Source organism: Maniola hyperantus, chromosome 14, assembly GCF_902806685.2.
Source record: "Maniola hyperantus chromosome 14, iAphHyp1.2, whole genome shotgun sequence".
NCBI lineage: Eukaryota > Metazoa > Arthropoda > Insecta > Lepidoptera > Nymphalidae > Maniola > Maniola hyperantus.
The window spans coordinates 13,644,009-14,094,434 of NC_048549.1; the positions used below are offsets into that span (position 1 = coordinate 13,644,009).

Genomic DNA, 450,426 nt, shown 5'->3' on the forward strand with positions numbered 1-450,426 from the left:
TATTTAAATGCTATAATTAATTAAATTACCATATAAACTGACCATACGATGTGAACAGGCCAGGTACTTAGTCTTAATACCTACAAATAGTAACACGTCTTAAAACCTAAGTAATGCCTTAAATTAAGACTTGTTCTACAAGCTGTTAGACTGTTCGCCTTCTAGGATAAACTTGTTCAATTAACGTTGCGAGATTTAAATGCGTTTTAACATATAATTACAAGTTACAACTAACTTATGCTCGCGACTTCGTTCGCGTAGAATACACAAATTTCAAACCCCTATTTCACCCCGTTAGGGATTGAATTTTCAAAAATCCTTTCTTAGCGGATGCCTACGTCATAATTATGTAGCTATCTAATTTCAATCCGATCCGTCTAGCTAGTAGGTACTTTGAGCTGTTGCTGTTTGCGTTGATAGATCAGTCAGTCAGTCACCTTTTCCTTTTATATATTTATTTTGACAAAACGAAAAGTGAACAATTTACACCACACTTTTAGGACCAAAGCACTAGATTAAAAGCCGAGACTGGTGTTGGCAGTTTGCAGCCCAAATAGACCGTAGTCTGTGCTAGGGCTGACAAAGTATTTAGATATAGGTGAGGAAACTATGCAATAATGCACTTACAAGGTTTTGACGAGCTGTTATTATATTATTAATAAACACTATTAATATGATTTTGACGTAATGTGCGCGCTTCGTGAGTGCAATAAAATAAATGACCTATTTCAAATCCAATCCCGTGAAGAGCTTACACGACATAATATATTATAGACCCGGCAATTATCTAAATACCAGAGTTCTAAAAGAACGGCAGAAACAGCTGAAAACGGCAAGCGGTGCAAGTATGCCTCTCTTATAGAGAGTTACATTTTTGTGCCGTTTGCCGTGGAGACCCTCGGGACATGGAGTCTTAGTGCTAAAAAAAATTACGAGACATTTCACCGCGATTAATAGCCTCATCTGGTGACAGAAGGGCTGGCTCATTTTTTGCGCAACGGATCAGCCTGGCTGTCCAGCGCGGAAATGCAGCCAGTATTCTTCGCACCATTCCACGCGGTCATGATTTATATAGTAATTAGATAAGGCTAGCTAAAAAAAAAATTATAAAAAAAAAAGTAGAACATAAAAATCTTTTAGTATTACTTATACTTAGTTTGTTCGATATTGTTGTTAGTTTGGAACTGTTTGCGAATAAATACAACTATAAAAAAAAAAGAACTTAAAATCTACTTTAATCTACTTTATGTTTTAGCGTTTAAACTATCGTTAGTGATTTCCATTATATATCACACACCGGCTTTACTCACCTGTTAAGTCGACATTAGCCCGACTAATTTTGAACCCACCCGGAGTCCTTTTTCACAGGGATTGAGAAGTCTCAACCGCGACGCGTGTGCGAACTGAGTACCTGGGAAAAAGTTCGAAACTAGTCGGGTTAACGTCGACTAAACACGTGAGGAAAGCCGGTGTGTGATATATGTATACTTTTTCGTTAATAAAATTGTAAGTGTCATTTTTTTAATTTGAGTATCACCTATTTCAAATTTATCTCGTGAAGAGGTTTGGTGATCTATAGACACATCAGATAATTCATTAACAATCAATACCTATAAGCTGAATAATGGCTGGGTTTGTTGTGGACTCTTCTCAGACCTGGGCGCGTTTGGAACCCTCGTAGCTTTAGGTTTAAGTTTACGTACCTATTATAAATACTACACATAGTACACGTAGTAGTAGTAGTAGTTACAGATAGTATTTATAATGGAAATCACTCACGGTAGTTTAAACGCTAAAATTTACGTACCTAATTAATTATCAGTATCACCATTGCATCATTGAACCTATTGCAAATTCAGCAATTGACAATATTACCTCTCCATTTTGAATAAACATTTTGACTAATTTATGATAGACTAGCTTATGCTCGCGACTTTGTCTGCGTGGACCAAACAAATTTCAAATCCCTATATCACCCTCTTAGGGGTTGAGTTTTCAAAAATCCTTTCTTAGCGGACGCCTACGTCATAATAGCTATCTGTATGCCAAATTTCAGCCCGATCTGTCCAGTAGTTTGAGCTGTGCGTTGATAGATCAGTCAGTCAGTCAGTGACCTTTTCCTTTTATATATTTAGATACCACAAGAAATATTAGTGTTTTTTCTGTATATAGAATCCGTCATTGTATCACGAAAGTGATTTTTTAAAAATTAATAAGTAGATTTGCTTTTTGCTTTGAGGTTCACTAGCTTGTACATATTATTGTACTTTTAAGACAATTAGCAAATAGTTCAACCAAAAGATTACGGATACCTAAGATGTATTAGAGATATCAAAATTTAAAACTTTAGCAAATAATATATAAGTAAGTAATACCTATTTATATTCATACTATATTAAACTTATAACCCTATAGAAGTAAATTCCACATCTACGCGTATAGTAACTCTGTAGAACCACCTTATTCGTCACGCTTCTTCTGAAATTAGATCATCCTTTAAAAAATTCATTCAATAAACAAATGTAGTGATTATAGACTAAGAGATGGTTGTCAGAATAGGGTAATGTAAAAAAAAAGATTCCGACGAATTGCGAACTTCCTTCTTTTTTGAAGCCGGTTAATGAAGTGATTTTTTGTACAGCGGTAGTTTATGCCCTATAAACTACCGCTGTAGAATACATTATTAAGCAGAATAATTTTAAAAAACCATGATTTTTAATTATTATAGCGCGCATAACTCGGGTCCATGCCCCACCTACGACACAGCATTAACTCCAAGTGGCCTACTTACGCTACGTTCGTTGACCGCTAGCGTCAGTCAGATGTTTTATTTGCAATATATCATAAACTTTTACAAAATTATAGGATTTTTTATATATATTTTTTCCACGTTTTCTTTGTAGTTTCATATCCTCCAGCGCGAGCGTTCTGGTTACACCCTGTTTAGTATAATATTCTTGATGTAGATTGTAGACCAATGAATGGAAATGTTAAATTTTTAAACTTTCACTTATTGCCTTTGAAGCTTTCTTTGGTTTTCTGTTACGAGTTCGCAAGATACTTCTTACAGTTGTCTCCTAGCCTATTAGCGATTCTTAATTTAATCGTATGGAAGCGTCTCCGACCTCAACCGACGGTCACGAAACCGCACCGGTCACGACTTTTACCGTACAATGTACAGTCACGCGAAAAACTTTTTTTTTTTTTAAAGAAAAACTTATTATCAAGCAATAAATTATTGTGCCGTGTGGTGACAGCAGATCAGGATACAGTTGTCACCACCCGTCCTCTTCCCGCAGGTATAGATAGTTCAATCCACGAAGACGCGCCCCACTACCTGTTCGTGCGGGGAAACCACGGGTGTGGAGAGTGATCTTTACCTAATTTATTTTCTTGTGCGTGTGCCCACATCGCTGATCGGTGCGTTACGACTTACGATAGAACTCACACTCTAACAGTATATAGCACATTTGCATTGTAACTGATTGGGATTGAACTATCTATATCGTACGAAGTGACTAAGGGAATATTAAGGTAGAACGAGCAACAGCGTCCTCTGTGACCTACTGCGATCACCAACCCGTCTGCCCAGGCAGGCAGCGCCAGCGTGGCGATTATGGGCAAACTATTAGAACGTGATATACTTGTATGTAAACTCATTACATCTAAAGTGAAGAGAGAATAAAATAGCGTTCTATATTTGTAAGTCTGTCACTTATGAGTTGTCGTTATCGTTGGAAAAAGTAATGTCTTTCTGTTAAAATAATAAATTATATTTTATGTATTTATCAAGATTGAGTTTATTGAGCGATCCACCTCCTGATCATAAATAGGTTATGGGCCTTCACATCTAAAACTAGAAGCTCTGAAAATTCAATCATGGTAGAAAGACATGAGTCTAATTCAGGTTTGTGCGGCCACATAGAAAAGTTGCGAGGCTCAGAAAACTTTGCCTATTGGAAATTTAAGGTAAAGAACTATCTTGAATTGAAAGGCTGGTGGTGGGTCGTAGCGAATGAAGGTCAAGCGAGTACACAAACGAAAGAAGTGGACACAAAAGTAAGAGCAACACTTTGTCTTTTACTTGAACCCGATTGCTTCACGCATGTTTATAGAGCAAGGACTGCAAAAGAGGTCTGGGATTGCCTATGTAAAGCTTATGAAGACAAGGGATGGGGAAGACGTATTACGTTACAACGGAAACTCTGGCAATGTAAACTTGAGAACTTCGAGTCTATGGAGAAGTACATCTCGGAAATAATGTTTTTGTCTAATCAGTTGAATGATATCGATGCTCCAATTGATGATGACTGGATAGTGTCTATTATGCTGAGCGGGTTGAGTGAAGTATATAATTCCCTTATAATGGCTGTAGACAACAGTGGACAAAAACTGACTCTTGAGCAAATTAAAACTAAATTGATACAAGAGGCGAATAGACAACGAGATGAGTCAAGTGGAAATACATCGTCGAATGTTTTGATGGCGAACAAATCGGGCACGATTTCCCAAAAATCGAAATCGAATAGATGTTCGAAGGTAAATAAGTCGAAAGTTTTTAAATGTTTTAAGTGTCATGAACCAGGCCATAAAGCATCAGAATGCAATGAAAAGAAGCAAATTAGAACTGTAAATAATTTTGCGTCGATTTGCATGACTACAGTAGACAAGAAGCCATTAAAGACGAAGAGTTGGTACATTGACAGTGGATGTTCAAACCATATGACCCACGATTTAAATAATTTATCCAATTATCAAAAGCAGGCGGATAAGAAAATAAGAGTGGCAAATGGGGAAGAATTATCAATCCAAGGTAAAGGGAGTGCTAATGTTAAGATTAATGCAAATACAGAACTTGCATTGGATAATGTTTTGCATGTTCCCGAATTGTCCATGAATTTAATCTCTGTGAGCAAGCTAGCTGAAAAAGATTATGTTGTGAATTTTAACAAAAAAGGTTGTATCATAACGAAAGAGGATAAACAAATTGTCAAATGTCAGGATGTTGGTGGAATTTTCGAATTAAAAGAAAATCAAAACTTGTCATTGAACGTGACATTGTCAAGTCAAAATTTATCGAATCTTTGGCATAGAAGGTTAGCACATTTGAGTAAAAAATATATGGATAAGTTAAAAAACCTAGTCAATGGAATTGAATTTAAACAAAACGATTTGATCGAACCATGTATACCATGCATTGAAGGTAAGACGTGTAAGAGTCCTTTTAAGAACAAAGGTACTAGAGCACGGGATATCTTGGAAATAGTGCATAGCGATATTTGCGGTCCGATGGAAGAGCCGTCGTTCAGTGGTTCGAGATACATGTTACTGTTTATCGATGACTTTTCTCGGAAAACACATGTATATTTTCTGCAAAATAAAAGTCAAACTTTTGAGAAATTTCGCGAATATAAGGCGGAAGTAGAGAAAGAGATGAACAAATCAATTAAATGTTTGAGGACTGACAATGGGTCTGAGTACTGTAATCGATTATTTGATAAATTTTTAAAGTCTGAAGGTATTAAGCACCAGACGACGGTCCCGTACACACCTGAGCAAAATGGTGTTGCTGAGAGGGCAAATAGGTCGATTATAGAAAAGGCAAGAGCATTATTATGCGAAGCTAATTTAAATAAGAAGTATTGGGCGGAAGCTGTAAATACTGTTGTATATTTAAAAAATAGAAGTCCTACTAAGGCTGTAACAGATAGTGTTCCGGAGGAGTTATGGACAGGAAAGAAAGTTGATCTTAGTCATCTAAAGGTGTTCGGTTGTTTAGCTTACGGATTGATACCGAAACAAAAGAGACAAAAATTGGACAGTAAAACAGTACCTACGATTTTTGTTGGATATCCTAATAACACTAAGGGTTATCGGTTGATGGATCCAAAGACGAGTACCGTTCATGTATATAGAGATGTTAAATTTTTAGAGAATACTTTTCCTGGTGATAACGATAATATAGTAACAAAGGACACAGTTGTTCCTATATATCTGGACGAGGGACAAAAAGAGTCTGTGCCAAGAGAAAATCCTAAAGAGGATGATAATAAGGACGATAAAGTTGATACTATTGTTAAGACAGTTGATAATAACAATGAAACTGAAAACAATGAAGAAATGGTTGATATTCAAGACGAGACCAAAAACGTTGTGGAAAGGGTTGAACCACGTTATAACCTTAGATCACGTAAGCAACCAGATGTAAATAATTGTATATGTAATGCCATTGCAGATATTTTAACCATTGAGGAGGCTTTAGCGAGACCAGATGGGGTTTTATGGCAAAAAGCTATAGATGATGAGATTCGGTCACTAAGGAAAATAAAACAATTTTTATCAGAAATGTGTCTAAAGATATTTGATTAAGGGGGCATAAGGGCATAATATTGTACCTAATAGGAATATTGTGTGTTTGCCGTAGAACTAGTTTATAGTTATTTTATTTTTATAATCAAATATTTTTGAGAGTTTTATTTAATCTTATTGATTGATAGAAAATTGTAAAGGCGTGTTTATATTACAATGTAATAGGTTAAGGGCGCGATGTAAGGGCGTGTTTATATTACACTGTAATAAGTTAAGGGCACACTATGTTGTTTGCGATGTAATGGTTTAAGGGCGCGTATTAGAACGTGATATACTTGTATGTAAACTCATTACATCTAAAGTGAAGAGAGAATAAAATAGCGTTCTATATTTGTAAGTCTGTCACTTATGAGTTGTCGTTATCGTTGGAAAAAGTAATGTCTTTCTGTTAAAATAATAAATTATATTTTATGTATTTATCAAGATTGAGTTTATTGAGCGATCCACCTCCTGATCATAAATACAAACCCTCTCGTTGGGAGAAGCCTTTAGACCAGCAATGGACTGTTATAGGCTATTGATGATGGTCTAACGTTGGTCAAAGGCTTCATCATCATCACTAACCCATCGCTGATCTCCTCTCAGAATTATTAGGTACTAGATGATGCCCGCGACTTCGTCCGCGTGGATATAGGTTTTCAAAAATCCCGTGGGAACTCTTTGATTTCCCGGGATAAAAAGCCTATGTCCTTCCCCGGGATGCAAGCTATCTCTGTACCAAATTTCATCAAAATCGGTTCAACGGATGGGCCGTGAAAGGCTTACAGACAGACAGACACACTTTCGCATTTATAATATTATTATAGTAGTATAGTAGTATAAAGTATGGATGTATTTTAATGACTCAGACTTTATAGTATTTTTGTGGCTGACTATACCTAAGTAATTAGGTACTATTTTTATTTTATTTGCTAATAAATAAATAAAAATCGTAGATCTAAAGGTCGGAGGTGATTTTGTTTTATCAAGTTGTACCTACCTATACATTTTCGTTCCGTAACATTTATGTTAATTGCGAACGCTAAATGTTAATTAATCGAAAATTACTGTTTATTGATAGATTAGGTTTGTGTATGTTTTTAACTAATAAATAAATCTTTAATTAAATATTCGATTTGTATTGGCAATAATTATTAATTATTATTGATCATTTAAACCGGCATCAACTTTATGGTAAAAACAGTGTTTTTATTAGAGTTCCCCAGTTAAACAAGTAACCCAAAGAAAGTTTCTTACATTTTTCTTCATAACGGCAATAGAAATACTTACTGTGAAAATTTCAATTCTCTACCTATTAGGTACAATAATTCAAAATTCACGGTTTTCAGATTTTTCCTCGAATGTCTGCTATAAGACCTACCTACCTGCCAAATTTCATGATTCTAGGTCAACGGGAAATACCCTGTAGGTTTCTTGACAGGCAGACAGACAACAAAGTGATCCTATGAGGGTTCCGTTTTTCCTTTTGAGGTACGGAACCCTAATAATAAGCGAAGACACTATCCATTCTTCCACACTCCATACTAATATTATAAATGCGAATGTGTATCTGTCTGTCTGCTAGCTTTTCACGGTTCATCCATTTAAACGATTTCGACAACATATAAGACTTTGGATTTCAATGAAATTTGGTACAGAGATAGCTTACAACCCGAGGAAAGGCTACTCTTTGTCCTGGAAATCCAAAGAGTTCCCACGGGGTTTTTAAAGACATAAACTTACGCGGAAGCTGTGATAGCCTAGTGGTTAGGATGTCCGCTTTCTAATCGGAGGTCGGGGGTTCGATACCGGACACGCACCTCTATCTTTTCGGAGTTATGTGAGTTTTAAGTAATTAATTAATATCACTCGCTTCACCGGTGAAGGAAAATATCGTGAGGAAACCTGCATGCCTGAGAGTTCTCCATAATGTTCTCAAAGGTGTGTGAAGTCTGCCAATCCGCACTTGGCCAGTGGTAGACTATGGATAAAACCCTTCTCACTCTGAGAGGAGACCCGTGCTCTGTAGTGAGCCGGCGATGGGTTGATCATGATGAAACTTACGCGGACGAAGTGGCGGGCATCATCTAGTTATGTCCAATACTAACTGATGCCCGCGACTTCGTACGCGTGGATTTAGGTTTTTAAAATTCCTGTGGGAACTCTTAAATTTTCCGGAATAAAAAGTAGCCTTTGTCCTTTCCCGGTTTGCAAGCTACCTATGTACCAAATTTCGTCAAAATCGGTTGGACGGTTGGGCCGTGAAACGCTAGCAGACAGACAGACAGACAGACACACTTTCGCATTTATAGTATTAGTATGGATAGTATGGATTATGTCGAGTCGCGTCACCTGTCACAGTACAGTTTACAGGTACGTAAAGTTTTAGCACTTTAGCTTTCACTAATTATTTCTGTGACCACTAACCGCCTCATTAGCGGTACGAAATATGCTTATTTTTGAAACTTTAGCACTTGTCTTCCAAGTGTTGAAGGCATTTAACGACACCGTAAAGCTGTGAGACCACCGACTTAGGGCCGTATAATCAAAAGAAGTTTAAACAAAGATAAAAACCGGCCAAGTGCGAGTCAGGCTCGCGCAACGAGGGTTCCGTAATTCAGTCGTATTTTCTCGACATTTTGCATGATAACTCAAAAACTATGATGCATAAAAAAACAGTTTTAGAATGCACAGGTGAAGACCTTTCATATTATCATGTGAATGATAATATGAAACTTGGTATAAGTAGTTATCTTACTTCGAAAATTGAAAATACTAATTATTAGTTTATGACCACCGATAATTTTTTTTTTGTGTGATGTAGCCACAAATTCACGGTTTTCAGATTTTTCCCCTAATGCCAGCTATAAGACCCACCTTCCTGCCAAATTTCATGATTCTAGGTCAACGGGAAGTACCCTGTTGGTTTCTTGACAGACAGACAGACGGACAGACATACAGACAGACAACAAAGTGATTTAAAACTAGTGCTTAAAACGAGAAAATAAACGTGTGTGATTAAGAGTGAATGTTTCATTTTCAACACATTTCATTCATCCAAATTATCAAGGCGCCTCGAGCTGCCCGTGGGCGTTCAGCTTTACGTTGCACTCAGTAATTAAATTTTAACAGTGTTACGAACTAACCAGACTAGATTGAGTGAAACTTGCCTTTGAGGAAATATTTCAAAGTTGCTTGACGTCTCAAACTAATTTACTGCTAAGTTGTTTTTGTTTTTATTATTTAGTGTTCAGAATTTTTTAAAAGCTGGTATGTTTTAAGTTTAATGTAGAAATTATCTGCTTTCCGAACCGTTAGTAGAATATTTAATTCTATTTAACCTGTACATAAAATAAAAAGTGTTAAAAATAGATAAGTAGTACACAACATTTTTAAGTTACTTAAGTTAGATAGAATATTAGGTTAGAATATGAGGATATAAAATTTGATTTTGTTTATAATTATTGTTATAAGGTACGATAGGATTCTCATATACATATTGTATAAAAATCCTGTAAAAAAAGATAATTAAAAATAACGTAGCATTAGAGTTACCTATTAAGTATTGTAGGTACGCGACAGGTCGAGATGGCAGGATAGGCGAGGGAACGCTCCGCACACCCGCACAGTCCCTGCGCTAGCTCGGTGCGGGCGAACGCGGGTAACATGCGGTTGTACCGGGCCTCCCCCCGCCTCATACTCCAATTGCCATATCGACCTGTCACGGACCATACGTAAAAACTCTTTCACGCCAAAACAATAGTCTGCGACACTGCATATTTTGTGAGGCATGGCGTGGCAGACACATGGCACTGTGTGGCCAGGGTCTGTTATACCATAATACTCTAATTTCCACAGTACGATGTAGTCTAGAAGTGGTGATAGTCTAGTGGTTAAGATCCTATTAGGGTCGAGGTTCAGGGGTTCGATCCTGGGCACCTTTAACTTTTTCGGAGCTATGTGAGTTTGAAGCAATTAAATAATAAACATCATGAGGAAACCTGCATGGCTCAAAGTGCAATAATGTATTCAAAGGTGTGTAAAGTCTGCCAATCCGCACTTGCCCAGTGTGGTGGACTATAGCCGAACCCGTCTCATTCTACCGTGCTCGGTAGTGAGCCGGCGATGGGTTGTTGCTGATGTAGGAACTTAAAATCGGAAATCGTAATTAGTTTCCAGCAGAAAATAACTTCGTTAGGCAAGTCGAATAAAGCTCGCGCGTTTATATTCCTACTGATTTAAAGGCTCATAGAAATATATGATGAATTTATATGTTTCGCCTACCGAAGAAGCCAGTAATATGTAACCATAAATTCGTAAACTTACTAGTTATTGCTTAGTCCATAATTTGAAATTTGATTACTCTCCTACGGTCTACCACCAGCGATCTAAATATTCTACTAGATGCGGCGTTTCATTCATTCATTCATTCATAATTATAACAATACTAGCTTATGCTTGCGACTTCTTACGCGTGGATTTAGGTTTTAAAAATCCCGTGGGAACCCTATGATTTTCCTGGATAAATAGAAGCCTATGTCATTCTCCAGGTCTTTAAATATACCCGTGCAAAAAATCGCGTCGATACGTTGCTCCGTGGCGACGTGATTGAAAAACAAACCAACAAACAAACACACTTTCGCATTTATAAGGGTAGTGATTTTTCATAGCAAGGTTTTCCCGCTTGATAAATGGTTTTAAATACATATATCATTCAATAGTATTGAAAAGTTAAAAAAATTGAACAAATCTTATCTATATATAAAAATGATTTCGCTAATTCTTTTTTTATAATATTCCTTGACGTACGAGGATGGTTCTTACGGAGAGAAAAAATTTAAAAAAAATCCCGAAAAAGAATCGACTGTTAGGCGGTACGAAGTTCGCCGGGACAGCTAGTATTATATATTTTTTTCACAATAAGAATATGCTGCGCACTTTTGGGCCAAATCTCGGTATTTCCTTTAGTATTTTGTGAAAATATGAAGCGCCCCATCTAGGGGAACATTTATGTCGCTGTCTACCAAACTCATACGTTCGTAACTATTAGAAATGCCTGTAAAATCATCATTAGGTATTTCTCACCTTCGCTATTATTGTTATAACTAGTTCTTAAGCACTTTTGTTATACAGGGTGTAACCAGCACGGTTGAGTCTCAACAAAGACAGGTGAGATTACCTACTGATGATTACTGATATGATTCCACATAAAAAACGGGGGAAATAATTAATATAAAAAATTCTATAATTTTGTAAAAGATTACGATATATTGCAAATAAAACATCTGACTGACGCTAGCTAGCTATATTTTAATAGTATACTATATTTATATTTGTGAACTCAGTATTTTTAGGGTTCCGTACCTCAAAAGGAAAACCGGAACCCTTGTAGGATCACTTTGTTGTCTGTCTGTCTGTCTGTCGGTCTGTCAAGTAACCTCCAGGGTACTTCCCGTTGACCTAGAATCATGAAATTTGGCAGGTAGGTAGGTCTTGTAGCAAACATTCGGGGAAAAATTCGGAAAACCGTGAATTTGTGGTTACATCACACAAAAATAATTAAATCGTGGTCATGAACTAATAATTAGTATTTTCAACTTACGAAGTGAGTGACTATATCAAGTGGGGTATCATGTGAAAAGTCTTCACCTGTGCATTCTAAAACAGATTTTTATGCATCATTTGAATTATCGTGAAAAATGTCGAAAAAATACGACTATAGTACGGAACTCTCGTTGTGCGAGTCTGACTCGCACTTGGCCGGTTTCTTCTTTCATTTGACATCCCACTCGATACAATAGCAAAAAAAATTTAAAGACCCCCACTTTTTTGGATGTAACATCCGTCAGATTGATTTTGTTCATATAAATGTAGCCTACATCACACGGACCATAACAACGAATCAATTGACACCTCATTCATCAATATCGGCCCAGTAGTTTAGCCGCTACAGTGGAACACACATATAAATAAATAAATAAATAAACTTTTATTTCAGGCATAAGTACACCCATAATTGTGTGTTAGTACAGAAACAATTCCTTAACCTATGTTAGTAGGTACCTACTTATTACTAGCTTAAACTTAACTTAACAACTAATTCTACTACTATTAAAACTAATCCTATTTTTAACGCCCGAGGGAGTCTCTTTGCGCCTATGTGCGCACCACTCCAGCACCTCCAGAGAGGGCTGTCCAATTTCATGGATACAAACACACAAAAATACATACATACCTAGACTGCCAAAATCATTACCCTTTTGGCTTTGCCCGTTGCCGTAGTCGAGTAAAAATAGGTTCACATCACTTAGTTACTGTTAAGTATGATGTAAGTACCGAGACGCGCCAAGCCGTCCTAAATACATACAACTTAACAGACTGTGCATATTAAGTTATTCATTAACGCTAAAAGCCTATCTCATCAGGTTACACTTAGAACATGAGCTACATGTTTAAGAAGACGCGCATCGTGTAAGGACTAGGGATGAGCCCATTCTCGGAGTCTATTCGCGAATCGCGAGTATTAAAAGTCAATTTGCTAATTACCCGACTGCGGCGAAGCCCAAGGAGGATTATGTGTTTGACCTGTATGTATGGAGAACTCATGCATGCCGGTTTCTACACGACATTTGTAACAGCTTTCGATTTCTTATCAACTTTAAATAAACTGAACTCTTCAGTTTTCATAGAAAAAAAAAGAACCCAAAAACATGCTAGCTAGCTAGAGGCATGAACTTATTGACCTACTGAGGGTTAAATACGGTATTGAAGTTTGTATGAAAGTCCGTCATTTTTAAACTTACCTACATAGATGAAAATTGATATTTAGGCTTTCGGTTAACTCACAATTTTTGGGGGTTAAATAGGAAACGAAAGTTTGTATAAAAGTCCGTTGTTTTTCAAGTTATTTCCATGAAAATTTATATAAATATTATGCATGGGTTGCCAGTTACAATTGAAAAAAAAACATGTTTCAGTATGTTTGGAAATTCCACCCACTGATTTTCTGAAAGATCAGGCGGATCAGCTAGTCTAAATATATAAAAGGAAAAGGTGACTGACTGACTGACTGCCTGACTGATCTATCAACGCACAGCTCAAACTACTGGACGGATCGTGCTGAAATTTAGCATGCAGATAGCTATTATGACGTAGGCATCCACTAAGAAAGGATTTTTGAAAATTCAACTCCTAAGGGGGTGAAATAGAGGTTTGAAATTTGTAAAGTCCACGCGGACGAAGTCGCGAGCATAAGCTAGTTTAATATAAAACGTTCACTAATTTGCAATAGCTAGTATGGCATCACTAGCGCGGTCTGAGACTCATGCGCATTTGATTTGGATCGCCCGATCTATTCTGGGAAACGTGTCATGGAGTCATAGTTTAAACAATGAGTGTAGTACATTATGGCAAAGATGTGTAAAATATAGAGATGTCTATATGTTCATACCGGAAGATAAAACGTGACTTAACTTGATGACTTAACCCCGGTGGCGGATTTGCAGTCTTGGCCGCCCTAGGTCCTAGGTCATATAGTAAGTACCAGCTGTAGCCATTAAAAATTTGCCTTATGGTTTGTCAGTAAAATACAATCCAATGATCAATAGGAGCGCGAGCGCAGCAAGCAATATCTGGCCGCCCTAGGCCCGAGCCTACTAGGCTTTAGGGCAAATCCACCACTACTAAGAAAATTATTTTTAACCGACTTCAAAAAAAGGAGGAGGTTCTCAATTCGTCGGAATCTTTTTTTTTTTTTTTTTTTTATGTATGTTCCCCGATTACTCGAAAACGCCTGGACCGATTTTGAAAATTCTTTTTTTGTTTGAAAGGGTATACTTCAAAGTTGGTCCCATTTCAATTTGGTGAAGATCTGATGAACATCTTCGAAGATAGATACTGGAACTCCTCAACGGATAAGAGTAAATTGCTCGCGATCAGTGTAATAGCTTAGTAAACAGTAGATTTTTAACCAGTCATAGCATAATTCCATGGGGCCACTAAAAATTGTGAAATAAAATTTTTTACAAAAAAAATAAAAACCGACTTCGTTACACAAACACTAAAAATTGAAAAATAATTTAATTTATTACCGATTATATTATGTATACAAGAGTTAATATAGTTCCATAATAATATTTTTTGGGGTCGGTGCCAATGAGGTGCCATTGTGGAGTCCCATAAAAATATGAAGTCTAGACGATTCGCGCAGCTAAAGCTAATTGGCACCGGCACCAAAAAGTATTATTATGGAACTATATTAATTCTTGTATACATAATATAATCGGTAATAAATTAAATTATTTTTCAATTTTTAGTGTTTGTGTAACGAAGTCGGTTTTTATTTTTTTTGTAAAAATTTTTTTAAACGTTTATATGTTACGTAAGACCAAAGTTCTTTGGAGTTTAAGGATTTATCTAAAACCATTTCGTAGATCACCTACAGGTGTTTTATTTTAAATCCGTTTTACTATGACTTTATTGTGTTTAGATTTAAATTTCTATTAACGTTTAGTGTGATATGAACTGCTATGTAATGTGGTGTATATTATACTATACAGTAGAAAGGTTATATATTATCCTGTAAGGGGTTTATGTGAAAAAGTGTAGATATAGCTTGATGGTAGTATCTACCCTAGTTTATTTGACAGGTAAAAGTTCTAACCACTTTTATTGCTGTAGCCTGTGACACTTTTAGACAAGTAACGATATCTACTATCTAGGTATATTAACCATGATTAACCAATACCAAAGTTATTGACATTGGTCAAGCCAAGCAATTATTTCACTAAAGCATAAAGCTTGTAGGCATAAAGTAATAAAAAATATTACAGTTTATACTCTACAATCCGATGTATGACTAACGATTGATAACTCCCAGAGGCGTTGAGTTATTAGGCATTTAACAATAATATAAATCACGTCTATTCTATCGATCTTTAATCTATTATTGTATTATGGATCATTGGCGCGTCGCGCGTGGGCGCCATTGAGGCGTGAGCGCGCATTTGTATCGATCTTAATCCAATTGTATCATGGGATTAATATTACGTAATTAAACATGTCGGACGTTATTGCCGGTTTTTGTGTTTGATTAACTTATGTTTTTGCGGTGAACTATTCAGTCATTTTTAGAGTTCCGTATCTATCCTGCCAGAGTGTGAAATATCTATTGCAGACAAGCGTGTTCTCGCGACTTCATCCGCGTTGACTACACAAATTTCAAACCCCTATTTAACCCACTTAGGGTTTAAATTTTCAAAAATCCTTTCTTAGCGCATGCCTATTGCCCAATAGTTATCTGCATCCCTCAGTTCAATCCGTCCAGCGCAGCGCTTTGAGTTTTGCGTTCATAGATCAGTTAGTTAATCGGTCAGCTTTTCCTTTTATATCAGTCAAGCGGTTGTCAAGTTAAAAATCAGTCAAGTGCGAGTCGGACTCGCACATGAAGGATTCCGTATCATCGTAAAAGATATAACATTTTTAAATATATTTTTTTTAAATTGTCATCACGGTCATTTTGAAATTTTATTATAATATGTTGTTAGATACATACGGCAATAGAAATACATATCCTGTGAAAATTTTGCCACTCTACCTATTATTACAGTGCACGAGATACAGCCTGCTGACAGACAGACGGACGGATGGACACCTTTCAGGTACGGAACCCTAAAAACCAAGGTGGCGAATTTCAAAATGGCTGACATGCAAATTAATTGTTACAACTTGTATCAGAATAAAAAAAAACTTGTAGGTACAATGGTATGGAACCCATCGTGAGCGACTCTGACTCGCATTGACCAGTTTTTTGTTCATCCTAAAAAATATTTTGTACTAACCAAACTTTGGTATTCTTTGTAGGTAATGTTTTATAATTTTTCCGTGGGGGAAATACCTGTGGTTTTTACATAAAATTAGAGCACGGGGATAACGTGGGGTTTTATGATAAACATTGTGTCATAACTCATTTACTGATCAGTCGCTTAACGAATTATTGTGAACTATTTGTCTATGATGTAGTTACCTAAGTTTCATGAAATTATTGAGTGTTAATTTATGAAATTGAGCCTCAATAGCTCAACAGGTAAAGGAGTGGACTGAAAACCGAAAGGTCGGCGGTTCAAACCCCGCCCGTTGCACTATATTATTGTCGTGCCTACCTACTCCTAGCACAAACTTGACGCTTAGTTGGAGAGGAAATGGTAATATTAGTCATTTTAACATAGCTAATCTAATCTTTAAAAAACAATTATAAAAAAAGCCGGCCAAAGGCGAGAAAGACTCGCGCACCGAGGGTACTCGGATATTTTTTTGACATTTTGCACGATAAATCATAAACAATTATAATAGAAATAAATGAAAATCTCTTCTAGAATGTACAGGTACAGCCCTTTCATATGATACCCCACTTGGTACCTATAGTTATCTCACTTTGAAAATTGAAAAAAAAACAACATTTTTTTGGTGATGTAATCACTAATTCACGGTTTTTACATAACTACCTATCTGCCAAATTTCATGATTCTAGGTCAACGGGAAGTAGGTACTCTATAGGTTTCTACTTTCTTGACAGACACGACAGACAGACAGACAACGAAATGATCCTATAAGGGTTCCTTTTTTCCTTTTGAGGTAATGGAACCTTAAAAATTCAAAGTTTATTTTATAGTCAAGCAAGACTTGTATAAGTTCCGCAAATTGCTATTGCGCTGGAACCATGCTCATTAACATCGAAATGACATCATTCTGACCACCATCAGCTCGAAACTGCAATCTAGCGCTGACGTCTCCAAAATGGCGTCCACGCACATTAGCAATTTGCGGGACTTATATTAAGTATGCATCATTGTGACGTCCAATACTCGTCAGAACTAGATGCAGCCTCATTAACAAACAGCGCAAGTTTCACGAACAATTGAATGGAAAGAGAAAAAAAGTGCATTCCAGAGACACATATATGGCATGATCTAAGGGTTCCTGGGAAATTAGCAACGTATTTATAGTCCTGGAGGGCGGACACCGGAAATCCCGTATACAAAGATGATATCTTTACAACCGCTTGATGCCAGTTTTGAATAAGTTTCAGAATTTATTGGCATAGATTATGCAATGTAGATGCGATATAATGTTAATGTTAAAGTCTTGTCCTCTTAAGAGACAATGTTTGAGATTGTATCTTTTTTCATAAACAACGATTTTCTATTCTAACAAACCGTAAAATTAATCATGCCCAACTTAAATGAAAAAAAGGCGCCATCATATTTATAATGCTCCAAGAAATTGGTAACTCATTAGCTATTTAAGTTAATAATTTCATTCCGAAAGAGCACGAAAACCTTTGTCTTTGCTTAGTAAAATAATATGTACCTACTTACCTGTCCAAATTTATGATTTGTGACCAGGCCTACCAATTACCATAAATATTTCGTTTTTAGAACTACGTGGAAACTTTAGTTTTTGACAATTACACAACAGTCTGAGATGCTTTGTTGGGTCTTTTTATAAAACCTTAAATTAATTTGTTATTGAAGAATTGTAAGAATACATAAATATCGTGGTCGTTTACCTCAAGCAACCAACCATTGAACGGCCTTTGTATGAGTGCACTAGTTTATGCTCGCGACTTCATCCACGTGGACCACACAAAATTCAAACCCCTATTTCACCCCCTTAGCGGTTGAATTTTCAAAAATCCTTTCATAGCTGATGCCTACATCATATCGGCTATCTGCATGCCAAATTTCAGTCCGATCCGTCCAGTGGTATAAGCTGTGCGATGATAGATCAGTCAGTCAGTCAGTCACCATTCGCTTTTATATATTTAGATTTTAGAATAGTGCATAGATCTGACTAGCAATGGTAATAATAACCTGTCTACTAAAATAACTAATCTTTGCCCCGAACACAAAATATTAATATTCAATACACAGCCACTAGCTCGTGTACAACTCGTATATAGATCATTATATTGTTCAGTATTTAACGTGCGCCCTATCGTCAGCGGGCGCGACGTGCTCCGTGTAGCAACCAGGGACATTAGAATTAGATTTTATTACCACTCGGTTTATATGGTATGTGGTGCACTTTTGTAATCGGCTCGTACCTATTTGCTTTTGGCAATGATATTGCGAATGGATAACTAGGTGTCTAACTGAATAAATTAGTCTTTGACGCAACGATGCCCTGGTATTAAAAAATCTTTCGCTTGATTATTTAGTATACAACTCATTCAAACCCCTATTTTACCCACTTAGGGGTTGAATTTTCAAGAATCCTTTCTTAGCGGATGTCTGAAAGGTATGCTATTTGCATCAGCCTGATCCGTCCAGTAGTTTGAGCTGTGTTTTGATAGATCATTCAGTCAGTCAGTCGTCAACTTTTCCTTTCATATACCTATTTATATATAAAATAAACTAGGGGTTAAGACAACTTGTATTTAGATCATTATATTGTTCAAGTAGGGTCATTATAATTAGATTTTTTACCAATCGGTTTATATGGTATGTGGTGCACTTTTGTAATCGGTTCGTACCTATTTGCTTTTGGCAATGATATTGCGAAAGGATAACTAGGTGTCTAACTGAATAAATTAGTCTTTGACGCAACGATGCCCTGGTATTAAAAAAATCTTTCACTTGATTCATACAACTAGGAATACACAACAATAGTATCTAGTTATAGTAGTATTTATAGTAGTAGTATTTAAAAGTAGTAAGTTTTAGGGTTCCGTACCTCAAAAGAAAAAACGGAACCCTTATAGGATCACTTTGTTGTCTATCGGTCTGTCGATCTGTCAAGAAACCTATAGGGTACTTCCTACTGACCTAGAATCATGATGTTTGGCAGATAGGTAGGTCTAATAGCAGATTCGGGGAAAAATCTGAAAACTACGAATTTGTGGTTACATCACACCAAAAAAAATTAAATTGTGGTCATGAAACATAGTTCGTATTTTCGATTTTCGAAGTGAGATAACTATATCAAGTGGGGTATCATATGAAAGGGCTTTACCTGTGCATTTTAAAGTAGATTTTTATTTATTTTTATCCATCATAGTTTTTAAATTATCGTGCAAAATGTCGAAAAAATACGACTGTAGTACGGAACCCTCGTTGCGCGAGCCTGACTCGCAATTGGTCGGTTTTTCTTTGCCACCCCAATTTTTTATTTTGAATATAATATAAGTAATCGTAATATAGCAAATTTCAGAGTACTAATAATCTAAATGTATAAAAGGAAAAGGTGACTGACTGACTGACTGATCTATCAACGCACAGCTCAAACTACTGCACGGATCGTGCTGAAATTTGGCATGCAGATAGCTATTATGACGTAGACGTCCGCTAAGAAAGGATTTTTCAAAATTCAACCCCTAAGGGGGCGAAAGAGGGGTTTGAAATTTGCGTAGTCCACGTGGACGAAGTCGCGAGCATAAGCTAGTGATTAACATATGAAGCGTCGAGTGTAGCGCAGTGAAGTCATCAGTCAACGGGCAATCACGAGCGTGATACATATTAAACAGTTTGTAGACTTGCCTATCAATAGACGCGACCATACGAATATTAATTGATCAGTTGGTACTTTGGGATCAGTTATCTAACTACATATCTAGAATGTTTTTGTAAATCTGTGGTTAATCCATATTGATATTACAGATACAAAAAGTGTGTGAAACAAGTTAGCCCTTGACTGCAATCTCACCTGGTGGTAAGTAATGATGCAATCTAAGATCGATGCGGGCTAACCTGAAAGGGATATGACAGTTTTATTAAGCCCATTCCCTTCTATAACCTTTTTATAAAGGTCAAAGATCTTTGTCAGCCCTAGCACAGACTACGGTCTATTTGGGCTGCAAATTGCAAACACCAGTCTCGGTTTATATCTAGTGCTTTGGTAAAAAGTGTGGTGTAAAATGTTCACTGTTCATTAAGGCGAAATAAAATTTAAAAAAAAGAAAATTCTGATTAGTACACGGCATCGTACGGGAACGCTAAACGCTTGGCGGCACGGCTTTGCCGGTAGGGTGGTTACTAGCCACGGCCGAAGCCTCCCATCAGATCACGGAACAGAATAGCCTCAACAGAAGCCTCCCGTGTTCAATTTCGTTTGGGGTTGGGCCTCCTAGTAGGTAGGCGCCAAAGTTTTCTATCCTGGGTTGTCATTGGTGCTCTCGACATCGGACCATCATAATATTGTGGCTGGGGGTTTTCATCGACCCCGTGGTTTGGGAGGTGTTACCTTTAAAGTGAGGAAAAACCAATAAAGGAATACTAACCTATTATACATGTCTCACACCCGGCTTTACTCACGTGTTTAGTCGACGTTAGACGTTAGCCCGACTAGTTTCGAACCCATTGATTTATATATTACTTCGTATGGACAGGGTTATTGAACAAACAAAATGGCACCGACTCATAGGTGCTTATGCACCAATGCAACCTCAGTGACGTCTGGATTTCAAACGGGTCGTCCATTCGTATCTAAGAGGTGGCGCTGATTTATTTGGTTTCTAAAGCGTGAAAATTTTTGTTCGCTTGACTATAATATCTTGTCATTTATGTCGATGTTCGAACCCTTCCGGGGTCCTTTTTCATAGGGACTTAGTTCACGGACGCGTCGCGGTTGAGACTGCGCGCCGCTGCCCCCGGACCCCGGAAGGGTTCGAAACTATTCGGGCTAACGTTGACTAAAGACTCCTTCTTTTCTTTATATCATAGTATAGTAATAGTATAGTTATTTGTAACAATATATGTAGAGAGGCATATTCGCCATGCCAATAATCTCTGCAAATAAAGATTAAAAAAAGCCGGGTGTACCGTATGAGACATGTATAATTGAAATCACTCACGATAGTTCGAACGCTAAAAAAGGAAAACCTAAGTTCATTTTAAAACGACGCCGATTCACCCAAATAATTACGTAAACATCACGTGAAAGATCAATGCGACGAATCCAAAAATGGCCGACGCGTTTCGAATATAACGCACCAATTTTTCACGTCTGCGCAGCATATCTTACCCTATCAATCACCACCACAGGATACACACAACATAGTTGGGGACCATAGAAAAAAAATGTATCCTCCAGAAAAAAAAATGTAAAAGCGCGCGATTAGGGATTCGTCGTGCGCCCGCGCAGAGCGGAAACGGCACGTAGAGGAAACGTCAGGACGCGATACGATTTCGAATTTCGAATTTAGATTGGAGTATGAATGGTTGACATGGCGTCTAGTTTTTTTTGGTAATGTCTTTGTTAATAGGTGTATGTGACTCGTTTTATTGGACGTTTCCGCTGTTAGTTCTTTTTTTAAGCGTTTTTGAATATTTTTTTGTTTAATAATAAATAGATTATTTCGTAAGTTTAAAGTAGCTGTGTTTAGCACTTTTTTTGATACAAATGTACAAAACTTAATAATACTAATAATATTATATGTACAAGCTGTGATAGCCTAGTGGTAAGGACGTCCGCCTCCTAATCGGAGGTCGGGGGTTTGATCCCGGGCACGCACCTCTAACTTTTCGGAGTTATATGTGCGTTTTAAGTAATTAAACATCACTTGCTTTAACGGTGAAGGAAAACATCGTGAGGAAACGTGCATGCCTGAGAGTTCTCCATAATGTCCTCAAAGGTGTGTGAAGTCTACCAATCCGCACATGGCCAGCGTGGTAGACTATGGCCAAACGCTTTTCACTCTGAGAGGAGACCTGTGCTCTGCAGTGAGCCAGCGATGGGTTGATCATGCATACAGATTATTTTGTAAGTTTGAAGTAGCTGTGTTTAGCGCTTTTTTTGCTACAAATCTACAAAACTTTACTTAATAATATTATTATGTATAATTGAAACATATACTTTAATAACATTAATATCACTTGGTTGGTGAAGAAAACATCGCGAGGAAAGCTGCATGCCTAATAGTTCTCCATAATAAGATATTCCGATTCAGCTTTGGCAGATTTTAACCCACCAGAAGACCTAGTTTTCTGTGATTATGGCTTTTTCTGACACTTGTAATAAAAATAAAAACTTTTTGTAGTACATTCATAGCAAGCTATATCAAAAGATCAAGGTGTTAAAATAATTATGGAGGCCAGTTTATTGCGCAGAATTTATGATTTCATTTGAACATGCTTCCTATAATTATAATGATAGTGCACGTTTTTTTAACATCTATCGACTATTTTTATATGTGAATCAATATTTTAGTTTAAACCCATAGTTTATAAATGTGAAACTTCGTCTGTCTACTAGATTTTCATGGCCTATCTGTTTAATAACAGTTTTTGAAGAAATTTGACACAGAAATAATATTATTTTGCATCCTAAGGATATTTCAGCTATCAAAGAGCTCTATGGCATTAGTAAGGTGTGACGTTAAAATGCTGTATCGCTATCTCTGTCTAATCAGAAATATTAAATACTTGTAACTTTTTTGTTATTTGATCGATTTAATTAGTTTTTTTCAGTTTACGTCATTATTTTTATCCTAGTTTATAATAAAGTAATAAAAAATTGGAGTCAAATACCCAATTGCTACTCGAATTCTGTGGCCAAAAGAGAGGCCGATAAAACCACTAGGCGATGATCCTTCATGCAACTTTAAAAATGCTAAAGTACCTAACCTATAATATAATGTATATGTGGTAAATTAAAACTACCTGACTATTCATAAACACTTGTAAAAAGTTTGCATGAATAAAAAAACATTCTATTCTATTCTATTCTATAATAGAAATTCAATTTAATTTTTCAATCTACTAAATGCTTTTTCAAATGGGTTTGGTATTTAGGTATAATGCGATTTCAAAAAGAACAAAAACAAAATGTTAAGATCAGACAAATGAACAAAAAAGAATACTAATGACTAGTAGCAAAGCCGTTTATACCTCCTATTTAAGAATCATATTAGGTCCGTAGATTAAAACACTAAAGAGGTATAATAATAATATGAATTGTAAGTTATAAATTATCTAATGGGGCATAAAATTGGATTTCAAGATCAAAACGGTGAACAACTCAATCAATCAAGAGAAAAAACATTATAATATTTACTTATTATTCCATACGAGTTTCTCTACGTGATCAAATCAGAAATGAGGAGATCCATAGGAGAACTAGAGTAACCGACATAGCTCAACGAGTTGCGAAGCTGAAGGGGCAATGGGCAAGGCACATAGTTCGTACAACCGATAGACGTTGGGGTCACAAGGTGCTGGAATGGCGACCTCGCACCGGAAGACGCAGTGTTGGAAGACCCCCCCACTAGGTGGACGGACGACATCAAACGAGTCGCAGGGAGCCGCTGGATTCAGGTGACGCAAGACCGTGGCGTGTGGAAGTCCGTACAAGGCCTATGTCCAGCAGTGGACGTCTATCGGTTGATGATGATGATGCCGAAATTTGGAGTGTGTTTTTTGTATCCACTAAGAAAGGATTTTTCGAAATTCCACCCCTAAGTGGGTAAATGAGGTTTTAAAATGTATGTAGTCCATGCGGGCAAAGTCACGAGCATAAGCTAGTTAGAAATAAAATAAGACTATATTCCGTAAGATTTCCTTCAAGACCTTTGACTAAGGATCTATAAAAAATATACAAAGTAAGGTCTACATCAATACATCAATCATGAGTATAACTTAATTTTTCATTAAGATGGAACCAAAAAAACGACATTTTGTAATGGCACGAGGCGAACATAATTGATTTTTTTTCGCCCAACCAAACCGTGTCAGATAAAAAACGTCCTGTAGCTTGAGCAAGCGCAGACTACAGACACGATGATCTTTGGACCAGTTGCATATTAGGCGGTTAAAGTTACGTGACGGTTACATGTACATATTGTATAAAAGCCATTTAAAAGTAAATAAAGATACTTAAAAAAAATTACGTTACGATTGTCGATTAGGTACTGTTAAAAATTGTGATCCAAAGTTAAGACAACTTAACTTATGCAGCCGTCCTTGCTTCGATTAATTTGATGTTTTTATTATATTTTATCGATATTTTAACCCAACATTTTAACGAGTCGTGGTCACATCTACATTCAAATAGGTACCCGTTATCCACATTAAAATATTCCGTTAAACCACAAAATAAGCTTAAAATAATTAATAATGTATTTTCACTGCATTTGCATTAAAAACACCGCGGTGCAGTGGAGGATCGTGCGTGGTGGCGCGCTCTTACGAAGGCATATGTCCAGCAGTGGACTCAAACAGGCTGATTAATTGTAGTGGTAAGTAGAGTCAGTACAGACGTAGCATAAGATACACTAATTATTGTTCTCGTACATGAAATAATAATTAAATTTGATTTTGTTTTTGACTGTAATATTTTGTTACAGCATTCGTCTTATGTCTGTACTCATCCACACCTTTTTTATTCCTCGTATTTTTTGTAATTAGACCAAAATGCTCGGAATCGTGGCTTGGGTTTCAATCGTTTTGGCAATTTGGGTCTGATTGGATGATGTCAAGATCAGGATATAGGTTAAAGGACTTTGTTTTTTACTAGTTATTAAGATAAACCCAAATTTAGATAATCGAGGGTTAAGTTCAGGTCTTTTTTGATTAATGTGCACTTGGCAGCTTCCGTTGGGATAAGTTTGTTAATATTACCGACTTTATAAAAAACAAAAGGTTAGAAACATCCTTAGATTTCATCCTCAAAATTTAAATCATCTAAATAGCTAAAAAAAATATTAAGTATATAAGTCTACATTCAAGTAATATTTTATAACTCCAATAATCACTTACACTAACAACTTATACCCAGGTTGCTTAGAAAAGATCAACTGAAAAGAGTACATAACCATTTGCTTAGTCTTTTGCTGGCTCTTCACAGTAGAATCATAATAGCTTTACGATTAGATCGTTCTTTCCAAATCGGTCTTGAATTATTCCATAGAAAATTATGCATATAGATAGATTTTCGAAAATCAGGAAGCGCAAAATTTTACCAATTCTGAATAAATAATTTGAGTTTTAATAGAAGTACCATGAATTGGCCGCCATTAAATTAATATTTTACTTGCTTTAACGGCGAAGGAAAACGTCGTGAGAAAATCTGATCATGCCTGAGAGGTTTCCATAATGTACTCAAAGGTGAGTGAATGCTGCCAATCCAGACTTAGCCAGCGTGGTCTACCTTCTCATTTTGAGAGTAGACACGACGTATTTAACAGTGAACCAGTAATGGATTGAAATAATGATGATGATGATAACTAATAAGCATTACCTATGAGGAAATAATTTAGAAATAACATATGCTCAATGTTAACCTGGGGTTATTTTACCCCTGGTTTCTACGCTGTATCGTACCAAAACGCCTTTGCAAATAATACCAAGATACTTAATAGACTTGATCGCTTTACATACGTTTTAAAAAGGCTCAGCAAAAATTCTAGTATAAAAACTGCATTGCTTGCATATCATGGACATGTAGCCTCACTGTTACGCTATGGTCTTGTCTTATGGGGTAACTCTGTAAACGCTGATAAGGTATTTATAAGACAAAAAGCATGCTTGAGGTCCATTTGTGGTGCGAATATGATGGACAGCTGCCGGCCTTTATTTAAATGTCATATCGGCATACTTCCCTTGCCTAGTCTCTATATATTAGAAATATGTTTACTTGTTAAAAAAAATCCAGGATTATTCTTGGCTAATGAGGTCAATCCAAACTTGAAAAGCAGAAGAAGGAATAATAAAATTCAGCTACCTCACACGAGGATAAATCTTTTTTCTAAAAGCGCATACTACATGGCAATAAAAACTTACAACAAGCTACCCGAAGTGATAAAAAACACGCCTAGTATACTACATTTCAAACGGAAACTACATGATCTTCTTTTAAACAAAATGTATTACAAAATTAATGACTATTTCATGGATAAAAATTTATAATATAATTGATGAATTTGGACTTTTATATGCGCTGACAAACTATGCTCTTGTCCTGCTTCTTTTTTAGTGACTGGTTTATATTCTGTAATCACTGTATATTTTATTTTGTTTTTAACTACGACATGGAAATCCTTATTTTATTTTATCTGATTGAGTAATGTTTAAATTTATGATTTCGTAAATGTAATGAACTAAAATAATTTTAATGTAATTGTAATATTCTTTAACCATTTGCACACCAGGACCTGGTAGAATGTGTCAGGCAACTCAACTGATGTAACACCTACATGTACCCACATTCCAGCGAATAAACGTATATTTATTTATTTATTATTTATTTACTTAGTACCTAGCTTTTTATCATGTTCATACTGGACTTAAACAAAAAACTTAAGTATAAAAAGGTTGTAATAAATTAGACATAACAGAACAACAAAATCTGGATGTGCTCTTAATAATTTTATCATAACACTCTAAGTGGAGATTCTTTGCCACAATACACTCGAATCTGAATAGCTTCACACGGGAAACCCATAGCTATGGTGTTAACCATATTAATGACATATATAACTTTTGTTAGCACACGAATAACCACTGTAACTTGAACTATCCTCCCCAAATTGTTCTCAGATTAAGTTTAAAATTGTATGCATAGTGGGAGGTCAGGTTAGGATTGATGTTTTTTTCTATGTGGGATGAGGAAATCCACTGTAAAGTCTTAAAAGCGCTGGTCACCGTGAGAAGAGTGGGTAAAATAACATGTATAAGATTGTCTTTTGATTGTTCGAACTCTAGTGTGTGGTCAATTCGATTGAACCAAACTTTTAAACGGCTTTTGAGATCAAAAATGAGTGATAAATAATAAATAAATAAATAATAAATAATTTTTATTTCAGGCAATGAAAATACAACCCATAACAATATACACAGTATGAAGCGGATTAAATCAATATTAGAATCGATTAGAATATAATATAAATGTAAAAAAAAAAATGGAGCTAACAATTTAAAAAACTAATCTAAGTAAAGGTGTTATTGTCGCACCGATGCAGGTTGGACCAATGTTTTGTAAAAGGATTACTAAGATCCTCTACAACAGCACACAAGATAGCGTTTGTACTGTGTGTCAGTCTTTTCCAGAAGGATGCCGTCCTTGCTCGGAGTATGGCGAAGAAGTCAGGGACTCTTGCAGCAGCAAACATAGCTTTAGCACTGCAGAAACGCGGGTGCTTCATTAGGATGCGGAAGGCGTTGTTATATTGTACCCTAAGTGCATTATAGCTGCGCTTGGTAAACTTTGTCCACAGCTGACATGTGTAGAAACATTGACAAAAAGCTTTAAATAACGTCACCTTCACATCATCAGAGCAACGAGCGAATCTGCGCGCTATCATGTTAGCCCGTACCGTACCCGTACCGTGATAGTGTGATTCGAGTGAATCTTTATTTAGTTTACCTTATTTTACCTTAACTTAAACTTAGTACCTAAGTACACGGGCAAAATATTTCATGAAAATTCTGAGAAGAGACCCGTTCTCAGTGGTGGGCTGGTGAAAAGTTGACATCACGAGGTGGATTCCCCATGAGTCACGCCCAGTCAACAGTGTGATTCGTTGGAAATTTATCGATTTTTTTCCCCCATCAAGTCACACTCACAACAGCAGTTTGACTTGTTGGGAATTCTAATGGATAAAAAGTTGCAGTTTGTAAGATTCGATGTTTTTCACATCGAATCTTACAAACTGCAACTTTTTATTCTATTCGATGGATTCCCACTTCCTAATGAGTCACACTGCAATACGATTGGAATTCATGTTTTTTTTTTGCAAAACAGTTAAACCATATTCAAATAAGCAAGTGTGCAATTTTCTTAGGCATAATTTGAACATGATCACAGGATTAACTGCAGCTAAGTGCAGTTAACCGCAGCTAAGAGTGGCGGGCGGCGAGCGCCACGACAAATGTTTAAAATAGATTACATTTTTACACTTCCTGACTCGCGCTAGCGACAAACCCGCAGAGAAATTAAACCTATACAAGTGTAGCTGGATTGAATTATTTGATACTTAAGTTTACATGCGAATGTGTCTTATCTGCAGCTTGCTTATTTGTTCTCAGTCATGCTACAACGGACCAAACGGATCAGCATGATTTTTGTGGGGACATAGGGTATTTTTATCCCAGAAAATCAAAGAGTTCCCACGGGATTTTTAAAAACTTAAATCCACGCGGACGAATTTTCAGAGACCAGCTGCCTGCAAATGCCTGCAGCGTTCGTTCGCGTGGATATACTTAGCTAACTTCATATAAAACTTTGATTTTCATATTCTAATGTTTTATTCATTATTTCTCTTGTTTACTGATCTGGCACTTGATGCCACTTGCCAGCGAAATAATATTATAATAAAATGAATACCAAGTTAAATTATCTAAAAACTACATAAATAAAAGGAAAATGTGACTGACTGACTGACTGACTGACTGATCTATCAACGCACAGCTCAAACTACTGAACGGATCGCGCTGAAATTCGGCATGCAGATAGCTATTATGATGTAGGCATCCGCTAAGAAAGGATTTTTCTCAATTCAACCCCTAAAGGGTTAAAATAATGGTTTGAAGTTTGTATGAAACTCTGTCAGTTTTGAAGTTAGAATTGCGAAATTTTGCAATTTACACTAATCTATATAAATAAAAGGAAAAGGTGACTGACTGACTGACTGATCTATCAACGCACAGCTCAAACTACTGGACTGGTTGTGGGTAACCCTATTGGTGTTAAATAGGGGTTTAAAATTTGTGATGTCCACACGGACGAAGTTGCGGGCATAAGCTAGTACAATATATGTACTTACTTAACATACTATAAGTATCGAGAAATCATTACCTATGAGGTACCTACTAAACGGTATCTCAGCTTTCCTATGCCTTTTTAACGTAGCATTTTTAATGAAATCAAACATAAATGAAAATAGAGATGCAAGTAAGAAAAGTTTCTAACTTAACTTCTCTTCTCTTCAGTTTTAAGCGTGTATGTAAGTATTAAAAGTAATATCTAAGTAGCTAATGAATTTGTATAAATACGGGTGTTTGGATGGTTTTTATATTTTCAGTCTCCATCCGAGATTCGGGGCTCTGATTGAATAATTTATTTTGTCATTATTTTTTTTTAGATTAAAAGCTTTATTTTTAGCTATAACTTATTATCAGCTTTCATAAAAGCAATTTTTTTAAATTAGCTTTTAATAACTTTGCATGAGCACGTTTTGGATTAGTCTGTAAGTGTATACATTGTTGGAATTAAAAAGAAAAAACTCTCGGATAACCTCTAAGCACTCTAAGTACGCGTTGAACCTGTGTTCTTGAGTACATACTAATAATTCATTACAATTATTTAACTGAGTGACGCCTAAAACAATCAGAGTTACGGTGATTACGCACTGCACTTCCGTCATCTGACTTCTATCCGTCATCCGTGAGAATACCGGCGATTATCTACGACATATGACATAAGCTACCATACAAAACAAAAAGGAACGTATTTTCACGGACTCGGATCGGATGCAATGGGTAACCGCTCTAACCGCTCTTACAGGTTTGGATTCAAAGTTCTGCGATCTGCAGTAAAACAAATACCAATACCTACGTTAAATATTTGCATAGAGCTCCAAAAACAAGATTACCGTAAACATAGAACGCATGATACTAGATTAACACCCTAAAATACGAAATCTTGCAAAAACTGTAGTGATTCTCATGAGACATCTCAATGACAACCCGTCTTGTGACAGATTATCTGATATTTACGACTCATTATGGTGTTTTTATTCAAATCAGCATGGGGTGCGGTTTTGAAATTAGAATAGTATTGTTCTTATACAGCGTGTTCCAAAAAAAGCTACAGGCAATGCATTTTTAACAACTGCCCAAAAATATGAGTGCATTGTTTTCAGGACTCCTGTATGTATTCCACCATTCTAAATGCCTAAACATGATTTAGATGTATGGGATACTTTTTTCTTTTAGATGACACAGTTTATGTTTTCTAACAAAAAAAACCTGCCAAGTGCGAGTCAGGCTCGCGCAATGAGGGTTCCGTACTACAGTCGTATTTTTTTGACATTTTGCACGATAATTCAAAAACTATGAAGCATAAAAATAAATAAAAATCTGTTTTAGAATGTACAGGTGAAGACCTTTCATATGATACCCCACTTGATATAGTCACTCACTTCGAAAGTTGAAAATACTAATTATTAGTTCATGACCACAATTTTTTTTTTTGTGTGATCTAACCCTAAATTCACGGTTTTCAGATTTTTCCCCAAATGTCAGCTATAAGATCTACCTACCTGCCAAATTTCATGATTCCATGTCAACGGGAAGTACCCTGTAGGTTTCTTGACAGACAGACAGACAGACAACAAAGTGATCCTATAAGGGTTCCGTTTTTCCTTTTGAGGTACGGAATATTATTGAAATATCAAACACACCCTGTCGTGCTTGTACCACATTGGGTTAAATAAAGAAATCGCCACTAAACAATACCAATGTTCCCAGAAACAAAATGTTTGTTACATAACACTAGCTTATGCTCGCGACTTCATCCGCGTGGACTACACAAATTTCAAACCCCTAGTTCACCCCCTTAGGGATTGAATTTACGAAAACACTTTCTTAGAGGACACCTACATCATAATAGCTATCTGCATGCCAAATTTCAGCCCGATCCGTTCAATAATTTGAGCTGTGCGTTGATAGATCAGTCAGTCAATCAGTCCGTCACTTTTTTCTTTTAGATGACACAGTTTATATTCTCTAACAAAAAAAAATATTATTGAAATATCAAACACATCCTGTTGTACTTGTTCCACATTGGGTTAAATAATAACCAATGTTCCCAGAAACAAAATGTTTTGACTTATCGCGACCACAGATATTTTTTGTGACCACTTTTTGACAAACCATAGCCCCTTTGTTCCGGTGATAATGATGCCTTACAAAAGGGTGGCTTTTGGCTTCCCTTGTTCATTGTTTGTCACACAATTTACATATAACATGACACAGTTTTGTTTGTATTGTTTTGCGGAAGTCATTTTGTTATCTCTCTTCATAGTATTTCTCATTGCTGAAGGTTTGTTACCCCTTTTAATCTAACGGTCAATCTTTCTTGTACGTGCAGTACCTACGGAACTCTTCATGTGCGAGTATGTCTCGCCCTTGACCGATATTTCTAGTTAGACTAGACTTTACTCTCAAATCGGAGATGTCAAGCATTTGTCTTTTTAGGGCTCCGTACCTCAAAAGGAAAAACGGAACCCTTATAGGAACACTTTGCTCTCTGTCTGCCTATCTGTCTGGCTGCCTGTCTGTCTGTCTGTCGGTCTGTCAAGAAACCTACAGGGTAAGTCCCGTTGACCTAGAATCATGAAATTTGGCAAGTAAATTCGGGGAAAAATCTGAAAACCGTGAATTTGTGAAATCACACAAAAAAAATTGTGATCATGAACTAATAATTAGTATTTTCAATTTTAGAAGTAAGATAACTATATCAAGTGGGGTATCATATGAAAGGTCTTTACCTGTGCATGCTAAAAAATATTTTTATTTATTTTTATGCATCATAGTTTTTGAGTTATCGTGCAAAACGTCGAAAAAACCCGACTGTAGTACAGAACTCTCGTTGCGCGAGCCTGACTCTGGTACAACCTTTAACCCTCATAGCAAGTTTCCCATTGCGTTCCCGCGTTTGACCTACTAACAAAATAGACTCGTTATACCACGTCAATCACAGCGGCACATCATTGGAGTTAATATAAACGTTACAAATAGTAATCAAAGTGATCTCAGTTACATACGTGAGAGTAGATATATCGCCAAACGATTATTTTTTCGTGTTGACCTTATATTATTATGCTTAAGTTTTTATTTTTTTGGTAGAGTTATTAAAATTTTAGACATTTTTTCAAAGGAAAAAAAGGTTTCATTATCGTAAAATCATTTTTTACTATTACCCTCATGTTTGAGGTTCAACACATCCTTTATGCAACTATTTTGCTAATACTTTTTTATTTTTAGGGTTCCGTACCTCAAAGGGAAAAAGGAAGCTTTATAGGTTCACTTCGTTGTCCGTCTGTCCGTCTGTCTGCCTGTCAAGAAACCTGTTACTTCCCGTTGAGCTAGAATCATGAAATTTGGCAGGTAGGTAGGTCTTAAAGCACACGTAAAGGGAAAAATCCGAAAACCGTGAGTTTGTGCTGACATCACAGAAAAAAAATTGAAATGTGTTCATGAACAAATAATTAGTATCTTTAACTTTCAAAGTAAGATTAATATACCAAGTGGGGTATCATAATATGAAAGGGCTTTACCTTTACATTCTAAAACAGATTTTTATATAATATAATATAATGCGTAGTAGTTTTTGATTTATCGTGCATAACGTCGAAAAAATACGACTGTAGTGTAAGTACGGAACCCTCGGTATGCGAGATCGACTTGCACTTGGCCTGTTTTTTAAATAATGAAACAAGGATATAAAATATAAAAATTGTCTAATTTCCTATATACCAGAACAACAAAATTAATAAAAAATAGTTTTTCAAAATATTGACACTTAAGGCGGTTTGTTCCGGAAAGATAATTTTCTGAATTTTCCCAGATTTGCACAAATATGAAGTAAATGAGTATTTTTGACAAAAGTTTTTATGGAAAACCCTGTAGATGCATAAATGTTGTGCCCGCAAATCTCAATACCGTAAGCCTTCGATGTATGATTAGTCTGCTATTTTCGAAAAACTAACTTAAATTAGAATTTTCGCAGCTGGATCTATCAAACCACATTAATAATGACAGTGCCATATGATGCCGTAATTTTGCAAAGTAGATGCACTTATTATACTGCAATAAGAAGCTTGTTAAACACAAGTTCCAAAGTATCTATTACAGCTAATAAACAAGATAACACAAAGTATTATTTAATAAGTGCAATAAACAAAGCATTATCGTGCTTGTTTATAAAGGCCCTTACAAGAAATTGGTACACAATTTAAAGTTATCTTTGCATTAGGGAATAAAGCCATTTATTATAGCTGATAGCCTGACCTATGCAGATGGCTGATGGGTCATAGATACGAATCTACGAAACATACGGGCTTACGACTGGGTTAATGGGGTGGCTCGTTCCATTCAGACTCGTGAGTGAGAGGCCGTTTGGCGCTGGTTTATTTGACAAAGTAATCTCCTTTGTACCAATACAGTCGTGAACTGTTTCATTAGAACCACAATTACTAGACGGAACATTGAACTCACTTGTTTTTAGGTTTCCGTACCTCAAAAGGAAAAACGGAACCCTTATAGGATCACTTTCTTGTCTGTCTGTCTGTCAAGAAACCTACAGGGTACTTCCCGTTGACCTAGAATCATGAAATTTGGCAGGTAGGTAGGTCTTATAGTAGACATTAGGGGAAAATCTGAAAACCGTGAATTTGTGGTTACATCACACAAAAAAAATTAAATTGTGGTCATGAACTAATAATTAGTATTTTCAATTTTCGAAGTAAGATAACTATATTAAGTGGGGTATCATATGAAAGGGCTTTACTTGTACATTCTAAAACAGATTTTTATTTATTTTTATGCATCATACTTTTGTGAATTATCGTGCAAAATGTCGAAAAAATAGGATTGTAATACGGAACCCTCGTTGCGCGAGCCTGACTCGCACTTGGCCGGTTTTTTTTGTTAGAGAACATAAACTGTGTCATCTAAAAGAAAAAAGTAAATTAAGTTTTAAATTAAGTACAAAAAGAAAACATACAGCATAACCATAAAACTAAAGTTAATTTACGAGATTATTACAATGGCCAGTAAAGTTATCACCGTGAAGTTAGTACACATTTCTTAAGGTAAGGTTTCTTTTAAATGCTTGATGAAATCCATACTAATATTATAAATGTGAAAGTGTATCTGTCTGTCTGTCTGCTTTTCACGGCTCATTCGCTTTTCTTTTTTTTTCAGATACAAGTTAGCCCTTGACTGCAATCTCACCTGGTGGTAAGTGATGATGCAGTCTAAGATGGTAGCGGGCTAATCTAGAAGGGGTATGCCAGTTTTTATTAAATCCATACCCCTTTTGGTTTCTACACGGCATCGTACCGGAACGCTAAATCGCTTGGCGGCACGGCTTTGCCGGTAGGGTGGTAACTAGCCATGGTCGAAGCCAGATATGTAGCTTGCATCCCTAAAAGGACATAGGCTTCTTTTTATCCCGGAAAATCAAAGAGTTTGAAGTCGCGGGCATCATTTAGTTACTTATATTGAAGCGGTGATAGTCTAGTGGTTAAAGCATCAGGGGGTACGGAGTTCGATTCAGAGTTTATAAATGTAAAAATCACGTTCCGTCCTCTAAAAAGCAATATTAAAAAGAAAAGGATGCAGATACTCTAAATTTAGTTTAGAGAAAAACAACCGAATCGGCGCCAATTATCACTTACTTTAAGGTGAAGGAAACCATCGTGAAGAAAGAAAGACAGAAAGATAACTTTTATATGATCACAATACTACAATAAACCTTAAACCTTATTTGTGATCTTTTTTTGTCTTCATGCTTTGTTTTTTGTTTTGTTTTGTTTATGTACATTTGTCTGGTGTTGTTGTGTTTTGTACTGTGCGCTATGGGCCCAAATAAAAGGTTATTTATTTATTTATTTATTTAAAAGCTAATTAAGTAAATCTACATAATTATTAAACTGATAAGTAAAAAATAATAATAAAAATATACTATATAAATATACGAGTACGTGTGACCAAATATAGAAAAAATAAATTTTAAAATTGGCCTAGTACGGAAATTTTTTTTTTGGATAAAAATTAATACATAAAAATCCATTCTATTTGTCCTAAGTTCTGTGGTTATAAATACTATCCGCCTGTCAGTATTGAAAGCACGGGTGATGTATGGAATATTTGGCATTTTTCCGACGTCATGCGATCATTGATCATAGATCATTATTAGAGTGATATGCGCGCGCGCAGCCGTCTTCCTAACATGATTACTCTAATAGTCTCATTATCGTAAGAATATTTTTTTACTATTACGTTAATGTTCGAGGTTCTCAACAGCCTTATGCAACTATCTAGCTGTGTAATACTTTATTTTTTATTTTTAATGTTCCGTACCTCAAAAGGAAAAAAGGAACCCTTAGGACCACTTCGTTGTCTGTCGGTCCGTGTGTCCGTCTGTTGTGTCCGTCAAGAAAACCTAAGGTACTTCTCGTTACATAGAATCATGAAATTTAGCAGATAGGTAGGTATTATAGCACAAGTAAAGGAATAATCCGAAAACTGTGAATTTGTGGTTACATCATTTTAAAAATGTTTTCATGTACAAAGAAACAAAGAAGTTTCAATGAAAAGAGAATAATAAAGATTTTTTAATTTTTTTTTAAATAAATTAGTATTTTTAACTATGCCAAGTTATCATATGAAAAGGCTTTACATGTACATTCAAACTCAGATTTATATTTATTTTTGTGAATTACAGTATTTGATTTAACGTGCAAAATATACGGAAACCTCGGTACGCGAGTCTGACTCGCACTTGGCCGGTTTTTTTTTAATGCAGTCTAAGATGAAAGTGGGCTAAACCTGGAAGGGGTATGGCAGATCTATTTATTAAACCCATGCTTCTTTGGTTTCTACACTGCATCGTACCAGAACGCTAAATCGCTTAGCGGTACAGCTTTTTAGGTAGGGTGGTAACTAGCCACGTTCAAAGCCTCCCACCAGACCAGACCAGAAGAAAAGAAATTAAGTATAAAATTTCAAATTTCCTCTGCCAGGAATCGAACCGGCACCTCCGACTGATAAAACCACAGCGCTCACAACTGCGCCAGGTAGGTCGTAAAGTACCTAATAGTCATCTGAAAAAGTTAAATGGGTGTGCCCCAATTACAATCTAAGTAGGTATCTTTAAAACAAGAGTGAAATAGTCTCTGGTAGTAAGCGCGTCCCATCTTAGGCCACATCATCACTTTACATCAAGTGTGATTGTGGTAAAGCGTTTGCCTATCATAAATTAAAAAAAAAACAATAATGTCCTATTTTGATCAGGTCTAATTAAGACACACAAAATGCACATTCGTTTTTAAATTACAGAATTTACTAATTCTAGCGGCTAACGCAACGATATCGAATGCCGTATCTACGAATTAATCTCGAAAGTGAGGTCTTTGACAATATACTTTAGCCGACAAAGCACTTGAGTCAGACCTCTGACCCTCCTTAATCGATGCCTCTCATTAGGAGATTATAAGAAAAGGTGCCTCAGTTCTCACGTTTGACTTACTCACAGACTATAAGGAAAAGATAGATTGAGAAGGCTAACTAAATGAAATAGGTATGTCAAAAAAACAGACTTTCAAAACCACTACCCAGAAATCCAGATCCAGAATTTTTATGGGACCACCACGGAAACATCATCTGTTGATTAAGAAAAATATTTTGCAAATCGGTCCAGAAACCTCAAGAAATTCGGTGTACATACATTAAAAAAAACGGGCTGAATTGAGAACCACCTCCTTTTTGGAAGTCGGTTAAAAAGAAGCTGATTTTTCAACCACGTTCATAATATTATTATATTATAATGGCTAACTTTCACGTAATTATACTAATAACTAATGATTATGGTTTTAAAATACTAAGCATCAGATCCTTGCCAGTGGGTAAGAAAACGGACAAAACTGTCATACCCTTGTACCTTTAAGGCTCACGCACATAATATTATTATCAAGTAAACTCATCCTATCACTTTCATGCATTTTGTATGAACCATCACTCACTACAGAAGGGCACTGCATAATTTGATTTTGCGCTATTTTTTACAATGTGATGTGCTTATACATTATTTCTAGAAGTGAGTTTAGTGAGTGAGCTTCTTTCAGTCTCTTTTTTCGCACTTCACGCACCTATTTTGTGTCTTTGTGCTTACATTAGTAAAAATTTGATGTAAGATCGTATTTATCAAATCTCACCAATCTAGTATACAACAACAACGCACAGTAAAATGTGCGTGTAAGGGAAAAAAGGTACTTACATTTCAATCGACTTTTAAGGATCCATCTATCCTTTTCAATACGTCTCTGGCTTTAATGTATTAGTAATAGGTATTAGGTACTCACTATACGGAAATTCCTTTCAATCTTTTATTCAACTAAATAATCTGATTGTGTTCTTCCATTCAGAAAACCAGTGCTTTGATTTGTAATAATATTAGTCATACGTTATTTTTCCCATAAGTCACGAATCAGTACCCTTATTATAAATGCGAAAGTGTGTTTGTTTGTTGGTTTGTCCTTCAATCACGTCGCAACGGTGCAACGGATTGACATGATTTTTTGCATGGGTAGGTATAGATAAATACCTGGAGAGTGACATAGGCTACTTTTTATCCCGGAAAATCAAAGAGTTCCCACGGGATTTTTAAAAAACCTAATTACACGCGGACGAAGTCGCGGGCATCAGCTAGTAATATTATACAATTAGAATATTTTGATTTCGATAGGGTTTTTTATAGTTTCAATGAACAGTAATACTAAAATCGGAAAATCGGAATCGAATGATTCATCAGCAAAAATAATCTGCGCCTGTGGTACAACGTCAAATCTACAATTTTCCGCCCCGTGCAAGGAGGTAGCAATTTCCACGCGCTGTCAAATAGTATGGACGTTATAGTCTATGGATTTTATTCTTCTTCTTCTTCTAGAAGGTGCGCAATGGTCTATCTCGGATGACCGCAGATGCACTCCGTATGTCCAGGTCCAGAGATGAAGCCCCACCTCGCTAAGTTTACTATGGATTTTATTAGTATGGCTTTAAAAATGGTCACAATAAAGCTTCTCAACCATATCAGTAAGAACCGTTAATTCCGCAAGCAAATACGTTAACATTAACCAAAACAATAAATCTCCAAAGCAAGAAAACGGCTGACATAATCGGCTAACTGCAGTCAGATAAGACGGACCAATAAATAATTATTGTCAGACACGCACCGTCCGTACTGGGACTTTTCTTGCCCGATGTCAGAGTTCACTTGGAACTTACTAACTTGGATTAATGGAAAATATCCATTTTATGCATAGATATCCAACGCTTTTTGCGACTCGTTTGATATAGGGGTCTTCCAACGCTGCGCTTTCCGGTGCGAGGTCGCCATTCTAGCATCTTGAGACCCCAACGTTTCCGTTTTTAATACTATGTGTGTTGCTTATTGCCACTTCACTACTTGTTGAGCTATATTGGTAAACTCTGTTTTTTTTTTTTAATTATTTATTCAGATAAAAATCAGCCCTTGTCTGCAATCTCACCTGGTGGTAAGTGACGATGCAGTCTAAGATTCCTCGTAAGTCTAAGGTTCTCCTTCGGATCTCCCCATTTCTGATTTGTGATAGAGAAACTCCAACATCAATATTTTGAATTAAAATTGGAAAGTCCTATGATAGATACCGTTAATTTGTTAGTGGTGGATTTCTGTTGGTATCGTAATGAGAATTAATTACTTAATTGATGGTAGAGTTGGTCGGCGGTGGTCACGTTCGGAACTTGTACAGATAACGATCTCATCTTTACACGAGATCAAGTTGTAGAAAGGTATTGCGTTTGTTTATTTAAGCTGCGCCATTATTATTATCAAAAAAAACAGTGATAGTCTAGTGGTTAAGATGTCCGCCTTCTTTTCAGGAGGCCGGGGGTACAATTACCTTTTATAATAAAATCCCGCAAACTATTTTGGACTTACCTTTGCACAAGTTTAAAAAATCTATTAAAAATATGCTCCTGAAAAAAGCATATTACACAATTGAAGATTATCTAAATAAAAGAGCGTGGATTTGACCTGCAGCTCGTTCCAGCAACGCACAAGACTGCAAATACTATTTTATACATGGCATAATTTTGTACCTATATCAAATATTTGAAAAGAGCAACCGCCGAGTTTCTTGCTGGTTCTTCTCGGCAGGAAAGGCATTCGGAACCAGTGGTAGGTAGATGCATCCGACTATTCGTAAGCACTTGTAAAAGTTTATACGAATAAAAAAAAAATAAAAAAAAAAAACAGGGGTTTAGAATTTTTAAATTTCAAAATTTCTGGTCTGGTCTGGTGGGAGGCTTCGGCCGTAGCTAGTTACCACCCTACCGGCAAAGCCGTGTCACTAAGCGATTTAGCGTTCCGGTACGATGCCGCGTAGAAACAAAATGAGTATGGGTTTAACAAAAACTGCCATACCCCTTTCAGGTCATCCATCTCAGATTGCACCATTACTTAACTTACCACCATGTGAGATTGCAGTCAATGGCTAACTTGCATAAAAAAAGAGTAATTAATTATCACTTGCTGTAACAGTGAAGGAAATCATCGTGAGGAAACCTGCATGCCTGAGAGTTCTCCATAATGTTCTCAAAGGTGTGTGAAATCTACCAATCCGCACTTGGCCAGCGTGGTGGACTATGGCCAAACTCCTTCTCTCTCTGAGAAGAGACATAAGACATAACCCGCTGACAGACAGGCGGACGACAGATGTACGGAGATATCCGTACCTACCCGAAGATCCCGTTCGCAATTGGCATCCTTCGGGTACGGGGCCCTAAAAAAGATTTATTTTTCATCATCACATCAAAATAGACGCCATTTTGAAACGACGACCACCTTTAATACGTAATTTAATCCCACCTTGATGTACAAACAAGACTTACCATCAAACAAGCTATAGCTCTAGGCGCACCATTAACAGATACTAAATAACCAGTAGCAAAAATATTAAACCCGACTTAACGAGGGGCGTGTTTGCCTGTAGGCGCTCAAATGGACATTTACAAGTACGCTAGAAAGGCTGACATACATAAAATATGTAAAAGCCTGTTAATAAAAGATTTAAAAAAAAAAAGTACGCTAGAAGAGGTTGTCTAAATATCTATAATATAAAAATTAAAAATGAATCACTAAATGTGTTGCTCATCGCAAATCTCGAGAACAGCTGAACCGATTTCGCTAATTCTTTTTTTATAATATTCCTTGAATAATATCTGTCCCGGCTCTATTCCTTGAAGTACGAGGATGGTTCTTACAGAGAGAAAAATTTAAAAAATTTAAATCGACTATTAGGCGGAATGAAGTTCGCCAGGGCAGCTAGTATAAAATAAAAAGGGGACTGACTGACTGTCTAATCTATCAACGCACAGCTTAAACTACTGGACGGATCGGGCTGAAATTTGGCTTGCAGATAGCTATTATGACGTAGGCATCCACTTAGAAAGGATTTTTGAAAACTCATCCCTTAAGGGGTAAAGTAGTGGTTTGAAATTTAGGTAGTCCACGCGGATGAAGTCGCGGGAATAAGCTAGTGCTATACAAAAAGACAGTATATTGTTAGGTTTCCGTACCCAAAGGGTGCCAACGACAAACCTCAACTGTCCATCCGTCTGTGCGTCCGTCAGTTTATCTGTCCGTGGGTTGTATCTCATGAACCGAGATATGTAGAGAGATGAAATTTTCACAGAGTGTGTATTTTTATTGCCGTTAAAAAAAGCATAAAAACTCAAAATGGCTGTCATGCTAATTTAAATTAATAAATTTAAATAATAAATTGGGAATTAAAATTGTCACGTCTTGTCAAATGGTCTTTGTGTTGTCACTGTGTTGTCTCCTTTTCTATGCAGCAAATAAAGTTGCTTCAAAAATATGTCGGCAATCGCAAATCTAGCGTGTATTTATTAGTTGAGGTCAGTGCCTACAAGGCTTCTCGCTTGCCTGTCACAGAGGTGCGGTCGCAAGATGTTTAGTTTAACTTGACAGCTACGCTTAACTACGATTAATTGGTGATTAATTTTATTAGCCAGTAATTAAGGAATGGAAATCTTCTGGACACTTACGTAAGTGATCTTTATCTATACGATTGTATAAGTCCAACAAATTGCTAATGCGCGTGGCCGCCATTTTAGTGACGTCGGCACTAGACTGAAGATTCGAGCTGATGATATATTTTTATTTCAGCTGACGTCAAAATGACGTCATTTCGATGTTAATGAGACACGGTTCCAGCGCAATAGCAATTTGCGGGACTTATAACTATAACTTTCTGTTACACTATAATAGTATGCGATAGGTCGAGATGACAATCGGGGTATGAGGTGGGCGGACGCCCCGCACTGTCTGGTGGGAGGCTTTGGCTGTGGCTACCACCCTACCGGCAAAGCCGTGCCGCTAAGCGATTTAGCGTTCCGGTACGATGCCGTGTATAAACCAAAGGGGCATGGGTTTATTAAAAACTACCATACCCCTTCCAGGTTAGCCCGCTTCGATCTTAGACTGCATCGTCACTTACCACCAGGTGAGATTGCAGTCAAGGGCTAACTTGTATCTGAATAAAAAAATAAAAAAACCTGCAAGCCACCCGCGGTATCCCTCACCGAGTTAGCGTCCCGTTTCTTCCGTGCCTGGGAGAGCACGTGAAGTCTTCGATTTGTCACTATCCTTAACATCTGATAATCTGTCTGTCTGTCTGTTCTATTAAAAAAATTCAATCAGCCTGTATAAAATCTCGCAACCCATCGACCCGTCATCACCGCGAAGAAATACTTTGATATCTCAATTCGACACACACTTAGCGCTTTTGACTTAATTTAGTCGTATTATTAGGACATCAAAGCGCGCCGACACGAAATAGTACCACTGCCTCTCCCTTTGAGAGGGAGACACGATAAGCATACGCTCTCTTTTACAAAAGTACAAGACCACTGGGCCTAAAAAAATTAATAGTATGACATTTTTCAGCATTCCGGTACGTGCCGTTTAGAAACCAAATGGGTATGGGTGTAATAAAAACTGCCAGGTTAGCCTGCTTCCATCTTAGACTGCATCACTAGACAAGGGCTTTCTAGCATCTGAAAAAAAAACAGATAAAATTAGATTACAGTTACAGATGAAGTTTAAAAATTGGGGTCTCAAGGTGCTGGAATGGCGACTTCGCACTGGAAAGCGTAGCGTTAGAAGACCCCCCACTAGATGGATAGACGACATTCAACGGATCTCAGGGAACCGCTAGATTCAGGTGGTGCAAGACCGTGGCGTATGGAAGTCCCTACAAGAGACCAACGTCCAACTGTGGATATCTATCAATCAATCAATCAATAAAGCCTCAATAGCTCAACGGGTAAAGGAGTGGACTGAAAACCGAAAGGTCGACGGTTCAAACCCCGCCCGTTGCACTATTGTCGTACCTACTCCTAGCACAAGCTTGACGCTTAGTTGGAGAGGAAAGGGGAATATTAGTCATTTAACATGGATAATATTCTTAAAAAAAAAAAAAATGCGTTCACCGCTGGACATAGGCCTTCCCAAGAGCGCGCCACCATACATAATCCTCCGCCTTTCTCATTCATCCACTTCCCGCTATCTTCTTAAGTCAAGTAATCTACTATCTACTACGGTCTACTAGCGGACATCTATCGGTGAATGATTATTATGTCTACTTCTAGACGTGTGGTTCATATCCAACACCGGCCACATCAAACGCCGCCCATTTTTACAATCGAGTCAATAGATTTTATTGATTTTGTGTTATCGATCGAACGTTATGTCGATTCGACGTGCTATCTCTGGAACGCTCAATTTTGTAATTAGTTTAAGCCTTTGTTTGGAATCGATTGCAATTTGGTTCGCGCGATAACAATCTTGTTTGTCTGTTGTAAAGTCTTTTGATTTTTTTTTATTGGTATACCTACCTATGATACAGCTATGATATTTACAAAGTGATAAATTAAAGACAACATCCGAGAAATTTCTTAGTCGGGATCTACAGGGAAAACATGTATAATATCAATTTTCAAAAGTGTCATAATATATACGAAAATAGGACGAAATGGAAAATCTTAACTGTCAATTTTTGCACCATCATCATCATCAACTGACAGACGTCCTTTGCTGGACATATAAATAGGTCGCTTGTAAGGACTTCCCACGCCATGGTATTGGCCATTATAATGCCTAATAGTAGGTACCTATCCGTTATTCCACCAATATTAAGTTAGTATTGCAACTCGAATGGTGTGAACTGACCATAAATTCATTTCCCCTACAAAAAAGAAAACAAGCCACCATTATAGTGCTGGTATCTGGTTATCTAGCAATCAAACAATTCGAGCGTGAGATCACTCGTCGCTTATCCGGCGCGATCTGCCGATACGTCGCTATCTGCCGATCGCACGAATCCCGACTCGCGCCACTCGCGCCCTCTGCTGCCCTTAAATAGCGTCTTTGCACGTTCTCTTGCTGTGACTATTTACACTTATTCTTTTGTGTGAGTATACCTAATTTATTTCCATACTAAGTATTCATACTCCTATTCTAATACCCGTACTATCCATACTAATATTATAAATGCGAAAGTGTGTCTGTCCCGTCCGTTTAGCCGATTTTGATGAAATTTGGTAAAGAGAAACAGAGATAGCTTGCATCTCGGGGATGGACATATGCCACTTTTGATCCCGGAAAATCAAAGAGCTCCCATGGGATTTTTATAAATCTAAATCCACGCAACGAAGTCGCGGGCATTTTCTAGTAAAAAAAATAAACGTTTTTTCTTTCTTTCATTAGATACACTGTGCAGGTGTGCTTTGCTCCTAAATTCATATCTAAGTCGTCGTTATCACCGTCGTCTTAATGATTTTATCCAAAGTTAATTATTTGTAAAGTAAACACCAACATCATAAGCGACCACTCATCTTACGTTGACAAACACCGGCTGTGTACTCAGGCCTTAATTACTCAGGTCAAATTAATGACAGGTCATTGACTTCTGAGTAATAATATGCTCTAAATAAGCAAATAATATGTATTTGACTCTTATGTGGACTTAAGTTCAATGATCTTTATTTAATTAACTAGCTGGTACCCGCGACTTCGTCCGCGTAGATTTAGGCTTTTAAAAATCTCGTGGGTATACTTTGATTTTCCGGTATAAAAGTAGCCTATATTGTTCTCTAGGTTTTTAACTATATCCAAGAAAAAAATCTCTACCCGCCTTCTACACTCCTGTCCCTGCCGGACTGCCGCGGCCGTCGCCATTATTTTAATTTCGTGATATCTCTTAAGATATTATTCTAAATGAAATGATACATTGTGGCTAATTCCTTTGTACACAATCTCTAAACTAAACTAAAATATCACGTCTAAATCTATTGCTATCCCTTTCATAATGTTGCTTGCGGAAAAGGAAAGCACTAGATTTAGACCTGTTAATTTAGTTTAGTTTAGAGATTGTGTACTAGAGAATCGGCCCCAATGAGAAATTTCGGTCTAAATTTAATTTAATTTTTAAAAAACGTGTGGGAAATATTTGATTTTCCGGGATAAAAAGTAGCCTATGTCTATCTCGGGGATGGAAGTTACCTCTTTGCCAAATTTTGTTTAAAACTAGCTTATGCTCGCGACTTCGTCCGCGTGGACTACACAAACTTCAAACCCCTATTTCACCCCCTTAGGGATTGAATTTTCAAAAATCCTTTCTGAATGAATAGCTATTAAGCTATCCGCATGCCAAATTTCAGCCCGATCCGTTCAATAGTTTGAGTTGTGCGTTGATAGATCAGTCAGTCAGTCAGTCAGTCAGTCAGTCAGTCAGTCACCTTTTCCTTTTATATATTTAGATTAGTTTGACAGACTTTCGTTCAACTATTTAAACTAATTTTAACAAAATTATTCCCCCACCAAAAAGCGACATTATTTTAATATACATAAGTACTAGTACTTCTTGAATTCACCAATTTTTTTTTGTAAATGTACCAAGAAAAGAAAATGAAAGAAATGTGGGCTGTGAAAGATGACAGATAGACAGACAAAATATACACTTTTGCATTTCTAAGTTATAGTTTTGTAAGTACATATTGAGTTCATCTCACTCTATTTTTCTCATTTAAAAGGCGATTTAAAAACAAAATATTTTGCTAACAGCTTATAGCTTAAGAGCTTATTTCCATTTCGCTTTAATTTTTTTCTATATTAAATCAAAAAAAGAGGTCCTGGCTACGACCTTTGTAAGTACATAATAAGTACCTATTATGTATTATGAAACTACTTATGTCTGCAATACTGTATTGAGCCCTGTCTAGACTTTAGAGAACCAGATGTATTTACTGCGCACGGCTAACGGTACGGACAGACCAATTTATGAACCGTGCTATATGGATCATCGCCAACTTATATTATTCTATGTACGTTGTTTGTCGATCGACATTCCGACTGTCGTCCTGCCATTGGGTTGGCGCGTGCTCGATTGATTTGTCGACCGTCAGTCTGTCTATCACTATGGGACACAAGTATTAAGAAATAAACGAGTTCCTAAAAATCGAAATCAGTTTATTTCATATAGGACATCTATGTCAGTTTTCCATAATATACCTACCTCGCAGCAACTGTAACAATATCAATTTCTATAAATTTTCTCACGAAAGAATTTACGGGCGTTTTAATTTTGGAGTGGGAGGGTCTTCTATCCCTTTTTCGCAAAACGAAAATTTGTATGAAACCGCACGAAGTTACTATGGCATTAGTAGGTGTGACGTCAAACTGCTGTATCGCTATCTCTGTCTAATCAGATATATTTAAATGCTTATAACTTTTTTGTTATATTTTGATCGATTTAATTAGTTTTTTCAGTGTACGTCATTATTTTTATTCTAGTTTATAATAAAGTAATAAAAAAATTGGAGTCAAATACCCAATTGATCGGCTCTCTTTTGCAATTTAAATGAATCTGTCAGCGCGCTGTATCTCGTAATACCGTAATAGCTAGAGAGTTGAAATTTACACAGAATATGCATTTCTATTGCTATAACAACAAAATTATAAAAAAAAATCAAATGGCTTTATTTCATAACGCTTTGATGAGGATACGCTTTCGCTTATAATTCATACCATCCTCTGATACGAAATTTGAATTTTAACAGTGTTTTCAACCATGTGACATCATGGCTACAGTGAGCTGGTAGTCGATTTAGTATTTTGAGAATGATTTTACATTGTTTCATTTACCTTGACACATGTAGCCAAAATGGTAGGACGCATACATGATACATTTTTGAGGACTAATGATCATAGGAACACAGGCTTCACCACACTCTAGTCCATCTTAAAAGAGCAGGACATATTAAACAAGTGCAATAAACCACACATTCCAAACGTTTGTTTTTCCAAAAGACCTCCAGGAAACTAGACTAGGTACTTATATTGTAATTCCAGAATCAACATACTTGTGAATCTTAAGTCTGCATCATAAGTTTAGTTCACGACAGGTCGGGATGGCAATCAGGGTATGAGGCGGCGTGACACTGCACACCCGCACGTCTCCCGTGCTATCCCGCACCGGGTTAGCGCGGGGGCTGTGCGGGTGTGCGGGGCGTCCCCTCCCCGATTGCCGCTTCGACCTGTCGCGTACTATAGATTAGATCTGGCATCACGCCGCCACAATGCCTGGCATTCTCTCAAACAATCAATCTGCTTAGGTACTACAAAAACAATTACTTACAACTACAAAATCACCTGTTTGTTACATGGATTATGCAACGAAGGTATTGCAAGAACCTTCGCTGTGATAAGGACAACTATTTTTCACTAGATGATATTCACAACTTCATCTGTGTTGATTTAGGTTTTCAGGGTTCTGAAAGGTACAAGTACACGGCCAAAAGTAAAGTACATCGACCTTTAGAAGGGGACAGCAGATTTGTAGAGCGTTGACCGATAAAATGTCATATAGGTATGAGTGACAGAGACAACGCTCTACAAAGCCGAAATGTCATTCTAGAGGCCGATGTACATTACTTTCGGCCGCGTGTAACTTCCTTTTAGGCTGATGAATGAAGTCTTAAAAGAAGATGAAGTTTAAAATGTTATACTTCAACATTTAAAGCTCACGAAGTGTTCAGTAAAGTACCTAATCCTTACTAACCCGCCGCCCGCCATATTAAACACTTAAGGTGACGCAGGACGCTCGACCGAAATTGGCAGCGCACGTGGGTAACATGTTTGCTTTTCACTTTTCATTGTATGAGAAAGTTGAGAGGCACGATGATTTTCACCGAAATCAAGCGCGCGAAAAGGGTTTAGGAAAAGCATTTTTGAGAAAAAACTGCTGAATTTATGTTTGCAAAGTAAAGTTATGTCAACTAATGAATAAATAAACTTCGTCTAATGATAAATTGTTTTAGAATTTTCATATCTCTAATCTTATTTATTTACGCCCAAAGTTATCATTAATTTAGTGTTAAAATAGGAATCTTTTGAGCCTCGTAACTTTTAAATCAATAATTTTTTCAATGTTTTATATATCAATAAACCTAGATAATGACGGGATAAATCGATATAATTCTTAGTTTTGTGCGTACAATATCGAATATTGTTGTAATTTCCCTCCTACGTTTGTATGAAGAAAGCACCGAACTGAGTCCCCTTAATCGACGAGCGCGTGCGCGGTAGGTTGCGGTTTGGGAGTCCGCACGCGTTCGCTACGGTGACAATAAGGCAGTGGTCGCCGCGAGAAAACGACTAACTATCGGCGATTTTCTCTCTCAAGAAACGCACAATAAATGTACATTCCATGTAAACGAAAGAGATACATATATCAAAAATAAAATTGCTCATCAATATTCGTTCAGCGATGCTCGCTCGCTTGAACACGTGAAACGCGCGCGCAGGTTTGCACAGGACTGAGCGACCGCGGGCGAATGGCGCGAGTAATCGCTCGTCGCACTTGCACACTCGCTTATAGCCCGGCGACAAAACTATCGAAATTACACACTCGCTTCCCCCAGTACCCGTAGTACAAGATTTTACGTCTCACCAAACGAAACCAAATTCGAGAGTCGAAATATTTCCGCGTTACAGTAAATTATGGACCTAAACAGCCTTGAATTGAAGTCAAATATTCAATGCCACTGATTTTAATTTCGCAATGTTTCCGCTTGGAGCGCTGGCTGTAGAAGTGTAGACAAACTTGAGCTTTAAAACAAGGCATTTAAGATCCAGTTTACTGTAACGCGGAAGTATTTCGACTCTCGAATTTGGTTTGGTTTGGTGAGACGTAAAATCTTGTACTACGGGTACTGATCGCCAACTCGTTTATAGTTTCTAGTTCTACTCGTTTCTCGTTCATCGTCGGCGGTCGGACCACTTAACGTTTACCTACTTAAAGAACAATAAAACAAAAACCTTAAAAAGGGCGTGGTGGGTGCTACCGTACACTACGACGTTTAACCCTTGTCAAACGTTAACTAGATACCTACCATGACGTGGGCTGCAAGCGTTATTACCATAACCCCCTTGTTCTGGATAGTGGTCGTATGTTTAATAAAAAGGCAAAAAATACACTGTCAAGATCAACTAGTCCATTCATTACTATAATTTCCCTGACCCTGCGAACTTCGTACCGCCTCACGTCACTCAATTGTTTTGCTTTCCCGGAACCCCTCCACTAACACTTAAACTTTATGGTATGGTATTAAAGTTCAATTTGACTTTTAAGTATTATTACGAATCTTTTGTATGGGAATATAGAAAAGTGTTGTTTTTAGACTTTTTCATGCAATTTTTTAAATTTTTCTTTCCGTAAGAACCATCCTCGTACTTCAAGAAATGTTATAAAAAAGAATAAGCGAAATTGGTTCAGCTGTTCTCGAGATTTGCGCTTAACAACACATTCAGCTATTTATTTTTATACCTATATTATAGAGAAGATATCCAGAGGCAGATTAAATGTCGAGAGCGCCCTAGGCAGGGACCTCATAGGCATCCCTCTAGCAGCCATATTAAACTTTTTACTAGCTACTTAGTTTCAAAAGAACGAGTAATCGTCTCATTGCATAGCTGGTGATTATACTATTTATGTGAACGAGTGAAGAAAATCACGTTATGACATTTTGCTATATTAAAGAACTATATCCAAGATAATATTACTTAGTAGGTAGGTTTCTCGTGGTTATACGGGAGCGGTGTGCAGGCTCGACCGTACCAAAGGGAGATCTCCCACCGAGCGGTTGGTTGTGCTCGGTAGCGCCAGCTGGGCCGACGGTTGTATCTTAAAACTTCTTATTTATTATAATCCAGGGCGCGGGCTTGCTTGCGTTGGTTAGCAGGAACCAGGAGAAGTTAAATAATCTCCAAAAAGTCTGCGTGTAAGGCCTTGGGAAAGCGTTACAACTATTTTTCCCAACCCCCCCTTTTATATGAAAGTATGCCTAATGATGAATGTGTTTTGCCATGCAATCCGGGTAGCGACCGGCGCTCACGGGTACCCGGGCCTGTGAGTGAGAAATTGGTTACCGAAGACTGTGAGGTAGTGGGCAACCAGGCTACCCCATCAGTGAAGAATGTTACTGGCCAAAGTAATTTACAGCACGAAAGCAGAATATTGAAGCAGCAAGTGCTCAAAAATCCAACTACGTCAGCTCTGCCTGGGCATTTGACTAGGCAAAGGTCATCCTCTCTTGGAGACGTCACTAAGGTTACCCAACGGAAAATTGATCATTACGTGAATATAACACATGGACCTTCAACTGAATCACGAATGGATACTCAAGAAGCTACTCTTAAACCAGCTAATCCTCCTAGTTGGCAAAAAATTCCTTGCTCCAGAGGCCCGAAACGCAAACGTGATAGTACTTCTCCGTCGCCACATGATATTCAGACCAGGAATAGTTTCAGCGATCTCCCATTAGACCCCTCTGATGATTGCGACGAAATGCCTAGGACAAAATTTGCAAATAAACCCCCACCTATTATCCTGTACGGTATCGAGGATGTAAATGAATTGACTAAATTATTGGAGTCTACAAGCAATTCAGAACACTTCAAATTAAAAATAGTTAGTAAAACCAATCTTCGAATTGTCATCAACAGCGTGGATGAGTATAAAAAGATAATAGATGTTATAAGGCAAAATGGCTTGATTGGGCACACATTCACTAGCAAAGATACTAAATGCTACCGAATCGTAATAAAGAACCTGCATCACTCAACTCCCCATTCTGCAATAGTTGAAGCCGTGGAGTCAACAGGGAACAAAGTTCGAGGTGAAATAATCAACGCCAGATACGGGCCGGACAAGAATCCTACATCTACCTTTTTCGTCAACGTGGAGCCGAGCATAAATAATAGATCCCTAAAAGATATTGAATATATATTTCACCAAAGAGTTAAGATAGAAAACCCTAGAAAATCAAAAACAGTTGTCCAGTGTCACAGGTGTCAACAATATGGTCATTCCAAAAACAACTGTATGAGACCCTATCGGTGTGTGAAATGTGGAGAAGGGCATAAAACATCAGAATGTCCTAAAAAAGATAGAAATTCACCTGCTAAATGTGCACTCTGCTCGCTTGACCATCCAGCTAATTACAAGGGATGCCAGGTTTACAGGGAGATATCTAATAGAAAAAAGAGTACTTATAACGCTAAATCTTTTCACCAAGCTAAATCTGACATGGATAACACTAAACAACATGACACGAATTCATTCACACGTCGAGGAGAAAAGGGAACACAAACATATGCCGAAGCAACAAGAACACGTAAAGCTCCACCAAACAATACCGAACCTCAATCAACTCCTGGATCTTATAATTCCATAGAAAATTTACTTCTAAAACAAAGTGAAAAAATTGACCTCTTACTACAACAAATAAGTACCCTGTTGGGGCTTATCACCACACTCGTTACTAAAATTTCAAAATGAATTCTTTACGCATCGCTACGTGGAACATAAACGGTCTCACTGGTAGAAAAGATGAATTAGTAGCCTTCATAGCCGCTAACAAGCTGGACGTTGTTCTTATTTCGGAATCCCACGTAACGGTCAGAAGCATATTTGAAATTCCTGGCTATTGTAGCTATTTGACTCCTCATCCAGATGGCGGAGCCCACGGTGGAACTGCAATAGTTATCAGGAATAATTTGAAGCACCACTTGCTAGATCACTACAAAACACCCCATATCCAAGCCACTACAGTCAAAGTTCATGAGAAGTCGGAGTTCATTACGCTTTCAGCCATCTACTGCCCGCCTCGTCACAAAATCGACGAAGGTATGTTTTCCAAATATTTTAAAACTCTGGGCAATCGATTCATTGCCGGTGGTGACTGGAATGCGAAAAATACCTTCTGGGGCTCGCGCTACACCTTTCCACGTGGAAGAGAACTGAAGAGTAGTGTCGATATAAATCATTTACTTACCCTTTCGACGGGCGAACCGACGTATTGGCCTTCTGATCCCAGCAAAAGACCTGACCTCCTGGACTTTTTTGTAACCAAAAATGTATCCCACCTTTATACTAAAATTGAATCAAGTCTAGACGGATCATCAGACCATTCCCCATTGATCTTGGAGGTGAGTAATACTGTTCTATCAACGAGTGAAAACCAAGATAAGCTGCATAACTACAAGACGGACTGGGAATCCTACCGAGATTATCTCAATAATAATATTAACCTTAAAGTTCCGCTCCAGAACACCGATGACATCGATAATGCTGCTGCATATGTGACAAATTTAATCCAAGTTGCAGCATGGATTAACACTCCTGTTCTAAATCCTAAACAAGATAGGATATACCTTCCATCAGACATAAGATCTAAAATTAAGGAAAAAAGGCGACTCAGACGTGTCTGGCAAAGCTCACGCTGCCCGCATGACAAAACTAGTCTAAATCGTGCAATAAAAGAACTTAAAAATATACTAGCAGACACATCTAATTACACGATCAGAAATCAACTTGAACAGTTATCACCGACAGGTCGTGGAGATCGATCTCTGTGGAAGGCTACAAAGACTCTTAATCAGCCTCAACAAATATTTCCGCCTATTAGAACAGGTTCAACTTGGGCTCGAACTGACAGTGAAAAGGCGGAAGCTTTTGCTGTCCACCTCAGCAATGTATTTCGGCCCAATGACTCCTCTGATCCAGACGATCCAGAAATTCAAGATATCCTTAGCCAAGATCTACAGATGTGTCTACCTCTAAAACCAGCTTCGCCTAGAGAAATTTCAAAAACCATAGCTTCTCTCGATTGCAAGAAAGCTCCCGGATTTGATCTGATCACCCCTCGGTTACTCAAGGAACTTCCTAAAAAGTGTCTAGCTTTTTTGGCAAACCTTTTCAATAGTATGCTCCGTAAAAGCCACTTTCCCGACATCTGGAAAGTAAGCCAAATTATCATGATACCCAAACCAGGTAAACCACCTGAAGAAGCCACCTCTTATCGACCTATTAGCCTTACTCCTGTTCTATCGAAGGTCTGGGAAATAATATTCCTGACTAGACTAAAAGACGCTCTGGATGGCAGTGATATTATTCCAGGACACCAGTTTGGCTTTCGCAAAAAACATTCGACCACAGAACAAGTTCACAGAGTCTACCATACAATACGCCAGTGTCTAGAAAAGAAAGAATATTGCTCTGCTGCGTTTCTCGATGTTCAACAAGCCTTCGATAGAGTATGGCACAAAGGACTGTTGGCCAAAATTAAGACATTTTTACCTCATTCCATGTTCCTCTTGCTGGCATCATACCTAGACAATAGAATATTTCAAGTAAAGCAGCGAGATGCTAGGTCTAGCTTTTATACATGCTTCGCGGGAGTTCCCCAGGGTTCAGTTCTCGGTCCAGTACTATACAACATCTTCACTTGTGACGTTCCACAATCACCAGATGTCACCATAGCTACGTTTGCCGACGATGCTGCTTTCCTTTCGTGTAATAAAGATGCCAATCAAGCTAGTAGCCGCCTACAAGAACACCTCAATAAAATCAACACTTGGCTGACCAAGTGGCGTATAAAAGCAAGTGCCTCCAAATCGCAACATGTAACATTTGCTTTAAAACGGGGCGATTGTCCTCCCGTGAAGCTAGGTAACGATGAATTGCCAACAACGACTTGCGTCAGGTATCTTGGATTTCATCTGGACCGACGTCTAACGTGGAAGTATCACATAGATCACAAAAGAAATGAACTTAACACTCGATTCAGAAATCTGCTTTGGTTGCTTGGTCGGCAATCCACGCTATCCCTTAACAACAAAGTACTTGTTTACTGCACTATATTGAAACCCATTTGGCTGTATGGCATACAGTTGTGGGGCACAAGCTGTAAGACCAACATCATGCGGATTCAAAGGGTTCAAAACAACATACTAAGGACAATAACTAGTGCGCCCTGGTTTACACGCAACGATGAATTGCACCAGTACCTGGATATGCCAACTGTTTCCGAGGAAATAAACAAGTACTCCAAAAAACACAAAGTTCGCCTTGCCAAGCATCCAAACCCACTCGCCAACTCACTTCTAGCTGCCCCTAGAGTAAAAAGACTGAAACGAGCTGATGTGCTCGATATCTGATGGACGTGGGAGCAGTGGCCAATGGCTCCCTCGTTTCTCAATAACAAATTCAGCACAATAAATCTGCTTATAGTCCCCCGACTGATTGCAGATAATGACAAGAAAAAAAAAAAAAAAAAAAAAAAAAATTATAATCCAGATTGCAGAAAACTCCGTTATTGCGAGTACTGTCGGCGGTATATTTGTTCGGGACTACGTCATGAAATGTTATCAATTGAATAGCGCCATCTAGTTGCATCTGTGGCAACCGCCACATGGTTATTAGTTGGTATAGTGCAATTTTTCAGTTTATTTACTGTTTAAATCCTGACCGTATGTCAAGACCCTTAAGTTTTCTATACCCTCATTATCTTCCTCTAGCAGTGTCCCGTATTTTAGACAAACTAATTGATGCACTTTTTAATACCTATTACAATGCTTTAAAGTCCAAAATTTAATGGTTCAACATTTTGATAACATTTTTAATAATGCGTCTAACATTATTTTGTAATACTTACAGTTGAATTAGTTCTTATTAGTGTAATGTTAAGAGTTATATTACTTTGTCTCAAGTGCAAATAAGAATTGGCAAAGTGGAGCACTTTTGTTGCATTGTATGCAGCCATCTTTAAACATGAGTTGCTGGTGTTTTGGAACATTAGGGTCGTTTCATATTAGACAAGTATTATAATATTTCAGCACGAGAATGCTTCCGATACTGATTTTTTTTGATTTTGATTTTTAAATGTCATTTATTTTTATAATAATTACAAAAAATTTATGCAACAGTTTTTCAAGATAACTTATTGCTAACAACAGTATTAAATATTTGTTTGTACAGGCTAAACACCTTTATAAACATATACCTACATCTACATACGTAGTGTACAGACAATTAGATCCTATTTTATATTAATTTACCTATCGCTAAATCATAATATTATCATAATGTGCATTATATTTGAGCTATAACACACAGATACTAAACTAAACACACAGATACTAAACTAAAAATCTTCCGATACTGCTTCATCGAAACTTCGGAGGGACGTTCCAAGGCATAGCGGTTCGTATCAGAAACCTTGAGCAAAATCGTTATGTGCGAGTAGATTCGATCACATATACCTATTATGGGTGGCAGTGCTTTGTAAAGGAGGAATTAGATTGTGTAGTTCCTACTTCCTGAGTACACTCTCCTAAACATAATATCTGATAGAAGATCGATTCTAAGCACAACCTAATTTTAGAGTATTCGCAACCTCTTCTTACTATTGTGATATGAAAAGGACAGAAGCAGTTTGACATTTCTAAATTTAATTTTTAGATGGTAAAACCCGTGATTTTAGCACGCACTCGCGAACCTACTGTTTAAATTTGTATTGTGCACTAAAATTTAGAGTCTTTAAATGTGAAAGTCATGTTCCGTTCCTTTTTTAGCATTAGTAAAAAGAAAAGGATGCAGATACTCTAAATTTAGTTTAGAAAGGGACTAGAGAATCGGGGCCAAGTGACGGTTTTGTAAATTGAGCAATTTCGCTTGAGTTAGTGATTGGATCACCATTAATTTTTCTGGCGTTACAAGTTAGCCCTTGACTGCGATCTCACCTGATGGTAAGTGATGATGCAGTCTAAGATGGAAGCGGACTAACTTGGAAGAGGTATTGCAGTTTCATTAAACCCCTGATCGGTTTCTATACGGCATCGTACTGGAACGCTAAATCGCTTGGCGACACGACTTTGTCGTTAAGGTGGTAACTATAACCAGACCAACCCGAAGGCAATAAAGAAAATAAAAATCCCGAAATGCCCCTGCCGGGAATCGAACCCCGGACGTCCCACTGATACAACCACAGCGCTCACCACTGCGCCAGGGAGGTCGTCAGAGGTCGTCAGGGAGGTTTTCCATGCAAGTTATGTATATAATAAGTATGCGAATTTCCCACCAATATTTAGGTACACCTCAATCAAAACTGATCAAAATATTTTTATTAGATACGAAAGACTTAAATGTGAATAGTCCCTAAACGTTACATGACAAATTCATGTAGGTATGACATGTTATTTGATTTTTTGTGCCCATTAAGTACCATGGATGGACTAATTTAAATTAAATCGGTCGTACTTTTGTGACAAGGGTTATGTAGATACCATTCACGGTAGTTAGCATAACCTGTTTGATTGAAACATCAGTCATTTCTCTGTATCGCAGAACTACAAATAAAGTCAGAAATAGAAACATAAATCATCATCATCAACCCTTCGCCGGCTCACTACTGAGCACGTACCTCCTCTTAGAATAAGAAGGGTTCCGAACCCAAAGGGTGCCAACGGGACTTGTTTACGAAGCCTCCGCTGTCTGTCCATAAGTCTGCCTGTCAGCGGGCTGTAATCTCGTGAACCATAATATTATGTAGAGTTTAATTTTTACAGAATCATCATCATCAGCCTGTGGACGTCCACTGTTGGACATAGGCCTTTCCTAAAGAGCGCATTTCTATTACCTACTACTTTAACAACAAAAAATTAAAAATTTCAAAATTACATTTAAGAAAATTAAAAAAAAGTGTAATTTCTTCTACGATGGTACTGAACCCCTCGTGTGCAAGTCCGACTCGCACTTGACCAACTTTTAATTATATGTTTACATCTACAATGCAAGTAGAATAAATAACCTTATTTGTTACCTGAAGGATAAGCGGTCAATGCAATCGGCGTCACACCCGTCACCCATACATCATCACAATCTTGATGAACTCTCGACGCAGTCATCATGTGCCTTATTTAGCTGCAAATAAATTACTGTGATAAATGATCTTTATTGTCATTATGTGAATTACCTATCTAACATAATGCCCGTTATGAAAAAAACCGGCCAAGTGCGAGTCAGGCTCGCGCACCGAACTTTCCGTACCTAATCAAAAACGATGATGCATAAAAATAAACAAAAATCTCCTTTAGAATGCACAAGTGAAGCCCGTTCATATTATGATACCCCACTTGATATCCTATAGTTATCTTACTTTGATAATTGAAAATACTAACTCTACTAATGACCACAATTAAATTTTTTTTGTGTGATGTAACCACAAATTCACGGTTTTCAGATTTTTCCCCGAATACCAGCTATAAGACCTACCTACCTGCCAAATTTCATGATTCTAGGTCAACGGGAAGTACCCTGTACACTGACAGACCGACAGACAGACAGACAACAAAGTGATCCTATAAGGATTCCGTTTTTCCTTTTGAGGTACGGAACCCTAAAAAGCCCCTTCTGTAAACAAGATCAACTTAAATCCGATTCATCATCATCCTATCAACCTATAGAGTCTATAGATATCCACTAGATATAGGTCTTTTGTAGGACGTTCCACACGCCACAATCTTGCACCGCCTGAATCCAGCGGCTCCCTGCGACCTACAAGGTAATATTTTAATTCAATTATGTTTAATATAATATTTCAAAAGTTTTGGGTAATAATAACAAAATACCGCCCTGATTACGTGACTTTTAAGTCCACCAATCACAACAAAGCATTCTCCCCTGTCCCCCGCCAACATTTTACGATTTTGTTTTCATGCAAAACCTTGTATATTCGTACTCTCTATGAGTGCTACTGACAATCATAGTAGAGCGAAAAATACGATTACTGTGTATTTACTCCTTGTACCGCGATGAATACAAATGCAGAGATAAACGCGCGAACAAAGCAATTTCTCGAATTAGAATAAAAATATTAAACGCTTAGTGCGATGACACCGACAAATATCAGTATTTATTTAAATATATTTTAGAACGCGGGAGCGACGCACGCGCCCGGTTAATTCCTTTATTTTAAACTGATCTTTAGGCCATGCATAGACTTTATATTTTGTACACTGCAACTGCCCAAAAAAAGGAGTGTAATGTTTTTAAGATTATGGATGTGAGTTTTTTATTCCACCATAACTTCTAAAAACCTTAACAGATTTAGGTGTATAGTGTATCGGTAGAAACTAGAATCCTTACAGAGTGTTTATTAATCCTAAATCATTCTGAGTACCTAACAGTGGTTACAATTTTGCACGATAAATCAAAAACTATGATGCATAAAAATAAATAAAAAATTGTTTTAAATTGCACCGGTGTGAAGCCCTTTCATATGATACCCCACTTGATAAACCTACTTATCTTACTTCGAAAATTGAAAATACTAATTTTTTATTTTTTTTTAAAGAATATTAGCCATGTTTAATGACTAATATTCCCCTTTCCTCTCCAACTAAGCGTCAGGCTTGTGCTAGGAGTAGGTACGACGATAGTGCAACGGGCGGGGTTTGAACCGTCGACCTTTCGGTTTTCAGTCCACTCCTATACCGGTTGAGCTATTGAGGCTTTGTTTTTAGTTCATGACTACAATTTAATTTTTTTTTTGTGTGATGCAACCACAAGTTCACGGTTTTCAGATTTTTCCCCTAATGTCTGCTATAAGACCTACCTACCTGCCAAATTTCATGATTCTAAGTCAACGGGAAGTAGGTACCCTGTAGGTTTCTTGACAGACCGACAGACATACAGACAGATAGACAGACAGACTGATAGACAGACAGACAGACAGACAAAAAAGTGATCCTATAAAGGTTCCGTTTTTCCTTTTGAGATAAGGAACCCTAAAAAATCACATCGCTTCGTTGCTCCGTTGTACACCTAGCTTAAAACATTGTACAACAAAATATGTTTACTGGGTTTTGCAAGGACGTGACAGGAAAACGTATTGCGTGCGCGAACCAGCGTTTTTAACCCTGCATCGCCTATGTATTTTTCTATTATTAAAGTGCTATGAACTTAGAAATATTCTTTAATAAGGCTATATCTAAATATATAAAAGGAAAAGGTGACTGACTGACTGATCTATCAACGCACAGCTCAAACTACTGGACGGATCGAGCTGAAATTTGGCATGCATATAGCTATTATGCCGTAGGCATCCGCTAAGAAAGGATTTTGGAAAATTCAATCCCTAAAGGGGTGAAATAGGGGTTTGAATTTTGTGTAGTCCACGCGGACGACGGACGAGTCGCGAGCGTAAGCTAGTGTACCTATAAAAATCGTACCGCTAGGCTCACGAGTATAGATATCGTTATAGTAAACATTAGCTAGACTACGCCGGAAGTCTTGCTTCTTCTTCTTCTTCTCTTAATATAATATGGCTTTTTCCAGTGCCATGTCAGCACAATGCACTTTGCCAGTCTCAAGTAGCTTGAAGGAGACACAGAGGAGATTGGCCGGTAAGTCTTGCTTCGTCGTCCCTTCATTCAGTTTCACCTACTCGACCTGCGTTTTGCTACTGGGTGTCAGTGATTTTAATCCGACGATGAAAATAGACTATTTAGCTCTATTAGCACCTGCCATTTCAATCCCATATTATCATTTCCTAATATGGAAGATATTCGTGGGTACAGGATTTGATCTAGCCATAAAAGTCTAAAGCCTACATTCTAATTATCACAGACAAAATCGATTAACCCGAATTTCACTTGAATGTACAAAGAGCTAGTGCCCAAAATATGTTATGATTTCTGACACCTCAAACTAGAGCACTACCAAAAAGAATAGGTACAATTTAAATGCTCACCAAAATAATTTTTAGACACAAGACTAAGTACCAAGTGAAATATGTTAACTTCTAATAAAATAAACCCACACTATACCGAATTGCCTAAAGAAAAACGGTTTAAGTTCCAAAATAATTATACACTCATCAGAATTGTACGTGTTTTATTTATATTCTTTTTGCCTACCAAAATGGATAAATGCTCGCCAAAACTTGTTTCCCTGAAATAGTAACATTAATACCCAAAATGACAGATCTAAATAGCTTAAGTATATTCAAATTATCCTACCTGAATCCAAAATATATTATTTTCGAACTGAAATTACAGTAGTTTCCCTTTATATATTCCTCCCGCTGTATGTAACTGTCCTACATTCTTGAAACAGTATATCTGCAAACATATGCTGGGTGCATACAGTCACAGAGAACTTATAATGCAAGAGCGAGCGAAGCGAGCTTGGGACTCGGGGTACCCCGACTTAAGGATAGGTTAGGTTATATTCACGTATTAAGTCGGCGTAAGCCCGACTAGTTTCGAACCCATTTGGCGTCCTTTTTCACAGGGACTCATCATAACTCATAACGGAAATCATTCAAAATAGTTTAAACGCTAAAATAATTATTATAGTCACCTGCTCCCATACTACAGAGATAACCGAGTATATCGAGTTACGTTTACAATCATCGATATATATATATATATATATATATATGTCTATGTTAACAATACGAATCGATATGGGAGCACGTTAATGGATCAACAAATATTCTCCAACCGGTACCGAAATATGCATAAAAGTCGTTTTAGATTAACATAAAAGTTGTTTGCGGGAACTTTGCAGTGGTAGTCAAGTGGCAAATAATGGTAACTGCCGAGTTCCTCGCCCCTCTTTTTTTAATCTGATATTTTCAAATGGCTTTTTAAACTTACTTACTAGATGATGCGTGGATTTAGGTTTTCTAAGCCGTGCCACCAAACGATTTAGCATTCCGGTTCGATAACCATGTAGAAACCAAAGGGGTATGGGTTTAATAAAAACTGTCATACCCCTTCCAGGTTAGCCCGCTTCCATCTTAGACTGCATCATCACTTACCACCAGGTGAGATTACAGTCAAGGGCTAACTTCTATCTGAATATATTGTATCGAAACGAAGTTTGGAGGTCATCATGTGAAAAGCTTCTCTATTTAAAACCGCCTCTTTTAACTTTGGGTAACTAAACTGTGTCCACCCCCTTATACCCCCAACCATTTGCGTCTTTGACGGCCTGGAGCCCTTTTGCCTTCAATTCTTCCTTCCAAAACTAATCTTCGAAATGAGATTATAGTAGTAGCCATAAATATTTAGAGCCTAACTTATAAGTGAGGAAGCAGCGCGATTCGTGTATTTCATTGTGTTATTTCGCTACGCCTCTAGCAATCAACACTGGCTCCCATTGACTTATATATTACTTCGTAAGGACGGGGCCATTGAAAGAGCAAAATAGAACCGATTCATTGGTGCTAAAATGTTTATTTAGCACCAATTCAACCTCAGTGACGTCTGGATTTCAAACGGGTCGTTCATTAGATCATTAATATCTAAGAGGTGGCGCTGATTTATTTGGTTCCAAAGCCGTGAAAAACTTTGTTCACTTGGATATATCTTGTCATTTATATCGATGCTGGCTCCACATAAAATTATATTGTAACAAAATGCATGTGAACTTAACCTTTGCTCGAAGTGAATCATGCGTTCACTAATCCAATGATTTAGAGCCTTGATCGACGTGTGATAACAATGCGAAACTGCGCCTCCTTCAGTCCCACGTAGAGTTTGCGACAGTTCGAGATGACAATCGGGGCATGAGGCGGGGGCCTCGATAGCTCAACTGTTAAAGGAGCGGACTGAAAACCGAAAGGTCGCCGCGCCTGTTCGAATCCCACCCGTTGCACTATTGTCGTACCCACTCCTAGCACAAGCTTTACGGTTAGTTGGAGGGGTACTTAGGTCTTCTCGCAGACATTCAGGGAAAAATCTGAAAACCGTGAATTTGTCTCACACAAAAAGAATTAAATTGTGGTCATGAACTAATAATTAGTATTTTCAATTTTCGAAGTAAGATAACTATATCAAGTGGGGTATCATATGAAAGGTCTTCACCTGTGCATTCTAAAACAGATTTTTATTTATTTTTATGCATCATAGCGAACGCATTTACCGAACTTAGAGGCCCTTGCTTAGGATTAATCTTCAAGCAGTGACTCATCTTACGTTTGGGATCACATTTCGTAACGCACCCACGCACTAATTGCGTCTGAATGAGATTAGTTCGAACAAAAGTAAATTAATCAAGTGATTCATAGAGACGATTTGAATGATAGGCTCACTGTAATGATTTTGTGGTTTCAAGGTGATGTGAATTTCGGCTTATTGCGTATATCTACCCTGAAGCAGGTGTGTTCAACCCGCTATGAAAACAACCGGCCAAGTACGAGTCAGGTTCGCACAGCGAGGGTTCCGTACAACAGTCGTATTTTTTCGACATTTTGCACGATCATTCAAAAACTATGATGCATAAAAATAAATAAAAATCTGTTTCAGAATGTACAAGTAAAGACCTTTCATATGATACCCCACTTGATATAGTTATCTTACTTCGAAAATTGGAAACACTAATTATTAGTTTATGACCACAATTTAATTTTTTTTGTGTAATGTAACCACAAATTCATGGTTTTCAGATTTTTTCCCTAATGCCAGCTATAAGACCTACCTACCTGCCAAATTTCATGATTCTAGGTCAACGGGAAGTACCCTGTAGGTTTCTTGACAGACAGACGGACAGACAGACAGACAGACAACAAAGTGATCCTATAAGGGTTCCGTTTTTCCTTTTGAGGTACGGAACCCTAAAAAGTGGGGTGTTATAAGTTTAACGTACCTATCTATCTGTGTATAATACGCGACAAGTCGAGATGGAAATCGGGGTGGGGACGCCCCGCCTCATACCCCGATTGCCATTTCGACCTGTCGCGAACTATATCTGTGGCATCGTAGCGTAGCTCCCTAACGGATAAACTGATTTGAATGTGGTTTCTTTTATTCGAAAGCATTTTTCACTCAAGTGGAAGTTTTGAAAATCGGTGAGGGGTGGAATTCCTAAATAGACTGACACGCGTTTTTTTTCATTTATAACCGGAAGAACCAATGTCATGGATATACCTAGTAATTTGAAAACAGACAGACTTTCATAGACCCCCTTTTAGGCCGCAATTACACCTGTAAGTTTTACTCACGCAAGTAACTTACATATTAACTTACGATTATTTTTTCTAATGTAAACACTCTTATAAGTGTCGTTTACCTTAGTAAATATTTTGTCAATTAATTACGTAAGCTACTTACGTGAGTAAAACTTACAGATATAATCGCGGCTTTATGGGTAGAATTTCCAAAAAATATTTTTTAACGAGTGCCTATGTCATAAAAGGAACCAAAATTTTGCCAGTAGGTTCCTTTTTGTTCGTCGATAGACTGGTCAGTCTGTCAGTTAAGTTTTTTTGTATGTATAGATAGGTAGGTGCATAAAAAAGCTAATAATTTTTTTATGCACAAAAAACTAAACTTCAAATACTAAATTCCAAGAATTATAAAACGCAAATATAAAAGCAAAATCCTAAATTTAGAACCCGAAGGTATTTACAAAGTGCTCGCAGCTCAGATTAGTACCAAACATCCAGTAGCAGCCTGTTTGTCTGTTTGTCTTCCCCTTTAGCTCATAAAGTGCACTGCTTCTCGGCTTACTGCGCAAACATGGGTGCAGGTCCACTTTTGAGGCAAATACCAGTATATTAAATTTCCAACGCCCATTGATATACCAAACCTGACTATAGCAGCGTCATCTGGTGACAGAAGGGCTGGCTCATTTTTATGGGCAACAGATAAGCCTAGCAGTACAGCGCGGAAATGCAGCCAGTATTCTTGGCACCATTCCACGCGGGCCTGATTTGTAATTAGATAAGGCTAGCTTTAAGTTTTATTGTATAATTTTCACTAAAAAACCTCAAATAAAGTCGTATAAAAATGTGTCTCAAAATATAATTACTCTTTTTTTAAATAGGTACTGGTACAAGTTGACCCTTGATTGTGATCTCACCTAATGGTAAGTGATAATACGGTCTAAGATGGAAGCGGGCTAACTTGCAGGGACTATGGCAGGTTCGTTAAACCCATAGCCATGATCGGTTTCTACACGGCATCGTACCGGAACGCTAAATCGCTTCGCGGCACGGCTTTGCCAGTAGGGTGATAGCTAGCCACGCCAAAGCCTCCCACCAGACCAGGCAATTTCATCATCATCATCATCATCATCATCAACCGATAGACGTCTACTGCTGGACATAGGTTTCTTGTAGGGACTTCTAGGGGGGAAAAATATAATTTTCAAATTTTCAAATTTGAATGTTCAATAGTAAAGGATTAAAGAATTGATAAAAAAAATATCAGAAACCTAAATGTTTTTGCATACTAACACATAAAAATAAGTAAGTTCTTATTTCTGGTAATGGTGGTGTGCGTATTGCTTGCCGAGTGGCTGCTTTTTCCTGCATGTTTAGCAGTGGGAGGGCGGGCGGTGCATTTCGCATGCTGCATGTTGCACTATACAGATTCGACCTGTTTCAGCGGATTATAGCAAATTAAGCTTATGGTTAATTTGATTCATAATAATAGTAATTGTTTTTCTTGGTAACGTGAATAGTTGAACTAGAAGTTCTATTTTTAAGAACCTGTCGGTATGTCTTTGATATTGTATATCAATAATCGGATATTAAATTTCCTACTTCGGATCGTTTTCACGTTCTTGTTTGAGTATTAATTGGTTATACAACATGGATTTGGATATTTTTTTTTTTTATTCAGATACAAGTTAGCCCTTGACTGCAATCTCACCTGGTGGTAAGTGATGATGCAGTCTAAGATGATAGCGAGCTAACCTGGAAGGGGTATGGCAGTTTTTATTAAACCCATACCCCTTTGGTTTCTACACGGCATCGTACCGGAACGCTAAATCGCTTGGCGGCACGGCTTTGCCGGTAGGGTGGTAACTAGCCACGGCCGAAGCCTCCCACCAGACCAGACCAGAAATTAAGAAATTATAAAATTCCAAACCCCTGCCAGGAATCGAACCCGGGACCTCCCACAGCGCTCACCACTGCGCCAGGGAGGTCGTCAACAATTGCATGAACTTTTTTCTCAGACTACCTCATTATCTTACAAGCTTTTAGTTTTTGCTAGCGTTCTGGTTACACCCTGTATAACTTGCGCCGGTCCAGCTAAAATAGGCATTATAATAGATTAATGCATATTTCGAGCAGAATGCATTTTAAAAAGGTAGATAGATACTTAGCAATAAAATAAAGACCCTTCCAAGACTATATGTGCAAAATAAGTATAACCTGCCCGGTCGCGCCCTCTACATTAGCATCTGACTTATTGTACTGTCAATCATTGCGCACGCGCATCACCGACAATCTCCATACAGATGACCGGCGCAACGGGAAACCCTGAAGTGTTGGCAATAAACTCGGGTGACAATATTGAGTTTATTCAAATTTCGAAAATAATGTTAGACGTATGCTAATGCGGGAGGATACGTGCACTTGCTGGTAAGTGGACACGATTTACTGAATGATCCTTTTTTTATTTCGCACATTTTACGTCGATTTGGTATGAATTTGATATCGATTTCATCTATAGTATGCGACAGGTCGTGATGACAACCGTCCCCCGCCTCATACCCCCATTGCCATCTCGACCTGTCGCGGACTATACCTACTCTGTCAAGCCAGGCAAAAGTTTTTTATTTGATTAATTTGGCTCTGAAATGCCCTCCCCCAAAAGCAATTCCTGGTCTTCACTCGGATTGAATTTCAATAATCTACGCAGAAAACCTTTATATGCAAAATCCAGTAGTTTGAGCTCTAATTCTCCTTTTTTATTATAACTAGCTTATGCTCGCGACTTCGTCCACGTGAACTACACAAATTTCAAACCCGTATTTCACCCCCTTAGGGGTTGAATTTTCAAAAATCCTTTCTTAGGTGATGCCTACGTCATAATAGCTATCTGCATGCCAAATTTCAGCCCGATTCGTCCAGTAGTTTGTGAGTCAGCTTTTCCTTTTATTATTTTCAGGTATACAATTAGTATTTTATATAATTACTAGATGATGCCCGCGACTTCGTCCGCGTGGGATCCCGGGAAAATCCCGTGGGAACTCCTTAATTTTCCGGGATAAAAAGTAGCCTATGTCCTTCCCCGGGATGCAAGCTATCTATGTACCAAATTTCGTCCAAATCGATTGAACGGTTGAGCCGTGAAAAGCTAGCAGACAGACAGACACACTTTCGCATTTATAATATTAGTATAGATAGTAATTTATGTAATATATTTATAATATTCTGTTATTTATATGCTTCATAGGATTCATAAAAGCAAACAATATTGTAACTTTATTCATCCTAAACACGAACGCACTCATACAAACCACTTTACATGAAATATTGCAATTTGATTTGACCTTTAGTATTAATGGAACTTGCGATAGCTCGACCGAGAACAGATCCCGCGACCTCGCCGGGTACCTACTCGTCTCGGATCAGTTTTGAATGCAATCAAATAAAATTCATTTGGCACATCAATCCCGGCCTACACAGTACACACTGGCATGGGTTTATCTTGGTTTGTGATTGTAAATCTTCTAAATATATAAAAGGAAAAGGGTAACTGACTGATCTATCAACGCACAGGTCAAACTACTGGACGGATAGGGCTGAAATTTGGTATGCAGATAGCTATTGTGACGTAGACTATCCGCTAAGAAAGGATTTTGGAAAATTCAACCCCTAAAGGGGTGAAATAGGGGTTTGAAATTTGTGTAGTCCATGCGGACGAAGTAGTATAAAAGGAAAAGGTCTGACTGACTAATCTATCAACGCACAGCACAAACTACTAGACAGATCGGACTGAAATTTGGCATGATGCTATTATGACATAGCTGCTAAGAAAGGATTTCTGAAAATTCGACCCCTAAGGGTGTTTGTGCACTCATCCGTTTTCGGTTCGGATCCGTGATTCTTCGAAGCGGTCGTCATACAAATACGTACATTTGATTCTTATTTTTTTCACGGATCCGTCAAATCACGGATGAGTACGCAAAGGCCTTAAGAGGGTAAAATAGGGGGTTTAAAGGGGATTGTCCAGTCTCCATACAACTTTGGGCCAAACTCAATCAATGCAATCTAACAATACGCCTATTTATGCCACTCGCAAATAAAATAAAACCGATAATTGTACTTCCCGTTTTCCTATGATGAAATTTAGCAAGAAGAAAGGTCTCACGCCACAAGTAGGTACAAAAAATCATTCAAACTTTGAACTCTAAACTTTTAACCTATATCGACGGAATGACGACATACGAAGGTTTTCATAATGATAAACGTTAAGTAGCTATTAAGGTGTTTAGCATGTAGGCTTTATCGATTTAAGATGATTCAATATTTAAGTGTTGGTCGTAATTGTAAAATTATTCGTTTATGCTAATATGTTTAATTAAACTGCATTAGTCTTGAACTATCAATAAGTATAAAATCAAATGCATTCGATACACGTCTAAAGCTGTGTGCACACGAAACCGAGTGACGTGGTAGAACAGTGAACGGTCAAAAATAATAGGCTAGTGTCGTTGTCGTCGCCGTGTCGTTGTCTTGTCGTTGTCTTATCGTTGTCGTGTCGTTATCTTGTCGCCGTGTCGTCGCTTGTCGTTGTCTCGTCATTGCCGTATTGTTGCCTTATCGTTGTCGTGTCGTCATCCTGTCGTTGCCATGTCGTTGTCTTGTCGTTGCCATATCATTAACTTGTTGTTGCCTTAACAATTAACTTTAGCTGCGCGAATCGTCTAGACTTCATATTTTTATGAGACTCCACAATGGCACCTCATTGGCACCGACCCCAAAAAATATTATTATGGAACTATATTAACTCTTGTATACATAATATATTCGGTAATAAATTAAATTATTTTTCAATTTTTAGTGTTTGTGTATCGAAGTCGGTTTTTATTTTTTTTGTAAAAAAAAATTATTTCACAATTTTTAGTGGCCCCATGGAATTATGCTATGACTGGTTAAAAATCTACTGTTTACTAAGCTATTACTCTGATCGCGAGCAATTTACTCTTATCCGTTGAGGAGTTCCAGTATCTATCTTCGAAGATGTTCATCAGATCTTCACCAAATTTAAATGGGACCAACTTTGAAGTATACCCTTTCAAACAAAAAAAGAATTTTCAAAATCGGTCCAGGCGTCATCGAGTAATCGGGGAACATACATAAAAAAAAAAAAAAAAAAGATTCCGACGAATTGAGAACTTCCCCTTTTTTTGAAGTCGGTTAAAAAGAGTCTAGTAGCACAGCTAGTAGTGATAGACTATCGGGTAAAGACTTCGACAGGAGGTCGGGGTGTTCCGAGCTATAAGCAACAAAATGTCACTTGCTTTAACGGTGAAGGCCAACATCTATCTATCCGACTATCCGACTATTCGAAAGTACTTGTAAAAGTTTATTTGAATAAAAAAGATTTTTATTTTATTTTTATTTAATTTTATCTTGCGGAGACCTGCATACCGAAGAGTTTTCCATAATATAATGTTTTCAAAGATGTATAAAGTCTGCTAATCCATATTTGGGTAGCATAGTGAACTATGGCTTGAACAGTTCTCTGCGAGAGGTCTCCAGTAGTGCGTTCAGATGATGATCATGAAAGGTCCTTGATTTGTAGTCAAAACTTCAGTACCACCGATTTTAATTTTCGCAAGGTTCCTGGTTTCAAGGGGGGTCCTCCAACTAGGCAATGGATGTGTGACTTCACAATAAATAGTAAGATAAATAAAATCTGATTGAATTAACATCAAGTATTAGCTCAACTGATCGATGACATAAGACCTTGATATCGAGCTCAGCCAATCGCTCGTTAATATCAATTATTCAAAGAGGATCCAGTGCCTCATTACTTAACTCTTTTTAATATGTAATGATACATTACGACTGACAGCGAACAATAAGCGAAATGCCCTTCACCCGGTTATGCTAATTCGTTACTCATATTATATTGAAATGAATTTATAGGTGCTGTGCACAAATACGGCTTGCGCGGGTAACTGGCGTAGGTTAAAGTTGAATTATTGATTGCGTATTGTTTATTGCCTCTGTTCTGCAGAGGCATATCACTGAAAACCTAGGCCCGTCTCGTTAGTGCCTTAATCTTCCCAATTTTATGTATGGAGTAGAGACATGGGCTATCAAAGCAAGAGAAAGGCAAAGAATAGATTTATTTTTCTTTTTTTTAATTACCAACACAAAGAATGTTTAACAAATCCAATTCAGACACAGCAAAAAACCACGAAGGTTTAAAAAGTGTGTCATTCCGTCTACTTCTTAATACATAATAATAATAATAATAGTGTTTCTATAAACATTCTATTTGTTTTTAGAGCCTCAATAGCTCAACCGGTATAGGAGTGGACTGAAAACCGAAAGGTCGACGGTTCAAATCCCGCCCGTTGCACTATTGTCGTACCTACTCCTAGCACAAGCCTGACGCTTAATTGGAGAGGAAAGGGGAACATTAGTCATTTAATATGGCTAATATTCTTTAAAAAAAAAAAAAAAAAGAACAATTTACATTGAAGATGCGTTCGAATGTGGTGCTGGAGGCGGATGCTACGGATTCCGTGGACTGCCAAGCGCACAAACGTGTCTATCCTTTCGCAACTCGGAATCACTGCTCGACTCCTCCATTTGTTACCAACGACTGTTCTCATATTTCGGCCACATCATGCGGCGGGGGGACGACAGCTTAGAAAAGCTAATAGTGATAGGTAACACTGAGGGCAAAAGAGCGAGAGGCCGCTCACCAACTAGGTGGTCCGACCAGCTAAAGGGGTCCAGCAGGTGCGGATTTTATCACATTGTGAAAATGGCCACCAACAGAAGCCGATGGAAACAGATAAGCCATTCGAGGGCAGTTTGGCCGGACCACGATCTTCAGCAATGAAAGAACGACCGGAGAGAGAGAGATTGTATATTGCCAGGACGAAATAATGCTAGGCAGGTAAGGATTGGCAAGCTGAAGTGGCAGTCGGCAGATCATGCATGTCCCACAACCAACTGCCGATGAGGCAAGCATGTTCTGGAGTAGAGACCACGTTTCAGTAAACGCAGTATAGGACGACCTTTACCTTTCCATCTGGTGTGATTGTGGTCAAGCGGTTGCATATAATGAATATAAAAAACCGGCCAAGTGCGAGTCAGGCTCGCGCAATGAGGGCTCCGTATTACAGTCGTATTTTTTCGACATTTTGCACGATAATTCACAAACTATGATGCATAAAAATAAATAAAAATATGTTTTAGAATGTACAGGTGAAGACCTTTCATATGATACCCCACTTGATATAGTCACTCACTTCGAAAGTTGAAAATACTAATTATTAGTTCATGACCACAGATTAATTTTTTTTGTGTGATCTAACCCTAAATTCACAGTTTTCAGATTTTCTCCAAATGCTATAAGATCTACCTACCTGCCAAATTTCATGATTCTAGCTCAACGGGAAGTACCCTGTAGGTTTCTTGACAGACAGACGGACAGACAGACAGAACAAAGGGATCCTATAAGGGTTCCGTTTTTCCTTTTGAGGTACGGAACCCTAAAAACCCCTAGCGCGCTGAATGAAGTGGGTGCATGAGAAAGGTAGAGAACTCTGGTAGCCTCAGGAAAGTCAGTAAATCTTTCTTATTTATAGACGTTACGATTTTAGTATCATGACTTATATTACATGACATGAATAAATTCAGTAGAAAAATATTTCTACCGAATTTATTCAAATCTAGACTTATATTATTTAAATTTAAGTCAAATGAAGACTTCATAGTTTCTTTATTTTAGTCAACTCGGCCTCAAATATTAATTTATGAAATGACTAGCTTATGCTCGCGACTTCGTCCGCGTGGACTACAAAATTTCAAAACCCTATTTCACCCCCTTAGGGGTTGAATTTTCAAAAATCCTTTCTTAGCGGATGCCTACGTCATAATAGCTATCTGCATGCCAAATTTCAGCCCGATCCGTCCAGTAGTTTGAGCTGTGCGTTGATAGATCAGTCAGTCAGTCAGTCAGTCACCTTTCCTTTTTATATCTATAGATAAGCTAACATATTAGTATGGATAGTTCAATACACTAATGCAGTTTAATCAAGTCAAAAACAAAAAATAAAATATGAGCGTCCAAGTAGGTAATTAGTCAGTAATAGTAACTCAGCATATCGCTCATCTGCCGCATCGCCCACTGATACCATTTATCAGACCTGCTCAACAATATGTCACTGTTGAGCATCGCAGTGTAACTGTAAAGGCGCGGCCACACTGCACGTATTGTTTTGTATAACTTAACAGGTAGACAAAATACGAATAAACTTAAATCTAAAAAAACAACATTAAATTAAAACTAAAATAAATTAAATTAAATCTAAAACCTCATCGAGACCACCGCAGCGAGGCATTGTACCCAAGATGCTGGCAGCATTACCCCTTTGGATGGCCAAACTAATTCTTTGACCAAGGTAGCTGCCAGCTCTCGGGTCCCCGGTTGACTCGATAACTCTTTTCGCAATTTCTTCAAAAAGAGCTCGAGCCCCCGGGCCCCACGGCCCCAAGGTCTCCACACCAAAAGGCACGAATACGAAGCTCCCATCGAGGTTTTCATATTTGCGCCTCTTGGCCTGTAAATACGAATTAATAAAAAAAACCGGCCAAGTGCGAGTCAGGCTCGCGCGACGAGAATTCCGTAATACAGTCGTATTTTTTAGACATTTTGCACGATAATTCAAAAACTATGATGCATAAAAATAAATAAAAATTTGTTTTAGAATGTACAGGTGAAGACCTTTCATATGATACCCCACTTGATATAGTCACTTACTTCGAAAGTTGAAAATACTAATTATTAGTTCATGACCACAATTTAATTTTTTTTGTGTGATCTAACCCTAAATTCACGGTTTTCAGATTTTTCCCCAAATGTCAGCTATAAGATCTACCTACCTGACAAATTTCATGATTCTAGGTCAACGGGAAGTACCCTGTAGGTTTCTTGACAGACAGACAGACAGACAACAAAGTGATCCTATAAGGGTTCCGTTTTTCCTTTTGAGGTACGGAACCCTAAAAACTAGCTGATGCCCGCGACTTAGTTCGCGTAGATTTAGATTATGGAAATCAGTTTAAAACAAGTAACATCGCCACAAGCAATATCCTACGACGCGCCAAAAGAATCAGTTTTTTTCTGGTGGGAGACTTCAGCCGTGACTATAGTTACCCCCCCGCAGACTAAGCCGTGCTGCTAAGCAATTAAGCATTCCGGTACTGGTAGTATTGGTTTAAAGCAACTGCTATACCCCTACCAAGTTAGCCCCCTACTGTGCCAGGTAAGATCCCAGTAAAGGGCTAACTTGTATCAAAATATAGTACGGGAAGATTTTTTTGGTTTTTCACATTTTTTTTATCTTGTATTAAAACGAAATTTTATTAACACGTATATTTTATTTTTTTATTTTACTTAAGAATACCAAAATTATCATTTACCAAAGATATCCACTTTTGAACAGATGATTATAGGGTCACCCTACAAACGTTATCTTCAGCTGTTAATAATACTACATAAATACTACATAAAATAAGTAATACACGCACTCACACCCGATGACGCACGCGGCGGCCATTGACCTCTGCTCGCTTTAATATCGTCTTAGATGCGAACTTGGTACTTTTTTTTAAGGTAAAACGTCAGAGTCAGCTAGCGTGCTTATAGCGTACTTTGTTTAGGAATAGTATGACCATGATTTGCTTGTTTTAAGGTAAAAAAATATTTCAAAAAAGGTGCAAAATTATGAATGGAAATGTGTTCTATTATCGATACAGAACCACCAAAAAAATTTGTGCAAAACGAAAAAAATCTTCCTGTATAAAAACCTCCAGTAAAATGTGTGCGTGTCACTATCGTGCGACGGAGTGGGTTGCCACGTGTGCCGCGCGAAGATGTGATTGTTGTAGCGCTGATAAATCGCGCGCACAACTAGCATTTGTCGCTCGCTTAGCGCGTATCGCCTTTACACATGGGACGTGTTATGCTGATGGGAATAATCCGCATTAATCCATACAAATCCATACTAATATTATAAATGCGAAAGTGTGTCTGTCTGTCTGTCTGTCCGTCTGTCTGTCTGTCTGCTAGCCTTTCACGGCTCATCCGTTCAACCGATTTTGACGAAATTTGGTACAGCGACAGATTGCATCCCGGGGTAGGACATAGGCTACTTTTTATCCCGAAAAATCAAAGAGTTCCCACGTAGTTTTAAAAACCTAAATCCACGCGGACGAAGTCGCGGGAATCATCTAGTTTAAATATGAAATTCAAAGTCCTGACTGACTGACTTATATACCTATCAACGCACAGCAACCGCTGCTCCTAGATATATGAAAAGAGGGTGTGTTCTTTGTAAAGAGTAGTTATCCAATAAGAAAGGATTTTTCGAAATTCTACCAAGTGGGTTAAATGGGGGATGGAAGTTTGTATGAAAGCCCATCATTTTTGAAGTTACATCAATGAAAATACACATCAAGATTCTTTTGTACAGACAAGTCCTGATGCCCATTTGGACTTATGGCATACAGCTGTGGGGCTGTACCAAAAAAAGTAACATCCAAATCATCCAACGGTTCCAAAACAAAGTACTCAGGAATATTGTAAATGCACCCTGGTACATCAGAAATGATGATATTCATAGGGACCTTCAAATTGAATACGTCCATAAAGTTATCACCAAATCTGCCAAAGCCCACGACTATAGGCTTCACCACCACGTTAACGTTGAAGCAATCCAGCTGCTTGACGTAACGGAGACAGTGAGAAGACTAAAAAGGACCAAACCTTTTGAGTTAGTGTATAGTGATTAGTGATAGTGTACATAGTGTAAGTGCTGAAAGAACACGTGAACAAAGTGTCATATCTCAAATCAAGAAAGACTAAGATGCGTCAGTGGACAATTCCTTAGTATATAAGATAATTTATAAGTTTAGGTTAAAATAAAATTACTTATTAGTCATACATTAGGCTAGATCGTAATATAATTGAGTAGCTAATTGGCACTCAACAATAAGGAAAAAAAAAAAAAAAAATCAATGAAAATAAAACAAACGCCTTTCTCTGTCTCTCTCTCTCTCTCTTCCTCTATCTCCCTCTCTCTCCCTCCCTCTCTCCTATGCGGTGCTACTTAGAACCTATGCAGTTCTAAGTAGCACCGCACTGCATAACCCCGTCCGTTTATGCGACCGCACGCGTCGTTTGACCGACGGCGACGGCGACGCGCACGGGTGTCACGCGATATCGCGCGTACATTTTTACTCACCATCTGCCCTCTGACACATCTGAGTCTGAGAATCGAACGCTTAATAGCTTAAAACTATTTACTAGGTTGCAATGTAACAACTATGATAATAATAACAGTAGCCTAAACACAATAAAAAAAAATCGAGCCTCAACAGCTCATACCCCACCCATTGCACTATTGTCGTACCTACTCCTAGCACAAGCTTTTCGCTTAGTTGGAGAGGAAAGGGGAATATTAGACGCAACTTGACATGGCTAATATTCTTTAAACAACACTGATCATGCTTGGGCTAATGTATATTAATAAAAAAGATCATTTGCTCTAGATTTTCTTCCTTTTTATAAATCATAGCAAGAAAAGTAAAAACATTAAAATATTTTTCATTTCAACAGAACATAATATTAATACGTGGCACATCTATTAGTATACATTTGATCTTCATGACCTTATGACTCCATTTGTTAAGTTAATGTCAACATGACATTCTTTAAAATAAATCAAAATGTACCCAATATATGTTATTGATTGTTAGTTTCGTTTAGGAAATACATTGATGAAGAATAGTAGATAGATGACAGATATCAAACAAAATGATATTATCGATCAAGTGGCCAGATTTATTTTAAATGAGAACAAAATTGTTTATTCTGAAATAAAAATTAACACTTTGCAATAAAGAAAGTCTAAAGACTAATTTGAAATAAGATCCAAGTGTTATTTTGTATTTTATTTTTCGGCCGCTTTTGAAGCACTTATTACAAACTAGCCGATGCCCGCGACTTCGTCCACGTGGAATTAGGTTTGTTAAAAAAAGTAGCCTAGTTAGATAAAAGGTCACTATATCCAGGTCTTTATCTATGTATATACCCATGCAAAAAATCACGTCAATTCGTTGCACCGTTGCGACGTGATTGAAGGACTAACCAACAAACCAACAAACCAACGAACAATCACACTTTCGCATTTATAATAAGGGATAGTGTGATTCTAGTTGCTTAAAACGCATGTAACTCCGAAAAGTTAGAGATGCGTGCCCGGATTCGAGCCCCAGGCCCTCCGAATACGAGGCCGACATTTTAATCACTAGTCAGCTATACCCTGCCATATCGCAAATACAGGGAAATAAACTCGTAATTATGTTCTTGAAACATAATACGTGTAAAAAAAAAGATGAAAGATAAGAAATCCCAACTCCCAAATTTCCTCGATACGTACTTGATCTACAATTGAATGGATAAAAAATCAATTTAATGTACGCAATTACAAGCAATAATTTGATAACGATCGCGAAATTTGTACGAACATACTTTAGTGTCGTGTTCTACTGCATATAGTATCATTGGTAAAAAACAATCACTTAAGAGTCGGGAACCCAATTACTAAAATAATCTTGAAATGAGTTAAAGGCCATAACAGAGACGCTGTATTTGGCATCAGTGACCAGGATTTTAACAGACGAGGCAGTCAAGTGCTAAAAACTTGTCATATTGTCATTGAAAAAAAAAACATGAATAAAGTTGGGGGACAAAGGTAGCCAACATTTCATGACTCAGCTACTGCATTCAAAAAAAAGCTCTTATCATTTTACGGTGGGTTCATCTCCTAAGTAACCTAATTATTAATTGTTTAGTTAAGTAGTTAGTTAAGTTCTTTTTATTTGTCTAGATATTTTGCAAATGCTGTGTACACATTTTATAGATACATTTATCAGCCTGTGTTTGTCTATAAGTGTCGTAGTTTGTGTTAAATTAATGTATTGTGTGTGTTCCTAATAAATAAATAAAAAAAAAAAAACATTAACCCCTTAACATGCCAAATAAAAACCATAGTCATATTGGGCGATACAATCTTTCACTGTATGAAGTTATTAATAAAATGTTATATTTTAATAGGAACAATTTCCGAGAAACTGTATACGATGATAATATTTATTGAAATATGTGTATTAGTCGAGCACACCGACCCAGGGCGTGCGAGCGAACCCGCGGCCATAAATTAGTGTATTTAATTATTAATTTCTTTAAGTACAAGATAAGATATATTTGAACAACCTGACTGGGCCTGCCCAGGTCATATGTAACGCTAACGATTTTATTTCTTTTATGATTTGCACAGTTGTTAAGCTACCAGAGAACACAAATATTTCGTTCACATTAATAATTGTCTCGCATTTCAATTGTCTTAAATAATTAATTTGCTATAAGTAAGTAATGCATTAATTATCAACAAAAGAAAGAAATAATCTTTGTATCACACAGAGCAGAAGAATATTATTTTTACTTTAGTTAAAATAAATTAATGCAATTTTCAGAGACCTCTTTGTAATCACTATCCATAAAGCGTTTTTGTTGCTTCGTTTATTGGTTTGTTCTTCTTTCAACCACGCTACAATAATGGATGGATAATATTAAACACCTGAAGAGTGATACATATTACAGGCTACTTTTTATCCCGGAAAATACGATATTTGATTATATCTAAAATAAATTATTTCTCAGTGATTATAAAATAGAGCGTCTTCCAAAATACGTAAATTCCACATCCTTTGTTAGTTTCATGTGTGACAATCATTTTAAATTATCGATTAAACTTAAAAAAAAGCACGTCAAATGATTGTGACGTCACATACCGGCATTTCATAGAATTTCGCATACTGAGCGCGCGTTTTGACGTTTGATGAAAAGTTATTGATTTGACAAGTCAAATACAGGATTTTAAAACCTAAATTTACGATGATGTTGTAGGCATCAGCTAGTAATTAATTAATGATTATTATATTTTAAAACACGTCGTACTGGCACAAAATCTAAATCTTATATACATAAAAGGAAAAGCTGACTGACTGATCTATCAACCCACATCTAGAACTATTGGACGGATCGGGCTGAAATTTGGCTTACAGATAGCTATTAAAGGATTTTTGAAAATTCAACCCCTAAGAAGGGAGGGACCTACAATAGGAGATTTAAAAAAAACATGCTGAACTAAACAGATTTTATTTTGATAGCGTTTAATCTGTAGTCAATGTAAACTAAGCCAACAGCCTCTAGGCTCAAGCTACTCTGTGTAAACACCAGTCGGTCAGATCGCGGGCGTTTCAGATCGTAGCACAAGATTACCCTCGTATAAACATTGTAAATTATATTTATTACATTATATTCGGGGCCCGATGATATTTGTTTAGCCCTCTAGTATCAGGAGAGCGCCCCGCCCCCACCGAGCAATCGGAATGCCTACAAGTGAAATTGGTTTCGATATCCGAGGCTTTTAGGCAGTGGTCCGACCGCCGACGATGAACGAAAAACGAGTAGAACTAGAAACTATAAACAAGTTGGTGATCAGCGGGAAGCGAGTGTGTAGTTTCGATAGTTTTGTCGCCGGGCTATAAGCGAGCGTGCAAGTGCGACGAGCGATTACTCGCGCCATTCGCCCGCGGTCGCTACTCGCTCAGTCCTGTGCAATCCTGCGCGCGCGTTACACGTGTTCAAGCGAGCGAGCATCGCTGAACGAATATCGCTGAGCGAGTTTATTTTTGAAAGCTCGTCACTCAGCGACAAATCTAGTGAAGCGAGTTGTCGCCGGCAGTGTGAACAGTCAGAGAGCAACTATTGACATTATGCATCTCTTTCGTTTACACGGAATGTAAATTTGTTGTGCGTTTCTTGAGAGAAAAAATCGCCGATAGTTAGTCGTTTTCTCGCCGACGGTCGGACCACTGCCATAAGCTGATGGTGTGTTAGGAGAATTTCAAACCACGCAAGCAGTAAGCAATATATTGTTCAGTAGAGCCTATCTAGTAGAGGCCTGATGCCCGCAATTTTGTCTGTGTGGATTTTGGTTTTAAGAATCCCATGGGAATCCTTTGATTTTCCGGGACAAGAAGTATTTTTTCGCATTTAGAATAGATGTTGCTGGAGCGAGTTAAATCCAAGTTTTTATCATTTACATAGTCTTCAACTGTAGATATAATATGCTTTTTTTAGGAGCATAATTTTAAGAGATATTCTATACTTTTTAAAGTTGTTTAAACAAGTTTAAAAATCGATACCTAAGTGATAATTAGTTAGGTAAACTTAAAACTAAAGCTAAGTACGTTGAGTTCTCTCGGTCAAAAATTAGTATTAATTTTGAGCAGGCTCTTAACAGAACTTTAAAGTTTCTATGCTGTAATCAAGTTGCTAATAAATATTTCTTTGATAGAGTAGGTACAGATTTATGAGTTGCTACCAGTACTGGAAAGCACCTATAGTACCAGAGGTCTTAAAACAGTAGTCCAGAAGTTATGAGTCACGAGCTAACAGACACACTTCATAATCTCGCCAAAGAAACAACTCGATATTGACTTCGCATAGCTACTGCTTTATTGACAATCGACAACCTTACCAATACGATCTTAAAACATACACACAATTCTAACCTCTATTCCTTAACCGCTAAAACCTAAAATTCTACAAACTAAACTACTACATTACCTTTATTAACAGGTAATATTATTTGATAAAGGACAATAGACCTTGAGATTGAAATGTAAGGGTTGGTTTTGTATAAATTACTCGTAAGTTACAGTAATAAGTATTGACAAGTTGTAATATGAGATGAGAGTGAAAAGTGATGGGATAAATGCGAGGTATAAAATCGATTTAATGCATTCGATCATATCGATTTAATACTTAGGTATACTCGATCGAAAGTAAAATCGAATTAATATAATTGAGTACCGTTATATTTTGTACTACCTATGAACGAATTGCCATTGCTGTTTGCGTCCACTGCTGGACATAGGTCCAGCAGTGGACGCAAACAGGCTGATGGATTGGATTGGATTGGATATGAACGAATATTGACGTCGTAAACATCCATGTTCAAATTAGATTCTCGGTTAGATTTCTTGGCTTATCTGGCTTATAATATAATGTTTTTATCCGCGTAGTTTAAGGTTTTCAAAAATCCCGTGGGAACTCTTTAATTTTCCAAGATAAAAAGTAGCCTATGTCCTTCCCCGGGATGCAAGCTATCGCTGTACCAAATTTCGTCAAAATTGATTGAACATATAGGCCGTGAAAGGCTAGCAGACAGACAGACGGACAAATAGACAGACACACTTTCGCATTTATATCTAATATTAGTATAGAAGTGTGGATATATCGTGAACTTTTACAAAATATAGGATATTTTTTTAAATTTTTTCGCGTTTTTTTTTGTGTTATCATATCAGTAATCATCAGTAGTATCACATGTCTTCGTCTTTGCAACGTTCTGGTAACACCTGTGTATAACAAATTGAAATCAATCTGTTTTTCAAATACCGATTAATTATTCGTAATAATCGATTTGGTGCATCACTAGTAAAAACTATTGTATACTTAAATACATAATTCCCTTTCCTATTGGAGTGGGTGAGTTCTGTCTGTTTGTGGGTAGGTATGTATTTGCGCCGGTTATACCTAATTACTTACTTGCTAATGTACACGTATAAAGTTACTTGTAGCGAGTAGGTAGTGTCTTGTTACTCGAGTGTTAAACTAGGTAACATGGCGCCTCGTTGTTATCATCATCATCATCAACCAATAGACGTCCACTGCTGGACAAAGCTCACTAGTAGGGACTTCCATACGCCACGGTTTTGCGCTCCTGAATACACCTTAGGACCTTAGGACCCCGTCTATCGGTTTTACGAACTATGTGCCCTGCCCATCGCCACTTCAGATTCGCAACCCGTTGAGCTATGTCGGTTACTCTAGTTCTCCTACGGATCTCCTCATTTCTGATTTGATCACGTAGTATGTATTTGCACTGGTTATACCTAATCACTAGCTAATGTACACGTATAAAGTTACTTGTGGCATAAGCCACAAGTAACTAGAGTAACAAGACACTATAAAGTGTCTTGTTACTCTAGTGTTAAACTAGGTAACATGGCGCCTCGTTGTTATATACCTAGCATGTTTCCTGTACTTTTTTTTTTGCGGGACTTATACCATTTGTCATGCACGGGTTGCATTTGCATTTCGCACGGGTAGCCGAAGTATCCACATATTTATTTTATGGTAGATAAAGGGTACATACACACCACGATTAATTTGATGTTTTTATTTGTCGATATTTCAACCCAATTGCACGGGTCGTGGGCACGACGGGACCAACGATGGGACGGGACGGGACGGAGCAATTGGGTTGCAATACCGACAAATAAAATTACTCTGTACTTTAATTTGATGTTTTTATTTGTCGATATTTCAACTCAATTGCACGGGTCGTGGTCACGACGGGACCAACGATGGGACGGGACGGGACGGAGCAATTGGGTTGTAATATCGACAAATAAAATTACTCTGTGCTGTAATTTGATGTTTTTATTTGTCGATATTTCAACTCAATTGCACGGGTCGTGGTCACGACGGGACCAACGATGGGACGTTATGGGACGGAGCAATTGGGTTGAAATATCGACAAATAAAATTACTCTGTGCTGTAATTTGATGTTTTTATTTGTCGATATTTCAACTCAATTGCACGGGTCGTGGTCACGACGGGACCAACGATAGGACGTTATGGAACGAAACAATTGGGTTGAAATATCGACAAAACTGTGTGCTATAGGATAGGAAACGAATCAAGTTGGTGGTCATCACCACCTCGACGTCTACGTCTCCAGATTCACTCTCGAAACCACTCAGCGGCCTCTTTCTTCAACAACGGTTTCACAGAAAGAGACCACTGCCCTCCAAGCTTCGTCAACTGAGCCTAAACAAAGCCGCCTTTTGACCGGTTATAGTACGGTATTCCGTGTGCCAACACCGAGTTAACTTAATCGACTTTTTTACACTCGCCTGGCGATCGGGCGTTACGGCTTTTACCTGCGCCAAACATCGCGAGCAAAGTTAAATATTTAATCGCTTTGACAAATTTGTGGCGGAACTTGCTCTCTATAAATGAGACAATACACTTGTACTTTTAATCATAAAAAGAAGTAGGTAACCCTAGCGCTCCCCAGATTTTTTCCATACAAATGTGGGTTTTTTAAAAAATTAAATTAGAATTTAAATAGAATTTATACAGATTTAGAAGAAGAAGAATTTAGAAGTTAGACAGTTCACAACATTTACGTAACTTCCAACAAAACGTCGAGGCTTTGACGTCACTCCCTGGCGCAGTGGTGAGCGCTGTGGTCTTAATAGTGGGAGGTCCCGGGTTCGATTCCTGGCAGGGGTTTGGAATTTTATAATTTCAAAATTTCTGGTCTGGTCTGGTGGGAGGCTTCGGCCGTGGCTAGTTACCACCCTACCGGCAAAGCCGTGCCGCCAAGCGATTGAGCGTTCCGGTACGATGCCGTGTAGAAACCAAAGGGGTATGGGTTTAATAAAAACTGCCATACCCCTTCCAGGTTAGCCCGCTATCATCTTAGACTGCATCATCACTTACCATAAGGTGAGATTGCAGTCAAGAGCTAATTTGTATCTGAATAAATAAAAAATATAAAAAAAAATTGGCTACACGTAGTATCAAATCTATCTCTCAGGCATGCAGGTTTCCTCACGACGATGTTTTCCTTCACCATTGAAGCAAGGGATAATGAATTGCATAATTCCACGTAAAAGTTAGAGTGCCCGAAATCCAACCCCCGACCTCCCGAACAGAAGCCGGACATCTTAACCACTTAAGCTATCACCACTAATAAGTAACAATATGTTTCCAAGTGATAACCAGTGTACCAAGGTTAGCATAACTAATTTTTATCCTATTGTGGTTTATTTATGGTGTAAATAGAATGTTAAAATGAAGCTGGTCAGTTTGAAAGGGGCGTCTTAGCCACACGAGTAGATACCAGAGGGGAAGCTTCACACTAGCTCACGCACACCACGACGTGCCACGGGAGGCTTTGGCCGTGGCTAGTTACCACCCTACCGGCAAAGCCGTGCCGCCAAGCGATTTAGCGTTCCGGTACGATGCCGTGTAGAAACCAAAGGGGTATGGGTTTAATAAAACTGCCATACCCCTTCCAGGTTAGCCCGCTATCATCTTAGACTGCATCATCACTTACCATCAGGTGAGATTGCAGTCAAGGGCTAACTTGTATCTGAATAAAAAAATAAATAAAAAAAAACTTACAGGTATCACATGTTAGTACATTTGAACCCTGTACAGTGTTAGTTAGTACATTTAGCCCTAATGTAGTCAAATTTTTATATGATTAAACGTCAAAATAGCCTAGTTTACATATATTTTTGACAGACACGACGGACAGACGGACAGACAGACAGATAGACAGACAGACAAAGAAGTGATTCTATAAAGGTTCCTTTTTCCTTTTGAAGCACGGAACCCTAAACACAGGCTTTTAACTTAGGTACCTAGTCAGATTACCTTTAAAAGCCTTAAAAAACAAGAAGTAGATTTCTTCTACGAGATATACTGGGTGCGTGTAAACACACCTTTACCTTATTTGCGGTGAGCGTGTGGGAACAATAGTGGTTTTGTACCATTTCGTTATTGACTGATCTCGTTTAATAATGTTTGACAGTTTTGTAAGAGGTAAGTGAAATAGGCTAGTGGAAAGAGCCGTGATAGCCTAGTCGTTAAGGTCTTCGCCTCTTATTCCGGGGGTCAGGGGATCGATCCAGGGCACGTAACCTCTGAATTTTCGGAGTTATTTATGTTCGTTTTAAGTGATTATTCTATATCACTTGCTTTAACGACCTTCCTGATGCAGTGGTAAGCACTGTGGTCTTATAAGTGGGAGGTCCCGAGTTCGATTTCTGGCGGGGATAATTATTAGGGCTCCGATAGCTCAACGGTTAAAGGAGCGGACTGAAAACCGAAAGGTCGCCGGTCCAAACGCCACCCGTTGCACTATTGTCATAACTACTCCTAGCACAAGCTTTACGCTTAGTTGGAGGAGAAAAGGGGAATATAAGTCAGCATGAGTCAGTTTTCATTAAGTCTATAAAATAAAAATAATAATTTAAAAAAATATGTGGTGGTCTTAAAATTGTTGCAATACATCTCAGCGCATAACTTCAAAGGCTAGACCGCATTAGAAGTGCGCTCGTAAACTCTGCAGTTAAATACTTGACCGTTCACAATAGTACTGTGCTGTTAGTTCTAACGCCTCAACAATTTAGTTTAGTTGAGGTAAAGCTGTACCTATTGTATCTGAATAAATAAAAAAATAAAAAATGTAGGGGGTATGGGTATCGTTAGAATCAGTGGCGTGCAGCTCATAGAGGCATATACCCTCATTGTAATAAATCAATGCTTATTTTTTTATTATAACCATCAACCTGCCGTAAAATAAGTTCATACCTAAATGCATACCCTGGCTTGAACTCCTGTGCACGCCACTGGTTATAATGCTGAGTGGCTTTAGTTTTTTAGCGGCTGGAAAATGTAAATAGTCAAAATTGGGAATTAAATAAAACTGATTCTAAATAATTTTATGACCTCCCTGGCGCAGTGGTGAGCGCTGTGGTCTTATTAGTGGGAGGTCCCGGATTCGATTCCTGGCAGGGCTTTGGAATTTAATAATTTCTAAATTTCTGGTCTGGTCTGGTGGGAGGCTTCGGCCGTGGCTAGTTACCACCCTACCGGCAAAGCCGTGCCGCCAAGCGATTGAGCGTTCCGGTACGATGCCGTGTAGAAACCAAAGGGGTATGGGTTTAATAAAAACTGCCATACCCCTTCCAGATTAGCCCGCTATCATCTTAGACTGCATCATCACTTACCATCAGGTGAGATTGCAGTCAAGGGCTAACTTGTATCTGAATTAATAAAAAAAAAAAAATTGGCTACACGTAGTATCAAATCTATCTCTCAGGCATGCAGGTTTCCTCACGACGATGTTTTCCTTCACCATTAAAGCAAGGGATAATTAATTGCATAATTACACGTAAAAGTTAGAGTGCCCGAAATCCAACCCCCGACCTCCCGAACAGAAGCCGGACATCTTAACCACTTAAGCTATCACCACTAATAAGTAACAATATGTTTACAAGTGATAACCAGTGTACCAAGGTTAGCATAACTAATTTTTATCCTATTGTGGTTTATTTATGGTGTAATTTTTTTTTCTATAGAATATTTTATTGTTTAAAAAACAAATAAACTATAAACTTAAATCTAAAAAAACAACATTAAATTAAAACTAAAATAAATTAAATTAAATCTAAAACCTCATGGTGTAAATAGAATGTTAAAATGAAGCCGGTAAGTTTGAAAAGGGCGTCTTAAAACATAAACTATGTATATATTTTGTTAATAATTCATAAAGACATTTATCAAACAAAACAAACAAAAACTAATAAGTCACTACCCATATCATAATTGCGAAAGTGTGTTTGTTTGTTGGTTTGTCCTTCAAACGCGTCGCAACTGAGCAGATTTTTTGCATGGGTATAGGTTAAGACCTGGAGAGTGACATAATGGGGCGCACAAAACCTAGTGCAATTTAACCCAACTAAAACACAGGTTTGCGCGTTTTCCGCCATGAAGTCCCCTTTTACACTGCCTCTTCTCTTTCAGAGCACTCCCCTCACACCTTCCAACAGCATTGGGATCCTTGGAGTCCACATTTCGAGCGAGGTTCAATTCCGCGATCATTTGGAAAGCAAGGCCAAATTAGCCTCCAAAAAGCTTGGGGTGCTCAACAGAGCAAAGCGGTACTTCGCGCCCGAGCATAGGCTCCTACTCTATAAGGCGCAAGTCCGCCCTCACATGGAGTACTGCTCCCACCTTTGGGCTGGAGCACCCCAGTACCAACTCCTTCCATTTGATCGGATCCAAAGGCGGGCTGTTCGACTTGTGCACGATCCCAAACTAACCGGCTCGTTGGAAAGCCTGGAGCACCGCAGAGACGTTAGCTCTCTATGCGTGTTCTATCGCCTGTATAATGGGGAGTGCTCTGAAGAGCTTTTTGACCTCATTCCACCCTCTTTTTTCTACAACCGCACCGCGCGCCACCGTAAGGAATTTCACCCTCACCATCTGGGTGTCTGGTGCACTTCGACCGTCCGCTGCGCCAGATCCTTCTTTCCACGCACGTGCAAACTGTGGAACCAACTCCCATCGGCGGTGTTCCCACTAGATTATAACATGGGGTTATTCAAGGGGCGGACCAACAAATTCCTAAAAGGCCGGCAACGCATCGGCGGCTCCTCTGGTGCTGCAAATGTTCATGGGCGGCGGTAATCACTTAACATCAGGTGACCCGCCTGCTCGCTTGCTCGCTATATCTATTAAAAAAAAAAAAAAAAAACATAGGATGGGCTATTTTTATACCGGGAAATCGAAGAGTTCCTACGGGATTTTTAAAACCTAAATCCACGCGCACGATGATACGGGCTCCAGCTAGTAGGATATAAATCCTAAAACCCATAATTTTACAGAAGAATAAAAATATTCCAGTAATAAATAGCTCTTGCAGGCAAAGCAGAAAACATAATTTAAAGCGTGCCCTATCTCTTGATTAGCTAATAGATAGTAAATCTATAATCAATAAGTGACCGTGACTTTAATGTCCTTCGATCTGCGGAATTTATCACTGTTTTACTTAACCTGTTGAACTGTGTCACTAGTGATGTCCATAACACAAACAGACCGGCCCCTATCTGGGGGCTAGCACAGAAAAAGTTGGGGCTAAAAAAGGTCAAGCATCGAACGAGCGAGCCTCGCAACGTTCCAAATAAAGAAATTCCGTTTCTAATAATTATTATTATCCATTTCATCTGCGAGTTAGAGACCTGTGATACGCGGAAGGACCGACAGACAGCAGAGTGACATTAATAAAAATATTCCAGTTATAAGTAACTCACGCAGGTAAAGCAGAAAACATAATTTGAAGCGTGCAACGTTTAAGTGCAGAAACCAGCCCAGACTGAAGATCTCTTGCTTAGCTAATAGATAGTATACGGTTCATTCCGATGTTCTCGCTTGCAAAAGAAACATTTCATACACCCAAAATATGATGTTTATAATTACGTACGGAACCCTAAAAGAGCGAAGCCCAACTCCAGGTTTTTACCCACATAAAATCTTTTTATCATATACTAGCTTATGCTCGCGACTTCGTCCGCGTGGACTACAAAATTTCAAAACCCTATTTCACCCCCTTAGGGGTTGAATTTTCAAAAATCCTTTCTTAGCGGATGCCTACGTCATAATAGCTATCTGCATGCCAAATTTCAGCCCGATCCGTCCAGTAGTTTGAGCTGTGCGTTGATAGATCAGTCAGTCAGTCAGTCAGTCATCAGTCAGTCAGTCAGTCACCTTTTCCTTTTATATATATAGACTAGCTTATGCTCGCGACTTCGTCCGCGTGGACTACAAAATTTCAAAACCCTATTTCACCCCCTTAGGGGTTGAATTTTCAAAAATCCTTTCTTAGCGGATGCCTACGTCATAATAGCATCTGCATGCCAAATTTCAGCCCGATCCGTCCAGTAGTTTGAGCTGTGCGTTGATAGATCAGTCAGTCAGTCAGTCAGTCAGTCAGTCAGTCACCTTTTCCTTTTATATATATAGATATCATAAAAGATTTTTAAGGAAAATAACGGGGTGATCCTTAAAAATATCGATAACCAGCATACCATCACTACCTACTAGTGATGCACACACATGTCGTTTCGCCATAAACCGCCGCTTTACATAGCCGTAATATTTACTGCTCGTAAACCCGACGCACGGACGGACAGAACTTTTGCATTTTGTATAAACTATTTTACTTTATATGTCCCTAGTAACTTGGGTGCCTACGATGCATTGTTACCCTTTAGAGACCTATAATTTTTATATTAGCATTCCTTTACCTACACATGCGATGATAGCACAGTGGTAAGACGTCGGCCTTCTATTCGGGAGGTCGGGGGTTCGATCCCGGGCACGCGCTCGCTGCAAGGCGTGCTGCGGTTGAGGGATAGTAGGAACTTTTTTTTTTCCTCAAATTTTACAGGAACATCTACAGAAAAATCTCTACCCATGCCTCATGGAATATAAACGAGAGCGAAGTTAGCGCAAATTTTCGTTATAGTAAGTTAAAAAAAATCTATTTATTAAGGGGGCTCTAATTTTGAACTGAATTTTGGTTTACTGAACACTTCTTGGATTTTTAAGGATTTCTCAAAGTTTGGAGACTCGTAGAATTTAGGCCTGAGGCAGACCGCCCGCCCACCATCAGTCCCCCGAGGCGTCCACGCCCACTGACCTATCGTCAGTCCACCACTGTGTGAAGTTATATGTCATCTCAAACGAAAGTTCTATTCGATGCAAACTTAAGAACAGCTGGCGCGAGGGCTGTTTTGAGCAGTCTATTAAAACAATGCAGACGGGCGTTTTTAAAATTCATTTTTTTTCCATGGATAGGTAGGTATAGATTTTCTTATTTGGATGAATTTGATTTTTGATTTCTAAAAAACCTGAACCCATCGGAATGAAGTCGCGAGCATCATTTCTATTAAGTGGGTATTTGCCTACCTTTGAATTTGATAAATATTATTACCCAGTTCTTTTTTAGGGTTCCGAAGTAAACAAGGAACCCTTATAGTTTCGCCATGTCCGCCCGTCTGTCTGTCTGTCTGTCCGTCCGTCCTCGGTTAATCTCAGAGACTATTAGTGCTAGAAATCTGTAATTTGGCATGGATATAAATATTAATCACGCGGACAAAGTGGTGAAATAAAATTTTGATTTTTTTTTAGGGTAGCTCCCCTACATGTAAAGTGGGGAGCTATCTATTAAAGGAAAACTATCATGGCTAAGTAGGGTTCACAGGTTAAGGAGTTACATCTGTTTTTCGAGGATTGTGACTACGGAACCCTACACTGCACGTGGCCCGCCACGCACTTGGCCAGTTTTTTCAATTGAAAATATTGCAATAAAACTTAAAGCTAGCCTGGAATGATGTCAAGAATACTGACTGCATTTCCGCGCTGGACATAGGCTGATCCGTTGCGCAATAAAAGCCAACCCTTCCGGCACCAGATAAGGCTAATTATTATTTTTGTGCACTTAAACTCCATGGAACATGAACAGGAACATTACAAAAGCTACGAAGATCCGGCTCGTTCAAACACTTGTTTTCCCCATATTTTTATACGCTGCGGAGACGTGGACTTTGCGACTGGTCGAGAAGAAGAAGATTGATGCTCTGGAGATGTGGTGCTGGAGGCGCATGCTAGGAGTCTCATGGACCGAATTTCGAACCAACATCTCTATACTCCAAGAACTCGGCATTAAAAAACGACTTTCGTCGATAGTACAGAGTCGCATATTAAAATTCTTCGGACACGTCTCCCGGCGTGAGAGTGACTCGATTGAGCGTCTTGTCGTGCAGGGCAAGGTGGAGGGCACCAGAGGGCGAGGAAGGTCACCCATGCGATGGACCGACCAAATTAAGTCTGCTGTGGGCGGTCCTTTGCACGAGTGTACCAGGCTGTCAGCCAGCAGGGAGAAATGGCGAATGCTCGTGAGGCATATAACATCTGCCCTCAAAGACGTTGCTTCGTGATGACCACGACCGCTCTGCCAAGAGTGATACGACAAAGAAGAAAGAAGAAACTCCATGGCCCTATGGCCATAATAGTTGACCAAATTAAACTATCAAACCGCCCGTCTACACTAAAAACTATCAAATTATCGTCAAAGTGTCATCGAATATGTGGGATGGCACCATATAGGTGCCACGTGGGCGCCTATTGATACCAAAGATTTGCTTATCAATGCAATAAGACCCATCGAGTGTTAGAGAAAGTACCGTCATATTCAGCTTGTTAACTTTCGCCTACATGAGTTAACTGGTTGTTAAGTGACAGCTTACCCCAGTGGGATAGATGCCACACTTTCAAAAAACCTAACTTCTCAAAATCACAACAAAGAATTAATAGTTTAAATAAGTAGCTTAGGCACCACAGACCTAAGTCCCCGCAGGTCGTCTTGCAGAACAGATGCGTTTGGCTTGTGCGTGTGATCATTTCCGCAGCGAACGCGATAAATGCTTGATAAACTCAAACGTAAGTATTTAGGGCCGGTTGTTTCAACAAATTTTGACGGACACGTAACCTTTAAATATGGCGCTAACGAACGTAAGAAAAGAAAAAGCGTTGATTCAGCATCTATTAGCGCTAACGTTCGTTAAAAAGTTACGTTTACGTTAACCAGTGCTGGCGCCATTGGTGATCGTCAAATCAGTTCGTAACTTCATACTTCTTACAAACGGAATATTTTATTTACAAATTATAATGGAATCAATTGAATTCAATGCTTTTAATGGTAGTTTTTTTGAAGATGAAAGAGAATTTTTAAAAAAGAAAAAGTGTTTAAAATGCGAAGTAGCAATATCAATAACTATATGATTTAATATAAAATGAAATAAAAAAGTATACGGAAAAGTAAGTTAATTTTTATAGTTAGTTTCGTAACCAGAATAACAATGACGATCAGTTTTTTGTATAATGAAGCAACACTCTTAAATTAACAGATGTTAAAATTCGTCTACGTCTGTTAAATTTTAACGAACGTATCTTACGAAGACCAATGGTTTGAAACAACCGGCCCTTAATGTTGCATAACTTTATAAGTACCTACCAATAATAGTTCTTCACTTTGATTTTCCGGGATAAAGTTATCTTTGTACAGTTCTTGCAATTCACGAAGGCGAGTGGCTAATGCTTGTGTTTAAGTCGTATCGGTATAAGTAAGGTACACTGAATGTGTGCGTTTGCGAGCGCTTGCTCGTGACTGATTGGTCCGACATGCACGCACACTTACGCAATGTGCCCGTATCCGACGTAACTACAAGAAAAGTCCACTCGCCTTCGTGACTCTGTGTTCGTGAATTGCAAGAACTGTACCAAATTTCATCAAAATTGGTAAAACGGATGGGCCGTGAACAGATATCGAACAGACAGATAAGTCTCTATCATTGTTAAGTTCACCAAAACTTTAATGCATTCAGGATGCTGATGGGGCTGCCCAGATTCTGCAGCGCGTCAGGGATGTTCGCCGAGGCGCATGTAGACTGTTTTTATACTACTATGCGAAAGCGGTGCACATCCTTGTTGCGTAGAGTCCGGTCCAGCCCCAACGGCCTCCTGAAGGTATTTTCTGACAGGATCGACTGCCAGTACTTAAATAACTGTTGTATGATTCACGTGCTGGCAAATCGATCCTGTCCTAATTTAAATAGTTATAGATTTTTTACTAACAAATAGGTTTAAGCTTCGTGTAATTACTAACACTAATATTAATAATTACTAACAATTAGGTTTAAGTTTCGTGTAATTACTAACACTAATATTAATAATTACTAACAATTAGGTTTAAGTTTCGTGTAATTACTAACACCAATATGATCCTTGTTGGTCGAAATAAAAACATTTTATTTATTTATTTATTTTTTACTTGTATGTCTTTAAGAAAAATATTTGTGGAATTTTATTCAATAAATTTATTTCAAAACGTGACTTCACACCTGAGCGAAGCCGTGCAGACGTTGCCAATGATTTCTGGCAAAATTAATTCAGTAGCCAGAGATGCGACTTGAAAAAGGTTTACAAAAGTTGAGTATTTTTTTTTCATCATCATCATGATAAACCCATCGCCGGCTCACTACAGAGCACAGCGGGGTGATTACGTATCTCGCGACAGGAGTAAATCTTGCGATCATTGTTATCAAACGTCCGGCTAGAGAGAGACAGCAATAGCCACAAAGCAAAGTAAGAAGAAGAAGAAGAGAGACAGCAAATGAACTGTCGCATTGCTACTGCTGTCGCGTTGCTGTCGCGTTGCTGTCGCGTTGCTGTCGCGTTGCTGTCGCTACTGCAACGTTTTACGTAATCACCCCGCGGGTCTCCTCTCAGAGTGAGAAGGGTTTTATCCATAGTCTACCACGCTGGCCATGTGCGGATTGGTAGACTTCACACACCTTTGAGAACATTATGGAGAACTCTCAGGCATGCAGGTTTCCTCACGATGTTTTCCTTCACCGTTAAAGCAAGTGATATTTAATTAATTAAAACGCACATAACTCCGAAAAGTTAGAGGTGCGTGCCCGGGATCGAACCCCCGACCTTCGATTAAAAGGCGGACGTTCTAACCATGAGGCTATCACAGCTATGATGATGATGATGATGTTTTATGGCATTTAAATTTAAGTATGCTAGGTAAAGCCCAGTGGTTAGGGGCGTCGCGTCGCCTTACTTTTCAGGTTCTCCATGATGTTCTCAAAGATGTGTGAAGTCTGCAAATCCGCGGCCAGCGTGGTAGACTATGGTCACAACGGCCTTCTCACTCTGAATAATTGGGTATTTGACTCCAATTTTTTTATTACTTTATTATAAACTAGGATAAAAATAATGACGTAAACTGAAAAAACTAATTAAATCGATCAAATAACAAAAAAGCTATAAGCATTTAAATATTTCTGATTAGACAGAGAAAGCGACACAGCAGTTTGACGTCACACCTTACTAATGCCATAGTAGCTTCGTGCGGTTTCATACAAATTTTCGTTTTGCGAGAAAGGGATAGAAGACCCTCCCACTCCAAAATTAAAATGCCTGTAACTTTGTAAATCTTTATTGGATTTTAATTTATTTTTTTCAGCGTCCGTCATTATTTTTATCCTAGTTTATAATAAAGTAATAATATTTATCAAATTCAAAAGTAGGAAAATACCCAATTATACATTCTTATAGGCAAGAGATCAGACGAGTCGCAGGGAGCCGCTGGATTCAGGTGGCGCAAGACCGTGGCGTGTGGAAGTCCCTACAAGAGACCTATGTCCAGCTGTGGACGTCTATCGGTTGATGATGATGATGATGATGATGATAGGCAAAAGCAAAACACACAAGTGGTTTATTCATTTTGAGCCTATTTACTCGATTGCGTCGAGAGGTATTAGCGGCCGCATATTGCACAGGCATTGTATGCAAATCGGAGGACGTGTTCGATACGATGAAAAAAAAAACTGAAACGTTACACTACCGAATCGCTCCTCGGTGGAATTTTATTTTATATTATCGCAAAGCATAACACGGACAAAATGGCTCCGGGCCGTGTCCGATTTGTGGCTTAGAATATATCTACTTGTGTCTACCTATAGGTATACTTATAGGATGAAAAGTCGTGCGTTTTGCGTTTGCGCTTCGTTTCAATTGAATTAAACGTGGTAGCTTTTGCTTTAAAGCAGCTGGATGGCCTTCGGTGTCAGTTATTATCAGACACCGAAGGCTTATAGGCCGAAGGTTAATATAAAAATGTACCTACTGTATGTAAATGTGTGGCAGTGGGCAGGCCACGTCTGGCGCAGAACCGATGGCCGCTGGGGCAGACGTGTTCTGGAGTGGAGACCGCGTATCGGCAAGCGCAGTGTGGGACGACCTCCAACCCGCTGGACTGACGACCCTAAGATGGTAGCGGGAAGTGAGTCGATGAGGAAGGCAGAGGAGTAGTAGATTTTTGTGCGATTTAGCTTTATCTAAATATATAAAAGGAAAAGGTGACTGACTGACTGACTGACTGACTGATCTATCAACGCACAGCTCAAACTACTGGACGGATCGGGCTGAAATTTGGCATGCAGATAGCTATTATGACGTAGGCATCCGCTAAGAAAGGATTTTTGAAAATTCAACCCCAAAGGGGGGGAAATAGGGGTTTGAAATTTGTGTAGTCCACGCGGACAAGGTCGCGAGCATAAGCTAGTTTTTTTAAAATAATAAGACGCCAAGATCTCTGATTTCGTTCAAAAACGAAATCAGTTACAAATATCTCCGAAACCCACACAGCACTGGCCTCTCACCTCGTACACATTGTTTGACACGTTCTGGGAGCAAACACCATTGAATATTCATAAAACAATGGCATTCGACAATTTGTCTCAGAATTTCACGCAAACAATGTTACTTTTGAACAATATTTGACGCACACGGCGGGCGCCGTTTTTTCTTCCTGCTAAAGACCTACACATACTCTGTCAGTCCTACGGGTGAGCATAAACGATAGAATGGATACTCGCGTAGAATGGAATCAAAGTCAAAGTCAAAGTCAAAGTCAAATGATTTATTCAAAATAGGTAATAAATTACTCTTATTGATTGTCTGGTATAGTGTTAGATTTGTAAGATAATATAGTGGTGATAATTATAACGCAAACTTAAAACTAAAGCTACGAGAGGAATCATGAAGGACAACCTGATATCTCTTAACTAGGTACATCTTTACCAATAGTTCGGAAAGCATATTCTGAAGAGGCGGCAAGATACTCAGCTTAGTTTGAGTTGTTATCAAGAAACTGTGCGAGAAAGACTCCGCACCTTGGCTCTGTCGGTGTACATTGTACCTTAGAATAAACTGGGTAGGTACCTAACTATTCACTCTTATTTTTATCATACACAAAACACACACACACACACTCATACAAAAAAATACACAAACACATCGCGAAGGTTTCATGACACTTCAGCTAGTAGATACCTTCTTCTTCTGGACTTACTATACCTAATGAATTATTATTACAAAATAATATGATTGTAAAACAGATAAAATCCATATCCATACTAATATTATAAATGCGAAAGTTTGTCTGTCTGTCTGTCTGCCTGCTAGCTTTTCACGGCTCAACCGTTCAACCGATTTTGACGAAATTTGGTACAGAGGTAGGTTGCATCCCGGGGAAGGACATAGGCTAATTGAATTTTATCCCGGAAAATTGAAGAGTTCCCACAGGATTTTTAAAAACCTATATTCACGCGTACGAAGTCGCGGGCATCAGCTAGTAATGAATAAATGAAGTGTCATTCATGCATTATCTTATACTTATTTGTTTTAAAATCAAATCACTTTATATTTTTATCAATATACGCTAGCTCTAATATCAAGTTCGTCACAAACATGACACGGTTTCTAAGCCATGATCTCGGAAACCTACATTATTCTTGTAACAACACTGAGGGTCACAAGTTCATTTTTTTTTCAAGTTTTAAATAGATTTCCATTATTATTTTATTTTTGACTAGCTTATGATCGCGACTTCGTCCGCGTGGACTTAACAAATTTCAAACCCATATTTCACCCCCTTAGAGGTTGAATTTTCAAAAATCCTTTCTTAGCGGATGTTAACGTCATAATAGCTATCTGCATGCCAAATTTCAGCCAGATCCGTTTAATAGTTTGAGCTGTGCGTTGATAGATCAGTCAGTCGTTCTCGTTTGCTCGCTATTCTCTATTTTAAAAAATCTTGTATCAGAATTTCAAAAAAAAACTCCACGAAATGCTCTGTCTACGTCCATAAAGCAACGCCTGCTACGATCAATCATTTCACAATACGCTCAATTCCTCACTTAAAACCTATATCTATTTACAAACTAAACTGTCACAGCCCAATTCATTACACCCGTGATTAAATAGCGAACACTTTTTCACCACCGGAAGTATAAAACACAAAGTAATGGCCGTCCATCGATCAATCTAATCATAATCCTACGTCAACTTTAAACACACCGTTTATCGATGATAGATCTGTGCCACCGTGCACAGAAATAACCCACTTGATTATAGACTTTTTAACATGAAAATAAGAGTTATTTTCCTATGTATTACATGCATGTATGGATGATGGTCGAGGTGTGAACAGTAGTAGCTAAGGTAGTAAGTGACAGATAACTGTCGGAGATATAAAGATATGCGAAAAGTTATAAGAACTATTGTACTTTTGCGCCCGTATTTTTTGTAGAATTAAAAGAAAAAGTCTATTGTCTCTATTCTATTATGCATCCTCTTTCATATCTAAATATTTAAAAGGAAAATCTGACTGACTGACTGGTTGACTGACTGACTGAGTGACTGATTTATCAATGCACATCTCAAACCACTGGACGGATCGGGATTCAGTATGCAGATAGCTATTATATGGTACTAACGACTTCGTCCGCGTGGGAAATACCAATTTCAAACCCCTATTTTACCTCCTTAGGGGTTCAATTTTCAAAAATCCTTTCTTAGCGGATTCCTACGTCGTAATAGCTATCTGCATGCCAAATTTCAGCCCGATCCGTCCAGTAGTTTGAGCTGTGCGTTGATAGATTCACTTTTTCCTTTTATACATTTAAGATCACACGAGTATTTTTTTTTTTTTTTTTTACTCAGTTACAAGTTAGCCCTTGACTGCAATCTCACCTGGTGGTAAGTGATGATGCAGTCTAAGATGATAGCGGGCTAACCTGGAAGGGGTATGGCAGTTTTTATTAGATCCATACCCCTTTGGTTTCTACACGGCATCGTACCGGAACGCTAAATCGCTTGGCGGCACGGCTTTGCCAGTAGGGTGGTAACTAGCCACGGCCGAAGATGATAGTCATATTTTGATAGCATCAAGTATTACTCAACACACTGGTAAAATCACAATTAAATCGTCTAGGACTAGTTACAACATCCGCCCACACGCATCTTATGCCACATGTGCATTGTTCTTGTAATGAGCACCGGGTGAGGAAATATGGTAATTCCGATCATCGGAGACTCGAACAAAAACGCGAGCATGAATTATCGAAGTGGAATCATCTTGATAGAGGTGCAAATGATGCGATGAAGAGATCATAGCTATTAGATAGGACAGCGTTTCCCAAACGGTGAGATCAGACCTCCTAAGCAATCTAGTGTAGAATGGTTAAGAATAGAGTAAAAGGTCAGCGAAGGAGTCCTTAAAAAGAAACTAAAAGAAGTTTTTATTAAGGACTCCTTCGCCAACTGAATACAGTGAAGTTAATATACTTATAAATAATAATAGTTAATCCATTATGAGCGCAAACTCGCCGATAAACTGATGTGCAGTTTGGCAACAGAAATTGTTATATTATTACGTATGCATTATCAATCATCAATCAATCATCATCTAACTTATAATTAAACTGTAACAGGTCAAATTCTGTACATTGAAGATATTTTGAAATTTTTTTTTCGAGGGCACTCTTTAATCGCTACTGAACCCAAAACTGTAATTTTTTTAATTTTTGTCTGTCTGTCTGTCTGTCTGTCTGTATCACGGCCGCGCATCACGCTGAAACTACTGAATGGATTCCAATGAAACTTGGTACCATTTGAGGTCATACTATGAGGAAGAATATAGGATACTTTTTATCCCGAAATTCAGCATGGTTCCCGTAGGAGCGGGGACGAAAGTTAAAATGTATACTGAGTTGTAATTCATTAACGCGTAGTCCGATTTCATTCATTCTTTTTTTGTTAGAAAGGGGATATTTTAAAAATTGTTCCGTAAATATTTCAAGGTCATCGGTTTTTAACCGACTGTCAAAAAGGAGGTGGTTCTTTTTTCTACATCGATTTTTTCGAGGTTTCTGGACCGATTTGCAAAATTTTTTTTTAAATCAACAAAAAAAGTTTACGTCGTGGTCACCTAAAAAATTCTGGATTCAACTCCTTAATCCTGATGCTGCAGGGTTACTGCCCGCCTGGGTTATCAAGATTCAGGAAGTGTTCATAGTGAATTCATATTGTAGGTACCAAGCAACGACAACAATCCCGAAAAATTAAAGAGTTCCCGCGGGATTTTAAAAAACGTAAATCCACGCGGACGAAGTCGCAGGAATCAGCTAGTAATAAATAAATTGGAAAAAAAAACCATGAAAATATAATCCAACTAGCTCATAGTTTACTTCGTCCACGTGGACTACATAAATTTCAAATCCACATTTAACCCACTCAGGGGTGGAATTTCGAAAAATCCTTTCATATTGGATACCTACTCTTTACAAAGAACACACCCTCTTAACTTCATGTCTCGAGGACGAGCGGTTTAGGCTGTACGTTGATATCAGACAGTCAGTCAGGACTTTGAATTTAATATATACAGATAGCTGATGTCTGCGTGGATTAAATTTTTTTTAAATCCCACAGGAGCTTTAATTTTCCGGGATAAAAAGTAGCCATGTCACTCTCCAGGTTTTAACTATGCCCATGCACGTTGATTCGTTGCTTCGTTGCGGCGTGATTGAAGAAAAAACCGGCCAAGTGCGAGTCAGGCTCGCGCAATGAGGGTTCCGTACTACAGTCGTATTTTTTCGACATTTTGCACGATAATTCAAAAACTATGATGCATAAAAATAAATAAAAATCTGTTTTAGAATGTACAGGTGAAGACCTTTCATATGATACCCCACTTGATATAGTCACTCGCTTCAAAAGTTGCAAATACTAATTATTAGTTCATGACCAAAATTTAATTTTTTTTGTGTGATCTAACCCTAAATTCACGGTTTTCAGATTTTTCCCCAAATGTCAGCTAGAAGATCTACCTACCTGCCAAATTTCATGATTCTAGGTCAACGGGAAGTACCCTGTAGGTTTCTTGACAGACAGACAGACAACAAAGTGATCCTATAAGGGTTCCGTTTTTCTTTTTGAGGTACGGAACCCTAATAACAAACCAAGAAACAAATACAGTTTCGTATTTATATTTCTAGTGGGTTATAAAAATATTAATCATCCTACAGAACTGAACTTTGGGAAGCGCTGTGATAAAGCATAAATTAAAAACTAGATTTTTTACCCACGATATCGTCTGTACTAATATTACACTTGGTATTTATTGGTTACTAACTTAAGCTCGCGACTTTGTCCGCGTGGACTACACAAATTTCAAACCCCTATTTCATCCCTTTACGGGTTGAATTTCCAAAAATCCTTTCTTAGCAGATGTCTACGTCATAATAGCAATCTGCATAACTAATTTTCAGCCTGATCCGTCCAGTAGTTTGAGCTGTGCGTTGATAGATCAGCCAGCCAGTCAGTCAGTCAGTCACCTTTTCCTTTTATATATTTAGATTCGTACGCATACATTGTTTTTGGTCACCTTTAGATGATACTTCTTGAACAAGACTTATCGAAAATCGACGGTTTTAATTTTAAGTGTATCAGCAAATAAGTCTATTGTCCTGCATAAATTAGGCACGCACTAGGGATTCATATCATAATCTATGTAGAACATTAGAATAGACAGAGGCGAACAAGGTTATATGCAAACATAGTAGTCTAGTAAGACAATAATCAGGACAAGACAAACCGTGATCTATTTCAAAACATAAGGTATGTAGGTCTGCACAACAATTTTATTTATAGTCTAAGAGATGGCCAACCAATCATTTTCTAGCGCTCTCTAAACTTGAGATCAAAACTCTACAAATGTTGTGTAAAAAACTAAGTGTTGTAAATTCAAACTTTTTCATATTTTTGCTATTATTAACAGTTTTTTTTTTGCTTTTATTAAGTCAATGGTGAATCAATTCTACACTAATGTGCAGAAGAATGCTTGTCTACCTGCAGTGGCGTGCAGCTCATAGAAGCATAAACGCACTGCTTACCCTCATTATAATAAATCAATGCTTATTTTTCATTATAACCTGCCGTAAAATAAGTTCATACCTAAATGCATACCCTGGCTTCAACTCATGTGCACGCCACTGTCTACCTGTCTGTCTGTTACATTTTTACAGCCCGTTTTGATGAAATTTGATTTTTGTTCAGGTTTTTAAAGACGTCAAAATTGGTAAAACGAATGGGCCGTGAAAAGCTATCTCCCCCTATCTTATCTATATTTTAAGTTCACGCAATACATTATCACCACTACATTATTGTATCGCAAATTCAGCAATTGACAATCAGAAAGTGTATACCACAGAGTACATTGAATATAGGGGTGTATACAAAAATACCTAATCTGAATAAATGATTTGAGTTTGAGTTTGAGTGAAAACTGATTTGTTTCATCGATTGACATAAAATACTATGTTAATCCAGCGTCTTTAACTTTGAACAAGTAGATAATTTTGTGCACTAGTTAATAGATATACACATTCCAGTCACCAGCTCCTAGTCTACGTCAACCAGTGGCGCGCAGACTAATCTGATTTATGTATATGTCATACAAATGACAAACTGTCTCATGAATTGGAAATATTGGCGAAAAGATCTCTGTAGACTACATTGTTACGGAATTATCTTAAAACATTCGCGATCATATTGATATCGATATCTATTCATCGTCGGTGGAATCAAAGTTCGGCCTTAGGAGGCGCCCTTTGGACGTTTCGATATATTCAAGTCTGTAGCATACGGATACTAAGTACCTAGTGACTAGAGATGCGCCATTTCACAAAATAGCATGTGAAAAATCACATGAAAAGCCTTTTCATTTGCAACACTTGCTATTTTATGATTTTAAGCCTATTTCGTAGTACTTCTAACGATATATTTTGATGTAGATAACGGATACATACCACGATTAATTTGATGTTTTTAGTTGTCGATATTTCAACCCTATTGCACGGGTCTTGGTCACGACGAGACCGTTGGGTTTAAATATCGACAAATAAAAACATCAAATTAATCGTGGTAAGTATGTACCTACCCGTTATCTATACTGAAATACTTGTTACTTTAGTTAAAGTTAAACACGAAGCTAAATCTCACAAAGTTTGAAAATTAGTACATTTAATCCAATTTATTGTTTGACTTTTGCGCGCGCACATTTATCGACCTGTGGCCCTACCGCGGTTGTTTGACAGCTACAATGTCACGATCGCAATCATCTCTGATTGGTTAATGCTCGCTCACTATTGGCTACAATGCATTGTTGCAACAAGACTCGCACAAATTCAGCCAATCAGAACAATTGAGATTGTAATAATGATTGATGCAGGTTTTAGACAATCGCCCTGCTGATCCAAGACGCTAAAGAGCGTGCAAGCTAGAACACACGCATCAAAAGTGAAAAACATCTACGTACTTAAATTTTCAAGGAGAACTAACTCATTTTCGCATTCACAATCATAAGAGTTCGATTTTCGTTCGACAGATGACTTTTCACGAAAATTCATTGTTCGTGAAATAGGCACCATCAGGCATCAGCTGTGAAAGATAAGCGCTATTGATCGTGATCATAATTCCTAGGTAAATAAATTTAGCAAACGATTGTAAGTGCCAAAATTGTAAAGTCCACGTTCTCTGAAAAATCGCCTGTGAAATCGCTTTGAAGAAAAATTATAATTTCACTCTTCATCAAATGATAAGTAGCAATAATACCCATTGCTATTAGCGACTGATGACCACGACAATCGGGGGTGACCTACTGTTTAGTTTTAAACATGAAGAGGTCGCTTTATATAGGTTTGATGAACACAATAGGTAAACTTTGGGTCCGGGTCGCGCGTCATGCTTGTATGAAAGATTTTCTCTTCGTCTTTGTTAGCCCTTAGGTATTTGTCTATTGTTGGACATAGTGCAAGCTTTCTTAGTCCTAAACCTTTTATAACGAAATTCCGCAATCTATTTTGGACTTGCCTTTACATAAGTTTAAAAAATCTATTAAAAGTATGCTCCTTAAAAAGGCATATATTACACAATTGAAGATTATCTAAATGATAAAAGAGCGTGGATTTGACCTGCAGCTCGTTCCAGCAACGCGCGGGACTGCAATTTTTTTTTAAATATATTATATATGGCATAATATTGTATATCAAATCTTTGAAAAGAGCTACCGCAGAGTTTCTTGCTGGTTCTTCTCGGTAGGAATGGCATTCTGAACCAGTGGTAGATTCATCTGACGATTCAAAAGTACTTGTGAAAGTTTAATTGAATAAAAAACATTTTTATTTTATTTCATTATTTTATTTTATTAAGTTTCTTACAAGGCATTGAACACAGTATGTTAAAACTCTAACGAGCTTTAAAATGAAGCAGTTATCCTAATCTAAATATTAACCAATCATAAACATAAATCCCATAGTAGCGTCACACCAAAATTTACGAGCAAATAAATAAAGAATAAATAACGATGTTAAAACCGGTCAAGTGTGAGTCAGACTCGTGCACCGAGGGTTCCGCACTACATATCGCATTTTTTCTAAATTTTGCACGATAAATCAAAAACTATTATCTACTGATCAAAATGTTTTAGGAATATGCAGATAACACCCTTTCATATGATACCCCACTTGGTATAGGCATTGATCTTACTTTGAAAGTTGAAAATACTAATTATTTGTTAATGAACATTATTTTGATTTCTTTTGTGATGTAACCACAAATTCATGGTTTTCGGATTTTTCCCGTTACGTGTGCTGTAAGACCTACCTACCTGCCAAATTTCAGCACTCTAGGTCAACGGGTAGGTTTCTTGACAGACAGACAACGAATTGATCCTATTTGGGTTCATTTTATACTTTTGAGGTACGGAACCCTAAAACCGGCCAAGTGCGAGTCAGACTCGCACATTGAGTGTTCCGTACAACACTCATATTCAACATATTTTTACACGATAAATCAAAAACCATCACCAGACAGACAACAAAGCGTTCCAACGGAACCCTAAAAAATGGGATCAAAAGGCAGTCGTATATCAGAAACGCAGTCATCAATGTCCGACACTCATTCTAGATCGGTCCGTAGACAATAAACCCAGATTTATTTCCATTTGAACCGTAAATTAACCGGACACGTTTAATGCGCACCCATTTTGAACTATTACGGGTCATAAAAGTTAAATTTTTAACTTCGAGAATTTAGGTCGTAAATTGCGTAACGGCTTAGGTATTATAGTTCTCATTATAGTTATTCTGAGTTTCTTTGTTTGTATTGAGTATGTCGACTTAGCTAGAGTGGAAATCTAAATATATAAAAGGAAAAGGTGACTGACTGACTGACTGAATGACTGACTGACTGACTGATCTATCAACGCACAGCTCAAACTACTGGACGGATCGGGCTGAAATTTGGCATGCAGATAGCTATTATGGCGTAGGCATCCGCTAAGAAAGGATGTTTGAAAATTCAACCCCTAAGGGGGTGAAATAGGGGTTTGAAATTTGTGTAGTCCACGCGGACGAAGTCGCGAGCATAAGCTAGTCTAAAATAAATAAATAAATGGTCATTTATTTGGGACCATAGCGCTCAGTTCACAATACAAAACACAACAACACCAAACAAAAGTACAGAAAAAAAACACCAAAAAAAAAACATGAAGACAAAAAGATCACAAATCCACGAATTTCAACCGAGAAAACCAGAAAAGTCTGCGAGAGTATGGAATTTCCCAAAATTGTGGAACTTGTATTTATTTGGGTGTAGGTATACACACTAGCTGATGCCCGCGAGTTCGTACTCATAGATTAAGGTTGTTAAAAAACCCGTGGGAACGTTTTTCCGGTATAAAATACATAAGCTACTTTTTATCCCTGAAAATCAAAGGATTCTTACGGGATTTTTAAAAATCCAAATCCAAGCGGACGCCATCAGCTAGTATATTAATATAAACCTAAAAGTCGTTAGGTAATTAAGTCGTTTTTTTTTTTTTTTTTTTTTAAATAGTACGGCCTTATTAAACAGTAAAATCCTTATGGTCACCCCAATAAAAGCTCGCTCGCTCTATAATCCGTGGTAAGTATTGTCCAGTTGATTCATAGCTGTTATCAACGGTGATGTCGAGTGATGCGATGCTATCTGTGAGAGCCACGTGTGTGGCCTTTGTCTTTCATATCACTACGCATTTATATGTAAACCACTACTTGTCTATATATACAAAATTCAAAGTCTTGACTGACTGACATATATATCACCGCACTGCCTAAACCGCTGGTCTTAGAGACATGAAATTTTGAGGGTGTGGTCTTTGTAAAGAGTAGGTATCCACTAAAAAAGGATTTTTTTAAAATTCTACCCCTAAGTGGGTTAAATGGGGGATGAAAGTTTGTAGGAAAGTCCGTCCTTTTCAAGTTATTTTCATGAAAATTGATATTTGGGTATTTCGGTTACAAAAGAAAAAATGTGTAGGTACATATTTCAAGATTTTTGAAAATTCTACCCCGATGCCAATTTTTTAAATCCCACCCGGCGAAGCCGGGGCGGGTCAGCTAGTTTACGTTATAAATCCTTAAAGTGCGTTTGTTTGTTGGTTTGACCTTCAATCACGTCGCAACGGAGCCAAAAATCGAAGTGATTTTTTGCGTGGGTATAGTTAAATACCTGAAGAGTGACATAAGCCACTTTTTATCCCTGAAAATCAAAGAATTTAATGGTACGGTCTCATTAAACAGTAAAATCCTTATGGTCACCCCATATAGTCTGTCTGTCTGCTAGATTTTCACGGCCCAATAGTTTAACCGATTTTGATAAGGTATAGAGTTAGCTTACATCCCGGGGAAGGACATAGGATACTTTTTATCCCGGAAAATTTCCAATGCGATTTTTAGAAACCTAAATCCACGCAAATGAAGTTGCGAAATTTATTAGAATTGGTTTAACGGATGAGCCGTGAAAAGCTAGCAGACACAGACTAGTATGGATTTGGATATAATAGCATGTAAGAAGTGTGTAGAAAGCTAAGCAAGATTCAATCTAATTAGAAAAGTTGTAAGGCAATGTTAGTCTTATCTTACTTCCAACGTTAACTAGCCTACACGGATGCTTTTCAGAAAATGTAGGATATTTGGTTCAGCTAAATATGGTCAATACATATTGATAAAATTTACAAGAACCGTACTTAATAGGCTTTGAAGATCTGTCATGTTAGGCTGTCCTTCCATGGATATGCAAAGTCGCTAAGCAAGGTCTTGCCTTGGTTACCGGTTATCTAAGTCTACAATATAATATGCTCGGGTGTTTTTTTCGTCATTTTGCACGATAAATCAAAAACTAATAGGTATTTTTTATTTTATTTTATTTTATTTGTTTTTTTTGCAATCAACAGCGATATATACAATATAATTTTACATAATAACAGACTGAAAATAAGGCCAAATAGGATTACAATTTTTTACAGATTACTTAAATAGATATTAAATATAAATTTATAACAGTACGTTTGATAATTTAAACAAGCTTTACAATAATATAAAAATATGCATAAAAATAAATAAAAATCCGTTTTAGAATGTACAGGTGAAGCCCTTTCATATGCCACCCTACTTGGTATAGTTATCTTATTTTGAAAATTGAAACACATTTTTTTTGTGATGTGACAAAAAATTCACGGTTTACGGTTTTTTCCTTTACTTATGCTACAGGACCTACCTACCTATCAAATTTCATGATTCTAGATCAACGGGAAGTACCCTATAGGTTTTCATGACAGACACGACGAACAGACGGACAGACAGGCAGACAACAAAGTGATCCTATAAAGGCTCCTTTTTTCCTTTTGAGGTAATTATTAAACCCTAATAATAATTTCAAAATGGCCGCCATAAAATTTGAAAAAGCGTTATTTATTGTACGATGGTACGGAACCGTTCATGTGCAAGTCCAACTCACACTTAGCCGATTTTCTAACTAACAATTACCACAGCTTATGATAGCCTAGTGCTTAGGAAGCCCGCCTTCCAATTGGAGGTCGGGTGTTCGATCCCGGGCACGCACCTCTAACTTTTCAGAGTTATATGCGTTTTTTAAATAATTAAAATATCACTTGCTCGGTTCAGAAAAACATCGTGAGGAAACCTGCATGCCTGAGAGTTCTCCATAATGTTCTCAAAGGTGTGTGAAGTCTACCAATCCGCAGTTGGTCAGCATGGTAGACTATGGCCAAAACCCTTCTCACTCTGATAGGAGACCCAGTGCTCTGTAGTGAGCCGGCGATGATGATGATCATGATGATGACCTAGCGATTAGTCTTCACATCAATAAACTAGTTGGAGTACAACACCGGACGTCTCATCACCAGTAAATCAGTAGGAGTTATTTCTGATCGCACCTGCTGTTCAGCGGCCTGTGGTACGCAGCGAGCGGCGCCGGGGGAATAAACAATGCGATATCGCAGAATTATAGCACCACGTACTGCGACGACACGTTGGGAAGGACGGCGCTATGCGAAACCGGCGCATTTTTTTTTTTTTTTGTTCAGATACAAGTTAGCCCTTGACTGCAATCTCACCTGGTGGTAAGTGATGATGCAGTCTAAGATGATAGCGGGCTAACCTGGAAGGGGTATGGCAGTTTTTTCATACAACTGTAGGAAGGTGATTACTAGACTATTTGATTGTACGCTCAAAACTAAGTATTGAATCGGTTTGTCCTGCCATTATCTAGGTTCATTCATATATAAAACTTTGAAAAAAAAAATTGATTCTAAAGTTACGAGCCTCTAAATATTCCTATTTTAACACTAAATTTTTGTCAATTTTGGACGTAAATAAATAAAATTAGGTGTGTGAAAATTCTTAAACAGTTTAACTTCAGACATTAGTTATTTATAGTTTATTTATTTATTAGTTGAAATATTTTTACTTTGCCAACACATTTAGTAGGTATATTTTTTCTCTAGTATATACTTTTCTTAAACCCTTTTGCATGCAGATAGCAATTATGACGTAGGCATCCGCTAAGAAAGGATTTTTGAAAATTCAACCCCTAAGGGGGTGAAATAGGGGTTTGAAATTTGTGTAGTCCACACGGACGAATTCGCGAGCATAAGCTAGTCAAAATATATAAAAGGAAAAGGTGACTGACTAATCTATCAACGCACAGCTGAAACTACTGGACGGATCGGGCTGAAATTTGGCATGCAGATAGCTATTATGACGTACGCATTCGCTAAGAAGGGATTTATGAAATTTCAACCCCTAAGGGATCAAATAGGGGATTGAAAATTATCTAGTCCACGCGGACGAAGTCGCGAGCATAAACTTGTATTATTATAATGTAAGTCATCATCATCATGATCAACCCATCACCGGCTCACTATAGAGCACAGGTCTCCTCTCAGAGTGAGAAGGGGTTTGGCCATAGTCTACCACGCTGGCCAAGTGCGGATTGGCAGACTTCACACACCTTTGAGAACATTATGGAGAACTCTCAGGCATGCAGGTTTCCTCACGATGTTTTCCTTCAACGTTAAAGCAAGTGATATTTTAATTACTTAAAAACGCACATAACTCCGAAAAGTTAGAGGTGCGTGCCCGGGATCGAACCCTCGACCTCCGATTGGAAGGCGGACATCATATAATGTAAATACGGAGTATGGATCAGTATAGATAGTTCACGTTTACAGCACGCGATCCATCCAGCAGATACGCGCGACCACCCGGGTCGCGACACGCGCTAAAGCGTTCGATTTACGGGCGCATCGCACCGGCTACTTCTAGATAAACATTTAATGCGCCTCAAACAAACCTTCCTTATCTATATCTATCATATATTATTTTATTTATTAGGTTAACTTTCGGCTACTTACACTAATACATTAAAAAAATACTTATTCTGAACATTTAAATTACTAAATGTAGTCGCTATTTACAAGTTAACACAACATTTACAAAAATATGTTACAAAATAAAAATACATTACATCAATAAGTCGATGAGACAAAAAAGACATGAAAGAAGTGTATCTAATAATATTAACTATGACTAATAAAAGAAACTACTGTACTTATTATAAGTATGGTGAGTGCAGTGTGTTAAAATTGTTTGAGAATGGCAGATAAGACTCAAGACTTCCAAGATACAAAGATCTTTTCCCGAAACCTATACAAAGAGTCAGAATTAATGTCAATGACAGAGCTAAGAGTTTTACACAATCTTGAGACAGGAGATTTGGTGCCAAGGACAGTTCTACGCAACGGGGGACGAAGTGGTGTGATGGGTTTACGTGGATAATGGACAGGAACCTTAAATTTAAACCTTTAATATTATATTATGGAACCTAAAAAGAATCACAATCGCAATCATCTTCGATTGACATCTCCTCATTTCTGATTTGATCACGTAGAGAAACTCCAAGCATAGCTCTCTCCATCGCCCGCTGAGTGACTCTGAGTTTTCTTATGAGGCCCATAGTTAGCGACCATGTCTCGGATCCATATGTCATCACTGGCAATACGCACTGTTCGAAGACTTGGGTCGATATTGACGAATACGAACAGAAAATTAAAGAAAACTTTTATTTTTTCTTTCTTTATTTCTAGATAGATAATCAATAATAATCGGCTAGAAAAGACTACGGTGTGCTATCTGGTAGTGTAGTTAACCCGGGGTCAGGGATAACACTAAATTTATTTTAGTGATGTGCCGTTAGATACGTTATCCCGCGCTACCGTGGCTCGAGATCCTGCGATAATGATTTATATCCCGGACAATTTGCTTGGAGTTTTTTAGGTAAGAACAACAGATGTGTGTGTTTGACGATACGGGAACCCGTTGTATCAAAATAGTGATGGTTATGTAAATGAACTAGCTGAGTCGCCCCGGCTTCGCTCGGGTGGAATTTAGAAAATCAACGTGGGGGTGGAATTTCCGAAAAATCCTGAAACACGTATTTCTTCCACCCCTTAGGGGTTGAATTTTCAAAAATCCTTTCTTAGCGGATTCCTACGTCATAATAGCTATCCGCGTGCCAAATTTCAGCCCGATCCGTCCAGTAGTTTGAGCTGTGCGTTGATAGTCAGTTACCTTTTCCTTTTATATTTTTAGATATAAACAACAATTTACACATTTAAATTCGAATATAGCAAGGTAACAAATATCGAATATTAAAATATACCTACTGCTAAAAGTTCAAAAACTGGACTCGATAATGTGACATTATATACCAGAACGATGTTGCCCTCCAACTTTGCTTTGACAAAATGTTATTAAAATATATAAGCAATGTTATTATCTCAGAACACGTATTTGGAGGTGATTTCTTCTATTCGAGATAGCCTATGACCCCAAAACTAGATTTTATCTTTATTTTATATTTAAAAAACCGAGCTTTTAGGGTTCCGTATTTCCAGAGAAAAAAGGAACCCTTGTTCTATGTTATTTCATAACTAGCTTATCTCCGCGACTTCGTCCGCGTGGACTAGGTACACAAATTTCAAACCCCTATTTTACCCCCTTAGGGCTTGAATTTTCTAGAACCCTTTCTTAGCAGACGTTATTTTTAAATAGGAATAGCGAGCAAATGTGCAGGCGTGTCACCTGATGTTAAGTGATTACCGCCGCCCATGAACATTTGCAGCACCAGAGGAACTGCTGATGCGTTGCCGGCCTTCCAGGATTTCTACGTCATAGCTATCTACTATGCCATACATATAGACATGGTCTACTCTGTCAAGACCCGTCAAGAGAATCTAAACCTAACATAACAGTACCGTTGACCTAGAATAATGAAATTTGGCAGGTAGCAATGTCTTATAGCACAAGTAAAAGGATAAATCCGAAAATCGTGAATTTGTGGTAACATCACAATAAAGTGTTCTTTCTTGTACGATGGTACGGAACCTTTCTTGTGCGACTCCTACTTACACTTGACCTGTATTTTATTTTTATCTCACGCTTCCTGCAACCTTTTTGCTTTGATAAAGTTGTTCGATTTCTTAAGATTATTGACAAGAGATTAACATAACAAAACTATTATAATAATGAATTGTGTTACAAAATAATAAAATTGTCATAGGATTTTCTTAATTACATAACATCTAGAGTGTGCGATAGCCGATAAAATAGAGTAGGTATCAAGATTATATTAAAAATATAGCTTGAACAATTATTATTTTAAAATCCAGATTTTATGAAATATATTTTTTATATTTAAAAAAAACATCAATATGAACATGAAGTTAAGTAAGCTAAGTGTATAAAAAAGGAATTGGCAGCCTCATAGTTAAAAAATAAGTCGGGCATAACTAACTACTTGACTATGACGGACTAACACGTGAGATCGAACGTATTCTGATCACTTCTATAACCTTGGACCTATCAATTTATTTCACTTTGGATATTATGAAGAAAGCTATTGTGCATTGTAAAGAAAGTGATTGCCAAATGAAAAGTAATATTTTTTTTTATAAAAGAATATTAACCATGTTCAACGACTAATATTCCCCTTTCCTCTCCACTAAGCGTCAGGCTTGTGCTAGGAGTAGATACGACAATAGTGCAACGGGCGGGGTTAAAACCACCGACCTTTCGGTTTTCAGTCAACTCCTTTACCCGTTGAGCTCTTGAGGCTCTAAATATTATAACAATAGTCTTTATAATTTATTCAGTGTTCGGAAAACCATATTATTGACTTTTTCCTCAGTGGAGTTGCATAGATAACATCAATTAGCGGCACCTCGCGGCGCGCGCGATATGCCCCGCAAGGACGGGACGCGCCGTGTTACATCCTATCGCGTCCCGATCGTGCAGGCGCGTCACTAACACACGGTGCGACCAATAATATTATGTGCCAATACTACATTGACTCTTTCCTCAGCGGAGTTGCATAGATAACATCAATTAGCGGCACCTCGCGGCGCGCGCGATATGCCCCGCAAGGACGGGACGCGCCGTGTTACATCCTATCGCGTCCCGATCGTGCAGGCGCGTCACTAACACACGGTGCGACCAATAATATTATGTGCCAATACTACATTGACTCTTTCCTCAGCGGAGTTGCATAGATAACATCAATTAGCGGCACCTCGCGGCGCGCGCGATATGCCCCGCAAGGACGGGACGCGCCGTGTTACATCCTATCGCGTCCCGATCGTGCAGGCGCGTCACTAACACACGGTGCGACCAATAATATTATGTGCCAATACTACATTGACTCTTTCCTCAGCGGAGTTGCATAGATAACATCAATTAGCGGCACCTCGCGGCGCGCGCGATATGCCCCGCAAGGACGGGACGCGCCGTGTTACATCCTATCGCGTCCCGATCGTGCAGGCGCGTCACTAACACACGGTGCGACCAATAATATTATGTGCCAATACTACATTGACTCTTTCCTCAGTGGAGTTGCATAGATAACATCAATTAGCGGCACCTCGCGGGGCGCGCGATATGCCCCGCAAGGACGGGACGCGCCGTGTTACATCCTATCGCGTCCCGATCGTGCAGGCGCGTCACTAACACACGGTGCGACCAATAATATTATGTGCCAATACTACATTGACTCTTTCCTCAGTGGAGTTGCATAGATAACATCAATTAGCGGCACCTCGCGGCGCGCGCGATATGCCCCGCAAGGACGGGACGCGCCGTGTTACATCCTATCGCGTCCCGATCGTGCAGGCGCGTCACTAACACACGGTGCGACCAATAATATTATGTGCCAATACTACATTGACATAATATATATTTGCATGAAAAATAAAAATAAACCTCTTAGGTAATTTAGCGTTTAAACTACCGTGAGTGATTTCCATTCTAAATTATATCTGTCCCGGCTTTACTCACGTGTGTAGTCGACGTTAGCCCGACTAGTTTCGAGCCCATACGGGGTCCTTTTTCAAGGTAATCTACCTATCTACCCTATCACGTAATAATTTCCCAAGCTAAATCCAATCAAACCGAAAGCAAATCTATCTATTAGATACATGTTATTAATTCACAAGGCACGATTTGATCATCATATTAATCGCGAATGATCATTCACGAACTGGACCAAATAAATAAATCGGATTATATTTAATTACTGGAATAAAAACAATTTCGACTTCACATCCAAACTATAACCTTTCTCCCATTGGCTTTATATTTATTATCATTCAACTACATGCTATTTGAGACTAGTAAGATAACCCTACGTTGTGTTTTATGTAAAAGTGTCTTGGTAATAAAATGTACTTATCTTACGGTTTGTAGTAGCTACCTTCCTGATAGTTGTAATTATATACCTTTATCATCACTGAATACATTTCTCTGGACACCCAAATATCTACTAAAATTGAATTTAAAATAGGTAACAATATATAATATCTATCAACGGCTTTACTCACGTATTTAGTCGACGTTAGCCCGACTAGTTTCGAACCCATCCGACCTCAGCCACCCTCACAACGGGCTCTATACGGGCAGCGGCACGCGCAGCTTGCAGTCTCAACCGCGACGCGTGCGCGAACTGACTCCCTTAAAAAAGGAACCCGGATGGGTTCGAAACTAGTCGGGATAACGTCGACTAAATACATGAGTAAAGCCGTTGATAGATAATGTGGCTAATTCCGTTGTACACAATCTCTAAACCAAACTAAAATGACACATCTATAAATCTATTGCTATCCATTTCATAATGTTGCTTGCGGAAAAGGTTGACACTAGATTTAGACCTGTTAATTTAGTTTAGTTTAGCGATTGTGTACAAGAAAATCGGCCCATTATTGTATATAATGGAAATCACTCTCGATAGTTTAAACGCTAAAATAGGTAATAATATTTTAGCGTTTAAACTACCGTGAGTGATTTCCATTATAAATACTATCTGTCCCGGCTTACTAACGTCGACTACACACGTGAGTAAGCCGGGACAGATAGTATTTATAATAGGTAATAATAATTGATAGTAAATGATGATTATTATTTACCATACAATATCAATTTATTATATCGGACCTTAAAGCATTGGTCACCAAAAATTTTACTGGTTTGATGGGGTAAGCCAACAGGCAATCTTCTGGAGCAAGCCGGGACCAACAAAGGGCTGTAGCACCGATGATGATGATGATGATACAAATAATAACAGACAAACATACATACATTTTACCCAATAGAGAACTATCAAATGATTCGCTTATAACAGAGCCTCGTTGGAAAGTGTTGGCCGTTTATCTTAAACACCAATAAAAATTAATTCAACCGATCGCGATTCGACACAAACAGTAATTTAGTTACACGTAATAAATAACTGAATACTCTGACCTCGCACGTTTAAAACTAGTACACGTTTTACTGTACCAATTTTAGTTAAATACACACTTCTCACCTTTTGATGTGTAGAGGATTGATCAAGATGAAGTGAAGTTAGTTTTTCTTTTTAAAATTGAGATAGCGAGCGGGTCACCTGATGTTAAGTGTGTGTGTAGGTAGGTCTTATAGCAGACATGAGGAAAAAAATTAAATGAAAAACGTAAATTTGTGGTTACATCACGACAAAAAAAATTAAATGTGTTTCTGAACAAGTATTGCTACTCTCAACTTTCAAAGTAAGATTACTATACCAAGTGGGGTATCATAATATGAAAGGGCTTTTACTTCTAAATTCTAAAACAGATTTTTATTTATTTTCAAGCATTTGAAGTATTTGATTTATCGTGCAAAATGTCGATAAAATACGATTGTAGTCCGGAACCCTCTGTGCGCGAATGTGACTCGCACTTAGCTGGTTTTTTTTCTATAATGTAACCACAAATTTACGGTTTCCGTTTTATTCCTTTACTTGTGCTATAAGACTTACCTACCTACCCATGATTCTAGGTCAACGGGAAGTACCCTGTAGGTTTTCTTTACAGTCACGACGGACAGACAGACAGACAACAAAGTGATCCTATCAGGCTTCCTTTTTCCTTTTGAGGTACGGAACCCTAAAAGTTTCCTAAAATAAGATAATCCAATTCGATAACTGCAAAGTGTCGCTACTAGATGGCATTAAAGAGTCGCTTCAGTACTGGTACATACATAATATCACTAATTTTGTCACTGGCAGTAAGCGAAACCGTGGCCGAGTGGTCAAGGTATCGGGCGCGAACCCAGAAGATGCAGGTTCGATTCTGCCGGTTACGCAATTTTTGATATGTATTTAATAGTTATTTATGCAACTGTTGTATAAAGAGGGGCATTAAAACACGAAAGTCGGTTTATGTGATGTATATGACTTGAGTGTTTTAATACGTAATTATCAACAGTTGCATTCAAGACTTTATCTACACCCATAATATTATGAATCCTCTATAAAAGATTCTGAAACAGTTAGCTTATTGCCAACATTACAGCGCTATACCGCTGGCATAAATCTGTCTCGTTATGCCAGCAGTATAGCGCTGTCTCTTTTTCACAGTAGTGTTATAATGAAATTCAGTACAACATTATAACACTCGTTTGGATGCTTTAATGGTTATTAAGATATTGGGTGTTTTAATGTTGGCAATAAGCTAACTGTTTCAGAATCTTTTATAGAGGATTTAAAGCATGGGTGTAGATAAAAATTATAAGATAATCTAGCTTGCACCCTCACAAGTCGTACAGCTCACGCTGCCCGTTCCTTGATTTACTCGCTTGCGTCGATCAATGATAACGGTTTACTTATTGTCCCGGGCCCGATCGCAGAACCACCGATATGCCATATCGTATTTATGGCTGTCGCCGCCTTTTATTGCGATTAATATGAATCGTGGCCCTTTTTTAAGGATCCACCTGTTTCGATACCTGGACCTTTCTTGTAATGGTCTGTGTTCTGTTTCGATTTGTTTCCAATGATGTATGAAGAACGTTCTGAAAGTTTAACTTTATAGCAACAAGTTCGCATGCGTGGAATTTGTTCTTTCTACTTTTTTCATTCCATTCGAATTTAATTTCGATGAACACTTTTTTGATGGCTGGAATGAACTGATAAAAAGCTATATTATTTATAGCTAACTATTCTTATTTCAGTATGTTAATATTATGTCTTGTATAATGGTTTCTGATTTGTTTACAATGATGTATAATTTAACTTTATAGCAACACAATTTCGCTTACGTTGAATTTGTTCCTTGGGTGTAATAATGATTTGCTCCCAAAAACTTCTATAGACAGTTAGGTAGGTACCTATTCAAAGATTTTGATTTTATTGCCTTACGAGGTGTGAAAAGGAGAGTATTCAACTTGGAGGTAATAATTGGGGGGTCTTGGGCGCCCCTTAACCACGCGCTTCACTCAGGATTCTAGATGCAACACCCTCGCTACGCTCGGGAGTTATTCTGTAGTCCCTCGCTACGCTTGAGTCCCGGCGCCCGTGACGTAAGACATTATATTACCCCCATGATGAATAGTTTTTCGTTTCAGGGATTTTTTTTATTTAGTCTAAAAAGATAAGGAATTTTTATTACATTTTTATCGTTTAGTGCGATCGCAAACTTTTATGAAGATAACAAACACCATTGAATACAAATGCAGCCACGAACGAAAGGATGCCAAGCAGCCTTAGAAGCGATTAGTTACAATTAAACAATAAAGCTATTTGCGAACAGATCGGAAGCAACGGGCTCCCAAGGCGAAGACCTTGCCGGCTGCCAACAAAGATGCATTGTCGATGCACCGGCGTTGGAACCAATCCAATATTGTTGGGTGAATCCGAACAATTGCGACCTCCAAATTCCACATTAGAATATCCCTTCACTACCCAAATAGCACAACCACCTGCTGCACCACCAAACGAAACTCAACCCTAATAAGTTACACTCGAGTTCAATTTGCTCTGAATGGAGGGAAGTAGGGTGTATGTCACTGATCGGTAAACCAAAGGCCAGGATGGGGCGAATGGTGGCCATTGTCTGTTGACCTCAGCAAGGAAAGGAGCAATGACGAATAGAGCCAAGTCAAGGTTACTACCACAGTACTGTCACGCTTTGTAGTAAAGTGGTGTCCTCTGAGAGTTAGGTCTTGGACATTGGATTTTCAATGTCAACGATATTACCCACTCAATCGTCTGAAGTGAAACTTCAACAAACGCGGTAGGAGAGAACGAGCCGAACAAGTTAACTATATCAAATGGGGTATCATATGAAAGGTCTTCACCTGTGCATTCTAAAACAGATTCTTATTTTTTTTTTATGTATCATAGTTTTTGAATTATCCTGCAAAATGTCGAAAAAATACGACTGTAGTACGGAACCCGAATTGCGCGAGCCTGACTCGCACTTGGCCGGTTTTTTTGTAATTTTTTAACTGTGGTTTCTCTGCATTTTTTATCATTTTAAGGAAAATTATGATATCGTCTTTTCGTATAGTTTTTAGGGATTTCCTATTAAATCTTTTAGGATGACGATTTTTATGACTTGACAGATAAATGTATGGCCAGTTTATGGCTGTCCATAATTTTTGAATAGCTAGTTGAGTTGTTCAACCATAAAACATATAAAATATTCTAAAGACCACAGTTTTAGCACTTGCTATTGACTTATTGGTTTACATGTGTCACCTCTATAATTTGATGTCAGTGCCAACAATTTCGTCCTAAACCTGGCACGCTAATTTGACCCCTAAAGTTGTTAATATAAGAAATAAAATACTGTGTTAGAATTTGATGTAAATATACACTTTTTTATTGATTGTACAGATCCAGACAACAAAGATCTGATAGTATGATGTGGTTTGGCGTGAGACAAAGAAATCGATAAAATCGATAAACAGAAAGTACGCTATGGTTTTAACACTATGAGTAATCAAAACCATAAACATCAAATGTAGTTTCCACACCATAATATATCCTACAGGTTGTATAGAATCAGGCGTTACTCTTCGGAAATCCATGATATGTATACAATGAACCAAAAGCTTAATTTGCTTTTTTTTTTTTTTTTTTAATTTATTTATTCATAATAATTTTACAAAGTTTCCTACATATCTATCTCGCCAAACTGGTGGGCCAGTTTGTTGGCGAGGTGGCTCTCTTAATACTAAGTAAGTACATAACTTAGTACTATATTTCCTTAACGCTATTCATACACCTATATCTATTCTTATAATAAAAACTGTACTACATACTAATTTAAACCTACCTACTTCACTAAAAGATAAACTAACACAATTGAGTATTCTAACAACTTACTAATAAATAACCAAAGAAAACACAACAACACAAATAAATAATTAAGAAGCATGATAGTCAGTTAGAGAGTCCCTAAGTAAGTGTTTCTTTAACCTCTTCTTAAGGACTCCCTCACTGAGCCTATCGATATCCTCCCCAGCCCAACCGATTGCATTAAATATTTTAGGAACTAAATATGCGCTTATTCTTCTACCCTAGTAGTTATACATTTTTGGCTCTACAAATCTCACCTTCCTATTTTTCCTAACATTATCCCTCATTTTAACCTTCCAACCACTATAATCCACTGAAACAGGTCGAATCTGTATGATGCAACATGCAGCATGCGAAATGCACCGCCCGCCCTCCCACTGCTAACCGTGCAGGAAAAAGCAGCCACCAGGCAAGCATTACGCAACCGCACCACCACCACGCAGCACCACACAAATCCCAAAACACGCACGTTTCGCCCCAACATCGGAGCATCCTCAGAAGATGTTCCGATGATGATGAGATTTCAGCTTTTACCACCCAGGTGAGATTGCAGTCAAGGCCTAACTTAATGTATCTGAAAAAAAAAACATGGAGAACTCTCAGGCATGTAGGTAGGTTTTCTCGCGATGTTTTCCTTCACCGTTAAAGCTGTAAAATTGTATGTTACCCAAATACAAATAAAGATACCCGTTACATAGCAAAATAATCAATCCCATACAAACAAGGCAGTAATTTATCAAAACACCCTATTTGCGGGTTGCGCGCACACACGGCGTCCCACAATTAGGCCTAGGGCTTGAATGTCACGCGGTTCCTATTAGCTCCATCCTATTAGCTCGTCTTCGTGACCTTTTTTATAACTATTTTTATAACACTACTACACCACCTCTCAGAATGAGAAGGATCACAGTCCACCACGCTGGCCAAATTCGCATTGGCATACCTAACACACCTTTGAAAACAAGAACTCTCAGGCATGCAGTTAAGTTTGTTCATGATGTTTTCCTTCACCGTTAAAGCTAACCAGAAACAAAATATTTTAAAGACTAGCTTATGCTCGCGACTTCGCCCGCGTGGACTACACAAATTTCAAACTCCCTTAAACGAATTTTCAAAAATCCTTTCTTAGCGGATGCCTACATCAATAATAGCGCATGTCTACGTCATAATAGCTATCTGCATTCTGCATGCCAAATTTCAGCTCGATCCGTCCAGTAGTTTGAGCTGTGCGTTGATAGATCAGTCAGTCAGTCAGTCACTCACATGTTCCTTTTATATATTTAGATACCCGTTACATAGCAAAATAATCAATCCCATACAAACAAGGCAGTAATTTATCAAAACACCCTATTTGCGGGTTGCGCGCACACACGGCGTCCCACAATTAGGCCTAGGGCTTGCATGTCGCGCGACGCGATACGGATCTTGTGATTTACTGCCGCGCCTGATGCTATCAGCTACACGCCATCGTCCTTTTAGGTAATGAGCTGGAATTAAAGAGGTCGGGATTTTTCGTCTAGCTGCGACATGGATGAGATTCTATTAATCGAAATCGCTGGGATGTTTGTTGAACCATCGTGTGAAGTTTTTATTTTTTTTATTCAGATACAAGTTAACCCTTGACTGTAATCTCACCTGCAGGCTAGCCTGGAAGGGGTATGGCAGTTTTTTAGGGTTCCGTACCTCAAAAGGAAAAACGGAACCCTTATAGGATCACTTTGTTGTCTGTCTGTGTGTCTGTCTGTCTGTACCTACAGGGTACTTCCCGTTGACCTAGAATCATGAAATTTGGCAGGTAGGTAGATCTTATAGCTGACATTTAGGGAAAAATCTGAAAACCGTGAATTTAGGGTTAGATCACACAAAAAAATTAAATTGTGGTCATGAACTAATAATTAGTATTTTCAACTTTCGAAGTGAGTGACTATATCAAGTGGGGTATCATATGAAGGTCTTCACCTGTGCATTCTAAAACAGATTTTTATTTATTTTTATGTATCATAGTTTTTGAATTATCCTGCAAAATGTCGAAAAAATACGACTGTAGTACGGAATCCTCATTGCGCGAGCCTGACTCGCACTTGGCCGGTTTTTTTATTAAACCCACACCCCTTTGGTTTCTACATGGCATCGTATCGTAACGCTAAATCACTTGGCGGCACGGCTTTGCCGCTAGGGTGGTAACTAGCCACTAGACCAGACCAGAAAATTCGCCCTGCCGAGAATTGAACCCTGGGACCTCCCACAAACAAGACCACAGCGCTAACCACTGCGCCAGGGAGGTCCTCACCCCCATAACTCCCAACAGCTACTTACCTAGCTAGAGATGCGTGCCTAGAATCGAACCCCGGAATCCTGAATACTCGAAGCCGACTTTTTAACTATATAATATATTTCTCATAATCCAAGATCTGACCATCAAAAAGAGTAACTTATAACCTATTTTGAATAAATCATTTGACTTTGACTTTGACTTTAATCACAATATGTTACAGTCTACAGAAATGAACTATTAAACTCAACTCAATTAGAACGCCTAATCCCATTCACTCTCATGGGTGTAAAGGTGGTGTAAAGAGTTTCACGTTTCCCTGTTAACCCGCAGTTCCATTAATAGATATTGTCGTGGAACAGCACCTTTATATTTATTGCGTTCTTTTTAAATGGAAATGTTGACCTTTCAAACTTTCTACAATCCAATTCATTCACGTTGCACTGTTGGTTTTAGGGCGCCTGCAAACTAAAAGCTTTACTGGGCTAAAGAAATCCTTTTCGAAACCGATAACTCGAAATAAATAAAAGGTTATATTTTATTTATTTTATATTTAAACCGCTTCAACTTAAAATATGGAAAAAATATAAACCGCTCAAGGGTTCCGTACCTTGTATGAGATAATATAACACTATGTAGGTACTTGTTATTCATTTTAAATTCGAATGGTGGCCATTTTGAAATTCGCTTGTTCTATAACAACGGCAAGAAACGGAACCCTTATATATATATATATATATATTTTTTTAAATATTAGACATGTTAAATGACTAATATTACCCTTTCCTCTCCAACTAAGCGTCAGGCTTGTGCTAGGAGTAGGTACGACAATAGTACAACGGGCGGGGTTTGAACCGTCGACCTTTCGGTATTCAGTCCACTCCTTTACCGGTTGAGCTATTGAGGCTCTTATTATGATCACTTCGTTGTCTGTCTGTCAAGAAACCAAGGATACTTCCCGTTGATCTAGAATCTAGAAATTTGGCGAGATGGTCGGTCTAGCACACGTAAGGGAAAAATCCGAAAACCGCGATTTTGTAGTTCATGAACAAATAATTAATATTTACAACTTTCAAAGAAATATTCCTAATATCAAGCGGGGTATCATTATTGCTTATTATTATTTACTAGCTTATGCTCGCGACTTCGTCCGCGTGGAGTACACAAATTTCAAACCACTATTTCACCCCTTTAGGGGTTGAATTTTCAAAAATCCTTTCTTAGCGGATGCCTACGTCATAATAGCCAAATTTCAGCCCGATCCGTCCAGCAGTTTGAGCTGTGCGTTGATAGATCAGTCAGTCACTCAGTCAGTCACCTTTTCCTTTTATATATTTAGATTTATTGCTTAACACTATGGCAGAGATTAATAAATTCAGGATTCAGGATTCATTGTGGTGTGAAGGAGTAACAAACTTGAATGGACAGCTGGAAGAAATCTCTATTAAGAGATAAGCATTTCCAATGTAACTTAATTTATTACTTCTATGTAACTACAATTTTGGTACGTGAAAAATAAAAATAAATAAATAAAATAACCTTTCATACTTAGGTATAATGTTATCGGGTACCTACTGATTTTCATACGACAATTGCCATATCTTATGATATCTGTCCAGTCGAGCAAGTGTGACCAGCCTTATAAAAAATAACATTGTTCTTTAGAGTACAGTAGGTTGGTTTCACTTAACCCTACGAAACACCTGTCAAATAAAGAAAACCAGTAAATTTATTAACAAATCAATAAATTATGGCGATATCCCCGATATCCGATATGACAGCCGATATGAAGTTCAATCTGGGTCATATCTCAAGCTATTATCGCCCTTATAAACTGCTGGGTGGGAGATATGTTACAAAAGATTCCTTTGTTCAGATAAAATATGTCATACTGATGGTGGTTATTAGTTATAAAAAATATCGGTGTGAAAAAAGAAAGCCGGTATTGTTTGACGAACTATTGAAGTAATATAATCTGGCGTGATATGTACATACAGGTTTTCGTTATATTCTTGTATTGAACAGGTATATACAGGTTTATATTGTGGTAACTAACCTCAAATTTTTCTTTTTAAAAGTTTTTTTAGGTTCCGGGAGCCGCTCAGGCGGCGCAAGAACGTGGCGTGTGGAAATCCATACAAATGTCCAGCTGTGGACATCCATCGCTTGATAATGATGATGATGAAATCTGAGAACACTTTTAGGTTGCATTAAAGATACCGCTGCAACAAAAATGTCTGTTGTTTAAATCTTATCTTCACAAACAATAATTGTGCATTCATTCTTCAATTGGTCACTTAATCATAACTTCAACGATTTATGACTACACTGTGCAGCACTCTTAGTATAAGATTTTACGTCTCGTAATACGATACGAGTCGAAATACAATAACGTCAAAGTAAAATGGACCGTAAGATCCTTGATTGAAGTCAAAAATTCAACACCACTGATTTTAATTTCGCGACGTTTCCGCTTGGAGCGCTGGCTATAGATGTGTAGACAAAGAGCTAGGTTAAGGTGGAAGGGAAGACATGGTCTGTCCGCGAAATTCAAATTTAATTTGGTTTTTCGCAATTTGTAAACGAATACGACAAAGTATATAGGCTTATCGCATTCAAATTGAGCCCTAGCACATCTTCACAGACTTATATAAAATCTTTACTTGAAAGTGTCCAGTTTAAGAAATAAGTCAAAATAATGTGTTTGACGTGAGCTACTCACAAATTAGTCATTATTTTGACTAATTACTATATTTTTACTTCCTATCAACGTTGGTAAGACAAAATCTCGTGCTAAGCATACAGCTCTCCTTTAGGTCCCACTGGTTGTGAAGGTGTAAATATATCACATGTCTTATTGAAACCTTATTTATGTCTCAGTAAATAACCGATAAAACGAGGCCGTTCTTTTATCTCGTGAAAAAAATCGAAGTGTGCCGCCCTGTAACCTTACACGGCCGTAATATATTAAATAATTAACCATTTCGATAAACTATCTCCCCGTCGTCACCTCTAAAATCTATACAATAACGAAAACGTCCCAAAATTGATTATTTACCATTAAAACCTTGTGTCGAAACACGGGCGTTGTAAAACCACAGTACGTACTTGAGATGGTCAATTTCACAGATAGCATGTGAAAAATCATATGACTTTTCATATGATTTGGATTCCAACATCAATGAATTTTTCATATTAATTTATGTCACACTGCATTGGAGCACACATATCTTTTCAGAGTTATGTGTATAGGTATGTGAAGGAAATCATCCTGAGGAAACCATCATGCCTTAGAGTTCTTCATAATGTACTCAAAGGTGTGTGAAGTCTGCTAACTAACTTGGCCAGCGTGGTGGACTATGGGCTTACCCTTCTCACACTGAGGATTCCCATCTTTCCATCCTCAGTAGTGAGCCAGCAATGGGTTGAAGATGATGATGAGGACGTAACTCACTCGTAGCCTGTGAAAAATCACGAATTTTGAAGCTTATCAAATTTGTTCAAGCTTTATTTTTAAACTTGGCACGCGTGGTTACCAACCCAAGCTTAGATGCTAAAAAGTGTGCAAGCAAGAACCCTCGCATCGCTGCGGGTTAGAAAGATAAAAAAATCTGGTTCTCATATTATATCTAAAGATTGTTAATGCGAACATTAGAAAACCACTTGTGAAATACCAGCGCTATCGATCTTGATCATAAATGTAGCAATTATACATATATATCACACACCCGCTTTACTCACACGTGTTTAGTCGACGTTAGCCCGACTAGTTTCGAACCCATCCGGGGTCCTTTTTCACAGGGACTCAGTTCGCGCACGCGTCGCGGTTGAGACTGCGTGCGGCAATGCGTGCGGGAATGGAAATCACTCACGATAGTTTAAACGCTAAAATGTAGCAATTGATTAATTGCGAGTATTGAAAAATCACTTCCCGTGAAACATCGCCCTTGAAATCACTGTAAAGAAAAAATAATTTCACCAAATATGATTTAAAAGTAGCAATAATGCCAACTCCGGTCACACATACGAATGAATTATACACCCAGAAAGACGTTTTTACAATGTCACACAGTTTTTCATCCATTTTTGAAATGAATTTACAACTCTATTGCCATCATTTTAAGCCTCAGGATTTTTTCTAAGCTCGCAAATATAAGATGGTTTAGGTTTTTTTCGAAATCGTTCTGGATTAATTGTCCGACATGCGGACCGACAAACTGACAAATTAGATACAGCACATTGAATTAAAATCGATTAAAGAATCTTTGTTTTTCTCATACGTATTTGGAATACGATTCGGCTCGGAGCTGTTTCGTTTCCGACATTTTTTGATATTTATTCAAGTTTTATGTTTCAACCGGATATTGCCGTGAATTTGTTGTTTTATACGCTTTTTTGTGGAAATACCATTGGGAAAGGTAAAATTGCTATTAGGTAGGTATATGAAAAAATCGTAGAACATGAAAATTGAATATTTCCATTTTTTTTTTTTTTTTTTTTTTTTTTTTTTTTTAATACAATAAAACTTAAAGCTAGCCTTATCTAATTACTATATAAATCATGACCGCGTGGAATGGTGCCAAGAATACTGGCTGCATTTCCGCGCTGGACAGCCAGGCTGATCCGCTGCGCAAAAAATGAGCCAGCCCTTCTGTCACCAGTTGAGGCTATTAATCGCGGTGAAATGTCTCGTAAAAAATTTTTAGCACTAAGACTCCATGGCCCCAGGGTCTCCACGGCAAACGGCACAAAAATGTAACTCTCTATAAGAGAGGCATACTTGCGCCGCTTGCCGTTTTCAGCTGTTTCTGCTGCGGCTCCCGGTCTTGATGCTGTCTTCCTGATATGACACGGGGCCAATGTGTCAACGCAAGTTGCGTCCCACATTAGCGCCCGTCCCCGTTCCCAGGGAACCAGCGTCAATCCATCAGGTCTCTCTCTCTCTCCATTTCCATTTGCATACTATATTATAAATGCAAATGTGTATCTGTCTGTCTGCTAGCTTTTCACGGCTCATCTGTATAATCACTATTTAATTGATTTTAACAAAATTTGGCACACAGATAACATAGGTACATTCTGGGGGAAAAAAATTAAATATACTACCCTGGCTTAAAACGAAATAAAATAAAAATAAATAGATCTTTTTTGAAAAAATTTATATTTAGTGTCACTTGGAATGGTGTAAAGATTCTAACGATATCAGGCTTTTAGAAGTTATGGTAGCATAAAGAAACCACATCACTGCTTTTTTCTGGCAGTTGTGTAATTAATTAAATATTTCCTTTTCAATTAAACCAATACTTGTCTGGTCAACATTCTTCAGCATTTATATCAATAACATTATGTATTAGACGCAATTAATTCGATCGGATCGGAGAGATAGTCTCGTCTGTCCGTCTGTACGCCCATTCCGTGTTACGAGTCGCCCGTAACTCATAAACAAATTGTGTATGTTATGATGTTACTCATCTGTTACTACAATATTCGGGTAATCTGACTCTATGGGATCATAAAACGCTATTCCTATTATTTTATGGCCGTTAGAACGGACATGTCCGTTTGTGTGGTCGTTTGTAAATATAAAGTGACTAATTGGTCTGGACACTATTGAAATACTAGGTTACACGGATAGAGAAATATAAAACTGACTAGCTGATGCCTGCGGCTTCGTACGCGTGGATTTAGGTTTTTAAAAATCCTGCGGGAACTCTTTGATTTCCCGGGATAAAAAGTAGTCACTCGCCAGGTCTTTATCTATACACATGCATAAAATCACGTCAATCCGTTGCACCGTTGCGACGTGATTGAAGGACAAACCAACGAACCAACACACCAACAAACCAACAAACAAAAACACTTTCGCATTTATAATAAGGGTACTGATAATTTTGAATAAATTATTTGATTTTGATTTGATTTTTGATTTTAATCTGTAAAAAAACTGTTTATTTTCTTTATAAGAGCATCACCATCATCATCATGATCAACCCATGACCGGCTTACTACAGAGCACGCATTTTTTCCTGTCATCTATGAGAGCATGGGTCTCCTCTCAGAGTGAGAAGGCCATCAAATTTTTTTTTCTCATATTTGTACCCTTATTATAAATGCGAAAGTGTGTTTGTTTGTTGGTTTGTTGGTTTATTAGTTTGTTGGTTTGTTGGTTTGTCCTTCAATCACGTCGCAACGGTGCAACGGATTGACGTGATTTTTTGCATGGGTATAGATAGATACCTGGAGAGTGACATGGGCTACTTTTTATCACGGAAAATCAAAGAGTTCTCATAGGATTTAAAAAAAACCTAAACCTATGAGAAAAAAAAAATCTCATATATGTAGTACTATAAAAAAATTTGATGTCCCAAAGAGATCATCAAAAAATTCTTGTAAAAATACTAAGCAAAGATCAACAAAGTCACAGATAGGCATCTGACATTCAAGCAACCTCTAGATTGGCCTTGCACCAAATATAAATGATATCTCATTAGATCATTACCGCAAATTATGTCACACAACAATCGGATTCTCACGAGCGCAATTGTCTTCACTCCTTTGTGCTCGGGCCTTGACTTATAATGTAACATTCTACTCATTCTAGACCCTAAACATTGTTTTGTTGATTAGTATGGCAACTACTTGTTGAAGGTAGCTTTTTGATTCTGCTATGATTTTTATGGTATACAAGCTGATGCCCCCGACTTTTTTCGCGTTGATTTAGGTTGTTAAAAATCCCGTGAGCACTTTTTAATTTTCCGGAATAAAAGTAGCTTGTCTTACTCTTCAGGTCTTTTTACTATATCCATGCAAAAATCACGTTGATCTGTTGCACCCCTCGCGCCTTTCTACCTTCTCCACTCCTGTCCCTCTGTCAGTTTTCATGAAACCTATAAATAAATAAATAAATAAATATATCTTTATTTGCAAAAAAGGTTTGACACATAAGACTTTGACCACTGGCTCCCAAAGAAGTATAAACTGTGTCATGGGAGCCAGTGCCTTCCCTGTTACATAAGCTTTTTTTTAATTTACAATACAATTATTGAGTATCTAACTATTACTTAATAATAAAATCTAAATTAAACAATAAAATAAGATAAATAAGTAAAATAAAATAGAATAAAATAAAAATTCACATGGCGTGTGTATATGCATATGTGTGTGGGTGTATGATTGTGTGGGTGTGTGGGTGTGTGTGTGTGTGTGTGTGTGTATGTGGGTGTGTGTGTAAGTAAGTGTGTATATTATTTTACGTAGAAATGTGGTGTGCGCTTAAAAGTTCTTCAATACTCACATAACTAAGGTTCTTGAGGTAGGAAATTATTTTTGTTTTTGCCGAGTAGTTGTTAATATTATTAATTGTGGTTTTCCTATCAATCGCTTTATATAATAAAGGTGCTAAGAAGGCAAAGTGGCGCTGAACCAGCTATGCCCCTTTGGTTTCTACACGGTATCGTACCGGAACGCTAAATCACTTGGCAGCACGGCTTTGCCGGTAGGGTGGTAACTAGCCACGCCCAAAGCCTCCTACCAGATTAGACCAGAAATTTAGAAATTATAAAATTCCAAACTCCTGCCAGGAATCGAACCCGGGACCTCCCACTATTAAGACCACAGCGCTTATCACTGGGACAGGGAGGTCGTCAAAAAAGGTTCGAGCATGGGCAAGCCAGAACATCTCTAATAGAAAAGTTTCTCAAATCTGTGTTATCATAATAATTGATTAACTATAACTGTATTTTTAAAAGATATTATTTACACAGGCACCGTTGAACAAATCAATTTTTATAACATCCAAACACATTAAAATAATTGAAATATTATTCCTATAGAGGTGTATATTTAAATTGAATGTAGATCAATGTAATTTAATGCGATAAGATTTGTTTAAAGTTTCGACCGGTTCACATGATTCCAGTAGCTTTCCAGTATAGTGATCTGATCCAGCTATGACTTGCTACTGGGGAACATTTGGGCAGTACTCTGATGAATCCAGTTTGGTTAGTCTATTTGTATTAGCTGTCTATTTTTTATTCCACTGCATGAAATCATACGCAAATACAATTTTATCAAGTTACTAAATCATAGGACACTAGAGACTAAATTTAAAACGTGAGACTTTTTGAAAGTTGCGGAACGCAAATCGCTTGGCTGTATCTTTTTAGCTATTACAAATTGGTCAAAAAAGCCAATTTAATAGATGATACCTGCCACTTCGTCTGCGTAGATTTAGTTTTTATTAAAATCCTGTGAGAACTCCTTGATTTCCTGGGATAAGAATTAACTTATGTCATTCTCCAGGTATGTAATTATATTCACGCAAAAAACACGTTGCTCCGTTGCGGCGTGATTGAACGTACAAACTAACAAACAAACACACTTTTGCATTTTACAACATAATATTAGATAGCAACGCATCGGCGGCTCCTCTGGTGCTGCAAATGTTCATGGGCGACGGTAATCACTTAACATCAGGTGACCCGCCTGCTCGTTTGCTCGCTATATCTATTAAACAAAAAAAAAAAAAAGATAGTAGTGAAGTGATAAAGTTTGTGCTGGAAAACAGACGACCTCATCCATTCCATTCCAGCACTGGAGTAAACTTACTGGATCCAGCGACTGAAGTTATGTGAACCGGCCGCAACAGATGGCAGTATGGAAACTTTTTCGGAAAACGATTTCGATAAATTCCCATAGCGTTTCAAAACAATTAATAAAAGTTGTAACTCTAGATCGGGCCTACAATTATACGAAATTAATACAAACATGACGGCGCGTGGGCGTGTTAGATACCATTTGTGGGTTTGATTCCATTGCCTCGATGATTTTAATTGATCATTTGATTTAGTTTAGGAATGAGAACATAGTATCATCGATATTTTTGTCTTAAATTTACATTGAAAATAAGTTAAGTATAGGTACCTACCTTTAGCATTTTAATCCAACCTAGCCAATCAAATAATTTGTTCAATCACTAGGTACCCATATTTATCACTACCCATATTATAAACTAGTAGGGCGCGTGGGTGCGCGGACCACTGAAGTGGTCCGCGAGCATGCAGCGTTGCTTTTTCAAAATGTGGACTTTATTCGCCATACATTTTCTATGGAAAAATAAATTCCGCCATCTTGAATTTTTTTTCTATTCATCGAATAGACCTTCGGATCCTGATCATCTTTTGCGAAGAAACTACTCTTCCATCTTTTATACTCTCCGAGATAGACACCGACGAAATTTGTATGGCGGCCATCTTTTTTTCGCCATTTTGAATTTTTTTTTCAGCTCACTGGCAATTGGATGACGTTTCGAGTGACATTTGCTCAAGCACCCCCTACCTATCTTCAATACCTTAAGCGTGCTCTTCACCCGTCTCCGAAGTCCTCAATCATCAGCTCTCTCCGTATTTTTCCTCCGAATTAATTTTTGTCTTCTATACGAAACCATTAGTGAAAAAAAAAATTCATACAAAAATGTTCAGGAGAGGACATCAATGAGTCAGTGAGTGAGTGAATCAGCACGAGCAGCTATATTATAATATATTAATGCAAAAGTGTGTTTGTTTATTGGTTTGTTGGTTTATTGGTTAAACATTCAATCATGTCACTCCGGAGCAACGGATCGACTTAATTATGGCCCAACTAGCTGATGCCCGCGACTTCGTACGCGTGGATTTAGGTTTTATCCCGTGGGAACTCTTTGATTTTCCGATAAAAAATAGCCTGTCCCTTTCCTAGTCTTAAACTATTCCTACCCATGCAAAAAATCACGTCAATCCGTTGCTCCGTTGCGACGTGATTCAAGGACAAACCAACAAACCAACAAATCAACAAACAAACACACTTTCACATTTATAATATGGGTACCTACTGATTATACATCATAAATAATTATTACAGAAAAAATACATAAAAGAAGACTGGTAAGATGGCAATCGGGGTATGAGGCTGGGGACGCCCCGCACGCCCGCACGTCACCCGCGCTCGCCCGCAGCGGGGTAGCGCGGGGGCTATGCGGGTGTACGGGGCGCTCTCTCCCCATTTGGGACCCTCGTAGATTAGTTTGAAGTTTACATGATTATAGTGTGGAATTTGATTTTTTAAAAATCCCGTGGGATCCTATGTCACTCTCCAGGTCTTTATTTATACCTATTACCTACCCATGCGAAAAATCACGTCAATCCGTTGCAACGTTGCGACGTGATTGAAGGACAAACCAACAAACAAACACACTTTCGCATTAATTATAATAAGGGTACTGATAGCCGGATAGTGACACTTGCAATTTGCCAAGCTTAGGCAGTTGATTAGCACAAAAGTCGGCCCTCGAACGTTAGGTACCCTCATTACACGCACATTGTCTTGATTACGTGACTTTTGAGTCCACCAATCACAACAAAGTATTCCAATAGGATGTGGGAAACAGGAGACACCACGAACGGCGACGGGAATCTCTCGTATCTGTGACGTCTGCCCCAGAATGGGGAGAGTGACATGGTGGGGACCAGGAAGTAGAAACAAAAGAACTTGTAGGGAGTCAAGAAGGCGCCCCGGGAAAGAGCCACCGAGCAAGTACCGAACGGGCGCCCTCCCGCGTTTCGGCCCATATAACCGCGAGGTTGGTGGGGCCATGGGTGGTGGTGGGTGAGGTAACACTCATAATAATTTCACTTTCAGCTGTACTCGTCTTACTATCATTATAATATCTACATTTTAATATAAATACCTAATTATAGTACTATTTCAACGATACATAAATTAAAACTAACGTTTGCATAATAATTTTAAAATAACAATTAAAATCATAATTAGCATTTTTGAATGACAAAAAATGCTCAAATAAAATTAGCCTTTTTGTGAACCCAAGTTTGGGCTCTGATACACTCGAAATGGGACAAAAAACCCCTAGATGCAGAACTGACGGAAAAATTAAGAAGTCCTTGATAAAATCTAAAATACTGAATGAAAGAATGAATAATTTGCTTATTCAATAAAATGTAGGTACAATAGTTTAAACAATATCTGATGAGCCTTATACATTTTACCATTGTAACTGGTGTTTGAATATTACCTTAAATTAAAAACTCTTTATATGTTATCAAGAACATGTTATTGTTGTTTGTCTTTTTCCTATGGGGCATGGGTTTAATAAAAACTGCCATACCCCTTTCAGGTTAGCCCACTTCCATCCTAGACTGCTTCATCACTTATCACCAGGTGAGACTGCAGTCAAGGGCTAACTTGTATCTGAATAAATAAATAAAATGCTGGTTGTTTCAGCGTGGAAAGAAATACTATACGATTTAAGTACTTAAAGAAATAGTAATAAAAGAAAATAATAAAAAATATTTCTATTTATTTATTGAAAAACTTATCGCTCTTTACAAATTAGTGTAAAAAAGCCCAGCTCCTAAACTACCGAAAAAAAAACTGTAAAATTAGCAATGGAATAACCAAAAACAACGTACTTAAAACTCGACTAATAACATACAATTGTGATTAATTAATCCAATAAATTTACATGTTTCTCAAAATCCCACGTCGCGTAAACAAAAAGATCCAAATCCGTCACGTCACGCTTAAGACCTTGTTTGAATGAGCATAAAATTTGTAATTATTTCGAAAATTACAAAAAGGGTTTTTGAATTTCTGACACAAATAAATTAAATTATAATTTTATATTATCTTATAATGAGTTAAAGATTTAACAGATAATACAAACATTGATAAAATAAAATGAAATACATAATATTTATCTTTATTCATACTAAAAACGATGATAACCCACGAGTTACCTTCTCTTCGGAGAGGGCGAGGTTCAATCACGCATCACAAATTTTTTTAGAGTTTTGTGCAATTTAAACATTTACATAGATCACTTATTATAACAGTGAAAGAAAACTTCGTGAGAAAATCGGTCATAGTGTTTTAAAAAAGTGTTTTGTTATATTTTATTGAGTAATTAGGTGGTCTTAGATATTATTAAACAATTGACAGCAGGTGATTGAGTTTTTTTATAATCTCATATCATGAACCATTAAACCATCGACTCACAATGTTAGACACCTTTCTTAAGTCACCCGTAGCTACTGTACCAACTCAATTGCTGATTATTTTTGCACCCGCACTATTTTGTTTTCCATAAAAATCTGGTAGAACTGGAAACGTCAAAAATGTTGTTTAATTAATTCCTCAGTGCCTGAAGACGAAAGTCTTTAACCAGTGTGGTCTTCCCGTCTCACCTATGGTGCTGAAACGTGGACACTGACAAACGGCCTTGTCCACAAATTCAAAGTAGCTCAGCGAGCTATGGAGAGGGCTATGTTAGGAGTTTCCCTGAGGGATAAGATCCGAAATGAGGAGATCCGCAGGAGAACCAAGGTCACTGACATAGCCCAAACTGTTAGCAAGCTGAAGTGGCAGTGGGCAGGTCATGCCTGTTATAGAGGTGATGGCCGTTGGAGCCGGAAAGTCCTTGAGTGGAGACCACGTTTAAGCAAGCGTAATGTGGGACGCCCTCCAGCACGATGCACCGACGATATAAAGAGGCTTGCGGAAAGTGGCTGGATGAGGAAGGCTAAGGTGTGTGTGTGTTGTTTCGGATTGACTATGCTGCGTAGGCGCTACTGGCCGCTACATCGTCACCGGGGGGGTTGGCTAGCGCGAAGCTCCGCCTGGGGGTGAGCCCTAGGGCTCGAAGAAATAATTCGAGAGGTCGGGGGGCAACGTCCTCCTAAGGGCGCCTCCTGTGAGGCTCGGACCACGGCTTAGGATGACGTTGGGATGGGTGGAGTTGTTGGTCTACTGGTTAGTCCGTACGCCCCCGAGGCCGTGCCGGGTGTGGCGCTCTTTATGTGGCGCTGATGATGATGATGAATTAATTTATTCGACTATAGTTAGTTAGTATGTTTCACCTAGGTTCCATTCGACAGATTCCAGCGACCTTGCACCGAATCTCAGTGTCGGTGTTTTTGCGCGTTCTGTACGCTCAGTACGAGATTTTATGTCTCACCAACGTTGATAGTATTCGAGAGTCGAAACACAATACCGTCAAAGTAAAATGGACCTAAAGCGCCTTGAATTGAAGTCAAAAATTCAATGCCACTGATTTTAATTTCGCAACGTTTCCGCTGGGAGCACTAGCTGTAGATGTGTAGACAAACTTGAGCTTTAAAACAAGGCTTGAGCTTTAAAGTTAAGATCCAGTTTACTATAATGCGGAAGATTTTCGACACTCGAATACTATCAACGTTGGTGAGACATAAAATCTTGTACTAAGCGTACTGTTTTGTTTCGACGATAATATCTGCAGTACGGATGCATCCTGCCTTTGTACTTTAAAGGATTTAATTATGTTTCTTCTTATAACTTTTATTAAGGCAAAAACTCTGTTTCTTTAATTTTTGCTTTACATTAATTATTATAATAACGTCAATGTAAATCAGAGACAGTATTTTAATTAAATTATGCATAATTATACTTAATATTAACTTATAAAGATTTATACAGATTTTAAGCAGTGATAGCCTAGTGGTTAGGACGTCCGCCTTCTAATCGGAGGTCGGGGGTTCGATCCTCTCTAACTTTCCGGAATTATGTGCGTCTTAATATCACTTGCTTTAACAGTGAAGGAAAACATCGTGAGGAAACCTGCATGCCTGCGAGTTCTCCATAATGTTCTCAAAGGTGTGTGAAGTCTACTAATCCGCTCATGGCTAGCGTGGTAGACTATGGCCAAAACCCTTCTCACTCTGAGAGGAGACCCGTGCTCTGTAGTGAGCCGGTGATGGGTTGATCATGATGAAAGATTTATACTTGAGTTAAACAAATCCGCCGCTGGTGGAGACCTTGGGCCCGTGGGGCCCGGGGGCTCGAGCTCTTTTTGAGGAAATTTCGAAAAGGGTTATTGAGTCAACCGGGGACCCAAGAGCTGGTCAAAGAATTAGTTTGGCCATCCAAAGGGGTAATGCTGCCAGCATCTTGGGTACAATGCCTCGCTGCGGTGGTCTTGATGAGGTTTTAGATTTAATTTAAATTATTTTAGTTTTAGTTTAATGTTTTTTTTAAACTTTTAATATAGATTTAAGTTTATTTAATAGAATTGTCTATAACTTTTTAAATCCTTAGTAATTGGGTATTTGACTCCAACTTTTTTATTACTTTATTATAAACTAGTTTGAAAATAATGACGTAAACTGAAAAAACTAATTAAATCGATCAAATAACAAAAAAGTTAAAAGCATTTAAATATTTCTGATTAGACAGAGATAGCGATATAGAATTTTGACGTCACACCTTACTAATTCCATAGTAGCTTCGTGCGGTTTCATACAAATTTTCATTTTGCGAGTAAGGGATAGAAGACACTCTAAAATTAAAATGCCTGTAACTTTGTAAATCTTTGTTGGATTTTAATATTTTTTTCAGCGTACCGATTATTTTTATCCTAGTTCATAATATAGTAATAATATTTATCAAAAATTCAAAAGTAGGAAAATACCCAATTAAATAAATATTTTATACCTAAAACGTATAACACGTTAACTTTACGAGCAGTATCATTGATCAGTTGTTGCTCCTTTTGGAGCAGCGTCGGTATTTAGCCGTATTATATTTCGTTCTGATAAATATCGTGCATTGAAAAGTTAAAATTACAAAATGACGCAATCCGATAAGAAATTTTGGGAATCGCATTCGATAGCGGTATGTGACAAGTATTTATTGGTTTACAATCTCAATTTTCGCCGTCAATCCTTTTATAGTAGTTTCTTAGGAGAACCCGACATACTTCCATATCATCCTAATCCTAATCCTATCCTAATAATATTATAAACTAGCTGATGCCCGCGACTTCGTCCGCGTGGAATTTGGGTTTTTAAAAATCCCGTGGGAACTTTGATTTTCCGGGATAAAAAGTAGCCTATGTCACTCTCCAGGTCTTTATCTATACCCATGACATCCATCACGTCAATCCATTGCACCATTGCTACGTGATTGAAGGACAAACCAACAAACCAACAAACAAACACACTTTCGCATTTATAATAAGGGTAGGTACAGATGTGAAAATGTGGATGTTTGGATGTTTCGAAGTTTGGATGTTTGTTACTCAATCACGCAAAAACTACTGGACGGATTTGGCTGAAATTTGGAATGGAGATAGATTATACCCTGGATTAACACAAAGGTTTTTTTGTCCCGGAAAATTAAAGAGTTCCCACGGCATTTTTAAAAATCTAACTCCACGTGGGTGAAATCGCGGGCATCAACTAGTAATATTAGGAAGCGATAGTATGTCTGATAGATTTTCATGGCCCATCCGTTTAACCGTTCTGATCGGTATCTGGTACAGAGATAGCTTGCATCCCGAGGAAGCACATGGTAGGTACTTTAGGTCCCGGAAAATCAAAGACTTGTTTCAAAATTTTTGAAAAATTAAATCCACACGGAAAAAGTCGCGGGTAGGTATCATCTAGTAAAATATATAAAAAAGTGATATATTATTTTCTGTATGTATAAAATTCTAAGTCCTGACTGACTGACTGGCTGACTGACTTATATAGGTATCAACGCACAACCTAAACCGCTGGCCCTAGAGACATGAAATTTGGAGGGAAACGATATGCCTATAATACTTAATAACCATTACTCAGAGCCGCTGATCATTACTTATGAGAGATATAGCTCTATCTCGTTTTAACTAAACTTATGTAACGATTAAGCGACTCTGAGTACGTCTGTAAGCCATCAAAGCTCAATTTGATAATTAGATTCGGTTTTCGCACACAATAGTCGCAAAAATTTTGACATCTCTTTTGACACCCTTGCACAATAATTCGAGCTGTCAAAATCCGAAATCCGTTTAGCTCGTCCGCTATCGATCACGCTCATCCGATCACGGCGTGAAAGGATTTCGTGTTCGCCTGTGATCACTATTGATTTATCAATTTGACATACTGTAGTTTAGTATTGCGAATCTAAAATTGATCTACGTGAGAAAGATGTCTAGGTATGGGAAAGTGTTGAAAACGGTATTGTATATTATTGTTTAAATGGTTTTTAGGGTTCTGTAAAAGGAAAAACTGAACCCTTAAAACCGTGTCTGACTGTCGGTCTGTTTAAAAACCTACAGGGTACTTTCCGTTGACCTAGAATCATGAAATTAGGCAGTAAGGCTTGTAGCAGACATGAGGGGGAAACGTTAACAAATCTATTTGTATAGTTTTGGTAACAATCCAGTGATTTGATCAAGCAAAAAAAAAATTATAAACATCACTCTAAATTACTATAGGTAGCCACGCAAATCGCAATGGCTTCGTACGTACGGCCGAGCGTAAATTTGTAAACCTCGTCTTAATTTCTAGCAAAATATCTATAAAACTCTAGAACTTATTAAATGACAAACACGAAGAAGTAAACGAGCCAACATTGTATTACCATACAACATTGTAAGAAACCTACAATTATAATGATAGATAATTATAATTGCCGTAATATAATCAGTATAGTCCGCAATTAACGCTAATTAATAAACAATATCGCAATCAAAATCGAACAGGTCATCCCACTATAGTTATAATAAGAGTAGAATCAATTATATTCTATGAGGTTTTGATCTGCCCGCTTTATGCGTTTTGACCAAAGCAACGGCATTTAGGAGAAGACATTTCCATGTGCCATAGTACTGGACCACAAGGGCCAGAAAGTATGGGTAAAATATTATCTTTTAATCCATCTAAATAATTCTAAATGTATAAAAAGAAGTCCTGACTCATCAGCGCCAATCTCTTGGACTTAGAAACCTGAAATTTTGCACAAAGGTTCCCCTTTTGCTGTAGACAAGGAACAAGGCTGCATTATTTGAAATTCCCACGGGATAGGGAATAAATTTCACCCTAAAATTGCCTTATTTCCGTAATTGTAATATTCCGTAACTACAATTACTATAGATTTCGGCATGTAAGTAGACAATTACAATCATTAAATACACACACACACACACACACACACACACACACACACACACACGTCTTCCTCGCGCTTTTCGCAAAGCTCTGTTGATGAAAAAGCATGAAGAAAACGTTGTTGCACTGCGATCTATAGAGCATACTCAGACTTAAGTTTCAGTTAAAACGAGACAAAAATATGTCAGCGATATAATCACGCTGTCTCGTTTTAACACTGTCTTAACAATTCACTCTATACATTTATTCCTAAAGATATATTTATAGTATCGAAAGAGAGCGCTATCTTCACTCCTAGACGAGTTACTTGATTACTTTAAAATAGAACTAGTAATGAATAAAAAATTGTAAATAGGAGAATCTTTTTTGATGCACAAACAAAACTATATCTAAAGTAACAAGATGTTACAAAGTAATTGAAAACACACGCTGAAATTTTTCGACCACTAACGCTGACGCTTTAGACAAGCGTTTTTTGTAATATACAGGTTGAGAAGAAACATTATTGATAACATTATTCATTTAAAAAAATACAAGTACACTGGTTTTACGTCTAACATGCATGTAACATAAAATATGTTAAAAATTAATAATGAGGTGATTCACAAAGATAGAGCAGTTTTATAAAATAAAATAAAAAATCTTTGCTAAGTTCCTGGCCCACAAACTAAGATTCCTTGTGCTATGGGAGGCCATTCTATGTTTAGTTAAAGAAACAATAGGTACCTACACATAATAAAGTTATTAAAATAAATAAATAAAACGTTTATTTTTCAATCATCTAGATTACACACATACATTGATTTGATCTTGAACAAATTTGCGTGCTTGTTGACATATACAATATTAAAAATGGTACAAGATCAAGAACTGGCTATCCTAGCTAGATTTTTAGATCTGTGTTAAGGATACATACATATTACATCCATGTATCCTGATTCCTGATTGAGATAAAGTACTTCAACGTTTTAAAAATCACATTTTTCAAGCAGTTTATCATGAAATGAGTACTCGTTTACAATCAAACTAAATACGTTACGTTTTAACGGTCAAAAAAACACCCGCATCTCAATCCCACAACAAAGTACGAGGTTCGCGCGTAAGCATCACTAATTGGTTTAAATCAAACACGATTTATCCCTGCAGAAGTCATCGGTGAGGTACAGTGCGCTGCGGTGCGGTGCGGTGTGGTACGGTGCGGTGCGGTACGTTGCGATGCAGTGCGCTGCGGTGCGTTGCGATGCAGTACGCTGCGGTGCCTACAAATAATAAAGTTAGGACATCCGTGTATCCAGATTGAGAAAAGTATGTACTTCAACTTTTTAAAAAATCACATTTTTCAAGCAGTTTATCATGAAATGATTACTCGTATGTAATCAAACTAAATACGTTACGTTTTAACGGTCAAAAAAACACCCACATCTCAATCCCACAACAAAGTACGAGGTTGGCGCGTAAGCATCACTAATTGGTTTAAATCAAACACGATTTATCCCTGCATTCGACACATTACTGTCCAACGTAACCAGACCTATCCCTTTTATAGTAACATTAAACTAGCTATTCCCCATGACTTCGGTCATCGGTGAGGTACAGTGCGCTGCGGTGAGGTGCGGTGTGGTACGGTGCGCTGCGGTGCGGTGCGGTGCTCTGCGTTGTGGGGTGATGTGGTGCGGTGTAGTGCGGTGCGTTGTGGTGCAGTGCTCTGCGGTGCGGTGCAGTGCGGAATACTGCACTACAATACGCTGCGGTGCGTTGCGCTGCGGTATGGCCTGTCTGCCTGTCTGTCTGTCTCTTTAGTGGTTTAGTATAAAAAAAAGTCTAAACCAGACGGACAAACTTTCGCATTTATGGTTTTATCACTGAGAATATTATAAGAGGTAGTTAAAATTAAAATAAGGGCTTTATTGATACATAGGTCTTTTTATAATGGTTAGTTAGGTCGTTACACAAATGGGTATACTTTGCTTTTTAGGGTTCCGTACGCGAAGGGTAAGAATGGGAGCCAGGAATATATTACTAAGCTGCTGTTCGACCGTCTGACCATCCGTCTGTCTGTGAGCGGGCTATCTACCTCATTAACCGTAATCGGTAGAGAGTTGAAATTTTTAGTGTGTTTCTATTGCCGCTATAATACCAAAATAATAAAACCCAAGACAGTGAATTTCAAAATGGCCGCCATGCAAACTAACAAAATTAACTTATACCTAGTGTTATATCTTGTACGATGGTACCTACGGAACCCGTCGTGTGCGAGTCCGACTCGCACTTGACTGGTTTTTTATTATATTTCTTTTGTATTATAGCCGCGTTGAGTCGAAATTGAATCGTCATAGAGGAATATTGAGCGGCAGATATAAATAATATAAATAAGCAATGGCGGCGTGATGAAAGCTCATAATCTTGTTCGTTACGTTTGTTGCGCGTGCGCACAAAGCGACCCCTATTTCTTTGCTACAAATTTTATTTTTTACTAACTGACTTTTTGTTTGAATTTGAAAATCGGTGAAGGGGTGTACAAATCCTAAAACACGCACTTCATCATTTTTGCCTGAAAGTTACCAATTTTCATAGATTTAACAACTCCAAAGATGATATTAAGCTCGATTCCCTTTAGCTTCAAATATTTTCTGTACTAAAATAAAATATGCGCTCGCTGCGCTTGCGCTCCTCTTTATTGTTCTATTCTATCTTACTGTCAAATTAAGTGGTAAAACTCCACTAATAAGATACCCCGTCAAGCCGAACAAAAGTTTTTTCTCATGAAAGGATTCGGCTAAGACCCTGATAATGCATCCATCATTATGCAATCCACTGTTGGACATAGGCCTCTTTAAGAAGCGCCAACGTTGCGTTTACGCATAGACACAGCCTGGAAAGTGACAAGACAAAATAAAAGAGTTCACTCGTGATTTTTAACAACCTAAATCCACACGTAGTCTCAAGCATCATCTAGTTTCAAAGTCAAAGTCAAAGTCAAATGATTTATTCAAAATAGGTAATAAATTACTCTTATTGATTGTCTGGTATAGTGTTAGATTTGTAAGATATAGTGGTGATAATTATAACGCAAACTTAAAACTATAGCTACGAGGGTTCCAAACGCGCCCAGGTCTGAGAAGAGCCCACAACAAACTCAGCCGGGTATTCTTTTTATTATCACCACTTTACAAAATTATTGAAACTTATTAGAACTATCACAAAGTCGTTCAGCAACTCATTCCCAAGCTTGCTTATCATTTAAATAATCCTTTACACTGTAATAGGATTTTTCAATTAGTTTACATTTTATGAAAACTTTGAACTTGTTGAGAGACATCTCCAATATGTCTTCTGGAAGCTTATTATAGAAACGTATGGAATTACGAGCAAATGAATTGCTAACTTTAATGAGCCTAGAGGCGGGAATTACAAGTTTATTTTTATTTCTAGTATTTCTATTATGACAGTCACTTTTTTTTTAAAAATAATAATTACTTCTTCCTGCCGCTTTCTAGGTATTTCACTAGGACATGCTTATTATTCTAAAGCCAGATAAAGGCTGGCGTGGTCCAAGTGTGTACGATCAGATATAATTCAATACGGTAGTGTGGCGTGAGCTAATTTGCCCGCTGCCTGTGGGCGCCGAGTAACACGGCAGCAGGATTCTACTAACTACTACTAACCACGATACAATGAACCAGCAGAAAATAATTCATATTGCCTTGACGTGTAACTTTTCATTTAGTTACTCGATTCAGGATCAAACTGAGAGCTCCCTCAGTCTAGTTTGCTCTGCTATAGTTTCCAATGACCCAGCTTGTAGATGTCAAAAGGTAGAACAACCTCACGACAATATCTATGTACTTAGTGTGTGTCGCTTTAATTTTAGTTTCAAATATTTCTTTTTCCTTACTTATTTCTGGGTATTTGACTAGTATCTGCTTATTATTCTAAAGCCAGACAAAGGCTACCGCTGTCCTAGTGTGTATGATCAGTACCCGTAGTACAAGATTTTACGTCTCACCAAACCAAACCAAATTCGAGAGTCGAAATACTTCCGCGTTACAGTAAACTGGGTCTTAAATGCCTTGTTTTAAAGCTCAAGTTTGTCTACACTTCTACAGCCAGCGCTCCAAGCGGAAACATTGCGAAATTAAAATCAGTGGCATTGAATGTTTGACTTCAATTCAAGGCTGTTTAGGTCCATTTTACTGTAACGCAGAAGTATTTCGACTCTCGAATTTGGTTTCGTTTGGTGAGACGTAAAATCTTGTACTACGGGTACTGATATAATTCAATACGGTAGCTAATTTGCCCGCTGCCTGTGGGCGCCGAGTAACACGGCAGCAGGATTCTACTAACTACTACAGCTAGCCACGATACAATGAACCAGCAGAAAATAATTCATATTGCCTTGACGTGTAACTTTTCATTTAGTCACTCGATTCAGGATCAAACTATACCCGTAGTATAAGATTTAACGTCTCACCAAACGTTGCTAGAATTCGAGAATCGAAACACAATAACATCAAAGTAAAATGGACCTAAAGAGCCTTGAATTGAAGTCAAAAATTCAATGCCACTGATTTTAATTTCGCAAGGTTTCCGCTTGGAGCGCTGGCTGTAGACGTGTAGACAAACTTGAGCTTTAAAACAAGGCACTTAAGATCCAGTTTACTATAACGCAGAAGTGTTTCGACTCTCGAATTCTAGCAACGTTTGGTGTGACGTAAAATCTTATACTACGGGTACTGAGAGCTCCCTCAGTCTAGTTTGCTCTGCTATAGTTTCCAATGACCCAGCTCGTAGATGTCAAAAGGTAGAACAACCTCACGACAATATCTTTGTACTTAGTGTGCTCTGTAGTGAGCCGGTGATGGGTTGATCATGATGATGATGTATGTAACATGCTGCTATTTTCAAAGCACGCTCGTAGATGTCAAAAGAAGCGGATTCCCGGAGTCCGTCCCCGAGATGTATGCTAACTTTGAACCTTTCAACCAAAACAGTTAAACTGTTGGGCCGTGAAAAGCTAGCAGACAAACAGACACACTTTCGTATTAATAATATTAGTATGGATTTTCACAAGAGTAGCTTCACTTGCGTTGAACTCTATAATCTCAGTCATGCACACGTCATTAGAATAGGTTCCAGAAAATGAAAACGAAAATATGTTTTTGTCTTCAAAATAACGCTTCAAAGGAGTTTTCAAACAAAATGGCAATAAGGAGTTATTTGAAATACTGTCAGGATCGCTCACAATTGGACTTTTATTGCAGTTTGCATTGGTCTCGTGCCAGGGGGAAATTCCTATGACTGTACACGGATATGGAATGAGATATATATTAAGTAGGTATGTTCAATAAATCTCTGGCTTTTTACCCGACTTCGCCAAAGCCAAAACCTCTTTAATTCCAACATCTTATCTTAAATATATGAAACGAAAACGACTGACTGACTGACTGATGTATCAACGCACAGCTCAAACTTCTGGACGGATCGGGCTGAGGATTTGGCATGCAGATAGCTATTATGACGTAAGCATCCGCTAAGAAGGGATTTTTGAAAGTTCAACCCCTAACGGGGTGAAATAGGGGTTTGAAATTTGTGTAATTGACGCGGAAGAAGTAGCGAGCATAAGGAAGTATATTATATATATAAAAGGAAAAGGTGACTGACTGACTTGTCAGATCTATCAACGCACAGCTCAAACTACTGGAAGGATCGGGCTGAAATTTGGCATGCAGATAGCTATTATGAAGGAAACATACTTTGAAAATGATTTCCGAAAATTCAACCCCTAAGGGCATAAAATAGGGGGTCGAAATTTGTGTAGTCCACGCGGACGAAGTCGCAAGCATAAGCTAGTCTTATCTATAAAATCTTATAGCATTTCGACCAAAGCAGAAAACTCAAACTCAAACTCAAATAAAAATCCATACTAATATTATAAATGTGAAAGTGTGTCTGTCTGTCTGTCTGTCTGTCTGCTAGCTTTTCACGGCTCAACCCTTCAACCGATTTTGACGAAATTTGGTACAGAGATAGCTTGCATCCCGGGGAAGGACATAGGCTACTTTTTATCCTGGAAAATAAAGAGTTCCCACAGGATTTTAAAAAACCTAAATCCACGCGTACGAAGTCGCGGGCATCAGCTAGTAATAAATAAATTCAGAATAGTTAAAATTTTACGCTTCCTGATTGTCGAAATTTTAATTTGTAGGATAGTGGTGATAATTAACACGTATTTTTTTTTTTAATATATAAAAGGAAAAGGTGACTGACTGACTGACTGACTGACTGACTGATCTATCAACGCCCAGCTCAAACTACTGGACGGATCGGGCTGAAATTTGACATGCAGATAGCTATTATGACGTAGACATCCGCTAAGAAAGGATCTTTGAAAATTCAACCCCTAAGGGGGTGAAATAGGGGTTTGAAATTTGTGTAGTCCACGCGGACGAAGTCGCGAGCATAAGCTAGTTTAAAACTAAAGCTAACGCGAATAAAAATACTTCTTACTTGTACGTACCTACGTATCTTTTTTTTTTTTTTTTAATTATTACAATAAAACTTAAAGCTAGCCTTATCTAATTACTATATAAATCATGACCGCGTGGAAAGGTGCCAAGAATACTGGCTGCATTTCCGCGCTGGACAGCCAGGCTGATCCGTTGCGCAAAAAAATGAGCCAGCCCTTCTGTCACCAGATGAGGCTATTTATAGTACTTATCTACTTATCTTAGTATTTTCACAAAAACTGTAATAAGTAAGACCAAAGCAGCTTACAATTTGATAAAAGTAACAGTTTTTCTTATCACCTCTTCCCATCTCTTGTAAAGTAAAACAACACGTACCGTACAAAGCGCACACAGCTTCCCCCGAACATTATCTTACCATCAAAGTATAAAACAGACACGCAACCGTTACAAAACACTCGCATTATTCATACCAACTCCATAAAGACACCAAACGGAATCGAACCCGCGATCCGTATCGGTACATTCCGCTCGTGATGTCGCATAAACTAATGAAATCAAAACAAAAACTACAATTCACGCTTCCACGGGGACTATTCTGGAAATCATGCGACTTTAAAATGAACACACCTTTAACTAGAGTTTATTTATAGCGCGGTCCATACGAACGTAGTTTAGTTCTCATTTGAAAATTAACCATTCAATCTCAATGAAATTGTATCCATACTAATATTATAAATGCGAAAGTGTGTCTGTCTGTCTGTCTGTCTGCTAGCCTTTCACGGCCCAACCGTTCAACCGATCTTGACGAAATTTGGTGTTGAATTTTGAAAAATTACTTTCTATCCCGGAAATTTAAAGATTTCCCACGGGACTTTTAAAAACCTAAATCCACGCGGACGAAGTCGCGGGCAGCAGCTAGTTAAAGATATATTTTCTATAAAATTTTATTGGGTTAGAAATATATTCTGTGTAATGTGTAACTAGAATGTATTTATAAAACTTAATTGATTGATTGATTCATATTTAAATGAGTTTGCATTGAAAGCACTAGGGAGCGCTAGAAAAACTTACATAAAGTAATTATTTATTAACTAGTTATTTGGTAAGAGATAAAATAAATTTAAAAAAATCGGTTCCGCATACAGTATCTTTTAAAATACAGCATGTCGAATGAAATTCTTTAGAATAACCACCGTAAAGGTGCGAAACGTCACAGAAAAACCCTCCAACAAAGCGCCCGCAGACGAACAGTTAGTCAGTTACAGATTACGTGTAACCCCCGTTTATTATAAACATATTAAGATATTATCTACCAACAAAAAGTCACCTTTCAAATTGCACTTAATCCTTCCTTTCAACTCTATTCAATGTAAATTGATATATCTGCCAAGCGATTGTGACCTTTTATAAGTCATCCACAGATGTGCCGACAAGTTGGCTGCCGACATAATATTGTTCCAACCTTGCAATAGCAAATAGCATCAAAGTCGGGTCAACAGTAATTTAAAAAGGTTTCAAATAAACCAGACTGATTTGTACTGCATCATGTGTAGGCTTTTATTAAATTAACCTAAATTAAAAACCTATTCAGTGATATGCCACTCAAAACGGTATACCATATTTTGTTTTCTTCTCTATTATGATTTTGTATATTTTTACGTCGACCATTTTATTTTATGATAACAAACCAAAGCCTATAATAACCACGATTTAACTAAATCGATAGAAACTTCATTGATTAAAATAAATCCAACTACTTATAAAAGTTGGCTTATCGAGTTAACCACGCAAGTTGACTACCAACTTGCGCAGTTGAAGTTGGAAGTTTGGTCATCTGTAGATGTTATTATAACCACCTTTATAACCTGTCACTTTAGTGCAAAAGAATCTTCGAAATAGAGACATTATAAAGGGTTGCTTTCTTCTAAACATTTTGAACCTTAATGCGTAGCTATAAGGGTGGAAATAGGTGAGGTTTACAAGGGATTTAAAAGTCAGTTAGATCGTTAAAAAATGTATTTATTCACATTAAGAACAATAGAGTACATTTAGCGAGGGAAGTGTTGTTAAACGTGATCGTGTCGACTACCATAGCTTGGAAGTGAGGGAACTTTTCTTTTATTTATGCTTCAACTAGTTTATGCTCGCGATTTCGTACGCCTGCACTACACAAATTTCAAACCCCTATTTTACACCCTAAATAAAATGTTGCAGAACGGATGGCCGCTGGCGACGTATTCTGGAGTGGAGGCCGCATGCCACAAGCGCAATGTGGGAACACCTGCAGCACGCTGGACTGACGACCTGAAGAAGTTAGCGAGAAGTTGATGGATGAGGAAGGTGGAGGCCTGTGTGTGGTGGCGCGCTCTAGAGAAGGTCTGTGTCCAGCAGTAGACGCAAACAGGCAGACAGGAAGGCTGGTTGATTTAAATAAAATGTTGGTACTGATTCTGAACACAACTTAATTTTAGAGTATTCGCATTCTCTATTCATTCGCATGCTTACTAATGTAATATGAAAACGACAGACACAGTTTGACAGTTTAAACTTTAATTTAGAGCTGTCAAACCTCGTGACTTTAGCTGCCAGTCGCGAGCCTACTGTGTGTGGCGTGCACTAAAATTTAGAGTCTTTAAATGTAAAATTTATGTTCTGCCTTTTTTTTGCAATAATAAAAAGAAAAGGATGAAAATTCTCTAAATTTAGTTTAGAGAAAGATAACAGAATCAGCACCAATTGTTCTTTAGTTTGTATTTGTTGCAGTCGTATTTTATAAAAATGCAAAAGTGTCTGGGTAAAAAAATTAATCAAATGCTGTAATTATTCACGTAATGCAATAAAATTATTCTTGAAGAATACCTAAAGGGCATTGAACGGCTCACGTAGGTATCTCATCTTGTTTTAATTATCGCTACAGAATTTTGTATTACATTTTTATTTTTAAGTGGCTGATGCCGGCGACTTTGTACGCGTGGATTTAGGTTTTTAAAATCCTGTGGGAACTCTTTGATTTCTCTCACCAGGTCTTTAACTATACCCATGCAAAAAATCACGTCGATTCGTTGCTCCGTTGTGACGTGATTGGAGGACAAACCAACAAACCAACATAGGTACCAACAAACAAACACACTTTCGCATTTATAATAAGGGTACTGATATTATAATAAGGGTAAAAAGTATGCAATGTCCGTGCCCTGCCCATTGCCACTTCAGCTTCGGAACCCGTTGTTGAGCTATGACGGTTACTCTGGTTCTCCTACAGATCTCCTCATTTCCGATTTGATCACGTAGAGAAACTCCAAGCATAGCTCTCTCCATCGCCCGCTGAGTGACCCTGAACTTTCTCCTGAGGCCCATTGTGCCCATAGTTAGCGACCATGTATGTCATAATTGGCAACAAGACTTTGGTCATCAAGCACTGAGTTTCAGACGGTTACCTATACTTTATTTAAAAAAAAATCATCCAAGTGCAAGTCAGGCTCGCGCACCGAGGGTTTCGTACTACAGTCGTATTTTGTCGACATTTTGCACGATAAATCAAAAAGTATTATGCATAAAAATGAATAAAAATATTCTGTTTTCATAGTTTTTGAATTATCGTGCAAAATGTCGAAAAAAATACTATTCTAGTACGGAACCCTCAGTACGCGAGCCTGACTCGCACTTGGCTGGTTTTTTTTAACTCTTTCTAGGCAATATGTGCGTGTGTTGTTGAGTGTAGCGGCAAATCGGCGACGGTGGTAATTGTGAGGTTCTGCGCATTGTTCGTATGCAGCACGAAATCAAAAAGTATTATGCATAAAAATGAATAAAAATATTCTGTTTTCATAGTTTTTGAATTATCGTGCAAAATGTCGAAAAAAATACGATTGTAGTACGGATCCCTCAGTACGCGAGCCTGACTCGCACTTGGCCGGTTTTTTTAACTCTTTCTAGGCAATATGTGCGTGTGTTGTTGAGTGTAGCGGCAAATCGGCGACGGTGGTAATTGTGAGGTTCTGCGCATTGTTCGTATGCAGCACGAGGCCGCCGGCCGCGGCGACGTGTGAGCGTACACCATTGTCTGCTTCTGATCCCTCACTGCAGCACTTGAGTTGTTTTGATGATCTGTTGATCTATGCACTTCCTCTTAATAAATATTAGGGTCTTGCAGCCGCATTCAGAGTCGCTTAATCGTTACTTAAGGCATTAAATGGTGTGGATAAGGAATGCCTTAAGCAACGATTAAGCGACTCTGAGTGCGGCTGTTAGACTGTGATATAAAATGACGTGATTTTTTGTATTGCTGTAGTTTATGGGGCTGCAATTCATTATTAAAGAGATTTTTTAAAAAGATCATGATTTTTATTCATTTTTAAATTAAAATAATTAATTATTAACATCACGCTGTGAGGAAAGCGATTAATGACGTCACCTGGCGTAACCGACAAATATTTTTCATTTTTTTCAAGATTAGGCCATAGTCCGCCACGCTGGCGAAGTGCAGATTGGCAGATTTCACTTGCCTTTGAGAATATCATGGAAAACTCTCAGGTATAGTACGCGACAGGTCGAGAGGGCAATTGGGGTGGGGACGCCCCACACACCCGCACAGCCCCCGCGCCAATCCAGTGCGGGATAACGTGGGTGACGCGCCCCCCGCCTCATACGAGATAGAAGTAAAAGTTTAGGTCCTCAAATCTTAATACATAAAAGGAAAAGATGACTGACTGACTGACTGACTGACTGACTGATTGACTGACTGATCCATCAACGCACAGCTCAAACTACTGGACGGATCGGGCGGAAATTTGGCATGCAGATAGCTATTATGACGTAGGCATCTGCTAAGAAAGGATTTTTGAAAATTCAACCCCTAAGGGGATGAAATAGGGGTTTGAAATTTGTGTAGTCCACGCGAACGAAGTCGCGAGCATAAGCTAGTAAAAAATATAAATACCATTTTGCGTTGTCATTTACAAAGTATTCTTACGTTATTACATACGAGTAGATATGGTTGGCAGACGCCCACTCAAAACTTGTTATCTCCCAAGAGTGAGCGTGGAAACAAATCAAGCCGCTAATCCTGGAATCGGGAAGCCCATAATTGGTGTTAAATGAAACACGGGCCGGGAGCCGGAGAGTGGAATCCGGCGATCGGAGATGACCGCCTCGCGCCGATGCTATCGCCGCCTAGACCTCGACTATCGCCGTCGACCAACGAATATACGATAGAGGAGATGCATTCGATTTATTTCTAATACTTATTAATAATACTTATTTTTTATAATTTTTTTATAGTGTTTCAGCTACACTTGAAGGAAATTTCTAAATAATTTTAAATACTCATCAAAAATTGCGAACCGGCAGGAATCGAACCCGCGTCTCCTGGGATCGCGCCCGACGCTCTAACCACTAAGCTACAGCCCGCTTACTGCCAGTGACGAAATTTGTGATGTGTACATGCTCACTCAGTACTGAAGCGACTGTTTCTGCCATCTAGTTAAAATTAAAAAATATTAATTTTAGTATGTTAAAATTATTTAATAATACTTATTATAAAACTTGTTTAAAAAAATTTACAAAAAAAATAAAAACCGACTTCGTTACATAAACACTAAAAATTGAAAAATAATTTAATTTATTACCGAATATATTATGTATACAAGAGTTAATATAGTTCCCTAATAATACTTTTTGGTGCCGGTGCCAATTAGCTTTAGCTGCGCGAATCGTCTAGACTTCATATTTTTATGGGACTCCACAATGGCACCTCATTGGCACCGACCCCAAAAAATATTATTATGGAACTATATTAACTCTTGTATACATAATATATTCGGTAATAAATTAAATTATTTTTCAATTTTTAGTGTTTGTGTATCGAAGTCGGTTTTTATTTTTTTTGTAAAAAAAAATTATTTCACAATTTTTAGTGGTCCCATGGAATTATGCTATGACTGGTTAAAAATCTACTGTTTACTAAGCTATTACACTGATCGCGAGCAATTTACTCTTATCCGTTGAGGAGTTCCAGTATCTATCTTCGAAGATGTTCATCAGATCTTCACCAAATTGAAATGGGACCAACTTTGAAGTATACCCTTTCAAACAAAAAAAGAATTTTCAAAATCGGTCCAGGCGTTTTTGAGTAATCGGGGAACATACATAAAAAATAAAAAAAAAAATAAAAAAAAAAAAAAGATTCCGACGAATTGAGAACCTCCTCCTTTTTTTGAAGTCGGTTAAAAAGAGCTATCTCCGAGTCACAGCTGAAAATTAGAGTTCTGCATTTTATGCGTGTTAACGCATATGATGCAAGACATTATACTGAGCTGTATACATTTGTATATTTTGTTTTTATCTGCGATACTAACAACAAATCTTCTATTATTGTCTTTCTTTTCTTTCTTCCAAGACGGACGGACATGGCGAAACTATAAGGGTTCCTTGTTTACTACGGAACCCTAAAAAGCATGACGGTCACAGAAAGCCTTGAAGAATGCACCTACTTCCCAATCCAATCCGTTGACAACAATCAATAAAATGCATGAGCATTGTTATAATCGATTGTCTGATTGTCTTGTCCAGAGCCATGCATGAGGGCCGAGCCATTGTGGGGTTTTTTCCAGCGTTTCCACAGTGAAGGGACTGTGTGAACCATGGCAAACCAAGGTCGCCCCTGTCAAAGGCTGATTTAAGCGCAAAAACCATTCTAACATGTTTTATAACATTATTGTCTACTACTTTTGTTCCCCGACACAAATTGGTCATTTTATGCGTATGGTCTTACAAGTAATTCGGTATTTGACAACTAGTCAAATCAGTAACTTTTTATCAAACGTCAAAACGCGCACTTAGTATGCGAGCTACTATGAAATACTGAAATGTGACGTCACAATTATTTGACGTGCTTTTTTAAGTTTAATCGGTAATTTAAAGTGGTTATTACACTTAAAAGTAACAAAGGGCGTGGATTTTACATATTTGGAATACTGAAAGCTGAAAGTAATGTACATCGGCCTTTCTTTTTTTTTTTTTTTTTAGAATGACATTTCGGCTTTGTAGAGCGTTGTCTCTGTATGATGTACCTATATGATGATTTGTCGGTCTCAACGACAGAGACAGTGCTCTACGAACCTGCTATCTTCTTCCGTCGATGTAGGTACATTAATTTCGGCCCCGTACTGTACCTACTTTCAGTGTCACTTTATTTTATTATGGTCCAGAAAATGAAATTTTATCCATTTTAACAATTTGAAATCAATTTAATACGATAAGTTATTGTAGGTATTATAATATCTCTTATGAATATTTTTAAACTTGAACATTTTTACTGTAAACTGTTTGTATAGAAATGAGATGGGGATAAGAGTGGATCAGAGAAATGATATCTATTGAGTGGGCGTAATGCGGGTGATGGGATTGGGGATAAATAAACGATTTAACATCGTCAAAGGGCTTAGACGTAACCAGAGGTGATGGTAAATGAGCATGAACAGAATAGTTTGTGCTATGAATACGCAAAAACTAGAGCTGGTTTTATGTATATTACTACCCCATTGAAATATTATTAGGTACTGTTGGTTGGTGGATAGTTAGATTAGTTGAACTCTCTCTAGTACTTTATAACTAGTAATCCATATATACAAAATTCAAAGTCCAGACTGACTGACAAACTGACTTATATACCAACGCACAGCCTATCTACTACAATAGATAGATACTCTTACCACAAATTAATAATACTTAACTAATTTACCTACTCGAACAACGCTCGCAAAATCGCATAAAATCTCGAGCAAATCATAAAAAGGATCGGCGATAAAAAGTGATAATGTAGGTACCTATATGCCGTATAGTCTCGTCTATTTTGAATTTATTAGCTAAACATAAACCTTTTCCAGCGTCAGGTAAAGCTATTTGTCGACGAACCACATCGTTATGGAAGACGATTCATAAACGAGTGAACCTTATTACCTTACCTTAAGTGAACCTTATGGTCTCGACCATGTCAACTATTTATACCTGCGTATAAAATTAAAGTAGGAGAATCATGTCTGTACATAATTTTATTATAATAATTACGCAAAATAACTTTTTATTATACTAGCTGACACGGCGAACTTCGTACCGCCTAAAAGTCGATTCTCCTACTATAATTTTTAAATTTTTCTCTCCGTAAGAACCATCCTCGTACTTCAAGGAATATTATGAAAAAAGAATTAGCGAAATCGGTTCAGCTGTTCTCGAGATTTGCGATCAGCAACACATTCAGCGGTTCATTTTTATATATAGAGAGATTTGGAATTACTAGAATGATTGAAAATTATGCATGCTCTTTAAAATTTGAGTTTTTAAAATGGGTTGTAAAATTTTAACTTGTTATAATATCGTGAGGGAAACTTGCAAAACTAAGAGTTCTCTTGCATAACTGAGAAGTCTAAGTACTAATCTGCTCTAACCAGCAGGGTAGACTAAGTATTGTCTAAATTCTTCTCATTCTGAGAGGAGCAATTTGGCATGCAGTTAGCTATTATGACGTAAACATTCTCTAAGAAAGTTTTTTTGGAAATGCAACCCCTAAAGTGATAAAATACGGGTTTGGAATTTGTGCAGTCCACGCGGACAAAGTCGCGAGCATAAACTAGTCAGTAATAATAATAATAGGAAGAATTACATTAAGCGCTAATTAATGCAAGCAGTAAGCATAAGCAAAAATTATTAAAAAAATTAAATCCTTTTCAGACAAAGTCGCCAGCATCGGTAGATCCAAACTAATATTATAAATGCGAAAGTGTGTCTGTCTGTCTGTCTGTCTGCTAGCCTTTCATGGCCGTTCAAGTGATTTTGACGAAATTTGGTACAGAGATAGCTTGCATGCCGGGGAAGGACATAGGCTACTTTTGATCCCGGAAAATCAAAGAGTTCCCACAGGATTTTTAAAAATCTAAATCTAAAACGAAGTCGCGGGCATCATCTAGTAGCCGATAAATAACGAAATAAATTAGTTTGTTTGTACAGATCTCAACAAGATAGGCCTAGTATAACCTAGTTAGCATTTAAGTTTCTAGATCTACCCATCCTGCTGGTATGAGCATTTTAATTAGCCTTAATATAGAGGAAACGGGCTTCAAGCGGATCATAAAGACGGGTAAAATACTCCGGTGATTTCCTTGTGAATGTCATAGTGGAGGCAAATATACTTAGGACTTATATTTTACTTGCATCTTCGCGAGCTTATATAAAATATTAAATGTAATGACTATAGGACTAAAACGTATCTATTTATACAAAAGGAAAAGCTGACTGTCTGATCTATCAACGCACAGCTCAAACTACTGGACGGATCGGGCTGTAATTTGGCTTGCATATATCTATTATGACGTACACATCCGCCGAAATAGTATTTTTGAAAATTCAATCCCTAAAGAATTAATAATACAATTTTCAAATCCCTGTGTGAGCAACACAGGGATTTGAAAATTGTATTATGAGTATGGGGGAACTCACGATATTTTCCTTCGCCGTTAAAGCAAGTGATATTTAATTGCTTGAAACGGACATCACTCTGATAAGTTGGAGGTGTCAGGATACAAGTTAGCCCGTGACTGCCATTTCACCTGGTGGTAAGTAATGATGCAATTTAAGATGGATACGGGCTAACCTGGAAGGTGTATAGCAGTTTTTATTAAACCATACCCCTTTGGTTTCTACACGGCATGGTATCGGAACGCTAAATCGCTTGGCGACACGGTTAGCCGGTAGGGTGGTAACTAGCCACGGCCGAAGCCTCCCACCAAACAAGACCAACGGTGTTAAAACGGTAAGATTAGTTAATTTTTCGAATGTTTTGCGTTTTATTTGTATAGAGTAAGTAAATACCAATATCACGATAACTTAACCATGGAACGTATAATCGCATGAAATATACTTAAAGAAACTTTAGCACTGGCACACAATGCATATAAATTAGAGATTGTTTTAGGGTTCGGTTGTATAACAGGTAACCCTTAAAATACTGTCCAGTCCATCTGTCCATCCGTCTGTGAGTCTTAAACTATATAAAAGCTGTACGGTTGAAATTTAAAGTTACAGAATCTGGCCTACTATTTCTTTTTTTTATTATATTTAATTATTTATTTGGACACTGTTGGCTTCCTATTAAATAAAATAAAATAAAAATACTATTGATCACGGGTCTCCTCTTAGAATGAAAAAGTCTTAGGCCATAGTCCGCCACGCTGGCCAAGTGCAGATTTGCAGACTTCACGTAATTTTGAGAACATTATGAAAACTCTCAGGCCTGCAGGTTTCCTCACGATGTTTTCATTCACGGAAGTAATGTTTAATAACCAGCCAAGTGCGAGTCAGACTCGCGCACCGAGGGTTCCGTACTACAGCCGTATTTTTTGTCATGTGAAACCTCATACTGTTTGGGGTCCCAATGTGTTCAAATGGCAACCTCGCATTGGAAAGCACAACAGTTGCAAGACCCTCCAAGGTGGACATATGATATCAAACGAGTCGCAGGGAGCCGCAGGATGGCGGCGGCGGCAAGACCGTGGTGTATCTAAGAAGTCCCTACAAGAGAACTCTATCCAGCAATGAATATCTATTTGATAATGATGATGATGATAAGGCTACAGAACCTACTTCATGCATGATCAGATACGCACTTGACCAGTTTTAATATATAATGCTTCCATGGGTCGCCATAAGTCTCGGCGAACAAGACGCCATGGCTAGGCCGTGTGAAACCCCATACTGTTAATATATTACGGAATTATTCACGTTATCATGTCGTATCTAGTATTTATTGTGGCCATATTGTGTCTCGCTGCTTCCCGGTGGCAGCGACTAATCATTTTGTTACATTTAGCCTTACACAGCGTACAATTGTTTATACACCTAGTATTAATATTGCAAGCTCTTAAAAATAACCCAAAAGCCATGATAAGAAATCTCAGAGTCACTCACGGGCACCTCACGGGCGATGGAAAGAGCTTATGCTTAGAGTTTCTCTACGTGATCAAATCAGAAATGTGGAGCTCCTCATTTCTGATTTGATCACGTAGAGAAACTCTGAGATGTCTTCTTATCCAAAATTCCTCAGTGCTTGAAGACCAAAGTCTTCGAACAGTGCGTGTTGCCAGTGACGACATATAGATCCGAGACATGGTCGCTAACTATGGGCCTCATAAGAAAGCTCAGAGTCACTCAGCGGGCGATGGAGAGAGCTTATGCTTAGAGTTTCTCTACGTGATCAAATCAGAAATGAAGAGCTCCGTAGGAGAACTTGAGTAACCGACATAGCTCAGCGGTTGCGAAGCTGAAGTGGCAATGGGCAGGGTACATATTTCGAAAAACTAATAGATGTTGGGGGTCCCGTCATCATCAAGCGATAGACGTACGTATTAATTATCACCACTATATCATCTTACAAATTAAAATTCTGACCATCAGTAAGTGTAAAATTTTACCTATTCTCAATGAATAATTTGAGTTTGAGTTGAGATTGAGTTTACACAAGTTGGGAGAAACATCGCACCGGAATACAAAACGTTGACGGATGCCTAACTAAGTGCGTGGAAGTCCATCCGAAATTCATTTGGTTGACGATGACGAAGTTTACAAAATATGGAGTTATGACTTTATGAGTGACTATTCATAGTCCATGCGACAGTAGCATATCTCCAATCAGCGCAGAGTGAACAGAGCTCATTGTGTCGCCGGTCAAGGCGCGGCCCGCTTCACACACAACAATCGCTCGTGTGTTGTGCGCTTTTTGTTGACGCGCTGATACTTGATACGATTGTTTCGTGCCCACTGCTATGCTGCTACCATTGACACACCAAAGCAAAGATATCCTAAGAATAAGTAATCGACGTCACTGCAAATTTTTACCGCGCGACTTTTCCAACATGTCACAGAATTCTGCGGAAAAATTCACGCGGTGAAATTTCATAGTGTGGACCTCTCAGTTTCAAATTGAAACATTCAAGATGGTGAAAGGGGATAACGCACTGAAAAACGCAGCGTTGATAGATGATATCAAACGAGTGGCAGAGAGCCACTGGATTTAGGCGTGCACGACCATAGTGTGTGGAAGTCCATCCGATATCTATACGTTGTCGACGAAGAAACGTACAAAATATGGAGTTATGACTTTATGAGTGACTATTCATAGTCCATGCGACAGCAGCATATCTCCAATCAGCGCAAAGCGAACAGAGCTCATTGTGTCGCCGGTCAAGGTGCGGCCCGCTTCACACACAACAATCGCTCGTGTGTTTTGCGCTTTTTGTTGACGCGCGGATACTTGATACGATTGTTTTGTGCCCACTGCTATACCGCTACCATTGATATACCAAAGCAAATATACTCTAAGTGCAAGCCCACATTACGAATTTTTAAGCACGATTTTTCTTGCAAAATTCTGTGACATGTGGAAATTATATGAAGAGGCACGCAATCGTACTAGAATCAAAGCTCAACCGGTAAAGGAGTGGACTGAATACCGAAAGGTCGACGGTTCAAACCCCGCCCGTTGCACTATTGTCGTACCTACTCCTAGCACAAGCCTGACGCTTAGTTGGAGAGGAAAGGGGAATATTAGTCATTTAACATGGCTAGTATAATATATTCTTTAAAAAAATATTAAAAATGATATTTTAATAAACATGACAGTTGTTTTTCTAGATACTTATTTTATCTCTTATATCACTCTATATCTTTGGAATGATATTATATCAATGGTCTAATATTAAATTACGTGAACTTGTTAACTCGAATTACTTAATTTAAGTGCGCCTCGAACTTTGACCGTGACGAGTTAAAATTAACTAGTAGATTAGATGGGTAAGGTTTTCTGCTATTGTTATAAAGTTAAATAACGTTCACTGATTGCCATCTGTTTTTAATTTTTGTGGTTCCGTACTCGAAGTAGATCGTACCGTATCCGTGGATCGGAATGCCTTTCCTATCGAGAAGAATCAGCAAGAAACTCAGCGCTTGCTCTTTTCAAGGATTCGATTTACAATAATATTATGCCATGTATAAAAGTAATTGAAATCTCGCGCATTGCTGGAGTGAGCTGCAAGTCAAATCCACGCTCTTTTATCTATCTTCTATATATAAAATTCAAAGTCCTGACTGACTGACTTATATTATATCAACGCACAGCCTAGACCGCTGGTCCTAAGGTCATGGGAGAGTGTGTTCTTTGTAAAGAGTAGATATCCACTAAGGATTTTTCAAAATTCCACCCCTAGTGGGGTAAATAGGGGATGGAATTTTGTATAAAAGTCTATCATTTTTAAAGTTACATCGATGAATATACGGTATTCTGGCTTTCGGTTAAGAATAAAAAGTACTTATTTCACGATTTTTGAAAATTCTACTCCCAAGGCGGTTAAAAAGGGGATGAAATTTTTTATGAAAGTCGGTCATTTTTCAAGTTATTTCCATGAAAATTGATATTTGGGTTTTCGGTTACTAATGTCTTTAATAATACCTACCTACCTGCCAAATTTCATGATTCTAGGTTAACGGGAAGTAGTAGTTAGGTTTCTTGACAGACTGACCGCCAGACAGACAGACAGACAACAAAGTGATCCTATAAGGGTTCTTTTTTCCTTTTGAGGTACGGAACCCTAAAAATACTATCACGGGACCAAGTAAACCTGGCTGGACATCAGCTAGTTATAAATAGAGCATAAAATTATAAAAGCCATCAAAAATAACATGCCATTAGGCAGTTATTACTAATTAGTTGGCCATCTCATCAAAGTGTCATTAAAATTGTAGCAGTAATAAGAACTATAAATGACACATAACAAAATTAAGGTTCATTATACAGTTAATCATTATATCGATTTATAATTTATATGTTTTATTATTATTGGACCGCTCACATTTTATTTTATGTCTAGACTAGCTTATTCCCACGACTTTGTCCGCGTGGACTACACAAATTTCAGGGTTGTATTTCAAAAATCCTTTCTTAGCGGATGCCTACGTCGTAATATCTATCTGCATGCCTAATTTCAGCCCGATCCGTCCAGAAGTTTGAGCGGTGTGTTGATAGATCAGTCAATCAGTCAGTCAGTCAGTTAGTCAGTCAGTCAGTCACCTTTTCCTTTTATATATTAAGACTAGAAGAAGCCTACGACTTCATCCACGTAAGGTTTCAAAAATTCCAAGAGAACTCGTCTATTTTCTTTCTCGTTTCTGGTGGGAGGCTTCGGTCGTGGCTAGTTACCACCCTACCGGCAAAGCCGTGCCGCCAAGTCATTTAGCGTTCCGGTACGATGCCGTGTAGAAACCAAAAGGGCATGGGTTTAATAAAAACTGCAATACCCCTTCCAGGGGTTTAATAAATTACTTAGACTTAAGACAGCGTTAAAAAGAGACAGATGTATATCTCTGGGCTCTATAGATCTCACCCTTAGACTGCATCGTCACTTACCATTAGGTGAGAGTGCAGTCAATGGCTAACTTGTATCTGAATAAAATTTTCCGGGATGATGCCGAGACACCTTCAGTGTGAATTTTAAGACTTCTAAATATCCCGTGGAAACTGATTTTCCGGGACAATAAGTAGCCCATGTCCGTTTTCAGGATACATAAACTATCTCTGTACCAAACGTGTAAATATAGAGAAACAAACAGACACACTTTATACTACTACTAGCTGATGCCCGCCACTCTTATTTATGATTTAGGTTTTTAAAAATCCTTTTGGAACTCATTGATTTTCCGGGATAAAAGTAGCCCATATGCTACTTTTATCCCGGAAAATCAAGTGAAACTGGAAAGTGACACATCACTTTCCAGGTCTTTAAATAACCCATGCAAAAAATTACGTAAATCCAATGTTGTGCGTTACGTTGTGATTAAAGGACAAACCAACGAACAAACATACTTTCGTTGTTTTTTGTTGAATTTTTGAAATTGTTATTTCTAGCACTAATTTCACGAATAGAAGGTAAAAGGAAACAGGAAATAAGTCATGTAATAAATTAAAAAAATTGAACCATATTTGAAATTAGGTAAGAGCGGGGGCACACGATGCGTTGCGGCGGCGCGGCGGTGCGGCGCCGGAGCGGTGTCGCTGCGTCGTCTTACATACAAATATCTGTGGCATGTCCATAGAGCAGAAACAAAGAGGAGATGTTGTATTAAGATTTCCCTATGAAATATCGAGTGACATTTTGCGGGGTGAGGGGTTGTGGAACGCCGCCCACTTCTCAATTTTCCATCTGCGGGTTAGTAGCAAAACTACTCGCTTAGCGACCTAACATCGATGTCACTACATAGTTCAGCTATCTCACACTAGATGTCAATAATCTAGAACTATTTTAATAATTACGTATAAAATTACTTACAAATGAAATGTGATACCATTCATAGCATCAGAACGTCTGTCTGAATAACTTTGACACGATAAAACACAACACTTCATCCTTTTGTTCTTAAAAACGCGAAAACACACCGATAATACGAGTCTCAATATATGTGAACCTGACGAACGCAGACAGCATACTAACTAAGGCCCCGCCCACAGTGATGACGTCAGGACCTAGTTGAAAATCACAGTGCACAGTTGCTTAGGCCAACTCCTCTTTGTTTCTGCTCTATGGGCATGTCACACGATGCGCTCCGGCGCCGCACCGGACTTGCAACCACCGAGACGAGGCGGGGAGGGGTGAATGCGTTGCGACGTCGGAGCGGCACCGCTCAGTTGTTTTTATTTTTATTAACAGATTGTCCAACGATGCAACGGCGGCTGCGACATAGCAACGTTGCGGCGCCGCACCGCTCGTGTGCCCGCTGATACGGTGAAATCTTTGCGGTACGGCGCCGCAACGCATCGTGTGCCCTCAGTCTAAGTCATCTTTCACACCACTCTACATATAAATTATAGCAGGAACCGGTACTAATGAGACACGACTAAATTAACGTAATTATGTCTCTAACCGTCATCTCGATTAGATCTCTTATTAATTTTATTATATTTTAAGCAATAAGCGGTGTTTTTAAAGTGATAAAATATACCTTTGACGTTTTCCGAAGATTAAAAAAAAATGACCGTTTTTGTCTGGTGGGAGGCTTCGGCCGTGTCTAGTTATTCTACCGGAAAAGACGTGCCGCCAAGCGATTTAGCATTCCAGTACGATGCTGTCCAGCACCTTGGGACCCCAACGGTTGCAGTCCAATCCGGTTCTAATGGACTAAAGTCTTCCTCGTCTTCCTTTGGACTGCATCGTTTATTAAAACCAGGTGAGATAGCCGTATTTTTTTTTACAAAAAAAAAACAAACATTACGTACTATTATTCAAAATTAGTGGTTTAATTTTTCTACTCAAACCTCATGTTGTGATTAAATAATACGATAATACTATCATTATAATTGTGCAAGAGCTGGTGGGTAAAGAATTACATCATAAATTACAAGTTATTACTAGAATACGATCACGAAAAGTTAGAGGGGAAAGGGTAATATTAGTCATGCTTAACTTAGCTTATATTCTAAAAAAATTTAGAGCCCAATAGAAAAATTTACACCGTTGGAAATTATGTCACTGATAATATTAATCTATATCTATGGTCAAATAGCGAGACAGCCGCGTTTGCGATAGCCATTAATTAATTAATTAAAAAAATTGGAAATCTGGAAAATCTTGGCTTTACCACGCACCTACCAGCTATTGACAGCCCAGATATGGACTGGACCTATTTGATAATGTAGCAAGTACATTATACATATGATTGCCGATAGACGTTGGGGTCCCAAGGTTGGAATGGCGACCTCGCACCGGAAGACGCAGCGTTAGAAGACCCCCCACTTGGTGGACGGACGACATCAGACGAGTCGCAGGAAGCCGCTGGATTTAAAAAATAAAAATATTTTTTATTCAATTAAACTTTTACAAGTATTTTCGAATCGTGAACAGCATCTACCACTGGCTCGGAATGCTTTTCAAGAGATCGGTTGATGATGATGATGGTGATGATGATGATGATATTACATACTTTAAGCTTTTTCCATGGACGAAGACTTCCCACTTGCTCTTAGACCATCATTTGTATAATCGACCGTGAGAATCGACAATGTACTTCATAACGAGAATTATTCTAATCTCCGAACGTTACTATAACGCAACCCGTGATTAATGTTCTTCCATTAGAACTGAGCGTCACCTTAGCGAAAATATGGCACTGATTATAATAATCTATACCTATGGTCAAATAGCGAGACAGCGGCGTGTGGGATAACCATTCATCATTTTAAGTGCGGAAACCAGCCCAGAGTGAAGGAGAGATTCATCATCATCATCATCATCAACCAATAGACGTCCACTGCTGGACATAGGTCTCTTGTAGGGACTTCCACACGCCACGGTCTTGCGCCGCCTGAATCCAGCCATAATCATTAATTATTAATTAAATAAAAAAATGGAAATCTGGAAAATCATGGCCTTACCACGCACCTACCAGCTATTGACCTATTTGATAATGTAGCAAGTACATTACATACTTTAAGCTTTTAAAAACTTCTGAAAACTTACCGCTTGGCTCTTAGACCATCATTTGTATAATCGACCGTGAGAATCGACACTGTACTTCATAACGAGAATTATTCTAATCTCCGAACGTTACTATAACGCAACCCGTGATTAATGTTCTTCCATTAGAACTGAGCGTCACCTTACCGTTTACAATCGGAGCCCAATAGAAAAATTTACACCGATAGAAAATACGTCACTGATATCTATATCTATGGTGAAATAGTGGGACAGCGGCGTCTGTGTATGGAAATGATAATACAGGGTGTAACCAGAACACTGGCAAAAACGAAGACAGGTGAAAGTACTGATAATTACTGATATGATACCACAAAAAGAAACGCGAAAATAACTATTAAAAAATCCTATAGTTTTGTAAACGTTTACGATAAATTGCAAAAAACACTAGAGACTGACACTAGAGGTCAACGAACGTAAGGAAAGTAGATCAATCGGAGTCAATACCACGTCGTACGCGGGGCATTGACCCGAGTTTTTCACGCTATACATTGCGGGTTTGAAAATTCTAAATTACTAAAAGTACAAAACGAGGTAAATGGTTATTGGTATTGGATTGTGTTTAGGTAGTATAACAATAACGCTAAGTTTTTGCTAGCGTTTTGGTTACACCCCCTGTATGAGTATCTTAAAACTGGGCAAGTGTTTCATAGCACGCATAGTATCTGGATTCTTATGTAGTAGGCACTAATAAATAAAGTAAAAAGAATATAATTTGGCATATTAGCCTCAAAAAAGCGGCGATAGCCCAGTGGTTGGATTCGGAAGGTCGGGGATTCGTTCCCGGGCACGCACCTCTAACTTTTTGGACCTATGTGCGTTTTAAGCAATTAAATATCACTTACTTTAACAGTGAAGGAAAACATCGTTAATTTACCTCTCTAATCTAAATCTTATATCGCAATCTCAATTTTATTGACTTAGTTTCATTCACCATTTCAGAATTTCGTTATTTTATATATACGGAACTCTCCGTGGGTGAGTTCGACTTGCACTTGACTGGATTTTTAGGGTACCGTACCCGAAGGGTGGCAACGGGATCCTATTACTAAGACTCCGCTCTCCATCCGTCCATCCGTCCACCCGTCCGTCTTTCTGTCAGTGACCAGGCCTACCGCGGTTGTTTGACAGCTACAATGTCACGATGGCAATCATCTCTGATTGGTTAATGCTCGCTCACTATTGGCCACAATGCATTGTTGCAACAAGAATCGCACATATTCAGCCAATTAGAACAATTGAGATTGTAATAATGATTGATGCAGGTTTTAGACAATCGCCCTACTGGATCTCGTGAACCGTAATAGGTACAGAGTTGAAATTTTCACAGAATGAGTATTTCTAATGTCGCCATAACAACAAACAATAAGGATTTTAAAAAGACCGCCATGAGCATTAAAAAGTATTCGTTCTTGTACGATGGTACGAAACCTTTCGTGTTAGAGTTCAACTCGCACTTTGTTCAGTAAAGCCAGTTGTTTTTCAGGATTTTCAGCTAGCAATACAAGCCACTCTCGCGCCGAACACCGGACTATCCTGATTGGTGGATAGCACTGATATATTCGCATCACACGTCATAAGTGATGCATTAACTGTCCGTTGCAAGTCACCGTGCGTCACGGTCGTACATACATACAGAGTTTCTCCCCACGCCGTGCGTGAGAAATACAAATACAAAACATTCGAATCCCACGTTTTACCCCACCGGTGGACAATTGTGCTGTGCCGTGCCCATCCCTTTGTGTGCTGGTGATGTTTGGACGTTCCAAATCAAGCGGTAAGTGGTAGTTTTGTAAGTTGTAGATTTTGGGAAACTCTGAGCAACTGAACACCCTTTTTCCTAATTTTTGATAATTATAACAGGTCCTTCGATAGCTCTCCAACACACTTGACCGATTTTTTTTTGTAAAACCAAGACAGTGCCGTATGCATACACTAGTGTAACACAAATGGTGGCAAACGGGAATTATCAGGCCGAGATCGTAGCCGCGGCGGTCGCTTCACACCGAACGGCTCGTGATAAATCGACGACATTTATCTGCGCGCGATTGTATCAAAATATTTTACTTGATCTCCGGGATAAGTGTCAAGATTGTATTGGAGCGGGCTTAGTGTTACGCCCTGTGAGACTCCGAGCCTCCTGATGTACAGATGACGAAGATATTTACACCTACAGAGTAGAGCGGCCATCAACCAACAGACCGCCACTTCTGGACAAAGATCTCCTACAAAGATTTCTATAGAAAATGATCTCATGTAACGCTTGCGTCGAAAAACTCCAAGCTTTTTGCTTGCGATCGTCCGTCCACCTATAGTCCAGTGCCTGAAGACGAATGCCTTCAAACTGTGCATGTTACCAGTAATAGAATAGAATAGAATAGAATGTTTTTTTATTCATGTAAACTTTTTAAAAGTGCTTATGAATAGTCAGGTAGTTTTAATTTACCACTGGTTCGGAATGCCGTTCCTACCGAGAAGAACCAGCAATGTAATGTAATGTAATGACTGGCAACCTGCTTTGACAATATGCATGACGTTTATTATGGCCTTATAACAAGACCCAGGGTTTTAATTTAGCTATACTCAAAGTATCCCTACGTAAGCAAAGTAGGGAAGTAAATGTAATGATAATTTTGACTTTATTTCACTACAAACTTCAGCATCATAATAAAAAAATAAAAGCCGAAAGATCAATTTTGCGTGACGTTACAACTTACCGCATGAATTAGTATCGTTTAACCCCATCTATCGCTTGCATGAAGTTTAAATATCTTTGTCACAAGACCGTTTATTGGCAGGCATTCGTTGAAACGAAATCTCTGACATCTTATTTATAATTTCCTATTGTATTACGAAGGTTTAATATCATTCAGAGTTTTGCTACTTTAGATCTGCACTGATAACTTTCTTTACTTAAGTCAAAAGCTTATAAAGCTCTTGTTTAAAGGTACAAAGGGGTATTTTTAAATGTGGGGACTCTACTTTTTTTTTGAAAGAACATCGTCATTTTTTAAATGGACTTTACCAGTGTTAGGTGAATGTAAAACAAATGTACAGTACGCGGCAGAAACTAATGCACATCGACCTTCAGAAGGAGATAGCAGATTTGTAGAGCATTGTCTCTGTCGTTGAGACCGACAAAACGTCATATAGGTATGAGTGACAGAGACAACGCTCTACAAAGCCGAAATGTCATTCTAAAGGCAGATGTACATTACTTTCTGCCGCGTACAGAATATAACCTATCTTATACACAACTCGTAGCCTCTATACTTAGGTGAAAAATTGAAATTGTTATTAGATGAAAAGTTACTTTATTACATAACTAGCTCATGCTCGCGACTTCGTCCGCGTGGACTACAAAATTTCAAACCCCTATTTCCCCCCTTAGGAGTTGAATTTTCAAAAATCCTTTCTTAGGGGATGCCTACGTCATAATAGCTATCTGCATGCCAAATTTCAGTCAGATCTGTCCAGTAGTTTGAGCTGTGCGTTGATAGATCAGTCAGTCAGTCAGTCAGTCACTTTTTCCTTTTATATATATAGACTAGCTGCCCTGGCGAACTTCGTTCCGCCTAGCAGTCGATTCAAATTTTTTAAATTTTTCTCTCCGTAAGAACCATCCTCGTACTTCAATTCAAGGAATATTATAAAAAAAGAATTAGCGAAATCGGTTCAGCTGTTCTCGAGATTTGCGATGGCCAACACATTTAGTGATTCATTTTTATATTATAGATTACCTACTTATTATAATGTTTACGGAAATAATTGAAGCGGTAGTAGGGTAAAAGCTTTCCATCCCGTGAAAGAACTTTTTGAAATAACTAATTTTATATTATTTTCATTTTATTTATATACAACTGAGCTGTATTATAATTATATAGAATATATAACCCGTTATTGAAAATCCATAAATTATACCTACATTATTTATCCAAAATACTAACTTAATTCAAATCGATAATTGATCGATCGGTATAATACGATTCGGATGACACTGATGCAATCTGATAAACGGAACAGATAGTTTAATAAACCAGATAAAATTATTATAATTAATTTATGCATCAGCAAGAGCTTGGTAAACCCCAACATTAAGATGTGAGAAGACGGTTTAAATCTACAAATTATTCTAATTTATAGAAGATTTCTGTCAAAATATGACCTATTTATTTGTCATATTGTGCTCAGTAACCATAAGAATTAATGATTTATTGGATAATCTAAATAGAGAGAGAGAGCCAGCGCGTACCAGACCTTCGATGTTTTATAAAAGCTGAAAGTTTTTTGTGTAGGTCTCCCAACACAGGGTGGAACGATCAGCGACTTTGAAACATTGAAGTTTGGATCTTGGTGGCTTTGGTCTCCTAAATTTTAGTTACTAACAGGTAATAAAGCTAAAGTTTAACCATTTATTAAAGTTTAAGGGTGTCTGGCAATGCATGACGTGACTGAAATGCATATTTCTAATACTATTCCAAAGAAAAATTTGACTTTATACTTTGACGCAAGATGTTTTGCACCTTTATTACCTGTTATCTCTCAAAGCCACCATGACTCAAACTTCATAGTCGCTTATCGTTCCTCCCTATGTTGGGGACAATACGCAGATAAGCTTTCAGCTTTTATAAAATAACGAAGGTCTATTACGCGCTGGCTCTTAGCCCATAAGCAGCAATGATCGTAAATCGTTTAACCACCTCGAGGTCAAAGACCCGGTTGTCATTTCTTGTTTGTGAAATTAATTAGATGAATATTTTATAATTATCACCGTGAACTGAACATTTATTCTACCGCTTTGTATTGTGATGTAAAATATTTTGTTCATAAATTTGTTGAAACTTGATTCCGTATATTGTATTGATTTGAGATAAAATTACTATAATATATAAGACATTTTTTATAATCTCTACTAAAGCAGTTATATTGCCGCATAGGCATCAAAACATGGAGTATCTATGCCTATGAACCATATTAATCCATACTTAATATTATAATTAAAAGTCAAAAAAGTCAAATAATTTATTCAAAATAGGTAATAAATTACACTTTTTGATGGTCGGTTGTTAGATTTATAAGATGATGTAGTGGTGATAATTTTTACGCGAATTTAACACTACGAGGGTTCCAAACGCGCCCATGTTTGAGAAGAGCCCACAACAAACACAGCCGGGTTATTTTATCCCAAGCTTTCTTATCATTTTAATACGTTTTAAGTTTACGTTTTATTATGCAAAAGTGTCTATCTGTAGGGTTTCCACGGTCTAACCGTTTTGACTTTGGTACATAGATTGTTTGTATCGCAGAGTCTTAAGAACACAGACTACTTTTAATGCCAAAAATAAAAAAAATCGGGATTTAAAAAAAATTGGTTCAATATAGTCAATAGTCAATTTATTTGGTCCACGCGGACGAAATTGCGAGCATCTTCTAGTTGTAAAATATGCGAAAGTGTCTGTCTGTCTGCAAACTTTTCACGGCCCATCCGTTTAACCAATTTTTACGAAGTTTGGTAATAAGATAGTTTGCATACCGGGGAAGGGCATAGCTAGTTTATGTGCTGGAATATCAAAGATACTGGATTTTTAATAAACTGAAACTTACGCGAACGAAGTCTAAATCTAAATAAGTATATAAAAGGTAAAGATAACTGACTGACTGACTAACTGATCTATCAACGCACAGCTCAAACTACTGGACGGATCGAGCTGAAATTTCGCATGCAGATAGCTATTATGACATAGGCATCCGCTAAGAAAGGGTTTTTGAAAATTCAACCCCTAAGGGGGTGAAATTGGGGTTTGAAATTTGTGTTCGTTACACGCGGACGAAGTCGCGAGCATAAGCTAGTCTATAGTAACACAGGTAGTCAGGATCGTCGAGCAAAATTGAATACTAACGGGACCTATTATCAGAATGAATAATTTAGGACTAACGGCTTTGGATATTTGCTTTTAATCATTAGGTATGGTGTAATAACTTCGATTGTTACGCCAGGTCCGTAGCTAGAGAGTCTATCGTCCGTAAAGAAACCAGTCCTCGAGTCGGAAGGCGCACCTTTGTGTTCCTGGTGCGCCTCAGACGGTGTTTAGGGACTTCATTGGTCCCCTGAGGTGGGTCCTCAGCAGGCGCCGCTGGCTGGGTTGCGCGAACGTGTTTGGCCCCGTAGCCCAGCCACCAGGCGATGCGTGGAACATCGTGGGGTTTTAGTCGGTAAGAGTCCGACATAACCTCCGCACCTCCCCGGGTGCGGTGGCATCCATGAGGATTTCCCCACGAAAAAAAAAAAAAAAAAAAAAAAAAAAAAGGTCCGTAGCTAGAATAAAATCTAGGAAGTGTTACAAATTTTACTTAGCATTTAAACTATCGGAGTGATTTCCATTATATTATATAATATCTCTCACCGGCTGTACTCATCTATGCTCCGTACTCAGCTCAACGTCGTCCTCTGTACTCAGCGGATGTATTTAGTCGACGTTAGCCCGACTAGTTTCGAACCCCGGAGAAAGGACCCCGGATGGGTTCGAAATACGTGAGTCCAGCCGGTGATAGATATTATATATGTGTTAAAAATATTTGTAAGATGCATTTTACCCATATTATAAATGCGAAAGTGTGTTTCTATGTTGGTTTGTCCTTCAATCACGTCGCAACGGAGCAAGGGATCGACGTGATTTTTTGCATGAGTATAGTTAAAGACCTGAAGAGTGACATAGGCTACTTTTTATTCCAGAAACTCAAACAGTTCCCACGGGATTCAAATACCTAAATTCACGCGAACGAAGTCACGAGCATCAGCTAGTAGTGCATAAATTTTGAGAAAAGACTCGCCATATTTGATCTAACTGTCTACGTGTGTACGATTTCAGTCTTTAATCTAACGTTAAACCGTTTTGACATTACCTTTCTCAAACTTTATGCATTACTAGCTTATGCTCGCGACTTCGTCCGCGTGGACTACATAAATTTCAAAGCCCTATTTCACCCCCTTAGGGGTTGAATTTTCAATAATCCTTTCTTAGCGGATGCCTACGTCATGATAGCTATCTGCATGCCAAATTTCATTCTGTGTCAGTAGGAACGACTGTTTGAAAGAGCTTTGTGAAGGTTTTATGCTCTCGGTTTCGGTTGAATACTTTATTTAACCCCTACTGCCCCCTAGCTACGGCTCTGTTGGAATAATATAAAGATAAATACAGGAGAGCGTCCCGACTCCGCTCGCCGAGGTCGCAGGTTCAACCGTCAGATGCATTCCAACTTTCAAAGACTTTGCTCTCGATTTCTGTTGAGTACTTTATTTGACCCCCGCTGCCCCCTAGCGACGGCTCTGTTGGAATAATATAAAGATGAATACAGGAGAGCGTCCCGACTCCGCTCGCCGAGGTCGCAGGTTCAGCCGTCAGATGCATTTTAATTTTAAAAGTCTTTGCTCTCGATTTCTGTTGAGTACTTTATTTGACCCCCGCTGCCCCCTAGCGACGGCTCTGTTGGAATAATATAAAGATGAATACAGGAGAGCGTCCTGACTCCGCTCGCCGAGGTCGCAGGTTCAGTCGCCGGATGCATACCAATTAGTTGTGCGCATTGTCGTATTCATTTCCCGATGCTGGGCTCATAAGCCGCTAATGGATGTGTCCGAGTGTTATACGCTACTTTATGGTGTTTTGCATTTGCAGGAGGTACCCATAGATATGCGATAATTTAATATGCTAGTGACTTCGTCTGCGTTATTCCATTCGTTCCATGAGTATCCAGATGAAAAATAAGCTTTAAATATAGGATCACTTTGTTATCTGTTTATCGTGTCTATCATATTATATTTTATTAATTTTAATAAATTACATTTTGTAATCGCAATATTTTATTTTGTTTCGTACTCAATATTCTCCTTTAAAATACTAATTATTGATGACTTATTTAAATTAGGTATATATTGACATTGACATTTATTGTACTTAATAACATTGCACGCCATGCTTGGTAATACACTGTTTCCAAAAAAATATTGTAACACCACTTCACGTGTATTTTTTGCGATAAAAAATTATGAATTATGAATTATCTCGCCAAGGCAATCAAGACCTATTCCCGTTGACCTAAAACCATGAAATGTGGCAGGTAGCAATATCTTATAATACAAGTAAAGGAATAAATCTGAAAACCGTATAGATTTGTAGTTACATCACACACAAAAAAAAGTATGTATTTTCAAAGTAAGATAACGATACGAGGTGGTGTATCATCATATTATGAAAGGGCTTTACCTGTATATTCTAAACCAGATTTTTATTTTTGCATAATACTTAGTTTTGGATTTATCGTGCAAAATATTGGAAAAAATACCCTGAGTAGGTACGGAACCCTCGGTGCGCGAGTCTGACTCGCACTTTTTTAATTGCTTGAATATACCTCCGAAACGTTAAAGGGGTGTCAACCCACCACCTCCCATGGCCCCACCAACCTCGCGGTTATATGGGCCGAAACGCGGGAGGGCGCCCGTTCGGTACTTGCTCGGTGGCTCTTTCCCGGGGCGCCTTCTTGACTCCCTACAAATTCTTTCTTTCCTGTCCTTGTCCCTAATTGGTCTTTCTCCCCTTTCTGGGGCAGACGTACACAACACGCTGATGCCCCGCGGTCCGGATCCTTCCTCAAACACCCACTGGTCCACGATCGGACCGTGATCGTTAAAGGGGTGTGCCCGGAATCGATCTCCCGACCTCCCGAATAGAATACAGACGCCTTAACCCACAGTTTTACGAAAAACTCTATAAAAAAACGGGCCAAATTGAGAACCACCTCCTTTTTGGAAGTTGGTTAAAAAAGCCACATCACCGGCTCTATTATCTAGTTACCGAACCTAATGTTAACGGAATCCCTACCATTAAACTATAACAAGGAAGTATGAAAGTGTAGTATTAATTTAATCTGCTTAAAAGATGATCCACCATTAGTTATACCTATTTAATACGTTTGCAAAATCGACGCAGGTAGGTAGAGAATGGAGATGCACCTAAGATACAAGGATCCCTTATAGCACCCTTTGTATTATATTTTGTTACATTTCCACTAATAAGTAATAAGCGGATTAGGACACCTAAGACAATTTCTTATTGTTAACGTTTCCATTAAAACATAGAGCTCAATTTGGGTAAAGATTAGGGTAGATACTAGCCCTTGAGGATTTATATTTTACTAGTTGATGCCCGCGACTTCGTGCGCGTGGATTTAGGCTTTTAAAAATCCCGTGGGAATTCTTTGATTTCCCGGGACTAAAAGTAGTTTATGTCACCCCCCAGGTCTTTATCTATATTCACGCAAAAAATCACATCAAACCGTTGCACGGTTGCGGCGTGATTGAAGGACAACCTAACAAGCTAATAAACCAACAAACCAACAAACAAACACACTTTCGCATTTATGATAAGGACTGACTTGCTAAATCCAGTCACGCTTCCCTGTGACTCAGGTTGATATTAATTAGATACTAGTCCGCGACTTCGTCCGTGAGGATTTATATTTTCTATTAACTCCCAAGGGATTCGAACAGGTATTAGGTATATTCACTCAGCGGGCAAAAGAGAGAGCTATGCTTGGTGCTTGAAAACCTACGTCTTCGAACTGTGCGTGTTGCCAGTGATGACATATGGATCCGAGACATGGCCGCTGACTATGGGCCTCATAAGAAAGCTCAGAGTCACTCAGCGGGCGATGGAGAGAGCTATGTGCGGAGTTTCTCTACGTGTTCAAATCAGAAATCAGAAGACCCTTAGGAGAACCAGAGTAACCGACGTGGCCCAACGGGGTGTAAAAGGTAGCTTGTGTCTGTCTTCGGGATCTATCTATCTCTGTACTAAATTTCATCAAAATTGGTAAAGATTGAATAATGATGCTGTGTATAAAATAGATTTCTATTAACAATGGGGCCGATTCTCTTGTACACAATCTCTAAACTAAACTAAATTAACAGGTCTAAATCTAGTACCATTCTTTTCCGCAAGCAACATTATGAAAGGGATAGCAATAGATTTAGACGTGTAATTTTAGTTTAGTTTAGAGATTGTGTACAAGAGAATTAGCCACAATACTCTGTTAAATTTTAGAAAATTATATTTTCTCAATTGCCTTACAGCCGTACTCAGAGTCGCTTAATCATTACTTAAAATTGAGTTAAACGAGACAAATCTACATATATCTCTCGCATAAATCTGTCTCGTTTTAACTCAATCTTAAGTAACGATTAGCGACTCTGAGTACGGCGGTTAGATCTGGTTATTTAGAGGAAGTTACCTATCAGCAAAGCTCACCTATTTAACATTCCGACGCGATATCTTGAGAGGCCAATAACGCGTGAGTACTCTTCCAGGTAAACGCTTTCCATCTTAGACTACACCACTTGAAAACTAATAAAGGCTGAGGCAAAATGATCGCGCAGCGGCAGCGCCGCCTGCAGCGCTTCGAAGGTAACACACTCCAGCAGAATAGAGTGAAGATGAGTCTTTCTTGATAACAACTTAAACTAACTTTTATTTGCTTTGAAATAAAATGCGCTAACGCGTGATCATTTAATGTTTTGCGACGTCTTTTGAAACTTTTCCGTTTTTTAATTATAATTATATATTAGATGACTGTAAATAATACAGCACTGGCTGGACCACTGGCACTGGAAGGCTGAGGACCGGGTGTTGTGGTGCTATTTAGGGAACGCCTATGTCCAACTAGGACTATGGACGTCCACAGGCTGATGATGATGATGATGATGATGAAATAAAACTGAGTTTAAGTTGTTATCAAAAAACTTGACTGTACTTACTTCAATCCACCTGTATGCATTACAATATTAATAATATAGCTTCCGTCGCCACTGTGCTCCACAATGTTTCACCAGTTTCTAACTACAGGAGTTAATTTTTACTTTGAACTGCTGCAGTTACGCGTTGTGTTTGACCAGGCCTTAATTTAAAAATTACTAGTCAAGAGCAAAACTTTCAATCCTATAAAAGTTGACATAGCTGTCCGTTATAAAATCACAACGGACATATTTTGCTGAATGATATAATCACATAACATAAGACACGTATTGGCGACTTTTTTTTTCTACAGGTCATCGCACTTATCCATTCAAGTCCAAGCGTTTACCTCCATCAAACAAAAACCAACTTTATCTCTCGAGAGATATGGTTGGTTTTCGAATGAGGGTACATGGATATTAATCAAATAACGTCGTGTACATAAATCGAGGCAAGCTCCCTAAAGTATCATAGTATCGGATTAACAGGCCTTAAACGTACGACCGATATCTGAAGGTGGATGTGTTAATTCAACTCGGAGAAGATGATAGCACTTTTAGGGTTCCCTTGTGAAATATTAGATTACAATCCTTTTCACCAAAGCCTGTAACAATAATGCCTTTGCATGCACTTATGAAATATGCCGTTGTATTTTTATGTTAAGTTTTGTATGACAGCTTAGTGATTAAATTGTCGGCCTCTTAGTTCCCGGGTTAATCTCTAACTTTTCGGAGCTATGTGCGTTTTAAACAATTAAATATCACTTAACGGTGAAGAAAAACATCGCGAGGAAACCTGCATGCTTAAGAGTTTTTCATAATGTTCTCAAAGGTGTGTGAAGTCTGGCAATTCGTCTTCCTCTAGTCTTCCAACGGTCCGTGGTTGTCATTCTAGCACCTGGGAACTATGTACCACTTCAGAGTTCAGATTCGCAACCCGCTGAGCTATGTCAGTTACTTTAGTTCTCCTACAGAATACGCATCTCCCCATTTCTGATTTGATCAAGTAAGAAACTCCAAGCATAGCTCTCTCCATCGCCCGCTGAGGGACTCTGTGCTTTCTTATGAGGCCCATATAGTTAGCAACATCCATACTAATATTTTTAACGCGAAAGTGTGTGTCTGTCTGTCTGCTAGCCTTTCACGGCCCATTCAACCGAGTTTGACGAAATTTGGTACAGATATAGCTTGCATCGTGGGGAAGGACATAGGCTTTATATACATACTTTTCATCCCGAAAAATCAAACAGATCCCACGGGATTTTTAAAAACTTAAATCCATACGGACGAAGTCACGGGCATCATCTTGTACATAATATAATTTAAAGCTTTAAATTGTTTAAAGAACTCTTAATTAAATTATAATAATTCACGCTTAACGATCAATATAGACCAATAAATATCAGAGAGGCCCGTTACTCAATACGGCTGATATCTTGTAACGACGTACTTAGGTACAGTCGACACAATAAATACCCTGCGCCAGTCAAACTAATAAATTTATTGTAAAATTAAGATGTATGAACGAGATCTAATCTCGCGCGGTGATTTATGTACTGAATAGATTTATTTTTGTATAAAAAACGTATATAGAATGTAGTCTTCACTAATGCGGCCGTCGTGTACTTTTGGATTTGAATTTTGTAATACAGTTAAATCGTTCTAAATGTCTTCTTGTTTCCTTGAACCTTTTATAAGAAAATCCCGCAAACTATTTTGGACTTGCCTTTACGCAAGTTTAAAAAATCTATTAAAAGTATGCTCCTGAAAAAAGCATATTATACAATTGAAGATTACCTAAATGATAAAAGAGCGTGGATTTGACCTGCAGCTCGTTCCAGCAACGCACAAGACTGCAAATAAGTACTTTTCTTATACATGGCATACCTAATAAGTATTGTATATCAAATCTTTTAAAAGAGCAACCGCCGAGTTTCTTGCTGGTTCTTCTCGATAGGAAAGGCATTCCGAACCAGTGGTAGATGCTGTTGACGATTCGAAAATACTTGTAAAAGTTTAATTGAATAAAAAAAAAATTTTTTTAATTATTTTGCAGAGTTCGCTCGCACGCGTTGAACTCTTTTAAATGAAAAGAACAATCAGTACCCTTATTATAAATGGGAAAATGTGTTTGTTTGTTGGTTTGTTGGTTTGTCCTTCAATTACGTCGCAACGGTACAACGGATAGACGTCAATTTTTACGGGTATTGATAAAGACCTGGAGAGTAACATAGGCTACTTTTTATCCCAAGGAAAAAAGAAAATCAAAGAGTTCCCACGGGATTTTTAAAAAACCTAATTCCACACGGACGAAGTCGCGGGCATCAGCTAGTTTACTATAAAACACGTGCCTACAAAATGGAAACACGCATAAAAATAAAGCAATCGATTCCTCCTGAGCCATTATAAAAAATAAATAACAAAAACTTCTGACGTCACAGGATCCAAATAGCGGTTCGGTCCCTAAAAAAAGTGGTACAAAAACAAATCGTACCGTTTCAAACATTTAAGGGTCCGGTCGGTGCCATAAAGTTATTAGCATGCCCGTTTTGCGCAAATCTAATTTCTTTTCATAGAACTGCACTGTTTGCTTGTCGGTCGGCTTTTGCGAATTTTTTAAGGATTTTTTTCTATTTCGTAATGGATGCTGATGTTAATTGTTTAACGGATGAATTTCTTTATTTGCGCAATATCTATTGTTTTGCTTACGGGATATTTTGGAAAGAAATTTTAATTGCCTCTCTAACAACTTCTATTTTGTAGGTAGTAGGTAGGTACCAATCTGTTTAGGTAGTTGTTACTTTTACCTTTATTTGTTACTAGATGACGCCCACGACTTCGTCCACGTGGATTTAGGTTTTTAAAAACTCTTTGATTTTTCGGAATGAAAAGTAGCCTATGTCCTTCCCCGGGATGCAAGCTGTCTCTGTACCAAATTTTGACATCCAAAATCGTCATGTAACATCAGGTGACCTACCTGCTTGTTTGCTAAAAAAAGAGAACCTATATCTAGCACTGGACGTCTATCAGTTGACGACGATGACATATCAGTACCTACCCTTTTTATAAATGCGAAAGTGTGTTTGTTGGTTTGTCCTTCAATTACGTCGCAACAGGGCAACGGATTGACGTGATTTTTTGCATTTTTTGCATGCAGATGCAAATCTAAACCCACGTGTATGAAGTCGCGGGCGTAATCTAGTATAGCTGTAACTGCCGTAGGTCTTTCAACCGCCCGCTGTGCCAGATCTTTTTTCCATGCACTTCGGTAACCACTTAACATCGAGTGACCATGCTCGTTTGCTAAAAAGAGACCTGTAGTGGACGTCTATCAGTTGACGATGATGACGTCCCTATAACTGCCTTAATAGGTAGTACTACGTTCCTGCATACCTACTGCATATTATTATAATTATTTAGTATCAAATGACAAACAATTAAACCACATAATTCTTTAATGACTCTATCATTAACTATGTACCATTAAATTCCGGTTACTTATGTCATTTGAATAAACTTAGATAGGTATTATTAATTATTGCATTAGGCATATAATGCATAATAAGTAGGTATGTTTATAAAATAATCATCATCATTATCATCATCATTATCATCGTCAACAGATAGACGTCCACTACTGGACATGGTCTCTTGTAGGGACTTCCACACGCCACGGTCTTGCGCTGCCTGAATCCATCGGCCCCCTGCGACTCGTTTCATAGGTATCGTAAATCCAGCTTTATTTTTATTTTTATTCAGATACAAGTTAGCCCTTGCCTGCAATCTCATCTGGTGGTAAGTGATGACGCAGTCTAAGATTGTAGCGGGCTAACCTGGAAGGGGTATGACAGTTTTTATTAAACCCATACCCCTTTGGTTTCTACACGGCATCGTACCGGAACGCTAAATCGCTTGGCGGCACGGCCTTGCCGGTAGGGTGGTAACTAGCCAGAAATTAAGAAATTATAAAATTCCAAACCCCTGCCAGGAACCGAACTGGGGACCTCCCACTAATAAGACCACAGCGCTTACCACTGCGCCGCCGGGGAGGTCGTTCTCCAAGTTATCATTTTGAACCAATGTTGCTAATTAAATATTTCCGCGACAGCTTGAGATGGCAATCGGATAGCGGCACGGCTTTGCCGGTAGGGTGGTAACTAAGCCTCCCACCAGACCAGACCAGAAATTTAGAAACTATAAAATTCCAAACCCCTGCCAGGAATCGAACCCGGGACCTTCAAATTCAAATTCAAATTTCTTTATTGCGAATATGGGTAAACAGTGCAGATATTACAAAACAAAAAGGTACAGCCAAATTCTGCCTATTAGCATGCAATATGTTATGACTTATGATATACTTACCGAACAACGTGTACATAGTTTTGATAAAATTAGTCAAATTAAATACTTAGTCACAAAAAAATACAAATTTAAATGATAATGTTACAAATGTCAAAAATTAAAATAAAACTAAAATTTCTCTACAAGGTAATCATTAATCGAGTAATATGTCTTTTCTAACAATAGTTTTTTCAATTTTATCTTAAATAAAGGAAGTTCTCGCGTCTCAATTATATATTTGGGCAAGTGATTATACAAGAGTGGCCCAGTGGCAAAAAAACTTTTGGAGAAATGACCTCCCACTAATAAGAACACAGCGCTTACCACTGCGCCTGGGAGGTCGTCAAGCTAGTGGGGTTCTTCCAACGTTGCGCTTTCGGATGCGAGGTCGCCATTCCAGCACCTTGGAACCACGTCTATCGGTTTTTCGAACTATGTGCCCTGGCCATTGCCACTTCAGCTTCGCAACCCGTTGAGCTATGTCGGTTACTCTAGTTCTCCTACGGATCTCCTCATTCCTGATTTGATCACGTAGAGAAACTCCAAGCATTGCTCTCTCTATCGCCCGTTGAGTGGATATAATATTAGATATAATTTAAATTCAATTATACGTCGGTAGGTACATAACGATATTTTTTCTACGTTTTTAGGGTTCCGTACCTCAAAAGGAAAAACGGAACCCTTATATAGGATCACTTTGTTGTCTGTCTGTCGGTCTGTAAAGAAACCTACAGGGTTCCCTTTGACCTAGAATCATGAAATTTGGTAGGTAGGTAGGTCTTATATCAGGCATTCGGGGAAAAATCTGAAAACCGTGAATTTGTGGTTACATCACACAAAAAAATTAAATAGTGGTCATGAACTAATAATTAAGTAGTATTTTCAGTTTTCGAAGTAAGATAACTACCTATATCAAGTGGGGTATCATATGAAAGGGCTTTTACCTGTGCATTCTAAAACAGATTTTTAATTATTTTTATCCATCATAGTTTTTGAATTATCGTGCAAAAAGTCGAAAAAATACGACTGTAGTACTTACGGAGCCTGCAGTGTGCGAGCCTGACTCACACTTGGCTGGTTTTTTTATAGTAAAATGTATCATAACTTAGCTAGTCTACTTTGAGGCCGAGATTCGGCCATTTCAAAAATATTTACAATATTAAACCATTATAAAAACAAACCTATATTAATATTTTAACTTTGTGATTAGCCGACGACATGGTCCGTGCACATAATCTGATTAAAATAAAATTTAAAGTTACTTCAAAACTAATTTTAAACGTATTTTAATAAGCTTTACATCCTGATGAGTTTTTCATGTCATTCAGGAGCATCGACAGTTTAATGTATTGTAATTTTATTTCAAAGCATAACCTTGATGCAGGCAAAATAATTAAATGTATGAATCGAATCACACACACATTGTAACTAAATGTACCAAATGGTTTTTTTTATTCAGAAATTAGCCTTTGCAATCTCACCTGGTGGTAAGTGATGATGTAGTCTAAGATGGATGCGGGCTAACCTGGAAGGGGTATGCCAGTTTTTATTAAACCAACACCCCTTTGGTTCAGCAGCACAAAAATCAGAAAGATAAGTATGTTATAAAAAATAATATTCGCGAAAATACCCCGTAAAGGAAACATTGTATCTAATGGCTATTGTCAAAAAAATTAAGTAATAGGTAAGGTAGGTGAATACAATAATTAAGGACAGTTTCGAACTCTAAAACCCCGATTCAAGAAATAACTTCAGAACAAATAGCAATAAAATATTGTAAGTCGCCAAGCTTAGTGCTTACTACGATCTAACGTATTTCATTAATCCAGCCAAAGTTCACCCCCACCAGCACACTTCATAACGCACAAGTGTTAGAGAGCAAGACAACTTTACTCAAAATTACCTACAAGTAAAAGAGACAGGTATACACATAGATGTTACGTTAGACTTAAGCCACGCCTATTCAGTGATCAACTTTGCGTATACACCTCCGAAGTACGAAGGCATTCGTGCGCGCGCGCAGACCAAGCAGCACGCTTTATTGTCCAATTATGAATCCATTTTTCGGACACGTAAAATGAGCCGTGGAAATATAAAAGATGGAAACCTAACCAACCAGTTTCTAAAGCTTATCTGACAGTATCTGACCAATTTTTCAACACTATCTGACGTATCTTGTTACAGTTGTAGAGACGAAAGTGATTTCAGTTTGCGTTTTCAGTTAGCACGTAAATGAGTTTCGAAAGTGACTGTGACTTTTCTGAAAACTATTTCAGTGATATTGACTTGTGAACTAAGTGAAGTGCCAGTGGGATTTGTTAAAGGCTTTACACACCAAAGAGTTATAAGGTGAGTGGGGTGCGAAAGGTTTTGACTTATATTTTGGGTTTGATATTTACTTTGCGATTTTTTTCGTATTTTAGCGAATAAAAACGGCATACTCAGCACATCGGTTTGTTTCGTTTTACCTATTATTTATTTCGATATCTGCATAGGTAGGTACTGCTAATCTGAACAATTTAATAGAATTAGTTAACTAATATAAATATAATCAAGTACCTAGGTATTTACAAGTAGATAGGAAGAAGGCAGGAAGGAAGGGAAGATAGAGAAAAACAAGAAAAAAAGGCGAGAGAGCAACCAGAGGGTCAGCACGAAGTAATGTTACACGGTTCCGTGCTGATCTCGCAGAGGGGGAGGTCTTTTTAGTCCGTGCGAGTCGGACACACCCTGTCGATAGACAGAAGTCCATTAGGGATTTTTCCTCCTCCTAGACAAAAAAAAACAAAAAAAAAAAGGAAGAAGGCATAGGTAATTATTCAATTATAGAGGTGTTTAACAGTTTCCTTTAAGAGACCTGTAATTGCAAAGTAAATTTAAAATAATTGTTACTTATGTTATTTATAAGTATAGTGCTTAAATTATATGCTTTACTATGAAGTTGTTCCTGAACAATTCTACTAAGTATTTAAATAATAGATAAGTAATGTTTTTGAAAGTTCAATCCCTAAGGGCGCAAAATAGGAGTTTTATAGTAGTCCACGCGGGCGAAGTCGCAGGCTTAAGCTAGTGTCAAATAAAGTTAGACGAGCGTAAATTTGTAAACCTCCTCTTAAGATATAGGTATAAGTCAAACATTTTATCCCTTTATAATCGCACTAGACCATGTCCGTGACTTCGATTGAATGGATTTAGGTTTTTAATAAACCCGTGGGAACTTTTTGATTTTCAGGGATAAAAGTAACCTATGTCCGTCGTATGGGATGCAAACTATTACCAAATTTGTGGACAGATAGACACGCACTTTCTGATCACTACCCATATTATAAATGCGAAAGTGTGTGTGTTTGTTAGTTGGTTTGTTCTTCAATCACGTCGGAACGGAGTAACGGATCGATGTGATGTCTTGCAAGGCTTGATATAAGACCTGGAGAGTGATATAGGATACTTTTCATTCCGGAAAATCAAAGAGTTCCTACGGGATTTTTACAGACTGAAATATACGCGAACGAAGACGGCGGGCATCAGTTATTTAATACCTAATGTTAGTAGGTATGGACAGATTAATTAGTAACCTGCTTACCTACCAAATAAATAGAGTCAATGTTTTTGTGAAGTTATTAGCTAGCTTTAATTAATTTAACATAACAACAAGCATGTTTCGTGTAGTAGATATTTTTTTTAGTTTAATCTCAATGTAAGAAGTTCTCAATGTAATTCGGTAGGTGTCTACTCATTTTATCTCCGAAATAATCTGTCAGAACAATTACTGTAAGATTTTTTGTCACTACCCTTCGCGCGTTCTGATAGTTTATTTTGATAAATAAACTACATTTTGAAAACCAGAGCTCGGAACGGAATTTGTTTAACAATTAGTCAACACAAAAAGTTACCGACGTCTTCAAACACAAAAGTAACGTTTCAAAATAAAAGTGATTAGGTACTTATTTTAAGCATAAACTTTAATGTGTTATATATTATAATATTCTAAGTAGTTACACAAAAAACTGTTACATTAAATCCATACTATAATAATTATAAATTCGTGTGTGTATGTTCAACCGATTTTGACGAAAGTTACAAAAATAGCTTACAACGCGGGGAAGGACATAGGCTAATTTTTATCCCGAAAAATCAAAGAGTTCCCACGGGGTTTTCAAAACCTAAGTCCACGCGGCGAAGTCGCGGGCATCATCTAGTGTTAATTAAATACCTAACTCACAGTATTGAGACTGAAAATACTAATCGGTATACAAGACGGGAGGACGCCCCGCACACCCGCACGTCATTCGTGCTCGCCTGCACCGGGTTAGTGTGGGGGCACCCCGCTTAACATCTCGACATCTCGCGTACTATACTTACTTGTACAGCGCATATCAGTCAATTGCGACGTTAAGCAATGTTCACCCAAGTTTGTAACTGGATGGGTGATTCTGATTTGTCCTTTTCGGCCTGGCGAATATTATCAGTATAAAAACTATTATTCAAGCGATGGACCAACAAATTCCTAAAGACATATTTTTAGCGTTTTTAACTTAAATTTCGTCTTAAGGAAGTAATAAAAGCAATCTTAATTCAGCTTACCAATATGCATGTATTGTGTAGGTATACATAATAGTAGTTTGATAAAAAGTAAACTAAACCGTTAAATTATTTTTTAACTGGAATACGGGATCATCTCTACTCCACTGACGGTTTCCCTAACAAAAGACTTAAACGCGCTTCAAGCTTCTACGTTTTTATTACACCAACCATTTAAAATATCATTTCTTGCTAAACTCCTAGCTTATTAGGTATTATGATATTCTGTGCTTTAATCCAATAACTGAACCTAATGCTTTCTAATCTTGTACAGGAGGGATCTATAATAATATATACTTGAGTACATACTAGAGGTAGTTAACGAAATAATATCTCTAATCAATCCAAAAATACAAAATCTTCTAATAGATATACCAATTGACTTTTTTTTTCAATTAAATCTGGAAATTCAAATTGGAACTTTAACAAGTTTTTAGGTTACTAATTATTAACCTTAAAACGTTTTATTTTGGCAATAATAGGCTACGTTATATTGACGCCGATTCTGTCGTCTTTCTCTAAAAGGAAAATATTGTTAACCAGCTTACGCTCGCGACTTCGTCCGCGTGGACTACACAAATTTCAAACCTCTTATTTCACTCCCTTAAGGGTTGAACTTTCAAAAATACTTTCTTAGCGGATGCCTACGTTATAATAGCTATCTGCATGCCAAATTTCAGCCCGATCCGTCCAGTAGTTTTAGCTGTGCGTTGATAGATCAGTCAGTCAATCAGTCAGGTCACCTTTTCCTTTTATATGTATATAGATAACATAATAAAATGCGATGATAGTGTTAAAACTTCGGCCACCTATTCGGAGTAGGAACCTCTAATATTTCGGAGAGGAAACCATCGTAAGGAAATCTGCATGCATGAGAATTCTTTATAATGTTACCTAAGTAATAATGTTGTAAAGGTTTTTGTTAGTCTACCAATTCGCACTGGGCCCGCATGGTGGAGTATGGCCTAAATCTTTCTCGTTCTTAATAGTGCTCAGTGGTGGTTGAGAATGACGCAAAGGCTAGACAAAAGACCAGACATGGTTTTTAAAGCAACTAAAGCGGATAGATAATTTTAATATCTTAATTAGTTTTAATGATGTAAAATACAAAACCCGAGTATTAAATGGGTATTAAAATTTACTGCAAATAACAACAAAAAGCACGCAGAGAATTATTATATTTTCTGTAACTAGGTCCGTAATAAATCTTTTAACACATAAGTAGATACCTACCTACCTACTGGCGTCAATTCTGATGCCCTTCTCTAAACTAAATTTAGAGTAGGATCTACCTATTATTTTTAATATTGTTAAAAAAGGTCGGAAAATGAATTTAAATTAAAAACTAAATTTTAGTGCTACCCTACAAAAAAACTGCTAAAGACTGGCACCTGAAGCTACGAGGTTTGACAGTTTTGAATTAAAACAATTTTGTCCGTCCGTGTCTTATTACATTGGTTAGGAAATTATGGAAATACTCTAAAATTGAGTTGCCATCAGAATCAGTACCACTTGCTACTTACCCAACAGTGCTTTAAGCCTAATATATTTAAGTCTAGGTTCTTATCTAATCTGATTTGAATTTTAATAAGTAACTTTACTTTTGTTCGACGCTAAATTAAATGAGGAAATTTAAGCGAAATATTAAGTAGATAGTATAATAATATATATTGTATTTTTTATTTTTTTTAAGAATATTAGCCATGTTATTTTTTTTTAATTATATACATAGTAATTATTTGTTCAAATGATAAAAATTTTAAAACAATAAAACATACAGAAAAACTTATCACTAAAAAATTTATATTTACAAAAAATATACGCCGTCCAAATGGTCAGTTATGGGCATTGTGCCCAAAACACTGGCGCTATTACCTCGCTGAACGGCAAGGCTCAACCGTTGAGCGAAATAAGCACCAGCTCTTGGAGAGGAAAGGGGAATATTAGCCATGTTAAATGACTAATATTCCCCTTTCCTCTCCAACTAAGCGTCAAGCTTGTGCTAGGAGTAGGTACGACAATAGTGCAACGGGCGGGGTTTGAACCGTCGACCTTTCGGTTTTCAGTCCACTTCTTTACCCGTTGAGCTATTGAGGCTCTAAATTAAAGTTGTACTAGCCTCGTGGTTAGGACGTCCCCCTCTTAATCGGAGGTCAGGGGTTCGATCCCGGGCACGCACCTCTAACTTTTCGGAGTTATGTGCGTTTCAAGTAATTCAATATCACTTGCTTTAACGGTGAAGGAAAACATCGTGAGAAACCCTGCATGCCTGAGAGTACTCCATAATGTTCTCAAAGGTGTGTGAAGTCTGCCAATCTGCACTTGGCCAGTAGACTATGGCCAAAAACCTTTCTCACTCTGAGAGGAGACCCGTGCTCTGTAGTGAGCCGGCGATGGGTTGATCTTGATGAAGTAACTTTACTTTGGTTCATCGCTAAATTAAATGGTAAAACTTAAGCGAAATCACTACCCCTATTATAAATGTGAAAGTGTGTTTGTTTGTTGGTTTGTGCTTCAATCACGTCGCAACGGAGCAACGGATTGACGTGAATTTTTGCATGGGTATAGTTTAAGACCTGGAGAGGGATCTAGGCTACTTTTTATTCCTGAAATTCAAAGAATTCCGAAGGGATTTTTAAAAACCTAAACCCACGCGTACGAATTCGCGGGCATCAGCTAGTATTAAATAAGTATAAATAAATAATAATTATGTTCGCGTCGAATATTATCAAGAATGCTGGCTGCACATGCGCGTTGATTCACTTTGCTGATTCTTTGCGCAAACATCAGTGAAGTCAGCTGAAAAGGCGTTTATGCGTAATATTGTTTTTAATATGACTTTTGTAGGGTCTGTTCTTTGTAAAGAGTAGGTATCCACTAAGAAAGGAATGATCAAAATGCCACCCCTAACGGGGGTAAATAGGTTATGGAAGTTTGTATGAATGAAAGTCTGTCATTTTTAAAGTTACAACTATAAAAAATGGTATTTAGGCTTTCGTTCAAGAATAAAAAATATCTACATGTTTCACGATTTTTGAAAATTCTACTCCCAAGGGGATTAAATAGGGGATGAAAGTTTGTATAATAGTCCGTCATTTTTCAAGTTATTTCTATAAAAATTGATATTTTGTTTTTCGGTGACAAAAGAAAAAATACCCTACCACCTACCTATTTCAGGATTTTTTACAATTTTACCCCCTCACCGATTTTCTAAATTCACCCCTAGCGAAACCGGGGCCAGTTATCTAGTATTAATCCATGCGGATTCTTTTTTTTTAGGTACTATAGTTCTCCAATTTACCGGTAGGAGCGCTGTATATGTAAATACTTATAGAAGTCGTAGTACATAGTAGCCTTGATAGGTAAGCATATAAAATTCATAATCTTTTGACATCAGTATAGGCAGCGCAAAAACTCATATCACTGTGACCCATTTAAAAATCAATTGAACAATTGACCATTATGTTCGTAATAGTACAAGTTATTTAAAAACAACGATAAAAACTATACTGAGGTAGACAATACTGCCGTGGGAGATATTCCCACGCGTGGTTAAATGATACCACACAAAAACATTGTCATTCGTGTTCGTCAAAGGTCTGGGCACACACAACGCGTGGCGGCATCGACGCGCGATAACTGCTTCACGACCAACGGTTTAAAGCAATTAAATGTCACTTGCTTCAACTTGCTTTCTCGCTAATATTGGTGACGTACTTCGGTAATGCATACAATTCAGATTGTGTGCGACAGTACCCCGTACAGTGACGTTGACAACGCTAAATGGTTCGCAAGACAAATACGTAACTGTAGTAAGCGCGGCCGATATCAGCGAACGGTGAATTTAAGTCTAACAAATTATTATCATCATCATGATCAACCCATCGCCGGCCCGCTGCTGAGCACGGGTCTCCTCTCAGAATGAGAAGAGCTTAGGCCGCAGTCTGCCACGCCTTACTTCACACACCTTTGAAAATATTATGGAAAACTCTCAGTTTCCTCAGACATTTTCTTTCACCGTTAACGCAAGTGATATTTAATTACTTAAAACGCACATAACTCCGAAAAGTTAGATGTGCGTGCCCGGAATATAGCCCCGACCTCCGATTAGGAGGCGGACGTCATAACCACTATCACAGCTTTTCATCAAGTCCATTTTACTCTATGTTTTTGCAAGGTGTGAAATCTTATACTAACACTACACTGTCCTGGATTTGCAAGTTTCAAAGTCGCATTAAACGCGTCCGTTGCGCGTTGTGTATGTCCAAGCCTTTAAGCTGGTAATAAGCGTTGAGACGGCAATACAATGACGATTGTTGGAAAATGGGCAAAGATAAGGTATTATGAAGGCAAAATTATGATAACTCCGCTCGCGATTTGAGATAATATGACTATTTAAATGGGAGATTTTACGAAATACTTGTATATAGGTAATTTAAATAAGCTAAGGGACGATTTGCATTATCTTCTGTATACAAAAGTAGGTAAAAGCTGACTGACTGACTGACTGACCGACTGAGTGATATATTGACGCACAGCTCAAACTATTGCAGATGATACGTCCCTAAGTTTTAAAGTCGATAGAAATAAGAACAATTTTGACGATGTACATAATGCCATATCGCGGGTCACTCATTGGTTTACTGTCAACAATTTACTTTTAAATGCAAAGAAAACCAAGTGTGTTAAATTTGCTCTGCCCAATACAAAGACGACCAAGGACATAAATTTTATGATAAATAATGATATGTTAAAAGTAGAGGAGACCACCGTGTTCGTGGGGACCACGTTAGAAGCAAAGCTTCAATGGAACGCCCATATATCAACACTTGCTGGTATAGGTAAATTGTATATAACCTAGAATCATTGTGACTTAAACTTAGATTTAATAAAAAACCGCAAGTTCTAGAGGTGTTCAATCCTATGTTTAGTTATCAGTGATGAAACAGCAACAAAATGCTCCATAAAGCATACGTGGAAACAACTTTTATGGAATAAAATGGGTCACGGTTCTATAGAAATTCTGTCATTGTCCTTTGGCATGCAGATAGCTATTATGACGTAGACGGCGAGCACGGGTTTCAGAGCTTTGGCCTACCATTGGCTTGTGCTTATACAAAATAGCGTAAAAAATAAGGCATTTCAAATGGTTATTTACCACTAGGCTATCACCACTTCTTATTTTTAGGGTTCCGTACCTCAAAAGAAAAAACGGAACCCTTATAGGATCACTTTGTTGTCTGTCCGTCTGTCTGTCAAGAAACCTACAGGGTACTTCCCGTTGACCTAGAATCTTGAAATTTGGCAGGTAGGTAGATCTTATAGCTGACATTTGGGGAAAAATTTGAAAACCGTGAATATCGTGTGGCTAGATCACACAAAAAAAATTAAATTGTGGTCATGAACTAATAATTAGTATTTTCAACTTTCGAAGTGAGTGACTATATCAAGTGGGGTATCATATGAAAGGTCTTCACCTTTACATTCTAAAACAGATTTTTATTTATTTTTATGCATCATAGTTTTTTAATTACCTATCGTGCAAAATGTCGAAAAAATACGACTGTAGTACGGAACCCTCACTGCGCGAGCCTGACTCGCACTTGGCCGGTTTTTTTGGATATTTCAATGGTTATTCAAAAAAAAAGAGAGCCAGTTTCTAAACAGTTGAAAGGTCGGTTGCGACAATTGTATGGCGTTCGGCAGCCGATGGGGCAAGACGGTCATTTGTGGGCAATTAGTCTTTTCTGAGTGTCGACATAAACGCCGCCATGATGGATTATGCGCTAATTATTTAACGAGAGAACTCATGGAAAATTGGAATTTTAAAAACGATTAATGGCCTCAGTCGAAAGAAGCTGTGATAGACAGCCAAGTGGTTAGGATATCCACCTCGTATTCCCAGGTCTGGGGTTCGATCCCGGGCACGCACCTCTAACTTTTCGGAGTTATGTTCGTTTTAAGTAATTAAATATCACTTGATTTAACGGTAAAGCTTGCTTTAAGATAATGTTCTCAAAGGTGTGTGAAGTCTACCAATCCGCACATGGCCAGCGTGGTATGGCCAAAACTCTCACTCTGAAAGGAGACCCGTGTTCTGTAGTGAGCCGGTGATGATGATTCAAGAAACCTTGCCTAATATGTAAAGCGTTTATAACAATGTATTTCTTACCTTGTCGAGTACAAGAAGTTCATTAAAAGGCACCGTGAAACCAGCACTCGTTAACCAATCACTTTTTACTATAAGCACGGTTGTCGTTTAGGTCCCTTATTAGGTACATTTAAGGCACTTTAATTAAACGCTCAGAACTTTGTAGATATGAACTCAGGTACCTACTATAAAAAACTTCATTATAATATGGGTAACTAAAGATGTACAGTACGCGGCAGAAAATAATGTACATCGAACATTAGAATGACATTTCGGCTTTGTAGAACGTTGTCTTTGTCACTCATACCTATGTGACGTTTTGTCGGTCTCAACGACAGAGTGCTCTACAAAACCGCCACCACTTTCTAAAGGTCGATGTACATTAATTTCTGTCGCGTACTGTATGTGTTAATAACGTAAAGCTCGGTTCACACGTTAAGATTGAGATGGTAATCGGGACGTATGAGGCGGGGACACCCCGCACACCCGCACAGCACCCGTGCTCGCCCGCACCGGGTGAGCGCGGGGGCTATCCGGGTGTACGGGGCGTCCCCACCCCGATTTCCATCTCGACCTCGATTCAAATAACTTTTTAAAAGATTTTTGAAATGTACAAAACCTGAATAGTTCCAATCTATCACATATCCTATCCTATTTTATCCTATCCTTGTTTTGTATCCTATTTTAGCACATTTCAAACGAGCTATTTCTACTAAGAAAAATCAGTTTTAAACCCATTGTGGCTAATTCTATTGTTCACAAGCTCTAAACTAAACTAAATTAACAGGTCTAAATCTAGTGCTATCCTTTTCCGCAAGCAACATTATGACAGGGATAGCAATAGATTTAGACGTGTCATTTTAGTTTAGTTTAGAGATTGTGTACAAGAGTAGAGGTAAATACGTAGATAATAGGTACAATAGGTACCTAGTACAGAATCTTTTTTGAACCTTTGATAAGTTAAGAATCTTTGAAAAGAGCAATCGCCGAGTTTCGTGTTGGTTTTTTCGCGGTAGGAAAGGCATTCCGAACCAGTGGTAGATGCACTTGACGATTATAGTAGATAGGTACATTACTTGTAAAATTGTAAATGAATAAAAGATCTTTCTATTTTAATTTCTATTTTTAAGAGTAAAAAGCTTTCTTATGTGAAAGTCTGAATTAAAGTCGGGTTTTGAACTAGTTAAACTTGTTTAATTATCTGATTTAAATAGGATTTTACAAAAAACACATTATACGCGGCGGAGACATAAAATCAAAGAGAACAGAGCGAAGTGTCAAAACGTTTACATTATGGGCTGCGTTCCATTTCACCAACACCCTCCTCTGAACGCAGACCCATTGCCTTGGTGAATTGTAGGTGCTTAGGCCGGTGCAGACCCTTTGTGAGAACATCAGCCACCATGTCCTGTGTGCTCTTGTAAAGTACGGAAACCTGCTTGCTTGTCACCCTCTCTCTTATGAAGTGGTAGCGGACATCAATGTGCTTGCTTCTTGTATGGTATGCGTCATTCCCTGAAATACTAATGGCACTTTGATTGTCACAGTAAACAGAGATAGGTGTACCTGAAAGATGAGGCCAAAAATCTGTTTCCAGCTGCTTTAACCAAATAGCTTCCTGTATAGCAGTGGCTAATGACATGTACTCAGCTTCTGTACTAGATAAAGCAATAGTTGGCTGTTTTTTAGAGCACCAACTTATTGCAGCACCCTGAAACAAAAATACATATCCAGAACATGATCTCCTGTCTTCTACATCAGTAGCCCAGTCTGCGTCGCAGTAGCCCACAATGTTGCAATCATTTTTCTTGAAGGTAAGTTTGGTATTCAAAGTTCCTTTTAAATATCTAAGTACTCTTTTGACTGCAATCCAGTGTTGAGATGTTGGGCTATTATTGTATCTACTTAACATATTGACTGTATAAGCAATGTCAGGTCTGGTTCCTTGTGATAGATACAACAGACATCCAATCACTTCTTGATATGGAATATTCCTTAATATTTCTTCACTACTATCAGCTTTCTTTAGTTGCACATTGGCATCGCAAGGTGTGTATGCAGATTTACAATCACTCATATTAAATCGACTAAGTATTCTTTCTATGTATAGAGATTGATCCAATGATATTTCATTTTGAATATTGTTTTGATTTATTCTGAAGCCAATGCACCGTTTCGCTACGCCCAAGTCCTTCATATGAAATTTTTCATTTAATTTTTTCTTTATCATAGAGGCTGTATCTTCTTTGTTAAATATATAAAGTAAATCATCAACATAAACGGTTATAAATAACATATCTTCTTTATCAATTATTCTATAGTATATACAAGGATCAACTTTAGAGCGAAACATACCTATTTCAAGGAGAGCTGTATTTAATTTTTTATTCCATTGTCTACTCGCCTGCTTTAAGCCATATATTGACTTCTGTAATAAACAGACTTTGTCGCCTTCCACAAAACATGGCGGTTGTGACATGTATATTTCTTCTTCTATGTCCCCTTGTAGAAAGGCAGTGACAGCGTCCATTTGGTAAATTTTTAAACTATATTTAGCTGCCAAGCCAATGACATACCTCATTGAAGAGTAGCGTACCACTGGAGCATAGATTTCATGGTAGTCTATGCCTTTCTTTTGACAGTAGCCTTTCACAACAAGTCTAGCTTTGTACCTGAATACCTTGCCCTCCTCATCAGTTTTGGTCTTGAATACCCATTTACAAGGTATAGCCTTTTTATTTTTAGGTAAATCTACAAGAATCCATGTGTTGTTATTCAACAATGACTGATATTCTTCATTCATCGCTACTTTCCACAACGCTGCATTACTGCTTTGTAGAGCTTCGGTGAGGGATTGTGGGTCACTGTCTAAAATGCTCATTGCTGATTCACTGTTCATGCATATATAAGAAGAAGGAGGAGGTGATATAGTGTCTTCCTTGTGTACCACATTTCGCCGAGACCGAATGTTCACATGTATAGGAGTGTTGAAACTTTCTTCAGGTATGTACGTTTCATCATCAGGATTAGTATAGTCTGATGATTGACTTGAATCTTGGTGTGAGGACGTTGACTCATCAATTTTATCATCAGGCTGACTTCTCTCTTCTTCTGTATCTTCGTCAAATAATGGTACATAAATAGTATCTGATGGTGAGTTTGATGTATCTTGCTTTTTATTTACTTTTTCCTTTGATAAATTAACATTTTTATTTTGTAATGTATTGTTTTCTATTGCTAAATCATTTACTTTATTATTAATTTTATTTCCTTTTACAGTGGACTCCAGGAATACAACATCTCTACTAGTTATTGCCTGTTTGCTCTGGGGGTCTATAAAACGGTAGCCCTTTACACAGTTGCTGTATCCAACAAAAATTAACTCACGTGATTTAGCATCAAGCTTTTGGCGACGTTCTTTTGGTATGTGCACCATGGCCTTGCACCCAAAAATCCTCATGTGACTTAAATCTGGCTGCTTGCCAGTCCACACCTCCTCAGGCGTGATGTAAGAGAGCGATCTGGTTGGCGAGCGGTTGATGATGTGTGCTGCTGTAACCACAGCTTCACCCCAGTAGTTTTTCTGTAATTCAGCATTAAATATCATACATTTGGCGCGTTCAATAATAGTTCTATTCATTCTTTCGCTCAAACCATTCTGTTGAGGAGTGTATGGGTTGCTAGTTTGGTGCAAAATACCATATTTTTTGAGATAATTTTCAAAATTGTTATTTTTATATTCAAGGCCATTGTCGCTCCTTAATTTTTTAATCCTTTTACCTTCTAATTGATTTTCTACCATGTTCTTAAACTCAATAAACTTTTCAAATACTTCGGCTTTACTTTTAATTACATATACAAATACTTTACGTGAAAAATCATCTATAAAAGTGACAAAGTACCTCGCACCTCCAAGTGTTGCTGTTTGCATCGGTCCACATACATCGGAATGGATGAGCTCTAGCAACTCAGTTGCCCGGGAGCCCTCACTTGGAAAAGGTTGCCTACTCTGCTTCCCTTCTAAACAACTTATACAAGTTATATCTTCTTTTATCGGAGACAATTTTACACCAGTAGTACAGTTAGGTATTTTGTTTATTTCAGTAAAGTTTAGGTGGCCCATACGCTGGTGCCACAGATAGGTATCACTTTCTGCAAGAGCCGGCATGGCATGACCTTCCTTGTAAGCAGTATTAAGTCTATACATGTCATTTGTTAAAGTGGCGTTTGCTACCTTTTGACCTTTTGTGTTTAATATTTTGCAACCATATGCGTCAAACTCCACTTTACATCCATTTTTTATAGTTTTACTGACTGATATTAAATTAGTTTTGAGCTCTGGTACATAAATAACGTTTCTAACCTGAATGTTCCTCGAGTGGCCTTCAGCATCGAATACTGGGATTGTGATGTTGCCACAGCTTTCTACGGACAATGCTTTATTGTCAGCTATCCTTATACTTTTAACAGGTGGAGGCGTCTCATCTTCTAGCCAGCTTCGGTGCATTGTCATGTGCATTGAGGCGCCAGAGTCCACGTACCAGCTCTGCGAATCATTTAGGGTTGTTGCTGAAAAAGCAGCGATAAATCCATTATTAGAATCATGATTATTAGAGTTATTCTTCTTAAACCAACAGTTTCTGCTCAGATGGCCATGCTTATTACACCGGAAACACCTAGGTCCCTTCGGCTTTGACTGCTGTTGGTGCTTCGGAGGGTTACTTTTGCTGTTTGTGTAAAATGCGGTAGTGTCAGATGATTTAATTTCCTGTAAAAGTTTAGTTTTGATCAAATCTGCACTAATTGTTACACCGGAACTTTCAATACCCATTATCATAGGTTTATATACATCGGGTAACCCTGCCAACATCAATGTCCCGAGCCATTCATCATTAACTTGAAAACCAATATTTCTCAATTTATGAGCAGAGGTCATGATCTTATTTACATAGTCTTCCACGTTTAAACTATTTTCTAAAGTTGTATTAATAAGGTCTTTCAGGAGTCCTACTTTCCTAGTTAAACCAGAATCTTCAAATGCCCGTGACAAGTTGTCCCATACTTGTTTGGCCGTATCGGCCTCTCTAATATGCACGTAAAGAGTGGGGTCAATCAATAAAATGAGTTTTGATCTTGCCTTTGTGTCCTTTTTTGGGTCCGGCTTGACATCATTGATGCATTCCCAGAGATCTTCTAACTGTAACAAAGCCTTCACAGAGAAGCTCCACGTGGAGTAGTTTTCCCGGCCTTTTAGTTTTTCACACAAAGTTAAATGATTATTTGTTGTCATTTTTGTTGTTATTAGGTATGAGACGGCCCATAACCTGAAAGTCTGAATTAAAGTCGGGTTTTGAACTAGTTAAACTTGTTTAATTATCTGATTTAAATAGGATTTTACAAAAAACACATTATACGCGGCGGAGACATAAAATCAAAGAGAACAGAGCGAAGTGTCAAAACGTTTACATTATGGGCTGCGTTCCATTTCACCAACATTATGTACTAAAAAGGATTGAATGTAAGTCTAAACCAAACATGTCTGCGAAAAAGCAGAATTACCTATTTCGACGGAATAATAACAAAATTGAACAAGTTAAAGTAATAAAAAGTGTTTGAAATATTCGTTAGAATTGATATAAATCAAAGAGAATTCGAATCAATTCATTTCGACTACATTCGTACCATCCAGAGTGCCTAACAAGCAGAAAATATTTCGCTACATAGAGATGCACTTCCTCCAAACATAAACTTGGTCGAACGCGGTTAAACATCGCAGTAATCGATGGAACATTTTACGACGGTGATTATAATTTTACGTCCCATGTCGCCATGGGAATCTTCCGGGTGGTACATTTCTGGTACAAAAGTACAAACACGAAATGGTATGAATACAACTTCATTCGGTCGGAGTCGTGAGCGCTCGTGAGCGCTCGTGAGCGCTCGGAGGTTAACACGGTACACCCTATTGGGACTGTCGTCGATTTAGGACGTCTGTACTAGTGTTGTACCGATTGACATATCGATTTTAATGCGACGAACTTGAAATCGATTTTGTTCGTTATTCTGCGGCTCTAGAACTATTTATTGATGCAGCTTTCTAGAACTTAACTTGTACATCATCATCATCATCATCAACCAATAGACGTACACTGCTGGACATAGGTCTCTTGTAGGGACCTCCACACGCCACGGTGTTGCGCCGCCTTGATCCAGCGGCTCCCTGCGACTCGTCTGATGTCGTCCGTCCACCTAGTGGGGGGTCTTCCAACGCTGCGTCTTCCGGTGCGAGGTCGCCATTTCAGCACCACATTCCAAACTTGTACATGTTACCTTTGCATTCGATTTATTTATGGACTAAGGAAATTTGACCACATCACCGAATACCGTACGCGCCTTAAATGGTTGACAATTAGACGGCGTCGGGATTTCCACGCACTCACCTTACTCTTCTCTATCCTCTATGCTCCCCACACTCCTTCGTACCTTAAAGATCGCTTCACTTTTCTTGGTGCTGCCTATCGCGACAGGAATTTACGCTCATCCACAGATAACAAACTCCAAACCCCACGTAGCTGCACAAAATTCTACGGGAAATCTTTTACAGTATATGTTGTACAACTGTGGAATGCTCTGCCCAAAAATATCCGGGATTCGAAATCCTTGCCCATATTCAAAAATCGTCTTAAAGAACTATACTTATCGATGCCATAATAGTCAATTTATTCGATCATAGGTATTATATGTATGTCTTTTATAATATATGTAGGTATGTAGTTATATATATATATATATATGTATTTCTATTATGGATTGTATATATATTGATATTTATAATAGTTATGTATATATGTATGACAGTTATGTATGTATTACTGAAATAGTTAATTATATTATATAATATTATACTACTTCATTTTTCTGTATTGCGTGTAAGTACTATCCTACACACCTAGTTTCTCCTTTCTCCAAAGGTTGCCTGGTAGAGATTGCTGTGAGCAATAAGGCCGCCTTTGCATACAATTATTTTTTAGTTTTAGTTTTTTTGTAATAGTTATGTAACATTTTTGTGTGCAATAAAGTATTTCTATCTATCTATCTATCTATCTATAATATCTAGAATTAGAATTATCGTAGAAGAGATGAGGGAAGGATAATAGTAGATTTAATGACGTCTCTGGCATACTGATGATCGCTCTGGTCTTATAAATGGCAAGTCCTAAACCTTAGATTTTTTTTTTTTTTTTTACTTTGAACCTTAGAATTGAAGTCATGTGCATCATCTAGTCTAAATATATAAAACGAAAAGGTGACTGATCTATCAATGCACAGCTCAAACTACTGGACGGATCGAGCTGAAATTTGGTATGCAGATAGCTATTATGACGTAGACATTCGCCGAGAAAGGATTTTTGAAAATTCAACCCTGAAGGTAGTAAAATAGGGGTTTGTAGTCCACGCGGACGAAGTCGCGGGCGTAAGCTAGTAATAAGATAAAATATGCCAGTATTAGGTGCATAATCTGCCTTATACCTGTACCCGTAGTACAAGATTTTACGTCTCACCAAACCAAACCAAATTCAAGAGTCGAAATACTTCCGCGTTACAGTAAACTGGATCTTAAAAGCCTTGTTTTAAAGCTCAAGTTTGTCTACACTTCTACAGCCAGCGCTCCAAGCGGAACATTGCGAAATTAAAATCAGTGGCATTGAATATTTGACTTCAATTCAAGGCTGTTTAGGTCCATTTTACTGTAACGCGGAAGTATTTCGACTCTCGAATTTGGTTTGGTTTGGCGAGACGTAAAATCTTGTACTACGGGTACTGTACATGAACGACATTCTAGTTTACGCCGCTTGGCAGTTACATTTTATTGGGGTTTCGTGACGTCTCGGCTTCATTCAGGCCGTTTGTCAAACCCCCGAGCCGTTATAGACAATATTACTTTACTCTAAACGCAACATTCATCATCATCATCATGATCCCATCGTCGCCGGCTCACTGCAGAGCACGGGTCTCCTCTCAGAGTGAGAAGGGTTTGGCCATAGTCTACCACGCTGGTCATGTGTGGATTGGTAGACTTCACGCACCTTTTGAGAACATAATGTAACTCTCAGGCATGCAGGTTTCCTCACGATGTTTTCCTTCTCCGCTAAAGCAAGTGATATTTAATTTCTTAAAACGCACATAACTCCAAAAAGTAAGAGGTTATCGGAGGCACCTCCGATTAGAAGGCGGACGTCCTAACCACTAGGCTATCACAGCTTTAACAATAAATTATAATATTAGGTATAAAATATGAAAATTAAATACACGATCGACTATTACAAATGTCAACAATATCAAATTATGCCGCCATTAAACAAGTCGATAATTAAACAGAATTTTTTACACAATTTTTATTATAAAAAGCAATATTTATATCGGGTGTCCACCTGCGTTTGAAAAAGTTATATATTTCTGTTCTTTATTGACAGTATAGTAAAACAATAATTATTAAAATCGGATATATAAAATATTAATGTGCCTATAAGTTTTTTATTTATTGCAAAGTTCTTTAAAAATATTTAAAACAAAGTCTGAGTGCTGTTCTTAAAATTGTGATTTTTAAAACAAACTTAACAAACGAAAACGTTAAAATATAAAACAGAACTAAAACTAAGTAAAAATAAAGACCAAACACTCTATCACTGTTTGTCAATTAAAAAATTAATTTAACCCCAGGTCAATAAACAATCAGTCAGAAAAACAGTTACTAATTAATACAACATCAAACGATACCGTCTCATTATGAATGAAGAGCTGGTGAAAAAAATATCCGAGGTGCTTGATCTTTAATATGTACACATTTTTTCCACGACACACGAGTATGAAAGCCTAGACCTATGAAACAGTTATGAGTACAAAGTTTGAATTTTTAGATAATATTTTCAGGTTGATTCGAAACAATGTTCTTCGACGTTAAATACATACAAAAAAGTAACACATACTACATGGTGAGAAACAAGTGCTGTAAACTTTTAACTACAGTATGGTTTTATGATGTTTTCTACTTATTACTTTAAATAATACTGTAACAACTTTAGCTTTATATGTATAAAAATCGTCTCTCTGCCTGATAGATTCGCCTTTTTTCTTTTTGAAAATACAGAACACATAAAAAACTTAAAGAAACACTCATTTAGTTCAAGCATCTCCTCAAAATTTCCACCACCTCTCGGGACAAAAGAAAGATAGTTAAAGAAAGAGAATCATTACTTTTTATCACTTACTCACCCTCAAGTAGCATGCAAAGCTTTATATATCATTAATTACAATAGCTCAGTTAACGACTATTAATTTTAATTTAATCGAATCGAACCTTATTTTCGCGCTGTCCAATTCATAAGCGTAAAGCTAAATTAATATTTTTAGGCCAGTAAATAGAGCATTTAACCTCGCACTAAATTTTTGATCCAATTTTAATTATTTTTTAGGTTATGGGTCACTTACTGACCATAATTATGACGAATCCAGCATAGACTTATTTTATGGCAATGTAAATAGTGTGCGCCAAAGTTTAATAAACTTATTTGCTAGCATAACGCAATAATTATATCTAGTTATAGTCTGTCACTGTGTTCATTTTTCTTTTTTTAATTTAGTATCTAATTGTGAAAACCTTTTATTAGCTTGTAGTTACTTAAGTTTAAGATTATAATTTATTAATGTAAGCTGTTGGTTCTCCTAATAAAATAAAAATAAAATAATAAAATAAAACAAAATCACAAAATGCTGACAGATCCACGTGGAGCTTCGATCGCAATCTTGAAGGCAAGTTTTTGGCTGATATCTCGGAAACTATAGACTTTAGGGCAAAAATTATTTGAACCATTATTGTACTTAGAAAATAAAATTTCACATCTTTTGTTTCCTGTAAACTTTTTTGTAAAACTTACAGTTTACGATTTGTGGGCGATTGAATGAACCGGTTTTTCTATTTCGGCTGATAACTTTTAAAATATCGGAAAAACCGGTTCATTAAATCGGCCATAAATATATAATAATATTACTTATCAACTAATTACGGATAAATTGAATAATTATTAATTTCTGTAAATTGTAAATAGCTCATGCATTGTACCGCACGCGCAATTATTCAGAGATGATTTCTATCACTCTGTTCGCATGACCACTTGCATCACTCAACAATCTCTAATTACAGTGTAGCGAAAATTTGATGGTACCACACACCACCAACTTACGTTTGCACCTGTAAAAATGACGCCAGCTTCGAAAACTGGTACTTTCCTCATTTCGCTGACCGAAATATAACTTTGTACGAACCGTTGATATTTAATTTGTCAATGTTTCTGTTGACAGGCTTGTTATCACGTTTTACATTTTAGGGTTCCGTATCTCAAGAGAAAAAATGGACCTTATAATTTCACTTTTTTTTTATTTAGATACATCTTCGTTGTCTGTCTGTTTGTCGTATCTATCAAGACCTGGGAATCAAAAACTATAGAGTATTTCTCATTGTCCTATAATTATAAAATTTGGCAATCTAAAATATTGTATAAAAGAAATAGCTGACTGACTTGCTAATTTATCACACAGCTCATACTACTGGACGGATCGGGCTGACATGCAGATCTATTATGACGTAGACATCCGCTAAGAAAGGATTTTGAAAATTCCACCCCTGAGGGGGTAAAATAGGGGTTTTTTTTAATTCGTGTAGTTTACATCTAGTGTCTTACAAGTTATAACACAAGTAAAAGGCAAAATCCGAAAACAATGAATTTGAGAAATGAAAAATTGTTTTTTTTTTAAATAGAGATAGCGAGTCAAAGAGCAGGCTGGTCACCAAGTGATTACCGCCGCCCATGAACATTTGCAGCACCAGAGGAACCGCCGAAGCGTTGCCGGCCTTTTAGGAATTTGTTATTTCTTGTACGATGGGACGGAACCCTGCGTATGCGATTCCGACTCGCCCTTGAACGGTTATTTTATTCTTATTTTAATTTTGAGAAATCGTCTCGAGTGGTGAAACACGGTCGTGTGGTAAGTTTAAATGTCATGTGTATTGTTGCGATGTTTACTTACGATGTTTTAAGAGCAGGATATCGTTTTCCGACGATTATGATACCGTTATTAAATAAATATTACTGTACGGTTACAGGTTTTTTAAAGGACCTATAACTCAAGACTGCATAATGGTGCGCTTACACAGGCAATTTTTTGTGGGCAACACTGGTGCAATAAATGGAGAAATTTAGAGCAATTATTTTGCATAGTATTGCTGAATTTTTTTTAGGTTTTGCTGGGTATTGCAGTAAATGGCCTCTTGGGGTCGTGACTTTATAATTGACTTAATTGCTTGGAATTGCGGAATTTTGATTTCCCGTGTAAGCGTACCTTAATACAGTGATGTCAAAAAAAGACAGTTGACACAATACTAATCTTCTATATATATATATATATATATAATTCAAAGTCCTGACTGACTGACTGACATATATATCAACGCACAGCCTAAACCACTGGTCCTAGAGACATGAAATTTTGAGGGTGTCTTCTCTGTAAAGATTAGGTATCCACTAAGTTACGATTTATCAAAATTCCACCCCTAAGTGGGTTAAATAGGGGATGAAAGTTTGTATGAAAGTCCGTAATTTTTCAAGTTATTTGCATGAAAATTGGTATTTGGGTTTTCGGTCACAAATGAAGAAATACGTGTTACAGAATTTTTGGAAATTCATCCCCCATCTCGATTTTCTAAATTCCACCCGAGCGAAGCCGGGACTGGTCAGCTAGTATTTATTATTTATCGTTTGCGAATAGTTATTTACTATTTGTGAATCAATTTTAAATCAGGCTAACAGCGGTTATGCTCTGCATCCGATCCGAGTCCGTGAAAATACGTTCCTTTTTGTTTTGTATGGTAGCTTATGTCATTCGTCGTACATATTTTTTATATCCGTATTTTCAAGGATTCGGATTCGGATCGGTCGTCCCCATTGTCATGTCAATGTTTATTCAGAAATGGAATAAAAAAGTTTTTAGTTTACACCACTTGCAAAGATTGACTTTAATTAATAGTACAAAAAGCTGTCTTTTGCAAGAAAGTGTGGCAATTCCCTGCTACAGGATACTTTGCCTAAACACAATATAATGTTAACTACAGTTACCTAAAATCAATTTATACCATAGCTGCATTTTTTTAGTTTGTTGACCTTTTCTCTGAGCAATGGTTAAACATCTCTTCACGACTATTGGCGCCGTAAAGTCTGCGATTGCACAACTAAAATTTACACTCTACGATTAATCGTATATCGTAAATAACATTGCTGTACATAGGTCTCTTGTGAGAACTTCCACCACTTGAATCCAGCAGCTCCCTGAGATTCGTCTGTCCATCAGAGTGTAGGGGGTCTGCCAACGCCGTGGTCTCTCTTCTCATCTTGCATCAGCATCTTGGGACTCCAATGTCCATCGGTTCTTCAAACTATGTGCCTTACCCATTTCTATTTCAGACCTCTGATTATGTAAGAGAGATAATTGGTAGCCAATTCTGCCCCTTGATTGGCTGTGACAAAATTTGAACAGCGAATTCAACCAATCGAGGGGCAGAGCTTCGACACCCGTTAAGCTTAGACCCGGCAGTCTTTTTACACCGAGACAATATCGTAATGTAGAAGTGGAAGATTACAAAACGGATAACGCTGTGGCATATCGCAATGTCGCACTATGTTACTCTAGCTGGCGTAAATGAAGCTTGAAAAAAATTGTCTAACCGAAGTCCATAATAGGTAGAAAGATTCACATTTTAGTTATTTTTACACACAAGGGTTATAAAATTAAAACCTAAAACAAAATATTTTTCATTTCCATTCAAATGTCATAAAAACACAATCCAATTAAAACCTGCCAATCTAAATAAATTATAATTAAAATTGCACACTTTTTTTTCAGTTTTGTATATTGTATTAGCTTACTTAGTATATTTTTAAAATGTAACTCAAAATAAAATAGCCTAAAATAAGTTTAATTTTATGTAAATTGTCTATTAGCAGATCTTAAATGGACCCCCTCTGGCTTCATTGATGCATTTACTTAGCTTAGTCTTCTAAATATATAAAAGGAAAAGGTGACTGACTGACTGATCTATCAACGCATAGCTCAAACTACTGGACGGATCGGGCTGAAATTTGGCATGCACATAGCTGTTATGACGTAGACATCCGCTAAGAAAGGATTTTTGAAAACTCAACCCCTAAGGGGATGAAACAGGGGTTTGAAATTTGTGTAGTCTACGCGGACGAAGTCGCGAGCATAAGCTAGTACTTTGATAAAATCTTTCAAGTTCAAAAATTGAATTAAGTGGCTTTGTTGAGCTTAAGTACCATCAAATATAATTAGTGTCAACACACAAATTAGTTTGGTTCAACAAAAAAGTGTTTTGCAACACTCAAATGTAAATAAATCCATACTCCGTACTAATATTATAAATGCCAAAGTGTGTCTGTCTGTGTGCTAGCTTTTAACGGCCCAGCAGTTTAACAGTTTTTGATGAAATTTGGTATAGAGTTAGCTTACACCCCGAGAAAGGACATAGACTATTTTTTATCTAGGAAAAGAAAAGAGTTCCCGTGGGATTTTTAAAAATCTATATCCACGCGGACGAAGTCGCAGGCATCACCTTTTCTTTAGAAAGAACACATCCTCCAGATTTCATGTCTCTAGGACCAGCGGTTTAGGCTGTGCGTTGATATAAATAAGTCAGTCAGTCAGTCAGTCAGTCAGGACTTTGAATTTTATATAATATCCATACTAATATTATAAATGCGAAAGTGTGTCTATCTGTCTGTCTGTCCGTCTGTCTGTCTGTCTGTCTGTCTGCTAGTCTTTCACGGCCCATCCGTTCAACCGATTTTGACGAAACTTGGTACAGCGATAGCTTGCATCCCGGGGAAGGACATAGGCTTTTTATCCCGGAAAATCAAAGAGTTCCCACGGGATTTTTAAAAACCTAAATCCACGCGGACGAAGTCGCGGGCATCATCTAGTATTATATAGATTAACCACACTGATGCTGCAGTACAATTAGGTATATGTATGGCTGTCTTCTGACAAAATAGTCATTCCCAAGATGCAACTGCATGAGAGCCAATAGAAAGTCAGCTCGCGGTCAAATCGTATCGGACACGTGTCGTCAACTCAAAGCGCAATCAAACGTAATAAGTCGCTATAAATTGTAGGCAAAGAGCTGATGAAGCATTTTATGGAGGCACTTTATAAAATCCGCGGCTAGGATTCGTAGAATTAAAGTGACCGATATAGCTCAAAGGGTTGGAAAGTAGAAATGGCAGTGTGTAGGTCATGTCTGTCGCAAAACCGACGGTCATTGTGGCAGACATATTCAGGACATAGAGACCGCGTAGCGCAGTAAAGGACGACCTCCTGCCCGCTACACCAATCTTTATAGGTATCGCGGAAAGTAGTGGATCGTCTTTGATGGCGTGCTCTAAGGCCTATGTCCAGCAGTGGACGCAAGAGGCTAATGGATGGAATTGAATCTTTATAGTTTTTATTAATGTAGTATCGATGTAATTTAGCTCAACGGGTAAAGGAGTGGACTGAAAACCGAAAGGTCGACGGTTCAAACCCCGCCCGTTGCACTATTGTCGTACCTACTCCTAGCACAAGCTTTACGCTTAGTTGGAGAGGAAAGGGGAATATTAGTCATTTAACATGGCTAATATTCTTTTTTTTTTAATACCTCTAATTGAAATGAAGGAAAACTATTGATTCTTGAATATTGTTTCTGATGTATAAAATGTTAGTTTTAGTATACGCAAAACCTGAAAATAGTTAGTTCAGAATCAGTAACAGAATCGATTACAATAATTTTTACTACGGGTTATATTTTGACCAAAAAATACTTTAAAATTCAGCAAGTTTGAACACCTATTTGAATGACCGCATCGCATGCACCAGCTGATTCGACTAGCGGGAGCGGGAGCGCGCACCATCGATGTTAGCCGTCCCGTTCGCTCACAGTAGGTGAGTATGACGTTTTTGCGGGACAATGACTCAATACAAAAAACTTATAACTTCGTAAATTTTCATTAAATATTTTTGAAGTTTTGTATATTTATTCTTTACTAGCTGACCCGGCGAACTTCGTACTGCCTAACAGTCGATAATTTTTCAAGCAATTTTAAAAAAAATTCTCTCCGTAAGAACCATCCTCGTACTTCAAGGAATATTATATAAAAAGAGTTAGCGAAATCGGTTCAGCTGTTCTCGAGATTTGCGCTTAGCAACACATTAAGCGATTCATCTATACTTATACTTATTACTTATTTACTTATTTGTTTATTTATTTATTATTTATATTTATATTTATATTTATATTTATATTTATATTTATATTTATATTTATATTTATATTTATATTTATATTATATAAAGAGGTAATGTCGTTAAGTTTGTTTGTAGGGGGTAATCTTTGGAACTACTGAACCGATTTTAAAAATTCTTTCACCAATAGAAAGCTACATTATTCCTGAGTGACATAGGTATCTTTAAAAACCTAAATCTACGCGGGCGAAGCCGCGGGGATCAGCTAGTTTTTATATATAGAGATGTAAAAATATTCGACATGTGGTTCGGTTTTTGCGTATACTAAGATTAACGTTGTATATGCCAAACCTGTGGCGGCATTATGCCAATGTTCAGTTTTCATCAAGCACTTCCCCAAAACATGCCACCAGTTCTTCGCCTATAATAAGTAGCAATAACTCGGTTGACATTTACTATTGAGTTTCAATTTTATGACCTCCCCGTGTCGTCCGATCCATGATTGATTTTCACAAATAACACCTGAGCGCATTGTACTGTCAGTCTAGTGAGATTGCCTACGCCTGCATTCCCCGTGAATCTCCTATTTCTATTAAGCCTGATCGCACATTTGACAGTAACGTTCGCACCGCACGCACCGTACGCAATAACACCGTTTTAGCATACCATAATATATTTCGCATACGGTAGTGAAAGTCATCGCCTTTACATTATAGGCATAAAGGTGTTAATAGTTTTGCTACTGTGAATTCGTCGGTGTGCTAATGCACTCACTAACTGCCGCACTCAGAGTCGCAAATCGTTACTTAAGATTGAGTTAAAACGAGACAGATTTATGTGATAGATATAGCTTTGTCTCGTTTAACTCAATCTTAAGTTACGATTAAGCGACTAAAGGCTGTAAGACCTCAGAATACACAATAGTACAGTAAGGATTAAATTCATTCTGACATGAGTGTTTTTTTTTATTCAGATACAAGTTAGCCCTTGACTGCAATCTCACCTGGTGGTAAGTGATGATGCAGTCTAAGATGATAGCGGGCTAACCTGGAAGGGGTATGGCAGTTTTTATTAAACCCATACCCCTTTGGTTTCTACACGGCATAGTACCGGAACGCTAAATCGCTTGGTGGCACGGCTTTGCCGGTAGAGTGGTAACTAGCCACGGCCGAAGCCACCAGACCAGACCAGAAATTTAGAAATTATAAAATTCCAAACCCCTGCCAGGAATCGAACCCCCCACTATTAAGACCACAGCGCTCACCACTGCACCAGGGAGGTCGTCAAGTGTAAAAGAAGTTCTCTAACTTTACACTACAAATCATATCTGGTAATGTTTGTATGTCAGATATGAATGATTTTTTTCTTACCTCCATCGCGACCATCACCGAATCAGAGCCTTGAGAAAAATTTCCGTCCCTTTTCCACCCATACATAAACAACTCATTTATGCATTGAAAAGTTACATTAGTCTGTAACAAAGTCATAAATATGGTCTAGATTTGAATTGATTATGACTGATTTATACGAATAAGTGTATAATTTATTTAACTTGTAAAATGAAATTCGCTGTTTTTTAATCTTTACTTTACAATCCTTATTCTTCTTATCGCTGATCACTTATATATATCACTTTGCCACTTTCCTAATTAATTCCTTATGATTTAATGCTTATTTTAACATAATATAATTTATTAAATATTGAATAAAATTTAGTTTTTACTACTCATATTTCTGTTCTACGTACGTAATAACTTTTTGCTTTGTAAATAAACAATGTAATTCTTAAAAGTCGGACGAAATCAAACGAGTCGCAGATAGCCGCTGGATTTAGATTTGGAAGAGACATCTATGGTTTGATGATGATGATGACTTTACTGCTCAAGTATTAGAGGCGCCGGGTTGACCTAACTAGGTCTAACTGGTAATGTGTGGCACAGCTTTAAAAATAAACGTTTTTCTTTCATTCTTTCTTTCATGAATTCACAAAATACGGAGCGTGCGGCACGTATGGTGCTAACAAATATGCGTACACCTTTTCTATTTCTATTTGCTGTGTATCGGTTTATTAATTGTGAAACACGTTATGACGGTTTCCGAATGACCCGCTGCACGATGGCAGTGCAATATCGCAACGTGTATTGAATTGAAATTGTTCGTATCTCCACTGTATGCGTAATCTTGTGTATTGAATGTGTTATTACAATTAACATACATACGACCATCGATATAAATGACAAGATATGCCCAAGGCCAAGCGAACAAAATTTTTCACGGTTTTGGAATCAAATAAATCAGCGCCACCTCTTAGATACTAATGAACGACCCGTTTGAAATCCAGACGTCACTGAGGTTGCATTGGTGCAACATTTTAGGACCAATGAATCGGTGCCATTTTGCTCGTTCAATGGCCCTGTCCTTACGAAGTAATATATAAGTTAATGCATACGACTAACTTCTTAGTGTTGCTTTGTAATATTTTGCATTGATTTGGTGATTTGTATAATTCACACAGGTTTGAGAACATTATGGAGAACTCTCCGGAATGCACTTTTCTTCATAAGGGATGATTTATGCCAGCACGTGGCGGGCGTGAAAAAAATAAAAACAACAATAACAATAATAAAAAATACATATTTAAAAAAAAATAGAGGTAGGCTTTTAAATAAATAAAATAAATTGCACAATACTTATTAATTTATTATTGACCGTAATCTTTCTTCGGGGGCCTTGATCTTGCTATAATAATTATAAGTAATACAAGAGCAGACGTCGCGTCGGTGTGATATAATGACTCTATTGTTGTCTTTAATTACAGCACTTTATGAGTCGCTGTTATGAGATCTTTCTTGTGCTATGAACTAGATTATGGCACTTTGCCTTGATTTAATAGTTGAATGCTAATGATTTTAAGCTTATTTCGTGGTTTGACGACATAAGTATTGTATTGTTAAAACAGGTACATCATCATCATCATCAACCGATAGACGTCCATTGCTGGACATAGGTCTCTTGTAGGGACTTCCACACGCCACGGTCTTGCGCCGCCTAAATCCAGCGGCTCCCTGCGACTCTTCTGATGTCGTCCGTCCACCTAGTGGGGGGTCTTCCACACTGTGTCTCCCGGTGCGAGGTCGCCATTCGAGCACCTTGGGACCCCAACGTCTATCGGTTGTACGAACTATGTGCCCTGGCCATTGCCACTTCAGCTTCGCAACCCGTTGAGCTATGTCGGTTACTCTAGTTCTCCTATGGATCTCCTCATTTCTGATTTGAACTACCGAGTCAAAATATCGGCAGTTATAAATCGCTTAATTAATCGTGGTAAGTATGAACCCATTTTATACGTCATGAGTCTCAATAGCTCAACGGTTAAGGGTCGGACTGAAGTCCGAAAGGTCGCCGGTTCGAACCCCACCCGTTGCACTATTGTCGTACCTACTCCTAGCACAAGCTTTTCGCTTAGTTGGAGGGGAAAGGTGAATATTAGTCATAATTAACAGGGCTAATATTCTTTTAAAAAAATACAAAACTTAAATGCTGTTAAGTGAAAAATGTAAATGGCTTTATAGATTCATCATCATCAAGAAAAACGTGTTTTAGGATTTTCGGAAATTCCACCCATTTTCTAAACTGCACCCGAGCGAAGCCGGAGCGGGTCAGCTAGTTTCATATATCTACTAAGATTTAGAATTTCATCTTAACATACCTACATTAAAGTACTTTAAAACTAACAAAATTCGTTTTGCAGTTGTACTTCGTATTAAAACCGGAATCCCCAAACAATTTGACCACTAAAATTTACGAAGCGTAAAATAAGCGTTTTTGCTATGCATTTTATTTAATAATACGCTAATTTGCTCGCATTATGAGCGCGATGCGGTATCATTGTGACGTGGCCGGCCCGTGCGTGGCGCTCGTGGATAATTACAGCGAGCAAGATCAAGGTTGCGCTGCGGTGTAAGTGGCGGTCGGAAGCGGTTATATTTGATAATACGCTAATTTGCTCGCATTATGAGCGCGATGCGGCATCATTGTGACGTGGCCGGCCCGTGCGTGGCGCTCGTGGATAATTACAGCGAGCAAGATCAAGGTTGCGCTGCGGTGTAAGTGGCGGTCGGAAGCGGTTATATTTGATAATACGCTAATTTGCTCGCATTATGAGCGCGATGCGGCATCATTGTGACGTGGCCGGCCCGTGCGTGGCGCTCGTGGATAATTACAGCGAGCAAGATCAAGGTTGCGCTGCGGTGTAAGTGGCGGTCGGAAGCGGTTATATTTGATAATACGCTAATTTGCTCGCATTATGAGCGCGATGCGGCATCATTGTGACGTGGCCGGCCCGTGCGTGGCGCTCGTGGATAATTACAGCGAGCAAGATCAAGGTTGCGCTGCGGTGTAAGTGGCGGTCGACAGTGGGAAAAAATGTTTTTTTTTAATCAATATTTGCTCGCATTATAAGCGCGATGCACTACCAAATTTCATGATTCTAGGTCAATGGAAAGTACCTACCGTATAGGTTTTGATGCCGCCGAATTGACAAACACGACAGACGGGCAAACAACGAAGTGATCCTATAACATGCCGGTTTGCCAGTAATTGGGTGTACACTCTAAATTTTTTCTCTGTAAATTGTAATTGTTATTTTATAATATGTGTACTATCTGTTGGCAAACCAATAAAATAAAATAAAAATAAAATAAAAAAATAACGGTTCTTTTTCTCTTTTGCGTTACGGATCCTTAAAAAATTAAATCGCTTCAGCCCATGACTTGCGCTGTGGGTTTAATCGCCTGAGAACTGGAGCGCGAAGTTTTTCACTCTTGAACGTATTACGCTATTGTTACCACTATTGTATTACGTACGTAACATCTTTACGTACATACACGTAAAATCAGATCCTGGTGTAAGCTCAAGGTCGTCGAAACTTTTCCAGTACGAGGTCACCATTATAGCACCTTGAGACCCCTACGACTATCGGTTTTCTTAAATATGTGCCCTGCCCATTGCCACTTCAGCTTCGCAACCCGTTGAGCTATGTCGGTAACTCTAGTTCTCCTACGGATCTTCTCATGTCTGATTTGATCGCGTAGAGAAAATCGAAATATAGCTCTCACCATCGCCCGCTGAGTGGTTTTGAGCTCTCTTAATATGAGACCAGTTTCTAATGTATCAAAAGAAAATAAAATAAAAATATTTTGTCCTTAGCCACACATTCGTACTGATTCTGAGCACAACCAAATTTTAGAGTATTCGCATCCTCTTCTTACTAATGTAATATGAAAAGGACAGACGCAGTTTGACAGTTATAAATTTAATTTTTAGATGGTAAAACCCGTGATTTTAGCGCACAGTCGTGAGCCTACTGTTTAAATTTTTAGCGTGCTCTAAAATTTAGTCTTTATTAATGTAAAAGTTCATGTTTTGTCCCTTTTTAGCATTGTTAAAAAGAAAAGGATGCAGATACTTTAGTTTAGAGAAAGACAACGGAATCGGTGCCATTGAAACATTAACAAACTATTGTTACATCAACGTCTCAAACAAGCAAGTATCAAAAACATCCATCCGCTAAAACATGCTCAAAACCTCCTAAACACATAATGACCTAATCTAACCAGCCAACCAATAACACTAACTAACGTTTAAACAATACACGTGTTAATCGAAGTTAACCAACATTAACCGACGTTAACCAATATTAATTGTGTGTTGAAATAGTTTTCGAACCTCTAAAATACGTCGATATTATCAAACAAGCTTGATAAAGTAACTTTGGGATGCAAATATCAAGCTTACAACACCTGTATCTATGTTAGGGCGTGCACACATCTATAAATATATAACAGCAAAAGGTGACTGACTGACTGACTGACTGATCTATCAACGCACAGCTCAAACTACTGGACGGATCTGGCTGAAATTTGGCATGCAGATTGCAGATAGCTATTATGACATAAGCATCCGCTAAGAAAGGATTTTTTTTTAATTCGACTCCTAAGAGGGTGAAATAGGGGTTTGAAATTTGTGTAGTCCACGCGGACGAAGTCGCAAGCATAAGCTAGTTTGAGACTAAAAAGCCGCGAATATTTTAAATCTAGAGCTACCTTTTTCACCGACTTCCAAAAAGGAGGTGGTTCTCATTCGGCCCGTTTTTTTATGTACCTATGTACATCGATTTTTTCGAGGTTTCTGGACCGATTTGCAAAATTGTTTTAATAATCAACAGGGGATGTTTCCGTGGTGGTCCCATAAAAATTACCAAAGTGCCGCGCTGTCTGATAGTAGAATGGTGAGGGGAGAACTAGTTAAAGACAAACATATATTTATGCGAGTGTCTTATATCAATTCAGATCTATCTACATAAGCTTAATAATGTAAACACTTACAAACGTCAACTCTCAATACGAATTGTAAATTATGTAACGTGCATTATATGTGTGCGGTAGGCACTTAAGAGTTTATTAGAAGAAAATCTCCAGTAACCACTAAACACAGTACAGTTTACACACCGTTTAGCCTCTAATTGTGAAACGTCTCTCGCTATTCAGGCTGTTACAGCCGCACTCAGAGTCGCTTAATCGTTACTTAAGTTTAGTTAAAACGAGACATAGCCATAGGTATCTCTTACATGAATCTGTCTCGTTTTAACTCAATCTTAAGCAAAGATTAGCGACTCTGAGTGCGGCTGTTAAAGTGAAAACGGTTGATGAGAATTGCATTAACAATCACTTGTATTACTAAAGCATAGTTTAGACTATATTAGTATTTCAGTCGAGGAGCAAGTAATTTAGTAGCCCTAAAATATTATTATAGAACATGTTAAAGTGTGTCTGTCTGTCAGTATGTCTGTCTGTCTGTCTGTCTGTCTGTCTGTCTGTCTGTCTGTCTGTCTGTCTGTCTGTCTGTCTGTCTGTCTGTCTGTCTGTCTATCTGCTAGCTTTTCACGGCCCAACCGTTCAACAGATTTTGATGAAATTTGGTACAGAGTTAGCTTATTAAACGGGGCAGGACATAGGCTACTTTTTATCCCGGAAAATTAAAGCGTTCCCACGGGATTTAAAAGAACCTGAATCCATGAGGACGAAGTCGCGGGCTTCATCTAGTACATTAATATATTCGGTAATAAATTAATTTTTATTTTTATTTTTAGTGTAGGTACAAACACGGCTGGGTATTGAAGTCGGTTTTTTGTGCGTTTTTAACGTAGTCACGTACGTTTACAAAGTACGAACGATCTATACAGGTCTCAGCCTAAATGAACTGATCTTTCAACCCACTACTCATTAACTACGAAACACATAACTCACCACTTAACCATCACATCTCACTCGTTAAAGGTTAAATAATGAAAGTGTAATCTCCAAAGAGTAATTGTTCAGATATTACGATAGTATGTTACACCAAGAAATCATCATTAAACCAAAAAAAAATAGCCAAGTGCGAATCGGATCTCGCTGTTCTAGGGTTCCGTACATAATAATGTTTTGATCACTGCTTACAAACTTTTTTCGTGTATGGAAAGCCACATTAAAAATAATTTAATGTTGTACACCAAATACATAAATTTCAGGTTTGTAACTCATTTCGTCTACGAGCTAGAGACCCCTGACACGCGGACTGACAGACAAACAACAGAGTGTAATAGGATTCCGTTTTACCCTTGATGTACGGAACCCTAAAAACCATGAAGCGCCAGAACATTTATATCTATAGCACTTTGACCCTTCATAACATAACGCGATGATATCGCACAGCTGTGCAATGTGTACAGACGACAGAAAAAATTAAATTTAAGTTAAAAAAACTTACAAAATAAATAATAAAACCAGTCAGGTGCGATTGGGGCTCGCACACGAATGGTTCCGTACCACACGGACACAGACACATGGACGGAGAGTTCCCACGGGATTTTTAAAACCCTATGGGGTTTATAAAAATCTTGTGGGAACTCTTTCATTTTCCGGGATATAGCCTATGTACCCCAGGATGTAAGCTAACTCTGTACCAAATTTCATCTAAATCGGTTAAACTGTTGGGCCCTGAAAAGCTAGCAGACAGACAGGCAGACAGACAGACACACTTTCGCATTCATAATATTAGTATGGATTTAGATAAATTCCTCGTTAAATGATCTAATTAAGTTGATTCGTCTGTTAAAAGATGCGCGTGAAACTATACCATGGAGGTACAATTAGTAAGTTTTCTTGATTGGTTTCTAAGTAACTTGATGACTCAATAGTTCCTATTAAAATCTATTTCAAAAGTTTGTTTAAAAATTCCACGCTCAATTTTTTCCGGATAGATTCTCGTCTCGGTCGGAGTTACGTAAAAGTGAAGTGTATAATTATAACTACGCTTAGTACGAGATTTTATGTCTCAACAACGTTGATAGTATTCGAGTATCGAAAACCTTCCGCATTATAGTAAACCGGATCTTAATTACCTTGTTTTAAAGCTCAAGTTTGTCTACACATCTACAGCCAGCGCTCCAAGCGGAAACGTTGCAAAATTAAAATCAGTGGCATTGAATTTGCGACTTCAATTCAAGGCGCTTTAGGTGCATTTTACTTTGACGGTATTGTGTTTCGAATCTCGAACTCTAGCAACGTTTGGTGAGACGTAAAATCTTATACTAAGCGTACTGTTATGAAACGTTAATTATTGTTAGTTGTTATTAATTAATCAATTTAACTTAAGATTGTGAATTTAAATGTTTCTGATTGAGTTATCCTTTATTTCAGCTGTGAAAGGAGCACAACCACTAAATACAGTACGCGGCAGAAAATAATGTACATCGACCTTTAGAAGGAGATAGCGGATTTGTATAGCATTGTCTCTGTCGTTGAGACCGACAAAACTTCATATAGGTGTGAGTGACAGAGACAACCCTCTAGAAAGCCGAAATGTCATTCTAAAGGCCGATGTACATTATTTTCTGTCACGTACTGTACATTATTATAAACTAGCAGATATCCAGCGTGTACTAAAAACGCACTACGCTAAAAAAATGTCATGCATTGTTTAGTGATCTAAAACCATCTTCGCGTTATTGCCTTTCTAATGAAACCAATCTGCGGCACATTGGTTGGATGGATTCAATGTTTATAACGGACACAGGTGTAGACACATTTATTGTGTTTTATATATTAAAAATAGCTTATGCCCGCGCCTTTGCGTAGACTACACAAATTTCGAACCCCTATTTTACCCCCTTACGAGTTGAATTTTCAAAAATGCTTTCTTAGTGGATGTCTACATCATAATAACTATCTGCATGCCAAATTTCAGCCCCATCCGTCCAGTAGTTTGAGCTGTGCATTAAAATTCAGTCAGTCAGCTTGTCCTTTTATATATACCAAATATTTCAACTAAAAAAATTTTTTCTACCAACGGTACCACTAGGTCACAATACACGCGCCCAAATCGCGTTTGACCTTTGCACGGGATAATGAAACTTAGCGATTAGGTAATAAAACACATATTTACATAACCAAACGACCTGTGAATCTGTGCGGCTTATCGGTGAGCATTTATCTTAAAACAATAACCATTTTAATTCTGTGTGAAATCCGACGTGTTATCACACCGTGTGATCGTAGATAATTTTTTTATGGGCTTTGTTCTGTGTGGAGTGATAACAGATTGTTTCGATCGGTTATCTCCCATCTCGATGGCAATGGTAAAGGTTCAATACTTAGTTGTGTTTATTCGTTCTTGATAGATTCTCCTTTCTTTTGTCATCATCATCATTATCATCATCAATAGACGTCCACTGCTGGACATTGGTCTCTTGTAGGGTGAGGGGGAATATAAATTAAATTTAATGATTATTATAAAAAGTGTGTTTTATTTCCCTGTATTCTTCTGAGAAAAGCACTATACTCACATATGCCTCGGCAGGAAATGGCAATTGCCTCTCTCGTATTTGGTGAAGCCCTCGCCTACGGCTCGGCCTTCAAACTCATACCTGCAATTGCCTATTTCCCGGCCTTTGCAATAATGTACTATTTCATTTAAGTGTGTACATTGTATGGAGGCGACATCGACAGGGCAAAGTTATGAAACATAATTCGCGTATGCGACCTTAAAGTTAATTATGTATTATACACACAGTTTGCAGATATATTCGTAGATAAAATATCAAATAAGGAATTGAATAGGGAATGTAAAACAATATGTAGATTTCCATTATGGACGTATGGCTTGATTTGTGCAAGCATCTCTCTGATGGCCCGATTGATCTTGAATCACGTTTTCATTGACGTGAAAAGGGACCCGACGAGACCACGTCGAAAACTTATACGGAAGCACCCAGTTTTTGAATCGATACATCATATACCATACCTACAGACTTTGTTGAATATTTTTATTTTTATTATTATTTTATTATTTTTCCATACATCCATACTAACAATATTACTAGATGGTTCCCGCGATTTCGTCCGCGTGGATTTAGATTTTTAAAAATCCCGTAGGATATAAATAGCCTATGTCCTTCCCCGGGATGCAAGCATCTCAATTTCGTCAAAATCGGTTCAATGGATGGGTCGTAAAAAGCTAGCAGACAGACAGACACACTTTCGCATTTATAATATTAGTATGGAAAAATGCGAAAGTGTCTGTCTGTCTGTCTGCTAGCCTTTCACGGCCCATCCATTCAACCGATTTTGACGTTTGGCACAGAGTTAGCTTACATTCTTGAAATGGACATATGCTACTTTCATCCCGGAAAATCAAAGAATTCCCACGAGATTCCTATAAAGGCCCATCTGTTTAACCGAATTGAATAAAATTAGGTACAGAGGTAGCTTGCGTCCCGGTAATTGACATAGGTAGGTCATATTTCATCCCGGAAATCAAAGAGTTCCCACAATATTTAAAATAAATTAAATTCAAGCAGACGAAGTCGCGGGCATCATCTAGCATGCCATACGAACATTGTTGAATATAATAAATATTACGAATAAATATTCGATACAACTCATATAACCCATGCGAACTATTGAATATAATAAATAATATTTTATTTATTAATTCATAGACTTGAAAGACGCGGGCGCAGAGATCTGTTTGCAATCGCTTCGTATAAAAACTAGCAACTTGGCAAATATGGCTACAGAATAATATCATCATCATCATCATCATTATCATTAGCCTTTTTGTACCTACTTATTAAGATTTCTTTTTGTAACCTGTCATTTGTGTTTCTGTGGTGCAATAAAGTATATACATACATACATACATACATTATCATATCATCATCATCATCATCATCATGAGCAACCCTTCGCTGGTCCACTACTGAGCACGAGTCTCCTCTCAGAGCCAGAATGAGACACACCAAGCTGGCCAAATGCGGATTTTTTTAATTCACATACAAGTTAGCCCTTGACTGCAATCTCACCTGGTGGTAAGTGTTGATGCAATCTAAGATGGAAGCGGGCTAACCTAGAAGGAGTATGGCAGTTTTTAAATAAACCCATGCCCTTTTGGTTTCTACACGGCATCGTACCGGAACGCCAAATCGCTTTGCGGTACGGCTTTGCCGGATGGGGTGGTAACTAGCCATGGCCGAAGCCTTCCACCAGAAATGAATTCAATTCAATTCAATTTTATTTATTTGCTGATACAGGTATACAAACAGATGTAAACATATAACATACATTTTACAATTTTGAATAGTCCTAAAAATATTACATAAAAACGAAAAGGAAAAATGTCATCTTAAATATTCGTCAACACAATAAAAATATTTTTAATTAAATATTCGAATATTTTTTTTTAATTTGAATGTTTTTTTAATAAAAAGAATATTAGCCATGTTAAATGACTAATATTCCGCTTTCCTCTCCAACTAAGCGTAAAGCTTGTGCTAGGAGTAGGTACGACAATAGTGCAACGGGCGGGATTTTAACCGTCGACCTTTCGGTTTTCAGTCCACTCCTCTACCCGTTGAGCTATTGAGGCTCAATTGATTCGTAGGTAGGTTTAGTTATCCCACTAGCTTCCTATTCCCACCTTGGTTTAGCACAGCGCTAAGTGGCAACTCGGAGTAGTTCGTAATCCAAGAGTAATTAGTACGTTTACGAAACATTCTAATAATTCCGTTCGACCACACGGATGATGGTAAGTCAATACACGATATTATGACCCTCTTTTTTTCTATAGGTAGTTGAGATATCCATACTTCTATACTAATATTATAAATGCGAAAGTGTGTCCGTCTATCTGTCTGTCTATCTGTCTGTCTGTCTGCTAGCTTTTCACGGCCCATCTGGTCAACCGATTTTAACGAAAGGTACAAAGATAGCTTGCATCCCGGGAAATCGAAAAGTTCGCACAGGATTTTTTAAAATCTAAATCCACGCGGACGAAGTCGCGGGTATCATCTAGTTCTTTATAAAAAAAATTGAGAAAAAATCTAGTAAAAATATTTTTTTATGAAAATGTTAAATATGGTTGCTAAAATTAATATTTACAAATTGTGACGCGATTAATGATGAAACTCAATATCATGAAAAAAAGACTAGGAAAGTCAATCTATCATTATTTATATTGTTGACTAACTAATGCTCGCGACTTCGTCCGCGTGGACTACACAAATTTCAAACCCCTATTTCACCCCCTTAGGGATTGAATTTTCAAAAATATTTTCTTAGCGGATGCCTACGTCATAATAGCTATCTGCATGCCAAATTTCAGCCCTATCCGACCAGTAGTTTGAGTTGTGCGTTGATAGATCAGTTAGTCAGTCACCTTTTCCTTTTATATATTTAGGTAAAAAATACTTGAAATCGATAATAGTTATTTTAGGGCAACAATTAAACTTCTATTGCAAAACTTAAAAGTCCTTTTTTGTATTGGCTCAAATTGACACACGCCATCTAAATTTTCGCGCTAACAAAACTATTTTGAGATATAATAAAGTAGCTATATTACGTATGTAGTGTAAACATGAGTTTCGATACCGAAAAGTGGACAAATTATGACCATTTATCGTTCACTCTCACTGGCACGAACGACGGGTCACAGCGAAAACTGCGTAACTCGAACTTAGAGATGGACCATTTCACAGGTAGCATGTGAAAAATCACGTGAAAGCCTTTTCAGGTAGCAGCTGCTACCTGCAGCCTGTGAAAAATCACGTGCACATATCAAAATTATTACATTTAATCCCACTTTATTGGCTTTTCGCGCGCGCACGGTCATCGACCCGAGTTAAAGAGCGCACTAATGAGAACACTCGCATCGCTGCGTGTTAGTAAGGGAAAACATCTAATTCAATTGATTTAGCAAACTAACATTTACGTTTCACGGATAGTGAATTTTCGCACTTACAATTTTATGTGCAAAAATTCACTTGACGTGAAACCCATCATGTGAAATATCAATGATATTGGTCAGCGTAATTTATATCACGACTAGTTTATACTCGCGACCTCGTCCGCGTGGACTACACAAACCTCATAACCCCCTATTTCACCCCCTTAGAGGTTCAATTTGCAAAAATCCTTTCTTAGCGGTTGCCTACGTCATAATAACTATCTGCATGCCAAATTTCAGCCAGATCCAGCTGTGCGTTGATAGATCAGTCAGTCAGTCACCTTTTCCTTTTATATATTTAGATTCCTAGTCAAATTAATGTAGCTATTGTAAGTGCAAAAATTAAAAGTCACTGTCCGTGAAAAATTTCCTGCGAAATCACTGTGAAGAAAAATTATAATTTCACCAGAGGAAAATTATTTAAAAGTAGCAATCGTACCCATCACTACTTGAAATATTAAAAGAGCAAATGTTACGCGAATAGTAAGAGGCTGGGACAGTGTGGTGAAATACACACTAACTGTACTAAATCAGTAGGTATAGTACATTGCACATCAATCCGATGTGTAACAGTTCACAAGTCGTCGTCGTCAACTGATCTCCGTCCGTCCCCGGGATGTAAGCTAATCATGTATCCATCAAAATTGGTTAATTGAATGGGCCGGCAAAAGTCTTGAAGTTTTGTGACCACAGCGCTCGAACAATTTTGAACTTTCGATAAAATTTTAGTCATGTTTCATAATGCCTAGGTAAACTGTAATTTTTTAAGCAATAGTTGAGTTCATGTTTACTAATTACCACAAAAAGACATGTCCAAAAACGTTCTACAGAAAGAGAAAAAAAATAAAAACCACTGACGGATGAAAATTATGAAAAAATCATTAAAAAATTCATATGTAAACTACTAAAAATCGCTGAATATACATAGGGATGCACATGATTTGGATACCCCTTAATATAAAATAAATAAAAATAAAATAAAATCATTTTATTTCAGGTTTGGGACCCATATAAAAACATGTTATAATTAAAAATTAAAATGCGTATAAAAATATTTAGTTAAAATCATTTAAAAAAATGAATAGTCATTTTGCGTTCGGGATCTGGTGTACCCTTAGCCAGTGTTTATAGAACACATTGTCAGGGGATGCCTGAGCGACGACTTTGATCATTTTATTATTAGAATTACGGACGGTTTCCCAGAAACCCGCAATTCTATTTCGTATGACGGCGTAGTAGTCCGGGACTCCAGCGTCGGCGAACATGCCCGACGCGCTACAATACCTCGGCATTTTTAATAAAATGCGAAGGGCATCATTATATTGTACCCTATAAGGTATTTAAATTTTTCTTTTAGACGTCACATCCCCGGCCACCCTGTATATTGAGATAATTTTACAAAATCGTCAAGAATCCCATGTATGTGAGACTAGTTTAACCTTCGAATAAGATGTTTGCTTGAGCGGATCGGACGCGGCGTAAAAGAAGCCGCTAACTCAATCGTTCCGGAACAGCGTAATGTGTAGCGCTAAATGATGTTTGACTACAGACCCCACGCTTCAGCAAGCTCTAGGAAAGTCGAGCTCTTTGGTAGCTTGCATCTGTACCCGTAGTACAAGATTTTACGTCTCACCAAACGAAACCAAATTCGAGAGTCGAAATACTTCCGCGTTACAGTAAAATGGACCTAAACAGCCTTGAATTGAAGTCAAATATTCAATGCCATTGATTTTAATGTCGCAATGTTTCCGCTTGGAGCGCTGGCTGTAGAAGTGTAGACAAACTTGAGCTTTAAAACAAGGTATTTAAGATCCAGTTTACTGAAACGCGGAAGTATTTCGACTCTCGAATTTGGTTTGGTTTGGTGAGACTTAAAATCTTGTACTACGGGTACTTAACTTATCCGTACTAATATTACGTTAAGAGCATATAACATCTGACGCTAGTGGTGCACTAATTTGTTCCGCGAATATTTACGTTTTAAAAATAGTAAAACACAGAATTGGTGTAATTATTGTTTTGATTTCGACTGTAAAGTGGTCAACTCACATCATACAGTGTTTGCAGCCATGGATATTCATCGGCTGCGATGATTTTTGCAAAATACTTATCCCCGATGGTGAATGCAAAATTCAAAATCCGTCTCTAAACATGAAGAATCAACGTGAATGATCAGTTCTTAGTGGAGTGTTTATAACCATTTCGCGCTATTCAGTGACTTAATAAGCAATTAACGCTTAAACAATTAAGATAAGTAATTATTGTTGTGAAATATTTTGAGTGTTTATATTTTTCAACTTGTGGGTGATCATAAAATAATTTACTCACAAAGATCAAGTCAAACAAGTTGACTATTTTCACTTGAATAAGCACTTGGCTTCACAGCGCAGTTGGCGATAGGGTTAACTGATTGCCATACATAAGGCCCCGTGTCCCGGTTCGATCCTCACCGCGATATACTTACACAGTTGAACTTTTTTTTTTTTTTTCTCTTTTTACGTTTTTGGATAGACTATATTTTTCAATTTTTATCCAATGGAGTGCCACGGATGTAGACTAAATCATTTAGGACCTGGAAATTTTCTCCGCTGTCATCTCTGCCGGGGTCAATATCACTTTGAGTGTCTCAGATTAAAAGAAACTCAATTCAAAGCTCTCAGTGTGGAATATTCGTCTTCATGGACATGCCCCTCGTGCGCGAACGTAGGCAGACGAACCAGAACAAACCTGGATACACCAGTTCGACAAAGTCTAGTTCTGTCGCCTGAAGAATCGTTAGACATGTCGTGCGAAGCCTCGGACACTGATAATACATTGCCGCCACACAGTCAACAGCAGCAGGACAGTGGCATAACAATGAAAAAAATAAGCGACCTCTTTGATATAAAATTAAACTCGGTGCTTAAAGTTCACATGGATGGCTTCCGTTCCGCGTTAAGGGAGGATGTGAAGATGCTAGTACGAGCGGAACTGGATGTAGCGATTCAAAGCCTCAAAGACGACTTTTCTTGTACAACAGATTTTATTTGCGCGGAACAGAAAACCTTAAAAGATGCTCTAGATAATAAAACCAAGTTGATTTGTGACCTGGAGGCAGAAAATACACAATTACGTAATGAGGTGCAGAAAATCAACTCTCGTCTGACTTCTATGGAAAAAATATCACGCAGCCACAACCTTGAGCTGCAGGCTGTCCCTGAAACTAAAAATGAGAACGTTGTGTCTCTGTTCAATAAACTCTGTGAAATAGTAAATGTTCCATTAGATCCCCTGCATATACACGCCTGTCGCAGAATTGCTAAACACAATCCCTCGTCGAACAGACCTCGAACCATTTTAGTTACGCTGTCGTCTTCTCTACTGAGGGATAAGATTATCTCCGCTGTGCACAGATTTAATAAAAAGGATCCAAAGGAGACCCTTAACTCAAGCCTCTTCGGGTTTACCGGGGAGACACGCAACATATATGTGGCAGAACATCTGTCACCTGAACAAAAATTGCTTCATGCAACTGCGCGTAAGGTCTCGAAAGATAAGAATTATAAGTACGTTTGGGTGAAATTCGGAAACATTTACATGCGGAAAAACGATTCTACTGCCGCCATTCTCATTAAAAATGAAGATACTCTCAAAAATCTCAATTAATTTGCTTTTAACTTTAGAATATTCAGTCTATTTGCTAGGTAATTTTTGTGTCAGACTAAAATGTTAATTTATTACCAAAATGTTAATCGCATTAGATCTAAAACTTCTGAACTTTATCTGAACATCCTGAACAGTGACTATGACGCCATATGTTTGACGGAAACTAATTTAAACCCCGGAATATTTGATCACGAAATCTTTGATACACGTTATAATGTTTTTCGTAGAGATCGCGATTCCTCTTGTATTACTAAAAGAGATGGTGGAGGTGTTGCTATAGCTATAAGAAAAAGCTTTAGTGTTATCCGTCAAACATCATGGGATAGTAACATAGAAGATCTATGGCTAAGCATTATCTGCAACAGTAATGAAAATGTCAATATTATTAATGTTTGCGTGTGCTACTTACCTCCTGACCTTCCCTTTAAAGATATCGAATCCTCTTATAATTCTTGTATTACCACGATTACGCGAAGCGATGACTCCCAACAATTCTTACTCATTGGTGACTTCAACACCCCGGCTATTACCTGGACATTAACTACTAATACATCTGGTCTCACGCCGAGTATCTCTCTAGACAATAGAAAATCACAACTCTTACTGGACCTGCTTGAAGTATGTGGACTCAACCAGTTCAATCATATCCATAATAGTAATAATCGTTGTCTAGATCTTGTTCTATCTACTTTTTCTTCGTTAAGCATACACGAGCCCAATGCGGTAAGTCGGATTGATAAGCACCACCCACCTCTAGCTATAGAATTGAAACCCAGTGTTACTTCTCCAGCGGGAATCAAGCGTAAAAAGCTACATAAATATAATTTTTACAAATGCGACTACGAAAATGCGAAAAAAGATTTAAAAAATGTAAACTGGAACAATGTCTTATCTTCGCGCGACGTTGATGTTAATACTCAAATATTTTATGATATTATAAATGATATCATACACAAAACTACTCCCTTAACCAAAGATGATTCTCATCAATTTCCAATTTGGTATGATAACGCTTTGAAACGTTGTTTAAAAGAAAAACACAAATACCATAAAAAATATAAAAAGTTCGGAAACCCGCGGGACTATGACACATTTGACCTACTTCGGCTTAGGTGTAAACGCTTAATGGATGCATGTTACGTGAAATATTTAGACTCTATTGAGAGCTCACTCTTTAAAAATACCAAAGCGTTTTATAGCTACATAAATAGCAAAAAAGGCTCCCAAAGCAACTCGATCCCTCAGACTATTAACTACGGTAATGTGTCATCATCGGATAGTGAAGAAATTTGTGATTTATTTGCAAATTATTTCAGCTCTGTTTTCGACAACTTTGCGGACGTTGATACAAACTTATATCCACCAATCGTCACTAGCAAAGAGACTACTCTGTCCGACATCCGGGTCACTGCTCAGGACATATATTGTCGACTCAAAAAACTGGACTCAAATAAAGGAGCAGGTCCGGACAAAATTCCACCGTTGTTTATCAAAACCTGTGCCAGTGAACTTTCTGTCCCATTAAGCATCATCTATAATTTATCGCTTCAATCAGGTGTTTTCCCTAAATTGTGGAAAACAGCTTACATTATACCTATCTTTAAGTCCGGAGACCGGTCGCGATGTGAAAACTATCGTCCAATTAGTATATTATGCTGTTTTTCAAAGATTTTAGAGTCGGTTGTATACGACAGTATTTACCATCACGTTTTCCCTATCATAACACCCAAACAACATGGCTTCGTTAAAAATCGCTCTACTACGACTAATTTGTTAGAGTACAAAAATTTTATTTGCAGGTCATTTGCTAGGCAAGGTCAAACAGACTCAATTTACACCGATTTCTCCAAGGCATTTGATAAGGTCAATCATATAATTCTTTGTCATAAACTAGGTGCTTATGGTATTTGTGGCAACCTCTTACGATGGGTGCAATCTTACTTACTTAAGAGATCACAATTAGTAGCCATTAAAGGGCATGTATCGTCACCAACCATTATCACCTCGGGTGTCCCGCAGGGCTCTCTCTTAGGTCCACTCTTCTTTAACCTATTCGTCAATGATCTTGTAGACAAATTACATTGTGAGAGTTTGTTTTATGCCGATGACCTCAAAATTTTCAAATCAATTGACAATATAAATGATGCTCTTTGTCTTCAAGATGATTTGAACGCTGTTGCTGACTGGTGCACCGATAATCGTATGAGTCTTAATATTGATAAATGTTTTGTGGTCAGCTTTACTCAAAGAAAGTCTAAGAAGATTGAATTTAATTACTCTTTGAAAGGTCAAACTCTCACAAGAAAGACATCGGCTAAGGATCTTGGTGTCATATTTGATGACAAATTGACGTTTAGAGATCATTACGAATACATAATTGCCAAATGTAACAAACTGGTAGGATTTATTTTAAGATCGACGAGGAATTTTAAAAAGCCTTCTAGCTCGATACATCTTTATCAAGCCATGGTTCGAAGTATAATGGAATATAATTCTGTAATATGGTCTCCGTACTATGCAGTTCATTGTCATCGCTTAGAAAGCGTACAAAAGAAATTTATTCGCATTTTATCTTATCGGCATCATTTCGGCCATAGGCGCACACCTTACCACGACAGACTGAAACACTTTGGGTTACGAACTTTAGAATTTCGCCGGAAGTATTATCATTTAATATCTCTACATAGGATTATTCACTCCAAAATAGATTCTCCCGTATTGCTGTCGTTGATTAATATTAATTATAATGTCCGATTTAGAAACCCTAGAACTTTTGCCCTTAGTGTATATAAGAACAATACTTCCTTTTACAATCCCGTTGTCCGTATGTGTCGCCTGTATAATGATCTTTTCACAGCTAACCGTAATATTGACATTTTTAATAATAATTTGAACACATTTAAAACACATATTAATCAACATTTTGCATCTTCTCCACTTTAAGTATATTTTTCATAGTTAATTTTCTTGTATTTCTTTTTTCTGTGTTTTTATAAATTGTATCTTATCAGTTAGTTAGTGCATATATTTATTTAAGAATTGTTGTGTACACATATTTAGGGTTACCGCTTAGATTTAATCTATTGTTTTTTATTTTTATTTGGACCATTTATAGCTGAAACCTGTTTTGTGTGCCTTTATAATAAAAAAAAAAAAAAAAAAAAAAAAAAAAAAAGAGTCGTTTAACCTTCGAATAAGATGTTTCCTTGAGCGAATCGGGCGTAAAGGATGATTTTCATGAATATGTCTATCTTCTTTTTATACCTATTCTACTCCCTTTACAACCTCTCGCTCTGCCAAGGGTCACTGCTAGAGATCTTTCAAAGAGATAAGTGCTTCTTTGTCCACTTTTACTCTCTATACTACTTAATATTATAAAGAGGTAAAGTTTTTAAGTTTGTTTGTAGGGGGTAATCTATGGAACTACTGAACCGATTTTGAAAATTCTTTCACCAGTAGAAAGCTACATTGTTCTTGAGTGACATAGGCTATATATTTATTTAAATTAGAGATCCCTACGAAAATTGTAATAAGCTACCCGTGCGAAGCCGTGGCGGGTCGCTAGTAAATGATAAAAATGCTGAAGGGACAATATTTATGGATTTAATAAACAAATAAACTCCTAAAGCCAAAAGATCTAAATTATTTTACAAGAATACCATAAAACGTTTTTTTTAATTTGACGTGGGCTTTGAGATATATTGACGGGCATAATTACAACAATTATCTGTTGTTAGATAATCAAGTGTGAAGATGATTAACCAAAAAAATAAATCAAAAAGGCGAATCCAGTTCTTCCACTTACGTTTTAATTTGGATTAAAGAACTATAATTTCTCGCATAGATCCGCCATGGATCGTTTTTGACCAATTTTTACCTCAATCAAACCAAAATCAAATTGTTATAACCCTAAATTGTATTTAATCTTTTTGGAATACATTGATTTTTATATCGATTAATATTAACTATTACCAACGAATTATAACGTTATAATTGTTTGTAAATGTTATATAATAATTGTATGTAAATGTTAAATCAATTTAAACTCGAATTATTTTTGTGCGATTAATATTTCAACGAAGTAATTGTACCTCCATAAAATTCGGAGTTATGGGATTGGTAACACCACAAAGATTTTCAACATACAAACTACATGTAGCCTACAATAATATCATCATTATGATCAAATTTTGTATATTATATCCCACATTTTGAAAATAGTAACGCAGACAAATGTTAAAACAACAAAAAGTCTATTAGCATTCAATATAGCCTACAAAGCTCAGCTGGTTGCGAAGCTGAAGTGGCAATGGGCAGGGCACATAGTTCGCAAAACGGAGAGACGCTGGGGCCCCAAGGTGCTAGAATGGCGACCTCGTACTGGAAAGCGCAGCGTTGAAAGACCCCCCACTATAGGTGGATAGACGATATCGAACGAGTCGCTGGGAGTCTCTGGATTCAGGTGGTGCAAAACCGTGCTGTGGTCCGTGGGGAGTTTTACAACGCTACGCTTTCCGGTGCGAGGTTGCCATTCTAGCACTTTCGGACCCCAACGTCTATCGGTAATTCGAACATGTGCCTTGCCCATTGTCACTTCAGCTACGCAACCCGTTGAGTTTCTCTGGTTCACCTACGGATTTCCTCATTTCTGACTTGATCACGAGTAACTCCGCACATAGCTCTCTCCATCGCCCGCTGAGTGACTCTGAGCTTTCTTATGACGCCCATAGTTAGCGACCATGTCTCGGATCCAAACACGCACTGTTCAAAGACTTTGTTCTTAATAAATTTACTATAAGTATTTGATCTATACTTTAACTTTCCAAAATATTCGGTTCCTTCTTTTACGCTAGCATCGTATGGTGACCACACCCGTAGTATGGCGTGTGGCGACCAACAAAAGCTGCTAATTCGCCGCTATCAATCGTATCCGACGTGCTAATTTAGAAACGCGACTTTCGCCCGCTGTTTGTGTGATCATTATCGATGGGACCACGTTTACTCCATTAGTGGACGGACCACATAAACCAGTTGCCGTCCAAATGTGACCACTTTAGACAGCTATGACGCAAGTGTACTATAAACTCTGTCAAGTGCGTGTCGGACTCGCAGTCGAAGTGTTCCACACCATAGTACAAGATGTAATTAATTTTCTAATTTTTTTGATTCGCATGGCGGCCATTTTGAAATTTTTAACATAATTCATTATGTTGCTATAGCGGCAATAGAAATACACATTCTGTGAAAATGTTATCTCTCTGCCTATTAAGGTGTATGAGATACAGCTGACAGCCAGACAGACAGATGGACGGACAGCGGAGGCTTAGTAATAGGGTAAATAAATAATAATAAATAAATAAGCCTTTATTATTCTGAGGGTTCACAATTTACAATTTGTTAATTTAAACAATTACATATTATTAAACTAGTTAGTATAATATATAGCAAGTTGCGTCTTCGGTAGCCGTTTTAGCGCCTCAGTGTCTTCCGACATAGGCCTCCTCCATTCCCTTCTAAATTGTTCTATCTCAGCTGACAGCCAGACAGACAGATGGACGGACAGCGGAGGCTTAGTAATAGGGTACGGAACCCTAAAGTCAATCGGAAAAGTTTTCTCCGCAAAAATAGAACACAATAATAGAAAACTTAAATTTCTTAAACTGGACACTTTCAAGTAAATATTTTTATATAAGCCTGTTAATAATAATAAGGCTCAATTTGAATGCCATAAGCCTACTTAGTCGTATTAGTTTACAAATTGCGAAAAACCAAATTAAATTTGAATTTTGCGGGCAGACCGTGTCTTCCTCCACCTTAACTAAAAGGAGTCACCAAAAATTCATAATCACTATTCACTACTAAAATATTTCACAAACAAACAAAAAACTTAATCTATAACGTGCTGTTGGGAAGAAACTGGATGCCAAAATTATTCTCAGAAGCAAAAAGTTAAGCCTTTGGCTACTTAAAAAACCGGTGAAGTGAGAGATGGACTCGCACACGAAGGATTCCGTACCTAGAAGATATATATAACATTATATTTTTAGCGTTTAAACTATCATGAGTGATTTCCATTATACATATCTCACAACCGGCTTTAAAGCCAGTAGGTACCTACCTAATTATTTTTTAATTTTGAGATTCGCGTCTTAGCTTTCGATTATTTGTTTTTATAGCGGCAATATACAGTATACATACACAATCTGTCAAAATTTAAATTCTCTAACTATTACGGTTCATGAGATACAGCCTACTGACAAACAGACAGACAGACAGACAGCGGAGGCTAGTAGGCTTCCGTTGGTATCCTTCGAGTACGGAACCCTAAACAAAGATCGTAAATCAATCATGACGACTTAAAAATGCAAATAGTTTTTAATGCTATGAATAAGATGTAACGTACCCTTAACACCTAAGCCGTTTTCGAAACGGGAACAATGATTATTTGGGGTATAAGATAATAATTGTGGTATCACCACATGCTAAGTAGTACAAAAGGACAGATTAAACAGTATTTTGACGTGTATGAATGAATGAATGAATATTTCTATCCCCGAGTATTTTAGGCATCAATGATTTTTTTCTAGCTCTCTCTTCTTGTTATTGTTATATTGATATTTCTCTTTCTTATTTTATGAATCTGAGTAAAAGTTGACGACGAAAAAACGACTGTTGAGTTTAACAAATTAATTGAACTCACATGGGCTTGTAATACATCATTACTGTATATTGATTTTTTTACATAAATAGTAGGTAGGTACGCTAAAACGAGCGTTTCACGCGCAGAGAAAACGCTAGTCTGAAACCGCCCTTTTTCGTCGTCTCTAGGGCTAGATTAAAGTTCTTTCAAGTACGGAAACCTGCCCAGGAAGAAGAGAGAAAGAAAGGTCTTTAAAAGAAAAGGCGGATTACTTTAAGATTAAAAATTAAAACATACTTTTTAAAAACGTATCCAGGGTGTAATTTAGGTAACTGCTGGTATCTATTTTTCGAGTTTAAAAAAATATTAAACATATTGTTTTTTTTTCAGGTATGCCCCTGAGCCGCTTTTGCCTTACTCTACTTGTTTCCTGCTATGGATATTGCAGGTACAAATTACTATTTATTTCATAGAAAAAATAAATGGTGCATAATAATATGAATATGCCTACGCTACGGCTTGCAGCGGCTCCCGTATCGCGTCAGCGAATCGTATTTCTACTTTAATCGTAATTCGTATAAGCGAATCGTAATTCGCTTGATGTCGTAGTCCACCTAGTGGGTGGTTTTCCAACGCTGCGCTTTCTGGTGCGAGGTTGCCATTCCAGCCTCTTGGGACCCTAATGTTTATTTTAGTGATCAACTGTTTGCAGGGTTGGAGTTCAATCTTCATATCGACGTAAGTAGACAGACGGTAGACGTTGGGGTCCCAAGGTACTACAATGGCTACCTCGCACAGGAAAGTGCAGCGTTAGAAGACCCCCTTTACCTGGACAGACGACATCAAACGAGTTGCAATGAGCCGCTGGATTTAGGCGGCGCAAGACATACGTTTCTTTTGAGAACTACCACACGTTGTACGTGTGGTAGTACTCAAAAGAAACCTATATCCAGCAGTGGACGTCTATTGGTTGATGATGATTATGTGTCACTATAAAGTGGGTTTCATGTCAAACTGAAAAGACGTCGTTGCAGTCATGTAACAAATTGTATCGACTGTCGATGTTTTATGGACAATATCAGTTTATAGCTCGGTAACGAGGCGTGAAGCGGCCTCCACACGTTCCTGTACCCGTTACGTCATTAACTTTAACCGCCCATTTTCTTTACGTCCTACCCATCAATAATATCTAATCAAATCTAAAATTTTACTATCTCGTGCTACGGTAACGTGCTCTTATCCGACTTTATAGTTAGTGACTCCTACATGACTTCTACCTATTAATCCATACTTGTAGTAAATAAATAAGCAGTGGTGGCTTACTGGTTAAGACGTCTGCCTTCTATTCGAGAGGTCAGCGCACGCTAGGGTAAGAAAAAAACTGGCCCCTTTTTCGTGTGTTTCAGCCCCCTGAAAAATAATTTGTTTGAACTTCTAATTCAATATTCGGTTTTCGGTCAACTTTCTACACCAGTTACTATAGGTAATTTCAGGTGTGTAACTCATTTCATCTTAAGAATTGACCCTTGACACGCGGACAGACAGACAGACAGACAGACAGATATACAGTACAGTGATTAATAGGGATCCGTTTTACCCTTGGGGTAGGGAATCAAAAAAGGACAAATTTATTCTTGCGATCAATTTACGATTAATACGAAATCGAATTCAGAGACGCGTAATCAAAACGATATCTTCTAAATCGACTAATCTAATCGATAACTAAGAGACGTTTTCGATATCGATTAAAAATTACTAAAATAGTTTTAATTACACAACTAAATAAGCCAAGGGACCTTTTTCAATTTAGCTTAATGCCCTTTTTACTACGTCAGTTGCCGTTGGTTATTAAAAGTGTAAACTATTACCGACTGTGAGTAAAAATTACTTTTTAGGGTTCCGTACCTCAAAAGGAAAACGGAACGGATCACTTTGTTGTCTGTCTGTCTGTCTGTCGGTCTGTCAAGAAACCTACAGGGTACTTCCCGTTGACTTAGAATCATGAAATTTGGCAGGTAGGTATCGGTCTTTTATAGCTGGCATTAGGGGAAAAATCTGAAAAACGTGAATTTGTGGTTATATCGCACAAAAAACTTAAATTGTGGTCATAAATTAATAATTAGTATTTTCAATTTTCGAAGTAAGATAACTATATCAAGTGGGGTATCATATAAAAGGGCTTTACCTGTGCATTCTAAAACAGATTTTTATTATTTTTACGCATCATAATTTTTTATTTATCGTGCAAAATGTCTAAAAAATACGACTGAAGTACGGAACCCTCGTTGCGCGAGCCTGACTCGCACTTGGCCGGTTATTAGGAACCCCGCGCACTACGCGGTTACGACCACAGCCAGTGGCCGCAGCGCAAATAGTTCTATGACAACTTCGGAAAGTATTTTCACAGATTCGGATCGGATACAGTGCGTAATCGCCCTAACTCCGAAAAGTTAGAGATGCGTGTCCGGGATCGAACTCTAGACCTCACAAATAGAAGGCTGACTTAAGCACTAATAGGTATGGGATTAGTCCCACAAAACAAACGAACGCTATCAAGTATCAATAGAAAGTGTTGTATTTTCATTCTCGCATTGTAATATTTTATTTTCGTATCGATGCCCTATCTCATCTCGAACAGCGTTGCGAAATCTGTAATAGGCTCATTGCGTTCAACACGTTATAAAGAAATGCGTTCTCGATCCAAACTGGACACTACATTTTGAACTTTATTTCTATGTACATAAGAGTTATAGATATCGAAATTACCGCTCATTTGTAGAAATTAAGCTATATCGGAGGTGTAATATCATCATCGTTGGATATCGCGCCCCGGGCGTTGGACACGACTGGTCTTTTGTCTCTCTTACACTCGTGGTTGTTTTGTATGCGCGTCTCTTTCCGGACTTTCGCGTTGTCATTTTTGTGAATTGACCTCTGACCCGGGAATGCAGAGAATGCGGCAAATGAAACCTCGCTATAAGTCAGGCGGTCTTCATCGCGCGTATATTGCAACTCTGAAACAATAAAATGTTACTCGAAGCTTGCACGAGCTATGCACCTATATATATATATATATATATATATAGCTTTTATATTTGCGGCCTTTTATTGAAGCATCCTGTACAAAGTGGTATATATATATATATATATAGGTGCATAGCTCGTGCAAGCTTCGAGTAACATTTTATTGTTCTAATGTGTAGTGTTTTAATGTTCTTTTAAAAAAATATATATATTTTTTTTTTAAAAGAACATTAGCCCTGTTAAATGACTAATATTCCCCTTTCCTCTCCAACTAAGCGTCATGCTTGTGCTAGGAGTAGGTACGACAATAGTGCAACGGGCGGGGTTTGAACCGTCGACCTTTCGGTTTTCAGTCCACTCCTTTACCGGTTGAACTATTGAGGCTATATTATATTATTATTGCTAGATGATACCCGCAACTTCGGCCGAAAAGAAGACCCTAAAAGCCTTTAAAAAGACTGCTTTCCCGGTAAAAATTAATAAAGAAAACCGGACAAGGGCGTGGCGGGCCACGCGCAGTGTAGGGTTCCGTAAAACTCCTTAACCTGTGAACAGTACTTAGCCATGATAGTTTTCCTTTAAAATTGATTATATACTGAATTTTTTCACGTTCCTATATACTACCATTTGGCGGGGGGGGGGGGGGGGGGGGGGGGGGACTTGCCTCTAATAAAAATTAGCACTTTAAAACATCATATTTTACAAACGCAACTAGAAATCGAGAAATGATGTTCCCACACCCATAGTATTTTTAAAATACCTATTCAACGATACTCCATACTATGGGGTAGACCAGAAAAAAAAATCATCCCCACTTTACATGTAGGGGAGCTACCCTAAAAAATATTTATCACAATTTTATTTCATCACTTTGTCGGCGTAATTAATATGTATACTCATGCTAAATTACAGATTTCTAGCACTAATAGTCTCTGAGATTAACCGAGGACGGACGGACGAACATGGCGAAACTATAAGGGTTCCTTGTTTACTACGGACCTTAAAAATGATAATAAAGTGGTTGTTAGTTATGGACCAAGAGTAACAGTCAGGTCTAACTACCATTTTGAACACCGCCTTCTGTACCCGGCCCTTGATGCGGCCCACGGTACAGATTATTATATTATTGTTATTTAGATATTAGAATTAAACCGTTACAACAAAAGTCTCATTGTAAGTCTGGTTGCGCCACTGCTCGTAACTACTATACCTATTAGACAGCGAGAGCCAGCGTGTGCCAAACCTTCGTTATTTTACAAAAGCTGAAAGTTTCTCTGCATAATATAGAGCCTCAATAGCTCAACCGGTATAGGAGTGGACTGAAAACCGAAAGGTCGACGGTTCAAATCCCGCCCGTTGCACTATTGTCGTACTTACTCCTAGCACAAGCCTGACGCTTAATTGGAGAGGAAAGGGGAATATTTGTCATTTAATATGGCTAATATTCTTTAAAAAAATAAAAATATATATATATATATAATGTCTCCAACACAGAGAGGCACTCAGCGACTATGAAGCTTGAATCATGGTGGCTTTGGTAATAAAGGTGTGAAAAATCTTACGTCAAAGTAAAAAGTCTATTTTTTTTATTCTTCGGAATAGTTTTAGAAATCACGTCATGCATTGCTATACACTTACATTCGACGCATTTTAAACTGAGTCATCAAGTTATCTGTCTGTTTCGCTCGCACTTACCTACGACCTGTAAGTGCGAGCGAAACAGACAGGGTAACTCAACGACTCAGATTAAAATGCGTCGACTATAGTACCGTGGCAACCCGCTGCCAGACACCCTTAAACTTTAACAATTTATTCGTTCCTCCGTGTGTTGGGGACAATACGCAGAGAAAATTTCAGCTTTTATAAAATGACGAAGGTCTGGCACGCGCTGGCTCTTAGTCCACATCGTAACAATAGGGAATACATTCAAGGCGTGAGCGTGTAGGCTTCACGTAGGCGATTCTGATTCAGTTTTGGCGCCCTTCATAATGTATTAACTAATAATACACGCGGTATTCGTATAAGTCCCGCAAATTGCTAATGCGCGTGGCTGCCATTTTAGTGACGTCAGCCATAGACTGAAGCGTCGAGCAACCAGTACTGTTGACAAAACTGTCGGTAGAGTACGCGTATCGTGTTTTGAATAATTGCAAATTCACACATTTTGTGTTTTTAAGTTTTTTTGTTGATTTACTTTAGTTGTTGTTTCCTTTTTGGGTTAAAATTAGTAGGAAAATAATTAATAGTCGTGCCCGTGAGATTATTGTTAAAGCAGACAATTATTTTGCAAAAGAGAAGGAGGCTTCGAAAATATTATACTTACTTCAGAATATCACTCAATCGCTTAAAAACTCCTCTGACAATAGTCAAGATGTGGTTATTTCGAAGCAAATTTTAATTCCATTAAAATTTTCGTAGTGGCGTAGATGCATGCACGTAGATACGGGCTGAGTTAGTTAGGATAAGTTAGGTTCTGTGCGAAGTGTGTGGGCGCCGCGCCGCTCCGTGGGAACCACTCCTCGCCTTCTTCTATGTATATAGCTTTATAAGGCTTACTGATATCATAAAACACTTCTATATATATATATTATATATATATATATATTATACTATATATAGCTCAATTACCACTCACTCACTGATTGACATAATTGTTCTCCTAGAAAGAGATAGAAAATGATATAATAATGTATGGGAGATATGTTCAGAAGTGGGATTCGACTAGGGAAAAATTATGACATTTCAGAAAAACAAGATGGCGGCCGACCTGACTTTTGTAACTTTTTTGTTTTCCAACCGATTTTGTTACAACTTGCAACAATTGAAGATATTAGTAAACGGTTTTTAGAAAAAGTGAAAAAAATTTGAAAAACAAGATGGCGGCCGAGATTTTCAAAAAATTCCCTCCTGTAAAATTTTGTATGAAACTTTTTTTTTTCACTTGTGGTTTCATATAGAAGACAAAGATTCCTTTAGGGCAACATATGGAGGGAGCTGATGATTGAGGATTTCGGAGACGGGTGAAGGGCACGCTTGAGGTATCGAAGATAGGTGGGAGGTGCTCGACCAAATGTCATTCGAAACCTCATCCAATTGCCAAAAATTTAAAAAAAAATTTAAAATTCCGAAAAAAAAGATGGCCGCCATACAAATTTCATCGGCGTCCATCTCGGAGGGTATGAAAGATGGAAGAGTGGTTTCTTGGCAAAAGATGATCAGGATCCGAAGGTCTATTTGATGACTTGAAAAAAAATTCAAAATGGCGGAATTTTTTTTTTCATACAAAAAATTTTATTATTCAAAATGGCGATTATAGACCTCGAGAGCTGCTTTAGCAGCTCGAGCAGCGAGCAAAATACTAGTTATACTATATATAGCTCAATTACCACTCACTCACTGATTGACATAATTGTTCTCCTAGAAAGAGATAGAAAATGATATAATAATGTATGGGAGATATGTTCAGAAGTGGGATTCGACTAGGGAAAAATTATGACATTTCAGAAAAACAAGATGGCGGCCGACCTGACTTTTGTAACTTTTTTGTTTTCCAACCGATTTTGTTACAACTTGCAACAATTGAAGATATTAGCAAACGATTTTTAGAAAAAGTGTAAAAAATTGAAAAAACAAGATGGCGGCCGAGATTTTCAAAAAATTTCCTCCTGTAAAATTTTGTATGAAACTTTTTTTTTTCAATCACGGTTTTATATAGAAGACAAAGATTCCTTTAGGGCAACATATGGAGGGAGCTGATGATTGAGGATTTCGGAGACGGGTGAAGGGCACGCTCAAGGTATTGAAGATAGGTGGGAGGTGCTCGAGCAAATGTCATTCGAAACCCCATCCAATTGCCAAAAATTTAAAAAAAAAATCAAAATTCCGAAAAAAAGATGGCCGCCATACAAATTTCATCGGCATCCATCTCGGAGAGTATGAAAGATGGAAGAGTGGTTTCTTGGCGAAAGATGATCAGGATCCAAAGGTCTACTTGATGGATTGAAAAAAAATTCAAAATGGCGGATTTTTTTTTTTTCATACAAAATTTTTTATTATTCAAAATGGCGATTATAGACCTCGAGAGCTGCTTTAGCAGCTCGAGCAGCGAGCAAAATACTAGTTATACTATATATAGCTCAATTACCACTCACTCACTGATTGACATAATTGTTCTCCTAGAAAGAGATAGAAAATGATATAATAATGTATGGGAGATATGTTCAGAAGTGGGATTCGAGTAGGGAAAAATTATGACATTTCAGAAAAACAAGATGGCGGCCGACCTGACTTTTGTAACTTTTTTGTTTTCCAACCGATTTTGTTTAAACTTGCAGTTATTTTAGATGTTAGCAAACGATTTTTAGAAAAAGTGAAAAAAATTGGAAAAACAAGATGGCGGCCGAGATTTTCAAAAATTTCCTCCTGTAAAATTTTGTATGAAACTTTTTTTTTTCACTTATGGTTTCATATAGAAGACAAAGATTTCTTTAGGGCAACATATGGACGGAGCTGATGATTGAGGATTTCGGAGACGGGTGAAGGGCACGCTCAAGGTATTGAAGATAGGTGGGAGGTGCTCGACCAAATGTCATTCGAAACCTCGTCCAATTGCCAAAAATTTGAAAAAAAATTTAAAATTCCGAAAAAAAGATGGCCGCCATACAAATTTCATCGGCGTCCATCTCGGAGGGTACGAAAGATGGAAGAATGGTTTCTTGGCAAGAGATAATCAGGGTCCGAAGGTCTACTCGATGGATTGAAAAAAAATTCAAAATGGCGGAATTTATTTTTTCATACAAAAATTTTTATTATTCAAAATGGCCATTATAGACCTCGAGAGCTGCTTTAGCAGCTCGAGCAGCGAGCAAAATACTAGTTATTATACTATATATAGCTCAATTACCACTCACTCACTGATTGACATAATTGTTCTCCTAGAAAGAGACAGAAAATGATATAATAATGTATGGGAGATATGTTCAGAAGTGGGATTCGAGTAGGGAAAAATTATGACATTTCAGAAAAACAAGATGGCGGCCGACCTGACTTTTGTAACTTTTTTGTTTTCCAACCGATTTTGTTACAACTTGCAACTATTGAAGATATTAGTAAACGATTTTTAGAAAAAGTGAAAAAAATTGGAAAAACAAGATGGCGGCCGAGATTTTCAAAAAATTTCCTCCTGTAAAATTTTGTATGAAACTTATTTTTTTCACTTATGGTTTCATATAGAAGATAAAGATTCCTTTAGGGCAACAGATGGAGGTAGCTGATGATTGAGGATTTCGGAGACGGGTGAAGGGCACGCTCGAGGTATTGAAGATAGGTGGGAGGTGCTCGACCAAATGTCATTCGAAACCTCGTCCAATTGCCAAAAATTTGAAATTTTTTTTAAAATTCCGAAAAAAGATGGCCGCCATACAAATTTCATCGGCGTCCAGCTCGGAGGGCATGAAAGATGGAAGAGTGGTTTCTTGGCAAAAGATGATCAGGATCCGAAGGTCTATTTGATGACTTGAAAAAAAATTCAAAATGGCGGAATTTATTTTTTCCGCGGACTCACTCATTGACATAATTGTTCTCCTAGAAAGAGACAGAAAATGATATAATAATGTATGGGAGATATGTTCAGGAGTGGGATTCGAGTAGGGAAAAATTATGACATTTCAGAAAAACAAGATGGCGGCCGACCTGACTTTTGTAACTTTTTTGTTTTCCAACCGATTTTGTTTAAACTTGCAGCTCTTGCAGATATTAGCAAACGATTTTTAGAAAAAGTGAAAAAAATTGGAAAAACAAGATGGCGGCCGAGATTTTCAAAAAAATTTCTCCTGTAAAATTTTGTATGAAACTTTTTTTTTTCACTTATGGATTCATATAGAAGACAAAGATTCCTTTTGGGCAACATATGGAGAGAGCTGATGATTGAGGATTTCGGAGACGGGTGAAGGGCACGCTCGAGGTATTGAAGATAGGTGGGAGGTGCTCGACCAAATGTCATTCGAAACCTCATCCAATTGCCAAAAATTTGAAAAAAAATTCAAAATTCCGAAAAAAAGATGGCCGCCATACAAATTTCATCGGCGTCCATCTCGGAGGGTATGAAAGATGGAAGAGTGGTTTCTTGGCAAGAGATGATCAGGATCCGAAGGTCTATTCGATGACTTGAAAAAAAATTCAAAATGGCGGAATTTATTTTTTCATAGAAAATGTATGACTTTTTTAAAATTGTTCAAAGGGCCATTATAGACCTCGAGAGCTGCTTTAGCAGCTCGAGCAGCGAGCAAAATACTAGTTATACTATATATAGCTCAATTACCACTCACTCACTGATTGACATAATTGTTCTCCTAGAAAGAGACAGAAAATGATATAATAATGTATGGGAGATATGTTCAGAAGTGGGATTCGAGTAGGGAAAAATTATGACATTTCAGAAAAACAAGATGGCGGCCGACTTGACTTTTGTAACTTTTTTGTTTTCCAACCGATTTCGTTACAACTTGCAACAATTGAAGATATTAGTAAACGATTTTTAGGAAATGTAAAAAAAATTGGAAAAACAAGATGGCGGCCGAGATATTCAAAAAATTTCCTCCTGTAAAATTTTGTATGAAACTTTTTTTTTTCACTTAAGGTTTCATATACAAGACAAAGATTCCTTTAGGGCAACATATGGAGGGAGCTGATGATTGAGGATTTCGGAGACGGGTGAAGGGCACGCTCAAGGTATTGAAGATAGGTGGGAGGTGCTCGACCAAATGTCATTCGAAACCTCGTCCAATTACCAAAAATTTGAAAAAAAATTCTAAATTCCGAAAAAAAGATGGCCGCCATACAAATTTCATCGGCGTCCATCTCGAAGGGTATGACAGATGGAAGAGTGGTTTTTTGGCAAGAGATGATCAGGATCCGAAGATCTACTCGATGGATGGAAAAAAAATTCAAAATGGCGGAATTTTTTTTTCATACAAAAAATTTTATTATTCAAAATGGCCATTATAGACCTCGAGAGCTGCTTTAGCAGCTCGAGCAGCGAGCAAAATACTAGTTATACTATATATAGCTCAATTACCACTCACTCACTGATTGACATAATTGTTCTCCTAGAAAGAGATAGAAAATGATATAATAATGTATGGGAGATATGTTCAGAAGTGGGATTCGACTAGGGAAAAATTATGACATTTCAGAAAAACAAGATGGCGGCCGACGTGACTTTTGTATCTTTTTTGTTTTCCAACCGATTTTGTTTAAACTTGCAGTTATTTTAGATATTAGCAAACGATTTTTAGAAAATGTAAAAAAAAATTGGAAAAACAAGATGGCGGCCGAGATTTTCAAAAAATTTCCTCCTGTAAAATTTTGTATGAAACTTTTTTTTTTCACTAATACTTTCGTACAGAAGACAAAGATTCCTTTAGGGCAACATATGGAGGGAGCTGATGATTGAGGATTTCGGAGACGGGTGAAGGGCACGCTTAAGGTATTGAAGATAGGTGGGAGGTGCTCGACCAAATGTCATTCGAAACCTCATCCAATTGCCAAAACTTTGGAAAAAAAATCAAAATTCCGAAAAAAAGATGGCCGCCATACAAATTTCATCGGCGTCCATCTCGGAGGGTATGAAAGATGGAAGAGTGGTTTCTTGGCAAGAGATGATCAGGATCCGAAGGTCTACTCGATGGATTGAAAAAAAAATCAAAATGGCGGAATATTTTTTTCATACAAAATTTTTTATTATTCAAAATGACGATTATAGACCTCGAGAGCTGCTTTAGCAGCTCGAGCAGCGAGCAAAATACTAGTTATACTATATATAGCTCAATTACCACTCACTCACTCACTCACTGACTGACTCATTGACATAATTGTTCTCCTAGAAAGAGACAGAAAATGATATAATAATGTATGGGAGATATGTTCAGAAGTGGGATTCGACTAGGGAAAAATTATGACATTTCAGAAAAACAAGATGGCGGCCGACCTGACTTTTGTAACTTTTTTGTTTTCCAACCGATTTTGTTACAACTTGCAGGTCTTGCAGATATTAGTAAACGGTTTTTAGAAAATGTGAAAAAAATTGGAAAAACAAGATGGCGGCCGAGATTTTCAAAAAATTTCCTCCTGTAAAATTTTGTATGAAACTTTTTTTTTTCACTTGTGGTTTCATATAGAAGACAAAGATTCCTTTAGGGCAACATATGGAGGGAGCTGATGATTGAGGATTTCGGAGACGGGTGAAGGGCACGCTTGAGGTATCGAAGATAGGTGGGAGGTGCTCGACCAAATGTCATTCGAAACCTCATCCAATTGCCAAAAATTTGAATTTTTTTTTAAAATTCCGAAAAAAAGATGGCCGCCATACAAATTTCGTCGGCGTCCATCTCGGAGGGTATCAAAGATGGAAGAGTGGTTTCTTGGCAAAAGATGATCAGGATCAAAAGGTCTACTCGATGGATTGAAAAAAAATTCAAAATGGCGGAATTTTTTTTTTCATACAAAATTTATGACTTTTTTAAAATTGTTCAAAATGGCGATTATAGACCTCGAGAGCTGCTTTAGCAGCTCGAGCAGCGAGCAAAATACTAGTTATACTATATATAGCTCAATTACCACTCACTCACTCACTCACTGACTGACTCATTGACATAATTGTTCTCCTAGAAAGAGACAGAAAATGATATAATAATTTATGGGAGATATGTTCAGAAGTGGGATTCGAGTAGGGAAAAATTATGACATTTCAGAAAAACAAGATGGCGGCCGACCTGACTTTTGTAACTTTTTTGTTTTCCAACCGATTTTGTTTAAACTTGCAGTTATTTTAGATATTAGCAAACGATTTTTAGAAAAAGTGAAAAAATTGGAAAAACAAGATGGCGGCCGAGATTTTCAAAAAATTTCCTCCTGTAAAATTTTGTATGAAATTTTTTTTTTCACTAATACTTTCGTACAGAAGACAAAGATTCCTTTGGGGCAACACATGGAGGGAGCTGATGATTGAGGATTTCGGAGACGGGTGAAGGGCACGCTCGAGGTATTGAAGATAGGTGGGAGGTGCTCGACCAAATGTCATTCGAAACCTCATCCAATTGCCAAAAATTTGAATTTTTTTTTAAAATTCCGAAAAAAGATGGCCGCCATACAAATTTCATCCGCGTCAATCTCGGAGGGTATGAAAGATGGAAGAGTGGTTTCTTGGCAAGAGATGATCAGGATCCGAAGGTTTACTCGATGGATTGAAAAAAAATTCAAAATGGCGGAATTTTTTTTTTCATACAAAATTTATGACTTTTTAAAATTGTTCAAAATGGCGATTATAGACCTCGAGAGCTGCTTTAGCAGCTCGAGCAGCGAGCAAAATACTAGTATATATATATATATATATATATATATATATTATATATATATATATATATATATATATATATATATATATATATATATATATATATATATAGACATATATATAATATATATATATATATCTTTTTTTTTTTTTTATTCAGATACAAGTTAGCCCTTGACTGCAATCTCACCTGGTGGTAAGTGATGATGCAATCTAAGATGATAGCGGGCTAACCTCAAAGGCGTATGGCAGTTTTTATTAAACCCATACCCCTTTGGTTTCTACACGGCATCGTACCGGAACGCTAAATCGCTTGGCGGCACGGCTTTGCCGGTAGGGTGGTAACTAGCCACGGCCAAAGCCTCCCACCGGACCAGACCAGAAATTTAGAAATTATAAAATTCCAAACCCCTACCAGGAATCGAACCTGGGACCTCCCACTATTAAGACCACAGCGCTCACCACTGCGCCAGGGAGGTCGTCTGTAATAAGGCTGACTGGGATCATAAAGGTCGTAAGTTCAACCCTCAAATCTATCCCATTATAATACCACTACTTTCGCATTTATAATATGGGTCGGGATTTTAGGTCACCATCCCGACCCACATTATAGATGCGAAAGTGTGTTTGTCTGTTTGTTTGTTGGTGGTAACAAAGTCGCGGGCATCAACTAGTGTCAAATATTAGGTTACTAGCTGATGCCCGCAACTTGGTTTGCGTGGATTTAGGTTTCTAATATTCCGTGGGAATTGTTTGATTTTCCGGGATAAAAAGTAGCCTAGTCACACTCCAGGTCTTTAACTATATCCATGCAAAAATCCATTCCTCCTTTGCGACGTGATTGAAGGACAAACCAACAAACAAACACACTTTCGCATTCCGCATTTTCGCATTCGAAACCGAGAAATCCCTCACTCTAGTTCACTCTGCTAGAACTTTGACGTCAGAAATCGTAATCACTAGTGAGTTACGGATTTATTTTACATCGAAGGACCTGGGTTTATCTGTAATCTAGATAAATTAGCCTCTAGAGCTATAAGAGCGGTAAGTACACGCGCGATAAAGGTAAATACTAGACCAGTTTGTTTTAATTACTGTGCAAAAGAGGGTAATATCGGCCTTTATTTATAATATCTTCATGGGTTATAGCTTTTATCACAGACTAGAGGAAAAGATAGACGGAACACTTAAAAATTCTATGCGGAATAATCGGGGAGCCCACCATATTATTAACCTCAGAAAATCCCCTAAGCTCGTGTACTTAATTAATGTAACGGGGCCATGCTCTCAGCAATAAGGAATACCTAAAGGAAAAATATAGACGGAAAAGTAAAATATATGGCCAATTGTCCTTTGATCGATAGATCGTTGACATTTAGCAGCAGGCATCCCGTTTATCTTCTTATTTCAACGGTCCTGAACTAAAATTTTTATAACGTGCTATCAACTGTGCGGTAATTTAAACAGTAAATCCTCTTACTCTGAGGTAAATCCTATTGTGTGCGTCACCGACATATATTGTAGGTACAATATATGTCGTTGGTGTGATTATGATTGGTAATTATGAGTATTTTCTCAATCATGAGTGTCCTTTTCGTACATAAAAGCTCACTAGAAAAAAGATAAATGAAATTATTATCATAAGAGTAGGTACCTAATAATGTTTTGAAAAATTTACAAAAAAAAATTAAAAAAAATTGGCCACTTTATAAATTTTCTTCCCCGCACCAGCTGTTTTACTTATTTGCGGTGCGCTTACTGTCTATTTTCGCCGTTTAGTCTGTGGTCCTTATCTTGAAATATCATCAGTCGGTGCGTCCGCCGCAGTTTAGATAAGTGGTGTTAACCTGCCACTGAGTTACCGCCGCCTCGTAATGTGATATTAATACATGGCTATCAATTAGTATGCTAATGCCTTTACAGCCGCACTCAGAGTCGCTAATCGTTACTTAAGATTGATTTAAAACGAGACAGATTTATGTGAGAGATATAGCTCTGTCGCGTTTTAACTAAACTTAAGTAACGATTAAGCGACTCTGAGTACGGCTGTTAGGCTTTGCCACGTACAGCGACTTTTTTCTTATTGTAAGACTAGCGCATGCTCGCGACTTCGTCCGCGTCGACTACACAAATTTCAAACCCCCATTTCACCCCCTTAGATGTTGAATTTTCAAAAACCGACTGGTGCTTAGCACTAATGCAACCTCAGTGACGTCTGGATTTCAAACTGGCGCTGATTTATTTGGTTCCAAAACCGTGAAAAACTTTGTCCGCTTGGGCATATCTTGTCATTTATGTCGATGGCTCATATCGAATTCCCATAAAACTCCATATTAGATTTCAATTTACAACCATTCGGCCGACCATTAACGATTGTCATGACGACAATACAATCAGCATGAAATGTCAGACACGATTTTTCCTCGTATAAGGAGTTTTATGGTTTTATGACATGGATGATGGCTACAGTCTTACAAAATGTTCGATGTGAACGTTGCCTAACTATTGCTATTTAAGAACCTTACACACTTGAAACTTTTGCATTCAAATCCGTCGACCTACGAGTAGGTCTAGGTACTATACACACAATATTATAAATGCAAAAGTGTCTGTCTGCTAGCTTTTCACGGCCCATTTGTTTAACCGATTTTGATGAAATTTTACACCGAGATAGCTTACATCGCGGGGACAGTCATAGGCTGCTTTTTATCAAACCAAAAAGAAGGCCCGTCCGTTTAACTAATTTGAATGAAATTTGGTACAGAAATAGATCCTGGAGACGAACTTTAAAAGTTATTTTTGTCCCAGAAAATAAAGAAAAAACAGATTTTTTCAGTAGGTACATAATAATTCAATGGAATTTTTAAAAACTGATTTTGTGAAATTTGGTACTAAGATAGCCTCTGCCTCTTGGGAATGGACGTAGGTTATTTTCTGTTCCTGAAAATCCTAAATCCACGTAAGATGAAATCGCGAGCTTCATCTATTTGGTATAAAAAATTACTTTAATTCTGGAGACTAACATAGGATATTTTTTTATCCCGGAATATCAAAATTTTCCCACGGTATTTCAAAAAATCTAAATCCACGCCAGCTAAGTTGCAGGCATCATTCAATAATATAAACCTAATCATCACCACCACATCACTAAAATATGAAAAATTCGCAATGGTGCAAAGGGTGAGGTTTGGACGCCAACCTTTCGGATTTCAATCCACGCTTGTAACACTTGATTTTGAACTAAATCTGATTTCTGAACGAAAGATTTCTTCTTTTTAGTGTTTATCACGCATCACGTTAAAGGAGATGGACAAAAATTGTATGGAGGCGTGCCCCAGAATGTACAGAGATGATAATATATGTGACATTTAATAAATGTATAGAGATGATATATCTGCCATTTAATAGTAAAAATCTTCTATTTTAAGAGAAAAAAGTCGCATGTTGTTTTGCAGTCGTGGCATTAATTTCATGATAGTCATCAGCCTGGGGCAGGTTTTGTCCATCTGGTTTCCGTAAGTTTTTTCTCCGCAAAATCTGTGAACATTAGAACGACACGTACATAGAAGTGCGCGCACTTTGATATTAATTCTGCAAATTCGTAAAGAATTTTAATAGATTTAAATTCAAATTGACGAATTTTAAAACGCGCCGCAACTCGCCGTACCGCAGTGCGCGCTCTCTTACGCTTATTCTTTTCAAATTAAAACTTCCAAAAGTCGCAAAGTTTGTATATCGTGTGTGCTAGGGCCCTATTCCTAGGCAGTTACTGTCTCATTAAAAGTATCGTCTGCCGTGAAACTTATCTTTATGTACATTAGTTTCAACATCCAAATGAATATTAGGTATAGGTACTATCTTTAAAATGTACTAGAAAATATATTCACGTCAAGATTGTAAAAATTTATCTGTACAATAAACGACACTTGGCACAATTCCTACATATAGATATTTTAAATTAAAATAATCTATTTAGAAAAATCACCTATGCTATATATATCTGAAAGTGTGCCTGTCTGTCTGTCTGTCTGTCCAACTGTGCGTGCATGTCGGACCAATCAGTCGCGAGCAAGCGCTCGCAAATGCCCACATACTGTACCTCACTTATACCGATACGCCTTAAACACAAGCATGAGACACTCGCCTTTGTGAAATGCAAAAACTATACAAGTTTATGCAAATTCTCAAAGGAATCCTCCCACAAGTCAGCTTATTGAATCGAAACAGCCGAGTGGAGCCAAACTACAGTTATTTGAGTCAACAATAACAGCTAAGTAGTTCCAGAAGTCTCAATTACATTAGATTCCCATACGCTATGCGTAGGGCCACCATGCGGCCGGGTTTCACCGGATTTGTCCTAGAAGCGAGCGTGAAATTATTGATGGGTACCTATTTACAAAAAAATCTAGTAAATTAAAACGTGTCAAAATTCGTAAATTCGAGAAGTAATGTATTACGCATTTTAAAAACAATTGCCCTTTGTCATATTTTTGACATATTTTTTTACCACCATGTTATGGTACGCTAGATATAATTATTTGGATACTAGTATTCTGTTGTGGGACTGGAAGTTAAAGGACTCTGGGCATTTAGCATACTATAGTACGCGACAGGTCGACATGGCAATTGAGGTGGGGACGCCCCGCACTGACCCTGTGCGGGAGACTAGACATTGTCAGCCGGAGCCGTTTCGAGGGCGTCCGAGGAGCGTACGGGTGGGGTTTTCCATACTGTCCGTTGTTTTAGAAATTTATTTCAAGTAAGGATGCCATTTTAAAGGCTATTGGAAATATTGCTTGATAAATATCAAGACTGAGTTTGATTTTATCATTTCTAGAAATTTAAATTAATGAATAACAGGTTAAAAAAATTGACCGATATAGTCTGAGTTTTACACTCGATAATTCGGGATTTTCGAGGTCCTTGTCCTCGTTTCTAGATTCAGCAGATGGCGACCCTAGCTAGGCGGCCTATTACGGGGGCACGAATCGCTCGAAGCGTTCCCAGGGCTGGCCATTTCTGATGAACGAGTTTTTGGAATACAGGAATATGGAGATGTTCTGCCCGTGCTCTATGCTCCACGTAGCTAGCAATGTAGGAGTGTGTTGCTTGTGTCACGGTTATACTGGCTTGCAAGTTGCAACTATAAAAGTGCAGTACACGGCCGAAAGTAAGGTACATCTGCCTTTAGAATGACATTTCGGCTTTGTAGAGCGTTGCCTCTGTCACTCATATGACGTTTGGCGGTCTCAAAAACAGAGACAGTGCTCTGCAAATTTGCTATCTCCTTCTAAAGGTCGATGTATATTACTTTCGGCCGCGTATGTACTGTACCTTCCTAACATTGAAACGTTACGTTTATGTGTACGAGCGCTGTGGTCTTAATAGTGGGAGGTCCCGGGTTCGATTCCTGGCAGGGGTTTGGAATTTTATAATTTCTAAATTTCTGGTCTGGTCTGGTGGGAGGCTTCGGCCGTGGCTAGTTACCACCCTACCGGCAAAGCCGTGCCGCCAAGCGATTTAGCGTTTCGGTACGATGCCGTGTAGAAACCAAAGGGGCATGGGTTTATTAAAAACTGCCGTACCCCTTCCAGGGTAGCCCGCTTCCATCTTAAAAATAAAAAGAGCCTAAAAATAAAACTTTAATACTAGTTAAGTAGGTATTAAATCGGCAGAATAACATAATATGTAGGTAGATCGCATAACGTGCATATAAATATTTCTTTCGCTTCAAGGAAACATAAAATATTGAAAATAACCTTTTGCTTAGTAATATTAAATGCACTTAAGTTGAACATTATGATCGTAATATGTACTTACTAGGTTAGGTTACAATTTAAAAACAAACATCGTTGTCTCAATAAGTCCACTATTTCAACATTGGTAATTGCAGCTAAGCGCAAGATGCATTGACTTATATATAACTTCGTATGGACAGGGCTATTGAACAAACAAAACGGCACCGATTCAGTGGTGCTTTAGCACCAATGCAACCTCAGTGACGTCTGGATTTCAAACGGGTCGTTCATTAGTATCTAAGAGGTGGCGCTGATTTATTTGGTTCCGAAACCGTGAAAAACTTTATTCGCTTGGGCATATCTTGTCATTTATATCGATGGCAAGATGAGTACATACGAAGACTTTAATGTCATTACATTTGTTCCAAGCATTTACATAAGTGTATCCACTTAAATGCAATGTTTATACAAATATTTTCTAGTCCACATAACCGCAACTGGTTTGCTATTTCTTTCCCAGTTTACGTAATATAATTAGCTCTGTACTGAGAATATTGGTGGTCGTATGACCTTAAAGATGGTTACACATCTAACTGCACCGTAGGTACGCAAAATACTTAGAGCCAACGCAAAACACCATAGCGCAGTACGATGCCCCATCGTGAAAAATTGCGAGCTCCCACGACATTCAAGTACAAATTGAATCGTGTTTGATTTTGATTTAATTCGTCACCAAATAATAACAGAAAAGTGCATCAAGTTTTTTTGTGATCCATTATTTATGATGTTGGACAAATCCTCAATGATTAAAAATTCGTCTACTACCTAACCGCCGAGTTTCTTGCTAGTTCTTCTCGGTAGGAAAGGCATTCCGCACCAGTGGTAGATGCATCCGACTATTCGTAAGTACTTGTAAAAGTTTATTCGAATAAAAAATATTTTTATTTATTTATTTACTCGTTACTATCTACTATCTCCAAATTAATTAACCCTTAACCGTAACTAACTTGAAAAATACTTACTTTGCTCATTTTTGTAGTAATTATACAATGAGGCTATTTAACAATTGTATAAAATGCAATACTTATAACTTTTTAGCCCTATTTTTTCCATTTGGAGGACAAAATCTTCATAACCCTATTTTTCACCTTTGCATTTCATCTGAAAAATGTCTTTCTTTAGGCGCTATCTTGTTTTGCAGACCTATATTACGCATTAATAGATTAAGTCAAATTGTTCACGATCTGATTGTGACGATACTATATCTATATCATCTTTCTGATTTATCAAGAAAAGCGTCTAGATGGAGGAAGTGTAAATATCGCAAAAAAAAAATCAAAAGATTTTAATACGAGAAAATTTAAATTACATCATTTATTAAATTGTCTTACAAGCGGTCCGTGCGGTAATAACAAATGTGCGACCACCTCAAAGAAAACCTGTCACCTTACGCAAACCTTTATGGCATGAAACATAAGGGTCATTATCGAGCAAAATATTTATAGCAGCCCATCATAGGCAGAAGATCACATCAGATCATAAATTTGTGATATTATTTGATACCCTGACGATCTCACGCCAAGATTGGCTGCAGTGATCACTATCGGCATACTTATATCATTTTATAGGCAACTTACAGTAAAAGCTATTCGGGTCTAGTGCCTATCTTTAAAGGGTATATGTTATTAGAAATTCAAAGGTTTAGAGTTTGCTTAATATTAAACGGAAGCTAATAGATCTAAAATTTTACGATACTTTAGTTCATTGTTTCTCAAATATTGTATGTCGCGACCACGTAAAAGCCAAAATGGTACCTAAAAACCTACCTAACGTACGTAACGTAACGTACCTAAAAACCTACCTAACGTACGTAATGTACCTAAAAACCTACCTAACGTGCGTAACGTAACGTACCTAAAAACCTACCTAACGTACGTAACGTAACGTACCTAAAACTTACCTAACGTACGTAACGTAACGTACCTAAAAACCTACCTAACATACGTAACGTAACGTACCTAAAAACTAAAAACCTTGCTACCCCTTTACTGTAAAATTATAATTTTAATTCATAGTTTATTTTTTGAAATCTTCATTATGATGATCTGTGATCAACCCATCGCCGGCCCAACAATGAGCACTGGTCTTCTTGGAATAAGAAGTATTTAGACCATAGTCTGCTACGCTGGCCAAGTGCAGATTTCACAGGCAGGCTTCACACACCTTTGAGAACATTATGGAGAATTCTCAGGAATTTTCCTCACTTTGCACGTTGTTTTACTTCACAGTGTCATATTTAACTGCGTAAAACGCACATAAATCTGTAAAATTTTAAATCAATACCTAAAGTTAGAGGTACTTAACACCCTGTAGGTTTCTTGACAGACAGACAGACAGACAGACAAACAACAAAGTGATCCTATAAGGGTTCCGTTTTTCCTTTTGAGGTACGGAACCCTAAAAAATAGTAGCGCCATGCCAGGAGCGCCAGTTAGTGAGCCTATAAAAAACCCCTTTATTGACAAAAAATAGTTACAACATCATAAAACAATGTCTCCGATTACCCAAAAACAGAATAAATCACAAATATAACGATTAGTACTCAGTTTTGGAGATCATATCAATGTGTCCAACTGAGTTAGGAATCAGAACGCGACCTGCGATTCCTTGTAGCCCTTCACTGGGTCATGAGGAAAAGAGGATTAAACACTCTAATCTAATAATAATAGAGTCTATTATAAATTGAAGATGAATCCCACCTGCTGTGAGCGTTATCAGGGCAATACGAAAAATAAAATATCAATATTCAAAATAATAAAATCTTAGAACGGTCACACGGCATCGTGGCGACAAATTTATACAATGCTGTCCCATAAACGATTTGTATTCAAAAATCAACCCTTTTTCGATTGTATTAAGAGTGTGTATGGGACATTTTAGATTATCAGTGCAAAGATGTCGGACCGCAAAGAATCGCATAAATTCGAATAAAAACGTCAAAAATGAATTCTCGAGATAGTAATCGCAATAAAGTCAATAATATCGCGATGAAATTCCAAATAAATAAAAATAAAACATTAATATGTAGGGGACATTAAGAATTAGTGTAGATTTTTATTTGGTCTTTTTTTGGTGGTTTATGACATCGCAAAACCCTAGCACAATCAATGTGAGGACGATTTCTCGCGACGTTTTCATCGACAAAGCTTTTCAAAGGCCACGATGTTAAAATATGTATGCTAGGACTACAGCACAGCGCTAAGAACTGGCTTGGGGTTATTTATTGTGGTACAATGAACCAAAAGCTTAATTTGCTATAATCCGCTGAAACAGGTCGAATCTGTAAGATGCAACATGCAGCATGCGAAATGCACCGCCCGCCCTCCCACTGCTAACCGTGCAGGAAAAAGCAGCCACCAGGCAAGCATTACGCACCCGCACCACCACCACGCAGCACCACACAAATCCCAAAACACGCACGTTTCGCCCCAACATCGGAGCATCCTCAGGAGATGTAGGTAGACCTTACAATGCAAAATAATTGCAAAGACTATTATAGACTTCCGCAAAGTACCTAACCTCTGCTTTCTATACAACATTTATTGCGGTGTTTATGAAAGAAACCAGTCAAGTGCGAGTTGGCACTCGCACACTAAAGGTTCCGTACCATCGTATAAAAGAGATACCTGTAAAATTTTTAGGGTTCCATACCTCAAAATAAAAAACGGAACCGTTATAGGATCACTTTGTTGTTTGTATGTCTGTCTGTCTGTATGTCTGTCTGTCTGTCAAGAAACCTACAGGGTACTTCCCGTTGACCTAGAATCATGAAATTTGGCAGGTAGGTAGGTCTTATAGCTGACATTAGGGGAAAAATCTGAAAACCGTGAATTTGTGGTTACATCACACAAAAAAAAATTTAACTGTGGTCATGGATTATAAGTTAGTATTTTCAATTTTCGAAGTAAGATAAATATATCAAGTGGGATATCATACGAAAGGTCTTCACCTGTGTATTCTAAAACTGATTTTTATTTATTTTTATGCATCATAGTTTTTGAATTATCATGCAAAATGTCGAAAAAATACCTTTTTTTAAAAAAAAAAAATATTAGCCATGTTAAATGACTAATATTCCCCTTTCCTCTCCAATTAAGCGTCAGGCTTGTGCTAGGAGTAAGTACGACAATAGTGCAACGGGCGGGGTTTGAACCGTCGACCTTTCGGTTTTCAGTCCACTCCTATACCGGTTGAGCTATTGACGCTCTTAAATTGTAGTACGGAACCCTCGTTGCGCGAGCCTGACTCGCACTTGGCCGGTTTTTTTAGGTAATTTGAGTTTGGCGTGTCAGACTTACCTATTACCTACATACGTTTCGAAACCCAGTATTCCAACATACCTACTTTCCTACTCAACTTAAAAGTTAAATGAGTAGTATTTATTTTTTAACTCCCACAAACCTAGAAAGCAAGTTTTTTTTAAAGAATATTAGCCAAGTTAATTGCCGACTAATATTCCCCTTACCGCTCCAAATAAGCGTTAAGCTTGTGCTAGGAGTAGGTACGTAAATAGTGCAACGGGTGGGATTTGAACCGGCGACCTTTCGGTTTTCAGTCCGCTCATTTACCGTTGAGCTATCGAGGCTCTAAAAGTTAAGTGGTTGTGGCGATTTTTACGGCAGGCATTGAACTGGCTACCTTTAACTGCAACACATTGTAGTACCAATTACTACACAATCTATTGCTAGGCTCGGATTGGTCAGGCAAATGTAAAGTTTGTGCCAGACCGCCGACTTCTGGCCTGTGGCACAAGTCATATGAAATTACCTAAGTCTAAATATATATAAGGAAAAGGTGACTGACTGACTGACTGATCTATCAACGCACAGCTCAAACTACTGGATGGATCGGGTCGAAATTTGACATACAGATAGCTATTATGACGTAGGCATCCGCTAAGAAAGGATTTTTGAAAATTCAACCCCTAAGGGGGTGAAATAGGAGTTTGAAATTTGTATAGTCCACACGGACGAAGTCGCGAGCATAAGCTAGTCTATGACATTATTGCGTTAAGCTATGTCTCCTCATTTCTGATTTTATCACGTAGAGAAATCCCAAGCATTACTATCTCCATCGCCCCCTGAGAGATTGTGAGCTTTCTTATGAGAGCCCATAGTTAGAGACCTGCATGTCTCGGATCTATATGTCATCACTGGCAACACGCATTGTTAGAAGACTTTGGTCTTCAAGCACTGAGGAATTTTGGACAAAGAGTTAGCCACCGAATCCAACTCGGCTGGGCAGCATTCAGGAATGTTCCAGATGGGCATGGTTCGTTGTTCGATAATCCGATAGCGGTTTGGGTCCCTAAGGTCACGCTCTAAGTTTATACCTTACGCCATAGACAGTGCCCATAAACCTAGACCCCGTGTCACTAGATTGAATTCTGACCATTACTTAGATAAAACACGCCGCTCTATAGGAGCAACCTCAACAATTCCCGCTTGCTCAATTTTTAGCCAATCATTTACAGTTTCGTGTTTTTAATTATTTATATTAATTTACAATTAATTGGACTCTGAAAATGAATCAGACTTCAATCAATATTATTGGCTAACTGGTCTATCTGAAAAAATAAATTAGAACTTTTTTTTTCTTTGCATTTTCCTCGGTATAGAACCAATGTTGCGAAACCGTTAGTGCCGTTAGTATTAACCTATTTTCCTGCAAATAGACCTTTCGACAAATAGTTTACCTATCCAAATCTTCTATGCAGTAAGTATTTTTAGAGGCTTATAAGAAGTTTTAAAACTTCAAATTTTCGTTAGAGGAGGAAGCATGCAGGTTATAAATATATTGGTTGAAAACATTCTCATTGTATAACTATATCCCGCAGTGGACGTCTCTCCGTTGATGATGATGATGATAATGACGTAAGTCTTGAGCCCGTGTTCGGGCTCAAAGTATCGGGAATTAATATAGCTCAATATTTAAATAAGAACGAAACCACGTTTGTTTGGAGGTGGCTGCGATCCTGCGAATAAACTTCTATGTAGGTTTAGATCTTTCCTTGTTATTGTAGAACATCTTCAGCAATAAAGGCAACAAGGCGGCGACTTAGCGTTTAAGTTTAAAGTTCAGAACGGAGTATATCTGAATTTGCATATGTTATTCCCGCGATATACGGGCCGCGGCCCAGGGTAAGTAGTTACACTAAATCCCAACGCCAATTATTTCGAAAATTATAGCGTCTAGGCAACAAGATAATACCATAATAATAATTTCAGGGCAGATGCCCTTTTGACGTTCTCATACTGTAAATTCTCACCTATAATGTTGGTATTATTTATTAATATCTGGTTATATGCTTATGTTGGTATTTATGAGGAACTGCGAATATGCATTTATGTGGTGCCGTTAATGTGTATGGAGTCAAGTAGGGAATGGTTTAGACGGTTGTAGTTTATAATAATTGTTGTTAATAAATGACTTTGAGAATGTTAAATATAAACGGTTTTATGTCTTCTTCGAGAAAATAGTTTCCTAGTATGGGATGTTTCAGAATTATCTGTACGGTTTGGAATAATAATAAACAGTAAGTTATTAAATAACGGGTGGTTAAATGACCGGCGATGAATCGAGGCGGCTATTTGACCAGGGGTTAATTAACCGTCCCGAGCCTTTCGACCCTAAAATAATAACGAGTTGAAGTGAGAACTTCAAGGCGTAGTGGAAGACTTTGGGATGGGTAAAACTTCAAGGCATCAGCGACATGCTAATTTTTGGCTAAGGAAAAGGCTAATGTTAACTAGTTAAATACTGATGAATCACACTATATATATTTCATCATCAATGAAATGAAAAAAAAAATGAACTTTATCCTACTACTTCCCTCAGTGTGAGAAGGATTTAGGACATAGTCCACCAAAATAGCCAAGTGCGGGTTGGCAGATTTCACATACCTACCCTTGAGAACAATGGAGAACCTCTGTCATTTGGTTTCCTCGCGATGTATTCCTTCACCGTTAAAGCAATAGGTATGAATAATTACTTAGTAACTGAAAATCCAGATTCTCATACATTTAAACGTCACGTGAGGTAAATGTAGGTCCTTGCAACGGTTCTGTAGCTACGAGCCATCGGATTAACATACAATCCGTTCTGGGCGACGTCAATATTCTATCTATTTATTTTTTTCTATTTTTTTTTTCTCTTGTTTTTGTATGACTTAATTAATTTACTTTCTGAATATTATATAATTTTAAAGATTTTGTAATTTATATGTACTTACATGTTTTTAAAAATTTAACTGTAATGTAATATTTAAATATTCATACACCAATATTCTAAGGTAGAATGCATAAGGCTCGCCAACTAATTTTATAACCATGTTATGTCACCTGCATTCTTATGAATAAATTTATTACTTATTTTTTATTTTTTATTTTTTAATAAATGTGCAAAGTTGCGAGATGAGGCAGAATGGACGTAATGCCGACCCCCCTGGCGCAGTGGTCACCAATGGGGTCTACTAAATGGGAGGTCCAGGGTTTAAACGACTAAGTAACTATCGGCGATTTCTCTCTCAAGAAACGCACAATAAATGTATACATTCCGTGTAAACGAAAGAGATGCACATATCAAAAGTTGCTCTCTGACTGTTTACACTGAGCGACGAGCTTTCAAAAATAAACTCGCTCAGCGATATTCGTTCAGCGACGCTCGTTCGCTTGAACACGTGGGACGCGCGCGCAGGTTTGCACTGGACTTAGCAACCGCGAGCGAATGGCGCGAGTAATCGCTCGTCGCACTTGCACACTCGCTTATAGTCCGGCGACAAAACTATCGAAACTACACACTCACTTCCCGCTGATCGCCAACTCGTTTATAGTTTCTAGTTCTACTCGTTTCTCATTCATCGTCGGCGGTCGGACCACTGCCTTATCCACTAGGTCATCACTGCTTTCTTTCTAAATCTACAATTAAGATTTGTAGATCGCTGTCCCTGTCATTGAGACCGACAAATCGTCATATTAGGTATGAGTGACAGAGACGCTCTACAAAGCCGAAATGTCATTCTAAAGGCCGATGTACATTACTTTCCAAAGCCAGTAAAATCAATCTTTTTAATTCCAAAACCAAAATTACTATTATTCCAGTCCCATCAGGGTTATAGAAGTCAAACTTTCTAGTCTCGAACCCTCATAGCACTTCCCTATTGCTGAATGCATAAAAGCCAGATTCCATCGACACTTTCGATTGGAACTTCAACATGAATAACGGAAAATGTACTATAACCTGAATAGTTAAGGTTGAAATTTCATTGTGTGGATGGGTTAGCTACTAAGGCTAGGTGCTGAAGGGATGCCACGGCTAAAAATCTTATTACAAAAATGTGGCAAAGATGAAATTATCCTACGGTTTCAGAAAGTTATTTAAGTACCTGTTTTCTACTTAAATTGTAACTCTTCGAGATAGAGAGAGAGAGAGAAATATATTTTGACAAACAGTTCTTAATATAAACATTAAATGCACAAAAATCTGTTGTATATAAAATCAAACTTAAAACAACGATTTCATGCTTCTTGTGTGTAAATATAAACTTTCACTATCAAAAAGATGACAAATAAATGTACACACACAATACACTCGTCACAAGACACTCGTCTAGCTCTCACCGGGTTTGTCGGAAATCGAAATGAAAGTAAATAAAATTCACAGTCTCTTCTAGCCAAGTGATTACTGACCGAGCAATAAAGAGGTCCTAGAGATATTTAGACGGGTGACTGATCTATTCACAAAAAACAAATAACAAAGTTTCATTCCACAAACAAATTCCAAAAACAGGAGACGCGGGTCCGAATTCAGTCGGTCCGCAATTTTTAATATATGTAGGTATTTAAAAACTTCCTACATTTGTGTGCCCTAGGTTTAAGTGGCGAGGTGCACTTTCCTTAGGTCACGGGATGCGCTCAACCTTTCACGCGTGCGCCGCAATGGGCGCGGTCCTAGTTTATTGTGGCGGTGAAATATAAGCCAGATTTGTTTATATTTTGGGTTTTATCGGTAACAACTAACAAGACAGAACTAAAGCCTGACTTTCCGGTTCCCATAAGCCCAAGAGACAACCAATTGAATACATCGTGCTTGCATGAGACTAAGCTGTAGGTACTAGAGAATTTTCTAGCTCGTCGAGTCAAAGCTGTCGTTGTCTCAACCAATAGATGCTTGTATTAGTGGCTCGGAGTTACTCGCTTAAGATTGTCCATCAACTTAGGTCTGCCAACGCTGCGCTTTCTGGTGCAATGTCGCCACAATAAAAAAGTATTAAATTTCTCGTTCGATCAGTGTACCCTAGCAGTGCCCTGTGCCAGGCCTAGCCTTATCGATAACAAAGCATGCACATTGTTGTACAGAAAGGTTTTATTAGCTAAAATCCTGTAAGTAAAGAAAAAACTTCCTACATTTGTGTGTCCTAGGTCTAAGTGGCGAGGTGCACTTTCCTTAGGTCACGGGATGCGCTCAACCTTTCACGCGTGCGCTGCAATGGGCGCGGTCCTGGTTTATTGTGGCGGTGAAATGTGAGCCCCGTTTGTTGATATTTTGATGCCGATTGCGAGGGGAACAATGTGTTCGCGTTACATAATGGTAACTTTATAGAGGCCTATGGGGTTATAAAGTAGTGCATGTTTGAATAGCAACTGTATTCTCGTGTATTTCGGGCATATTTATTTCGTTTTCTTACACAAAATATGAGCTCTAGACCTACAAGCGTAGTTTGGTTCTCATTTTAATACTTCCTTACTTTAATAAATTTTGTAGATACTTTAACAAGGGGAGGCAAGGAGTCAAGTTTATGTTTTGTTTTGTTTTACGGTTTATGTTTTACCACTTTTTAAATCTAGCTATCTAATTTGGCCGAATGGGGAGCTGCCTCAGCGTGTACCGGCAGTCAGTCGAGTCGACAGTTAAGTAGGTATTTGATTAAAATTATTAAGTATTAGCTGATAGCTGATGCCCGCGACTTCGGATTTAGGTTTTTAAAAATCCTGTGGAAACTCTTTGCTTTTCCGGGTAGGTAGCCTATGTCAATTGTCACTCTCCAGGTCTTTATTTATATCCATGCAAAAAATCACGTCAATCTGTTGCACCGCCGTTTCGACGTGATTGAAGGACAAACCAACAAACAAACACACTTTCGCATTTATAATTTAAGGGTTTATGAGGGTTTATCATTCAATTCTAATAATAGTCCGTCGGTTTTTTCGCGGGTAATCGTGTATTACCGGTAAAGGATGCGTATTGACACAGTTGGTGCGTCCTCGCTGACTGATCGCTGCTGTCCGCTTGCCACACTTCCGCGCACCCACCGTGACCAGCCTCATGTACAGGGTGTTCTGAAAATGTATAGGTTAAACATTTTTTTTTTTTTTTATTAAAAGAATATTAGCCATGTTAGATGACTAATATTCCCCTTTCCTCTCCAACTAAACGTCAGGTTTGTGCTAGGAGTAGGTACGACAATAGTGCAACGGGCGGGGTTTGAACCGTCGACCTTTCGGTTTTCAGTCCACTCCTTTACCGGTTGAGCTATTGAGGCTCAATTTATGAAAAAAAAAATTAAAATCTTAGGAATTGTTAATAGGTATACTATACGTTAATACCTACATTGAAATTAAAGAAAAAATCCATACTTCCATACTAATATTATAAATGCGAAAGTGTGACGCTCGATTGTCTGTGTGTCTGACTGTGTTTTTCTGTCTGTCTGCTGGCCTTTCACGGCCCAACCGTTCAACCGATTTGCATCCCGGGGAAGCATCATCTAGTTTTTTATTTATTTAAAAAAAAACTAAAATCTAAATTAAAACTAATTTTGTAGAGCAAGTACTTAAATATAAAAACTAGCCAATGGCCAAAAGTCCTTACTCAAATACATAGATTCTTCTTCCACTCAGTTAATATAATATTTATAATATTAATCACATCAATTTGATATTGATAGAAAAATTTGGAAAATTAAGGGAAAAAAGTTTGCAACATAATTCTGTTGAGCTCTACTCAATATTTTCCCATTTTCCAACTAAACAAATGAATGCAATTGATGTGAATAGTTCGAAATAAGAACACTCTGTATAGAAGCAACAAAACAGTAGTGCGTGTAATCTGTCATTTGCATCAGCTCATCCCGGACGGACGCTCGATTGTCTCTTCGGCGATAACCTCTAAACTAACTCTAACATCTATCGAGAAACTAGTAGATATACCTACCTACTTTACCGTGATTTTATAATGTGACTACCTTTAGCTTTTGTTCTCCTTCTCTCTGCGTCAAACTATCTACTACAAAAGTTCTCAATAAAGTCGAAGTCAAAGTCATGATATAGGTAGTGGTGATAATTATTACGCTAACTTAAAACTAAAGCTACGATAATAGCTCTTGAGTTCTACATTTTTCTCTTTCCTTAGTTGAACCCCCGATTACCGAGATACCGAATCAATAGTTCAACGGTTAAAGGTGCGGACTGAAAGCTGAAAGGTCGCCGGTTCAAACCCCACCCGTTGCACTATTGTAGTACCTACTCCTAGCACAAGCTTCACGCTTAATTGGAGGGGAAAGAGGAATGTTAGTCAAGGGCTAAAAAAAAATTAGCACAGATAATTTATTACAAGTATTATCTCTGTTAATAGGCAGAACTCTATCGTTCTCAAACTAAACGACAAAACCCCAACTGACTACTTATAATACGCGACAGGTCGAGATGGCAATTATTATATTATTTTAATTGATTATTACCTACATTTTTACTTTTGGCAACCCTAACAATATGGTCAGTGCAAGTTCAAAAGTCAAGGTAGTATTTTAAATTATGATTTAGGATTCTATCTGAATTATTTATTGGTGTCGATTTTTATAAAGCGCATTATATTTATTTATGTGCATATATAAATTCATACATTTTTACTCACACGAAATAACAAAAACAGATGTTTTTAGGTTCCTAAGCTAAGGTCAAGTTATATGACAGACGGTTAAAGTTACATAACCGTGAAGTTACCCCCAAACTTTGACTACCAATAAAAAGTAAAGTAGCTTACACAAGTTAGTATCTATTCAAGATTTTTTATTAAAATAAACTTTTGCAAGTACTATTGGATTGTAAATGCATTTACCACTGGTTCGGAATGTCTTTCCTACCGAGAAGAGAAAGCCAAAAACTCGGCGGTAGCTCTTTTAAAAGATTTGATTTACCTGCAATAATTCGTGGTCTTGCGCATAATTGCTAGGGTGAGCTGTGAGTAAAACCACGCTGTTATATCATTCACATAATGTTCGATTGTATAATATGCTTTTTCAGGAGCATACTTTTCATACCTCTATGTTTAAAGTTAAGGTAAAAAAGTTCAAAAACTAACCCTGACTTTTGCAGCCCATTTTGCTTTTATTGGCGGTCAACGTTTAACGGCAATCATAACTTAATCCCCTGTCATGCAACTGGACCAAAACAGACTAGTTTTAACCCCCAATGCAAATAATGTTATAAGTTTAAGAAACGTATCCATGTATTTGTGTATTTATGTATCTGTGTGTCTGTCCATGGCATAGTAACTCCTGTAAGCAAGTGATGTTTTTCTGTTTAAAACGAACATAACTTCAAAAAGTCAGAGGTGGGTGTCCGGAATCAAACCCCCGAGTCCCGAATATTCAGGCAGACACCTGAACCACAGCGGACAGTATGGAATCATAGATAGATTCCCAGAATTGAACCCCGGACCCTCCTGGCGATAGGGGGTGTCCGGCTAGTAGGCGTCTATAGGTGATGGTCTGACCATCTGATAAACTGTGTTATCACTTACCACCAGGTGAAATTGCAGTCAAGGGCTAACTTGTAATAGTATAAATAAAAAACCGGCCAAGTGCGAGTCGGGCTCGCGCACCGAGGGTTCCGTACTACAGTCATATTTTTTCGACATTTGTCACGATAATTCAAAAACTTTGATGCATAAAAATAAACTAAAATCTGTTTTAAAATGCACAAGTAAAGCCCTTTCATATTATGATACCCCACTTGATATAGTTATCTTACTTCGAAAATTGAAAATACTCATTCATGTGGTCATGACCACAATTTAATTTTTTTGTGTGTGATGTAACCCTAAATTCATGGTTTTCAGATTTTTCTCCTTATGTCTGTTATAAGACCTACCTACCTGCTGAATTTCATGATCCTAAGTCAACAAGAAGTACCCTGTAGGTTTCTTGACAGACCGACAAATAGACAGGCAGACAGACAGACAACAAAGTGATCCTATAAGGGTTCTGTTTTTCCTTTTGAGGTACGGAACCCTAAAAACTAGCCAATGGCCAAAACTCCTTACTCAAATATATAGATTCTTCTTCCACTCAGTAGGTAAATATAATATTTATAATATTAATCACATCATTTTGATATTGATAGAAAAATTTACGTACGGAACCCTAATAAAATGAAATAGATAAATAAAGTTTTCTATCGTTGTGCCTTACAGCACTTAGCTATTGACGTCATGACTACAGCTTACTTAAATAAAGTGGCATATTGGACTGTTTGCGAGTCAACATTGATATTACTGTCGTAATACGAATTTGATGATCCGTTATTAAGTCGCGAAGGTCGAGGAGGATACAATCTAATACAAGGCCGACACTGATCGACGATTTGAGGCGCTGTTCACACTGGCGGAAACACTAGCGACTAATTTGTCGCATCTGTGAAAATGATAGTAAAACATAAAACACTGGCCAAGTTCGAGTCAGGCTCGCGCACTGAGAGTTCCGTATTATAATATTATCGACATTTTGCATGATAAATCAAAAACTAATATACCTAAAAATAAATAAAAATCTAATTTAGAATGTACAAGTGAAGCCCTTTCATATGATACTTACACCACTTGATATAGTTATATTACTTCGAAAATTGAAAATATTAATTATTAGTTCATGACCATAATTTATTGTTTTTGTGTGATGTGACCACAAATTCACGGTTTTCAGATTTTTTCCCAAATGTCAGCTATAAGATCTACCTACCTGCCAAATTTCATGATTCTAGGTCAACGGGAAGTACCCTGTAGGTTTCTTGACAGACAGACAGACAATAAAGTGATCCTATACCTAAGGGTTCCGTTTTTCCTTTTCCGAGGTACGAAACTCTAAAAATTGGCTGTTTTTATCTTTTGTTGTTGTCAAGCAGCGTCACAAAACACTAAACAGATATAACCTATAGTGCTTATGTATAATATACGAGTAGGTATAACCAACGTCTAAGCTTTGGCAAAATATTACTACCTATGTATATTAGCTCTATCTATGTCGAAATCAAAGAACTCTATCTAGACGGTTCCGAACAAAAATGTTTGCATGCCTTTGGAGATATATAATATTATGTCAAAAAGCTCCCGTGGTGTGCTAAGTAAATAGTTATGGATAATTATTAATTTGACATTATGACAGATACCCAATACCAAAGAATTTTTAAGTAGGTACTAGTACCTGGAATAATAATATTATATTGCACATTCATGCCCAATACAAAAACTGACATAAAATTTATTCGTTAGATAGTTAGATACAGTTTGTATTTGGAAGTTGTAAAACATGCCCTTAATCTAGGTAGTTAGGTTTAAGACTGTCTTATGATGTATAGAGCTGCATGTGAACAGAGCTTTATAGTCAAAGGCCAAATGATTTTGACGACCTATTTAGCGCGCTTGTGCAACATTTGTATGGGTTTAGAAGGATTAATTGCGTTCTGTTGTTTTGTCCGCTTCGACTTTCCGTGTGAGGTCTCAATTTCAACGACAGGTGTTAATTTGTCACTAAAATGTGTTATTTTTTAGTTATTCGCAGTATTATAGCCATCGATATTATTCTATTTAATATTATGTAAATTTAAGTAAATAGATACGTTGCATACTTTTTTTTTTATTTTATTTTTAAAAGAATATTAGCCATGTTAAATAACTAATATTCCCCTTTCCTCTCCAACTAAGCGTCAGGTTTGTGCTAGGAGTAGGTACGACAATAGTGCAACGGGCGGGGTTTGAACCGTCGACCTTTCGGTTTTCAGTCCACTCCTTTACCGGTTGAGCTATTGAGGCTCTTACCTACGTGTCTTTCTAAACCTAACCTTGTGAGTAGGTAACAATGTTTTCTCATTTATTATACAACACATGAGTCCATGTAGGTTTCGGTTCTTACAATCCCGTAAGAACTCTTTGATGCCTCTTGCCTATGTCCACAGGTTTACTTTCGTTATCTATGCATATGTCCGTCCCCGGGATCCCTATTTCTGGCCCTTTCGTCAAAGTCAATTCATGAAAAGTAGACTGACTTGACGTGGATTAAATTTAACAAAATATATAAACCATTGCGCTTTTTTAAAGTTGACATGATAGGTATTAGGTAGGATACCTTCCGGCCTAATATTTTTAATTTAATTTTGTGACTGGTGTCAATCTTTATATATAGAATTCAAAGTCCTGAATGACTTACTGACTGATCTGTCAACGCACAGCTCAAACTACTGGACGGATCGGGCTGAAACTTGGCATGCAGATAGCTAAGTACTTATTTGTTATTAGCTAGAAAGAATTTTTGAAAATTCAACCCCCTAAGGGTGCCTGTCCACTGAAGCGGAGCGGAGCGGAGATGTGATGAACAGACCAATCAGAATGTCGGTAAATAACGTGATAATTTTATTCCGTCACCTAACAATACTCTGGTTGGTCAACTATACACATCTCCGCTCCGCTCCGCTTTAGTGGACAGGCACCTTGAGGGGGTGAAATAAGGGTTTGAAAATTGTGTAGTCCACGCAGATGAAGTCGTGAGCATTGGCTAGTTGTTTATAAACGATAAAAAATAAAATTGTCTGATTATGAACTGTCAAAAACGCGTTATCTCAGTGATCGCACGATAATCCCAAAACCGTAGGTATACTTTCCCTCAAAAAAAAAATGCTTATCTAACTATGTACTGATACGGAATTCACCACACATCAAAACTGTATCACATTCACAATAGGTAGGTAAGTAGGTACTGAACGACGATTGGCCGAAGCCGCCCCGCCTCGTGTGACGTAACGCTATATAGATCATTTATTTGACGCGCTAACCGGCATAGCTGTCACATGTGGTTAATATGTCACTTCTACTTCACTTATTGAGGTCATTATAACTGACTAGACGATGCCCGCGACTTCATCCGCGTGGATTTTTAAAATTTCCAAGGGAACTCTTCGGTTTTTTGGTTTTCCAGGACAAAAGCAGTTGTTCATATGCGTTTACGGGATACTACCTTGGCCACTTCATCCACATGGAATTAATTTTTTGAAAATTTCCGTGCGAAGTCTTAGTTTTTCCGGGACAAAAAATAGCCAAATTTCGTCAAGATGGGCCGTAAAAAGCTAGCGAGGACGGGTAAACAGATAGATTTGCAGACAGACACACTTTCGCATTCATATTAATTAATATGAATTTTAACTATGATTTAACGAATTTTAACTTTTGCCGTCAACGCTAAACAAAATATAGAGTTACAGTTCTTGCAATTCACGAAGGCGAGTGAACTTTACTTGTATGAAGTTACGTCGTATACACGGACATTGTGTCAGTGTGCGTGCACGTCGGACCAATCGGTCGCGAGCAAGCGCTCGCAAACGCACACATTTACTGTACCTTACGTAGGTATACCAATACCGATACGATTTAAACACAAGCATGAGTCACTCGCCTTCGTGAAATGCAAGAACTATTATATAAGTTTTTGGGCAGAGGTAATAGTAATAATATTAGGAATTTATAGACAGTACCAACTAGCTACTAGCCTTATCTATAATTTTATTATTACGAATGAGAGTCCGGTGTCCGCGGCCGCCCCGCCCCGTGTGACGTAATCATTATGTAGAGCAGGTATTAATTAATATGATGGCTGACATTTTGACACTTTTATCTACTAGAGTTGTGTTATACTACCTAGTAGGTATTCCCGTCCCATCCAGTAATGGTTGAGAGCTCTGTACGTACTCGAAATTGTTTACGATTAGGTAAGATGTAGGCTATATCACAACTTCGGGTCTAAAATGCTAGGAACGCTGAACCGCTTGGCGGCACCGCTTGCCGGTAGGGTGGTAACTAGCCACAGCCGAAGTCTCCCACAAGACCAGACCAGAAATTTAGAAATGAAAATAAAATTCCAAATCCCTGCCAGGAATCGAACCGGGGACCTCCCACTAATAATATCACAGCGCTTACCACTGCGCCAGGGAGATCATCGAATAAGCAATGATAGCCTAGTTGTAGTATATTCGGAGGATCCAGGATTTATAAATTAAGTACCTACTCTTATAAATTACTCCTGCCGATCCCTGGATCACCCACCATAAGATCGAAATATCCTAGAAAACCTTTACATTCTTCTTTATCTTTTCCTCGACGCTCAACAGTTATGGGTGCTAACTCGCCAATCCCTAGAATAAGTCAACTTTATAATAAGCTCAATGTGCTAGACAAACACGCGGACTTACTGGTTAAATTCCGGAATTCAGTTGATATAGTAATTTACTTGATGCCATGTGAACTGCTTACCTACATTTGTTTATTAGTTTAGAGTTTATTTATTTATATTATTTATATTATTAACTTTTTTAGTAGTAAAATTACCTGACACGTTCGCATGCGGTGATTACTTTTAATTAGCTCGTCATATTATCTTAGAACTTTTGTATTGTTAAATTTGTATTTGATGTATATGATTAGCTGTTAGTGATCCAAATAAATGAAAAAAAAAAAATAAGATCACAGCGCTCACCACTGCGCCAGAGAGGTCGTCAAAAGTCAAACAATAAAGCTCGCGCACACCTGATCAAATTGAAATGTATGAGAAACAGCAGTGCGCCAAACAATTAGGCTTCGGAACTGGATCACAAGCGCCGCCCAACTCCAGATCTCGAGCCTCCGATCTTCCGCCGTGAAGGGATCAATATTGATGAGTTGCATTCATCTGTCAGCCTTGCACGCGCGCAAGCCTCGATACTGATCGGTATGCCGCAAGATTCCAGGACCGCCAGACCTTACCTAACCTTATTTTCCATGTTATTCCAATGTTAACCAGACCTTACCTTATTTTCTGAGAAACAAAATGTGTGTGATAGAGTCATGTCCACAGTTACTGTGTAACCGTGTCCAAGATAGCGATAGCGCGACGTAACGATGAAACACGACATTTACTATTCTTTAGTAGTTAATATTTGTATTAGCCGATCAACAATATTTGTATTAAACGTTTTTATGTGAAAACAAGTAAATAACTAATGAGAAATACAATGATACCACGAATTCTCAAAGTTTGTTTTGCAAGTAAAGTTGTATTCCTTGAAAAAAAAAACGGTTACACGATAAGGGACAAAAAATAGGTTAGCTTTAAGGTTGCTGCTGTTAGGTTAAAGTCTGAATGCTGATTTTTATGTAAGTAGGTACAGAATATTTTGACTCTGTCAAACACTTTATCTCGGCGTTTATTTTCCGCCAGACGCTTTAAAGCTCGCAAAAAATAACATTTATTTAGTATTACTTAATAAGAGTCGTAATTTCTACTTTATGATACTCAGGAAATATACATAAAAGCACTCAGACTTTAAGAAAAGCGAGTAAAGTTTTTACGTACCTTTAGCAGATGATGCCTTTAAATCGGCTGACGGCACAAGCCAGCAAATATGCGTAGGTACGTTAAAGGTTACACCCATCTCATACATTTTGTTTGGAACCCTCGTATAGGTTTAGTTTTAAGTTTGCGTAATAATTATCACCACTATATCTTACAAATCCAACAACTGGTAATCGAAAAGAGTAATTTATTGCCAATTTTGAATAAATCATTTGACTTGACTTTGACTTTGACTAAGTAATGTCTGGTGGCACTGGAATCTTGGACCCGACTTATTTTATTTCCCCAATGAAATTTCAAATACATTAAACCTCTTTCATAAACCAGTTTTGCTCGTGGGTGCGTTTTATTCATTCAGAATCGTCGATCATTTACATAGTGCAATAATAATAATTAATTAATAATTTATATATGGGAAAATGAATGTGGGAAACTGGCCCAACGCACCTTATTATCATTAAAAATGATCTGTGAAAGTAGTTAACAATAAAATATAAGTATTTTACATGAGTCAAAATTAGAGAACTTTATGGACAGGGGTGCTCGCAATTACTAAGCTGCGTACAAAAACCGGCCATTGCGGGCTCGCGCAATGAGAGTTCCGTGCTACAGTCGTAATTTCGACATTTTGCACGATAATTCAAAAACTATGATGCATAAAAATAAATAAAATCTGTTTTAGAATGTACAGGTGAAGACCTTTCATATGATACCCCACTTGATATAGTCACTTACTTCGAAAGTTGAAAATACTAATTATTAGTTCATGACCACAATTTAATTGTTTTTTGTGTGATCTAACCCTAAATTCACGGTTTTCAGATTTTTCCCCAAATGTCAGCTATAAGATCTACCTACCTGCTAAATTTCATGATTCTAGGTCAACGGGAAGTACCCTGTAGGTTTCTTGACAGACAGACGGACAGACAGACAGACAGACAACAAAGTGATCCTATAAGGGTTCCGTTTTTCCTTTTGAGGTACGGAACCCTAAAAATCAGCTGGTTAATCATAATTTTTATGATTGATTTGGATTTTGGACATATTCGGACCCTCCAGTCATACCATTTATTTTGTAGGACAATTGATTTTCCGATTTTATTATCCAACTAGCTTATGCTCGCGACTTCGTCCGCGTGGACTACAAAATTTCAAACCCTATTTCACCCCCTTAGGAGTTGAATTTTCAAAAATCCTTTCTTAGCGGATGCCTACGTCATAATAGCTATCTGCATGCCAAATTTCAGCCCGATCCGTCCAGTAGTTTGAGCTGTGCGTTGATAGATCAGTCAGTCAGTCAGTCAGTCAGTCAGTCAGTCAGTCAGTCAGTCAGTCAGTCACCTTTTCCTTTTATATATATAAGATTATCTCAATATTCAAAAACATACTTACTGGTATTCAGATAATTAAGACACCTCATTAAATCGACATGTTTTATATCTGCGCACTAAAATATCTGCCTGAATCGAGAATTTTCACAGAGAAAAACTTGGGCGTCTCGTTAAACCGAACCTACTCACAAAGATTCACCTGATATTAAACACTAAAAAAACAGGCGGCGGCTGCTGCCTGCTGGACTATTATACCCACCTAGATAAAATCTAGGTAAGTAGGTATACCTATACTACGTCAAAGTCAATCGTTGTATCTCGTATTGGATAGCGTCAATCAGATAAACTAATTAATATGCATATAGCAATAATAAATATAATTAAAGGTGACAAATTATTTTCTTATAGCTTTGCATTTAGATTGCTGTTCATGAATAAATTAACTAGATCCCCGACATTTTAACAACATATACCATGACCACATCGATGATCAATATAATTTGATGTGGAAATTGGTTTAACAAGTTTTTAAGAGAAAAAACCGGCCAAGTGCGAGTCAGGCTCGCGCAATGAGGGTTCCGTACTACAGTCGTATTTTTTCGATATTTTGCACGATAATTCAAAAACTATGATGCATAAAAATAAATAAAAATCTGTTTTAGAATGTACAGGTGAAGACCTTTCATATGATACCCCACTTGATATAGTCACTCATTTCGAAAGTTGAAAATACTAATTATTAGTTCATGACCACAATTTAATTTTTTTTTGTGTGATCTAACCCTAAATTCACGGTTTTCAGATTTTTTCCCAAATGTCAGCTATAAGATGTACCTACCTGCCAAATTTCATGATTCTAGGTCAACGGGAAGTACCCAGTAGGCTTCTTGACAGACAGACAGACAGACAGACAACAAAGTGATCCTATAAGGGTTCCGTTTTTCCTTTTGAGGTACGGAACCCTAAAAAATATTTTATTATTTAATTACCGGATCTATTATTTTATAAGTAAAATTATTTCGGAAATCTAAATAGGCAGTAAAATGAAAAGTCCTGACTCGTCAACGCCCATCCCAGCCCAAACCTTGAACCTAGAAACCTGAAATTTTGCACAGATGTTTACTTTATAATGTAGGCAAGGAATCAGGTTGGATTATTCGAAAGTCCCAAAAGATAGAGAATAATGGAGAATTTGAGTATACATATTTTAGTCAAGCGAGTCCGTTTTACAAAGTAAAATGTTACATTTTGAATTTTCACTGTCGGTCTTGGATACGAATTATGTTAAAATTTTGAGTATTTACCTACCTGACTAGAATTATTTTGAAAACTGAAGTAAATGCTCAGTCGACAAAGTGGGTTTGGCACATTTATCAAAGAAAGAAATTGTAGTCAAGGATTGACATCATAAGAAACGAGCACTATTTTAGGATTGTTAGGAAAATGTTAAAAAATTAAACAATGTTGATTGAGTTCCCATAATATTACTCCTGGTTTTAATTGCGGATTGGTAGATTTCACACACCTTTGAGAACATTACTATTTTATTTATTTTATTTATTTTATTTATTTTATTTATTTTATTTATTTTATTTATTCTATTTATTTATTTATTTTTATTTATTTTATTTTTATTTTTTTTTTTATTTTATTTATTTTATTTATTTTATTTTACTGAGTTACAAATTCCTGAAAGACTGGCAACGCATTAGCGGTTGCTCTGGTGCTCCAAATATTCATGGGCGCCGGTATCACTTAACATAAGAAGAAGAAGAAGATCACTTAACATGGTGAACCGTCTGCTCGTTTGCTCGCTATTTTTATTTTTAAAAAGGTACAGGCCCGGAATCGAACTTGCGACTTCCCACTAGGCTATCACCATTGAAAAATAGTCGCTAGCTAGATATATTTATTGTGCTAAAAAGTCGAAAACAAAGCGTCTAAAACATAATTTCCGTTCGCTACAGTAACAATTGGCAAGCACGGACAATGCGTGTCGGTGTTGTGCAAAATTTCTTTTCCCCGAAGAGATCAAACAGTTTATGACCGCTTTTGTTTTGCTCGCGGCGCCTCTTTGAAGGTTGCGTATGTTTTATCTTTTTTTTTTGCTTTTTCGCTTAGTCAATGTTTCGACTATTCGCATTTTTTAAACTTTTATTGCAGAAAGTACCTAGTGATAGTAAAATAACGTGTTTCTATTTTGCTTTAGATTTTAGGGATCCGTAACTAACCGAAGGGTACCAACGGGACCCTATTACTAAGCCTCTGCTGTCCGTCCTTTCACCGTCCGTCCGTCTGTTTGTCAGCGGGCTGTATCTCGTGACCGTAATAGGTAGTGAGTTGAAATTTTCACAATATATAATAGAAATTATAATAGAAGGGGCGGACCTACAAATTCCTGAAAGGTCGGCAACGCATTGGTGGTTCCTCTGGTACTGCAAACGTTCATGGGCGGTGGTTATCACTTAACATCAGGTGACACAGATGCTCGTTTGCTCGCCATTTTTATAAAAAAAAAATGGAAATGAACGCCATGAATATTAAAATATAATTAAAAAGTGTTATATCTTATATCTTTAGTAGATACGGAACCCTCAATGCGCGAGCCTGACTCGCACTTGGTCGGTTTTTTATCTTGCTTTTTCGTTTGCAATTAGTCAATGTTTCGACGGTTTGCATTTTTTAAACTTTATTGCAGAAAGTGGTGATAGTAAAATAATGGTGTTTCTATTTTGCTTTAGTTTGTTATGGTAATTTAATCGTTTAACAACGGGCATTGCGAAAGTTTTGTTTTAGGCACATTACTGTTTGCCGTTATTTTAAAGCGGAGGCCATCTAGAATGTAATTAAAATCGTAGGTAGGTACTTAATTCTACAGGGTGCAACCAGAACGCTAGCAAAAACGAGAACAAGTCATAGTATTGATGATTACTAATAATATGATACCTACTGAAATATATTAAAAAATCCTATATTTTGTAAAAGTTTCCGATATACCTATTGCAAATAAAATATCTGACTGACGCTAGAGGTCAACGAACGTTGCATAACTAGGCCACTCGGAATCAATGCCGCCTCTTAAGCGGGGCATTGAACCGAGTTTTGCATGCTATATATATCTACATAGCGAATTTGAAAAATACTAAATCACTAAAACTACAAAATGAGGCAAATCTTCCAAACTTCTATTCTCTTCTATCTTTTATACTTTGCTTTGTAGACTATTTAAAATGGTGGCCCGAATTATTTCCGCTACCTATAATATTCGTAATCTACCTACTAGCTATTATATCAGGTCGAGAAGTAGCGCACGCGCATCGCGTAGGAATCGATTCGGTATTGTATTCGAATTGTATCGATACGGCAGCCCATTGTGCCGCGACAATGCGTGACGACTCAATATGTAGCACTCGTTGTATATTGTATTAATTTGAACTGGGCCTGTCTTGTAGGGTTATGGTGGCCTAGTCAATGACTTATATGTAATACATATAAGTCATTGGGCCTAGTAGCTAAAAACAGCGGATCTACCAATCATCATCATCATCATCATCAACCGATAGACGTCCACTGCTGGACATAGGTCTCTTGTAGGGACTTCCACACGCCACGGTCTTGCGCCGTCTGAATCCAGCGGCTCTCTGCGACTCGTCTGATGTCGTCCGTCCACCTAGTGGGGGGTCTTCCAACGCTGCGTCTTCCGGTGCAGAGTCGCCATTCCAGCACCTTGGGACCCCAACGTCTGTCGGTTCTACGAACTATGTGCCCTGCCTACCAAGGTACCAATGTTCGAATCAAAACCCAAAGTTTTGTGACTCGTTTCATTTTCCCTTCGTAAAAATTTTTTGATGAAGATAAAACTACGAAGAATGAATGGAAAAGAGCAATTAGGTAGAAGACGAAAGGATAAAATATAATGAGTTTGACGTGAGCTACTCACAAATTAGTCATTATAATGACTAATTTCTTAAACTGGACACTTTCAAGTTAACATTTTTATATAAACCTGTGAAGATGATATTGCTAGGGGCGGAATGCCATAAGTCTACTTTGTCGCATTAGTTTACAAATTGTGAAAAACCAAATTAAATTTGAATTTCAAGGGCAGACTCGTGTCTTGGACCTTAAAAAGTAGGAAATCTAGTGACAACTATCACGTAGAACCAGTCCGTTCGTCCGTTACCTACTGGCGACAAAACCGCCCAGTTCGCTGAAACATGAATAAATCGAACTTCTCAGTCAGATTATAAAGTAATTGAATATAAAGTAAGCCAGCTTCAACCAGTGGGTCGGTCACGGCGCGGCATAAGCAGGCGATTTCCAAGGGTAATGGAGGAAAGTTCGCCATTTGATGCCGATCGACGGATCGCATTCAAAGCGATGCTAATCGATTGCGACTAATTACACTTTACACCTGACTTCAAAGAACTGTGACTATTTTGATTGATGATACAGGCCTTGGCTATACGTCTTAGGCCTTGTTCCCACTAGTGACTAGGCGAACAATGGTAGGTACTGATTCTGAGCACACTTAAATTTTGCAGTATTCGCATCCTCTTCTTACTAATGTATATTATATGAAAGGACAGACACAGCTTGACAGTTTTAAATTTAATTTAGAGGTGTCAACCTCTTGACTTTAGCAGCCAATCGGGAGCCTATTGTTTAAATTTGTAGCGTGCACTAAAATTTAGAGTCACGGGATTTTTCAAATACCTAAATCCATCCATCAGACGCAGTCGCGGGCATCATCTAGTGTATAATAACACTGTAAAGAATATCTATTGTCTCTTAAATAGAGTTGTAAAATGATTTGGTTCTTAAAATAAGTCTTATGAGTGACTTGCGAAATATTCACCGATTAATGCCAAACTATCCGAGGTTCTCAAGCTCACTATCTGCCGATGTCAATACATTAAAGAATATAAAGAAATAAAGAAATAAAAGAATGCAACAGAACAAAGCGTCCAAATACAAGAATGTTAACACTCTTGCAACAAAGCCGGGCAAGGATTGCTCTACAAAGCTGCCCTGATAGTGTGACATCAATTGTTTAAGAAAGCCGAGATATGATTCAGCGAAATACATATTAGGCGATCGATTTAAGGTTGCGTTCGGTTAGTGCGACTGACTTTTTACACTGCTTTTTTATTCTATTACAAGTTACCTAGCCCTCTACTGCAGTCTCACCTAAGTCACCTAAGTGGGCTAACTTGGAAGGGGTGTGTCAGTTTATCCATACCCACTCTCAACAGACCAGACCAGAGGCAATAAAATTTAGAAATTATAAATTTTGAAATTGCGCGACTGGGAATCGAACCCGGGACCTCCCACATAATATAAGATTACACATCGCTCAGATTTGAATGTATGAGTTAGCGTTAGAATCAACATTATACCGAGTGACAGTGGCTGTAATTTTATTGAAAAAAAAACAATATGGCAGCTGATGGTGACATTTTTTAGTGTAAAAAATTTTACTTTTTAGTTTGTTTTTGGCAGAACAGTCGTGTTTTTTATTTAAGAATCAGAAGAGAATAAACTCTATTTAAGAATCACATAACTGAAAGTTGTATCGCTGGTATCTCTACATATTATGTCTTGGGCAAATCATCCAGATAATAATATGATGCATTGCAAACGCGTCGTGATTTTTTTAACTTTTTAATTATATCAAATTAATACACATCATATTTTTACATCATAATAAACTTAAATCATCGTGACATTATGACAAAAATATTTTTTATTAATTTAGCATTCATATTTTTCCAAATACCGTCATAATATATCTTTTATAATTATATCATAAAAGAAATACAACTTTATTTATCGACTATTATATTGCTTTTTCTTTGTTTAAATGACATATTTTAGCTAATGATAAATTTTAATATCTGAATTAACCTTTCAATAAAATGCACATAATTCTCTGAAGACTAGATGATATTTTTGTATAATGGGTTACAAGGTACCTAGCTAACACAACACTAAGTAAACCTGGTAATAACAAGCAAAGTACTAAAGATAAGTAGGAACATGAAAAAATATATCTTATAAGTACTCAAATAGTTTAAACATATTAAGTATAGGTATATTATATCGACATTGTATTAAGTCTCAAGTTTCAAAACATAATTTGAAAGCTATAGGAATTCATATTTCGTAACACCTGTCAATTTAAAAAATGACATGTTACAAAACTTAGCGCCTCATCTCAGGCATTCATCTATGTGCTTAGTATGAGACTTTACATCACACCAACGTTGATAGAATTCGAGCATTGAAATACTTCAGCGTTTAAGTAAACTAGACCTTAATATACTTGTTTTATAGCATAAGTCCGTCAGTAATCTATTTATAATAGCTTCTCGTTGAAACGCGTAAGAGTCGCACTATACGCAGCCCATAGGACGTTGTTACCGCGTACTGAACATGAAATCATGATACGAGTAAAAACCTATTTCCAGAAAGTCTAAAGCACAGAGCAAATCGCGTCGCTTGCGCGTTTCTCCGAGACAGTTTCTAGGATTTGTTCTTCTTCTTCTTCACGAGTCGACGGTCACCTCAAACACGGGCAGCCCAAAAAGCCGCAACTGCGATAGTTCGGTATTTGTTTGTCATTAAAGTGAACTAAAGAAAACTAAAATATCTCCAAGTTAATCCGTGTGAAATAAAATCGGTGGTACTGAGTTTTTGTCTTTTCAATATTGTTTACGTCCATTTTATTCTAATTTTATTGCGATTTGACGCTCGAATTCTATGAACGTAGGTGACAAAAACTCATACTAACCACACTGGCGTCTATAAGTAGTAATCTAATACGATCTATAAAAATCTCATTAAATACAAAAAAACATAAGCGATTTCATCGAACCGAAATACTTTACAGCCTCATTCAAATACTCATTACTGATGAAACGACACTCGCCATTAAGATTCCAAATCGATGTCATCTACAAAATCGATATCTACGTGTTGAACATCGATTTTTTACAATCATATTGGATCTCAGCTTTCATAAGCACTAAACATTTCACTTTATGCGAAATCGTAAAATGTTATTAAACGTAAAGATTAATGACTCTTCAATCGGGTTGTAAAGAAACTTGGAACAAATACGATTTAAGGGAGTTTTGATAGTTATAGTTAGCCTATCGACTTTTAATAATAAGCTAAAAAAATATTACAGAATACGGCAAAATAATATGTATTATCTTAAATAGCAATTTTTTTACAACGATTATGATAATAAAATCACTCCTAAATAGAAAAGTTTTGACACTTAAAATAAAGCTCGTTTATAAAATAAAAAATCCCTAAAAAGATTTGTCTTTAAAAATGTAAATGATGATTTAGAGAAACACATCATCATGATCGCGACTCGTTCATGTGACCTTAGCCTTATCCAAACTGCATTGGTCTGCATAGTGAAACATGGTTTTAACCTCAGTATCACTTACAACAAACAATAGCCGGCATTGGCGATTTGATTTGTGTGTCAGAGTTCGGTGGATTTCCGTCGATATAACTTTTTGTCTATAAAAACGAATATGTTGATTTAGTGAAAACACTATATCATGCTAGCGAAATTTTGACACTCTTTTATACGGGCTTAGCCTTATGTCAATTGTCTTGGTCTGCGTGATGAAACGTAGCTTTAAACACAGTATCACTTACAACAAACAATGGCCGGCATTATACACGAAAAACTACGGTGATAGCGCCTCATATCATAATACCATTATACGAGGGTATTGACCAGGCATCGGGGATTTGATTTGTGTGTCAAAGGTCGGTTCCGTAGATGCGACTCGTAGAAAGCTCTAATATTACTGTATTATTAGAATAGTGTAGTGGGAGTGGGTATATTGTTGGTATGTCTTTTATTCGAGAGCTGATCGACGATTTGTTCGTAGTAGTAGTAAAGCGATTCTTGTAATAGCAGACTTTTGTAATGGTGCAGTCTGTACTCTGTAACAAATTGACTTGGAATGGAAATAACAAATTTCGAGATCGTCAAAAATACTAAAATATATAAATAAATAGGTATATTTCTACCAACTAAATTGATATTTCTAAAATCAATGCCTTTTTTTTCAGCAAATAACAATTATTATATATTATATATAGTGAAAGGATAGGACTATAATCATTGATAATAGGTATTAATTGCTAGTTAACCACTGGTAAAGTAAATATTTCATAGCATTTTAATAACTACGAAGATGAGATTTGCAGCAGTTTAAGCACAATCTGTGCGACAACGCTTTTTCGCTGATTATACTTTATGTATGAATCAAACGTTGCAAAAAAGACATTATCGTACTAATTACTTATCTAATTACTAATTATCGTACTAAAAAGTTATCTCTTAATAATTTAATCTGGCTGAATATTCCGTTCCGCTCCGCTATTTCTCCATTTCAGTAGAAACGCACCCTAAGATTTTATTTTATTTTATTATAAAGGCACACAAAACAGGTTTCAGCTATAAATGGTCCAAATAAAAATAAAAAACAATAGATTAAGATCTAAGCGGTAATCCTTAATATGTGTACACAACAATTCTTAAATAAATAAATAAATTAATAAGATTGGTTTTAGAACCTAGCTCGTACTTTAAGTTCTTAATATCATAATACAGGATAGTTGTCATTTTATAAATATACTTTCTTGGACTAATAAAAATACTTTCAACAAATTGTTCACTAGCTCTCTGCTTATAATGGAATAGTTATTTGTCAGTCTATATCACGATGGACTTGGAATTTACAAGCGACAGCTGTTAATTTCACTTGTGCGAGAGATCGTATGAATGTGCCTGTAATTGTATGGTTATTTTAACTAAACAATGGCACTTATAATGATATTATTATAGAACACTTTTAACGGTTTTAAGACCCTTTTTCATCAAAGCCTTAGTTAAGTGTAATTTATAGATACTTAGGTTATTTTTGGCTTTAAGGTATTAGTTATATACAGGGTGTAACCAGAACCCTAGCAAAAACTTAGCGTTATTGTTATACTAGGTAACTACCTAAACATAATGCAATACCAATAACCATTTGCCTTATTTTGTAGTTTTAGTGATTTAGTATTTTTAACCCCCGCAATGTATAGCGTGCAAAATTTGGGCCAGTGCCCCGCCTACGACGTGGCATTGACTCCGAATGGCTACTTAAGCAACGTTCGTTTACTTCTAGCGTCAGTTAGATGTTTTCTTTGCAATATATTGTGAAATTTTACAAAATATAGGATTTTATTATTTATATTTATATTTATATTTATACACAAAATATAGCGGTTTTTTTTGGTGTTATCATATTATCAATAATCATCAGTAGTATCAACTCTTCGTTTTTGCTAGCGTTCTTGCTACATCCTGTATACTTTGGTTCTTGCCTGTTTTATAGCCAGGTACGTCCATATTGGACAACCCTACTAGTTCTTGCGTAGGTAGTTACTTTATATTCTGACACTCAAAAGAACTGCTCTTGAACAAAAAATGTGTGAAACCAATATCTTATTTTTCCGTATAAATTAACCTTTTTAATTAATTTATAAACTACATATGCCGGAATTCTGTATTATCATACAAATATGATTTACAACCTATGACATCAATACTTAGCAGAATAAAAATAAAATATTGTGTGCTAGGTCGAATAGATAACATTTCAATCTTATTAATCTTATTTAATTAATCGATACTATTATTTGCATTGCATATCAGAAATTGATTATAGATAATATCGATTCGATAAATTTCTGAACGATCATTGGCAGATGTTTTAAAGTTTTAACATACTTAGTCAGAATAATTTTAAAATTCGAACCATTGATATTCGAATACCAAATTTTCCGTTCGCCGAGTCATCTTACAAATCGCAGTTCCATTCATTTCTTTATTTCCGAACGTGAATTCATTCATTCAAATTTTTAAATTCAGAACGCTACGTCATTCGTGACCTGCGTTACGCGTTCGAAATGCTAATACGTGTACGCATGTTTTACTACGAGTTAGTCAAATTTAGCCTTTACGATCTAATAATTAAAGTTTAGTTGATTTAAATATACGTTGGTATTCTGTGTTGTTGTACAAAGGGTAAAATTTTGGGAGAGATCAGTAGACCAAAAACAAACGCTTAGAAATCAAACACATTTAACTTTCTGTTTCTAAATAGAAAAATATGTTTTAAGAAATCGTCAATCGATTAAAAAAAGAAGAAACATGATTTAGGTATATAAACCTAGTACATAATTTAAAAAGTTGTAAACAAATAAGATCGGACAAATAGTGAAAATATAAATGCTGTCGAGCCCAACATAAACACTAATTTTACGATTATTTTAAGTCTTTATGAGCTGAATAGAAAATCTTCTGTTCCTACAAACTACGGGTCTAGTCTAAATATAAAAAAAGCTAGGCATAAGATAAATCAACTCTCATTCCTTAGCTTGACGAGTAATAATAATAATCGTTAATTAGTAGTAATAAGTTGTTAATTACAATTGTTTTTGTTTCAATATTTGTAGCAATTAATGTTAATTTATCTATCTATCTAAGACTAGCTGATGCCCGAGAGTTCATCCAAGTGAATGTAGTTTTTTAAAAATCCCGAGAAAGCTCTTTTATTTACCAGGATAAAAAGTAGCCAAAATGTCATTCTACGCGTCTTTAACTATACTTTTACCCATGCAAAAATCACTTCAATCCGTTGCTCCGTTGCAACGTGATTAAAAGACAAACAAACACACTTTCGCATTTGTAATGTGGGTAGTTTGGCCTCACTGACCCTTTCCAAAAACTCACCCTGTAGATTTACGTGAGATTCGATCACCACAGAGGGTTGGTCCGCATAAATTGATGCAACTGTTGAAATATTTTGTCACAACAATTTGTCACGCTCTGTCAGGACTCGCACGTCACGATGACGCGCCGACCCGGGGGCCTGAATTATATCGATTATGCGCAATTAATCATTCGCTCATATCGATCAATAATATCCCTTTATCGATTCAAACGATTCAGCCCTTTTCGAATGACAAACATTAATTGAATGAATGACGGTTTATTGTTATTTATTGTAAAGATTGTACAATTTCGCAGACATGTGCGTTACGTGAATGACTTTATTTACTTAACTAGTTTATGTTCGCGACTTCGTTCGCGTGGACCACACAAATTTCCAACCCCTATTTCACCCCTTTAGGGATTGAATTTTCAAGAATCCTTTCTTAGCGGATGCCTACGTCATAATAGCTATCCGCATGCCAAATTTCAGTCTGATCCGTCCAGTAGTTTGAGCTGTGCGTTGATAGATCAGTCAGTCAGTCAGTCAACATTTCCTTTTAGTGCGATCTTAATACAATTCATAAATAATTGCGTCCTCTACCCATATAGCAGTAATTGGTCTCAATAATAATGTCGCCATACAATTTAATTGGCCCGGCGATGCTTATCGTAGCGTTTAGTTAAATGTCCTTTATAAAGCTCTTAAATCATAACTGGTTTTATTAATAACCAGCTTATGCTTGCAATTTCGTTCGCGTGGACTACACAAATTTTGAACCACTATTTCACCCCCTTAGGGAATGAATTTTCAAAAATATTTTCTTAGCAGATGCCTACGTCGTAATAGCTATCTACATGCCGAATTTCAGCCCGATCCGTCCAGTAGTTTGAGCTGTGTGTTGATAGATCAGTCAGTCGGTCAGTCACTTTTTCCTTTTATATATTTATAGAAACCTACCTATATATTTATAGAGAACGCCCCGTACATCCGCAGACCGCATAGCCCCCGCCCTAAACCGGTGCGGGCGAGCGAGGGTGACGTGCGGGTGTGCGGGACGTTCCCCCGCCTCCTACCCTGATTGCCATCTCAACCTGTCGCGGATTACACTGTAATCTAGGTTTTGAGATTTTTTTAGAGGATTCAGAGGAATTTAAAAACCTAAATTCACGTAGATGAAGTCGCGGGCATTAGCTAGTATCCTATAAAACCTGCCTATTTAAAAAAAATTGCTAACCTTTGCAAAGGTTTGCAGATAAGTTAAAATTGGCACATACAAATCGATAACGTTAAAGGTTCTAGGACTCTAGGTGTTCCATTAAGATTCCTTAATTGCTATTAATGTATGGTCATTTTATTTAATTGCTTTACATAAGATTAACTTTACTTAGCTACTTAGGCTACTTGGTATTTCTTCGATAATTGGAAAAAATGGGTTCGATCAAGATAAGTATAAACTGCTGCGTCTATTTATAACTTTTTAGTATTTTAGGTTTAACATTATTTTTATTTTTAGGGTACGGAACCCTAAAAATATGAAATCCTCATATGTTATGTTATCATATGAAAGGTCTTCACCTGTGCATTCTAAAACAGATTTTTATTTATTTTTAAGCATCATAGTTTTTAAATTATCGTGCAAAATGTCGAAAAAATAAGTACGACTGTATTACGGAACCCTCGTCGCGCGAGCCTGACTCGCACTTGGCTGGTTTTTTTTCATCATCATCATCATCATGATCAACCCATCGCCGACTCACTACAGAGCACGAGTCTCCTCTCAGAGTGAGAAGGCTTTTGGCTATAGTCTACCACGCTGGCCATGTGCGGATTGACAGACAGACACCTTTGAGAACATTATGGAGAACTCTCAGGCATACTGGTTTCCCTCACGATGTTTTCCGTCACTGTTAAAGCAAGTGACATTTAATTACTTAAAACGCACATAACTCCGAAAAGTTAGAGGTGCGTGCTGGGGATCGAATCCCCAACCTCCGATTAGAAGGCGGACGTCCTAACCACGCGGCTATCACAGCTTTTTATCACAGCTATCGTATCATATTGTAACATTAAATAACCTTTGAAAATCATCCAAATGTAGGGAAAACTTCACCTATGAATGTCTGTACCCGTAGTATAAGATTTTACGTCACACCAAACATTACTAGAATTCGAGAGTCGAAATACTTCTGCGTTATAGCAAACTGGATCTTACGGGCCTTGTTTTAAAGCTCAAGTTTGTCTACACACCTACAGCCAGCGCTCCAAGCGGAAACCTTGCGAAATAAAAATCAGTGGCATGAACCAATAATTTTATTAAACTAACTTCATTAGAAATTTACAGGTCAATACAACAAAAAAAAACTATATATAGTATATACATACAGAAAATTTAACTTTGACTTCAATTCAAGGCTCTTTAGGTCCATTTTACTTTGATGTGATTGTGTTTACGGTTAAAGAACTTTATTCTCCATGAGAAATTTAACAAATTAACAGTAGGTATCTTATCCACACTTCAACTGTGACTTTATACAAAACAAAGTGGGTAGAAATAAAATTATTACAAAGTAAGCGAGTCGATCGAGTGCGCGAATGGCACGGACATAACGTGGATTATTAGAGACTAGATACCGCTGACATAGTAGTATTTTCTGTACCTATGTGTATTTCGATTCTCGAATTCTAGCAACGTTTGGTGAGACGTAAAATCTTATAGTACGGGTACTGATCACGAAGCAGCACGCACGTGGTCTCATTAGACCTGACCTGGACATTTCGATCCGGGCCCATATTATTTACAATTGGCGATATGCTACGGCTCTAGCACAATTCTATTGCATTTATGTTATTCTGTTGGAGTGGAGGAGAGAGGCAAATGGGGTATGAACACGAAATAATATGTATACTGAATGATGCCCATAACTTCGTCCACGTGATCTTAAGTTATTTCGTTTTTAAAGGAGATCGCCCGTGAACGGGCCCTCTTTTGTGGCCGTGGCCTGGCCTCCGTTGTTAAAAATGTGTTATTTTTTTACGATTATGTTTTATAACGACTTTTTTGCACTCTATTATTGAAAATATCCACAATTACAGTTAGAATCGTAAACATGCATTTATTTTGAAGAAGTATTAATTAAATAAACCTCAATATCAGCAATATAAAAAATAAGATTTCTTTATAACCAGGGTGAATAAATAGAAATCGTTTGCAGAATATAAAGAGTTAATTATTTGTCTACAAAATAAAATTAAAACCATGGTGGCATAACAATTATATTAGGGGGGGGGCCCAAAGCTCCTAAGAAAATGGGCAATCTCTTTTAGATACAAGTTAGTCCTTGACTGCAATCTCACCTGGCCTGTTGCAGTCTAAGATGGAAGCGGGCTAACCTAGAAGGGGTATGGCAGTTTTTATCAAACCCATGCCCCTTTGGTTTCTTCTGCACGGCATCGTACCCGGAACGCTAAATCGCTTGGAGGCACAGCTTTGCCGGTAGGGTGGTAAGTGGTAACTAGCCACGGCCAAAGTCCACCAGACCAGACCAGAAATTTAGAAATTATAAAATTGGAATTTTATAATTTCTAAATTGTAGATGTTCGATTCCTGACCCCTGCCAGGAGTCGAACTCGAGACCTCCCACTAATAAGACCACAGCGCTTACTGTTTCTTTACCAAATATGTGCCCATGGATTACATCCGTGAGGTTTATTAAAAGTCCCGTGGAAACGCTTTGATTTTCCAGGATAAATACCCCGGTTTCCATCTGAGAGATGCAAGCTATCACTATACCTACTAAGTAGGTAGACGATGCCATGACTTCATCCATTAAGTTATTAAACTTTTTTTCTTTCAACCATATTTTTTTTAATGAAAATATTTATCCAATTACCATACAAATTATGCCCGCGTAGAATGGTGCCAAGAATACTGGCTGCATTTCCCCGCTGGACAGCCAGGCTGATCCAGTGAAATGTCTCTTAAAAAAATTTTATCACTTAGAAATTAATTTAAAACTTAAATCCATTCAGTTTTTTAAAATCTCGTGGAAACTCTTTGATTTTTTAGGATAAAAAATAGCCTTTTTTCGTTTCTGGGATACGAGCTACCTTCTGACCTTTCGCCAGTATCAATTAAAATGATGGGCGGTGAAAAGATAATAGACAGATACACTTTCTCATTTATATATTAGTACCTATGGATTTATATGGAATATGGATGGATAATCGTAACTATTGAAATAACATGAAATATGATGGTTATTCAGTTATTGTAAACAATCCCACCATACCTATTTTGCCGCAGCTCGTCACGCGTGCTTTATCGCCCTTCACATCAAGGAGCCATCAATACAAGTTATATAATAGCATCTTCACACTAGCAGACGTCCACGACGTCGCGTGTGGAACTACCTTATATAATTTCAACACTCTACCTACGGTCTTATATTGGTTGTGTTTATGAAAAACAACATAAATCTTAAAATTGCCAAAAAGCTAGCTAGATTTAGATCACCTTAGTACCTCGAAAGATATGGTTGAAAGTTTACTTAAGTAACTACTTAATTTTACAAAATATGTACTTTATTTTTTAACTAGCTTATGCTCGTGACTTCGTCCGCGTGGACTACACAACTAACCCCTAGAGACGTTTCTCCAAATCATTTCTTAGCGAATGTCTACGTCATAATAGCTATCTGCATGCCAAATTTCAGCCCAATCCGTCTAGTGATTTGACCTGTGCGTTGATAGATCAGTCAGTCAGCTTTCCCCTTTATATATTTAGATAATTATATATATTCATAATGGTAATAATGTGCGAATAAGAAGCTTCTTTGCGTTTTCACGCAAAAATCTAAGATTTTAAGTTCGTACTTTGCCATCATAGAAATACCATAATAGTTGAATACCTACAATGTTTAAAATAAACCAACATTTCGTTCATTTATACAAGCTGTAGGAGCTTGAACTATGTCGAATAAATTAAGACACATCCGTCTTTATCGCACTGCAAAAAGTAATAAGATTATTTGCATAATGTGAAACGTATCATCGCGCCAAAAACAAATACAAAATCACGATAACCGCTCATTTATTATCTCGTCAAAAGCCTTCACTTTTTTGAGCAAAAACTCTTTCGAATCGTTTAAGCGACTACGCACACCTGCGGATGACTTGGTTTTATTTTTATTTCGGTGCATTATGATCTCAGTTTTAATAACTTCGGTCAGTGTCATACACGGACGAATTCTCTTCGTTCATGAATTGCCTTCATCATCATCATCATGATCAACCCTTCACCGACTCACTACCTATTCAGAATGAGAAGGGTTTGCCATAGTCCACCACGCTTACCGGAATTCACAGTCAAGATAGGGGCTTCTTTAGGGGACGATTCAAACGACATGTGTTATATTCAACCTTAATGCATTGCATAAAGGTTGAATATGATACATATCGTCTGAATTATATGAATTCCGGTGTTAACCACTTGGCCAGAAGGTACCAATAAAGCCTTGTTGGCCATTTTATATATTGAACTTACACCTTAATTTGAAAGCTTTGGTCTTAAGACATTCTAATCTTCTGTATGCAGATGCTCTCAGTCAGGGTATGTAACCATGAGAGCATAACAAATTATCGCCTATCAAAACGAAATCAAGAGATCGCGGCGCTCCGCAAAGGCGGCATTACAGATTTTATGATGTATTATTATATTCCGATCGGCCTGCTTTTAACGTTTAATCGCATCCTCTATACAGATGATCTCAAGCACTGATGTTATCGTTAAGTTTTACTTTAGCTTTTCACGGCAAAATATGTTACAGAATATTATGGATCTCGTTTAGGTTATCCTTCGCTGAGAGGCTCCCAACTAAACTCAACAGAACTAGAACAATAGAACTTCAATGCACAAGTCCCACAAAATGTCGGCGTGAAATGCACAAGTCCTACAAAATTTTGGCGTAAAATGCAAAAATCTTACAAAATGTCAACGTAAAATGTAGAAATCTCATTAAAAGTCGACAATACCGCTTGGCATCTTCTAGGTAAACGCGTCCCATCTTAGGCCACATCATCACTTCCCATCAGGTGTGATTGTGGTCAAGCGTACACCTGTAATGAATAAAAAAAAAAAAAAAAAGATAGGTACCAGAAGAATTGACCAAGTAGATAATATCTTTTGTAGCTGGTTCCATGCATAGTCTTAGCGGAAGAATGCTTGTAGGAGAATTTCATCTGCTAGGTACGAATTATATCTGAAACCGGTAAGATTGATTTTTTCTGTAAATCATACCAATATTATAATGCAAGTGTGAGAGTTGTTTCTTGTCTTGGTTTGCCCTTCAATCACGCCGCAACAGAGCAACGGATCAACGAGATTGTTGGCATGAATCATCATTATCAGCATCATCAACCGATAGACGTCCACTGCTGGACATAGGTCTCTTGTAGGGACTTCCACATGCCACTTCAGCTTCGCAACCCGTTGAGCTATGTTGGGTACTCTTGTTCTCCTACGGATCTCTTCATTTCTGATTTGATCACGTAGAGAAACTCCAAGCATATATCTCTCTCCATCGCCCGCTGAATGTCTCTGAGCTTTCTTATGAGAACCATAGTTAGCGTACGTTGGCATGAGAGTGATATGGAGAGTGATATTGACTAATTTTCGTCGAAGAAAACCAAAGAATTCTCACGAAACATAAATGCGGTTGAAATCGCGGGCATCATCTAGTTCCTAACAAAAAGTCATAACGTCACATCGAGAGATAACAAATACATTTATTATCTGTGGTTATTCTTTTACCGCCATTACGGATTGGTCGCGCTCACTTGAGGAGACGGTGAGAACTGCATGACACGCTGAACGCCCTTTAACATTTCTTTAGCTCTATATATTTTTCTTTTTGTCCTCGTTAAGTTATTTACTTTTTATCGCGACGTTCTATAATGCGATACGATTCGGCTCATTTTGGTTTTTGTTGAAGCAGTTAGTAGATTAGTATCATCATCAACAACCGATCGCCGACTCACTACTGAGCACGGGTCTCCTTTTTTTTTTATTCAGATAGAAGTTAGCCCTTGACTGCAATATTACCTGGTGGCAAGTGGTGCTGCAGTCAAAGATGGAAGCGGGTTAACCTGGAAGAGCTCATGGCACCCCTTTGGTTTCTTCACGCTATATTAATAATTGCTTAATTTTAAACATGAGTTACTCCAAAAAGTGAGTTAAAGAAAAAACGCAATAGGTAGGTTCCTATAGTGATTTCCATTCTAGAGGCATTTTATCTAAAAAGATTCACCTTTAAGAACATTATGAAATCCTTAATGAGTTGCGTGTCCGGAATCGAACCCCTAACCTTGGTTTTTTCTTTTCAGAGTTTTTCAATCCATTTAAATTTGGTATGTGAAATTTTTTTGACAAACAAAAATTAAATGGTGAACTCTTGTAAGGATTGTAACTCCAAGCAGTTGCAAAATTGCCTACACGCATCCAAAAGACAATATTCCTACCTACTTAGTGCCATAAAACAGTTCAGTGCAAGTGGAACATACTAGTGCCTAATTAAAACCTTTGGTATTCTAAGCAAAAGGCGTCTTCTTTATTAATCGAAGCACGCAAGCGGGCATTTGTAAATACTTGTGCCCTAGAATTTAGATTTTTCAAATCAAGTTTCGCATGCCCTTACGCCGGCGAAATGTCAAGCAGTGCAACAATGGGAATGAGACCTGTAATTGTGGAAGAGCGGCCTACTTGCCTAACGAATAACAATCGGTTCTGTTGGTGTAACAACCATATTGGGAATCGGTGGCTCCATGCTGAGTCAAAGTCTCGGTAGCACTAATCTATCTATGTGTAAATATATAATATGAAAAGCTCTCTCACTGACTATCAACGCATAGCTCAAACTAGTAGACGGATCGGGCTGAAATTTGGCATGCAGATACTTAGCTATTATGACGTAGGCATCCGCTCAGAAAGGATTTTTGAAAATTCAACCCTTAAAGGGGTGAAATAGGGGTTTGAAATGTGTGTAGTCCACGCATTAGTCGCGCTATTTATAATATGGCTAGTGGTTGCTTTTGTTTGATTTTCCTACGTAGGTATAATGGTTTTTGCTGCACAACCTATGGATTGAGTGATTCGGAGTCCAACTGGGAGCTTGTCAGTTTTGAAGTTCATCATACTTTGAGGAATCAATTTATTTCTGCTTAACCGAAAATTCTTATTAGCAAAATCTAATTTGTAAAACTAACAAGCAGGCATCCGAATAAGATGAGTGACTGATTCATGAAGATAATGGTAATGTTTGAATTAAATTGTGATTTGAATAACTGGTATTTTTAAAAACTGGTTTTTTTTGCATTGTTCAAAATTTTCAACGTCCAATTTAAACGAATTCTAATAAGGCAACTGTCATGTCATACGCAAGTTCTAATAAGACATCTATCTCAAACAGATCAAGCTGTATAGATAACTTTCAGTTTCCAATTATATAACAATTTGGTAGAGCACAAGATGAGTGTGGAGCCATTATAGAATAGTTACAGTTGTCCGCAGATCAAGCGTGTGCTCTGATGTCTAGCGGCGGCGGGCGTGTGAAGCGGACCGGCCGGGCCTGTCATTTGCGGCGCCGTTATGTCAGTACCGACCTCCGTGGGAATGTGGGGATCTATGGGAGCAGAGGGAACAACCTTTTTTTAAGGTTCCTTGCATCAAAAGGAAAAAAGTCAAAATCACTTCGTTGTCTGTCTCTCTGTCCGTCTGTCGTGTCTTTCAATAAAACCTGTAGGGTACCTACTTCCCGTTGACCTAGAATTATGAAATTTGGCAGGTAGGTAGGTCTTATAGCACACAAACTATCGTAATATTTGCCCGAACTCAAATCATTCGCCAAATCCAGATAGTAGATGGTAGGACCGTACCATCACAGCTACATAGCAAATAGCAATTAGCAAGAATCAAAATCACAAATCAATAACTGCGCACTTAGGTATTTTTGTGTCCAAAACCTAAAAGGTTTTAAGAATGTTTCCATACAGTACTTCTTATTTAAACGCAATAAAAGATGAGCTCTAATAGCATATTTTTCATTTATTTTAAAGAATATTAGCCAAGTTTATTACGCTGCCTAATATTCACCTTTCTCCTCCAGCTAAGCGTAAATCTTGAGCTAGGAGTAGGTACGACTTAAGTGTGGTGGGGTTTGAAGTACAGGCTACCGTTCATATTGGTCAAAAGTCAAAACCTCTAACTTTACGGAGCTATGTGCGTTTTAAGCAGAGAAAGCAATTAAATATTTTAATATAAGAAAGCAAATAAAAAATATAAATGCTTTAACTGTGAAGGAAAACATCGCGAGGAAACTTACATGCGTGAAAGCTTTTCGTAATGTTCTCAAAGGTGTGTGAAGTCTACCAATCCGCACCTGGCACCACTCATTTTCGGTCGGTCGGTCGGTCTGTCGGTGACAATAAAAAACCTGTAAGTAGGTATAGATAATACAAACGGCTAGGATAAAAATTCTTAAGTATCGCTAAGTGAAATTGCTTTAAAAAAATGCTCGGATAAATAATTATGATCCGTTTCAATTAAAAAAATTATCGCAACCCCAAAAAATCGCGGTCAATGCTCTCGTATCATGTACGATGCGAACTCGCTCCAACGACTCGATCCGTATTCCGATGTATTCGAGCATTTAACTCGATACAGCAGATCGATTCCCTTCGAGTACCACTTAATTAATTTGTCAGTTGCGCTTACATATTTTGAACTTACGCATCACATTTTTTATAAATCTTTCCATTCTAATGTCAACTCTATTTGTTTGTGATTAAAGTGTAGAGTTGATTGGCAAGTGTATTAAGGGGCAGTCGGGCGTATGAACCAAAAACTTATGACATGTCTCGATTTTGGCAAAAAGAACCGCAAGGGCCGTCGCCGACTCGGTCATAATTTATCTCGAATAAAATCTAGACATGCAATTACCATATTAATTACTTAATATTTGCTTGACGGGCAGATTGAAAGCGTTGTTTTGTAATTTATTAAGGTGTGGAGTTTTTTCGGCTAAATTGATAAAGGTGTGAAGGTTTTTAAATTAATCCTGAGGAAACGTCAGAAGTGACAGGACGGGAATGCTAAATGGGTATCACCTATACACGAACTACGCGAAATTATAAATGCGTAGACAGTGTGGCTATGGTATGGCCACGGCTATTTCTGTTAGCTAACTACACAATATTTAAACTAAACGCAGGGAGCATTAAAATAAAATAGCAATACACTTGACCTTCCTCTTACACCTGAGATTTAGAGATTAAGTGAAACAAAATAAACCACAATGAAAATTTGTGGACGTAGATGCAGCTAGCTACCAATTTATATTGATCATTTGATACGCTTCAATTTAATTGGTAAATTGTAGTGAATTCAAAACTATGAAACACATAAACAAGATTTTTTGACCCTTCGTAACTCAAATAAGAATAAAAAAATTAAAAAAAAACCGTGAGAAAAGCGAGCGTGAACATTTTATTGAACCGTGAAAAAATATTATTACAAAAATTTTAAAAAAAACTTGAAAAGAAAAAAAACCCCTTTTGATATAGGTAGCAATATTTTTTTACAACTCTGTGTCCACTTCTGTAGGTACCTACCTAGTTGTTATATTAAAATTCTGTGCCTACAACGAACAAAATACGTATATCGCAAACCCATATCGCACGGAACATAACGAGCCGCTCAAAATATTAAAATACAGCAGGCGATATCATAAAACCGACAAATCATTGGGACATCGTGCGTTACCAACTTACCAAGCCGCACGCTGCACTACATTACTTCAATATTATTTCTCCACTACTATTTTAAACCTTATGGCAATTATATAAAGTTCTTATTGTGAAGCAGGACTTTATTATTTGTCGCTACAATTTTAAACCTTATGACTGTAAAGATAAGGTTATGTTTGTGTAGGGAAACTTGGGAGGCTGTATTGGGGATCGTGTTCGATCTAATTTAGAGCGGGCGGCGTGATGAGCGGGGCGATAAGCGCAGAGGACCCCGTGCTGGGTGATTTACTCGATGCGCCTGCGCAGGATGCGTATTTACTAAGAGACTAGGCGTTTATCGGAGTTTGGTTTATGTTAAATTTGGATTCCAAAAAATATTTTAAAATCAAGCCAATACTGAAAATAAAACAATTGGTAAATCTTTTTTAATTAAGTACCTACCTACAAATTATTAAATTAGTAAATTATTTTTTTATTATTGTTGTTTTTTTTATAAAATCATATTACAGTGTAATAGTAACATAAACAACATTATTATTATTTAAAGTGTCCGTCTGTAACCTTTTCAAGCTCTACTGCTACTGCTAATCATGGCATCAGGTGGTAAAAGAATAAACATAGTTCACTGTCGTACCTGAGATAATTATTTTTATGTAGGTAAGTACTTATTACGTACCTCTTGGAAAGGCCTATGTCCAGCAGTGGACGCAAACAGGCTGATGGATTGGATTGGAAGTATTTATTATCAAAAGAAAATTTAAAAAAAATACAAAAATTTAAAAACATTATTTTTCTTACAGTTGACTTAATACATAACATTTTTTGTACGTGGCAGCATTTTTTATATATCTATTGAATTTTTAGCTACTTTCTTGCTTTAAAACTTAAAACGTAGGTACCTAATATATTAACTGCCGCACTCAGAGTCGTTTTATCGTTACTTAAGTTTAGTTAAAACGAGACAGAGCTATATCTCTCACATACATCTGTCTCGTTTTAACTCAATCTTAAGTAACGATTAGCGACTCTGAGTGCGGCTGTAAGTCCCACAGATTTCGTTCCCACGAAATTCCCACATAAAATAATATTCCGTTGTTTGAAAATACGCGTTTAGGACGCGGGAACGTCTCCGCGCACCTGTTGCGCTTACTAACATCAGCGATGTCAGCGCTTATACATAACAATATAGACTGGACAGTCCATTGTTTCAAGCACTACAGCGGTATAACTATCAATTTTATATCCTTTAAATTACTAAATTAAACACGCGATTATAGTTTCTAATTCTTTGTTTTTAGGACGTAAATTGCGTGGTAGGTTTTTAAACAATGGGTCGTCCGTATGATCTGATGGTTGTACGGGTTAAGATAAAGGATGAGTTTGTAGGTTTGTCGAGTTAACTGTGATAGGTTTTGTTCTGTGGAACTCTTGGTCGTTCGCATGCCGTGGTTTATCTATGGCTTTACCGGCTACAATGTTACATGTGTATTGTGTAATCGTATACTGAATTCTATGGAATTCCTAAACACTGAGATTGCTTTGGTGAATGTTTTTTGTAGTCTTGATATTGCTAGAGAGTAGAGACAAAGCGCTAGGAAGCTAAAATTCCTCGTTGACAAAGGGCATTCTTCAAATCACTCGAATATAAGTTCCGCAAATTACTTATGCGCGTGGCCGCCATTTTAGAGACGTCAGCACTAGACTGAAGTTGCGAGCTGATGGTATATTTTTATTTCGGCTGACGCCAAAATGACATCATTTCGATGTTAATGAGAATTGTATCTGATTTAAAAAAAAAAAATTAGAAATATGACGACCTCCCTGGCGCAGTGGTAAGCACTGTGGTCTTATTAGTGGGTGCTTTGGGTTCGATTCCTGGCAGGGGTTCGGAATTTTATAATTTCTAAATTTCTGGTCTAGTCCGGTGGGAGGCTTCGGCCGTGGCTAGTTACCACCCTACCGGCAAAGCCGTGTCTCGAAGCGATTTGGCGTTCCGGTACGATGCCGTGTAGAAACCAAAAGGGCATGGATTTTATAAGAACTGCCATATCTCTTCCAGGTTAGCCCGCTTCTATCTTAGATTGCATCATCACTTACCACCAGGTGAGAATCAGTCAAGGGCTAATTTGTATCTGAATATAAAAGTTTAAAAAAATTTTTTACAAAAAAAATAAAAACCGACTTCGTTACACAAACACTAAAAATTGAAAAATAATTTAATTTATTACCGAATATATTATGTATACAAGAGTTAATATAGTTCCATATTAATACTTTTTGGTGCCGGTGCCAATTAGCTTTAGCTGCGCGAATCGTCTAGACTTCATATTTTTATGGGACTCCACAATGGCACCTCATTGGCACCGACCCCAAAAAATATTATTATGGAACTATATTAACTCTTGTATACATAATATATTCGGTAATAAATTAAATTATTTTTCAATTTTTAGTGTTTGTGTAACGAAGTCGGTTTTTATTTTTTTTGTAAAAATTTTTTATTTCACAATTTTTAGTGGCTCCATGGAATTATGCTATGACTGGTTAAAAATCTACTGTTTACTAAGCTATTACACTGATCGCGAGCAATTTACTCTTATCCGTTGAGGAGTTCCAGTATCTATCTTCGAAGATGTTCATCAGATCTTCACCAAATTGAAATGGGACCAACTTTGAAGTATACCCTTTCAAACAAAAAAAGAATTTTCAAAATCGGTCCAGGCGTTTTCGAGTAATCGGGGAACATACATAAAAAAAAAAAATAAAAAAAAAGATTCCGACGAATTGAGAACCTCCTCCTTTTTTTGAAGTCGGTTAAAAATACATAGGTACGGCTTTCAGTAGGTAGTTAACATGTTCGTGATGTTTTGATTCCGTGCCTCTTCCGCGCCTCGTACGCCTCGTGTTGGCATAAATCATCCCTAAGCCTTCCAGACAATTACTTTAAATTCAGAAGCTCGTTACACTCAAGTTAACGAGCTATAAAGTAATAACAATATTATTAAATTAAGTTATAATAAAGTAATAAGCACTTAATATTAACAATACATACCTACAAACTCATTACATTAAATACTTGCCCTGCCGGTTTGAGACTTCGTTCATAACTTTTAATGACACCAAGTTATCCTGTAATTTAATGACCAAAATATAAAGTTTTGTTTGAACGATTAGTGTAATTTAATAACCAAATAAAGTTTTATTTAAACGGTCAGTTTTTAATGTTATTTATTTATGATAAGGTTTAAACCAACTAACTCATACCATATTACAGTTATTATCTATACCTACTACATTATTTTTAAATACCACAACAAAATCTGCTCGGTAAGAATTCGATACTTGGACCTGAAAATTCTTATGATGTCTAATTAAAAAGCTGTGGTGTACCTACAGGTACCTATTTCGATTCTATAATCTAAGATCTGTAACTCTATTTTATTTCAATGCTTACATTATTTACGAAACCCCTATAAACTAACGATTATATTTTTTTCAATAATTAAAACTATTGAATTTGCACTATAACATTAATTTTAACCAGAATACCTATAGGTATTTCAGAACACATTTAAAATATAGATATAGATCGCAAAAGTCACTTTTTGGGCAAAGCCAGTGGACAAAGCGATTTCTTGAATTGTACCATCCACCTATTGAAACAAAAAGGTTTTTATGATTTTTTAAACCGTGCAGTCTATGCCATGTTGCAAAGTTAAATAGTCAACAAACTTACAGCACACGTAAGTAAAAGTAGGTACGAATTATATCGATCTATTAAACATTTCCAATTAAGTATAACAACGACGCAATTCTATTACAACGCTCAACCAATAACATGCGCCACGATCCTTAAAATTAACTAAGTACTATAAAATATAGTTCGTTTCGTTGCTTGGTATGAAAAATTGTACGTCTGTACCCGTAGTACAAGATTTTACGTCTCACCAAACGAAACCAAATTCGAGAGTCGAAATACTTCCGCGTTACAGTAAAATGGACCTAAACAGCCTTGAATTGAAGTCAAATATTCAATGCCACTGATTTTAATTTCGCAATGTTTCCGCTTGGAGCGCTGGCTGTAGAAGTGTGGACAAACTTGAGCTTTAAAACAAGGCAGTTAAGATCCAGTTTACTGTAACGCGGAAGTATTTCGACTCTCGAATTTGGTTTAGTTTGGTGAGACGTAAAATCTTGTACTACGGGTACAGAAACGACGATAAGAGAGTACTTTTAGTTTACCCTCACACCTTAGGATACATCTTCACTTGCCAGCAGGTTTGGTTGTAACCTTACATTCTATGAATTAAAAAAAACAATGAACATACATTAAACTGTGAAACTCACAACCCTTCCATGACTGGTCGCGTAAAATTAACTGGTAGGTAAATGAGCGCTCGGTAAATAACGCGTCACGGCGTATTAACGACGAATTGGGTTTGAGACGGATCCAATATTACAGAAACGACGATAAGAGAAACAATTTGCTCGCCGAGATATCGCTACATTGTAATTAAAATCCGTCTTGAAAAATTAGATTTCCGTACTGGTAAGCGTTCCTTTCTTATTCGACGGCTTTTAGTGATTTCGATTTTTAAATAATTCCTCATTTTGGATGTTATTCTTCAGGTAAAGGTTTAATATAGCCCTCTGGCCTCTTCATAGTTAGCTGTGCGACTGAATTTGTGGGTCAGCGCATCAGCAAGATGGCAGCGTGTATCTGTCTCACTTTTTTGCGAATGTGTAAGAGAGACAATTGTGCCAAGTTTGGGTCCTTACATTTTTCCTTGATAGTCTACTCGATTTCAAGTATGCTCATATACCAGTACAAAGTGGCAGTCAGAAAATATAGACTGCCACTGACCTGAGGAATGTATAATGTTACGGGTAAGGTTGGAAGTTGGAATAAATTTAGGTTTACCCGGGTTTACTTAGTATTACCCAATTAGACATTTCTTGGGTAATGTCCAAATAATAATGAAAAATAAGTTTTAATTCGGAGTTTACCCACTCATTTACTAACTCACACATATTACACACATTGAGGATTGTTGTACAGAAATCTTATGAATACAGTTCTTGCAATTCATCGAAGACGAGTGAACTTTACTTGTGGTTACGTTACGTGGTATACATGGACAATGTGTAAGTTATCGGACCAATCAGTCGCGAGCAAGCTTACTTATACCGATACGACAAACACAAGCATGAGCTTGTCTTCGTGAAACGTGGCTGATGATAAAGAAGATTGAGCTAAATGTTAAAATATATGTTTGAACAACAATAAAACACGTGTTGTTTGCTTGTTCCAGATGAATCAAAAGTGCAAAGTATGTGGCGAGCCAGCGGCGGGATTCCACTTCGGCGCCTTCACGTGCGAGGGCTGCAAGGTAAATATGTCACTAATATTTGAAAAACGAGCAGACCTGTTGGTAGGGGAGCCCAAGAGGGGATTTTGGGATTTACTGGAGCGCGTCAGATTAAGACAAGGCATGTTAATTAGGAGCCAAGGAGGAGGAGAACCAAGGGCGCTGACATAGCCTAAACTATTAGCAAGCTGAAGTGGCAGTGGGCAGGTCATGCCTGTCGTAGAGGCGATGGCCGTTGGAGCCGGAAAGTCCTTGAGTGGAGACCGCGTTTAAGCAAGCGTAGTGTGGGACGCCCTCCAGCACGATGGACCGACGATATAAAGAGGCTGGCGGGAAGTGGCTGGATGAGGAAGGCTGAGGACCAGGTGTGGTGGCGCTCTTTAGGGAAGGCCTATGTCCAACAGTGGACGTCCACAGGCTGATGATGATGATGATGATGATGATGTTAATTAGATGCAGAAAAGTGTGCATTTCATCGATCTGACAATTTGAGGGACCTAAGGAAATGGGAGAGTCACAAAGTTTCAAACATCGGCCATGACTTTTGGTTGCGTCCAAATCGTCAGTTTTTTGAATAGGAGCTACTTGAGCATTCACTTAACATCCCTTCTCAATATATGACGCGCTCGAAAAATATTTTTGGGTCTATTTTCTTTTTTCTATTCTTTTTTTTTAAATTCATAGACTCTCGCTTGTCTGCAATAAGACCTGGTGGGAAGGGATAATGCAGCCTAAGATGGAGCGCCCCCTTTTACACCTTCGTATGACCACCTCCACCATGCAAACTGGCAGATGAATGTTTTTGCGATAAAAAAACACATGGGGCGCACTATATAGGACAGGAGATATTATTAGATTAATATCTAAAACGCTCGAGTATTTCTTTGTGGATATTTTTTTTTTACATTTTTGAAAACCTCTACGTGCTCTCCCAACCAGAGAAAGGGGCTACATCATATAACCTTTTTTTTCTTTTTAGCACCTTATAACCTTCACAATACACGACGTCCGAGTAAATCCCTATTTAGCATATGGGGCTCCCCTACTATGTGTCACCTAATGTTATAGTTTAAAATTAACCACACTTTAATCACTTGCAGTTTTTTTAATACAAGATTCGACATTTTAATACTTATTAGTTATTTTAGTAACGCAAAGGTTTTTAAGCAATAAACTATTTCTTAAACCAATAATACTTATTTATCATAATAATATTATTAGAAATCAACAGTTTCATAATAACATTTTTACGTCAAATGCGCTAAAATAGATCTAATTGCTATCAAATAGGAAACAGCGTAGAAAATCGTTAGTGCAACTTTTGAGTAATTGTATCAAGGCCTAATAATGCCCCTTTCAGACTAACAATAATATCATCATTATTATAATTATAGCCTGAATAGCTCAACCGGTACAGGAGTGGACTGAAAACCGAAAGTCGACGGTTCAAACCCCGCCCGTTGCACTATTGTCGTACCTACTCCTAGCACAAGCCTGACGCTTAGTTGGAGAGGAAAGGGGGAATATTAGTCATTTAACATGGCTAATATTATTTTTAAAAAAACATAAAAAAACAATTTTTTCTAGATTTTTTATATACTTAATTTTTTTTTTGCTAATTTCGCTATAATATCTTTGGCTGATTCAGTAAAGTACATACTCAATTGCCAACAACAAACAAGAGTTTCTGTTAGATTCCAAATTTAGTTGAATCAAATCGGATATTTTTTTTGAATTAACTTCTATCCATGGACTAAGAGCCAGCGCGTGCCAGACCTTCATTATTTTATAAAAGATGTAAGCTCTCTGCGTATTATCCTCAACACAGGTTGGAACGATCAGCGACAAAGTTTTAATCATGGTGACTTTGGAAGACAAGAGGTAATAAAAGTGCAAAAAAGTCTATTTTTTTACATTTTATTTGAAACAGTACTTATTTGAAATATTATCTTAATATTATAGTTTGTAGGTAGGTTTTTATAATTTTTGTTACAATTAGTGCCACAAAAACCGCTAAATTATACCAATAATTTAAATTTAAACAATCACTACAATAAAACTTAAAGCTAGCCTTATCTAATTACTATATAAATCATGACCGCGTGGAATGGTGCCAAGAATACTGGCTGCATTTCCGCGCTGGACAGCCAGGCTGATCCGCTGCGCAAAAAATGAGCCAGCCCTTCTGTCACCAGTTGAGGCTATTAATCGCGGTGAAATGTCTCGTAAAAAATTTTTAGCACTAAGACTTCATGGCCCCAGGGTCTCCACGGCAAACGGCACAAAAATGTAACTCTCTATATAACAATCACTTGATTTATTTTAGTGGTATTTACGGATTTTATAATTTTGTAACCAACCCATGTGAAGCGACAAGTCATCGTTTAACCGAACATCAAAATAAAATCGATTCAATATTAATTGCAATAATCCGATTCCGATATACTAGTACGTACACCCTTCTAATCTTCGCACGCATTACAAAAATATACACGCAAAATTCATCTTTATTTCAACCTATTCTTATGATTAAAGTGTACATGTTTGCTTGCATGTTATTTACTGGAGCAGTGTCCGGGCGATACACATGGATAACTCGTTCACGCAACGATCCGTTACAGTTTTTTTGGTCGGGCGATAAATTAGAATAGTTGAGATTTCTCGACTGGAGGATGCGTAAATTAATAATTGTAGCGTTCTTATTCGATCTATTTAATTTAGTAATACATATTTACAAAATATTAACAGGTAGGTAGGTAATTAGGTAAGGTAATTTTCAATTTCAATTTTCATTTATTGCATTTCCATAAATAATTACATCATATTAAGTATGTACAAAGTATTATGGATACCCAGTTTGGGTGTCGCAATTTGGTCCTTAGACCTTAGTAGGGAGACCGATATTAGGTATTATTTATTTTTATGTTCGTCGTTTAGGAAATCATTTACGGCATAGTAGCCCTTTTCTAATAAAAAGTTTTTTAATATTTTGTTGAATTTATTTTCATTGTTTATGTTACGATTATGTTTATGTATCTCTCGACAAATTCGACACTTTAGTATTGTTATCTTACTTCGAAAATTGAAAATACTAATAATTAGTTCCTGACCACAATTTAATTCTTTTTTGTGTGATGCAACCCTAAATTCACGATTTTCAGTTTTTCCCCTAATGTCTGCTATAAGACCTACCTACCTGCCAAATTTAATGATTCTAAGTAAACGGGAAGTACCCTGTAGGTTTCTTGATAGACCGACAGACAGACAGACAACAAAGTGATCCTATAAGGGTTCCGTTTTTCCTTTAGAGGTACGGAACCCTAAAAATGTGACATTTTCAATAGTTGATAGAGCTAAATGCATGTAGGATGTTACGTTGCCCGATCGACCGAGTTTCCCGCATCCTGCGACAGTACAGTGACGCAAACGCCATTGTGGTTCTGTTCCACTTGATACGACCTGCGCTTGCGCAACCAACAATAATACTTATGTAGCTCGGTACAGGGAACCTACTGAACCTTTGCCTTTAAGGGCAATGAAGCAAACTGCTATTGCAATGAACCAAAAGATTGAAAAATTTAAAGATTGCTTTGCAATTGTGGATTGTAACCCTGAGACTCCGATGTCGGGGCGAAACGTGCATCGAATGTGTTTTGGGATTTGTATGGTGCTGCGTAGTGGTGGTGCGTGTTGCTTGCCTGGTGGCTGCCTTTTCCTGCATGTTTAGCAGTGGGAGGGCGGGCGGTGCATTTCGCATGCTGCATGTTGCACCATACAGATTCGAACAGTTTCAGCGGATTATAGCAAATTAAGTTTTTGGTTCATTGTATATCATGGATTTCCGCAAGGTACCGTCTGCATCTGTACAACATATTTTAACTATTGCCACAAATATAAGACAGTTTTGATGAAAAATACCATTCCGGAGAATGGAGGCCGAAATCTTCTGGGGTTCGAGCATAAGCTAGTCTCTACATAGTAGTCTAAATATATAAAAGGAAAAGGTGACTGACTGACTGACTGACTGACTGACTGATCTATCAACGCACAGCTCAAACTACTGGACGGATCGTGCTGAAATTTGGCATGCAGATAGCTATTATAACGTAGGCATCCGCTAAGAAAGGATTTTTGAAAATTCAACTCTGGAGGGGGTGAAATAGGGGTTCGAAATTTTGTGTAGCCCACGTGGACGAAGTCGCGAGCATAAGCTAGTATAAAATAAAGTCGCTTCCCGCTGTCTGTATGTATGAACGCGTAGATCTTTTAAACAACGCAACGGATTTTAATACGGTTTTCACTAATAGATAGAGTGATTCAAGAGGAAGGTTTATAGGTATAGTTTAATATTGGTTTGTGTTAATTTGTTTGAAATATGACGATATTTGAAAAAAATGTCGGAAGAAATCAAGCTTCCATCGAAAATTAACAAATATTACGCGCAACAAAACTAGGCGGAGGCGGCGGTGCTCGCATTTTTAATATTAGTATGGAAGTGACACTACATAAGTATCTACACTGCTAGCCATGCGAAGCCGGGGCGGGTCGCTAGTTAGGTATAAACTCGCCGCCACGGAGTCAAGCACAAGCAAGCACCATAACCGAACTTTCAGTTTCCATCGCGATCGCTATATAACACATCATTTAATCATTATCATCAATCAAAATCATGTGGAATGCACTTCCGGTCGAAATAAGACGCTCCAAATCGCTGGCAATTTTTAAAAACCGTGTCAAGAAACACTATCTGTCACTGTAGATTTTCTGCCATAACTATATTATGTACAGTTAGCTATGTAGTATGTATTATTTATTTAATTATACTATATTGATTTTATATAGTATTTATATCCATGTATATTGTATATATATATTATATTTATAGCTACATTGCGACTCCCCGTCTTACAGTTCTATAAGTTCTTAAGTATGGGTTGCCTGGAAGAGATCACTTTAGTGATAAGGTCGCCCTTTGTTTTTTAAGTGTATCCTGTATTCTTACTCTCTGTAAATCTATTAACAATAAAGTTATTTTAAATTTAAATTTAAATCATTGCGATCTTTATGGTTTTAATGCACTGAGTCCGTGTTTGTTTATTTATTTATTTATTTATTTTAAAGAATATTAGCCATTTTTTTAAATGACTAATATTCCCCTTTCCTCTCCAATTAAGCGTCAAGCTTGTGCTAGGAGTAGGTACGACAATAGTGCAACGGGCGGGGTTTGAACCGTCAACCTTTCGGTTTTCAGTCCACTCCTATACCGGTTGAGCTATTGTAACTATAGTACGCGAAAGGACGAGATGGCAATTAGGATATGAGGCACTATCCCGCACCGGGTTAGCCCGGGGACTGTGCGGGTGTGCGGGGCGTCCACACCCCGATTGCCATGCCGACCTGTCGCGAACTATAGGTACCTTTAAATTGCTTCACTGCAATAGAATTTATGCAATGCATTTAATTCAGTTTATTTTATAACTTTATTAGTGTTTAGGGTTCCGTACCTCAAAAGGAAAAAGTAACCCTTATTAGATCACTGTGTCATCTGTCTGTCTGTGAAGAAACCTATAGGGACTTCCCGTTGACCTAGAATCATGAAATTTGGGAGGTAGGTAGGCCTTATGACACACGTAAGGGGAAAAATCGAAAAACCGTGAATTTTGGGTTACATCACAAAAAAAAATTAAATTGTGTTCATGAACAAATAATTAGTATTTGCAACTTTCAAAGTAAGATTAATATACCGAGTGGGATATCATATCATAATATCATTATATGTATCTGTACATTCTGAAACAGATTTTTATTAAAATTAATAAAAAATATTTTTATTCAATTAAACTTGAAACATTAATTTATTTTTATTATTTATTAAAACATTATTACATTATTTATTTATATGCATTAAACTATTTATTTTTGCGCATTTTATAGTTTTGCATTTATCAAGCAAAATTTCGAAAAAATACGACTGTAGTACGGAGCCCTCAGTGTGCGAGTATGACTCGCACTTGGCCGGTGTTTTTTTTTTGTTTAATGTTTTTCATATTAGGCACTGGCTGTTTGTCCATACAAATTGCTCTTCACTGCTTCAGCGCCTCACTACGTAAAAAAATAAGAACAATAGATTCGAAACGGTCAATACAAATCACGATGCTAATATAAACAAAAAAAAACTATTAAAAATATAGTAACTCACCTTTTGAGTTGACCTCTGACATACAAGATTAATTGCTCGTACAAATATTATCTGTACCTAATATCAATATAGAATACAATGATATTGTACGAACACCAAGATACACAGTTTCGTGAGAAATATCCGAATAAAAAAAGTGCGAGTCAGGCTCGCGCAATGAGGGTTCCGTACTAGTCTTATTTTTTCGACATTTTGCAGGATAATTCAAAAACTATGATATACATAAAAATAAATAAAAATCTGTTTTAGAATGCTATGCTAATAGTTATCTTACTTAGAAAATTGAAAATGCTAACTATTATTAGTTCATGACCACAATTTTTTTTTTGTGTGATGTAACCACAAATTCACGGTTTTCAGATTTTTTCCCCCAATGTTAGCTATAAGATCTACCTACCTGCAAAATTTCATGATTCTAGATCAACGGAAAGTACCCTGTAGGTTGCTTGACAGACCAATAGACAGACAGACAACAAAGTGATCATATAAGGGTTCCGTTTTTCCTTTTGAGATACGGAACCCTAAAAAGTGTCAAAAATTAAAAGTAATCTATGCATGGCAAATTATAAAACTTGCGTCTTACGAATATAATCGACAGATAAATCACAACTTAAACCGTATTGTTGAAATTTTACAAAAATGCACTTAGTTTTATTTAAATTATAAAATCTAAACTAAACACTAGACAAGTCATGTCCGCGTGGAATTGTGCCAAGCTAACAATATAATTTTGCCATGTTTGATATCTTAGTTCCAACTTAAAACTGCAGGAAATTTAATAGGTGTAAGAGGACAAAAAGGTGAAAAAGGCCTGCTTAAAGCAGTCAGTGTCAACTTCTTGAGCAGTTGCCAATTCGCTCTAAGATTTCAAATCAACTGTGTATCTTAGGATATTTATATCAACGTAAAAATAAAAGAAAAACCTAAAACGTTTAAAACAAAAGTTCACATCAATTTGGATCCTTGGAGAAGTGACGTGTGACCTTGGGAACCCGTTTCTTGCATTTACTTTTGTTGACCTACAAGATGAGTTAGGTATTGGATGTTAGAGATCATCAGATTAATTGGCCGTGTCAGTATTTTTTTTTTAATTTATAGACTAGCTCCATCTCCATCAGCTTGCGTCCACTGCTGGACATAGGCCTTTCCAAGAGCGCACCACCAAACACGGTCCTCAGCCTTCGCCATCCTCCCGCTCCCCACCACCTTCTTCAGGTCATCGGTCCAGCGGGCTGGAGGTCGTCCCACACTGCGCTTACCGGTACGCGGCCTCCACTCCAGAACACGTCTGCCCCAGCGGCCGTCGGTATAGACTAGCGCTTGGCTGCAATCAGACCTGGTGGCAAGTGATGATGCAGCCTAAGATGGAGCGCGCTTGCCTAAAAGATGCCTATTCACTCTTGAATTGAAGGTACCCATATTATAATTGGAGGGGAAAACTGATGCTGGAAGGGTGTTCTAAATCTTAGTCAACTAATATTTATGTGAACTAATAAAATCAAAAAACATTAATTGCGATGTTAGACTGTATAAATACCTTATTCTCGTATGTCTCTGACTAGCTGATGCCCGCGACTTTGTCCCCGTAGAGTTTTAAAAATCTCGATTTTCGCCACTCGCGCTATCAAGACGAGTCTAATGACGTGTCATTTATCCAGATTGGTTGAGAAATTAAGTAGTTACAAGCGGACATAACGGACACACATACATACATACATACATACATACATTCACACAGGTCAAACACATAACCATCCTTTGGGCTTCACCGCAGTTGGGTAAAAACCTTAGTTTTAAAACACTGCTTTCCATGCATTTGAACCACAAGCCCCAGGTCCTATTATACACGAGTGTGTCAAAAGCCTGTAAAGTTTTATCGCAAGGAATAAACTGTCCATTACCATTACATCACTGCACCATCAAAGCCTCGCATTAAACGTTTATTGGTGTTAATTGTGTTATGTGTTATGGTGGACAATGTTGCACTTTATATTCCGCGTTAATAGCTCTAAGACGTAGTCTAAATATAACTATGTTATATTGCAATTGTTTGCAAGTAATGGCACCGATTCTGTTGTCTTTCTCTAAACTAAATTTAGAGTATCTGCATTTTTTTCTTTTTAATATTGCTAAAAAAGGACAGAACATCAATTTTACATTTAGACTCTAAATTTTAGTGCACGCTACAAACTGGCAGCTAAAGTCACGAGGTCTGGCAGCTCTTAATTGAATTTAAAACTGTCAAACTGTGTCTGTCCTTTTCATAATTATATTAGTAAGAAGAGGATGCAAATACTCTAAAATTTAGTTGTGCTCAGAATCAGTGCCAATTATAGCTCTAAGACGTACCTAGTCTAAATATAACGCTGCAATATCGCAAAAGTTTGAAAAAAAAATGTTGTTTTTTTAGAGACCGTAATCTTATAAAACTAGCTTATGATCGCGACTCCGCGTGGACTAAACAAATTTCAAACCCCTATTCCATCCCTTTAGGACTTGAATTTTTGAAAATCATTTCTTACTGGACGTTACGTCATAACAGTTATCTGCATGCCGAATTTCAGCCCGATCCGTCCAGTAGTTCGTTGATAGATCAGTCAGTCACCTATTCATTTTATACACATATTTAAAAAGATTACACAAAACACAAAAATGCACATAAAAGTTAGAGGTGCGTGCCCGGGATCGAACCCCCGACCTCCGATTAGGAGGCGGTCGTCCTAACCACTAGGCTATCACAGCTTCGAAAGCGCTAAGCACTATTGACACAGAATAGCATCTCTGTCAGTCCACCGGCAGTAGTTAGCGGTGCGGCGTTGATTGATGTGCGCACGCGCAAAAACGTGTGACTGTGGCGCTGCTCCAATTACCGCCTCATACCAAATTGCTGCTCGCTGCCTCCATAGATCAGTCATAAGCTCTCTAGTTGTGACGTTGTAAATTTTGAACTACTAATTAGCGTTTCGTTTTTAATAAAAATCAATTTTGTTCAAAGTATGTTGGTGCCACCTAGCATCAAGGTGCAGAACTACGCGTGGGTCGATGTTCAGAGTTCATTCGAGCCACAATAGATGGCGTTTGCTTCGTTGTCAATTGTCGTAAAAATAAAACAAAATAATTAAATAAAACCATAATATCATTTGTTTATTGTTAAGTCATTAACAAAACGGTTCTTATAATATATCCTTAGGTTCCGCAAATATTCAAAAATGAATTGGCTTTATGATCAAACTAACTGAGAGCGGCAACACTCGGGTTGCGTCTGGCAACACCGATTGTTGAGATTTAGAATTTTCCTGGAGTCAACATGTGAAGACGAATTTTTTTCGTTCCAGGAAAATCTCACTTCTTTTCGCCCATGGCTTCGCCTGGGAAAATACAATAGTTATAAAGTTAGTCATCCTAACGTATTTCAATGTTTCATCAATTATGGTGAGTGAAAAATCAAGTAATGTGGATTCGACAAAATGGCGGTTTGGTTAGAGAAAATCCTAATTTTATGATTTCATTCCAGTTCCAGTTATTTTATCTTCCCAAATAAATGAGGATAATGGGTTGTGGGTGGACTTCTGAAAACCATTGGTGGCCAGGAGTTCAATAGGTGAGTTGTGTTTGATCGGGAAAATTCCACGTGTCGAAATTTTCACACAGCACAAATTATAATCTTGTTTTTTTTCTTTGTTACAGGGTTTTACGATTTACGTTTACGTTTTACGTTTAGCTTCAGTTTTCCGTTTTAGTTTTCCGTTTGCGTTTTCGGTTTTCGTATTTATTTCTTTTGCACATTCACGTTGACAACTTAATTGCTATGGATAAGACTTGGTGAAAATCTTTGTAATGAAACATTTCGGTTGTGAAGAGTCAAATTGAGTTTTGGATCTTGGCCGATGCCGTCCAGCTACCTTGCAGTCTTCGCACCTACAAGTAAGCAAATGTTTGTATCCTGCAACAGTTTAGTGAACCTTTTAGTGTATGTGTACAGTAAGAACCCTGTCTTTACTACTGAGCTTTTATTTTGAAACAATTTTATGAATTTTACTGTGTCATTGTCTATTCCATGCCAATGGCATCTTAAATTTAAAACATAGATCTTATGTACTATCTACCTAAGTCATTCTAATGTATCTAAATTAAGTCTTGGCATTAAGCTAGAATAACTAAGCATTATTAGCCATCATTCTGTATTAAGCGACCCCGGTAAAAGTTACATTAAAAACAATTTTGCCTAACATCTAGCAAATTTCATTTATAACACCTCATATGCATTACAAGGGAGTCGACGGCTAGCTTCTATTCTTTACTAGGTAGATAGATCAAGTAAAGTAAATTAAAATTATTTTTTTTAATCTAATCTTTGTAAGGTGGTAGATTATTCCGTATCCGGGTATATTTCTATTCCGCCCAATTTATCACCCTTACATAGTACCTAATCGACTGACATATACGTTAGGTGTGATATTTTCCTTCACCGTTAAAGGAATGAACTTAATTCCGAAAAGTTAGAAAGAAATACGGAAGAAAAAAATTAATTTTATTTTTTCTGTGACAAAGCAGATTGAGGTCCAATTAAGATAAAGTCAAAGTCAAAGTCAAATGATTTATTCAAAATAGGTAATTAATAACTCTTTTTGAAGGTCAGATGTTGGATTTCTAAGATATACTTAGTGGTGATAATTATTTCGCAAACTTAAAACTAAAGCTACGAGGGTTCCAAACGCGCCCAGGTCTGAGAAGAGCCCACAACAAACTCAGCCGGGTATTCTTTTTAATATCACCACTTTACAAAATTATTGAAACTTATTAGAACTATCACAATCCGTTAAGCAACTCATTCCCAAGCTTGCTTATCATTTAAATAATCCTTTACATTGTAATAGGATTTTTCAATTAGTTTACGTTTTATGAAAACTTTGAACTTGTTGAGAGACATCTCCAATATGTCTTCTGGAAGCTTATTATAAAATCTTATAGATTTTCCAATAAATGAATTGCTAACTTTACTTAGCCTGGAGGTGGGCATTACAAGCTTATTTTTATTTCTAGTATTTACATTATGACTGTCACTTTTTAGATAGGTATACCCGGGATCGATCGTACTCTCATAAACCTATCACGGAAGACCTAAAAATCTTTATTCTTTAAATCTATAGTTCAAACAATTTACTAAAACTAAAACAATTCAATATTAAAATTGCAAATGAAAAATATCATCTAAACCGCCGTAACGAGGCAGGGAGCCCAGTTCAGCCCAGAATGCTGGCTGCGTTACCTCGTTGAATGGCCAGACTAATATGCTGACCGAGGTAGCTGCCAGCCCTCCGGTCCCCCGTGGATTCCATGAGACGGTATGACAGGTCCTTAAAAAGGATCTAGCACCCTCGCCCCACGAACCCATGGTCTCCATCCCAAAAGGCAAAAATATGAAACTAGTTTCTATATTTTTATATTTCATCTAGTTCAAACTGAGTAATTCTGTTTAACGACACTATGAAATGTTAAGTCAGACTCAAGCCAAGGGCACTGTATTGGTAAATCCGGATGCCCTATCCGCAAGGATCGCGTCGCCACCAGTCGCACGACGCGGACGCCGCCAAATTATATTCAAATTTGGAGCAAATTCAAATTGCGGTAGCGCACGCGAGCAGAGATCACGCCGTTTGGCCCAAAGACCAGTCTTTCGCAACTGTCAGTCATTAAGATACTCAACCAGGGGAAGACATAAGGGCTTATTCCATCTTCCTCAATAAGACGTCCTAAATGGTACCTATAGTTACCGTCAAACTAGCCAACTTGGCCACTCAATGATACTTTGCCCAAAAAGCAATTTATAAGCAAATTCGCTATGTAATTTTTTTTGATAAATTAACACTTAAACAAAAGGCAAAGTAATCCGGACTATTAGCCAACATTACCCACATCAATTTTTATGAGTACATTTATAGGCAAAGTATCATTGCGTGGCAAATTTGGCTAGTTTGACGGTAGCTATACCATTTAGGACGTCTGGAAGTTTTCTTTTGACGCAAAAATTGTGAGTTTATTCTCACTCGTGATCAAAAAACCTTAATATTTCGATGTAATTATCTCTATTCATATTGGTCATACACTCTAGCACATACCGTTGCGTGTAGACTCTCCCCTGACCCGATGGTCATATACTATGGCACATGCCGTTGCGTGTAGCCTCTCCCCTTGTGTTTTATGCTTTTGAACGGTAATAAATCACGGCTACTAATTTGTTTTTAAAGGTTTTGTGCGATTATCTGTGTGTGTGTAATCGTGTATTGTGCGGGACAATCGCCAGTGGCGCCACGCGGCCATTGTGCGCCGGTAGTTAAAGACCTAAGCGATTCAAACCTGCATAGTGTCGCGACACACCTGCGTACCTATTAAGTATGACGTCGCTGAAAGTTCCAAACTCAAAAATTCTAATGATTTATTCACTGTAGGTACTATTTTTGATAGTCAGGTTATAGATGATATAATTCCCGCAAATTGCTTCTGCGCGTGGCCGCCGTATTAGTGACGTCAACACTAGACTGAAGTATCGAGCTGATGGTGTATTTTTACTAAAATACGCAATTGCTATTGCCATACCATGTCTCATTAACATCGATATGACGTCATTTTGACGCTTGTGACGTATATTTAAGTAAAAATATACCTGCAGCTCGAAACTTCAGTCTATTGCTGACGTCACTAAAATGGCGGCCACGCGCATTAGTAATTTGCGGGACTTATACGACCGAATATTCAGCTACTGAACTTTCGGCGACGTGATTTACGCACGTGTGTCGCAACACTAAAGCTATTCAAACGCGCTAAAAGGCACCGCCGCGCTCGATAATTTGTCACCCGCATTAGTTTCAGACTCAAAGAAAACAAAAGTTTTACCTTTAATGGCCCGACTGAATTAATCGGATTGTTACTTTATTCTTAATTGGGCTTGCGGCTCGAGTTTTAGCCGTTTACTGCAGTTTAATGAGTTTTGCGTTCGCTTATATCCGTATATCATTATATACGCATAGGGTTGCCATCTGCAAAATCTATAAACGGACAAGGAGCTTGAAACCCCCGGATTTTCGAGTGTAAAGCCCGGACATATCTGTCTATTCTTTTTTATTCTCATAAATAAAATTTAATGTTGTTATTTATTCATTACTAATATTATAAAGAGGTAAAGTTTGTAAGTTTACTTATATCTCTGGAACTACTCAACCGATTTTGTGATACCTTTTTTTTTTAAATAGATATAGCGAGCAAACGAGCAGGCGGGTCACCTGATGTTAAGTGATTACCGCCGCCCATGAACATTTGCAGCACCAGAGGAGCCGCCGATGCGTTGCCGGCCTTTTAGGAATTTGTTGGTCCTACCTACATGCCAAATTTTTTTTTTTTTTAATAAAAACCCCTACGAAAATTGTAATAAGCTACCCCTGCCAAACCGGGGTGGCTAGTTATTTATAAATGCCAAATGCAAGGCATTCCGAACCAGTCGTAGATGCAGCTGACGATTCAAAAATACTTGTAAAAGTTTAATTAAGTAAAAAATTATTTTAGTTAGGTATTTATTTCAAAATACATAAAATTTTGATAACATCTAAAAATTATATACATAATATCTTGAAATATCTCATAATATAAGAAATAATAAAAACCCATTCCGTCTTGATATTAATCAATATTCAACTCAATCAATATTTCCAATAGCCTTCAAGATTCCTTGCTAGAAATAAATTTCTAAACCCCGGACAGTAGGTATACAAAACTCCGCCCGGGCGCTCCCCGGACGCCCTCCAAACTAGGACAAATCCGGGGAAAACCCGGACGGATGGCAACCCTAAGCAGCACTACACTCATTAATAAAATTAGATGTTATCGTGATGATCGGTCGGTTAACATTTAAGTTTTATGTCTTTTAGAGAGAATATTTAGTTCGTGACAAAAAATACATACAAACTCAAATTTATACTTCGTTCAAGTAAGTAGTAATTGTTTCCATAAGTCCTATTTTTTACTAAGCAGGTAGTCTTTGTCAGTGGCTTCATCCGTACATAATAAACAAAATATATAAAAGCAAAAGCTGACTAACTGACTGACTGATCTATCAACGCACAGCTCACACTACTGGACGGATCGGGATGAAATTTAGCATGCAGATAGCTATTGTAACTTAGACATCCGCTAAGAAAGAATTTTTGGAAATTCAACCACTAAGGGGGTACAGTAAAGGTTTGAAGGTGAAGTCCAGGGGAACGAAGTTGCAATCATCAGCTAGTTATTATTATGTATGACAATAGGTCAATATCATTGTAATCATTTTAACACTTACCTACTCACAACCTTGAATGGGAAGCTGGAAGAAATCTCTATTTAGAGATAACCATTTCCAATGTAACTTAATTTATTGCTACTAGTTATGTAACTACAATTTCGGTACATGAAAAATAAAAACCAAAAATAAATAAAATTGAACCAAATTCGAGTTCATACGTTGCGTGCAAAGTTGTACACTAATCTAATAGGGTTAATCTATCCATAAAGCATTATTCAAACAGCGCTCGTGTTATTAAGCCATTAAGTTTTTGTTACATATCGTTTCACTCGTGAGCTTCTGTCATTATCGAATCATATAAAACTATAATCGCCTCCACAGACTAGAGTATACCTAGACCAAAAAGTCGGCCGATATTTAGTCGCATTTTTAAATATTATGTATTTTTAGGGTTCAGTACCTCAAAAGGAAAAACGGAACCCTTATAGGATCATTTTGTTGTCTGTCTGTCTGTCTGTCAAGAAACCTACAGGGTACTTCCCGTTGGCCTAAAATCATGAAATTTGGCAGGTAGGTAGGTCTTATAGCAGACATTCGGGGAAAATTCTGAAAACCATGAATTTGTGGTTAGGTACATCACACAAAAAAAAATTGTGGACATGGACTAATAATAATTAGTATTTTCAATTTTCGAAGTAAGATAACTATATCAAGTGGTGTATCATATGAAATGTCTTCACTTGTGCATTCTAAAACAGTTTTTTATTTATTTTTATGCATCATAGTTTTTGAATTATCGTGCAAAATTTCGAAAAAATACGACTGTAGTACGGAACTCTCGTTGCGCGAGCCTGACTCGCACTTGGCCGGTTTTTTAATGAAAGCGAGCAAATGAGAAATCGCCAGGAGGAGGCGCACAAGAAGCGCCCTTAACAAGACTTGGCTCCCCGATCTCTCCAATCATTTCTTCGAGCCCTAGGGCTCAGCCCCAGGAAACTTTTTTATTTTTTATTCAGATACAAGTTAGCCCTTGACTACTATCTCACCTGGTGGTAAGTGATGATGCAATCTTAGATCAAAGCGAGCTAACCTGGGGCCCTACTACCATCGCTTAAAGTAGTAATGTTTCAATATTGTTTTGACAATTTCATATAAAACTTGTATGAGCATGTCAAAACAATATTGAAACATTATTACTTTAATAATAAAAGGAGTAGGTATGGCACTTTAAAAAAAAAATATATATTTTCTATGCATTATTTAATCTTCATGATATTATGTACCTACTTACCTAATATTTGCTCCACATATCTACTACCTATACATCAAGACCTAAAGTCTAGAAACATTAAGTCTCTAGCATCTTACAAACAATAAATCGTTAACCTTGCAAATAAAGTGGCTAATTAAAAAAAACTGGATCAAAATCGATCGATTCATTTGCAATGGCTACCGTCAAAACAATCGCACTACCATTTACGGCGTGAATCGATTCGTTTCGTGACGCCATTCGATTCTAATCGATCGCGTATCCTCTAAAGGACAACTTAACTGTGTAAAAAATTATTATAAGTCATCACTCAGCACAAAGGATGAGATTTACTCTTTATACTCTGATATTGTATAGAATACCTGAGCATTCCATGGAATACCTAAAACATTCAGGCAATATATAATTGTTTTAGTCCATACTTTACCTCCTAGGTATATAATTGTATAGGTAGTTCTATACAATTTTCAAACATCAATACGAAATGTATGAAATTCAGGATTAAAAAATGTCTCCAGGTAGGTATAAATCCATAAAATCTAAATATATAAAAGGAAAAGGTGACTGACTGACTGATCTATCAACGCACAGCTCAAACTACTGGACGGATCGGGCTGAAATTTGGCATGCAGATAGCTATTATGACGTAGGAATCCGCTAAGAAAGGATTTTTGGAAATTCAACCCTTAAGAGCGATTACGCACTACACTTCCGTCATCCGAGTTCTATCCGTCATCCTTGACAATACCAGCGATTATCTACGACATAATGTCATAAGCTCCCATACAAAACAAAAGTAACGTATTTTCACGGACTCGGATCGGATGAGTGTATAAGATAAATGGTTAGAGTTGCTATTTATTTCTTGAAATTGCTACTAAACTCTTTAGATTTTGCTTAAGAATTAATTCTAAACCATTGACATTTTATTTGTAAACAGAGGCACGTCAAAATGATAGGCAAAATACTACAGACGTAACAGATAATATATAGCAGCTAATCCAAAGGTCTTACATGGTGAAATTGATTTTATTATATTTTAGAAGTAAAGTAATTGTAGATTTAAATAGAGTATAATGTGGAATTTTGAAGTGTATAAATTTAAAACTAAAGTTTAATCTCTATTGTCGACTCTATTGAATTTGAGTTTTATATGGTATCATTATACTTATGGAAAGGGTAGCCAAAGGGCTATAAATGGCTCTGCTTTGACGGTAGACATCATTAATTTTCCTATTTTTAATAAGAAGCTGTGACATACCTACAGGTACGAATATTGTTGATTTTATATTGCTATTGTTATACTATGTATGTTGTTTTATGTGTTGGTTAATGTGTAATTTGTTATACATCTGGTATTCCTTTGTAATAGTTTATGCTTATACCCTATGTGGGTTGGATATGTTATGGTAATACCTACCATAGTTGTATCTATTTTTCAATAATTGTGAATAGACACCGCCGAGTTTTTTCTTGCCAGTTCTTTCTCTCGGTAGATATGCTTTTTCGAACTGGCGGTAGATTTTTCTTAAAGGAAATAATAAATTATATAATGATAAAGCAATAATTAATGGTAAAGATAAACTTTGATTTGGAGGGACTTTTCCCTGAATAAAACAGTTTATTTCCTTATACAATCTTTTATTTTGTTTTCTACCTTCAACCACGCCCTAGCTTTTTGATAACGAACTAAGGTTTAGGCTCTCAGTAGGTGATTCCTGACTCTATTATCTCTATATTTACTGATGCTAATCTAGCATCAGAAGTGGGATACGATATGGCTGAATTGTGCCTTTTCTAATGCAGTTTGTACAAGTTTCAGAAATACCGGCGAATTCGGATGGCTTTGTGAAAAGCCATCAAAGATGTTCCAACAGGCGTTGTGATGACTGACGTCCACGAGAGGTACCACAATGGACATTGGATACCCTAAATCTGGAAATCTTAATATGAAAATATGGTATGAAAAAAAAAAGTGAAAGTGAATTAAAACTTTTTTGCAAGACAATTTTTCAGGCAGGTAGGCCTTAGAAAGTTTTATTGCGTAATCATGGACCTATTAATACTCTGTGTAATGTAGTAACACAGTTTCATAGTACCTGTCGTCATTTTATTTGTTTTAAAACTAATTGTATTATAGAAATAAAGATGTGGGTACTAAATAAATAAAATTTTTGCGGGTAATTTTGTGTTCAGTATAGATGTTCTGTTTCAATGACTCAGATTAATGTTTGAAGGTGTTTAATCGCATGATGTCCCAGCTAGTAACACAAATCGATATTACGTAAATTAATGTAAAAAATTTGCAGGTAGTTAGTTGGTATGAAATTTTTATTAAATGATCATACGATAAAATGTGGTTAAATGTCAGACTGACCGAGCGGTGAAAAACTAAAGCAAGTTTGTCAGTAAATATTTACTGATGATTAATTTGTGTTCTATTTTAATTTACGTCTGACGTCTAGCCGTATATTCGTAATTTATATGATAGTGATGTTGACATTGAATCATTGAATATTGTTTTACGAGTGATGAGTCATCTTACTTTTTTTTTTAGTTATGTTCTTGAGGCATTTCCTATGTAAGTACTTCGAGAACGAAGTACTTTTCAGGTTGGCCGAATAGATGTATATAATTTATTTATGTGTTACATAATGACAGAGAGAAAAGAAGGAAAAAAAAGAACCAAAAAAAAAAAGAAAAAAAAAATTTTTTTTTGTTGTAATTTTGTTTCAAATTAAGAACAATACAGAAATACATATTGCATCATTCGTTAAATATTGATGATTCATTGATCAGAAACGCGATTAGCGTGGCCATTTTTGTAAATTTGCTATTGACTTTGCATCGGAGTTCTCACTCGCGAAACGTAGAGATGAAAGATTTGTGATACCTACCTACAATAATTAAGAAATTTTGTTGGAGTTTATTTTTGTAGTTTTTATATAAGGATAGGTTAGGCTGCTGATGTCTTATCCTGTTGCTATGCCGCTAAGTCTAGTAGCTACTGATTGTTTGATGTCATTGTTTTTTTATATATACCCACCGTTACGTAATGTGATGTAATGGAGCTGCCAATCCACACTTGGCCAGCGTGGTGGACTATGGTTAAACCTGAAACTTAAATTTAGAATATTGGAATTTAGAGATTATTGACTACCCACTTGTGTTTAATATTTTTTAATGCCGTATTTTGTTGTTTTGTTTGAATAATACTTTTGATTTTTTGACGTTTTTGATGTTTGAAGTGTTTAACTATTTTTGATATTGATTACTTCTTTGACGATCTTTTTAATGTAAATTATTTTTGTGGTATTTTTTGACATTTTAGTTTTTGATACCTACCTTTATGTTTTTATTTACGATCTTTTTGGATTTTTATATTTTATTGTGGAAAAATGTTTTGGTATTTATTTAAAAAGGAAGGTTGTTGGCACATCATTGGATGTGGGAAGCAACAAATGTTTTTGTATAGTCCAAGGACTGATTGCAGATAGACAAAAAGAGATTGAATAGAAAATATTTTTGAAAGTAAATAACGATAATTAGATAAGTTTACTCTTTGATTATTTTTACTTCTTCTAACATAGTAGTTAGTTTTGTTTTGATATATCTTACATATAATTACTTTTTATATACCTACCCTTTGTTTTTGACTTTGGTACTTTAGGAGTAAGAGTCGATGGTATTTTATTATTTTTGCAAAATTATTAACTTGAAATTGAAAAAAAGTTCTTATGATTTAACTTATTTTGAAATATTAATATTTTTGTAACTTTTTCATTTTGATGGTTCTTTTTTATGAAACATATTATTTTAAATTCTGATAATTTACAATTTGTTCAGTTGCAATTTTTCTTTGTTTAATATTCATCTCTATATTTTATTGGAATTTATTTAAAACTTTGATCAAATGTTCGATCAATGGAAAAATTGTATAGTGATATATGGATCAAAACCAATGGTGTTAAGGGACAATTTTATGATGGTTTACGATGTTGCCTTAAAACCAATGGTGTTGAAGGATATTTTGTAGATGATACTTTAAAACGTTGGAACCAACGGTGCTGAAAACTATTTTTATAATATCGCTTTAATACCAGTGGTGTTAAAAATATTTTTTGATATTGGTTTAAAACCAATGGGGTTAAAGGATATCTTGTTTGGAAACATTTATGTGCTGTGGCGAGAAAAATATTTCTTGTATTTTTGAGAGTAAACTGTGTGGTAATTTTGTATGTCACACACATGTTTAAAATGTTTTTTTTAAATTTTGTTGGAAGCCACAGACATGTTGTTTGAAAAAAAAAAAAAAAAAAATGTTTTGATGTTGTTAAAAATTTACGTTACGTATTGTTTGTTTTTATTTTGTTGCTTCGAGAACGAAGCAATTGTCAGTTTGGCCGTATAAGATAAATGGTTAGAGTTGCTATTTATTTCTTGAAATTGCTACTAAACTCTTTAGATTTTGCTTAAGAATTAATTCTAAACCATTGACATTTTATTTGTAAACAGAGGCACGTCAAAATGATAGGCAAAATACTACAGACGTAACAGATAATATATAGCAGCTAATCCAAAGGTCTTACATGGTGAAATTGATTTTATTATATTTTAGAAGTAAAGTAATTGTAGATTTAAATAGAGTATAATGTGGAATTTTGAAGTGTATAAATTTAAAACTAAAGTTTAATCTCTATTGTCGACTCTATTGAATTTGAGTTTTATATGGTATCATTATACTTATGGAAAGGGTAGCCAAAGGGCTATAAATGGCTCTGCTTTGACGGTAGACATCATTAATTTTCCTATTTTTAATAAGAAGCTGTGACATACCTACAGGTACGAATATTGTTGATTTTATATTGCTATTGTTATACTATGTATGTTGTTTTATGTGTTGGTTAATGTGTAATTTGTTATACATCTGGTATTCCTTTGTAATAGTTTATGCTTATACCCTATGTGGGTTGGATATGTTATGGTAATACCTACCATAGTTGTATCTATTTTTCAATAATTGTGAATAGACACCGCCGAGTTTTTTCTTGCCAGTTCTTTCTCTCGGTAGATATGCTTTTTCGAACTGGCGGTAGATTTTTCTTAAAGGAAATAATAAATTATATAATGATAAAGCAATAATTAATGGTAAAGATAAACTTTGATTTGGAGGGACTTTTCCCTGAATAAAACAGTTTATTTCCTTATACAATCTTTTATTTTGTTTTCTACCTTCAACCACGCCCTAGCTTTTTGATAACGAACTAAGGTTTAGGCTCTCAGTAGGTGATTCCTGACTCTATTGTCTCTATACTTCTGAGGTTAATCTAGCAAGTGCGTAACCGCCGTAAAGGGGTGAAATAGGGGTTTGAAATTTGCATAGTCCACGCGGACGAAGTCGCGAGCATAAGTTAGTCCAATAATAAAGGTCCAGCAGTGGACGTCTATCGGTTGATAATGATGAAGAAGTTGGGACAGATTAGCCAGTATTTTGTATGAGTTCATGGTCGGTATCACAGACAAAGGCAGTGGTCCAACCGCCGGCGAGAAAACGACGCGACTAACTATCGGCGATTTTCTCTCTCAAGAAACGTACAATAAATGCACATTCCGTGTAAACGAACGAGATGCATATATCAAAAGTTGCTCTCTGACTGTTCTCAATGCCGGCGACGACTCGCTTTACTAGTTTTGTCGCCGAGTGACGAGCTTTCAAAAATAAAGTCGCTCAGTGATATTCATTCAGCGATGCTCGCTTGCTTGAACACGTGTCGCGCGGGCAGGTCTGCAACGGACTGAGCGACCGCGGGCGAATGGCGCGAGTAATCGCTCGTCGCACTTGCACACTCGCTTATAGCCAAGCGACAAAATTATCGAAGCTATACACTCGCTTCCCGCTGATCGCCAACTTGTTTAATTGTTTAACTTGTTTAAGTTTCTAGTTCTACTCGTTTCTCGTTCAGCGTCGGCGGTCGGACCACTGCCTTAGTTAAGTAGCATGGCCGAAAATTGCACAGATTCTGGGTCAGTGATTAATGATTGTCATTGTCTTAGAGGTCGTTATGAAACTGTCAACGGACGCAACTGCTTGTCAGTTGGCAGTTGGCACACCGAGCGACTTATTGGAGCGTGCCGATCATTTTTATTCACGTCACGAATACAAAGTACACAGTGATGCTAGTTAGGCCCTTTTGTAAACGTGAATTACCTACCTTTGGTAACACGCAGACTTAAAACAAACGCCAGACAGATTTGTCTGAAGTAATGAATTGCATCAGGTACCAGACCAGTGATTTATGCTTCTACTCTTCGTTAATTTTTACGGTTTGGGATTCTACAAACTGACGTCCGTCTGTCTATCTGTCAGTCCATCTGTTGGACAGTCAGCGGACTGTACCTATCTCATAAAAGGTAAAGAAATGAAATTTTTCCCGAGTGTGTATTTTTATTGCCGCTATAACAACAAATAATAAAAAAATACAAATTTAAAATTGTTATTTCTTGTAGGATGATACGGAACCCTTCGTGTGGAATTCAGACTCGCACTTGACTGATTTTTTATGTCTGTGCATTTTCTACAACTGGTTTACGTTGTCCGAAGCAAGAAACATGGTGGTCAATGTTTACAATAATTTTCACATAAAATTTAGTGTCAATAAAATAAAAAGTTCGAAATTATCAGATCTACGTTTTCAAATCGACGATAATGTGACTAGATAGCGAGTTAGTGCGCTATAAATTTACACCAAAAAGTAAAGTACTATCGGGTGACGTTATAAATATTAATATGTATTGCAAATAGGCACCTCTCGAGCATGTCATTTATCCATTTGATTACCAAAATAAGAATATTTAAAAATATCCGATTGTAAATCCGAATGCTAATATTTTCGGCCTTTATATTTTATTTACTATGCATCTATTAGATTTAATCTCACTTGACCATCATTAAATTAATAGACCACTTTATGGTAGCATCTTCAACTCTAAGGAATTTCTGTAATAGTGAGACTATTTGATTTATCGTAGTCGACGATAACAGAGTTCACAAATTATTTATATTAATTAATCTATGTAATTTATTTATAACCTGATTAATTTAATTCGGTCTATTAGTGGTAGATATTTTTTCTAGCTTATGTATTTACTTGATAATTTTTTTTTGACACTCAAAATTTTATTATTTTTCCCGAATCGGTTGCGTCGATTTAGGAGCCTTTAAAGATGCTGTTGGGAATGTACGTTACAAATCTACATGCAATACCTCAAGTTTCTAGACCTATGTAGCATAATTAAGCTGTACGTTGATATGCCAGTCAGTCAGTTAATCCATATTTTATCTGTATAGATATTACCTACTATTATCTTTTCTAATGCCATACAAAAATTTGTTTGTTTGTAGGTTAATGCCATGTGAATAATTAAAATGTGTTCAATAAAAAATTAATTTACTAAATCACATATGTATGGCGCTGTTGTCATTAACTAGCAGCGTTGCACATAGAAAGGTTAAAATATCTTGTACGCGAGAGTAGCGTGTTAGTCCGACTCGCACTTGACCGGTTTTTGTTATATCGCGTGTGCGACTGTCTTGTGGTATGTCTGCACTAGTTCTTGAGTACGTTATAGTGACAAGTGGCATTTTGACGGATGGTTCTGCAACCGCGACTCTATAATGGTGGCTTTGGTTGATTTACGACGGACGATAGCCGGATTTACGTTCCCTCAAACAGATAACCTTTACACGACTATTTACAATTATTTGTAGACGTTTACTTCATTTTAATTAGGTACTGCCATAAAAACACACTGTGGAAGCCGGTGATGACATATGGATCCGAGAAATGGTCGCTAACTATGGGCCTCATAAGAAAGCTATGCTAAGTTTCAAATTTTTGCTGATCAAATCAGAAATGAGGGGGTCGTAGGAGTAACAGACATAGCTCAACGGGTTGCGTAGCTGAAGTGGCAATGGGCAGGGCACATACTCGTAGTTCGGAAACCGATAGACGTTGAGGTCTCAAGGTGCTGGCAAGGCAATGGCAACCTTGTACCGGAAGACACCCCCAATAGAGTGATCTAGAGTGGACGTCTATCGGTTGATGATGATGATAAAATATAATATTATGTTATTACTTATTAGTTACTAGCTGCCCTAGCGAACTTCGTTCCGACTTCCGCCTAACAGTCGATTCAAATTGTTAAAATTTTTCTCTCCGTAAGAACCATCCTCGTACGTCAAGGAATATTATAAAAAAAGAATTAGCGAAATCGGTTCAGCTGTTCTCGAGATTTAGTGATTCATTTTTATATTATAGAAGAAGATTAGTTATTGCCTACTTATTATACTGTGCCAATAGCCTGCGCCAGGGAGGTCGTCAAACCGTTTGTATGAAGAAGCGCGTGAAAAATGTAACCTTAACTATTATTAAGCTATTATTCGTGATCTGAATTTAAAAGATTGCTCAATCGCGTGTCATCTCTCGTTTCCGTTGAGAACCGGTGACCGTGCAGACTATCGAGTCTATCGAGTCGATGTTTTGATTACGGCTGACATTAGGCTGCAATCGATTATTCGTGTAATGTGAACCGATGCCGCGCATAGCTGCTTCTGATATTTCGATATCCGGTTTCGATTTGAAAACTGGAACGTTTGTGATCGATATCGATGATCTTTTGCCGATTAAGAAACGAAGTATTTAGTTAAAGTCGTGCAAAATAAAAACAAATCGTTTAACAGTGAGCAAAAATATTAACGGTGAAGGAAAAATCGTGAGGAATTTCGTATTTATAATATGGGAAGGGATACTTTTTTACAGTTATTTTTTTACAGGAATATTATAAAACTTTCGTTAAGAACACAGGTTGATAGTGTGTGGTCTATGGTTTAAACGCATGCTTATGGGTTTAGTTAGGCTTACATTAGGTAAAACTTACATAGGAATCTTGTAAATTCTGGCTAGCATATTATACCAAACCACACTAGAGTAATGTAGGGACTTAGAAGTTGTTCTTTCTATAAAAAAATCCATAGCCAGCTTGAGACTTCTTCTCTTATACAAAAATTGTCTCTAACGAGAATAAAAGTTGCGGATTATTCCAATTATACACCTTAAAACAACCATCCTAGGGTGTATTGTCTGCCATTGAAATTTGTATATTATATTTAGGTCTGGAGTGGATGATAGGCACGCGTTTTCTAGTAGATATAGTATATATGTGACCCAGGCGTTGAGCGATAATGAGGACACAGAAAGGGAGCGCAGAGCGCTCACTGTGAGGAGTAATTTATGCTGGCACGCAGATTCGCTCGATGTACTAAAGCAGTAAAAATTACGCTATTCAAAGCGTATTGTCAATCCTTCTACTCGAGCGGTCTGTGGGTCAGATACTCCAAAAAAGCGCTGAACTCACTGAGAGTACAATACAATAATGCATTCAGAATGCTGCTGGGGCTGCCGAGGGGCTGTAGCGCTAGTGGAATGTTTACGGAGGCCAGGACTGATGGCTTTCATGCCATCATCCGTAAAAAGATGGCCTCCCTCCTACAGCGTCTTCGTAGCAGTTCCAACAGCATTCTGGGTGCAATTAAAGATAGGATAGGCTGCCCAATAATTAAGCATAGGGTGGCTGTGGCCACCGGGCGCCTAGAGCTGCCACGTTAGGCCACTTTATTTAATCAGTAAGCACTAACATTACTAACATAACTATAAGGAAATATTGTTACTAACACATTAACTTTAGTAAATATATAGTTGTAAATTTAAATATGGACTGAAACTGGTCTGAAATAAAAGATTATTTATTTTATTTTATTTATTTATATCCCACGGTGTATACTCTGCGGCAAAGTTACACAATATGTTTGAACGATGTTCCAATGTTTTACATTAATGATTGCATATAATATGCTCATGCATTACATGTCAGCACGGATTGTCATTAGCTAACTAATGTGAGACAATAACTCAGCACATGTGTACGTTTCCGCAACGTGACAAGATCCGCACCTGTCCACCTTGAGCTGGTCGCGGTGAGTAGATGCCGATATCGTAAATCTTAGATGGATCGAATAAATCTAACATTAGTGTAATGGGTGTGACTCCATTGACAGTTCCATTCTTAGGGAAATTTATTGATACGAAATAATTTTAAATACATATCAAAAACTAGCTGATGCCTGCGACTTTGTCTGCGTGGATTTAGGGTTTGAAAAATCCTGTGGGGACTTTCATTTTCCGGGATAAAAAGTAGCCTATGTCACTCTGCAGGTCTTTAACTACCCAGGCATCCTTTTAGATGCGGAACGGGTAAGTATATTCACAAACATTTCAAATCTGTTCAAATCCATATAGCCTTACAATTTCTCCCTACTAGACTGGAATCGGACACATTCCTTTCCAATCATTTTTAGGGTTCCGTACCTCAAAAGGAAAAACGGAACCCTTATAGGATCACTTTGTTGTCTGTCTGTCTGTCTGTCCGTCTGTCTGTCAAGAAATCTACAGGGTACTTGCCGTTGACCTAGAATTATGAAATTTGGCAGGTAGGTACATCTTATAGCTGACATTTGGGGAAAAATCTGAAAACCGTGAATTTAGGGTTAGATCACACAAAAAAATTAAATTGTGGTCATGAACTAATAATTAGTATTTTCAACTTTCGAAGTGAGATAACTATATCAAGTGGGGTATCACATGAAAGGTCTTCACCTGTACATTCTAAAACAGATTTTTTTTTATTTTTATGCATCATAGTTTTTTAATTATCGTGCAAAATATCGAAAAAATACGCCTGTAGTACGGAACCCTTATTACGCGAGCCTGACTAGCACTTGGCCGGTTTTTTTTAATAGGTGTTCAACATCCTATATTTTATTTTAGTTCATATAAATCAACTAATAGCTTCTGTATGCACTCTCAATAACTATAAATCAAAGGGTCCATCGAGCTAGGTTTTTTAAACCACTGCGGTAGGTAGGGACCAAAGAGAACCTATAAAACATACCTCAGGTTTAATACCCCGCTTTATGATGACCTAATGGGGTAGTACAGTATTTGCTCACGGCAAATTTTATGAGCTTTACTTTGTATCGTGGACTCGTATGGATAGGTTTTGCTTATGTAACTTCGTTCGATATAATATTATGTTCTATTTTACGGTTCGCACGCCTATCAAGTTTGGTATTTTTAAAAGCTTAGTTTGCATAATGGAGAACACTGCTATATTTATAAAATACTAGTTGATGCCTGCGACTTCGTCCGCGTGGATTTAGGTTTTTAAAAATCTCGTGGTAACTCTTTGTTTTTCTGGAATAAAAAATAGCCTATGTCACTCTCCAGGTCTTAAACTATAACTACCTTTGCAAAAATCACGTCAATTCATTGCTTCGTTGCGACGTGATTGAAGGACAAACCAACACACCAACTATCCAACAAACAAACACACTTCCGTATTTATAATAAATATAGTGATATAGTAATGGTAACGATAAGTGATACCGGACAAAAGTAGCCTAGAGACATTTCAAATTAACGTAAACTGTACGTAAATCTGTCATTTAGTGGTATATGGACTGAAAAAGAACTGAATGACTTTTTACCCTTTCCGTCCATATTAAAACAATTGACGCACAGTTTGCGTTAGCTTGAAAAGTCATACTAGGATACGTAGTCGAAATTCCACGGACACATAGGAAGCGATTTGCCTCCTCGTTTTTAATGCGAACCGCTAGGATATGAAACACCCTTCCAGCATCAGTTTCCCTCCAATTTGAATATGGGTAGGTTTACCTTCAAAAGTCAAAAGTGAATAGGCATCTTCTAGGCAAGCGCGCTCTATCTTAGGCTACATCATTACGTGCCAACAGGTTTGATTGCAGCCAAGCGCTAATCTATTTTTTTAAAGGGTCTGACAAAATAGGGTCTTTATTCGGCGCGGTCGGCGCGTGCTAGATGAGCGATCAGATTAAATCTTTGCCTCGTAACATCGCGTAGTGATGCGAACAAGTTGTAAAACTAAACCCTAATCCGCCATTAAATACAATGAAGCATTAACCTTGACAGCTCATGCGGTCTTAGAGCACCCACAGTCTGTAGATTTTTTATCGTCCGATCGTTTAGTCGGTGAATACGTAAGCATGAAAACCTACAGGTAAGAGCGCTACGAACAAGTTATAAAATAGGCCTTAATCTGCCATTAAATATGATTAACCTTGACAGCTCATGCGGTCAAAGGTTGAGACCTATAGAGTGCACTTTGACTTTGCTTAGACCGGCTCACTATAGATCACGGGAGAAGGATTTTTTTGTCCGTAGTGTACCACGCTGGCTAAGTGCGGATTGGCAGAATTTCTACACGTTTGAAAACATTATGGAAAACTCTCAGGCATACATGTTTCTTCACAATGCTTTCCTTCGCCGTTATTAAAACAAGTGATGTTTTATTGCTATTATGCATATTTATTGAAAAGTTAGAGATACCCGGGATATAAGCCCCCGGCCTACCGAATAGGAGGCGGGCGTCCTAACCACTAGGCTATCACCGCTTTTTTTAAACACCGTTTTTTTAAAATAAGCGGTTATAGTACCTACTAGTGTTGTTACCAATTAATTACCGAATTTCACCAGTTTCATTCAATTTCAATAGTAACTAAATATTGTGTAGTGATCTTTACTGAAAAGACTGAGCTTAACGCTTAAAACCGTAAATAAAGCACAATACAAAGTCGCCATTCTCCACTAAAAAATGATGACATCGCTTAAAGAAGCTTGTGCCACAATTACAATAGAAGACTGGGAAAAAGTGGTAAAACAACTCGAAAAATAATAAAAGAAGATTACGACAGAGACGTCAACATTGGTAATTACTTACCGATAAAAAGTCTGTGGTTTGTGGGAGCCCTAATAAATAGGATGTACGCGTATTTATGAATACCTGGGTCCTCGTATGAGTGCGAGTACTTACTCTGAGGGCACAAGGACAATGTATTAGAAGGGACCGCTTCAATATAATAATATTTTGACGAAAATCACAATTGCCCTGTTCCATAATTTTGCGACATATAATTTTAGCACTACGCATTAAATCATTGTATTACTAGGATATTTTGTTTATTTATTCTTAACTAGCTTATGCTCGCGACTTCGTCCGCGTGGACTACACAAATTTCAAACCCCTATTTCACCCCCTTAGGGGTAGAATTTTCAAAAATCCTTTCTTAGCGGATGCCTACGTCATAATAGCTATCCGCATGTAAATTTCAGCTTGATCCATCCAGTAGTTTAAGCTGTGCTTTGATAGATCAGACAGTCAGTCAATCCTTTTATATAATATTTAGACTAGCTAATACGCGCGACTTCGTCCGTGTGGATATAAGTTTTTTAATCGCACGAGAACTTTTTGATTTTCCGTGGTAAACAGTAGCCTACGTGTTAAGTCAGGGTATAAGCTATGTCAATTCCAAATTTCAGCCAAATCCGTCCAGTAGTTTTTGCGTGAATGACTTACAAACACGCACACACACAAACACACACACATAACCTTTCGCATTTATAATATTAGTGTGACTATTAATAATTTTCAAACGTAGTCATTTTCAAATTTTGAGAGATTTTGCTCCGTGATTTTTCACATGCTACTTTAAGTAAGGCTTTAATTTAATTTAATTACTTTCGGCCGCGTACTGTAGCAATGACTTTTAACATGCGAACTATGAAATGGTCCATCTCTTGTAGGTAGGTATACAAGAACACTGATTATTAATCCTTTGAATGATTAAATTATTATGATTTGTATCCGTCTATAACCATTTATTAATCTATGACCTCTATTAAAATATTACATTGTGTACAGACCTATATGGTAGAGTACAGAATAAATAAATTATAGACGGTATAGCGTGACAATTATTATTCCTCCATAAATTGATATTATCGCTTTGTCAACACAACAATAATAGAAACCAAGTGCATAAATATGAAAGCCCAGCAAGCTTCCATGCGACGTCTCAACTAAGGGTTAAAGGTGATAAACTTCGACGGCCGTCTCCTAAGTCCTAATATAATAAATAATTATGAATACATTACCTATTATCTGACAATGTCCATGACCTATCCATAATCCCAAAACCACACTTATGGTTGACTAGCTTAGCTTATGCTCGCCACTTCGTCCGCGTGGGCTGCACAAATTTGAAACTCCTATTTCACCCCTTTAGGGGTTGACTTTTCAAAAATCCTTTCTTACCGTATGCCTACATCATAATAGCTATCTGCATGCCAAATTTCAGCCCGATCCGTCCAGTAGTTTGAGCTGTGCGTTGGTAAATCAGTAAGTCAGCCACCTTTTCCTTTTATATATTTAGATTTACACGTATTAAGTTGTCAAGTCTTCTCTTAGAATGAGAAGAGTGTGGCCATAGTCCACCACGCTGATCAAGTGCAAATTGGCACATCTTTGAGAACATTATGGAGAACTCATGTAAGTTTCACCACGATGTTTTCCTTATTTTCATTGTTTAAAACGCACTCCAAAAAGTTACAGGTGCGTGCCTGGGATCGAACCCCTGACCTCCCAAATACGAGGCGAACGTTTTAAACACTATAGGCTACCGCTGTACTCAAATTCATCATCATCATCATCGACCCATAGACGTCCACTGCTGGACATAGGTCTCCTGTAGATTTCCAGCGGCTCCCTGCGACTCGTCTGATGTCGTCCGTTCACCTAGTGGGGGTCTTCCAACTGCGTCTTCCGGTGCGAGGTCGCCATTCCAGTACCTTGGGACCCCAACGTCTATCGGTTGTACGAACTATGTGCCCTGCCCATTGCCACTTCAGCTTCGCAACCCGTTGAGCTATGTCGGTTACTCTAGTTCTCCTACGGATCTCCTCATTTCTGATTTGATCTTGTAGAGAAACTCCAAGCGTGGCTCTCTCCATCGCCCGCACTCAAATTATACTTCATCATCATGATCAACCCATTGCCAGCCCACTACAGAGCACGGGTCTCCTCTCAGAGTGAGAAGGGTTTTGGCCATAGTCTCCCACACTGGCCATGTGCGGATTGGTAGACTTCACACACCTTTAAGAAATATTATGGAGAACTCTCAGGTATGCAGGTTTCCTCACGATGTTTTCCTTCACCGTTGAAGCAAGTGACATTTAATTACTTAAAACGCACATAACTCCGAAAAGTTATAGGTGCGTGCCCGGGATCGAACCCCAGACCTCCGATTAGAAGGCGGACGTCCTAACCACTAGGCTATCACAGCTTTCCAAATTATACTTACCTAATACAAATACCGTTTTCCTAACAAACTATAAACCCCAGCAACATAATATTATTACGCATACAACGACACAAGCCGCATCAGCCAATTTATCTGAGCCATTAATTATAACATCAAAGTAGTACAGGAAAGCCACTTTTATGCGCCTGGTTGGGCCACTCGAGTTCACCGGGTCGCATGGGTCATGTGAAAATTATGTGTCGTATCGATTAGCTAGAAAAGGTCTGGATACATACGACGCATCACGACACGTCACAACGGTCCTGTAAATTAATTAGTATGTACTATACAAATCATGCTCGCGTGGAATGTTGCCAAGAATACTGGCTGCATTTCCGCGTTGGGAAGCCAGGGTGATCCGTTGCGCAAAAAATGAGCCAGCCCTTCTATCACTAGATGAGGCTATTAATCGCGGTGAAATGTCTCGTTAAAAAAAATTTGCAACTCTCGATAAGAGAGTCATACTATTATTACTATACAAATATTATCTAACTTATTCAATCCACTTAATAGTTTGAAAGGAAATCTCAACAATCTTTTACTATCAAAATATCAATTATTATAAAACACAATAAATTCCTTAAAAGGTACAATACAAAACCTTGAGTATTATTAAAGTTATTTTTAAAATGTCACCTTCGTTTTAAACCACTGGTTTAAATAGTAGCGGCGTGCGCGGGCGCCGATTGTATCTGTACGCTTAGTATAAGATTTCACGTCGAAACGTTGCTAGAATTCGAGAGTCGAAACACAATAACGTCAAAGTAAAATGGACCTAAAGAGCCTTGAATTGAAGTCAAAAGTTCAATACCACTGATATAATTTCGCTACGTTTCCGCTTGGAGCGCTGCCTGTAGATGTGTAGACAAACTTGAGCTTTAAAAAAGGCTGTTAATATCCAGTTTACTATAACGTGAAAGTCTTTCGACACTCGAATATTACAGTGCGACAAAGCTCTCTTGGCACTTGAATGACATTGAGGGCGCTGTTGGAGAACAAAGGCTTAGAATATTCAAACAAGAACAAATGGGACACTTAACGGCAACGTTAGTTCCGATTTTCGCCACGCGCCAAGATAGCCTTGTCGCTGTATTAATTGGTGAGACCATTGATATAAATGACAAGATATGCCCAAGCGAACAAAATTTTACACGGTTTTGGGTCCAAATAAATCAGCGCCACCTCTTAGATACTAATGAACGACACGTTTGAAATCCAGACGTCACTGAGGTTGCATTTTTTTTTAAGAATATTAGCCATTTTAAATGACTAATATTCCCCTTTCCTCTCCAATTAAGCGTCAGGCTTGTGCTAGGAGTAGGTACGACAATAGTGCAACGGGCGGGGTTTGAACCGTCGACCTTTCGGTTTTCAGTCCAGTCCTATACCGGTTGAGCTATTGAGCTATTGAGCATTGGTCCTAAATAAACATTTTAGGACCAATAAGTCGGTTGCTTGTTCAATGGCCCTGTCCTTACGAAGTAATATATAAGTCAATGGATGAGACATAAGATCTCGTACTAAGCGTAATGATATTTGATCTCGATCGGCGTTAACACGTTGGTAAGATTCAGATCACGCGCGGATCGCGATTTAAAGATGGCATTGGGGCCGATTCTCTTGTACACAATCTCTAAACTAAACTAAATTAACAGATCTAAATCTAGTACTATCCTTTTCCACAAGCAACATTATAAAAGGGATAGCAATAGATTTAGACGTGCCATTTTAGTTTAGTTAAGAGATTGTGTACAACGGAATTAGCCACAATGTTTCGGTTTAAATTCCTCCACTATGACGCGAGTGCAGTGCAATCGCTAGTTATCATTCACTCCATGTCCCGAGAATATTTTGGCAGTGTCCAAGTGTCCGACGAAGATATTGATACGGCTTTGTTACTTTGAAATAACTCCCAAATAATAAAACCGGCCAAGTGCGAATCAGACTCGCGCACTGAGGGTTCCGTACTACAATCGTATTATATCGACATTTTGCACGATAAATCAAAAACTACTTACTAGATCTCGTTCAAACCAATTTTCGGTGGAAGTTTGCATGGTAAAGTACATCATATATTTTTTTTAGTTTTATCATTCTCTTATTTTAGAAGTTACCTAAGTTAGTTAGTTAAGTAAGTTATATTTTAAACCTCAATATCATTTTTAAAGACCTATCCATAGATACCCCACACGTAAGGGTTTGATGAAAAAAAAATTGTGAGTTTCAGTTCTAAATATGGGGACCCTCAAAAAAAAAATATTTTTTTTTTTTTTGTGTGAAAAAGAGAAAAAAAAAACCTACTTACCAAGTTTCAACAGTATAGCTCTTATAGTTTCGGAAAAAAGTGGCTGTGACACACGGACGGACAGACAGACAGACATGACGAATTTATAAGAGTTCCATTTTTTGCCATTTGGCTACGGAACCCTAAAACATGAAGGCATTGACATGGCAGTATTGGTACAAGATTTCAGGGCCGCCAGACCTTAAATTCTCTGAGAAACAAAATGTGTGGGATAGAGTATTAGTGTGTACTTACCCGGCTGAGTTTGTTGTGGGCTCTTCTCAGACTTGGGTGCGTTTGAAACCCTCGTAGCTTTAGTTTTAAGTACGCGTAAAAATTATAACCACTATATCTTACAAATCCAACAACTGACAATCAAAAAGTCTTATTTATTACCTAATACCTACTAGCTGATGCCCACGACTTCGTCCGCGTGGAATTAAGTTTTTTAAAAATCCCGTGGGAACTCTTTGATTTTCTGGGATAAAAAGTAATGTCACTCTCCAGGTCTTTATCTATACCCAAAAAAACAAAAATCACGGCAATCCGTTGCACCATTGCGACGTGATTGAAGGACAAACCAATAAACCAACAAACAAACATACTTTCGCATTTATAATAAGGGTACTGATAATAAGGGTACTGATTTTGAATAAATCATTTGATTTGATCAGAAGATAAGTAACATCTGACGGCCCTGGGATCTTGAGCCATAAGACATGAAGGCATTGACATGACAGTATCATCGATGTCCGATCGAACTTCGAAACGGATTCCTTGACCTTCAAATGCGAAGTTGCTAAAAACATTTTCCTTTTAGTTCTGATCAACCCGAAACGCCAAAACAATGGAACGACTTACATAACGAGTTAAGCAAAAATCCAAGGTTGAAAAATGAAACCGTACATAAACGAATGTAGCCGACCGGAACAGAACCTGTGGCCTATATCCAACGGAAGTAGCGTCTTAGACCGTAAACACTACGCCAATAAGGCAACAGTTTCACTTTCGACGCTACGCACTCGAGTCGGAACCAGCCGGCCGTGTAAATACAGCCTTACATTACAACAAGCTTGCGATAATGTGATTTTATACATAATTTACGATGTACACTTTTAATGATGTTATCACTTATGGAGACCACTTAAAACCCCATGAAAATTACAATATTAATATCTCTATAAATCACTTGTTTATTACGTTGCCCTCTAACCTTCCGTTTTCGTTCTTTTCAGTCGTTCTTCGGGCGCTCCTACAACAACCTCAACTCCATCACCGAGTGCAAGAACAACGGGGAGTGCGTCATCAACAAGAAGAACCGCACAGCATGCAAGGCGTGCCGGTTGCGCAAGTGCCTGATGGTCGGCATGTCCAAATCTGGCTCCAGATACGGAAGACGATCCAACTGGTTTAAAATCCACTGCCTGCTGCAAGAACAGCAACAAGCCGCTCAGTCGCAGTCACCCCCCAGAGTTCCGCAGTCACCTCATCTAGCACCCCCTTTTCCACCCCATCTCTTCCCCGGATTAGCGCGACCGAGGACTAAAGAAGAGCTGGCTCTACTAGGCCTCGACGACTACAAAGGCCCCTGCTCAGGATCCCCAGATTCTCATCGAAGCGAATCATCCCCTAAACTAGATGAGAAGGCTCGGATCAATCAATGTCGACCTCCCGATAGACCCTTGACGCCGCCTAGAGATGCCTTCCTCCCTCTTCCTTTAGGCTTGCCCCACTTTCCACACTCACCGTTTCTACACCCCCCTCACTTTAGCCCATTCCCTCCGAATCATCATCACTTACTCTTCCCGCCAGGGTTCCACCCGCTTTACTCTAGACATTTATTGGACCATGCAGCGCTTAGACAAGTAGCTGAAAACAACAACGATGTAAGAATCGATGACAACAATACTGATTCTTCAAAGCGTTTCTTTTTGGATGAGATTCTTAAGCAGCAACGGTCTACACAACCAACTCCGCAAGAAGATGTGATCTCGGAAGCAGAATTCGTACCAACTCCACCGGCTGAAAGGAGAACATCAGAATCTCCCCTGCAAGAGAATCCAATGGATCTCTCTGTCAAGTCTGATGGAAGATCGAGTTCGGCGCGACGGCGTTCTGATGATAGCGAGGTTATCGCTCCCGATAATGATGATCCTGAGTCCGGGAGTGACCGGGCATCTGCCAGTGATGAAGAAGATTTGTCCTTCTCCCAAATAAAGAGGATCAAACTTCACCCTTTAGATCTGACAACCAAAGTCTGATGCCATTTCAAAGAGACGCTGTTGCAGCGCAATTATGACTTTAATTTTTCGACACCATGTTGGAGGCCAGTAAATCGGATGGTGGTTATAATAAGACGTAGTGACTTCGGGAAGTCAGCTTTGTGAATTGTTATCGATTGAATAAAGAGTCTATCCAAATACGTATCTTAAGTAGTTAGTTAATGAAATATTATTGGTACTTAAACCCCGGTCGAAGGATGTACGAATTGTGTGTAAATACTAAATTATTTGTACTGTAAGATTTAGGTTAGTTAGCTGGTTTTTAATTAAATAAACAAAATGGACCAATTTTTGCATCCAGTTTTAACGGAGGAAGTATCTAATATAACTGCGTATATTTTTGTATTATTTTAATATAATTTATTCAATTTTAGTAGAATTTTGATCGAAGTGTCGTTTGACGTTTGAAGGTTATAACAATGCGTTAACATCGGGTGCTTAGTGAAATTTGTAACTTCTTCGATTTATACTAGTTGTAAAGTAATTTTAATTTTGCAGAATTTCAATTCAATTTATATATTTTTGATTGAAAACATTCCTTGTATACAAAAAGTAATAGAAAATAATAATTACATAATTATACTCGAAACTTATACATTCCTATGAATTTGCTCAATTGATGTTATATAAATGTACCTATTCTATTTTTTACTATACTCTTTACTCGTTATGTACTCATTGTAGTAAATTTTAGTCGAAGACATACTCAGTTGTAATATTTTGTGACAAATATTTTTTGTATATAATGTTAATGTAGGTAGCATGTTTTTTTTATGAAACGGTTTAAATGACTGCATTCCAATATCCACGGAAGACGTACAAAATAAAATATTCACGCACTCGATTCTATAGTTTTATTTACATACCATATACCTTTTAAAATAATAATATAATATTAAAATATTAATATGTTTGTGGTGGTAGTCTTATCTATACTTAGTTACAGAACTTTTCGGCTGTACCATTGTGGCTTATGGCTATTATTGAAAAAAACCGGCCAAGTGCGAGTTAGGCTCGCGCAATGAGGGTTCCGTACTACAGTCGTATTTTTTCGACATTTTGCAGGATAATCCAAAAACATACATGATACATAAAAATAAATAAAAATCTGTTTTAGAATGCACAGGTGAAGACCTTTCATATGATACCCCACTTGATATAGTTATCTTGCTTCGAAAATTAATTTTATTATTTAGTAATTTTTAGTTCATGGCCACAATTTTTTTGTGTGATGTGTGAATGGCTGCTATAAGACCTACCTACCTGCCAAACTTCATGATTCTAGGTAAACGGGAAGTACCCTGTAGGTTTCTTTTAGCACCAGAAAAGGAATAAATCCGAAAGTCGTGAATTTGTGGTTACATCACGAAAAAAAGGGTTCATGAATAAAAAAATTGTATTTTCAACTTTCAAAGTAAGAAACGAATATGAAAGGGTTTTACCTGTAAATTCTAAAACAGATTTTTATTTATTTTTATGCATAATAGTTTTCAATTTATCGTGCAAAATACCAAAAAATGCGACTGTAGTACGGTACCTTCGGTACGCGAGTCTGACTCGCACTTGGCCGGTTTTTAGTTAAGTATAGTGTAATGTCGGTCCAATTTCGAGAAAGAGGTCAACCGCCGAATCTAACTCGGTTGGGCAGCGTTCAGGAAAGCTTCGAGATGTCTTCTTGTCCAAAATTCCTCAGTGCTTGAAGACCAAAGTCTTCGAACAGTGCGTGTTGCCAGTGATGACATATGGATCCGAGACATAGTCGCTAACTATGGGCCTCATAAGAAAGCTCAGAGTCACTCAGCGGGCGATGGACAGAGCTATGTGCGGAGTTTCTCTACGTGATCAAATCATAAATGAGGAGATCCGTAGGAGAACTAGAGTAACCGACATAGCTCAACGGGTTGCGAAGCTGAAGTGGCAATGGGCAGGGCACATAGTTCGTACAACCGATAGACGTTGGGGTCCCAAGGTGCTGGAATGGCGACCTCGCACTGGAAGACGCAGCGTTGGAAGACCCCCCACTAGGTGGACGGACGACATCAGACGAGTCGCAGGGAGCCGCTGGATCCAGGCGGCGCAAGACCGTGGCGTGTGGAAGTCCCTACAAGAGACCTATGTCCAGCAGTGGACGTCTATTGGTTGATGATGATGATGATGATGATGATGATGATGATGATGATGATGATAGTGTAATGAGGAGGGTTGTGGAATAGTTTAGTGTAAGTGCAATGCAATTGGCATAATCGACACGTCGGGCGCGCAGCCGCGAAGCTCTCGCCATTGGCAATTCAAATCAGCCGCGACCTGGATTGAACTTGCTACCTTCGTGTATCACGATGCCTTTGAAGGAGATCGTATGGATTGCAAAGTAAGGCGTTCTGAGTCTCAGGGGCTAGATATCTTTCGGGTATTTCCTGTTATTCGCATGAAAATATAATGTAACTATATGATACCCATGACTTTACTTCTTGACTTCATGACTTCCGCGTGCATTTTTAGGGTTAAGGAAATAAGGAACCCTTATAGGATCACTTTGTTGTCTGTCTGTCTGTCTGTCTGTCAAAAGATGTAATAGAGTGTAAAATACTGGACGGATATATACTGGACGGATTGGGCTGAAATTTGGCATGCAGATAGCTATTATGGAGTAGGCATCCGCTAAGAAAAAAAAATCGAAAATGCAACCCCTAAGGGGGTAAAATAGGGGGTTGATATTTATGAAGTCGCGAGTATAAGCTTTTTTTATATATAAAAAGTAGATAGATGTAAAAGCAAGACTTGGGACGAGACCGATATCAAGGTACATGCTGGACGTTTAAATTTGTTTCTTTTTTTTAATTTATTTACAAGTTAACCCTTGACTGCAATCTCACCTGGTGGTAAGTGATGATGCAGTCTAAGATGGGATAACCTGAAAGGGATATGGCAGTTTTTTATTAAACTTACACCTCTTTGGTTTCTAGACGGCATCGCACCGGAACACTAAATCGCTTGGCGGCACGGCTTTGCCGGTAGGGTGATAACTAGCCACGGCCGAAACCTCCCACCAGACCATACCAGAAAATTAGAAATTATAAAATTCCAAACCCCTGCCGGGAATCGAACCCGGAACCTCCCACTAATAAGACTACAGCGCTTGCCACTACGCCAGGGAGGTCGTCAAAAACAGTTTCATCGATCAGGATCGAATCATCCCTTGGTTTGGATTAAGTTATATGAATGGGCAACCTAATTGCAGATAATACAGTGAGTCATATCTTAAAATATCATTATAAAGCTCCTTTCGCCAGAGCTTTTAACTATGAAGTGTTAATTTTCACACTCTTTTATTACGGACATAGCTTCATACGTGGAATAAATTTCACAATGCTGTTTCTATTGCAGCAGACAGACAGGCGTGCGTGTAACATATTGACAGACGAGCTTTATTGTACAAACACATTTATTCGTTTAAGAGAAACTTCATTAAAGATTACAATCTGTTATCACTTAGGTACAAGTGTTTTAACAACCGAGGCCAAACAGGGTCAAAAGACATAAGATTGAGGCTCCAGAATTACAACATGGCCAAGCATCCATTGGCAAGTTTTCTTGCAGCAGGCATTGACTTATACAAATTGCTTCGTATCGTAGGGACAGGGTTATTGAACAAACAAAATGGCACCGACTCCTTGGTGCTATAGCACCAATGCAACCGTCAGTGACGTCTGGATTTCAAACGGGTCGTTCATTAGTATCTAAGAGGTGGCGCTGATTTATTTGGTTCCTAAACCGTGAGAAATTTTGTTCGCTTGACCATATCTTGTCATTTATATCGATTTCCTAAAACCTGCATCAATCATTATTACAATCTCAATTGTTCTGATTGGCTGATTTCGTGCGATTCTTGTTGCAACAATGCATTGTAGCCAATAGTGTGCGAGCGTCGTCGTGCGAGAATGACAGCTACAATGTCACGATCGCAATCACCTCTGATCGGTTGACGCTCGCTCACTATTGGCTAGAATGCATTGTTGCAACAAGAATTGCACAAATTCAGCCAATCAGAACAATTGAGATTGTAATAATGATTGATGCAGGTTTCCCGCAAGCGAGGTGCTGGAAGTTAGCTGTCGTTGTCATGTCAAGTTGTGCAAGTAGAAATGCAATTTCTTGCAAGAACACAGTTTAAATGGCGTGCAAATGACTTTCCAGAGCTAATTTCAGCGCATGAGCAAAGGTTTTCAGCATGAAAACTTGCTAGTGGACATTTGGCATTATAGTGTAGATATTGCGACTTTTGTTTTAATGACAAGTTACGTAGATATTGGCCGCGATCTTATCTAGTGATGACAGAGTGAAATGATGTAGTCTTAACCACAGAATATATAATAGTACGGCTGAAAATAATATTTATTCAATATGTCGTGTAATCTGTCGATAAGTTACTTAGCGACGTTGTAGATAGTCAAAAAAAGCAAACAATTTTCGACAAATAACGACATATTACAGATAAGATTTATAAGAAGAGAATATTTTATTTCTTTGGCCTGCATCTTCACTTACTATATAATGTGATCATGATAGCAGTCAAGCGCATGCCAATTTAGTTTTCAAAAAAAAGGTCAAGTGCGAGTCGGGTTCGCACATGCAGGATTCCGTAACATAGTACAAGAAGTAACACTTTTTAATTTTTTTACTTTTCGTAGCATTTCTTATTATTTGTTGCTATAGCGGCAATTCCAGCTGTCTACCTATATTGTTCATGAAATACATAGGTACAGCCCGCTGTAGAAAGACGGACGGACGGTTGGATAGTGGAGGCTTAGTAATAGGGTACTGTGGGCACCCTTCGAGTAAGGAACTTTAAAAAGGTATCAGGATTTTTCGGATGGGGTGTGACAACTCGGCATCCCTGATGGAAAAGCCTGAGTCCTTGGCGGTAAGGCTTAGCTATGTAAGATGTTATATTTTGATATTAAGTGTAGTGATGTGCCGGATCATTAAAAATGTGGATCCGCAGATACGGATACGGATCATTGACGTCAAGATCTGCGGATACGGATACGGATCTTAACTTTCTTACTCAATCAGTGTTGGTACCCATCTCCTTAAAACGATAGTTGACGCCACTTGACGCTTTGCGCGACAGGATATGTTTCGTGTAGGTATGCATTGTGTGAGTCTTTCTTTTGCTTCGTTCGTTCATAGTTTAGTGTGACACTGGGCACGGGGCACCATAGATAACGTTTGTGTTTGTTGTATGAGTTAAAAAGAGTTATAAAGAAGAGTAGTGCAATTATATTGTTATAATATTAAGATTGTGACAAAGAAAGATCCGTAAAAGATCCGCCAAAAAAGTAACGGATACGGATACGGATTTTTTCTCCCGCGGATATCCGCGGATACGGATATCCGGAACATCACTAATTAAGAGGCATAACCAGGTCGCGCCTTGTAATTACCACTGAGGCACTAAATCATGAAATCGTATTTAGCAATAATTGAAACACAATGATCTTTTGACTCTCATATATTTTCGTAAGGCATCCCGACAGCCGATAAATTGATAATTGCAAACGATTTATTTTGCTTTACATTGTTTTTGTAAGGGAGAGGTGCAATATGATGGTTGAGCTGTGCGTTGATAGATCAGGCAGTCAGTCAGTTAATATATATTTAGATACAAAAGGAAAAGGTGATTATACATAGATATATATTATTGTTACTATTTATGTAAACAAATTACCGAACAACGTTGTTATATGGTTGTTATTTTCAAAAATTGTAGACTTTTATTATTATAAATAGTGTTGCTAAGAAATAAATCTTAGATTACAAATGGACTGAATATAGATAAAAAATTACAAAAAAAATAAAAACAGATTTCAATAGGACCTAATATTTTAGTTTATTACTGAATATATTATGTATACAAGAGTTAACATAGTTCTATATTAATATTTTTTGAGTCGGTGCCAATTAGCTTATTAGCTGCGCGAATCGTCTATATTTTCATCTTCATATTTCTTTGAGATTCCACAATGGCACCTCATTGGCACCGACCCCAAAAAATATTATACTCATATTAACTCTTGCATACTAAATTATCTTGTAAACTAAATTATTTTTTAATTTTTAGTGTACAAACACGGTTAGGTATTGAAGTCAGTAGTTATTTTATTTGTAATAAAATTAAGTATTTCACAATTTTTAGTGGTCCCATGTATTAAAATATGTGTTAATATGTCTGGTTTACTAAGCTATCGCACTGGGACCACCTTGTAAGTATACCCTCTCAAACAAAAAAGTATTTTCAAAATTAGTCCAGGCGTCTTCGAGTAATCGGGAACATTCATCTAAATATATAAATGGAAAAGGTGACTGACTGACTGACTGACTGATCTATCGACGCACAGCTCAAAGTACTGGACGGATCGGGCTGAAATTTGGCATGCAGATAGCTATTATGACGTAGGCATCCGCTAAGAAGAAGGATTTTTGATAATTTAACCCCTAAGGTGGTGAAATAGGGGTTTGAAAGTTGTGTAGTCCACGCGGATGAAGTCGCGAGCATAAGCTATCCGACGAATTGAGAACTTTTTTGAAGTCGGTTAAAAACAGATGATAATTTTCGAAGCCCGCTTCGAGGTACCTGTACCTACCTACCTATCTATCTAATCGTAATATTTTGAAAGCTCCGAAGCGAAATGAGGTGGTCCCTAATTAGGTATTCAGTACGAAATGACCTATAACACGGCGGTTATTGTGAGCTGGCTTTACTACTGTTACACAAGTACACACTTGCGATATACTTGAAAACACTGATACAGAATAACTGGATCTGTTCACTGGATGTAGTGAAATATTCAAAATGTAACTTTTTTAAATGATAAAATATGTATGACAAAAATCAAATCCGGTTTTTATCCATCACTCTATTATCCGGCAAAGTAAAGAAATATTAGGTACACATATATACAACGTTAGTTTTAGTATAACCTGAAAGCAGTTTGCTTAGAATCAGTAACAGAATCGATTGCAATCATTTTTACAATGTGTTATAATATTTTAACCAAAAAATACTAAATATTCGACACGTGTTTCATTTTTTGCGTAAACTAAAACTAACATTACAGCAGGGTTTCTTGTACACAATCTCTTTTTGCTGGTTCTTCTCGGTAGGAAAGGCATTCCGAACCAGTGGTACATGCTGTTGACGATTCAAAAATACTTGTTAATGTTTAATTGAAAAAATAATATTTTATTTATTTATTTATCTATAAACTAAATAAATTAACAGGTCTAAATTTAGTGCTATCTTTTTTGCGCAAGCACAAAAGATACACATTATAAAAGGGATAGCAATAGATTTAGACGTGTCATTTTAGTTTAGTTTAGAGATTGTGTACAACGGATTAGCCACATTGTAGTTAAGTAGGTATCACTACCCCTATTATCACTAACCCTATTTTAAATGCGAAAGTGTGTTTGTTGGTTTATTGGTTTGTTGGTTTGTCCTTAAATCACGTCACAACGGAGCAACGGATCGACGTGATTTTTTGCATGGGTATAGTTTAAGACCTGGAGAGTGACATAGGCTACTTTTTATCCCGAAAAATCAAATAATTCTTACGGGATTTTAAAAATCTTAAATCTACGCGTACGAAGTTGCGGGCATCAGCTAGTTTAAAATAAATCAGGAAATTATGAACGAAATCCGTACAGAACTTTCTATCAATCAGAAAGTGGTGACCAACTTAATTAGTATCACTTCGTGTCTGTGCCATAAAGTGATACAAAGAGGCACTTCCAGTGAGTGTATGTCGTTGGTAGAAGATGCTCGTGTCTCGGGTCAAGGAGCGCCGTTCACATGTGACTGTACTGCACCCAGCCTGGCGATGTTATGACTTGTTCGAAACCTTCCTCAAAACACACAGTTTTAATTAAAAGTTTGCATAATCTATATCTATATATATAAAAGGAGAAGGTGACTGACTGGACTGACTGACTGACTGACTGACTGACTGATCTATCAACGCACAGCTCAAACTACTGGACGGATCGGGCTGAAATTTGCAGATAGCTATTATGGCGTAGGCATCCGCTAAGAAAGGATTTTTGAAAATTCAACTCCTAAGGGGGTTAAATAGGGGTTTGAAATTTTGTAGTCCACGCGGACGAAGTCGCGAGCATAAGCTAGTCTTATATAAGAGCCTCAATAGCTCAACGGTAAAGGCGCGGACTGAAAACCGAAAGGTCGGGCAGTTCATATCCCACCCGTTGCACTATTGTCGTACCTATTCCTAGCACAACGCTTAGTTGGAGGGGAAACGGGAATATTATTCATGATTAGCATGGCTAATATTTTTATATTTAAAAAAAACCTTTTTGGAATATATAATAATGGAGCCCAGGATTTTGCAGAATCTATAGTCTATAGTGGATTATACAATATATAATATAGAGGTGACGGCGACGCGCAATCCCCGCATTCCCTTTGAAACTGCCATGGTTTTTTAGGGTTATGTTGTAGTGTGTAGTAGATTACCCCCTACCCTTCTCCCCTTCCTCCCTCAGGAGGGTAATTCTCCCCTTACCCCCTTCTCTTACTCTTACTATATCTCCAGAGAAAAAAAGAACCCTTATAGGATCACTTCGTTATCTGCCTGTTTGTCTGCCTGTCTGTCTACCTGTCTGTTTGTCTGTCTGTCTGTCAAGACCCAACAAGGGTACCAAAACCTACTTTCCGTTGACCTAGAATCATGAAATTAGATAAGTAGCAATGTCTATTGATTTTCCGAGACAAAAAGTACCTCCCCTATATACGAGCACGTCCCCGGGTTGGAAGCTATCTCTGTGCCTACCTAGTTTCATCAAAATCGGTTAAACGTTTGGCCGTGAAAATCTAGCTGACAGATAGATAGCAGATAGCACTTTAGAATTTATTATTATTAGGTATGGATTTCAAAATATTGCTGATTAGTATAACTGAAAAAAAACTTATATATATAACTACCGGCGCCATTAAATTAGCACATGTGAAATTTTCATAGCCTATAGATCATTTTTTTGCAACAATATTCCCATATAAAGTGTGCTATGTTTTAAAAATAACGAGTGTGCGCGGCGCGCGCGCAGCGGGGCGCTGATATACTGTGACAACGCGCATAGATCATGGAGAGCGCAGGCGAATTTGTTCAAATTTTCAATGCCGATTAGCTTGAGTTGTGCGCGAATGAAAGATAAGTATGAACTTCATTACATCATGTTCACAGCAAACAGTTGGCTCACTGAATCACTCACTAAACCCTGGTCAAGGAGACGAACTAATAGGGTAGTAAGAAACCGCGTGCCAGTGGTCGCAGATTCGCCATAGGGCACGTTTGGTGCGAACCTCGTGTCTTTTGGTGCTCCGAACTTTTGCTGTCAGTTTTTGATTTTACTATGACCTGATTTGGTCAGTGGACCAGTTTAAAAATAAAGAGTGAACAAATAAAATTTTATTTTACTACCACTGGCGATGGATATTAATTCCTTTTCACGCCTTAATTTTTTTACAGTATTTTTAGCTACCCCTGTGGCACTCAGTACACGCTCTGTGACCTTGGTTTTATTTTGAAATACATAGTTGTAACATTTCCATTAAAATTTGCTTCGAAACAACCACGTCTTGACTGGTGTCAGATGCATTTTTAAGCGATTGAGTGATATTCTGAAGTAATATTATTGAATATTGTCTTTTGCAAAACAATTGTCCAGGTACTTTAAAAATAATCTCACGGGATGGCTATTAATTTTTATTTATAACCTTTTCCTACTCATATTTTACCCAAAAAGGAAACAATAAATAAAAAAAATTAACAAAAACTTAACAACAACAACAAACTAATAAAACGAAACAAAATGTGTGAATTTGCAACTATTCAAAACACGATACGCGTACTCTACCGACAATTTTGTCAACGGCAACTGCCGTCACTAAAATGGCGGCCATACGCATTAGCAATTTGCGGTACATATACTAATTTTGGGGCTGCCAAACTGTTATTTTTTGAATTTATCGCGCTTTACTAGTCTCTACTTTCGTTGGTCAGACTCTAGTATAGAAAAAAATGAAAGATACAGTTCAGTGAGCGAAGAGATATATCTCTTTTCTCTTCAATGAGTCGTTTTGCGCGCCTCGTCGAAGATTTTCATGAGTTACGGTGAAATAGAATTTATTTTATGATCCCATAAACTAAGTTGTATGGTAAGGTGGTCTATTATGCGTAGCTTCAGGGTAAAGGTCTTGTATTGACGGGGAACAGTAAATATGCTACAAAGTTTCGTCTAAGCCTCTGACTTTTACCTTCGTATGCGTTCCATGAATTCTTTGACTGTAAATTGTAGGTAAAACATGTACTAGTCTAAATATATTAAAGGAAAATCGGACAGACTGACTGATCTATCATTGAAAATTCAACCCCTAATGGGATGAAATAGGGGTTTGAAATTTGTGTAGTCCACGCGGACGAAGTCGCGGGCATAAGCTAGTAGTACCTGAATCTTTAGTATGTGATTTTTATACTAAATGCAATATCACTTTCTGTCACCTTTATCAGTAAAATGTACATCTATTAGAGCGAAACCCATATTATTAACGAACTGCATTTAATTTTTATAAATCACATTTACTTTAAAATTAGCTTTACATTTGTAACCTTGTTAAAGGAAGAGTAATCTGTGACATGTTCAAACAAATTAATGAGCTGTCACCAGAATTGTAGGTAGTTCATTAAAAATGTAAATTGTACAGATTAAGTTAATTGTACAGGTTAAGGTAATGTGGTCAAGCGTTTGCCTATAATGAATAAAATAAAATAAAAAATAGGGCAAGATCCCATTTTTTTTAATAGAATATGCCATGTTAAATCTAAATATTATATAAAAGGAAAATGTGACTGACTGACTGATCTATCAACGTACAGCTCAAACTACTAGACGGATGGGGATGAAATTTGGCATGCAGATAGATATTATGACGTAGGCATCCGCTAAGAAAGGATTTTTGAAAATTCAACCCCTAAGGAGGTGAAATAGGGGGTTGAAATTTGTGTAGTCCACGCGGACGAAGTCGCGAGCATAAGCTAGTGACTAATATTCCCCTTTCCTCTCCAACTAAGCGTCGGCTTGTGCTAGGAGTAGGTACGACAATAGTGCAACGGGCGGGGTTTGAACCGTCGACCTTTCGGTTTTCAGTCCACTCCTTTACCGGTTGAGCTATTGGGGCTTTTGCCACTGCCGCCAGACTTTCCTTATTTTCTGAGAAACAAAATGTGTGGGATAGAGTAGGGGAGGGGATTGGAGGGGAAAACTGATGCTGGAAGGGTGTTCTAAATCTTAGCCGTTCGAGGAGACAAATCGCTTCGTACGTATCCGTGGAATTTCGACTACGTACCTTGGCGATGATGCCTTGATGTACGATAGCAGAAGGGTGAAGGAGGAACCAGGTTGAAAAGTTCTTTGGCATACTCCCCGAAATATAACCTGTAGAATACCAATGAGCCTTCAAGCGCGACGGTCCACCGAATCCAATGCATCAAGCTAATAGTTGAACTTAACAGAAAATAAAGAAATAAATAAGCCTACCTCTAAATTATTTTTTTTGTTTTTTTTTTGTTTGATAAAAGGCCTTCCCCTTTTTCTTCCAGGATAGTTGGCAGAGCCATCCCATACATACTCTATGCATAGTACCTACTCTATGCACGATCTAATTTGTGCTTGGTACAGGGTAAGAAGCTGTTCCGGCGTGAAGTAGGTACCGTTTGACTTTGTTGAGGATACCAAGTTTCTGGCCAGCAGTATTTGTTTTAGACTCGATGCACTGCCCAAAGTTGAGATTGGACGATATGTTGATTGCAACAAAGTCGACACTATTAGTTATTGCCATGGGGATGTGGCGGTTACCACAATAGAAACTAGATGGCGCTGTTTAATCGATGACGTATCCCGAACAAATGTACCGCCGATAGTAATCGCACTAACGGAGTTTTCTGCAATCTGGACTATTTATAGAAGTTTCAAGACATAACCGTCGGCCCGGCTGGCGCTACCGAGCACAACCAACCGCTCGGTGGGAGATCTCCCCTTTGGTACGGTCGAGCCTGCACACCGCTCCCGTACAGGTATATTTCGGAAAGTCGGAGCGAGTGGGAATGAACTTACATGAATAAACACGCTTGCGTTTTAAACCATGTTGGTGACGGGGTCTATCTAAAAAACTAAACTAATTAGGAATATGAAATTTAGGTATATTATGTACCATATATACTGTATTTAAACAACAAATACTGAAGACACCGATTCATAAATTTAATACCTAGTTTGTTAAGCTGTGACCAAAACATAATTACGTACGGAACCCTAAAAGAGCGGAGTTCGTCTCGCACTTGGTATGTTTGTTTGTGCTACAATTTCCCTACATATTGTTACTTTATGTAAATATTGCGATATTAGAATTAAAATATTCCGCCGTTAGACATTCTTAAGTTCAAATTGTTTATTTTATAGATTGTAAATGCCTGCTTAACTCTTTAGATGCTATCGTGTTAGTGATATCAACACTTTTTATGTTGGGACTCTATGGGTTCTATTGTATTAAAAATATTATCGACATATTACTTTAATTTATTCTCTACCTCCTCATTCTGGTAACACTTATTTTTATAAAATGAAAAACCCACTGAATTTATAACACGACTGCCAGGCCAAAAATCGAACGAGAATCGAACTACAATTTTTCACGTTTCAATATGGCGCCGTACAGCCGCCATATTTATTTTTTCACAAAATTTGTCAGTTTCATTCGAGATCCAGCTGTTCAGGCATTTAGAAGTTGGTGGAATAAAAGAACTCACATACATACATGAACTCTGAAAACTTTACTTACAATCTGTTTTTAGACTGTCGTGTCCTTGATTTCCAATTTTCTCAAGTATTTCTAGAATTGTTATTAAAGTTTCAACATTGAATTAATTTTACTACTTAACATAACTAATTAAGTATTTGCCTATATAAAAAATAAATTATTTCTCAGTAATTATAAAATAATAAGCTCCGACAAAGAAAGGATTTTCAGAATTTCGATCCGAACGAAGCCGGGCTGGCCAAAATGTTGTTGACCAAATGATAATGAAGAACTCAAGAACAAAACCAGACACCAGTTTTTCTCAAATAAGTTGTCATTATAACTTGAACCGGCCTTCAAAATGACAACAACAATTAGGTATTAACATGTATCTATAGATTAAGCTGCCTGAGGTCACATATAAAGGCTTGGCCAGACGTAAAGCGTGTTGCGCGTCGGAAACCGTCTGAGAATAACCACCACCTCCCATGGCCCCCACGAACCTCTTGGTTAAGCGCGGTATCCACCTATGCGGAAAGGAGACGAGATGCGTTCAATCGAACAATCAGATTCCAAATAGATGACGTAAAAAGATTATCACGTCATTTTTTCAAAATCGGATTGGTTTACTGTACACATTCCCTCTCCACTCCACTTAGGTGGATAACGGGCCTTATTTGGGCTGAATTGGCGTGATTCCCGGGGGTACCTTCTTGAGTACATAACAGACAACCATAGCAGAATATCATGCATATAAGAATTTTAAAAAAAAAGGTCTAAAGCGCCGAGCCAATCGCATCGCTTAAGCGTTTTTCTAAGAAGGTTTCTAAGGAAAGCTAAAGTAGGTACAGCACGTGGCAATAATGAACATCAACCTTTAGAAGGAGATAGCGGATTTGCAGAGCATTGTCTCTGTCGTTGAGAAAGATTAAACGTCATATAGGTATGAGTGACTGAGACAACGTTCTACAGAGCCGAAATGTCATTATAAAGGTCGTTGTAAATTATTTTCTGCAGCGTACTGTATACCAAACCAAGAGAAACAAGGAGGTCTAGAGTTGCCGTCGCCGCGCGTTTTGTGTGTCTCAAGCCTTAAGCTTTTTTGGACAAAACTCACATAAATTGGCATTAGTTTCTACACTAATACTAATGATATTGTTTCACTGTAGAGGTGTGAGTAACGACTACAAACGACAACGATATGTAATTTTTTTCATTTTTAGGGTTCCGCACTTCAAAAGGAAAAACGGAACCCTTATAGGATCCTTTGTTGTCTGTCTGTCGGTCTGTCAAGAAACCTACAGGGTGCTTCCCGTCGACCTAGAATCATGAAATTTGGCAGGTAGGGGAAAAATCTGAAAACCGTGAATTTGTGGTTACATCACACACAAAAAATTAAATTGTGGTCATGAACTAAAAATTAGTATTTTCAATTTTCGAAGTAAGATAACTACATCAAGTGGGGTATCATATTATGAAAGGTCTTCACCTGTGCATTCTAAAACAGATTTTTATTTATTTTTATGCATCATAGTTTTTGAGTTATTGTGCAAAATGTCGAAAAAATACGACTGTAGTACGCAACCCTCGATGCGCGAGCCTGACTCGCACTTAGTCGGTTTTTTTTTATTATGTAAATTAGACCTCACTTCGCAAACTCCTGCGACCCTGTGCGGGGATTATGAACTGACTAACTGTTGTCATCACTCACTAATTAAGGATTTCGGCAAAGACATGTTTTATAATGAAAAGAAGATTTCACAAATATCCAAGTATCATACCCAAATTAACTGTACTCTTTCCAAGTTTCGTTGCGAATTTCCAACCAATGGATCGTGGAAAGTTCGTAATGTGTTCGGTGGTTTTCGAACTGAATTAGTTTTTAGGGTTCCGTACCTCAAAAGGAAAAACGGAACCCTAGTAGGATCACTTTGTTGTCTGTCGGTCTGTCAAGAAACGTACAGGGTACTTCCCGTTGACCCAGAATCATGAAATTTGGCAGGTAGGTAGGTCTCATAGCTGACATTCGGGGAAAAATCTGAAAACCGTGAATTTGTGGTCACATCACACAAAAAAAAATTGTGGTCATAAACTAGTAATTAGTACTTTCGAAGTCGCGAGCATAAGCTAGTCGTTTTATATAACACTAGCTTATGCTCGCGACTTCGTTCGCGTGGACTACACAAATTTCAAACCGCTATTTCACCCCCTTAGGGGTTGAATTTTCAAAAATCCTTTCTTAGCGGGTCCCTACGTCATAATAGCTATCTGCATTCCAAATTTCAGCCCGATCCGTCCAGTAGTTTGAGCTGTGCGTTGATAGATCAGTCAGTCAGTCAGTCAGTCACCTTTTCATTTTATATATTTAGATAGAAGATAGAAGATAGATAGATTAGGTAGTCATAACAATTAAACCTGCATCATTTCTGTGCATCTCAATCTAGTGTATCAGGTATTCAGGCGCGCGTGCAGACTCACTCACGAGTCGATCCGTCAAACCACAATCATGAATAAGTCATTAAAAGTTACCTCTGATGAACCGGTGACCTATGTCTTCATCAGACAGACATACTTTACTGCAGGATACACGAATACAGAGTACCTAATCTATACATACAAAACCACTTGTCCTGATTAACTGACTGATCTATCAACGCACAGCCTAAACCGCTAAAGTGAAACTAAAAAATTTGATAGTTCCTTTATACCTACGTACAACAAGATACGCGCGGGCATTTAAGCTAGTTACGACTAGCTTATGCCCGCGACTTCGTCTGTGTGGATTATAGAAACGAGATGGACAAAATTTGCCCCAGGCTGAACAAATACGAAGGTATTATAATCAATTCAGATAAACAATGAATTTTGAATACCGTGAATTTAGGGTTAGATCACACAAAAAAAATTAAATTGTGGTCATGAACTAATAATTAGTATTTTCAACTTTCGAAGTGAGCGACTATATCAAGTGGGGTATCATATCAAAGGTCTTCACCTGTACATTCTAAAACAGATTTTTATTTATTTTCATGCATTGTAACGTAGCGGGCTGGATCTAGCCCCACTAGGTACATGAGGGAGAAGGGCTCGAACCTCCGTCCCGTTAGATCTTTTTTTTTTTTTTTTTTTTTTTAATAGATATAGCGAGCAAGCGAGCAGGCGGGTCACCTGATGTTAAGTGATTACCGCCGCCCATGAACATTTGCAGCACCAGAGGAGCCGCCGATGCGTTGCCGGCCTTTTAGGAATTTGTTGGTCCGCCCCTTGAATAACCCCATGTTATAATCTAGTGGGAACACCGCCGATGGGAGTTGGTTCCACAGTTTGCACGTGCGTGGAAAGAAGGATCATTCATCAAAGAAGGAAGATCTTCCTAACCGGGTTGTGGGAGATTAAATCAAACAGCAATGAACACACGACACACACGCCCTCGGGCGTTTATTACAATCAACACAATATCCTTAATGTCTAGACCACTACAACTACACACTTGTCTTAGTCGCTAAGTTCGGGACGTCCCGAACCCGGGGCAGAGTCCTGAGGGAACCCTCCTCGTAGACGCGGACGGGGTACGCGAGGGGGGAGCGAGGGTGCGGAACGGTCTGACGGACCCCAGTGAAGCTGGGGTACGTCAGACCACCACGACGCGCCCGGCGGACACGTCGCTCGTCACGTAGGCCACCGATGACTCATCATGGACCCTTCCCGAAGCTCGGCTTGTGACTGCCTCGTCACAGCATCATAGTTTTTCGAATTATCGTGCAAAATGTCGAAAAAATAAGACTGTAGTACGGAACCCTCATTGCGCGAGCCTGACTTGCACTTGGCCGATTTTTTTTTACTTTACGGCCCTGGATGGAAGTATGCCAATCACAAACTTAATGCTACGATTGCAAAACAACATGCGATTTTTTTCTTTTAATAGAAGATTTTTTACTATTAAATGGCACGTATATCAACTCTGTACATTTTGGGGCACTATTAAATGGCACATTATAATATCTCTGTACATTCTAGGGCACGCATCCATACAATTTTTCGTCCATCTCCTTTCAAATCCTTATTTTATCCACTTAGAGATTGAATTTTCAAAAATCTTTTCTTAGCGGATGTCAACGTCATAATAGTTATCATCAGTGTGTCCAGCCAGACCCAGTCCGATCCATCTAGTAGTTTGAGCGTTGATAGATCAGTCAATGGTCAGTCACCTTTTCCTTTTTATTATAAATATTTAGATTTACTTTAGAGTCTGTCCCAAGGCCTTGAAGACCAAAAGTTTGAAAATAATTTATTATTCATCAATATTAATTAACTTGTTTATAACGGTAGGTTAAATCATGAGAATAAAACATCAAAGTGTAGGTTAACAGTTATGGTTAACACTATAAAAATTTACACTACAATAAAGGCAAGTAATTATAATAAATAAACAAAAGAATTATTAGAATACACTAATAATATAATACTCGGCCATTAACAGACGAACCGACTTTGTTGGTACCGATCAAGAACACTGACCAGGGATTCTGATAAACTAGATGATGCCCGCAACTTCGTCTGCGTGGATTTAAGTTTTTTTAAATACCGTGGGAACTCTTTAACTTTCCGGGATAAAAAGTACCCTATGTTTTTCCCCGGGATATAAGCTAACTCTGTATCAAATTTCATCAAAATCGGTTTAACTGTTGCATGTTGGGCCGTGAAAAGCTAGCAGATAAACAGACAGACAGATAGACAGACTGACACAATTTCGCATTTATAATATTTGAACGGATGGGCCGTGAAAGTACTAATACCTATTATAAATGCGAAAGTGTGTCTGTCTGTCTGCTCGTCTTTCAAGGCCCATCCGTTCAACCGATTTTGACCAAATTTGGTACAGACTTGCATCCGGGGAAGAATATAAGTCAAAGTCAAATGATTTATTCAAAATAGGTAATAAATTACTCTTATTGATGGTCTGGTATGGTGTTAGATTTGTAAGATATAGTTGTGATAATTATAACGCAAACTTAAAACTAAAGCTACGAGGGTTCCAAACGCGCCCAGGTCTGAGAAGAGCCCACAACAAACTCAGCCGAGTATTCTTTTTATTATCACCACTTTACAAAATTATTGAAACTTATTAGAACTACTATTATTAGAACTATCACAAAGTCGTTAAGCAACTCATTCCCAAGCTTGCGTATCATTTAAATAATCCTTTACATTGTAATAGGATTTTTCAATTAGTTTACGTTTTATGAAAACTTTGAACTTGTTGAGAGACATCTCCAATATGTCTTCTGGAAGCTTATTATAGAAACGTATGGAATTACGAGCAAATGAATTGCTAACTTTACTGAGCCTAGAGGCGGGAATTACAAGTTTATTTTTATTTCTAGTATTTATATTATGACAGTCACTTTTTTTTTTAAATTTATTTATGTTTTTATGTACGTATAAAGCTACTTTTTATCCCGGAAAATCAAAGAGTTCCCACAGGATTTTTGAAAACCTAAATCCATATTATGATTAGTTTGGTGATTTTAGACGTGATAAACGGCAGTTACGCACTCATCAGATCCGAGTCCGCGAAAATACGTTCCGAAGTTGTCATAGAATTATTTGTATGCTAGCTTATGACATTCGCAGAAGAACAAAAGCGACCGACATAGATCAAACGATTAGCAAGCTGAAGTGGCAATGGGCAGGTCATGTCTGTCGCAGAACCGACGCGACGGCCGATGGGGCCAGGGGCAGACGTGTTCTGGAGTGGAGACCGCGTATCGTTAAGCGCAGTGTGGGACGACCTCCAGCCCAGTGGACTGATGACCTGAAGAAGGTGGTGGGGAGTGGATGGATGAGGAAGGCGGAGGATTGTGTTCGGTGGCGCGCTCTTGGAAAGGCCTATGTCCAGCAGTGGACGCAAACAGGCTGATGGATTGGATTGGATTATGACATACCTATGACGTAGAGATTTACTATATTCACGGTTTCGGATCGGATGTGTGCGTGATGGCTCTAAACCTCAACTGCCCTACAACATCTAACGAGGTCGGCCCCAACCAAGTTGGTTGGTGTGTCAAGCCGAAAAATAATAATAAAACTCTACAACCAGATGACGTCACCGGCCGCGGAAAGCTCATACATATGGAATGGAAAAGGCTTATTTATGACAAATGAATGGCGGTGATTTAAGCCGTAATCATAATAGCCTTAGAATCAGGGTTCTTTGGTTTTAAATTAAGCGCCGATTACCACAAGGTTCACAGTAATTGGGTTCTATAATGAACTGCGGTGATACGGGTCAATGACACGCCACAGAATGTGAAATATTGTGATCAAAGACGCGAACGTTTGAATAGTTTACTTGGTTTTAACCATCGATATATAAATGACAAGATATGCTCAAGCGAACAAAATTTTTCACGGTTTTGGAACCAAATAAATCAGCGCCACCTCTCAGATACTAATGAACGACCCGTTTGAAATCCAGACGTCACTGAGGTTGCATTGGGGCTAAAGCACCACTGAATCGGTGCCATTTTGTTTGTTAAATAGCCCTGTCCATACGAAGTAATATATAAGTCAATGGTTTTAACGAAGCCTTGTCATAGAACGACCTCGAAGATTTATTCAAAATAAAAAAAAATTTAAGCTAAGTTTCCCCCGCGCTCTCTATACAAACGTAGTTTCGTGCTCATTTGAATATCAACCAGTAAAACTAATTTTTTTTTAATTTATTGAGTGATGATCATAGATTAATATGGTGATGATGCAGCCTACAAAATCTCACGCAACGTGCGTACCTAGAAGATTTTTTAAATTTAGATACAAGCTAGCCCTTGACTGCAATCCCACCTGATGTTAAGTGACGATGAAGTCTAAGATGGAAGCGGGCTAACCTGGAAGCGGTATGGTAGTTCTTATTTAACCCATGCCCCTTTGGTTTCTACACGGCATCGTACCGGAACGCTAAATCGCTTGGCGGCACGGCTTTGCCGGTAGGGTGGTAACTAGCCAAGGCCGAAGCCTCCCACCAGACCAGACCAGAAATTTAGAAATCATAAAATTCCAAACCCCTGGAATCGAACCTGTGCTATTTGTATGTAAGTCCTTGAGCCAAACTAAGTACCTACCTACTACCTATACGTTTGTTACAAACACATCTATATATATAAAAGGAAAAGGTGACTGACTGACTGACTGACTGACTGACTGACTGACTGACTGACTGACTGACTGACTGACTGACTGATCTATCAACGCACAGCTCAAACTACTGGACGGATCGGGCTGAAATTTGGCATGCAGATAGCTATTATGACGTAGGCATCCGCTAAGAAAGGATTTTTGAAAATTTAACTCCTAAAGGGGTGAAATAGGGTTTTGAAATTTTGTAGTCCACGCGGACGAAGTCGCGAGCATAAGCTAGTTTCAAATAAAGTCTTTTTAAAATATTGTAGATAAATTCCTAATTAGAAAAATACGAATGCGTAAGTAGGTACTTAATATTTTTTTTAGAATAATTTTTGTTTTCCATAATCTTCTCATACAATAAAACAACGAAAAGTCTTGACTCACTCACTAACTGACTCATCAAGACCTAGTCCAAACGCTTGGACTTATCATCATCATCAACAACAACAACAACTCTCTTGTAGGGAATTTCACACGCCACGGTATTGCGCCGCCTGAATCCAGCGGCTCCCTGCGACTCGTCTAATGTCGTCCGTCCACCCTACCGGCAAAGCCGTGCCGCCAAGCGGTTTAGCGTTCCGGTACGGTGCCGTGTAGAAACCAAAGGTGTATGGGTTTAATAAAAACTGCCATACTCCTTCTAGGTTAGCCCGCTCCCACCTTAGACTGCATCGTCACTTACCATCAGGTGAGATTGCAGACAAGGGCTAACTTGTATCTGAATAAAAAATAATAAAGAACGTCTATTTGGTTTTACGAACTAAAACTTGGACTTATGCTTAGTGAAATTTTGCACCGAGCGAGGATCCCTTTACGGATTGACGTGATTTTTTGCATGTGTATAGATAAAGACCTGGAGAGTGACATAGGCTATTTTTTATCCCGGAAAATCAAAGATTTAAAAACCTAATTCCACGCGGACGAAGTCACGGGCATCAGCTAGTTATAGATAAGGAATAAAAATATAGACAAGAAATATGTTCGGCTGTTTTTTCTGTTCCGTGGCTAACTCATTGGCACCTATTTCACTATCAGTATTATCACGCGCTGTATCGCGAACCAAATATTGATGGTGTTTGAGAATATTGACGGATTTCAAAATGTGCTTGAACGCACAGCTTAAACTACTGGACGTATCGGGCTGAAATTTGGCATGCAGATAGCTATTATGAAGTAGGCATCCGCTAAGAAAGGATTTTTAAAAATTCAACCCCTAAGTGGGTGAAATAGGGGTTTGAAATTTGTGTAGTCCACGCGGACAAAGTCGCGAGCATAAGCTAGTCTACTTATAAATAAACTGCTGTGATGGACAGACGGACGAAGTCGCACCATAAGGGCTCTTTTTTAACATATTTCTAATAATAATAATGATAATTTCGGCGCGTGCGCGAACTGGCTCCCTTGAAAAAGGACCCCGGATGGGTTCGAAACTAGTCGGGCTAACGTCGACTACACACGTGAGTATACAGCCGGGACAGATATTATTTATATTTCTAATAGATAGGTAGTGATAAAATAGAATCCAAATGATGCAATTTCAGTAATAGTAATTACAAGGAAGTCTGTCCGTGTGTTTAATACGATTATGGATTTGAATGGCGCCCCCCGCGGCGACCCCGTGGTTTTTATATTTTAATTTCGACTTGATTGTTTTTATTGGCCACTTTAGGAATTCTTTCTTTTACTTAACTGGACGTGTATGCTGTTTCAAAATGATAACAATAATATTAGTTGTTTATTAGCACTTCATATTTTATTATTAACTTATGGATAGGCTTGGGACGAATGAATATTTTTTTTTTTTTTTTTTTTAAGAATATTAGCTATGTTAAATGACTAATATTCCCCTTTCCTCTCCAATTAAGCGTCAGGCTTGTGCTAGGAGTAGGTACGACAATAGTGCAACGGGCGGGGTTTGAACGTCGACCTTTCGGTTTTCAGTCCACTCCTATACCGGTTGAGCTATTGAGGCTCTGATTTTGGTCAAACTACAAGTAGGTAGGTAGATAATGACTTAGTTCTAGATTTTTTTATATTAGATAGGTACTAGCTGATGCCCGTGGCTTCGCCCGCGTGGATTTAGGTTTTTAAAAATCCTGTGGGAACTTTTGATTTTCCATGACAAAATGTGCCTATCCGTGGTAGGCCGTCCCCGAGATGCAAGATATCTCAGTACCAAATTTCGTAAAAACGTTTAAACGCATGATTCTTTAAAAATCCCGTGGCATCACCATGATTTAAGAATGCGATTCCTTACAGCATCAGGGATGAAGAGTGTGGTCCTCGAGTTCAACGATAGTCTTTACTTGGTAGGTACCTTCAATATCAATTTATAACCGACAGTTTCTAAATTCCATCAGTTTAGGGGATCAGGTTCCCGTGCAGCATCAGGATTGAGGAGTTAGAATCCAATTTTTTCATGAATCAATGTTGCAAAGTTTCTCTATCGATTAAAAAAGAAACTACGCAAATCGGTTCAGTAATCTCGGAGATTTCGGTGTACCAACATAGGTAGAAAAACACAACTCCTCATTTTTTGAAAGTCGGTTAAAAAGTAGCCTATGTTACTCCCTGGTTAATCCTCTACTTGTCTGTGAAAGTCACGTCAAAATAGGTTCAGCCGTTCCGAAGATTAGCCAGTTCAAACAGACGGACAAAAATTTTAAAAACGTGTGATTCAGTTATGGCACAGTTCAATTCGAAATTACAGATTTACACTTCAATTTTATTTATTAGTATAGATTTAGTATAATAAGCTACGAAAATAAAATGTTTCACATTCACGATAAAGAGAAGCTTACTTTTGAGATGAATATTATATAAATAACAAATTAATATCTTGAAAATAAAGATCAGTACACATTCGATTAAGATAGTAGGTACGATAAAACTATTAAAGAATCACTAATTTTATAAATCAAGCAAAAAGTGTTAATTTATTCACCGTTTTCTAATTGTAAGTTTAAAAAGCGGCCAAGTGGTTCCGTACTACAGTTGTGTTTTTTCGTCATTTCGCACGATAATTCAAAACCTATAGTGCATAAAAATAAATAAAAATGTTTTAGAATACACAGGTGAAGACCTTTCGTATGATACCTCACTTGATATTATAGTTATCTTACTTCGAAAATTGAAAATACTAATTATTAGTTCATGATCACAATTTAATTTTTTGTGTGTGATGTAACCACAAATTCACGGTTTTCAGATTTTTTCCCCGAATGTCTGCTATAAGACCTAACTACCTGTCAAATTTCATGATTCTAGGTCAACGGGAATTACCCTGTAGGTTTCTTGACAGACCGACAGACAGACAGACAACAAAGTGATCCTATAAGGGTTCCGTTTTTCCTTTTGAGGTACGGAACCCTAAAAACGGTGAATGAATTAACACTTTCATTCATACCACCTCAAGTTCATTACCATTAGGAAATAACTTAGAAATAAGCAGATGCTGTTCAAACTCAAGCTTTACTAATAACTTTTACAGCGAAGACCAAACAGAGTGGCTTAGGCTTCGCACCCATTAGGCAATCAGTTTGCGGCTGACTTATACTTATTTAACTTTAAGCTGTAAATTGCATGCAAACTCATTGCTTTAATTTTAAGTTCGCGTAAAAATTATCACCACTATATCATCATCTTGCAAATCAAAAAGTGTAATTTATTTTTACCTATTTTGAATAAACTTTTTTGACTTTTGACTCACTTGCCACTGTCGCAAATTACCCACCTGCAAATTAAAATCGTCAAGTGACTGAGACGGGAAGTGAAACGCCGCAAAATGCGTAAAGGATGTACTTGTGATGTACTTAAGTACTTACATAATAGTTCAATGTTTTAGATACGCATTATATGAACGTTGCGAAATAGGGATGTTGATTATATCAAAACAAATTATTTCTTACTAATTATTAAAAAGAGGGTCTTCCAAAATACGTAAAATCCACGTCCTTTGTGAGTAATTTTATGTGTGATCACCATTTTAAATTACCGATTTAACTAAAAAAAGCACGTCAAATGATTGTGATGTCACATACGGTATACCAGTATTTAATAGAAGCTCGCATACTAAGCGCGCGTTTTGACGTTTGATAAAAAGTTACTGATTTGACTAATTGTCAAATACCGGATTGGGTTTGTTTGTTGATTTGTTGGTTGGTAGGTGTAGTGTTTTTTTGGCTGGATATAAGTAGTTAAAAACCTGAAGGCTACATTTTATTCCGGAAACTAGAAGAGTTCCTAGCGGATTTCCAAAACCCTAAATCCACGAGGATAAAGTCGCGGGTTAGTCTAAAATATATGAGAGACAAACAGTCATCCGCAAACTATTAGGCTAATGGGTCCGAAGCCTTACGTTTGATAATGAAATCAACAAGTAGGCAAACGCTTGTCAGTAGCCCCGTATAAACAGGCTGCTAGTAATCTTCGACTCAACACCTATTTGCTCTCTCAATTTAGGAGAGAGCTTTACACTCTACGCTAAGTATCCAAGGGAGCCTCCTCGTATACCTTGGTTTGTAAATATTAATAGAAATAAGACTATAATATAAATATAAAAATTACTATAATATATATATATTAATATTATTATTAATATTTATATTACTATTAATTTTAATATTTATATTCATCATCATGATCAACCCATCGCCGGCTCACTACAGAGCACGGGTCTCCTCTCAGAGTGAGAAGGGTTTTGGCCATAGTCTACCACGCTGGCCATGTGCGGATTGGTAGACTTCACACACCTTTGAGAACATTATGGAGAACTCTAAGGCATGCAGGTTTCCTCACGATGTTTTTCCTTCCTTTCCCACCCCTTAAGGGTGGTAAAATAGGGGGAAAAGTATTTAAAGAAAAGTTTTAACTATTGTTATTTTTACTTGAAATTTGTAACGTAGGTTCTTTCTAGGGGGTAGGTATCAGATAAGAAAGGATCTAACTAAATTCGGGGGTTGAAAAGTTATATGAAAATCCTATGTTTTTGAAGTTAGAGATATGAAAATTGGCATTTAGGTATTCTGGGTTCTATGCTTTAAGGTGAGACTGAGTGAGTGAGGCCTTTTGGAGCGGGAAAATTTCAGATCTCATGAGAAACCAGAAATTTTACGCGGACGAAGTCGCGGGCAACTGCTAGTCGACATTAAATTTAAAATATTCGAATTTTTCAAATGACAACAAAATATTTATTTTTATTTATTTAGCGCGGGGGCTGTGCGGGTGTGCGGGGCGTTCCCTCCCCTATTTAAACCTGTCACATACCTACTACAGGCACAGAGTACTACAGGTACATAAAATTTTTGCAATACAAAGTAAACGGTCGTTTATCTCGAATTACAATGATTGATGATAATGTTTTTATGCATTTTTGGACGATATTTTATAAAAAATTGTATACAGACCCAAGCGCGAATTAACATTATATATCTACACACATAAAAACATTAATTATAATTTATTGACGCTATATTTGTACACGAGAGAGGTTGTAAGGTCTAAATTTGAGCGAAAACCCGATTAATTTTATAGCATTAAAAAGCCTTATCTACCTATAGATAGCTCGGGTTTACCATGTTGGATTCGCAGTTCTATATTTTTGTAAAGAATAATTTTACCTACTTTAATATGCATTAAACATAGCTTTTATTAATAAACAGATAAGGTTTAAAATCGCTTGGTTACATTACAAGGGTTAGTTTGGTAAAGGCAAAAAGATGATAATTTATTAGAGCATGCAATGTCGCGTAAAATGGCTTCAACTTCTTTTGGAGAAATAAAACATTTTGTCATTGAGAAAAATAGGCCTGCTGTTTATTCTATCTGTCAGATGTATTTTTGATATTATAACTCCCGCAAATTGCTATTGCGCTGGTACCATGTCTCATTAACATCGAAATTACATCATTTTGACGTTAGCCGAAATAAAAATATACCATCAGCTCGAAACCTCAGTCTAGTGCTGACGTCACTAAAATGGCGGCCACGCCATTGCGGGATTTATGGATGGTTTTATTGCGTTTATTGTAACGCATTTCTTAAGATAACATAGCAAGAGTAAAACAGGTTTATGAATATTTTTTTCATTTTCACATAACCTTGTATTAAGTGAAAGGTCATGTTTAACAGAGTCAATTTATATGATTTCTTAACTGACTGGTCTGGTGGGAGGCTTTGGGCGTAGCTTTTTACCACCCTACTGGTAAAGGCGTGCCGTCAACCAATTTGGCATTCCGGTACGATGCCATGTAGAAGTCGATTAAGAGGTACCTAGGAATGGGTTTCAATTGCACTTCCATTTCCTTTCCAGGTAAGCCAGCTGCTTTATTAGACAGCAGTGCATCGTCACTTACCACCAGGTGACACTTGGGGTGGGGTGGGCTAACTTGTCAATGGATTTACAAAAACACTTTTTTGACATCTGTTTTCATATTATGTCTGTTGCTCCATAGGTATACATCTCGATGGGTAAGAGTATAGTATCTAAGTTAAACCTTACTTATGAGTGCACTATTTATCACAGCATCATTATAATGTGTTTCTTATTCATGAGAGATCTATCGAGGGAATCGATTGAGATATCAAGCCCGGTTTTATTTACCGATCGACAGATAGATCATTAGACGTCCAATCGATAGCATCGTAACTCTAATTTTGAATGTTTTCAAAAATTCCTGATTGATTACCTGAAAAACATTTTATTTAATGAAAAACTTTTCGAATTCCAAGTTTTTTTTCCGTGTATCCAATAAGAAATAAGCATGTTATCTGAGACAATTGAAATTATTTTTCTGCAAAAATACGAATATTTATAAATACCTAACCTACTTAAAAAAAATACCTAAAAAATACGAGTTGACAGTCGGTTAGTAAAAAAATTAATTTTTTGATTAGCTGAGAAATTTGTTACAAATAAAGTGTTTGCAAAAAAATACGTATGTAAAAAACTGTATATCTGTGTGTGTATGTGTGTATATCGTAAAAAACTTAGTTATGTACCTCCATGTTAAAATTTGAACTATATTGTATCCAAATAGTGTATTAATCACTACCCATATTATAAATGTGAAAGTGTGTTAGTTTGTTGGTTTGTCCTTCAATCACGTCGCAACGGAGCAACGGATCGACGTAATTTTTTGCATTGGTATAGTTTAAGATCTAGAGAGTGACATAAGCTACTTTTTATCCCGGAAAATCAATCAAAACATAAACGTTAATTGGTTCCCAGAACCCACGATAATTCAGAAAAATACTAAACTATTTATTTTTTTAACATAAATTGACAAAAAAACACTCGGGATGGCACAATATGTACGATAATTAATATCCATTACCTTGCTAAACATAAAACTTAAAAATGCCTGTGTGTTCGTGGCAGTAACTACATCATAGAATATTTATTTAGCGAAGTGCATGAAATAATTTTGACACACAAGTTAGTTCCCACAGTCCGATATTTAATTGCCGCGATTGAAGAAACTCAATAGTGAGGACGCATCCAATACTATGCTAACTGTTATAGCCATTGAGTTACAGGTTATAATAGAGGAGCGGACCACATGCATCAGGCAATTGAACTAAATTAGTGATTACTCTATAGAAGGGTTATTTCAAACAAAAATAGTTTTCTATGAAGATGTCAAAATTAATGACATGACATTTAGTTGTAAACAAAAACGATTTGCAGTCTGCAAAATTTTTGTTTTGGATGACCTGTCCTGTGGTAGTATCCACTAGAGGACGCTGCATTAGGCCTTAAAAGACTCCCCAACTAAATACTCTTTGTACGCTTGGAACTAATAAACATATTTCTATCTCTTTCACTCTGGTTACATTACAAAAGATGTGTTTATATGATAAAGACAGCGATATATGTCTTTTCAAATGGAGAAATAGACTAACAGCTGATATACCAATGTAACTATAGTTTGGATTGCCTGGTTCTTGAGACTCGAGAATTCCTGGCCGTCTTCTCTGTCAAGTAGGAACCCAACTAGGAAAGTGTTTTCAAAGGATTTAATGTATATGAAAATTGGATATTTTTTTAATTAGTTTAAGAGATACATGCGGACGAACTCAGGATTAAAAACTATTGACAAACAAACATAAAATCCAACAAAAAGTTTCACTTTACGGAATGACTAAAAGCTCGGCTAGTCCCTTGGTTTACCAGTTCTATTGTGGTGTTTTTGGAGGTCATCACTGTCTCTAGTATTATGGTAACTCTATGGTTATAACGGTTAATTGGTTTGGCGATAATTTAAAAATCCATAATTGTCCGTTCTGCCATTGCAACGAAACTACGATAAGCAAATCGCGATTCGTTACGAATAGATTGCGCGAAATGTGTGCCGTAACTAAAGAATATTCATAATCAATCAAGCTAACAAGAATAAAATAAGTGGATGGTATGAGTACGACCATGAGATGAGTTTTGGCTTTTGAAAATGCATTGGAATATCTCTTGGCAAACTGATAGAATAATTCATGCTTCTTACTAGCACCTGCCTGGATTTTATTATATTATGCTACTAGCTGAACCCACAGAGTACTGGCTGAACCGCCCAGGCTTCGCCCGGGTGGAGTTTAGAAAATTGAGGGGGACGTTGAATTAATTTTTTCTCCGTAAGAACCATCCTCGTACTTCAAGGAATATTATAAAAAAAAAGAATTAGCGAAATCGGTTCAGCAGTTCTCGAGATTTACGCTAAGCAACACATTTAGTAATTCATTTTTATATTATAGAGATATTATATTATATTATACTATATTATATTATATTATATTATATTATATTATATTATATTATATTTTACAAATTACATTGAATCGTATAAAAAGCCATCTTAAAAGCCTAAGACAACACCATTTGGTCTTGAGGCTAAAAATTAAGATTTTTACTTAGCAGCTTTTACGTTGTCTCTAAAAAAAGTTCTTTGAATAATTAACTTACAAATGTATGCAATATAAAAGGGGCATAGGCCACGCTCGTACATAAAATGTGGCTCGACTAATAAATTACTTTTGACGACCTCCCTGGCGCAGTGGTGAGCGCTGTGGTCTTATAAATGGGAGGTCCCGGGTTCGATTCTCGGCAGGGAAAATTTACGAATTTATAATTTCTAAATTTTCTCTGGTCTGGTCTGGTGGGAGGCTTCGACCGTGGATAGTACCACCCTACCGGCAAAAGCCAGTACCGATGCCGTGTAGAAACCAAAGGCGTATGGGTTTAATAAATACTGCCATATCGCTTCCAGGATAACCCGCTTTCATCTTAGACTATCATCATTACCACCAGGTGAGATTGCTATCAAGAGCTAACTTGCATTTTAATTTAAAAAACACAGTCAGAGAGCAACCTTTGATATATGCATCTCTTTCGTTTACACGGAATGTTCATTTATTGTGCGTTTCCTGAGAGAGAAAATCGCCGATAGTTAGTCGTTTTCTCGCTGGCGATCGGACCACTGCCTAAAGCTAAACCAAAAGCCATTGCTTTAATAATAGAGCTTTACATGATAAAGAAAACATTTTAACTACGAATAACTGGATCTAGTTAAAATACCGCCATTTATTTCCATCTTTGCCTCTTATAAGTCGCAAGTGACGCCATAATCTCGCGACCCCCGACCTAAGCCCGTTTATTACGCAAATAAATCGGAAATTCATCCGTCGCCGCGGGCCGCTGAGAAAGCCGTGTCCTTTATCTATCCGCACTTGACGAATTGCCCGCATTATACCGCTCGAGATCATCGGGTAATGAGATGTCGTCCAGAGAACCCTGTGCACAGAGACAATCAGAGGCGGATTATCCCTAAGGCAAACTAGGGGCGCGAGATTATAAAGGCGCGCGCGCGATCATGTAGAGTTGGATTAGTAAAGAAGAAAGAAAGAAAGGAAATACGTTTATTTACAAAATTGTGCCACACATCACATCTTAAAACTAAGAGCGCGTTGTTCCGGCGCTTCTTCCACCGATTAGTGAGTCTATCAGATATCTTCGTTTCTATGCAAAATCTTGGAGTGATCGCTATAGTAAAGTTTCAAGTCTCCACTCGTTCACTTCACCAACTACCAGCTTTGCAATTACAATACGCGACAGGTCGAGATGGCAATCGAGGAAACGCCTCCCACACCCGCACAGCCCCCACGCTAACCCGATGCGGTGTGTCGGTATTGCCATCGTAAACTGTCGCGGACTATATACGATTCATCGTTCTTTCGAAGTTAGTAAACTTTTTAGTATGGCTGCTAGAGTCTAGAGGGGCGCCTATGAGGTGCTTGCCAAGGGCGCTCTCGACATTTAATCCGCCTCTGGAGAATAGTAGGTATAGTTCGCGACAGGTCGAGATGGCAATCGGGATATGAGGCGGAGGAACGCCCCGCACACTCGCACAGCGCCCGCGATATCCCGCAGCGGTTCAGCACGGAGGCTGTGCGGGTGTGCGGTGCTGTCCAGGCCAGAAATAAAGAAATCGTCGGCCGAGTAATAATGGAAGGCTGAGCCGAAGCCAAGGACTTCCCAAGCTCACTCATCATTTGACTGATGTCTTTTGACTCGCACACCTACGTGTTAGAAAAGGAAAAACATCGCTAGTTAAATTAATGTAGCAAAAAATTGTTTGCTACGTTACACGGATAGCGAATTTTCCTTGAAAACCAACCTGTAAATAAATGCTATAATACGGTATTTGACAAATAGTCAAATCAGTAACTTTTTATCAAAAGTCAAAATGCGCACTTGTTGTAGTATGCGAGATTCTATGAAATACCAGCATGTATAACAACAACAATCATTTGACGTACTTTTTATCATTTATCATCATTTATTTATTTATTTATCATTTATTTGATCAATACATTCCAATATTAGTAATACATAAGTCACTAGACAATTATTATAATAACAATATTGGAGCCCCGTTGGGGCACAGAAATTTTAGTAGCATTTTTACTTTAATCGATGATCTAAAATGGTTATTACACTTAAAACTAACAAAAGACGTGGATTTTACGTATTTTGGAAGAAAATAAATTACTGAGCAATAATTTATTTTTGATAAGTAAGGCACCCAAATTGATCTTGATCATATTTCCTAGTCAAATTATTAACGTTTGAGATTTCTTGTTTTCTCTAAATCAAATTACACTGCACGCTAGTCGGTCAAAGTGCTTATCTGAAAACCGTCCCACCATCGTGAGCCAAATAATTCAAGTTATTTTATTAAAGCGGCCCGCGCGGGCGCTACAAGACGTATTCTTCTTGAGATACTTTTGTGCTGGTCAATGTTAACGGCCCATAAGCAAAATCTTGCGACAATACAATACTTTACTAGACAGTGCCCGCGACATCGTCCGAAAAAAGTAGCCTATGTCCTTCCCCGGCATGCAAGCTATCTCTGTACCAAATTTCATTGAAATCGGTTGATTAGAAGTGTGAATACACACACCTTATTGTATATTATAAACAATATTTTCGAAAGAAAAATATCCGAAAACTGCTCCAAATATCACTATAGGTGGACGGACAACATCATCGAGTCGCAGGGAGCCGCTGGGTTCAGGCGGCGCAAGACCGTGACATGTGGAAGTCTTCTAAGTTATTTTACTTTGAAAATTGAAAATACTAATTATTTGTTCATGAACACATTATAACTTTTAACACAAATTTACTTTTTTCGTATTTTGCCCTTTACCTGTGCTATAAGACCTACCTATCTGCCAAATTTCATGATGAGGTACGGAACCCTAAGCAATAATGAAGTCTGGGTCGGAACGCGCTTGCTTTGTCCCTGCAAGTGCTAGTTGACGATGATGATGACAGATAATAAGGTAAACTATGAGAACAATTGTATGAAATCTGTATCAAACGGGGAATGACGGCAAGGATGGATAATGGAGAACATTACACCGCGAGCAGAACATAATAGAGCAGTACATCACGAGAGCGGTATTTCACACGCGACCCCGACTGCTGACGCACACGTAGCGTTACTAAAAGAGCCTTGGCCCTCGGCCTTAGGGCTTTAGGCCCAGTATCCACCAGATTAGATTGCTACGCTGCACTGTTACATCTGGCCCATAGCACAAAACGAATGTGAGGCGTAGATCATTAAACAAGACCTCAGGAAACGTAAAGAAGTAGAAGCTTTCGAAATCTGAATATATAAAACGAAAAGGTGACTGACTGACTGACTGACTGACTGACTGACTGACTGACTGACTGACTGACTGACTGACTGACTGACTGACGGACTGACTGATCTACCAACGCACAGCTCAAACTACTGGACGGATCGGGCTGAAAGGCATGCAAGCTTTTTTGACTCTTCTAGTAACATATTATGGGTCTGTGTATAAGCTAACCAGGGTCATCAATTAGGGTAAGCAGTATTTTTACCGCCGACAACCGCTCATCATTGCGCCGAGGAATCATCGTCGGTTAACCGAAACGACGCCGATTGTGCACAAGTGTTGAAACGGCAACGTTACGGCATCCTAAGTGCCATATTAGAGCTTCGAGGTGAACTATTGAGATCATGATCCGCTCTAGTGGCGGGTAATGAGGGAGTTTGCACAATCGGTAACCAAAATACTTACTACTTAAATACTTTTAAAACTAGTCTAGTTAACTCGTCTAGCTCATTGACAGGTCCAGGTTTTTGAAGCATCGGTTCACATTTGAAATGGAGAAATTAGTCACTAACATGGTACACCAAAGTGTCACAATAGAAGAGCGTTGAGGTTATTAAGAACGAATGGTTTATAATACGGGAGCTTACACAATAATTTTATTAGTAACAGAAATACCTTCTTCTTAAATAGGTACTATACTATTTTCTAATAATAATATACTATTTTCCACGACTTCGTCCATGTGAAGTTAATTAAATAGAGTATTCGCATCTTTTTTCTTACCAATGAAAATGCAGATACTCTAAATTTTAGAGAAAAACATCAGAATCGATAGCCCTAATAAATCTGTAAAAATAATAATCCACATTAATTTTTACGATATTTTAATCAATAAGTAACCTAAATAAAATACATAAAAAGTGGTGATAATTTGAGATGATGATGAACACATAAGAATAATTTATGAGCCACGAATTTTGACTTATAAGCGAGCGCAGTTTTTGGCTGATACTTAACGGCCGCCACTAAACCTGTCGTTTAATATATTTTTTGTAACTAAACGCCATGATATTCGGGACATTACCGTAACTTATAACCGTGAGTAACGGCATGATTACTAAGACAATAACCCTACGATAAATCCGACTAACAAGTAACAAGTGCCCCACAGAGCGCGGGTGCCATGTAAATTAGGAACGCAGGGGACTTCTTGCGACGTAGCTTCTTTATACTGGATAAAGGCGGCTACTCACGACACTGCGACAGGGCCGGTTCAGGGTGAAAAAGTGGGGAGGATCCTAGATTGCCTCCTAAACATGTCATATGTAGGGTCATTCTTAGTCGGATACTAGATCGCCTCCAAAATCGGCCGACAGGAGCAGAAATGCATCCGTCAGGGCCGTCGCGTCGGTCCGATTTCTTTTGTCAGTTCGGTCGCGACAGTCGTCAAGTTGTGTTGCGCGTTGGTTGCGCGCGCGCAAAAAAAAAAATTAAAATGACGTCGGACGAACGTCGTGAGTAGAAGCCTGGCTTCTACACGACACTGCGGCAGGGCTGATTTAAGGATCCTATTCTTATTGTATCTTTAATAATTACCAATTTATTGTACCTAAAATTGTATTTGCAATACCCTGACAGGGTCTCATGTATTTAGCTTTTAGCTTTAAGCACCCACCATTAATTAATGTAAATGTACATGAAAGCAAACAAATAAATCTGAATCTGAATCTGAATCTGAAGGAAGCAGCTAGATTGGAGCAATCTGGGGTGGTCCCTACACACGGGCCTGCCGCTCAGTGCGTGCGCGGACGTGTGAAGGAAAACTTGCCTGATCAGAGCATGCCACCAATATTGTCTAAATACCAACGTGTAGGTGTGGCATTGGCCCTTGCATCTTCCCGTTCGTCCGATGGCATTTTAATTTTTTTAATGCGCGCACGCAACCAACGCGCAATACAACTTGACGACTGTCGCGACCGAACTGACAAAAGAAATCGGACCGACGCGACGACGGCCCTATACACTTGCAGGGCGACAGGGCGGTTGCCACAATCTAGGAGACATTGGATGCATTTCTGCTCCTGCCGGCCGGTTTAGGAGGCAATCTAGGATCCTCCCCACTTTTCCACCCTGAATCGGCCCTGCCGCAGTGTCGTGAGTAGCCGCCTTAACGTTACGGATCCGTTTAATTAGTTTGTCTGATTCAATTATAAGGTTTTTAAGAGATATACTAATTAGGAAGCTTTGTTGTTCCTTGGTTTATGATCTTTCATTGCAGCTTTTTCAGTGCCTTCTGTTAACGGCATTGAAATGAATAATGAAAATAAAAAGCGCTAACTAGAACTACCCATTTCGTCTACTTTACATAAACTCTAGGAAAAGTCTTTGCTACTTCAGCTATAAAAAAATTTTTTTAGGAAATATTTTCTGTAAAAATCCATACTAATAATATAAATGCGAATGTGTGTCTGTATGTCTGCTCGTCTTTCACGGCCCATCCATACAACCGCTTTTGACGAAATTTCGTACAAAGATAGCTTGCATACCGGGGAAAAACATAGGCTACTTTTTATCCCGGAAAACCAAAGAATTCCCACGGGATATTAAAAAACCTAAATCCACACGTATGAAGTCGCGGGTATTATCTTGTAAAGGGTAACTGTCTTTAAAAAAAATATCAAATAACTTAACCCAAATTTGGTCAATTATTCTGCTGAATTTCGTCCCATTACTAAACTTTATTTCACCCATTCACCCACATGCCTAATATCAAAATAAATTCAAATAAAGGAGGCAATTCCACGCATTTCTCTGTTCTTTAGGGTTAAATAATTACATTAGTTTGCCGGCAATAACAATATTTTGGTGAGACAGGCGCCCGCGGGGTCTCCTTACGTTTCACAGATCACCAGATATGGCCTGTGACTTATGTGAACGGTACTGGACCGGACGATTTTCGACCGAAGTACAAAATATGATTCAAATTTTATTACCTCCATCCAAATTATCTGGAAGAATTTTTGGGTCACCCTTAATTATGTGCTTTTTCGTAATAAGTACATGTTTTGTGTGTTTCGAAGATATTTTATTAAGTAAGTTCAATTCAATTCAATCCAATTCAATTCAATTTCTTTATTGCAAATGAAAATACAAAAAACAAAAATACCAAACTTATTCTAGAACATAAAAATTACAAATCGAATTTTTATGTTCTAGAAAAATTAGAAAAAATTAGAAAAAAAAAAAATTGCATTAAAAAATATGAAAATATTTCTTTATTTTGTAGAAACATATAAAGTAAAAATAACATAATTCCTAAACTACCTATACTACTCTAGTATAAATTGAAGAACATTACAACAATTATAAATAGTAGGTATACTACGTTATCATATATATTTTTTTGTTAATTAAAAAAATATTTACCTACTCACTTCATGCTTCGCAGCCCATTGATATTATGTCGATAACTCTGGTGCTCCTACGGATCTCCTCATTTCTGATTTGATCTCGTAGGTAGAGAAACTCCAATAGCGCACTTCATCTCCCGCTGAGTGACTCTGAGCTTTCTTATGAGGCTTTCTAATTCAGAATAGTGTAGTATAAAGCCCTTCAGACCTTTTCCTAAAAAATGTTCTCAACATAAAAGTCACCTTAAAATCAACTTTGCATATGCTTAGCATAAAAACAATCTCCAATAAAAATAACATTCACTTAAAATTCGTCAATACCATGTTAACACAAACACAATAATTGAGAAAAAGTAATGTTCAGACTTTTTATAATAATTTACGAGACATTTGACGAAACTCAAATATTCGGTACCAACATTATCTAAAATCGAAACGCCCCGTGAAGTTAATTTATGGCCATAATGACAGAAGTCTTTCGCCTACAATCACTGACATGGACATAATACAAGTGCACTGGAAGTGCCAATACAAAACGACAGTTATTTTTTGTGCCAGTTTGTAGCGCCCCACCGGGAATTAAAATTGACACTTTATGTCCAAAAAAATTGCAAATCGGTCCATAAACCTCGAAAAAATCGATGTACATACATTTAAAAAAAACGGGCCGAATTGAGAACCACATCCTTTTTGGAAGTCGGTTAAAAATAGTTGATGGCCGCGACTTAGTCGTCCGTGTGGGTTTAGGTTTTTAAAAATCCCGTGGAAACTCTTTAATTTTCCGGGATAAAAAATAGCCTATGTTATGCTTTAGGACCTGGAGCTTAGGATTTTTAACTCATGCAAAAAATCACGTCGTTTCGGTGCTCAGAAAGATAAACCAAAAACTAACAAACAAACTTTCGCATTTATAATATGGATAGTGATAATCTTCGTGTTATGGCGATGTCTCGTCACTAACATTTTGGTTCGAAAATCAAATTGCTTCAAAAACAGATCGGCAATCGGAGGTCCAGCGTTATTGTATTTGTAGAGATAGTGCCTACAATACAAAGTTAGCGCAGACGTTGTATTGAATCTGTGGAATCCGAAGCGCGCGCTGATCTTGTTCGATATCCAAATTGAAATTCCTGAACGTTTTTTTACTACGTAGATACGTGGTAGTAGTAGATACTTATCCATTGTTGCTATAATGCATTTTTAATTTATTGATAAGTACCTACCTAGATTATAACGTACTAGCTTATGCTCACGACTTCGTCCGCGTATACTATACAAATTTCAAACCCCTGTTTCACCCCCTTAGGGGTTGAATTTTCAAAAATCCTTTCTTAGCGGATGCTTACGTCATAATAGCTATCTGCATGCCAAATTACAGCCCGATCCATCCAGTAGTTTAAGCTGTGCGTTGATAGATCAGTCAGTCAGTCACCTTTTTCTTTTATTTATTTAGATTTTAAACATATCTACTGAGGACAAAGTTTTTAGCATAATTTATTCAAATATTTTTTGTAAGAGTTCATACAAAAAATATTTTAATAAAATTACGCTAGTCACACACCGTCAGATTTATTTATTTTTGAAAATTTTTAGTCGTTATGTACTTACACCTATCTATCTTGTTAAATGAACTCCAATACAACGGAGTTATATTGATAGGTTGAAGAGTTAAACTCCTATAGCCACACCGGCTCCATCATAAGACCACCTCCATGCTGGTTAAAGGCGCGTGCCCAAGATCGAACCCCCGACCTCCTCCATTAGGAGGCGGACGTCCTAACCATTAGGCTATCACAGCGTCATAGAAAACTAATAAGCAATTAAACTAATTTAGTGAAACCAGGAAATTTCCCACAGAAGACAAATGAATCAGTAGTTTGTATCTGTAATCAGAACCAGTGGATGAGAAGAGGCATGGCTCCACATTGTTGGATAGGGTTTCACGTTAGATATTCCGTTGTTAGACATCAATAAAGTATTCCTAGCATCTGATAACCAGACAAAATAATTACTCCTACTAAAGGTGAACGTATACCACGAAACGATTTGCAACAGCCGTAAGAGCCGCAAAAGCCGCAATATTCTGTAAGCTTGGTTTTTAGTTTCGCCATGTCCGTCCGTCTGTCCGTCCTCGGTTAATCTCAGAGACTATTAGCGCTAGAAATCTGTAATTTGACATGGGTATAAATATTAATCACGCCGACAAAGTGGTGAAATAAAATTGTGATGAATAATTTTTTTAGGGTAGCTCCCCTACATGTAAAGTGGGGAGGATTTTTATTTTCTTGTCTACCCCGTAGTGTGGGATATCGTTGAATAGGTCTTTTAAAAATATTGTGGGTGTGGGAACATCATTTTTCGATTTCTAGTCCCGTTTGTAAAATATGGTGTTTTAAAGTGCTAATTTTTATTAGAGTCAAGTGTCCTCCCATATCAGCAAAATGGTAATATATAGGAACGTGAAAAAATTCACAGCAGTAGTATATATAATCAATTTAAAGGAAAACTATCATGGCTAGGTAGGGTTCACAGGTTAAGGAGTTATATCTGTTTTTCGAGGATTGTGACTACGGAACCCTACACTGCGCGTAGCCCTCCACGCACTTGGCCGGTTTTTTTGCAGTGATATCAGCCATTCGTATCCCACTTAGTAACTACCTACCTAATGTAAACTTTGTTTCTAAATTTAAAACGACGCGGCGACGCGTTATACTTATTTAGAGAAAAATGACTTGCCGTAGATCATAACTAACGATATCGTATTCGTATTGTCGCCTTTGTATCAGCCCACGCGCCACAAGAATCGTGGGAAAATGGAAATTCTACTTAATAATATTGTATTGAATAATAATAATATTGTCGCTGGACGCCCAACATTAATAGTACCTAAGTAGACATTTTTTGCCGGTGAAAACGCCATTTCGAAGCCAATCGTTAGAGAATCGAGAGACGCGTCGTTTCGGCCAATCAGAAAAAAACATCCAACAGAAACTGTTAAAGAAATTAAAAAAATGGGAAGTTAAAAAAAACGGTAAAGAAGAGAACATGGATAGCTCTCAGGCATGCAGGTTTCCTCACGATGTTTTCCTTCACCGTTAAAGCAAGTGATATTTAATTGTTTTTAAAAACGCACATAATTTTGAAAAGTTAGAGATGCGTGCCCGGAATCGAAACTCCAACCTTCTGAATAGAAGATGGACGTCTTAGCCAGTGCTCTTTCATATAGTTTCATCTAAATATAAAAGGAAAAGGTGACTGACTGACTGACTGACTCACTGATCTATCAACGCACAGCTCAAACTACTGGACGGATCGGGCTGAAATTTGGCATGCAGATAGCTATTATAACGTTGACATTCGCTATGAAAGGATTTTTATAAATTCAACCCTAACGGAAGGGAAACAGGGGTTTAAAATTTGTGTAATCCACGCGGACGAATTCGCGAGCATAAACAAGTATTATATATATTTCAGATTTAAAAATCTTAATCTGTATAAAGAAATGAAGCAATCAGAAAACGCGTCAACCTAATTGAGGTTAATTAGTATCACAGTGCAACGGAAACGTTAAGTACATACTATATCAGTTAACAGGGATTCCTTAGCAATAAACAACCCTGTACGCTCACATAAGTCCCACAAAACATCTCATTTATTTCAGTTTAAACATTTAACCCGTACCAAAAACTCATTAAAGAGATCACGCGATAAGCAAATCGTCCCATTAAAATATATACCGAGTTATTATAAAGTGAAAATCGATAAAAACTCGGTACATTCTAGGCGTGATATCGATTACTCCAATTAATCGATGATGCGTTTTAATTATATAATCGTTGAAAGATTTTTACATTGAAGATACACACTGAAGACTCAGACGAAATCAGTAAGAGCTAACGCGCACCACGGTAAATTTCCGTACGTTTTTTTCCGCAAAATCTGTGAACTATAGAACTACATAGAAGCGCGCGCACTGCGGAATTAACTCCGCACCGAATTTTGATACAGTTAAATTCAAATTTACGGATTTTAAAACGCACCTTGGTGCGCGCTAGCTCTAATAGCCCGAAATACAAAGTCGGGTAAAGTCTCCTTGGAAATTAAACTTTAAATAGTTCATGTGACTTTTTACACGAATGCCCAAAAAAAAGGAATAAAAACTAAAAAAATCCTATATTTTGTAAAAGTTTACGATATATTGCAAATATAACATCTGACTGACGCTAGGTCAATGAACGTTGCGTAATTAGACCATTCGAAGGCAATGCCATGTCTTAGGCGGGGCATTAACCCGAGTTTTGCACGCTATACAGTGTGGATTTGAAAAATACTAAATCACTAAAACTACAAAATAAGGCAAAATGGTTATTGGTATTGGATTGTGTTTAGGTAGCGTAACAATAATGCTAATTTTTAGCTAGCGTTCTGGTTACACCCTGTATTATTTAGAATTCTTGTTAAATTTATAATTTTCATTTAATTTCAATATTTTAACATTGAAGAAAATAAATTGGCAAATACAGGTACAAGTATACTTAAAAAACAATATCAAAAGAAATCATAGTGTCTGCAAGTGTGTGGGCATCCTAATATCGATAGCCGATAGCTTTATAATAATTATAATTATTGTACAATAATAAACCGATTTGCATTATGATTATGCGCATTACCGCTAGTAAACTTGATCTAATAAACGTGGTACATATATTTAGCCCATCATGGGCGTTGCGGGCATGTTACAACCTTTAATGTCTTCATCTCAACTTGATTGATGGGATGTCGATAAATTAGTGATGGTGGCCATGTCTTAATAGCTTTATATACACTATGGTTTTAGCATACCATTTCGGTACAAAATGTAATTTAATCTTTTTCTGCGTTTTATTGCCCATGGGTTGGGCATGGGTTTAATAAAAACTGCCATACCCCTTCCAGGTTAGCCCGCTTCCATCTTAGACTGCATCGTCACCTACCACCAGGTGAGATTGCAGTCAAGGGCTAACTTGTATATGAATAAAAATATTAAAAAATCCCTGCGATGCGAAGCATATCGGTTAAGCAGATGGACCATGCAAAGATAACAGACATGGCAGACAGGCAAAGATACTTTCGCATTTATAGTATTAGTAGGTGAGCGAGATTAGCATTAGGGCTTGTACACAAAACTGCGATGTGACGTCGCATCGCAAAAACCTGCGAGCTCGCACTTCGCGTCGCAAGAATTTGCGAATTGATTCGCATCGCGCATTCCTGCTATTCACTTATCGTGGAAGGCAGACGCCTTGCGCACAAAATCGCATCGCAGTAATTCATGTCGCAACTTTCTGCGTTGCGAATTCGCATCGCGTCGCATCGCAGTTTTGTGTACAGTCCCTTAGTGACGTGTTACAACATCATGATTCATGTATGCTCAGAACAGAAGGCATCCAACTCACTACATTACTCTACAATCTACAATTCACACGCCCAATCTAATTTTTATCGATAGAAAATCTTTTATCGATAGAAAATATCCCAAAATCTAATAGGTACTTTCACATCACAAGTATTAAGATCTTTAACTACGCGATACCCGTTTATCGTTAAATGAACATCATTAGTTAGCTACAGATGATAAAAAATAAAGTTAAGTAAAAGTTGAAAGCAAAAATATAACCATCGAAATAACCATACTATACCATCTAAACGGTATCGCGAATTTTATATCAGTATGCTTAGTATGAGATTTTTAATCCCACTTGATAGAATTCGAACGTCGATATACTTCAGCGTTAAAGTAAAATCGATCTTAAACACCTTGTTTTAAAGCTCAAGATCGTCCACACACCTGCAACCAGCGCTTATGATACGGCTCCACTATCGGGAATCGGCAAATCATTCGAATTCGAGCAAAGTTTACGACATTCAGCAAATCAACTGGCCACACTACTCGGGATTCAGTGAATATTTTATGTTTGGCGAATTTTTAAATCAGTTTGGCAAATCAGCCAGCCGATAGGCATGGCATGCTGTGACAGCAAATAATCCTCTCTGTGGTGTATTAGAATTCGATCTATCCCGGAATAACAAAGAATTCCCGCAGGAACTTTAAAAGGCCTATATTCGAGCCAACTATTTGTTAGCGCGAATGTGCGAATGATACGATTGCCACCGGCCACATAATTCACGCTATCACAAATCATTTGCCGAATCCTGATAGTGGAAAGGTACCATTAAGGTACAAGTTCGAAATGGGCTGCAGACCGCAAACTGCAAGCGACAACTGCAATTGATTCCAAGTGCGGCAATACTGCGGCCTGCAGCTGTGGCCGCAGACTGCATACATATTCATAGAAACCAGTGGTGTTGCTTGCAGTTTGCGGTCTGCAGCCCATCTCGTACTTGTACCTTAATGGTACCTTTACGGAAAACCCGGTGGAAAAAAAAAAGTTGAAATCGGTGGTATTGAATTTACTCTAAATCAAGGGATTTTCACTCTGTCATTTTTACTCTGACATTGTGTTACGGTACGTCGTTTGAATTCTATTGTAAGATCTCATACTAAACACACAGGAATCATTGAGAACGATATTTCGATAACCGTTACTAACATTCAAAATGCAATGCCGATATCCAAGTGTCGATAGCATTCAAACATCGATCGGACCCCAATTAAAATCATCAACAAATCAATCCAATCCGATGCGTTACCATTCACCATAAAGGCCGATAATTAAATATTTATTCGGTTCCATTAGTATCATATCCGAACTATTACACGGAATCGATTCGTCAATGTAAAAATACCTAAATTGCCAGCAATAAATAGCTAAAACGCCGTGAAGTAGGTACATTGACAAACGACCGAGAGAAAAGTCTATATTTATCCTGGACGTAATTTCATTTATTTTAATCGATAATTGTTCTAAATTGTGAACGTTTATCGGGCTGTAAGATCGGATAGTATGGGTATGTTCCCGTAACCCACTCGAGGCGATTCGAATCGATTCGACAATCGATATATCGAATTAGGTCCGTCACGCGATCGCGCCAGCCGAACGCGACGATCGCATGACGTGATCACCAAAATTAAGTCTTTGTATTTTACACTTTCTAAAGCAAATAAATCAGTATTGTTTTATAGGATTTGTGAAATAAAATTAAGTAGGTATATTATGTATTCAGTGATTATCTACATTTTATAGATACATGGATGCATGCAGGATCAGTATGAAATTCGTTAATTACGTAAAATCTAAATATACTTATAATAAAAGGAAAAGGTGACTGACTGATCAGGCTGAAATTTGGCATGCAGATAGTTAGTATGACGTAAACATCCGCTAAGCAAGGATTTTTGAAAATTAAATTTTACGATTCAATTAAGTAGTTTAAATAAGTTAAGCTAGCTGTGATAGCCTAGTGGTTAGGACGTCCGCCTTCTAATCGGAGGTCGGGGGTTCGATCCCGGGCACGCACCTCTGACTTTTCGGAGTTATGTGCGTTTTAATTAATTAAATATCACTTGCTTTAACGGTGAAGGAAAACATCGTGAGGAAACCTGCATGCCTGAAAGTTCTCCATAATGTTCTCAAAGGTGTGTGAAGTCTACCAATCCGCACATGGCCAGCGTGGTAGACTATTGCCAAAACCCGTCCCTCTGAGAGGAGATCCGTGTTCTGTAGTGAGCCGGTGATAGGTTGATCATGATGAATAAGTTCAGGTTGAACCGGCTCCTTTATAAATGAATGGGCTCTATGTGTTTGGTTTATTACCCCTATTGTTTAAGTGGCATGTCGAATGTAATCCTATTGTTATTGCTAATGACGATCTCAAGTGGAAACACGCCAGTTAATATTGAATGCACTATACATGGTGTTAACACTCGGAAATAAGTCGAAGCGATGACAGTAACGTGTTATTTTATCCTCAGTCCAGTAAACTGGTTAGTTAAAAGGCCAAACGCGAGTTATCAATACAACGGGTTAGAGATTAGCTCGCCAGTTAGCACAATTAACAGGAACGCTCTAAACTGCTCGATTGAAACATGAGGAATCTTAGATTATCTCGAAAAACCCCGGTTTTATGTAGCTGTATATTTGACGACCTCCCTGACGCAGTGGTAAGCGCTGTGGTTTTATTAGTGGGAGGTCTCGGATTCTTCTTCGTGTCTTAGAGCCTCGATAGCTCAACGGTTAAAGGAGCGGACTGAAAACCGAAAGGTCACCGGTTCAAATCCCGACCGTTGGGCTATTGTCGTACCTGCTCCTAGCACAAGCTTTACACTTAATTGGAGGGGAAAGGGGAATATTAGTCAGCAGCTTGGCTAATTTTCTTTAAAAAAAAAACGATTCCTGGTGGGGGTTTGGAATTTTATAATTTCTAAGTCTCTGGTCTGGTCTGGTGGGAGGCTTCGGCCGTGCCTAGTTACCATCCTACCGGCAAAGCCGTGCCGCCAAGCGAATTAGCGTTCCGGTACGATGCCGCGTAGAAAGTAAAGGGGTAAATTCAAACTGCCATACCCCTTCCAGGTTAGCCCGCTTCCATCTTTGACTGCATCATCACTTACCATCAGGTGAGATTGCAGTCAAGGGCTAACTTGTATCTGAATAAAATGAAATAAAAAGCTGTAGCTACCTACTTACTAAAGTGGGAAAATGAACGACTAAAAACCGGTCAAGAGGAAGTCGGACTCGCACTCGAAAGGTTCCGTACCATCGTACCTATGAGAAATAACACTTTTTTATGGCGGCGCGCGATTTTGAAATTTTTAGGGGGTCCAACAAAGTGACCCTTATAAGATCAGTTTGTTGTCAGTCTATCCGTCTGTCTGTCGTGTCTCTCACGAAAACCTATAGTGTGCTTCCCGTTGACTTAGAATCATGAAATTCCGTTGGTAGGTACTTAGGTCTTACAGGACAAGTAAAAGAATAAGTAAATCCGAAAACCGTGAATTTGTGGTTACATCACAAAAAAAATTATGTGTTCACGAACAACTTGTGAGTAGTATTTTCGATTTTCAAAGTTAGATAACTACCAAGTAGTTATCATATGAAAGGGCTTTATTTGTACATTCTAAAAGAGGCTTTTAGTTATTTTTGTACATTTATCGTGCAAAATGTCGAACAATTAAAACTGTAATACGGAATCCTCGGTGCGCGAGTCTGACTCGCACTTGGCCAGTTTTTTATTATTTATTGTTATAGGGGCAATAGAAATACACACTCTATGAAGATTTCAACTCTCTACCCAATGCGGTTCACGACATAAAGCTCAATAGACAGACGGACGGATGGACAGACAGATGGACGGACGGAATGCGGAGGCTTAGTAATAAAGTCCCGTTGGCACCCTTCGTGTACGGAACCCTAAAATTAAAATCAAGAGTCGTTTTAGTTCCCTACTCTGTCTATTTATGTTTTAGGTAAATAAACAGATTTTAAAAGAACTTAAGCATGATTTAACCATAAGACCACCGAAGAGTCGATCAATCGAAACGTCCACTCACGATTCCTTAATTATCGTAGAAAGTCAAAATGGCGGTCGCTAATTAAATCCGTTTTTATCGATTATAAAGATTAGTGCTTGATCGTGAACTATTTGTGAATAGTATAGTGCTCTCTCATAACATCTATCTATTCGTCATCATCATTATCATGATCAACCCATCGCCAGCCCACAACAGAGCAGAACACTCCTCTCGGAATGAGAAAAGCATACATGAGAGTTCTTCATAATGTCTCGAAGATTTGTGAAGTCTGTTATTCCGCACATGGCCAGCGTGGTAGACTATGGCCAAACCCTTCTCACTCCGAGAGGAGACCCGTGCTCTGTAGTGAGCCAGCGATGGGTGGATCATGATGATGACCTAAAGGCTTACTACCTAGCCAAAGTCTAACTAGGCTACAATAAAGAGCTCCCGACACGGTCAAGTGGCTTGACCTCAAACACGTAGATTTTTGCTTGAGTCAAGCATTTTTGCCGTTTACAAAGTTTGTTTGATTCTCAAGTCAAACATTTACAGTACGTGGCAAAAAGTAATTTACATCAGCCTTTAGAATGACATTTCGGCTATGTAACGCGTTGTCTCTGTCACTCATACCTATATGACGTTTTGTCGGTTGTTGAGACAACGCTGTACAAATCTGCTATCTCCTTCTAAAGGTCGATGTACATTACTTTCTGCCGCGTACTGTATATGCTTGTCGTGTGGTTGATGCGATTTTATATTTTTGCTTGACGCGACGTTTGGACAGTGTTCGATGTATGAAAAAGTGCCGTTTGCTTGATCAACCCGCTTGACGGGCGCGCAAGAGCGCATCAAGCAGCTTGATCGAGCAAAACAAATTCACGTGCTTGACGTCAAGTCGCTTGACCGTGTCGGAAACCCATTATAGTAAATACTTACCTGGTAGAGTAGATTACTTACATTAAATTGTTAGGGAATAGAAAGTTAAAGGTATTTAAGTGAGAAATCCTTACAGATCTAAACTCTGAACGCTAAAAAATTTAATAAACCAATTAACAACCGATTCTTTTTTCAAAGAACACGCTTCCCATACCCGAAGCACCACAAAGCAATTCGTGAACACACCGTGTCAATAAAAATGTTCATAATCCTAACAAATTATAAGAGATGACAGACAAAAAAACGATGGCAATTAAAAAAAATTATCACCAATTATCGCGCGGCGGGTCGTCAAACATTGTTACGAATTTAAATACTAATCGACGGGTGACTAAGAGGATTCGATTAAATTGAATCGTTCCAACGCGGCAAGCTCTTATTAACCGTACGTCTTAATTGTGCAACATCTACAAAGAGGATCTCCAAGCCATTTATCGGAAGAGGTGCCCTCTTAATTAGTACGTATCCATGCGTCCGACTCGATATAATCATCGAGACACCTCTCTATTCCTCGTCGGGGACGTATTCGCTGCGTCCCGCTCCTTCGTACGTGGTATCCATAATTCAGTAAGGGATGGAGGTATTTAATGCGGCGAGATTGTGATCGTGCGCCGGGCGCCGGCACCCAGCGCTCTAATGCGTGTTTTAAATGTTTACTAATGAACACGATTATTTAAAGTGACATTTTCGGATTTCTCCGCGGCCATTACGGTTAGAGGCTCGCGGCTGGAACTCTAGCGTTCTAAGGAATTAAAATACAACGATTTGAGGCATTTGTCCGCGGTGTCGCGCCGCGTTCCGCGCGCTCGTCTCGTATTGATCGGGTTGTCGATAATGGTGACCATTGATTTAGTATCGGGCTCGAATTTCTTTTTTTACATATATAATTTTTGATGAGTAAGTAGGCATAAGTAGGTTTGCCCTGTACTACAATAGGGATGTTGACAACTAATCAAATCAGCAACTTATAAACAAACAATTATATAAAAAGGTTATTAACGGGTTATTAAACTTAAAATCAATGGAGGACATGGATTTCGCGTATATCAGTAAATCAAACTCAATTTTTTAAACTAACTAACGCAGCTGGACACAGATCTCTTGTAAGAAGATCCAGATGCGATGGTCTAGCGTTGCCTGAATCCTGCGGTTCCCTGCCAGCTAGCCAGCCAGCCAGTCAACTGGAGGGAAGGTATGTGGGACTCGCCGGGCGAGAGGCGACCGGAATAACGGGGGCGCGCGCCTCTGCACGTCGCCTGGCGACTGGTGTTTACTGGTGTACTCCTTTCATGTTAATCCGCTTCCATCTTAGACTGCATCATCACTCACCACCAGGTGAGATCGAAGTCAAGACACAGTTTAACCATGTAGTCAAAGGCCAACTTGAAATCGCTAAATAATTCAAATGACTCTGCTAGGTATCGAATCCGGGACTTATAGGACCACAGCGCCAGCTCTGCGCCTGGGAAGTCGCCAATACCAATCGGGTTCCCGATACCGGAATGGTGACAATTGATTTAATGTTGACCTCTGACCCCATAGGCATCAGATATTCATGATACATCGTCCATATCTACAATTGTACGCCGTCACAACACATAATCTGCTTACAAATGGGTTTTATTAAAAGCTTAAATTCTATCGACCTACGGGGACGCGAGATGTTGATAAGATTTTCCCCTGTATATTACTGTTACCTATACCACAATTTTAATTTAGATAACGGGTACAAGCCACGATTAATTTTTGTTTTTATTTGTATTTAGAATAGAATAGAATAGAATAGATTTTTATTTAAATAAACTTTTACAAGTGCTTTTGAATCGTCAACTAGTTTAATTTACCACTGGTTCGGAATGCTGTTCCTACCGAGAAGAACCAGCAAGAAAGTCGGCGGTTGCTCTTTTTAAGAGATCAATTCACAATATTATTATACCACAAGCCATTGCAGCCCCGTGCATTGCTGGAGCGAGTCAAATCCAAGCTTTCTTATCATTTACATAGTCCTCGACTGTATAATATATTTTTTTTAAGAACACATTTGGTTGAAATATATCGTTAAACCACGAAATAAGCTAAAAATCATTGGTTTATACCACAGTTTCTGAACATTGAAACTAAATTGGTTTTTAGGGTTCCATACCCCAAAAGGAAAAAGGAACCCTTATAGGGTTCCTTTATAGTAACCCATTTTGACCTAGAATCTACGTCCCGTTGACCTATAGAATCATGAAATTTGGTGCCTATTTACTCTACATACTTAATTTGTTGTTCTGCTGCTGTAAAGCTGTGATAGCCTAGTGGTTAGGACGTCTAACTCCTAATCAGAGGTCGGAGGTTCAATCCCGGGCACGCATCTCTAACTTTTCGGAGTTACGAGTTTTAAGTAATTAAATATCACTTGTTTCAACGGTGAAGGACAACATCGTGACAACAGAAAACCTGCATGCCTGAGAGTTCGCCATAATATTCTCAAAGATGTGTGAAGTCTGCCAATTCGCACTTGGCCAGCGCGCGTGGTAAGTAGACTATGGCCAAAACTCTTCTCACTCTGAGTGGAGACCTGTGATCCGTAGTACTTAATTTGTTAATGGTGTCTGTATGGTCGTAGAGTTTCGTAGCACTCGTAGCACTGTGTCGCAATGAAGCAAAATCGTATACAAGTGATCGCACAGGTCATTGTGATGACATTGATTGGCGAAAGTGTGTTTGTTTGTTGGTTTGTCCTTCAATCACGTCGCAACGGAGCAACAGATTGACATGATTTTTTGCATGGGTGTAGTTAAAGACCTTGAGAGTGACATAAATAAATAAATAAATAAATAAAGCCTTTATTTCCAATCGATAATTCAAAAGTTACATTAATTTTTATAGTTCATTTGGTACAAGCATTTTTATTTGTACAATTCATGACAAAATATGACTATAGTAAACACAATAGTTAAAGATAAAGCAGGTATTACAATATTAATCAGTCTATAATATTATTCTTATTATTTAATATTTTATTTTTATGTCAATTCAAGTAGTCAATATTTAGTTTTTAATAGTGTTGATTTATTTATAGTACTTATGTCAAAATTTATTATTAAGTATATTCATAATTTCAATGTCTTAGTACCCATTTCTATTTATGTTCTGTTTTAGTGTATTTTTTAAATTATAAATAACGTCTTGTAATGTCATTGCAATTGGAACGCCCATTTTCGGGCATAGGCCTCCTCCATCCTTTTCCATTCGTTTCTGTCCCTCGTTAGTCTGGTCCAGGTATTGCCTGCCGTCTCAGTGATGTCATCGCACCAGCGACGTCGCGGTCGGCCTCTTGGCCGGCGCGCGTCGCGTGGATACCAGTACAGTATTTTCTCAGTCCATCGCCCATCAGTTGCTCTCGCAATATGTCCTGCCCACCGCCATTTAAGGAGACATGCTAGTTTTGCCGCGTCAATAACTTTAGTCTTTTTTCTTATTGATTTATTACTAATTTTGTCCTTTATTTTTAGGCCTAGCATGCTCCTTTCCATGGCTCTCTGGGCAACCTGTATTTTGTGTATTACGTCCTTGGTTACTGGCCATGTCTGGCAACCATACAGGAGAGTTGGTATCACAACGGAGTCTAGAGCTGTTTTCTTTAGTTTTATGTCTAATTGTGATTTGAAGATATTTTTCATAGACCAATATGAGGCCCAAGCTTTTTTAATTCTTCTTTCTATCTCTTCAATATAGTGCCCTTTAAATGAGACGGTTTGGCCCAGGTATACATATTCCTCCACATATTTCATCATTTTTCCTCGTATTTGGACTATGTGTTGATTCCCGTTTGACATTATACAGGTTTTTTCAGGATTCATTGTTAGACCACACTCTCTACTATGGAAATCTAGACTTTCAAGCATATGCACGAGTTGTTCATGACATTCAGCTAATATGACTATGTTGTCAGCGAAGCGAAGATGGTTTAAATATTCTCCATTTACATTTATACCTAGGCCAGCCCAATCTAATTTCCTGAAGATGCTTTCTAGTAGAGCAGTGAAAAGATTTGGAGAGATCGGATCTCCCTGCCTTACTCCGCGCTTTATGTCAAATGCTCTACCTCTCTTTTCAAGTTTTATAATGCCTTTACTTTTTGAATATATTTCCTTAAGGACATTTATATATTTTTCAGGTATGTTCTGATCTTTAAGGGCAATCCATAGAGCTTCGTAAAAAATGGAATCAAAAGCTTTTGTATAGTCTACAAATGCTACGTACAGAGTTTTTCCATACTCTACATATTTTTCTATTACTTGTTTTAAAGTGAATATATGATCCAAAGTAGAGTATTTGCTTCGGAAGCCTGCTTGTTCACGTGGTTGTTGAAAATCAAACTCTTTTTTTAATCTGTAAAGTATGACTTTGGTAAACAACTTGTAGATTGCCTGTAAGAGACTAATGGGCCTATAATTGTTGATATCTTGAGGGTTACCCTTTTTATAAAGTAATGTTATAATGGCAGTTTCCCACTGTTCTGGTATCTTCTCCTTAATCATTATATCGTTGAAGAGTTCTGTCAAGATGGGAGTTATAGGCTCTATCATTGATTTGATCGTATCGTTTGTAATACTATCTTCGCCTGGACTTTTCATTGATTTTAGAGAGCTGATAGCGTGCCGAATTTCACTTTCCATAAAAGTAGGAAGCTCTACCAAATTAGTAACTCTAAATGTAGAGTCTACATTATATGACTCTGGCGCGCTGTATAGCTTTTGATAGAATTCGGTAGCTGTCTTTAAAATGGAATTCCTATTTGTAGAAATGGTGCCCTTTTTGGTTTTTAGTGTTGGTATCCACTCTTTAGTGTTATTTAAACGTTTGTTTCCTCGTTTGACAGATCTCCATTTTTTTAACTCTTCTTCAAATACTTTTATTTTATAATTTTGTTTGTTCTGTTTTAAGCATTTCCTTATTTTCTTATATAAGTGTTTCAAACGTTTCTTTTCCGAATCTGTTTTTGTAGTTTTTTCTTTGAGCTCTGATCTTTCAGATATTAATTTCTTTATGTCTTCTGTCAGTATGCATTGGATTTTGTCTGCATTCGACACTTTCGGCAGTTCATTGACACTTTTTTGGATTGTGCAATTTGTATACATTTTTTGAATATCATTGGTGTTTTCAGTTGTTTTAAACAGCTCTACAAAACTGTTTTTCAGATGCTCGCGTTCAATAGGTAGGTATTCGGACTGTTTTTTCTTAAATGCCTTTCTTGGTTTCTGAAGCTTTGCATAAATGGAAAATGTCGCTCTGACCATTCTATGATCCGTTGGGTGTGAGGTGCCAATAATCTCTACATTTTGTACTGAAGAAACATCACTCTTTTTAGCGATAAAGAAATCTATTTCATTCAATGTTTGCCCGTCTGGCGAGCGCCACGTCCACTTTTGCTTAGATTTTTTCTTAAAGTGAGAATTCATAATGTAGAGTTGATTTTCAAAACAATAATCAAGAAGTCTTGATCCTCTTTTATTTCTGACCCCATATCCCCAAGAGCCCATTACTGTGATATCTTCAGGTGTTGCCTGACCGATCTTCGCATTGAAGTCACCTATTATAAATGTTTTTGAAAGAGTATTTTCCAGAGCTAATGTTAAGTCATTGTAAAAACACTCTAGTTCCTCTTCAGACGATTTTTCTGTGGGCGAGTAGACACTGTATTATGGTGAGTGAGGTACATTCTATACATATGTCTAATCTAGCGACTCTATCTGAAATGGTATTAAAATTGTTTATATAATTTTTTAAATTTTGTTTAACCATAAATCCGACTCCATTTCTTCCACTTTTCTTCCCTGTGTAGAGTAGAATGTACTCATCGTGCTCTATGATGTGAGTTCCTTCTTTTTTAACTTCTGAAATACCTAGTATGTCCCACTTAATATTTTGTAGAGCATGTTCTAATTCTTCTTGACGTCCTATTCCCACGAGAGATCTTACATTGAGTGTACTAATATATAAACGTTGGATGTCGGTGAGGGTGGAGGGTGACGGTCTACTGCTCCCTCGGGGACCAACCGGCTTGGGAGAGATACTATTCATTACTGATTTAGGTTTTTCATCTTCTGGTAGGAGAGAGGCCTTTCGTTGCTAAATTCGCGGTGTTGATACTGTCGGGCTTGATGGAGTATTATTGGAAATCATATAAGACTCTATAGTTGTCCTATTCTTTTTTTGAATGTTAGAGTTGGGCTGACTTGGTGATAGAGTCTCGGGAGGGGTGTTTGGTTTTCTTTTGTTATATCTTGTTCTTGGACTTCCTTGGCTAGTTTTCGATTTGTATTTTCCGGGTTTTTTGCTGCTTAAAGATACGATTTTATCATATTTTAAAATAACATTTTCTCCCTGTTCCCTTCTAGCTATGAATTCTTCTTGTAGTTCCTTTCTTTTTTGTAGAACCTTAAGTGAAAAGTCTTCTTTTATGTATATAGGTGTATCTTTTAATAAAAATTTATTCCTCAAGATTTGAATTTTTAGGCCCATCGTAGTTAAAGTCAAGACAACAGGTCTAACATTTCCATTATTTTTCCCCAATCTTCTTACCAACTCTATGTCTCTTTTTTCACATGATATATTCATTTTTTTATTTATTATATTAAGTACGTTTTCTTCTAACTCACTATAATATCTTTCTTTCTCCTCAAGCCCAAAAAGTAATATATTCCTTTTTTTCGTTTGTTGTTCTAATATATCTATACGTGCCTGCTGTTTTTCCAGTTTTTCTTCTAATGCTTTGGTTTTCGATTCAATGTTTTCAAATTTTTGGTTTATATTTTCGTTAATTTTCTGTAAATTGTCTTGTATTTTATTCATTTCTTGTTTTTGACATTGCATATCTATTTGTATCTCTTTAAGCATTCTCATCATTTCTTCCATTTTGTATTAATTAATTATATTTTAATTTCCACAATATGCAGTTTAAAATGTCTGTTAAAGTACTTCTATGGCCATCTAACGGTAAGCAGCAAAGGTTATGAGATATGCTGACTGCTCGGTAGGCGCGTCAATAATGTAAAGTTACCATCTAGCGGTGAGTAGTAAAGACTTGCAAACATTCGATCCACTACTTGCCGATAGATGTCGACTTCCGTCTCCCAGATTCTTCAATTTGATTTTAATGATGACTTATTAATTTTTCACTTTTTTTTTATGAATTAGGTACGATTCAAATAATAAGTCTTTCTTCTTATATATTTTGAAAAAATCTTACTTGTGTTTCTTGTAAATTTAGCATAGTTCATAGTATTCACTATTCGACAATTTATCCACTTTTTTTAAGGTTATTTTGCACTGTTTTAGGTTATGTTAATTATTATCATATTAGTCATGTATTTTATGTTTAAAGGTGGCTTATTTCGCATTTCACACGCGTCATATTGATATTATTCATTTTTAAGCACATTATGTCGCAATTCACTATACAAGTTTTTGCAAATTACAGTAAACTGTCACTGACGGTTACGCACTGTTTAAGTGTTTTTTGATATTATCTTCAAGTTTAAATGTTTAGATAACACTTTCCTTCTTGTATTGGCACTAATTCTTCAAAATTAACTCACTTTTAGCACTATTTATTTACATTTTGTAATTTTAAAAACACTTAAAACGCAGACAAGTTGTTTGTACTGGCAGCGTCCTCTCTCTACCTCTCTCGCCATAACCCATAGGGTTATCACAGGAGAGTGACATAGGCTACTGTTTATCCATTAAAATCAAAGAGTTCCCACGGGATTTTTAAAACCTAAATTCACGCGGACGAAGTCGCGGGCATCAGCCAATTTATATTATAAATGCATAGACCTATTACTATATTACATGTAGGTATAAATGCGAAAGTGTCTGTTTGTCTAAGCAGTCTAAAATTATAAGTAATTTGAAATAAGCTTTTTGGCTGATATTTTTCGGGCCGCATTTGAAGCACTTAGATATGTAAGCATTTTATTTCAATGTTTATTTACGAGCATCGCCTTGCTAATAGTCACTTTGCGCCATTAATATCCGCCATAGATTTTATATATAAATAAAATAGAGTGTAACAACCTTTGCCGAATGATTTAATACATCATCGCGCTATCTCATTTGGGGAGACCTATAAAACGCCGATATCGACGCGTCAGAGACTCTACGTTATTTAGACGAATAGCACCGAAATGCTCACTAACTCAGATCACTCGAATAAAGGTAATGCACGGTTTACATCACAATACTTCATCGGTTCAGTGACCTAAAGGCCTAGCGCAGATCGGGCGGAATGAGTGGAGTCAAAGTTGTACGGCAGCAGTGTGTAGGCTCAACCGTACCAAAAGGAAGATCTCTCCCACCGAGTGGTTGGTTTGCTCGGTAGCTCCAGCTGGGCCGATGGTTGTGTGTTGAAACTTTTATATATAGTGCAGATTGCAGAACTCCGATAGTGCGATTCAGATTTGCGCGTTCTACTTTCACGTCCGAGGACCCGTGCTGCCATCTAGTGAGAGCGACGTGAGTAGTCAAGGCTTGGATTGGTATCTAGTGTTTGCTGATTGATTTCTTCGTTCGAGTGAGGTGCGCCATCTGCTTGCAATTGTGGCGACCGCCAGTCAAAGCCATACACTGTTTCACTATAGATTGTTGAATATGTAAGATAATTTATGTATTAGTGATATTTAATTAAGTATGAAAACTGAAAACTAAAGCTACAAGGGTTCCAAACGCGCTCTAACAACAAACAATCTTATTTAAATTGAACAACAACATAGTTCTCGATGAACTAGTTTAACTGTCCACTGTCCGAGCGCTGGCCAAGTGTAAACAGCTCTTAACGGCACCGGTATGCAAACGAATAGCGTAGGCGTCGATTCTAATTGGCCAATAAAGTGAGGGTAGGCATGCTCCGAAATTCGTAAATTATCGGCCGTGTTCGTGTTGTAATGTGATTGTGCTCTCAGCTCTGTGCTGTGAGGTCTTGGCGTGACAGTTCGTGTCACTTCTTTATTCTTTACTAGATAATGCCCGCGACTTCGTCCGCGTGGATTTTGGTTTTTAAAAATCCTGTGGGAACTTTTTGATTTTCCTGGATAAAAAGTAGCCTATGTCCTTCCCCGGGATGCAAGCTATCTCTGTACTAAATTTCGTCAAAATCGGTTGAACAGTTGAGCCGTGAAAAGCTAGCAGACAGACAGACAGACAGACACACTTTCGCATTTATAATATTAGTATGGATATGGATATTTTATACGTCGAAATCAAACATACGAATAAGTATAGTAGTAGTACACGGCCGAAAGTAATGAACATCGGCTTTTAGAATGACACTTCAATCTTTGTAGAGCGTTGTCTCTGTCATTCCATGCCATGAAAAACTAGCAAAAAGACAGACTGACACACTTTCGCATTTATAATATTAGTATGCAAGTATGGATATTGGATAGGTAACATATTACGCTTTTTTTTTATTATTTTTACATCGCAGTTTAGTATACAAGCCCTAATGCTAATCTCGCTCACCTACTAATACTATAAATGCGAAAGTATCTTTGCCTGTCTGCCATGTCTGTTATCTTTGCATGGTCCATCTGCTTAACCGATACGCTTCGCATCGCAGGGATTTTTTAATATTTTTATTCAGATACAAGTTAGCCCTTGACTGCAATCTCACCTGATGGTAAGTGATGATGCAGTCTAAGATGTAGCGGGCTAACCTGGAAGGGGTATGGCAGTTTTTATTAAACCCATACCCCTTTGGTTTCTACACGGCATCGTACCGGAACGCTAAATCGCTTGGCGGCACGGCTTTGCCGGTAGGGTGGTAATTAGCCACGGCCAAAGCCTCCCACCAGACCAGACCAGAAATTTAGAAATTATAAAATTCCAAACCCCTGCCAGGAATCGAACCCGGGACCTCCCACTAATAAGACCACAGCGCTCACCACTGCGCCAGGGAGGTTGTCAAAACGCTTAGGTACTGATAGTCAAAATTGTTAATTTGTAAGATGATATAGCGGTGATAATTAACTACATATGTACTTAAAACTAAAGCTACGAGGGTTCCAAACGCACCCAAGTCTGAGAAGAAGCCCACAACAAACTCAGCCGAGTATTTTACAGTTTATTATCAAACATACCTACGAGTGTATCTACCTATTTTTTCGTCATGTTTATTCCGTCATGTTTCAGTACTATTTGACAATGCTTAGGCTTACCTACCTCGCATCTAGCATAATATTCAAATAGGTACAGATAGCGAGGTCCTGGGTTCGGTTCCCGGGTAAGGCCTAGATACAGACCGGGTAGGGCCTAGAATAGGTAATATATTAACGATTTAATGAACATTTTCAGATGTTAGTAATACCGGGACTGAAGGTTTAACGCGCACTCCGTGGCACGGAGGAACGAAAAGATGATTACTCTTTCAATTAGTAACTTTGCTTAACCACCAAAATCATTTTTTTTTTAAAGAATATTAGCCATGTTAAATGACTAATATTCCCCTTTCCTCTCCAACTAAGCGTCAGGCTTGTGCTAGGAGTAGGTACGACAATTATAGTGCAACGGGCGGGGTTTGAACCGTCGACCTTTCGGTTTTCAGTCCACTCCTTTATTGGTAGGTAGGTACACGCTGTCTTAACTAGGATGTACATTTAAAAATTTATTTATTGAAATAGGTAGGCAAATAAAGTGACTATATAATTTTTGTAAAGTGTTCATGCCTATTAAGTTATTTATATACTTATATATGAAAGGAAAAGCTGACTGACTGACTGACTGATTTATCTAACTCACAGCTCAAACTACTGGACGGATCGGGCTGAAATTCGGTATACAGATAGCTATTATGACGTAGGCATCCGCTAAGAAAGGATGTTTGAAAATTCAACCCCTAAGGGGGTAAAATAGAGGTTTGAAATTTGTGAAGTCCACGCAGACGAAGTCGCGTATAAGCCAGTTATAAATAAATACTATTTCTCAAGCATATTGCACTCGAACAAATAGTTTTAGTTCTAAGAACTCAAAATACAGCTTGATGAATATAATTTAGTTATATGCGGGCAAGCCAATGGAGAAATCTATTATAATAATAACTGTACATTTATTTATGCATCTATCCTAATGATAATAATAAATTTTATGCATTAGCATTTCAATATATTGTCATATAATATCTCCCAACGAAAATCGAATAGGTATTACGACATTCATAACGTTATAAATATAAAACACAATTATAGAAACCATATAGAAACGATAATACCGTTTTAAAACAAGCACCTAGACGACGCGACACCAACTTATCATATTTCGGCATTTTCGGACTGAAATTCTAATATACAGGGTGACATTTTGGGAGGAGTCAGTGAGAAGATGTAGCTAATTCTGAAGTACATTAACACAATCTCTAAACTAACTATGACAGGTCTAAATATAATGCTACTACCCCTTCCATTATACTCCCTTCGGAATAGGATAGCACTAATTTAGACTTATCAATTTAGTTTAGTTTGAAGTACGTACCTACAATAGAATTAGCCACCGGAGTTGAACTATGTAGCAAAATAAAACTGCCGTCGATTATGAAAAATGTTATGTTATAACACTATATAACATTATATTGTATAGTATGTACCTATTAGAGTGTATTTTTATGTATGTCTATTGCCTATATATCTATTTATATAAATATATATATATATATATAAATATTATATATATATATATATTTATAGCTACATTGCGACTCCGGGGTCTTACAGTTCTATAAGTTCTTAAGTATATGGGTTGCCTGGAAGAGATCACTTTAGTGATAAGGTCGCCCTTTGTTTTTTAAGTGTATCCTGTACTCTTACTCTCTGTAATTTTAGTAACAATAAAGTTGTTTTAAATACAATTAAATTAAAAATGGGATTTCGAACATAAAAAAATTAACCACATAAATTAGTCCCCAATCGAATCCCTTTTATTTTTTTACATTGTGGTTAAATTTATTCTAGAAAATAAAAGAGTTCCCAGATCCGAGATTATCATATTCCTGAATATAAATTGGATCTAGATACTTGTTATGGGCCTCATTGACAGCTGTCATTATAGGAAATAAATAACATTTAGACAATATCAGTTAAATCGTCGTAGAGCGCGCACACGTACGATTATCGTCTACGACTTATTCGTAGCATTTTCCAAGCTATTTGCTTCTCCAATTGTTATTCAAATCAAATCAAATAATTTATTTAAAATAGGTAATAAATTACACTTTTTGATTGTCGGTTGTTAGATTTGTAAGATACTAGTGGTGATAATTTTTACGCAAACTTAAAACTAAAGTTACGTAATTTTAAGTTTTTTTTTTTTTTTTTAATAGTTACATATTTTAGTTCCAGGTCACAGCTGAAAATTAGCATTCTGCATTTTATGCATGTTGACGCAATGATGCAAGACATTATGCTGAGCTGTACACCCATTTGGGGTGGTATCACAAACCACAGCTGAAAATGTTACATTTGTATGCTTTGTTTTTATCTGTGACACCTACAACAAATAAATGCATTTTCTTTCTTTCTTTCTTCTAGTATGGTTAAAAGAAAATTGTCGTCTTGCCAAAATTTAAATATATAAAAGGAAAAGGTGACTGACTGACTGACTCACTAACTGACTGATCTATCAACGCACAGATCACTACTGGACGGAACGAGCTGAAATTTGGCATGCGCATAACTATTATGACGTAGGCATCTACTAAGAAAGGATTTTTGTAAAATCAACCCCTAAGGAGGTGAATTAGGGGTTTGAAATTTGTGTAGTCCACGCGGACAAAGTCGCGAGCATAAGCTAGTTTTAAATAAAAGAACTGCCCAAATTATTGTCGGTAGTGTACGGAAAGCTTTAACTGGTACAATATCAGTAAATAATAAGTCATTAAGCAAACGTCCGGACGGACACGCGACGCGCATCTACATATTATTAAAGACGACAAAATATATATTTGAGCCATAAACCAATGGGAGGTCCACTAATTATTGATGATATGCATACACCCATGATTTTACCGGAGTTATGTTTTATGGGAGTGAGTAAATTATGTGAATCTTAGGAGAACTGATCTTGCGGCACGTTTAGAGGTATACCTATGTCATTCAATTTATTTGTATACAATGAACCAAATGCTTAAAGCAATACGCACCACTGCTGCGTATTGCTTGCCTGGTGGCTGCTTTTTCCTGCATGTTTAGCAGTGGGAGGGTGGACGGTGCATTTCGCATGCTGCATGTTTCCCCATACAGATCCGACCTGTTTCAGCGGATTATAGCAAACTAGCTTATGCTCGCGACTTCGTCCGCGTGGACTTCACAAATTTCAAACCCCTATTTCACCCCCTTAGGGGTTGAATTTCAAAAATCCTTTCTTGGCAGATGCCTACGTTATAATAGCTATTTGCATGCCAAATTTCAGCCCGATCCGTCCAGTAGTTTGAGCTGTGCGTTGATAGATCAGTCAGTCAGTCAGTCAGTCAGTCAGCCGCCCTTTCCTTTTATGTATTTAGATTAAGATTTTGGTTCGTTGTAGGTATATCATGGGCTTCTATACAATTTATTTGTAGTCATAAATGTAAATGTACTGCTCGGCAAAAATATGAATCCTCTTTATTCCCTACACCGAAAATTTAAAAAAATCGAGCCTACATTATACATGGAACCTCTATGCAAATTTTCAAGAGTTTAGGCGGGGTACTATTAATTTACTTACATTATTGAGATAATCGCTAAAATTGATTTACGAAAGACGAACAGATGAAGAGTTTTAACCAAACGTAAGCAGCATTGCTTACGTTAGGTTAAAACTCTTCATCTGTTCTGTAAAATTATCAAAGCATTGGGCTTGCATTATTATGTACAGGTATAATCGCGTATTTATTGTTTTTGATTGTAATAAGTATAAAGGTATACCATTATATAAGTTATCGAACAAATGAAGTGTCCAAAGCAACAACAAAATGTACCTACAATTTTTTTTTTTTTTTTTACTAGTTGATGCCCGCGACTTCGTCCGCGTGGATTTAGGTTCTCTAAAAATCCCGTGGGGACTCTTTGATTTCCCGGGATAAAAAGCACTATAGATAAGTAGCCTATGTCACTCTCCAGGTCTTTATCTATACCCATGCAAAAAATCACAGCAATCCATTGCACTGTTGCGACGTGATTGAAGGACAAACCAACAAACAAATACACTTTCGCATTTACATAAGGGTACGGATTCGTTATAGGCGCACGCTTGACCACGATCACACCTGATGGGAAGTGATGATGTGGCCTAAGATGGAACGCGTTTGCCTAGAAGGTGCCTATTCACTCTTGTTTTAAAGATACCCGGATTACAATTGTAAATCATAAAAAATAGTAATTTATAAAATAAAAAATAGTAATTTATAGGCGCAAATTACATTTTTTGTCATACTCCTTCACAGTTTGGTCTGGCACTTCCTTTGGTCACAAGAACATAGTGAACTGTAAGTACGTGTTAGAATAAACTAAGGACAGTTATTGGACTGTAAATTAGATTTAAAAATTAATCATAAGTAGAAGTTTAAGCTAGAATAATATTACTTATTAGCCCATAGGCTAGATGGTAGTAGTAATAAAGCTGCCATTTTATAATGGTGCTTTATGGTAGGAAAAAAAAAAAAAAAAAAAAAAACTCCTTCACAGTTAGCCCGCTTCAAGGACTAATTTATATCACAGTAAAAAAAATATGACTAGAACCAAAGATTTAAAATCATAAGCGAACAATGAACAACAAATTCCTGAAAGGCCCGCAACGCATTGGCGGTTCCTCTGGTGCTGCAAATGTTTACGGGCGGAGGTAATCACTTAACATCAGGTGAACCTGCTGGTTTGCTCGATATGTTTTTTTAATCTACTTTATTTATGTTAGGTTAGTTCAAAAATATTATGTAATACCATCGAGACTTAATATTAAATGAAATGACAAACAGCCCGATTAGCGTTGAAGTCTAATGTATGACATTATAGATGCACATGCAACATTCCTATAATCTCTACTTACTTTTAAATAAATAGCAACAATAAAAATAATACGTGCACACTAATACATACATGGATTATCTTGAAATATTAATACTTAATTAAATAAATAAATAATACATAAAAAGAAAATTTATTTAATTTTGTAAGGTCTAAATTGTAAGACCTTAACTTTGTATATATATATATATAATCTCGAATAATAATTATAATCTTTATGTATAAAATTCAAAGTTCTGACTGACTGACTTATATATCAACGTACAGCTTAAACCGCTGGTCTTAGAGTGAGATCTATAGAGCGGACTCTGACTTAGCTTAGACTTAAGCTTCAATTAAACGAGACAGATTTGTGCCAGCAATAAACCCAGCGGCGCTCCTGCGCGGCGCCTGGCGACAGCAATAAACCGCAACCCAGCCAGTGACGTCCGCCGAGGCAGACTCTCCCCCAGGGACCCTCTAGCGAGGTCCTCCTACCGCACGTCTGAGGCGCACCAACGAAGTGCGCCTCCCGACCCGGGGACCCAACGGGCGCCAACTGAAGACCGACCGCCTAGAGCTCCCGCCAGGGCGGCAGCTCCTTAGCTTCGTCCACTGTACCCTCTGCTAGTCGGAGGGGCACGCGGAGAAACCTCCCCCCCTGCCAGATCATTGGCCATAGCCAACAATATCCCCGAAGAGAGATTATTAGCCATATTACCGGGGTGCACCGACCCGAATACTGCAATTCCCCTCGGACGCCTCCAAAAGGCACCAGCAGCACCCAGGCACACTGGGAAGTTACCTGGCTGGCACCCCATCGTTCATTGACCTGACCTTATTCTCTGTTTACTATGACATTACACATACCTATCTAGAACATTTTAATGCAAAGTTTTACATCTGTAATACGGGTAGATTTTATTAAACATTGTTAACGCAATATTCGTAATTCGATACCACTCTCAAACACTACTGTTTCACAGGGAAAATAATCTTATATTTAAAGCGTTAAAGTTTGAAATGGTATGTAGAGGTGCGCCAGAAGCTAGTAGCGTCATTCGATCCACGTTGTCGAAGCGCGCGCGCAACTATTTGTGCGTTATTTACGATTATCGCCCGATCGGCGCTCGCTTCGAATGGTATCACACGGATTATGAGATATTTTACTTGGAATTTACGGGTATTTTGAATATCTTAGTGACTCATAATGTACAAGTACGCTACAATGAATCGTGGTATACGCGTGCGCTATGGATAGGTAATTTTTAGGGTTCCGTGCCTCAAAAGAAAAAAAGAAACCCTTATAGATCACTTTATTGTCTGTCTGTCTGTACGTCTGTCCCTCGTATCTGTGAAGAAAACCTATAGGGTACTTCCCGTTGACCTAGAATCGTGAAATTAGTACCTAGGTAGGTAGATCTTTGCGCAAGTTAAGGAATAAATCCGAAAACCGTGAAACCGTTACGTCACAAAATAATATAAAATGTGTTCATAAACAAATAATTAGTATGTATTATCAATTTTCAAAGTAAGATAAATATACCAAGTGAGGTATGATATGAAAGGGCTTTTAAAACAGATTTTTATTTATTTTTGTGCAAAATGTCGAAAAAATACGACTGTAGTATGGAACCCTCGGTGCGCAAGTCTGACTCGCACTTCGCTGGTTTTTTTAATATTAATGGATGTTTATTTTTTAGTTTGTAAGGCCCATTTTTTAAATTATTTTAATGTTTGGGGTTTTTAAAAATCCCTACTAAGCCATGGGCTTCATCTAGACACTGCCCATATTATAATGTTATGCTGAAGTATGTATGTTTGTTGGTTTGTCCGTTTGTGTGTCCTTCATGTCGCAACAGGCCAAGTGATCGGCGTAGTTTTTGCATGGAGAGTGACATAGGCTACTTTTATCCAAGAAAACGCGGCGTCAGCTAGTATGTAATGCTATATACAAAGTTTGGGATAACAAATCAATCTATTAAATACTTCGAGAATATAAATCGAAGGTGACTCTACTCTTTTCATTATAAGCGTATAAATCTGCGACTTTATTACTAGTTTATAGCCTAAATCAGGCGATCTCTGCCCTTCGCTGGGAATATCGATTATAAATATGTAATAAACAATCAATTACAATTGAAAACTTTAAGGCATGCCTACAATTTTACGATATTGCGTCATTTTATGATACATATCAATATATTTATTAAATTATTTACGGTTTGGTGTCAAATAAATATTATTAAGGTATACATTAGCTTGATAATGAAATTGAGCCATAATATTAATATTGACCCGGTCAGGGGGCAAGCACCTTTGCAAAGGCCACAGAAGTTGTTATTCTTCATAAAAGTTGCAAGCATGTTTGATTTGCTTTAACTTCCGATTTTCTCCACCATAATAAAATAATAAATCTAAATATACAAAAGGAAAAGTGACTGACTGATCTATCAACGCACAGCTCGAACTACTGAACTGATCGAGCTGAAATTTGTCATGCAAATAGTTATTATGACGTAGACATCCGCTAAGAAAGGATTTTTGAAAATGTAACCCCTAAGGGGGTAAAATAGGGGTTCAAAATTTGTGTAGTCCACGCGGACGAAGTCGCGGGCATAAGCTAGTACGCTATAGGTAAGCCTATAGTAGGTACTTCACAAAAGACGGTCTTCGCTAATCGTACACTCTCTTTCTAAAGTGTATAAGGTCAATGGGAGGCTGCCCCGAAGTGTCGGAGCTGTAATCTGCGGTATGCCTCTAGATACGATATCGCGTCGAGGGGCCAAGTGTTGTAGAGAGTGTGATCAAATACCGAGACCCATCCTCCCAATGCAAAATTCCCTTAGTATATAACAACATAATAATACTTCCTTTTACAATCCCGTTGTCCGTATGTGTCGCCTGTACAATGATCTTTTCACAGCTAACCATATAATATTGACATTTTTAATAATAATTTGAACACATTTAAAAAACATATTTATCAACATTTTGCATCTTCTCCACTTTAAGTATATTTTTCATAGTTAACTTTCTTGTATTTCTTTTTTCTGTGTTTTTATAAATTGTATCTTATCAGTTAGTTAGTGCATATATTTATTTAAGCATTGTTGTGTACACATATTAAAGGGTTACCGCTTAGATCTTAATCTATTGTTTTTTATTTTTATTTGGTCCATTTATAGCTGAAACCTGTTTTGTGTGCCTTTATAATAAAATAAAATAAAATATGTTATTAAGTAAAAAAAAAAAAGTACCTTTCGGATCGGATTTGTAGAGCATTGTCTCTCTCGTTGAAACCGACAACCGACTATACGTCATAGAGGTATGATTTACCATTTAAAAAAAAGATTGTCAGAGACAACGCTCTAAAAAGCCGAAATGACATGCCGAAATGTGACCACTTGAAGAGATCACGCTGCGGATGTTAGCCGTCACCACCAGCCCACTACTGAGCACAAGTCTCTTCTCGAAATGAGAAGAGTTTAGTCCTACCACGCTGGCCACCAAGTGTGGATTGACAGACTTCGAAAATACTTTTAAGAACATTATGGAGAAAACGCAGGTATCTATGCGGGTTTTTTCACGATGTCTTCCTTCACCGTTAAGGCAAATGATACCTACTTTAATTGCTTAAAACGCACATAACTCCGGAAGTTAGAAATGCGTTCCCGGGATCGAAAACTCTATCTCGCGAATAGGAGTCCGATGTTGTAACCACAAATTATGCATTCTGAGCCACAAGACTCTCTCTCTTCCCGTTTTCTAATAGATCTTGGGTCTTAGAACCTCATTGATTATGGTTATGTAAGTAAAAGCTGATATTCAGAACCATAAGTAGTAGTATTTCAATTTATCCTCTTGCATGCCGCCTGGTCAGTTGTAGGTGATTTTATGTGAGTGACAAAAATTGATTTTTTCGATGTCTCGTTACCAGGCAAGCGTGGGTGGTGACGACTTGAAGAGGTCACGCAGGAGGTCAGCCGTCGATAAATTGTTATTTACTATGTGCCCGTGTTCCCACGATGTATGTAAGACTTATAAACGGGTTAAACCATACCATGGATAGATTATTTTTATCTATGATTGAGTATACAACAATAACGTCTATAATAGTTTTTCGGGTTCCGTACCCAAAACTAAGCCTCCGCTGTCCGTTTATCCATCTGTCGGTAATAGATAGAGAGTTAAAAATTTCCCATTCTATTTCCGCTGTAACAAAAAATAATAAAAATTTCAAAATAGCCTCCATGAAAAATGAAAAAATATAGAGTACTTATCCATTATATTTTGTTGTATGATATGATACTCCCACTTGACTCAAAAGGAAAAACGGAACCCTTATAGGATCACTTTGTTGTCTGTCCACGAAAGTGTGTTTGTTTGTTGGTTTGTCCTTCAATCACGTCGCAACGGTGCTACTATTTGACGTGATTTTTTGCATGGATATAGATGAAGACTTGAAGAGTGACACAGACTACTTTTTATCCCGGAAAATCCAAGAGTTTCCACGGGATTTTTAAAAACCTAATTCCACGTGGACGAAGTCGCGGGCATCAGCTCGTAGATAATATTATAATCAAGTAGCGTTTAGTGACCCAAGGTTAATTTAATCTTATTTCAATTACTGATTTTGATTTATAGAATTTTATATCTTGTTAAGAAGTGTTGACAACTTCTAATAAGTATAAATTTTGATGGAATTAATCCCGACACTTCGTGACCAATACATTACATAACATTAGGTGTTTTATTATTTACTAGCCGATGCCCGCGATTTCGTACGCGTGAATTTAGGTTTTTAAAAATCTTGTGGGAACTCATCAATTTTCCGGGATGAAAAGTAGCCTATGTCCTTCCCCGGGATATAAGCTAACTCTGTACCAAATTTCATCAAAATCGGTTAAACGGTTGGGCCGTGAAAAGCTAGCAGACAGACAGACACACTTTCGCATTTATAATATTAGTATGGATTGTTATTTTTCGTTAATTTTGACGTTGAATTGTAACTGAAATTATGACTTACTATTTGATAATTTAATTTCTATTTTTTTACAATAATTACTTAAGTAGGTAGGTTTGTAAACTGATTTATTCTATTTTTATTTTTTTTGTGATTTTACTTTGTACCTAATGACATTCAAAAAGTGTACTCCGTATGTACTTACTTTGAATAAAATATTTGATTTTGATTTTGAATAGGGTCTTGGACTGTAGTAATAAAATGATGTGATTTTTGTACAGTAAAATAAAATAAAATAAAATAAAATAAAAATATTTTTTATTCGTATAAACTTTTACAAGTACTTACGAATAGTCGGATGCATCTACCACTGGTTCGGAATGCCTTTCCTACCGAGAAGAACCAGCAAGAAACTCGGCGGTTGCTCTTTTCAAATATTTGATATAGGTACAAGTATATGCCATGTATAAACAGTTTATAGGACTAGAATTCATTATTAAAGAGAATAATTTAAAAAATAACATGACTTTTTTTTCTATACTATATCGTACCGAAACGCTTTATCGCTTGGCGGCATGGCTTTGCCGGTAGGGTGGTAAGTAGCACGGCTGAAGCCTTCTACCAGACCAGACCAGAGAAAATTCAAAAACTATAAAATCCCAAATTTCCCCTGCCAGGAATCGAACCCGGGACCTCCCACTAATAATATCACAGCGCTCACCACTGCGCGCAGGAAGAAACGGAACCCTAAAAAGGCTTCTTTCTGCGTAACGTAATACTCATTTATGGATTCAAGCTCGACAAAAGTTGTCTAATGAAATCCATACTTCCATAATATATATTATTATAAATGCGAAATTGTGTTTGTTTGTTTGTTTGTAAAATTGATATTCCTTAAATTGATTTACAGGTCAATACAACAAAAAAAACTATATACATACAGAAAAACTTATCACAAAAAAATTTATATTTACAAAAAATATAATTTTAATTTTTAAATATGTCGTTTGTTAGTTGGTTTATTGGTTTGTTGGTTTGTCTTTCGATCACATCGCAACGGAGAAACGGTTCAACGTGATTTTTTGCATGGATTTAGTTAAAGACCTGAAGAGTGACACAGGCTACTTTTTATCTCGGAAAATGAAAGAGTACCGACGGGATTTTTAAAAAACCTATTTCCACGCGAATGAAGTCGCAGACTTCAGCTAGTAATTAAATAATCTTCTTCTTCTTCAAGTGCCATCTCCTACCGAAGGTTGGCAATCATTAAGGCTAACTGGATCTTGTTTACTGCTGCCCTAAACAGTGATCTTGTACTCATGTTAAACCACTGGCGAAGGTTCTTGAGCCAGGATATTCGTCTACGGCCAGGTCTACGTCTGCCTTTTATCTTGCCCTGTATTATAAGCTGCAGTAGATCGTATTTTGGGTTGCGCATAACATGGCCCAGATATTCGAGCTTTCTCCTTTGCACACATTTAAGTAACTCAGTGGACTTCCCCATTATTTGCAGCACGGTGGTATTGCGTGCACGATCTCTCCATGAGATTCGCAACATTCGCCTGTACACCCACATCTCGAACGCCTCCAGCTTGTTGCTCATCGCTTGCGTTAAAGTCCAGGCTTCGACTCCATACAATAAAACTGAGAAAACATAGCACCGTGCCAACCGCATCCGAAGCGGTATTTTTAAATTGCGGTCACAGAGAACTCTTTTTAGCTTTATAAAAGCGTTTCTTGCCTGTTCAATACGGCACCGTATTTCCAGACTGTGGTCGCCGGTTTCGTCAATCATGGTTCCCAAGTACCTATACCGTTGGACTCTTTCCAAATTTCCATGGTTGAAATACAAGGAGGTGTTCTGCACAGGTGATCGGCTGATTATCATATATTTGGTCTTCTTGCAGTTGATATTGATGCCGTATGAGTTGCTTGCAGAAGAAACTACATTGACTAATGACTGTAAGCCTTCTAGACTATCCGCTATCAAGATTGTGTCATCCGCGTATCGAATATTGTTTATGGATACGCCATTTACCGTTATTCCCTGGTCAATACCGTCGAGTGCTTCAGAAAATATTGCCTCCGCGTACATATTGAATAGCAAGGGAGACAATATACACCCTTGGCGTACACCGCGTAGCACGTCCATGTAGGATGATGTGTAACCGTCGACCCTTACATTGGCTGTTTGCTCCCAGTACAAATTCTTAATAAAACGGATATCCTTGTAATCTAGGCCAGCTCTCGTCAAAACCTCTCACTCCTCACCTCAAATTAAATAATGGTGCAGCGTTTCTCGCGTCTCTACTTAATTCCCTCATTCCATGACTGCCTCCAATGAATCAAAGCTTTACGCAAGATAACCTTTGACCAGCGTTGGGACAGTAATATTAGGGTTCCTTAACTTTACTGTTACACATTTATGCTTGTTTATAGTACACCACAAAGCTTATCAAGCATTCCGGAACGATTTTATCACACCGTGTCCTTAGTGTGAGATTTTATATCACACCAACGGTGATAGAATAGGGTGTTAGACTGTAATAATAAAATGACGTGATTTTTAGAGTTCCTTACCTCAAAAGGAAAAACGGAGCCCTTATAGGATCACTTTGTTGTCTGTCTGTCTGTCAAGAAACCTAAAGGTTACTTCCCGTTGTCCTAGAATCACGAAATTCGGCAGGTACTTAGGTCTTATAGCAAGCAGACATTAGGGGAAAAATTTGAAAGCCGTGAATTTGTGGTTACATCACACAAAAAAAATTAAATTGCGGTCATGAACTAAAAATTAGTATTTTCAATTTTCGAAGTAAGATTACTATATTACGTGAGGTATCATAATATGAAAGGGCTTCACCTGTGCATTCTAAAACAGATTTTTATTTATTTTTATGCATCATAGTTTTTGAATAATCGTGCAAAATGTCAAAAAAATACGAGTGTAGTACGGAACTCTTGGTGCGCCAGCCTGACTCGCACTTTGCCCGTTTTTTTGTATAGTGGTACATAGTTTATGGGGCTAGAATTAAGTAGGCCAATCAGCTTGTATTGAGACGTCAAGCCCCTCAGACACAATCCTGTACGGCGAACATCGGAGGTACCAGATGCCCCAACGCTGATTTTCAGTGGCCGCCTAGATCATACTCACATCCTAACTCTGTGATTTTACCTCATGTTATTGTATTTTCGACTCGAATACGGTATTTGACAACTAGTCAAAGCAGTAACTTTTTATCAAACGTGAAAACGCGCACTTAGAATGCGATATTTTATGTAATACTGGAATGTGACGTCACATCATAATGACGTACTTTTAGAATAGAATAGAACAGCAATTATTTATGTGTATTACAAAAGATGATAATTATTCTAAAGTTTAATTTAGTTTCAACTTTTTAGTATAATTGGTAATTTAAAATGGTTATTACTATTAAAACTAACAAAGGACGTGGATTTTACGCATTTTGGAAGACCCTCTATTTAATAATCACTGAGAAATAATTTATTTTTGATGTAATCAAATACCCAATTCCAACAGCGATAGGTGAAATATAAAATCTCATACTAAGCACGCTGTTCGTCAAACGGACGTTCAGATAGCAGATGACCCGTGTCACTAGCTGAAGTTAGATTTACAATACCTGCACTGCAATAACATCACTACTACAACCCTACAAAACATTAGTTGTCCACACTTTCAACTTTACTGCCTAGAAAATAAAGACTAATTTCAGGTTTTAAATTTTGTCTTTGTTTTGTGCCACCCAAGGCGCAGTATGGGCTCTATAAATGTGTACGATTTACTACGTTCTTAAGTTGAAATTGAAAAACTGTCCCCGGGTCTTAATGAGGCAAGAGAAAAATTTGCTTAGTTGACAATTAATGTGTGGAAATAAGTATGGAGAGATTGTCTGAGTGTGATTTAAAGCTGGCAGTAAACAACTGCCAGCTTTCTGCTCGAACTGTTCCTTAGCTTACCTACTGTAGACAGCAAACGTTGCTAGTTTTTATTACCAGCGACTAAATTGAGTCGTGCCAACGAAAGCCTCGGACTCAGCTATCACAACGCTTATGTTAGAGCCCAAACAAGGAAAGTCTTTTCTTTAGTGACTATAAAATTTTATTGAAGTTTTAAAAGATATGTGAAAATTTTTACCGCTTTACCACCGAACTGCAAGACATCGGGCGAGTTTCCATCCTTGTGTCGTCGATATTGCATCTACAGTCTACACGCACGAAACGTTTTCCATCATCATTCCTAATACGCATGGCTAAGGTTTGGCTCTTCCACGATCTGTTTCCTACCAGTTACAACCCGGGTATCTTTAAAACAAGACTGAATAGGCATAATCTAGGTAAATACGACCCATCTTAGGCCTCATCATCACTTTCCATCAGGTGTGATTGTGGTCATGCGTTTGCCTATAATGAATAAAAATAAACTAAAAAAATATTTTTGGAAATTCCACTCCCTCACCGATTTCCACAAATTCCACTCGAGTGAAACCAGGACGGGTCAGCTAGTGTTTAAATTTACGCGATCAAGTCGTTAACTTTGTATCAATATTACATAATATACCTATAACATAATATATTGTATTAAACAATACATAAACGTCAACCGTTTCACACAACTTTGATAACATAGCGTGATTTACAGCGAGTTTACGAACTTGACCGGTAGATATAAGGATACTAAATTATTATGGCCACTATACCTAATGTTGTGCAAATGTTATACTTTGTATACATGCGCAATACAATTTTCATATTGGACTAGGTAATCCGCCTTGGGGTACCAGCCAGGAAACCTCCCAGTGTGCCTGGGTGCTGCTGTACCCGTGGTATAAGATTTTACGTCTCACCAAACGTTGCTAGAATTCGAGAGTCGAAACACAATAACATCAAAGTAAAATGGACCTAAAGAGCCTTGAATTGAAGTCAAATATTCAATGCCACTGATTTTAATTTCGCAATGTTTCCGCTTGGAGCGCTGGCTGTAGAAGTGTAGACAAACTTGAGCTTTAAAATAAGGCTTTTAAGATCCAGTTTACTGTAACGCGGAAGTATTTCGGCTCTCGAATTTGGTTTGGTTTGGTGAGACGTAAAATCTTGAACTAAGGGTAATCCCTTTTGGATACGTCCGAGGGGAAGAGCAGTATTCGGGCCGGTGCACCCGGGTAACATGGCGAATAATTTCTCTTTTCGGGGATATTGTTGGCTATGGCTAATGACTTTTCAGGGGGGAGGTTTCTCCGCGTGTCCCTCTGACTACGCGTGACGTGCGCGGGATCGTACTGTTGCCCGTTGGGTCCCCGGGTCAGCCGGGTAGGTGCACATCGTTGGTGAAGGGGTCCCAAGTGGAGGGTCCGCCTCGGCGGACGTCGCTGGCTGTCGCTAGGCAGCGCCGCTGGGTTTTAGTGGTTATCCCAGTCGCCTTCCTTATACCTTCCCTTCAGCTGGTGGGCTGGCTGGCTAGCTGGCTGGCTTTCAGGAGGGGGGGATAGGGGAAGGGGGGGAAGGGGGGGAGGGGGGGGGGATGCATAAACTCATTTCCCGGCGTTAAAAGAAAAGGTGATCCTAGACCATAGATAATATTCTAAAGGATTTAAACAAATATATTAACCGCTGGACCGATGACCTAAAGAAGGTGACGCGAAGCGGTGGATGAGGAAGGCGGAAGGACACGGCTCGCTCTTGAAAAGGCCTATGTCTAGCAGAGTGGATGCTGCGTGATGAGGTAAAAATGAGGTAAAACAATCGATACTTAAATTCCGACCAGTTATTCTATTTCACAAAAAAATATATTGGATAAGTACTTATTTGATGAGTCATAAACTCCGATCGCTGGCCTTAATTGACGGTGACATTTTAAAAATGGCTAAAATTAATCAAGTTAACCTCATTCCATGTTGAAAGTTACATATGTTTACCTGATTATACATTTTACTAATATTTAGGTACATATCTATCTAATAAAATTTTAGTATTTAGTGTATTCGTGAGGAAATCCGTAGGAGAACTAGAGTAACCGACATAGCTCGGGTTGCGAAGCTAAAGTGGCAATGGGCAGGGCACATAGTTCGAAAAGCCGATAGACGTTGGGGTCCCAAGGTGCTGGAATGGCGACCTCGCACCGAAAGGCGCAGCATTGGAAGACCCCCCCACTAGGTGGACAGACAACATCAGACGAGTCGCAGGGAGCCGCTGTATTCAGGAGGCGCGTGTGGAAGTCCCTACAAGAGACTTATGTCCAGCAGTGGATGTCTATCGGTTGATGATGATTATATTCGTATCCAGACAGACAAACAGACAGACACACACCCGCTTCGCACGTGTATAGTATCCCACAAAGTTCACAGATTTTAGATTGTATTTTTTGAACTATAATATTATTATTATTTACACAAAATATTTGAGGAATACTATATAAATCTCTTGAAGAACTAAGCTAAAAACCCGTCAAGTACGAGTCGGATTCGCACACAAAGGGTTCCGTACTCCGTTCTCCGTACCATCGTACAAGATAATTAACACTATGCTCAATTATTTTTTTCGTGTACTTTTTGTAAAAAAAAAATTGGATGGTGGCCGTTTTGAAATTAGCCATCTTGGGTTTTTAGGGTTCAGTACCTCAAAAGGAAAAAAGGAACCCTTATAGTCTGTCAAGAAAACCTATAGGGTACTTCGTTCATTGGAAGGTAGGTCTTGTAGCACAAGTCTATATGTGATTAGTGATAGTCTATATCTATATGTGATTTGATCTTAATTTTGATTTATCAAATCACATATAGATGGCGCTGTTATTATCTTGCAGTGTTGCATATAAAAATGTTAAAATATCTTGTACGATAGTGCGGAACCCTTGGTGTGCGAGTCTGACCCGCCCTGGGCCGGTTTTTATTATAATATTATTTTGTTGTTATATTTACTTAGCGACAATAGAAAATACACATTCTGTGAAAATTTCAACTCTATTACTTACGGTTCATGAGATACAGCCTGCTGACAGACAGACGGATGGATGGAGGCTTAGTAATAGGATCTCGTTGACATCCTCGGGTACGGAACCCTAATGTGAAGGTTTAATTTAAGCACATAACAAATTACATCGTACGTCGCTAATCAGTGGTTGGCATTTGCCATTGACAATATAATAACACCTTTTTTGGGTAAATAAAACATGTAAATATTTGGATTAATCGAAGCTCAGGTCGCGATAAGGTCAGCGTAGTCGTAAATAACTATATTTTGTGCTTATATACTTGTTTATATAAATACATAGAGCTTATATATTGGTAATTTATTGAATAATGATTTCTAGCATGTGTTTTCAGATTATACTCTATTTTTATTCATCTTAGCTTAAGCTACATTTTAAAATCCTAAAAAAAATCACAGGTATCTAAATTATATAAAATGAAAATATAAAAAAATGACTGACTGACTAACTAACCATGAAAACTATTTGATGGATCGGGATGTTTGGCACGCAGATAGCTATTATGATGAAGACATCCGCTAAGAAAGGATTTTTGAAAATTTAATCCCTAAGGGGGTAAAGTAAAATAGAGTTCTGAAGTTTATATACTTAGTCCACGCGGACGAAATAGCAGGCATAAGCTAGTTTATTATAAAACAATATCCCTCTGTCGAATTTGTCTGACTGTTCGCGCTAATCTCTAAAATTTTGGTGTGATTCGTACTGTGTACCTAATTGTCAAAAAGGTAGCTAAAATCTCGCTAGGTACTTGGGAGCTTTATGGCTATCACATCCCGAAGACGGACATGAGATAGAGTTTATAGGATTCATCCAGAGAAAGTAAGTATTTGAAAAGCTTGATCCTGTGGCTCCATTGACAGCTACAATGTCACGATCGCAATCACCTCTGACACTTGCTTACTATTGACTTACATTGTTGCAACTAGAATTCTTTGATCGATGCAAGAATGCCATAAATTACTAAAAAACTAACTTTGCAATGCCCTAACGGGGCTTCATGTAACCGTGAAAGCAAATGAATAAATAAAAATCTAAAATCTAAATCTAAAAATCAAATTCAGCTAATCACAGCAGTTGCGATTGTAAAACGATTGATGCAGGTTTTCCGGTATCGACCAGCCGGTCACAAGGTGAAAGACAGACAAAGCTGCAAGCAAAAGCTACTTGTTTATATTTCTCAAGCTCATCGTCCGTTATACACTTAGCGCGGCCATCATAACGCGAATGACACGGGAGATCTAATTAGTTTTATGATGCAGTGACATCAGACGCGGCGGTCCACGGTCTGCCGGACTGCGCTGTAAAATGTCATACTGGCTCCCCACGGTGCGTGATTCTGCGCATTGTCACGCACAGCCGACGACCACGGATAGCCACGCACGCATGACGAGCGACGGGGGTAGCATTGCCAGGCGTCCGGATAAAGCCGGACACAGTCAGGATTTTTGGTTGCCTGTCCGGCCTGTCCGGCTTTTGTTAGGCTTTTTAAATTTGACCACTCTACATTTTTCAACAACAGTAAGTAAAGAATGATAATTTAAATAGGACTGGTTCATTGAATTTTATTGTTCTTTCATTCGAATTTAAGACGATTTTATGGTAAATGATCAAAAAGCCCTCTTTTTCTTTGTTGTGAAAAAAAATCGTGTTGTTTAGGTACTAAAAATTAAGGTTGTCCGGCCTTTTTACCCAAATTTATCAATACCTGGTTTTAGGACCTGGCAACCCTAGACGAGGGTATGCCCCGTCGCTCACGTCCGCAGGAATTACCTTTCACCCCTCTGCACGTGTCCCCGGGTGGTGCTAAACGAGCGACGAACTAGGAGGCGTATTCAACTGCCATACCTTAAATAAAGCCACGCACCACGCACAAGGCTCGGACAACGGCGACGACGCGTCTGCGCTACCACGGACGATATAGGAGTGAAGCTGAAAATCAGCGTCCTGCATTTTATGCGTGTTAATGCATATGATGCAAGACATTATGCTGAGCTGTACACCCATTTGGGGTGGTGTCACAGATGAAAATGGTACGTTTGCATGCTTTTTTTATCTGTGACACCAGCAACAAATAAATGCATTTTCTTTTTTTCTTTCTATAAAATACTCTTCCCATGGTGCGTCAGGGCGGGCTGGTCCGCGTCCGTCCGTAATATCAAGCACCGTGGGAAGCCGGTATTAAGACGTACGTATAACTTGCTTGGTGCCATGTGGTACGTTATAATATGAACAGAAAACCAGACAAAGACATAAACAAAATATTTAGAAATGAATAATCATCATCATGATCAACCCATTGCTGGCCCACTATTGATCACGGCTCGTAGAATGAGAAGGGTTTAGGCCATTGGCCGCTACGCTGGCCCAGTGCGGTATGGCAGATTTCACGCACCTTTGACAGCATTTAGTTGCTTGAAACGCACATAGCTCGAAAAGTTAGAAATGCGTGCCCAGGATCGAACCCCTGACTATCACGGGTCAAGCCTATAGTTAGGTGTATAGTTTTTTTTTATTCAGATACAAGTTAGCCCTTGACTAAAAGCGGACTAACCTAGGAAGGGGTATAGCAATTTTTTTTAAACTACTTTCTACACGGCATCGTACCGGAACGCTAAATCGCTTGGCGTGCCGGCTTTGCCGGTAGGGTGGAAACTAGCCACGGCCGAAGCCTCCCGCCAGACATTTTACTACTGCTGACTGACAATTTTATTTGTCAGCAGCAGCATCTATGGGTCTGGTAAACACATCTCAACCCATCTCCGTTTTGGTGGATACTGGGCCTAAAGCTCTGTAGAGTTGAAAAATAAGGGAAGTAAAAATAGGCGGACATGTGCAATAAATGTTCCGATACAAATCGCTACTCATATACCATTACATACCATATACCATATATTGGTTTGTCCTTTAATCACGTCACAACGGAGCAAATGTTTCGACGTTATGTTTTGCATGGTATAACTAGTTAAAGACTTGGAGAGTGACATAGGCTAGTTTTCATCCCGGAAAATCAAAGAGTTCCTACGGGATTTTTGAAAACCTAAATCCACGCGGACGAAGTCGCGGGCATCATCTACGACCAGATTCTAAGTAGATAATAATTGAAAACAATTTCCAAGTTGTAAATGGGTTGGCGAGCCGAGCGACGGGTTTATTAATTTAGCGCACTTGGGCCTTTAGCCACACTATTAGCTCGCATTATAGCACCATGCCGTACCACCTGCGATAGAAAACACATTTGTTTCTGAACACCCTGTGAGAGTGGAGGTAGGGTTGTGCTTGCTTTGTATCGATAAAAACCCCATTCGATTTTCAACTCATGCCCAAGACTTTTATTTTTAAAGGCCTCTGAGAACTCTTAGATTATCCGGGAAAAAAGTAGCCCATGTCGCTCTCCAGGTCATTTTACCTATGCGAAAAATCACATCAACGACTGACATAGTTCAACTGAATATTTAGGTGTATAATTTTGCTCTTACATAAGTATTATAAAAGAGAATATTTCCTCTAAAATACTTTGGTCATTGATATAAGTTAATAGGTACCCTCTCTTTAATACCTACTAGTATCTTTCATTTGAGAATTAGTTAATAGGAAAAAGGAATACATAATATTAGACATGTCCATAAAATTCTACGCTTAGGAAATTATGTTTAAAGATATAATGCTTATTATCATGCATGTGCTATACCCAATTATTTAGTTGTAGGCATATAATTTTGTAATAAGTGTTAATTTTTCATTGGAGACAATTTAAGTGTTTTATATATGTATTACCTTATCCATGTAATTATGCATGTTTGTTTTCAATAAATAAATAAGGCTACTAGACTTAAGATTCATCATCATCATCATCAAATAAGTATGATGTGGACATGCTTTGAACATAAGCCTTCCATAGTGAGGCTTCTCGGTACACTTTAAATCGTCAGTTCATCGTACTGAAAGATACCCCAAGCTAATTTAATTAAATATTTCTGGACTAATTTCAAAATCAACAAAAGTTTCGTAGGTTTTATAAAAACAATTGTTTTGTCATATACAATTTGACACTGATTTATGCAACTATAAGTTGACTGCAGTACCCTTGCATTTATTAACGCGTCCTATTCCAAGGTTAATAAATGGCCTAGTACGGATTATTTACTGAGGCCTCGCATAAAAGCCCACATGGAGTAAATTACCCATCCCTACCGGTACCCGAAGACACTGAGCAATAACGTCTTCCACCGACCGCGTATATTTAACACCAATTGACCAACTGAAAACCGAAAACATCACTAAAATAACTCTTATAACTATTCAAACAAAGACTAGATTAAATGCAAGCACAAGTTTGTCGATAAACAAACGTTATATGCAGTTGGGATTTATAGTTTTGAGTTTTATTTCGATAACAGCAAGGGTCATCACTAGTGTATAAATAAATTGGTAATAAGCCACGATCTACAGCCCGCTGCGAAATCGCCCCGTATGATTTATCCGTACAAACGGCTCTCTGTATTAATTCAGCCGCAATTTGTCATTGGATGTGAGAAAGTGGTATATTGTTCGTCTTCAACGGCAAAGGAATAATGATAATATGTATTATTTCGCGACGGAACCACCCAGAACGCGATTTATTTCACGTGTGGGTTTTATTTGCGACTATATTTCAAAATGTAAGTTGAGCTATGCGACTTGCGAGTTGGAATACATGAATCTATTTATTTATTTCAATGTTAACAGGTTTCACAGGAAATATAGGATTTCTTTCATTTTGTTTTCGATGACAAGTTGCTCGAAGCCCTTAACTGCGATCTCACCTGGTGCCTGGTAGTAAATAATGATACAGTTGATGAGAGAAGCGAGCTAACTTGCGCGCTCCCCAGCGCTTTCCATACAAACGTAGTTTTAAAACCAAAGTAGTGAAGTGATCATTAAAAATCGGTCAAGTGCAAGTCGGACTCGCACACAAAGGGTTCCGTACCATCGTACAAGAAATAATACTTTTTAATTTTTTTTAACTTTCATGGCGGTCATATTTAAATTTTTATTAGATTAACTATATTTCTTGTTATAAGTATACAAAAAATACACATTCAATAGATTTAATTTAATTTATTTTAGTTTTAATTTAATGTTTTTTTTTTTTAGATTTAAGTTTATTAATAGTTTAATTACTTCTTTGATAAAAACAAGAATATATGTACATTGTATGCATTCAATAAAAATACACATTCTGTAAAAAATTCAGTTCTCTATTACGATTTGCGAGATACAGCTCGTTGAGAGACAGACGGACGTAAAGCGGAGGCTTAATAATAGGGTCCCGTTGGCACCCGTCGGGTACGGAACCCTAAAATCCCTACGGAATTTATCAATATTGGAATGCAAGAATAATAATAAATCACTAATAAATAAATAAAATGACTAATAAAAATTGTCTGCAATTCTAGATGAGAAAGTAGACAAGTGCTGATTCGACAGAATTGCTCTGTTTCAAGTCGAGCGCTCCACTTCGAGTGAGGTTCCCAGGCGCGATGACTGGACGTTGGGTGAGGTGACCAAGGTTTTTTTTTTACTGAAACATTTTGAAAAAGTCAAAATTTTTGAGTACCTAGATAGGTAAGGTCTGTTTTTCAACACCATAATGTATAATCTTTGATTGATTTCAAAAATCGACCCTATATAATAACATAAGTGACGACCTCCCTGGCGCAGTGGTGAGCGCTGTGGTCTTAATAGTGGGAGATCCCGGGTTCGATTCCTGGCAGGGGTTTGGAATTTTATAATTTCTAAATTTCTGGTCTGGTCTGGTGGGGGGCTTCGGCCGTGGCTAGTTACCACCCTACCGGCAAAGCCGTGCCGCCAAGCGATTTAGCGTTCCGGTACGATGCCGTGTAGAAACCAAAGGGGTATGGGTTTAATAAAAACTGCCATACCCCTTCCAGGTTAGCCCGCTATCATCTTAGACTGCATCATTACTTACCACCAGGTGAGATTGCAGTCAAGGGCTAACATGTATCTGAATAAAAAAATAAAAAAAAAGTAGGTATTATAGGTAAGTAAGTAAAAGAAAAAGTCAAAAATAATAGAAGTATATATCAATCACAAACTAAACTCAATTCTAACACTAAACAAGTAGGTATAAGTCCCGCAAATTGCTATTGCGCTGGAACCCTGTCTCATTAACATCGAAATGGCGTCATTTTGACGTCAGCTGAAATAAAATTATACCATCAGCTCGAAACTTCAGTCTAGTGCTGACGTCACTAAAATGGCGGCCACGCGCATTAGCAATTTGCGGGACTTATATAGGAAGTTATCTGATGAAATTGGACAAAAATTACCTAATTTAAAAGTGATTGACTTGTATTTAACTTTAATAAATTGTATTATTTTTTACAATTGATAAAAAGTTACTTTCGCATTTACTTATAAGTAGTGTTAGTAATTTGACACCTCTTTCTCCTTTCATAAAGATTTCGGTAGACTGACAGCTATAATGTCACGATCGCAATCATCTCTGATTGGTTGATGCTCGATTACTATTGGCTACAATGTATTATTGCAACAAGAACACCATAAATTCAGCCAATCAAAACGATCCCGATTGTAATAATGATTGATGCAGTTTTCCCGCAATCCTGGACACGTCCTTGGATTATCAGAAGTTGTGGTGGCCGTAGTAAGGCGCTCGATTATGAGCAATTGTTATTTTTATGTATCAGCCTCGCCGAGTGCGCTGGAACAATTCATACACGCACAATAACATTAAGCGAGCTCGGAATAAGCACCACTTGTTAATATGCGCCCACGCAGCGTACAGAACATGACGTTATGATATAGTTAACTCAATTAGTTAGAGTTAAATCGAATTTTACAAAAAAAAATTGAAGGCCTATAATAACTTGTAAAAAACAAATTTTAAATAAATTAAAAGATATTAAAATACAAGCTATTATTTGTACAAAATTTTGTCAAAATCGGTCCAACGGATGGGGCTGTAAAACCCGTGGGAACTCCTTGATTTTCCGGGACAAAAAGAAGTCTATGTCCAAATCAAATTTTGTCAAAATAAAAAAAAACCAGAAGAAAAAAGGCTATTTATCATCAGCATTTCAACCCTTCGCCGGCGTACTACTGAGCACGGGTCTCCTCTCAGAATGAGAACAGGAACTCGTTTCTATTATATACTTTAGTGAACTGAATTATTATTTCGAAGACCTGTGTCTATTTTATATTTATTTCAATGACGATTTTTTTTCAGTCAAATAGATAAGAATGTATTGTAGGTAGTTATGTACTTTATAAAATGGAACAATTTTCAAAGACCTAAGACCTTTTATATCCGAATCAGGCTACTTTGTAGGCAGTGAAGTTTGCTAAGTACTCTACAGGAATTTAATTTAATCTAATCTAGGTAGTTAAATATAACTCCAGGATACCACAAACCTGAGAAAAATTACGAGAGGCAATTTGCAATATGGGTTATCTTAAGTGTCCCCTCCGCTCCCGACGCTGACTGTGACCACAGACATCAATGTGATAGACCCGTCACCAGCCCGTCCTTAAATTTTTAAACTTTAAGAGCGTCTGGCAGGGGGTTTCCACGACTCTGAGTGTCTGGCAATGCATGATTTCTAATAGGTACTATTCCAAAGAAAATCTAGCTGATGCCCGCGACTTCGTCCGCGTGGATTTAGGTTTTCAATGACACTCTCCAGGTCTTTATCTATACCCATGCAAAAAATCACGTCAATCCGTTGCACCGTTGCGACGTGATTAAAGGACAAACCAACAAACACTTATAATAAGGGTACTGATTATACTTATCTATTCTATACCTACAGTACTAGCGGATTTGTCGTTAAGACCGACAAAACGTTATATAGGTATGAGTGACAGAGACAACGCTCTACAAAGCCGAAATGTCATTCTAATCCGATGTACATAACTTTCTGCCGCGTATGTAGATGTACCATGAAGGACCATATCTAGTTGAACGTCTATATTGCAGAGTGTAACAGATGGGAAGTACGCCTCTCGGTACCTGTTAATTGAATCGCATTAAACGAATGGCCACGAAAACGCTGTTCCCCGCAACTCACACCGACGATACCATTTATATTGATAAGGGATAGAGCTGATAGCAGAGCGGGACACCGAGCGATTAGCTATCACTACCTATTGCTGAATAGATCGGGTGGAGAATGGTTCGTAGTAAATATAACGAACTAGCAGATGCCCAACACTTCGTCCGCGTGGAATGAGGTTTTTAAAAATCCCGTGGGAACTCTTTGATTTTCCGGGATAAAAAGTAGCCTATGTCACTTTCCAGGTCTTTAACTATACACATGCAAAAAATCACGTCAATCCGTTGCACCGTTGCGACGTGATCGAAGGACATACCAATGAACCAAACAAACACACTTTCGCATTTATAATATGGGTAGGTACTGGTTTTAGGCGAAATGTTACGTTCTCACTTCTCAAGCTGCTGGGCCGGCATGATCTCATTGTATATCAAAAACACAAATAAATCACATATTGTACCGTAAGTCCCGATGGGTGCGGTCCTTGATGTCTTTTACGAGGTAGGTAGTTAGACATTCTGTCCAGAGGCGGATTATCCCTAAGGCAAACTAGGCACGTGCCTAGGGGCGCGCGCGATCATGTAGAATTGTATTACATGACACCTACCTAATTATGTCTACTAATATTATCTTGGAGTGACCGAAACTACCTGTTCTTTAATATATCAAAGTGTCATGACGTGATGTTCTTCACTCGTTCACATAAATCTAAGTAGATACAATCATCAACCTACCAGCTATGCAATGAGATGCAATGATTCCTCGTTCTTTCGAAGTTAGTTATATAAATTTTAATATGGCTGTTAGAGGGGCGCCTATGAGGTGCTTGCCTAGGGCGCTCTCGACATTTAATCCGCCTCTGATTCTGTCACATCAAAATTTTCATCCTTTCTTAAATTAGTGCGATGCATTTGAATAACTGGTTAAGAATGGTCGAGACTTTAGTTGTAGGTATGAATAATTTAGTCGTAGGTATGAATAATCTAGTAATAAGCAGGGGTCATTTTATATGAAAATTAAGGCTTATCTCTTTTACCCAGTTGTATGATTTCTCCTTGAACAATTAAGTATATAGAACTTTGGTTTTTTTTTTAAAATAACAGGGTATACCTACGCCGTTTCGTTGCCAGCTTCTCAATCAATTATAATGCCAAGTTAATGAACAAGCGGCGAACGTGAACTCCCAAGTACCTAAGCGTTAACAACCATCTTTATACTACTGGACGGAGAGAGCAGTCGCCCACGCATCACTTTACGACGCGCGGGGTCGAAATGCTCAAATTGAACACGGACAAGACAGTCGTTCATTTCCTACAAGTGTTACAACTATGGTTCAAGTAGATACTTACGATTTAACAAGATTAAAATGTCGTGGGTAACTTCTAACAGGTACACACCCACCTACATTCGTATAGAGACCGTAATCTTCAATCGACTGGTACTACCTATGAATAGTGATCGAGTATGTACATACCTACCTATGAATAGTGGATTTGTAATTTGTGAGCATTTAGTATGATTGATTGCAATCTAAGGCGCAAGGCACACCGACGGAGTGGAGTGGTAACTGGAAGCGAAGCGCGGCTACTGTGTTTTTATCAACTTAAACTCAGCTTTTTACTTTGACAGAGGTTGAAATTGTTTTAATGAAAATGAGCGTGTTTAAGGGGGTCGTGTTACAATTTACAACTTACAGAGGTGCCTATCGACCTACAACAGTCTCCGACCGCCATGTCGGAGGAAAAAAGCGCGGAACACATAAAAAAATTTAAAAAAAGAGGCGCCGGGCGAGGATCGAACCGTCTCTAGCTCATAAATTGATGTAAGTATTAGTCACCACTCGGCGCGCCCGCCCCTTTAGAGTCTAGATACCTACTCCCTTCGGCTCGTGGTGTTGCGACTCTACTCGCCGCCACTCGCTCTGCCTCGACTCCACTCGCCGCGGTCGGCCTGCACTGGCCCTAAGGTAGGAATTAGGTAATTCAAATTTTGAATATACTTACTCATAAAATATAAGTGTCTAACCTGCATAAATAATAGAGATAAAGCAGCGTACAGTCAAGGTAGGAAAGATTTGTAGTTTTATTTTTGCACCTATTTAAAGATAATGGCACCGATTCTAAGCACAACCTAATTTTAGAGTATTCGCACCCCCTTCCCACCATTGTAATATGAAAAGGACAGAAGCAGTTTGACATTTCTAAATTTATATTTTAGATGGTAAAACCCGTGATTTTAGCACGCACTCGCGAACCTACTGTTTAAATTTGTATTGTGCACTAAAATTTAGAGTCTTTAAATGTGAAAGTCATGTTCCGTTCCTTTTTTAGCATTAGTAAAAAGAAAAGGATGCAGACACTCCAAATTTAGTTTAGAGAGAGACAAGAGAATCGGGGCCATTGTTAGCTTCTCCATTCGCGGCCAATTTTAACGATTACAACTAACAAGGAATCGTTTTCCATTAAATTAGCGAAATTGCTTCCTCAACAAACAACTTTATAGTACCCACTTATGTTCTGAGTCAATTACCTATTATATAAGGAGCTGATGGTAGAAAACGTACCAGAAGAAAACTTAGTGAAACCTCGATCACAAAATACCTGCGAACAACTCGCTCAGAGTCAAAGTCAAAGTCAAAACGTTTATTCAAAGTAGGTAAAAAAATTACGCTTTTTGATGTCGGTTTGCATTTGTACGATGATGATATATGTAGTTAGTGGTGATAATTTTTACGCGAACTTAAAACTAAAGCTACGAGGGTTCCAAACGCGCCCTGGTCTGCCACAAACTCAGCCGAGTATTCTTTTTATTATCACCACTTTACAAAATCACTTTCAACTTATTAAAATCACTTTTACTGATTGCTTGTACAGTATGGTATAGTAATATTGTAAATGGATTACCTGAAAAGAGCAACCGCCGAGTTTCTTGCTGGTTCTTCTCGGTAGGAACGGCATTCCGAACCAGTGGTAAATTAAACTAGTTAACGATGCAAAAGAACTTGTAATAAGTCTACTTGAATAAATAAATTCTATTCTATTCTATTCTATTTAGAACTATCACAAGGCTGTTAAGCAACTCATTCCCAAGTTTATTTTTATCATTTAAATAATCCTTTACATTATAATAGGATTTTTCAGCAACGCTCTCTTGGCAGTAAAAATGTGTGCACGGATTAATTACAGTGCGACAAGGCTTTATTGGCACTTGAATGACATTGACAGGGGGCGCTGTTGGAGAACAAAGGCTTAGAATATTCAAACAAGAACAAAGGGGACACTTGACGGCAACGTTAGTTCCGATTTTCGCCACGCGCCAAGATAGCCTTGTCGCACTGTAATATATTATGACGGGCGATTACTCACACGTTCCTCCTTCACTTGTCTACCATCGTACCGCCAGGCATATTCAAGGTCTGCATCCGTACGTACCTAGTTGAAATTTCACAGACACGTTCAAAGCGATTTGGTTCAGAGTTTCTGAACCTCTTATACGAACTGCTAGGGTATGGAACACCCTTCTGGCTCAGTTTTCCCCTCCACTTTTAATATGGGTACCTTTATGTCAAGAGTGAATAGGCATCTTCTAGGCAAACGCGCTCCATCTAGGCTGCATCATCACTTGCCAGCAGGTCTGGTCTGATTGCAGCCAAGCGTATAGGTAAATTTAAAAAAAAAACGTCGTATTTGGCATTTGCACTCGTTTACAGCCCAGCGACAAAAAAATCCCAACTACACAGTCGCTTCTCGTTGCTTGCCAACAAATTTTTTGTTCTTGCTTTATAGCTGTTTCTTGCTGTCACGAGGATACAGAAATAACCACCAACTCCCTGGCTATATGGAAGGGGAGGAAAATAGCGTTCGCAAACACGAGCCGCTCCATTACAGTACACCGATGTTCACGTAACAGTTCTAAGAAGGCTTTAGGTGGTCGCAAACATGCTTTGTTTGAACGCCAATTTGGTCCGAGCGAGCTTTACACAGACCAAGAAAAATGCGCAACAAATTAAAGCAAAATGACCTCTATTTAAATGTGGTTAAAGTGGTACTTAACTGCTTTTAATATCTTTGTAAGATTTTCAAGCGAATATAAAATTTAATAGCAGGATCCATATTGTGTATTCGCGAAATGTGTTAATTTGAAAATGTTTGGAATGCGTTTAATATTTCGCTTTATATGGCGTGCAAACTTTGAGTGGGTACAGACAAGAGTGCTTTTAATTTGTTCTAAATTAAACTTGCTACTTGAGTCTTTACAAACACCAATGGCTGAGAAATGTTTCTAAGCTTTGCTTTCTTTTTTTAGGTTTCCGTACCTCAAGAGGAAAAACGGAACCCTTATAAAATCACTGCTGTCTGTCTGTCAGTCAAGAAACCTATATGATGTGACGTCACATCCAGTATTTAATAGATGTAATTTTAAGTCTGCGTAATAATTATCACCACTATATCTTAGAAATCCAATATCTCACCATCAAAAAGAGTAATTTATTACCTATTTTGAATAAATCATTTGACTTTGATGAGAATATCGCATACTAAGTTTAACGACGTTTTGATGTTTTGACGTTTGATAAAAAGTTACGGTACGCGGTAGAACGTAATGTACATCGAATGTGCCTTTAGAATAACATTTCGGCATTATAGAGCGTTGTCTCTGTCACTCATGACGTTTTGTCAGTCTCAACGACAGGGACAACGCTCTACAAATCTGCTATCTCCTTTTAAATGTCGATGTACATTACTTTCTGAGCTAAAAACAAAATCTTTCGTTTTAGGCAAGGTGGCCATAATTGCGTTTTAAAAGTTAAAACTTAAAAGAAACGACAATATTAAAAATTTTAACTTATTTTATTTAATTTCCTTAATTTCACATACGACGCGTCACTTAAAAACTAAAATCACTGCACTCTTGAGTTCAATCACATCACAAAACTAGAATTACAGCTTCACAAAAAAAACGAAAAAAAAAACAGGCCGAATTCAGAACCACCTCCTTTTTTGCAAGTCGGTTAAAAATTAAGCTAAATCGGTAAAACGACAAACAATAATAAACTGACTGTGATCATTATTTTATAGTTTACTAGCTAATGACCGCGAATTCGTCCGCGTGGACTACACAAATTTCAAACCCCTATTGTTATTTGTTACCCCCTAACGGCGAATACGCACTGCACGTCCGTCATCCGAGTTCTATCCGTCATCCGTGAGAATACCAGCGATTATCTACGACATATTATGTCATAAGCTCCCATACAAAACAAAAAGGAACGTATTTTCACGGACTCGAATCGGATGAGTGCGTAACCGCCGTTAGGCATTAAATTTTCAAAAATCCTTTCTTAGCGGATGTCTACGTCACAATAGCTATCTGCAGGCTAAATTTCAGCCCGATCCGTCCAGTAGTTTCCTATTCGTTATCCCAATTCGACTGCCGAGCGAGAGCGAGAGAATGGACACCACTGGGGTCCGACCTCTCGCTCTAATGTGTTAGTCGAAAGCAAGGACAGCGCTAGCGTCTAGCTGTCGTGCGAGAACGAGAAGGACAACAACGTTGTATTTTAGCTAACTGCAGTTACTAAAAGAGGGATATAAACTCAAACTGTTGTGTTGAGTAAGTCCCGCAAATTGCTAATGCGCGTCGCCGCCATTTTAGTGAAGTCAGCACTAGACTGAAGTTTCGAGCTGATGGTATATTTTTATTTCGGTCAAAATGACGTCATTTCGATGTTAATGTGACATGGTTCCCGCGCAATAGCAATTTGTGGGACAGTTACTAGAAGAGGGATATAAATTCAAACTGTTGCGTTGTACGATTAAAAAATGAGTTTCCTTGCAGTTCAAATTTCAAAATACCTGACCAGAAATATAAAACACTTGTATATGGCCTATGGTCACTAAGTATAATATGGGCTTGTATAAATAAATTAGTTTTACAGGTTTTCGCAATCGGCGAGGTATTTTATTTTTCTGGTCAGGCTTTACTTTACATAAAGAAAGCAAGCCTAATTCAATGTTTTAGTTGTATAATGGTGCCGATTCTGTTCTCTCTCTAAACTAAATTTAGAATATCTGCATCTTTTTCTTTTTAATATTGCTAAAAAAGGACAGAACATGAATTTTACATTTAAAGACTCTAAATTGCACTAAGCACGCTACACAATAGGCTCGCAACTGACAGCTTAAGTCACGAGGTTTGACAGCTCTTAATTTAAAACTGTCAAACTGTGTCTGTCCTTTTCATATTACATTTTTAAGAAGAGGATGCCAACACTCTAAAATGTAGGTGTGCTCGGAATCAGTAACAATTTTTCCGTTTAATTTGGCAACACTTTCACTTTATCTAGGACTGAGAGCAGCTTCCTCTTCCCCTTTTTTTATTGCCGCACGTCGCCTTTATTGAATTCGTAAAAAAAACTATTTCAAGTTCTAGTACAGTGCGACAAGGCTATCTTGGCGCGTGGCGAAAATCAGAACTAACGTTGCCGTCAAGTGTCCCCTTTGTTTTTGTTTGACTAGTCTAAGGCTGAGATCTATAGAGCGCACTTTGACTTTGCTCAGATTCAAGATTGAGTTAAAACGAGACGCATTTATGTGAGAGATATAGCTCTGTCTCGTTTTAACTCTGTCTTAAGTCTAAGTAAAGTCAGAGTGCGCTCTATAGATCTCACCCTAAGGCTGAGATCTATAAAGCGCACTTTGACTTTGCTCAGACTCGAGATTGAGTTAAAACGAAACAGATTTATGTCAAAGCAAAGTCAGAGTGCGCTCTATAGATCTCACCCTCAGCCTTTGCTCTCCAACAGCGCCCCCCTGTCAATGTCATTCAAGTGCCAAGAGAGCCTTGTCGGACTGTACTTGTTTATCCTTAACTTGACACTGTGTTTATTTTGCCGGTAGCAGAGCGTGGTGAGGGCATGTGAGTGTAAAACTGGTCAATTTCTTTTTTATTCGTTATAGGCGCACGCTTGACCACAATTACACCTGATGGGAAGTGATGATGTGGCCTAAGACGGGAAGCGTTTGCCTGGAAGGTGCCTATTTGGGCTTGGTCTCCTGGTCGGTGACGTAGCGGATGTACACGATGTCCTCCGGCTTGGGCTCCTCTGTTTGAGACTCGTCTAGCTGAGAGCACGCGATCGCCAGTGCAGAGCCGTCGTGCGAGAACGAGAGGGACGATACCGCTGTGTTGTATCTGAAAATATATAAAAATAGGGCTTATCTATACTAATATTATAAATGCGAAAGTGTGTTTCTTTGTTTGTCCTTCTTCCACGCCCTAAGTAAGCAACCAATCGACTTGATTTTTGGCATAGAGATAGTTGAAAGGACGGAGAGTAACATAGGCTACTTTTTATCCCTGAAAATCATGATTTCCCGCGGGATTTTTAAAAAAGACGAAGTCGCGGGTATCAGCTAGTAAAGACATAAAAGCACTGCTTACCTAAGGTGAAATAGCCAATGATCATTAAAGGATTCCGTACCTAAATGCTACAAAGGAACCCTGCTGGTGCAAACTAAATCTATCAGTGTGCTTAGTATAAGACTTTTACATCTCACTAAATTGCAACTTGAAAAATGATGGACTTTTATACAAATAATGATTTTATACAAACTTTAACCCCCTTTGGAGTAGAATTTCTTAAAATCCTGAAATATGTATTTCTTTATTTTTAAACAAAAACCCAAATATCAATTTTCGTAAATATAACTTGAAAAATGATGGACTTTCATACAAACTTTCACCTACTATTGAAGTGCGTGTGGAAGTCCCTACAAGAGACCTATGTCCAGCAGTGGACGTCTATATCCGACTATTCGTAAGTACTTGTAAAAGTTTATTCGAATAAAAAAGATTTTTATTTATTTATTTATTTATTGGTTGATGATGATAATGATAGTTTAAAAAATACCTGTGGAATTGGCATAGTCTCTTCTTGTTGAAGCCATCCCAAATGTTGACGTAGCCATCCGAGCCGCCCGTCGCAAACGTGTTGTATACAGAGTGAAAACTTATTGCATTGACAGGGTATATTTTTTCTAGCCCTGTAAACAAATAAATAGTAGATTGTACAACAAGTGCGTAAAACAAGCCATTTTATCCACCTCTTAGGGTATTTTTTTAAATTGATCTGAATTGTTAGAAATGATAAAAGATTTTATTGAAGGTAGTTCAATAAAATCAATATTTAATCAGTCGATGGCACTGATTCTGAGTACAACCTAATTTTAGAGTAGTCACATGCTCTTCTTACTAATGTAATATGAAAAGGACAGACACAGTTTGACAGTTTTAAATTTAATTTTTAGATGTTAAAACCCGTGATTTTAGAGCGCAGTCGCGAACCTACTGTTTAAATTTGTATTGTGCACTAAAATTTAGAGTCTCTAAATGTGAAAGTCATGTTCCGTTCCTTTTTTAGCATTGTTAAAAAGAAAAGGATGCAGATACTCTAAATTTAGTTTAGAGAAAGACAAAGGAATCGGTACCGATGTCATACTATCTGTGGCCAGGAGGCCATCTTAAATCAACTACTAACAATAACCCCATTATTGTATCGCGAACACGGAAAATTCAATATCAGCTAGTAGAGGAATTTATTTAACCGAGCAACCTCATTTGTGTTTTCTACAAGCTACGCGATATCGGCGAAATGAATTGTGCTGTGTTGGCTCAACTAAAAGCCGCACAATGAACAAATAACAAGAATTTGTATAAATATGGGTGTTTGGAACCCTCGTAGCTTTAATTTTTTTTTGTGTGATGTAACCCTAAATTCACGGTTTTCAGATTTTTCCCCTTATGTCTGCTATAAGACCTACCTACCTGCCAAATTTCATGATTCTAAGTCAACGGGAAGTACCCTGTAGGTTTCTTGACAGGCTGACATACAGACAGACAGACAGACAACAAAGTGTTAAGAACACATACCACCATCTTTGATCCTGTGACACTTGAAGGCGTACTTCTTCTTCTGCACCTCGGGGTTGCTGTCCAGATACTCGACCGCGACGCGGCCCTCGATGGAGCTGAGCACGTAGCCCTGCTTGTTGGGGAACACGCGGATGCAGCGCGTCTGGTACTTGAGCGAGGACTCGCGGCGCTGGCTCACGTGGCCCATGTTGCGGACGTCCCACACGAAGATTTTCCGTCCCGACGTGCCTACTACGAACTTCTCGCCGACTATGCTCATTGTGTATACCTGCAACGAGATTGTCTCCAATAAGTCTTGATTATATTTGGACAATTAAGCTGTCCTCTGAGTTGAAACCTAGTTGCAGCCTAAGTTGGTGCACTTGCCTCAAAGGCCTATTCCCTCTTTTTCATGTCTAAAACTGGTCTTTTTGGGATTGTGTACCCTAAGAGTGTCTACTACTGTGCTACTGTACATTCGTTTATCCATCTGTCTGTCTATCAGCGGGCTGTATCTTGTTAATCTTAATAGTCAAGAGTCGAAATTTTAATAGAATGTGCCTCTATAACAACAAATAATACAAATTTCAAAATGACCGTGATCAAATGAAAAAATATTACACATGAAATACATAAAAATTATTTCTTCTATGGTGACACAGAACACTTCTTGTGCGAATCCGACTCGCACTTGACCGGTTTTTCATTTTGATAAACTTTTCAGTCAATGGCGAACATATTTTCAACTTACTCTCTCATTGCCCTGGTTGTAAGTACCAACACAGTTGGGCACTCTGCTGTCCCACATCTTGACTGTGCCGTCCCAGCTGCCCGTCAGCACGGCGTTCACCTCGCCCGCAAACTCCACACATCTGATAGCTCCTTTATGTTCACCGAGGACTGTCTCACTGCCTGCATTCAAGTCATACATTTTGAGTGTTTGGTCTATACCACCACTGTACGAGTGGACTGCATCCTGGAAACAGAGACATCCATATTTTTACTAATAGTATTTTATAGTAATTTATATAAAAGGAAAAGGTGACTGACTGACTGAGTGACTGATTGACTGACTGATCTATCAATGAGATATATCAAAATTTAGTGAAGTTAAAATTATGACAGTGCATAATCAATATATTTTTAAAAATTTATTGTGTGTCCATAAAAACAAATAAATTCAAAAAAAAGTGACTGTCATAATGTAATAAGACATGTCATACTTGAATCTTGACCTGTATCCTTCACACTTCTCCAATTAACTGACTTTGCTTAGACTTTCTCTGACTTTGCTTAGACTTAAGACAGAGTTAAAACGAGACAGAGCTATATCTCTTACATAAATCTGTCTCGTTTTAACTCAGTCTTAAGTCTGAGCTAAGTCAAAGTGCGCTCTATAGATCTCAGCCTTAATGTTTGTGCTGGGAATAGAAAAAGAGAAACAACAATACCTAATTCAACAGATGGGATTCGAACTTACAACCTTTTGGATAAACCTACACACTAACTGTTGAATTCTTGAAGCTTAGTCTTCAAAAGTTTCAACTTAAAAGTTAGTTGTAGACTAGATTTACATAGGTAATGATTTTAGGTTATAAAAGCGCGGTAATAATAAACAAAGTGTTACCCTGAAGCAAACATCAAGCACTGGTAGTTCGTGGCTATATTTATGCCTCTCAATGTTAGCTGAAACATCGTACAGTCTCACAGAACAGTCCCACGAGGATACTAAAAGAAACTGATTTGATTTTGGGGCGAATTTCACACTCGATATCGCATCCTCTGGAAGGCTCTTTAGTTTAAATTCTGTGCGGGACTCTGCCACCCGCGTGACAGTCATTGTGGAAGCAATTTTGTTGGCTGTTTATAAACTAATAACAAATTAAATACTCCACAATGTTTTTATTGAAAAAGGCAAAATAAATCAACAACACTGACGGCCATAACACAAAATTGTTCTTTTTTAAAAAAAATTAACAAGTAACATAGACTAATAACAATATGTTTCAACAAAGATACTAATTTTTTTTAACTGGTTTTACGGCTCTGGATTCTTGCTCTTTTGAGCCTCAAAGATAGAGTCATAGATTATCTACTATATACTAGAAATAGATGTGCGACTCTAGATTTCTTTTTCAAAGTTACGCGTGTACTCACATCAAGAGGGCACTAAAAGCGCGCTAGGCGTGCGAGAGCGCGAAAATTTAAATGCTATTTAAATGTACTTTACTAGAATATTTTATATTTTTGGAACACGTTTTAAATAAACATTAATAATTCCATTAACGTTTGTTTAAAACATGTTTAAAAATATATATTACAAGACTATGACTCTTTGAGCTACTTAATTATAACTATATTATAGAAAGAAAAAGGTTTTAAGGTTTTGTAAATATTTATTATCATAAATTCGTAACTAGGTAGATACATAAAATACAATAGAATAGAAAACAATACGAAGTGTATGTAAACACTATAAAATACATACCCAAATTCAAGACCCGCAAGATTGTGAAATAATTACTATTCAAATTTAACATTTTCGGTTATTTACTTTTAATAATTTTCAAATTATTACCACAATTGGTGTATTTGTGTAGTCAGAAAACAATAAAATAATTGTTATATGAGCCAAAGATAATTAACATAAAGCTAGCTTTAAGTTTTATTGTAATATTAAAAATAAAAAAAATTAACATAAATTATATTAAATAAAATTCCCTGTAAATAAACTGTAAAATAATAAACATAAATTATACTAAATCAAGTAATCAATAAAACCAATCTACTAGATTGATTTTATTGATGGGAATTTATGTTTACTAGCTTATGCCCGCGATTTCGTTCGCGTGGACTACACAAATTTTGAACCCCTGTTTCACACACTTAGAGTTGATCTTTAACAATGAGATTTTAACATATGAGCTTAATAAAATATGTCATACTGCAAATTGCAAAAATATTAACTACAAAACTTTATAGACACTTCAAAACTGACAGAGTTTCATACAAACTTCAAACCCCTATTTTATCCCTTCAGGGGTTGAATTTTGAAAAATCCTTTCTTAGCGGACGCCTACGTTATAATAGCTATCTGCATGCCGAATTTCAGCGTGATCCGTCCAGTAGTTTGAGCTGTGCGTTGATAGATCAGTCAGTCAGTCAGTCAGTCAGTCACCTTTTCCTTTTATATATAGATTATATTATATTTGACTAGTGCCACAAAGGCAGTAATATTAAAAACATAATTACACAAATTAATCACACAGGATTGGCAAGAGTCTGTGATCAATCTACAATTAACAATTTAATCCCCCATATTTGTTAAAAGGAATACAAAACAATTTACTAAAGAAAACAATTTAGTAAAGACTGCCAAACGGATATAGCTTCTGTTAGATATTGATGCAGAAGATGACTTACGAATGTGCAATAGTTGACAGAAGCTTGAATGATTCCCCTTATCTAAATATATAAAAGGAAAGGGTGACTGACTGACTGACTGACCTATCAACGCACAGCTCAAATTACTGGACGGATCGGGCTGAAATTTGGCATGCAGATAGCTATTTTGAAGTAGGCATCCGCTAAGAAAGGGTTTTTGAAAATTCAACCCCTAAGGGGGTGAAATAGGGGGTTGAAACTTGTGAAGTCCACGCGGACAAAGTCGCGAGCATAAGCTAGTTTTATCAAACGAAGTCTGTAATTCAACTACTGATTTCATTAGATTGCATAAAATAGATTATTTACCTTTATGTGTTTGATAATATCTCAACGCCTGAATTTTTATGCTATCATTTTCAGTATCTGAATTTTTACCTTTTAAAATTTTATTTACATTATTGCACCAGCTGTGAATAATCAATTTGATCACAAAATTTATTATATAATTTTTCAAATTGACTTTGTGTGTATCACATGTTAAAAAATCAAAACTTGTACTCTGATCAACTAATAATTTTATCATTTGACTTTTGCCACTTTTCCCAGGATCATTTTTTAACATGCTTTTTACTATTTTTATTATATTTCTCACACAATTTGAAAAGTTACGCGAGGGTCGGTAAAGAGATCTCCTTGTGATATCGATAGAATGTATGTATTCATCTGCTTGAGGTGGGGTGGTGTCACACAATTCATTATTGCATTTTATACAAGATTTACACACATTCCTTTTTAGCTTTTTTATGACAAACCCTGTCACATACTTTTTAGTTTCAGAGATTATTAATTTGTCTCCAATTTCTGAACTACTATCTGCCAAATTTTCTATACTTAGATCTGTATCCATTGGCTCATTGCTCATCGGGGGCTCTTTGATGTCATTTTCTATCAAAAGACAATCTAAATTTTGTAACATTTTGTTAGGATCTTCCTCACAGTTAGCCCCTAATGAGTGACTTGAATTTAAATTATTTACAAGTAATGTTTTGTAAATACTTTCAAACTGCTGGCAGGTAGGGTTTGTGTTTCTAGCCCCGTGGCTCCTCACAGAGGAGAAAAAGTTTTCCACAGGATCTTGGTTAAAACAGCGCGTTAACAAACTAGTTACATTATGTTTTTCATTTAGATATAGCCACAATTCTTTCATAACTTTAATATTGTGGATCCAATTTTTAATTGATGGAACCTGTTCATAACGAATACTTACTGTTCCATCTTTTTTTTTTGTTTCCATCTTAAATCGCATTGATTTTAATATTGGCACACTTTCATCCCATAATTTAAAATGGTCAGAGTTCATTTTCAAACAATTTTTATATATTTTATGGGTCTTTTTATAAGACCCTCCATTAAAGGAGTCAAAAAGACGATCAAATAATAGCAGCAAGTCGGCTGTGTCAGCACACTCTTGTGGTAGTAAATTATTTTCTGAAAAAGAAAAAAGATTAAAAATTAAATACTTAAATAAATACTTAAATATATTTTTTTATACATAAATGTCAGGCCACATTTACATGGATTTGTAGCTGATGCTCGCGACTTCACCCGCGTGGATTTAGGTTTCTTAAAATCTATGAACTCTATGATTTTCAGAGAAAAAAGTAGTGTCCTTCCCTAAGAAGTTATTTGTATACCAAACGTCAAAATTGGGTGGGCTGTGGGTCGATTTCATAAAACCGGCATCAATCATTATTACAATCTCAGTTGTTGTGATTGGCTGAATTTGTGCGATTCTTGTTGCAACAATGCATTGTAGCCAATAGTGAGCTGGCGTCAACCATTTATAATATTAGTATGGAGTTGTGGATGTTTTAAAGTTGCACTATCATCACATTACAGATGTAAAATAGCGCCATATATGTTGCTAATAAATAATTATTGAGAATAAGATTAGTCCTTGCTAGTCAAGTAGTACCAAAGTCTGATGAATTAATTCTAAAGTGAAGAAGGTCTTCAAATATCAGGTCTTTAAAAGTTTCAGAACATTAACAGTACTTACTTGCACAAAATCGTAGCGCTCCTGATACACGCTGACTAAAAACTTGTGCAGCATGTTTTACTTTCATCTTCGGAATTTTCTCTATGAGTACATGAGCTTCTGTTAACTTGTTGCACATTCGTAAGTCATCTTCTCCTGCATCAATATCTAACAGAAGCTTTAAATGTATCCATTTAGCAGTCTTTACTTCGTCCTCCTGTGTGAATCTTAATTCTTTTGTCAGTAAATTGTTTCGTATTCCTTTTAACAAATGTGGGGGATCAAATAAGGGGAATATATTATTATTTTCTACAGCAAAACTACTATCCCTAGGCTCGTTGCCTAATCTAAGACAATCTACTTTAGTCTCTTTTATCAGCTCATTTATAACTTTGTTGTTAATTGTAGATTGATCACAGACAGTTGAGACGACAGCCAATCCTGTTTGATTAATTTGTGTAATTATGTTTTTAATACACCTTTTTAATATTACTGCCTTTGTGGCACTTTTGCAAAACAAATAGCAAATTGGCTGTTTGAACTTAGCTTTTAGCCCCTTTATCATGAATACCAAAACATGGTCAGCAATATTCTCTGTAATTTCATTTCCCCCAAAATCTTCAAATCCGATTACTTGATCGAATGCTGTATTGAAATGTAGGGATGGAGACAAAGACATTTCATCAAAGATTAATACACATAATCGTTGCTCCATCCCCAATTTGTCTGCCGCATTTTTCAAAAGTTTAATTATCGCAGGGTTTAAGCCTGGTTTAATTGTTATTTGTTTAAGGACATCCAGTAATGTTCGTTTTGATGGCAAAGTTAACATTTTTCTCAAAAAGTTATAGCCTTTTGGACTTTCTTATATATCGAGAGTGACATTAATTTTTCTGCATGATTAAATCTTCTTCCACGGCTTTTTTTGTTATGCTGTGTTAATTGCATTTTTACAAGTGTTTGAGCAGGCATAGGTAAGTATTTTAGAACCTTGTTAAATAATTTTGTTTTTGACATTTTTTTTGCTATCTTTACTTGGTTTCTTTGTTCGAATAATTTATTTTTCAAATTAACTATTTTCCTTAACAATTTCTGAACTTTGAGATTCACATGTCTTTGACCAGCTTTTCCTGAAAAAAAAAAGGTGTTTTTATTAAGTATACATTAACTATTAGACAATTTTCAATACTCTATTCTTGTTAAAATCTTGTTAAACAGTAAAGATTTTTTATCTCTTATTTAATTAAATTAAATTAAATTTATTGGATATTATTACATATTAAATTACATATAAGGAACACAAAAAATACTTATAATACAGATAAAAACAAGTAATAACAATTAAGTAGACCTAGGTCTAGTGGGGTGCCAGCCAGGTAACCTCCCAGTGTGTATGTGTGTATGTGTATTATTTGTTGTTTATGGCCACAACTTACTAGTAATTATTTTTTTCTGAATCTGAGTTTGAGAATATCCTGCTTGGATGTTGTGAACCACAGATGGGGTACTTTGAGCGACCGATTGATTATGTGTAGAACTTTCTGGTTGATTTATTGTATTAGCATCTAGACTTGAATCAATGGCACCTGAAATATGCAAAATAGAGTTTTAGAAGAAGTGTTTATGTTATAATTATTAGTTATACATAGTTAGTTTCTGTCTGCAACTTCATTAGGAGATTTCAGTTTTGAAGATTCCATAGAAACATTTGTACTTATTACATTTGATACCAAGTGGGGTATCCCGTAGCGCTGCCAAGTTGATTTTTTTGATATTAACAATAAACCTCTACAGTTTTGCGGCTTGTTAAGAAAAGTGATCTGTTTTACTCTTGTGTATTACAGAACCCTATGTGCTGTGTCCAACTCGCACTTGGCCAGTTATTTTCTACATAGCAGTTCTTGATTTATCGTGCAAAACGTCGAAAAATACGACTGAAGTATGGGACCCTCTGTGCACAAGTCTGACCCACACTTGGCCAGTGTTTTCAAGCTTCTACAATCTGTGCTTTGACCTATTATTGACATGTCAATCAATGTAATTTCTCAAAATCCTCTCTACTGTAATAACTAATAAATAAAACTCACCAAGGTTAAGAGAAGGAAATGCTGTCTTTGCTAGTCTTTTACTGTGATGGTATAAAAAACGATCTTCAAAGTGGTGATTGCAAATTCGATAATTCGTATATATTTCATCATCAGTCTTGCTTTCTAAATCTTGTCCTACTATCTCTTTCCATTGTTGAAATCGTTTCAAAGAGGAGTGGCCAGGTTTTGGAAAGTGATGCAAAACATCTGAAAAAGTAGTAACATAAAATATGCAATATATTATTGTATTATCTATACTTATTGTACTTATTTACTTAATCTCTATAATATATATATAAAAATGAATCACTGAATGTGTTGCTAAGCGCAAATTTCGAGAACAGCTGAACCGATTTCGCTAATTCTTTTTTTATAATATTCCTTGAAGTACGAGGATGGTTTTTATGGAATTGCCCGAAATCGACTAGGCGGTAAGACGTTCGCTGGGGCAGCTAGTAAAATATAAAAAAACCATAGTCATTAAAGTTCAAAATAATATCTAATGTTGTACCTACGTACCTACACTTAATTACAAAACAAAAAATGTACAGAATTAGTAGTCAATAATCCTTACCAATATTATAAATGCAAAAGTATGTCAGGCTGTCTGTCTGCTAGCTTTTCACAGTCAATTTGTGTAACCGTTTATGATAAAAGTTAGAAGGTACAGAGAAGCTTGCATCCAGGTAAGGACATAGGCTACTTTTGCCTCGGAAAATCAAACAGTTCCCATGGGATTCTTTAAAACGCTAAACCAACGTAGACAAAGTGGCGGGCATCATCTATTTGGTGAAGAGATAGCTTGCATCGGAGACGGTTGTAGGCTACTTTTATCACGGAAAATTGGACTTCTCACGGGATTTCTAAAATGGTTTTTTGGATGATATCCACGTGGACGAAATCGCAGGAATTATTTAGTATCATGATAAAATACCTAATGTACTAATGGAGCATAGAGTTTGACTCGTTTAAGAGATTTGTGTTAGATTACAAGTGAGCTGATTTTAAACTTACCGAATTGCTCACATCCGAACACACATCGAGATCTCCGTGGCATTTTCCCTGCACAAATCTATCGACAGAAAATCTTTTCACAAAGCAAAAACAAGTCCGTAATCCGTAGCCGTGGTCAATCGTTCAGGCATGAATCGAGTCCGTAAATCAATCCTTAGGTAGTTATCGAGGTGGTTAAAGGAAACACAGAGTCCAGTAAACAAAGCAGGGTCAGATAAATTTATCAGAAATAGAAATATTTAGAACCGCACAAACAACAATACACGAAAACATGAAAAGTTTTGAACTTCAACGGTGACCAGGGTTGCCAGATATTTACCAATTGAATTCGCCCGTTTTTTTTTTTTTTTAATAGATAGCGAGCAAGCGAGCAGGCGGGTCACCTGATGTTAAGTGATTACCGCCGCCCATGAACATTTGCAGCACCAGAGGAGCCGCCGATGCGTTGCCGGCCTTTAGGAATTTGTTTTAGGATTTTGCCTGCTGAGTAGCCTAAAATCGCCCGTTTCTATCTTCCAGGGGCCCTACCGCGGTTGTTTGACAGCTACAATGTTACGATCACAATCATCTCTGATTGGTTAATGCTCGCTCACTATTGGCTACAATGCATTGTTGCAACAAGGATTGCACAAATTCAGCCAATCAGAACAATTGAGATTGTAATAATGATTGATACCGGTTTTAGACAATCGCCCTACTGGTAGCCTAAATGGTTACTGGTAGCCAATCGGGATTTTTGGGCGCCGATTGGCCCGCCGAGGTAGCCTAAATGGCGGTAATTCGCCTAATCTGGCACCACTGACGGTGACTGTGGCTGTCCAAATGTTTGTAATTTAAAATTACAACAATGTGCCCGCCATCTATTTACGTCTTTTATTAACTGTTATCTATTTGTTTAGCCGTACTCGCGCTTAGATGGCACCACAAGCGAATTTCAATTTGCGATTTTTTAATGTTCTGGAGTTGCACCCCTATGGATAGAGTATGGAGACTTCAAAAGTAGACTATCCCGAATTTTGTGAAACATGTTGTCACCCCATTTAGTTTTTACTAGCTAGGTATATGTTTTCTAAGCTCTGGGTACTAGCTTTTTACGCAACAACTGAAGATTTCCACAGACATTTTAAAAATTAAACGGATTACGGAAGGGCTGGAACCCGAGTAATTAATATGTTCCTTGGGCTGGAAATAATTATTTTACTAAATATGTTAACAGAAAATACTGTTTTAGTTGCACCAATTTTTCATCTCATCTTTTAAAAACTTTAAGACAATTTTTTTTAATTGACTGAATATCTATAGGTTATACTGAATTTTGAACGCAACTTTACAAATTGTCATGTTTGTGATGAGGTGTGAAAAGATCTCCGTCTCCGTTATTGAAATGAAATGATTTCACGTAAATCGCAAGTTGAATAGTGTTTTGTGATGTTAAACTTGTGCTTTTAAGAAAGCGCAACAAAATCTACGAATACAATACGCCAGTGCCTCAATATAAATGCAACCTTATAAATACGAAACCACCGTACACCTAAGTCGATTCCGATCGGATCGAATGGAGTGATCTAATAGAAACTAACGATGCAAACCAATCTAAAAACTAAAGAGATGTTTATAGTCAGAGCCTTGGAAAAGATACTAGCCGATAAGGACATCAAAAGGTCCTATCACAGCCAGTTGAAAAAGTCCTGCGAAGTGGCCCTTGGTAAGTCACCATTTTGACACTTCATTATAAAGATAAGCTTGACATCAATATGTATAATATTCATATCTAATTAAATTAAGCCGCAAAATAAACTAGTTTGCTTAAAAGATCACATGAAAAATGTGATTGGTTTATGACCTTGACCATTGAGTAGAGAGGACACTTATTGTGTATTATTGATGTTGTTTTGCATAATAATCGCGCGCTAATAGTTTTACGAGAGTCATGGATGTCTTAACTCGAGCATAACACCCAAGTTTTTTCAACTATATATCTATATATTCTTTACCTTATCACAAAATGTACTCATAGATTATGAAATCCGAGTAGAAAGCAAGGACGTTTACATAATTTTTAATTAATATGGCCTGTATAGTTAAATCATATTATTAGTACATTGTAAAGTTTCTGATAATGTGGCAAAGTGGTGAGTGACAAGCTTATGATTAGCATCTAAGTCATTAGTCATGTGAACATCAACCTTTTGATCTGTGTCAATACAAGTGTCTATCTCACAAGGTGTCTGTAAATGTTGTGGTGGCTATAAAAGTTTCAACTTGTCTCAATTTAACAATAGAGCCCTAAAATCCAGACATAATACAGCCATACAAAAAACCACAGACAGTGCTGTCATTTTAATGTTCATATTGAACAGTAGTTTAAACTATCGTGAGTGATTTCCATTATACATATCTCACATTTCCGGCTTTCGGCCTGGCCTCGTGTGTTTAGTCGAACGTTAGCCCAATTAGTTTTGAAAGGGTTCTTTTTCAAAGGGACTCGGTTCACGCACGTGTCGCGTTTGAGACTCTCAGCCATCCTCACAGCGGGCTGTGCGGATGGCAGTACTTTTAAACCCTGGGGTTCTTTACCCCAGATGGGTTCGAAACTACTTGGGCTAACATTGTCTAAACACGTGAGTAAAGCCGAGTGTGAGATATGTATAATGAACAGTAGTTATAATATTATATTGTCTCCTACTCCAATCCCATAACCCCAGCCCTTAACAATAATATGATCACCCCTTTTCAATAAATCACACCTGAATGTTTGTTTCAGAGGAAATAAAAGCAGAACTTAAAAATGGAGGCCAAGTGGAATCACCGGAGAGTCCATCATCAGGCACTCTCCCACTGCCCAAGAATGATGCAGCAAACATCATCACCGCTGAAAAATACTTCCTTCCATTTGAACTGGCCTGTCAGAGCAAAGCAGCCAGGATAGTCGTAACCGCACTAGACTGCCTACAGAAACTCATAGCCTATGGACATCTCACTGGAAACATTCCAGATTCAACCACACCCAGAAAACTGCTAATTGACAGGATAGTTGAAACCATTTGCAGTTGTTTCAACGGCCCTCAGACAGACGAAGGAGTCCAACTACAAATTATCAAAGCTCTTCTCACCGTTATAACAAGTCAACATGTCGAAGTCCACGAGGGAACCGTGTTACTCGCAGTTCGCACTTGTTACAATATTTACTTAGCAAGCAAAAACCTTATCAACCAAACAACAGCCCGAGCAACCCTCACACAGATGCTCAATGTTATCTTCACAAAAATGGAAAACCAGGCGATAGAGGCCGAGCACAACAGCAATCACCCTGAACATCATAAAATACCCAACGGCAACCTTCCTACATATGAATGCCCAACTCAAACAAACAAGGAAACTACTCCACATGAAGAAGAAGTTGATGAAGTTTTGGAAGCTAAAATAATAGCGCAACAAATAGTTGACTCCGTTATAGACAATGCTATCATTATCGCTACAAAGAAGAACTCTGAGGAGTGCACTCCCAATGGTCCAGATAATATTGAAAATCCCTCAGATAATAACAGCATTTCTCTGGAAAGCAACGGCCAAGCAAACACTGAATCATCCATGACAAGAATTCCATCACAAGAAAGTGTTGATGTTGCATCAGAAAATGACAACTCTGTAACAGCTAAGTTTACACATGTTCTACAAAAGGATGCATTCCTAGTCTTCAGAGCTCTATGCAAGCTATCCATGAAGCCTTTACCTGATGGTACTCCTGACCCAAAATCCCATGAATTAAGATCAAAAATCCTCTCTTTACATCTACTTCTTTCTATCCTACAAAACGCTGGTCCTGTGTTTAGAAACAATGAAATGTTCATTACTGCTATCAAGCAATACCTCTGTGTAGCATTGTCAAAGAATGGAGTGAGTTCAGTCCCTGAAGTGTTTGAACTGTCTCTAGCCATTTTCCTGGCCTTGCTGCAAAACTTTAAGGTCCACCTCAAGAAGCAAATCGAAGTATTCTTCAAAGAAATCTTCATGAATATTTTGGAGACATCCAGTTCCTCATTTGAACACAAGTGGATGGTGATCCAAGCTTTGACAAGAATATGTGGAGATGCACAAAGTGTTGTGGATATTTATGTCAACTATGATTGTGACTTGTCCGCTGCCAACTTATTCCAGAGGCTAGTCAATGATGTGTCTAAAATTGCCCAAGGAAGGCAAGCTTTGGAACTAGGAGCCACACCAAACCAAGAGAAATCTATGAGAATCAGAGGCCTCGAATGTCTGGTGTCAATATTGAAATGTATGGTAGAATGGAGTAAGGAACTCTACATCAACCCAAACATGCAAACTACACTGGGCGAGAGAACAGTAAAAGAAGATACAGACCATCAAAGCATGAAATCTCATGGAGGATCGAGTCTTAGTCTGGTTTCCACAGGATCTAGTAACATTGGCAATAGAGAAACCCTAGATTCCCCTGAACAGTTTGAAGTTTTAAAACAACAAAAGGAAGTATGGGAGACAGGTATAGATCTCTTTAACAGGAAGCCAAAGAAAGGAGTAACTTTCTTGCAAGACCAAGGTTTACTAGGAACATCCACAAAGGAAATAGCTGAATGGTTGTTGACTGACGAAAGGATAGACAAAATCTTTATCGGTGAATATTTAGGTGAAAACGATGATCATTCCAAAGAAGTCATGTATGCTTATGTAGATCTAATAAACTTTTCCAACATGGATATTGTGGCTGCGTTACGGAATTTCCTAGAAGGCTTCCGGTTACCTGGTGAAGCTCAGAAAATTGATAGGTTAATGGAAAAGTTCGCCGCTCGGTATTGTGAATGCAATCCCAATAACACATTGTTCATGAGTGCTGACACAGTTTATGTGTTAGCCTTTTCAATAATAATGCTCACAACCGATTTGCATTCACCACAAGTGAAGAACAAAATGACTAAGGAACAATATATCAAACTGAATAGTGGCATAAGTGACAATAACGACCTCCCGCGCGAGTACTTATCTCAGATTTACGACGAAATAGCTGGCCACGAGATTAAGATGAAAACCATATCCAAACCAGGAAAACACATGATCTCCAATGAAAAGAAACGTAAACTTATCTGGAATATGGAAATGGAACAAATATCCACTGCTGCAAAGAATCTAATGGAATCTGTGTCACACGTTCAAACGCCTTTCACTACCGCTAAACACGTGGAGCACGTGCGGCCAATGTTCAAAATGGCGTGGACACCATTCCTTGCTGCATTTTCAGTGGGGCTTCAAGACTGTGATGACCCTGAGATCGCCTCCTTATGCTTGGACGGCATCAGATGTGCTATTCGGATTGCGTGCATTTTCCATATGTCCCTTGAAAGGGATGCATATGTACAAGCCTTGGCAAGATTCACATTATTGACTGCAAATTCGCCGATCACGGAAATGAAAGCGAAAAACATTGACACAATAAAAACCTTGATAACTGTTGCACATACTGATGGAAACTATCTAGGATACAGCTGGTTGGAGGTTGTCAAATGCATTTCACAGCTAGAGCTAGCACAACTCATAGGGACCGGCGTGAGGCCGCAATTCCTATCAGGATCAGGGAGTAAACCACAACCAGATGCACTCAAATTCAGCCTTATGGCATTAGATCCTAGTGTCAAAGAACATATTGGAGAAACAAGTTCGCAAAGTGTGGTAGTGGCTGTAGATAGAATATTCACGGGATCGACTAGACTCGACGGAGACGCGATTGTTGATTTTGTGAAAGCCCTATGTCAAGTGTCACTGGATGAGCTCAGCCATCCCACGAATCCCCGAATGTTCTCCTTACAAAAGATTGTAGAAATCTCATACTACAACATGGGCCGTATCAGGTTGCAGTGGTCTCGTATTTGGCAAGTTCTCGGCGATCACTTCAACAAAGTAGGCTGCAGCAGCAATGAAGATATCGCATTTTTCGCAGTCGATTCTTTGAGACAACTGTCCATGAAATTTATAGAAAAAGGTGAATTCGCTAATTTCAAGTTCCAAAAAGATTTCTTGAGACCTTTCGAGCATATAATGAAGAAAAATAGTTCGCCGACAATACGGGACATGGTGGTCCGATGTATCGCACAGATGGTCAACTCTCAGGCGCCGAATATAAAATCCGGTTGGAAGAACATATTTTCGGTATTTCACCTCGCGGCCAGCGATCAAGACGAAGCGATCGTCGACTTAGCATTCCAGACTACGGGAAAAATTATAACAGAGCTGTATGAAAGACAGTTCTCAGCCATGATCGATTCATTCCAAGATGCAGTCAAATGTCTGTCTGAATTCGCATGCAACGCTAAATTCCCCGATACGTCCATGGAAGCCATAAGGCTCGTCAGGTCGTGCGCGACGGCCGTGGGCACGTCGCCGCACTTTTTCGCCGAACATGCTGGCCTTGAGGGAGAACCCGGTGCGCCTGAAGTAGACAGGGTGTGGTTGCGAGGTTGGTTCCCGCTTCTGTTTTCCCTGTCCTGTGTCGTAAGCCGCTGCAAGCTTGACGTGCGAACGCGAGGACTGACTGTCCTCTTTGAGATTATCAAAACTCACGGCGACTCATTCCGTCCGCACTGGTGGAGAGACCTATTCAACATACTGTTTAGAATATTCGACAATATGAAGCTACCAGAGCATCAGCTGGAGAAAAACGAATGGATGACTACGACTTGCAATCACGCGTTGTATGCTATCGTAGACGTCTTCACGCAATACTTTGACATTCTCGGCTCGCTCCTTCTGGAACAATTGTACGCGCAACTGCACTGGTGCGTCCAGCAGGACAACGAGCAACTCGCCAGGTCGGGTACCAACTGTTTGGAAAATCTAGTCATATCCAATGGAACCAAATTTGGGGAAGAAACTTGGAGCAAAACCTGCCAGATTATGTTGGATATATTCAACAGTACTTTACCTACAACGCTACTTACATGGAAACCTGACGAAAACGACGACGGTGAGACGCCACAAATCCGTCATGGAATTCTCAAAAAACCTCAAGGCGGCGATGAAATTAAATCGTCGAACCGCATTTTCAACAGCCTCCTAATAAAATGCGTGGTACAGTTGGAACTAATACAGACAATCGACAATATTGTCTTTTACCCGGCCACGTCTAGGAAGGAGGATGCGGAAACTTTGGCCCTAGCCGCCGCTGAATTGACCGGTGGTACTCCTGGGACGGAGCAGGAATGTCAGCGTGAAGAGCAAGGCATGTACCGCTTACTGAGCTCACCACATCTGCTACGACTCGTGGAGTGCTTGATGTGCAGTCATCGATTCGCGAAGACGTTCAACACTAACAATGCACAAAGAAATGTGCTCTGGAAAGCTAACTTCAAGGGGTCTGTAAAGCCCAACATGCTGAAGCAGGAGACCCAGTCCTTGGCTTGTGTTCTTCGGATACTGTTCAAGATGTACAGCGACGAGGCGCGGCGCGGGCACTGGCCGGCCGTGCAGAAGAGCTTGATCACCATTTCCCGCGAGGCGCTGGAATATTTCGGCTCGTTGACGAGCGAGGCACACCGGGACGCGTGGACCTCGATACTACTTCTCATCCTCACGAGAATCCTCAAGATGCCCGACGAAAGAGTGAGTACTTTTCTTATTCATCATCATCGTCGTCAACCAAAAGACGTCCACTGCTGGATATTGGTCTTGTAGGCACTTCCGCTAGCCACGGTCTTGCGCAGCCTGAATCCAGCGGCTCCCTGCCACTCGTTTGTTGTTGTCTGTCCAGTTAGTGGGTAGTCTGTCAACGCTACGCTTTCCGGTGCGAAATCGTAATTCTAGCACCTTGAAACCCCAACATTTATTGGTTTTGAGAAAGAACTATGTGCCCTGCCCATTGCCACTTCAGCTCCGCAAACCATTGAGCTATGCTAGTTAATCTGCTTCTCGTACAGATTTCCTGAAGTGGAAACTTCTTGCTTTTTAGTGGGCTACCCAAATAAGCGTGTTTTCTTAATTTTTGAAAACTATAATTTATTTCGTTTTTAATTTTTCTGAAGAAAACCGATCAATATTTTAACTCTGTTAGGTAGTATACTTGTGACTTAAATCTTTTACAATTACACACTAATAATTACACTAGTTACACGCCAATTAATTTAATTATATTACAAAAACAGTTATAGAATCTTTTGTTACGAAAACTCAGGAATGTTGTAGGTATTTGCTAATCTCTAACGGCGGTTACGCACTCATCCGATCCGAGTCCGTGAAAATACGTTCCTTTTTGTTTTGTATGGGAGCTTATGACATAATATGTCGTAGATAATCGCTGGTATTCTCAGGGATGACGGATAGAACTCGGATGACGGAAGTGCAGTGCGTAATCGCTGTAAATGTACCAAATAAAAAGCCCTGCTTAGACGATGGACAAAAATAGGACGTAGGACAAAATTGGGGCACTATGTCCGTGGAGGACAAAACTGGATCACTAAGAACTGCAATGCATAACGCACATTTATGGGTCATTTTGAGTCACAAAATTTGTTTCAATTGGTTGGTGTCTCAAAATGGTTAGCACTCACTGAAATTTTTGTCTTGTTTGTTTTGTGTTTGTTGTTGTATGGGATTACGTAACAGAGAGAGCGCTATACTAACTTTTCTCCGCGGATAGAGTATACTGTATACTTGTATAGTACCGCGAAACACCGTAGCAAATAAAAGATGAGAGACTTTACTCCGCGGACAATAGTCGCTTTTCTGCGCATTTCCTGAGGCGTTTAGGAAAATTTACCAATGAGGCAAACAGACCAAAAAAGACGATCTATGCATACGAATTACATACGGCTTTAGGTAGACGTTTTCCTGTTGCAATGCTCGCGCATGCGCAAGTCGCAACGGAGGTTAAGTTTAGTATTCAACATTGTTGAGTGATGACTATCTGACGATGTAGATTATAAATTCCCCGCTAATGCCAGCACTATCATATAATCTGTATGCGACTGATAAGATGCTAACATGATAATATTATTAGGTATCATTTAGTTAAACTATAAGTTTAGTTTACTATTTCTCCATGATAAAACAAAATTATTATCTTGTGATTAGATTAACATTGGTGCTTAATTGATTTTATTTGTTGTAGTTTATCATGGTTTATACTTTTAATGTACAGCGTGAATCCGTGGTACTCTGGTAAAATCTTCGAAGGGTAACATCGAAAATACTAGTCTTAAAAGCCCATAAGATTAAATTAGTTTTCGCAAAGCTATCAACTCTCAGGAAACAACTGAATCAATATTGATTTAAAAATAAAATAAATGAAATTCTTCTTTTTTAAGTACCTACCTATTTATTACTTCACCTTCATTAATTTTAATATACTTACCACGTGCATTTTTATTGTTTTTCCTTGTATTCAGGAAAGTACTATATTATTTTACTAGCTGCCCCGGCGAACTTCGTACCGCTTAACAGTCGGCAGGACTTCTGTTCTGTTCAGGTTCTTTTACAGGCAGTTTTTTAAATTTTCTTTCCATAAGAACCATCCTCGTACTTCAAGGAATATTATAAAAAAGAAATAGCGAAATCGGTTCAGCTGTTCTCGAGATTTGCGCTTAGCAACATATTCAGCGATTCATTTTTATATGTAGAGATGTACCTACCTACTAGCCCGCGACACTGCGATTTGAGAGCGACGCTCTACATGAAAATAATTACTCTCTACCTATCAACACTTTTTCGCATTTATAATATTAGTATGGATTTTGAAGTTGCCCCAGTGGTAGAAAAGATGAGGGGTAATAGACTGGCATGGTATGGACATATAATGCGGAGGGAAGAACGCCATGTCACTAGAAGAATGTTAAGTATGCATGTGGAAGGAAAAAAGAGGAGAGGACGACCAAAGAAAAGGTGGATGGATTGCGTGGAAAGGAGCGGATAGTACGTTGACGGATGATAGAAGTGAGTGGAAGAAGAAGACATGTTGTGCCGACCCCACGTAGCGTGGGATAAGGTGAGGAAGAAGAGGATTTTGAATAAACCGTTTGAATGAATTGTTCCAGTTTGCGGCGCACGTATCGAGCTACTACCCCATGCTGTGCGAGATCACCTGCTTCGACCTGAAGCCCGAGCTGCGGACGGTCCTGCGCCGCGTGTTCATCCGCATCGGACCCGTCTTCAATATTATATCTAACACGCAATAAATTGCTTCTTGGTTTAGCGTTTAAACTGTCGTGAGTGATTTCCATTATACATATACAAGTTCCCGGCTGTATAATGCGTGAAAATTGAGTTCTCACGCGCCATTTTTACTTTATGTGTCAAATGTCATGTCAAAAGTACGATTTTAGTTCTTATTTGAAAGGTGAACTGTTGGTCGAGACTTAAAATGGCGCGTGAAAAGTCATTTTGTACGAACCATACTCCCGTGGAAAGTCAACGTAAGCTCGACTAGTTTCGATTCCATCCGGGGTTCTTTTTCATAGGGACTCGGCTCGCAAACGCGTCGTGGTTAAGACTGCGTGCCGCACGCGTCGCGACCCGCACAACGTGAACTTGTATATTTATAATTGCTTATTGGTTTACAAACGAAATGGCCTTATAGTTTAGTAGGTTAAAGTATGACTTTGTTGATAAATAATATTTAACTCGAGCCAGCCTCGACATCTATAGAACACACTGACTTAGCTTAGACTTAAGACAGAGTTAAAATGAGACAGAGCTATATCTCTCACATAAATCTGTCTCGTTTTAACTCAATCTTAAGTCTGAGCAAAGTCAAAGTGTGCTCTATAGATCTCAGCCTAAGAATCAGCGTACACTGGGCAGACAAACAGACATCAAAGTGATCCTATAAGGGTCCCTTTTTTTCATTTGAAAACTGAATGAAAACTGCTCTAGCATTTCGCTGCGCGGTGTTTGCTGACTGTAAAGACCTTATACAATAAATAAACTAGTTTTAGGCAGTGGTCCGACCGCCGACGATGAACGAGAGACGAGTAGAACTAGAAACTTAAACGAGCTGGCGATCAGCGGGAAGCGAGTGTGTAGTTTAGATAGTTTTGTCGCCGGGCTATAAGCGAGTGTGCAAGTGCGACGAGCGATTACTCGCGCCATTCGCCCACGGTCGCTTAGTCCTGTGCAAACCTGCGCGCGCGTTACGTGTTCAAGCGAGCGAGCATCGCTGAACGAATATCGCTGAGCGAGTTTATTTTTGAAAGCTCGTCGCTCAGCGACAAACACTAGTAAAGCGAGTCGTCGCCGGCAGTGTGAACAGTCTGAGAGCAACTTTTGATTTTGACTTTCATTAACACTGAATGTACATTTATTGTGCGTTTCTTGAGAGAGAAAATCGCCGATAGTTAGTCGTTTTCTCGCCGGCGGTCGGACCACTGCCTGAAAGTGGTCCCGACAAAAAGGAATAATGTCTGTTGAGAAATGAAAATCTTTGTTAATTTCGTAAAATTTAATGCGATGACAGCAATCAGTACTTCACTAGTATTAAAAGTGATCTATTATACTTAGGATGTAGTACATAGTCTTACAGCCGCACTCAGAGTCGCTTAATCGTTACTTAAGTTTAGTTAAAACGAGACAGAGCTATATCTCTCACATTAATCTGTCTCATTTTAACTCTATCTTAAGTAACGATTAGCGACTCTGAGTGCGGCAGTTATTGTCTAATTTATATAAATTATTTGATCATCAAAGTTAAAATTAAAAATGTATAATAGTAATAAAAAATTCATAGATGTTGTACCTATAAATTATAGTTTATTCTGTATATTTGACGTTTCTACGATGTTCGGGAGGCTGACTTCACTCACCGCCGCCGCTTTCCTTTCGTTTCTAGCTCGACTGATCAAACTGTGATTGTGATGTTTTTCACAGCTTTTCGTGTGATCCTTTCCATTTTCTTACTGAGTGATTTCAGAACTCGCAAGCAAACCGATTATATTATCACTAATAAATATAAATAAAATAATACATTTAGCGAACGCCTATAATTTATATCATAACTGGCTGATGCCCGCGACTACGTCCGCGTGGAATTAGGTTTTTTTAAAAATCCCGTGGGAGCTTTGATTTTCCGAAATAAAATGTCACTCTCCACGTCTTCGTCCTTTAACCATGCAAAAATCACGTCAATCCGTTGCACCGTTGCGATTTGATCGAAGGACAAACCAATAAACACACTTTCGCATTTATAATAATTTAAATATGTATGTATTATTTTATTTTTATATAAATAAAATAATACATTTAGCGAACGCGTATAATTTATATCATAACACGGTCCTCGAAAGCCTTCTCGAGTGTCGCGATGTCCCATATGACTAGTTGGCCATCGAGGCCCGAGGTGCTGAGCTTTACGGCGTCCGCTTTAGTCCCTTTATACAAATTAATGCATGTTATAGCATTCTGGTGTATAGAGTCCAAGTAGGTATCGCTGGTTTCGATTCTAGCGTGACGATCCAGAGACTGGAACTTCTTCATAGCAGATAACCCCCCAGACTCTTTCCTCTGTGTATTATCTAGTTTGGCAACAAATTTAATATCATCGCCCTCGTGGCAGTAAAGTAATGGAATGCAACTATGACCCGCCACTATCAGGTTAGTGTTGGAAATCCAAATGCACCCCAAAAATGGCAGATACTCAGTCTTTAATTTAATCACCCCTTTCCCCTGCGTCGCATCGGCTACATTGATCGAGCTGTCATGACCTACCCAAGCGACTTTATTCCCATCGGCAGAAAAAGATACGCCGTGCACCCAACCGCTGCCCGTAGAACGAAACTCAGCTAACAATTGACCCAAAGGTAACTTGGAACCCCATACGTTAGGTCCGGGCTGATCTTCAATGTCTTTGATATACGCCGAGAAAACTCTCACTTTGAAATCAGTGGAGCCAGCGACAAGTAAAATATTGTTAGGATGCCAATCCAGAGTGGTCACAGTGGAACGAATCGGTTTCTTGATATGCTTGGAGACCCACCAGTTGTTCTCTTTCTCAAAGTAACAGATGGAGATCAATCTAGCGCCCGAGCCGACTGCAAACTTGTTCTCCATAGGCGACCATTTCACGCAGGTCGCAGCTCGGTTTATACGTAATAGTACAAGAGTTGTGGTCCACTTGCCGTCTTCACCTTGAGTCCAGACGTAAGCGTTGCGGTCTACAGAACAGGTGACTATCCGGTTGGTGTTGGGAGCCCAGTCAATGCCCATGACTCTCATGTCATGTTCCACGAGGTTGTTGGTCTGCTTCCACTCGCTTCCTTCCTTTTGGTAGATGTGGACTTCATTGTTGTTGGGAGAGAAGGCAATTTCTGAAAGGAATAATTAGCTGATCAATGGTACTGATTCTGAGCACAACCTAATTATAGAGTACTCGCATCCTCTTCTTACTAATGTAATATGAAAAGAACAGACGCAGTTTGACAGTTTTAAATTTAATTTTTAGATGGTAAAACCCTTGATTTTAGTGCACAGTCGCGAGCCTACTGTTTAAATTTATAGTGTGCACTAAAATTTTGAGTCTTTGTAAAGTTCATGTTCTGTCCCTTTTTAGCATTGTTAAAAAGAAGAAGATGCAGATACTCTAAATTTAGTTTAGAAAAAGACAATGGAATCGGTGCCAATCTCTAAATTAAACTAAAATGACACTTCTAAATCTATAGCAAGAGATTTTGATAAGGTTGCTTGCGGAAAAGGATAGCACTAGATTTAGACCTGTTAATTTAGTTTAGTTTAGAGATTGTGTACAAGAGAATCGGCCCCAATATCTTACTATATATAGACTAGCTGATGCTCGTGACTTCGTCCGCATGGACTACATAAATTTCTAACTTCTATTTTACCTTCTTAGAAGAAAGAAGAAGAAAAGAAAAGACGTTTATTTATGCAACTGTGCCACACATTACAACTTAAAGCTAAGAGCTGGTTAGTGGTCTTAGGGGTTGAATTTTCAAAAATCCTTTTTTAGCGGATGCCTACGTCATAATAGCTATCTATATGCCAAATTTCAGCTCGATCCGTCCAGTAGTTTCGAGCTGGGCGTTGATAGATCAGTCAGTAACCTTTTCCTTTTATATATTTAGATTAGATTCTGACATATTAAGAACCTCCTCCTTTTTTGAAGTCAGTTAAAAAGGAAAACGTGGCTAGCTGATCTATCAACGCACAGCTCAAACCACTGGGTGGTTGGGGCTCAAATTTGGCATACAATTAGCTATTATGACATAGACATCCACTAATGATTTTTTTAAATTCAACCTTATATTCTGTAGGACTTCCCGAATAAAAAGTTCAACAGAATAATGTTAAACTTTGTGCATTATATTTCAATCAATGGCGTAGTTAAGACATCAGGGAGTAACAGACTCTCCTAAAACCAATGATTTCTATAATGATAACGGGGCCGATTTTCTTGTACACAATCTCTAAAATAAACTAAATTAACAGGTCTAAATCTAGTGCCACCCTTTTCTGCAAGCAGCATTATGAAAGGGATAGCAAGAGATTTGGAGTTAGGCACAATGTCCTCCCAATCAAATTTCGGCCACAGTGGCCAATCTGTATAGAGATTAGCCAACTGCTCAGGAGATATAGTGCAAGTGCGTGCACAAACACAGATGCACTCCCTATTCCCTCACTCTCATAACCTGATGGGTTGAAAATCCAACACGACCGGAGATAAATCAGGCACAGGACCCAGGTATACTTACGATTTCTCTCCTTGTTCCACGCATGACATGTTATCGGAGCGCATGAGTCACCGAACGTTAGTGTTTGAGACATTTTGCCTGAAAAATAGCGACAATAACTAAATATCTTTTGGATAATCAAATAATGGAATGATAATTTTCGACATTTAACGAAGAATTACCTGAATAATTATCTGTTCAAAATAGCAGACGATAAATTCACAGGAGACTACAGACGGGGCGGGGGTCGTAAGTGGGATTCGCGGACTCTGGGCAGTCTACGCGAATTTCTGCAAGTTCTGCAATGTTTATTGTGAGATTATTTTGATGTACTACATAAATATTAAGTATTTTATTTTATTAAATTATTTACTGACCCCCAACGAAAAAAGCGTTATTCTTTGTCTTTGTTTTTTTTTTTTTTTTTTTTTTTTTTAATTTATTTACGGCCCTGGATAACACTCCTTTAAGGCCTTTCAAAATTTACAAATTCTAAAATACAAAATTGCTTATAACTAAATATTATTCTAAAAATACAAAATTGCTTATAACTAATTAGTCTAACGTTTTTACACTTTATTTATAGTATTACTTATATAATTAAAAATAGACTTAAATATGACGTTTTACACAACAAGTCCTTTACATGGCGGGGAAATCAATTTTTTGTTTTTGTTCCATATTTATAGTGTTTAGATCACTGGCTAATATAAGTCTTTGTATGCCAAAAGCTGGACATTTGAGTATCATATGATTAACATCAGCCTCCTCATATTCACAATAGTTACATTTTTTACTGTTTAGTATTTTTATTTTATTCAGGTGTGTTGGCACCAGACAGTGACCAAATCTCAGTCTATTCATTAATGATGTAAAATTTTCTAGATTCACACTTTGTTTTGAAATACCATGGTTGTATTGGTATTTCCTTTTGAATTTCCGCATACCATTTTCCTTTATTTTATTAGTCACATCCACACTTCAGCTCCACAATTTCTTTGTCTTATTTAATTGTAGTTGCATAAATCCGTAAATGGCACTTTGATGCTACTTGAACAGTCTCAGAAAAATTACTTTCTTCTTGTAGCAGAATCAACCACTTCATTTCCTGTTATGCCTCTGTGGGAGGGTACCCAAACAAATTCTATATTAATTCCCCTTTGTTTTAAATTAAGTAGTACATTTTTAATTTGGAAAATAATATAAACTAATTTATAATTACTAAAATTAAAATTATTTATAGCTAAAAGAACACTTTTCGAGTCTGTTATTAAAACATAGTTATTAATTTTAAACATTAATTCTTCTTTGATATATTCCAATGCCTTGAACAGGGCAACGCATTCAGCAGTAAACACACTGCAGTCAGAGTTTAATTTATATGATCTACATTTTTTTAACTGTGAATCATAAAAAGCAGAACTTACAAAGTTCTCATTTTTAGAACCATCCGAATATATCCTATAATGATTTTTACAATTTTCTTCAATGAACAATAGGAAGTCTAAATTGGATTTAATATCAGTGATGTGTATTCTATTTTCGAGGTTTATTACATCATAGTGGCAATCATACATAGGCCAAACGTCATTCACATTTATCTTACTAGCAATACTATGCATATAAGTCATAATCATTGACATAGTAGGTCCTTTACCGGAAAGAAGTGCTTCCGCTGTAGGTTGTAGAGTTTCAATTGATGCTTCATAACTTTTAATAAATCCTGTGGAATTAATAATTTGTTTACCAAGTTAGAGTTAGCGAATAGTTGCTTCAAACAAAACTTTCAGCCAATAAACACGTCTCACCGGCAAAGAGGGATACATGTTTCTACTTCCATTGAATTAATAGGTGTTTAGAACCGCATTGGCTCCACTTTATTATTCTCAAACCTATATTTGAATGACATCCAATTTTTTCAACAACGATGGATTAGTTTTGCATATACGCAAGACAACTATAATCAAAATGACTTCTAACCATACTATTGTACAACAAGTCAAAACTTTGGGATCTGAACCCCAAATGTACCAGCTAAAAATCTAATAAGATTAATGTTTTTTATGCATTTTTACAAATGTAGTTAATGTGAGCATCGAATTTTAGTTTTGTATCAAAAATACTCCTAAGAACTTCTTATTTCTTACAATTGGAACATCTAAGTTATTATATTTAATGTTTACATCTACTGGTCCACCAAATACCATGCATGAACTTTAGAGGTATTAATACTAATTTTAAAGTGTTTTGGTAATAATTTTGCACCTGAGTCAATGCTGAATTAACATTATTTACAGCTATTTCTACATTTTTATTTACACTATATAATAACAAGTCATCTGCAAATTGTAAAATTTTTACATCCTTTGTTGTTACATATTTCTCAATTTGAGAGGTATATAAATTGTATAAAATTGGAGATAATGATGCACCTTGCATAAGGCCTTTACTTGTTGAGTTAGGTCCATGAAGTATATTATTATACTTAACATAAAACTTTCTGTTATTTAAAAAATTTGATAGCCATTTTAACATTTTTCCAGGAATGCCAATTTCATGAAGAGAAGTAATAATCTGGTTTAAATCAACATTGTCATAAGCACCTTCTATATCCAAAAATACACATACTGCAGCATCTTTTGATAACTTACAGCTTCTTAAATCCGATACAAATGATGTCAAACTCTCATTAGCACTTCTTCCTTTTCGGAAACCGTATTGGAATGTTGGTAATAATTTATTTTTTTCTGTAAAATAATCTAATCTCAGTTTCAGCATTTGTTCAAATAATTTTCCTATGCATGATGTTAGTGATATTGGTCTGTATGAATTACAATCAGATGAAGATTTATCAGGTTTTAAAATCGGTACTATACATTGGATCTTCCAACTCTCTGGAACACATTGATTATCCCATAGCCTATTAAATATATCAAGTAAAGCTAATTGACCTAATTTATGCAATTTTTTAATCATTATATATGGAATGTTATCTAAGCCGGGTGTAGAGTTTTTTCTTGATTTAAGTGCTATATTAAATTCTGCAAAAGTGAAAGGCTTTAAAAGTAACATATGCTTGTCAGAATCATTATTAAATTCGAAAACAGAGGTATTTAACGTTGTGTTATTGTTATCATGTTTAAATTTTGAAATAAAATCGGGAATCCATACATCATTTTTATGCTGTGGTGGGTTTTTAATACGTTTAAACATTTTCATATAATTCCATACTCGAGTAATAGGAGTATATCTATTGAATGTTGAACATAACTTGTACCAACTATTTTTCTTAGCATCCTTAATTATTAATTTTTTTTGTGCATCCAATTGTTTATAATTAATGTAATTTTCCATCAACCCATTTCTTTTATATAACTGTAAAGCTTCTCTCGAATTTTTAACAGCAACTTCACAGTTTTCATCCCACCAAGGAGCAGGAGTTTTAAAAAGTCTAGGACCTTCAATTTTTACATAAGGAACGAATTCTTTTCTAAGAGTATTTAAAACTTCACAGAACTTATCATACGACTGTGAAGGATCTTTTTCATCAAAAGATATACCTTTAAAGTACTCCTCTGATTTTGCATAATATTTGGTCCAATCTGCTTTATGAAATAGAAATTTCTCTACTTTGTCATTGACAGAATATTTAGATGGAACTAGGCTTAATTTTGTAAATGTTGGATAGTGGTAACTACCCAAAGGATCGTCACCTACTGACCATTCACATAGAGGTGCTAGTACGGGACTCACCCCTGTCACATCAATAGCAGAGCTATTTGCATTAGGTCTTTGTACTGTAGTAGATACACCTGTGTTTAACAGGCATAGGTCATGTTCATCAAAAATTTCAAACAATGTTTTGCCTCTTGAATTTGTACAATTGCACCCAAAAGCAATATGATGCGCGTTAAAATCTCCTGAGACTATACAAGGTTTTGGTAAGCTAGCAATAATATTTTTAAGTTTATTAATTCTACAATAATTGTTATTTTTATTTTTAGGTGGACAATAAACACATAGAATCGACACGGAACCTATATTAGTTTCTAGAGAAATTGCTATGGACTGGACATCTTGATAAAATTGTGTTGGCAATATTTTATATTTTAATGTATTTTTTAATAAAATGCCTACTCCACCATGTTCATTATTTGCATTTTTTCCTACAAAATTATATCCTGAAAATCTAATAGGATTACTTGTATTTTTTTGCCAGGTCTCATTTAATAGCAAAATATCAATATTATGTTGTTCCAAAAATGTTTTAACCAAGGGTTTCTTATTGTTAATACTTTGGATATTATGCTGCACAATAGTTAGGTGAGAATCCATTATATTTTACTTAAATGTTCTAAAAATGTTTCTTTGATTTGATTAGTAGTCTTAATATTATTAGAGTTCCCTATTGTAACCAAAGTGTTTACTATGGCTCCTAAAAGCTTAGAGTTATTTACAATATCATTGTGTGAAATTTCTGTCTTTGTCTGTGTAGTTTGCTTAGGCTGTGAGTATGTAGTTTGGTTTTTTTTCATATGTCTGAGGGCTCTGAGGCTTTGGGAGTGGAGGGAAACTCGCACTACTTATTTGAACTACTTTTGAGTAGGTTCTTTTTTGTTCCTCTCCATTCTCGCTGCCTTTACAGGACACGTTTTTGATATTGCAAGATGCGCACCCCCACAATTGCTGCACTTCAGTGTATCCGTCGTGCAGTCCTTGTAATGGTGCTCACCAGCGCACCGTGAGCATATTTGCTGATTTTTACAAATTTTCCCATAATGGTTAAATTTCATACATTTAAAACATTGCATCAAAGGAGGAACATAAGTGAAAACTTTGTATCTCCAGTTGTCCAAATAATATACTGCGGTAGACTAGTACCGCTGAAAATTACACTGAATAGTGGAGAGAGGAATTAGCTCCTCTCCCACTTTTTTCAAAAATCTCTTTACACCTATTACTTCACTTTTCCGAGGAGAGTTTATTGAATAGTTCCTGATTGCTAGATTCTTTTGGAATAAACCTAACCACCCCTACCCTTTCCACAGAGGGACGCCGGGATGAACGCTCGAAGTTTATAAACTGAAAGGCACTCGTGCTTCAAAAAAGTCATTAGCCGCTGTCGCTTGGTTTGAAGACAAGCATAAGTTTAGTAGCGTTTATGCGCCTACTTTCACTTACACCTTTTACTTGTTTAAAATATTTGGATACCACTAGGGGATTTTTGTTTCCTAGTTGATATCTTCTGTGCTTTCTACGTATACAGGGAATTCTGAATTGGTACTAGTATCGCCGTACGCCCGGCGATACCCTGGTTTTATAATGGTTTTGTTTTTGCACCATCACTTTCAGAGGGTTTCTCCTTTTGCATTTTCTTCCTCTTTTTGCCCGCTGCTGGTTCCAAATCACAGCCGTCACTATCTGACGGCATTGTACCACAGTTTAACGAAAACTATTTACAAAATAATGTACTATTTACACTCAAAAACTATATTTTTAAACAAGTTTCAATTAAAAAGCGCACTTCGCGTTTTCCCGCCAAAACGCAAGTCCTTTGTCTTTGGCTGATGAATCACCACAGACCACAGACATAGTGTGATTGTGTGTTGTTATCTATGCCACAGACCCTATGTTATTGGTCTGTGCAAGTAAAAAATAAAAAAATCGTAGATAGAGTAATAAAGGTAATTGCAGGAACGTGTTGCTTTCCTCATCGCACTAAAAGAGAGCACAGATAAGTTACTAATGTGATAAACAGAGACGCAGCTTACCTATTTTTGTCCCTTATCGTGTAACTGTTTTTTTTTTCAAGAATACATACAGAGGAAGTTGCAATTAAACTTTGAGAATTCGTGGCGTAATTGTATTTCTCATGAGTTATTTACTTGTTTTCACATAAAAAACGTTTATACAAATATTGTTGATCGGGTAGGTAATACAAATATTGACTACTAAACAATGGTAATAATTGTCGTGTATTCAATCGTTACGTCGTGCTATCGCTATCTCATACGCGGTTACACAGTACTAAAATCTACGTATTATTCTATTAGGTACGTAAAAAATGAATCCATTACCTACCACCACAGATATGTCCAGATTTGCAACTAGCGTGGCCCCCTCAGTCCCTCTCGCTCAAGCAGATTTTCTTACTTGGTGAAATGTCATTCCTTCTACACTTCACGTTGTTGTCAAATACTCACGTACAATACATTTTGACAAACAAAAAAGTGGCCACGGGGATAAGGATAAAACATAATCATTTTGTCACGTTCTAAAAAGGCTTAATGCATTTAGCTATCTACTGCTATCTCTAACAGTAAGTGTCACAATAGTGCTCTTCTAACAGTCCTTATTCAGTAGGGCGATTGTCTAAAACCTGCATCAATCATTATTACAATCTCAATTGTTCTGATTGGCTGAATTTGTGTGATTCTTGTTGCAACAATGCATTGTGACCAATAGTGCAGCGAGCATTAAACCAATCAGAGATGATTGCGATCGTGACATTGTAGCTGTCGAACAACCGCGGTAGGGCCACTGAGCAAAGAATTTCTTAGTACTACTTCGTAGTACCTACTTCGTTTGTAGTTTGTAGTAGTATTCCTATGTCGATGATTCTGATCTACCACAGAGTACATTGAACTTGACATTGAATGAATATAGGGGGCGCTACCTCAGACTAAACCTTTTTCAAATCGCTCCTTTTGTAACGTAGTGAGTCCGTAGTGGTTACATTACTCTAACTTTGCTTTTTGTTCTATGGCGCTTCGTACTGTGCACCCTATATGTTATTGGTCTGTGCTGTGCACTGTGGAGCGGTTGAAAATAAAAGTACTCTGTGTTGAAAATTAATTGTTTTAAATAGTAAAATTATACCTTTGTTACAAGAGCAAGCACATTACCACACCGTCTGAGAATTTAAATTTGGAAACCTTAGAAATGCGGTGCAGTGTGCCCTTCTGCAAAACCACTGTCGGCGGTCGTCTCCGAATCCGAGGAGGTTACATTTCACGAGTGAGTGTTTCATTTAAAAGTAAACCCTCTGTTATAGTAAGTACCCACAGAATACTGCATACTATACAAGGGAGCTTACGACCAATTTTCTATGAGAATCAGCGTCGCTACTGCTAAACTCGCATATCTACATTTTACACAAACTATACTATCGTAAGCGTCGGCGCGTCGGTACACATAAGCCAGATGCGTGCGCAGAACCCTGGACCTTAGTCTGGACCGAACTGACTCGCCTCGGGCCCATCAGGGGAGGGGACAGGGAATTAATTAGTACCGTTGACACTATAATTTCCATATTGCCTCTCCAGGCAGAGTTAAAAGTCACATATGTTGCGGAAACTCTGTACAGGGTGTAATTTCCAGGTTCCCCAGAGAAGAGAATCTCCGTGCTGCTTGGCTCAGAGCCCTCGGCAAAGATGACACTCTCCTGCCAGAGCGTGCTGTGGTCTGCTCGCAGCATTTTGTAACCGATGATATTTACGAAACAGAAAGTGGCTTGAAGCGATTCGTACTGGGGTTGCTGTCCTGTCATCAGTGCTGGTAACTCCTTCATAATGCACATAGCTTTAATTCAACCTCTGATTACTACTCTTATCTGTAGTATAATAGACATTTCAAGTTCATTATGGAAGGAGGAAATGATTATACATACTTACACACTTTGCACAGGTCTGCATGATATGCCTGGACACTCGCAGCAAGCTGCTTCTGATGAGTAAATACAAGTTGGAAGATGCATATGAACTTTAGTGGGACATCCTGTAAGTTGTACATTAATATAATTTATAAGTCAGTGTGCAGTGCAAGAGCTGTGCCAACTGCTCGAGCAGAAGACCAGCGCAGGACTGCTCGAGCTGCCCTTGTGTAGATGGAACTAACTGTATATGAATAATGAGTTATGTTTGTTGCAGTTATGTGGTCAAGGAAAGCTCAGACAAACGGTTTGTGTGCAGTGTGCTCAGAGACTGGTGAACTTTAGCACATTCAGAGACAAAGAGCTTGAGAGCGCGCTCCTGATGATGGAGCTACTGACAGACATGAAGTGGTGAGGAATGTTTGATGCACTTTGCTGTTATATGCAACAGATGTGAGGGTGCCCACCTGTGTCATTTGAGTGTAGGTTGACAGTTACAATGTGAGCATTCCTCTAGTGACTAGCGAGACTCGGTCAGTCCGCGTGACAAATGGTTCAACAGGACGCCGCTCATTGAATTAGTTACCACTACGATGACATGTCAGGTCAGTCACCACCTTTAGATGCTTTTGCCTAAAGACATGACTTGTTTCAGATTACAATACGACATGTCAAAATGATAAGCCGGTAAAGCACCAACTACAGTCTGACATTGTCTCGGCAGTGTCAGAGCCCAACTTACTGCGACGTGTAATAGCACACTCAGACGAGGACGGATGGACAGAACTAGACGCGACTGATGAAGCAGTTGCAGTGAAACGGGAAGTTGAAGACTGTGAAGATGCAGACACTGTACACTGTGCATATGATGAAGACCAACCAGCCGAGGCACGAAACACAGGCTCCCGCTGGTACGTTACCATATGTGACAAGCTCATGCAACGTGATATTTTGTAGTTAACTGAGTTTTATCATTCATACTAACTACTTGTAGTCTCATATGTATGGGTGATTCGTGAACAAGATTAAACCTCTATCAATATTCAATGCCAGTTGTAGCATCGTAGCACCTTCTGCCAGACACCCAAGATATATTCAAGTGTAAGGGGATCTGGCAGAAGGTTGCCACGTTACCTAAGTGTCTGGCAATGCATGACGTTAGTTCTAATACTTTCAGCTTTTATAAAATAAGATCTGGCCCTCATGGGCTCTTCCCAGAATAGTTGGGCTATTGCAATATTTCTAGAAATAAGTAGATATGATTTTTTTCTTTTAAAATACCTACAAATTTCAAAAAAACAACCAAACCATAATTTTAATAATTTATCTTCTGAACGGTACCAATATGATTCTATAAATGAATTTAACATCCTAATTTATTCGAAAACTAGCTGATGCCGGCGACGTCGTCCGCGTGGGATAAGGGTTTTTAAAAATCCCGTGGGAAACTCTTTGACTTTCCGGGATAAAAAGTAGCCTATGACACTCTCCAAGTCTTTATCTATACCCATGCAAAAAATCACGTCAATCCGTTGCACCATTGTGACGTGATTGAAGGAAAAACCAATAAACAAACACACTTTCGCATTTATAATAAGGGCACTGATGATATCTAACTTGGCTTAATAGCTTAACTGATGTAGGAAGCTAAGTTGATTCCTTACTGTGGATGTAGGTATCATATTATCAGGATCAGACTTAGGGTTCTCCCCCCAAATGTACATCAAAAATCAGCAGCCTTGTTTTGGGTCCTAAGGACCAATCCTACCACAGGAAATCTCTTGTTCTCAAACGTCGTATTTGGCACATTTTATGTACATATTATAGTAGTAACTAGTACTGACGATGCCGATGCCGGACTAGAAGCCGAAGTCGGTCAAGTCGTTGGCGACTCCGTTTTATTGCAGCCATTTGTGTTTACTAACAAGTGTTTGAAACTCGGCGCTATTCGAAACCCTCGCCCACGGCTCGGCCCTTATTATTTGCTGCTTTACGCATGTACCATAAAATAATATAATATTATATCTGTAGGCTCGCCGCCATTTAATTGGAAGACTTTGCTCATTGAACATCGCGTCATCGTCCCCACCGTCATTGTGAGATTATAAAATGAGATGCGCAGTGTGTCTCGAGACATTATTCGTTTGGCTTTGGCCAGAGTCGCTTCTCAGTGGATACTATGTGTGTCGTACTGTAGGTTTTATTATTATCATTGTCGTTGTGACCTAATGTGGTTTCAGTTGTTTGAGGTTATACTACTTGGTTGTGAAAGGTTGCTGTGTGTGTGTTTTGGCGATCTAGACAGGTTGTTTATCGGGTGAGTCCTTTGTATCGTTCCAATTTGTATTAGACAAACGTGATCGTTGTAGTTGATGTTAATTGAACTGATTCTGGTGTGCTAGGTTAGCTGGTTGGTCTGGGCCGGTATGGGGACATGGTGGAGCCGGTCGCTAGGTAGGGTTAGGTTTAGCTACGTTACGTTACGCTAGTGGTTTTCACGTGTGATAAGTGAGTATTAAAATGATTGTAATTGAAATTACTACCTTCTGATGTCGGCCATCCCCCTTGTTCTCCGACATATCCTTTCAGGCACATTATTCCCACGCCGGAGTCGTCGGGAGACTGCGACCAAGCTTTGGGTAAGACAACTAACTTTACACACGTTTTAGCTCCTATGTTGGGAGATATTTTAGTTTTCTATACTCAAAAAAATAAAATTGAACACTTGTCTGTCTGTCGCAGATGTTTATCTGCCATTTACCGAGATTACCGATTTATAGAGACTATGCCGCGTCGTAGGCGGGGCATTGACCCGAGTTTTGCACGCTTTATATTGCGGGTTTCAAAAATACTAAATCACTAAAACTACAGAATGAGGCAAATGGTTATTGATATTGGATTGTGCTTAGGTAGTATAACAATAGCGCTAAGTTTTTGCTAGCGTTCTGGTTACAGCCTGTATATACAGGTCAAAAAACACAACCCTCTTTTTGGGCTTCGGCGCAGTCGGGTAAAAAATTAGCCTCCAGGAGGCAAATTATCTATAGCTGGGGCCTTAAGAAGGTAACAGACAAACAGACACACTTTTCCATTTGCAATATTAGAATGGAAGTACTATGGGTGAAGTATGGACTGTTTTTTTTAATGTGTACAAATGTTGTTTTGTTTCAGTCGCTCCTTCGGTACTCGCGACCAATCACAGAGACGTAGAACTTGCAACTGATACAGACGACGAGTCGGATATATTGACTTTCGAAAATAATACTAACAATACTGAATATTCAAGGAAATCCCAGGACTCTGTACTGAAACCACAAGAATCGTTGGCAAAAATAAGTGACAATATCAGTTTTCGAACAACGAGGCGAAATGCTCTTTTTAAAAACAAACACAATTCCCAGGATATACTCGGTACACAGTTAGGAAACTATACTGACCAGATACAGCATATCTGTGACGTTTGCCAAAAGATATTTCAACGGAAAAGTTCCTTAGTTACCCACATTAGGGCGCACACTTTCTCATGTAAGTTGAGAGAGCGCAAATTCACTCAAAATAGTACGTCATCGAGCCCCAGGAGGACTCACACTGGCGAAAAACCTTTCGCTTGTAAGTTATGTAAATATAAATGTACACAAAAAGGTAATTTAGTGACGCATATGAGGACTCACACTGGCGAAAAACCTTTCGCTTGTAAGTTATGTAAGTACAAATGTTCAGAAAATAGTAGTTTAGTGAAGCACACGAGGACTCACACTGGCGAAAAACCTTTCGCTTGTAAGTTATGTAAATACAAATGTACAGTAAGCAGTAGTTTAGTGAGTCACATGAGGATTCACACTGGCGAGAAACCTTTCGCTTGTAAGTTATGTAAATATAAATGTACACAAAATAGTTATTTAGTGAGGCACATGAGGACTCACACTGGCGAAAAACCTTTCGCGTGTAAGTTATGTAAATATAAATGTACACGAAAAGATAATTTAGTGCAGCACATGAGGACTCACACTGGCGAAAAACCTTTCGCTTGTAAGTTATGTAAATATAAATGTACACGAAAAAATAATTTAGTGGAGCACATGAGGACTCACACTGGCGAAAAACCTTTCGCTTGTAAGTTATGTAAATACAAATGTACAGTAAGCAGAAGTTTAGTGAGTCACATGAGGACTCACCATTGATGTTGGAAGAGGCAGCCCTAAATTGATGAAGCATATTGTGTTCGGGGAAGGCGCGCCGCGGGTATGATTGTTCGCTCTAGTCTAGTTGAAGTTTTTAAGTACATTACTATGGGCTATTTTTCCCCAATAGGGTCTTTGACTGTAGTAATAAAATAGTGTTTTTTTTTTGTATAGCGGTAGTTTATGGGGCTAGAATTCATTATTTAAAGGGAATAATTTAAAAAATCATGATTTTTAGGGTTCCGTACCTCAAAAGGAAAAACGGAACCTTTATAGGATCACTTTGTTGCCTGTCTGTCTGTCTGTCAAGAAACCTACAGGGTACTTCCCGTTGACCTAGAATCATGAAATTTATATACAACCCGTCGGTAATATCTAAGCACCTCGCTGGAATGCGCTTCCCCGCAGCTGGCCCATTTTCGCCAATTCAGTACCTACCCAAAAGTATATAAACACTACGTTCTACCAGTACTGTTGCCAACGTAAGGACGTTGCATGACGTCATTAAGCCAGGTTCACCAAGTACTTCCAACTTCTTTGAGGTTCACAGATATTTCCGACGGGTTGTACATGCGTGGGCGTAGTTTCTAAGTCCATGAACAAAATTATTGATGCACACATTCATCATCTACGACATTCATCTAAGTCTACGACTCACATAATCCGTCAAATGTCTTATATTACCAAATCGTGTTGTCACCTTTATAGAAAAGGACACACTCCCGCTAGTACCTCAACAGGCTCGTTTTTGTCGTCTCAGTGCACAATCATTTTAATCTCAGAAGAATCGAGAAGACAGTCAGATACGTAATACCCGAAAGGGACAAACAAAACAACAAAAGAAATCATACGTACGTAACTAGTTAGTTATGAAAGGTTATGTTTCATAATTTGCGTTCGCTACAACTTTTACACAGCAATGCAACATAAATAGCTTCTACACACCTTCAATACTAAATTTAAAACAGAACACTAAATAAAAACTCGTAATATTCGCAATAAATTACTATCACAGAGTTGTGTTGGGCACAAACGACAACGTGCCCAACAAAAAAAAGCTAAACTATGACAAAGCCAAAAAATTGTGTTTTTGTCTTTATCACTCTTCAGAGCTTTCCTATACTCCTAGGTCCTAGCTTGCTCTAACAAGGTATTATTATTAACCGACTTCAAAAAAAGGAGGAGGTTCTCAATTCGTCGGAATCTTTTTTTTAATGCCAAGTTTCCTTGATTCTTAATCTGAATAAACAAGTGTAGACCATATAACTTCCAAATTCTTTGATGTAGACTGATTAAAAAGCTAGACTAAAGTACTGTGTAACCGCGTGTGAGATAGCGATAGCACGACGTAACGATGAATAACACGA

At 37.7% G+C, this 450,426-nt stretch overlaps 5 protein-coding genes and 1 long non-coding RNA gene across 7 annotated transcripts; 3 read left to right on the forward strand and 3 right to left on the reverse strand.

The window, feature by feature from the left end:
- Nucleotides 1-41,332: 41,332 nt before the first annotated feature.
- Nucleotides 41,333-416,004, reverse strand: Bub3 (mitotic checkpoint protein Bub3). Of its 2 annotated transcripts, XR_011237561.1 has the most exons (6): nt 415,651-416,004; nt 414,775-414,999; nt 414,042-414,312; nt 413,023-413,155; nt 410,887-412,304; nt 41,333-41,377 (listed from the first exon to the last, which is right to left on the reverse strand). XR_011237561.1 is itself a non-coding variant. In XM_034975610.2 (5 exons), the coding sequence occupies exons 1-5, from the start codon at nt 415,861-415,863 to the stop codon at nt 412,148-412,150; spliced, it is 999 nt and encodes a 332-aa protein (XP_034831501.1). In that variant the 5' UTR covers nt 415,864-416,004; the 3' UTR covers nt 409,942-412,147. The 2 variants fall into 2 exon arrangements, 1 of the variants encoding a protein (XP_034831501.1); XM_034975610.2 differs by lacking the exon at nt 41,333-41,377 and having other exon boundaries at nt 409,942-412,304.
- LOC117988157 (knirps-related protein-like) lies at nt 175,665-324,908 on the forward strand. Its single transcript, XM_034975278.2, has 3 exons — nt 175,665-176,007; nt 288,406-288,483; nt 323,018-324,908. Exons 2-3 carry the CDS (start codon nt 288,406-288,408, stop codon nt 324,041-324,043), a joined length of 1,104 nt encoding a protein of 367 aa, XP_034831169.1. The 5' UTR covers nt 175,665-176,007; the 3' UTR covers nt 324,044-324,908.
- A 2,135-nt stretch (nt 416,005-418,139) lies between the features above and the next one.
- On the reverse strand, nt 418,140-422,903 carry LOC138403246 (uncharacterized). The gene is made up of 5 exons (XR_011237546.1): nt 422,547-422,903; nt 421,533-421,739; nt 420,882-421,031; nt 419,467-420,575; nt 418,140-418,895 (listed from the first exon to the last, which is right to left on the reverse strand). It is a non-coding gene; the product is annotated as an uncharacterized lncRNA (long non-coding RNA).
- Nucleotides 422,904-423,860: 957 nt separating this feature from the next.
- Sec71 (ADP ribosylation factor guanine nucleotide exchange factor Sec71) lies at nt 423,861-433,395 on the forward strand. Its single transcript, XM_069502855.1, has 3 exons — nt 423,861-424,251; nt 425,311-430,160; nt 432,587-433,395. Exons 1-3 carry the CDS (start codon nt 424,128-424,130, stop codon nt 432,725-432,727), a joined length of 5,115 nt encoding a protein of 1,704 aa, XP_069358956.1. The 5' UTR covers nt 423,861-424,127; the 3' UTR covers nt 432,728-433,395.
- Nucleotides 433,396-433,866: 471 nt separating this feature from the next.
- Arpc1 (Actin-related protein 2/3 complex, subunit 1A) lies at nt 433,867-437,597 on the reverse strand. The gene is made up of 3 exons (XM_069502856.1): nt 437,410-437,597; nt 437,249-437,326; nt 433,867-435,850 (listed from the first exon to the last, which is right to left on the reverse strand). Exons 2-3 carry the CDS (start codon nt 437,319-437,321, stop codon nt 434,805-434,807), a joined length of 1,119 nt encoding a protein of 372 aa, XP_069358957.1. The 5' UTR covers nt 437,322-437,326; nt 437,410-437,597; the 3' UTR covers nt 433,867-434,804.
- Nucleotides 437,598-444,169: 6,572 nt separating this feature from the next.
- On the forward strand, nt 444,170-449,406 carry LOC138403273 (zinc finger protein ZFP2-like). Its single transcript, XM_069503144.1, has 7 exons — nt 444,170-444,244; nt 444,594-444,752; nt 445,156-445,289; nt 445,461-445,483; nt 445,534-445,789; nt 447,468-447,517; nt 448,050-449,406. Exons 1-7 carry the CDS (start codon nt 444,170-444,172, stop codon nt 449,057-449,059), a joined length of 1,707 nt encoding a protein of 568 aa, XP_069359245.1. The 3' UTR covers nt 449,060-449,406.
- The last annotated feature ends 1,020 nt before the right edge of the window (nt 449,407-450,426 follow it).

Bases quoted from the DNA above. Each gene is read 5' to 3' on its own strand.
- LOC138403273 (XM_069503144.1), top strand. From the start codon at position 444,170: ATGCGGTGCAGTGTGCCCTTCTGCAAAACCACTGTCGGCGGTCGTCTC. The intron at 445,290-445,460 runs GTGAGGAATGTT...TCATTGAATTAG, and splicing joins CTACTGACAGACATGAAGTG to TTACCACTACGATGACATGT. The intron at 445,790-447,467 runs GTACGTTACCAT...ATATCCTTTCAG, and splicing joins CGAAACACAGGCTCCCGCTG to GCACATTATTCCCACGCCGG.
- Sec71 (XM_069502855.1), top strand. From the start codon at position 424,128: ATGCAAACCAATCTAAAAACTAAAGAGATGTTTATAGTCAGAGCCTTG. The intron at 424,252-425,310 runs GTAAGTCACCAT...TGTTTGTTTCAG, and splicing joins GTCCTGCGAAGTGGCCCTTG to AGGAAATAAAAGCAGAACTT. The intron at 430,161-432,586 runs GTGAGTACTTTT...GAATTGTTCCAG, and splicing joins TCAAGATGCCCGACGAAAGA to TTTGCGGCGCACGTATCGAG.
- Bub3 (XM_034975610.2), bottom strand. From the start codon at position 415,863: ATGACTGTCACGCGGGTGGCAGAGTCCCGCACAGAATTTAAACTAAAG. The intron at 415,000-415,650 runs GTAACACTTTGT...CTCTGTTTCCAG, and splicing joins TGCTTGATGTTTGCTTCAGG to GATGCAGTCCACTCGTACAG. The intron at 413,156-414,041 runs GTATGTGTTCTT...ATTTGTTTACAG, and splicing joins TCACAGGATCAAAGATGGTG to GGCTAGAAAAAATATACCCT.
- Arpc1 (XM_069502856.1), bottom strand. From the start codon at position 437,321: ATGTCTCAAACACTAACGTTCGGTGACTCATGCGCTCCGATAACATGT. The intron at 435,851-437,248 runs GTAAGTATACCT...TATTCCTTTCAG, and splicing joins GTGGAACAAGGAGAGAAATC to AAATTGCCTTCTCTCCCAAC.
- LOC117988157 (XM_034975278.2), top strand. From the start codon at position 288,406: ATGAATCAAAAGTGCAAAGTATGTGGCGAGCCAGCGGCGGGATTCCAC. The intron at 288,484-323,017 runs GTAAATATGTCA...CGTTCTTTTCAG, and splicing joins TCACGTGCGAGGGCTGCAAG to TCGTTCTTCGGGCGCTCCTA.